The following is a 492,942-nucleotide window of genomic DNA, read 5'->3' as shown; positions in this document are numbered from 1 at the left end:
TGTGAGCCACTTGTTACTATATTTTGTCAGTCCTTGAATAGTGGACATGTACCAAAGGATTGGAAGTTAGTTAATGTAACTCCTCTTTTTAAGAGAGATGATAAAAAGTGTTCCAGTAATTATAAACCCATTAGTCTTACGGGAAACGTTTTGGAAGGTAATTTAGCAAAATTTAGAAATGTATTGGATAATTAACATGGTTTCAACAAGGAAAAATATTACCTTACAAATATTTTGACATTCTTTGAAAATGTTACTGGATTTTCAGAGAGCACTTGACGAGGTATCACGTAGAAGGCATGTGTGTAAAAGTATCTCCATAGATGTGGGGGATTAGCTGGCAAATTGGATACAAAAGTGGCTGAATGGAAGAAAGTAGAGATTTCGTATAAATTAGTTCAGTGAAACTGGATTAATGTTTGAAGTGAGGTACCTCAGAGCTCTGTCTTAGGACCTTTACTTTTTTATTTTCATCAGTGATATAGAGAAAGGAGTGGACAATAAATTACTTAATTATGCAGCTGATATTAAGGTCTTGGGTGTTGCTAACTGTGAAGAGGATACTGTTGATTTATAAAAAGGATTTATATCACATAATGAATTGAGAAAACTAGCAAATGGGATTTAAATAATAAATGCAAGAAAATGCGCGTGTTTCTCATAATTTGAATTATAAGTATCATTTGGATGGGAATAACTTTAACAGTGTCATGAAAGAAAGAGATCTTGATGTAACAGTTGATCAATTTATTAAGCCATCTACAGAAATGTTGAATACAAGTGTATAGAGGTTATGTGTATAGGTCACTGGTTAGGGTACATTTGAAATAATGTACTCAATCTTGGGCTTCTTACCTTAGGAAAAGCATTCAGAGAATGATTACTTCAGTGATGCCTAGGATAAGGGTTTGTCATGTAGAGAGAGATTCAGTCTTTGAAATTGATTTCTCTAGGATCTGGTTGAAGATGGTAATTGACAGTGTTCATACGTCATTTTTATTGTACCAAACAGTGAGAATAGTAGAACTGGTAAACGTAGATTTAAGCAAGGTGGAGTCGTCTTCAACTAAGACAGTTTTGTTTTTCTAACAAAATGATTGGCCTTTTTAATGGGTTACCTTTGGGTGTTGTGTGTGTGTAAGAGTTTAAGAGAAAGCTCGACAAGTATATGGGTAATAAGGGTTCATTTTAATATTTTTAAATTTATTTATTAATAATTTAGAGAATGGGACAGCCAAGATTAACTAATATATTCCATGTTGTTCTGAAACATTTATGTTAATTTATAGGACTATTTTGCACACGTCAATTATCGCTGAAGATGGTAGTAACACAGACAGGTATTAGCTACGTATATATTCGGTACAGGGCACATTCTCGACCATTTGATAGTGCAGTGTTTCTAATGTTAGACTCGTAACTGAAGAATCGTGCCAAAGCAGAAATACAGAGATGGGTAAAGTTTGGAACACATCAACTTCAAAGATAACCATAATATACTGGATAACCTCGATAAGAGAAGAGTAGCATGTTCATATCGTACCATCTCAAGAGAACGTTATCATAATGGAAAATTTTGTTACTCTTGCCAAATCGATCACATATGCAAAGTGATTGCTAGCAAGTTATACTTATTTCATATTAATTACGTGTAATATATAAACCCTTAATGAAAAAATAAAAAGTTAACGCATAATCTTTTCCAGAGACATTGGCAAGATAAACAAAAACATTAAATTTCGCAACAAATACCTGCAAATAAGAAATGCAAGTTTGTTACAACATAGGAAGAGGCCTAGATGTAATTGAATGGCTGCAACAAGAAAGGGGGCGATCTGTTCGTCCTGTGGTAAGCATTCTCCAATATGGCGCAGAAAGGTTTTTGGCAAGCTTTAAGACTGTCATGGCTTCACAAACTGCACAGTATAAACAAAGGAATACTCTAGTGACGACCAGGAGAATGTATTAACATGAAGTATGCAAAGTGAAGTTCTTGCACCGTAAGACAAAGAAGGTATGACTCCATAAGGATAAAGTGTCAAGTCATTTGTTTCACTTCACAGAAGAGTTCCTGCAAATCACAGAGAATGGCTTCAATGTCGCTCTTCCGGTCTGGCATGGCCGAGTGGTTAGATAGCTCGACTTGTATGAGTATTAACACTTTTACTGATAAGGAGAGAACAACATTTCGACCTTTTTAGGTCATCTTCAGGTTAACAAAGAGAGTTTGCAATCTTATATTGGTTTAAACACAACATAACATAAAAAACTCCCAGATTCTGAGTAGAGAAATAAATCTAAACAAACGCATGATCAAAGAAGCCCTATTTATACAGTAACTAAAACTAAAATTAAACCAATATAAAAGAACTCCTTTATAACTATACTAATTAATAACCTAACATTCAACTACAACGCTCCCTACAATCCCGTACTCGTTTGTACTCTGGTCTCTAAGGCGTGTGCCTGGCAACGGTGAGTTGCAAACTCTCTTTGTTAACCTGAAGATGAACTAGGAAGGTCGAAACGTTGTTCTCTCCTTATCAGTAAAAGTGTTAACACCCATACCAGCCGTTCTGTACTTTATTTTAAAGTATTAACAACCATACCAGCTGTTCTGAGATACATTTTTATTTCAAGTGGGTTTCTCGTCATCAAGAAGCTCGACTCGCAAATTGAGGATCGCAGATTCGGATCACCGTTCCTCCAAACATACCTGTCCTTTCTGCCGTGTGTGGGTGTGTGTTATATCGTGATGGTCAAACCTACTCTTTGTTGGTAGTGGGTAATGATGGTTAGCTGTCTTTTCTCTTGTCATTCACTGCTTAATGAGGAAAAGATAGTGCAGATCGCCCTTGTGTAACTATGTGCCAAATTCAAACCAAACTTTCTCTACCTTTTTCCGATATTCTCATAAATTCATCAGAATATCTATTTTGTGCATTCAATTTTCCGATGTTGAACAACAGAAAAAGATTTGTGGAAAGCAGCTAAGACTGGTTTCGCTATCTTTTGCTAAGGTTTGCGACAATAACTTATATTTGTATGAAGCAGTATCATGACTTTCAGACTGAACTCAATCAGTGACAACTAGAATTTGGTTTTGTTTCTTAGTGACAGCATTTGATGGTTTATTTCTCATCTTCACATATTCTGGTCTCCCTTTGTTGTTGTTGTTTTTTTTTTTTTTATTTTGCTTGTGTTAAACCCCCACCTTTTGCATTTCTTTCTCCAAACGATCCCAACGTGTCCGTTTCTGTCCTATCTTGCACTCCTGTTTTTCATAATTAGAATTATAATGCTTATAATTGTAGAGGGTTCCGTAAACAAGCGACTAAACAAGAAAGGCACTTGGCTCTTTCAGTAATTTTCTAAACATTTAGTGCTGTAATCCCGTAGTTCGTTTAGGACTCAGTATTCGCTGCCTGCTTTTTCATTTCTGTCAACACCAACCAATTCTTAAACTGAAATTCATAACACTGTAAATATTAAACTGTTTATAAATATATATCTTATTCAAAGTTACAGCTGAAAGAAGTAATACGCGAATCAAATTGTCATTAGTACCATCTGATACTTGTTGAATATTGAAATTTTAGAGTTAACGTTGTGACGGATTTACTGTTATGTATTTATATTAATGTTTGTTTCAGTTAAGTACATATTTAGAAATGCCTGTAATTTATATTGTTAAATATGTATTGTGCAAGCCTCTCCTGTTTTCCAAATTTGTAAAATATTTGCGAATGAAAGAATCAATAATATATGTTTTACGAAAGCACTAGCGTATCTTCGAATATTGTTGCCAACTAAACTTTTGAGAATTTCGCCTAAAGGTTATAAATCGACGCGCCAAGAGACAGTGTATTGCTGGTAATATTGTTAGTATTGTTGTAAGCTTCAGAATCTATAAGTGTGATTAACGTTTGCTAATAGCAAAACTAAACAATTTGACCAGGAATGTTTATAGATTTCGAATATTGTAAACAGTTAAACCTCAGAGAATTAATTTCGGATGTTAGTATCTCTTCGAGAACATTAGATATTTTCATAGGGAAATAACTCACGCGTGAAGAATAGAGCTAGCTTGTATTCTCATCAAGTGAAGTGTATCGGTGTATCAACATGAAATACCTGGACCGTCGGTAAAATATTCATTTCCAGACCAGATAGAAAACTGAATATTGTTTGTGAGCTTGTACATTTTTTGTATATAAATCATTATTTGTAATATCCGGTATATAAATTGTGTTATTGTTTATATATTAAATTATATTTGTATTAAGAAAGAAAATTGTGTGAATCAATCTTGTTGGCAAATATTATAAATTTGATACGTGTTAACATCGAATTAATTTCTGAGTTAAAATTAAAATTTCCGGCTATTTGAAATTGTAATACGTGACGCATGTAACATAATCAGAGACTCGTCCGAGATAAGTTACAACACGTAACAATGAAAAACTTTAGGCTGGGAAGTGCTGTTCTGGAGTTGAAGTTATAATCATCTTTATAATTACACACGTAACGTTTATTCTGTGTTGGATTGTAACATCTCATGTAGAAATATAACGGAAGTGTCATTTTCGAGTAGTCTGATATCCTGGTCAGTGAGTTAAACAGCACGTGACTCAAAGGCGAAACCGTGCATTGTTGTATTGAAACAAACCACCATATTAACGAAACAAAAGACATCGGAATAAATCGTTAACATTGAGAAAGTTAATAAACTTACATTTTATTTGTATGTGTAATGGGAGAGCTATAAACGTATGGTGTATTACAGAAACATGAATTACAAAGTTATGTGATGAATAACTGACTATTCACATGGCATGACATATTTCTTGGAAAAGTTTCAATCCCGTTCTGTGAGTAATGTAGTTTCAGTTGGTCAAACTATGTACATATAAAGTCGTTGTTGCTACAGCTTTTCCTTAAGAGTAGGGCTGAAAGTTGTACTTTTCTCGTCGGTTATCTCGTAGAATTTTCTGGTGTTTTGAAATACAAGTAACTGTTTATGCGTTACCAACTATGTCTGTTTAGGCTTAGAAGACGAAGTTAATGATACTTCTAGAACGGAAATACATCGGAGTTTGTAACAGCTTCTTTCTTTGAAACTGGTGTCACCAGCCAGATAATAATTTATTCGAAAAGTAAAAGGCTATCGCCGATTCTTAATAAAACAGTTTCTTCTATGGTGCTGTGTATTTATTTATCTGTTGGTTGATGAAAGAGAAATATTTACTTTCTCTGACTAAATATTTTCAAGTATTAGAATAACGTCTGTAGTTTCGACCTCTTACTTATGTGGATAGTTTTCCTGTTGAGAAGAATTGGAAGAAATAGTAAGTCAAGGATTGCATAAATAACGTTTGTATGTGGGCGTATTGATTAATATATATATATGTATACACACACGCTAGGTTTTAGAATTTTAAACTGTATGTCTAGAAAATACACCAACTATAACATTAATTTAATAGCTACTTCATCGTTTTTTTATTACCGTAGAAAATGTAAAAACAAGAGGTCGTTTATTCATTCTTACTCAAATATTAAAAAAATAATTTCGAGATTTTTTTGTGTAAACTCATCTAGATCAGTTGGCAAGTTAAGATTATACATTACACAATCAATTTCAATTTATTCATATGGTTATAGCTGTAAGTAGCATAATGAATAAGAGATAAGTACTGTGTATCTTGTGATTGGTATAATAGGACCAGCATGGCCAATGGCTAACGTGCCGGTCTGTGTATCCGTGGTTCGCGTCTCACCACCAGAAAAAAAATCACGCCACGTACTTTCAAGCTATGGGTGCGTTATTAGAGTGACGGTCAAATCCCAGCATTCGACTAGAGCAGCAGTTGGTGATAGGTGGTGTTCATTTGCTGTCTTCCTTCTTACCTAGCCTTTCAAAGTTAAAGACGTACAAAGAAATAATATCATTCAATATACACAACTTCTTGTTTAGCTCATTTTGCTGTATGTCGGGTTTTACTTAAATATTACTTGGAATATCTGTAATTAATGAAAAGATTGAAGTCATTAATTGTAAAGAAACTTAATCCATTCAAAACGAATCTTCATTAGATAGAAAGATTTTTAAAGTTTATTTACAACTGTCAGGCATATTTCAGAGAGTAGGTTTAAATATGAAGATTTTCGAGGTTTCAAGTTTAACTTGCAGGTTGTAAAATTAGTCTTATGACCAAAATTCCGAAAACGTTAAATAAAAATCCTTAAGAGTAATCCTGAATATGACAAAATAAGACGTTGAAATGTGTATGATATATGAAGCTGTTCGGTAGGTCTTAACCTCTTATATTCAAATAGTAAACGTTTTGGTGTATTCTGAGAATGTGGAAGATCTTATTTTACAATATTTTGTTTTATTAAACACTGGTCTCTTTTAAAAACTATGTGATTTGCAGGTTTTGGTTATAGTAAATGAGAAAGGGGAATGAGTCCAAAATAAAAGCATAATCGAACAATCCACACAACTAGGAATTAGAAATTGTTCTTTTAGTTAGAAAACGACGGCTAACATAATCAAATACACGTTACAAGTAACATCAAACATGATGACTCGTAATAATTTGTTTCTCAAAAAGGATTTTTCATGTGTGACTCCCCAGTGGCATAGCGGCATGTCTGCAGACTTAGAACCCTAGAATACGGGTTTTGATACCAGCGGTAGGAATAGCATAAATAGCTCATTGTGTTTCTTTGTGCTTAGCTTCAAACAAACAATTTTCATTAGTGCAATTTAGATACTGTTATATTTTATTTGTTAATGCAAATGGTGATTAACCCGAAGGTATAATTTTTGAGTCTATTTTTTTATTGTATCTTTGGAAACACTAATAGTGTTTGTAGTTTTAGTTTTTACTACCAATATGACAGTTTTCGAAATCATTAAAAACATTAAAACTGTTTTTTGTAAGTTCGTATGTCTGCGCAAAGTTACACAAAGGCTATCTGCACTTGCTGTTCTTAAGTTTGAACCAATAAATTAGAAGGATGATAGTAAATAATTAATAGCACCTACCCCAGTCCTTAGTATACTCTGATGGACTAGTGGGAACATGATTTTTGGCAAAGGGACGCAAACCACGAACTCTCAGATTGACATTTTAGCAAGCTATTAGGTCATGCATAAAAACTGTTAAATCACGTGACGTTCTTGGTCTAATTCATTATTTTCTCTATAGTGTTACATTATTGAGCTAACTATTATTTTTTTGCCCATCGCACCAAACATGCTCGCCCTTTCAGCCGTGGGGCGTTATAATTTGACGGTCAATCCCACTATTCGTTGGTAAAAGAGTAGCCCAAGAGTTGGCGGTGAGTGGTGATGATTAGCTGCCTTCCCTCTAGTCTTACACTGCTAAATTAGGAACGGTTAGCGCAGATAACCCTGGAGTAGCTTTGCGCGAAATTAAAAAAAAAATCCGTTTTTCCACGTGATATTATTATGCTGAGCCACTGAAACCATTATAAGTATTATGATTGTCCTCTACATGTTTAACCAAAGAACGTAAGAGCTATTAAAGTTATCATTCAATTGTGATTAGTAGAGGGATATTTCTGGGCGTGGTGTAACAATGTTAATACTAGAGAGGCACTCGGTAGAACGCGTAGCTCTGCCACGCAGCGTTTATCTTTTTCGGCCCTCAAAAATTACGAAACTGTGTCCGAATGTTCGTCGTTATCAGCAGTTTGGTTTGGATTGTTTTGTTTTGAATTTCGCGCAAAGCAACACTAGGACTATTTGCGCTAGCCGTCCCTAATTTAGCAGTGTAAGACTAGAGGGAAGATAGCTAGTCATCACCACCCACCGCCAACTCTTGGGCTACTCTTTTACCAACGAATAGTTGGGTTGACCGTCACATTATAACGCCCCCATGGCTGAAATGGCAAGCACCAAACTATAATTTGAACCCGCGACCATCAGATTACGAATGAAGTACCTTAACCACCTGGCCATGCTGGGCCCGTTATCAGAGGACATGAACAGTTTTTGGCAGGACAATAAGGGCTAGTAATCTACTGAAGTCCACCAAGTTTAATCAAAATCCAATCATTTGTGATTAAGTTATAGAGCAAACACTGTGAAAACTCTCCTCCGTGTTACAGGGTAGGGATTTTCTTTTAATTTTCGTGGCTTTGACAATTTAAACGCTAGCCATTTCTAAGTTGATCTATAGTCCAAATGTATAACTTTTATCGAAATCTATTGGGCCGTTTTCAAGAAATTTTGCTGAAAATTACGACGTTTATGGATTTCTTAAAAACAAAACGTTATGAAGGCAGAATATTTTTTTCTTATTGCTTTCTTTAGATACATTACAAAACATGGTTATATATTTATTTGGCAGTTTTGACCTGGACGGAACCTTGTTTAGAAAACACAGTCTAAATGAACAGGCAAGAGACGTCTCTAGGTGATTAAAAGATTCGGGGATTGAACCTATAGGCACGGAAATCCTCGGCGTTTTGGTACGATATTCATCATGATTTTTTATTCTGATTTTTTAAAACAGCAGCCAAGATTGCGGGACACTATCAAATAGAATTGGGACACGAGCCCCGTGTGCCAGCGCCTAGTTACACATTTACGACCTGGTAAGAGATCCTGAGGTTGAGGCATAGCTGTTTCTAATTTAGAGTAATTGACCAAAGAAGGCAATAAGCGAGGAAAGCCCGATGCTCATGTTGTTTCTCTTAATTGAACATTGCTATAACTTTTATAACGCGTATACTGTTAAAAGTGCGTGTTGAACTACAAATTGCATGCTTGAAACTTTGAATCTGGAAATCCGAAAGATTACTTGGTAACTAACAGGCTACACCCAATCTATGAAAAATAAAATATATAGATATTTTTAATGGCATTACCGATACTAGTAGCTTCAAACATGTGTACAAGTCAGTCAGTGTTATCTTTTAACCTTTTTTCTGGTAAAAATAAATGGATCAGAACAGCAACAATCTGAATTTGCACTGATATTCAGAACTGTGTTATAGATTTAATAATACTAACAAATATCTCACATATAGATACTGATATACAGTACTGTGCAAAAGTGTTAGGACAAGATAATATTTTGTATTCTCGTTTTATGAGGTTAATTCTTCCACGCCATCACAGAATGTCAATTTCAACACTATGGTAAAGCTTCACTGATCCTTGTTGACAACTGAATGAGCCAGGGTGGAAATACTTATCATTCTTTAGACTTCCCACACACTTGTACCAAGATTACGTCATAATGGTTCTACTTGAGTGAACATACTGATAAAATTTAGGGCCTGAAATAACTGTCATGGTACTCCATGCACTGTCTTAACACTATAGGAAGAGCTAGTACATGGCACCGTGTATGCTAGAATAAATAAATTTAATGGTACCCACAAATAAACCTTGATAAAAACAGTGTTTAACACTATATACTAAATTTTGTTGTCATGCCACAGCACAAAAGTGTATAGAATTGTCAGTAGAGCAGAGAGTTTACATAAAAGCTTTACGTGATGCTGGTTGGACTCTCCAATAAAATGACCACAAACACTGTAAAGTATACCATAAATTATGAGACTGAGACAGGTAAATTTGAAAATGTGAAAGGAAGAGATAAGAACACCTAAACTCAATAATACTGATGTCATATATGTTCGTTTATGCAGCCTTCAGGACAGAAGAAAGAATACAATTGATCTCAAACATGTGATAAACAACCATGCTCCAAATGTCCAGGTCTACAGTATCAGTTAACGAGAATGGAATATTTAGTCGTGTAACAGTTAAAAAACAACTTTACTTTGATATCCAAATATTGGCAAGATACTGAAATTTGTTAAAAAGCACAAAAATGGACTGTTGATGATTGGAAAATTGTGCTACGGACGTACAAGTCCAAGTTTGAAATATTTGGTTCAAAATGTAGGTTGTACGTGTGGCGGAAGAAAGTTGAAAGATTAACCGCAATGCATATAGTACCTACCATGGAACATTGTGATTGTTTTAGGGTGGTTTTCTGTTGAGGCAATTGTAGATCTTTGCAAAATAGATGGAATAATGAATCAGTGCAAGTACCATCAGTTACTGGTATACACATCTATTTGCACATTTTTAGTAAAGGATTCTACTACCAAAAATATACTGACTTAAACACTCATTCAACTTACGTAGAAATTACTTAGCTAAGAAAGAAGCTGCTGGAGTCATTCAAGTGATGCAATAGCCCCTACAGAGCCACTATTTCGACCCAACTGAGCAGATCTGGGATTTGATATATCAAAACTTGACAAATCAAAAGTTACTTTCAAAGAGAGCCCGGCATGGCCAAGCGTGTTAAGGCCTTCGACTCGTAATCCGAGGGTCGCGGGTTCGAATTCCGGTCGCACCAAACATGCTCGTCCTTTCAGCCGTGGGGGCGTTATAATGTTACGGTCAATCCAATCGTTGGTAAAAGAGTAGCTCAAGTGGTGGGTAATAATGAGTCGCTGCCTATTCTTTCACTGCTAAATTAGGGACGGCTGGTGCAGATAGCCCTCGAGTAGCTTTGCGCGAAATTCAAAACAAACAAACTTTCAAAGAAACTTTATGGGGGTGTATTAGAAATATTTAGTGTAAAATCTTCGATTAAATATATTGTAACAATGCCTGAAAGATTGTCTATAGTTATTAAAGCAAAAAACGGGACATGTGTGCTGAGCTTCCACTGACTTTCTGTTGTACTAGATATGAAGATTAATAACATTTTGATGTTTCACCTGTGATTTACCTTCCATTATTACTTTGAAAGTAACCAGAAATCTAATATTTGACTTTGTTCTAATACTTTTGCACAAGCACTGTATGAAGAAATTTGAAAATAAATTATATTTTCCTGCTGAAATGAAAAATATTGTTGCTGAAGTTGAAAAAATAAAATACAAAATTATTAAAAGGTGGCACATGAAATATGTAAAAATTTAAGTGATAACCGTTGGGTGGCAAAACATTCGTAACTAAATTTGTAATTACAGTAGAAATTTTTAAAATAATAATAATACTTTATTATCTTATTTAAAAGGTACTGTAGTTTTACACGTGTCTTGTGAAATGTATTTTATTTTAACTTGAATTACAGTTAAAATCACTATATGGTACATTTAACTTATCATATACCAGTCAAAAAGAAAAAATGTTTCGTAAATAATTTTTGTGGCTTCATGCTTCATGTACGATATTCAATAAAAAAAACTAACTTTATTGTGTGTTTTTTTTGTAACAGTTAGTCAGAAGATAATGTTTACTGCCTAATATTAGTAGTTTTATATCTGTTTATGTTTGGAAATGTAATAAGACGTTTACTACCACTATCGAAACCTAATTATCGCAAGGGCTTACAAAGAACAACTAAAAATATATTTTAATATTTGAAAATAAACAAAATTAGTGATTAATAATAATAAAAATCAATATAGATATATTTTGTTATTTACTTATAGCTTCACTCTGTAAGAATTTTATTTTAATTATGATAGGCCTTTTTTTTTTTTTTAGAAACGTAGACGAGAAGTGGCGCTTTACCGTTCTAAGGATAGGCTAATCATCTAATGTAACAGTAAAAAGTCCATGTAATTAAAAAAGGGAAAAGAAACTGTGTCAGTCAATACGTGTGTGTATGCGTGCTAGCTAATATGGAAACCCAATATTTTTATTAGCCAATTATACAGTGAAACTTTTAGGTTCATGCAAATACAAAAGTGAATGTCTTTAGCGTACACTGCTCTGGATGCGTGCAAAACTGTGACGTTTATAACATTAACTTTAAAGACAATTACTTCAGTAATATGAATAACAAACAATAAAACACATTGAATTAATTATTTTCATATCCGTAGCTTATAAACAACGCAGTTTCATTACATCTCATAAAAATCTACAGTTAGGCATAAACTTTAAATGCGCTGTGTTTACCTGCTGTGAGAATGAAAAGGTAAACTCTTTCCGTTATTGGTGGTAGTAGACCTGACGCTTTACTAATATTTGTTAATATTTAAAAAAAAAAAAGTGATACCATCATGGACAGAAAAGAAAAAAAAAAGTGAAATGGCACAAACAAAGACAGTTAATTTTTACACTTTTTGATAGCATAATTTTAAAAAATCACTATTTTATAATGTTGGACAAATATGACGATTATCTGCAGAGAAAACGTGTTTCTACAAAAAAATGTTGTGTACGGAAACATTTAGTTTGTAGCTATTCCGTATTTTACATTCCCTTGTTTTATGTAGAACTTCATAGTCTGTTTAGAAAGTTTGAGTTTCATTCATGTACAACCATGTAATACAACAACATTATTTAAAACACATATATTTAAAACGTATACCATTGTTGTAGATAAAGTATTTCACTTATAATAATGTATATGTAAAAAAATATATATATCTAGGCTTTGGTTCATATGGCATAGCATATGATTCGTATGCGAGAGATAGAAGATTCAATCTCATGTATATCTATTTTTTTATTTTATTTTTGTAAACAATGTTTCAGTAGTTAAAGTACATACATCGTACGCCAAGTAGGCCTAGAATGCCAGGTGGTTAAGGTTTGCGACTCTTAAAGTGAGGGTCGCGAGTTAAAATCCCCATCAAACCAAACATGCTTACCCTTTCAGCCGTGGGGGCGTTATATTGTGACGTCAATCCCACTATCCGTTGATAAAAGAGTAGCTTAAGAGTTGGCGGTGGGTTGTGACGACTAGCTGCCTTCCCTCAAGTCTTACATTGCAAAATTAGGGACAGATGTCGCTTGTGTACCTCTGTGCGAAATTCAAAACAAAATTCAAACTAACTTTAATACGAAACAGGCAGCGGCCTAGATGGCAAACACTGGCCACAGTGGATACGAGGAAAATATTTTCAGATATAACACGTGATGTGAATATCTTTGCAAGTAAATTTGTTTTTACTATTTTAACTTTAAGATATAGCTCGTGTGTATTTATTGCAATGAAAAATAAACTGTTTTATAGACTGAGAAAATCTATGGGTCCTCGACGTGATTTTCATTTGAATATAAATTGAATGCCACGCCAATGTTTGTCGAACGTAAATCAATATGGAGGCGTTTATTGTTGGAATCAAGGTTTTTGTTTTTAATTGGCTTGATATATAAGGAATAGAATTAATTAATCATATACTTGTTATCTATAGAGCTCATTTTATTTATCGTGATGATCTGTGTTCGTGATAAAAAATATTTTGTGTTGTTCTTGTCGTGTTTAATCTGAAATGGTGAGGTTGGAATACATAAATAACGTGCTGAATTTAGTATTTTCTGACTCAGACTGAGTCGTGTCCTAGTTAACGTATTGGACTGATCTCAGGTTCGAGAGATAATGTTACAAAATAGGTGTTACACCTTCAGTTATTGGTACGTTATGAAAATGATAGCTATTCTAAATATTCGGTTGAAAGTAGTGACTTCAGGCGGTGTGTGCCGCTGAGTGATTTTATTCTCTCTGGTTTACACTTCGTCAAAGTGATCGTACCTGAACCATATAAAAGTCGGGTTTCGATATCCGTGGTGGGTAAAGTATAAATGATTCATTTTGTAGCTTTGTGCTTAACAGTAAAAACAAACAAACAAACAATATAGTGACCACAATTAGCATGGAGAAAAGGCATATAGATAATATACATAAGTAGCTTACACGGAATGCGAGGTAGAAAGGGTGCAACAAAACGCATATTTAGAAAGGGAGGGCGTCAAATAAATGTTTGTGTACTACTGCTGTAATGGACAGACATCCTAATTAAATCACTTTTATATAAATACAGAAGATGGCTATCGCTTGATTGAGGGTATTTTGTTGGTTTTTTTGTTGTTGTTTGGTTTATAGTCTTCATTTCCAATTGGTGTTCAGATATGCATGGGTCAAATTAAAAGTGAAGGGCAAGATTTGTTTGACCGATAGTTTGTTTGTTTTTTTAATTTCGCGCAAAATACACGAGGGCTATCTGCGCTAGCCGTTCCTAATTTAGCAGTGTAAGACTAGAGGGAAGGCAACTAGTTATCACTATCCACCGCCAACTCTTCAGCTACTCTTTCACCAACGAATAGTGGGATTGACCGTCACATTATAAAGACTCCACGGCTGAAAGAGCGAGCATATTTGGTGTGATGAGGATTCGATTACGAGTCGAGCGCCTTAACCACCTGGCCATGCTGGGCCCCATTGACCAAGAGAAACGAGATAATTAGCGTCTCAGGCGCATCCATTACGACCTTGATCCAAGGCTTACCTTTAAGCTCTGAATTAAATGTTATGCATTCTCATTCTTTTCTTGAGAGTAAATTTCGTAATTTTGGTCCATTTTACTAAGATAGAATGAAAAATACCTTTCCCACTCGTTTCCTACGCTACTATTGTTTTAGCTATTGTTGTTCGGTTAGTAAATTAGGGCAGATTGCCTTGTGCATTTTTTTTCAAGCATAAAGCTAATCTGTGCCCTGTCCATCACGAATATTGAATTCCAATTGTTAACGTTATAAGCCTTCAGACCTTCTGTGAAAAAAAAAGGGGTACCATAAGAAAGTTTAAGTGTAATGGCTTCTTATAGTGAAGCCATACTGAGCTGTCTACTGTATTCACTGAGGGGAATCGAATCTGATATTAGCATTGTAACTTTGAAGACTTACTGCTGTCCTCCTGGGAGACGTCATATTCGGAAAAGTTTTTTAGACTTTTTAATGTAAAACAGTTAAGATTTCTCAATAAAAGTACAATAATAGTTTTGAAATTTTGAAAGAAAAACAAATAACATACTGATAAAAATGGTGGACAGTATTTATTTAGGGAACTAGATAATAACATAAAATAATAATAAACGAGAAATGAAAAATAAGATATATTTGAAAAAATTATTTAACTTCAAATAATAAAGAAAATACATTGTAATAAATTATTTAACCTAAAAGGTGCCAATATTGTGTATTTCGTATGTTGCTCTGATCTGGTTTTTTTATAATTTTTCCGACACACAGTTGAAGTTGTGTGGAGAAAGAAAAATAGAATAGTGTCTAGTGATTGGCATTTCATATTAACACTTAAGAACTTCGGGTATACAGATCATTTTGTAACTTCTGTAAAATCTCGTGCGTCAACTTTAAAACAGTTCATATTTGGCCGTAGTAAGAAAATGTGTGTGTGTTTTTTTTTCTTTAAACGAAGTCACATTGGGCTATCTGCTGTGTCCACCGAGAGGAGTCGAACCCCTGATTTTAGAATGAAACATGCAAAAGTATCACAATACAAATGATAGGAATAGCTTTAAACCATTTTCATAAACGTAATGAAAACGGAAAACCATTTAATGTAGGTCTATAAGAACTAGATGCACTTTAAATAGTTGAAACGGAATAGAGATATAATTATAACTATATATATATATATACACCAGGAAACGGAAATGGAATTATATTGCTGACTAAAACAGATTATATTAATAAAGTTAAGAGATATTTTGAAATATGAAATTAAGAAAGAAGGATCCAGGCCTGTATTGATGCCAACGGGGGTCACTTTCAACATTGTTTATAATTGTCATCCATATTTACCTCCTGTATTCTATATTGAAACATGTCTGTTAATAAATATATAAGTGCACAGTGACTTTCCGAACACCCTGTACTTCAAAGCAACCACTCTTTATGTTTAATCAAGAGATACATGAACAGATAAGATGGTTTTGGATTACTTCAACAGTAAACAAAAAAACGTTAGATGTACATTTGAACACGAGGAACAATAAAAAACTGCCAATTTAAAACGTCTAAAACAACAAGAGGATTTTAAAACGTGAAACATTTTACAAGAAACTTTCACAGATTTATAATTCAACTATGATGACTATACTCCAGACTTATATTTAATTTGTTAATCCTTAAATAGGGGTAGTTACTGTCTAATTTGTTTTTGTTTTGAATTTCACGCAAAGCTACTCGAGGACTATATGTGCTAGCTATGCCTAATTTAATATTGATAAGCCAGAACAAAAGCAGCTAGCGTTTGTTTGTTTGCAAAGCCACATCGGGCTGCCATCTGCTGTCTACCAAAGGGAATCGGACCACTGATTATAACATTATATAACTCGTAGACTTACCGCTGTCCCAGCGGGGGAAGGCAGCTAGTGAACACCTCCCATCACAAACTTTTGGGTTTCTCTTTTACAAACGAATAGTGAGACTACCATTCACATTATAACGCTCTACGGCTGAAAGGGCGAGCATGCTCAGTGATGAGGATTCGAGTACTCTAATCACCAGGCCATACCAATAATGTTTTTCACAGAATTTTCTAATACATTACGTAAAATCTATTAGAACTACAAGAGCTAGATAGATCTGTTGGTTAAGTGATGAAATAAACATACATAAAAATAATTCAGTTTCGTTAAGTCCGCCATCAAAGTTGTGTTTTCACCCGTTTAGTTCTTAAAATTGCTGAATAGATTTGGACTAATTTTAGTATACATTTGGACTGTGACCAAGCTTAGAAGTGGTTAGTTTTTATAGGGTCAAAATCACAACAAGGTCATGAAAAAATCCAAAAAAATCCCTGTCTGTTAACATGGGGAGCGATTTTTCGCACTACTTTTGCTCAATAATTCAGTAAAAAACGATCCTATTTTGATTAAACTTTATGGTCTTGTGTAGAATAATATTCCTCATTGTTCTGCCAAAAATGATCCGTGTTTCGTTGATAACAAAGGACGTATGGACACGTCTTCTTAATTTTTGAGAGCCGTATATGATCAATTAAGCAATGTGGCGGAGGTATGCCCTTTAGTGAGTGCTCCCTTCATTACTGCGATTGAGAGCCTGATTGGAGATTTGTTTACTTGTCTTAAAAACAAAGTAAGAACAGCAGTACAGCTTTGATCGGAATGATAATATAAAGTTTTAGACGGATACATATATCATTCTGATACTGTATGTAAAATTCCAGTTAGCCGACGTCAGTTATTGGGAACATTCCTTGTTACGTCAAGTTAAAACACTCTTATTAACACTAAAATTATTATTTCATACACAAAAAATCAGCAGCATTCCCCTACATTAAAACAAATCTTCTGTATATTTAATTACACTTATTTATACGTAAATTAGGGCAACTTTTCGCCACGTATTAAAGTAAGCTAAGATGATGTTTCGGCGACAAAAGCCGCCATTTTTCAGGTTATCTTATGTACAGAATAGAGTTCCACATTTTGCAGCTACGTCACTGAATGTTTGATATTATACCGAGCTCTAGATACTTTTTGTTTGAATTAAGATCTTGGAAAAAGTGGCGGACATCATCATATCATAAAGTTTGGTCAATGTAATAGATTTAGATTAGTCCTCAAACGTATTTGGAGATAACAATACAAAATATAATGTACATAAGTATAAACATAAATAATATATATATATATATAGGTATCAATAATATTCGAAATTACTTGAAAAAGGGCAAATAGTAATATTAATTAAACTAGCTTTAAAAAATTGGGTTTACATGACTGTGACATCCTTATATTTACGACGAATTATTTTCTTTAATGACTAATAATTTTTATTAGGCTACAATTTCGTTATGTACGCACGAAACACAACACTATGTACGCAATCTGAAGTAGAAGTTAAGACCCATTATTAAGGTTTGTTTATTTGTGTTGAATTCCGCGCTAAACTACACAAGGGCTATCTGCGCTAGCCATCCAGTATTTAGCAGTGTAAGACTAGAATGAATGCAGCTAATCATCACCACCCACCACCAATTCTTAGACTTCTCTTTTACTAACGAATGGTTAGTAACATCCCCGCCTGAAAGGGCGAGTATGTTTGGTGTGATGAGGATTCGTGGCCGCGACCGTTAGATTAGGAGTCGAGCACCCTAACAAGCTGGCCATGCCGGGCCCCCTCATTATTAAGGAAAAACAAGTTTATGTGAAAATAAAGTTTGACACGTGTCCTCCTTCAGACCAAGAGTTGGCGGTGGGTGGTGATGACTAGCTGCCTTCCCTCTAGTCTTACACTGCTAAATTAGGGACGGCTAGCACAGATAGCCCTCGAGTAGCTTTGTGCGAAATTCTAAAACAAACACACAAAACAAATAAGACCAACAGACAACTTCTTATTTCCAGACAAGTTGGTTTACTTCTTTTTCATTTTTGGAATAAGCAATGAGTGGTTAGGGATTGTTGCCGTATAAAAACTAAACAAATATTTCAAAGCAGTTAGTTTCTGAATATGTTTTACAGGTTTATTCTTTAATGATTAAATTATTTCTCGTGGACGAATTCACTGCTCGCTATTTAAAACTGATACAAAATACTAAATTAGGGACGGCTAGCACAGATATCCCTCGAATAGCTTTGTGCGAAATTCCGAAAGAAACAAACCTCCTTCAGTCCACCTCTTGAAGAGGACACGTGGAATTGTCAATACTTGTTATTCCGTAATAGTTTTATAATTTCGTTATTTGCATAGGAGATTAACAATAAACAAAGGAAAATACATTAAATTCTATTTCAGAACGATCTTTGCTATTGGTCTACTAAAACTTAGGTTCTGAAAATACAAACAAAATTATTTTTAGGAAATCGATGTATGTGCAGTCAACATTCTGCGTTTGAATACATCCATTATATTGGTCTGTTAACTATTCGTAAATCCATTCACCATCATTAGTTCATGTTGGTAAGTGTTGTTGTTGTTGTTTTAGCGCAAAGTTACATAATGAACTATCTGTATTATGCCCACCACGAAAAATCGAACCCCAAATCTTAGCACTGTGAGTTCATAAATTTACCGTTTACTTACCAGTTATGTAAGAATACATACTCAAAAAGGGTGATTATATGTACTCGATTTTCGGATATGGTATCCCGAAAAGGAATGCCGTCCTTCCCAAAATATATCTGAAAATGTCTCAGGTTTGAAAAAAACACCCGAAATACTTTTACATTTAATTTATTATATCGCTTACGAAGTCTACAGCAGATAGACATATAAAACATTCAGTCAGATGTTATCATTATTAACTTATCGTATAACGTCGTTATGTGGCGGTACTGGAGCTGTCGTGCTATCTGCAACCTTGAGTATGTCATTGAACATCTTCCTGTTGTTTTTTTAGAATAAAATCTTAAAAGATACGCTCATTAGGGAAATACAACTAGCATTAATACAACAACTTCAGTAAGATTCTTCATTGTTGCATGCAACTGGAATTATGGAGAGTACATGTGTAAGTTTTTATGCAAGTGCTCCAATTTGAGGTTACAAAATATGGTAATTTTAATTCGAATAAAATAAATTAAATCAAACCTACTTATTACATTAATCACACTTTTCAGTGTTTAAAAGGTACTGCTGATGTCCCGGTATTTAAAGTTAATTGGCAATAACATATAAATAGATCCACAGTAAACTTTATGAACATCATAAGTTTAGAAGGAAAACGACAATCATTATGTCTCGCATTTAAGTAACATTCGACTGCTATATAATGTGCCACTAGATGTCAGCCGCCTGCTGCCGCTACTGATGTGTTGAATTGTAATAGGCCTACGTTCGCTTTGGGATGGTGTTGGTAAAATTTTAAACCACTCCTTAGGCTATGTTTAAATAGTGCCATTGAAATGGTAACTAAATGCTTTTGAATATTTTAGTTCGTTTTTAAAGGAAAGAATGAAAACCGAACACCGACAATGTGTTTAACTTACCCTTGTTTCCGCTGCCTCAATGTACGAGTAGTTGGAGACTTACGCTCGTTTTAATGATTTTTTTACGTGTGTTGTTCAAAAGCATGATACTTCTTTTCTATTGTACCTGTAGCTTTTATCGTGCACGAAAAATGTCTCTTAAATGTGTGCACATCATTGTTTAATCAGGTAAATTCTGATATATTATTCTGAATGAAACAGACTTTTATATATTAGCAATGAAACATATTTTGAGATATTATGAGTGAAACAAAATTATAACTGATTAAACATACATTTCGACAGTACTGCGAGTACAATGAAATGTTCAGTTCACTAACATTAATAAAACTACATTTTCATACTGAAATGGATACTAAAACAATAGAAACATAGTTTATCTATAAAATATTTCCTTTCAAGGACACACACACAAACAGTACCACGAAAAAATATTTTCAAGTCTTATGTTTCTTACATTGGGTAGGTTACTTTACGCGGGGTACATACAATTCATGTTAGTGATGTTACTTCTACTGGCCATGGCTATTATACTTGTTGCGCTGCCTATACTTTCCACGGTACCTTGATTTTTATAATTGTTGGCTTTCTTGTATTATCTGTGATTTCTTACGCAATAAACTTCAGACCTTGAAGTTTATATTTCTTTTGTTTCCTCTAACACTCATTTTTCGAATTCTAGTTTTTACGTTTCTCTTACATTATCGACTTGCGTAGAATCAATTTTACGTTTTTCTAGCTATGGAAGAGCAATATTATATTAAAAAGTTAAATGGTTTATTCGTATTAGTTCAGTAAAGATAACATGCCTATACAGCTAAAAACCAGGTTTCGATGCTCGTGGTGGGCAAAGTACAGACAGCCCACTGTGCAACTTTGTGTTTAATTGTAAATAAATAAGCAAACAAATTATACAGCCTTTTCAAATATATAATTTTATTTGACAGCCATAAATTTTAAAGGATTTACAACGCTAAAATCAGGGGTTCGATTCCTCTCGGTAGACTCAGCAGATAGACTGATGTCGCTTTGCCATAAGAAAACACAAACATACAAATTTTAAAATGGTTTGGTTTGAACTTCGCGCAAAGCTCCACAAGGGCTATCTGCGCTAGTCGTCCCTAATTTAGCAGTGTAAGACTAGAGGGAAGGCAGCTAGTCATCACCACCCACCGCCAGCTCTTGGGCTACTCTTTTACCAACGAATAGTGAGATTGACCGTAACATTATAAGGCCCCCACGGCTGAAAGGGTGAGCATGTTTGTTGCGACGGGGATTCGAATCCGCGACCCTCGGTTTACGAATCGAGTGCCTTAATCATCTGGCCATGCCGGGCCTATTTTAAAATGATAGCTAAGTAGGTGAAACAGATTATTACGAATTACTGCTTCAGTTATTTTTCTCTAGTTTAAAATTATTATTTAATTATTAGCAGTATATGTATCATAAATTACTTCCATTAAAGAGATGTTTTAAAACGAGTCGTGATTTGTATTGGAATGAATGAACTAAACTTTTTATGCTAGTATTTTATATCTATTTAATCACTGAAGTAAAATAAAATGTTTTGTTAAAAGAACAATGATATAATATAACTTTACAAAACTTTGACTTAAAAATAAGTGCAACTATATACAGTATGATAACATTTGAAGACACAAGAGCCAAGTGTAAGTCCGGGAACGTACATATAATCAACAATTATAATATGACCTGAACTTTTGTACTTGGCAGTATCATTATTATTGTACTGTAAACGTGTTATTTTTTCTTAAATAAAATTGGTTTTATTTTACTAATTCATAGTTTTCATTTTAAAAAATGAATACACGAAACATTCATAGTTGAAGGTAACTCATTTACATTCTGTTTGTCAGCAACAACATAATGGGAACAATAAACAAAATTTATATGATACATTGGTTACATTCTCTATGAGTTTGTTTTTCATAATATCGAACTTCACCTTTGTACTCTATTATAGGTCTTAAAGCTATGTTCAGTGATTATCTCCTTATGAAAAATAATTCTTTCGAATATTCGACTAAAGGACTACCCGCATTAGTCATTCTTAATTATCTACTGGTAAAATAAAAAGAAACCAATTATTTTACAGTATCCATTACCAAATGTTGGGTCATTCTAATTGAACAGTGTGATTTTACTGTCACCCTTATAACACACCAGAGCTCCCAAGTGTGGAGAGCGACTTTGCCACAAAGTAACGCGAGCCATAGACCCTTGGATTCGAAGTCTGGCACGCTAAATTGTTCAGTGACTCCCAACCGTTATAACAGATTTAAATTTTAAAAAAAATTAAAGAAACAAATCCATCTATTTTACTTATAATAACAATACTTTAAATGGTTTTCAGTAACATAGCATATAGAACTATATAGCTAACTGAATGCTTTATTTTGTAACGAATTTGGCTATGTAAATCAGCAGGTCACGTAACAGTTATAACCAATATAACAGAAAGTATCAGAGCTAGATTTAGATATTGGGGTTCGTAGATAGCATGTTGCCACAAAAACTGATCGCCGTTTGGAAGCATATTTAACATACATTTTCTAAGCAAAATATTAATACATCCAGATATAACGGATTTACTTATTATATATTTATTTTAATATCTATGTTTGTTTCAGTTTAATGTATATTTAGAAATGCATGACGGGTTCGTATCCCCGTCGCGCCAAACATGCTCGCCCTTTAAGCCGTGGGGACGTTATAATGTGACAGTCAATCCCACTATTCGTTGGTAAAAGAGTAGCCCAAGAGTTGGCGGTGGGTGGTGATGACTAGCTGCCTTCCCTCTAGTCTTACACTGTTAAATTAGGGACGTCTAGCACAGATAGCCCTCGAGTAGCTTTGTGCGAAATTCAAAAACAAACAAACAAGAAATGCATGAAAGTCCAGTCTGTACTCTGAATTTGTAGAAGATTCTCAAGTGTAATAATTAACAAAATATGTTTTACGAAAGCACTAGCGTATCTTCAATATTGTTGTCAAATGAACTTTCGAGAACGTTATCCCAAATGTTTATAAATCTACACACCAAGACAGTGTATACTATTGTTCGTTTGCTGCAGTTAACATGTTATAAATTTCGGAAGTTGCAGCTGTGAAAAATGCTTATTAATCTGGAAAATGTAGATATATGACTAGATTTCTAACATTACAAATTGTTTAACTTCAGTGAATTAACTTCGGACATAAATATTTCTACGAGGACGTTAGATATCTTCGTTAGATAAGACTTCCAGTTATACATATCATTCAACCATCGTATATCTCAACAGCTGGAGAAGGAAATGGGTTTTAATATTATTCCATATAAAGTCATTACCAGTCAAGTCTATGGATTTCTGCGCGATCGTGCTTTTGAAAATGGCACCGGAAAACTGTCTTCTTCGTACACTAAATATGCTATAGATAGTATACAGGAATGAGTGGTGTGTTTGGATGGCAACTTTTCACGGAATCCCTTTACAATGGAAACTGCACTGAAAGGCTATATTCACGTTGCAAGGATGTTGTGATACAGACTGTTAGAGCGTGATAAGCCTCCCAAATCGTTTGAGTGCAACATACACAACGCTACGTATTATAATCTTTATATTAAATTTAGAAGCACATTTTTCTTAAATACATTTGTTTTTGGATATATGCGTCTTATCAGAAAGTTTGTTATTTTTCATTTTAGCTTTTCAACGTATTCAGATTCCCGCTATAGGAGGTTTTGTATATGTGTGTGCATGTGCAAAGAACAAATAATACTGATGACTTTGTATGAGTGAACAATTCCCATATTTTGTTTTTAATTGTCATTAATGGCGTGGTGGTTCTCTTGCTCTATTTTTCCATCTCTCTGAAATACGTAAACGGATCACAGTGTTGCTTAGGCCTAAAAACACCTGCTATTAACTGTGTTGGTATACTTTCAACGTTGAAACTCTTTAAGTAGATCGTGAACAGTTTTTATTTTTTGTGAACTATCAAAAGAAAGTGGTTTAGATGAGAATCAAAATCCAGTTCATATTAGTAATACAGAACAGTGTATTGTGTTTTATACGTAAGAAATAACTAAGCAAAAGGCATTAGCAAATAATTGGACTATATTAGCTTCTTGACCAGGTCATGTTTTCCTCTGCAAACGCATATTCTTCATTCCCCTTTGCTGGTTCTCAATGAATAATCGTAAGTATGTCGTAGTATATTTAAAGGTTTATATGTTTATCACTTATTTCAAAGACCATTTTTAAAGGATATTTGAGCTTTCTGAGTACTTTGAACTTGGAAAGTGATGAGCCTAAATGTCATCTCAGACTCATTACGTGAGTAGAATTAACATCGTATATAAATATACAGGAGACATTCTCCATGTAAATATTAATTTGCTTATTATTTACAAATTTTCAAACAATTCTGCTACTGGAAACTTTGTAATATAAGAGGAGTTTGTTGCAATTCAGCAGAAGAAAACGACAAAAATGAAAACCCAAAACTTTAAATCAGTAAAGCAAGATCGTTTAAAATTAAATAAAAATATAAAAAAATGTTGTAAATTACTGACGAGTGGAGACATGAATTAAAAACGTTCACGAAAACGTCACAATAATTCAACTTAAAATTTATTATGAAATATTTATTAAATAGCCATTAATCGGAATTGTTACTTCTCTGTAACATTATTAATTATAATTTTAAAAGTTGTTTATTTTAGTGTAAAGCTATCTTTCTTTGATTGGCCCGGCATGGCCAGGTGGTGAATCTGAGAGTTTTGGGTTTGGATTCCCGTCACACCAAACGTGTTTGCCCTTTCAGCCGTGGGGGCGTTATAATGTTACAGTCAGCTCTACTATTCGTTGGTAAGAGAGTAACCCAAGAGTTGGCGGTGGGTGGTGATGACTATTTGCCTTCCCTTTAGTCATACACTGCTAAATTTGGGATGGCTAGCGCAGATAGCCCTCCTGTAGATTTGCGCGAAATTCAAAAACAGACAAAACAAACTGTCTATAATTCTAGCGTTGTTAGTTTTGATGCTTATCGCTCAGCCCCTTATACTCTATTTGATTACAAGAAACGTTTCGATAACACTAATGGGTCTTTAGCCAGTTGAAAAGCAACCTGTGGCTTTAAAGATATATGTTTTTAAAAAGGAAGATTCTAAGTGAATTTAGTCACAACAATGGAATGATAAATCATCCTTGCGTTTGTGTAAAAGATATTTAAATAGAAAAATCATTGGTTTGGAGAAAACAGGAAAAAGTATTACTAAACATTTCGTGAAATTGATCTGATAATTCATTTCTCATAAAACAGAACCGTAACTTTAAAATTATGTATAGTCATAAACAAATAAGTACATACTTCTTATGTGAAATTTGTCTGAGGTGAGATGGTTAATGTGAAAATGCGTGCACATTGATATAATGGAAGGAATACTTACATAATGTGCTTGGAGTTTGTTTGAGATAATGCGAGAAATGCTTGCAAACTCTTATGGACTTTATATAAGATAATGAAAACAATTTGTACATCATGAAAAAGATATAACAACAAAATGTTGAACAACGTACGTGGAAAAAATGAAAAAAAAATACTTGAAAACTTCTGAGAATTATATAAGGTAATGGAAGAAATATTTATATCATTTATATTAAGTCAGTTGAGATAATACGAAACACTTTGTTAATCTGAAGATGATCTAAGAAGGTCGAAACATTGTTCTGCACTTTATTTTAATTAAAGTGCTAATTAATACCCATAACAGCCGTCTTGAGAAAGCAATACGTATGAAAGACTTGTATAAACAATGCAGAGATAATGTAAAAAATACAATTGAATTATGTTGGCTTTATATGTGTTAACAGAATAAACATTTGTACAACTTACGTACTTTTTATCTAAAATAAAGTAAACATGACTGAACAAATTACGTAGACTTTATTAGATATAATGTTGAAAGATTATGTAAGTTTATATAAAACTTACAAAATACGAAAAGAGAAAACTGAGCTTAAAAATATATCAACATTATTTAAATCAGATGTTGGTGATATAGGAACTGCGTTTGTAAATTAATACAACTTTCTTTTGCATAGGTATTATGACAACAATATATGCAATAGATAACATACTAGAACGAATTAGTTTTTGCGTCGTTACTTGAACTTCTAATTTTAATGTATAAACTTTATTGACGTGTACAACATAATATACCCATTTGTTGCCTCGCTCCTTGAATTAGTTTATAATTGCAGTGACACAACTTCCACAGCAATGCAACAGACAATTAAATGTTTGTTCTGTGTTGAGACCAAACAAAGGTTTTGTTTTAATAGTGTGTGGTTGTCTCGCATGATTAACTGAATTGGTAAACCATATATATTTATGTTTTATTTATGTAATACCTTTTACGCAATATTCGTTACATTTTACTTCTTTCTCAGCTCTTTCCCAGTCAAAGTAAAACCTACTACTGAACGTGCATCAGTCATTACACTAGTTTCAGTTATTGATTATGTATTAACAGCAGAGAGACTTCCAAGGAAAGATATATTATGAATACATGCTTATACCACGTGGTCCAAGAAGTAGAAACAGATTACACAGAACAAAGAAGAGGTTGGTTAAAGAGCTATAAGAATAGCAGTATTCATTACACGTATCTAAAACAAGAAGGCGCTGATGTCACGATTATCTAATATTATGAAACTATCACACACGTACTGTAAATAGGAAAGGCTCAAAAGCTCATATAAATGGATTAGTGTTTCACTGTTTATTACTTATCAGTAACCGCAGCTTGTTATAGAAGAACTGTCAAATAATACAAAGAAATCTCCACTGTTCTCGTCTGTAAAATCGGAGAGGGAATATGCATATCCATTACACGTATCCATCGATTTTTTGTAAACTATTCAACATGTTGGTTTTTATCATTATCGCAGGACATGCAGTAAAGTAAACTAAATCTATTGTAAAGTTGTTGGTAAGTGCACCTTTTGTAACTTGTCAGTAAAGGTAACTTATTTTTCAAATTTGTAATAAATGCAGCATTTGTACAATGTGCTAGAAACTGAAACCTCTTTTGCAACTTGCTATTAAGCGCAACATTGTTTGAACCATTCTGATAACAAATGCAAAGGTTTTAAAATTAGCTGGTAAATGTAGCATCTTTAGTAACTGGTTATAGTGTAGCAACTTTAATAACTAGCTATAGTGTAGGATCTTTAGAACTGACTACAGTGTGACATCTTACAAATAAGTGCTATATTTACTACTACGTTTATAAGTAAGTGTAATATTTACTACTACGCTTACAAGTAAGTGTAATATATTTTGAAAAGTGGTTAGGCCAAGAAGAATCATTTGGGCATCAATAATGTTTTTTATCACTTAGGTCAGTTTAAAGTGTTATAGCTATGATCTCAGGTTTAAAGTGTTCTAGATATGATCTCAGGTTTAAAGTGTTCTAGATATGATCTCAGGTACTGATGGATATCAACTTATCTTATTATATTTTAAACTGAGTTGAAGGAAAAAAAAAATAGTTTTTCGGCCTAAAGATATTTAACTTGAACGTTACTAACTACACATTTACGGATTATTACAAACAGTAACTAACTTTTATTTCTAAAACCATTCCTTGGATTATTCTTAAATCTCTTCATTCGATAACTAAAATATTAAACAAAACATTTCCAAGGATGAGTCCCTTTCAAGCTAATTAATCGTATTTTTATTCATTCTCATTTGTAGTTGGACTTGTGCTAATTAATCGTAGTTTTATTCAATCAGATTTGTAACTGAATTTGTATCGCGTATACTTGAATATCTAGAAGATTAACAGGTTTAAAATTCAACATTTTTCTGTCGAAGCGAACGCAAGAGACGAAATGGATCATTAAGTAATTGTGTTTCTCTACAATCCGTACCCCGCTGGAACAGTGGAATGTGTACGGATTTACAATTTAAAATCAGGGGTTCCATTCCCCTCGGTGGACACAGCAGATAGATAAATGTGGCTTTGCTCTAAGACAAAAAACACATACACACTCTATAACCGGTCCGCCAAACGGTCTCAGTCCGTCACAACCTGGCCCGGCATGGCCAGGTGGTAGAGGCACTCGACTTATAACATGAGGATCGCGGGTTCGAATCCCCGTCGCAACAAACATGCTTGCCCTTTCAGCCGTAGAGGCGTTATAATGTGATGGTGAATCCCACTATTCGTTGATAAAAGAGTAGCCCAAGAGTTGGAGGTGGTTGTAATGACTAGCTGCTTTCCCTCTACTCTTACACTGCTAAATTAAGGACAACTAGCGCAGGTAGCCTTCGTGTAGTTGTGCGCGAAGTTAAAAACAAACCATCACGACTACCTTACCGTTCATGGAATTCCACATATACGAACAAACAAACTAAGAAAGAGTAACAGAATATTCATAGGTAAATCATAATAGTTTTTCTTATATTTAGATTTAAGTGGTTCGGGACAGTTAAGTGAGGTAGCAAGTTGGTCCATGGTATTCAAAGGGCTTAGAAACGTTGTTTTAATTTAACACATTTTTACGTAACTATAATAAATTCAAAAGCTAATCAAATCTCGAAAATTTGCAACACAAACGAGCCTAAACTTTTCAATCATACTTACATGAAATCAATGTATATATATATATACATATTTGTTCTCGAACGGGACATTTACACGATATAGGCTAATAAGTTTTGTCAATAGATTTATTGTGACTATATTTCTTCTCACCACAAATTTATAGTTATATAGTGATGATTTAATTGTTTTGATAAATTTAATAAAGTGTTTTTATTAATAAAGTTATTCTTAGCAATTTCAAAACCTCTTAATATAACTTTCTCCGGATAGTGACACTGTACTAAGAGTTATATTAGTTCTAATAATCTCACACCTCACGTTTTTTCATTGGAAACCGAACAATGTAATGAACTTACGTCTACAAGATTTACAGGAAAATTTTAATTTTATTTGTTTGTATGGAATGAGTAAGTAAAAGAATCTACATATTAATGTGAGTTAGTGGATTTATAAAAATGTCAGGTACAATCTCCTTTTCTGGTGAAACACCAACACATTTAAAGAGGACGAGGCTTTACAAGTACAAGAAGAAAAAATATTGCTAAATAAAAATCTATGTGAGGCTGTCTACTAAATCTGATAAAATGAACCAAACAAGAGAGAGATGGAAGTAAATGTATCACTTGATCGGTTAATTATCTCATAGCAGACTAAGCTGTCTCGACTGTACTGGAAAATAAAATCTCTACATTACTGTTATCTCCAATTTATCTATCGAAATTTTTGTGTTGGAATAGAACTTCAGCTTACGTCATTACACCTTTACTTAACTTTAGAAAATGACTTTTATGACTGTTGTTTTCAATAGAGTAATATTTTACAATTAGAATACTGGTTCTATTTGTTTTGTTAGTGAAGAAGCCAGTACTGGAGGGATTTTATTTCTCATGTGAAGTCTAAATTTAGTCTGCTGTATGATCTTTACCGAATTAAAGGAAATCTCCACTTAGATCCCTCTCTTGTTTGGTTCTTTTTTTTCAAGTTCGGTAGCCCAACCCTAGATAAATTTTTTTCATTTAGCAATGTTTTTTTTCCAAACACTTGTTTGTTTATTTTTTATAAGATGGTGTACATGAGTTACTGGGTTATAGAGTGTGTTTTATACATTTTGTATAATGATAAAATATGTAATAAAAATTGTGAATACTTTTTTTCCTCTATCAAAGGATGATAAAATTATAGTTACAGCTTGAAATAGAAAGGTGTTAGGCCTGAAAAAAGTGACGATGAACGAAAATAAGGAATCTCGGTTTTGGCTATTCGCCGGTTTTCAACTTGTGACGCTCCAGATAGCTGAAGAGTGGCATAACCATTGTAGATAGAGTGACTATACGAGGTTGTTCCTTATATTTAGCTTCTGATGACCTGTAAAGAATAAAAAACCCAGATGGCTTTTATATTGGTTTAATACGGGTTTTAGGCACTCTCATAGAGAGTACTAGCGGTTATTTCTTTGAAAGGTAAACTTAATTCCTTGTTTATTGGATTTAAAATCACAAAGAAACTTATTAAATTTTCGGTATCTTTCCGTATTACGAGACAATCACCTAAAAATCTCTTCTAAAAATGTTTACGTGAACTTAGCGTAATCTTCGAAACAATTATATTATATTATTATATTATATTATATTATATTATATTATATTATATTATATTATATTATATTATATTATATTATATTATATTATATTATATTATATTATATTATATTATATTATATTATATTATATTATAGTATAGTATAGTATAGTAGAGTATATTAAACAATACTACTTTGAACATTCCATAGTGGTGTCAGCACAAGTTGAATCAATGTTTATGCTTATTGCTGTATCAGAAAATTGTGAAAGGTTTATTCCTAATAAGTAAAAAACATATTCTAAGACTAGCTATGAACCTTTATATATATATATATTATTAACTATTTTATCATTCAGCTAGCTTATGTAAAATAAAAATTATTACTAAATAAATCAAATAACTCTGCTAAGAAGCCAAACCTCCAATGTGTTCAACGAACAGAAAAGTAACCAATTCTGACTATAAATAAGATCATTTAGTGAAGTATATTATATGGCATCAAACATATATGATATATGCATTTGGACTTAATGTTGTAGCGTTTACAAATGGTTTAAATTTTTCTTAACCTCCGATTATGAAATTTTTGGCATATGGACATTTATAGGGTTCTTAAGTCTTCGGTCGAGGTCCGGCATAGCCAGGTGGTTAAGGCACTTGACTCGTAATCCGAGGGTCGCGGGTTCGAATCCCTGCCACACCAAACATGTTCGTCCTTTAAGCCGTGGTAGCGTTATAATGTGACGGTCATGGGTAAAAGAGTAGCCCAAGAGTTGGCGGTGGGTGGTGATGACTATAGTCTTACACTACCAAATTAGGGACGGCTAGAGCAGATAGCCCTCGTGTAGCGTTGCTTTGTGCGAAATTAAAAAAAAAAAAAGATATTCCGTCTTTAAATTTCAACACAGAAATGTTGTCTTTTTGACTTTCCATATTAAATGCATGACCTATATTTTCGTAAACTATTAAGTTTTACATTCGCATTCCTAACGTTTATATTACTAGTTTTATTATGCTTGGCTCATGTTTTATAAAATCAGAACATAATACGAGGATTAAAAAACTCAGGTTGTAATTATAGAAGTTTTTGTGAGGGAGATTTTACTGAAAGTAATGTAACTAATCAGGAAGTTTAATAAATACTGGCGAATTGTGGCATAAAAGTTCCTTAAGGGTGTTGGGTTATAAAACTTATTGTTTCAATAACGGCGACAAACTGTCTTCACATAAGGAAAACGAATCAAGTGGAAATTGTTCTATAAAGAAATAAAAGGCAATTATTGGATCAATGTGACACATTAAATAGGAGTGGTGACTCGCAATAATACACAGAAATGAATAAAAACTGGATTGCATGCTTAGAAGTGATTTCGCCCTTAACATGGGCTAAAATTTTTGAAGTATTGGTTTAAATTGCTCACAAAGTTATAGACTAGAGGAAAGGCACCGCCATCTCTTGGATTGCTTTTTTGAGTTAAAAACAACATGAGCTCAAAATATAACACAGACATATTGGTTCCTACGTAGTGTTTGTGTTGAATGTCATAGAGCCTACATATAGAAATATAACTCAACAACATAATAATTTATTGATTGAATCAAAAGTTGAATTAAAAATGGTTCGTCACTTGTTAGAAAACACACAAATTCTTATGTATTTATACTGCTACAACAACCATATAATACTTAACCCAATTCTGTTTGGACAACACAAAGTTTGTGGCAATTTGCACAACTTACTTTTACAGTATATGTTATCAGCTTTATAGGCAATTGGGCAGCAGCTTCTATTTTTTGCATTCGAATAATTGGAAAGTAATATATCGTGTTACCTTCCCAACCCTCAATGGCTCAGTTGTAAGTCTGAAGGCTTATAACGCTAAAACCGGGTTTTGGTACCAATAGTGGACACAGTAAACACAAAGCTCCTTTTGTAGCTTTGTGCTTAACAATAAACAAACAAACAATACTATAGTGTAGCTTTCCACGAAAATGATAATGCTTGGTATAACTGTAATTCACTTCATAAAACTTATTAAAATACCAACGACTTTATGGAAGAAAAAACAACAACATTGAAATGGTAAGGCAGTAAATACGTTGCTTAACTTTCTGTGTGGTTTTATTTCGGATCTCTTTGTTTATTTGTTTATTGATAAGCACAAAACAACACAATATATTATATGTGTTCTGCCCACTGCGAGCACTGAAACCCAAATTTAATGTTACAAGGTTTACCGCTGAGACATGGAGATTTTATTTTTAATAAATGTTCATTTGTCAGTGCTAATAACAACTCTGAATTGTCTCAGAATTTCGCAAAGAGCACTTTGTGAAATGAATGACGCATGTACTTACAGTTTCGATCTATGTTAGCATTAATCCAAGGTTGTAAAATTATTCAAGTTTAATAATGTAATAAAACAGAACCGTAATAACATACGTACAAGATGCGAACAAAAAAGCAGTTTTGTTGGAATAGGCAAGTTTTCAAAGAGTGAATAGATATAAATAGTGTCGACACTGGAAACATTCCAAATAAACAAAGACTAGAGTAAGGACTGCTGAAACCAGATCAAGACAAGCTACTTTTGTTTATTTGCCCTACTTTTAATTTTATTTAGATTTATGATACATTTCAAAAGTCACGAATCACTGTTATTGTTAAGCTACCTAGTGCTCATGTATAACTGAACGTCTTACACCGACAATGTTAAAAGTTCGACCCAATTTATGATATGTTCTTAAAAACGATACCAATTAGTCTACGCGTTTCGAAATCTGGGGAACTTCATGTCATTTTCGATGTCTTCAGATACACTAAATCTACAGCAAAAATATCGAAATTCTTTGGTATTTCTCTAACTATCTCTCTTAGTTTTTAATAATTCAGTAATATTACCTGCAAAATATTCTACTGCGTCTACTCACTGTTTCACAGAAACATTTAAACAGTTCATTTTTCCCGACAGGAAACTATATAGGAATCTTGTTATTATGTTACAAGTGAAACTGATTCAAGTGAATAAGACGGGAAAATTCATCAGAGCTTCTACCACTCAACTTGTCTTATGGTCTCTTATTTGTAAACCAATTTTACTTACCAGTTGACAGTCATTAATAATTAAATATATAATTATCGAAGTTAAATATCAGTTGTATTTGTGTGTTTTCTTTTAGCAAAGCCACATCGGGCTGTCTGCTGAGTCCATCGCGGGAAATTGAACGCCTGATTTTAGACTTGTAAATCCATAGACTTACCGCTGAAACAGCGGTGGACCAGTTGTGTTTCGTAGAGTAACTGTTTATAATTACCCAGAGATCTGTATATTTCACGCATAACTTACACATATGTGTGTGAAACATTCACGTATATTATTTTCAAGTGATATTTGTTTGTTTGTTTTTGAATTTCGCTCAAAGCTACTCGAGCGCTATCTGCGCTAACCGCCAACTATTGGGCTACTCTTTTACAAACGAATAGTGAGATTGACCGTAACATTATAACTTCCCCACGGCTGAAAGGGCGAGCATGTTTAGTGTGTTGAGGATCCGATTACGAGTCGAGCGCCTTAACCATCTGGCCATGCTGGGCCCCATTGACCGGGATTCGAACCCGCGACCTTCGGATTACGAGTCGAACGCCTTAACCACCTGGCCATACAGGGCCTCAAGTCATATTCATACCTTCTTTTAAAAATAATGTTACCGAAAGAGAAAAAGAATGCCCATAAAAGGAAGCAAGTAAGAAAATGTGTTCGACAATTACACAAGGGCTTTTTTCTGCGCTAGCTGTCCCTAATGTAGCAGTAAGACTAGAGGGAAGGCAGCTGGTCATCATCGCCCATCGCCAACTCTTGGACTACTTTTTTAACAATGAATAGTGGGAGTGACCGTCATATTATAGCGCCTCCACAGCTGGAAGAGAGAGCATGCTTGGTATGAAGGAGATTTTGTCCGGCAACTGTCGGATTACGAGTCGAGTGCCTTAACCACCTGGCCATGCCAGGGCCTATGTTCGCTAGACAACAGACCATACCTTTTGTAATATAGTTAATAACAATGGTTCCCAAACTTGGGGTCGCGTGAATCAAACAAAATCGAATGTGTTCGTTAAAATACATTTTTGAACAAATGGGGTCATGCAGATCTGAAATGTCAGAAATGAGGAAGACGTTGAAAGAGTTTGAGAATCTCTGGCCTTTAAGAAAACAAATAACAATTATGACCTATATAAATATAGTACCACAGTTAGCAGAAGCACAACAGTAAATATAAATAACTTCGTGACGACGGAGTCCTAGGACGTAAACAATGGTTGGTATCCACATGACAACAGTTGATATTTACATAACAATGACTGAAAGGTACACCACATGACAACGGTTGGTATTTGCACAATAATGATTTATAGGTACACCACATGACAACGGTTGGTTCTTAAGAGAAACAGCAGGGAATATGTGTAAAGAAATATAAATATCTGGATGTGGTGTGTTTGTGTTTTCTTATAGCAAAGCCACATCGGGCTATCTGCTGAGCCCACCCAGGTAAATCGAAACCCTTATTTTAGCGTTGTAAATCCGGAGATTTACCGCTGTACTAGCAGGGGGCATCTGGATGTGATAAAGTTTGATAATTCTAAAACATTTACATAACAACAATCGGTACTGAGGAGAAACGACATAAAATAACTGCAAAGAAACGTAAATATCTGAATTTGATAATTCTGAAACAAAAGTGTTAAGTTGAGGTTTTATATCAAAAACAGATAAACTTTAAAAAATCAAAATCTTTCTGTCATATTCAAATGCAAATTTTGGTTGTTAGGATTACAACAATCTAAGAGTTAGAATATGTGCGAAGAGAAAGAATGTAACTGCAGACGAAATGTTCAGTTTTGTGTATTAAACTCATTGAAAGTCTGGGGTTTCCAAACTGGGAACCACAGACCCATGAGGGGTGCAAGAAAATGTTAGATGCGTAATGTTCTGGGGGCGGATTTGTTTTGAAAATGTCTGGCATCATGTGATTTGTTTTGTACGTTTTGGAATATCGCGCAAAGCTACACGAGGGCTATCTGCGCTATTCGTCCCTAATTTAGCTGTGTAAGACTAGAGGGAAGGCAGTTAATCATCACCACCCACCGCTAACTCTTGGGCTACTCTTTTACCAACGAATAGTGGGATTGACCGTCACATTATAACGCCCCCACAGCTGAAAGGGCGAAAATGTTTGATGCGACGGAAAGTCGAACCGCGACCCTCAGATTAAGAGTCGAGCACATTAACCACAGTTGAAAGTTTGAAAAGTTGAGAATGCTGTGGGTTTTCATGAATTATAAATTAAGTTGTTTTATATTTGTAATGATATTCACACTAATGGAAATCAGAATTAATCTTTCTGCGAAACAATGTTTGTAGTAGAATTATAAATTTTGTAAAACGTAATAAATATAAGGCTTTGTCACAATTATATGTATTTGTCACCCTAGACATTCAATTACCAAAACAAGTATCAATTCATTTTCCTTTTTATCGAAGTATTATTTTATTACGCTGTGTATGTGTGCATGTATTAATTAATAGTTGTGAACTGCTTTGTATTTAAGAAGGATACTGCTTTTTATTGCTTTTGATAGTTTATTTGTTTGAAGTTAAGTACAAAGCTACACAATTGGCTATATGTGCTCTGCTTAACACGAGTATCGAAACCCTATTTATAGTTTTGTAAGTTTACAGACATACCACTGCGCTACTGGGGGGGAGCGCTTTTACACTAAACTGTACAAAATTAATTGTGTGGTGTATATTATTACGTAATCATATTTGAATAAATATACCTTCTACGATGGTAAACTGGGAATAAAAAAAACTGTCCTGTTTAATTTCATAGCATTATAAAATCACATGATAGATATCTGAGCCAGGATTGTTCTAAATCGTAGAATTGAAGCCTTACTCTGGTTAAACTATAGTATCAAATGTTTATATGACAAGTTAAGACACAACTTTACCGTTTTGCACTGAAAACAGGCAAGCAAAACTATCATGACTAAAATTTAAAACACGTAGAACGAAGTTTAAATTTATCTGTCATAGGCTAATGTCGTAAATTACAAGTAAATTACGTAAGTATGTTCAGAAGTAACCATAAAAGGAGAGTTAACATTTGTGAAAATAGCAACTATTGTTCTAAAAGTAATTAATACCCAATATTAACTTTCCAAAGAAACAAAATGTAAGAGTGACATCTATTTCTTGTTGTTAATTTGTTGTTTTTTTAATTTTCATGTAAAGCTATATGAGGACTATCTAAGCCTAGTTGTCTTTAATGCTGACCTGAAAGAAGCCCGCCATGGACAGGTGGTTAGTGCGCTCGACCCCTAATCTGAGAGTCGCGTATTCGAATCCCCACCACACCAAATATACTCGCCCTTTCAGCTGTGGGGGCGTTAAAATGTTATGGTCAATCCTACTATTCGTTGATAAAGGAGTAGCCCAAGATTTGGCGGTGGGTGGCTATGAATAGTTGCCTTCCATCTAGTATTACAGTGCTAAATTAGGGACGGCAACGATCGCAGATAGCCCTTGTGTCGGGTTACACGAAATTCAAAAAGTGACAAACAAACAAATTGACCTCATTGAATGAAGGTAATTGGATAGCAGCACCCATCGTTAATTCTTAGGCTACTGTTGACTAACTGAATACTGTAATTTGCCCATCACTCTTATGGTATATCTGTGACCTCAAAGGGACAAGAACCGTGAACTTTTAGATGCGCGGTCTACATGCTGTCTGTTACTCCACCTACTCCAATATTGGTGATAATAGGGATCGTTATAATAATCTATAAGTTTAGAAAGATAAATACTTAAGTATGTATTTAGAAATGTTTAAAAATGTTGTTATCACGTGATGTGTTCTTTCATCACGAGTTTTTTAATTAATTTATGGTATTCTGAGGTAGAATTTGGAACAACCTCAATAAAAGGATGTTCGACGAGATTTATAATGCAGACTGCGTAAACATCCCACTCGATCCAGAAACACATTGAACGAAAAGTTAGCAGTGAAGAAAACACTAGCGTAGCACACGATATTTAATTCTGTACAAGATTTTTCAATTATGACAAGTTCTATACTTTCATTGTCGGCTATTTTTGTGCTACTAGAGTTAGGAACTAGTCAACTGTATTGCACAACTCAAAGGCGAATTCTTAGATTTCTAACTTTTAGTGGAGTTACATTACAAATTAAACTCTGTTTTGACTCCCACAATATCAGGTCTTTTACATCACTAGACATATTTTATTAGTTAAAAACAAAGTGGTGGGGGAACCAGAGTTTTCGACATCTCTACCTCTATAAGTAACTATCATGTTAGCAATCCAGTAGTATATCAGTTAGATGTGAAAATAGATATGCTTTTGACTCTTTGTGGGCTGTTTCCAACTGCAAGACTAGAACTGTTTAATGTTGAATGAGTTTATTAAACAATAATTTGCTTCTATTTCTCAACACGTTTACCTGTGCAAAAGTTGTTAAAAATATCAGTAAGAATATATTTTATTTAATGTATTATAAAAAGCCTTAGTTTATTATTTCTGCTCATTACAGTGTAACTTATACACTAGCGGTTAGGGCTCTCGACTCACAATCTGACGGTACCGAGTTCGAATCCCCGTCTCCGAACATTCTTGTTCCGTATGGTTGCCTTGTGGGACGAGCCACCCTCCTAAAAAAAAATAATGGGTTTACTAAATTACTGTCCATATCTAAATCAGTTGAAATTAAGGTCATTACGAAGATGACAATCTAATGTATATGAACTTATAGTGAATTAAATTGTGGAAGCTTCTAGCTTGAAGACTTATTTCTAAAGAAATCTATAAATGATTCATTTTTATAATATTTTTACAACTAATTCACCAGTACAAAGTAGGTAGTTATCGGTGAGTAATGTATTTCGCCTTGTAAAAGTACGTTTTAGATTGTAGCTGACAATTTAGCATGTTTTTCGTTTGAAGGGCTTGACTGAGTTCAACCCTATAACTTATCAACGTAACAAAAAAGTCAGTAATATACTGTGTCATTTCCTTGGGTTTAAATGTAATTAATTTTTAGGACCAGAGTACAAAAGTGAAAAATTTAATCCGCTAGAATATTCCAATTATATTATCAATAGACGTATATAATTTCAATATAATCTTTCACCAGATCATATAAAGCTATTGTCTTAGAAGACGTTCCATAAATTACCCGAGAGAGATACTAAAACAGTTCCCGCTTTATCTCCGAGTAATAGATTTGTAGAAATGCTCAGTTTGATATATAAACAATTATTTATCTGTAAAAAGAGTACCAATTCCCCGCTTTGTAATTTTTTCATAACCTTTTAAATTAATGGAACAAAGTGAAATAAGAAGAAGCGTGCAGACTCCAGATTTGAAATGGAATTTCCGGTGAAAAAGCTATATTACACGAAGAGCTACATGACAAAGCATAATTCCTAGATAAAGTGATAACTTAAGTTAGGTGGTGATAAAATCCTGGTTGACGTTTACACAGTGCACATAATTCATCCAAGGAATGAAGCCATGGCAACCTCTGTGACAAAACGAGTTTTCGTTCAGGAAATAGGCTTAACTCAAACCAGAAAAGAACAAAAAAATAATAGGTGTGGAATGCAGTGGTCAACTTGGGTGTTCGTGATCTCTGGGTCTTTTTTTATTTTCTCGAGATTCCTTCAAGGTCTTGTGTGGTATTTCCGAATTCTTAACATTTGTTTTTTTTTTATTATTATTACATTCTTTTGTGTTAAGTCAAAACTGAAACATTGTTGTTAATACAAGTGTTGTTAAAGGTTTCAGAGAAACTTAATGGGAAACTTAGTATTTTCAAAGTCGTTTAAATACGAGCGTTTCATGTTAATTATGTTTTAGATTAAAACGAGCCAAAGCTCAGCTGCTGCTAATGGCATGCAGTTTTTTTTCTGCCACTGTTTATCAAACTTGTTTGAAGATTTTTCGATTTAAGAAATATGTATGGCGACTGATACTATTAAATAAATGCAAATGAGAGATGGATGCTGAACTTGATCGAAATATTCAGCTATTCAAATGAAATTAATATATATATAACAATAAATGTTATTCTCACGATTTCATTTCAAACCTACATGAAACAATACTACTTGAAACAAAACTAAGATAGTTACAATAGCAAACATTACTAAGACAGTTATCAAGCCATACAATACTATTGTAGGGTAGAATACAAAGAAATTATGAGGTGATTAGAATATTGAAAAGCTGAAATTAATATAATACCAAGTTATATCAAACTGGTTAGAATACCAATTTATACTAAGGTATATGGTATACTAAGGTATTTATAATACCAAATAATTCTGAGATGATTAAGATACCAAAAGGAAAAAAAATACTGTGTCAGTTTTAGTACCAAACAATATGATGATTGTTACAGTATATATATAATTCTACAATGGTCAGAATAGCAAAACATTTTAAGATGGATGTAATATAACAATTAATATTAAACTGGTTACAATATTATAATTACTCTGGTGATTATATCGGTAAACAATGTAACGTAATTATTGTTTCAAATAATATTAAGATGATTATAATACCAAACAATGTGAAGGTGGTTACAGTTCAACAACGCTAACGTAATTATTGTTTCAAACAGTACTAAGATGATTATAATACCAAACAATGTGAAGATGGTCACACTACAGACAACAATAGTTATCATTCCAAAAAGATTCTAAGATTGTTAAAATATCAATGAAAGCTTCTGTTACTTGAAAAGTTTCGTTTGTTTGTTGTTAATCACAAAGCTGTAGAATAATATATCTGTGCTCTGCCCACGTTGAGTACCGAAACAGTTTTTTACGTTATAAATCTTTAGACTTGATACTGAGTCGCTAGGGGACGAACTTGAAGGTGTAGTTTAGTTTTATTAAAACATATTTTTATAAATTTATTTGGATTTTACAACTATTAAATATAAAGTTACAATTTGGTTGGTAACCCAAGTAAAGACGCATGCAGAACTGTAAAATGGGGATTTCAAAAGCAGGGCACATCCAAACGGGGTCCAAGGGGTCATTTTCTAAGTAATTTACACAAGACAGATATTTTACATAAATAAGATATAAACTATCTTACTAAATAATGCCGATATATATTTTGTTTGCAGTGATTCCATATTTTAATTTTGTTAAAAAGATGGGTTTTCCTAGCATCCCAGAGTCTAAATGTACCGTTGTTAAAATTAAAAATTAAAGTTTACAAGATTGCTTTTCTATATGCTTGGATTAACTAAAACATAGCCATCCAAATTACAATTCATTAGAATATAAATAGCGTCTCTATTAGAATAGTAGGTTTAATGACTTACACTTTCAACATTCCCGTGCTGACATATATTATCACAGAGAAACCAAACACACATTACTTCTACGACGGCCCCGGTATGACCAGGTGGTTAAGGCACTCCACTCGTAATCCGAGGGTTGCGAGTTCGAATCCCGGTCGCACCAAACATGCTCGCCCTTTCATCCGTGAGGGCGTTATAATGTGCGGTCAATCCCCACTATTCATTGGTAAAAGAGTAGCCCAAGAGTTGGCGGTGGGTGGTGATGACTAGCTGCCTTCCCTCTAGTCTTGCACTGCTAAATTATGGACGGCTAGCGCAGATAGCCCTCGTGTAGCTTTGCGCGAAATTCAAAACAAATAAACAAACCATATCTTCTACGGCGTGTTCATAGAATAATTGCACTATGAACTTCTATTAACTGAGACAGTCCGCAAATATATTATATATACGACCGATGTTAGCAAATATTATCATATATTTAGTACGAAATTTCTCACAAAAGGAAATTCCTCTGGTTAAACATGGTTTAAGAGAGTGTTGTTTTTGAAACATGATCTGTTTTTATTTTAGCTAATTCTAAGCTCTGTAAGCACTTTAGTAGCAGACGTTAAAAACCGTAAAAGGAGGCACGGGTGTAAGCTAAGGTTGAGATTTTATATATATGTGCATGTGTTGAAAAATAAAGATTTTCTTTTGAAAATTAGTTTAGTTATTTACATGAATTAGAACAATGATTCCTTCATGAATTTGCCTTAATAGTTAATGCTGTTTTTGTGTTTTATCACGGTGATTGATTGTTTTTAAGCAAGTGGAGGCGATGTTTCATATTCTAAATGAACTATTGAAGTTTAAGTGTTACGGATCAGTCGTGGCCTAGTGATTAGCAATTCGGGTTGCGAATCAAAGGTGAACAGTTCAAACCTTAATGCCACTAAACATACTACGCACTTGCAGCTGTGGGCGCGTTATAAAAGTAACAGATAGACGAATTTCGTATCTTCTTTCTAATTAGTAGTTCAAAATTAGGAAAGTTATGCCTGTAACTTAGGCTTCCATTTGGTCGTTGAGTCAATGTGCACAAGAAACTACTAGCTATGACGCTCTAATCGTTTCTCAGTATTCCAATTGAGACTAAAGAAACTCAGATACTATCTATAGTTCCAGAGAGCAGGGTATGACTTCCAGGAATAACTATCAGCAACGCAATACCACTTACATCCGGCAATTTCATCAAAGTAAATGCTTGAAGAACATGGAACTGGTGTTATTGGTTGTTGTTGTTGTTGTTTTTTTCAATAACCTGAAGTTGAAGTTGTTGGCTCTAAACAAGTGTTTATTATATAGTAAAAGGTTCTTACGAGAAATCAAATAATGTGGTGTTACTAGAAGTTAGAGTGTAATTAACCACGTATACGAGTTGGAAGTTAATAAATGATTACACTATTATATTAATATAACAGTAAGTGCACACGCTACTAATTTGTTTGTCATTATACGGTAACTGTAGGATAAACACTACTAAGAACTAGTGGCATGAAGTAAGTGATATAATTTACTTTTTATAACTTTTGTTGCAGGGACTAACGCTATTGAATTACGAGTTTTAGAATAGGTTTAAATTAGCCATTTATTGACCCAGTTAAAAATGAACGATTCCTCTTCTGAATAAAATCTTATCAGTTGCAGCTTTATGAAAAATATTTTATACTGCAATATACAACACAGTGAAGAGCGAAAATAAGGATGTTGTTTAGCATTTTAAATTCTGAAGAATGATTTACGTAATAATGATCAACTAACATGCTGACCCCCAGTAGCACGGCGGACTTACCAACGCTAGAATCCGGGTTTCGATACTCGTAGTGAGCATTAGCCCATTGTGTAGGTTTGTGTTTAATTACAAACTAGCTAGCATGCTTTCAGTATCTCGTAAATGACCACAAAATCATGTAGTATGAATACTAATATAATGAAGCTTGTAATGTATACGTCCTAAACTCTAATCTCGAAAATTACTGTACTGATCTTTACCAATCATATCTGGGTAATATTTTGATAGATAAACAATAAATAAAACAATTGAAATTTCTACAAAAATGACATGTTTCAATAAATACTACAAGCAAATAGGCGTAAGTTTCAAATTTAACCAATAAAAATTACAAAACGAAGTTTAAAATATGAAATAATAAAAACCACTTTAAAAATTATTTATTTTTCTGTGGTAAAAATCTTATGAGTGTTACAAAAGAAAAGCAAGACATTTTCATTGATAATTGCATCTACAAAGAAATACTTCAATAAAATTTAATTAAAGCAAAGTTTCGTTAAAATCCTTTTTTCTCAAGGATTGTGAACATTACTGAATGTCAAGTGTTTCTCATGGATTGTGAACATTACTGAATGTCAAGTGTTTCTCATGGATTGTGAACATTACTGAATGTCAAGTGTGAGTTCATTGTTGTAGAATTGTCAGACAATTTCAGAAAAGTTCACAGGCCCAATAGCAGGAACTAGCTGTTATGCCTGCCCAGAGGACGTGTACTTCTGCCACTGTTAATAGTGGCTACTCGGACCGTGACAATAATAATTTTTATTTCTTTCAAAATAAATCTATATGAGAAGACGACCGGTCCGATGGTGTGTTAGAAAAAAAAGTGTTTTATTAAACGCAAACCTTTACAAGGGTTCTCAGCGTTGTTCTCAATGTAAGAGTCAAACCTCGTATGAAAGCGTTACAATCCTTAAAGCTTACTGTTGAAACTTGTGACAGAAACAGAGAAGTATCGTTCTCGTATGAAAGCGTCTTTTTGAAAAGAAAATCGTAATTTTATCATTATACATAATATCTATCTCATTTGATCATGTAATGTATCAAGAGAACTTTATAATTTTATCCTTTCTTGGTAGTTCTACGGGGTAGATATTTTAAACTGTGTTTGATTATTGTTTTAAAAGTCGTTGTTTTTAGTTCGTAAGTTTTAAAATAAGCCTCATAAAGAGAGTTCTAAAATTTTCAAACATGTGTGACAAAAAACACTTAGTGTCTATGAAATCCATTATTTGTGGAATTAATCAGGATTTCGATACAACATTTATCGCCTGATTGCTTCTTTAGAAATATAGTTTGATATTTCCAGGTCGTCTTTGGGAAGTTACTTCACACTTTATAAAATGTTCACAACTGTATGACTAAGAAATTAGTTTTATCTTACAAATGTTTCTTATCTGAGACGTACATCTCTAAGTACGAAGTAGTTTTATCTTACAAATGTTTCTTATCTGAGACGTACATCTCTAAGTACGAAGTAGTTTTATCTTACAAGTGTTTCATATCCCAGGTGTATATCTCTAATTACGAGGTAGTTTTCGTGTATCTCTAAAAGTGATGTAGTGCGAAGTAGAACCTTCTTATGAACGTTTCGGATCCCAGGCAAGTAGCTCTAAGCGTAAAAATGTTTCAAGTATTACTACCTCATGAACATTTTGGATCCCCGGTATACAGCTTTAAGAGTGAGGAGGTCAGATGTACACTTACAAGAATTATGAACCTTTCGAACTTCAGGTACAGAGATTTCGATGCTAAAAAGCCCGTTATTTACAAACTCACTATTTTCTGTTAAGTCAGTTAAGACGCGAAGATAAATGTAACACTGGCATTATGCTTCACGCAAAACTACAATAACGAAACTGATTCTATGAAAACCAAACTAAGTAGGGTTTCCAACCACCACGGCTAAAGCGATGTAACAGCAAAGGTACACTGCCGAATTGTGTGTGAGCTTTGAAACAGTTTAACTTAAGTGAACCTAAATCTTAATTGTCAGTTTAGGAAGACTTTAACTAACATTGGCTTGAATCCTAATTTTTGTCTGTGTATGAAAAGACTTAACTAACGTTGACGTGAATCCTAATTTTTTGTGTATTTATAAAAACGACTTGACTAACGTTGACTTGAATCCTAATTTTTGTCTGTTTATATAAAAACTTAGCTAACGTTGACTTGAATCCCAATTTTTGTGTGTTTATAAAAACGACTTGACTAACGTTGACTTGAATCCTAATTTTTGTCTGTTTATAAAAAAACTTAACTAATGTTGACTTGAATCCCAACTTTTGTCTGTTTATAAAATGATTTAACTAACGCTGACTTGAATCCTAGTTTTTTTGGTCTGTTTATAAAAAGACTTATATAACGTTCACTTGAATCCTAATTTTTTTCTGTTTATAAAAATACTTAACTAACGTTGACTTGAATCCTAATTTTTTGTCTGTTTATAAAAAGATTTATTAACGTTGATTGAATCCTAAATTTTGTCTGTTTATAAAAAAGACATGACTAACGTTGACTTGAATCCTGAACGCCAGTTTAGAACGATTTTAACTAATGTTGGCCTAAATCCTAATTGCTGTTTATAAATAAATGGTACAGCGGTATGTCTGAGGACTCACACTGCTTGGAATCTGATTTCGATAACCGCGGTGGGCAGAGCACAGATAGCCCATTGTGTAGCTCTGTGTTTAATTCCAAACAAACTAATAAAAACTTAACTAATGTTAACCTGAATCATAATTGCCAATTTGTAAAAATAAAAAAAACTAACAAACGTCGAACTGAATTCTTATTGTCAACTTAGAAGGATTTTAACCAATGTTGATTTGAGTCATAATTGAAAGATACTTAACTAACGTTGACCATCCTTATCCTAATTGAAAAATATTTAACTAACGTTGACCACTCGAATGCTAATTTCGAATTGAGAACGATTTTAACAAACGAGCACCTTGAATCTCCGCAATAATTTATGGCTATTAGAATTCCAAATAGATCATTTGCAGCATGTACAGAAATATTATAGCAGCATGAGACAGGCCAGATAGAAGCAGCTTCAACATGTTGAGAAATAAAGTTTTGATAACACAGTTTTCTGACAGTCTGTATATATTTACACATACACTGACCACACGAAACAAGAAAACAATAACAATGATTTTAACTCCGCAACGGAAGTTGTTTTAATTCAGAACCATAACTTTCCTGAGTAGTGATGAAAGAAAACGTACTCTTACGACGAATCTTAACTATATTAGATCGTGTTATTTCGTTTAGAAAATAGATAGATGACTTATTAATCCGTGGTTAATTGGTTTATAAATAGCGTAACTCCTAAACTCGTCGGTGTGTGTTGTAGTGCTGAGAATTTTGTTTGATTATTAGAGCTATAGGAATTCTCGTGTATCACCTAAAACCCCATCTTTCGCAAAATATTTCTATGATAATAAGCGCAATAATAAAAATATATTCAGTTTAGATAAGAACTTGGTCTATATATATATATATATATATTTACGTAACACTTAAGTGATACTTTAAAGGTAATAATGTTACATTAATATATATATATATATGTGTGTGTGTGTATGTAAGGTAAACAAACACTCAAAGGATTTCAATAATAATGCTTAATTTAATTGAGTTAATACATAAAATATTGATTTCTATAAAATATAGGTGAAAGAAATATCAAACTCTTAATAGCTTTTAGCAGCGATGTGGCTGAAATACATGAAATACAAGTGTATTTTAAATACCAACTTAAATATAAAAGTTTATTGGTATCTGAGTTATCATTGACAGTTGATCTTGTAGCTGTTGTCAGTTATGTTCACAAAACCAACAGGTTCTTACAAATAGGGCTCTCAGTAAGTAATAACCGTCTAAAAATCACAGGTTCGATTCCCCTTGGTAGACTCAGCAGATAATCCGACGTGGGTTTGCTATAAGAACACACACATACCTCTTAGAAAACAAAACCAAAAGTTTTTAATCTCTCCGGTAAAGCACATTTGACGCGTTAGAAGGGTCCAGGGTAAATTTGATAATAACATTGTGGATTGGAGCAGGTTCAGGGTGAGTTAATTAATAATAATGTTGAGTGGTACAGGTCGAGGGCGAGTTTAATAATAATAATGTATTACCTATAAAATACTTTCAAAAACACTTGCTGATATCACCACTGTTAAAGTGTCCATTACAGATAGTCCTCGAGTAGCTTTGCGTGAAATTCCAAACAAACCAAAGCAATCGTCGTAACATTGGAAGGTGTTAGTTTTGTACAAACTGTTTTAGTGTAAACATTGCTATGGACGGTTAGACTTTTTAGTGAGTGTATCACTTTTAATGTTTTGATAATTATTTAATTTAGGGACCTATTGTCGATAGTAAGCGTCAGATTGCACTATGGCTGTAAACGTTGGATTGTGAGGTTACGGTTTTCAAGCACAATGGATCTAAACGTTTGTTTGCTAGGCAGCTGTGAGTTTTTGTAAACTCTTTGATAAGGACTTGTTCTGTACGATTTTTAATTAGGCGTTTACTAGAAAGAAGTGATAACAATGACAAAAACCAGTGAATGTAATATTCAGTATAAGACAAATGACGTACCAATTCGTGACGACGAGAAACCCATCTTTATAACCTGAAGATAACCGAAGAAGGTCGAAACGTTATTCTGTACTTTGTTTTAATTAAAGTTTTAATACCCATACCAGCCGTCTTGTGAATATAAATGACGCATCAGACGCTGCAAAATTACATGACCGAACAAACTTAAGACACACATTAAAGTTGAAACGAAAAGATAGAAAAACTGTTGTTTTACGATGTGAAAAGTTTTAAGGTTAGATCGAAGTTTATCTCTCCTTTTGGAATATTTAAATAATTTTAAACTTACAAAGCGGATTGTAATGATGAAAATATCCACTTTCTGGTTTTTTTACTAGAAGTGGAATGATATTATATTAATTGGTCACAATTGTTCCTAAGAATGATGACAGCTCACTAGACGAAGATTTTTTTCTACATAATTTGAATGTCATCTTGATGTTTAATAGTTTATTACACATGTACATATAAAATGTATTCATGCATTAGTAATTTAGCAAGTGTAGCAATTTATGTAACACAGATGCAACCATGAAAGGAAAAAAATTGACATTCTTTCATGGTAAACAGGAAGTTGATTTTGACACCCTGGAAAAAGGTACAGTTTGAAAGTTTTTTCAGCGCAACGATATGCTGCCACAAATATGTGAATACAAACCCAGATTACTAATAAGACATGACAAAGTACATGCGGTAACACGCTGAAGAATGTTTAAGCAAATTCTTACTTAATTATATTTGCAAGAAAAGTATTTTTTTTTTTGGATCTCTGGTGTCATTACAGTTAAGAACTTGACTTATATTAAAGTTGCTGCATGATGTTTGTCCACAATAATTAAGTGTAAGTGTGTTTTACAAAAGTTTTACTTACTTATTATTTCCAAACTTTACCCAACAAGAATATAAAGTTAGGTGTCAATTCTGATATTCGGTTTACCTCTCATGTACTCACGCGGAAGACGAGGTAAGACGTTAATACGCGACATTCGTCACAGTTTGTTTTAGTGCAAAGTTACACTCTGGGCCACCTGATCTTTTACCACCGCAGGGAGTGATGCTCCTGATTTTAGTTCCTGAACTTCCCACTAGCCCACCGAGTGACATTTATAGCAACTGTAAAGTAGTTTAATTTACAGAGGGAAGTATTCATTTGTTCAGTCATGTTGCCGCGCAGATATTTTTTGTTATTGCTCATACTTATATATAATATGTAACTAGATGCACTTTCGCAGAATCCCCGAAAATGTTCTGTTTCAAAAGTAAATACAACCAAAAGAGTAACAATTTTTTATTGCTTTTGAAGTCCGTATATCATGTTGTGTTGTAGCGTACAAAGTGCATAATTTTGTTTGTTATTCATTAATGCCAACATTACAGACTGCAATATTAAGCGTCCTGTACGTGACATCATTTTAGTCTTTACTGAATGACTGACACATAATACACTAATTTATAGTGGTGCGAATGGTTAAAACAGTGACTCCTCCAGGCGGCCTTTGGCCTCTTTTCAGCTGAAGGAATAAATCTATCATGAATTTTCACATGGCTATCTATGATTCACTTTTTAAAACAACCCACTATATTTTAGGTATTTTAAATACACATTTTTATCTTTGGCTGTTGAGCCTGGAATAGACAAAACTGCAGACAAAGCAGAGGGTAAGGCCAATCAAATAATGCATTAGCCTGTACGTCACAGGTCCTCTTTTCAGCTTCACCTCTGGTGGAAAAGAAAAGAAGTCTTTAACGTACGTATACAAACATCAAACAATTGGTTCGCTGCATAACATCGAATAATGAATTTGGTGAAAGGTCATAATACTATTCACATACCTAAAATAAGTTAGGTTACCATATGGTGAAGTAAAACAGACTCAAAACTCCATTAACAAGACACTGAGTACTTCATAAGAGAAAGGTATTTAGGGTTATTTACTTAGCGGCATCTATCAAGACGCCAAGTTATTCGTCATTCTAAAACGTACTACGTACGTGTTTCCGAGATTAAATTATTTTGTACTGTCTAGGCGTCACTTATATTTAGTTTCGCTTTCCGGTAAAAGGATACGTGGAGTAACGAAATCAATTATTTTGTCATTTTCAATCTGGATAACAGCCAAAACCTAATTCTCTAGGTTTTACCCCCAGCTTCTCCATATCAGTAAGGTCTATCTTAACTTTCTTAAGAGCAAACAGTTAATGTTGTAACCAGTATGTGTGTATGCGTGCGTATGTTCGTCTCTTACCTTATTCACGTGGAAACTAATGCACTTATTTTTGACAAGCTTGGTATTTGAGCACAGACATGTTGTGGACCTCATGAGTTTGAGATTATAACATAAAGCCAATTTCTCGATTATTTTGTTTATTATTACTTCCGCTATCGAAGACGAACGGTGGGTGTGTTTCCTTATAGCAAAGCCACATCGGGCTATCTGTTGAGCCCATCGAGGGGAATCGAACTCCTGAATGATTCCATTCGTGGATATACCGCTGTACTAGCGGGGAGGGAGCAAGACGGACGGAACTTATGTTTTTACCTATGTGTGTGTTTGTTGCCAAAATGTTCTGAAAAACAGCTGAATGGATTTGGACGAAAGTTGGTAAACATTTGAACTATGACCCCAGTTAGAATTGGTTAGTTTTTGGAGGGTCAAGGACACAGTAAAATCATGAAAATCAAACGAATTCCTACTTTCTTAACATGGGGGCCAATTATTCACAAGCCCTCCTCTAGTACAGCGGTAAGTTTAGGGATTTACAACGCTAAAATCAATGGTTCGATTCCCCTTGGTGGGCTCAGCAGATAGCCCGATGTGGCTTTGCTATAAGAAAACACACACAAAATTTTCACAACATTTTTTGCTCCATAAGTCACTCAAAAATGACGGGATTTTGATGAAATTTGTTGGGTATATGTGGAATATTTGTCCTCATTATCCTCCGTAAAAGGTTCACATCTGTTAATAATGACGTACACACGAATACATTTTGGTATTGTTTGAAAGCCGAGTGTAATGAACGCTGCGTAGCGGAGGTATATGTGCTCTACTGAGTGTCCCTCAAGTTTCTTTTTGTACTTTAAGTGTACTTTCCCTATGGAATAAATCTTGTATCAAAACATTCACATTGAAAGCAAAATCTACAAAGTGTCTTTGGTCTAACTTAAAGTTTAATGTAAATGTGTGTATATGATATATGGACACAGACATACACTTTCACTTTACGAGTTTGTTTACATTTATAATTATGACAATGGATCTTACAAAATGCCTTTGTCTTTATTTTAATTTTTAATGTGATTTTTCAAAAATGTTCAAATATTTTTCCTATGAAAATATGATTAGCATAGAATATTTAATCTCTGAAGGAATAGTTCCGATCAGGGTACGCCCATTATTGATCTGGAGCACTTTAAATTATTGTCGGTCGTAAAACTCTATCCAGATTACATAGAGCCCATTGTTATATGATTTTTATATTACTCATGGTTCCTTTTCGTTATTAAAATGCATCAGACATTATCAGAATAGATAAAAGAAATTGGAAACGAAAATGTTTAATACACGTATAACCACATCTGTCAAGAATTTGGAAACAGCACTCTCTTGTTGACACTTACCTGCTTAACGGCCAATGACCTCATAAAACATTGTCTAATCTGAAAAAGAATATGATAATATACGTGCAAGATTGTAGCTTATAAACAGTTCCCTTATTAAACAATTTGACGGGCTGAAAAAAATAGCAGTAAAATAGAGTTTGAAATCAACTTTGACACTCGAATACATAATAAATTCTGTTCACATCATATCAGTTGGCGTTAATATTTAATTGCATTTTTTTTAATTCTAAGAACAATTTTATGTTTTGCATCCAATAAAACGTTATATATCATTCTGCCATTGGTATCGTAATACAGTCAGTAAAATTTCACAGATCGTAGAAGAGTTCATACAAACAGTAACCTTGAAACACGGAGGAAATAATAAAAAAAGGAAAAAAGCTAAAGAACTGCCATCCGCCAACTTTGATGCTTCAAGTCCAGGAGTTACAATGTTGTTTTGGTAACTGCCGTGGTTTGTTTTGTTTGTTTATTGTTTGTTTGTTTTTGAATTTCGAACAAAGCTACTCGAGGGCTATCTATGTCAGCAGTCCCTAAAATACCAGTGTAAGACTAGAGGGAAGGCAGCTAGTCATCACCACCCACCGCCAACTCTTGAGCTACTTTTTTACCAACGAATAGAGGGATTGACGCCCCCACGGCTGAAGCATGTTTGGCCCGACGGGGATTCGAACCCGCGATCCTCATATTACGAGTCGAGTGTCTCTACCACCTGTCCATGCCGGGCAAACTACCGTGGTTAATCTGTTGGTTTAATTAGCTCAATTTAAGTTTTTTCACAAGATGATTTTTTAATGTAGTCATCATATATTGGAATAATAATGTCTAAATTATGTTAAAAGTTTTATAATTAGTTGCTGTTTTATTAATTATATATTGTGTTAAAGTGTTTTAGAATCTTTTGATTAAATATTGGAGGTTACATAACCTATTTTAAGTTACACCATCTTTTCAAATACCTCATCTTAATTTTTGTTCACATGCAGGAAGTTACATCGCTTATTTTAAGATACATTCTCTTCTCAGATACTTCATCTTTATGAAGAAGGAGAGAAAATCGTCCATTTTTTTATTAAAAATGTGAGTGAAGTTTAAATGGAGTGAAAATGACTTTTTGACAAAAACAACAGTTTCTGAAATGTAGGACAACAAGAAATCCCACATTAAAGTCCTTAGGTGGGCGCTTTTCAACGTTTTCAAACGTTTAGAAATAAATTAGTTAGTTAGTTAGTTATCACCATTAGATTCCATCTAGGAACATAGGGCCGCAATCGCTTGCGGATTCTTCTACAAGTATTTAAGTGAGTAGGTTGTTAGCCCACTGCACCGAGCCGTCCCTAATTTAGCAGTGTAAGACTAGAGGGAAGGCAGCTAGTCATCACCACCCACCGCCAACTCTTGGGCTACTCTTGTACCAACGAATAGTGGGATTGACCGTCACATTATAATGCCCCCACGGCTGGGAGGGCGAGCATGTTTGGCGCGACGCGGGCGCGAACTCGCGACCCTCGGATTACGAGTCGCACGCCTTACGCGCTTGGCCATCCCAGGCCAGAAATAAATTATAAGGTGAAAAATAGTCTTCCTTTTAAAAAAAATAATAAAATGACTGTTATATAAGAAGCATGAGAACAGATCCATATTTAAATATTTAATTCGTAGTTTCAGTCTGTAACTGTCACAATTAATAATTGCAAGCCCGAACCTCCAAATGCAGCATTTAAAGTTGTGATACATTAAGTCAAATAACATACTTAAAACTGTAATGTATAATGTTTAGTTCTGCAGTTGAACACCTGGAATTCACAGTTTGTCACAAATATCAGATTTAAAGTTTCAAATGTAGGATCAGTAAATTAAACATTTACAAAACGTAAAGTTTGGTAAACAAATGCCACAATTAAAACTCGAACATTTCTAGAGTTAACAATGCAATTCAGTCTTTTAATCTACTATTTAAATTTTTAGTAATACAGTAATTCATAATTTTTGTAATTAACTCTTTATGGCGGTCTCCAAATGCCGCATTTAAAAATGTACCAATGGAATTCCTCCACATATTACATCTGAAACTGCATCATTAGATCAACGATATTCACTTATATATAGAAAGAGATCATTGATTATTACCCAAATGTCGAATTTAAAACTAATTTAGTTTCTAAAGGCTACGTTTTTAAATGTATTGCTGAATCTCCAAAATCGCATTTCAAAATGTAATTCTGTCTTCATTATATATTTATAAATAAAATTACTACATGAGAAAAACCCTCTTGTAATGTTTAACATCAAAGTATAACAGTAATAAACCACAAATTATAAAGGCATTGACGGTTGTGAGGCCAAGCTGAGACACATAGCAATGCTTGACCATTTGCTGCAATGAAGAAAGAATAAATTACGGATTCTGCATAAAAGTAATTATTACTAAATGTTATTCATACATTCTGGATCGGTGTTCAGTTGCCGGACAACTTCGGAGGATCAGGTTCTCAGCGGACCTTTTCTTCAATCCTCGACTGTTGTTAATAGTCTGACAAGTGCTACCAATATTATTCTTGCTGAGAAAGATAGGTTTGTTTGGTTTGTTTTTAATTTCGCGAAAAGCTACACGAAGGCTATCTGCACTAGCCGCACCTAATTTAGCAATGTAAGACTAGAAGGAAGGAGGCTAGTCATCACCACCCACCGCCAACTCTTGAGTTACTCTTTTATCAACAAATAGTGGGATTGACCGTCACATTATAACGTCCCCAGGTTTCTGCTATGTATTGCATTTTCCAAACACTGATTTATTTTCAACTTCACAGGGCCATTTTTGGAAATAGTATTTTAGTATCATTTAGTGCTATTTTACTCTTGTCTTTATTCAGTCACATTCACTCAAAAACAGTTCATACAGAAGTATTTCGCTTCATTTGGTCGTTAACAAACAATTCATAAGTTTGTTTGATTTTTTTAATTTCGCGCAAAGTTATATGAAGGTTATCCGGGCTAGCCTTCCCTAATTTAGCAGTATAAAACTAGAGGGAAGGCAGCTAGTCATAACCACTAACACTTAACCCTTGGACTACTCTTTTAACAACGAATAGTGGGATTTAAAATAACATTATAATACCCCAACGGTTAAAAAAGCGAGCAGCGAGCATGTTTGGTGTGACGGGAATTCGAACAGTTTAGAAATAAAATGTCATTTGTTTCCCAAGATATATAAACTAACGTATATTCGACATAAATACACAAATAGTGTCTAAATCCAAGTGATTATTTTAGAGTCTAATGTTGGTGGCCTTGTTCTTATAACAGAAATTTAGTGGGTAGAGTTTGTAGTTAATCACAAAGCTACGCAATGGGCTATCTGTGCTCTGTCCACCACGAGTATCAAAACCAGGTTTCTAGCAACATAAGTCCGCAAACTTACCGCTGTGTCACTGAGGGGGCTAGGGGGGGACAGATTACTATTTCAATTAGTAAATCACTTTTACAAGGATTTTTATCAAAGTAGCGAAACGAGCAATCTTTGATTAAACATTACTAAAATGTTCGCACTTTACATTTGGATTTGCCTCAATAAACGTCAGTATTATACATTTAAGTACTATGTGCTAGTTACAAGTTATTATGTGGCTATATGAATGACACAAAAAATAAACTAATGAAATGGATGCAATCTAATATGATCTTAGAAATCATGTCGTATGAGTTAAAAGTCATGATAAAGAATGATTATTATTTTCTATAAATGCCTAAAATTAATTGCGCAACAGAAAATAATTCCTTATTTAAATATTAAGAGATGATTTAAACGTTCCACATACTGCCTAGCTACATTTTGCGCAATTATTACGCTTTTAGTTAACTTACTACACGAAATAAAATTCAAAAACGAAATAATAATATTTTAATCATATTTGTCTGTCTGTGTATGTGTGTTAATTTTGTACAAGGGTTCTCCCACCGGCATAGCGGTAAATCTACGGATTGACAACGCTAAAATCAGAGGTTGATTCCCTTCGGTGGACTCAGCAGATAGACTGTTATAGTCTTGCTATAATAAAACACACACACACCACTCAAAAGAGATGAATGGGAAAACTTAACAATAATGTTTTGTGGGTTTACTGGGGGTGCCTTTCGTTCACCACTTCCAGGTGAACTTGTACTATGTAAAGACTCAAGAGCTTCGGACATCCCCTGGACTTCCCAAAAACTAGTTCCCCCCATTCCCCTTGAAATTAAATATCAAATGTTGATATAGAATTTGTCTCGAAACTTTCATATCAGATACCAGTTTCGTTGGGTTCTGTATAAATAAAATTGCGTTTCTTGGTTCGTATATATATGTATATGCACTGTATTTGAAAGCTTTGAACGTTTTAGAGTCGTTAGAAAGGACCTAGTGGGAAAAAAATCTAAATGTTCTAATGTTAAAGGTACAATATTTGACTTAACACTGTGTGTTTGTGGGGGGAAGGGGATAATTTAGAATTCAACACGAAATTAAGATTCGAACTGAATGACTTGAATATACTGACAGTAAGAAGTTTCACAAAGAACGTTTGTCCAACATGACCTTCACAACTGAAGTTGCCGTCATTTATAGGCTTATTATAAAAACATAATTAGGAAAGAAGAAAAAAAAGCTAAATAATATTTCGATCTATGGATGACCTTGGGTATCGTCCTTTGAGGTAGTTTTAACCATTTTTGTAATATCGTGACAAACACGGAAAAATTTATTTTTGCTTCCAAACAACTTTTACCACTGTTGAAAATTTGAAGTATTTTCTGTATGTTATTCGAAAAGGCTTATTTAAAGGGCATGAAAGCATGTTTTAAAATTTAAAAACGGGTGAAAACTTAAGAAATTTGAGCTACAGGGCAAAATTTAAACCATATAGAGAATCTTGAAACAAAATTACTTTTCTCACTTACAAAGTATCAAAATACTATTAGAAATGACCTGAATTCAAATAAAATTACACATGAGGAACAAATGCAGGACATCTATACTGGTTCCTGCCAAACGGGTTTTAAAAAGTTTATGTTGGGGAAACGGGAATAATTTTAAACACAAATAGGACATTAACAACGGAAATACAAAAAATACAGTGCTTCTCCTTGCAAGATGCTTTGACCACTCTTTGAACTGGAAATCAGTCAAAATTATATATAAGGTCGAAAATTACGTAATACGAAGATTTGTTGAAAGCTAAAGGAATGAAAGTGTACCGACTTTCAAGGTCGTTTCAAGGTTAACTGTTTCCTCAGCCATTCCTTAAATCCCATGGTGGGAGGAAACGTTGCTAATAATTTCGGTTTCGTTTGAGAGGTGATGTCACTTAACGTGTGGCTGAATTCGAATTTTATTTAAACGTGTCTATAAAATGACATCACGAAAACAAAAAGAAGAAAATACCATTGTTTGGTTTATTTAAAATGTTACAGACCAACAAAATTAGTGTCGGCTTCACATAGTAAAAACTGAAATTGAGACCAAATTTTAAACGATCGTCCGATTGCTTATCCATTGAAACTCTATCTTTTGGGTTCTGCACGAGTTACTTTAGTAAATTCCATAGCAGTTGATCCAAACACCTACTGGCAACGGCTTGTAACGTCTAGACACCAGGCAAATGGATAAACTTTGGTTTTATATATAAACTATTTTTGAAAGTCTTGTTAACTATATAAATCAAACAAACAAAGTCACAGTATGAGAAAGCCCGGCATGGCCAAGCGTGTTAAGGCGTGCGACTCGTAATCTGAGGGTCGCGGGTTCGCATCCCGGTCGCGCCAAACATGCTCGCCCTCCCAGCCGTGGGGGCGTTATAATGTGACGGCCAATCCCACTATTCATTGGTAAAAGAGTAGCCCAAGAGTTGGCGGTGGATGGTGATGACTAGCTGCCTTCCCTCTAGTCTTACACTACTAAATTAGGGACTGCTAGCACGGATAGCCCTCGAGTAGCTTTGTGCGAAATTCCAAAAAACAAACAAACAAACCCAGTATGAGTTAGGTTTGGTTTGTTTTGAATTAAAATTAAAATTAGAGTGTACTGAAACATCAGTTGTGTATCCTCAATGTTCATGTATTGTCAGCCGTAAACTCAGTAACGTCTAATTAGGTTCGACGACTCTATATGAAATTCAAGTTGGCTCTAATTCCAAGTATTAAGGTAACAACGTAAAATAATCGTCATAAGAGCACAAATTAAGAAAAATGGAGCTCAAATTAATTGTACACATAAGTAATTAAAATAAGTATAAAGAAATATGCATATTTAACGTATAGACATATATATATATACACACATATATTTCTCGTTATAATTATTTATTTAATGACACTACATTCGTTTTGTATAAGTAAGTATAATTCTCATAAACTTTTTTTGAATATCTCTTACACATTATTGCAAGCACGTGCTACCATCATTACACAGTCGTTTGTCCTGAAAGTTCACGTTACTTAGCACTAATAAATTTAAAAACAAACATTTTATTCTTTCTCACTTTTTATTTTAAGTTTAAATTAAACGAAGCTTAACAGTAATATGCGAATACCTCGTGTTTCTCTTGTTACCAGCCATAACATTAGCTTTATAAAATGTAAACATATAAGGTACACTGTTAATTCTGTAAATTTTAAGCACACGAGCTGAAACATTAACACTGTAGAACATAAACGTGTAAGATAGATTACTAACTCTGTGAAATACAAACATACAACATAGCATGTTAACTCTCTAAAACCTTAGCATATAAGATAGCATGTTAACTCTGTAAAACGTAAAGATACAGGCTAGAATGTTGACCCCGTAAAACATAAAAGCTGGAGTGGTAACTTAGTAAAATTTAAAATACAAGCTAAATAGTTAACTATATAAGATGTGAGCATACAGGCTAAATGTTAACTTTGTAAAAATGAAAATATGCTACTCTCAAAATATCCAAAACATCCCATGACCAGTAGAAAGCTGTAATTTTGAAATTAGACCAATAATAGATATTGTTACCCAGTGATTGACTGATCGATCTTGTATGAGTACAATGAGCTGATTGAATCTTATATTTTAGCGTTATAAGTCGTAATGTTACCCCTGGACTGTCAAGGGCCGTTATCCAATTGTAGATTTAGTTGTAGAAAATACTTTAGTGTACGTTATGATACATACAAAAGTTTTATACTTTTCAGCTTCCAGATTAAATACTCTTCATGTTTCGGTGTTGTCAGTTCTCAGGTTGCACGCTTTCCTTTCACAACCCACAAAACAAAGAGTCGAAAGAAACCAAAAGACTTAATTAAATTAGGAAGCTAAAAGATTTCAATGATTTTATAAGTCATTGTTTTCAAGTCCAGAAACTATGTCCAGTACGTTTTCTTTTGCCCTTACGAATTTTAATTTGTTAGGCGATAATTCATTACATGTACATGGCTAAATAAAAGTAAGGAAGAACACAACCACCCTGAAACTTTACAAATATCGGCATCGACCAAAACCTTTACGTCAAACAACAGTTCACTTGCATTAACAGGTCAATCATTTGTGACACCAAGTACTGTTATTGGATCAGTTATAAGTGGTTTAAAAAAATTAGTATAAATAAACTTTCATTACACTAACATGGTTCATATTCACATAGGAAACAGACCAATCTCGATAAATTCTGAGCCCTCTGCAATACATTTCATTGTAGTCCCCTTTCAATACCTACATTTGCAAAAAGTGTCTTACCTATTTAAAAATATGAATTTACCTTGTTACATATTCTAGACAATTATTAAAAAGTAACAATTTTTTTTAATTATTCTTGTTACACATTTTTCGTCAACTTTCTGGAACTTCAACCTTTTTGCAACATTCACGTGAAAATCAGGACCAATTCTGTTAGACGCTCTTGAGACATGGATGACCTAAGATAGTTTGTAATTAACTTCAACTCTGAAAATTTAGCATAGATCATAATAACTGGAGCAATAAATAGCACCATGAGAAAAAAGCATACACTAGGATATACTACTGCCAGATGTAAATATCGCGAAATGTTTCTAAATCGTAGCTATACTTTAAAGTTGAATTGTTAAATCAATTTCGTCAAGATCCGAGTTAGCTTCATCGGCACTATTTCACTAGTTTATTGTGTTCTATATTTTAAGTTACTTTAATATCACACAGGAATCCAAATGACTTCATGTAATCATAGAACAATTCAAACCTACCTTACAATAAAAAAATACAGTACACTAAAACGTAAAAAAATAATAATTCAGTTTGAGATCTTTGTTTCACTGCAACGTTTGGCTTAACTTCAGATTCATAATTAGCATGGAATCTCTTTTGTCTGACACGAGTCTCCGGAAAGTCTGTAACAACTGATTATTATTCTGTCTTTAGTACTTATCACAGCACATTCGAAATAATTTATGTATATTAAAAGAGGATAAGCCGTACGCAATTGGCTGAATTACTGTCCAAATCAATTCTCATAGTTGAGGTCTTCCTTTTCCTTGTATTTATTTTCGCATCATAAAAACAATCAAAGATATCAGAAACTTAGATGATAGCTCATCTACCAATAATTCAGCTTCCAAATTGGCTGCACTCTCTGTTGCAATTTCATCGAATTTCATTAATGTTGCAAGTACATTTTTTTTTATTGGATGTTACTGCTTTTACATTTCAGTTTTATCCCCTCATCAAAGTTGAGAGGGACATTGACAAGGGGCTTCCATAAAAGCCCATCTTCTCTTGATGCGACAGAAATAGTAAACATCATTTGAATAAAACACTTTTGATCAAGTGCAAGAGCCTACAGCATTACACAATACAAGATTCACCTAAGGAAAGCTATAATGAACGAAAATTTTCATTTTTTTATGAACTGCATCAACGTGTGTTTGGCTCTGATATACGAGTTTTTCATATCTCTGACCTCAGCAACATTATAAAATTATTTCCTGTTTCTTAAGGCCTTCAGCAATGATTTCCAATAGGAAAGAGCCACTGGTCTCTTTAACATTTACTTCTGTATCTTGGGTATATTATATATACCAATAGCAGCTCTTTATCACTTATGTTAGGGGTACAGTCAATTATAATATAATATATATTTCACGGGCTTAAATTTTAGAGCAGCTGGATTCAAATAATAACTTTTTTCTTTGAACGTATCAACTTGTTCATTCATTATGGGATCAAACTTTGTCATCAGTTCCACTTAATCTAAAACTTTTCATTTCCTGGGGTGAGTTAACTTATCAGCAGTTCCGTGAAAAGCTTACTTCTTTTTGCCAAATGCTTAATTATTACAGTTATCATATTAATTACGCTTATTACATGCTGTCGTTCAATTTTGATTAAAGTCCCACATGCACTTTCTATTGCTTCATTTTTCAACTATAGTTCCAATTCGTTCCGCTTCATAAGGGACATAAAATATCGAAACCGCTTTTCTCTTGAGTTTTAGTGTGTTTCTTTCTTGTGTGTGTTTTTCAATATATTTTCAAGACCAAAATCCTTCACAAGCGAGCTGTACTTTGTTCCCGCCAGACAGTTAATAGGAAGAGCAGGACACTTCGTTTAGTTTCAAAAAATAAATCAATGCTTGGAAATTTTTCCACGCAGATCTTCACTAAAAGGAAAAAATAACGCTTTTATAAGTACGTATTTTTTCGCATTAAACAATTTGCACTCGTCAATATTTTGCAGCCACGAACTAATATTCGAAAGTTCTATTTTCGTTACTGTATCATCATATTTGCTAATTATGTTTTCTTGTTGTTGTTTTTCAAAATGTAGAAAAAATATTTTTATGTATTCTTTTTCTGTATTAGTCGTCACTTTATTTCACAATCTTTGAAAATTTACTCTTTGGACTTGTTTCTGTCTCACGTACAATTCATTTTTTCTATTAATTATTCTGCCAAATTTCTCTTTTTCTTCCGTAGATCAGAGGCGCTGGTACAAGTTTCACTACATTTTGCACGGATAAACTTTACGATGTACTAACGGATTTTGCAAATAATACTCTGAAAATTAAAGATGGAGCGGCAAATTGCATACTCACTCTGCCCCCTGGTGAAAGCTCGACATATCCGATGAAAGTTGCAAGTAAAAGTCAACTACCATTCCGTAATGGACTTTTTTCAGTAGCTCTTGTAACGCACTTTAAATGTTTTTATCTCAAAAGTTTTTCATGTTATTTCAAAGAGACTGCACTCCTCCATCTTTTCTTTCTTGAAAACATTCACAAGTTCGTTAAAAAGGATCAAAATCCATGCTAGAATTTGCAGTAACGCTCATTCTCCAAGAAAACTGTTTCAAGACAAGAAAAATGAACCGCAAGTGAGGAGGTGTAGAAGTGAAGTCATGAAACTTAGCAGAAATAAGAAAGTAGTTGCGTCACTTCTCATTCAAAGTAGCCAATTTCACAGTAGAGATGTGGTTAAGACTTCTACTATCTGTACATCTAATGCATTAAATTGAATAATAATCTTGAATTTTGCTTCTACAGAAAAGTGTATTTTACACCATAAAAAGAAAGAAATATCCCTAAAATAATTTCAGTCATGAAGTATTTCTCTAATTTAGGCCTAAGCGCTCATCCTAACTTTAGTATAGACTAGAAGCTAACTTATGTGAATCTTGAAATAGCGGGAAACTTAAACAGTAACAATATCTTTATTCTCCGCATTGTGGCTGGATATCTTATTACCGTATTTTGACTCAAGGATCTGTCAACTCATTTAAAAGATGCGTCTGCAGACAGACAGAAACTTTTCCTTGATATTAAGTAGTTACCACACTGGCATAACTTCATATGTATATTGTATATGTGAATAAGGCCTGTACCCAGACTTTTATACTTAGCTCTGTCTTCTTTCGCTCGGCAAAGCTGAATGAAGCTTAATACATGAAAAAATATTGCCAATTTATGGCCAAAAAAAACTTTAGAAAAAAACAACAAATCATTTCCAAGTTCAAGACTTTCCACAATAAAATACAACAAAACAAATTGGGAACACGGATTCTTTGTTTGATTTAGAAGACCACACAGTGATTTTAAAATGACGCTGCTAAATTTTACTATGTGTTATATTATTATGTAGTGCACATGGAATGTAATTTCTTTACCTAGGCTTGTATAGATTACTTGTTACTTATTTCTGCTGATGCAATAGAAAAACAATATATAAAAAATGTTCCTTTTTGCTCTTTTTAAGGTTTCATTAAACTTGTATTTTCTTATAGCTTCATTAATTTTATAAAAAAAATATTAATTTACGTGATTAATATTTTTTAATTATCACTTTGTTATGAATTTATTTTGTTCGTTTAGTTAATTCTGGTTTTGCATTATTTCTTTATTCCAAATTACTTTTCAGCATTCTCGCGTGCTTTACTTAGAATAATGCCATCACCAGGGAACGCTTGTACATGTTCTTTCCAGATAGTTTTCTATAGCGTGTGCGGCAAGTTCTTCGAAATAATAATTCTTTGAAATCGTATATGGTAAACGTTTTCCAAAAACAACTCTTGGAAAGCTATGCGGTAAATTATTCGAAACGCACATTCGCAACCATTACATAATTAGCACTAAATATTTTCATAAACCACAACAGCTGTGTAATGTCTGTTTCATTTTAATTCCCATAAAAGCAATAACATGGAACTAAGGCCACAATAAGGTAAAACGATAACGCCCCGTAATGTTAATGACCGCGACCTCACATAACAGCTGAAAAAATGAAGTGATCCGTTGGAGGTGTTCTTTGATATACCTCATATGGGACGACACTTGTGACACTTTGATGCACTTTTGAAATGTAAAAAAAATATATACAACAAATAGAGTCCTTGATCAAGCACAGTTTTTGTATAAGTAGAAATGAAAATTGTTCTGATGTGTCCGCCAATCCCCCCCGAGCTTTATCGCCTTTCCCCTCAGACTAATTTCAACCACTTGCCAAAGACGAATCCAGCAGCATTCATTTCTTTTCCTCCTTCGCCCCTTGACCAGTGACAAAGACGATTCACCTCAAAATAAATCTCCTCCACAATAACCAGTTGCTTTCAAAGTTTCTCTTACGATAGTTTTACATTATCCAGTCTCCTTCCTTCTCTACCACTAGCTAACCAATCGTTAATTACGCCTAAAAGTGTGTTTTCTTCCAAATCTAACTCTGAACATCGGATATATAGATCTCTGCTACTCTAAAGGACCATATGTCCTACATCGGACACTGGGTTTCTGCTGACCGTCAATAAATTCCCTTCTAATTGCCACCGATCCATCAGCCATCACGTGCTCCTAAAAATTATTAGGTCGTTGTTTTTTTGTTTTTTTTTACATATTCATTTTAATAATCTATATCACGAGTGAGGACGAAAAGAAAAAGGTTTTCTCAATACCCCTGGCGGGCAGATAAACGTTTTGAACCAAATTTATTATAAATGTTTTTAAGATTTACGGTTTTGATGTGTAAGTCTCTGTCATCACTGCTGAGGAATGTTGGATAGGCTGAGACGTCCAGCAATATGTGTTTGAAAGTGAGTGCTATTAGTTACTATATACGAATAATCCTGTGATGTGGTTTTGTGTTACATTTGCTGAGAATGAGAAAGGCAAACCTAAGTTAGAGCGAACGGATATTTATTTATTATAGGGTAACAAGTGATTTGTTTGTTTGTTTCTGAATTTCGCACAAAGCTACTGGAGGGCTATCTGTGCTAGCCGTCCCTAATTTTGCAGCGTAAGGCAGCTAGTCATCACCACCCACCGCCAACTCTTGGGCTACTCTTTTACCAACGAATAGTGGGATTGACCGTAACTTTATAACGCCCCCACGGCTGAAAGGGCGAGCATGTTTGGCGCGACGGGGATGCGAACCCGCGACCCTCGGATTACGAGTCGCACGCCTTAACGCGCTTGGCCATGCCGGGCCTTGGTAACAAGTGAGGAAAAAGTTTATTGGAAATGTGAACAGTTTGAAAAAAATAAAACAAAACAAATGCAAATGTCGTGTGGTACCGACAGTTGAGTGTCGTGAGCACAACCTTTCTGGAAAGTCGTTGTTATTTAAATTAAGAATGTGACGCACTACATTCTACCATTGGACTCAAGCAAGTCTCCCAGTGGCACAGCGGTATGTCTTCTAACTTACAACGCTAGAAACCGGTTTTTAATACCCGTTGTGGCCAGAACTTAGATAACACTAACTCAGCCGAGCTGCGGTAACTATGTTGTCATCCGTAGAAAGCAAAAAGATTTATATGGAATTTACGTGGAAAACAAAGTCTAGGGTTAATTACTCCAACTTATTGAAGGAATATTGTTTTTCCAGAGAGTACACTGAAAGTGGAAACGGAGAACAGTTCTAAATGTTTGACTCTGGTGCGAAATAAGAAGTTACTGGCAAGTTATGATCATTTTTGAAACAATTATATATGATTCAAGGGGCTGTAACGAACCATTGCCATCATCTTAGTTTATACATTGTTGAGGAATAAAATTCAACATTTCTTAGAGATGTAAAAGAGTTACTACCTGTCTTAGATACCGTGTCTATACTAACAGGTTTTGAACTTGAAATGATAAAAGCCATTAACACTGAATTTCTACAAGCAGTTAATCGTGTGTTGTTTCTATTTTTGATAGCGTATTTATCGTAAAATTAGTGAAAATGTCCTCAAGCAAAGATTGTTTGTTTTTGTTTGTTTTTGAATTTCGCAAAAAGCTACACGAGGGCTATCTGCGCTTGCCGTCCCTAATTTAGCAGTGTAAGGCTAGATGGAAGGCAGATAGTCATCACCACCCATCGCCTACTCTTTTACCAACGAATAGTGGGATTGACTGTAACATTATAACGATTCCACGGCTGAAGGAGCGAGCGTGTTTGATGCGACAGAGATTCGAACTCGCGACCATCAGATTACGAGTCGAACGCCTTAACCCACCTGGCCATGCCGGGCCTTCCAGCAAAGATACGACAGAAATGTAAACTTCGCTTTAAAGATCCACGTGTTCTATACATTAACATTTCTTCCTACGCTTCAAATTTGTTCAACCTTTTTAATCGTTTGTTTGAAATTAAGCACAAAGCTACACAGTTGGCTAGCTGTGCTGTGCCCACCATGGGTATCGAAACCCGGTTTCTAGCGGTGTGAGTCTGCAGGCATATAACTGTTCCATTGGAGGGGGGGGGGATTACCCGAAACTCAACTTGTGGTTGACAATTTTGACGATACTCGAAGTGAACGCCGACGCTGACTACTTGAGATATGGAAGTGTTACCAAGGTAGACAGGACTTGCCAAGATGACGTAGTGGTTTTTTGCGACAAGTTTCTGCAGATCATCCAAATGTATGGAAATTAAGATAAAGAGGGAACAAAGTCTACGTATTGAGTAACTTTTGAGGATCAGGAATATTCTACTGGTCGGGAAAAATATTGTGACTCTGCAGGGATGAAAGAAAGAAAAAAATACATTAACGTGTTTAAACTAACGAATAACATGAATGATTAGTTGTGTGGTATTGTACATAATATAAGTTATTAATCACTATATGGTTAAAATAAATAAATACTATTGGTGTTTTGTGAATATTTTAATGGTTTGATAAAACGACCTATGTGTTGTACAAATGCATGTCTTTTCTTGTGTATTAAATAATATCTATTCATTTCACTTCGGAAGTTTATCTAAAGGTAACTTATATGCCTTATTGTAAGATGTTTTCCTAATTTTCTTATAATCCAGTAATTTAAAGTTTGCCCCCCCAGAGGTACAGCTGAATTTATGTGGAATTACAACGTTGATGTGGGCAGAGCACAGATAATATTTTCTATTCTGATTAAATATATATATATATATATATATTACAAATGCATGTCTTTTCTTGTGTATTAAATAATATCTATTCATTTCACTTCGGAAGTTTATCTAAAGGTAAATTATATGCCTTATTGTAAGATGTTTTCCTAATTTTCTTATAATCCAGTAATTTAAAGTTTGCCCCCCCAGAGGTACAGCTGTGTTCAGTTTTCGGAGAATGCTAGCAGTTTCACATAATTCTTTGTACAGTACAAATCGCCTTGTGCGTTGGTATATATAAAAAACAAACAAACCTGTTTGATTACACACCAAAACAGTGAAGCCGTAAACAGTAACATTGGACGTTACGGTGCCACTTATCAGTTGCACTCCATAAGATGCCTGGAACAACTTCACCAGAGCACCTGATGAAGTACAATCAACTGGTGGCGACTTTGAAAACCCAACTAGGTATGTTGATCACTCTCACAATAGCCAGGATCACAGAGCCTATCACGAAGTGAAATTCAGGGTAGAATTGATTCTCTCCAGTCTTCACTTCTAATTTTAATTCAAACTAAACAGAAAAAGGAATAAACAAAAGAAGGATTACCACCTGTTTATGATTATTAGATCCGTACCATTTTGTAATGTTCAGTAAAAATAACAGAAGCCGATTTGGAATATAATATCAAGAGTATACGTCTTGTTAAAGATCGTCTCGTTCTTTTTCTGTTAATTTTTTATAAAAAAGTTTAAATTTCCTTTACCACAAGCTTTAATGATCAAATATATTAACAAAGCTTAAAAACAATATTTTAGCATGTTCTTAAAATTTAGTGTTCCTCCCCAGCAAAGGAAATGATTAATTGTGATTTTATTATATCAGTGTACGATGTAAATTAAAATGTAGTTGCGTTAGGATTAAATATCATATACCAATAAAAATATGTATGTTGAAATACGTCTATTCCTGTTCGTCTAGATTGATTTTATTGTCACATATGTTGAAAGGGAGAACACGTTTTGCGTGACGCGGATTCGAATCCACGACCCTCAGACTGGGCGTCGAGCATTCTAACCACGTGGCCGATGTCAGTGAGCAAGAATAAGGGTTAAGAAACATGTAACATAGAGAGTTAGTTGTATGTTGATGGACAGTAATAGTTTAAGAAATACGTGCACAATTATTAAAACGTAACAGGAAGAATGGAGAAGAGCAAATGGAGGTTCGGATGGTACAACAAAAAGAAAGAAAATAACAATAAAGTAAGCAGGCTAGTGAAAAAAACAGGAATATACGTACAAAGCAACGAAAATAACAGAAGAGTTGATATTATTACACAGAAAAGTTATGAAAGTAACAATATTTCTCGTTTGGAGAACCGTTGCTTAAATATAGAAACAAGCCTGGTGGGTTTTAGTGTCATAACCATTTTCTAAACGCCTTTATACATATAGAACGTCGAAAAAATGCAGGATAATAATTCTTTAATAGGACAAAGAGTTTATACAACAACCCAAGTTTTAGGATCGTTTTATACGTATAATTCGGTATTTGTTTCTGGTAACGCAAACGAAATTGTAAATGAAAACAGTTTTTACGATTTTTTTGTCTGTTATTACATATAAAGCTACACAATGGGCTATCGAAACACGATTTTTTGCATTATAAGCCCTCAGACTTGCCTCTGAGCCACAAGGTAATAAATAAGTGATATTCTTTGTTCACCTTTTGTGTACAGATCTCCCACTTCAATAAGTCCCTATAAATGCAGTCATGGAATTTAGCATTTCCAAAGTCTAAGTAATTACAGCAAATCATTTGTAAAGAAAACTCCATTGTAAGAAATAATTGTTTAATTAATTGGGAATGTTAAGCAGATAACGGAGAGCCCAAATTTTCCACTGTCAAAAATAGAAGCCTTTTGTTCACTGAGAGATCATATATCCAGATGAACAAAAAATGTTTACATGGAGAACAATGTTGAAGGAAATTTTTTAAGACTGCACGCTGTGAATCAGAAGATTTTGTTAAAACTGAATAAGCACACCGGAAAAGCAATAAATATCTCTTACACTAATCTACACAACATTTTCAAAAGATTAGCCATCTTTGCTTTTTGTTATAATATTTAAATTTACAAAGAGAATCAATAAGACTAAACACCGTCACGTGTCGGTTTTTATTCAGTGAAAATATTTTATCACCGCGGAAACGGAGCTTAATTGTAGAACACAAACATGATCAATATTTTAAATAACTTATGTTTGAGGCCCGGCATGGTCAGGTAGTTAAGGCACTCGACTCATAATTCGAGGGTCGCGGGTTCGAATCCCCATCACACCAAACATGCTCACCCTCCCAGCGATGGGGTGTTATTATGTGCAGTCAATCCCCCTGTTCGTTGGTAAAAGAGTAGCCCAAGAGTTGGCGGTGAGTAGTGATGACTAATCGTACACTGCTAAATTAGGGACGGCTAGCACAGATATTCAAAAACAAAACAAACTATTATGTTTATCTTTGAATTCCCCGTAAAGCTACGCAAGGGCTATCTGCGCTAATAAATTATCAGAAAAAAAATGTTGTAAAATGGTTCTTATCTTCACATCTACAATACTGTTTTTTTATTTACGTTATTCTATACAAACATATTACAACTAACAATGTATACAAATATGCCTCCCACAGCAGTTTATCTTGTAAAAATAAAACCTGACATTGTTAACCCTTTCAACTTAAAGGCCCTCCACATGAAAGAAATTTTATTGTACCATTAACGAAGGCATAACAAAACTCCAGATCTATTCAGTGATGTGCTAGTTAAAATGTTTTTAAGTACGATAATAAGAAACATTCAGATCTCATGCAGAAACCACACTACAACTGAATATTAGAATAACAGCCAAAATCCTGTTAACAACGAGAGCACCTAAATGTTCATTCACAATCTAATCACCATAACATTTGATATTATAGTCATTTTACACGCTGTAAATATTATTCTCATTGTTTATCCTTTGCACTATACTACAATAACTGAATGGAAATTTCGTTTAAAATAAACCGTTATATGCAAAACTAAATGTGGGCCTGCCGAAACGTATGAAGGTTCTTTGATCCGCAACTTTGGTCAAAATTTTGTTCGGCCTTTCGACTAAAGCACCACTGTCGTTTTTATTGTTATTATTCAAAAGTCAGCACAGAATACTAGATATTGTGATAGCTTGGAGACACCTATAAAATGTAGCTAAAAAGCAGCTTACGAATGCGATGGTGTTCAAGAAAATTATAAATCAAACGATCCAAGTTATGTGATAGTAATTTACAGTACGGAAAACCTGTTGCATGAAACCTACACACACTTTATTAGTTTTGTCCGTCTAACAGGTTTTGCAAGATAGTAATAATATTTTCTGTATTTGTTTTCGATAAAAATCGGTTCCGATAAAATTATAATTTTTCCCATCCTTGTAAAGAAAACAACAACAAAAACACAACACATTTATCTCCTAGTTCTGTATCTTGCATATGTGAAGTCTGGATGTCAAGTTGTAAATTACACTATTAGTAATTCAGACAGAAAGGGGAGGGATGCCTACGCAGAAGTCATAAACAAGCAATTTTATCTTTTTTATGGGGTCACCATCTATTCCTTTCCCCTGTACACTTTATTTTTATTACTGGCACCAATTTTTTTCCGAGATCTGATAAACCTCCACTTTGGCATTTTAAAAAGCTGTGATTATAATTGCTTTTCTAAACTCAAGGCAAAAGGTCGAATTAAAAGTGAAATAAAATACATTTTAGCGAGGACAGATGGGTGGGGTTAACAGTTTAATAGTCTCAAAGGCTGATGGTATGTATGATAGTAAGAAAAACAGCAATCTGAAGTGTACCAAATAAAACCATTTGGATCAAAGGTTTGGACCAATGCACCATAGGGTCGCGGATTTGAATCCCCGTTTCAAATATGCTCGCCCTTTCAGTCGTGGGGACGTTATATAATGTGAATGTAAATCCCATTATTCCTTGTTAAAAGAGTAGCCTAAGAGTTGGCGGTGGGTAGTGACAACTAGCAGCCTTTCTTCTAGTCTTTCACTTTTATAGTAGGGACGACTAATGCAGATAGTTCTTGTGTAGCTTTGCACGAAATTTAAAGTAAGACAAACTAATGCACCTTTGAACTTAACTTAGTACTACAACTAAGATTCTAGTCTAGTAAGCCTCATAGTGATGACTAATCGCAGTAAGAGAATACTAGTTCGTTGAAGAAAACTATAAACGACATGTCCGTGCTGGCTTGGTTTGAGTTTCGCGCAAAGCTACACGGGGACTATCTGCACTAGCTGCCCCTAGTTTTGCAGTATAAGACTAGAGGCAAGGCAGCTAGTCATCACCATCCACCGCCAACTCTTGGGCTACTCTTTTATCAACAAATAGTGGGACTGACTTAACATTATAACGCCCCCAAGGCTGAAAGGACGAGCATTTTGATGTGACGGGATTCGAACCCTGTCTTTGCTGGACGTAAAACATTTGTAAATTTCAAATACATCTTGGAAAGCTCTTAAATCTACTATTATGAATGTTTGGTCCAATGCCACCTAAGTTGTTGCAAAAGGAATGTTTTAGACCAAATAGAAAACATTCGTTCAATAATAATAATAATACCAAAGACGACAGAATATAAATATGCTGAACGTTTTCATAATGAGATAATTTTCCCACACACTTCTCGACTTCACCGCATGGCTCCGATTTCGGCGTGTCAAGACAAGTATGTTGCATTTCCTGTCGCTTGCCCTTATCCGAGCCACTCAAAGCGCGTGTTGACAGTTGAACTTAAAGGAGACGGTGAAAAAGAAACAAACAATATTACGTCAGTAATTTAGCTTCCGTCTGCTTAAACGTCATAGTCCTGTTTTCGCATCTTTTAGGTAGTAATCATCAGGCCTCATTGGTGGAATCTATAAATTGGTTTGAAAAAAAGAACAACAACAACAAAAAAATGGTTAATACAGTGTTTTTACGGTTGGGTCCTACATTTGGGATAACTACATACAAACAAAAAAGAAAAAAACCCGTAAATAATAGAGTAATACCATACACTAAAACTAAACATTAAATATCTATGAATTTTCCTTCATTCCAATATTATGATTAAAGTAAAACTCATATGGAACAATTTAGTTGTTCCATATAATTACTACTAATGAACTTCTTTTATTTGTCTGCGCTGAAATTATTTATGACGTGATTGGTCTGGGAGAAAATTTAAACCCTTTCGTATTCCCCAGTCATTCACGAACATTTTCCTAAGAAGCACTTAAAAGTATCCCCTCCCCAGTGGCACAGAGGAATGTCTGAGGACTCACATCGCTAGAAACTGGGTTTCGATACCCTTGGTGGGGTGTGTGTATGTTTTATTACAGCAAAACCACATGAGGTTATCTGCCGTGTCCATCGAGGGGAAACCCGTGGTGGGTAGAGCACAAATAGCTCATTGTGTTGTAGCTTTGTGCTTAATTCAAAATAAACAAATACTTAAAAGTAATAACCGCTCGCTAGCTTCTTCATAAGCTATTAAACTTGGCATATCTATGAGAGAATTTTCGGGAAAAGCATAGCCGTGCCTAATTTACCCTGAAACGTTTGTCTTACCAACTAGTGGGATTTTGATCTCAGTTTTATAAAGTTTGCATAGTGTCTATATGCAGAGCGTGTTTTTTGTATCATCAATGTGTCGTGAATCATGAATGCTAAATAAATATCGAGTCACGCCCGACCACTGTGACTTTCCAAAACGTCACAGAGAGCAATTGAAACCACGCCATCTTTTTCAAGAAATGTTTCGCTTATCAAAAAATATTGTGTGGTTGAATCAGGTTTCCTGAAGTCATGGCTCAGTCATGAAGTCATGAATACCACAGGAAAATAGCTGAATCATTCTAGAGAAACAAACTAGTGGGTGTATGTGTAGGAGTCTGAAACGACATGTTTGATCATGATACATGCAACATGCTTGATTCACTCAACCATCCCTTTGTGGCATCTGAACTGCATTTATCTTCTTATTCTCATATTTTCAATAACCCTTAAAAATTAATTTACAAATGGACCAACTTAGTAAAAATATTTTTCTCACACAAGACAAAATTAAAAGGCTCAATGTTATACTGGATTAATTTCAAGCAAAAACAATTAGACTTTTAGACAATTAAACAATTAGTTTAATATTTTTAATTCGTGCAGTATAACGTTTCTTCCCTTTTTTGTTCTTTCATATTGGTCTTAGTAATAATTAGCCTAACTTTTTTAAACTACTTATTTACCAACTTGCTTGTGCATCCATGTATGTTTTTGTTTCAGGTTCCCTAATGACAATACCATCATACTGCAACTTATCCTACAATTTACTGCTTGAATTTCTTTAATGTTGTAAACAGAATACTGAGCAACTTTGCCTTTTTTCTTTCAGTTCTTTACACTCGAGGTTTGTGCAAGACAAAACATATTCAATGTGGCAAACAATATGGATCATACCAATAGTGAGCGATTATATGGATAATACGATGGCTAACCTCTGGTAGTGATACTATAGTGTTCACTTGTCCAACATGAAGAAAATATCCAAATACGGGAAACAACAGAAAGTAATCCTGTTTCGGGCTGAATACAACAACTCCCTCTCTATACATGCCTGCCTAGTAAGTTGAGTTTATTTGTTTTTTTAATTTCGCGCTAAGCCACACCAGGACTATTTACGCTATCGGTTCCTAATTCAGTAGTGTAAAACCAGAGGAAAAGTACCTAGTCATCACCACCCACCGCCAACTGTTGGACATCTCTTATACCAATGAATAGTGGGATTGACCGTAACATTATAACGCCCATTATAACACCTGCGACCCTCGGATTGCGAGTCGATCACCCTAACCACCTTACCATGTCGGGCGATAAATTACGAATTGAGTTTCTAATTTACCTTGAGTTGGCTCATATACCGTAAATTTCTTTTCTTTTGGTAATACACTAAAAATATTCAATTTATTTTAAAGAAATATCATTAACTGAAAAACGTGTAACTGGAAATGCTGTAAGTAATTAAAACACAGAAGCTTTAAAAACTGTAAGACATAAATATATCTCACCTTTCTCACTCACTGAATAAAAAGCATGAAAAATCAATATTACCACGAATTGAATGTTCCAGATGCAGGTGATATATTTCTTCTTTACTTTCACTCACAAGTCATAACAATTAACTTAGTTCAACTCATTTTAATATAAGCTGTGGATTTTTGCGGTTTAGTGTTCGAACTAATCAATAAACTTCAGTAAAAGAAACAGATAAAAGACATCATATATAGGTAATGGTTTAAATGATAATACGTATGATATAAGCTGTTTTAGTCAAACTTCTGCGCCCAACCTTTCTTAAAAAAGTGAAACAAAAACTTCTACGCATTCAAATGAACCGCACTTGTTAAAGTTTCAAGGGTGAAGACTAAAATACTTAAACAGGATCTGTTAACTGATGCTTTCGAGATGATATCGGAGTGACATGTTACATCTATTCTTTATCTTGAGTTATAGGGTAATGAAACTCACTAATTCTAGGAAAGACGCACTCACTTGAGCGCCGTATAATCACCCACACGTCCGCCAGTGACTTTTGACGTAGGTTAGTCGTCGATTTTCACCAAGAAAGCAAAAGTGTAGTGGCACCACAGTCGTGAGTACGGGCATTTGTCAGCTCGGAGCAGCTGGTTAGGGTGCATGTTAGTTTGGCAACAACGCCACACGACCTTGTACGGAATTCGCAGGAATGATTCCTAGCAAACACGCGCTCTGTGCAATTCACTGACCTCGCAGCAAAGCTGCGCGTGAAACAACAAACAAACACACATAACAAACAAATTTTTGGCCAAATTCGCAGCTGTCTCGAGAAAATTGGCAACTGGCCAAGATAACGTACAGCACACGATTAAATTATCATTATAAATAATCAAAATTTAAAATAACTTAGCATAAGTACACGTGGAATGTAACGTATATTAAAGCTATCATGGACCCGCCATATCGACAAAGACACAATGATACGCAACGCTGAGCCATGGTGACGCTAAGGAATGCAACAAACAGTAACTTTCTGAGAATGAATTATATTTCGCAGATATTCGACTGAAACCAACATAACCATTTCGCAGTAAAATTCGTAATTTTGACCAGCCTCGTAGCTATATTAAAAGTGAAAGACATCTGAATGAAATGGAACGGTTTGATTTGTAGTTTCAGGCATCGTGGAAACTAAACCCACAATCTGACCTACTCAAAATGCCCTTTATAAGGCTTTAAGGTCGAAAAATAAACTTATGAACTGGTCACAGCAAAGACGTGTTTATTCAACATGAAACTAACATTGTTAAACAAACAAAAGATTTAATATTTTTTTATGTTTGAAAATGCTTAAGGCAAAGATGCATTTCAAATTATAATAGATTCAAGGGAATATAACCGATTACAGCCATCTAATCGTATTTGCAATGCAGTATATTTGAGAATTTTATTATTACGAATTACGAATTATTACGAAGTTCGCGGGTTCAAATCCCCGACCAACCAAGCGTGTTTGTTCTTTCAGCTGCGGGAGCGTTATAATGTTACTGTTAATCCCAATATTCGTTGGTAAAAGAGTAGCCCAAGAGTTGGCGGTGGATAGTGATGACTAGCTGCCTTCCCTCTAGTCTTTAACATTTAATGTATGAACGGCTAGCGCAGATAGCCCTTGTGTAGGTAGCTTTATGCGAAACTCAAACCAATTATTATGGAAGACGCAGACACAGTTAGAGATTCCCCTACATTACTACTGAATTGATAAAAATGTAAATATATTGAGCAGCACTTGGACTTATGTATAATATTTAAAATGTCAGATTATACAACAAATAACAGCTATTAAAAACAGTCCCCCCCCAGTGGCATAGCAGCATGTCTTTGGACTTAAAACGTTAGAAGCCAGATTTTGAAGCCCGTAGCAGGCAGAACACAGATAACACATTGTTTAGCTTTGTGCTTAACTTCAAACAAACAAACAAAGCACAACCCTTAAAAGACAGACTGTACGTGTTTCAGTGGCATTCTTCTAAAACATGTAGTCTCTGTGTTCTGTTTTTATTAAATCTCGTGTATTATGTAACTATTTAACATTGTATAATTTCTAATAAAAACGTAGGTCCATTAAGAATGAATCCGGTTCATAGAAAAGGTTTATGTTTGAAGAATAAAATTAGTATTTGCTATCTCATATGTAGCATTAAAAAACAACAACAACTACAAAGTACTCTTAACATTATTTTGTTGTTGAGTTGCTAGATTGTACGTAAAGCGTAGTTTGTCGGGCAGGAGTGAGCAATGCGAGGTTCCCCAAAAGAAATCTGTGTTGTGTTAAATAAAGCCAATAAATAACAACTTACGGAGTGTAACGATTCGGGTGAGGGGCCATAAACTAGTTTCAATAGTTTAAAGAACTACAACCGAAGAATGGTTACTGATTGGTTTTACGACTTTCATTCTCAAGACGACCCCTCATTCAAGCGAACCCTATTTATCCTCTTCTCGAACTGCAAGTACGTTCTGGTGAATTATACAAAACGGGTTTGAAATACATTGAAATGAAGTGTATCTTACTATGAAAATACTGATTACCAGAAGAAACTTACGTAGAAAACAATAACAATGAAACTAAGTCCACATTATATGTATATATATATGAATGTATATTATATATCGTCATAGAACTCCAGCTTCACCCGGTTTAGTTCCATTTAGCTACAAAGCATTTCAACATCTTAACCCTGTATTTTACACACTAACAGAGCTTTGTTTGAAATCTGCTATATCACTTCTGAAAATTGTCTTACTAATAGAGTCAGACTTTGTTTCCTAGGTCAGTCATGCGTATGAACCAAGCCTGAAAAATTTGGGTTTTCCTCAGGACAAACAAAGATAAAACAATAAATGCTACGGATACAGCTTGACTACCTCCATAAATAATAACTACGAAGAATATGCGCGTGTGTGTGTGGGATAAAACTAAAGGCTAGTCCCCCCCTTTTTTTTTTGCGACTTCCTGACCTTATTATCCGAAACACTGAAGTTTCCTTGGTGAGCAGCTGTTTTCTTGTCGCAAGTGAAACAAGTAACGGTGTTTATATAAAACGACCGCTGATCGTCAAAATCCATTGGTCTTAACCCCTCCGCCCCATGACACAGTTCGTGCGAGTGGTGTTTTTTCCCCCGCCTGTCCTACTTCTTCCCGACTATTGTCTAGCTTACATCAACGAGGTAAAAGAACCCCGTCGCCGAGGGCAGGGTAACCCAGAAAAGCAACGTCTGGTCTCTGACTCTCACGAGTGAAGACAGATGTGCGTCTCGTTTTTTTTTTTAAGTACTTGGCTGCAACTACGGGGACCACCAGGAATTTTAAAAAGTGGTTCTACATTAGAGTAATTCCACTTACCTATGCTTTAATAGGTTGAATGGAAAACACTTCCGCAACCGGCTCTTACTTAGTTTTTAAAACGCACACAATGAAAAATTCGATAAATAAAAACACCCACATTCAGTTATATTGAAAAATAAATTTCGAGGACGCCTTAAAACACAAGTGATTTTCAACGGTGATATAGTTATCTTACATTTATTAAGTTCTTCTGAATATTTTTGTAACGGATTTCTTTGAAAAGTGCGATGAATATAATTACAACAAAAATATAAGTTACAATATAAAGATTTCTATATGATATAATGAAAGAATTTGTAATTATTTTACTATCTGTATGCTATTATTATTATATACTTTCTCATCCTCTTTTGTATGTTATTTGCATAGGCTGAAAATTGTTTTGAGGTATACTCTCACTATTATATGGTTATTTCTGCATTCCCTTATAACTGGATGTGTTACGTATTATAATTCATCCTGAACGAATCTCCAATTTATGTTACGTATTACTATTTCAAAGAGCCTGAACTCAATTAAACTGTAACAAAAATTTAGAAAAAGCTCGATTTGTTTAAGTTTTAACTGGATTTCTAACTTATCTTTATCACTTAACTCTCATTGGCTAGTGGAAACAATAGAGTATTCCCCTAATGTTTCCTCAGACAAACAACAAATAATCATAGACTAGTATTTCAGTAATGCGCATTTTTAGTTCATTTTTTTCTTATTGATTTATTAACTTCTAAAATTTTGGCAATTTCAAGCAAGTCATTTTTGTTATATCTCTCTGGTTGTTCGAGCGAGTGTGGTTAAAAAAAAAAACCTTGAGAACCAAACATAATAAAATCTTGTTCGCACTGATAAATATAAATTGAATTTGAATTAAGGTCGAATTTGTCTCCGATTCAGATATCGGACACGAGTCCCCAATTTATTATTGTTACGTACAGTAACTTATCTCGGACAAGTATCCGATTTATTGTGTTACCTACGTTACGTATTACGATTTCAAATAGCCGAAATTTTTAATTTAAATTTAGAAATTAATTGAATGTTAATATGTATCAAATTTATGATATTTGCCAACAAGATTCATACACACAATTTTCTTTCTTAACATAAACATATTTAAATATACAAACAATAATACAGTTTATAATAATGATTATTATAAACAGTTATTAAAACAAAGATTTGTATACAAAGGTTTTACAAAGTTAAAACAATATTGAGTCTTCTACCTGGTCTAGAACTGAATACTTTATCGACGGTTCACGATGAGCGAATTAATTTCGAGTTGACATCGATACGGTAAGCTAAAAATCCCTTTAGATGTGATTTTTTCCCCCGATGTTATGCAGTCTTCATAGAAATACTAACGTCCGAAGTTAGTTAATCCGCTGAAGTTAAACAGTTTGTGATGTTCGAAATATAAAAACGTTATTGGTCATATACTTGTAGTTTTAATAAGCGTTTATCACAGTTATAGCTTCCGAGGATGATAGTATACTAACTGTAGCAAACCAGCAATATAAATTACATACATACATACATAGTCCATTGTTGATTCTTACTTTCGAAAATATTTCACAAATGTAGTGAGTAGACGAGAATTTCGCAATACACATTTAACATGTATTTCTAAAAATATATATTAAAATAAATATATAATAATAAATCCGGTACAGATGCTACAACACTACAAGTTAATAGCTCGCAGTTCTTACATTGGAAAATATAGATTGTTTTTTGCGTTTTTTCGGAAGTATTACTTGGAATATGGTACACCTATTTCACTAGCATGCTCTCTAACAAAGATTATATAAACCAGATGTAGATTCTTCAGAAGCACTTTTACTGGGCTCGACGAATTATATACGTTTGTTTTTCCTGACTGTAATAGATATTTTTAACAACAGCTGTTGTGTTGTTCTGGTGTTTCTTGTCAAGCCTGGAGCTTAAAAAGGAGGGGTGGATGGATCAATAACTAATTAGCACTTGCGACTCCCAAGTGATTATTTGTGCTCTTCTGGGGGACACTCCTAACACTTTGGGAATCGGTACTGTAAATAATAGAACATTTCAATAGAGAACCAAGCGGAACCAACCAAACTACTCAAAAACAAAAGAATTCTCAGTTATCATTTATATATATATATTAATATTCGCCGGTAGATCAGAGGTAAATCTGAAGTTTCAGAACACTACACTCTGGGGTTTGATCTACCGTGGTGAATAATGCACATATAGCTAGCTCATTGTATGGCTTTTCGTTACAACAACAAAAAATACTCAAACCTAAACCTGTTACATACATTATTCTCCCTTTGGCTTTATGGTAACTCTGAGGGTTTGTAACGCTAAAATTTAGGTTTCAGTACTTGTGCGAGGGATAGGGATGACACAGCAAAGATATGTCATTGTGCAACTTTGTGTTGTATAATAACGAATAAACAAAGTTAGTGGATATGAAGACTATTTGCTATTTCCATGACGTCAGCACATTTATAAATCGATGCTGTATGTAAATTAATACTTTCATTCACTCTTATGTAAACACAAAATTGATTGATCGTGCTATGAACGTTATTCCGCTAAAATACGTTTCGTTTGTTTGTTGTTAAAACACAAACCTTTACAATGTGTTATTTGTGTCGTGCCTACTGTGGGTATTGATACCCGAATTTTAGCGTTATTAACACTCAGACTTGCCGCTTAGCCAAAAAGGAATTCTTAAAATCACAAGAACGTTGTTTCTTACTACGTGAGACCTGAAGAACTCTGGAGATATACATGAAACAATTTCACCAATGAAGGATATTAACTGACATTATTATATATCTTAAAGGGGTTCGCGCCCTATTATAAAATATCGCGCTCCGCACTTTGGGGCTGTGTGTACGTTATTAGAGAAACTATCAAATCACGCTATTCGGACTAACAAGAGTAGCTAAAGTGCTAACGATAGCTGGTGTTAACTACCTTCCTTCCCTCTGATACATCACTTCAAAATTAGAGACAGTTAGCACCTACAATCCTCGTGCAGCTTTGCACGAACTTCAACAAAAACTAACAAACAATGTATTGTTGTGCTTTAACATTATAATTCAGGAAGTTAAAAGCTGTTACAATACACACTGGTACGATTGTAGCTAGCAGTGATGACGTCTACAAAGTTTACAAAGAACAGTTCGTCATAAAGGTGTAGATTAACGGTTATTTTACATTAATTTCTTTGACTGTAATTCAGTGACGAATCAAAAACAATATTGTGGTCCTACACTTGTTACATACATTATTCTTCCTATGCCTTTATGGTAACTCTGAGGGCCTATAACGCCACAAATCAGTTTTCAATATTCGCTGGAGTTCTGACCATCTTCAAGCCAGAGCATGTCACACACAGTTTAAAAATATCAAAATATCTCCCTATACAATAAAATAATACTTAAACCGATGTCAGCAGAAAAGAAAAATACCACTGACAGCGCAAACTTTGTTCTTCCTCTTATAAAAAACATAACTAATATAAAATATCGTTATATCTGACACCTTGAAGTAATAACACATAGGCTAAGAAAGTGTAACAGTTAGTGTAAAGCATAAATGAGTGGATGATGTTTTCGTACAGTGTTAATCTCGGTCGGTTCTTAATAGGTGTCATATACACCTACTTCTTGAATCACTTTGAGACATTTTATTTTATTTATTTTTCATTAGGAATGTTCTAGGGCCCTTTACAAGTGCACCTAGTGCATATTGGACAACTAAGACTGAAGAAAAACCTAATAAAGTTGTTACACATAGTCCTACAGATATTGTTGGGGGGTGAACTCCTTGTAATGTCTAGAAGAAGGATGCGAGCCCTTGCCTCCAGTACAAAGTATATTCCTTGAAGCAATTTCACTAGTTAAAATATTAGCAGATTAAAAAAAAATATCATTTTTCATAACATATATATATATACATTATTTCAAGTTCTATGTATTCGTTTCTTAAAATTAAGCCTAACGTTACTGAAATATTAAATTGGCTTCTTAGGTACACCTAAAAAAGAAGTGAAAACGATGTGGTGATAAATCATTGTTTCTATAAATTGGTTCTTTTAAAAAAAGCAAATTTATCAGAAAATAAACATGCGTGTATCTTAAAATTATACCTTTAAAAACTAAGTAACAATACACATCGAGAAAGTTTCCAATAAATAATTAAATCAAAAGGCAAGGCACAATGAACGACGAGCAGGTAAACAATAGAGTGTTAAATCACAAACTAAGGGGCCCGGCATGGCCAGTTGGTTAGAGCGATCGACTCGTAATCTGAGGGTCACACCAAACATGCTCGCCCTTTCAGCCATGGGGATATTTATAAAGTGACGGTCAATCCCACTGTTCGTTGGTAAAAGATTAACCCAAGAGCTTCTGTGGGTGATGATGACTAGATACCTTCCCTCTAGTCTTACATTGCTAAATTAGAGACGGCTAACGTGTAGTTTTGATCGAAATTGAAAAAAACAAACAAACAAACTTAGGTACGATAGATGCCGAGCAGGTACACAGTAAAGAGTTAAATAAAAACAAGGAACAATGTATGTCGAGCAGATGCACAAAATCACGTTAAAACAAAAAAGGAACAATACATAGCCAGCAGGAACACAATAGTGTGAAATCAAATAGAATATACTTAATATCAATTTCTGGTCGAAGCAAGCTACCTTCATAGATCAAATTGCACATCTATCAAGTAACGAGCACAAATAACAAACATTACTTATATCACTGTCTCATCAGTTAGGTACAATTTCGGCCGTAATCCCAAAATGCTACACAATCTTACATTAAAAAAATTACGAATCATATATTTTAGTTATATTTTGAATAAAACTAAAAAGTTTAACGAAATTCATTTCAGTTTTCGATATTGGTTTCATACACAATTAGTGTTACTTCACTTTATCCAAATATATTTAGTTATTTTTTCAATCTTATTGTACCTAGCATCATTGTTCTTACCTTGTTTTTCAGGAAGTAACTTGTCTTGAACGCAACTTGTCTTCGCATTACAAATGGTTATTCTTTTACATAATATAGAATTCAGGAAGAGATGTACCTACCCTTATCCCAGATTATGCACCACTCTTCTCGGACGTAGGTAGTCGTAACTCGTAAACTGCCACAGCAGTGTACATGATTTAAGTTTATGTACTTCCTGAAGAAAACTGAAAATTACTATTTCATTGTATTAAACTGCCTTAAGTAAATAACTAAAAAAAAAGCAGCTTTAAAGATTATTAACATAATATATTAAAGTAAACAAATACGTTTAAAAAGTCTTAATAACGTAAAAAGCAAAAACTTATAGAATATTTATTTACTTGTTTCTTTATCCATTTCATCAAAGGTAGTCGTATTGCTCATATACAAAACGGTGTTTATTTCACCTGTAATAATATAATAAAACTGTCCATACCACTCATAGCAAAATTCAGAAATTTCTAATGGAAACTGATCAAACTTGGCTTATCCTTGCAATTACACCCTCAGCATACAATTTCAAGCTCGTGGAATCGAAACCCGCCACCGAACATGATCACCCTTTCAAACGTGTGGATGTTATAAGTGACAGTCAATCCAAGTATTTATTGGTAAAGAGTAGCCCAAGAATTGGCGTTAGATGGTGTTGAGCAGTTGTTTTCCATCTCATCTACAGAACTTAGGACAAATAGCGCGAAAGGACCTTTGCGTGAAATTCAGCAAACAAGAAATAACATTATTAATAAGACTTAAAACTAGACATATTAAATATTCCTACCGATACTGTTAATAATAGTTACTAAAGTATATTTTACATCTGGAACATAAAAACATTACCATTCTTTCCTTCACAATGTGAAATATCTAGCTCAGTAGAATGTTAATATAATCTGTCACCTTTTGTTTTCTATTTCTTATTCGACAAAAATAAAAACAGTTCCGTAACTATAGCCCAAAGTGGTTTTACATTTGGGATACCATAGAACATTCTCTTTGAAAATGGGGCATTTTTACATCAAATTTTGTTTGGGTTTTAATAACGAATTTTCCATAATTCAGCTACGCAGATTTCGAAAATAATATTCATTTTTTTCTATCACTTATGTAAAAGTACATATAACGTTTGTGAAAGTTTGTACGTGATGAAGGATAATGGATATCCCTTTAGAATTCAGCGTACAGAAATTACTTTTGAATATGTAAAAAATTCAAGGCAAGAAAACCATCACAGGCCTGTGTTATTTGTGTTGGCATCAAATATACGCAGCGGAGCACTTTGGTATTCTAAGAAGAGAATAAACAACGGAATGTAATAAACTAACATGACAAGAAAGACAGATTCAATTGAAAAAATGTATTATATATATAAACTTATTTTGATACAAGCTAGAAAGAAACAAAGGTTTACAGAATATATTAAAGGCTTAAGTTAAAAGCCCACCACCATTAATTTTCATCTGATCAACATTTCAAATGTACAAAAACAATGAAGTCAGATAAGAATATACTATGTAGAATAACTAATGCCATTATTTTATAGTTTGATGTTTTTATCATGATCACCTATTTATCAAATATGCACTTAGGACTAACCTAAATCTCCTCAGATGGCCGAATCTCATGAGGTGTTCTTTGGATTACGGCCGACAATATCGTTAACAACGAAGTACCCAATCGATGCAATAATGCATTCCAGGCTTCACAAAGAAAGAAACGTAAGAAAAGTATATTTAATTAGCTTCGCTGACTACCAAATTGACCTTAAGTTTCGTTTTAAGTACATAACTTGCTTTTATCGGGTGGGTGGTTGGTTGGGTGGGTTTGGCGTTTTATGGCGCAAAGGAACTAGGCTATCTGCGCCGATCGGAATTTAACGTTAGATTAAAAGAATCAGTCATATAACGATATGAGATGTAATAAAAAGAGATAAGCTATACAAAAACGGTGAAAATGAGTACATCAACCAACAAACCTTTGGTCCATTTAAAGTTCATTGCAACAATAACAAGCAGCAACATGAATACAGAAAGTGTCCAAGTTTTCCTGGACTAATTTTGTTTAACGTATATACATATACACATACAAACACATACAAACTCCACGCCTCCTTCGTAAGGTATAAAAATTTTTTTCTTACTCAAGATACACTTGGAAATAATTCACATCTAGTCCTACTGTGTATATTGTTAAATGTCTTCGGCAAAATGAGAGATGATAATACTGGTGTGAAAGATACACAATAATATCAAGAAATTCTCTCAAAATTAGTAATAAATGATCCAAAACTGGGTTCTGGTAAATTCGACAGCAATTCAGGCATGTTAATAATGTCAACTATTTATAATCATGTAAGAAAATGTACGTTTCCTTCTCGAATATTAATATATATAAAATATATAGGGTTTCAGGCACTAGGAAACAAAACTCACACACGGCTCTAGTCTAATTTTTCAGGGCCGTATTAGAAACGGAAATGGAATTTTATTTCATTTTGCCGAATTTTTTAAGGACTTGCATCTGAAGCAAATCCATGCTACTTGTTTAGTAACTGCATTTTATATACTTGAATATGTACAAAATAATCATTTGTTTACATCAAATACAATAGTCAATCTATAATCAGTCTTCAAGATGAGTTGAAACTCTTACGTAACTTCTTTTTTGGTCAACCGAATGATCTTCGATGTGTGGCTCTTTGTCTCGTCGCTAAATCCCAGAGTTCTCCGCGCGCTACTTCAGGTACCTGACTTTCTTCAACACAGTCACAAGCACCTGATGCAGCACGTGGGAACCACATCGGATGATAGTAGCTTCTTGGCGTTAGATGGCGCCAGTGCTTTCGACAAAGCCAAGTTACTCAGAGACTGATTGGCAGAATAATGTAGACACATACATTATTAGTGTTCACCACCACCTAGTGTTCTGCATAGAGCTGGTGAGCCGTCTGAGTACACAGATGGTCTAGTCTACAGTCTGTATACAATCTGTTTTGTTTTTTTTCCTTTCATATAGCTTTTCATTCAGTTAACCCCCCATCCCACCATTCCCTTCTGGAACCAGGTCGATAAAGGGATCCATACTTACACGTAACGGTTACAACAATGGTTACACAAGGCCTAACTGTCTAGGTATCACGCTGATCCATATGAGCTTCGCAGTTGTTTCTATCCCCTGCTGCATGACTCAGAGATTCATATATATTACTCATTCGCAAATTACGAAACTCCACCTACGCATATGCGCTCGAAGCTGATAACCTTAATACGCTTTGTGCCCGTTCAAACCCAACATCCTGTTGACGGTAGATTAAAAACAAATCTTTTATTTATCTATTTATTTTTACTCTTACGAAATCTACGTAAGTCGTGAAATGCTGTGAATTCTTAAAAATACATTTAATTCTACGTGTAACGGTTTATATTTTGCAGTCTTTTTCCTAGGTTTTAAGCTCAAGATTTAGAACAACTATCATAATGGAGATAAGATACCTTATTCTAATTTATTAGAAGTTGCGCTCACTGGCGAGTCTAGACGATAGCAGTAACTGAAAATTGCTATTATTGATACACATCTTATGAAAATATTTTTATTGGTACAGAGGTACAGCCAAGAAGGTAACTTACAGCCAAACATTTCATTTAAAAAACAAAAACGCATTTTCGTCTAAAAAAAGTGAACTAATTACTTAAAAGACATTAGAAACGTCGGGAACTTACCCGTTATAGGCCTAAACAATCAACTTAAACATCAATATCGTATAATTACAGTATTTACCGCTAACACAAGAACCTTCGAATGTACGTCTAACTTACTCCAACTCTCTGCCGGAATGGCCACGTCTGAGACAACAGCTTAGTTAGTCAATGTCGTCATTCGTACCTTCTTTATGATATCGGGCGACACGCTTCTTGGAAAACGCACTGGTAGTAGATGATTCTCAAATCTGATTGGCTTTTCTGTCTTCAGTCTTAGCCAACGACGAACCAGTCCTCACAGACATTTGTAATTCCAGCCGTTCTGTACCAATAAACAACTAGATACCAGGCGATTCTGTAGCACTTCCGCAATACGCTATAGAGACGGATATTGTGTTTTTTTAAAAAAATCACATTGCCTCTCCCCGTCTTGTAACAAAAGACGGGCATTCTTGAGGTTAAAGACGAGAAGCATGATTATTGATGATTCAGATTCTATTTAATGTAATGTGTTGGAGTAAACACGTTGTTCCGTCTAACATAACTCTAACACAACTTTAACATAGATAAACGCTTGTCGGGAAAGGATAACAGAAACCAAAATATACCTTAACGTTCTAATTATTGGATATTCACAGTATATGCCTATTGGAGATCGCAAAAAAACAATTTTCCGAAACACGCGTGAAATAAATTTATAATTCTCTGTTTCAGTGGATTATTTTGATCACCAAATACGCGTTTAAAGCGAGTTAAAAGAAATATTTCTTGTATGGGGGCAGGCTGATATTTTCGGAGAATAAGGACAGAAACTGAGGTAAAACATGCTCGTTCTATAATTTCACATGCTCAACCCAAACTATTTTTATGCGAAACCAAAGAATTACAGGCATAATGTTTTGTAGCAGAACACACGCACTTATTGCCGGTATATCATATGGCCGTTTTTTTAGTTTTAGTGGTGTGAAATGTGGCGGTGTGAAATTGGCACTTCACTTTAAACTACTGCTATCTTCGCTTCATTTTCCATCATTATAGTAAACACAATAACTTCTAGATAAAAATTATCTATCCGCATGAATGAGAGCGTTAAATGTATCAAACTGATTTAATGATACGATAACTATTAATTTTAACCATGTTTTCTGAGCACATTACGACTTTACTTTAGTAACTGTGGAAGATGAGTGAATATTCCAAAGGAATCCTTGTTTATCATCATCATCATAACTGGCTATACCACTTAGCGGATTTAACTGGAAATTAACAATTAAAATCATGTGACACAAATGATGCAGGGAAGAAAAGTAATTGAAATACGTCATAAACAAAAGAAGGATCATTGTAACAGCGAGAGGGTACCATAAGGGCTCGTGTTACAGGAAATGGAGCTGAGCTGTTTATATTAACTAAAGTCTGTCATACAGCACATTCTGAGAAGGAAAATATTTGTAAAGCTATAAAGAAAATATTTGTAAAGATTCTTTAAATCCAGGGATCGTCTGTGCGCCTGCACAATTAATACATTTACGCAATGTGGTGACCGCACGAGTGTGCTGATGTTTACAAAATTCGTCGAACAATAACATCAACAACAAATATCTGAAGACGTAGAAATTCATTTGGAAGTAGCAGAAAGTTAACCATTTGTGTATGTTACTTGTAACACATTAATTTACCATCCGCAGTATTCTGAGCAGTGATAGGCTGGGATGAGGGATCAGAAGGTTCAAGGTTCGCTCCACAATGCTGCTTAACACACTTCATGATTTCAGCCAACTACGCATTATAAGAGTGGCATGTAAACTGTTATTTGCGTCAACTTCAGGCAAAGCCCTTATGATGGTGCTAACTTCCTTACCTCCTGCTAGTATTTCGATATTGCGAACGGATATACCTGGACCTTGTAGGGGCCTTGACCTAGCCAATTAGTTCATGTACGAACAAGATGATGTTCAGGTTGAACAATGTAAAATTACGATCTGAATAATACCAAACATGGAAATTTATAAAAATAAAAAAGTAATTTATCCTCATGTACATTTTGCTACAATATTAAGAGCAAAAAAAATACCCAAAACCTAAAGTTTTATGACTGACACAAGAAAAGATATAATATTTATTAATAATATTTTTCCTTCATTGTGCTATAAAACGCCAATTTTGTTTTCTTAATCTTAATTTAAACAAGTAAAATATTACATTATTGTTTGTATGTTTGTTTATTGGATTTCGCTCAAAGTTACTCGAGGGCTATCTGCGCTAATCGTCTCTGATTTTAAAGAGAGAGATACAGGGAAGGCAACTAAACAACAAGACCTTCCGTCTGCTCTTGGGCTACCCCTTTACCAACAATCGTGGATTGGCCGTCGCATCATAACGTTCCCACAGCTGAAAGGGCGCGAATGTTTAGTGACCTGTGTTTATCCCTTGACCCGTACATTACGAGTCAAGTGCTCTAGCCATCTGAAGTATGCGTAACAGAAGAGATTTTCCTACCAAAACAGATACACAAGATCTGTTGAGGAAGTCGAAATCACCATGAAAAATTCAAGTCCACAAGAAAAAAACTAATCACAAGAAAGTTGACGTAAAATAATTAATGCTGAATTTAGGCTAGAGATCCAAGAATTAAATTTACCCCAAATAAAGTACAAAATACTACAAATAACAATTTAAAATGAAAATGAAATTCACCTAAAGTCACCTGTTGAATTTCACGATTTTTAAAAGCTTTCCAGAATAAGCTACCAAATTCGCTGAAAAGAACAGAAACTCGCGATCAGCGCTGTTGGAACGTGTAGTTCACAAGTATTACAGGGCAAGCCCTCAGGTGAGTGTAGTAACGTGGTCGGTATTTATAAGGTAACTGAACGAATTCTCCTTGCATGGTTTCGTACGTTTTCTCGGTACTTCATGGCATTCAATAAATAACTGTAGGACACAGGGAACCATACTCTATACAGTGTCCATATCCAGGTTCAAGGACACTCGTTTCCGTAAAATAAGTTGTTGTTTTGTATCGAAAAAATATATATAATTTTGACTTACTGTTTAGTTCACGTTCGCATGTAGCACTTTAGCTGCTGGTTTAGGTGGGCGATTTGACAAGAATAAAATAAAAGTGTTGAAGAACCAAGTGATCTCTTTTCAGTATAACCTGCAACGAAAAGAAGACAAAACAAAGAAGAATGATCAGTAAAAACACTTTATATCTTCACAGAAAATATTCAAGTTACTGATTCGTTAGTACAATATCTTGTGTAGTATTTGCCTCGGCGTTTTTCTTTTCAGTTTTTAGAACTTAGTAGTTGTGTTGATCTATTCAAAGTCAAACTGAGTATATATGAAGTAGCGAGCCCGTGGGTCTAAGGCGCATATTTACTGGGTCGCTATAATGCAAATTTAATTGCTTGTGTTACTATTTTGCACATTTTCAGTTGAATGATAATACAAATGAAATTTCTTTAATCAAGCTACTTTCGGTAGTTAGTGGCTCGACTTATTTACGTGCGCTAATGTAAATGATAGATTTGGGGTCCATTTTTGGGGAATCCCTTTAAAAATGTTTTTGTGAAATATCTTGGTTCCCTAAAGGATTGGATGAAAAGTTTTACCTTTTTAGAAAATCTCGGGGTCGAGACAATTCATTTAGTACCATTTATAAGTCAGTGCGACCAGCTGTTTAGGAAGAGTTACGTGACACACAGACACTAAATTTTTTTATATATATGAAATACACTCATTACAGACAACAAACATATGGATATAACTAAATCTGTATCGCTTGGACACATGAAATATAATCCACTAAAATGTTCAAATGGAGCACGCAGGATTTAAACGAATATAGGTAGTTAAAACTAGTATATTACAGGACATTTAAACATTTATAAAATAAATACTAATGACCTCTATAAATTATAACACAAACTAAGAATAGGAAAATGAGATATTTTAAGCCGTGCAAATAATGATTTCGTCTACTAAATTCTTAACTGAATCAACTCCAGACTTGAATAATTCAGGACTAAGTGACAAAAACTCTATAGGGCGATGCAATAAAAACAACAATAGGGTACGTTTAGACCAGCAAACAAAGGGAAGTAGCTTCAACAGAAGAGTCCTGTAGAATTACATAATTAACTACAACAATGGCTACACTTACACTAGACAACACCAGCATAAGGAACGGGGAACAAGTTTAAAGGAACTTTAAAAGAAACATAAAAGTTGATTACAAAGACTAAACTTATTCCGTTATCAAAATATTTACGTGATATGAAAATTTATCTGACCGTATACTGAATTGTCTGTCTACCTATGCAATAATACATATATGATCTCATGCACGCTGCGTTTAAAAATCAAGCGGTTTTACAGTTGCTAAACTTTGCAAACTGGGTCTGAAAGAAATCGCTTTTATATTTATCACTTGTGCTTTAGAATCGCGAGTATAAATTTATCATTTTTGGACTTTAACAAAATGATTACCAAATGCAAAGTAAATAGAAACTTAAAATGGAAAGGTGACCCATGAAGATATAATGTACATACTTATGATGGGACAATATATGCAATAAGAACACTTATAATAATGAAAATGTATTCTACTTGGAAAGACTCGTTAGTCACGTTAGAAAACAGAACTATTTTTGGTTGATCCTGCGTAAAATAAGAGCTTCAACATCATAGAACGCAAGCGATATTACAACTGAGAACGCGTGTTTCTACTAATACACGATTTAGTTAATAAAACTTCCTAATCCGCCGCGTGTAGTTGCAGTAGTGTAACAGAGCGGCTCACGTGCTACTAAGATTGTGGTTGCACGGTGCCCGCCAGGCGGCTTAGTCACGCAGAAGTTTTTGTTACTTTGTTCCTTTATTTTAAGGTACAGTAGTGTTGTTTTACAGTATCGAAGCAGCTTCTGTTACAACCAACGCCCTTACCACAGAGCAAATTTACATTATTCCGTTGTGACTAGTGCCACTAAGTATGCTGAAATGTATGTATATATATATTTACAGAACGCAGAGGGATAAGATATCACGCCGGAAGTGCTAGTACTCAAAATGAACAGTTTTTGTGAGTCATTTATAAACAGCCAACAGAAAAATAAACCACAAGGAAGATTTGCGACGTCGTATTGCGCAGATGTTATGCGCACCTAAAGTATACGTTACGTGACAAACAATCATAACATTAACCAAAATCTGATCCTCTTGAGCTGTGAGATGGCTTCAATGTTATTATAGAAAGTGAATTATAGTAGGAACTACCAGCACAACCTGTTTTTAGCAGAGCACAGAGTGCAGTGAGTTGGTCGTATATCGAGAAATAAAAGAATAGCTGTGTATGTAATGTATATTAAACAAACTACCTTACACTTAAAAGCAACTGCGGTATTCATTCTATTATATATGGTTGATCGTACATCGAGAAATAAGATACTAGCTATGTATGTATTAGACAAATTAACTTACAGCTGTGGCTCTTTTCTATTATTTGTGGGCAAAGTTTCATTTTATTTTAAATCTTCGGTCGATGATTATGCTATAACGTTTTTTACATATGTTTTGTTTAAATTGACAAATATTTCGCTGCAGATATCAATTTAAAATCCTATAAAAATTCTGATGAAAGAGTTCATACATTTCTCAGATAACAATCTAACTGAGATTACGTCTTCCCAACAACACAAGCAGGACATTGATTGTTAATATGTGGTATAAATTATTTAACACTGAAATTACCAACCTATTTTCGTACTTTTCAGTACTGTGGGATCTAACGATTCATTATATTGAACAATTTCATATTTTTGTCTGTTAACGGAACTTGTAGTAGTATGAGTTGTTAAAAAGTGTCTTAAAGCAAGTTCCAGTGTGCGTGGGGTATCTTTAGCACAGCGGTAAAGCGCTTGATGTTGAAATGAGACGAGGAAATATGTAGAAAAAAATAATCTAAGTATAAGAAGAGAGTGTGTGTTTTCTTATAGCAAAGTCACATCGGGCTATCTGCTGAGTCCACCGATGGGATTCGAACCCCTGATTTTAGCGTTGTACAGTTTAAGGAAGGCACCAAACAAAATCATTATTTTTCTAAGTAAAATGTGCAGGAGATTTCGTCAATATTTTATGAAATTAAGAGTATTAGTGACAGTAATCTTTGTTTAGAATCCTTGTTTGTTATTAGGGACCTTGTAATACTCTAAATCTCATTGGACTACAAGAGATTTGACGATAAATAGTTGAAAATAATGTTTATAAAAAGCATTATAACAATAAGTGTCAAAACACTTCGGTTAAGTATCGAAAGTTTAAAACGATTGGCGTGATTAACATACTCAGAGAATATATTTTCTTATTTTTTTTCTTTAATTAAAAGTTTTCAACTGTATGCGACTACATTTATTGTTCATTAACCCTCACTCGTACTTCAGTAAATATTTCTCAGTATTTATTTCTATTGCAATGCAATTCTGTAGAAAAACATGATACTCTTAAAAACAAACACAATAGTTAGATTTTGAACGTAAATGATTTTGAAATGAGAACAAAGCAAACATGTTTGGAGCAGTGAAAAAAGATACATCTCACAGTCTCAGCAACCTTTCATCTTTACTTCTACACACTCAAAAACCGTTCTAAACTATGCTTGTGTTATGCAATCAGTGTCTTCCACCTACATACACATCTCACGATATTTTACTCATCAAAGTCGTGACGTTCAGTACTTTCGTTACCAAGTTAATTTTTGTTTGATATAAGTTATCGATGTTACTTTTATAAAGGTGTAATCCATTTAAACGAATGAGATATTTGATTACAGCGGAGCTTTAAGATTATTATCTGTAAATGGAAAGCTATGACAAGGTGCTATTAGATAATTGAATATAACAATTGGTGATAACATACTATCAAATGACAGCATGCGATAAGTGAAGACAAGGTGCAACTCGAGCTCTGTTTCCATATAACGAGTGATGACACTATGCTATTAGACTACTGTCTATATACAATAACTGATGACAAGGTGATATTAGATTATTGTCTTTATACAATAACTGATGAGAAAGTGATATCAGACTGCTGTCTGTATACAATAACTAACGAGAAGGTGATATTAGACTGCTGTCTGTATACAATAACTAACGAGAAGGTGATATTAGACTGCTGTCTGCGTACAACAACTGATTATAACGTGATATTATATTACTCTGTATATAACAAGTGATGATAATGCACATGGCTGTCTACTTATGAGTGATTACGATAGCATATGGATCTAGTTTTTGTTTCCAGAGATTTGGCGGAATTGGGTTATTTCTTTTATTATTTATTTGTAAAATAAGTGTTAAATAAGTAACTGTATTTGAACGGTACCATTATATATATATAGGGTGGAACAGCTGAAAGAGATGTACCGGTCTGTAGCTGACGCCGTACGTGTGCAAACAGTAGAAACCATGATCGTCCCTACGATGGCTTTGTATGTGTTCGATCGACAATATACATTTTTGTATAATTCATACGAGAAGTAATCAGCTGAGTTTGCAGCTCATGCCGTACGAATGTTAACAGTAAACAGCATGCTTGAAACGCTAATTGTGAAAAATAAAACAAAATATTTAAATCACATTTTAGGTCATTTTCGTGCAAATTTGATGTAAAAGATCCATATATTTGAATAATTAGTTATTTGGTATGTTAAAAGAATCATTTGAAGCATACTGTAAGATAAGTGTTTTGTTGTGAGCTGACATAGCATATTATCTAATATAACTCATTCTAACCAAGTCTGTTGATAGGTGAAAGAATACCAACACTTATCGCAATTCAAATAGATAATTAACCATAAAAGGAGGACAAAACCATACCCTCATTTCATCAAGAAACTACAGTTTGAGGTCAAAGAAAACCCTCATATACAATTATTATATTTTAAACACTATTTCTTCTAGGAAACCAAAATTTAGCCAGAAGCACTTTGATAATGAAAATTTTATTCAACAAAGTTAAAACATGGTATGGGGCATGTCAAGGTTTTTAACACGCTTTCGATAATGCAAGCATTATTGTACCATCCCCTCCCCAAGTGGCATAGCGGTATGTCTGCGGATTTACAACATTAGAATCTGATTTCGATACCCGCGGTTGGCAGAGCACAGATAGTCCCTCGTGTAGCTTAGTGATTGATAACAAGCAAACAAACAAAAGAATGAAAAAGTGACATTTTGATTTCCTTTAATAGAGATGGATATGATAACTTTAACAACTTTTGTTAAAGTATTAGCATCAAATCTGTATTAGTGAAAGACATTGGTTACATTCAAAATTAAAATGTTAGACTTCACATCCTCGTCACATTTCTGGTACATGCACCGCCTAAAAGTTTAATTTTCTTCGATTTTATATACCACCTACATATCTTACATATGTATCAGGGACGTCACTTTTATTTGTTCTACATTTATCTATTCGGTTAGCGTAATACCATTTTATTTTGAAATCTAGGTTTAATTTAAAATGGAGGACTATAAGATTGACTCTATTCTTAAGATTCTCTCGGATGAGCTGATCATAGATAGTCCACTGTGCAGCTTTAAGCTGGAACACACAAATAGTTATTTTAGTTACTTTCCGCTGGTTTTGAAATGTGATTATTTAAGCTTAAAGATATAACCTTCCACAACTAGATTTTATTTAGAATTTTGCACAAAACCTCGGAGAAACTTTGAAAATAGAGAAATTATCTCATTTTTCCCCCTTTTTCTCGGAAATAATTTATGAAGATATAATATGTGAATCTGAATGAATACACTTATTTCTGTCAAATACGAAAACTGGATTAGCACAATCATTACACATGATTAGTAAAAGGGCAACAGATGTAATAAACACTATGATGAGTTCCTGTATCGTAAGATTTAAAATTAGCTTCCACTGGTGCTTAACCTTGAGGTTAGAATAACATATGCATGCTCAACACAGACACAACATCACATTTAGTAAAACCAGTTTGTTAGATGTCTTAAGTTATATGTATACACGTGAGAGTGTCATGCTGTATTTTGGGATATTCTGAACCGGAAGTAAAGGGCACTTTGACCGGAAGAAAAACGAATATATGCACCTGAAACAATAAGACATAATTGCCAATAAAAGCGATTTTGATATTTAACTCGTGGCTTTGTGCAGTTTTTGCTTTCGTTTGAAGATGTATAATAATGATTTCAAGTAGAAATGGTATTACCATAACTTACTGTTAGAAGAATGCTGAACGAATCTTTAAAAGAGCAATGCTGTCGAATAGCAGGGTTCCGTAAACAGCAACACCATTTGGGATTTAATTCGGTAAGAGCGAAATTTTACGAAGGTTTCAAAAGGTGTGTTTTTTTAATGAAGGGAAAATGCAATAATATGTGGGTTGGCATTGGACTGTATGTAGCTTCACAACCCACACAGTAAAAGTGGAAAATTTATACTTTATTTTAAGGTGTTTTTTTACTCATCTTGGAAAAGACTACTCATCCTGTATTCCTGAGATCTAGCTATCTGTTAATGGAGTACAACTTTCACAACTTGTTTTAAATCTTACAGAAATGGTCTTTGGGTTATTTAGTGTCTTCTCTCAAATAGCTTTTTTTAAACTGATAAAATGTATGGACATTTATTCTTGATATTTTGAAAATAAATGAAGATTACTGTCAAGGTTTTAAGTGTATAAGTGCTAAGAATCCTTTACGTATATGACTTGTTGGCGATAAATTCGAATAAACCAGAGAGCATTCCACTTGTTTTAAAACAATACACATTCTAAACAATTCAACGCCTGGCATGGCCAAGTGTGTTAAGGCGTTCGACTCGTAATCTGAGGGTCGCGGTTTCAAATACCGGTCGCACCAAACATGCTTGCTCTTTCATCCGTGAGGACGTTATAATGTTACGGTCAATCCCACTATTCGTTGGTAAAAGAGTAACTCAAGAGTTAGCGGTGGGTGGTGATGACTAGCGGCCTTCCCTCTAGTCTTACACTACTAAATTAGGGACGGCTAGCGCAGATAGGCCTCGAGTAGCTTTGCGCGAAATTCAAAAAACAAACAATCAATTCAAACTATAGAAAATCACAGTTTTATCTAAATTTCTAAATAATTCTTTTTTTGTTGTTAAACGTCTACACAGACTTATTCAATTATTTTAGGATCTAAAGGAAAAAAAACGAATCATTTTCTGTTTTTTACTCTACAAAGTGTGATAAATTCACTAACGTTATCTCGAGGGTTACCACAGTTGTATTTCGAACTTTAAATAATCGTCTTCTTTCGTCAAAGTCCACACAGACGGGTTCAATTATTTTATAACTCCCTTTAACTAGATAAATCATTCTCCTTATCTCAACTAAACTGTGAAACTCACTTTAAAATATCGCTCATTACGGAATATCACTAACAAGTCAGCTAACTTCACGTTTGCTTTCGCTAAGTTTCTGAATGAACTGCATTTTTGGAATTTTATTTCTCTTTCCCTATTAGAACTTTACATGTGCTTACTCGGTTACCTTTATATATATAACCTCCCAACTGAGGACTGGAATCTCTCATAAACTGTGCAAGTGGCTCGATAATGTAACGATACTCAGTTGAGATGTCGAGAAAAATACCGAAGGCTCGAGTAACGTGATGTCAAGCCTAGATTACAGCGTAATTGCAAACATAATGTACGACTTGTAAAGAGTTACGTAACAAAATATATCACATGTAACACTTTTAAACCAATCGATCTTTAACAATTTTATCATGAAAAATAAACGAATACTTACACCAAAAAGTCTTGTATATCCAACAATTACTTTATGGAATTATGTACAAATGCCTATGCACGAACAGTATTCAAATCCAGAGCTTTTAACAAAGAGAAAAGACCTTTCTAATACAAACTGTGGAGTTTTTCATTATTAGGACTATGTAATACAACCATAATGGAACAACCGTACTACAGTCATTTTAAAAATAAAATAAAACTTTCTAAAGTAACAAATTCTGAACTGAAAAAGAACAAAAAACTGGTAAAGCTGTATCTCTACAGAACACAAACTGCAAAATAAAAAGGACATTCGGCTGAACGCAGATTTACTAAAAGCATTAGATTCGCGTTGACTCATACGGCTCTTCCCTCGAATGTGCTTTCTCGCCAAATGATAAAACGACAGTGAAATAAGGTTCACTTATATATATATATATATATTTGCCAACGGGGGTGAGTTAAGAACAGCTTCCTGTAATATTTTAGATTTGAATCATGTTTGTTTTTCTCATATATCTGTAACCATACTCTTACGTTTATTGTAGACACAACTTTAAATTTAGAAACATTTGGTTTTATACTGAATACACTATAGTTCGTGTTTGTCTCAGCTACTGAATAATCAACAGATAAAGAATTTTAGGAATGATGACTTTTATTGGTTACATGTTATTAAGATGATCTTATTTTTAATTCAGATGTTACAGGTAGTCATTAAAGTATAATATTAGGACTGTTATTAATTAAGGACCCTGGTGGTTCTAGAGCTCAACTCACAGTTTATGGGTTCGTTACTGAATATATTTGTTCATAAGAGCGTTATAATGTGATAGTTGATCTCCTTGTTCGTTGGTTAAGATTAGCTAAAGAGTTGGCAGAGGGTGGTGATGACTGGTTAGTTTCCTTTCCTTTAATCTATCGAATCAAAATTAGGGACGGCTAGGGAAGCTAGATCCCGAGTAGTTTTTCGCGAAATTCAACATAAAGGCAATTAGTTATTAAATACTATATATAAGAAAGTGTGGGGTATATCGGTTACAACTGGCTGCCTATCATTTAATAACAACAACAAACTCTTAGTTTAATATTTCTTTAGTTGACAGGTAATATTCAAAGCTCAAAATCCTAATTGCGCATGGCCTTCCAAGACAGCAAGTTTGCAAAGAAATGTACAAATATATTTCAAACTATAAAAAAAAAGGTCTATGCATAATATTACATCTGTTTTCGTACAGATATTTCCTCCAGTGACACAGCAGTATGTCTGTGGGCTTACAACTCTAGAAACCATGTTTAGATACCCGTGATTGGTAGAGCACGGATAACACATTAGGTAGCTAGTGCTTAACTACGAACTAATTATAATTTAAATGAGAAATCGACAAAAGTCTTGCTATGTTTACGTAAGCACAATTAATCTGAGTAATGTTCCTTTACGTAAGCACAATTAATCTGAGTAATGTCTGATAGAAAACAATTTTTTATTCCGATTTAATCTGCTTTATTTTGTTTTACTGCATTGAATGAATAATAACACATCGCACTATATGCACGTGGCCGTGTCAAGAGCAACTTTAAGAATAGTTCCATTATACCAGTCGAACTTCTGTAGAGCTCTCCCTGATTAAGTTTCAGAGTAAAATACAGAACTATATGTTCATATATATAACGAGACAATGGAGCATCAGACCATGCTATTTTTCATCTCTTTTATTAAATTCTCTCTAAAAGTTTAAAAACTCTCTCATATTATTTCGTATAATTTCTTTTATATCTTATATTTTATTAAAGTTTCTTTGACTAAATCTTTTTCTTTTTTATTGGCTTCGAACATAATTATCTTCTATAGCAGTGCTTTTAGGATTGTATCTGGTTTTATTACTCTATATGCCATTCATTTTATTGTATTATTGTATGTAATATTTATGACAGGATGAAAGGTATTTTTGCAATCACAGTCAGAGCAACCATTAAAGTTTAGTGTTTTATCACTCGCATCCACAGGTGAATCTCGTTGATGTACTGGTTACGTTCTCAATTGAAAAGCTGTGGAATTGAAGAAATGAATACCAAAATAGCAATCACTTTGGTAAAGAAATTGAAAATGCTATTTAATGGAAAGATACCTACATGCCGAACGAACATACGTGTTTCTAAATACCCTAGGCAAATTGTATATTATGTCCAGGACCACGCCATTTACATCACAATAGACCATAGGAATACAAATGTCATCGTCCACCCCACACATTCCATTGTCTCAGAATATTGTTTATTACACAAAGGCTATTAACACGTGTACCCGAAGAAAAACTTGCTTTGCCAGCTCTTACAAAAGCAAGAAGCAAAGTAAGTCCTTCACCCGTGTAAAATTACAGTGCAACTTACCAAGAGAAGTAAGAGACGCTTCTGCGTCACAATAATGTAATACTAATAATGCTCGTCTTAGCCTCTGTATCCATCTTACTGATATTAACCATTTCCTGGTCTCACAGTAATACGATAAAGTAAAAAACGACCAGAATAATAATGTCACTTTATTACTGTATTTTATCAAGATATAAATATATCCTTTAATTAGTTTCTTCGTTAAATTCTAATATTTTAACGCTCCACCCTATAATCATAATACATTGAAATGTATTTTAATTCTCTCGCCAGAGGTCTCGTTTAAACAAGTAGAAGAGTCTGGGAAATAAAGAAATATTTCTACGTTGATTGTAGTGTTAAAAAATTAAGAATAGCATAAAAATTGGTAGGTTATTTTTTTCGAATAACAATAATAAACTACTTAATATTTCCTAGGGATCTCTGTTTCTAAATGCTAACATATTCGACAGCTTTGTTTTAAAATGTGACGCATAAGAAGTTACATATTTTAGGTTTAAATGAAGAATGAATAATTTCCACCGTTTATCATGATCAGTAGCATCATATGCTAAAAATGTTCCATTTTCAGGGATTATGCAATTTTATGTTGAATCGTGTAAAGGCACTTAAAAAACAAAAAACTTAGTGCAGTTTCTGTTTGTCAACAAGTAGAAAAATAAATGTATGCAGTAATTAACTGATGACGAATTATCCAGTGCTTGCCTTGTTAATTGTGGAAGCCGAACTCCAGAAAATAAAGTTCGGAGATGGTTTGAATGGATAGTGAAATAAACTGTATTATATGTGTTACTTTCAACCCTTCTCCGAACTTTATTTTCTAAACAGTGGCTTTCTTGACATCAAATCTCAAACCCAAGAATTGGTTTGTTTTGAATTTCGCGCAAAGCTACACGTGGGTTATCTGTGCTACCCGTCCCTTGTTTAGCAGTACAAGGCTAGAGGGAACGCAGCTAGTCATCACTACCCACCGCCAAATCTTGGGCTGCTCTTTTACCAACGAATAGTGGTATTGTTCGTCACATTATAACGCCCCCAAGGCTGAAAGGGCGAGCATCTTTGGTGCGACGGGGATTCGAACCAGTAACCCTCATGACGGACCGAAAACCTTAGGAAAGTCCAAGTAGAATGTAATAGGAATTAAATAATTTATTCACAATTCGCAATCACTCACAGTAGATAATTTGTATCAAACGTTATTTACGGGAACGTTAACTATTATTCACAAGAAAACACTTCCAACTTTTCTCATGTGGGTTTTCTCAGGTGAACTGCAAATTGGTTTGGCTCGACTTTATGCAGAATAAATTGCAAATGAAATGTTGGCTGAAAAAAAAAAAAAAGATTGTGAACATAATAATTCTTCTTTCGTCGGTCACGTGATATGATATGTATGCGAATACTGTACAAGAATCAAAATATTTTATACAGAACGAAGACAAGACAAATTCTACTCTGTAACTTACTTTACAGAATGTTAGGTCACTCACGTCATCAGGCATGACCTAAAACCAACATGCCAAAAAACTTAGTAAGACCAGCTTAATGAATCAGCCAGAAAGGAGATCTGGTCTGAGAACTGACAAGTCTTGGACCAAGTCTACGAACGCGTATAACCGTTTTAAGGGCAGACTTTGCGAAATTCAAGGTTGAGAACATCCTGTTCGTCTAGAAGTTCTGAAAAATGTTCAAGAACTCGTATATTAACATTTTAAATAATCTGATAAATGAATATGCGTCCATGTACTATGTTGTAAAATAATGAAGTTTACGATACTTGTACATTACATTGAGACACTTTATATTGTAGATAGTGCTTTTGTTCTATGTATTATAAACTTCTCATTTTTATCTTGGTGGTCGTTGTTCACAAACACAAAGCTTTCTCTGCCATAAATGTTTCTTATCATTTGACAATATGCCAAGACGTGAGCCTTGCATTTTGAAAAGACGCCGTTGGAATTTGTAACTGCATGGTGTACATGACATTTTCTTTCGTTAACGAGCTTTCTGGTTGTATATATAAGAGACTTAACCTAAAATGCATTTAGGAAATAAGAAAAAAGCAAAAACGTATGTAAAATGTTAGTCTAATCTGCTTACAATAAGGTTGCCGTTCTGTTTTGTAGTTTAGGACTCCCGAATGTCAAACGAAAATTGCATAATTCATAATATATTATACATGTGTGCGTATGTATGTATATATATATAATATATCAGTAATAGTTAATGAGGTTCACCGCTAGAGCGAAAATTCAGTGAATGTAGACGTTGTTTCTCATATCCTTCTCTGGGTTTTAGGTTGGCTGTTTGTTATCAGAGACTTCGGTGTTATAAATTATATTACATTCTCTGGCATTATTCTGTTGACAATGAACAACGAATATGATGAGACATAAAACACCTCGAGAATTATTTTATTTTGTCTTTAAAAGATAGGCTGCATGGTTTTGTAAGGCATAATAACAGTAATAAAATGAAATTTTATTCTTGTAGTAATGGATCAATGTACTCTCATGCAACATAAGAAATTCAAACTTTGATGGCAAGGGCGCGCTGTGGTTTGTTGGAGCATTACATAAAGTATTTTGGACGTCAGCTTTGGAATCAGAACACCTCTTGAGTGAGAAATTCAAAACTAGTCATTTGGTGTTGCTGTTTTAAGGATACCAAAATTGAACAAGGTGGCGCCAACTGGTAGTAAGACTAAAGGCGAGTAGAAGCAGAGAGAAAAAAGGTAAGATCAAAATAGAACTGTTCATTACACGCGCCTTGACTGTCAGTAATAATTATGCATCAGGATTATTTTAAAAGGATACAGTAGTTCTCAACTACCAACTTTTAGGAAGATTGAAAAAAATGTTTTAAAATATAACAACTGACGTATTTGTTGTGCATTATACATTTAAAAGATCGTACAAAGCAGTTCATTAAACATTGGGGTCGGTACCAACTGGTTTTCAGTTGAGAAGATGTCGGGAGCCAATGTTATAAAAGATCTCTCCAAAGATAAGGAAGGGTTGGTGTGTTTCTATCTGAAGAAGTTACTATTTTCTAAACAAACTGATAGACTAGGAAAGCATGTTTATATGACAACTTTATTTTATTATCGGACAAAATTTGCCAACTACCGAAAAAAAGACAAAATTCATGGAACGGAGCAACACGACAATGAATGATGACCGCTTGAAGAATATTTTAAAGAAATACTTAATATAGTGGATATGGAGTCAGATCAAAAGTCATGTGTATTTTTAATTCTTTTGCCCACTAACTTTAATGTAACAGAGCCACTGGAACTTCAATTAAATTTCAATAACCATCTTTTTCTGAAAATGGTAGAGAAGAATCCTGGATATGGCCCTGACATGGCCAGGTGGGTTAAGGCGTTCGATTTGTAATCCGAAGGTCGCGGGTTCGAATCCCGATCGCACCAAACATGCTCGCCCTTTCAGCAGTGGGGGCATTATAATGTTACGGTCAATCCCACTATTCGTTAGTAAAAGTGTAACCCAAAAGTTGGCGGTAGGTGGTGATTACTAGCTGCCTTTCCTCTAGTCTTACACTGCAATTTATAAATTAGGGACGGCTAGCGCAGATAGCTCTTGAGTAGCTTTGCGCGAAATTAAAAAACAAACAAACCTGGATAATCAAGAATATTTAGACAATCTTCTTCCATTAAGCAGGAGAAACAAAATTCAGTGGAAGATAAAAATATAGACAGTGAGTAAATAATCTCTCAACATACAGTTACAAATTACACAATCTCTCAATATGCAGCTGCAAACGACACAATCTCTTAATATGCAGCTGTAAACTACACAATCTCTCAACATACAGTTACAAATTACACAATCTCTCAATACGCAGCTGCAAACTACACAATCTCTCAATATGCAGTTGTAAACTACACAATCTCTCAACATATAGTTGCAAAGTACATAATACCTCAACATTTAGTTGCAAACAGCGAAAATCCAACTTTCTCCAAGTGCAGGGTATGTAGACTGGATGTCCAAAGTTGTTGCTAGTGTCTGAATGACATAAAATAGACAAGTATAATTGTTTAAAATGTTTTACTTATAAGAAAAAGGACAGAGATATTGTTAAAAAATGAGCAAAAAATTAAAAAATCAGAATTTTGATCAAGTACTATAACTAACAAGTCCGAGCTATAAAGATGCAGAAATGTTCTCTGGTGTTAGGTAAAGACACGTAGATCAATTTACATAAAAGAAACATGACTACAGATGACCATGGGTTGAAAACAAAAGTCCGGTATTCAATCGCTTAGACCTGATAATTTTTAAGAGAAAATCACAATTTTAAGACTAGTCTGTCAACATAAATTTTATACTGTCTTATGACAAAAGTATCTGTATTTATCCTCTAACACTACGATGAAAATAAATATATTAAATTACATTGACTTTTCAACCCCGAAAAATAATTCACCAAAATGTAAGCTTACATGACTACCAATTAAGCTCAGATTTTACCGTACAAAAAACAAGTACTACACAAATATTACACGACTTAACTTTTTGGGATTTGAAAGTTTTTTTTAATCAAATTGGACGGCCTTTCTAATAGCTCAGCGGCAGGTCTTAGGGGTTATAAAGCTAAAACTAAAACCAAGTTTCGATGCCTGCGTTGAGCAGAGCACAGATAGCCCATTGTGTGGTTTTGCGCTTAACAACAATCAAACAAAAATCATGGCTAGTGTATAAACGACCCAGTCAGACACACGCAGGGTTTGGGCATAGTCATTTCTAATTTACAACTGTTGAAGAGAGGTAGGGCAACCAGTCAGATACACACTCCGCCGATGGGCTATGTTTAACCAACTAGCGGGACAGACTGTTATTACATCATCACAGCTGGAAGTGAGGAACGTATTCAGGAGCGTATTACGTTTCGAACCTTGGACTATTCGATCTGGACTAAGTACTAGACCTCGTTAGGCCAGAAAATTGGGAATTTTTTAAAATAGAATTTAAAAGATGAAATAAAACAGCAACATAATTATTCTTTATCGCCTATACAAGAAAAGGACATGACTAAAACGTAAATAATGTTTTAAAAACGGTTATTTTTGACAAAGTTCTCGTTTTTCAAATGATCTGCATTTGTTTTTAAAAACTCTGGAAATAAAGCAAAGAAATAAAAATACCTGTTTACGATAGATAGGCTTGTTTTATCTTACTGCCATTCTGTAAACCAGCCAGACAAACACTGACATAGCATTAAAAAAAAGATAGTATTGTTTTATGGAAATGTAGACCATACAAACAATATGATTACTTTTAAAATATAAAGCCTTTTTATATGTTTCAGCCAGTTTGTAGGGTAGCCAGATAAACAGAATATTTCATTATGAATATGTAGATCTGTTGTATGTTACTAACAGCCTTCAAAACAGCCAGACAAACACTAAAATAGCATTTAAAATAAAGTCTTATTTGATGTTACTACTATTCTGTAAACCAACGAGACAAGCACTGAAATAACATTAAAAAATAGAGTCTTGATTTGTATTACTACAAGCTTGCAGACCAGCTAGATAAACACTAAGATAAGAGTTATGTCATTCCAGACATGGGCCACGTGATTTTGAGATTTCGACAATCTGTCTTCGGAGAATGTGACTGAATTGTACAGTTACTACCCTTTTAAAGAGACAGATTGGGAGAGAAAGCTTCTGTCGTGCGAGACAGAACATTACAGTCACAGTAAGAGTGACGGTTGTACGCTTCATTGTTTATTTCTCTTCATGAGATAAATAAACCGCCTTAGATGATTTATGTTAAAATTGACCCCACAAAGACTTATCACATCAGCCTCATATAAGTTTCAAAGTTTATGCAAAACTTTCATAACATCGTACACCCGTATTTTATACTTAATCTAATATTGCCACGCTAAAATCAGGGGTTCGGTTCCCCTCTGTGGGCTTAGCAGATAACCCGATGTGGCTTTGCTATAAAACACACACACACACTTAATCTAATCACAAACACCTTAGGTGTACAAAAAAGTGAGGAAAAGGACTGAGCGTGCGACTTATAAAGGATTTAAATCAGAATTAGAGGCTAAACTGGTAACTACACTTATAGCATTGTTTGTTGTTCTTTTTTAATTTCGCTCAAAGCTACACTAAGGCTATCTGCGGAAGCCGTCCCTAATTTTGCAGTGTAAGACCAGAGGGAAGGCAGCTAGTTATCACCACCCACTGCTAACTCTTGGGCTACTCTTTCACTAACGAATAGTGGGGCCCGGCATGGTCAGGTGGTTAAGGCACTCAAACTGTAACCTGAGGATCGCAGGTTCGAATCACCGTCGCACCAAATATGATCTCCCATTTAGCCTTGGGGGTGTACTAATGTAACGATGGGTGATGATGACTAGCTGCCTTCCCTCTAGTCTTATAATGCTAAATTAGGGACGGCTAGCGCAGTTAGCCCTCGTGTAGCCTTGGGCAAAATTAAAAGAAACAAAGACACCAAACGAATGGTGTGATTGACTGTTCATTATAAAGCACCTTCGGCTGAAGGGGCGAGTGTATTTGGTGTGACGTGGAATCAAACCTGCGACCCTCAGATTATGAGTTAAGTGCCTTAACCACCTGGCTATGCCGGGCCGTTTCGTCCCACATAAATTATAAAACATAACAATCATCACCCTGTTATAACACACAATGTGTCCTACGGGTTGTTTTGTCCAAAGACACACTACATGTGTCTTGATTATTACTGGAGCTAACATTTCAAGGTGTATTGAAAACTAAGCATCATTGCAACTTAAAATAATATTAGTACAAAGTTGCGTATGTCTGTACATCTGTTCTTGTAGGAACCTTTCTATAATTTCTCTACTTTTGATTCCCATAGAAATTTATGAATTAAATTATTTCTTGAAAGTAGTTTCCCTAGTAAAATCTTTTATAATACTATCGAGTAGATTAATACACAAAATACACACTTTCTCGCCGTCTCCGCGAAGTCACGAGACCTTAGCTAGTACTTTATTAGAATGAAATTTTGCATCTTAGAATTATTATTAGTCACGTATTTCAGCACACTTACTTCATGGTGTAATTGTGCGCTAGTTTCGTTACTAATGTACTTTAATTAAATGCAGCAAGTACTTTCTCACTTGTCTTTCCAGCAATACTAGGTCCGTGGATGCGTTATAAGTAAGAGCAATCATCAAATTCCACTACTGAATTAAAGATTAGTGCAAGAGTTGATGGTGAGTACTGTTAATAATTATATTCTTTCCTTCTAGTCCATCATCACTTCCAAATTAGGGACCCCAAACGCAGGCTTTGCTCGAAATTCAACAAGCAAATAAACCAGCAACATGACATGACAATAGCGTTTCAGTGCTCCTGAGACACTCTCATTGCTGTATTACGATGTAGTAGAAATGGCATGTTCACACTTATCTAGTACTTCATGTAACAACACTTGTTGTTTACATTAATCTACTAGTTCACATCACAATACTTTATGTTTACACTCATCTAGTACTTCATATAATAGCACTTTATGTTTACACTCATCTAGTAGAGTATATAATAACACTTGTTTACATTCATCTACTGCTTCATATAACAACATTTTATGTTTACACTTATCTAGTAGTTTATATAACAACACTTGATGTTTACACTTATCTAGTAGTTTATATAACAACACTTGATGTTTACACTTATCTAGTAATTTATATAACAATACTTTACGTTTGCATTTGCCTAATAGTTTATATAACAATACTTTATGCTTGCACTTATCTAGTAGTGTATATAACAATAATTTATGTTTACACTCATCTAGTAGTTTGTATAACAACACTTGATGTTTACACTTATCTAGTAATTTATATAACAATACTTTACGTTTGTATTTGCCTAATAGTTTATATAACAATACTTTATGCTTGCACTTATTTAGTAGTTTATATAACAACACTTGATGTTTACACTTATCTAGTAGTTTATATAACAACACTTGATGTTTACACTCATCTAGTAGTTTGTATCTTTTTCATGATCATGTTTTTAGGAAATAAGAATGATGACTGAGTCACTTACTAGATATATTTCGAAGTGTTTTTAATTCGAGAAAAGTCTAAAAAAAATCTTTATGTGGAACTTTAAATTTGTTGAACTTTATAGGCAAAACAATAGAAAATTATTAATCTTCATGTATTTCGTTTCAAATTTCCTTATTTGTTAACTTTTACGCAAGCGTTTTAGGTTACGCTGTTATACAGGCATTATGTGTTAAATCAATTAATACTGTCTCCCGCTGACACAGCGGTAAATCTACGGATTTACAACGCTTACATCATGGGTTTGATTCCCCTTGGTGGACTCAGCAGATAGCCCGATGTGGCTTTGCTATAAAAAACACACACACACACAATTAATCCTGTACTATCTGAAAAAAAGTAATTTCCGTGGTTAAATATATTTAACAGAACTATACGTAAAGTTAAAAATAATGTTATAATAGCGTACAGAGTGTGAAACAGTTATGAACGTTCAGTATATGTAAAGGTTTTACGAGTTGGAACAAAGAAATTCACAAAAACAAAGAGTGAAACTCGCAGTGAAGAGAAAAGTATTTAAAAGGTGTTTCTAACAACCTTTTAAACAAACCAAAGTTAAATTATTGCAAAGAAGAAATTTAAATTTTAATGAAGTCAAACTTAGCCGATTATGCAGAAACGCCTGAATGCGTGTTAATAAAGTGATAAGCATTTTGATTTCGAAAGAACTGTGCATATGTATTTAACACCTAAATAAGTCGAGAAAATCACGGAAATTGAAATCGAAGCTACTTGTAACATACATTAAATACCTGGACTAAGCAAAAAACAGGTAAGGTGATTTTTAATTGAAAAGGCAATATGCAATCCGAACTCCTTGGACAAAGGCCTTTCTAATGATATTAGTTTTGTGGCGATTGATCGAGATATTTGAGAGAAAAGATTTGGACAGGCAAATATATTCAAGCGAATTATGTAAAAAGATTCAAACCAACCCTCTTTCTAGCATCACCTAATACCATGCAATGCTGTACTCGATATAATATTATTCGTATTAAAATTGGACTGCTTTTCATTCTATGCGAATGTTTTGTATGAACTTAGGCTTCATTATGGCATGTGTTCATGAACAAGGGCTGAGTGAATCAAATTATCTTCAGTTGTAGTGGCTTATTTAATCAAATCTACGATCAAACCTACGTGAAACCTGAACAAGCATTTCATGCTATAGAGAGAAGAAAAAAGTCTCTGCACTTGGGGACTGGACTCAGTCTTGTAGATGTCTATTTACAACAGATGTTTGTTGCTATGAGCGACTATCACCGATTTTGTTTCGAAACTATATACGTTTGTTCTGCAGTATGTTTTAAAAATTAAAAGAGAAATAAAATTTTCAATTATATTTAACGCTACCAAACATAAAACATACGATAACGTAAAACGTAATAATTTTATTATTTTAGCTGAAAGACGGTAGGGGTTGCTAATTGTATTATGATGTAATGGACGCCAACCTGAGGACTTCGGCCTGGCTTTGAAAGACGGCGCTTTCAAAATGTTTATCATGATTTTGACTTGGCTCATGTATATCTTGCTCGGGAGCTTACTATGAATGCATATTCTGATACATGACATTCAGACATATATTAAATTACATATACCTCCAGCATCACAGCGGTATGTTTACGGACTCACCTTGCTAGAAATCGGGTTTTGATACCCGTGGTGGGCAAAGCACAGATAACCCTTTGTGTAGCTTTGTGCTTAATTACAAACAATGAATCAATAAACTACAGAAGGACCGGCCTTACTATCGAGCTTTTCATAAGTTTGTATCTCAGAACGACTGGTATGAGTATTAACACTGAGATACATTTTTATTTCCAGAATTATCATAAGTTTGTAAAGTTTTCTGTTAGAGTTAACTGTGGCAAACTTTAAAAAACAATAGGCTAGTAGTTAAAATATTATCAGGCATTGAATGGCTTTAAAGTATTAAATCTAACAATCAATATATATATATATACTACTCAAAAACAAAACAAATCACTCAGATAAACAGACCGCTATTTTCTCCACGTGTTGCAAAGTTTCGCAAATAACACGCCCTATTCTGCTTTCAAATCTACGTAGCCGATAGTTAGGTTTGGCCATGAAAGTGTTTTTTTTCTTGTAAAGTTGATTGCAGCTGAATGATAGCGCATTCAGACAGACTCGCGTAATCTTTATATAACCACTGAATTTAGCGCAAAACGTGCTTTTAACGTCTTATTAATAGTAAGTTCAGCTGAAGCATTTCTGTATTTTTCTATTTTATATACGTGATAGCAAGTTTAGCCAAAAAGACGCATACTTTTTAGACCATACGACACCGAAATAAAGAACAGAGTTCATTCAATCTTTCTTAATTCATTTGAGTAATCAGATGATAGATAATATGTCTTGATTAGACAGTATATATTATAAACAACTAATCGTTTACAAGGTCAGAGCTGTTTTTGTTGTTGTTGTCTTCAGTTGGGATGTCCAGTTATTTCAGAGTTCATTTTCCTTACGATAGAGAACTGAAGTAGTATCTACATTCAATAAACAGTACGTTTATGGTCCTACATCATTAACATTCAGGGTTAAATTTCTTGCGATGGATAAAGCATAAATAGCCCATTGCCTGACCTTGTGTTAAAACAAACAAAGAAACTAAACTACAACAATTATTTTATCTATGAAACTTTACGATGATATTTAATTGGATATCTCAGGTGTTCACTTTCATTTTTGTTACCACATCTTAGATATTTTTTCATTGTAAGCATATTGTATTCGTTATAATTAAAGCCAAATCCCTTCGGGTGTCGAAGGTGTGTTCATCTTTCAGGTGGCTGAACTGTGCAAACTATTTTCAATGTATTCAATAGTTATGAACAGTCCTAGCAAGTTGCTGTAATAACCACTGAAAGACGATTATTTTGGTTTGTTGTATATGAAGATTGACTTGTTGTGTATATAATTAGTTGGTTATTTTATTTGAGCCAGTTAATTTTTAAATATATAATATATCTTATATCGTGATCCCTTGCTGCTTCAGTAAACATCAACTTAAGTAATTTTTCTTTAACTCAATTATCGGGATTATTTTGTTGTAAGTTTGTGAGCTTGGTTTCAAAAGTAAAAGAAGGTACTTGGTAGGAACACACCTTATGACTCATCATCGTTGCTATTAAAATATAAGGGAACCATATTGTGTTAACGCTAAATATGGGGGACATGTCTCCAGACTCCCTCGTAGATTTACATGTATAACATATCTTATGACTCAACATTACATGTATAACATAAAATAACATTGAATACTTTCTTTACTAAAAAATGCTATTTATCTTATTACTTTTAACAGGTAATTGCGTTAAGTTTCGTTATAAAGTTTGCACGGTGTTTTTTCTTTGCCACAAAACAGATCTCTAGTAAATTTATATCGTACGAATTTACTGATACACCTTTTCCACTTTATACAAAGAGGGTGATTTACTCATTTTGTGAGCTAAAATGCTGCAACTATGAGCACAACCCTTAAAAGCTAGAGCAGAAACTTCCTAGACTTTATATCACTACATCAAACATATTGGGTCCGGCATGGCCAAGCATGTTAAGGCGTGCAACTCGTAATCTGAGGGTCGCGGGATCGCATCCCCGTCGCGCCAAACATGCTCGCTCTTTCAGCCGTGGGAGCGTTATAATGTGACGGTCAATCCCACTATTCGTTGGTAAACGAGTAGCCCAAGAGTTGTCGGTGGGTGGTATTGACTAGCTGCCTTCCCTCTAGTCTAACACTTTTAAATTAGGGATGGCTAGCACAGATAGCCCTCGAGTAGCTTTGTGCGAAATTCGAAAACAAACAAACAATCAATCAAACATATTGTTATTGGCATTCCTTATTATACGTTTTTTAATAAAAGATGTAGGTAGAATACGTTTCTCATATGGCGAGGAATCCGTTTTATATGTATGAATAACAACGTTTTACGAGCGAAACGTCATTTACGTTCAAACAGTAGATCAGATCGGATAGAATAGCAATTCACCTTGAAAGAAATATGTTATTGTTAATGAGCTTTTGAAAATCAATGTCACGTGTCCCCTTCTTGTACAACAATATTGGCATCTAGAAAGAACACAAGCCTTGAGAGCAGAAATACGTCAATTGTTGTCTCTAATTTTTCTTCAAGACACGCTTCGTAATATTATAGATAAACCTTACGCAAAGCAGGTGTATCATAGTAGATGGAAGCTAGTAGAATAATGCTCAAACAATAAGAGAGCTAAAAGTGAGTTAAGAAAATAAATAGATCTTTGAACAAACGCGCGAGTTAAGGGGAAAAATTAGCTGAATGTTGATAGTTCAGGGTTGGCTACGAACTGAGTCTTTATTAGAAGACTCTGGATATTTTAACTGCATTTTATCAAACGTTTAAATAATAAAAGTACAAAAAAAACGACTTACGAAAATAAATAAAAGTTTGAAGAAACAAACTGAGGAAAAGGAGTCAACTAAATTTGATAGTTGTGGACTGGATTCAGACGAGTTACTTTACATTTCACTTTTACCTCTGCTGACACTCATAACGTTATGAGTTTCAGCTGCAATAATACATTTATTTAATACACAGCGTGTTATACATGTTGTTTTCCCTGTAGCCATGTTAGCATGTATGTACTCTGCTAGTTTGTTGGATATCTATATCATAGTGATTGTAAAGCTGGATAGTTCAAAAGTTTATTTTGTACAGAAAACAGAAACGAATGCATACCACAACAAGAGCTAAACATTTTTGTTTGTAAATTTATGTTAAAACACAGTCACAACTCAATATACATTTTCCTTTCCTTTTAGGGAAGAACGTAGAAAGTGAGACATAATGAAGAAATTAACCCGATGTATTATATATCTATCTACATGTATTTTTTTGCTTTTCGTCAAATTTTCTTCTAACATAGATAAATCTCAACTAAACGCTTTATATTGATCGTTTTATCAGTTAAAACAATCAAGTGAATCACACGTGAACCACATTGGTCCATTTGATAGGAGGACTCAAATAATGATGACAAAAATTGTCATCTTATAGACCCTCGACGTGAAGATGTAAACAAATTGAACACAGTGTCCAGTTGGATGTAATTCAAAGATACAGAGATTATCATTTGATTAGAATGGACATTGTCGTTACTCAAGCAATTTGTTAATCAGCTATATTTGAAAATTTGCAGTTTGTGAAGGGGAGAAACTCTCGTAATTCTCTAATTATTTACGAAATTGTGGACAATTTTTTTTATTATTTATATATGTAGGACTGATATCTATAATATATAGATAATGTGTGTGTTTCCTGATAACAAAGCCACATCAGCTATCTGCTGTGTCCGCCAAGGAAATTCCAACTCCTGATTTTAGTGTTGTAACTCCGTAGACTTACTGCTGTCTGTTGGAGACGGATAAATACGGACTTTAGGGTTATGATTGCTTTATAAGAGTGGCTCAAGAGTTGACGATGAGTGTTGTTGGATCGTTGTCTTCCCTCTAGTGTATTAGTTCACAGTTATCAAATAGCTTTGCGCGAATACCCGAAAGAGCCTCTCATGTTTTATCTTTTTACACGAACTTTAATGATAAACGTAAGCTTAAAGCAACAATCAAAATCAGTTACAGTAATCATATAGGGTACGCAAGACATAATCTAAATAGTAGATTGACATTATTTGCCGTAGTTGTATATATTTATTTATTTATCTTTTCTTAATTAGCAGTTAGTGAAAATACAAAGTCCGTCATGATAATACAAGTCTTTCTAAAGACATATGCTTGTAAAAGCATTCTATACTTCTTTAGCCTTTCATATCACTGCCTTTGAAGAAAAGTGTCTTAACCAGAGAAGGCTGCTGATAAAACGATTATTGTCACATTACTCTTGGCTGATATTACTTGGTTTGTATAGAACAGCATTTTTATGTATGATAATGATACGAACATATCTTGGCAGTGAGCAGACGCTAGGGTGTATCTAACAAAGCTGCACGAAGGTTAGATTTTTTTTGTCATGTGAAAGTGTTTATATTATGTCAATAACTTTCAATATTATAGACATAAGGACAAGAACATATAGGAGGAGAAATAGCTACATTCAGATATGAATACGTCTATATGGTTATAATGAGAATGCGACAGTACGTACAAAAAAATTAAAAGCACGAATGGATATGAGAAACGATAGCTTCAAACATGCAGTAAGTAAGAATATATGCAAATCTACGTTTATAAATGATGTTCAACATAGACTACATCGTGTAACACCCTGTAATTAGCACGTGATAAATGTTATCACTTGTTTTCGTTTATCCATATTTCATCTTATCAAATACAATATCCAAGACACGAATCACAACAAATCTGTCAACATATTACAAGCATTTTCCACTCGACTTACTGCTCATGATACATTTACAAGTTATAGAAGTACACATAGCTAACACACATATACACATTGAAACACGTGTATAGAAACGTGTCTGTTACAGAGTGGTGTTGTGACTTATCAAAGTATGTTTTAACCTAGTACAAATTTGTTATTACAGTCCTGCAAGTATAAATAATTGTTTTTGTTTAGCATGCTATTTATTCTACAACAGCTATTTATGAAACAGTAAACTAGCATCTAATAAAACAATTAAGGAACATACAGCAAGTGTTTACATAGTTTAATGTGCAGACTCTTGCAAAAATAAACTGCCTCGTGCTTGGACTCCAACATTGTAAACTTGGTTTTAACACTAGGAGAGGGCAGACGTGGGAGAGGGTACTTGGTGTATTCTTTATCAGAACACATCTTATGATTCAATATTATTGCTATTGAAATGTAAGGGAACAATACTCAGTTAACGAAAAATTTGGGGAACATGTTGCTAGGCTGCATCGCAAATTATATGTATAATCCAATGGAAGGCAAAAAATAACATCGAATGTTTTCTATATTAGAAAATGCTATTTATTTTATTAGCATTAAACGAACTCAGAGCTTGGAATCTTTTTCTTGTAAATATCCTTCAATCTGGTTTTATAAATTCCAAACTGATTATACCCACTGGCAGACATTTACATAAATTTTACCCTTGTTATGACCAGAACGACAAAATGCACATTTTCATATTAATTATGTGAAAATTCCTGAATTTCGAAATCATACACATTCTGTATTGGATAATAGTTTATTATCGCTACCGATTCAAGAAGAATTTATTGTTTTCGCCTAAATGATACAGTGGTAATTTATGACGCTAAAAGTCAGGTTTCGATACTCGTGGTGTGCACAGCACAGGTAGCCCAATCTGCAGTTTTGTGCTTAACAAAACCAAACAAATTTACTTTCTTCATGACTATTCTGAAAACGTTTGGAAGAAAAGCTATTGATACTTTTGATTTGAAAATATCTGAATTCTCTGTTAATGGTTGATCGATATGAAATAGATGAGCATTCATAACTCGCGGTTGAGTCTCTTTCAATGACACGTTTAACCATAACCTCCTGTAAAAAGATTTAGAAACATATTTACATTAAAAACTTGTGGAAAACGTAAACAAAAGTTTAACTTACTTAGTGATTTGATATCATTAGAGCGGCTCACGAGTAGAAGACAGAATGTTCGTAGATCCAATGTTTTTTGAAAATAGCATTCATTTTCATGGTTATTTGCCTGAGCTCAAGATATAAAAATAATTTTGACTTATCTATAGAATTTAGCGACAAGTTCATTCATTTTAGAACAGAATAGAATTATATATAATTCATTATTATTATTTCTCATCCAGACAGAATGGGGATTTATGTATTGAATACTTTATAAAAAGCACACGCAAAAAATACGATCAATCCCGAAACAGCTGACAAAAAATCGATGGTTTATTAACCCTTTGTCCGTATGGGAACTTAAACGTCACACATACATACAGAAAAATATCCATCAGTTACACATGAAATTAGATCAATGAAAAAATACATCTTAACCATGTACAACAAAATCGAAACACTACAAAAAAAGGCTAATTTATCGTTTTCTTGGGAAATTACCCTTGGCAAACCTCGTGAAGAAAGCAAACTCACTAGGGGGAAGATAAATACTGGTCTTAGTAACTACGATTCCAATATTAACGCCTTACTGTAGTACATTACCTTATGTGGACATGTATTCAGCAACTTCCAAGAAAAACTTAAAGAACGTATCACGATTTGATAAAGACAAATCTCACCGAGTACATGAAAGACATTAGACAAAGAACATGACCACCATAAAGAAAATGCAGGCAGCTGAAGTTTTTTTAGTGGCCTAGTTCCGGAAATGCCATCCTAACCGCAAGAATTTCGAAGGAAGGACCAAATGATTCAACGCACTGTGTAATATTATGAATATTATTATTTCTCAAAAGAGTCCACCAATAATCGTTGTATAGTAATTTTATAGGCGGAGCTTGGAGTATGCTTCCCAGAAACTAACGGGTTAGTTTAGAGCTACACATATGAAGTGAACAAAATAAGACTATTAATTTGTGCACATTGTGTCACATGTGACATTCTAATTAATTAAGTTCGTTAATTGAGTATGCAAATGTGTAAAGGAAACACCTACCATGTACATTGAAATCTGCTCTATACCTCCTATCATTTAACTGGTTTGTTGATCGCAAAATGGCCGATTCAAACTCATCCATTTTTCCTCACTCTCATAATTACAGTTAATTCAGCTTAAATCCTTTCCGTATAAAACATATATATTTATATATCCGTTGTTTAGCAGGATAATGAATCGATACTCTGCGAAGATTAGTTTCCAATATCTTTAAAACACCTTATTGACCATTTTCCTACTCTTCTGTCAAGTCATATCTTGTTCATGCGATACATGTCTACGTTGTTTGTAACAGATGCTCGCTCGCAGTTGGCACCATTGATGTATTTGACTTGAATTACACGTTTTTAACAACCTATGCAAAGTTTCCATTTATCATTTTTATACTTATTTACATGTACGTTGATTATGCTGTATTTACACGTATCTATTATCCTGGTAACCAACGTTAATGAATTCAAACGTTTTTACCATATTAAGAAACTCATATGTATATTTGTTAGTCTATATATTAAATATCGGCCTTAAGTGTATATTTTCAAATATGTCTTGACTTTTTAGATATTACTTTTCTGTTTCTTTAGATGCTAGTTATTGTTTTAGACATTCGAACTCTATATCCATGGGCGTCGCCACCATTTTCTTATGTGGGGAGTTGAACGCTCAATTTTTGTTCAAATTACATTTAACTTAGATATGTGTGTGTATTATACACACACGCATGTAAAGATCTACACGTTTGCACGAGAACTTTACAATGGACAAGTTATTTTGAAATAAATATTCACGCAAGTTTTAAAAATAACGTGATTTTGTTTTTTGTATAACCAGTTGAATCCTCCATTGTAACACCATATCGAACGTAGTGTGAACTTTTCTTAATTAAAAGCCGCACCAAATTAAAATATGAAGAAGTTATTGTGGTCAGAATCAAGAATATAGGTTACGCTCGGTCATCACGATGTGGGACGGTGTGATGCTTGTCTAGTTACATTACAGTGAGAAACTAGGACCACTGGTCATTCACTCACTACAATCGAATATTTCGCATTTATGCGAAGGATATTGGTCTCGCTGTTAACCTGTAAGCCAATATAGTGGCCCTGTGGAATTAATGTCTTTTTGTGGGGGATGTTCTTCTTCAGTTGAAACCTCCCTTCCTAAGATAGATTGTACCACTGCCACACTGTATATTTCACAATATTTGTTATATAAATATATGCTGTTATTTGTACTTAAGTCTAGATTATTGAAATTAAAATAACAATAACCATTTACGCTCTCTTTGACTTTTTAATTTTAACCTGCAATTATGCGATACTGAAATCCTCTCTATACAAACACACATATACAATCCGTTACTATTTACTAGAAAAATCACAATTAAATTTCCTTTTTTTAATAATTGAATTATTTTCTTAATAATTTAATAATTAAATTTCCATTTATTTGTAAACATCACTACATATGCATATTTTTTGGATACAATTGAAAATTTCAGAAATGTTCCTTATATTGTTATGAAATATATATTTATTATTTGTAAAACAAAACCTGAATGGTATAATTTCTGTTGTTATTTAGCGAAACTGTAAGGAGATGATATAGGATATTTTTATTTGGGCAAAGAAATGTAATTATAAAGTTTTTCATAACCACTTATAAAATACTATAACGTGATTTTCCAGCTACTAATATTGGGGTTACGTAAGTGTATAATTAATTACCTTGAGAGGACGTTTCAAGTCACACTGTACAGTTACGCTGCATTCGTTTTACATAACACAATCTTGAAGGAACGCAGATAGGAAAGTAATGAATTAATAAGCCATACAAGTGTTGTTTTTAACTTTAGTTTTGTAGCAGAACCAGAGGCAAAAACACAGTAAATAACACTATAATGGTATATTATTTACTTTCTCAAATTATTTAAAATGCTACTTGTGTGGATTTTTAAAGCATGTTTTTCTTTACGCATATGTGTTTATTATCGCTCAGAAAATTTTCGATAGTGAATGAATTAGTGTTGATCATTTTACGTTACTTTTCAAGGGAGTGTATAACTATCAAGGCTTCTCCAGTGAAAGCCACGAGCGAAGAATTGATGTAGCGTTTCAATCGCTTCTGTCACTGTAAGCAGTTCTTCAGGTTTTTGTCGATTTAGTTTCGTTTACTATGTAAACGTATTGTAAGTTGTCTTTGTGTAGATACGAATATTTTGATGACGTTGTATTTCATTGGATTTGTCCTTAGCATATTCTCATATAAACAGAAAAAGGAATAAAAATACAGAGGGTTGACTACATCATGTTAAAACGATTTTGGAGCTTCACCACGTCGTGAAAGTCCAAGTCACTACGCTTGATAATATTCTTTATAAATACAGTGTATTTTAACAATAGCACTGCATTGTAGTACCCATTAAAAAACAGTTTTGTCATGTTCAAGGCCTATCACTCCTCCGTATATGCTTTCAATAATCTACCTAGTTTATAAGGATGACGGTTTCTCAAAGCCCGTTTTAAACAGTTCAATCGCGCAGAGAGCCATACATACTGCGTCAGGCCACTTGACCGATATATCTTCGTATGAATAACACGAGTATCCGTTTTATTCTTTAACTGCTTGAGGTATTCAAACTGTTGAACGGAAAGTATGACTGGAAGCCTTATAGCACATACCCTATTGCCCTAGTTTTCCTATAAATTTTCGATGGTATCACATTAATTGTGCATCGGGCAATGCCAAAATATGGTTCAGATATATGTTGCTCTCTTACGATTTTATATTGACAAAAATTGTCATGTAACATGTTGATTTCTATGTTCAAAACATAGCGTTCTAAACCCTATATATGTATGTATATGCTAGATACCTTGTATAGCATTCCTGTAAGGTTCGTGATCTGGCATGGCCTGGTGGTTTGGGGCGCTCAACTCGCAATTTTAGGGTAGCGAGTTCGAATCCTATTCCTATACATGCTCACCCTTTCAGTCCTGGGAGCGTTATTATATGACAGTCCCATCTTTCGTTGGTAATGGGTAGCCAAAAAGATGTAGATTGGTTGTGTTAACTAACTGATTTTCCTTTAATCTATCTCTTACAAACAAACAGTAAGATAGTAAGATTCGTATTTGCCGTTTAATATTTTTGACTGAAATTGCATTGTTCACCAAGTAAATATTAAAGTGTTTCTGAACGAAACTAAATTGTACATGCTAGGCAATGGTTAATTTCTATCAATGTAGAATAATATAAGTGTAATCAGTATTTAGCTCGTGATGGTTAACATACTTTGCAGTATTTTTTGTTGAGCGGACAAAGCCACAAAATGGACTATCTATGCGTTGCCCTCTGTGAGTATCGAAACCCAATTTTAAGGGACAAGCACTAATACTCACAAATGAGCCACATATTATACGTTTCATACATTTCAAAAGCGCTGTCTAATCATGAGCCATTAAGAATTAATGAAGTTCTCCAAGTGTAAAGAGCGAATTTTGAGGCACAAAATATTCGGTCCTAATGTATTTAATATCTATGGAATGTTTATACACAACAAGAAACTCAGCAGAAAAATAAAAATAACTTAATCAATTAAACAATATAAATATATATATATATATAAACACACACACTAGCCACTGGCTCGTATACCATATGATTGTTCTTAAATTTTGTGGCCATTACATTTCATGATAACTTGGATGGAAGTAATTTTGTAAGAAAATACTAGAGGGCTGTCTGTAGTAACCGTCCATATTACTAATTCAACCTTTAGGCTTCTATTATTGAATAGTAAGATTGACCTTCGCATTGTATATAACGCACTCATGGATGAAAGGTCGACCATATGCGGTGATGGTATTCAAACTCGCGACCCTCAAGATGTGAGTCAAACGTCCTAACCACTAGGCCATGTTAGGCCTTCTTTCAGATAATTCGTTACTTGTTTAACAACGCGATTACAATTAATAAAAGGTATATGTATCTGTGTATGTACATATCACAATACACTTTATAAATATTATAGCTCAGTTTCTGAATTCAAGGACTGTTTTGATACATCAGTTAAAGGTCAGGGCTCACTACATCATATGCCATTTAACATACTCCGCGCTGTAAGCTGTAGGATAGTTATAGTTGTGACAGTCAACCCTCCTGTTCGATTAGGAGAGGGGTCGGCAACCTACAGCCCGCGGACTGGATCCGGCCTTCAGTTCCAAAAAGAAATATCACATCCGTGGTGGACCTAAAAAAGAATTCAAGTTTGTAACTTAATGTTGCCCTCCATCCGCTCACAGAAATGGCCTCTGGCCCCTGTACGGAAAGAGGTTGTCAACTCCTGGATTAGGAGTAGATGCAGAGGCAGTAGGAGCTGCTAACTAGTTATTATTCCTCTGGTCAAGGTTTCTAAATTCAGGATTATTATGTCTGGATCTTAAGGGTCTATGTGAGGTACCTTTCAGGCTGAAGACACCGCAACATATCGAATATTTCTTTTGGTATATAAAGTAATGTTTTGATTTACTTTATCGGAGCTCTGAATCTCAGAACTGGCATTCTAGGTTAAAATCCGTGTAATTTCACAAAATATTTTACACACTTTAAGCTGTGGATGCGTTGTTATAACAACGAATCACTTAGCATGGATGGTGTTGGTAGAGTGCTACTGAATGGCTCTCTATACTTTGGTAAGTAGTTAGAAATTAGGGATGGCGGCAGACAACCTAAGTCGTTTTGTCATAAATATAAAATACACAAAGCTACGTATCATTTATGTCATTTTCTCAAAAAGGGGTCAAAGACCACCTGGAGGGGTAACGCGTTTTAACCACTAGCACCATTAACTATATAATAGTGTGCTGTCTGCCAGTCAGTCAGTGGACACTAGGTCACATAAAGGATGCTTAAATTTACAGTTTGTACTGTCGTGACGTCGGTAAAACGTGAGCATGCCATGAATCACGAGAACAATTATGCAGTTTGTAGACTACGACACAGAATGACATATGAACTTCAAAAGCAATAAAAATATTTGTTACTCTTAATTGTGGTTTTAATTACCCTTGAAACAAAATACTGCGGAAGTTAATATAAATATTATGGGAAACACTACTAAATAAGCGTTACAGGAAATATGGAAACTTTGTTTTAATTTTATTTTTATTATTAATGTACGAATTTCTAAAAGGTGATGTTTTAGGATGTACGTTGATAAAGTGCTAATGACATAATGAACATGTACACAATAGTTGCATTAGGCAGATTACTGAATGCTATATCATTGTTACGGAGTGAATAACCTTTACAAATGTATATAAGAATAAAACCACACTCATGGTCGGTCATTCCATAGAAACAAGATATAACCGAATGTGTGTGTATGCATATATATACATGAACTGTAATACTCAAAAGTTTCGTCAATACTCTGAGATTTTCAAAATACACATTTCAGAAAATAATATGATAATTTTCCTCTTGGAAAGAAACATTTAGATACAGAAACATATGTGTAAAGTACACGCAGGAGAAAGGGTTTTATTGATAAAAACACGACCTAAAAACCCATGTTTATAACTGTTGAAAAAAGGGCAAGTTTTATATGTAAATAAACTAGCATGTTTTTGGTGAATGTTCTGTGATTTTATCACAGAGGAGAAAGTTTTGATTTACTTTAAATTTTTAAAAGTTTTAAAATATTTATGTTTAGTAACAGTTTGGTAAAAGGAGAAGACAATAGTCATGCGGTATTCACAGCTACAAACTCTTGAAACAACATTACTATATATGTTGATTCTATATATATGTTCATACTATATATATATGTTGATTCAAGTCTAAGTTTGCAATTTATATACATGTATCTACATGTAATAATATATATATAACTATAATTTATCATTTCAACAAAGAAAAAACACGAAAATGACCTTCCATGACTAGAATTTTAAAGCTTGAATTATACACTTTGATAATTAATAAACAAATATGTGGTATCTTTAGTTATACTTTGAAATTCAACAACTAGAGACCTAAGAAAACAACATACTCGTCTATAAATTTGCCTTTAAAAACTTCATACTGCATGTTATTCTAAATAAAAGATAATAACACTATATACAAGTGTATATACATACAGAGAGAGAGACAGATTAATGCAAGTTACAGAACAGCATATTTAAACAAAACATACAGATCTCATAGCTCAGACAAATAGATTAAAAATAAAACATACAGGCCTCATAGGTCAAACAAATAGATTAAAAATAAAACATACAGGCTCATAGCTCAGACAAATAAATTAAAAACAAAATATACGAAGCCCATAGCTCAGAAAAGTGGACTCAAAACAAACCAAACAGGGCTCATATCTCAGACAGTTAGATTAAAAACAAAACATACAGGTCTCATATCTCAGACAGTTAGATCAAGGACAAAACAAACAGGGCTCATATTTCAGACAGTTAGATTAAAAACAAAACAAACAAGGCTCATATCTCAGATATCCAGAATCGGGCTGTTTGGTTTGATCTGAATTTGAATGAATTACATTCATGTTCACATCTCCCCAACTTTTTCATTTCAGGACAGGTCCCGGCCTTTCTTTCCACTGCTGCCTTTGCCTCCACCCAAAAGAACATTTAGTGAGACATTCTCCACCCAAAAAGTCAAGAATAATAACGATAATTAATTTATTAAAATAATAATAAAAAAAAAAACACCACTTAATCTTAATAACAATCCACGAAAGGGGACGAAGAGGAACTACAAAGTTCCTGAACACCCCAGTTGGAGAGAGAACTCTTCTGATTTCTCTCTCTCTAAACTGAACCCCTGCCACGTTAGTTTAGTTTAGTCTCATATCTCAGACAGTTAGATTATAAACAAAATAATTAGGGCTCATACCTCAGACAGTTAGATGAAAAAAAACAAAACAAACAGGGTTCATATCTCAGACAGTTAGATTAAGAACTAACAAAAACATGCAGGTCTCATATCTCAGACAGTTAGATTAAAAACAAAACATGCAGGTCTCATATCTCAGACAGTTAGATTAAAAACAAAACAAACAGGGTTCATATCTCAGACAGTTAGATTAAGAACAAAACATGCAGGTCTCATATCTCAGACAGTTAGATTAAAAACAAAACATGCAGGTCTCATATCTCAGACAGTTAGATTAAAAACAAAACAAACAGGGTTCATATCTCAGACAGTTAGATTAAGAACAAAACAAACAGGGCTCGTATCTCAAACAGTTAGATTAAGAACAAAACAAACAGGGCTCGTATCTCAGACAGTTAGATTAAAAAACAAACAAACAGGGCTCATACCTGAGACATTTAGATTAAGAACAAAACAAGCAGGGCTCATATCTCAGACAGATTAAGAACAAAATAAACAGGGCTCGTATCTCAAACATTTAGATTAAAAACAAAACAAACAAGGTTCATATCTCAGACAGATTAAGAACAAAACAAACAGGGCTCGTATCTCAGACAGTTAGATTAAAAAACAAACAAACAGGGCTCATACCTGAGACATTTAGATTAAGAACAAAACAAAGAACAAAACAAGCAGGGCTCATATCTCAGACAGTTAGATTAAGAACAAAACATGCAGGTCTCATATCTCAGACAGTTAGATTAAAAACAAAACATGCAGGTCTCATATCTCAGACAGTTAGATTAAAAACAAAACATGCAGGTCTTATATCTCAGACAGTTAGATTAAAAACAAAACAAACAGGGTTCATATCTCAGACAGTTAGATTAAGAACAAAACATGCAGGTCTCATATCTCAGACAGTTAGATTAAAAACAAAACATGCAGGTCTCATATCTCAGACAGTTAGATTAAAAACAAAACAAACAGGGTTCATATCTCAGACAGTTAGATTAAGAACAAAACAAACAGGGCTCGTATCTCAAACAGTTAGATTAAGAACAAAACAAACAGGGCTCGTATCTCAGACAGTTAGATTAAAAAACAAACAAACAGGGCTCATACCTGAGACATTTAGATTAAGAACAAAACAAGCAGGGCTCATATCTCAGACAGATTAAGAACAAAATAAACAGGGCTCATATCTCAGACAGTTAGATTAAAAACAAAACAAACAAGGTTCATATCTCAGACAGATTAAGAACAAAACAAACAGGGCTCGTATCTCAGACAGTTAGATTAAAAAACAAACAAACAGGGCTCATACCTGAGACATTTAGATTAAGAACAAAACAAGCAGGGCTCATATCTCAGACAGTTAGATTAAGAACAAAACATGCAGGTCTCATATCTCAGACAGTTAGATTAAAAACAAAACATGCAGGTCTCATATCTCAGACAGTTAGATTAAAAACAAAACATGCAGGTCTTATATCTCAGACAGTTAGATTAAAAACAAAACAAACAGGGTTCATATCTCAGACAGTTAGATTAAGAACAAAACAAACAGGGCTCGTATCTCAGACAGTTAGATTAAAAAACAAACAAACAGGGCTCATACCTGAGACATTTAGATTAAGAACAAAACAAGCAGGGCTCATATCTCAGACAGATTAAGAACAAAATAAACAGGGCTCGTATCTCAAACAGTTAGATTAAAAACAAAACAAACAGGGCTCATACCTCAAACAGGTAGAATAAAAATAAAACAAACAGGGTGCATATCTCAGACAGTTAGATTAAAAACAAAACAAACAAGGTTCATATCTCAGACAGATTAAGAACAAAACAAACAGGGCTCGTATCTCAGACAGTTAGATCAAGGACAAGAACAAACGGGGCTCATATCTCAGACATTTAGATTAAGAACAAAACAAGCAGGGCTCTTATCTCAGACAGTTAGATTAAGAACAAAACAAGCAGGGCTCATATCTCAGACAGTTAGATTAAAAACTAAACAAACAGAGTTCATACCTCAGACAGTTAGATTAAAAAGAACAGTGCTCGTATCTCAGACAGTTAAATTATTTTAACTTTTATAACTTTTAGATTATTATTATTTTGAGTTTTGTAACTTTGAGATTATTAACTTGAGACTAAAGTTCCCCATTATTGGAAGATGTTATTTTTTCATGGTAAATTATAATGTGACTAATGATAGGTTGGTCTGATATAATTTTTACCATTCTTTACTGCCTGAAATTTGTCCTTTTTTTTTTGGAATATCAATGTAGTCATCACACAAAACCTACCTGTAAGGTTTAAGAGCGAACGAGTCTTTTGGGTATTCTCAGCCAGTCGAAGAGACTACTAACATTTAGCACTTCAACATATTGCGATATTAAAAAGAATTTAATTTAAGTACTTGACGTTAAGCTTTACTTGACGAAACTCAGTATAATTCTTATAATCAAATTACAGATTTTCTCGAACATCGTTCACGGTCACTGGTGTCAACATATCGCATCAAATTGAGTAATTTTATATTTGTATGTCTTTCAATAGAGTGTATTAAACTGATCGAAAACATTGGATAAAATCACTCATTTTATAATGTAAAATATGTAGAATCTCCGACAGTAATTATTATAATTAATTATAATACTAATAGTATTTTTTATTTAAGTTTTCGTGTGACTCACTGGACTAGGATGAACCACTGTAACTTAGAAGTTATGAAATTTGGTGAATAGATAGCTTATAGAGAGATGTTTGAAAAGCTGGTGGAGAAATTCTTCAGACGTTATAAAGGTTAAAGATAAAAGAAAATATAAAAAAGAACGTAATTTTGAAATCGTGGATAATAATTATATTTAACAATGATTCTGACAGTCTGCTATTGTATTATCTATTGTTATGGTAAATTTTGTCATTTCCGGTTTAAAATACTAATAGGACTAGAAATGAGTAAGTAACTTAAGCGTATGACAATGGAAGCAAGTCTTAAACTTTTTTTTTTATCCTTATGTGTTTTTCATTCTAATTCTAGGAATTTTGATATATTTATTATAGAAATAATTACGTACGTACATGTCCAAAACAGGTACATAATGTACAACGAAATATATTGTTTTCCGTTCAATGTATGGTAAATACAATTAACAATTTTCTTTTCAGTATTGTAATTTATATATAGTTAAAGCTATGTGGATTACAAGATATAACCAAAGTAACATCCAATGTGTTAAAACATGAAACTGTTTCGTCCAACTCATACTCACAAATGTTTAAAGTATTTTCCGAGGCTATCAGAAGTATATACAGCACGACTTGTGCAACGTTTGAAGGTGTAATGTTCAATGTTCGTCTAGTCTTTATATATCACAAATCACATGTGGATCCCAATTTTGTTGTACCCTGTAGTGTTTTCTTACGGTAGTCCACGTTACTTTTATAATGAGCAGTGATTTACAAGTAGCAGTTGTTTCATCTATTCAAAAAACACGGAACGGCAAACATGCCTTTGTAAGGACTTTTCAAATAATAATCATAGATTTACAACTTCCTAAAGTGAATGTTGCAACGTAAACGTATGCAGGTCAGACGAAAAGGTCGTTTAGACAACCTTTATTTTACTGTGAGTGATCACATATTGTAATTAAACTTTAAAGGCTTACCTTAATAACACGCTTTCTTGAATACGTAATGAAACAGTAAAAGGCACTTAACAGTTAATTCATGTTTATAGTCCATAGCTTTTTCTTCGTGTGTCGTGCACACCAATAATAATACATCGGCTCTTTATTATCCGACCAACTAACAAGATATCGAGAAGTTACGTGTTTGTTGTGGGATTTAGAAACTAACCAAGTTGTTTCTTGCTGAGTGTGCATTTCCTTTGGTGTATATGTCGCTCTGGCGTTCACAGACATCATTAGAGACGTAACTCAGATACAGCATGAATATTACTGAGGTCATTATTACAAAATGATGAATGATAGCTAAACCAAAGCAAGAAATACTTAAAGATCGATTCACACACTTTGTTGTTTTGTGAAAGGTTTTTACAAACATAAGAAGTATTGTAAAGCAGACAAATATGACTTAACTAGTAATATATCATCATAAAAAGTCCTCCTTTGTTCCAAATCCTAAGACCGAGAGTGAAAATAAAGAAAAATATTTTATACTATGTTAACCACACATATGTCATATTCAGTGCCAGTACCAGAGTTCATTAATTTGTCTGTGATGCGTCAGACATGGAAGTAGTATAGAACAGTCAGTGGTTCTCATATGATTTTTAAACACTGAACCAATGGCGACTCAGTAAATAGCTATTACAAAAACAAAATCCGATTTACTAAACTAAACGTTTACTAAATGAACAAAATAAACTATTATAAGCCCTCAAACACTGTTCGCAACACTTTCATGTATCATGACGTCCTGAGGGTTGAGGAACGCTAGTATAGAGTCTATTTGCATTATTAACCTTTTTTAAAGAACTACTGTTACAGTGTGAACTGGATTAATAAGTGAATTTTAATCATCAAGTGTCTTATTCACGTCATTTATAAATCATATTTTCAGATTGAACATAGTATAACACAATATTATTTATTAATTTTATTATTATTTTATTTGAATGAACTTTCATTGTTATTCAGAAGAACTGACGAACCAGCAAGCTATAGTGATTGGCTTAGTTACCGGTAAAAAATAGTTTATTGAAAGAATGGTTAGTAAGCAGAGAAACGTTGGAAGCTGCTAAGATGGATAACCTATTGTTTAGATTTTAGACGACGTTGCTATCCATTTCCATGTATTGTAATCTGATAGAGACGCACAGAATGAGATTGAAACCGTTTATTTTTATATTAGTCACATTAATACCATTTCTACACAAGTTAAAATGCATATCTCTAGTCGCGTATACTTGTATGTTTTCCAATTTATCTACAATGACAACTACAGAACAAGAAGCCTGTTATTCAACAGCTTCACACAACAGTTGGGACAGGAACAACAACAATGAACAATATCTGTCATCTTATTGGCTAGCAAGCCAATTACGTAATAATAAGTACTTTTATTATTATTTTTTAGCTGTCGCTCCACGAGTGATACAGGACTGTCAATGTACATGATATCGTTAAATGTAATTGACTACTATTTTTCGTTTCGCCACAGCTTCAGTGTTGAAATGAATAGTGTCACTCATATAGAGATGGATGTAACAGCAGAGGTAAAATCTCGGATGTGATGTAGTTTTTCTTTTACCCGTGAAACGTTCTTAGTTAGTTAGTGAAAGTTCTTGCACTTCACCATCCATCAGTTATATTTCAATATTGTATCTTCATTACGTTCATCTTCAACTGTACTTCAGCACCATTTCTCTATGTAAATAATAATAAAAAGATTTTTTCCTTGTGAAATCTACAGAGAGCATTCTCATCACTTTACAGATGTAACTGAGAAATATAATTTCTCCAAGTTCCCTGATCATTTGATTAGTGGGTGGCTAATTATCCAATAATTAAATAGTCAGAATGCTACATAGTGACCAATTCACCATCCAAGTTACATATTTTAATACCAACTCTAAATTATAAACGTATTGTTAAACTGCATCGTGTCATAATCATTGCAATCCATTAAAATCACACATAGGTCCATTTATACACTACAGTTTTTCTATAATATTATTCGTATCCTTCTATATCTTTGTTCTTATGATGTTAAGTATCTTAGCAATACACCACCATTTTGATTAATATTTATTTTAGGGGTATGTAGGTAACTCTACTTTCTTATTGGTTTGTTGTATCTTAGTAACGTAAAGGTCGGTCTTTTCAGGTTGATATCCCGCTATTTATATGGGAATATAGATAAATCATTTTTAACTATTTGTTTTTTAAAGGGTGGGAAGAATCACAGCAACTTTTTGTTCCTTAATGTAGTTACGTTTTTGTGATTGTTGCCCTAGTTCACTTTAACCTTGTTCCAATTAGAGTCTACAAGTAGTGTAAATCCATTTCTGGTAAAGAGAGAGTATTCATACTATAAATAAAAATAGCAAAATCTCGCAATTACATTTTATATTGTGATTTGAACTAAACGAATTATAAGTTATACTACAGATCATCATTTTTCTTCTAATTTGTGAAGTGTCTGCTTTTGAACAAGACTGTGGCAGTGAGCTTAGTTCGTTACGAATTTTAGTATTTATTATATTATATTTTGGTGAGAACAAACCCTTTAGTTATTGGAATATTACCTTTCACTATAACACAGATTTGAGTATTTAAACCTCATAAATTTGAAGAATAATTTTCTTTTTTTTATCTGTCACATAAGGACATTTTATAAATCTGGACGAAAAATTCTTACTTAGATTTTACCACATCAACAAAAATACAAACAAACTGAAGAAGAGGGAAGAAAACTGATGTCAAACGAATATGCATCCTCATTCATCTTAATGTTTATTAATGGAATCTACGTCTTTTAATTTCAAAACTACCTGTTGTGGTTTCCCTTTTATGTATTGCGTTATGACGTTTTGTGAAAAATGAACATTTTTTATTAATGTGTTTGGGTTATAGAATAAATTATAAGATTGTAGAACTTGTGGCTGGTTTGTTTGTTTGTAAGTTCAAAGTAACAAAACAGTCTATCTGTGTTTCGAAACCCAGTTTTTATTGGTGTGACTCCCTCAGACCTAGTCAGAAAATTAAACGTTTTCTTTTTCAATAAATGGACTGAATTTTGCATTTTGTTTACCGAATACTACAGAAATAACCCAAACAACAAGAGAAACTGTTACAATATTATAAGGATCAAAATATAATAATTTCTTTAAGATAGAAACATTGTATACATAAGCCTTTTTTCTAACCTCGTAATATCTCTTATTATTCAGTTGGACAAGAACTACTATCTCTAAATATAAAGGAACATTAATGAGACGTTATTTAAATCAGTTTTTCATTTATTCAGAGATATCCCAATTTTAAACACAGAACTCAGACAACTGAATGAGGAACACACAGTGAATCCAACTCTAAATGAGACATATTCCACTTATTTTTAGAGCGGTAGCACTTAGACTAATATAATGTTAGATAAGTGTAATTGTTGGAGTGTGCTAACAATATCATTTAAATAACTTTTCAGTATAAAAAATTTTAATATCACTAACAAAGAGTGCAATGGTTGTAAAATATTTACAATTATTTTAAACTGTACTGTTTTTATGTTTGTATATTAAAATATATTTGTGTTAAAAAGTAATTGTATGTATCAATCTTGTTAGCAAATGACACCAATTTAATACATATTAACATTTAATTAACTACTAATCTCAGTTTAAAATTTCGGTTATTTGAAATAGTACTACATTAATAAACATGATACAAAAAATCGGAGACTCGTCCGAAAAAAAAACAAAACGTAACACGCTGTAAACAGTCTTGTAGTTCCTAGTAAGAACACAACAAGGCATCAAAGTGAGAAGAAAAATCTTACAATTTTAACGTTTATTTCATCAACATAAAAAACAAAACAAAAACAATACATAGTTGATAGTCTTCTGATGATATAAAATTAAAAACAAAACAACTAAGTGTTAAGTATAACTGAAATCGCCTTAGCTAAGGGTTTGAGTAAAGTAATAATAATTAATCTATATGAAATAGACATGGCAAATAATATTCTGTACTGGTATGAAATAGACATGGCAAATAATATTCTGTACTGGTATGAAATAGACATGGCAAATAATATTCTGTACTGGTATGAAATAGACATGGCAAATAATATTCTGTACTGGTATGAAATAGACATGGCAAATAATATTCTGTACTGGTATGAAATAGACATGGCAAATAATATTCTGTACTGGTATGAAATAGACATGGCAAATAATATTCTGTACTGGTATCAAATAGACATGGCAAATGATATTCTGTACTGGTATGAAATAGACATGGCAAATAATATTCTGTACTGGTATGAAATAGACATGGCAAATAATATTCTGTACTGGTATGAAATAGACATGGCAAATAATATTCTGTACTGGTATGAAATAGACATGGCAAATAATATTCTGTACTGGTATGAAATAGACATGGCAAATAATATTCTGTACTGGTATGAAATAGACATGGCAAATAATATTCTGTACTGGTATGAAATAGACATGGCAAATAATATTCTGTACTGGTATGAAATAGACATGGCAAATGATATTCTGTACTGGTATGAAATAAACATGGCAAATAATATTCTGTACTGGTATGAAATAAACATGGCAAGTAATATTCTGTACTGGTATCAAATAGACATGGCAAATGATATTCTGTACTGGTATAAAATAGACATGGCAAATAATATTCTGTACTGGTATGAAATAGACATGGCAAATGATATTCTGTACTGGTATCAAATAGACATGACAAATGATATTCTGTACTGGTATGAAATAGACATGGCAAATAATATTCCGTACTGGTATGAAATAGACATGGCAAATAATATTCTGTACTGGTATGAAATAGACATGGCAAATAATATTCTGTACTGGTATGAAATAGACATGGCAAATAATATTCTGTACTGGTATCAAATAGACATGGCAAATAATATTCTGTACTGGTATGAAATAGACATGGCAAATAATATTCTGTACTGGTATGAAATAGACATGGCAAATAATATTCTGTACTGGTATAAAATAGACATGGCAAATAATATTCTGTACTGGTATGAAATAGACATGGCAAATAATATTCTGTACTGGTATGAAATAGACATGGCAAGTAATATTCTGTACTGGTATCAAATAGACATGGCAAATGATATTCTGTACTGGTATCAAATAGACATGGCAAATAATATTCCGTACTGGTATGAAATAGACATGGCAAATAATATTCTGTACTGGTATGAAATAGACATGGCAAATAATATTCTGTACTGGTATCAAATAGACATGGCAAATAATATTCTGTACTGGTATGAAATAGACATGGCAAATAATATTCTGTACTGGTATGAAATAGACATGGCAAATAATATTCTGTACTGGTATCAAATAGACATGGCAAATAATATTCTGTACTGGTATGAAATAGACATGGCAAATAATATTCTGTACTGGTATGAAATAGACATGGCAAATAATATTCTGTACTGGTATCAAATAGACATGGCAAATAATATTCTGTACTGGTATGAAATAGACATGGCAAATAATATTCTGTACTGGTATGAAATAGACATGGCAAATAATATTCTGTACTGGTATGAAATAGACATGGCAAATAATATTCTGTACTGGTATGAAATAGACATGGCAAATAATATTCTGTACTGGTATGAAATAGACATGGCAAGTAATATTCTGTACTGGTATGAAATGGACATAGCAAATAATATTCTGTACTGGTATGAAATAGACATGGCAAATAATATTCTGTACTGGTATGAAATAGACATGGCAAATGATATTCTGTACTGGTATGAAATAAACATGGCAAATAATATTCTGTACTGGTATGAAATAAACATGGCAAGTAATATTCTGTACTGGTATCAAATAGACATGGCAAATGATATTCTGTACTGGTATAAAATAGACATGGCAAATAATATTCTGTACTGGTATGAAATAGACATGGCAAATGATATTCTGTACTGGTATCAAATAGACATGACAAATGATATTCTGTACTGGTATGAAATAGACATGGCAAATAATATTCTGTACTGGTATGAAATAGACATGGCAAATAATATTCTGTACTGGTATGAAATAGACATGGCAAATAATATTCTGTACTGGTATGAAATAGACATGGCAAATAATATTCCGTACTGGTATCAAATAGACATGGCAAATAATATTCTGTACTGGTATGAAATAGACATGGCAAATAATATTCTGTACTGGTATGAAATAGACATGGCAAATAATATTCTGTACTGGTATAAAATAGACATGGCAAATAATATTCTGTACTGGTATGAAATAGACATGGCAAATAATATTCTGTACTGGTATGAAATAGACATGGCAAGTAATATTCTGTACTGGTATCAAATAGACATGGCAAATGATATTCTGTACTGGTATCAAATAGACATGGCAAATAATATTCTGTACTGGTATGAAATAGACATGGCAAATAATATTCTGTACTGGTATGAAATAGACATAGCAAATAATATTCTGTACTGGTATCAAATAGACATGGCAAATAATATTCTGTACTGGTATGAAATAGACATGGCAAATAATATTCTGTACTGGTATGAAATAGACATGGCAAATAATATTCTGTACTGGTATCAAATAGACATGGCAAATAATATTCTGTACTGGTATGAAATAGACATGGCAAATAATATTCTGTACTGGTATGAAATAGACATGGCAAATAATATTCTGTACTGGTATCAAATAGACATGGCAAATAATATTCTGTACTGGTATGAAATAGACATGGCAAATAATATTCTGTACTGGTATGAAATAGACATGGCAAATAATATTCTGTACTGGTATGAAATAGACATGGCAAATAATATTCTGTACTGGTATGAAATAGACATGGCAAATAATATTCTGTACTGGTATGAAATAGACATGGCAAGTAATATTCTGTACTGGTATGAAATGGACATAGCAAGCGGTATTCTGCAATGGTGCCACTAAAATTCGGTTGAAAAAAAGAAAAGAAAGAAACTTTGTCTTAAAATAAAGTAACTAAAGTGACACAAACATGAAGTGTAAATATAATGTATGTTTAGTTCTTACAACAGCTCTAATTATCCAAACGTTAGAAGCTTTTATTAGAAGTTTTTGTTGCTACTCAGGGTTTGAATTTCCCAAACTCGCAGTTTAGTGTGAGTATGCGCTTTGAACTGTAACTTACCTCTTTTCCTGTGTTTGATTGCGTGAAAGTATTAATTATTCAGAGTATACCTGAAAATTAATGAGATATCCAAGGTCCGTACTATCGTCCGGTAAACTTAAGATAACTGCGATCGTCCGCTCTTTCTTAACAGAATTGTAGTCACGTACTTGATATGTTTTCTGGAAATATTCCCCGGCCCTACATCAAACAACTACACACCATTAAGTCTTCTCATTTGGTGGGATTGTAATTACATGGTTGCACTTTTAGCCATCACTCTCCTCAATCAGCTGTAATGCACGTGGAAACAAGTCGTCATAGTTGTACAAGATACATTTTGTGAGAACACTCGCTCATCACGTAGTCGTTGCCGCACGTAGATAGTAGGCCCAATGTATTCTCTACCTCATCGATCGTGTCACGCGCCTAGCCATGACAAAAGTTATACTCGAATTCCTTTAGAATCGACACGATAGAACCTTGCCAACGTATTGATATCGTGTAGGGGTTCGAGTGCAACGTCTAGACAACGTCTAGACTTTTTACATCGGTGGGCCAGTCATATCCTCTATTTCGGAACAACTGGCATTAACATCTGCGTTCCCGTTTTGCTAAAACTCATTCCAGTTCTCACATACATTTCCCGAGGTCACTTAAGCAACCAAAAGAGGCTTTCAGTTAAACTAACAACATTAGCGTGTCAACTTTAATTAAGCTTAATTTGTGCAACGTTTGTGTTTAATGTATGTTTGTGGTTCTTGATTCTACGCCAGGTGGCTCGGTGGTAAGTGTGAAAGCTCATAACGCTAAAAATCGGGATTCGATAACCGTTTTAGATACACCACAGATGACCCGTTGTGTATCTAAGTTACGCCACATTAACTAAATCTATAGAAAAACAGTGCTTATTCTCTTTACTTTCCACTTCAGGTAGAACAAGGGTGGGTCTGAAGACACACTAATATAAAACACACGCTATTATTTAGTTCATGTTAAAAACAGAACAAAACAATGATCAAATGGGTAATCTTTAAAGTTGCGGCAACTTGTGATAGTTTTATTCAAAAGAAATTTCAAAATTCTTGGTTTATGCTACGAAACCATAATGTTGTTTATCGCGAGGAAGCCATTTTGTTACTAGTTCGAAAACGTGATTAATAAAGGGATAATCCTGAACAAGACCTCCAAAGCTACATTATATTAAAATTCCTAAACATATTTTTTAAAATAAAATATTTGACATTTTATCAACTGTTACTATAGTGGCTGAAGCTATAGTAACTTTATTAAAAGAGAATGGTGTAAAATAATTAATAAATCACTAGGCCCGGCATGGACAGGTGTTTAAGGCACTCGACTCGTAATCTGAGGGTCGCGGGTTCGAATCTCTGTCACACCAAATATGCTCGCCGTTTCAGCCATTGGGGCGTTATAATGTTACGATCAATCCCACTATTCGTTAGTAAAAGTGTAGCCCAAGAGTTGGCGGTGGGTGGTGATGACTAGCTACCCTCCCCCAGTCTTAAAGTACTAAATTAGGTACAGATAGCTCTCGTGTAGCTTTGCGCGAAATTCAAAAAAAGAACAAACAAAATAAACATCACAAGCTCTAATCATTCCTCATGTCATAAATAGAAAGTAGTCACTCTTCAGTGTCATAAACAACAGTAACTAATTATTCTTTATTTTTATAGTTAGGAGTAATTATTACTTTATAGTGTTATCTCTATGGTGAAGACAAATGGTAGATTGTGACAATAGCAGTGAATGTCCGTACAAGAAAGAACACTTAGAAATCGAAATACATGAGGACACAAACAATGGCCAGTTACATTGAAAATTAGATAATCGAGCTTAAAAGTAATAAAAACAAAACAACAATATTCTTTATTTGCTGGAAAAACGTAACTCAAAACAAATTACACCATTAAATTTAGTAGCTCACAGCTTGGCCAGTCTGTGTGAACAGTTTCACACACAGAAAACCCGAAGGATATCAGTGAAGTGTTTGACTGGTATGTGCTATAAACCGGAGTACTCACATTACCGCTCTTTCTTGTGTGAATAGTTGCACACATATAACACGTGGTGGATATAAGTGACGTCATTGACTCGTGTCTGCCATAAACCCGAGTAATCAAATTACATCTTCGCCTCCCTGGGTAAACAGTTTCACACACAGAACACTTGGAAGATACTAGTGAAGTATTTGACTGACGTATTCCACAAACGAATTAATCACATTTCCTCTTCGCCTGCCATGGATAAACAGTTTCATACAGAGAACATTTGGAGGATATTCGTGAATTGTTTGACTGGTGTCTGCCATAAAATGTATAATCCTGGAAAAAACCTTTTTAAGTGTATATAACAAATGTCCATGTTCTTCCGTTTATGCATGTTTATGTATATTAATTATGAAAATGTGAAGTTTTGGGGGAACATATCAGAGCTTTCCACGTATTTCCTCTCAGGATATTCCTGTCTGACCTTAGCTTAAAACTGAAATCTCTATCAAAATAATAAAATATGCATTTGCTATTTCCATCGAAACCTCAGCACACGACATCCAAACTCTCACAATTATTAAAAGCATAAAAAGAACAACATTTAAAAATTGATTTAATTAGTCAGAAATCACTTAATAACAACAAAAACTTTATTTTACTTTATTACATCTAAACTGTGTGATGACAAAAACAAATTCACTGCAAAACCAAATCACAAGTAAAAATGTAATAATTAACGTGAAACTGAAAATTACAACATAGAATAGGATATAATACAATAATAGATCACAAAGTTTCCAACAAACAGTAAGGTACATCACAATATAACTCGAAGCAGTTTAACACAAGCAGTTAAATTAAACCATAAAACATCACCACTCAAAACTATTTAAACTTTATATTACACAGAAATAAAAAACACAATAAGTAAAGCTTCCAGTTTCAGAAACACTTGTCTAAAACATACAGCTATCCTAATTTAATCTAACATATGCCAATCTCTCCTTACACGAAAACTTATACTACATAATTCAAATAAAGAAACTAATAATAAATTCAGTGTGCGTTTCATATAGACAAGCCATATCGGGCTATCTGCTGAGTTCACCGAGGGGAATAGTACCCCTGATATTAGCATTGTAAATACGTAGATTTAGCGCTGTACTAGCGGGAGATAATAAAGTAAAATAAAACCTAAAGAACTGAGTTTGATAGAAACCCAAGATAATCTTTCTCTTATAAATGATATAACTAAATTTTGTAAATTAATCTTGTTACAATTCCTATAATACAATACGACTTAAAAGCTTTACATCAATCACTATTGAATCAGTAAAACCGTAGAACATAAAATTCACACGTGGAAACTAAAATAAATTATGGACAAGTATAAATATACATGTGCACCTGACACATGCTGACATAATTTGAATGATTTTCTGAGTGTTTCAAATTACAGGTGACATAATAGAAATGAACTTTAAAGTGGTGACATCTTTAAGTTAAATAAATTCAATCCAATGGATTCTGACCGTTTCTCTTCATTAAACTTTGTTTTTCACTATGCTACATGAAAAATCAAATGAAGTGGTGGAAAGCAAGATACAAATTTAGGATGCAAAACAACCTCTTGAACTTCATGGTACTGATACACATTCAGCCACAATAGTGTTTAATGTGGTTCAGTGTGTATCAGTACCACATTTCACGCGTTAAACCCAAAATTCAAGTTTTTGATTTAGCTGCTCCGCTGAAGCCTTTACGTTTTGATATCAAAACGTTGGTATATCATAAACATTTAGCACAGATAATATCTATCAGTATGGTTTCATAGGTTGAGTGATAACGTTTTAGGTGGCAACTGCTATTTCTCAAAAACTGTTAATAACTGGCAAAGGGATTTGTTTAGGTCCTTCCTACGCGATAACAAAACCTGTTTGAAATGCGATATCAAGTGGTGTATGTTTAATTGGCTTTTAGGTCGCTCGTATCGAATGGTTAACTTCCTTTTCTCTGCCATCTTAATGTTTAGTTATCACTTTGATGCAATTCTGTAGTTTATCTGTTAAAAAAAAAATTATTATTTCCCTGTACAATAAATCTTGTGTATAACAATTAAATTTTGTTTTGAATTGTCTAATTATTATCATTCCAGCGTTTAATGGTAGAATACCGATAAATAAAGTACTTTCCTCATCAGCAGAATGATGTATCGAACTTTGTCAAAGGTCGCATTACAGAACTGAATCATGAACTTGTACTAAACATTTATACATGTATACATGACATATCTATAAAGCATGCTATGAACGCTATGACGAAATAACGAATGTATATGAATATATATGAAAAAAAGAAAAATGACCAATCGTATAAAGAACCTGAGAATCAAAGGGCTTTTGTTTAATTGCCCTAAAGCACTGCATGAATTCGTGAAATTTCATTAGTCGTTTTGGAACTAATTAGTGGATTAAGAGTCGATTTTGATATTATTATTATTATTTGTTGTTGTTGTGTAAACTTTCTTCTGTAATGCTTTAGAAAAGTGTAACTTCGATGACTTATTATTTATCTCATGTCCACCGCTGGAACAGCGGTAAGTTTTCGGATTTACAAAGAGTAAAATAAAATTGTGGGTTCGATTTTCCCTCTGTGGTTACAACAGATAGCTCGATGTGCCTTTGCTATAAGAAACACACACACATTTATCTCAAATAATTTCTTAACCTTAAAGTTTCCGATGGGACCTCGATAGTATTTTTTCTCAAATGTTTATGCACTAAATTGCTTGTGAGTCCATGACTTCTCTGGTTACAGGGTTTCTAATAACACACAAGTTATAGAAATGAAATTTAAAAAGTAATATTTAAATAAAGTCCACTGATTATTGATGTGGTTTTCTTTGAACTTTACAAAGGAAAATAAATGACATCGCATAAACAAACAAACAAGAATAAACGTAATCAACACGATAAAAACATACGGACTCCATCAGTAGTAGTCGGCCCGGCATGGCCAAGCGTGTTAAGGTGTGCGACTTGTAACCTGAGGGTCGCGGGTTCGCATCCTCGTCGCGCCAAACATGCTCGCCCTTTCAGCCGTGGGGGCGTTATAATGTGACAGTCAATCTCACTATTCGTTGGTAAAAGAGTAGCCCAAGAGTTGGCGGTGGGTGGTGATGACTAGCTGCCTTTCTTCTAGTCTTACACTGTTAAATTAGGGACGGCTAGCACAGATAGCCCTCGAGTAGCTTTGTGCGAAATTCAAAAACAAACAAACTATCAGTAGTAAACTGTATATAAACAAATCTGTAACTTGTGTACGTAAAAATCTTTGATAGGTTCTAATGAATTATTCAAGTGATTCATTAGACCTTTAATGTTTTAACTTATTCATATCTTTAGAGAGTCGTTTCTTTGAGTGAAAAAGAAAACATACAGATTTTTATTGAATCTACGATAACGGTAATATTTCAGGTGTAACATTTTTAAGAATCTTATACAATTAGAGTCCCTAGGGAGTAACTTCAATAACATGGCTTTGTAGTTTGCAAGTAGTCAAACAAACATTATTGTTTATTTAGAACTGGCGTGCAGAAATTAATGTATTATGAATTTTATGTTATTAGCTCCTCCTGGTGAAATAATCAGAATTACTACCTAACTTGTGTATCATAGATTTCGATAAAGGTTCCATTAATCAACCATATAAAAGCGGATCTTGTTTTGTTGTACTGGTGGAATCTTTGCCAAGTTTTCATTTTCTTTTTATATTTTACGATCGCTAAGAAACGTTACAGGGCAAGCGCGGAAACATGGGGATTCAATTTACTTTTGGATAGCATGCTGCTAGTGTCCCTTGTGGTACTTAATTGTGAAACACATATAAACGATAAAACAAAAACGCTTTAAGAATTTATTCGTTCGATAAGCACTAAGAAAGATTTACAGTTTGGCAGCAGTTTTATATACATTTATGTTTATGAAAGGGTTAACTTATTAATAAAGGTTCTCTTATAGATAAAGCGCGTGTTTCTATATCACATAGTGGTTGAAGTATTAATTATATCGTTATTACGTTGTGTTTAGCCGTGTACTACCTTCTAAAAATAAAAGTAAATATGAGTTCGCTAATAAATTTATTTATACAGTTTATTTGCTGGTGTTCTACAAATATGCACTCTTAAGGCATACTGGTACAGTAGAAATCTAATATCAATTAAAAGTTTTGTCTGTCTGTCTGTCTGTGGACGCATCTTCTCCTAAACTTGACCGATCCAGACCAAATATAGCATGTTAAGGTAGTAGTCCAAAAGGAAATCAAATTCGTATACAACTTTCTCATAAATTGAAAAAGATAGTATTTTGTAAAATAACCTCTATGTCGTTACTGCAACAGTTATTATAAATAGTTTAATTTGAATAAAACTCGTAGCATAACAAAATTCTACAAGTCAAACATTGTAAATAAAATCTTCAGTACTTTGGCTTGTTCCCTATGATAACCAAAGTATACAGTAGTAAAATATTCAGATACAATATTAATAACGGCTGTTTAAGTTTCCCGCTCCTTTCTGATTCATATTATCTAACTTCCAGTTTGTTCTTGAGTTAGAATAAGCGCTTAAGCCTAAGATGATAATTTCACACTAAAAACTTTTGGAATATTTTTTACATCTTGAGGTAGAAAATAACTTTCTGTAGAAACAGAATTCAATATTTTTATTCAATTTAATGCGTTAAATGTATAGACAGTAGAAATTTTGATCACATCCTTACTGTGAAAGGGGCTACTTTGAACAAGAAGTGACGCACTGCTTTGCCATTTCTGCCAAGTTTCCCGACTCGACTTCTACACCTTCTCACATCCGGTTCATTTTCTCTGCCTTGAAAAAATTTTCTTGGAGAATGAGCACTACTGAAAATTCTCGCACAGATTTTAATCTTTATAACGAACTTTTGAATGAATTCAAGAAAGAAAAGATGGATGAGTGCAGTCTCTTTAAAATAACATGAAAAACTTTTAAAGTAAAACATTTATTAAAGTGCGTTACAAGAGCTTTAAAAAGAAAGTCCATTATGTTTGTTTTGGAATTTCGCGCAAAGCTACACGAAGGCTATCTGCTCTAGCCGTCCCTAATTTAGCAGTGTAAGACTAGAGGGAAGGCAGCTAGTCATCACCACCCACTGCCAACTCTTAAGCAAAGCTTTTACTAACAAATAGTGGGATTGATCGTAACATTATAACGCACCAACGGCTGAAAGGACGAGTATGTTTAGTGCAATGGGGATTCAAACCTGCGACCCTCAGATTACAAGTAAAACGCCTTAACCCACCTGGCCATGCCAGGCTTAATCCATTACGAACTGAGAGTTTACTTTTACTTGTAAACATTTACCGGATCTGTCAGACTATCACCAAGAGCAGAGTTGAGTATGCAATTTGCCACTCAAAAAAAAAAAAAAAAAGTTAAGTTGCACATCTACTTAACTTAGTTTAATTTAATTAGGCTATCTGTACACAACCGTCCCTAATTTTGAACTGATAAACAACAAGGAAAAACGTTTATTTATTAGCACCTGATGACAACTTGGGCTACTCTAGTCTGGCTGAATAGTTGGATGTGAGTGCCACTCTTATAATGAAGCAATAGTCCAAATTGATGTAGTGAGCTTTTGCAGCAATGACACGAAAACCATGAATCCTTGGATTCACAGTCTGGAAATTTCAACCACTAAGCTACACCCTGTCTCCTGTTTTTGGAGGCCGCGGGAGTACCTTAAAATCTTTATCTATGATAAAGCATCCATAAATCATCTTTGAATGTATAACATCAAAAACATAGATGAGTCATAAAATATGCTAGTTTGTGTATTTTATTCATGTTGGGGTTTACTATACCAATTCAAAACATATTTTTATCTGATTATAGTAGAAATGCATGATATATGGTAAAGAGATAGATAAAATTTCAAATTATAGCACAAATATATTAGAAACACTTTGGAGATATACAGCTAAGAAACAATGTATCTTGATTAAATCACAGCTAATGATTGCAATTTAAATTCTTGACATTTGCAGAAACGTATGCGATGAAGATCATGTTTGAAACGATATCATTGCGTTCTGCAAAATACCTAGTTTAAGCATCATCGTATCCCACTAGGAGTCGCTGTTAAATAACCGTTGGTTATTTTTCTATCTTCTAGACATTCAAGAAGGTTCTAGTCATTTAGCCACGCCCATCACGCAAATGAAAACTTCCTCTGGCTAAACAACAGTTGTAAACGTCTGAGTAAAAATTAACAGTTAGTTTACAGCGTGATGATAAATATCACAAAGTAACATAGTTAAAAGTCGGCGGTTTTATTCGCAACGAGTTCTTGAAATGATTTTGTGGCATGGTAGAAATAATAATAATAGGTATACAAAAAAAAGTAAAAATATGTTCAAGATATAGATTTAATCACATTAAACTAATAGGAAATTTTGAGTTTCATCAGAGAAAACAAGCCTACCATATTAATTTTCGGTGGGGTAAAATAAATTTTTAGGCTTAGTTAAGCCTTAATTTTTCCTACAATATATCTTCGTCTTTATTCTTTACTGTGGCATCTTATACCAAAACCTCGAAATCTGTTATTATTTGGAGTCTGTCATATTCTCATTTTACTAACTGGTTTCCTTGCTTTTATAGTTGTTTGAACTCATGTGTTTTCTTTCTTTAAATACTTCTTTGTCACACACAGCGTAGCAAAATATATTTCAGTTAATATCTAAATTTTTATTTACATGATGTCATAAAATATATATTTGTGTTTAACAAAACACCTAAATATTTTTATTTCTGTCCAATAGTCCAACTTCGTTTAAGTTTAAATTCAATTCTTGTGACTGGACTTAGCATCCTTTCCTAACATTTTTTTTACAAATATTTTTCTTGTTAATAACTGGTATTCTAACGTATTGATAAAGTATTCCGCGAAGACAGTACCCAATTAGTTATGTGTCGTCAATAGTTCTCTTCCAGTAGGTGGCCTTAGGTAACGGTGTCTCGGTAACTGCTTGACAGCATTCGTTCAACCATAACATCATGTGGACGTACGTGTGTTTAAAGTAATTGTAAATGCAAAATTCAGTTGTTGTTGTTTTTTTTATCTTTCACCAAGTGCCACCATGGGTGCACGATGCTGTTGCTAGGGCTAAACCCTCGCGACTGCTTCTGTGATCTTCAATTGTCACTTGAGGGCACGAATAAACTAGAAATAACGTAATAGTGCATGAATGGTTTCTATGGGGTACCTAATGAGACACAAGGTCACCTTTGTGTCACAGTATCTACGATCGAGAGCACAATTAAAAAAAAAGATCAGAATGAATTAAACAAATAAATTCTTCCCTAGGTGACCTTTCAGATGTTTTTGTTGATGGATCTTTAAATCAAATCTGACAAGAATCCTTAACGTTTAATCAACCGCGTCAAAAAAATTGTTCGTTGTTATTGAATCTGAAAAACTGTTTTATGTAACCTTTGAATATTTTTTTATTCCATCAACTGAACAGTTTAGAAATAAATGAAATATTTTTAAGCACTGATTGATATTGTTAGGATGTCTGACCACTCAAGTACATATAAAGGATGTAGATGTTACGTATATTTTTGAGCATATCTCCCCCAAAAAAAAAAAAAGTAGCACAACGGTACGCCTGCGGACTTACAATGGTAGAAACCGTGTTTCTATACTCTTGGTAAGCAGAGCACAGAGAACACGTCGTGTAGCTTTGTACTTAACTTACAAACAAGCGAGAAATGTTTGCTTGTAGTTAAGCACAAAGCTACACAATGAGCTATGTGTGCTCTGCCCACCAATGGTATCGAAACTCGGTTTATAGAGTTGTAAATTGATGGGTATGCCGCTGTGCCACCGACGGGGGTGAATTTTGGCAATTACATAATTTTATGTCTAGGATAAACATATTGAAAAGCAAAGCAATAGGTAGAATAAAGTACTAGTTTTATTTTAATACCATGAACAATTTGAAAGATCTATAGTAGGAATTACATTACTTTTCCTTTTCTTCTAATTGCGGGTTTTTCTTTTTGTTTGTTTTAGAGCAAAGCTATGTTTTTGATAAGTAAAAAGTACAGCTTGCCTTGAAGTAAATATGAAAATTCTTCCGGGAGATTTTAGTGAATATAATAATTACTATTACTTTGGAATATCACAAGCATGGAGTAACAAACAAGTTAAAAAAGATCCATCATAAATAATTAGCACAATTCTGTAAAAATATAAACAGTTCTGACAAATAACGAATTACATGCTGGATGCTGTCCTTATTTACGTGACGATAAAGCCACACCAATAATGTATATGTACGAATAACGTTAGTTTATCACGACTTCTGGCTGTTTAATAATGGCTAAACTTCGTAATAAATATAAATTTAATTTGATTCTAGTGTCAATTTAGTTACGAGATAGTTAAAGTTTAAATTTTGATTTTAGGAAAACGTGATTCAGCGTGGGATGTTAATGATTTATTTAAAGATATGTATATATATCAACGGAGAAGATTCGTGCGCCGTCTGAATTTTTTCCTCCTGCTGAGCTCGAAGGTTTCAGTTTTTATATTTCCTGTAGTAAAGATAAACGTATCACGTCAGGGCCGGATTAAGGATTGTTAAAGCCCTGGGCACGAAGGGTTTTTCAGCCTACACTATCATTATATATACACATATTTACAACGGTTACATTAAATATTAAGTATTCATCCTGTGTAGCGCCACCTCCTGTCTGCAAGGTGTATTAATAGCTTATAAAAATGAATTGTTTATCATTAAACCATTTTCTAAAGAGGAAGAAGAGATATCATGACTATGATAAAATTCCTACAGTCAGAAAAACTAAATAGTTAACAACCTATACAGTTTTATTTTTATGTATACCATTATCAATATTTTTATAACAGAGTTTGTATTGACTCCTATGTATTTGAAACTTCCGAGTCCTGGCCCTTTAAGCCTGCACATTAACCAGGCCATGCATAGTGTAGTTGCATTTGTTCTTGGAATACAATAAATAATAGATTTTAACTCGAGTCAGTGAATTAGGAAATATGATTTTCTTACAAATACCGCGTTACCTTAGTGTACAGTTTAACTTTCAAGAGAGAATATCTTTTTCAAGAAGGTGTGTGTTTGTGTTTCTCTTATAGCAAAGCCACATCGGGCTATCTGTTGAGCCCACCGAGGGAAATCGAACCCCTGATTTTAGCTTTGTAAATCCATGGACATACCGCTGTACTAGCGGGGGGCAAGAAGAAGGACATACAATCTTTCACCATACATTAATCAATGCTCCCGTGCTCGACTCGTCTCGTGCTCCCAGGCACGTGCTCTAGACTGTTTGTTTCAGCAGCTGCAGGGCAGTCTAGTGCTGAATGAAGATGAAAAGCGACATCAAGAATATATGAAACATCTTGTTTGGCTGACACAGAAGTTGAGCAATTACTCAGATATATTTACTACACTCGCTCCTACAGAGCTACATGAAATCCAATGAACTGAAGGATAAATTTGCATTAAAAAAAGGTTTCCAATAAAACAGTTTCGCAACTTTGTGGATTAAAGTTTACATAAAACACAAAGTTGTGAAAAAGGTTTTACTGTTCATTCACAAACCTAATTAAAAGTTTAAGAGAGTTAGTTTTGCAAATGATTAAAGTGTGTAATATCTACAGAAGATTGAAGCTTTAATGTTGTCTCTGTTCGAATCTACATCAAGTTATCCTAAATGTATAAGTTGATGAAACGGCTTTGGCAAACCTCGGAGAGTTAGAATGCAGAGGGAAAACGTAATCACTTCTCTGATTCTAACAAGTTAGTACACATGTGGAAAACGTAACCACTTCTCTTATTCTAACAGGTTAGTACGCATGTGAAAAACGTAACCACTTCTCTGATTCTAACAAGTCAGTACACATGTGGAAAACGTAACCACTTTTCTGATTCTGACAAGTTAGTACGCATGTGGAAAACATAACCACTTCTCTGATTCTAACAAGTCAGTATGCATTTGGAAAACGTAATTACTTCTCTTATTCTAACAGGTTAGTACGCATGTGGAAAACGTAACCACTTCTCTGATTCTAACAAGTCAGTACACATGTGGAAAACGTAACCACTTTTCTGATTCTGACAAGTTAGTACGCATGTGGAAAACATAACCACTTCTCTGATTCTAACAAGTCAGTATGCATTTGGAAAACGTAATCACTTCTCTGATTCTAACAAGTTAGTACGCATGTGGAAAACGTAACCACTTCTCTGATTCTGACCAGCTAGTACGCATGTGGTTTACGTAACCACTTCATCTATTCTATACTGTATCTTCCATCCCACCTGAATTTTTAATTTTTTGAAGTACATAATATACTTGTATTATACTTGTAATATACTTGTATTATACTTGTAATATACTTGTATTATACTTGTATTATACTTGTAATATACTTGTAATATACTTGTATTATACTTGTAATATACTTGTATTATACTTGTAATATACTTATAAGACTGTAAAAGGTGCTTAAAGTACGTGTTTTTTAGCCTGTTTACTTTCGTTTGAGAGAGTACAATGTTTTCGTTGAATGATTGTATTTACTTACCTCGTTGTGGTGACTTGCTGTTCAAGTTTCAACCGGTTTGTGGCAACCTCTCGGCAAACATTAAAGTGTTTTATTTTGGCAATGCTGAAATATGATTCTGTTTTTGCAATACTTATACATTCGTAAAACAAGAATAACGTGATGGAATCTAAATTAAGAAATGGCGTCGTCATTACTGTTTTATACAGCTTCCAGGTGACCTACTTTTATATCAAATGTACTATTATACATGTGAATAGATAAATATAACTCCGAATAACTTAGTTGAACTATAGATGTAGCTTCTGATAACGACAGAGATGTAGTTGAACTATAGATGTAGCTTCTGCTAACGACAGAAATGTAGTTGAACTATAGATGTAGCTTCTGATAATGACAGAGATGTAGTTGAACTCTAGATGTAGCTTCTGCTAACGACAGAAATGTAGTTGAACTATAGATGTAGCTTCTGATAATGACAGAGATGTAGTTGAACTCTAGATGTAGCTTCTGATAACGACAGAGATGTAGTTGAACTATAGATGTAGCTTCTGATAACGACAGAGAGGTAGTTGAACTATAGATGTAGCTTCTGATAACGACAGAAATGTAGTTGAACTATAGATGTAGCTTCTGATAATGACAGAGATGTAGTTGAACTCTAGATGTAGCTTCTGATAACGACAGAGATGTAGTTGAACTATAAATGTAGCTTCTGATAACGACAGGGATGTAGTTGAACTATAGATGTAGCTTCTGATAACGACAGAAATGTAGTTGAACTCTAGATGTAGCTTCTGATAACGACAGAGATGTAGTTGAACTATAGATGTAGCTTCTGATAACGACAGAGATGTAGTTGAACTCTAGATGTAGCTTCTGATAACGACAGAAATGTAGTTGAACTCTAGACGTAGCTTCTGATAACGACAGAAATGTAGTTGAACTATAGATGTAGCTTCTGATAATGACAGAGATGTAGTTGAACTCTAGACGTAGCTTCTGATAACGACAGAAATGTAGTTGAACTATAGATGTAGCTTCTGATAATGACAGAGATGTAGTTGAACTCTAGATGTAGCTTCTGATAACGACAGAGATGTAGTTGAACTATAGATGTAGCTTCTGATAATGACAGAGATGTAGTTGAACTATAGATGTAGCTTTGATAACGACAGAAATGTAGTTGAACTATAGATGTAGCTTCTGATAATGACAGAGATGTAGTTGAACTATAGATGTAGCTTCTGATAATGACAGAGATGTAGTTGAACTATAGATGTAGCTTCTGATAATGACAGAGATGTAGTTGAACTATAGATGTAGCTTCTGATAATGACAGAGATGTAGTTGAACTATAGATGTAGCTTCTGATAATGACAGAGATGTAGTTGAACTATAGATGTAGCTTCTGCTAACGACAGAAATGTAGTTGAACTCTAGATGTAGCTTCTGATAATGACAGATATGTGGCTTAATTATAGATATCATTCATGTTGATAGCTAATGTTTAAAACAACCTAATATAATGGCATAAAACAGAAAAGATATGAGTGTTTGGCAACCGTTTAAGTTATAGCTAAACAATCGTTATCATTGTAGTATCTTATATTATTACTTTAGTCTAATTAGTAAGTGATTATATATATATCTATATATACGCATATTTAAACAGATAATAACTACGAACTTTTTTTTCCTACCTATCGACTGCTAATATTGCTCACTTTCCAGGGATATCCGAATAAAAACAACTTCTGTGTTGGAAGTGACAGGTTTTCGATCCTGGGTATTGTTGACAGAAATCTAGTGTGTTTTTAAGTCCTCTTGAGTCTCTCTTTCTCGTTTAAAAATTGAATCAACTAAGTTTCGAGAAAGGACACTAGCAAACAAACGTTTGTGTGTTTTTCTTACAGCAGAGCCACATCGGGCTATCTGCTGTTTCCGCAGAGGGGAATTGAATCCATGATTTTAGTATTCCAGTGAGGGACGACAAGTATTTCATCTCAGGACTGTCCTGAAGACAGCATCAGGTTAACAGCCGAAATGTAAAGATAAAACTGTAGTTAGCTATTAATGTTTAGTTACATATATATGAAATATATCACTAATTTAAAATTGGACACATGTGATTCTATCCTAACCACGACGGCGACCAATTGCTACAACGTTATCGCGTATGGTTAAAGCTAAACAACTAATAACTTTAACACGTTTTCCGTTCACATTATTGATTCATTTCCAGTTTTGGTTTGGTTTGTTTTGAATTTCGCGCAAAGCTACACGAGGGTTATCTGCACTAGCCGTCCCTGATTTAGCAGTGTAAGACAAGAGAGAAGGCAGCTAGTCATCACCACCCATCTTCAACTCTTGGGCTACTATTTTACCAACAATAGTGGGATTGACTGTCACATCATAACGTCCCCACGTCTTAAAGGGCGAATATATTTGGTGTGAAGGGGGTTCGAACCCGTAACCCACGGATTACGAGTCGAGTGCCTTAACCAACTGGCCATGCCGAGCCTTCCAGTTTTGGTATTTACATAGTCATAGTTGGTTGACTAAATTCTACTATTATTTGAAAAATATTACAAAAATAATTGGTATTCCAGAACGAAATTAAAAGCCCAAATATGGCTACATCCTAAACAAATACTATTGTATTTGTATTGTATACTCTCAAGGTGTATTGTTGTATTGTTTATATCAAAGTTACTCAATGGATTATATGTGCTCTGCCCATCACGGGTATCAAAACCTGGTTTCTCCCGGTATAAGTTTACAGAAATGATGTTGTACCACTGGAGGGTGTCGCAAAGTAAGAAAATATCTTATCATTTTATTATTTTTCCTTTAGGAAAAAAAAATGATATCATTTTAGTGTTCAGTTTTTCTCGCTTTGTGTTATTATTATTGACACAATTAGCACGAGAGTCATTGATATCAGGGTATTTTTACTCATGTCACTTTTACCTGTATTTGTTAACGTTCTTTGAAAGTTTAATGCACACATTTATTTACCAAAATAAAGATAAATCACACTGCTAAGAATAAAACACATACCAGTACACGAGCACACACATGTATGTGTAAAAAGTAACCAACTTGTGTCAACGATACTTCGGGTAAAATAGTTACATTTTAAGGTATGAATATAATCAAGCAAGGATTACTAGTGTGGAATATACAAGCTAGAAAAGTCTAATTCTGATGTGATGCAAATGACTTTTTGACCCTCAAAATTACTTATTTCACGAGAAGTAAATTAGCCAGGTCCGTCGTGTGATTGTTTAACTGTTCATTGGACATTACCTTGCTCCAAACCTGTTGAAATGTATGGGTTAGCGTATTTTCAAATCACAAAAGCAATTATAATCAGTAAACAGAAAAGAAAAAGTTATTCCGTTCCATGTTTAGCTCCAATTCTAGTGGTAAAAAACGAATAAGAAATGAGGAAAGAATGGGAACACATACCCTCGAACGGAATGTCAATCCAACGCAGGTTAACCTCTACACGTTAGCTAGTACGTGTATCCACCTGATTTAGAGTTGGGTATGCTGAAGAAAATACGTGGTAAAATGTCTAGTTGAAGAACAACAACTAGCTATCAGTGAATAAATTGCATTGTTTGTTTGTTTGTTTATTGAATTTCGCACAAAGCTACACGAGGGTTATCTGCGCTAATTGTCCCTAATTTAGCAGTGTAAGACTAGGGAATGCAGTTAGTCATCACCACCCACCGCCAATTCTTGAGCAATTTTTTACCAACGAATAATGGGATTGATGGTAACGTTATAACGCCCTCACGGCTGAAATAGCAAGCGCGTTTGGTGTACTGAAATTCGAACCCGTGACCATCAGATTACGAGTCGAGCGCCCTAACCACCTGGCCACGCCGGGCCACACTGTGGAATATTGTTCTAATTGACATGTATTATTCCCATGACTAAACGAAGTTGTTTAGTTGTAGTTTGCTCTTCTCAGTCATAGTGGCTTTTAAGCAGGACAAGCCATTGCTATAAATATTCTACTGTATCCTTTAATACCGGGATACTGTATTATCACTTTTTTTTCATATGTTTGGAATCATTATCGTGCCGGAAGATAAATCCATGATCGTCGTGTTCTTAAAGAAATGTCCTGATGGACTGGAATAAGCGTGTACTTTCCAGTTTTTTGTGCGAATTTTTAGCTTAAACTGCATTGAAAAACGTGAAACATAACGTTCCTGAAAACATTATTTAAAAGTTCATCTGCACATTAGAAATGTCATGCCTATCTACATGTTTATTTTTAGAAACCAAATACAGGATGTTGCATATTAATGAGTTCATTACGGTAAAAGCATCAATAATAAGCGTAGATATTGCGTCAAGATCGAATCTTCAATGTATTTCCATAGAGTAAACATGAAATTAATTGTTTACTTTCCAAACTGTCACCAACTCTTCTGAATTGTAGATATCAAGGTGTGTGTTTAGCAACTTTGTTAATAGTTGGGCAGATGCATCAGGCAACTAAAAGCCATTATGTTTTCTCCAACACCATCTCTCTCAGTTTTCTTTTTTTTAGATATTAGAGACAGAATTTGCCAGGATTTTTTTAACTATACCAGACTAGGAATTTGTTTACACCCATTTTTTTGTGTATCAAAATATCCTGCTTTTCGTACTTTGCACAAGAGCTCAAAATTAATTATAAAGTAATTTCGAATAAAAAGTGTTTAAAAAACACCCATTATCTGACATCAGATAAATAACGTGATATTCTTACTATCATATTTACTATTTTTATAATTTTCTTTCTACCTATAATACCAAAATTCAGACGTATTTCTAGCCTTGACATATCTTCTGAAAGTACACCAACTTTAACCCGATGCATTAGGAATATAACGCTTTGCTGGATACTGCCAACAATTTTAAAGAGTCTATTTTCTCATGGTCTGTTAAACAATGGTAATCTCAAAGTTGACCTTCTTCAACTGCTGCTTTGATTTGCTTTATTTTCTTTAGCGCAAAGCTGCACAATAAGTTATCTGCGCTCTGTCCATCCGATTTAACGTTGTAGATCTGTAAACTTACAGCTAACTACCGAAGGACTCGTAAACTGCCAGCCCAACTTTAGTGAAGCTAGGAAGAGCGTTGTTCTCCTTGTATAATTTGTATATGAAGTTTGGTTTATATATTTAACCTTAGTCTGGGTAGAGTCCATTCAAGATAAAGCACCGTGTCAATGTGTCTGCCCACCTTTTAGTAATGTGAGTTGTATAATGACGTGTACATCTGTTTATCATGCATTGTTTTCCAAACCGTATAGCATTTGTTTCCTTTACTTGGGAAGTTCAGCGTCTCTCGTGCTTCTTACACAGATCTTTAATTTTAACATTGTCCGTCCAAACAAAGGACAATTCACTTTTTAAAAATGAATACATCTGTCAACTAAATTTTCAAATCCACTGTTACATACGAGACTTCTCCAAACAATAATTCCAAAATATAATTCTGAAATTCTCAGTCCAAGGACAAAATGAGATCTTGAAGTAAAAAAACAACAACAAAAAACTAGAATAACAATATTAGTAACAAAGAGTGTAAGATATCTGTTACCCAGCTCTGGGTGGCTCATCTATATTAATCAGAAGTATGTTGGAAAGTAATTGTCGTTGCGGTAACAGTATCAGTAACTTTACAAATCAGTGACCTTCCTTATAAATCATTTTATTTTATAGATAAACTTTTTATAAAAGGCCCGGCATGGCCTGGTGGGTTAAGGTGTTCGACTCGTAATCTGAGGGTCACAGGTTCGATTCCCCGTCGCATCAAACATGCTTGCCCTTTCAGCCGTGGTGGCGTTATAATGTGACGATCAATCCCACTATTCGTTGGTAAAAGAGTAGCCCAAGAGTTGAAGATGGGTGGTGATGACTAGCTGCCTTCCCTCTAGTCTTGCACTGCTAAATTAGAAACGGCTAGCGCAGATAGCTCTCGAGTAGCTTTGCGCGAAATTTAAAAACAAACAAACTTCATGAAAATATAAAAAAATAACAATATTCCAAACCCATCTTATTGATAATATTATTTAATCGTCGTCCTTGAAAATATCTAGTGATATATGTGAAGAAAAAATTGCAAAATTACAGGTACAACATTTTGACGTTTGATTTCAAACTATGATAATAACATTTGGTAGACAAACACTGAAAAGCTGAGTAAACAAGCTGTTTAACCATAGCCACTCCTTTATCAGGTACTGAAGCCTCACACCTGATTCATTATTCACCGATTGAAACACGAAAGATTTTAACATTCACACAGAATTATACGACCTCGTGTTTGAAACACAAATGTAAGTTAAACTCAAGGGCCACCGTTGGTTTTGTAGACCTATTTAATTAGGAAACACACTGTTAAGGCGAGCAACATTTTATTTATTTATTTACAGATAAACATTTTACAGAATGAAAACTGATGTCCTAACGCTAGCATTTTGTTTCAGAATAAATATATTTTTAAACAATCGTCAGGCCTGGCATGGCCAAGCGTGTTAAGGCGTGCGACTCGTAATCTGAGGGTCGCGGGTTCGCATCCCCATCGCGCCAAACATGCTCGCCCTTTCAGCCGTGGGGGCGTTATAATGTGACGGTCAATCCCACTATTCGTTGGTAAAAGAGTAGCCCAAGAGTTGGCGGTGGGTGGTGATAACTAATGGCCTTCCCTCTAGTCTTACACTGCTAAATTAGGGACGGCTGGCACAGATAGCCCTCGAGTAGCTTTATGCGAAATTAAAAAAACAAAAACAAACACATTATATTCGTCATAGTCATTCCCTACAGCGCATTTTGCTCAATGCAGAGCTCTTTAGGCCAAACGGAATACAACGAGCAGAGTAGAGGTCAGAATACTGTCTAAATATGCAACTTGTTACAACAACAACAACTATAACGGTGTGAATGCCTTTTACAAGCTAGTGAGACAGATTATAAATATACTTGTTATGGGACATTTTGTTAAGCTTATTATAAAAACAAATTAGCTTGCTTCTGGAACTTTTTGGTTTGTTTGTTTGTTTTTGAATTTCGCACAAAGCTACTCGAGGGCTATCTGTGCTAGCCGTCCCTAATTTAGCAGTGTAAGACTAGAGGGAAGGCAGCTAGTCATCACCACCCACCGCCAACTCTTGGGCTACTCTTTTACCAACGAATAGTGGGATTGACCGTCACATTATAACGCCCCCACGGCTGAAAGGGCGAGCATGTTTGGCGCGATGGGGATGCGAACCCGCGACCCTCAACTTTTTGGTGGACCAGCGTAAAGTTTGAGGGCTCGTAGTACTAAACAAGTAAATGAAGTACGACTGTGGCCCGGCATGGCCAAGCGCGTTAAGGCGTGCGACTCGTAATCCGAGGGTCGCGGGTTCGCATCCCCGTCGCGCCAAACATGCTCGCCTTTTCAGCCGTGGGGACGTTATAATGTGACGGTCAATCCCACTATTCGTTGGTAAAAGAGTAGCCCAAGAGTTGGCGGTGGGTGGTGATGACGATCTGCCTTCCCTCTAGTCTTACACTGCTAAATTAGGGACGGCTAGCACAGATAGCCCTCGAGCGCTTTGTGCGAAATTCAATAAAAAACAAACAAACTACGACTGGAATAAAAAAAAAAAGAGTATAATTTTGTTCTAATAAACCTGCTAATTATCAAATCATAACACAATCGATTGAACGCTAGACTACCCCAGAACACTTTATAAATGCGATACTAACAAATGGAAATATACCAGTTGAGTTACGTAACAAAAACAAAACCTAAACTGAAGCACTAAATAGGGCAAATCGAATTATTCGTCATTGTACAGAATTATGTTTCATTAAATAACTTGTAATTAAGCACAAAGTTGCAAAGTGAGCTATCTATGTTTTACATATCACAGGTATCGAAACCCGGTTTTTAGCATTGTAAGTCCGCAGACATTCCGCTGTGTCACTGAGGGCTTTAACTAGTTAAAAACAGGCCACGAACAGCAACCTATACTCTCTACCTCATTAAACAGAGCTGAAGTAACACTCATTCCTATCGGGAAGATGTTCTTTTTTCAAAATAAAAATAAATTTGAATTAATAATACATGAAAAAATATCTGTGAATATGTAATTTCATTACTGTGTATGATATTACATATAAAACAAGATATCTATTTGTTTGCTGAAACTGCACGAGTTTTGCATAAAGTCTAGTTCAAGTCACGTGGCTGTAGTTGTTTTTTGTAGCAAATGTGAACGAAATACTGAAATCTAAGTTGCAAATTGAACAAAACTTTTCATAAATAGAAAATTGTTCTATAAATCATCAATAAACTTTAAACAAAATATAGTTTAGAGTGCAAGCAACAATAACATAAGGGACCACGTTATGAGGCCTTGCTGTAAAACCAAGACCAAAAACCTTTACTGTTCATCTCGCATATATAGAGATTCAGCCTTAAGATTGCAAGATTTCTGAAAAAGGAAAGTTAATCAAAATATTTTGTTTTTGCTTACTGACAGTGTATTACAACAATGAAACAAAATGACTGGGAAAGCACAAAATAGTTCTGATAATGTATTTTGAAATTAATCAAATATTATATGGATCGAACGCCGCCTAGTGGTTACAGTGCCGAATTGTAGATTTGAGGTTCTGTAAATCGTATTATGTTATCGCTTCTTCACCCCTCAAAAAAAGTCGCACCCTACTTTGTGGAGTGTGTTTTCTTATAGCAAAACCACAGTGGATTATCTGCTGTGTCCACCGAGAGAAATCGAACCTTTGATTTTAGGATTGTAAATCCGTAGACTTACCGCTGTCCCAGCGAGGGACCCACTTTGTGGAATTTAGTGCGTTATAAAGAGTTCATCTGTGTTTTTGTAGCCGTTGACAACTTATATCTTCACTGTCTATGACATTTTACGTAAGTGCGTTTTAAAAATGGCGTTCTTCAATACGTTTGCGTGACACAAATGACACGATGTTTAATGAAACATAGGGTTGTACATAGGGTTGTACATAGGGTTGTATCCTTAAAATCTGCCAAAGCTCATTTTCCATAAATAATTTTCAAATAGTGGACATGGATGTGTTTCAGTTGTTAAAAATGGTTCACTTATAAACAGAGGTTAGTTAACAATTACTGTTGTAGTTTAACAAAAAAATGACGTGAATATCAAAGTGCTGCAAAAGATTTTCAAAGTAAAACAAACAAAAACGATTGTCACCCTTGTTTAAATTAAACATACTTCATTTTTTTGTTTTTCACCAATTTATATTTTCATTGTTTTATAATATATATATATATATATTACGTGACTTCGCAAAGCATTAGCACGTGGAGCACGAGCTTAATAAGTTTAGGGAGCAGTGCAGGCAGAGCTCCAGACATACAGACACAGTCTTCAGGGCTGTAAAACTGACGTCTGTCTGCACATTAAGGCCCAGACGTCGCCCATCGATCCGGTCTGTTCCAATTCACTCTACCAGGGAAGTCGTCTCACTTTCACCTGCTAGGGCCCCTATATGTTTGTGTGTGTGTGTGTTTTTTTGTTGTTTTTTTTTTGGGGGGTCACAGTGCGTTGCATTATACATCATTTTCTTTCACTGGTCGTAAATTTTGTTTTTAATCTTTGAATAAATCAAAAGTAGCCAATCATTTTCCTTTTCAGGACGAACATTGTACATAATTGTTATCTTATATATTATCTACAGGCCGAAAGGTCTAGTGACGGAATCATGACGGCTCTAGATATCTTGCGCAGGCTTATACACAGCCCTTTTAGTTTGTATATCAGCATCACTGACAAACGGCGACTAGCGTACGAGTTAAAAACTGTAAGACAACATATATATATATATATCCCGGGAATCCCAAACTGACATAAGCTTCTTCCGGGAAAGACTTGTCAGCGACAGATGAGGCGTATCACGTAGAAATTAATTATTTAAGACCGACGCCATTTGGTTATGTGGCTCTACCTGTCGACAAAGAACATAGTTAAATCTTTATAATTCGAAAACACTACCGTCCATGATTTCATATTTAAAACAACAACAACAGTTAATCAGTTTAAACAGTTTTAGAAAGGAGAAAATTTAAATTTTTCAAAACGTGAAACATGTTTAATTTTAGAAATAAACCAGAAAATATTTCAACAACAAAAGCTGTTGCCCAAGACTCGTTGTTGGGTGCTATTGACTATCTGTTTCCACTATATAGATTATCAGTACAAAATTACGTACATTTATGCACAGATAAACCTCATGAAGCTTTGCGCGAAATTTTAAACAATAAAATTTTTAACAAATTTTACTTAGGTTACTACACTTTGTCTTATATTTAAAAATTTCATATCGAAAACATTAGAACCTTCTAATAGTGTAATATTATCTAATTAAAGATTATAAAATATAATAATAACCACGCTATCAATCCTATGTTTAAAGTTCCAATCAATAATTAAAAACAGAGTATAAATTTCATGAAATGTAATGTATGATCTAACCGTTTTCAGGCACTGCATGGTCAGGTGGTTAAGGCATTTGCCTTTTAATTTAAGCTATGAATCTTTATATATGTATACTATTAATTATTTTATCATTCAGCTAGCTCATGTAAAATAAAAATTATTACTAAATAAATCAAATAACTCTGCTAAGAAGCCAAACCTCCAATGTGTTCAACGAACAGAAAAGTAACCAATTCTGACTATAAATAAGATCATTTAGTGAAGTATATTATATGGCATCAAACATATATGATATATGCATTTGGACTTAATGTTGTAGCGTTCGCAAGTGGTTTATATTTTTCTTAACCTCCGATTATAAAATTTTTGACGTATGGACATTTACAGAGTTCTTATTTCTTCATTATGTCTTGGTAAGTCTTCCGTCGAGGCCCGGCATAGCCAGGTGGTTAAGGCACTCGATTCGTAATCCGAGGGTTGCGGGTTCGAATCCCCGTCACATCAAACATACTCGCCCTTTCAGCCGTGGGGGCGTTATAAGTGACGGTCAATCCCATTATTCGTTGGTAAAAGAGTAGCCCAATAGTTGGCAGAAGTTGGTGATGACTAGCTGCTTTCCCTCTGATGTTACACTGTTAAATTAGGGACGGCTAGCGCAGACAACCCTTGTGTAGCTTTGCGCGAAATTCAAATCAAACTAACCGTTCTTTCTGTTGATAACAGAACATAGAACCCCTTTGGAAGTATATAACAGATTAGCTAATTATTAAAAGCATTAGTATAAATAATATTTCATTAGATATTCAAAACATAAAACGTTTTAGTTATAGATAATAAGATCCGAGCGTGAGATAGATATCATTTAGCTATTTAGCTAGTTTGTTTGTAATTAAGCAGAAAGCTACACAATGAGCTATCTATACTCTGCACTCCACGTGTATCGAAACCCAGTTTATAGCGTTGTAACTCCGAAGATATGCCATTGTGCCGATGGGTATTTAGTTAGGACTAGCCACTTAAGGCGGCAAATACTGAAGACTGACTGATTGTACTCCCTCTACTCTGTAGTTGAAAATTAAAGAACTTAATGTGTGTATAAAGTGTCATACAGGTGAACAAATATGTAATTGATGATGATAAAGTCACTGCAGAAATTATATATGTTCAAAATTAAAATGACAACAAAATTATTTTTTTTATTAATGGCTGTTTTATTTTATACAAAACTGCATAGTCTGTATTTTTCACATACTTATCACTTCAGAAGATCAAATGTTCTCAGATTTTTTCATCGTACTCATGGGTAGAATAGATTTTTTTTTTCGAGCGCAGATAGCCCTCGAGTAGTTCTGCGCGAAATTTAAAACAACTTCAAATTTACCAGAACAACAATAAATATCGACCTGATAATGATTATAGCGAGGTGAATGTCCTTTTCTCACGTTTAAACTTACTTATAAACAGTCGTTTCATTATTTGGATATTTTTTATGATATTTCCGGCTATAGTCCCAGTAACATTGCATGAGGTTCAATCAGTTTAGAAGAATTAGGTTAGTTCTGAATAAATGCAATAAGTTAACAATATAAAATAATCTTTGTGATAAAATTATAGTAATAAACAAGAAATCGATATAAAAAAGAACACATTCGCGATACTAAGCAATGTAACCAATACTGTAAACAAACGTGTATTTAGTGTAACATATTCTTTTTTTATCTCTCTACAAGTCTTCATGTCTTTTAACCAATAAACCTCATCAAACCACCCATGATGCCTAGCGTCAGATGCGAGTGGCATCTGTTTTCAACACGTGTTACTGTTTAAAACGTGTCGAATTCCGTCAGTAATTTTCCCATATAATAATCAAAAATTAATGTTTGTGAAGATAAAAATAATAAATAAAAATTAAAATAATGCTTGAAATTTTCATGAAATTTTAGCACAAAGAAAGCAACATACTGAACATAGTATGCGGTAAATCTAAAAACTTTATCACTTTTACCTTAGCAATCCCCTATAAGGCAGGTTAAACGAAGTAACAAATAATATTAAATACTCTGTAAGAGACAAAAAGAAATATGATAAGTTTCTAAAAAGCAACAAGTTTAAAAAAAGGTTAAAGAAGCCAATGTTCATGAACAAATAAAATATATCTCCACCACACAATCCAAACATGGCTAATTTTAACATTAGAAAAATTAAAAAAAATGTTTATATCACTTAATAGGACCTACAAGTAGGTATCTTTGTACAAACTCTCATGTAATTTGGTTCAAATCCACATAAATAATTCACGAAAACCCTAAATTGTACTTTTTTCACTGGAAAATTGAGCAAAAAACAAACATTTCCAACTTGTTTATTTATCTGTTTGGGACCTGTAAAAAGTATATTTGTACTAAATTCCACGTAAATTGGACGAAATATGGCCAAGAAGTGGACCAAAACCCCTAAAATAATTTTTCTGTTTTCTAAAATGATTATAAATGTGTATATCCCACATTATTGTGCGTCTGTGTATGAGACATAAAAAGTATCTTTGTACCAAACCTCATGTAAATGGGTCAAATTATGGCCGACTAATACTTTAAAATTTCTCAAATTATGTTTTTTTGTGAGTTCAGACCTATTTAAAAAGGCTTAAGTTGGACAAATCCAAGTATTTTACATGTCAGTGTGTTGGGCGCATGAAAATTTATACTTGTGCTAACTTTCACATTGATTACTGAAAATATAATCTCACAGAAGCCTAAAATATACGTTTCTTACACTTGTTTGACCCCATAAAATCCTTAAAAAGATTTAAATAAAAAGTGAAGAGACTGTCTAGGAGTATTGGACAAATGTACACTCTTCCTATTTTGCGAGTCAATCCACTGAGAAATGAAGGAATAGTCGTCGGTTTAAAAGTGTTTCTAAAAGTATAAGAGACAATAGAAATAAAACGTATGTCTCTCTGAGAAGAAGAAAACAATACCTAAAAAGTAAAACTACAACGGTCGTTAATATGACAAAGAAAACAATCTTTTAAAAACTAATGTAGCTAAATTGATGAGGTAATGCTATAATATACACAGCTAACATTGACTGTATGTAATAATAGCTTAAAACTAATGAGATGTAAAATAAATGGTGGCTAATATACTGGTATCTCAGAGTATGCTTTTTTGCGAGATAGACTAGTTTGTATCTTGCCAATAACCTTACTGCGAATACATATGTGGAAGCTATATGAAAATAAGTAAGATACACATTAACAGGGGCAGCCTCTTTCCGGTGAGAGAGTTAACATTGGTTAGACAAAAACTGAAGGAGATACAATATATACATCTTATGGACACACCTATTGTAACATCTAGAAAGTAAACTAACTTTCACATTAAGCATCTCTTGTTGGTTGTAGGAGCTACAGAGGAGCCTAAGGTACATTTTGGATTAGTTTCAGCAGCAGCAAGTCAACCCTCCTTACCACTGCCCTTGCACACTAACATGAAGTAGTCTCAGTAGATGTGTAGCTGCTCAAAAACTTCTACTGTGAAAAGGTAACCAAACCGGACAACAAACAGTGAAATGAGCTCAGATGAAGACGTGTGCAATCTAAAGATGAATCTAAGTTCGAACTGTTTCGCAAAAATTAATAATAGGTTGTTTAATGCTGGAAAGGAAAACATTATCATAATTAATGTACAATATCTATAGTGAAGTATGGCGGTGTGTCAGTACGAATCCGATGCTACATCCCAGAAAGCAGGCTGAAAATACATACAAAAAATCTGGAAAGTACACGCATATTCTAATCCATTTCTTTTAGAACACGATGAACATTGATTCGTCTTCCGTGTATGGGAATGATTCCAAACATATAAAAAAGTGATGATACGGTGTCCCGGTATTAAAGGAGACAGTAGAATATTTACAACAATGGCTTGGCCTGCGCAAAAGTCATTATGCCTAAGAAGGGCAAAATACAACTAAACAACTTAGCTTATTTATGGGAATAATACATGACATTTAGAGCAATATTTCATAGTGTGGTCCGACATGGCCAGATGGTTAGGGCGCTCGACTCGTAATCTGGTGGTCGCGCGTTCGAATTACAGTCACACCAAACATGCTTTCCTTTCACCCATGGGGCATCATAATGTGATAGTCAATCCTATTTTTCGTTGGTAAAATAATAGTTCAAGAATTGGCTGTGGGTAGTGATGATTAACTGCTTTTCCTCTAGTCTTATACTGCAAAATTAGGGACTGCTAGCGCTGATAGCAGTCCCTAAGCTTTACACGAAATTAAAAAATAAACAAACTCACAGTGTAATATCGATGTGTGGAAGCATAAAAACAAGATATAATGTTGTGTGTGAGCATCAAAGGACTTACATATACATACTAAATATTATCCGCATTTCTTTTCTATTTTCTGTTTTATACCGTTAACTAATTCGTCATTTGGTTGCATTGCTCGTTATTTGTCACTTTTGTATATGCCTTGCTTGTATATTTCATAATTATTTCCATTATTGCATATATATATATATATTTAAAATTTTGGTAAACGGCGGGTGTGTTTTATTTCAGCAAAGCTCTATCGGGGGTATCTACTGTGTCCACCGAGAAGAATCGAACCTCTGATTTTAGTATAATAAATCCAAAGACTTACCACTGTTCTACCGGACCATTGAAAAACAGAAGCGAACATTCAGGTCGTACCTTTTCATAACAAACTTGAATTTTCTTTATGAGCGCATAGCACACATTCTACATGATTAATTAAAGGTGTGATGAATAGGTGGCATTACTAACAAGAACAAATATCTGACACAGCGAATAATACATTAAAGTATCATAAATAAAATTATCCTTTAATAGAGTGCATTTAAGGAAAATCAATGTAACAAAAATTAAGTAAGTCACTTCAGTTTTATTTCATTTCTACTTTAGTACTTACTCTATTTTTCTTTTTTCTATAAATTCTTTTTAGCGGTAGAGAATATATTTTTCTACCTGATTTTAGCGACGTCTATTATTTACTAATGTTGGTCGTCGCTAGAAATAAGAAATAGAGCTTCGTGTTAGTGTTATGGGTGTGAGAAATATTACTACCACTAGAAATTCAGTGTGATCGTGATTTTTGATGTTTTAACCAAAATGTTAGCTTCATTTGGTTAAAACAAGAAAATGTCACCTTTCTCTTTGGTTTTTGTAAGTTCTCTAGAAGTAGTTTTAGTACTTATAAAATGACTGAAGGGTTCTGCCAAAGATTGTTACGTTTTTTTTGGGTCATAACGTTAGTTCTTGGTGGCATTTTTTATGGAGGATGGTGTCAGCTGATAATCAACGTTAAAAACGAAGGTGGGGATGTTTTACAAGAGTCTGTTATTGCAAATACCAGTGATGATATTATAATCCTCGAATTTCAACGTCCAGAAGGCACTCTGGTCACACAGTTAATTGATTTTAAAGCGGTAAGTCCACTGTAACATTTTACATCAGTTTAGGATTGAATACAACAGACAGATATTTTCAAATATTTCTATACACTGAGTGAAACTAAAATTGTCTTTTATTACTTTTAGTTTTATAGTTATTTTATAATTTTCTTTCATTATGCATTGATGTGGGAAATTATTTTGAACCATCACATTTTAGTTTGTTCAAATGTATATTGAATTTTCTGCAGTAGAAGTGTTTTGCATGTCACATGTGTTTTAATGATTTGATAAACACAAGAAATGTTGATGAAGTTAACTGTCTAATTACACAAAATGCTTGACATTTATTGTTTAACACTTTCTTAACTCTTAAAATGTATGTTGTATTCTCAAATTATATGTATGTAATAATGAAGTATTTTCATATGGGGATTTTGAATGAAGTGTGTGTGAAACTTGTAATACTAATAATTTTTTGAGCAAGTAACATCTGACCTGGAAGCTTTTAATAATTCTATTGAAAAATGAACATATATTTTCTCTTAATATTAAGTGTTTTGGATTAATTTCCATTTCATGATACTGATTAGATTACAATATCAAATTTATACATAATTCTTTAATGTGTATTTTGTACATAAGACTCTAAATTTACTGCAGTTCATAATAATTGTACTTCAGAGAAAATAGATTATCTTTAAAGACTAAGAGTTTTTAAAAAGGTGGTCACTAAGTTATTATAAATTATGCAATGCATAAATGTCTCAGTTTCAAAGCTAGTTCTTGTTTAGCATTATAATTAATATTTGCCAAGAAAAGGCTCATTACTTAAAAGTAAAATTGCTTGTTAAAGTTTAGTTCAATAAAATGGATGTGGTACAGTTCTTGTTTTAATTACTACATCAATTAAGTGATTTCAATATTTATGCAACACATAATATGTGCATCTTAGAGACTATTTGAAAAATATACCTCAGTTTATAACAAAGAACAGTTTATGATGATGTTATTCATATATTGGAAACATTTGATAATGAGGAACACACTTCTTTAAAATAAAGGTTTTCAGCTGGCTTGACCAGGTAATGGAAAACATTATTATAAATGTACAATGTTTTGTTAAGCTCTTCTAAACATATTTATTATACTTGCTGAAAATTACATGTTGTTTTCCCCAAATATGTTAAGACTTGGAGAACATATGTTTTGTGTGTTTAAAATTGTATATTTATTACTATTATATATTTCTTATTTTCTATTATTTGCTGCATTTTAAATTTTTATTCACATTCCATAGGCCAACTACCCTGTTAGAATAGTAAAATGGTGTTATCTGAAGATGGTTTTTACTGTGCCAAAACTTGTATTTGTATCCCTTTGTCCTGTTCTGCTTGCCATTAAGTATGAAAAAAGATGATGGATCAACACTCTCCTTTCTTTAACAATCTTAGACATTTCATTCAGGTTCCTTATATTATTTCTTTTTTCTAAGGAAATTTTCTGAGATCTTAACTTGTTCTCATATGATAACTTTTTGTCCCAATTTTCATCTTAATACTTCTAATTTTATTAAGATATAAAATATTAGCTAAGATCACACTTGTAGTGTAAGGAGAAAGATGAGTTAATTGGATATATAGGTGTTTTAGATGGGAGAAAGCAGAAGGTTGTTATTAATACAGTCCAGCCAGACTGGACTGTATCACTGGTGGAGTACCTCAAGGATCAGTGTTTAGGCTCTTACTCTTTCATATTTACTTCAATGATATCGATATCACGTAATTAGTAATTGAATAAAAGTTACTGATGGCATGAAACTCTGGGTATTTTTAGCCACACTAAGTATTTTGAGGTATTATAGAATCACTTCATTATTTTATAAGATGGATAAATTTTTGGAATGTATTTGGATTGTCATAACTTGAAACTAACTCAGTAGCATGACAAAAGGATTGAAATAATATCATTTGTATAACCAGTAGAAGTTTAGGATGTTTCCAAATTACTAGCTAGACCTCATTTGGAATACTGTGTACATTTTTGGACTCCTTGTCTAAGAACGGATATTAAATTACTAGAAAAAATTGAAAGGAAAGCTAACAGAATGATTACATACATAAAAGAATTGTGCTGTAGGTTAATATCTTTCATTTTATTTTTCTTGAGAAAATAAGGGTAAGAGCTGATCTTATTGAAGCTTACAAGATTATATGGGGATTGGAAGGATAAAGGCTTCTGATTTATCTGTGCTATATTCTGAAGATAACAGGATGAGAGAACACAAATTGGGCTAAGTGCTAGTTATGACAGTTTTATTTTTTTTTTACATAGTGATTGATCCATGAAAGAAGCTTTCATTGACAGTATTAGAAGTCAGTTCTTTACAAAACTGTAAGAGAGAAATTAATGATATCTCAAAGTAAAGGTTGATTGAAATTTTTAGTTTTTTTAGGAACAGACTTGAAGTATTAAATGGTTTTGTTGTCCACAGGTTATATATTAAGAAAAAAAGTTTTAGAATAGCCTGAAAGTTGTAAGAGGAAGACTTCTGTCTGATATGATTTAGCTTAAAAGTGGAATGTAAGCTTGGAATTATAAAGTTATAGATGTATATTATTAATAAAATATAAGGGTTAATACATTTAACCCTTTTGCTACATTAAAGTTGTCTGTATTTTCTGTATTTCTGTATTGTCCTGTAAAATGTATGCCATATACTAATGTTCTTTTCCTGTGTTTGTACAGATGTTTGTTTTTTATTGTGCATATAATCCATATCAGCATGAATATCTTGTGTAGATCATGTAACAAAGTATTGTGACCACTGCACATCTTCAAGATAACAGGTATTACAAGTAGTTTAGAGAAATTCTGGAGCTTCTTCAATATTCACCACATCTGTAATTATATATTGTTCTTTAGCCATGATAAACTTGAACAAAACAAAATGGGATTATGTTTTCACTTTTACAAAAGGTTTCTCTCTCCATATCATCCTAGAAGTGCTACAGCAAGGTGAATCTAAGAGAAGTACTAAGATTTATATCAAACAATTTTTGAATACTAGTTGGCTGTAAGGTGTGTGCTACATGTACATATGTGAATATGATTAAAGTAAGTGATAGCAGTTGGCTTACAAATGTTATGCAAGTGATTTTTGAATGTTTCTAAATAGTACATAAATATGAATTACAAAACAAAGGATTTCACTGTGAAACTTTAATTGATCTGACTTTGTCCTTTTGAAACTATGTAACAAAACTACAACATTTTAACACTTAAGGTCAAAATGTTCTCGACTTTATTCTATTAAGTTTTAATACCCATACCAGCTTTCTTGGGATAATTTTTTTTTTTACTTGGATAGATAAATACATCTTGGTGCTGGCTTTGTTTTATAACATTTTTTAACCTAATAGCAACCAGAAGTTTGGTTTCTATCATATGCAGGGGTTACAAATTATCATAATTTTTTTTTACCTCCACTGTGTAATTTTGTGGTAATATGCGATACCTTTATATATGTGTAGGTGAGGAGTTGCATTTTGTTTGATTTTGGCACTGCTCAGTTGTTTTAGTGAGCTAAGGAAACCTTTTATGTACTAATTTCTAAATGGCTTACTCTAAAAACAGTAAAAAAAGTTATATAAGCAATGGTATCTTAATTAAAAGAGGCTTAAAATTTTTTAGTTGAAATATCATTTAAAAGTTTTGGATTTTATTATTGATTAATAATAAATTTCTGTTTTATATTGCATTTAACTTGTGTATTTTACACAAAAGTTGTTAGCATTTGGACTTTTGTAACCATTCTATATAATTATAAATAATTTCTTTTTGTATTGCATTTAACTTGTGTATTTCCACAAAAATTAGTATAGTTTTGACTTTGTGTAAAATAATTAGGAATTATATTTGTAATATGTTCAGTAGGAATAGATCTAAAATTGTGTGGTGTGGTCTAAAAGGTTATTTTATAAGTAGATTGTAATGCATAATGAAAATAGTGTATTTTTATTTGCAGATAAAATTAAACCTACTTTCTATTACATCGTAATGAATAAATTAGTAACTGTAATATTAATTCTTGAAAAATATATTCATCTGTAAATGTGTTTTTTAACATTCTTTTTAAGCCATTACAGGTTGTAAGCCAATGTTTAATATATAACTGAAGCTTTGAATGTTCATTTCCATTTAGCTTACCAGTAGTTTGCTGTTGTTGATAGTAAATATTATACTAAATGTACCAAGTGTACTTATTTGTGTCTACCATAGTCCGTGCTATTAGAAACAGTGTTTATCGTAGTGTGCCACTGTGCTCTGAAGCTTTAGACAGATACAACACAGTGTTACTTGCAATATTCAGATATCTTATACTAATCCTGTTAGTTGAGGATCATACTGGATTAACTTTGCAGCTTATAAAGTAAAATTTACATCTACTTTTATTAGATTTGTTAGTATTAGTGCTTAAATTATTTTTTTAGGAAATTACAGTGTAAGAGTGTAATTGGTGAGAGTTATAACAAATTGATTACATCATCATTTTTTGGCATTCATTATATGAATAAGTATTTCAAGTTGTGAATTATCTCATTTTCAATTTATTAACCTATTTTTCCAAAATTTAGCCACCTTTTTTATATAAGCATTCTTTTTGTGGTAAATTATAAATTATTATGTGTATTCTATAGTTGTAAGATAAAATTTCACAAAGCCTTGATGAATAATGAAATTATGCACTTGCAAAAATGAATTACCAAACACCAAATTTACTATGTGTAACTACAGTTTTTGTGTAGTTTATGCTGTTTAAACAGTATGTATTCTTGTGCCATGTGATTGCATCTCTTATTTTCTGTTGAACTTTTTTTAGATATGATGTCATATTGTACTGTATATTACAAGTAGTTCTTTTATCTTCAAGTTTAAAAATTCATAACATCTGTGTAATCTTTTTTTTCTCTTTTGAATAAGGATATTTTGAAAAGGACTTGTCATTTGGAATGAAATATTTGAAGTCAAATTTTTATCAACACAGTTCCTAAATGCAAACATTTATTTAAAAAAACTGGATACTTTCTATCATATCATATGTAGGAATGTTGTACTTTATTTTTATTTTTGTGCTTTTATACTGTCAAGTATGCCTTCTTGGTTTTATGTGTTACAGGAAACACTCAGCAAAGCATACAACATCTTGTTAAAGTAGTTAAAGCTCATATAATATAGACCACTATATGACATCTACAGTTTTCAAAGTATGCATAACTCTGAAGATGCCTTAGAGCAAAGAATGTGTACATCTCTCGTGGAGTACTATAGATAATTTCATTCAACCTTGTTTAGGCTTGGGTTAGGCAAGATATTTCCAGATTTTTGTGAGTTATTACCTGTAATACTGAAAATGAATTAATACATTTTACAGAAACAGTTTAGAGATATTGTCTGTGTGAGTGGTAATTTAATTTTTGTTTAAAAAATCTTACTTATTTATATTAATATTTAATTTTTAAAACCTATCTAAAACTATTTGAAAGGTTAGAGAAAGCATAAACTCTACTTTGATTCTGCTAATTTCTCTAAATAAGATACTACACATACATTTGAAGAAAGTGTGTTTGAATATTTTATGCTGTGTAAACAAATTATATCTAGTTTTCCTGTAAAATATGAAACTAATAACATTAAGAAAATTGAAAGAAATTGTCTGTTTTTCTCATTTTACATGTGCATGTTTGATCAATTCTCTTTAGAATGTTTATGTAAATTAACATTTTAAGGAAATGTATCACTGTGGTATTATGTTTTTTTTGTACACAATCTAATTATCAACCCTTTCTCAAGTATCAGTGGAATATTGGTAGACGTAGTCACATTATCAGTGTGTTGCATACTTATGCTATCTTAAAAGTTACATGTTTCATTTATAAGCACTAAATCTAAAAACAGAGTAAAAAAACTTCATCTTAAAACAGTCCATTAAAAACGTTAACATTGTGATTTAGCAGAGTAAAGATTCAAGACAGGACTTAGATTTGTAAAAGTATTCTGTTGTAATACTTGAAGCTTATAAATTGAAGATTTATTTCTCTGTTTTTTCTTGCTAGGAAGCTCAAATCTTTCGAGTATTGATATTAGGGGAAGAAGAGCGAGGAGAAACACAATACCAAGTCGTTTGTTTTGTCATTAAGTCAAATAAGATAGATTTTATATCAGCTGATGCAGTATCAAAGCTGAGACAGGTAAATTATAGTAATGGTGAAAATAATCTTCTGTTGCTGAAGTTTTCAAAATATGATATGGGTTGTCATAAAGCTCATTTGTTTATATGATATCACTTGAAGTTGAGGGGAGGATAAGCAGATTAGTTCAGTTAATAATTTGTAGTTATATTTAATTAAGAATTCATGTGTCTTTTCAACCTTCAATTTTGTACACGGATGTAAGATAACAAATATCGATTAACATGGATACAGATAAAGAAATGTAATTGTTTTATCTCTAACAAGAGTGCTTATCAGGAAGTGAAAGGTAGTGATAGAACTCTAACACTATAACTCATAAAAGTCTTAAACCTCCCAACACTACCTTACAAAGATGTTGATAATATTGTAACAGATTTTCCCTAACATTTAACATTCCTTAACAGATACACTTAACATTTTACACATGTATGTAATATGTGTTTTCTGTATTTGGTCTCTAATTATTAAAGACAATCAATAATTGAAGTTCAAAATGGGCAAATTATGATTTTGCCTGAAGATAAATGTTTTCCATGTAGACTAAATCATTCTCATAATACCTACATATATATTTGAGATATCTAAGTCATTTCTGGAAGTCAACATTGATATCTTTTAATCCAAACATTTTTTAGGCCTTAATTGTGTATATGCTTAGATACTTGTATGTTTGTTTTTCAATAGTTATTGAATTTTTTCTTTATTATGATTAGGTGAGTATAGGATTTATATCTAGCAATTTGTTATCATATTTAGAGCAGTAGTAAAACATAATTACAAACCTTATTCAGAGAAATCCTAGTGCCATTCGTCAGCCAGAAGAGGATCGGGGAAAAGAGTTATTTGAAATGGACCTCAGTGTCGAGCTCAACAAGTCTTCCATTATTTCCTCACACTTGCCCGAGTTGTGTGAGGAAGCAACTACCACTACTTTTGCTAGAGAAGTAGACCTTCGTGCCTGGACTGATTCAAAAAGTAAACTTTATATTTTCATTTCTGGAATAAATTCTATAAGTGTTTTGCTCAATAACGAGTGTTTTTGTTTGAAACATTTTGATTCAATAATGATGTACTTACTGATGGAATGGCTGAAACATTTTGATTCAATAATGATGTACTTACTGATGGAATGGCTGAAACATTTTGATTCAATAATGATGTACTTACTGATGGAATGGCTGAAACATTTTGATTCAATAATGATGTACTTACTGATGGAATGGCCTGAGTTCTATATGACTTAGTATGTGGATTCAGATTGTTGATTTTTTACATTTTTTAATGATGGATTTGTAAAAGAAAAATCATTATCGTAGAAACTTAAAAAAATTGCATTGTTTCCTATATTTTAAGGATTTCTGGTTAACCTTAATAAATATGTGTTTGCAATGTTTTTGGTATAAATAAAGTGAACATTTTACACAGCAATAACCACAAGATTATAATACTGTTGAGATGAATTTGATTTCTGGTATTTTAGTGCTTGTAACCTTTTAAGTGTTTTTTAGTTAGTTATAGGAAAGAAATAAAAGTGTTAAGTGTGAAAAAGGTGAATAAATGCTCAGTTATAAGAATGTGAAAATAACAACTAGTGGTAAAAATAGTAATATAAATATCCAGTATTTAAGGATCATAATGATAAGGTTGATAAGAATTATTTTTAACTGATTAATTTTTTTGTTGGTGTATAATTTATGCTGAAATATTATTAATTAGTTAAGGCAAGTCATAAATCTTACTAGTTTTGCTGCATTACATGTTTGTTTGGGTATGGAGCTTTATAAAGGGCTAACTGCAGTCTTTTCAATATTACAGTGTAATGATTTCCTAATGCTCATAACATGACAAGACATTTTTCCCTATGATATGTGCATTGTATGATAACTACTGTACCATAGATCCCATGATTTTTGGGCCCATCAGTACCAGCTACCTCTGGAGGATGTGTATATGTCTACCAACATGATATGCTCAATTCCTGGCCACAATTGCTTGCTGCATATATCCTGATAAACTTGACCATTTCAAAGCACTAATCATTGAAGCGTGGCCCCAGTTGGCATTTGTGTTCTGCATTAAAATGCTATTCTGTGATGTTATTTTGTTAGAAACTAATGCATTTGGTATATTACTAAATGTTCATACAATTTTAGTATAAATGTAATAAATTAACTGCTCAGCAGGTTGTTACCATGTTTAGATCAACTGATTGTGCATCATGTAGTAATGTATTGTTACATTTCTAGTGTCCACTCCAAGAATTATGTCCTGAATTCTAGTATTATAAGCCCTGAAGGTTATTATTAAACTACTGGGAATATAATACAAATTAAAATTAGTGGATATTATTATTTATTTGTTAAAAAGCACTTTCTTCCTGACAGTTAAAAACATTTAGTAAAAAAAAATTTTCTATTGTAATTCAAAATATTCATATATTACAGAGTTATTAATTTAACCTTTGAAATCAACATTATTATTCTTAAAGTTATTGATTTCATGGAATTATGAAACTAATAAATTTAATGCAGAGCCCAAATGCTGAAATGGGACCGATCAATGATCAGTATTTTAATGAGATCAAATTTATGTGGACACATGCAGCTAGTGCTTGTGGCCAGAGAGTGAGCATACCAGTCATGTTAGTAGAAACATGCATATCATCCACAGGTAGCTAGTACTGATGGGTCCAAGTATTGTGGGATCTATGATACAATGCATATATCATTGGGCAAGATATACATGTGATTTTTTTTTTATGAGTCCATAGAAATATTTTAAGAAATAGTACTTTTTTTCATGTAATTATACTGTTAGGTAAACTAATATTTTATTCAAGATATCCTACATTTTAGGAAATTATTTTCAGTTTCACATAATCAAGCATATATGGAATGGAAATGTATAATAACTTTAAGAAATATGTACTTACTATTGTGAGCTTTTGTTCAGTATCATTTATTTTAATGAAACCATATTTTCTGCAACCAGAAAATTCTTTCTGAAAAAATGAGATTGTGTAATATTACAACTTAAAAATGAGTATCACATTTTGCTACTGAGACTCCTGTTTTAAATAGAGAGAGAATGCACTTTTGGTCTGAACTGTTACTAAAAGTTACTGCTGTCTGTTTGGTACACATCTGATGGAAGAGGCTACCACTCCTTGTACAGAGCAGTTCCAAGTACATTGAGATTTGAAAGTTTCAGACATTTTAAAACAGGCCAGACTGGTTTCTTTGTAGTTGTTTTAGATGCGTAGCATGCAGTGTTGCATGATACATTATCATGCTGAAAGTAGCATGTACCTTCCATGTAGAATTCCATCAGTGCAGACATACACCATTGTCCAAAACATTTGTTATGAGACAAAAGTTACAGTATGATGTTCAAACATGCATTAGCTGTACTCTGTGCTATTCTTTACAAGCCAGCTTTGGCCTTAAGGAGTATCTCTAAATCTTTATGGTACATAAAAACTTAAGGATTGTTTGCAAATTTATATAGTTCATAAAGTTTAATGAGTGTTTATACATCCGTATATTACATTGAAATATATAGATTGTCTGCACAGTTGTATAGTTCATCAAAGTTAAGGAGTGCCTGTAAGTCTGTATAATACATCAAAACTTGTGAGCTGTCTATACTATCACTTCTAATTTAGCTCAGAAAAATACTTCAATAATTTGTACAAGTTTACCACTTACCAAACATGGTTAACTCTATGTGTATGTGAAAATAAGAAAACAATATAATCAGAATTACAAAGTGAATCTAAATGATTAGATAATTGTGTTGAAATGCTTGGGTAGTGGAACTTAAAAATTGTAAAGTACTTATGTAGATTGCAAAAGATAGCTCATTGCTTTTATGCTGATTTTAGCATTGTTACAACTTAGTGTTAATTTAAAAATACATTTTATAAACTCACTCTTTTGGAACTGTATATTTGCTTTCCAGATTATGCTAGAGATATTGTTTCTTTAACTGCTGCAGTAAAAAGGTTTCCACCCCCTCAACTCAGTCGTTGTCGTTCTACTAGCAGTTGGTCACAGCCATGCCAGTGTCAGCTGGAAGTCTGTGTGGGTTGGTATCCCTGCAGCCTCAAGTACTGCCGTGGTAAAGATTCGAGTGGGAGAATGGTCAACTACCGCTGTGGTATCAAGACTTGCCGCAAATCCCGAGTTTTCTACTACTATGTTCAGCACAAGCATTTGTGTTTGTGGGATGAGTGATGAGTGCAATGATGAAAATGCTTCCTATTGTCAAATTCACCTTTTGCAAGTGACATAGATTAAGATATTCTTGTATAATGTAACTAGTGTAACTCCTTGGTCATCTGTATAATCTGTATACATATATAAATATACAATGATTCTTATGTACAGAAATGTAATGCAATGTTTTTATAATTACTGTTATTTCTTATCCTAAAACCTGAGTTTTATACCAAGGTATTGGTTTTTAATCTTATTCCAAGCATTCGAACTCTTGAATTTCTAATTGTTGACATTTGGACAGCTATCCAAAAGCTTAATGCATAACTAAAAGAAACTGGAAAGATGGATATGATTTTTAGTGAAACTGGAAAGTATTTCCAAGTTTTAAAATTTACCAGTGTACAGTCTGCTACAAAAAGAAATTTATAAATGGTGGTAATCAAAATTGCTTATTTGGTACAAAAGTAAAGAGTAAAGAAGTAAAAAGTAAATATTATAGACAGTAATCACAAACATTTCTGTTTGTGAAATAAGTAAAGACACGTACCAGTCACAAATTATTTCTTTTTAAATAACATTTTGTTTCACAATACAACTTGTAAATGTTAAGCAGCTCAGTTATTGCATTGTTTTTATTAAGTTAAATCAAGCTTCAAAGATGAATATTAAATTTTGGGATACTTATAAGTTGCTTTTGTAGATTCATAGAAGCCTACTGTTGAAATGTAAGTGCATTACATTGGTAATTATAAAAATGGCTTTATGAAATAAATTGAATTAAGGTTCAAAGTTTTTTAGTAAAGAGGATATATTTTGTTTCTGTGTATGAGTGAACCTACCTCCTGTGTTAGTGCATCAGTGGAATGACAACCTTTCATGAAAATAACTATAGTTTGGCATTTCTCAGTGTTTTGTTATTCTATAGGAAGAAGTAATAGATTTATTAAAATTATACCATCAGTGAATAGTATTGATGTTTCATAGCTCTGTTAAATTATTGGCAAAATTTAAAAATGTGATTTCCTAGCACTTGCTTATGTAATGCTGCATATTTTATGGCAGTTTGATTTAACCTTTGATATTAAGACACTTTGTTTTTGGTGGAGTAAGTTGCCAGTACATCATATGTTTTGTAAATGATAATTAGGCTTAATACATTAATAAAGTTGAGTAGTTATGGATTTTCTCTCAAAAGAGACATTGATATTTTGCTTAATTTTTTATCTGATTTTTACTTGTTAAAAATTTTCTGCAATGTACAGACATAAAAATTTGTGTACCACAGCATATGTGTAATCCTTATGTTAGCAGTTACTCTCTTGCTGATTTATAACACTTGTGCTTTTGTATGAGTGTTGATTGAGTAAACATTTCTTATATCAGTTGTATGTTATTCAAAGAAACACCTTTTTTTTTTCACCAGACTGTACATATTTTGTAAAGGGCAGTTGTCAGAGCAATTTGATTTGAAAAGCATTTTATAGTAACTTTTATTACTGTAGATGGACACAAGTGGACAGTTTAGAAGGAGGTATTATGTAACACAAGTATGCTTCCTTTTGAATAGGGGATTCTGTCCAAATGAAGACAATTGGTGTTCGTGTCAACATAAATATTTGTAAATAATTAATAGTTCAACAAATTTCAATGAATGAGTGGTTGAAACTCAATGAATGTATAAACTCTTTCATTTTTACACAAAAACCAGAAGAGTCAGTTTGACTCGTACAGATACGTATTGTTTTAAAAAAAAGATACTATGTAAATTGTATGAGCTATACTTATCATGGACATTAGAACTTGAAATACACCAGTTTACAAGATATAAGTCAACACAACTTGTATTGATGAGAGAACTTTTTTTTTTATTAATCTAAAAAACATGGTATATGGGTAATGAAATATTTGGATACATAGCTTTAATTAAGGCAAAGCAATTAGAAAAGCGTAACATAAGATTTTTATGTTCACACTTGGATATACTGAGCTGTTTTTCTACTTGGTTGTTTAATCCTTTTATCATTTTAAAAAATTCATATAAAACCAGTACTAAGGCTTTGTTTACTTGACTTAGAGTTGATCATTTATAATCAATAAATTAATTGATTTGAATTAATATAAGGGTTTGACAAATGTTGGGTACAGGAGCTATTGTCATAGCTTTTTTGCACTAACTGGAGCTTTCTTTAACCTCATGTTAGAGGTACTTATTAGTATTATTTATGTTAAGTTTTATTTCTGGCAGTCATAAGTTTCTGTTTCAAAATTATCTTACTCCTGTTACTTATAGAACACAGGTTTTGTAATCACCTGTGATTATGTTTATGTACCGTTTTTCTTTAATGGTTCATTGTATTAGATTTTATTTCTGAAAGAGGATTTGTAATGTATGATTCATTTTCTTATTTTAATTACACATTTTTTTTTTTTATAAAGCTTGTATGTTTGTGTCCATTGAGGGAAATGTGCATAATTACTACTATTGTGTAGGCAATGTAGATATTTAATGAAAGCTTTAATGGCCAATTACCACTGAGAATGAGTTTGAGAGAGAAGCTTAGATATAACTTGTTTCCAGTTATTAAGTGTAATTCTAGAAACTGTTGTAAAAATCATGCTATCCTGCTTCAGAGGATAGCTGAACTGTAAAACTAATTGTTAAATAACTTGAGTGATATTTTTTTTTAATCTCAACTATTTCTAGTATTTTCTAATACTTGAAAAGCAGTTGATTAAAAAATTGTAGTTATTCAAAGGACCAAAAATATGTTTAGAAATTCACAAATGCTATTAAAACAGTTGTGATAAAAAAGATATTTAATTACTTGTTTGCCTTAGAGCCACATATTTAATTTCAGTTAGTCAGCTGGTATCTTAAGGTTATGAAATCACTTTATCTCTTGGTGCAGTATTTTCTATTTGCTTTTTAATATGTAAGTTGCTTTATTTGTTTGTATAATAGTTTTCATTTTTCCCAAGTTAATTCTTTTGTAAAAGTAGTATTTAAAAGCATTTTTTTGGTTTAAATATGTTGGCATAGGGTAATAAATTAATAAGATGTACAAATGGTAATTACTAATTTCATAAACTAAGCTACAATCAGAGGTACTGGAACTTATTTGTTAAGGCAGTGCTAGTGGTGGGTCTTATTTGAACTGCTTTGTTTTCTATGTTCACATTTAAGTTTTATTTTTCAAAAAAGAGGTCCACTTCACCAAGCTTGAGTACCTTCAATTTTTTTTGAGAATTTCACCCCTTACTGGAATGTGTTGGGAATTGTGTTAATTGAATATCTGTAATTTTTAATGCAATCCTGACTCTGGTTTGTAGTTTACATAAGATATGTTGTACTGATTAAACAAAGTACTGGTTGAATAGTAAAAACATGAATAAGAAAAAAAGGGTGTTTGGTAATTTTTGTTGTTTTCTACTTGATTCTGGTGGATTTTGTAGTATGAAGAAAAAAACATTTTAAAACATCTGTCTGCCCTAAATGTATAGTCAATGCAGGACAATATTTTGATTTACTTAATGGAAGCAGACTTGAAAAGTAAACCTCTTGACTTCACTTTGCTGCCCATCTTTGTGTTGGTTTTTCACAACAATTGTAGATGATCTCTTAAGGACTTTTAAGCTGAAATATGCACACTAGCTACATATCAGATCTCTCTTTTGTCTATTACAGGGTACTTGCTGCCCATTCGGTACAATAATTCATCTAAACTGAAACTACAACCATACATTTTTTATATGAAGTACTATTTGTATACATTAAGTGTCATTACATCACAACCAATTGCGTAGTTTCTCTTTCTCACTAGATTAAGTATTTTCCACCTAAATATTTTGTGGAAGGTTATTTGTTTTATTCTTTTTTTTTTAACTCAAATCATGTTTTGAACTCTGAGTAGACATGACAGTCTACTGATCAGTTGTAGTGTATGTCATCAACTCTTAGCACTTTAAGGATGTAATTTAATTTTATGGATGTGTCATGGATGAAAATGGAAACCTACCAGATTATGCAAATAATTCTGGTGAAGGACTGAAAAGACAAAATAAAGGAACAGTAGACATTACAGTTGATTAACTAGCTGTAATATATGTTATAAACTCTTAGCATTTGAAATGGTTTAGCTTAATTTTACAGATGCATTTTGTAAAAATGTAAACTCAGATTTAATTAGTTCTTATTTGGACTACGGAATACCACCACTCAATGTGCATTCACCAAATGATGTAAATATGTCTGGTAAAAGACTGAGAAGAGAAAGTAAAAGAAGGATATAACTGTTTTATTTCTGGAGGTAAGACAAACAAATACCAGTTTTACTTTTCAGTATGAGAAAGTTTGTAAAATGTTGTAATGTGTATGACCTAACATTTCATCTCATCATTAATGATAAGTTTTCTCTAATTTTATGTAGAAGAACAAAAACATTATGTAGTCCAGTCAGATCTTTAGTCCAAAAGGAATTCTTAAGTTCAAATGTAACGTATCTGAAAAAAAAAGTTCAAAATGCTTATTTGGATTTATAAATGGTTGTATTGAATGCTCCATGAATTTAAACATAAGGTTTTCTAGAATTTTACAAATTTATAAATTTTAGTAGGTCAAAACAGTATGATGTGGGGCTCTTTGTAAATCTTACTGCAGTATATTATGTTACTGTTTATTTTTTGTTTATTGTGTAAGTATACTGTTTCTAATCATTTGAATGTGTTTGAATATTTTTATAAGCATTATTTTTGGTATAAATGCTTTATGAAGCATTAATCATTTGCACAAGATCAGAATGTCATTAGTGGTTATTTGTGTGTCCAACAGCTCTGATGCTTTGATTAAATAATTTTGTAGTACAACACAAAATGAAGTTATATAGGATTTTGAAATTTCTATAATGTGCTAAAATATTCTCAGATTTTTATATTGTACAAAATTTTTGCTTCTTTCATTTAGGGTCCATTTTGTAAAAAGAGCTGAAAAAAGCTGCTTATCATGAACTGTTTGCTCTATTCCTTTATAAACAAATATTATGTTTATTATTGACTGCAACATGCACTGAAAACTTCATTACAGTCTAACTATTAGAATTTAACACCATTTCAAATTCAAATAGGGAAGAGAGAAGGTTTGTTGTTTCATGGACAGGCTGGATGCTCATGGGGATTTTAAGTTAAAATGAGAATATTAGTCTATTATTGGGAAAATGTGTTTACTTGTATTATATTATTTGCTAACCATTCAAATAGTGCAAGTTACAGATTATATATATTTTCCCGAAAATAAATTATGCTGAATAATGCTCTTCTTGATTAGCACTCTTGTAATAAATTTTTAATTTGGAGCTAAAGAATTAAAACGAAGTATAATAAGTTACGTGGTGACTAAAATCTCAACAGCCTGATTAGATGGTGGGACTGATGACTAAGGTTGAGTATCAAGGTAACCGTAAGTATACTTTTTGTATGCTTAATGTGTATCATCAGTAACTAATCCTACTGCAAACAGTAAGTGTGTAAATAGTGCTAATGAAAGTTTTCAAAGGAAAAGAAAAAAATAGATAAACAATTTCAGCGCCAAATTAACTAGTTAGGTAAGTTGAACGTACCATATTACTTGTTTCTAACGTAGAGGTTTATATTAAGTAAGAGATCTTACAAATAAAATAAATCGTTGTTTTATTGGGACGCTCCTGTATTTCTTAAATTTATTTAAAGATCGCATTGCATTTTTTTACGGGATGAAATGATTTGTAGAGATATCGATTAGTGAATACACTTCCTTTGAAACGAAGTATCCATGTTTAATTTAATTAAACAGGCAATACTATTGTAAGAAATCAGGTTTCTCTACCTGGGATGGGCATCGGTAGTCTATCCTGTAGTTGTTCGCTCAACAACAAACATATTCTTATTATATACTCATTTGTACCGAGACTTAAATAAATGTTTTATTAAGGTTTTTTTTTTTTGCATGCCTGTAATTGTTGAAAGATATTGCAAAGATCTTGATTAAATTGGTAGAAAGTCGACGTGCTGAATTGCATAGTTTTAGAAGAATAGCAAAAGTATTTGTTTTTGTTTCAAAAGTCTCCATTTTTCAAAGTAAAAGTAAGAAAGCATTAGACAGTAATAAGAGAAACTATTGAACAAGATTTGGTTTGTTTGTCGGTTTCGTCAGCTTACGACCAGTTTGTTCATTATATACATTTCACATAACCAAAGTTTGAGTAAGACTTAACCGTAGTAACAAAGTATTACACAACAGTGTGGATGTTGACTTTAGAAGTTATCGATTAGGGGTTGTACTCACTTGTGAGATCGATGATCTGCACAGACATGCAGCCTGCACGTGATGTGAATTGGTTTCTAGTGGTTCTTGAAATAAATCACGTCAATGTTTAAAGCACATTGCTCGTTACCTGGTCTTCGGTAAAATCGTTCGTGTGCAAAGAAGTCAGCCAACACGTCTCTCTGTTTTACTGTTCTTTTACGTCTTGACAATAAAATTCACACCTAATACACATGACGTTTCAAGAGAACCATGGTACTACCAAAAGATTGAAGGGAAAAAAGTTGCTGTGTTTAATAACAAAATTGATGCTGCATATTGGAGTGTCATCCTATTTGTTTTGTTGTAGACAACATTAAAGTATGGGCTTTATTTTATAATAATTGCAGTTCTTTATGCAAAGTGGTTTGTATATCTAAGAGTAATAATATTATTTTTATTGCTAGTGTCGTACAGTAAGTTTAAATAACGATAAAAATATTTATTTAGTTAGTTCCTTTGACCGTTGTCCACAAATACCTTTATAATCTTTTAGTGGTAATGATAATTTCTTGTGCATCACTCGTGCATTTTATCTGGGACTGAACAACTCGAATTGTTAGGTTGTAACAATTCTTCGACACAACTTGTCACCTGTTATGTTTTTGTATAAACACTCAAAACCTTTAGTCTCGCCACATTGTTTCATTTACGTCACAACAATTTATTCTAGTTCTGAACTGGTAAAAACAAAATATAAATGTTGAATATCATTGTAGAATAAACAGTATTGGAAGTGATTGGTTAAAATATCTTTTAAAATGTTTTCCAATCAGTCTACTTTCATCTTTTAATGTATAGCCTAAATATAGCTCGAAAACACCGTGTACATGATATATATTACTCGTTTGGCCTACGGCCAGTTTTTTTATAATAATGTAAAATTTAATTTTTCGTATTCGTTCTGCATTTTTTATAAGAAGAATCTGCACTCTAGTCTTTTTAACTAGTGGTGTTTCACCATGAAGGCCAATAAAACCTTTTCGTTACACTATTATTATACTGGGCGAGAGGTACTGTTATGTGTAATGTTTGGTCAATATTTTGTTTCAGTTTTATCTGTGAATCTTAGCACTACTTTCAGAATCGGAAGGTCTTAACTGAGTTAGCTTGTTAGGCTAAAGTATCATGTACTTTGTATTTCTTGTTTTGTACCGAGTGACATTTTGCAATAAAATGTAGTATTTTTTCAGAGCGATGTGAAGTTACTTCCTTATGTTTTGACACACTAACATTAAAACACTATCATTACTTACTATGCTATTTTTACGTAGATATACTGTCGACACTTAAGAGTTTTTACCTGAAAGCCATTATAAATTGTGAGGAGACAATGTATTTATGACAATATCTGGCTAAAAGATGAAATATCATAATGGAAGTTACTCGAAACGTTGTCTCCCACTATTTTTTCAACACTATGAGATCTATTCAATAGTTCTTCAAGTAGTACAAACTATTAATGAGAAAAATACAGCTTATATCCGATATTAAGTACGGTGCTAAAAATGTCAGGAAACAGACATAGAGAAGAAGGACTCCGTGCCTACATTTTAGCACTTTTAGTTTTATCGATCGTGACTTTTCACGATTTCTTCAATGGTTAAAAAAAAATATAGGACACATAAGTAAGATGCATTGTTATCCGCGGAGAGATAAGTGCCGTGATATTACAATATACTTGAAAGTGTAAAGGGCATTACAAACATTCACAAACATATGTTTGTTTTTGAAATTTGCGGAAAGCTACACGAGGGCTGTCTGTGCTAGCCATCCCTAATTTAGCAGTGTAAGACTAGAAGAAAGACAACTAGTTATCACCGCCAATCCTTGGGCTACTCTTTTACCAACAAATAATGGGATTGGTCGTAACATAACGTCCCCACAACCGAAAGGACGAGCATGTTTGTTATAACGGGAATTCGAACCCGCGACCCTCGGATAACGAGTCGAGCTCCTTAATCACCGGGTCATTCTTTACAAACGAGTCCATAGGTATATTATCTGTAAGAATGCTCTGTTTACTAGTTTCGTCTGATTTTGTTTTTAATATTTTAACGAAGAGAATTATGGAGAATAATAAACTCTACACGTTGGCTTTGGAAGCAAACCTGCTGCATCAGCCATTATGTTTTAACGAAAGGAATTATAATTTGTAAAATTATCATCCTTTAAAAGTTCGTCTATTAATTTTAGAATTATATTTTGAAGCGACAAATAAAATAATTTCATCCTAAGTTTTGTATTGTATTGCTTTTATTTTTATTGCAATTATGAAACTCCATTTACTTTAATAAACATTCCCGAAAATGGGAGAGCAGTTAAGTATGTTCAAAAGAAAATTCTAATGGGTTATAAAAAGCTGACATTATTTTTTGTATGGTATGCATATTATTATTTTTCATGAATCTGTTCTAAAACTCGTGGAACATCAGTAAGATACATCATATAATACTTCCCTTTTAATAAATATTTTACGGTCACCTCCTGCCCTCCGTGGATCAACGTTAGGCTTGATAGCATATAATGTTGAAATTCTAGGTTTGATTCTACATCTTTGAATTTTAATCTTACTAATTAATGATTTACTGTAAGACATTTATTACTTCTTTATGTGTGTAAAATGAAGAAAATATTATTAATTCAGTGATTTACTGTAGAACGTTTATTACTTCTTTATGCACTGTAATATGACGAAGAAAATGTTACTGATTTAGTTTAAAACACTTATCACTTCTTTATATACTGTAAAATGACGAATAAAATGTCACCAATTCAGTAATTTACTGTAAAACATTTGTTACTTTTTATGCACTGTAAAATGACGAAAATGTTGCTAATATTTCAGAAAACAGAGATGTCATTACGCTGTTGTTTTAAGATATTTTAAGGTTACTACACGTATGGTAAAACTGATATTTAGAGCTGGAATCCGTGATACTCCTCATAACATTCCCAGTATTTTAAGTTCTGTTGACATTATAATAGTAACAGTTGGTTCCTTAGTGTGGGTGAGAGGGTGTTGCTGACTGGCTGTTTTCCCTGAGTTAAGTGTTCCAAAGTTAGGGACAGCACCAGATAACCCTAATAGTTTTACCAGAAAAGACAGTATAGAACTGCTACGTATCGTTGATATTATTTAAACCGAAAACAACAACAAAAAGGTGAAAAAAACAACCAACAACTTAGCAATGAAAATCCAAATGGAGTAATAATTCTGAAATAATTGAAATGGTTGAATAAACCAACGTAAGATAAGATATGCTGTATAACAGTACCTCTAAATCGATACCGTAAGAAATTACAATGGTTATGGTTTAACTTTAATTGTTTACTGATTTTTTCAATGTTCGTTTTATGTATGTTCAACATTATTGTGCAGTCACACCAACAGGGAGTCTGATAACATATTGAAAAGGAGACTGGAAAAAAGCACGTGCTTTAAAATAGTATAACAATTATTTGCTGGTTCTAGGCATTGGCCCCAGTGGCACAGTTATATCTTACAACGTTGGTATACGAGTCTTGGTAGTCGTGGTGGGAAGAGCACAAATAGCCCATTGTGTATCTTTGTGCTAAATTATAAACAAATGAACTTGCTGTGTGTAATATAACAAAGCTAGAAACAACTGAACATAGTCAGACACACGAGTAATATATGATAAAAACAGAGTTAGGCTTCTGTTTAGAACAGAGATCATTTATATATTTATCGTCATCACGAGAGATCACACGACGAAAAGGTGTGAACATAAGTATACTTTTTTTTTGAGCAATGAAAAATAAAATAAAACTGTGTCTGTTTCCAAAAGATGTTGATTATTCGTGTATTTCTTAGAAATTGCCAGGGGAACCATTTCTTTTTCACTCTGGGGTCTATATTTAAAGTGAAGGTTTAAAAATATGTAAATATATATATTCATAAACAACAATCCTAAGGTATTTTTTTATTCTGAGGCTTGTTTTTTGTCTTTTAGATCTGCAAATGTCTTAAACCAATCAGAAACTGTTTAAAGCACTTAGATTATTTGCATTGTCTTTAATAGCTATGTAATATAAAATAATTTATTATAATGGAGACTATTTTTATCATTTTGATGGGTATTATGTGAATTATCATAGACTAAAGTTTAGAATCCATGTTAAAAGCAAAATTATTTCCGTCAATAATTTATTTGTAAATAAAATATACACTTCAGAAGTTGTACAGACGCTATAAAAAGTAAGTAAGAATTTTTGTCTTAGTTGAACACCTCTTTCTACTTTCTGAGTTGAACTCTCAGCTTTCTGTGAAGTTTCTTTGTGTGAGATTGTTCATGCTCTATTAATCGCTCAAATTCTTTCACTGTCTGTTTCCTTTTATATAAGTTTAGCGCGTGAATTAAGTAAATAACGTGAAGGCAATAAATTATCACTTTCTTCCGATACCAAGTAGCAAAGCTAGTTCTGGCCAGTAGCTATTTTCTATAGAATTATCAGAGTTAGTTCAATTTATCGATAAGAAACGAGAGAGAATTCGGATAAAACTGTTAAGGGACACGAAAAAGGGGTCACCGGGTATATATGTTAAGGAATTTTTTATTATATATAATTATTTCCGAAATGTAATAAATATTTCGGTTTTGTGTATTTATTTGCTTAATGAAGAATAGAAACGTCATAAAATGTGATAAAGAGCAAATTTTCTAAAATAAAAAACAATAACATTTAAGTAACACCTAGTAACTTAAAAGTTAACTTTTTCAAAATGTTCACAAATTAACATAAACGTGTTCGTGTGATATGCACTAAGATGATATTTTTTGTTAGATTTAGAATAAGTTGTTTAAAAAGACGAACATACTTATAAATTTTTGCAAGCATTTTCGCAGGTTCGAATCCCCGTCGCACCAAACATGCTCTTCCTTTCAGCCGTGGGGACGTAATAACGTGACGCTAAATCCAAACATTCATTGGTAAAAGAGTAGCCCAAGAGTAGGCCGTGGGTGGTGATGACTAGCTGCCTTCCCTCTAGTCTTACACTGCTTAATTAGGGATGGCTAGCGCAGATAGCCCTTGTGTAGCTTTGCGTGAAATTCAAAACAAAAACTGAAATAAGCAACTTCTTATGATGACATTAGAGATTCAAACTTATTTAGTTTGAACACCTTTGGGTTGAAAACGTTGTCATATTTATAAATAATATAATTTTACAGTCAGCGTAGCTTAGTGTTATTCTAAATTCATTATTCAGCAAAATGGCCATGTTAATTCAATGCACATATTTCGAACGTTCGCCATGAATGTTGCTGTGTATTTGTTTAGCAGTCTTTGTTAATACGTTTTTTACGATAAATAAGAGAAAATAATTTATTAAAAAAAACAAAAGTTAAAATTTGTTCTAAGTCTTGTTGTTTCTTTGCTGTTAGATATGTTTATTTTGGTTAGTAAAGGTTTGGTAACTTAAACAATTAAACATGTAAGCCGGATGTAGCCTATTGGTCTCTAATGGAGCATTCATGGTTGAAATGCAGAGTTTTTACAACAATAAGACACGACCCATCAACTCTCACATTCACAGTCAGGTTACGTTATCCAATAGTGACAGTTAAACCTCTCTTTTCGGTTTGGGTGGCCCGGCATGGCCAAGCGCGTTAAGGCGTGCGACTCGTAATCCGAGGGTCGCGGGTTCGCATCCCCGTGGCGCCAAACATGCTCGCCCCTTCAGCCATGGGGGCGTTATAGTGTGACGGTCAATCCCACTATTCGTTGGTAAAAGAGTAGCCCAAGAGTTGGCGGTGGGTGGTGATGACTAGCTGCCTTCCCTCTAGTCTTACACTGCTAAATTAGGGATGGCTAGCACAGATAGCCCTCGAGTAGCTTTGTGCGAAATTCAAAAACAAATAAACAAACTTTTCGGTTTGGGAGTGGAGAAAAGTAACCCAAAGTGTTGGTGGTGGGTACTGTTGACTGGCTGCACTTCTTATAATCTACTAGTTTGAAATTAGAGATGGCTATACGCAGAGAGTTCTTATTTATCGATGCCCAAAAGTTCTAAAATAAATAATAAAACATAATATTCCAGAACCAATACTTAATTCGAAGTAAGAAAATTTATTATTCGGGTCTTGATCAAAACTGTTTTTGTTTGTTTTTGGAATTTCGCACAAAGCTACACGAGGGCTATATGTGCTAGCCGTCCCTAATTTAGCAGTGTAAGACTAGAGGGAAGGCAGCTAGTCATCACCACCCACCGCCAACTCTTGGGCTACTCTTTTACCAACGAATAGTGGGATTGACCGTCACATTATACACCCCCACTAAATTAGGGACGGTTAGCACGCATAACCCTCGAGTAGTTTTGTGCGAAATTCAAAAAACAAACAAACAAGCTTCTAGTAACGCACTTTTTAAAACTGAAACTACAACATAAGAAACGTGACAACAGGAGCGTTTTCAGAAAATTGATTTTCCCTCTCAATCTATCCGTGACGTAGTAAACTTAAACTTTCGAACATGATCGGATTATTGGAACTTGATATTTTTGCTTTACGTATATTTCGGATTACAGCAAGGTATTGTGTGTGTTCAAGCACTTAATATTTTTTTACGCAATTCTTACAGAAGTTGCTTCAATTACAAAATTAATTATTCCCCGACCTAAAGCAAACAAATTTATTTTAAAATACCTTATTTTATTGACACATTTTTAATGTATCTCCGAAGAAACCATTTGTGTGTGTACGTGTTGAAAGTCTTTCGTAAAGAGGAGTCTGTCTTTTACACATAATCCCTCTCTTTGTATGAGCTGCAAACGCTACAAGTCGCCCTCTCTTCTATTATGTGAAACTGAATTACCTCAGTGTACAGTGAAGCGTGATGAGGGACACATAGAAGAATGGAGGGTGTCTCATAATGTTGGCAATTTTCTCGAAAATGATGGCGCACTAACTGCAGATAGGTGAAATCAGTTTCTTTATCCATTTGACAACTCACAAATTAACTGTAGGCTTTAGCCCGATGGCAAGAAGGGGTTCTGAAACTTCAGGTTTTCGAATATAATTCCTTTCATCTTGCAACTGGGAGAAGGAAAAGTGTGTGTGTTTTCTTATATCGAAGCCACATTGGGTTATATGCTGAGTCCACCAAAAGGAAGAGACAAGACATAAAAATTTAGAACTCACACTTTATTAACAGCACAAAGAACACACGACAATACAATACACTATAAACAAGCAAACAAAGTAAATATGTAAGAGTAGCAAGAGGAACAATGAATAAAAGAAATTATACTGTTCTTCCCCCTTTCAATTAAACCAGAACACACGTAAAACAACACTAAATGGAAAACAACACCAAGTTATGTTACAGATAGTTGCATCATAGCAAAATGTAAATGAAATCCAAGTCCTAACATGGACTTCACTACAACAGATAACGCTTTAAAATTTGATACGATACTGGAGCAATAATACGTGATACACTGCTTAGTGTGAGCTCTAGCTTACCTTTGTTGGTTTAAGTCTCACTTGTGCTGTCTCAAAATGAGAGTAATAATAAAGTGAGAAACAATAACTACGCGGTGTAAAACATTTATGAACTTTCATAACAATAAAACAATAAACAAAAATATATGAACCTATACTGCTTACTGAAATCGGGTATATGAACGAGCTTTAAGAGTTCTCACTTAACTTTAAGTGAAATTAAAAAAAACACCCACAGAAAATGTATATAAATCTAACTTATGAAACTCCACACCAATCTGTACTCCTGAGCTCAAAAATGTCCTTAAAATGACAAATACCTCAATTTCTTAGCACACAAAAAGACAATGTTTAGGAGTCGTTATCCCACATAATTAGTGGGAGGGTTGTATATTAAGGGCGTGGCTGCACACAGTTGCTACTTGATTCGAAGTCAAGAATAACCCAGCTAGTTAACTGAATCATTCGTTTTCCTGTAAGATAACCAGATAATTCGCTAATTACAAGTTAACTGCACTTACTCCTAGAGTTAAAAAAAATTACAAATTTGGTAAAGCGACTATCTGAGTACAAAAATAGAACTACAAGAATAATATGATTTTCAAAAATTTTACTTTGTAGTTAAAGGAGTGGGAAAATATATAGTATGCTCTTGTACTACATCTATCATGGAATTCTCTCAAGAAAAATAACCACTGTGTTTCTGACAAACATCCAGAAAATATCGTAAAATAATACCTGGTAGAAGGAAAAAAAAGGCCATCCATCGCTTGTCCATTATTGAAAATGTATGGGCTTATATAGAAATTGTTTGTTTGTAGTTAAGCGCAAAGCTGTAGAATGGGTTACTGTGCTCTTTCCACGATGGGTATCGAAACCCAGACGAACTTTTGAAAAGCGCTTTCTAGGAAAGTTATGTTTCACTTTTTTCAATGCAGTTTAAGCCCGGCATGTGCAGGTGGCTAGGACACTCAACTCGTAAGCTGAGAGCCGCGAGTTCGAATCCCTGTCACACCAAACATGCTCGCCTTTTAGCTGTGAAGACGTTATAATGTTACGGTTAATCCCAGTATTCGTTGTTAAAAGAGTAGCCCAAGAGGTGGCGGTGGGTGGTGATGATTAACTGCCTTTCCTTTAGTCTTAGACTGCTAAATTAGGAACGGCTAGCGCAGGTAGCCCTCGTGTAGCTCTTTGCGAAATTTACAACAACAAAAAACAAACAAATCGAAACCGTGTATTAGCTATATTTCCTTATTCCTTTATCCAGTTTATCGTACACGCTATTTAGTTGTTGACGCTTATCTCTATTCCATTTTTAGCTCACAATACTGATTTTTTTATTTGTTGATATATAATATTAAAATTTGAACTATGAACTGGTAAAAACAGTAGAGCAAGGGCAGACATCATAAAAATATATAAAACATACATTAGACTCCTAATTGACTATGCAGCCCCTGCATGGATAAGTGTAAGTAAAAAACGACTACAAGCAAAACTACAAACAATATAGAATACCCTACTTACAACAGCTTATAAAGTACCCATAACTACATCATCAGAATTCAGGCATAAATACACACACATAGAAACAATAACAGATAGACTCCTACATAGTACAATAAATTATCTTGACAAAAATTGGAGAAAAAATCAACTAGTAAGCGAACTAGACAGGTACTGTATACATGATGAGGATAGACCTAAACACCTTTTCCCAGTAAAGATATATTTTGAAAATAAAAGAAAAAGGCCACCTATGAACTAGACTCCACATTAGTTTAGGGGTTAACTGATAAACATTGAAAGGGATTTATGTGAACGTTTTATAGTTGAAACCTATCTAATGAAAGTGCAAAGAACTATGGAACTATAAAGAGAAATTATTTATTTGCACCAAGTGTATGTGTAGATAGTACATGGACATTGCCCTGATAGGGGCCTGAGTAAGTGCGGGTTACCCTGGCCCTCGTGTACAATGTATAAATACACTTGACAGATGCTGAAACAAATATAAAGGAAGGAGGAAGAGATCGACGAAACCTGACCCTCCTGGGTATATAAACACTAATACCCAAATAACTATAAGAGAGAGAGAACAGGAAGAAGAGAAAGCAAAAATATATTGCGACACCTAGTGGCCACCGACTGTGAATGACGTGTGATAAAGACACAGTAACGTTTTCTTGTACTTCTTCCTGTGTTGCTGTGACGTTCTAGTATACAAAAGTTTCTACTCAAAATTTAGATCAAATTTATCAGCGACACACGCATAAAAGGCTTAGAAAAAAGAAGAACCATTCCGTTTTTTTTTAAATAAATACAAAGTTATTTTATATTTCTGTTCTTAGCATTAGCTGTTATTTTTTATTTCATTATTAATTATTAATCATTTTTATTTTTCCTGTCAATAGAAAAGAGGGCTAGTATATTATCTCTTGCTTCCTTTCTGGCTTGTGAACTGTGTGTTATCGCGCACATTAATCGATACGTTCGTTTTCTATTGGGCCCTGATGATCATGTTAGATCAACTGTTTACTTTAGGAAAAATCAATTTTTATGATGATTGTGTTTTTATGTCAATTCTCTTTGCCCATCATCCGATAACAACGATGTAGGAGTTAATATTAGTATACAGGTTTACTTTTTACAAAATAAATTATGAAATTATAATGGGTTACGTAACTTTTGAATTACAGACTATTAGTAACTATGGTAAAGAAAGTTTATTAGCAACGACCAGATCAAAATGTTTGAAACTATTGTCCCTTTATTGTACGTTTCCATTATGAAAAAAACAGAATTAAAATATACTCATAAAATATATCTTAATAGTAATAAGTATTTTCAATCCGAACGACTGACCTTATGTATACATTGATAAAACAGTCAGGTCACATATATCCTAAGCTCAAATATTGCCGTTCCTCATATTTTAAGATTGGCTCGAGAAGAAGAAGCCAGTCAGCAATATTTACTGTCACAAAGACTGTAGCCGATGTTGAACTGAAAAACGGGACAATTGTTACTCCTACAAGGTAATCAAAAGCTATTGCCTTAATAAGGGGAATAGGGTTCATAAAAAAAATGGAAAGAAGTTGAATCAAAATGAAAAGATTGTACATCAAGCCTATAACTAAGGACAAACAAACTAGGCTATGCACAAGCTACAAACTCCTATTTTGACTCTATGCTTACAGTACTTATCAGTTTTAGTTGAGTCAGTATAGGGATTTGTAGCTTGAGAAAATAATGAAAACTTTATTTCTAACCTAGTTTGTTTGCCCCTAGTTGTAGGCTTGAAAATACAGTTCTTGTATTTTGGGCCTGGTATGGCCAGGTGGGTTAAGTCGTTCGACTCGTAATCCGAGGGTCGCGGGTTTGAATCCCCATCACACCAAATATGCTCGCCTCTTTAGCCGTGGGGGCGTTAGAATGTGACGGTCAATCCAGCTATTCATTGGTAAAAGAGTGTCCCAAGAGTTGGCGGTGGGTGGTGATGACTAGCTGCCTTCCCTCTAGTCTTACAGTACTAAATTAGGGACGGCTAGCACAGACTGTTTTCGTATAGCTTTGCGCGAAAGTCAAAAAACAAACCTTCTACTTTGATTCAAGTTGATTCAGAAAATAGTTTTTTGACCTGCACATGAGATTTTTTCAGTAGATTTGCCCAAGTTTAAATAAAATATTCATAATCGTTTTTTCTATAGGCTTGCCAAACAAGGAATAATAAAATAAAGAACAAATGAGTGAATTTTTAATTTTGTGTAACAATCAGCTGTTATCAATATCAAAGTTTAATTGCTAGTTCATAAATGATACGACCCGTTTTGATGAAATAAAAACTTTGAATATAAGTATGTAATGCAGGTGTATTTCAAATAGAGTCAGAATTGAAAACTTGCATTTAAATTGAAATTAAATCATTGGTTGTGTTAGGATTTTATTTTATGAAATTTTTGATAAAAAATGTAGAAAATACAATTAAAAAATAGGAATGCATACAAGTTAAAAGTAATGACAAATGTTTTTGTTTGAATTTCGCGCAAAGTTACACAAGGTCTGTCTGTGCTAGCCGTCCCTAATTTAGCACTGTAAGACTAGAGAGAAGGCAGCTAGTCATCACCACCCACCGCCAGCCCTTGGGCTACTCTTTTACTAACGAATAGTGGAATGCATCATCCTCACTGCTGAAAGAGCGAGCAGTTAGGTGTAACGGGGATTTGATCCTGTGACCCTCAGATTACAAGGGGAGCACCCTAACCATCTGGCCATGCCGGACAACAAATGTAAAAGAAATGATTAAATTGGTTGAATAAGAATTTGAAAAACAAAACAAACAGAAAAGTTAGATATGTGTCTACATTGACATTAAAAGTGAAATAGCTAAGTGATATAGATCGAACATTGTTCAGATATTAACATGCCCCACCTGTAAACCCTATGATTTATGTTTAACGGAACACAAATACAAAACGCGCTTTGCATTTGGAGACATGCCTACTTTATAAGATTTGAAATCAAATCATAGTATTTCGTCAGATAAGAATAACCCAACAGTTGTGGATGAGTGTTATTTAGTAGTTACATTTGCTATGTTCTATCAGTTCATAAACTGGCAAATAACCAATTTGTTTATCTTTGCGCTAAAATTTTAAAAAGAACAAGCTCTGTGATAAAGTAATTTCTAACTGCATAAATATTTTGCCTAGAAAAGGGATGTGATATTAAAGAAAACAAAAGAGTTTGTGTGTTTGTTTTATAAAAAAGAAAATGTCATTCTCACACAGACTTACCACACATTATTGTATGTTGACTAAAATATTGAAAACAATGTTAAGTTAATAATCAGTAACTAAAACATGCGAAAAGATTATTTGTAATGAAACTGACTTTTGATTTGACCAAATTTAGTTAAAAGAATTCTAAAAAGCTCATATTTTCTATTAGACTAACCTATGAAGACGTAAGGACTTGATACACACGTATCAAAATCTAAGGACTTTAAACGGTTCTACCAATATCGTTGGAAATCTGCTAGAAAACGGGTTTAATTTGGTATCAACTCGTTTTTTGTAATTGCACTAATATATTTTGTCAAGTTTTAGTACTATTTTATCAGAGGTGTGAGGTCTTGATCCTAATGTGTTTGTTTCTCATGGACTATGGATATAATCATAAAAAAGATAGATATTGTTACTACAAAGATTCCATTATTCTTTCATTGGAATCTGCAAATATTGGTATAAGAAGAATTATGTATTTCATTGTTTGATTTTTTATTATTCCAAAAAGTAACTCCATAATTAAAAATTAAAACAATTACTCTCCCCGTTTTGAAGCCTTGGTTGAGTTATAAGGGTGACTGTTAAATCCCGCTATTCGGTCGGACATAACTGGCTCTAGAGTAGGCGATGGGTGGCGTTAACTAGGTGTTTTATCTTTAATTTGTCACTTCCAAATTACAAGCGGCTAATAGAAGTAACTTTGCGCGTTTATTCGAGAACTAAAAAAAACCAAAACAACAACAGCTTTGAGTTAGAAATATTCTTAGTACATTGCACGATATAAAGTTAATTATTTATGAGTTTATTAGGTTATAGAATTATTTATTTTATGAGCTTGTTGTATTATAAAGCTTTTTGTTTATTTTCTGAGATTAGTATTTTTTAGAAATATTTACTTTTTTGCGCTTAACTCAATTTATTACCAGAAGAACTGCAACCAATCAGTGAGTGGTATTTACCTCTTACGCACTTATTTCTAACTGAAAAGAAGGATTGAGTGTCCTAATTTTTAAGGTACGGATCGTGTTCAGCCATAGGGAGCGGTTAGAACCTTGGACTTTATAATTCACAACTTTGTGCTCTAACTGCAGTCATGGTCAAAATGTCTGCATATTTTATAGAAATAATAATAATAATATTACGATGGAATATAAATGTACTTCGATTTGTCAAACTAATAAATGCATATTGTGTTAAACATCTATATGTGTGTTATTTTTTATAATGATTTGCTAGAAAATATAACAATTTTATCATAAACCCGTAGAAAGATGTGAAATTCATCATTTTACCTATCACGATAAAACATATAAACATATTTAATGAGAAAATATAAAATATACTCAATATAAATAGCGTCTGTAACCTTATATAAGTTCATATTAAACATTCAATACTTCTAATAATTTCCGCAAGGCGATGTGGAATGTTGTCAATGAGATTATTGATTTAATTCCAACTTGACACGAGAAGGCGCTATAACTTAACTATGACAGCTGGATTAGGGGCATGGTTAGCAATTTTCCGACTCAATTCTTCTTGAACAGTTCTCAATGGGCTTACAGTCTGGAGACTTTATTTACCATGGCAATATAGTAATGTCTTCCTGGTCGAGGTAAACCTATACACTGTGAGCAGTGGCAATGCAATTCTGAAACACAAAGTTATTGCCAAACCTTCTCGTAGAATGCAGCAGAAATATCGTCTTCATCTGATGCTTGTAGGAGGCGCCATTGACTCTTCTCTGGAGGATATGAAATGCAGTTTTTCCCCTACAATCAGTAGTTGTCCAAGCATGTACTCCACCACCTTCTATGTGTTCTCTGTGGGAAATACAGTTTTTCCTCATCTGTTCTCAAGGCAAACGACGAAGACATATCTTTCCGTCAACTTTAAGAAACCAGAAACATAATTAATATGGAAAGATGTTGTTAGAACACCTATGTGCTTATATTTAAAACACCCGCCAGTGTTCTAACTATAAGGTGGCATATTGTCTTGCCCAAGTAACTCAGTGACGGCTGTGATTTATGGTTAATATCGATTTGCAGATTACCGTTCCTTCAAAATAACGTTGTTTGGTCAGTCTCCTATTCACTGCTTTTTTGGAAGTGTTACAAGACTTCTTTCGACTTTGACGTGTTAACCTGATCAAAGCACGGTCATCTTGGGCAGTAGTTTTTTTTTTTTTTCGTCTACCATTAGCCTTTCTTATAACAATGCTTCCTGTAGTCCGATGACGTTTCAGGATTCTAGACCCTGTACTCTTGGAGTACCCTACTATTCTGGCAGTGTCTGTTTGCTTCATGCTGTTTAGACCATCGAACAAGTTGTCGCGCTATAACTTCTAGTACGTGACGAAACATGACTCAATACCAAATATAGAGATGGTTGAATAAAGCGTTGATCTGTTTCGAAAACGATTATACTAAAATCACACGTTTTTATACAAAATAGGTGTGTATGTGTGTTTGACGAACAAATGTCCAAAACAAGTTATACAAGCCAGAATGAGAACATGCACATGTTTGTCCGATCATAGGTCACCTTCACTGTTAGTAGTACTCGAGCATTTAGCCAATAACTACTCTACGCATGTACGCAATAACATCAATATGGAAGTGTACAAACACATTTTGGTCAAGAGTGGACAATGCTAAACTCGACCTATTATATAAGAAAAGAGTTTTTCGATTCCTTAAAGCAACTTAATACGCGTTAGATATTTTTACATACATAGTAATTACTCATTTATTATTGACAAACTTTTATATGTATAAATTTAAGCTCTGGATCTGAAGATATACGTAAAAATAATTACAAATTTGACAGACTCAGTTTTAGCAAAGTTTCAGAACTATTTACTTTTCAAAAGCATTAATGATTTTTCTGTTTCTGTTATGTATGCACATGCTTAAACTACAGTTTTTTATTTATGTTACGGAAGTCAGCTTACGATTGTCGCAATCCAGTTGAAATTACCAAACTAAGGTATAGAGTTCAGTATCAATCAGAAAATGAGTCCTCATTGGAAGGCGGTAGTGCATAGACTATAACAACAACAATAATAATGAAGTTAGCAGAAAATGTCCATGGTATTTGCTTAAATATTATTCAGACACTGGTCAGATATTGAACGATTTGCTCCTCATTACGAATAGATTGTTTTAATATTTTTTAAACCTCAACAAGATACATAACATTTCCATTGTCATCGTGGATTTCTAACAAATATCCATAACATAAATAAACGGAAAAGTTTTACGAAAATGCAACGAGAAAAGGATTTTACAGCTCTATGCTCTAAACCATATATTAATAATCCAAATGGACACCTTTTGCAGACTTTCATTGGACAGAAAATCTTTCTTTGCATTTTCTTTAATTGTTAATAAGCACCCCTAAAACATTTTAACTCAAAGACCGAGATAAAACGTAGATAAATAAGTAAAAAGAATAGTATTTCATATTGTATTATTTATGGTAAAGTAAAAGCAGTAAAATTACAGAAGCGATTAGATGAAGAAACGATGGTCGCACTATTACATGTCTTTAATACGTGAATCTAGAAAGAATCTTTCTCATTTTAACAGCCTAAAAATTACCAGTAAAAATATAAGAGGAACTCACCGTGTGAGCGAATAGTTTTTATCCCGGATCGAGTTCAGGTAAAAGATGAAAACAATGTACAAATAGAATATTCACTGGTGCTTTTCAGTTTGTTACTCTCCATAACTTGCCAAAAGTTCCTCTCAAGCCTGGTAAAATTCACAAATGGAAGACTTACCGGTACTGTGTAACTTATGTTTATCCATAACCTGCCAAAAGTTCCTCCCAAGCCTGGTAAAATTTAGAAATGGAAGACTTACTGATAGTGTGTAATTTATGTTTATCCATAGCCTACTAAAAGTTCCTCCCAAGCCTGATAAAATTCAGAAACGGAAGGCTTACCGGTACTGTGTAATTTATGTTTATCCATAGCCTGCTAAACGTTCCTCCTCAGTCAGTTAAAATTCAGAAATTGATGACTCACTCACTGATATTGTCTTACCTATGTTTATACATAACCTGTTAAAATTTCTTCCTAAATCTAGCAAAATTGTAATTAACAATATTAGAATATATTTCTTCAGTCGATAAAGTTTTCTTAATATATTGGAGCACGTGCATTATAAGGGAGAACATCGTCAAAATGAGAAGGAGGAAGGGTAAGTGATTACCCGTGATTATAGACAAATGTCAAGAAATAATAAAAAATAAATTACAGATTCTCTAAACGAATATTTCAGCTTCACATAAGCTATCAATTTAGTATTTTTATTTTATACACTGAGTAATTCAGTCTCCTGAATCCCATCTATTTCTGAGTGACAACATTTCATAAGAAATGTTCATCTCCTGAATGCCACCATCTTTAGAAAAAATGTCATATCCCACATTATGTTATCTCCTGAGTATCATTTTCTTTTTAAAAAATGTCAACTTCTGTTTTCTACCTTTTCGTGAGTACCGTGTTCTTTTGTGAAACATCAATTTTTTCCCACCATTTTTAGTGCCGTCTGGAATATACTAACTCCTGCTTGCAACTGTTTTTTTATTATCACGATTTCTAAGCAACACAATTATTTCAGAACTACGGTCTCATGAGTGCCACTTTATCTTGAGAATATCATATCCTAAGTACTATCATCTCCTGAAAATATCATATCCTAAGCACTATCATCTCCTAAAAATATCATATCCTAAGCACTATCATCTCCTGAAAATATCATATCCTAAGCACTATCATCTCCTGAAAATATCATATCCTAAGCACTATAATCTCCTGAAAATATCATATCCTAAGTACTATCTTCTCCTGAAAATATCATATCCTAAGCACTATCATCTCCTGAAAATATCATATCCTAAGTACTATCATCTTCTGAAAATATCATATCCTAAGCACTATCATCTCCTGAAAATATCATATCCTAAGCACTATCATCTCCTGAAAATATCATATCCTAAGTACTATCATCTCCTGAAAATATCATATCCTAAGCACTATCATCTCCTGAAAATATCATATCCTAAGTACTATCATCTCCTGAAAATATCATATCCTAAGCACTATCATCTCCTGAAAATATCATATCCTAAGCACTATCATCTCCTGAAAATATCATATCCTAAGTACTATCATCTCCTGAAAATATCATATCCTAAGTACTATCATCTCCTGAAAATATCATATCCTAAGCACTATCATCTCCTGAAAATATCATATCCTAAGTACTATCATCTCCTGAAAATATCATATCCTAAGCACTATCATCTCCTGAAAATATCATATCCTAAGTACTATCATCTCCTGAAAATATCATATCCTAAGCACTATCATCTCCTGAAAATATCATATCCTAAGCACTATCATCTCCTGAAAATATCATATCCTAAGCACTATCATCTCCTGAAAATATCATATCCTAAGTACTATCATCTCCTGAAAATATCATATCCTAAGTACTATCATCTCCTGAAAATATCATATCCTAAGCACTATCATCTCCTGAAAATATCATATCCTAAGCACTATCATCTTCTGAAAATATCATATCCTAAGTACTATCATCTCCTGAAAATATCATATCCTAAGTACTATCATCTCCTGAAAATATCATATCCTAAGTACTATCATCTCCTGAAAATATCATATCCTAAGCACTATCATCTCCTGAAAATATCATATCCTAAGTACTATCATCTCCTGAAAATATCATATCCTAAGCACTATCATCTCCTGAAAATATCATATCCTAAGCACTATCATCTCCTGAAAATATCATATCCTAAGCACTATCATCTCCTGAAAATATCATATCCTAAGTACTATCATCTCCTGAAAATATCATATCCTAAGTACTATTAACTGTGTGCTTCTCTTTAAAAACTTTACATGAACTTAGGCTTTCTTTTCATCTTGGCAACTTGTATGCGTTAGTAAAGAAAATTCGATGCTTGAGAGATTTTCTCTAACTACAAAAGAACCAAAACTTTATGTTGTGAACAAGAACACAACGGTCAATCCCGTTATTCGTTTGTAAAATAGTAGCCCAAAATTTGGAGGTGGATGGTGATGACAAGCTGTCTTCCCTCTAGTTTTACATTTCTAAATTAGGAACAACTAGCCCTCGTGTAGCTTTACGCAAAACTTAAACAAACCAAAGATATTTTATTGGTGCTACTTCTTCATTGAATTATATCCAATTATTTATTGGTAAGATATATATATGTTTTTACAATTGTTCCATAGCAAAAAAAAACCAATTTTATTACTTTAAGTATATATTACATTGTTCTGTAAAGCTTGAAGACCTTGGAAATAATCCAATCTGAAAGCTCTTGGTGGCGCGTGAAAAAAAAGTACTTCACCAATCGCTTCTTCATGAGTGATGACGTTAAATTTTGTTAGTTGTCGAAGTTAGCTATCAGAGCTGAAGTAAAAAGTGAGACGTCAACGCGTCTACGGCCCTGCTTCATTGAACAAAGAAACTGCTACAATCACGAACTTTATTAGAAAAATGGGGCAAAAGTTCGGGTGGTGTGAAATTGTGCGAATCTGTTTGAAGTTGTTGATTTCTTGATCTAATACAAAATAAGGTTAACCTTTTTTATGTCACAAACACGCAATGATAAATGTGCAACATTTAAGTTTTTGTTTAGTTTTTACTTAGTCCTTAAAACTACTTGAGAGACTTACTAATTTTGGCCAGAATGAAAGTGAAATTTACATGCAGTAACCTACTCTACAGCTGGTTGGTCCTCGAGGTGACGTCATGCTGCTATGACCTGATGTCTGAAGAAACACGCGCCAAAAGGACAAAAGCTCAACCCTGCTCTGCGCGAGGTATGGTTCAAGAGTCAATACACTGAACTACCTCTCTTCTACGTGTCGTGTTGTAATGAGAACCGAAGTCTTGCGTGCGCTGTATGACAAGTAAAGACAGGGTGACCTGCGATGTGATTTCGCCTCCGATGCTAAGGATGCGGAAGAGAATTTGGATTGTTGTTGTCACCGTTGCTATAGGGATTTCAACAGATGTTAGTAAGTAACAGACGTTAATTCTGCGTGTTTTAACATTTAATTATAGTGTTATGTAGGTTAGATGTTTATGATATCGATGTTTATAGTTTAATCAGGTTGGAAAGGATTTGATGGATTCTTTTCGTGATCTATTTGCTGAGTCATAACCTTTCGTGACTTCTCAAAATGTACTCATATTACCTTCTACTTTTCATTGAATGTTTTAAAAAATTAGAAGGAAAATATTCAAATATGTACATAGGATTTTCTCGCTTACGTTTCTGTTTATGAAAACCCACTCCAGTTTACATAGCAGGGATAAGTTAAACAGTTTGTTAAATGCACATCTATATGACATTATCTCTTTCTCGAGTTACTGTTCTCGGTATTTTAACATATCAATAGAAACTCATAGTCTTCGAGCTCGTTAAAACCTCAGGGGAATGTAGATAAATTCTTATACATTAGTATATTATCCGTTAGAATAATAAATATAGATAAATTACAAGATAAGAAGTCCAGTAACCCATGCGTTTTCTGGAGAGTGACCTTTCCTTCTTCAGTGGGGAGAGCGAAAAATATAACTATGTATGCTTGTGAATTATTATGATTTGGAAATAAACTATAAAACGTTTAACACCGTACGTGTTATGTGTATGATGCTGTGCCTGAAAACACGTGGGTTTAGACTATGTATGGATACATGATATCTGAGATTTTTTAGACTAAACTGAAAACGTCTGAAAACAATTCAAATCATGTATAAATTAGAAATTGTTTTACATACCGTTTTTAAAGACACTGTAAGTTAATTAAATTAATGACCAAGTGTAAGGTAGAGTTTAATTTATTATAGAAAACTATTAAGTTGAAACTTAGTAATGCCAAAATCGTTATGTTTCACTTTGAATGTATGTGATTTGAAACATCAGTGTAAACTGTGGGTTATGCAAGTATTGTTAGAACCATGTTAAAATATGGGATCATTAAAAGTTCTTTAGCCCCGTGTTGAAATGTCTATTAGGTAAAAGTGTTGTTTAGCATTGTGTTAAACTAATAGTATGTAATTAATATTCAACACCATGTTAATCTGTGGTTTATGTAAATATAATTCAACACGAAGTTAATCTATGGTTTATGTAAATATAACCCAACACCATGTTAATCTGTGGGTTATGTAAATATAGCTCAACACCATGTTAATCTGTCGTTTATGTGAATATAATTCAACACTATGTTAAACTGTGGGTTATGTTAAAGTGTTGTTTAGCATTATGTTAAAATATGGATTGTCTGAATGTTAAGCATCGCCTAAAACTGGAGGTATTGCAAAAGTTTGATGGACAACATGTTAAATAAACCATGGGTTACCTAAAAGTATTATTCGGCACCACGCTAAACAATGGGTTATGTAAGTGGTACTAAATACTATATTCAACTTACAATTGTATTCATCTTACGTCACTAGTCTCCAATACAATATATGGTGATGAATCAGACGTTATTTCACTTTAGACATGCTGTGATACTCTGATCGGATGAAATCAGTCTACAAAAATCCAACTATGTCTTCAGTTTCTTTAAAGTTAAGCACGTAGCTCCACAGTAGGCTATCTGTGCTCTGCCTACCATGGGCATCAAAAGCTGGTTTTTATCGTTGTAAGTCTGTAGACATACCGCTGTGCTACTGGGGGCTATGTCTTCAGGAATGGTGGATATCTATAAGTAGGTATTTATTATATGTAAAGCATGTTTTTGGAACTATTTACAAGTTATCAGCGGTTGAACAAAATCTAATTCTTTCCATGTTTTATGTGTTTTTCGTTTTGTTTTTCCGTCACAAAAACTTCAACAACACTGAAATAATTTCGTATTGCATCGATTCCTTTTTAGAAAAACTGTTATATGTTTTTTAAGACTGATGGCAAGAACTTCAACCTATCAGTAGAGCTAACAGCAATATTAACTTATTTGCCAGAGTATATGTTGTTTTTGTATGCTAACTTAATGTGTTAGGTTTAAATAAGTTCGCGCCTTTCTTATAACAATGTACAATAAAGTAAAATAGATAAAAAATTGTACTTGTATACTCCTTTTATATTTTATATAACCTTAGATAGGAACGCTTGCTGTACTGAGATTTTTCAACTTGACAGGAACTTTTTTATCCAGCTTATAAATAAAACGATTACCTGTCTCGTGGGAGACGGCCGCAGCCAATCATTCTTAAATCTTCCATTTATCAGGAGGAGACAGAAGTATAGGAATCAAAAACATCGTTTTTTATGATACGAACGTAATTGTGCCCTTTAGCTTTATCGTGTTCAGCACAAGTATACATTTATATTTATGTGTATTTCTTTAGTTCGAGCATACGAATTCGTGGTGAATAAAATAATTGAAGAGTGCAACGTATTTACTCTTCGATAGAATAATTACAAGTCATGAACTGAATGTAGAATTAACCTCTTGTATTATCTTTAAATCACTGTTACCACGACGTCGCAATGGAAGTATTACCATATTGCCAAAAATATGAACCATTATTCATATTATATGTAAATGGTAAACTGGAAATAGGAATATTCAGCAACAAATTAATATACAGGGGCAAGAATTCTAGATATTTACCTGCACTGTAATGACTCAGTTTCTGTACAGAGCTGAGTAAACTGATCTATGTACATGTTTTTCAAATTATGTAAAGTCCTGCCACTGAGAAACGAAAATCTTTATAGACTATCTAATGTCAACGTCTTTGAAGATTTTTCTGTAATCAGAAGCTACATTCTTCACAACTAAAGAGTGACTGAGTGAAAAGAATAACGAAAAAAGTTTCTTCAAACCCATTGTTTACAAATAAGGTTAAAATTAACTTGTAAAAAAATACACCCTAAATACCGATTGATTTATTCAAATTGTATACATTTTTGTTTTTTAAATTAAATTTTTGTTTGTTTATTTTGTTTCTTGAATTTTGCGAAAAGCTACACGAAGGTTATTTGCGCTAGTTGTTCTTAATTTAGCAGTGTAAGATTAAAGGGAAAGGCAGCTAGTCATCACCACCCACCGCCAACTCTTGGACCACTCTTTTACCAACGAATAGTAGGATTGACGGTTACATTATAATGTCCTCAACGCTGAAAGGGCGAGCATATTTGATTTGGTGAGACTGGGATTTAAACCTGCGACCATTAGATTACGAGTTAAGATCCCTAACCACCTGGCCATGCCGAATGTGACTTTTTCTAGGTAAAATAAGCTAAGATATGGCCGTGAGATCTCTTAGTCAATTTTGTAACCTATATTCTAAGAAAGCTAAGATTAGTAATAATAAGATTTTCGTACCTGTTATGAATATTGCAAATTGCTTTACTGGAACTATTTTTAAAACTCTTCAATTATCACAGGACAGAGTAGCTTCAGCCTCATAAAACGTAGAGATTGTTTATGTAACTGACTGCCTAATTAAGAAACATATTATATTATATATTTTTAATGACACAAATATGTTTATCTATGTATCTTTTTGTATGCACACGAAACTGAAGTCATGGAATTACGATACACTACTTATTGTAATAAATTTTTACTTCCAAAACTCACGTCACGCTCATTTTTCTACACGCCCTTCTTTCCCAAGGATCCGGAGTTTTTTCGAATTTAATCATATGCACTTAAGTCCTTATGTAATTTTCGGGTTGTGTATCCTTTAGCTACTGTTAAAATTCTAGGCCCGGTATGCCGGGTGGTTAAGGCACTCGACTCGTAATCTGAGGGTCGCGGTTTTGAATCCCCGTTACACCAAATATGCTCGCCCTTTCAGCAGTGGTGGTGTTATAAGTGATGGTCAATCCCACTATTCTTGGTAAAAGAGTAGCCCAAGAGTTGGAGGTGGGTGATGATGACTAGCAGCCTTCTCTCTAGTCTTACATCGTTAAATTAGAAACGACTAGCGGAGAAAACCCTCGTGTAGCTTGGCGCGAAATTCTAAACAAACCAAATTAATTAAAATTATAAAAATCACAAGCAATAAAGATACAAAAGCCTGTATCTATTCGTTTGTACTGTCTCACCTGCTACTAACTGGATATACTTGTATATAAAACATGTGTTACTCTTCATTGCTCAACAGATTAAATGAGCTGAGAAAACAACATAGCTAGTCTGTATTATCTTCAGTCAAAGTAAGTGGATATTTGAAAAGGAATTCGGTAGAACAAAGCGGTACTAATATTTTTGTATTTAGGACTGTCAGACCGGATTCCACCAAATTTCATTGCATAATAAAAGAAAGTTCTTGTAATATACGAAACTACATAATATTGTTTTGAAGGACGATTTCTTGGAGGACAGAAAATTCATCTACTTTATTTTATTGAGAACAAACATGAGAAAAAACATAAACGAAGATAACTTGATATTTTACGAACAACAAATATTTAGGTGAAACTTGTCTGGGCTTGATAAATTACACATTTGTTTTAATAAGCCAGGTGATTAACGTGATTTCAAAGATATATTTTGTGCCTTTTTTCCCTTTTATATCTTTTCCAAAACAAATATATATTATTATATTTCTTGTTTGTTTGTTTTGAATTTCACGCAAAGCTACACGAGGCCTATCTGCGCTAGTCGTCCCTAATTTAGCAGTGTAAGACTAGAGGAAAGGCAGCTAGGCATTACCACCAACCGTCAACGGTTGGGCTACTCTTTCACCAACGAACAATGGGATTGAACGTAACATTATGACGCCCCCACAACTGAAAGGGTGAGCATGTTTGGTGTGACGGGGATTCGAACCCGCGATATTTGAATTACGAGTCGAGTGCTTTAACCACCTGGCCATGCCGGGCCTTTACATTTCTTTTCTAACAGCTTGAAAGTTCGGTGAATTTTTATTACTACTAATCAATAAAAGAATTCTAATCGCCAAAGAGGTTAACCTTCTAAAGGAAGAGAATTACAAGAGAATTCAAAGTAGCTCAAAACCATATCATAATAACATAAGAAAGAGAGATTAAAATAGATCAATTTTCGATTTATTTCGAAAATGAGCAAAAAGATTTTTCTGAATATTTTATGACTTTTTCATCATTACAAAAATGAGTAATTCTGAGCAATGCTTACCCAAAGCCAAGATTTTCTTTAAAACAGTTGGCGTTTCCGTTTTCAATAGAGTGTAAACGTTTTTAATTAATTACCACGTATTTATTTTCTTGAAACATTAGTAACTCAATAAAACATTACACAGCACCTTTGGATTACCAGAGTCTCATTGTCACATTTTTACCTTATTCACCCCTCACAATCCTGTGTACTCCTTGAATATTTGAAGGTGCTCTGGATTATTTGTTGATGATTTGTATTATATTTTAGTGTGTTTAAAACTCTTTAGTTGTCAAGTGATTTCCAATCCGAAATAGTTATTATTAACTGCAGAAAAGTGACTAAAGTTGTATATGAATAGTTATTATTGGTTACAGAAAAAAAACAAACTAAATTTTTATATGAATAGTTATATTAGTCGCAGAAAAAAATTATTTATGAATCAAGTTCATTATTTACTTTATGTTATTTCAAATTGCAGTTCAGTTTCATTAAGACATCCCTATTTTTATGTACTCCGCTAGTACAACGGTAAGTCTTCGGATCTACAATGCTGAAATCAGAGGTTAGATTCGATTCGGTGGACGCAGCAGATAGCCAGATGTGACATTGCTTTAAGAAAACACACAAACCCTGTTTTTAAAATGTAATTGTCTTGATGAACGCCTGTACAATTTTTGGAAGTAACGTTATTAAATTAAATAACATACTTTCGTACTTATAAGTCTATACTTTGGGGGGCGTAAATTGGTTTAGTGGTGGAGCTATGGATTTCGGAGTTAGGGGAAGGTGAATTCGAATCCATACGATCCTATAAAACACTTTTCGCATTTTAACCTTTAAGTGTGTTATTAGAGTGAAAATCAGTTGCTTAGTGTGCTTGGTAAAGTGCAGCTGACTGGCTTGTTTTCAAAATCAGAGACGGTAGTAAATAACTTTGTCAGCGTTACCGTAAATAGAAATGCTGTAACAATTATTGTCGGTCTTACACATTTTGGTTTTCGATATACAGTTCAGGTATTATGTACTTAAAGTGTCGTGGTTTTAATCTTTTTATATTTTTTGTTTTGGGCATAGTCTTATCTGAGATGCCCTTTTAAAATTTTTTGTTTTATAATGGACATTCCTAGCAATTCATGCTGCGAATAGAAAAGAATTTCTGAAAAAAAAAACAGTATTATAACAAACCATCTCTAAATCCTGAAGACTTTTAGAAATAACGTAAAACTAAAATGGTTAAAAGTAAGATAATAATATATTCTTGAAGTTAGTAAGATATTATTACTTCTCAAGTTTGTATAAAATGATTGTCTTAAGGAAAAAAACAAAACATCCTGAACTTGCTTCTATGTTTAGTTTACATTAAATGTTGTCGGTTTCGATATATGTTTTATTTCTATTGTCTGGTTCCAAAAATATTGTTTTACAATTTCCTGATAGCAATTTTATCCAGAGTCTATATACATTCAACTTTTTCTTTTAACCCAAGGGCCCAATACTATTCTCTCGAATAATGGTAAGAATTGTTTCTTTTAGAAAAATTGATGGCCCACCATGATCATTGTTTCGTGCTAAAAGACACTTGTACCTAGAAGCAAAATACTATTTGAATATGAATTACGAAATGTAAAGAAATAAAGGTGTTATATTCTTTATTCTTCCACCCAAAGAAAAAGATAAAAATAAAACTAGGTGTTCTAGTTAGTAAACTAAGTGTTTGTTGTTTTATAGGCTAGAATCACCAAGTTGCTGCATTATGAATCTATTTTCTAACGGATTTAAGGAAACCAAATAATAAAATAATTTATACTTGAAGTAACTTGTAGCTTTCGAACGTTGTACAGTAAGAAGAAAAAACAGAAATACATTTACCTAAAAATTATCTGCACTACATTAGTAAGAAAAGTAATACAATATCGTGTTTTACATTAGTTATAAGAGAAAAATAATACTTTACACTTTTGGAACAAAATGTATTATCTTCGGAACACTTCTAAAGGAAAACTAATTTCAACACATTCACACGTTCTTCTTTGAATCGAACCTTAAAACACATCTTATCTTTCTACGTAACTTAAGTTTCGTTTTCTACAAAGAATAGAAGATTATTTTACTGATGCGTATTTTTCTATTTCTTTTCGCTCTCTTATTTTACGTTTTAATGGTTTACTGATCAACTGAAAATTTCCATTATCTGGAACATCTAGATTAATTTCCTGAGGCTCTCTTATCGACTTTTCTAAGTTAATGAGCATAGGACTGATTAACACTAAGACAGAATTATTTCTTTCATTTTTTGTTTGTCCAACCTTTAATTTGTTCTTAATTAACAGGTAATAATACCAGATAATTAAATACATCAGGCAAGATTGTTAATTAAACCTTTTAAAACTTAAATTAGAATTTAATACAAGAAGAAAAGCTGTCCACTTGACTTAATTTATAAAGTAATATCTACTAAAACACTACAACCGGTTAGATAGTGTGAGAAGTGTTAAGACTAATGATAGCTAATGAAGTATGTGCACGCTCTTTACAATTCAGAGCTCTTCAGGGACACAACAAATACAGTCTTAATCTTATAACAAATATAATTGTAATCATTCTTGATTGGCTGGTATGAAAGCGAACAAGTCGTGATAACTTTTCTTGTATCAATTGGTTTATATAAATACTTTTCAAGCAATGGCTATGTTTTATGTATCTCACACTAACTAATGAGCTCTGGATTGAGTAAAACGCATCGTCTGCAATGGAGATAAATATCGTGTGATTTGAATACTGTTATTACGCACTATTTTAATTATTGGAAGTCCATGAGTGACTGGCTAAAACAAGTAGTGTTTATATATATGTTTTTAGGTATAATACTAATTTTTTATGTATGTAACAATAAAATACTAGTTTTAATCATATAAGAAAATCCATTGAAATATTGATCAGGAATCCTCGACATTTCAGTTCAATTCCGTGTAAGCTTATGTCACAAAGAATGCTTTACAGAGGTTTCACAGTATCAACAACAAATACTGTTTTAATGGACATTAACATTACGTTTAACATTAATATAACAAGTATTGTTTACTAGTCGCATTATCATTATGTTTTTCATGAATGTAATAAGTATTATTTACTAGTAAGCTATTGTTACATTTGCATAACATTTATTGCTTATTGGTAGTTTGTCATTACGTTTTACGTTAACATAATTGTTTGTTAGTACAATCCCGTTACGTGTTCAAGAAGTAAAACAAAAATTATTCCATCTTCGAAAAAAGTAATTTATAGATCACTGTTTTACAAAGAACTATATCTGTGTTTCCACCTATAACTTGTGAATCACTGAAATGTATCCTTAAGATATATCTGGGAGTGATATTGGGGAGTCTTTGTTCGGATTCGATAACCTCTATGTCTTCCTAGTGCATTGAACAGATACTTTAAACAACAAGTTACTTTGTAATCAGTGTGTAATAATAAGTGCTTTTATCCGATGCTTAAAACATAAACTCAGCATTGTATCAGTGGAAGTTCTATAGAAATGGTTTTCAGTTATAAAGATAAAAGGCAGTGCCTCATTCTGACTTATACAATATTGATTCTCGTTGACTGTCTCAATAGGTTCTTTGGCTTAGTTTTTTAATATCTATAGCTGCAGCACTTACAGATCATGCCTTTTCAAATGTCTCCTATCAAAATACATTCACTCAACGTACCATGGTTTAGTTAAAGCTTCAAATGCATGCCTTTAGTGTTTCTATTGACTAAGAGAGATTGACAATACGTCTGTCTTTTTTTTCAAGCAGTCCTTCATCGGACTGTAATTAGAGCCAAGCAGGTAGGGATTATCACAATTGACTACCTGTTCAAACATTTATAATATAATTCTTATGCATGAAATTAACTTATTTCGAAAAGCATTGTTATTCAACCTCGTCGCTCTGATTGGCTCTATATTAATTCGTTTAGGCTTCATTATTTTCAAAATACTCTTTGTTTGGTTGCAAATCCTCAATTTCAATTCAAAACGATCAATATTGTTTGCAAGCCGCTTCATTGCATCACAGTCGAATTTTCTAACCGGTAAAAAGGAACAATAATAAAATAAGTATAGATAATATTTGTTACTCAAATTCTAGGAGAGGTAGAACTCTACAGCAAAGAAATACAAATTATGAGGCTCGGACGTAGCCTAATCGTTAGCATGAAGGGCTATTTATCGTTAGGCCTAAGATTCGTAAAATGAAACGTTAAAGAAACTTCGTATTTTATTTTCCACTGCTGGATGCATAGTAAGGTTGACAGCAAATTCGGTTATTCATTTAAAAGTTGGACAAAACCCTTGGGGCAATGGGTGTCGTCAGCTGACAGCTCTCTTTGCAATCAGTAATTGAAAATTAGGGACTGTTTTAATTTGAACTTGATCTGGGTGTTTGACTCGTGTGCACATAAGATGCCGTCTAGTCTGAGAATTTCAATTCCAATAAGCCTCGGGAATTAGTTTTATTTTTTTCAGGAATTCGAAAGCGGGCCAGTAAAAAACATTCCTGAGTTATAGATGCACCAGAAACAATATCATCCATTTTATGTATTACTGCCTCTAGGATAACCCTGGTTAATGGTGTACATGAGCCTTTAACGTTTCTCGGGCACCACCAGAGCCTATTCACACTATAGACAGCATCTTGGTCTTGGCCCCTTTCTATGTAATTATACATTCAGAATTTCCTGAGTCGGTAGCCATAGAAATGTTTAATCTTCTTACATTGTATTGTGTTTTATAAACATCTAGTCAGGTTACACTTTTGGCGCACATGGAGCATTGAGTCATACAAACTAAACGATTTATTTGATTATATGCATGGTTGATTACATTATGATAAGCAAATCTCAATATTTGTAGTAAGCATTTGATGTATCCTATAATATAAACATATGAGAGTTTTGTATATATATTCTAAAAGCACTTTTTCTTAACCTATTTATATAAAGTAATGTCTGATTCCTTTGGTGTGTGTTTATGAAATCACACCTTATATATGAGAAGTGGTCAATAAAATGACAAAGTGTAATCACCCGTCTACTACAAAAAAGTATTTTCATTTCGAAGGAACAAATTTCGTTAGAAGGATCTCATATAACAGACTGTGTGGTGCCACTAACTGGATGTAATTAGATGACGGATGTATGATTTAAATACAGTCTAGCTAAACGATACCCATGTTTAAAGATCAGTATAATCGTCGTTCACCTTCCCCCGGGGAACAACAAAAAACATAACCAAGAAGGATATGTATCAGAAAACGAGTGCATGGACTCATCAAGTAAATGTTTTCAATCATACCTTTCATGCAACAGTCACATACCTCAAGTAGCCGACGAAAGGAACAAGTATTCATGCAATTCCGTATGAATACATATTAGTTACGTCATCTGATACGGATCCTGTGTATCTATGTAATCGGACTAGTGAAACAAACTCCAGATGCATTGTGGAAGGCATAAAGTTAGTGGCGGTGTGCTTTGAACATAGCACACGATTAGTCTTACGATATAACTTTTTTTTTGCACTGAAAACTACACTGCAGGACTATTGTGTCGTCAGATAGAGCATGACCAGAATTAGCAACCAGATTCTAAAAACGTGAGAAGGTCCCAAGATCATTCTAATATAAGGTACTCAACTCTTGTATTGTATTGTATTGTTTTGAATTTCGCACAAAGCTACTCGAGAGCTATCTGCGCTAACCGTCCCTAATTTAGGAGTGTAAGACTAGAGGGAAGGCAGCTAGTCATCACCAACCACCACCAACTCTTTGGCTACTCTTTTACCAACGAATAGTGGGATTGACTGTCACATTATAACGCCCCCACGGCTGAAAGGGCGAGCATGTTTGGCGCGATGGGGATGCGAACCGACGACCCTCAGATTACGAGTCGCACGCCTTAACATGCTTGGCCATGCCGGGCCATACACAACTCTCTGTAATAAAGCGTGATTGCGTCAGCTCTAGGTTATTTCTTTCCTCTTTTCACGCTTCATACCATAGTTACTGCAATAAATTATTATGTGTTTGGTTTGTTTGGAATTTCGCGCAAAGCTACACGAGGACTCTCTGCGCTAACCGTCCCTAATTTAGCAGTGTAAGACTAAAGAGAAGGTAGCTAGTCATCACCACCCACCGCCATCTCTTGGGCTACTCTTTTACCAACGAATAGTGGGGTTGAATGCAACACTATAATTTCATCACAGCTGAATGTTTGGTATGACAGACCGATCCAGACGACTATCCTGAGACTATTGAAGTACTATCATCACAGTTGTAGTTACGAAACTCTACCCTTTGTAGTGTTTTTCAGTAGTTTTCTCTGACATGCTTAAGTTTTGCTGTGTAGACTTAGTTTAAGCGTCACCTTTGGTTTATTACGCTGAAAATTGTTCATACATTTGCAGTTGATGAAGAGTAATCTATAATATAAATTTATTATATTAACTACAGATGCAAATCGTAGGCCTTAAGCATTTCATAAATTACAAATTTTTTATTTGCGACAATTTATTTTAAAGGAAGGGAAACAACTCATTTAACAAAAGTTTTGTAGAAGATCAAAATCTAATTTAAGTTCATCTCCTCAAAACTACTGAAGTTAATGAAAAACAATTCTTATGAGAGCTCTCTTAATCAACATTCTTTAACGCTTTATATTCATGTATTAGTTAAAGCCTAGTAGAATTAGCATAATATTGTAATTGATGCTTCCTTAACTCATTAAGAAATTAGCTCAATAAAAAAAGAAGTAATTCGAACAGTCTCAGAAAAATACTGTCAATGATGACCATATCTTATATCAAAAGAATAATATATATTGTCACTTGGTATGCTGATATAGTCGGTGACGTTGGTTTTATATACATGAAGACTGAAAATTTGTATTACATTTTTCGTTAATATCAAAATGACACCCCTTTGCTTGTAAAGCATTGGAAAATGCATTGCAACTGAAATTTTTTATACTTTGATGAAAATAATATACGAAGTTTTCAGTATAGATACAAATAGTTTAAATTTCTTTTTTAAATGTAATTATCGAATGACAGATAACAGTGTTTTATTGAAAATAACAACAGCTACGAATCACGTCATAAGAAAGAAGATGCAAAAAAATATAATCAAATATTAAGTACGATGTGTGAGAGTCAACTTATAAGCATTTTCAAATCAGTGTGAACTTTCGCCCTTTGGAGAAAATCCATCACAGACAGGATATACCCATAAACTCCATCACTACTCAACTAGCAAAACTAGCTGAAATCCGCCCTCTCTTGGGGAAACTAACACACGCCTTTCGGATGGTGATTACCTTAATGCCTGTGTGACCGGCTATCCTCGATCTGACAGCTTGAACAAACTTGGTTGCCTGTTAATCAATGTTATTCTACAGACTAAAGTTGGTGATGACGTCACTCTAACTGTCCAACGTCTAGTAACAGCTTTTGTTCTCGCGAGGAGAGTTTGTTCCACTTGGAACACACGGGGCGAGAGAGAAAATGATTTGACACGTGGGGAGAAATATGACAAATTGATGAACAGAGTGTGAAGGTGTGTGTGCGTTCATTTGTTACAGTCAAAGGGCAAGATTTAGTGGTTAAGTCTGTGATTGTTCTTCTTATACACAGAGATTGAACGAGTTATCACTTTTCATATACTCTTACATTTCAAAATGATAGTGACATTAACGATAACGTTGCAAAACAAAGATAAAAACTGTTCTAAGATAACGAAGCTTCTTGTATTGAGTGAGAAAGTCATTAAATTATTTGACTTACTGATGTAATTGTTTCCGAGATCTATCAGCCTCAGTCAACACTCCTGAGGCAAACAAATACGATACGTTGTTTTCTATGACAATAATGCTAGTACTAACATCTGAACATTTACTAACGGTAGCTCAGCGATAAGACTGAGGGGCTTATAACTCTAAATATCAGGATTCTTTACCTGCGGCAAGGACAACGAAAATATCCTGTTGTATAGCTTTGCGCGTTGAAAAAACAACAACAACTAATAATTCGAGAAAAAATCATTTTACTGTAATTATTAAAACGTTTTGATATGAAAACTTTAAAATTTGCTGAACCCAACTAAACTGTGTGCATGCTTTTTAACATATGGTGAATCTACATTCTCTTCCATGGCTCCCAAATAAAAAAATCGATAATAACACGTGTCATTAGACCTAATCCAAGAGAAAATCTACTATCTGTTCCATTGAGTTTGTTAACATTCCTATAATATGAAAATTGCGATTTAGTTTTTTTATGCCATGTTTGTTTCATAGCAAAACCACAATGGCCTATCTACTGTGTCCAGCGCGAGGATTCCGAAAAGTCACTGTTGTCCCATCAAGGGATTGTATGTCAGGTTTTTTAAAATAAAAACTAAATGTTAAAATTAAATTTTTTAAAGGAGTATTTAGTGATCAGAAAATGTTAATGATAAAAGTAAACATCACTGATCATAAAACATGTGACATAATACGTCTTTGTTCAATTTTTCTACCTCAAAGAGAAACCTTCAATATATATATACATATATATACATATATATTGATTTACATTATTCGGTTACAGTTGGATCTTCAAGTATATGTCGATAATATACTGGTTCCAATCTGGTCCCACACATCACGTGAACATGGCCAGTAAAGTTGCTTCCATTATTATTACTTAACTGTTAGCCACTAAATGTGATTGCTGTAGTAAATTATGCAAGTTATGTTTTTACGTTCCCGCGGGAATAATTACCTTCCATGTGAGTGTAATATAAAATGTTACATTAGCTCACTGATTTATTGTTGTACGATCGTTTACAAATACTTAAGGTAATTGTAATGTTTTATCTTTGGTATTGGGCAATATGCAGGATAGGCTACAGCGGTTTCACCCCTAAATATTTAGCAAAAATATTAATTATTTTGCTATATTTCATGTGACTTTTTATACATAGTTAATTACGTAATCAGATTAATAAACCAAACTCTGACTATCCTTTGGATACCAACTCAGTATTTCAAGCACTAAACTCTCCAGAAGTGCCCGGAAAAGTGTGCATGTCATTCCATACTCACGATTCATACATGAATGGAGGGTGACGCATGTTGTAATTTAATTTTTTCCTCCAGTTGTCCTTCGTAGGATGTTATGGTAGGTAGTTTTACCACGAAAGGCAATAAATATATATCTTATTATTTACAGGGCAATATCGCTATCTCCTGGTGGAGCACATTGAATAAGAGATAGACGGAAACCTGTATAAGGATCATTTTCACTTCTCTAAACTTATTGCAGAACAACAAATTTTGATTACTTGTAAACTGAAGGTGCTTGTAACTTCATTTTTGAAACCAGTGTACGAATATATCAAATATTATAATATAGAACCCAGCGAAAAGTTAAGTATCAATGGTCATTAGTTGTGGAGTTGTTATAGAATATGTTAGGCAGTCAATCATGTCGAGTGATTCGAAGAAGCCCATCCAACACAAACAGAGAAAAAGAAATCAAGATTTTGGTTTCTTATTTTTACGATAGTTTTAAAAACTAAGGTAATTGTTGTTTAAATGTTAAATCGTGTTCATATCTTCAAAAAATACGCCAGCTTTTTGTTAAAGGGTGTAGATTAAATAAGTACATGTTTGTACAAAAATGGTTGGAGGGAAAAAAGAAATTCTGGGATAAAAATGGTTGGAATAAGAAATTACATGTTCGCTAGAGAAAGTTAGAAATGGTTTAGATAGATAATGGATGAGATCTCTTTCTCTATATTAATTTCCTAATATACGTATACCATTTATATAGTTTACTGATAAAATTTGAGGATTTCAAGCTGTGGTACATTCTGTTAGTCCAAAATCTTTAAAAGCATCTTTTTACGCCTGTAGTATTAATTATATATCATACTGGTCATAACAACTGTCCTCTAGATTAGGAAAATCTGGTTTCAAACTAATGAAGAAGTTTCTAACATTAATTATAGACTGCTGTACACAACCTTGTTCAATCAATGTTTATAGTTCACACAAAAAATATAGGCGGATGAGTTAAAGTCGTTGCAATAGTAGCGTGTTTTAATTACACTTATTTTGAAGTATATAATTATTGCAAAGGCCTTTTTGAAAGCTTTGCCAAAATACCTGAGAGGTAAATTACTCGAGTGACGTTAAGTAAAATTTTTGTTTTCTAATGAGGAAGGGCAATTATTTTCGGGTTTTATTTTTTATACTAAATCTCGTGCATTTTAGTAGCATTATTCAACTTATGTATCACAGTAGAAACAGAGCAAGATTAAAATTCATAATTTAAATATTTCTTAGTTTAAACTACGCAAGATATATTATTAATTTAATCTTTATAACAAAAAGATACATTAATGATTAATTAGGGTTTAAACATTTTCAGTTTCATCAGCAGTTATTAAAATGTTCACTTTCAAAAGAAAATTTGAATGTTTTGTTTCTTTCTCTAATTAACAATCTACGGATGGATGACAAATAATTTATTGAAACATCTAAACATTTAGTTTTATTTGAAAAAAATTAAAAGCTTTATTAGGAATAACAAGAATTAGATATAGCGAATGCGTTTTAAAATTTTAGTTAGTACATTATATTAATATAGTCCGCATACTTTCTGCTGTTACGTATTATGATTTATCTCTGATGGGTCTACCATTTATTATATTACGTACAGTAGGTATTAAGAGCTCAAATAGTTGGAAATTTTAATTTAGAAGTTAAATGAATTTTGATATGTATAATATTTATGATATTTGCTAACAAGATTGATATACACAATTTTGTTTCTTAATATAAATAGATATTTTAATATAGAAAGAACAATACAGTTTATAATAACGGTTATACAAACAGTTAACACAAGTAATTATTTATATACAAAAAATCACAAATTCATAAACAAATTCAGTCTTCTATCGGATCTGGAACTAAATATTTTATCAAAGGTCCAGGTCCGCAAGGCGCAAATTACCTTTATATTGAGGGCCTGGCATGGCCTAGCGCGTTAAGGCGTGCGCTTCGTAATCTGAGGGTCGCGGGTTCGCGCCAAACATGCTCGCCCTCCCAGCCGTGGGGGCGTTATAATGTGACGGTCAATCCCACTTTTCGTTGGTAAAAGAGTAGCCCAAGAGTTGGCGGTGGGTGGTGATGACTAACTGCCTTCCCTCTAGTCTTACACTGCTAAATTAGGGACGGTTAGCACAGATAGCCCTCGAGTAGCTTTGTGCAAAATTCCAAAACCAACCTTTATATTGATCCACTAAACGGGAATGCCAGTTAGCTCTATTCACACATGGATTTTTCTGCTGAAGTTATGCTATGGTTTGTAGAAATACTAACACCCGAGTTAATTCTCTGAAGTTGAACGGTTCGTAATGTTCGAAATCTATAAATGTTTTTGGACAAATATCTGTAGTTTTCCGATTAATACGAGTTAACCACAATTATATCTTTCGAGGCTTAGAGTTTAGTGAGTGTAGTGACCAAACACTATTCTATTACTGTCTCTAGGGGTGCCGGTTTCAATACTTTAAGGAGACATTTTCAAAAGTTCAACAATATCGAAGGTACGATAGTGTTTAGTTAGACATATCTTGTTGATTTTTACACTCGAAAAATCTACACATCTGAGAATGGGCGGGATTTGCGCAATACACATTTAACAATATACGTTATATATATTAATGGGAAACAAACGTAGCTATTAAAATAAATGCATAACAGTAAATATGTTATGCTGCTAAGAATGTTTAGTTAAAATCATCAGATACAGGTATAATTTAAAAGATTATTAAAAATTGTTAATTTATAAAAGGGGGAATAGGGATTTTTAACAAATTACAAAACCAAGACAGACAGCTTAGTGTGGCTGTCATAAATATTAACACTTTTTGGCATGAAGCCAAAATAAGGAATACAGTTTGAGGAAATAATGTCAGTATTATTCTTCAAACCTTATATTTCTCTGGTTATTTTTCTGTCCATTACATTTTCACTTTAATCTACCTACCTTGTTTCTGTAACTTGTTGAAGATCCATATTCCCACTTTTTAAATTAACTGTTTTTAATAAACTTGTTCCTTTAGTTTTTTATGCCCATCATGGACATAAATCTGTATAATAGCAGTACTGTCGTATTTGAAACAGTTTAGTTTAATGAAATACGTAGTTTGTGTACGATTCTGGAGACAATTACTTTGTTTGTTTGTTTGAAGTTTAAAACAAAACTATACAGTGGGCTATTTGTGTTCTGTTACCACAAATATCGAAAAGCAGTTGTTAACGTTGAGACAGCAGACATACTCTTGTGACACTAGGGGGCAGAAACAACAACAGCCTTTGGATTGGCTTCAAGCAGACCTGATGACTGTTGCTCCTAACATCAATACCAAAATATTATAATTGATAGTAGTATTGCATATATGATCACTATGATGCATGATGATGAACGTACTAAGTGTTAAGTATATGGTTGTAAAACATATATAGTTACTATATTTATACCCTGTAACTAAATGGAAAGTCTGTGAATTCTGGGTTGGAGGGAGTCCATGGGCGTGGACTGTATTTTGTAACTATACGAGTTTTGTAAATACAAATAAATGCAATCTAAAAATGTTATATACACGTGCAGGATTTTAATCTTTTTAAATTGTAGAGCTGTATATATAGATAGCCATACTAATTTTTCAAGTTGTATAGATTCATGCATATATATTCAATACAAATATAAGACAACTTATCATAATAAAATAGGATGTGAATACAAATAAACATTTGCAATATTTCTTATAATTGTTATATTCTCCCCTTACTCTAGCTCCCCCTCTTCCATTTATTACAGTAAGGCCGGTTATGGTTTTATAGCAGCCATATTTCCTCTTACAACGACATTCCACGCAGTCTACCATATCAATGATAATTAACTGTTATGAACTGATTATATTAATATACCTTTCTTCCATTCATTTCTAATGAACTCTGGGTCGTGACACTTCTACGGCCCTCTTCCACTGTGACCACGCTAAATTCTGTTGGGCCATTGGTGCTGCATATTTTGTCTCAAACTAAACATTTTCTAAATAAAATACATGTATATAGCTACAAAAATTTTGCCTCGCTTTCGTCCAGAATCGTCAATTCCTGCTTGCACTTGTCACTCCTCATAGTCAACTTCAAATTGGCTATCTGCACTATGAATAAAATTCACCAATAACGCAATGTTGGTCATAAATTAACACTTACCATTAGAAGTCAACGTGATTGTTATTCCGATGCTCGAAACTGAACTTGGTGTTATGTTTTAAACTACGGCTTAAAGATTTCTGTTGGAAGAGACAGCCTAAATGTTTGCCTAACGTTTCAGAGGTTTGTGTAACATGATCGAAATCGATCATACAGCGGTAAAAAGAAATGTTGATTCTGTCAGCAACGAACGAGAACGAACCTTGTACATAAACAGATGGTAAGCGGCATCAATACAGTTGCAATAATACATTAAGAATCGCTATGCTAGATGTATTATGCCTGTCATAGAAATCTTAAATTACATCCACGGCCAACACGCAGATACATATATATGCATGTAGTAGATTATGAGGTTGCATGTAAATAACTGACCACATTAAAACGATTAGGTGTCTATAGTTATATGTCTATTGATATATGCTAGATTGTCAAATAAACTTAAAAACTATATATACACAATGCACAATGACGCATTTAGTAATATTTTATAGATTTTATTACAATACTCACAGCCATTTTTGCTACAGTCTGATGGGACAATGTTAAACAAGAACAAATAAACAATGGTCTTTATGAACCACCATGTGATTCATGATACTTCACTCAAGTACACTTGAATTACAATACAGGTATCAAAAGTATTTGTTTTAGGCCTCGTTTTCAATTACAGTATGTCTTCAAAAGCTCGGTCGCTCTTTCACTTGTCAGTTATGATCCAGATCAGAAAGGTTGCTATTGTCTTCGAGTCAGTAATCTATATCTTTAACGAAAAAAGGTTTAAAGGTGACTAAGGCTAGCTCAAATTAATTTCATCATCATGTCAGATGGTACAAAATCAACAAAAGCGGCCTTACACATCTTGTCATTCCTCTTGGTCTTAGCCTCCTTCATTATTAGTCCAGCCGGATGTAGCCAAAGGGTTAGGGCACTCGACACGTAATCTGAGGATCGTGAGTTCGAATCCTTTTCAACCGTAAGGGCATTATAAATGACGGTTAATCCCACTACTTTTTCAGTGAAAGAGTAGATCAAGAATTGACGGTGGCTGGAAACGACTACCTGGCTTCGTGTTTTTATAATGCATAAGAGTTGTGTGTTACTTTTTGTACCTTTTTTTGAAACTTAACTACAAAATTGAAAGTAATATAATAGTAAAGAAAGATGAATTATCTCTACCATCTTTTGTTCCCTGCGGAATCAAGATCTTTTCCAGAAACCAAATGATGTGAAAAATACATCATGGTACACATAACTACATAGTAAAACATTTTGAGAATCAGCAATCTACAAATAGCGAAGCTTTCATTGCCATTTAGATAATTTATCGTGCATATACATTCGATAAATCGATAACCTTAATTATGCTTTATTGCATCTTCTTACCTTACCCTAGGACAAAGTGAAATTAGAACCGAATAACCTTAAGACGCGATAGATAGCTCGAAAAATAAACTAACCTTTCGCAAAGTGCACATACAAACTTAGTTGAGTTAGTTCCAATTTGTTTTGCCTCACAACAAATTTCGTTGTATCTAAACCTATCCAAGTCCTCTTTTATTCATAATTTAAATCAGGAAAAGTGTATTTATTGTTTTACAAATATTTTTAAAACAATTCTTATGATTCAGTGTCATAAATATTTTTCCAAATTCAAGACAGTCTAAGATACCTATAGAATATTTTGTTTATTGTTTGTTTGTTTGTTTCTTGCTCAAAACTATACGAGGATTATCTGCGCTAGCCGTTCCTAATTTAGCAGTATAAGACTAGAGGGAAAGCAACTAGTAATCACCACCTACCACCAACTCTTGAGCTACTCTTTTACCAACGAATAGTGAAACTCACCGTTATATTATAATGCTTTAACGGATGAAAGGGTGCTTATGTTTGGTGTGACGAGGATTGGAACCCACGACCCTCAGATTATGAGTGGCGCGTCTTAACCACATGGCCATGCCAGTCCTCAATTATGATTATAACTTTATATCCCCTCTTATTTTTGGTATTATACTACATCTGAGCTCTAACTTCAAGATTATTATTTGTTTCATAGTGCGAAGCTGCACACTAGGCTAGTTACACTGTGCCGAAAGTGAGGATAGAATTCTAATTTCCATCGTTATAAGTCTTCAAACTTATCGCTGAAACACTGGAAAGCAAATCCTTGGTATTTCACTACTCTAGAAGTAAAAATGTTGATAAAATTCCTAAAAAATGCTGAGTTAATCGACCATTTTTGTTAATAATAGTGTAAGTATACTAAATGTAAAAAGTGGGATAGGCACGGGTCCCTTCTGTACTAGACGCCTATACAACAGATAAGATATATATAATAAACAAAACTAATCTGGATGGGCACGGGTCCCTTCTGTACTAGACGCCTATACAACAGATAAGATATATATAATAAACAAAACTAATCTGCTTTATATGTTGCGCAAAATTATTTTCTATGTAAGAGGAACTGATATATATATATATATTCATTTCATTAAATGTAGCTATTTAATTACCCATCAGGCAGTAGTTCAGCTCTTTCTCTGTCTGTTGGTTTGTTTATTACTCCAGTTGCCTAGTAATTTGAGAAAGAAGACAGTTAAGAACATCAAATATATAGAAAACTGGACAGTAAAGTAATAAAATATAAGATATTTATATCTCTTGTGGAATTGGGCATTAAAGTTTAATCATCAAAGTTTGCAGCATATAAGATACATAATTTTAATTGTGTGCCATCAAAGAGTTTAATTTGTCTCTTATAAAACCACAAAATAAAACGTGTATAATATTTCATTGCCATTTTATAGTTTCCTTAACTAATGCCAAATATCAAAACTAAGATTTCGGTGATTTTGAAGTAGTGCTACACTAGAGTGCGAATAATGTTAATGAAGATTCGTTAGAGGAAATTTAGAGAGAGGACACCGGAATGCAAAACTGCTTTGTTTGTATTCCACTGTAGCCGTTGCTATCATGCCAGAAACCTGTTTAGACCGCACTTAAAGGGATGAATGCCTTATTAGTTAGTTGCTTGTCCACCACGTGGCTGGATCATTGAGGTCTTCCTGCTAGTAGGATCTAACTTATAATTATGGCTGCTATTCAGAAGAACAGTCATTCCCGACATTTCGCTTCCCACCTTCTTCCTATCCTCACTTCCTTTCGTTCAATTTGCCAGTTTCTGTTGGTGTTGGGTGTAACACGTGGGGTGTATTTCTTGCACACGCTTAAGCACACGCAGCTTTGATGTACGTTATCCTTCGCGCTAATAACGTCTCGTCCAATTGTAGCTATATTTCTTAACCCTGTTACGGTTTCGGGAAATGGAAACAATTACATGTACAGTGCATTCTAGTCTTCATTTAGTTTAGGTACTGAACGTTAACCTACGAATTACACAGGGGGGTTCTTGTTGGTCAAATAATATCATTAATATTACGAAAGTGCTCTTATTAAAATAAAAATTCCCACTGAGTAAGCAGCAATGTACCAACTTTTACCCTAAAATTTGGAGTTTAATTCCCCATGATCAACAGAAATAATAATCTTGAATTTGTGCCTATTTAGTTTGTTATATGTATACTTATTTTGGTGTATTGTTCAAATATTAATTTTATATACATTTTAAATTTGCTCCAAATTAACATGATAGTTTTATTAAATCATCTTCTAGTTACTAAAAATAAATAAATAAAAATAAATATGAAGTACAATCTATCGTTCGATTCGTCAATAACAACTAGTTATGCCAGTTTAGATGCGGACTCAGCAGATAGCTCAATGTGGCTTTGTTATAAGAAAACACACACACAGTGAATTTCATATTTTCTGTAACCCTGAAAAAGAGTAAATCCAAACCGGTATAACTCAGTGAAAAGTGCTTAATCGTATAATGGATAAGCTTTATATTGTGTGGAAGTATTTCAAACAGTTTGTCGGCTGAATAATTTTCAAGAATAAATTAGTAGAATCAGTTCTGCATATTCTTGAAATATTCTTATACAAATGTATAATTACTTGGTATTAGTTTGCTATCACTCACAAAGCTACATAATGGGCGATTTGTGCTTCGCTCATCTGGGGTATCAAAGCTCAAGTTTTAGAGTTATTATTTTTCGGATTTTCTCTGAACCATCGATGGCCTTTTCTGTACGAGTAAAAACCATCTTTAAATACAGTACAAATTCCAGATAGCTTAATCTGTTTGTATAACTGGACTATAGAGGGAACTGTTTTCAGATTCTGTAAAGTATTTCTGGTAGCTTTCTGCGTTACATATTGTTGACTGATGAATGAATTTCATGTTGAGAAAACACTTCTTTTAAAATACAAAATTTAATGATGAACTCGTGTTTCTTTATTATTACATGTTATTTACATGCGTAAGTGGAATTTAAAAACAATTCTCAGACATACATTCTCTTTATATATATATGTATGTATTATGTGTATATATATTATATTTATAACAATGTCGCAGTTTTAACAATAAGGTTAAAAAAATGAACCTTCAAAAACATGTACATCTTTCTTTATTCAAAATCGTCTTTCAACCTTTATATTTCCAGAGATTTAAATGTTTAAATGAAAAAGAAAAGAAACTATTTTGTTATGAAGTTTTCGCTGTTTGAAACAAAAATAAAAGTATTATCTTATACTGAATGTATTCGTAAAAATAAATTCTTCTACGTACCGATGTGTCCGTTATTTGGGTTTTGAGTTTAACAGCAGTAGATTGCTTTTTTTTTGTACATATAGGTACAGATGTGGCAAATTTGTAATTTTTTCTTACTATTTAAAAAAGTGAACACAAAATTGAAATGTTTTTAGTCATGTGATTCAACACGTAATTTTCAACGCATTTTATCGATAACTAATATCAAATTGGGCATTATTTCAGTTGATTGATTCGAAGTCTCGACATAAATATCCTTTATGTCTATCAAGACGTTTTAAAGATCTATCAAAATGTGGATTTAAGATCTAGATAAAATAATATATTTCTTTTGTATTTATATCAAGCGATTCATAAGCAGTTCCTTTACTTATATTTATCTTACTTAATCTAAGCCTTGAATACATGATCTTAAGCGAATATTTTTAAGGAAAGTATCTAGACCTTCTAAGAAACAAACACAAATTGTTAGCATTCGTGGTTATATATATATATATGTATGAAATCATAAGTCTGAAAAGTTTTTTTATTAATTCTACTTTTGCTTACAAAATTGACTACACTTAACTTTCTATGAAACTGAAAACTTATCCGACATTGTACAATCAAGTCAGAAGTCGTTTTATTCAAATTATTACAGAGAAACATATATGTTTGCAATGTTTCTTATATGTTTTAGGATTTTGATCTCGCTCAGTTTAGTTCAAACGGAGTACAGACGTCAAAAAACCAAGTGTTCCTATCATTCTTCAGGAATATAACGTTCCCCTGGCATTTGTTCATACTAAAATGATAACTTGGTTGATAAGAAAGACGTGCCAATTTCTAATACGTATGACGCGCAGATAGGAAAGGTGTCTTGACAAGAAAGAATATTGGATTCTTTGTCTGAATAGTGAATTGTAATAAGACAATTTATTGATTCTGGCAACAGCATTAGTTAGGATCAAAACTCTGGTCGGTTACAATTTTTTTTCTGATGTATCTGAAAAGAGGACACCATGATAGTAAGCTGCAGAACACTACAACTGATTCCTTAACTAGATTGTTTCTTGTGCAATGTGTAACCCAATAGGCTTGTTCCACCAGATGATAGTCCACTCAACTTAAACTAGCCTTTCCACTAAAATACCCAAATTAGCTACATATTAGTTTTTACTAACTTCGTATATTTTTACATGACAAAACTTGTTCTTTTCCGGAAAAGTCTTTCCAGTGTTTATTTTTCTTGAAAGATTCTTTATATCAGATATTGACTGACTGGCTATAGATATTTAACCTAGCAGTTGGTTAATTATTTGAATTTTTTTTCAGAAATTTTGAGTTAAGCTACAAAATGTCTACACGCACATGTTAGTCATAAGTCCTAACGGGTAATCTGGAGGGAAGGCAGTTAATCAACAGCATTCATCGCCAGCTCTTGGGTTACTTTTATAGCATTTTTGCAGCCCCAAAATGCAGAGCGCGTTTTTGTAGCAAAGAGACGCGAACCACAAACCCTCATATTCATATAAATAAATAATTCACCATTATTTAAATCAACTATTTAGACCATAATTTATCAAGATAAGTCGACTCCTAAAAACATACAAGCTACGTGAAAAGCGAGTTAAAATAATAACCAAAGAAAAAAAAAGCAGTTCAGGGGAATTATTTCAAACTAACTTGGAAAACGAAAATAAGGTTTCTAAATTACATCGTATCTAATGGGGTCACCTGAATGTTTTAGCATTGCTTGTTTCAAATATTGTGTAAAAGTCCATTTTTAAACAACGCAATTTCATTATTTCGTCCTCTGAACAAAGACATCCTGAAAGCTTGTACTTCTATGAACAGTACATTGTTCTGTTGTAAATTGTATGCCATTAAACGTACAGTGTAGTTTAGGCAAGGACACAGTGGCATTTTCATGTTAAAGTTTAAAGAAAATATTATTTAGTATAGTCAAATTGTCCGTTCCTTTTGGCCCATAAAATATTACCGTGTAATATCATAGAGGAAAGAAGCTGTTAAAAGCATAATGTTAAAATTAAGGTCAGTTTTTTTGTGTGTTTTTAGAGCCAAGTCATATTGAGCTATCTGCTTTGTCCACCGCGAAGAATCGAACCCTGGATTTTAACATATGCTTACCGCTATCCTATCGGGACATATATTATCTGCTTTGGAGATTTGACAGATACGCAATCGAATGAGATTGCTGTGATTTTCTCGTTTTTTTCTGGGAGGTGGGTGAGGCATCCTTCGGACGAAATCAGCTGTCTAATTTGAGATGTGAGTGGAAAGCTTGTGAGCCTTTAGATACGAGACTTCGTCAGATTCTTATTATTGTGCATTTCCTTGTTAACAGTAACAGAAGATGTTCTTAGCTTCTTTGCAACGGATTTTTGGGTCAGAGAGTTCTTTGTCGTAACCATATTTTTTTACATTGCTAATGAGGACGTTGCTCGGAATTGACTTCGAGTGTAGTTTTGAAGATCATTGCTGTTCTCAACGCTCAGCTGTGCGAGTTTTTTTGCTTCCATAACAAATAGTGTTTTTTGCTGGCTTTAAGTCGTTGGACAATTTCTTTATATAGAACATTCTCCCTTAGAATAATTGTGACTTATCCTCCAATGGCAAGTTAACTGTGGCAGTATTGCAATGTCGAATAATCGGAAATTTTCTTCGTACCGTGTGTAAAGGTATTAAACATGTCGCATCTGATACCAAGGCGATACATTTTAGCATTAGCATAGACAGATCATCCTTATAAAATGTAACTAACCGTTTTAAGTGAGTTTTTATCAATCTTCGTGATTTACCTGAAGTAAACATTTCTTTTTATGATAATAATTGAAAGTCTGTTCTTCTAAACATGTGTTCTGTACTTATGTTTGAGGACGTTATCTGGCTTTTATTATAAAATACAAAGTTAAAATTAATAGTATTTGATTACAATTTATCTGATGTGTGAATCTTTAATAATAGCTTGAAACAATACTGGTATCATAATTAACACTACTGAGTGATACGTGTAATGGGCAATAGATATGACAGACATAATGTAACTTAAATACTATTATTTTATATATATTATTATTCTTTTTGAAAATTTAAAAGAGACTGTATAAGAAATTGTAGAGTTAAAAATATATCAGACCTAATACTAATGTCTTATGAGGAGTATATTTAATTATAATCGTGCTTCGTTAGTGTAGGAAAGGCCTCCATACCATAATAGTTAAACCTAACAAATTATTAGGTTGAGGAATAATTCGTGAGCGTTTTTAAATAATTTCATTCAAGCATTACATGCAAGACTATACAATACTTCAATGCATGAACACATTACACCCAAAACATTTATTATGATACTTTATTTCATGTAATACCTAGGTATATAGTATGCATTGTTTTAAACGAAATTGAAAGAAATTAAATGCGAAAAGCAGATGGTGTCGAAAATGCTCGATTTTGTCCACTTGACAGTCCATTTAATGAGCTGAAAAAGCAAAAATTAAAGACATATAAAAATCAAACACACCATCTATTAGAGCAAAAAATTATCTACCAAATGACATGAAATATTTTGCGAAAGCGTTTCATTTATGAATATATTTGTTTAACTTGAAAAAACGCTCACGAATTATTCCTCAACCCAATATTAAATTGTATCATTGTTGAAACGCCCCAATAAGCTGAGCTTTATCTGTAACTATAGTTGTAACTATGTAATACACTAATTAAATAATCTTAAATGTTCATCAGAATGTTGTTTTTTTAAAGTTGAAACACGCTTACTTCCATCTGTATATAAGAAGAGATAAATTTTTACTGAAGTCTAAACTAAACTGGTATATATCAGTAGAAAGTTAAGTTAAGCTATACACTAACGTCTTGCTTTTAGATTTTATTATGGAAACTAATTTGCGTTTTCTCTTTATCGCGACATTTTGACGTTGTAATATAAAAATATGTTCATTTAAGTGGTTACAACCAGAATTATTTTTAATGAAGTCCAATTTCTGTTTCTGTAGCTTCAAAACACATAGAAAGAAACATGAAAAAAACAGTACCAACGGGAGCCACGGTTAGCCTACCTTGTTCACTAAATACTCCCGGCGGTTCAATTCAATGGTTACAAAACGGCCAGCCTGTAGTTTTAGAACCCTTCAGTGGTAAGTTCTGGAACATATCACGTGACGGGATCGCAGCTCTGACTATCCAAAGGGTATCAAGTTCGGATGAGGGAGTGTGGGAGTGTAATACACTAGCAGAAGATGGTTCAGTTGCCAATAGGGTGGAAATATTGGAACTTGCTGTAATACGTATGCTACATATATATATATATATATATATATTTAAATCTAGTTAGTTTTGAAGATAAGAAATCCAATTTATTCAAAACATATGTAAAAGCAAGCTTAAGTACATGTATTAGATAAAACACGTGAGTTTAGGTACAGTTATTTGATAAGGGACTGTGATAACATGTGAGTTGGAGTAAATTTACTAGATATAAACTGTGATAACATGTGAGTTGGAGTGAATTTACTAGATATAAACTGTGATAACATGTGAGTTGGAGTAAATTTACTAGATATAAACTGTGATAACATGTGAGTTGGAGTAAAATTTCTAGATATAAACTGTGATAACATGTGAGTTGGAGTAAATTTATTAGATATAAACTGTGATAACATGTGAGTTGGAGTGAATTTACTAAATATAAACTGTGATAACATGTGAGTTGGAGTAAATTTACTAGATATAAACTGTGATAACATGTGAGTTGGAGTAAAATTTCTAGATATAAACTGTGATAACATGTGAGTTGGAGTAAATTTATTAGATAGAAACTGCGATAACAGTTTTGAAACCTAAGGGCTACATTTTATCGTAGAATATGTATTAAAGAGAAAATACACATCAGTGTTTTATTTTACAATATCTGTGTGCTTTTTACAACATTGTATTTTGTTGTACAATATGTACTAAAGGTAATGTGCATAGATATGTTTTATAATAAAAAATATATTTGTGCTTTGTATAGTGTTATATTTTATATTATAATATACATATGCATTTTGCACACGGTTATATTTGATCTTACTATATACACTGAAGATGTTTTATTTAACGGTGTCTGTGTGTGTTATTAAGACTATATTTTATCTCAAAATATTTTCTGAATAAACAATACAAAGCTACGTAGTGTCTTACAACATCTGTCTTGCGTATTTTAGATCCGCCAGAAGAGCCTTATTTAGATTATGACAACAAAAGACTTCCCCAAGGTGCAATAATTACATTAAAGGAGTGGCAAGTGCTGACACTAAAGTGCGTGACTCGAAACTCGTCTCCTGCACAGCGAATACAGTGGTTCTTGGAAACGTCGAATGTCTCGTCGCATGGAAAGCTTTTCACAGAATTTCTACCAGGAAACGAGACATATCTAAGTTGGAGTTTGCTGTCTCTTAACATTACAAGAACATTTAATAGGAGAGAATTGGTCTGTTTTGTCTTCCACGAATCGTGGCCTCAACCTTCTACAGCTGGTGTTTCACTCAACGTACTGTGTAAGAACATTTTGAATAAAAACTTCGTGTAAACATCACCTACGCCAATTTCATTTCCAACCTGAGCTCACCCTGAAAAATAAAATAAACCTATGATTAACACATATAGTGTAATATGATAACAATAAACAATAACAAAATGTTATTGTTTTCAACGAATGATGCTTTGGAAATATTGCGAACAGATATTTTTGTTGGCAAATAAAAATATTAAAATAAACATCTTGTTTATTGTTTAAATTTTGCGTGCATAATTAGGCATCAAAATATTGTGTATGATCACAATTTTCGTGTCTTACATTAAGTTAAAGTAAAATAATAAAATTATATTTACGGAAGAATGAAATTATATTTAAATTATATGATGTTTTTATTTACGTTTTTGTCTAAAATCTGCGACAAGACACATAGTTAATTCAAAGCTAAAGTCGTCGCAGGAAACACTGCTAGTTAGTAATAAATTAAAAAGGAACGACTCTATTGAGTGAGAATACACTTGTATAGATCCATCGTCAACACGTAATTTGTTGGGCTCATAGCAGTTGTGTTTCTAAGATCCATTTGATTTTGGAGTTAAATTTCTGTTTCTCAAGATTTTATGGGAAATGTGTCGATCTATTAATTATTTATATTTTCAGATGACCCAACCTTTTCAATAAGCAGAATACCAGACTTTGGGACTCCTGTAATTGAGGGCATGTTTGTGTCTCTAAGGTGTGACATCGACTCAAATCCACCAAGCGACCCCTTGTGGTTGAAAGAGGAACGTCCGCAGGTGTCACCGGAAGGATATCTTAATTTTACTTTCATTACAAGAGAGCATGCTGGTTGGTACAAATGTATCACAGAACATCTATTTGGTTACTTCGGTTCATTCGGCTACTTTCTCAACGTGCGATGTGAGTCAAACTTTTATATTTGTCTGGTTTGGGGTAGTAGGTCTATTGACTCAACACAAGTCGTGTAACTGAATAACAACATTTATCGACTCCTCGAAATTGTACTAAACATCGTAAAACATTATCTTTATATGTATAAATTTATGTATACAGACATACATTTTTACAGTGCTGTATCAAAACATTTAAATTAGTACATGTTTATGATTCAATAAACTTTTTCTCCAAATGCAGATAAACTGATCCTATGAATCAGATTGTTTTTGCTTGTTTTATCATTATCAGCTGTGGTATAATAAGGTATTAACTTATTGTTGATATTTAACTCACATCTTTATTCTCAGATAGTACATAACCAAGGTGAGTAGTTTGATTTGTTTTGCATTTCGCGCGAAACTACTTGAGGGCTATCTGCGCTACCTGTCCCTAATTTAGCAGTGTGAGACTAGAGGAAAGTCAGCTAGTCATCACCATCCACCGCCAACTCTTTGGCTACTCTTTTACCAACGAAAAGTGGGATTGACCGTCACATTGTAATGCTCCTACGGCTGAAAAAGCGAGCATGTTTGGTGCGATGGGGATGCGAACTCGCGACCCTCAGATAACGAGTCGAGTGCCTTAACCACCTGGCCATGCTGGGCTGGGAAGCAAGGGAATTTATATGAAGTATACTGTTATACAGTGGCAAAAGACTGGATTTTTTTTGATGGACAAAACCTTTCAACACTTAATTTTTTGCTAGGCTCAAGCCGGTAAGATGTGATTAAATCTTTGTTAGGTCCATACTCATATAATCCAAGCTTTATTAGCTCACGATTTAATTTAGACTTTAATACCATCATACGCATAAGATATAATCTCAACTTCAAGGAACTTATTCAAAATGTGACAGAATTTAAACTTACCTACAGATTAATAGTGATACGATGTAGTTTCATGCTGATGTAATATTATTTAGGTTTCACAATAGTCTTATGCTGATACAATACAGTCCAAGCTTTTCAGGGTTTAAAACATGCAATCATTTAAGGTTTGTGTTTTTCGCATACCTTGCAATACTATATTTCATCAAATCAGCTATGAATTTTCAAGAATTTAAGAGTGAAAATAAAGGAGAATGTAAGACAGTCTATGGACTACACCACAGTTTCTGTATCCTACGCCGACTAGACCTTTAGTTTAGTTCTTTCATGGAGAAGTTTCATTGAATCTTAAATTTAAAAACTGATATCTTTATATTTATAGTCACACTTTGAAACAAATGTAAATTTTGATTTTATAAAGAATGGATTTTTATTGCATCAAATGATAAGAAAAGCAAGGTCAAATCATTATTACAATAACATGTTCGAACGTTAACTTGATCATGTTATTAACGTGATCTATTATAAACGTGTCTCTTCGTTTGTTATTAGGCAAAGGCTATACAATCGGCCAGTTGTGCTGTGCTCATCACAAGTATCAAAACCAGGATTTTAGTGTTGTAGGTGTGAAGATTTACTGCTGAACCACTGGCAGGAATTATATCTTACAGATATGTAGTTTAGCTACCAGGATTAAAAGATCAAATGTTTGTACATTTTGTGTCTTACAGATATGTAGTGTAGTTGCCAAAAATAAAAGATCAAACGTTTGTATATTTTATGTCTTATAGATATGTAATTTAGCTAGCAAGATTAAAACGTTAATCATTTGTAGAATTTGCTTCTTAGTTACAAAGATTTAAAAATTAAGAGTTTGTATATTTTATTTCACAGCTTCCAAGATAAAATAACAAGCGTTTGTATATTTTATGTCTTACAGATACGTAGTATAGTTAACAAGAACAAAAGATCAAACGTTTGTACAGTTTTATGTCTTATTATTACACCTTAAGTGTTGCTTGTTTGTAATAAGTAGAAATTTCCACAATGAGTTTTCTGCTCTGCGCATGCTGCGGGAGTTGGACTCCAATTTTCCTTATTATAAGCTCTCAAGCTTCACGCTGAGCCTTCAGAAGGGGAGGCAGAATACACTTTAACAATCACAACTATCTTATATGATACTTTCCTCTATTACAACTGTGCTAGACTTTGATGTTCTATAAAATTTTGGTACGCCTACTTGTGACATTAAAGGATAGGAAAAAATCAAAAGTTAATGGCCTATATGTATTTGTGTAAAGCTTCTGTCTTATATTTACCTCCCATGACAAAAACGAGTTTATAATTACAATAAAGTAAAACTAATAAAAAAAATTATCCAAACGTTTAAAGTTGCATTTACTCTCTAGAACTAGACAAAGAAGGATAGATTTTAGTTTAATCAGAGCTTAAATTTGTAAAACTTGACCAGTCTTCTAAGCATCCTTAAAATATATCTAAAAGCAGAACATACGATTTATAATCCACAAAAAAACACAAAATCACATATATATATATATATATGTGGTAAAAAGAAACGTTTATAAAAATTAAGTTAACTCTGATAGATATAGCTTTTTATTAAAAGGAAAAAATTGATAAATGATCAAGTTAAAACTGTTAGATAGAACTTTTTATTATATCTGTGATTGCACAAGCACATTTATAATATTTGTTTTTGGTGAAAATAAAACTCTTTGAAGTTTGAAATACATTTCTCCTCGGTTTACATTATTTACTGATTAGTAAAAATGTTGCTTATTTCAATAATATTATGATTATTAGGTGTTTGTAAAAAAAAAAGAGATTATCAAGTATAAAATATGCAATGTTCAGAAGCTAACATTTCACAATTATATTATAATTAATTAATAATCAATTATTATAGTCTGTTCTTGAATGCGGTCTTTGGGACAAACTGAAAAATTGTGGAAATAAGTGGAAAAAATAAAAAAATAATTTTCATTTCAAGTTAATGAAATATTAAAACGTCTATATTAATTAGCGAATTAATTTTCATGTTTGACCTGTATCATTAGTTTGCTGTGATCAGAAGTTAAGAGTAATAATATAAATAAATGACAATTTGTGTGACCAAATGAAATATTATTTTCACTATAATAATTCATATCATAACCATTTTTAAATACATTTACCATGTTAGTTATATATAAAAAAGACCTGCAGTCAGATATAAGAGTAACTAACTACAAATTATGCCCCGTAGTTTCATAATATTTCAGGCAATTAAAGAGTATTGCTAAATTTATATAAATATTCCGCAAATGATATATAATTTTATAGATGGTGCTGAAATTGTAGAAGAACCACCGAAGGAAGTGGAAGCAGAAACCGGAAGTTCTATAGACTTGGAGTGTCAAGCTGATGGAAGACCTAGTCCTTCTTATTGCTGGGCAAGGGTTCGTGACGCTGACCGAATCGAGGGTATTGGTATCGGAAAAGACCTTCACTTGGATCGCATCCATTATGAAGACGCAGGAGTGTACAAGTGCATCGCATCCAATAACATAGGATACAGATATGTATCAGCGCAGACAAAAGACGTCATAATTGATGTTAAGGGTTAGCAGTATCGATTCTTTATTACATTAACGTTGACGATTGAACTAAAAACGCATAATGCATGTTAACTGAGCTTGGAAATATAAATTGCAAAATTGTTTTTATTTGTTACGTCAAGTGATCTTCACAATGATAAATATAATATCAATTCAAAATAACGAAAACAAAAGGCCTGAAATAACGTTTTAAAAGTGTATACTTTTTTCTATAATTATCCAGATACTTATTTTTGTCCACAAACTTGAACAAACTAGTTGTATTGATTTGATTTTTTCAAGGAGAGCCATTGAATATTTGTAATTTCAATTTTCACACACACACATTTCATTTCAACAAAAACGGTCCTTTGTCTTATGCAGTTCAGTGCTGCCTAGTTGTTAGAATTCCTATTCATTGGTTCTTAATATACGTGGCTAGTGACTTGTTGAAGCTTGCTTCGCAATTCGAGGCCTTGGAGGCTTTATGAGAATGACGGCGAAATCCTCCTATTCGATTTGATAGCAGTAGCATAACTGTTTGGGGTGGTTGATTTTGGCTTACTGCCTTGTCTTTAGTCTGTCAGTTCCAAATAAGGGAAGGTTATAAACAGATAATCCTCGAAGTTTTACTCGAAATTCTGAAACATGTTTTACAGGCACACTATAGTTACATTAAAAATTAATCTTAATATCACAAACTTTTACTTATATACTATAAGAATAAAGAAGGTTTCATATATTTAAATAATAATATCACAAGATTTACTACGTACACAGATATGAAAGTAAATATTTTCAAATGTTATTCTTGAACATAAACAATGAAATACATTAACTCACACTCGTGTAAGTAGAAATAAAAAGGTCAGCCATCTAAGTGATTTACATGTCTCACGTCTGTCATATAATGTGCACGCACATATTTACATACCTCTTTTGTGTATTCATTACCTATGTATGTATACTGTATCGCTAAAAGTACTTGGATAGCACAAGAAGTGTTATTATTCCCATTTTAACTGAGAATGGGCACAACTTTGATGCAAATAACAGCCTTGACTCTTACTGATACTGTCACCAACAGCTGCTACACATCTGGTGGAAGAGATCGAACGCCACTCCTCTTGCAAAGCATCTCGTAGTTTAGTGAGGTTTTAGTATTTTTTGTTCCCTCACATGACTTTCTACACTATCTTAAATTATTCATTTGGATCCATATAGAGAATCTGGGCTGATTGTGAAGATTTTGGAGGTTATAAGTCTTAATTAAGCTACTATTGGGCATAATATGTAATATGAGTGGAATGTTACGATACTGAAAAAAGGTATAGTGATTCTAATGCAACGCTAACTAGCATGTCACAAAGTATTCGTGATTGTTTTAAATAATAGTAAAGAATCAAGTCCAAACCCACTGAAACAGGCCCATTCTATGGCCCTACCACAATACTCTTCCTTGTTGGGGTAACATAATGGTATAAAAAAATAAAGCTAGGTTACACAGAAATTTACGCATTGTCATCAGAAGCAAATGAAACGACTTGAAGCTCTTTGTCTACAGTTGATGTAGTATATCATTAAAGTCTTGAGTCGTGGATTTTGTGGTATTTTCAAGGCAAACTGATCTCTGTAAAGACTGTTAGGTTCAAAATCCTTATAAAATAAATTACAAAGTAAATCTGAGTCTTCCTACTAAATGTGTTGAAGTTAATTAAATAATAAACAGAGTCAACATGACGTGTGATCCAAAAACAAAAACAAAAAACTTTAATTTATTTAATAGAAAAAACACAGTGTGTGTACTTTTGTTAAGACATTGGACGGTTGCTGTACATAGATTCATAAATTGTTTAACCACCTTTCTCTCGAAATGTTTTATTAATAATCTACTTATTTGGTTTGGTTTGAATTTCGCGCAAAGTTGCTCGAGAGCTATCTGCGCTAGCCGTACCTAATTTAACAGTGTATAACTAGAGGGAGAGCAGCTAGTCATCACCACTCACCACCAACTCTTGGGCTACTCTTTTACCAACGAATGGTGGGATTGATCGTAACATTATAATGCCCCCACAGCTGAAAGGACAATCATGTTTGATGTGACGGGGATTTGAACCCGCGATCCTCAGATTACAAGTCGAGTGCCTTAACCACCTGGCCATGCCGGGTCCTGCTTGAGATTATGCGAAGACTGTTTAAATCTAACATTACAGGAGGTAAATATGAACGACAATTATAAACAATGTTGAAAGTGATCCCCGTTGGCATCAATACAGGCCTGGATCCTTCTGATTTTGTTTCTAAACACCGCTATCAGTTGCTGGCTTGAAATAGATTGAATAAAATATAATTACAAAACTGCACAGTGACTTTCCGAACACCCTGTAGAATGTCGTTAACATATGCACAAAAATAATGTCCCCCAGTGGCAAAACGGTATATCTGCGGATTTACAGTACTGGAACACCCGTGACGATTTGTTTGTTTGTTTGGAATTCCGCACAAAGCTACTCGAGGGCTATCTGTGCTAACCGTCCCTAATTTAGCAGTGTAAGACTAGAGAGAAGGCAGCTAGTCAACACCACCCACCGCCAACTCTTGGGCTACTCTTTCACCAACGAATAGTGGGATTGACCGTCACATTATAACGCCCCCACGGCTGGGAGGGCGAGCATGTTTAGCGCGACGCGGGCACGATCCCGCGACCTTCACATTACGAGTCGCGCGCCTTACGCGCTTGGCCATGCCGGGCCCACCCGTGGCGAGCAGAGCACAAATAACCCATTGTGTAGCTTTGTGCTTAATTCCAAACACACAAAAAAGTAAAAATAAATCAAAATGAAAAATTGTTAATAAAGATCATACAAACATATTAGACTATTTGATAACAGCACACAATTTAACTTAATATAATAAACAACTCTCTAGAGTACCCGTACCCTCCTGGATGGAAGTTATATAAATTCATGATAACGAAAGGCTATCTTAGGATGTGAAAAGTTGTTTCCTTTATATGTACTTTAAGAAGCACAAAAATGTGTATATAAACTACAAAACATAACAGAGGGCGAAGTAGTATTAACAAACGCAAAAAAAATTCCATAAAAACTGCAAAATACAAAACTGAAAATTTGTATGTATCCTCGTATAGACCAACCTATTGAACCTCCATAACAATTTTGGTGAATATATTTTTTTTTACATTCTAATCAGTGATGTCGAGAAAAAAATTTGTAAAAAATTTTCTCAACCCAAACGAGCCGTTTTTACATATATATTTACATTCTGCAAAACAGTTATATGGACATTCAACAGCCACTACTATTATACCAATATAAACACGTAATTATAACATATGTGTGGAATATAAGTCCTTTACAGAAAAATATAGTAAAACATTACAATATAAACATTTGAGTGATAATATAATTGACAAGTTACAGAGACTTATTGATACTGATACATAAGGTCACAGCATAAAATTAAATCCTTTAACGTTAATATCAACCGTGACGAAAGAATGCTTTACATAAATATGATAAAAACAATTCCATGTATATACAACAAAATGTGCCATTAAAACATAATTAGCTCGACATGGCCAGACGATTAAGGCACTCAACTCGTAATTTGAGGTTCGCGGGTTTCAATCCCTGTCACACCAAACATGCTCACCCTTTCAACCATGGGGGCATTATAAGTGATGGTCATTCCCATTATTCATTGATAAAAGAGTAGCTAAAGAGTTGGTGGAGGGTGGTGATGACTAGCTTTCTTCCCTCTACTGCCAAATTAGGGTCAGCTAGCGCAGATAGCCCTCGTGTAGCTTTGCGCGAAATTAAAGAAATAACAAACAAAACATAATTATGTAAAACCTGACGGAAAAGTAAAATACAAATAAATTACAAAGTGTATTAATACAAGTTATATCAAGAAGTGGTACCACAACGTTTTGATGAAAGCACTCCTCAGTAGACACTTGTAGTAACCTTTCTAACTGCAATGGACCTGAGACTTAATATCTAGCATGTGCTTCGCTTGATTTTTGAGGATGCTGACCATTAGCTGGCTTGCTATGGCTGATTTCTTCAGCTAATTTCGTATCTCCTCATAATTGCCTTCTATTATGCTGTTGGTTTACTACTTAGCAAAATATGGAGAGTTCACTTTCAAGTGCATTAATAAATTACAAGCAAAACAGATGCTTCATTTCTCCCATGCCCAGGTGGAGACATTATTGGCACAGACCATAAGTGTATTGGGATAACCCTGTCCATTCATTGGGTATCAGTGCAACTACATCACAGTATTTGGAGTTTTGAATGACTGAACTGCATGTTTTACTGTATAAACTCTGAATAAATGAAAAATTCCACAATAAAAATAAGATGGTAGAAAATGTATAGTAATCCTGCATACCACACTTTAATGCGAGATGTGTGGCTTTGCTTCAGAGTTTGCGCAGATAGAGAATTGAGTAACTTTAGGCTGCCGGTTTGATATTCTATTTTAGTGCGATCAATGTCATTTTTCACTGCTTCAGCATCTTACTCACAGTGAATATGGGTAAAGGTACATAGGCTCAAATATCTTGGACGTTGATACCACGAATGCTGCATCCAGTTATCATGTAGTCTGATATTATTCTCCCCTGGACTGCAACTTGTTTTAAGCTGGTATTACTGATTCCTTTTATAATTGTTTACACAGCAGTGCACCACAGAATCTATGTTACAATTTATGGGATGACATAACTGGCTAAGGATATGCTGTTCCAGTACATCTGATGTGGTGTATGTATATGAATGTACATCAAAATATGGCAACACAGTTATGTTTGTTTTAGTGTCTAAAAAGTGAAAAGTAATAAACTACTACACGAGAATCTTTGAAGAAATATTCATTTAAATTGAAGTTACAGTTCCTTTGATAAAGTAGGTTTTGAGGTTTAGAATACAGTGAAGTAAGACAAAAGTTTGAAAAACACACACAACAAAATGAAATGTAATTAAGTTTAGGATTGTATTTATTGTGCATAAGCCATATGAAAAATCATTCCGTCTTGGTCCACTAAGAACATGACAGTAACGAAACAATTATTTCGCTAAAAACAGGTTCTGTTTTGGTGTCAGTTGTTGGGTGACTTGAGAGGGTCAGGTTCTCAGGGAACCTCTTCCTCCGTTCGCTGTTAAGCATATGAACATCTGCTTGTATTTAATCGGGCCTCAACAAATAATTTAATGTGCTGATTTGTCCGAGACATCTACATTGTTCTTATATCTTTTACTTAAGGTTTTTTTTTATATATTAAACCAAAAATGTAAGCACGTCCATTTGTGTTTGTGTAATCTGTAACGTAACTTTCTAACTCGTATAATAATCACATATCTCTCTTTATCTTTTTGTTGTTGTTTGGTATTAAGCACAAAGTAACACAAATGCTATCTGTACTTTGCCCACCACGAGTATCGAAACCAGGTTTCTAGCGATTTCTACTGTGCCAGTAGAAGGGGCGTATTTCTCATATGATCAACTAAGAAACTTATAACTTGTGCCGCTCGGTAGTTGCGCACACAAGTAGATACAGTTAGATGTGTCATATACAGATCAGGAACGTGTATAACATACGCAACAGGCCACTTTTTAATCTGATAGACCATGTGCATATAATTATCTAATTAGTTTTGTCTGTTTTGCTCAGATAAAATCGTACATGACGATTGAGCCAGTTAAGCCTCTAATCCTGAACAATTATATTTAATAAATCAATTATTTTAATGCATTTTATAATATCGCACAGACTTTTTAACACTCACACACTTGTGAGCGCAGATAGCCTATTTGTTTTGCACCATAAAACACCAAACTAACCAAGCACACGCTTGTGAAAGATTTTCAAAAACAACATCGTTATAATTTAAAGGTAGTTTTTATAAACTAACTAGTTTTCTCACCCAAGAGGGGATGCTACACTATTTCAACGTTTACATTATCCACTTTACAATAATAATTACAGTGCATGTTAATATATTTTTCATTCATTAACTAATTAAGCTAATATAATCTAATTTGTTCCAGTGCGTCTCTTAATCATAATTTTATTGTTTAAATTATGCCTTCCACAGTCTTGGCTTTAAAGAGTGTACTTGAGTGTTTCTATTGAGACAGTTGAAAATTATATTTTATTCGCCACATAAGCAGTAACACGCGTCTTCCTTGCTGTGACAGTTAGCAGTGAATGAAGTTTATATTATATGCTTTTAATGACTTCAGCCAAGTACTTATGTGTTTTAGTATACAGATGATTGCTAATTACATTTCAATCACAGGACTATAATGACTTTCCATGTACTGCAACTGCAATAGAAAACGTTAGAACGCTGTTCTGATGGATCGTAAACCTTACGCCCATTAATGGATATTATGTTGTATACAGCTGATATATGTATAACAGTTTAATGAGAAATTACCTTTAAATGTCGAGACAATTTACCCACTCCCATCTGGGAGATTTTTATGGAAACAATATATGGTTTATGTTATAGTATCAAAAAACATCGGAGTTCTTTTTCTATAGTTAAAAGGTAATCCTTTCTTTGCTATAGGACTCCCTTGAGTGTTTATACAATTAGTGCTTAACAATTAGCAGGCTGTCTTGTGTAAACCTAACGGCTGACTAGAAGGTCGAGGCGATTTTTTATAATTTCTTTTAAATATTTGGCAATGTTTTACTAAAAACACGCACCTTTATTTCATAGGTAGTAATGTAGCCTATAATGACAGAGTTTAGAAGTTCATGAGCAAGGAACAACGGACAATTTACTGTTCAATGTAGATATAAATAAATTTATTAAATAATATTTTATTTAAATTAAATTTTATCTATAGCAAATACTAACATACAAGATATAATAGCGATTTTTAGCTGTGTATCGATGGCGGAAACATGCTTTTTTCTAGTTTTTTTATTAATTGTAAACAACTATCTTGATAAATCTTGAATTTTGAAAGCTGCGCTTTGCTGGGGTTTGTTCTATCCATTTTCTAAACGAGTTGAATTTCCATGTTTTAGACTTACCTTCTTTGATATATTATTACGAATATTATTAAATAGGAAGGCATTTCATTACATACTATAGTTTATTCTGCCAATTAAGTAGCAGTGTGCTATTTAAAAGCTTGCAGAACGACGTACTCTTAGATAGCTCAATGATGCACCCGAAATGTTTTTATTATTATTATTACCAGAGCTTGTTAAACGATCACATCACAAACGAGAGTCAACATTAGTGATTATTAGTATATTAACTACACTATATATGTTATATTTAGTGTCGAAGAAATCTTTCGCGCAGTAACAGGACTTTTCAGGCCTGCAGGGATACAACAGACACAATAGTGATCGAAACTCCATTCACTGTACGCAATTCTTTGAAAAACTCCCCTGGCGGTGTGAATCGGAGTAATAAGAGGGAGTATAAATTTTATTAATTTCTATTCAAGGCATCACAACCCAGAATTAGGGGAAGGATTTTAACACTATGTGTTATTATTAAACCAGATATAATTAATTAGTATTTTCCATAATTAACTCGCTTATTCTTAGAAGAACTTGTGAACCGTCAAGCTAGTTTTCTTGACCTTGAAACGGGTCAGCTAAGGCATTTTTAACTTTTTACTTTCGTTCAGAAATTTTTAGTAATAATAACATTAAGTTTGCTTGATACGTTTGATGAATTAAGTTACCACTACAGTTTACAGCTTTGAACATAACCACCCAAGTCCATCACAGAAGACGTATGTATTTTTCTTACAGGAAAGCCAGAAGTGACGCCTCTAAATAGGACTTTACTAGCCATTGCTGGAAGGTCTGCTCTCATTTTCGTACGTTACTGTAGTAACCCTCGTCCTTACCGTTCTCACTGGATAGTGCGTCATCTAGCGATTAGTCCAGGAGAAATACGCTATCGTTACACTGCTTACAATGCAACGGTAAGTGTCAACCTATGAACTAAGAAATCACTACCACTTTTCAATTTTATGAAAGACGTTTAGATACACTGCTGGCCAAAATCTTAAGGCCAATGAACATAAAGAAAAAATATGCATTTTGCGTTGTTAGATTCAACGACGTATTTTAGTAGAGCTTCGAAAAATTAAAATAAGAAAAGGGAAAATAAAAATAAAATTTTTTTTTAGCATTTAATAGGGAAAATGTGAACATTATGAAATTAGCCAAAATACTTGTTGGTCAAAAGTTTAAGACCATACTGAAACGAAGCGTTAATCGGTAAACACGTAACGAAATTTAGTCATTTGTGTTCAAACATTAGCGTTGTCAACATCTCCCACTGACATCTCCTGTGTTACATTGGGTAAAAACATGGGAAAGGCTAAAAAGTTGACAGAGTTTGAATGTGGCAGAATTGTCGAGCTGCAAAAGTAAGGTCTCTCTCAACGTGCCATCGCTGATGAGATTGGGCGTAGTAAAACTGCTGTTGCAAATTTCTTAAAAGAGCCTGAGGGATACGGAACGAGAATTTCAAGTGGTCGGCCCAAGAAAATTTCGCCGCCGTTGAGCAGGAGGATTTGACGGGTTATCCGGCAAGACACCAGGCAATCGTCGAACCAGATTAAGACCCTTACGGACGCAGAATGCAATTCAAGAACAATAAGACGGAATCTACGAGAGAAAGGCTTTAAAAACCGTAAACATCATCAAAGGCCATGCCTCCTTCCACACTACGAAACAGCTCCGTTAAAGTTTGCTGAGAAGCACCAAACATGGGACGTAGAAAAGTGGAAGAAGATTTTGTTCTCTGATAAGAAAAAAATTAACCTGGATGGTCAAGATGGCTTCCAACGTTACTGGCACGATAAGGATATCCCACCGGAGACATTTTCTACACGACACAGTGGAGGAGGTTCCATCATGATCTGGGGTGCTTTCTCCTTCCATGGAACAATAGAGCTTCAGCTTATACAGGGTCGTCAAACAGCAACTGGCTATATTGGCATGTTGGAGAGAGTATCATTATTGACTGAAGGCCCTCGCTTGTGTGGAAATGACTGGATCTTTCAGCAGGACAACGGTGCAATCCACAATGCCCGCAGGACAAGGGACTTTTTCATGGTGAATAACGTGATTCTTTTGGACCATCCAGCGTGTTCGCCCGAACTGAACCCCATTGAAAATGTTTAGGGGTGGATGGCAAGAGAAGTCTATAGAAATGGACGTCAATTCCAAACAGTGCATGATCTTCGTGAAGCCATCTTCACCACTTGGAATAACATTCCAGACAGCCTTATGCAAATGCTTATATCGACCATGCCAAAGCGAATGTTTGTAATTATTCGCAATGACGGCCGTGCAACTCATTACTGAGACCTCTTGTTGGGCATTTCCTACCTTGTTTAGGACTTCTGTTTGGTATGGTCTTAAACTTTTGACCAGCTGGTATTTAGGCTAATTTCATAGTGTTCACATTTTCCCTATTAAATGCTAAAAAAGGTTTTTATTTTTACTTTCCCTTTTCTTATTTTAATCTTTCGAAGCTCTACTTAAATACGTGGTTGAGTCTAACAACGCAAAATGCATATTTTTCTTAATACTCATTGGCCTGAAGATTTTGGCCAGCAGTGTATTTACATTGTTTATTAATGAAATAGCGTAAAGTGTTTGCTATGAATAAATATTATTCAAAATGTTTTTAATTAGCGTTTGGTATTTATTTTAATTAATAAACAACAAAAAATTTAATATTTCTTTAATAGTACATATTACAAGTGTAAAACCTTTTAAGTTGAATAATAAATTAGATTTCGGCATAACTTTATGACTTCAGATGTGAAAAGCACGTATTATTAATATGATACACATAGAACTGATTTACTTGAGAGCATTGTTACGCTTGCTTTGGTGTAACGAACCATTTAAAAGGCAAGGCGTTTACATCCACCTACTTCACTTCCACACACCCACATTCGTGAAGAATAACAGATTAAGTCAGTGTTATTTCTGATTTTTTTATTACAGCTATAAAATACATTTTCATGTTTATTTATTGCAAGCTGATTATTTTACATCTTTCTTTAGCCTTTAGCAACACCAAACTGTTTTCGAGTTGCATTAATGATTTCAAGAGCATCTCCTGAAGATGGAGGAGAAATTTTGTTCTTCGTAAAAAACAGAAAAGGCATTGACGATGCAGTAATCTTGTTAAACATCACCCAGGCTAGCTACTCTATATCAGAATGTGAGTTACACATATTAGACATCATTCAACTAAGCCAGTTGTTCTGTATCATACTGTGACTGTGCGACATAAGTTTGTTAAACATCACCCAGGCTAGCTACTCTATATCAGAATGTAAGTTAAACATATTGGACATCATTCAACTAAGCCAGTTGTTCTGTATCGTACTGTGACTGTGCGACATAAGTTTGTTAAACATCACCCAGGCTAGCTACTTTATATCAGAATGTAAGTTAAACATATTGGACATCATTCAACTAAGCCAGTTGTTCTGTATCGTACTGTGACTGTGCAATATAAGTTTGTTAAACATCACCCAGGCTAGCTACTCTATATCAGAATGTGAGTTAAACATATTGGACACCATTCAACTAAGCCAGTTGTTCTGTGTCGTACTGTGACTGTGTTACATAAGTTTATTAAACATCACTTATGTTAGCTACTCTGTATCAGAATGCTAGCTAAGCTTGTTGAACATTGCTAAGACTAGTTATCCTGTTTAAAAGAGTAATTGAAGCTTAGTGGAGAAGCTTTTATTTTAAGTGTTACAATATAACCTTGTAAAAAAATGCACTTGTAATATATCAGGGCTGTTTATTAAGTATTTTTTGTAAAACTCTACAATTCTGCATAGCTTATGTTATACAGTATTATAAGCAACTAGTTTGTTTTTGAATTTCGTACAAAGCTACTCGAGGGCTATCTGTGCTAGCCGTCCCTAATTTAGCAGTGTAAGACTAGAGGGAAGGCAGCTAGTCATCACCACCCACCGCCAACTCTTTTACCAACGAATAGTGGGATTGATCGTAACATTATAACGTCCCCACGGCTGAAAGGGCGAGCATGTTTGGCGCGACGGGGATGTGAATCCGCTACCCTCAGATTATGAGTCGCACGCCTTAACACGCTTGGCTATGCCGGGCCCAAAGCAAGTATGTTGAAGCTAGTTGTATGAATATGAACTGTTTTTTAATGAAATAAAAATAACCAATTTTCTGTTGAAACTTGTACAATGGTATTTGGTTTAGAAATGAGTTGCTTTATTCTATGCGTATAAGCAGATATAAATGCACATTTACAAAATCACTATGAATCTTTTCAACATTTAAACACTATAGAACAAAATAATTTTTAACTCACTTAATTTCCCCCTAGTTCCACAGCAGCAAGTCTGCAGACTTAACAATACTAAAAGTTGGGTTTTGATACCCATGGTGGACAGAGCACAGATATCCCTTTGTGTTTAATTCAAAAACAACAACTCACTTAATTATGCATGTTGTTTAGTGTGATTAAAAATAAACTAGATTTGAAATTTTGCTGAAGAAAATTATGTTTTTGAATATATTAATTACAGAATTTACAATAGGCCTCGAAAAAGTATTTTGTACTTAAAACGTTAAACATGCTATGTTATTTTTAATGATTTTGATTTATTGTGTCTATTAGTGAACTTACTGTTAATTATAATGTGCTTAATCAGACATAATATTGGATTATCAGGTTCCACTAATAACTGGGGAACTCAGGATGCCATCCTCCTATTCATTACTTTTGCAATACTTGGAAAGAATCAAAGAGTTACTGTTTGAGGAGTTCATAAAAAGAAATTGTCTTGAAAAAATCAATGAGGATGTCACGTCCATTTGAGGTAGTATACATTTTATGTAAAATTTCAAAATGGTGTTTTACTGGCATATTTTGTTTTCCTTCTGGGAAATATGTATATCATACTATAATGGAACTCTTGCTTATATGATACTAGAAAAAAATTTTATTACACGATGTGCAACCCTTTACTTTGCAAAATGTTTATCCTATGTGCATGGAGATTTGCAATAGGGATTATGATTATTTTCCTGTTTTGCTTTTCTTTCCCGTCATGGAAAACTTTATTTTTCTCCTTTCTCAGGGTGCAGATATAATGTTATGAATATGTCGCACGTAAATCTAGTACACTGGAGCCATTTATATAAATACAATAGTACTGTCTGTTGTCCTTTGCGGGGTGTGGATGGATCTTCACCATAACCGATACGGAGGCTTATTACATTTATAAGGAAATGCACACACAAATTTTCAATTTTGCAGTTTTTATGAGTTTTTTTTTAACCACTACTTCATTCCTGTTGATGGATCTTCACCAAATTTGAGAAGAAGGTTTATTGGGTCCATGAGGAGATACATGCAATTTAATAGTTTAATATTTTGTGTTTTGCTGTTTTTATGGGTGTTTTGGTTTTTAAGAAAATGATATATAAAGGAAACAACTTTTCATGTTCTAAGATCCCATTCATCAAATATGGATGTATGGTAACATGTAACATAATATCATGAATAAATTAGAATCCATACAATACGTTGTGATTAGAACAGCACATCACCTACCTATATATAGCCCCTTAACCTATTTGGACTCTCTGCAAGCATTACCCAAAATAAACACTAGGACCTACAAACTAGTGGTTAAATACTACAAATTTGCAAAAGAAAGAAACTCTCTGGTGAAACAGTTTATTACTTTAGCTGATACACCTAGCACATGGTGCACCCACCAATCTCCGTATGCACTAACTTTATTTCAGGTTTCATCTCCAGTTTCTTGATTCAGCTGTCAGATCAGGCACTCCCCAAGTGAATTTGTCTGGGAAGTGAAAGTGGGTTTTCTCAGGCATCTCCCGTTTTCCCCACACCCAAAATTTGGCATTGGACTTATAGATCCATGATGACCTGATTGATCCTAAGTCATACATCGGCTGTTGATTTTGTATACTCGCACACATCACTTGGTGCACACTGTTGGCTTTTTGCTCATAGTTGCTTGCTTGCTATCACAATTTTCATTATATATATATACACACACACACATACATACACATTTTTTTTCTGGATCGCTTGATCAAATTCAGGAGTGGGGTGAAGAGAAAGTACTTTTCTGAGCACCATCAGTTATCTCTTTTTCCAAGCAATGAAGACAGAGGGATTCACACTGAAACACCAGCCAATATTTTGTTTTTTTTGTTTTGTTGTGTCCTAAGATAACCTTTCATTAATTATGAGTTTACATAACTTCCATCCAGGGTAGGATACCTCAACTAGTATATGTGAATATATGAAATAACATTGTATAGTTTAAGTGATGTTTTGTTTTTAATTCTTGTTTTCTTAGTTTTTTTATAACAAATTTGCTTATTTGAAAAATACCTGTTTTGTGATTTACCCTCTTAGTTATATACATAAAGTAGTATTATGTACGTTCTATGGCAATTTTTTAAAACCTATCTCATAACTAGTGTTCACTAAATTTAATTATATTATAATATGTTTTACATGTTTGTTTCAAAATGATAAAAAACTGGTTTGCATATGTATACTTCTGAATTATAGCGGGTCTAAATTTTTTACCTTTTGGGAAATGCACTGCTATGACTGCTTATGTTTGCCAATTCCAGGTGATAAAAATAAAACTTGTGTTGTTTGTTTGTTTTTTGAATTTTGCGCAAAGCTACTCGAAGACTAACTGTGCTAGCCATCCTTAATTTAGCAGTGCAAGACTAGAGGGAAGGCAGCTAGTCATCACCACCCACTGCCAACTCTTGGACCATTCTTTTACTAACGAATAGTGGGATTGACGGTTACATTATAATGTCCCCATGGCTGAAAAAGTGAGCATGTTTGCTGCGACAGGGATGTGAACCCGCGACCCTCAGATTACAAGTCGCATGCCTTAACCCATCTGGGCATGCTGGGCCTAAAACTTGTGATTTGGTCTAGTGTGTACTTGATTTTGAAATATGGAATTAAATTTCTTATACCATAAAACTCCTTTGTTCAGTATTTATATGTTCGGATTGCAACCTCATTGAACTTAACAGTGTTTGATTTAGTTTTGTTACTTTAATAAAAACTAATACCAAATAAATAATATATATTATTAGTTATTCTGCAGATTATATCAAGATACAAAACTTCTTTTTCTTCTACAGGTCGGGAATTATTGAAAACCCTTCAGAGAAAAATGAAGAAACTAAATTAATAAGGGGTAATAAGTCTTTTTTGCTGAAATGAAACACAAACAGTTTATCAATGTGGATTTTTAGAATAGTGAAGAGTTGTCATTGACAAATTCCCTGAAGTCACTTTGTAATGAGAATGTTCTTAATCTGAAAATAATCAGTCCTTACTAATTTATAATATGAAATGCTTGTCACCAAGTAAACAAAAAGTGAATTAAAAATAATAATAATTTATTTACCAATGTTGTGATGTTCAGTGTTAAACCTGTTTTATAAATAGAGGGTGTTCTGTCATTATATATATAAAGAAAGGAGAAGGAGGCATCCTAGGAAGAATATGAGCCACAAGTTTTTAAAATTGAGAATGCCACAATCTAAGACTTCAAATTTCTTGATAAAAACAATAGTTTTATTTTTTGTAGCAACATGTTCTGACTTATGAGTATTTTTGTAGAAAACACAAGAATATTTCACACATTTACTCATCGAATGTCCTTTCATTAAAATGTCAGGTTGATAACTTAAGTGTTTAAAAAGAGTTAGATAAAAATTATTTGTTTCTATATAAGTTATTTTTCAATATTTCGCAATGAATGTGGTATTAGACATTAATTGATCTATCTCAGTTTAATTTATATTGAAAGTTTAGTCATATCTGCTCTACCATGATTTAAGTATGAGAGATCTGTACCATTATAGTCTGTATATTCATGAGACATGTAAACAGACAAAGTTCATAGCAATGATAAAATGTGATAATTATTGGTATCTTATCCTTCCAACATACTATATGTTAAAAGTATTTAGCTCAGAATTGCTAACTTACAAGTTCCTCAGATTATTTCCAAGATTGATTTCTTAGTAGAAACACACCAAGAAACAGATGTTGTTGGCACTTCAATTAGACTTACAATTAATTAAATACTAAAGTCCACATGGATATTACAAAATAGCAAAATTAACCCATTAATTAGGTTGTGTATATATAAAATTTGTCCAGAATCCTCTTTTTGCATAGCTAAAGAAAGAATTAGGGCAAGCATAAATATTTTTTGTTCAGTTTTGAAGCTTTTAAATAGGAATTGCTCTTCTCTGTTAGTGGAAGTTGAAACGTTACTCCCTTATTATTATATTTTTAAACCAATAATGATAAATATTATTTTAGTATCATTACAAGTTAGCCTGTATGTTGATATTCTAATCAAAACTAAGTATCTACTTAGAGTGAAACTAAAAATTCAACTGGTATGGAGTTAAGCTAATTAAGTATACTTTTTTATGCTCTTATAAATATTAATTGGTATTATTTCATCAACTAGGTATCCTCACTATTAGTAATATTTTCAGCCATAATCCCACAAATATCTCATGAGGTTTGGCATCTTAGGAGACTTAAGTACTCCTAAATACCATATATTAAGCTCACAGTGTAAACCAATTACTGTATTAAAAGTATAGTAACAAAAAATGAAATTAGATATATTAAACATTCTAACCAATAGTGTCAATGAAAACAGGAATAAAGAAGTAATAGAGTATACCTTACTTGTAGAACACACACACTGATGCACACTAACACGCACATACATACACTAGCTGTTGACTTTGAGTACTGTGGTAGATTTAATGTTCGTTGAAAAATCGAATATCTGTATAACTGTATAAAAGCAAATTACATTACTGACCTTAAAAAGATATGGTGGCTACTGAAAGCCAGTTGATTAGCTTCAACAGTGAAAGTTCAGTAAGACACATGCTACTGGTTAGGTGACAAATCAGGTGGTAGAAGGACATTATAAACAGTACAGTTTGAGTCTAATGCTTATGGACCCTGTCACCCTTTTAGAAATCCTATACTAACTCCTGCATAGAAAGAGAATCAGCACATCACATAAATGTGTAAGAATCATTAATACGTCTAGACTACACCAACATCATGCAATAAACTGAATCACTTCATCACATAGATGACATTTTACAGCATTATATAAATAATTCAGCATATTAATAAAGTATAGCAGTTATGTGTGATTTACTATTCGTCAAAATTAACTTAGTAAATAAATACACAGCAAAGCATGGTACCCATAATTTATCCTGCATTTGACTATCTTAACACTGCGTGCAGACTGTTTTAATAATTTGTGCATTAAGGAAAAACTACTAGTTCAATAAACAGAGTTCACATATTATAACAAACAAAATCATCTCAAACACTGTAGCATTATTTACATTTATTCAGTTGTGAAGTGTAATTGTTATAGTATTCCATCTAGTCTTTGAAGATTTGTTAATACAGTATTCTAGCCAAAGCTAATTTGACATACAGTGGGTGGTTTTATGTAGTTAGCTAGTTAGCAAGTCATGTGTCAATGGACCTCTAAAACAAATTTTCATAACTCTTATTAGGCATAATCCCCTGTAAACACTATGTGTGTGATACCACATGAAGCAATGAATCCTAAAGAATATTTGAAGATCTAGAGCATTTTTAGTGTGCACACTTTAAGGCAAGTTGTACAACATTTCATTAACTAATCCTACTTGCAAAAAAGAAATACGAGTCTTTTTCATATTTTATATATATCATCACAGCATACAGTAAGATAGACTTATAAACTGGTGCTATATAAAATTAAATAATGTTAATTCAACTCTAATATTTTCTATTTACTATCAGTGGACATTTCTTGTTGCATTGACACAATAAATCCAGTTTGTGGATTATCTTTCTTCATGTAAGACAGCTACCTAAGATTCCTTGCTTGGGTTTTAACAATATTTTTCATTTTCACAGCAAATGTTATAGTGCAACGAATTGTTTCTGAGAAACAGCTGCATGTTGGTCAACATTTGATCCTGCATTGTCACACCCACTCCTTCTACTGGATTCTCTCACATTCTTAGTGTAATAAAGTACCTTTCAGAGGCACATGCTACAGGAAAAAGGATTCCTTGTGAGGAACAGCTGCAGTGTACTTGACATTGGGGTAATTTGTAGACAGACAAATGTGTAGGCTATGTTGTGTCTCCTACCATTTCCAATGTGTGGCACCTGGCACAGCCAGGTGGTTAAGGGACTTGACTCACAATCTGAGAGTCATGGGTTAAAATCCCCATCACACCTAACATGCTCGCCCTTTCAACCATGAGGGCATTATAATGTGATGTCAATTTCACTATTTGTTTGTAAAAGAGTAGCCCAAGAGTTAGCAGTATGTGGTGATATCTAGCTGCCTTCTCTCTAGTCTTACACTGTTAAATTAGGGACGGCTAGTGCAGATAGCCTTTGTGTAGCTTTGCGCAAAATCCAAAAACAAACTAAACAAACCAGATAGTAGCTTCCAGGATAATACATTGAATTTATAAAATTCACACTTTTTCCTCTATTTCTTTTTTAACTTTTATTTGTCAACAATAAACAGTAAATGTTATGCATAAGAGTGATTTTTTACGAGATTAACTGTAAACATGATTTTCTTTTTTATAACAAGAGTTAAGATACATGAAAGTAAAGATGAAATATTTCACTGGCTTATCTCAATAAAAGTGACCTCTTTTTCGAATCAACTAATCTTACTCAAAAATACTGTTTTGCAAAATATTCTTCATAACTTAAGAAATATTTAATTTTAAAACTGCTGCTGCAAAAGAAACACTTTCAATATCTTACACATACACACACACAAGTCCATTACAACGTACAAAATACACAATTTATTAATATTCTCACTGTAAATTGTAAATAAAAACAACTTTTAATTAATAGTGGGAAAGTATGCATTTGTTTCGGTTTAAAAAGGCTCATGCACTTCACTTGCTAATTACAGATCATATTGAAAATCATTTACAGGTAATAAAAACGTAAATCGCAAATATGAGTGCATTTATTTATTTTTCAACATTTTCTTTGGATGAATGAGAAACATTTATTAATAAATTGTTTATTTGTCATAAGCATGATTTTGTCAACGATTTCAGCATTATCTATTTTCCATCTTGAGAAGTGACTAACTGTATTATTGAAAGTTAGTGAACTGAAGAGAGATTTTTTGTTGTAGAAATAAATACAATCTGCTTTAAATTTAATTTATGTGTTTGTATTTTAATATTTTTGGTAAGTTTCCAATTAAAGGCAAATTTAAAGAAAAATGTGTGTCAAGTGTTATTTAATTAAGAGCATACTTCCTGGGCACTGTTATTATTTTATTTAAATCAAGTCGTTATTCAACTGAAGCTATAATTAATCTTTGTTTTGGTATGAAAATGACAATTATAACATTTTGAAAATTGCTAATTTGTGCCTTTTGAATGCATTGGAACCCATTACTTTATTTTATTAAAGAAGGAATAAACATAAAATAGAGCATGAATGTTTGTGATTAACTAAAAGATTACAGTAGGTTATAGAATTAATTCAGTGCTTGAAATTCTGTGAAATAAGTGGCATGCAGGTTCTATCCACTATTTTTTTAATACTTTGAAATAAATTTATTATACAGAAAATGGAATTTTTTAAATATATAGGGATGATGAAAACGTTTTGTGCCATAAACTTTAATGTAAGTAAATGTAATGTTATCTTCTTACACAGTTATTATTTCAATATTATGCATGACTAAGTCTACATTATTAGCTAGTGTTCAGCATGGGTCTTGTGCCATTTTCACAATAAAATTAACATAAACATGAATTGTTTCAAATAAATTTATTAACAAATTATAAATTGCTAGTCTCAGATTAATCATAGTTTGTGTTGTATAGATATTAAACTAATTTAAGGATATCTGAAGCAAACCAAGTTGAATTTCTGAAAAAAATTATATATTTATTTATTATAAAAAGGTATTTATGTTCTCTTAAAACAAATCAATACATTTGTTTTTAAATATCATTAGCTTTTAAGTGTTTTTAAAGGTTACATTTTCAAATTTCTTTTTTATAATAAGTATAATAATTGATAAAGCTTTCATCATTTTGTCATAATGGCATTTTAAAGGATTATTTTTGAATTTTCAATATATTTGAATGATGAAGAGGTTTATCATTTGTTGTTTAAATGTGTACTGAGACAGCAAGCAATAAAAATGCAATGGTGCCATTCTGTTGTTCTTTGTTTTATATTAATTCATCAAAGAAAGCAAAATAACATTGATAGTCAGTCCAGGGAGAAGAAAAACAAAGAATAAAATTCAAAATGGTAATTTTTTTAAAAATCAAACTTTTTTTTATCAACTGAAAAAGAGTTTGTGAAATATAAAAACTAAGCTATATCTACAGGGAATCGAATTAATTGAATTTGTTTGTTTAATGCAACTTGATATATCTGAAAATAAAATTATCAGTCGTTTCAATTTAACTTGTTGAAGTTGAAAGTATTTATATGATCTCGCTAATGGGCCTTTCAAAGGTTGCGGTTCTGAATTTCCATCTCATTAAACATGCTTGCTCCTTTCAGATGTGGGAGAATTATAATGTGTGGTCAATCCATTACTCCTTGGAGTAACCCATGAGTTGGCAGTGGGTGGTGATGACTAGCTGCCTTCCCTCTAGTCATTCACTGTTAAATTAGAGATGGGTAGCTTTGTGTGAAATTTAAAAAAACAAAACTCACTAATGTGGTTGTAACAAAGTGCTAGTGAAACAGTTTTATGGCATTTAAATCATACAATAATTACTGTGTCATGTATGAAGGTATATGGATTTGTTACACATGCAAATCACATTTATGGTTCTGAAATTACTTCGAGAACTTCTTCGTGTTAACATTTATGAAATTTAAAGTTATTGAATGGAAGTATTTGGCAATATCAGTCAACGGCAGAAATAGAGAAAAAGAAAATTCCAGCTGAGTTATATGGAAGTGATTGAGTGTTCCAGGTAACTTTTTTTTTTTTTTTTTTTTTTAAAGTATTTAATAATATATTATAAAGTATCAAATCATTCAGTTGTTATTCATTATTAATACAACATGAAATGTTAAAACATTTAGTCGTTTTTGTTTAATAATATAATATGAAATGTAAAACATTCTGTTGGTTTTGTTTGTTTTCTTCAAATATGGTACATTTTATCAGTTTTGATAAGCATAAAGCACAGCACGTGTTGAGAATCCCATTGAATGGTGAGAGAAATCAAACCTCTGCAAGACTACAATGATATCAAATTTTGGGTCACAGACTGTTTATACCTAAAATTTATTACTTGAGAATGTTTAAAACTACCTTTATGATAATCAATATTTAAAATCAACAGAGGGTGTCAAAGCAATTTGTAGACTAGAAAATCATAATGGTATAAATTGAAACATTTAGGACCCTATGAGTAACTTACAACCACATAGAACTGATAAATCTAACACTAAGGAAAATATTAGAGTATATTACATTTCACAAAATAACCAAGCTAGTTTGTATTTGGTAGGTTATTGTTTTCTCATTTTTATATATTTACCAAAGCTAGATTAAAGGAAATCAAGAGATAGGTACTCTCATGTCAGTAATGAATAGTTTTTTAAATAAGGTGACCACTTCCTTATGTCATTATGCAGTCCACTTAAAACTTTTGTATAAAAAGACAACTGGTAACAAATCTAATAACTTAAACACAAGTCTGTTTTAAAATTCCATAATAAAATGTACAATCATCTTACTTTGAATGATCTGATTAATTAAAATAACTTTTGTACATATAATTTTTTGAGTTGTAGAAAGCAATGCAGTTACTGCATAGATAAATGTTATCAACTTTCTAATATAACCGGCTTTAAATTTCACTGTGAAAAAGGTTTAAACTTTATAAATACTTTACTTATCTTTCCTAATTTCACACACACACACACACACATTTAATCTAAATATTCATAAATTAAGCATTCAAAATTATTGGTAATGTCAGCAGAAAACTGAATAATTTCAAAATTTCCTGCATAACCAACTAAAGTTAAATAGCCTATCTAATCCAACACCTTTTGATAGCTTAAGTTTGGCAAATTGAAATGTGTGGCTTTACTATACTGTTTATATTCCTCTACTGTTTCTGGGTAGAAGAGAACATTTTATCTAATCCAAGCTACTACACCAAAACAATCTAATTAAAATTAAAAAAATATTTCTTTGAGGAAGATGGAATTGCCATTCAAAACCAACAATGCAATTCACTTATTAAAAAACAAAACAACAAACAAACAAAAAACACCAAAGGTGTAAAGTAATTAACTTTTTTTTCAATACTGCTTGAAACATTAATTATAATTATTCATTGTATATTGTTAGGATTGTGAGAGTTGACAACTTTGAGACAATTATTAGTGTTGGAATTCACAAAACATAAGAACTGAACTTTTTTATGGTAGTGTTTTAAACCAAATTAACAATCTAATGGCCATATATTTATTTTTCAAAATGCTGTACATCCCAGTGCAATCAATTTTACAAAGTAATTACCAATTAAATATCTCTACACTCCTAAACAAACATTTATAAAAATGTAAAAATTGTCAGCTATTTTAACTTTAAATCATTTCATTAAAATTGGGATAGGTTTACTTTATATTTACATAAAAAAGGTAATTTTTTTCTACATGAAATAAAGTACAATGCAGTGTAAACACCCTTTACGTAAATTTTGAAATTTGGGCTTAAACATTATATATAAGGGATTATAAATGCTTAAGTGCAAGAATATCTAATTTCTTGTTTTGACTTGTTAACCATGTTTTATAAATCTTCTGTTTTTCCAGTAAGAAGTTCAATACTCAACAGTATTCTTTTTGTGAATACTGTATAAACAAGTCCAGCTAAAATGGTGATATGGCTCACATACATAAAGACCTAAATGAAGGCCATTTACAGTGCATGTACCTGTAATACACAAGCACACATGGAAACACACATTCATAATACATAATATATATATATGCAGATTATAAACACTTTAAGAAAAGCACAAATATTAAATTGATTGGAGATTATTGTATTGCTGACAGTTTTCTTTGAAATCATATTTGACACAGTAAATAAATCACAGAATCTTTGTTTTATCCTATTGTTTTTCAGCTGATAATGAGTGGTGCCTTAACATTCAGTACATATAAGATTTATTCATAGAACACAATTATTTACAGGTACTGTTGATATCTGGCATTTATACTTCTTACAATGAGAAACAACATCAATAGAATATTTATACACTTTTGCTCCAATCAACAGCTGTTGTACACACTGTTCTTTGTAATCTAAAATTACAGTTAAACTAATCCCAGAACTTTGAGCACAATTCACTGGCCCTTCTTGGCTGCAAGTCTCTTATATGCTAATGGCTTGTCTTTAGATTAACTTGATAAAACTTATCAAGCATCAACACTTAACATAAATTTATGGAACAATGACATATGAGAGACAAAGTTTGCTTTTCCGTTCTCTATGAAATCTAACAAGTTTCTTTAAAATCTTTACATGTTGTGCCAAAGGTCAAAATTTATACTTTATTCAGTTACTAAATCTTCACTAAGGAAAAAGTTCGTGTTGGGTAACTCCCAAAATATTTGTTAAGTTACAGTAATATCTAAGTAAAACAGTATTCTCCTAAACACAAACTGTACACTCTGTTGTATCTGTATGGCACAACCGAAAAAATGATCACGGTAACTTGGATATCTGCAGACCATTGATTAGTTAACTTTACATCTGCATTTTTCTAATTTGTAAACATTTCAGTATATTTCACCAATCCATCAGAGTAGTATACACAGCTTTCTGAGATGTCTCTAAGCTTTATTTCAGTATTACGCACAACCTTGTTATAAATCCTGGTCTTTATGTTATCACTCAATCAGTTTCTGCAAAATGAGCAAATATATGTATTAATAACCAAACATTATATGCACAGGTAAAGCACTGAACTACAAAACATTTGTGTACTTTTGAGAAAATAAATTAACACTTTCATGCCACTCAAAAGAATCAAAGGGTATAAATATAATTGAATAAGGACATCACTTGCAGTTATTCAAAACTTACCTACCACTACTGATGACTCTCATGATAAATGATATTAAGCTTTACTCTATATGAAATGTTCAAGGTAATATGCTAGCATGGTAACTGAAAGTTATGGAGGCTTGTCTTGGCCTCATGGTTAGAGTGTTTGACTTGCAATCTGTGCATCACAGGTTCATATCCAGTCATCAAACATGTTCACACTTTCAGTAATGTAGACATTATAATGTGATAGCCAATTCTATTATTTATTGTAAAGAGCAGCCAAAGAGGTGGTAGTGGGTGATGCTGACTGGTTGCATTTCCTTTAGTTTATCACCTTTAAATTGGGGAAGGCTATTGCAGGTAGCCTTCAAGTAGATTTGTGTGGAATTCAACAAACAAAAAAGATGAAAATAGAACATATATCTTGTAGGACCATGTTGGTGCAATATCAGATCCCATTAGAAATGAAACCATAACACATTAGGGTTATTAACAAAAATGAAAGTTATAATTAAAAATGTGTTTGTTTTAGGTATTTGAACAAAACTATAACATTATCTACCACCAGTTCATGAGTTACTCTAATCTGTTCTTATAATACATTTATGACCTTAAGGTACGAAGCTTTGGGATATGAACCTAATCAGTATGCTAACCACTAGGGAAAATCCACCTCTATAATAAAAAGAAACAATCCATCATATTATAAAAGTTCATACGTTAAGGCATAGAGGAAAACGTTTGTTTTTGTATTTGATTTTCAAATAATTTCCATTACACTATGATAGAATTTTTAGGTTCACATTGCTCTGTTTTTTTTTCTCTTGGTGGAAATTTAATAAATAATCATTGGGTGCATTAATTAATCACATTCAACTAAATAAGTATTTTTAAATTAGACTCAGATAGTTGGAATAATTAAAATTTCTAATCATTGGAAACATTAATTTAGATTAGTTGAATATTTTCGTGAGTCATGACACTAATTGCTTAAAGTGAACAAAAATTAATTGAAAATAACAACTGATAATTAAAATGGCAATATTTCAGTTACCTGAACAGTTGGGATAATCAAAAGCAGTAATTATGGGAACACAAATTCTATTATTTAACTATTTTTGCAGTATTTTAATCATAATTTGGATTAAAAATCAATTATTTGAAGTGATACTAGGTGATGTAATCAGTGCTTATAGATAATTAATTATATTGATTAACTGAGTTAATCATGTAGCTCTACCAGCTATGATTAGTAAAATAGATGACCAGTAAAATAATTAGTGTGATTGTCTCAGTCTTATTTCTCTACTATGATAAATAGATGTAAACATAAATATTACTTACATCCTGATGTATTGAATCTTGAGATTTGCTATCTGTTGATTTGTTTTCAAGTCTCTCTTTTATAGTATTTGCAAATGGTACATTGTTAATGATTTCTGATTTTTGAGTTTCTTGAGGGACATTACAACTTATAACATCTCTTCTATTCTCATTCGACGTATCTGTAATGCAAAATAATTTTATTGAAATCCTAAGAAAAAAACAATTTTGTACAATAACAATATACTATTGTATACATAAATCTTTACTTCAGTTTATGAAAAATTAAAATTCCAGGTAGATTACTAATTCCTTATTAAAAACCCATATGACCACAAATTAAATAATTACCTAAACATTATACTAGCTATACGTGCTCAAATATCTTGGTGTTTATATTACTTTAAATTTTCAGTTTTGCCCTTCTGTATTTTTACTACTATATCAACAATGAAACAAAATTGTTTTCACTGCTCACTTAAATGTTTAAAAGTTAAAAAAATATGAAAAAATGTTCATTAATTGTAAATTAAACATTACCTAGAGTGATATCATATGAATTTAGAAGGGTATAAATAAATACTCATTGATGTTACTACTTATAGCTTATTGCAGAATATTATGTTTGTTTGTAATATGTAACAGATTCAAATTATATAGACAATGATTTGCACTTTTAGAGATGGATGAATAGTATTTGTTAATCAAATTAATAATTGGGCTCATTAACTAATTATATTCAACAACTTTATTATTCTCTTAAGGTGTCTAATAAAACAACTTCTGTTCTTACAAATAAAGTATCAATACCCATGGCAGGCAGAGCACAGATAGCCCATGTATAGCTTTGTGCTTAACAGCAAATAAACGTAATGACACTATTTCAATTACTTGGATATCTGAAATCTAGACAACAGTAATAACTGCTGAAAATACTAATTTTCATTAGCTGATCATTTTCTTGATATCAATTGATTTAATCGTAATTCTGATTACTGAACAGTTTGAATAATCAAAAACAGTAATAATTTGATACACAAGTTGATTAGGTTATTAACAATTAATCATACTAATTGATTACACTGAATTATTTCCCAGCTCTACATACACTTAATTAGAAAGTTAAATGTTGAAAACAAATATACAAATCAGAAAACAATCCATGCAATAACTGAAAATCAGTGTAATAATTATTACACATACCAACTCCATTATGAATAGATGTTGAATCATTTCTTGTGGCAGGAACACCAGCTGGTAGGTCATATAATCTGCTAGGCCCTGAATTTTGTGTTGAAGTGGTTTGTTGAAAATTTGGTTGTGGTCCTGAAGTTACAAAAGAAATATTGTTGTATTGTAAGCACTACTGAATATTATTTGTTACTTAACTAATGTGCTTGTAAGAAATCTTAATGGCAAGTTGAATTTTAACAGGTGTAGTTTCCTCACATAAATATAATTTCATAAATGAGCTGCTGTGTCAATACAAAATATACTATATCTCCATGCGCTAATATCTAGCTATAAGGTACATCAAAATGTTTTACCATATTTTTGTGTAAGTAAATATGAATGTATATTAAGATGTAAGATAAAAGTTTGGGATCTGGAACAAGTAACTGAAATACATTTTTATAATTAATTTTTATTAAAGACTGGTAAACAATTTTATAAAAGATTAGCAAGTGAGTTGCACACACACACATGTCAGTTTCTCCTACAGATTAAATGTTAAACATTACATATAGTTGGTCCAACAAATATACAAGTTCCTAGATAGTTCAATGTATAAGTACACAAACCAAACAGCCATACTTACTCATAGGTTGATATAAATAGAAATCAAAAGTATGCTAATTCAACAAAGGTTGAGTCACATGATTCTGTGGAGTCAGTTTAATTTTCTACTTATTACAAAATGTTCTGTTTAGATAAAGCACACACTTCGTAGAATGAATGGCAACTACATGTTGAGAAGACATAAGTGTAGAGGACGGCATTTCGAAAGAGGCAGTTGCCATCCATTCTACGAACTTTCATCATGAATACTCTGCCTAAACAATCTATCAAAGAACACACTTCCTTATTTTTTGTATTTATGTTAATTAAACATTAAAATTAAAAAAAGGCTTGTTTGAAACATTGGCTTTTCTGTTAAGTGTAAAATATACAAATTGTCAAGGTGTATTTAATGCTGATAGAATCTGTTTTCATACTTGGAACTTTCAGTTATTTATCTAGAATGAAATGAAATTGTCATTAAAATAATATTAGTAAAGAAATTAGTTTATGATTTATTACAGAGATTTTTCAAAGAGCTGTAAGTTCAATACTAGTAACAACCACACTACTGCATAGCTGGTAGATGATGAATTATATTATATCAAAGAAATATCTTTACTAATTAATGTCACCCTGTTTTCTTCATGTCAATCAATAACAAGATAAAGCATCAAACCCCCTCAAATTAATGATTTGATTTTATGCCCTTTGTTACCAGTTAGGTTCACAAATTGTATTGTATTGAGTACTTTAATGTTTAATTTATATACAACACTAAGTATAAAAAACTGACAAAAAACATTACTTGATGTAAGACATATAGGAGATCCTAGCATGCTAATTTGGGAGATTAACTAGAATACTGATGGTATTTGTTTAAAACTTGTGTGTGTATGATTCACATGTTTTTATTGACCAACAAGCAAATGGTTTGTTTGAAGCTAAGCATAAAACTAGAAAAAGGGTTTTCTGTGCTCTGCCCACCACATGCAACTAAACCAGGTTTCTAGTGTTGTAAGTTTGTAAACATACCACTGTGCCACCAGGGGGCTTTTGTATCCACTGAGGGTAACTGAAACCCTAAGTGTAGCATTGCAAATCCAAAGACTTACCATTGTTTCACTGAGGTACAAAAAAAGTGAGCAGGTTTGGTGGGATTGAAATTCAAACCTGTCACCTTCAGATTGTTAGTCAAGCATCCTAAATACATGGCCTTGGCAGACCCAAGAAACTGGGAACATAAACAGTTTATGAGAATAGTTAAAAGATGATCAACTAGGACTACGTTAGTAATTCTAGGGTTAATCATGGTTTGTGAAACATAAAAAGATGTATTACTTAAGCTGAATATTTATTACGATAGATGTTGTTAGTGTCTAATGTTCATTTAATTTAAATAAATATTCTGGTAACAGCAGACTTCAATATTATGTAGTACAAAACTAGTCCACAGGTATAATTCTATGATAATTTATTTTTATCTTACATGAAAGTTATAAAATTTAACTTATCCATTTATTTCTGATAATTGCTGCTTCCTAAACAGATCAGATTTATAACATAGATTACCTGTGTGAACAAAATTGTCAACTGTAACCCCAGAATAAACTTTTATTTACTTATGCTTCTAAAGTCATAAATTCTTTTCTTAGTAAAATGCACTTACGTGTTCCTGTCTTGTCGCTGTGTAGCTGTTTTTTTCTATGGTTTGGGTATTCAGACTGAGGTGATATTGTAGCATTAACACTGCTGTCGGTACTGTAGGGGCTTGTTGGTCGAGGGGCTCGTTGTCGAGAGATTTGTTTCTTGCCTGAACCAGAAAGAAGAAAAACTAAGTGCAGATATTTTCTGCAATATATATGATCTTATGTATAGATAGGTATATAAGAAACTAAGCTAGCATTACTTCTTCCTTCATATGCAGGTGTCTTTTGGCACATATCATAAGTATTACATTACATACACACACTTACCTTCTATTATTAATAAGTTTAAAAAATTCCTACTTAGGTTTTATGCCATCCTTTTCTTTATGTTTACACTACAGCTGTATGTTGTGACAAGTTGTTAGGGGGCATCATAGGAGTTTTATTAAATGAAGAATAATTAAGAATGCAAAAAATAAAAAAAAATCAATGAAAAATATTGCATTTGGCAGCAGGGGTGCCAGTAAATCAAGGTAAGTGGGTTAGGGTGTTTTACAAGGGATTGTTGTTAATTCACTTTAGGTATAGTGTTATGTAACAACTGTAACTTTGTAACACCAGTGTATATTCAGAACTGTGGTATATACATGCTTTGTTGTCAAGTTAGGAAAGAGAGAGAAGTATTAATCTTGTAGTATTTTACTATTGCTTCTTGTACATTTTAATTTACTGGTGCCTGATTGGATTTGCTTCTTAGTATGTGAATGTTGCTAGTCCAGTTTTTATGCATTTACCTCATTTTTTGTGTATTAGTAAGAAGTTCCTGGGGTTATTTTATGTTAAACTAGTTGAGGCTATTGTTAACAACTTTAGGAGCACATATTACAGAATATGATCATCACAGATTCTTATTATCTCATCAGTAAAACTTTAATCTTGTAATATTTAGGAAAGGAACTTTTCTGAAGTGGTACTACCTCCTCACCCCTATTAGCTATCCCAACCTTCTTTTGCCCTCTAGGCATTGGTACACCTTATGAATAGTGCACCAGTCTTTTTCCCCTATAATTTTTGGGTCATTGTAGCAACATGTGCTGATCATGTGACCACTCTCTACAAATCTCATAATGCCCTCTATACTAACACAAAACCCCTCAAATTACTGATTTAATTTTATGCTTTTCTGTACTACTTAGGCTTACAAATTGCATTATACTGAGTACATTGATGTTTTAACTTATTGCAACACTTAGTATAAAGAACTAACAAAAAACATATTTTATGTAAGATATATAGGATATTCTGGCATGCTAATTTGTAAGATTAACTGGAATACTGATGGTGTTTGCTTAAAACTTGAGTGTCTATGATTCATATGTTTTTATGGATGCTGTAATCAACACAAACATGGATCCACAAGCAATGTGTTCAGTGTGTTTTTAGTTGTTTTTCGAGCAAATTTTGCTATGTTGTTGCATGTTTTCTTGATAGTTTTCACTTTTAGTTGGAATTACTTGTTCATTTAGTAGTTTCTTTACTATTAATTTTTTTTAAAAAGTCCAGGTGGACTTCTGAATTCATATTTTAATGTGATGGATGAAGAACTTCCCACCAATATGGACAAAACTCATGTGACTAGTTCTCAGCATGGGGAGTTGTTGGCCAAGGAGATTCAGTTATTAATTCAACGGGAGTTGGATGCTTTCCCTGCTGCTTCTGCCAGCCCCCCATTGCATATTCCCTCCCTTTTTCTTCTAGTGGAGCACAGGGGTCTTTCCACTTCTGGTTTCCAGTTACTGGAACAGTAAACTGTAAAGCTTTCCTCACGAGGAGGTTCTTTACAATAACAAAATCTAATAGCCATATGTAGTATCTGATGAGAAGAGAACTTGTCATTATGCTTTCTATTATACATACAATATGGTACAAAATCTCTTATGCAAGGCACTTCCTCTGGATGTTACTTGTCAAGATGAATCACACTTGATATAATCCAATGTATACAAAGGGATTTCTCCTGGGTGTTTTTGCCTGAATGGATTGCTTACCTTGTTCTAAATACAAGGTGTTTCCCCTGGATATTTTAGTCCAGGTGAACCTTACTTGTTGATATTACAAACATATGCAAGATGCTTCCATGCTGTTTTTGTTCTTGGACCATTCTTGGAATAATACATTGTATCCCAATATGCATCCCCTGGATATATTCTGCCTAAACATACCACACTTAGCCTATTCTTCTAGGATCCTGTAGCTCCAGCAATGTATGCTGTTCATTTCTGCCCTACATGTCTTATCTTCTTTACTGGGTGAAAAGCATACCTGTTCCAGAAGCAATGCTATACCTAATAGGTGTGACTCATATTTTAATTTTGCCATACCTACTTTGTTTCATAGTTGTCACTCACCCTTTAATTATTTATCTTTATGCCTTCACCAGTCCCTCCACTTTTCCAACATGGATTCTGACAATGGAAGTTAACATTTTTTAACACTGAAAATGTATTTCTAATAGGTACTTACCTCATCTCACCTTTTCTTCCTACTGATTTATCAGTGATTTTGGGTTTGTATATGCCAATTCTTGAAAGCACACTGGTGCACTGTTCATAAGATTTACCAATGTTGAGATAGTGAATGAAGGTTGAGGTAACTATCAGAAATACATTTTCTGGGTTAGAAAATGTTAGCTTTCAGTAATTTTTATCATTTATCTGGAGGCAAATTAGAGCTTGGGTATTTTAATGTTTTTTTTATACATGAATCACTCTAAGCATCTTACCTGTTGTGGGATTGGTCACTGTTGTTCCATCTACCATGTAACCAGCATTCTGAGCAGCTCTGGCCACAGCACTAGCAAAATCAGCTTCAGCATAAAAGTATCCATCTGAGGAGCTCACACTGCTTGATCTTGCACTAGTACAGGAACTGTTGCTCTGATCAGTTGTGCTTGCCCATGGAGGTAATGCTGCTTATGAAGTTAGAAAGCTATTTTATGTTGTCAGAAGATTGGCTTTGTCCAAAATCAAAGCTACATCTCTAATAATATTATTTGATTTAGATACTTATCACCTTTATCAGCTATAATCTGGTATAATTTTCTACAACTAATGAATGACTTCACATGTAATTCTAACTTGGAATACAATCATTTAAACATAATGTATATTTCCAAGACATTTTATTCCTCTAATTAAATAAAACTTAATATTTAAATGGAAAAAGCCAAAATTTCCTAATGGATAAAGTTTGCAGAGACAAAATATTCATTTGGATTAACACTTCATATACAGATACACTGACATCAGATAGTAAGCCATTAGTGACCACAATATTGCAGTTTCAAGCAATGTTCTGCAAGGAAAAAGTGAATAGAAGCAGTAAAAACAAGTAAACAGAACCTTTGTTTTAGAGCAAGTAACTGTTGGTTTGTGCAAGTACTGCTTAGCTTTAGCATTCGTTACACAGACTTTTTTGATTACTGGGGCAAATGAATAAACTGTTTGCACAATATGAGGACAGGAATATTGATCATGGTATACTATACTTTTAAGTCATATAAAAGTCTTAGTTTGTTATTCTACAATTTTAGATTAGATATCTCAACATTCATTCCTGTTATACATTTCCAAGAGAGGCAGAAACTCAGATCATGTTAACATGTATAAGTTTACATACCACATCTTGAAAGTGGAATGACCTTACTCCAAGGAGGTTATGATAGAGAAATAGGTTCAAGCCAGTATAAGTATTACTGCACTTATTGTGATGTAACTTTTATCTAAACTATAGGATTAGTATAAATGTATAACTGGTTCACATCCCATTTGCAAAGATGTTAACTATATGGAGATCACCTTTATGAAAATTTAGGAAACTTTACCTGAACATGCACAGACATTCTTTCTAGTTATGGAAGAGTAAAATTAGCATTTCTAAGAAATGTGACCCATACACACACACACACACACACATATATATATATATATGTCACTGAACAGTTTAAGATATGACATTCACTCTATTCAGTTCAGGAATAAAACTGCTAACTAACCTGAAATCATACTGTTTAACCAAGAATACAAAACATTTTTATTAGTACATATCTTGTACTAATGATTAATAATCAATCATTTTAAAACATAAAAAGTTAAAAACTGAAATAATATGAAACTTCTGACTAAAATGATTTAAAACAAAAGTACAATAAAACATTTGATTGTTAGATAACTTATAAAATTCTAAAATTAATAAAAATTAATAACCAAAATTTGGAGCATAATCTGTTTCTTCTGCTACACTTGATTCTGGTGTGTGTTGTCCATTTGGCAACTCATAGTCACCTGTGTCTTCTACAGTGTACCTGTCACTGGGACCAAGTTCATAATCTCCAGCTAAGACATAATGAAGTGATGCGAAATTAATTCTTTGTTTTTTACACTAAACATTTATTAATTACCTTTATCTTTCTTTAATTACAGAAGTTTATGGATATGAGACAAAAAGAAACAGCTTATTAATTTATTAACTAAAATACTTATTTAATATAATTTATTTTCAAGCAAAAGTAATTTCTAAAGGCTAGTTAAAAATACAGTGTTAGTTGCTAGTCATGCTCTAACATAAAGAGACTAATCACATTTTACAAGATATATAAGAGTATATGCTAAATTTAGTAATGTCACCACAGGAGTGAGCCATGAATGACACATTTAACATCTATATACTTGATTCATGATGAATTCCAGACAATTTTCTAGTGCAATGCTAGCACAGGAGGAATTATGGTTGTAGAATGTATCACAGCCCTTTTATAAGCAGATATTTGTATAGAGAAATTATTAAATAATGTAGAGGCAGTAGACTCAAGGCTTCATAGAAAGAAAAACTTCAATATTCTCCATGGAAGCAGAAATTTTGTATGATAGCAATAACCTTTGGCATTACATCCAAGGTCTGCATGAGTACTGGAACAACAAACTTATGCTACATGTGATTAGTTCTTGTCATTAGTGTAAAATATTTTAAATCTAATTATTCATTTTTTCTAAATAAACTAGTAGGAACCTAAATTGGTGAATCTAACTCAGATTATTAAGGAAAATAAACGTATAGCATCAAAAAGCTGAGAAATGTTTCATCATCTCGGTTCTCCCAGTTTTTATTCTGGGATGATCATTCAAAGTAACATGACAAATAATGTTTTTGTTTTTCCATGTAAATAATACTGACTACCATTTTGTGGCAGGTAAGGTTGTGGTCTGTTCTGATTGGTTATCATCCTTCCAGCCATAGAGGACACACTGTGAGGTTCACTGATCAAAGATGGAAGTGATGACTGAATAGCTCTATCTGTTAGGTGATACTGAGAATGTGGAGAACAAGCTGGAGCAGGACTTGTCCTTTCATGTGGAAAAGGAAAACCAGGAATACAAGTACCCATTTTAATTGTGGGTGTCATTGTACGATCCATGGAATTAGAACCCATTTGAGGGGGGGTTCCCCTTATAGAAGGAACACTTTGATAACTGCCAGTTGGAGACTGGAAAATTCTGGGGTTGTAGAAAGGCCAGCCAGGTATTTGGGAATATCCTGAAACCTGAGAAGAAAGAAAAAGTTACATACCAGTTTCTAATGTAATAACAAGCAACTTACCAACTCAAGATATTTTCCTCAAAAATACAAAATCTAACAGTCATTTTTTTAGGATATGAAATCTAGGCATAATATAAATATTTAAATATTTCTTCACAAGAATATTTTTACATAACCAAATTTCACTTGGTGAAAGGAGACCTTTACCTTATGAGTAAACAGACAACCATTGTAATCTGAAATAGTTGTATTTATGTTACTCAAGAAATAAGGTAAATTAAAATCTGAAGTCAGACTTATAGTTACACTCAATACAGTAATGTAACATAATTTGTTTTATTGACATGAAATAAAACTATATCTTATTTCTTTAAGTTTCATTTTCAGATATGAACTGATTCACACCTAAAGATAAGATATTAATATGAAATTTTACTGACAAGTTTCTGAGGTGAATATATCTTGTAGATATATTGTGTATAACTGTATTTTGAGCTTCAATCAAAATCAAGTATAAGCTACTTCTCAACACTCAAAATCACCCCCAACCCCAAACTGCCATATACTTGTATACGTTATTTAAAATTTGAAGATAAATTAATTACTATGGTTTTAAGTTTGCAGACATGAACTTATTTTTAAAGCAATACAACAAAGAGCATATGGCAAAAAAAAAAGAAACATTTTAAGAAATTGTTAACATATATATGTCATCCATGTTTTAAATAAGAAACTTTTGTGACAGAAAAATAAAAAAGTGTGGACCCATTTTGTGAAAATGGTATAAATTCTGTGAAAAAGTGAACAATTAATAACGTTTACATCATTTGAGGGGTCTCATTTTAGATTAGATGTTAATTAATTCAACTTAGCAGCAAGTTTACTTATACATAAAATCAAACCTGACCTGAGACTTAAGCACTCTGTTATCAGCAGAAAATGGTCCCCTGTGCACAGCAGGGATTCCAACAGTTGATCCTGCTTCACTTGGGGGACGATCTGGGGGTGGTGGGATGAGATCTGCCCAATTTACAACAGGAACATTAGGGTTTGCTCTTATGTTTTTGAGCCTCTTTCTTTTCACTGGAACTCCATGCTCATCTTCATGAAAATAGTTTAAAATGGAGAACCCAATAATTATCATTACGAAAATCATACAACAGGTAATATTTAAAATAAGTTATGTCTTATAAAGCTTCAAAGGTTGGAAGATTCTTTCAGTGATGATTTAGACAATTTTTAACTACTTTTATCAACTCAAAAGTCTGAAAATATTTTGTCTTTGATGCATCTCCACATAAGATGATAAATCAAGAGATTTCATTATTAAATATCAATACATAAGTCATAATTATAATGGTAACCACATATCATATCATCTATCCAAAATAATATCATCTTATTTTTTAATTTAGCTCAATATTAATCAAGTTGGCAAAGATGTGTAATAAATTTGAAATATTATGGTAGTTATAAAACATTTGAGATAATTGACACATTTTGTCACATGAACATGCAACTTAACATGAATTCACTAACAAAAATAACTTGGAATCTTATTGTTAAAACACAATGCTGAACCACAGCATTAATTGTTAAAAAATCAAAATAAACCATCAAAGTGCTTTTGCTATGGTTACAATATAAGGATGAGTGTCTAGTCCTTGCAGTCCCATCTTTTATTACATCCCTGCTCATGGACTATTGTTTTGCAGTTTAAATTTCACTTTAGAAAGTTTCTTTGCACTACACTAAAGCCATAGTTATCATCTTCTATAAATACTTTATCAAAGTCCATGAATAGTACATGAAGAATTATATTTGTTACAATAAAATAATATTAGGCTTACTGCATTTTTAAACCTTACAGCCTTTGTTTCATATTGTAGGCAGCAGACTGCCCAAAATAATCCAGGCACATACAACAAATCTTCAGGAAATTTGGAAAATTTTTAACAGAAGAGTAACTTAAACAAAGCTCATTTTAATTGAGTCCTTGGTGGATGTACAGTCTTTACTTATTGGTTTCTCTATAATGTTGAATAAAAATGACATACCTACATTAATGAATGAGGCATTGGCATCAGTGATGGCACACATAAGATATAGACTTTTTAATGTATATTGATATGGAGATAAAATAGAACTGGCTTTATTAACTTGAATAAGGTATTGTGTTGATAATACTTAGTGACTGAAAATTAACTTTACATATTTCACAATTACCACAGGTGTTGTCTGTTTAACAGCAAAGCCATATTTAGCTCTCTGTTGTACCCACCTCAAGGAATTGAACCCAAGGTCTTAGCTTTGTCAGTCAGTAAAGATACTGCTGTTCCCCTGGAGGTCATTACACTAATTATTTACTGAAATATAAAGTGATGGGAAAAGGATAGTTAACATAAGAATATTCCTGTTGGTTCTACCATAAAATCTTTGGGTTTTGACCACATTCCTTTACAAGTATTCCACTTATGTACAAACATGTCTTGTGGTTCTTCTCATGTGATGTTAAGGTATTATTCGAGAGAGAGGGTAAAGAGGCATAGTTTTGACTCAGATGTAAAGTACAACACATTTTGTATATTACTCAGAATAACTCAGTTATACTCTTAAGAAATTAGATATTTACCTGTTGTGTAACTTCCTGATTCACTTGCAGGACTTGCTTGTTTTGTAGGATCTAAAAGTTGTTCCATCAGGTGATCTAATACAGCAAAGAATTGCTAAGTTATTTTCTTGTGGAAATATTTATGAAATTTTATGTCATTTATATCAAAATCACATTGTATAACTTAAATACATTTAATCTGTAAAGCTACTTTTAATACGAAAATTTTACTATTGTAGATTTAGAGTTATGCATCAAAGTTACATTATTTTGAAAATTAATTTATATATATATATAATTCACAACAGTAATAACAGAAAACAAAATTTAGTAATTTACTGGATAACAACAATCAGGTTTATATAAATTATAAGAATGTGACTTCAAATGAAACAAACAATAAGAAGTTCAAAGAAACCTTCTTGTGTGTACACTAATTTATATTGTACAAAACATTTACTCACACTTAATAACAAAAGTATTAAGCTGGTTAGTGTGAAGAAGAATATTAAAACTTGATACTGCATTACTCAGTTAGTCATACACTGACAATGCTACCTTATGTGATGTGTAAGGCCAAGAAAATTGTTGTTCATTTGATGCATTAGGGATATAATTTGAAAGGATCCCTTGCAATTTACAACGTTTTGTAGGACTGCTGTCTGTTACATATGTAAACATCATGCATTAGTGAAAAAGGTTTAGGAAATAAGTTCTTGACTGTTTAATCACTTCAGTATGCTTTAACATGTTCCATATTACTACTTAAAAATATAAGATTAGCACAGTGTGAGATTTGAAATTAGTTGAAAGCTTAAACACTCCTTTACAGAGACAGGATAAAAAAATGGTTATATAATTATAAAACATGCCAATGGTGTATGAAATTTATGTTCTTAAATGATAGTTTGCATATTTTCAAATACATCATTATAAACTTCTATATGGAAACTTTATCACTTTAGTATCACTACCTTCTCCCATTCTGTAAGGTTCAATATCAACCATTCTTTCAGATTTTCTGCTGGCATCATCAGATGCTCCACTGGTTCGTTGGTCTTTAAACTACAAACCAAAAGAAACATTTATCAGAAAATTCTGTTAGATTCAAAAACTCAAAATAAGTTTCCATGCCCAAACATTCTGAGAAGTAAAAACTTGTTTGGCACCAAATTCTAATGACCAATTATGGAAAACTGAATACATCTAATGTAATTCAAAACTATAAATTATGAGAACACTTACTCAGAGTTATAAGTATTGACATCTTCCAATATCTGTGAGAATTGCAACAGAAATTGTAAACCACAAGTATATGTAATAAATTATTAACATACTGATTGGATTATAATTTTATAGAAACCTCACCTTTACTGAATTGGTCTATTTTTATTTTATTTCTATAATAATATTAGCCACTGTGTCAATAAAAATGATTATAATATTATCCTTAGTTCCATAAGATACAAAAAGGTTTTTTGTTTGATTTTATATATATATATATAATCAACATGTTGAGCAGTATGTTTGTAAATTGGTTCATGGATTATTGTGGAAAATGCAATATTCAAGTTCATTCCAAAGATGCTACATTAGTTTAAGGTTTGGTGATTGCCTTGGTCACAGTACATGACTGAAGTCACTGTTATGTTCTTCAAACCAATTCTCCAGAATATGAACATGACAAATTGTTACATTGTTGTCTTGGAATATCCAGTGTCCATCAGAGCAGAAACGAATCACTATGAAGTGAATGTGATTGCTAGTAGGAACTAGATATGCTCTGGGTATTATCTGCAACTCTTCTACAGAAAACAAGAGACCCAACTCTTGCCAGAAGAACACTCCTTAGACTAGCATTTCCTAAACAAAAGGTCCAGTAATAAGAACATCTTTATACCAGAAGTTCCCAAACAAGAGACTCAACCCTTGCCATAAGAACACTCCTTAGACTAGCATTTCCTAAACAAAAGGTCCAGTAATAAGAACATCTTTATACCAGAAGTTCCCAAACAAGAGACCCAACCCTTGCCATAAGAACACTCCTTAGACTAGCATTTCCTAAACAAAAGGTCCAGTAATAAGAACATCTTTATACCAGAAGTTCCCAAACAAGAGACCCAACCCTTGCCATAAGAACACTCCTTAGACTAGCATTTCCTAAACAAAAGGTCCAGTAATAAGAACATCTTTATACCAGAAGTTCCCAAACAAGAGACCCAACCCTTGCCATTCCTTAGACTAGCATTTCCTAAACAAAAGGTCCAGTAATAAGAACATCTTTATACCAGAAGTTCCCAAACAAGAGACTCAACCCTTGCCATAAGAGCATTCCTCACACTAGACTAAACTTTTGCTAAAATAACATCCTTTACAGTTGGAGATCTGCATCACTACACTGCCTTCAGGAGCTTGTACCATTAGAACAATGCATGCAAGGTTAAGCAAAAAGATGAAAAGTTTCTTACTTTTACTCTACTAACAAAGGCAAAATAATGACTGATAATAATACATCTTATGTTTCCAGTCATCCATTTTTCACAGTTTATGTTTCAAGCATGCCTCAAGTCATTCACACCTTCCTGTTTATATCTCAGAAAAGAAGCTTTTGGACTGTTTTTTAGCTGCCATACTACTGCTGAAGACTTGGTTAATTGGAATACAGTTTGATACCTATTTCACATTAGCCCAATACACTTCCTTTAGTCAGTCACCAGCAACTGATGATAAATGTTTCAAAATAGTCAACATATTTCCTAATGACAGAATGATATTTGATAATAAAACTTCAGCTAGAATGGCTTTCACTATAATGATCTTGTAGATTAGCTACAATATGGTGACATCTCTGCATGTACAAGCTTAAGTATCCTGCCACCAGGCAATGGTGATAAATGTTTCCAAATAGCCAAAATACTTCCTTATGAATGATGTTTTTAAATGACCAGTTGAAGAAGTGGTCTTTGATAACAATATTTCTGCTAGAATGGATTTTGTTATCATGTCTTACATCATAATCTTGTAGATTAACTACAATACAATTGCATCTCTGCATCTATAAGCTCATGCAATCACTAAGATCAATCTACTAGTCAAATAAATAATATTATAAAAACATGGTCCTAATAAAATAGCCAGTCAGTCTATATGTATAGTAATAAATAATGTATATTTTGCATCTGGCCAGCAGCAGTCTTTCCAAATCTAAGTAACAAAGAAAAACTTAAACTTACAGATATGGGAAATCAAGTATTTTTAGTATATCAGTAGCTAGTATGAAATATCAGTTTTGTAAATATACGATAAATCCTGTTTGGTAAGGTTGTGGTAACTGGCTATCAATCACTGCCACTTATAAACAATTATGTCTAAGTATTAATTAATCACTTTTTCTTTATTTTTAGATAGAAATTACAAATTATTTTAGAGAGATTTTACATATAAAGTATATAGAAGTAGCCAACTTAAGGCTTCACACATTAATTCCAAATTTAGAAACTGATTCCCTGCTTCAAAAATTAACAGAAAAAAAGGCAAGATGAGAACTTGTACTGTGGTTGGTTATGTTAAATGCAAAATTACCACTGCAGGTCCATATACACACTACATCTGGTTTATAGAAACATTTCTATAAATACTTATGCTCTGAATTGCTTGTTGGATTCATCAGTATTGCAATTAAGAGAGGAACCAATTATTGATGGAGCTGTCTCTATAAGTTACATAAAAAAGTTAAGATAATTTTACATGTATGTAGTTTACTTTGATAAGTATTTTCTAATGAGTTTAGTAACAAGCAAAAATGAAACTTTCTCAGTGTGTGAAGTCTATTGGTAATGAACAATATATAAACCAGTTGGTAATTTCAGGGTTAGGATCCTTATTTGTAATTCTTTTTTTTTACAACAATTACCAATCTCACAAACAAGACAGGAGATGTCCATTAATTTGATTTTTTTAGAGCTAGGTTGCATATTAAGACAATACAATTCTATTCAGTTTCACAACAGATGGGCCCAGCATGGCCAGGTGGTTAAGGTACTTGACTCGAAATCTGAGGGTTGCAGGTTTGAATCCCTTCCACATCAAACATGCTCACCATTTCAGTTGTGGGGGCATTATAATGTAAAAGTCAAACCTACTATTCATTGGTAAAAGAGTAGCCCAAGAGTTGGTGGTGGGCAGTGATGATTAGTTGCCTTCCCTCTAGTTTTACACTGCAAAATTAGGGATGGCTAGTACAGATAGACCTCGTGTAGCTTTGCACGAAATTAAAAACAACAACAAAAAAACCCACAAAAGATGTGATATGCTATTTAGGCTTAATTATAACCACTGACTTCATTCTGCATTCCATTTCTATTTGATTACAAATATGGCATTCTTCATGGATTAAAAAAAAGAATTGTGGTATTTGATAAAAGATTTTATGTTATTTTGTATACAAACAGATCAAAAGAAGTCACTCACTGATCCAGTACAGGTCTTGTAAGCCGAAGGGGTAATTAATGTTGTTGTTGCATAAGGTGCGGGAACAGAAGAGTTTCCTTTCTTGTAGAATGTTGTCATACTGTGTGAATCTACTTCAGCATAATCAGAACCATTGACTTCGTACTGAAGTGATGAATAGACACTGCAGCAAAAATACATAAAACATTACAGAATTAGTCAATTACATATTCACATCTACAATGTAACTATGTGTAAAGAATCAAATATCTCAAAAATTTATACTAGAAAATATCAGAAACTTCAAGAACTTCAAGTTGCAGATATAATCATAAACTGGCAATAAATTTTCAAAGTCTGTGTTTATGCTTTAGAGATTAGCATGATGTGAAACAAAAAGTAATTAAAAGTTAAGCATTTACGACATTTTTAAATAGGGTGTGTTAAATTTAATATATAAATACAGAACAGCATGCAACTTTAGACAGTGTTGACATGTCACAACACTTTTTAATTAAATAAACCAAACATTTATTACAAACTATTGTGATGATACAATAAGAGGTCTTCTGTAGGTATGATTAAATATGATAACATTAAGGCGAGGAAACAGTTTAGTTAAGTTGTTATATTGGTATCACGTTTTGTTTTGTTTACTTAATGCCATGTTACATCGATACTGAAGATATGCTTACAATTCATTTACTAACAACAAAAATTTTTTCTTACTATTATACTATACAAATTTTGTCATGTTTATATGTTCTCTATGGAAATTACAAAAGGAAAATATATTATATAGTATCTTTAATGCATGTATTAAAAATAAGTTAAAACTTGCAATTGTAGTCAAAGAGCTAAATGTTTTTATTCCTTCAGATATAAAAGAAAACAAAGAACATACATTGATTATTTGTGATTATAATCACAATCCTAAAATATGCTTTACAAACCAAGTTTAATAAAATAAATTCATAAACTTTATTTCCAAAAGCATAAATATGAAGTAAGAGAAAGAAATAAAAGCCCAAATTACTATCCAGTGACTTTCTTTTTACCTGGCATAGTTGAGGTCATTTGCTGAAGTTTCTTTGTTTACAAGTTTGGATTCACTAATATTCTGTCCAATTTTGCCATCAGTAGGATGCCAAGTATGGTTAATCCACAAAGCCTCATGGTTACTGACCCCAGCCCTACATCAAGTGTTAGCACCAGAAAGTAAACAGATTCAGAAAAAGAAACCAAGAAGTTCTGAGAGGCATAAGAACAGCATTAGTAGAGAAACCCCAATACCAGAAAATAGAGATATACTTGTGTTAGCAGAAAAACTTTGCTGATGCCTGATCAATTTCAAACATTTGATTCAGAAGAAACTATAGTTATGTAATAAAACTTCACAGGATGTGTTTTTTATAGCAGTGTCATGTTGTTAATTAAGTTAAAATTCATTATCAGATTTTATTAACTAAAAATATACATAAAAAAACCAAAAACATTTTTTCTCTTAATGATTTTAATACAAAATTTCCAATAATTTTGAAATTAAAAATTACAAAAAATGTTTCTCTTTACACTCATATACCAGTTTGATTTTTTTGTTGTAACATATCATGATGATGATATTTTGGGTATGAAAACAATATGTATACCCTATTCATTACCAAAGTGCAAATTAAAGACAACTGGATTATTTGCAAAAAGTTTTATATTCCAAATATTTATATCACTTTATACTGGAACCTTTGTATAGCAGAAATATATGTGTGTGAAATAGATATCCTATTTGTAAGTAATGGTTGTTTCTTTATTAATTCTATAATGAATCTAAAATTTATACAAGGATTGTAAAATATGAAGATATCCATTCAGTTTTGAATATAGGATTATTGTGTCACAACTAATATCTAAGATAACCAAGAAGTCTGACATTCAAGCTGAGAACATTTGCATCCTAACACAAATATTCTTCATTCCATCTGTTGATAGAGTCCTGAATTGAAGATTGACATCATGCACAAATATACATTTCAAGAAATAATTTTAAAACAAACTGAATAACTATTAACTCTGCTAAGACTGAAACAGGCTACATCTGAGTTACTACAAAGTGAAGATCATTACAATTATGTCACCACTTGAACTTACAATGTCACCTATGATACTTGATGTGTTACATTAAATTTAATGAAGGTATTAATAAAAGCTTAGACATTAAAATTAATTGTACATCATTTTCTTAAAACTGCCATCATTTTTAAACCTACCAAACTGAATGGTCATTCAGATAATAAAGGTGAATCAGAAGTACTGATTTTGGAAGTGGGAAATGTTGAATTAATTCTAATACTGAAGTGATTAATTCCTTCATAAAGAATATGAAGTATAATAGCTTCATTCATTCACTCAACAGATTGTATAGAAGTGGTTTAATCAGAAGTTATTTCAGTCAGTGGATAAACTCAGTGACAATCAGATTAATATTTAATATTCTGGATTAAAAAAGTGCTTCTTTAGGTGAAAAATGATTTTATGAAGTACACACATGGTGTGCTTTTTACTACACCTAGAATTACTTATTTTCCATGTTTATAAAATTTTAAGAAAGCACAGTCCATTAGTTCTTACCTCACATCTTCATTTTTGTGAGCTGCAACTGGAAAAAAAACAAGCAGTATTTTCACTTTATTAGCACTTCAACAAACAGATATATTATAACTTTAAAATTATGGTTGATAAGAAAAAGTGCATCTAAAGATAATAATTCATGATGGATACAGGATTTATCTGGAGTTGGATCAAAAAGCTTCATTTTCACACATTTGGAGAATGTGAGTAACATAAATGAAGAGAGGGTCAGTATTGGATGTAGTGTTCCTCTTCTGTTCCAGTTAAGGGGACTGGGGCTGAGCATCATTTTCTAATAAATTTTACACTTTTAGGATTCTTTCTACTCAGTTTAGGTTCCAAAGATGTTTACCATTTATGAGTAACATCTACATATGTTTTCCTCTACCAGTACCACAACATCATGTCCAGAAAATCAATTAAATTATTTGTAGAATGATCTGTTTTGTTTTGTTTTTCTTTTGGTATGATGCATTTTATAATACTGGAAATATAATGACTGACCCAAAACTTAGAAATGCATATTTAGAGTGCATAATGCTTTTTAATTCTACATAATAAAAAATATTATAAATGGTCTAATTTATCATTTTTACTGATTTCATCCCTACCTAAATAAAATAATATGGTGCACTGGATTCTCCAGGGAGTTTAAGAAACCTTTGAAACTCTTTTACCTCTGCAAGTGATAACAATGCTACAAGAATCTTAATTCTTCGAGCATAATTCAATATATTTGATACTATAAATCATGTTCTTAAATTACATAATACATAACAGTACAAAATAAACTACATTAAGCATATAAAGGAAACATTTCTTCATCATAAAATATCACTGCTGAAAGTTCCTCATGTTGAAATCCCAACACCAACAGTAACACACAGACATTGAAGCAGACAGTAAAAAATTCACTCTTTAAAGACAAAAATTAAATGTTATGAAGCAGTAAATGTTGTTTTTGTTGTCGTTAGAACATTTTCCTATACCTTTCAAGGCTTATAATTCTATGTTGATGTTGTTTCACTGTTTATTTTACCTTTGTGAACTGGTTGTGATTAATGTCTGTGTTTATGTTGCAACTTATTGTGATCAGTACCTGTTGTTACATAGTGATAGAGTGATATTTACCACAGCTGATATAAAGTAATATATCACAAGTATATTTTGACACTGTTTGGTGTTATATAGGTAATGTGATACCATCAAGAACTGATTGTTTTTCTAAAGGGTTTGTAATGGCTCTTTACAATGCAAAATGTTCATACATTCAGATCAAAAAGATATTTTCAGATAGCGACTTTAGAGCCTTCAGGATAGGGATATATCTTGCATTTAAAGATATTGTAAAACCTCTGGGTCAAATTGGGGTACTAGTAACATATAGAAAGAAACCATAAGTTTGTTAGTATGTAGCATGATCATAGTTGGGTGCTTGGCCATATTTTCTTGACTACAGAATTACAGAAGTATATAACTCTCTCTGAGGATTGTACACTATAATCAATAATAACAAGTTAACCAAATACAGCTTTCTATCAAGACCATGCAATAACAACATATTTACCAAAATCACATGAACCAAGACACTTTGACCTGAAGAAGGCCTATTAAAATGTTGAAAAAACTCTAATTAAACCAACTCCGAAATAAAATATCACTTTAGTACATTTGCATTACTTACTACACATTAACAAATTAAAATAGGTTAAAAAAGAATTTTATCTTAAATTTTCAGCTATAGGTCCTTATGTTTTTACAGTGATATTTTAAACATTATGAACATTAAAGTTAGGAATGATACATGTAAAACTGATTTTGTCTAGTGTGAGTTTCTAGATGGAAAAATTTAAACAATGGAAACCAATTATACATGTTTTAATTTTATTACATGTTATTATATTAAGGTATGACCACATAGTTAATGTATTAATTAATGCTTTTTTTACCAAGTGGAAATGAAAATAGATGTTCTGACTTACCAGGGAGGTGGGCTTCTAAAGCTTTCTTCCAAGCCATGCGACGACATAAAAAGAGAACAATAAAGAAGATAGATAAAAGTAGACACAAAATACCACCAATAAGAGCTATAAACCAGGGCTGCTGCAGTGTATCATGGATAGAGCTGGTAAGAGATGTAGATGCTGGGCCACTGTCATGTTGATCATTCAAATAGCTAGAGTCTGAAATGTGGACAAGGTTAATGAATATTATGATTTATTTAATGTAGTTACACATCCTACAAAGATGATGATTTGTTTTTCATGTTTTAAATATAATCTTGCAAAAGCTGAATAAGAACTAACCAATTAGCAAAAATATATTAAAACAAATGTTAATAAAAACATAAAAATATTTTTACACATTTTTTTTGCTTAGAATAAGATTGTTTAATTACTTGCTCTTCCAAGAATAAGTACTCAAAATAAAAGAACATTAATGTTCAAAATAATATTCAAGAGTAAAATTAGAGTTTTGAAATTCATTTTATCTTGTGATTTTTGACAGCTTACCCATAACTAATGCTACAGGGGCACTGAAAGGTCCATTGCCAACAGACGTAAAGGCCACTGCTTTAACACTATACTTATGGCCAGCTGTGAGATTATAAACAGTAATTAAAGTTGTGTTGCCATTGGTGGTAATATTTGAATGCAGTTGAGAAGTGTTCTTCAGAATGTGAATCTGCAAAGAAATTCAATAAATGTGTCTTTTTACAATATTGAGATAGCAGTTAAGTAAATACAAGAAATAAGTTATCCATGCTCTGACTGTAAATTGACATGCAACTTATTATCCATTCAAAATTTCCTTGAATAAGCATTACCAATGTCCACATCAGCTGTAATCATAAGAAAGTAGTAATTTAATCTTTACCATTTTGATATTTCACATGTAATATCTATATTAGCTTTCTCTGATGAAGCTGTATTATTTAGTTTCCTGTGTATGTTTTGAAGAAACTTTTCTAGATTGTGCTTTGACGTTTTAAAATTAATTTATACTTTGTGAAAAACCAAGCTACCAGTATTTGTCAAGCAAGCATCTGTTGGCTAATAATCATCCATAACTATCATACATTATCCCTATCAAACATAAATCAAATAACCACTTATTCTTACCATATGAACACTCTTCTCTTTAAAAGTCTACATCAGTAGTATGAAATAGCAAATTCTACTTTTATTTTGTTATGGTTTTATGTATTATTCACCAATTATTCCTTCTATCATTTAGTTAAACTAAGAATGTTTTATCAAAATGCTAACTCATCTTCTAGCTAGACAATGTTGAATTTCAATATGTATGTATTATGAAACTGACAAAAGTCTCCCCTAGCACTGGCATACAGATATTAATATTGTTGTGAAACATTATGTCAATTAGTTAGTCACATGAGATGTAAGTTCATGATCTAACCACCAAACAAAAACCTTGCCTTATGCTTAAATAAGTTAGTTCACAAGATATAATTAAAATGTTCTATTGCTGAGTGCTTGATATTGCTATTAATCTTGGACTTATTTAAATTTAAAATGAAAAGAAAAACTTAATTCAAAAAAATTTCTTTTTCTTTTGGTTTTACTTCCTGATTCTTTTATTTAATAAAATAATAATTAACTTTGATATGTATGTATATATTGTATTTTTTTTTTTTATTAACACTAGTATCAAATCCTGGCTAGGCACTGATTTATTAACTGTGTTTTTGATAAGTGATAAACTTTACATTCCAACTGTTTTGGATTTCTGTGGTTGTCAATGTTTAATAAGTTTGTTTTTTGTTTGCCCTGATTGCAGCAATGTTTATTTTGTCTGTTACAGTATTGCAAGATAACATATGATTTTGTAACTCAACAGTCAGTCATACAACAATGACTGATGTTAAGCTTAATCCTGCACAATATGTTTAATGCAAACTTGTTCTTTAGCAAGAAATATTTATAGTATTGTAAATAACTGACATTAGTATACTGAAATGAAATGTATAAATATTTAATTAGAGATATCAGAAGGAATAAGAGTTGGACAGCTGTGTGTCTGTTAGTGTTATTAAGAGAATTAAGTTATCTGTATTTATTTGAAATGTGGAATGATAGATCAGTATTCCTACCACTCAATACATATGTTATTTGTTTAGTTTACATGACATAAACAGTTTCAGGGAACAAGCAAGCTAATTAAGCAAGTTGTGCCATCCTAGTACAGGGTGTTCCGAAAGTCACTGTGCACTTATATATTTATTAACAGACATGTTTCAGTATAGAATACAGGAGGTAAATATGAACGACAATTATAAACAATGTTGAAAGTGACCCCCATTGGCATCAATACAAGCCTGGATCCTTCTTATTTTGTTTCTAAACACCGCTATCAGTTGCTGGCTTGAAATAGACTGAATAAAATATAATTACAAAACTGCACAGTGACTTTCCAAACACCCTGTATAATGTGAATATGGGAATTGTCACAGTTTTTAAAGAATAAAACTGTAAGTATGTTCAAAAAGTATATATTCTAGTGAACATTTAAAAAACATGGATACTTTTGTTTTCATTTTTAATTGGAGATATAATAATTAATTAATTAATGAAAACATTGCAACTGGTTACAAATTATAAGAATTATAGTAAAAAGACCTTTCAAAGCTCATTATTGGTGTATAGCTCATGAGATGGGGAGTGCTCAGTAATTAAATAAAAATACTAGGCCTTCTTATCTGATTAAATTCACATACAGGAGTGGTTTTATTTTTTTGTATATAAACCACAATAGTTACAAGTAACAAACATACACCAATGGTGTTAAGGTTTTAGACAACTAGGAATCTCTTAGCATAGTTTACATTTAATATCATGATGTTTTCTACCATTCCTTGAGTTTCAGCAAAAAATTAAGTAGCATGCAGGTGTTGTGTTATCAATTCAATTGTAAGCAATCACTCTACATTCATTAGCAGTCACACTTATTTTTCTTGAAGACCAAGAAAGATTAAAATTATTGGTAACAGTTTAGAACTATATATGCATATCAAATGTGGTTGGATCTGTGCATCTGAGCTTTCCAATTGCAGTCAATAAGTGACCAAGACCTGGAAGTATTGTAATGCACTAAATATTTTATGGTAGTATATACAAATGTTGACCTATTACAGTATCAGTTATAATCTATATTTAAGTTACATGAAGAAAAAAATCTAGTTTCCCCTGAATTTCTCTCATACTTTAATTTCCTTATCTCTATATGTATATTATATGCTCTCCAAAGTATGAAAAACATTTAACATAGTTGAGAAAACAGATCATTTTGTGAGCTTAATAAAGGTTCACCAATATTTACATTAGTTAACTCAGACCTAACTTTCAAGTAAACATTTCTTTCAAAGTTATAGTTCTGTCATCTATGATTGTTCTTATAATTTTAACTGCTTTGCCTCAATGTGTAATGTTTGTATCATGAAAGCACACCAAAGTTTGGAAGATTTAATTTCTCATAAATACAGTTTTTGTTAAATTTACTATGAGTTTGAACATGGTCAGGATTCATGTTGAATAACATTAAGCATGTTCCCATAACAATAAGACAAGTATAATATTGAAAATATCAAATTATACATTCTGTTTTAACTGTTTTGTTAAGCTGTTTGAATATATCCGAACAAACATTTATATCCACTGACAGCAAAATTCAAATGTACCCCATGGTTACCAAAAAACATTTCCCTCTTCTCCAACATCCAGGAATATCCACTTTACTTGAAACGATCACCAAACCTGTGTGCACAGTGCCATCTGTGTTTTACAATTGTTTCTATACCTCAGCAGATTGACCATGTGGTAGTGTGTACTTAAATTTTAATTCTGTGTTTTGGAGCTGATTTTATTGATTTATAAGTGACTTACTAACGTGTTACATTTGTTATACTTATCAGTAACATGCAGGATTTATAGCATATATCCTCTTGCATGCTGATATGTCATAGTCTTTCAAATTTGCTGAAATAAGGCACTTTACGTGGATAATTGACAATTTTTGGGAACCATCCTCAAAGTTAATTATACAGTGAAAGGGTTTATGTGCTGTATTACAAAAGTCATTTTGAAATCCTAAGCTCATACAAATATTGATTAGAAAGCTTTCTATTTGCTTTCTAAACATGATATTTGTCTTCCATTACATAAATGCCTTCAGTCAAACTTAACAATAGTCAGGCTTGCTCTGTTATTAATCAATACATATAAAACTGAAGAATAAGGATATATTTTTATGCTTTCAAAACTAGGAATTTGCCATTCTACAGTACACTGCCAACGCCATAATACTGAACAAAAAATAGTTTTTTAATATCTTGTTGCATAAATAGTGTAAATGACCAGTACATTGCAAACACATATTCAAACTGTTATTTTTTCAACTGTAGGAGACACTTTGTACACGACTGTGTATCACAGGACTATATCTAAGATAACAAACATTTTAACACAGCTTTATAATGATCTTATTATGTATAAGCTGTATCTATATAAATATGATAGTACTGTCTATTGTCTGTCTAGGTATAAATACTGTGTAGGGTGTGAATGGAGCTTCATCAAAACTGGTATGAATGCTCCTTAGATTCATGCAAGAGTACATACAAATTTTAAGTTTTGCATTTTGTGATATTTATGGGCATTTTATACAACCACTAATTTGCTTCCTGTAGAGAGATCTTCACCAAATTTGGCATGAAGGTTTGTTCGGTACACACTGAGAAAACATATAACTTTGCAGTTTAACATTTTGTGTTTTGCAGTTTTTATGAGCATATTTTACAGTTTCATACAAGGAATCAACTTTTCATGTACTTTTATTAATAATGAATGTATACAACTTTTGTCCATGGGACAAGCATTCCAGCTCGTATCCCAATAAATTTCTACTTACATTGTAGCCTTGTAAAACTCCATTTCTATGTTGAGGTGGAGGAGATGACCAGGATATTACAGCCACTGTCAAATTTTTTAATTTTACATTAAGATTGTCTGGTGGTGCAGATGGCACTATAAATGTGACAAAAATACAGAAATTTAGGGTTAAAGGTGATCATAAAGGAATCAATAATTTTGTTACAACTGTTATACAATAATGAAGACATAAGTTCAATAACATTCAATATCTTGTGACTGTCAAATGCATCTCAATACACAACTAAATTAAAAACAAATATTCTTGTAAATTGAAAAACGCCATATAATGTTGAAAATATATATAGTTTACTATAACTCATATTAAAGACATTAAGATGAACTACAGCAAAATAAAGTTAGATAATTTAATTGCTCAATGACAAAAAACTGTAAGGGTAAAAAACTATATAGGGTAATGCAAAAGTTACCAACAACCATGATTTTCTAGTTTTTGCCCTTATAGATGTTGAAAATGGGCATAATTGATATCACAACATGTTCTTACAAGGTTATTAATGTCCTAACCAATTACTGCAACAAGAAAAACTGAATTCAGTCAGTAAAATATAAACATGATTTAAAAAAAGCATGATAAAATAAGCCTTGGAAATATCATGGTAGTGCATGATTTTGTTTACTTATGCAAGTGAAGGAAGAAAAACTTACACGATATACTAAAAACATGTGACTGAAACATAGTAATTCTAGGAGGATTGGGGTGTCACCCAGAAAATGAGACTTTTGTAGACTTTAAACAGAGCAATTCCAAAAATATACATGGTACATTTATATATGGTTCTTTTTAAATTATCAAAACAATGATGTAGAAAATGGGAAACCTGCCACCTTTTAACCTACACTTGTACAAGTGCATCAAAATGAGTAACGTTATTCTAAGAAAAAGCAGGAGAATGCATAAAATTTAATCCAGAATCTAAGAGTTTCCAGGGCCCTAAAGCAAATACTGGACTCTTGCCACAATGGCTGCATCTGTGGTACACATTCTCTTGCTTTCTCTTGCTTTGCCCTCCAATTTTAATTTGTCTTCTACATCTCTGCAACAGGTATTATTAACCTGCCTCCACCAGTCTTAGAACTGTGTGTTATCCTGAATGTATATTTTAATATTTAGTCAAAACATTAAAAGTATGAAAACCATTTTGTGAAATTTAATTTGATATTTCTAATGAAGATGAAGTAAACATGTGCAACATTAAATATGTATTATTTTCTGAAAATTCCAAAACAACCATAAAAAATTACTTAGTTTTAAGTATTACTGTGCTACTATTTTTAAACTTTTTAATTTATAAAAGAAATCAGTAGAAGAAATCGGAAAATATTTTATCTTAATTTCAAATTCTGGCAGTCACAGCAATAAAGATATGGGATATGATGCATTCATATGGTTGGGAATTTTATTATGTTTTAACACAGTTACATATTATTACTGTAGATTAACTTAATGCTTACCATCTTCTAGAGTTTGGGCGTTACGTGAGTTGCTTGGTGGACCTTCTACACTTTTATAGAACGGAACAAGAAAGAATTCATATTTGGTGAACTTTCTGAGGCCAGTCAGTACATATGAGGTTGCAGCACCATTCAAAACTGTGACCATGTTGTATTTTTGTGATCTACCGCTAGAGTCACGAAACCGTATGTAGAATCCTTCAATGTAACCCAGGTTACCTTGAATCTGTGGAAAATGCTGACAAGTTACATTTTAATTTGTGAGGTATTTTATGATGCTTATCTTTTTTATTTCTGTCATTAAGTTTTTCAAATAAAATTTCTGTTAAGTCTCTGTTTACTGAATATGTAACTTTGTGCCTTTATAATATAAAATGAATGATAAAAAAAAAAGTTAAACCTTTAGTTTCCTACATATTTCCTCTTATCTTCAGATTGAAAACAAATTCTCAGTAATGTTAAAGTTGATACTATATGAGAGATACTAAGATACAATGTTTTTCACCAAGTTAAACACATTTTTAAATAAGTAAGGTATTGTAATTTAAGGTTTCAGTTGAAGAAACTTCTGACTCTTCACTAACCTCCCACACAAGCTTCACAGCTGTTGAGCTTATGGCTCGAGCATCTTTCAACTTGACTATGCTGGTACTGAGGTAATAACGGGCTTCTTCAAGATCATATTCAGGTAAAATATGTGATGGTAAGCCTGACAGGAAATCAACCAGAGCATAATACATATATTAACAACAAGATTAATAGTTCTTCATGTGGAAGAAGATATGGATCACCATTTACAATAAAAGTACTACAGTAATGTATTTTAGCTTAAATCTAAAAGGTACAAAAACACCAGCAAAACATGCATCAAACCATAAACATAGATATGACACTTCATCTTCAGTCCACAAATGGATAAGAAAAGACAGAATAAAAACTAAAGTGAGTTGAAATCACAAGAAATGATGATGATAAACTAATCACTCAAACACAGTACAGAGTTTAAAACAGCAACAACCAGGAAAGTTTACTTTCAGAGTAGTTTGTTAGAAATTCTTGCATGCCAGTTCAAAAATTACTGTTACATCATTAACCAAGGTCAAAGTCATAATTCAATTTGATATTTCAATTCATATAGCAACAACTTAAGCTAAAAATAGGTAAAATCCTGCTCATTATAAGTATTTATTTACTAACATTTTATTTCAAAACTGGTAATACCTTAACATGTAAAAATGGTCTATGTTCAGTATCAAACTTACCAAGAGTACAAATAACGTCAGAAATCTCACTTGGCACACTCAGTCCATGAGAATTCTCTGCACGAACTAAGAAAACGTAGCGAGAATCTGGTCGTAAGTTGTGAACAACAAAACTTTCTCTCTTCACACGATGTGCTGCTACCATCCAGCCTCTTTTCAAATCACTACTGTAGTATTCAACTAGGACAGATTGAAGCATATTAAGTGGCATGAAAAGTTAAATACACAATTTAGGCACAAGTTAGTAATGCACATACTGGAACAAAGAAATTTTATTCTTAAATAAGATGTAATCAAATAAATGATTCTTGATAGTATATTTAAAGTAATCAAAACTATCTTAACATCATTTGAAATATTGAAGTTTTTTTTTATGAATTATATATAATTTACCATTATGGTTTAATAAGAGAACATTAGTTATTAAAAGGTCAAGTAAAGGGGTATAGAGACAAAAATAATAAGTTGAAATGTAACTTCTATAAAATGTTTTTCTGTATAAAAGTTTTAGAAATAACTACTTTTAAGGAGAGTATCACTGAACTGCCGTAAGTAAAATCTATTATTTTACAAATGTGTATTAACCTGCTTGAATATTTCAGAAAAAAACATCATATATAGCACAAATTCAACAGACTGTGTGTTATCGGTAAATCTAGGTTAATAAAAACAGCTTATCAGTTACAACCTAATGACAACACTAGTTGTGAAAGATGATATACATGAATTTTTAATGTTTGCTCCTATACTGCCACTGGTACAATAACTGTGTACATGAATTGATGATTTTTTTCTTCTTTTACTGTTTAATGATGCCTAAACTAGAAACAAATTGTGGAGTGAAAATGCGAAAACTTCTACAAGTACCAACCAGTATATCCAATAAGTGGTGATTCACCAAGTTTTGAACTCCTTAGCCATCTCAGTGTGATAGATGTTTCTGTGACATTGATTGCTGTTGGTTTACCAGGAGGACCAGGAAAAGTAGATGGGTCAAACATTCGATGAAAAATAGCATTAGGATTCCGAGGAGCTAAAATGTAATATACAAATGGATATTTTATTCTAGTATGTGAATTAGAGATTTAAAACTTGACAGCTGAATTAAAATTTGAGAATGCAACAAAAAGAAGTTTTGATTGGTTATTAAGATTTATATATTAGAAATATTTTTTTATGTATAAACATTTATAAACTAATTTAAACAGATAATTTCAAATTAATGGGAAAAATATTAATTTTCTGAGTCATAAAATATTTATGATGTTTTTATATTTAAACTTATTTAAGCTTTCATATGCATAAAAATATTAAACCAAACTGGTGTTAATTATAAGTCATTATATATTTTAAAACTAATATAATATATTCTCTAAAATGTCAGTGTCACAAGATGTTATTTGTTTGGCACAAAATATAATAAAATACAACTTCTAAGTCCACAAAGGTAAATTTTTTTATAATTATATTAAAGTAGATAAATATAACTAATGTTAATTAAGTAATTTAGAATATAACTTTTACTATTATCCCTTTTCACAAGTATATCTGTAGAAGATAGAAGAGTAAGAGAAAAAATGTTTTATTCACATTCAACGGACAAGGTAGCACTCCATGAAGTCTCTCCACTTTCACTGGAAGCAGTACAAGTGTACAACCCAGAATCTAGTGGTTGTAAATCTAAAGGAAATTTTATTATTTGTTAAACAATTTTATCATTTAGAAAATTTCAATGTAATATTTGTCTCAGTCAAACACGATTTTTTTTGTATTTATAAATACTTTGATTTAATATAAAGGAAACAATTGCACAGGGAAATAATTTCTTAGTATAATCTGGGTTAAATGTTTAACAACATAAAGTTGAAATTAACTTCTTTTGTTTCAAATTGAAGTTTATAGAAATTTTATATAAAGCCTTGTTTTATTATTTTGATTTGCCCCTGTCTAGGGTTGCCAATAAGGGTCGAATTTCCTGAAACTGAAATAACTCAATGACAAGTGGTGATTGAATGATAAATTGAGTTTCACATTTATTTTCAGTGTTTTTTTTTATCTTATTCATCACAAGGAAATATCAGTTAAGAAAATATGAATAAGATATTTATGTAACACTAACCATCAATTTGTAGGGTTCCACTGTCTAGAATAGAAAATCTTGGATTGTTAACATCCACAGAAGCTGAGTTAAAAAACCACTGGATGTTTGGACCTGGAATTCCTTCAGCTTCACATGGCAACATAGCCATGGTATTCTGGGGCAGGGTTTGATTGGCAGGCCCTAACCGAATGATTGGAGGAGGTAGATCTGCTATAGCTGTAATTATCACAATATTCAAATTAAAAGTAAGTTCAAAATGAATCTATTAAAATAATGCTTGAATAAGTACACTGAATTTTATAGCAAAAACGCCTTACTGATACTTGATTTTCAAAATGTGATTTTACATTTAGTATTGTAATAAAATATTAACATAAGAATTCAGTACTTTTTGTGTTATTGAATATTACTTCTTGCTTGTTAAGAGGTCTTTTCTCAAAAGAGAAAGTAGTACCTTTCCTTCATGTTTGTGAAACATCAGTTGTGTATTTATTTATTATAATATGTAGATTATCTGCAGATTAAGATTATAATACACTATGAAATTTTACAGGAAGAGACTTCATGATTCTGTATCAAAAGATGGAAAACTATTGACTGGACCTGATATTCTTCAGTAAGATATTTGTTGTGTTCTTACCTATTGTTCTTATATATAAGGGGATTAAACTTCTAGAACAGAAAATGTTTTGATATATCTTGTATTTGATTTTGAGGTAATTCATACAATGTTTAATACTACTAAATTACCAGTGACATCCAGATGAGCTTTTGTCATTGTTGATGCCACAACAGATAAAGCTGAGCATACATAATAGCCCTTATCTTCTTTGATGACACCAGAAATAATAAGAGTTCCAAGTGAGGTGACAGAAAATCTGCCATAAGAGTTACCAGGAAACATCAGTGCCTAAAGTCCAAAAAAAGAGGGTTTCAAAGTCAAAATCATATTTGCAATCACTCATAGTGGTACTTGAACTCTTATAAGTCCATCTAAGAGCTTATAAATGAACACATTTCAAATGCTGTGCTATTATTTAATATAAGCTTTAACAGTAGTAAATAAAGTTAATATCTTATACTTTTTAACCTGTGGCTAATATGTTTTTTTGCATGAGCCAAATAAATAATCAATAACTGCCTGTTACCTGGTTGCCTTCTTTTGTCCAAAATACAGAAGGAGGTGGGTTTCCAGAGGCCACACATTCATATTTTGCTATCCCATTTAGACCAACCCGTTGATTTTTAGGCTTCACAACAAAAGATGGTCGAGCTAGATCATTAAAAATTTTAAAGCTCCTTATTGTTGAACAAGTCTTCAAGTGAAAAAAGAAGACAATGAAGATTTTAAAATAAAAAAATTACTTCTTTAAGAAAAAATGTTTATTGTTATAAAATTTATTCAACAAGTTTTCTAAAAAGATAATGACAGTACAGATTTAATATTTTACAAGATTAAGCAACAACTGAAAGCATACTTGATTCCTACTGCAAAATTATTTGTGGAATGAGCTATAGTTTGTACTGCTAGGAGAGATGCAAAATATTATTCTAGCTAAAGATAAAACATATTTGGTTAAGCTGTACATCAAAGTGTGAAAAAATTATTATCTTGATATCACAACATTTCAACATGATACAGATACGTCATGAAAATATTTCATGGTGTTTCCTGATTATAACTATAATGATAAACCAACCATCCAGAGAGTTGAGAAAAATGTCAAGATGAATTTTGCTTACTAGGCTATAGTTTCAACTTTATAACTTAGTTGTTTGCTAGAGGAAGTTGGAAGTCATGATGATGACTATATGTAGGAAGTTCATAAAAGTAGTCTTAAAAGTGCCTATAAAGTTCATGATTATGTAATAATCTAGAATTTTTTGTGGAATATGAAAAAGTATGAATATATTTTAAATACAGTTAATTAGTGTTTGATGATTCATTGAGAATTTAATGACTCTAAAAGTTCATTGTCAGAAAAGTGGTTCATTGACATTTATTGTATCTATTCAGTTACTCGAACAATTAGATAAAAAATTAGGTCAGTTTAATTGTGACTTAGGCATTTTTACCATTTATCAATGAAATTTCTGTTAAATGTTATTAATATTATTTACAGAGGTATATGTTGAAAAGTTTTATATTTGATAGTTACTGCAGCAAATGTTAAAGAACAATTGAGTTAGTTTGCTATCGGTATGTGGACTGTATCTGACATTATTTTTGCCAAATAATCCAAATAGAACCCATTAAACGATAGAATATTTTACACCAATTCTACTATTTTAGCATGCTGATATCACTAAACCAAAAGAAATAGCTATCTTATTTTATGACTGAGTGCCAGTAAGATATGAAAACTAAACAATTAGCTACATATCCAAGTCAACATGTCAGTTACGTTAAGAGATGCAAGTATAAACGTAAATGCATGCCATATCACTCAGACATCTCAAAATGGTACTCAAAAGTGGATGAATTCTAGAAAGCAAGAAATATCAGACTTTTTTGTATTGTACAAAAGCCTCCTACAATGAAAACTGTGCTGCATAACGATAATTTAAAACAACATAATCTATGTAGGACTAACCTTTCACAATTGCATTATTACCATATATTTGGAGCACCACTTTCCATAGGTTGTTTCTAAAGTATAGTATTTTATTTACCTACTATTTAAATACACCCCACTTACAATGAACTGTGAGAGTTGCTGATCCTGATGCCGTGCCAACGGCATTCTCAGCTTCACAAATGTAAAGCCCTTCATCTTCTGTTCTAACCTGTGTGATTCTTAGACTTTTGTTTTCTTGAATCTGAGCTCTAGAAATATAACCAAGAGAAAACATTACGCTTTTAAAACATTGAGTCTAGTCAACTGTTTAAATGCTAACAAAAAATAGCAATCTACATCAAATAGATTTCATATTTCAACGAACAGCTTTCTATATGAACACCACTGTAAAATTTTCAATATGATTAGCATAATCTATCAACTATTCATTTTAGTTTATCAGGTGTGTAACAAATTTACGTTCAATATAGATCTTAAAGAACAAGAGGATATTCTGGGTAGAATCAAACAGACTAATATTTTATGAATAAAATAAATACCTCAAGTTGTTGAAATTAACTCATTCTTATATTTGAATCCCGAATAATATTCTACTTATGAATGGAAAATTTTAGTCTAACTTGAAGTTTCCTCCAATTTTAAAACATTACCCCGTAATTACTGGTATATAGTAAATTATATTCCAAACAAATATTCCAGTTCGTATATAACATATATTACTAAAAGTGCCAGTGTAGAAATCAAATAATAGTTGGAAGATTTTATTAAAATAATTAAGAGTAACGACAGACTTGTAAAATTATTTTATAACATTTGTTTCCGTAATATAGTTCTCTACAGAATTATAAATATAAGTTCAAAACATAGATGTTTTCTTCTAACAAAAATTTAAAGTCTTCGCTGACTATGATAAAATAAAGCAAGAGATGGCGCTAAAGGCATGCTTAGTCATATCGTGTGATGACATTTTATATTTTATATGATAATATACAAATATTATAGTTCCTTTGATTGAAGCCGATTCACTACTTCAAAATGGCATAGTTAGGTACATTAACTATTGTATTAAAATTCTAAATACTGCATCAACTTAATATAATGAAATCTACAAGAGTAGATTTGTCGAACGCTAAATAAATGTAAGACTCCGTATCTTAGAACGGCTGGTATGGGTATCAAATCAATGCCCGACATGGCCAGGTGGGTTAAGGCGTTTGACTCGTGATCTGAGAGTCGCGGGTTCGAATCCTCGTCACGCCAAACATGGTCGCCCTTTCAGCCGTGGGGGCGTTATAAGGTGACGGTCAATCTTACTACTCATTGGTAAAACAGTAGCCCAAGAGTTGGCGGTGGGTAGTGATGACTAGCTGCCTTCCCTCTAGTCTTTCACTGCTAAATTAGGGACGACTAGCCCTCGAGTAGTTTTGCACGAAATTCAAAAATTAGCTTTTAGTTTACGAATTACGTGTCGAACGCCTTAACCCAACTAGCCATGCCGGGCCTAGCTTTTAGTATCTAAACCAAATATTGAAGAGATATAGCTTTGTCTTCGTACAATGTTATGCAAACTATAATCAATGACATGCCCTCGAAAATTAATCCTGTATAGTTGCCTAATTAAGGTGCAATTTCAAAAGAACAATATTTAAATAATAATCGTCCCCCCCGTCACATAACTGTATGCCTGCGGACTTATAACGCTTAAAACCGGTTTCGATACCTGTGGTTGGTGGAGCACAGATATCCTTTTGTATAGTTTTGAGCTTAATAACAAATAACAATAACTATTACATAATATTTTAAACTGCCAAACAAAAATATGTGAGCCGAATGAGTGACATTAAACTAACGAATGTTAATCGGAACCCATCTTCTTCTGGTACAGGTCAACCACTTAATGTCAACTGAAATTTCTACGATGAAATACAAAAATAAGTACTCAGAATATTTTAGAAACCAAAATTAAATAAAATCAGAAGTACAGGAGAAGAGGCCTCTTTTTGCAATGTTAACTAAGGTATCCCATAAGTAAGAACCAAGGAGGGACAAAAAACAAATAAAAGCAAGTAATTTCAATAGAAATTAAGATATGAATAAGCACTGATATATACCAGATACATGCATATACAGATTACCAAACTTCAAAATGTAAATTTGCTGTTTGACAATAAACATATTCATTCACAGCACTCCATTAGCAAATTATTGAGTATTTATTGTCATTTTTATAAGTGCAAAGCCAGACAATTGATCATCAGCACTGTGCTCATCGCAAGTATTAAATCCTGGATTTTAACATTATTAGTCCTCAAGCTTTTAATAAAACAGTCGAAAACCCATACCAACCTTCCTATAGGCATTTTCCCATCTCTTCTGCGCCAGGTAACTGAGGGTGTAGGATCACCGTCCACAAGACAGGCAAAGTCTACATTTTGACCAGACAGTGCCAAAATATCTTCTGGTTCCTTGATAAAATACGGCTTTACTAAAACAGAAATAGAAAATGTTGGTAAACACAGCTCTAAATATTATTTCACTAAACATACCTTGATATAATACGTAGCTTATAACCAAGGATTAATTGGTTATTACCTGCAAGGAAAGTGAGACTATTGTACGGTTGTTTCATTAGAATTTCTGTGCAATGTTAGTTAATGATAAGATTATACCACAAAGATAAATTCGAGGGAACGAATTATCGTATCAGATGTTACTATATCACAGATAGTCCTGTTTATTGAGAAAAGAAAGACTAAAAACATATATTTCTATATTATATTCATGTATGTATGAAACCACAACTCAAACGTAACTCCAAATATATTTATGTTTTGTAATAATAATACCAAAAGCAATAAGTTTGGAAGATAAATATTTTTTGTAGTTATAAATTTCTTTCAAGCTACTAATCCGAGAAAGAGATCCAACGTCGATCGTCAACATGTACGTAAATGATATTCAGTAAGACTAAAATAACTTCCTTCAAACCTGCTCAAATTAAGTTAAGTTAAACAAACGATATATACTTTCCCAGATGTTTCAGCGATGCAATGAACAGAATTCAAAACGCAAGAGGTGAGGAACAAGAAGATAAAATACAGAAGGAAATTTATGATAGTACAGAATCTAGAAGAGCATATGAAAGAGGCGATAATAACATGGAGACGAACATGTGGATGTAACAGGTAGCTAGAAAGATCAATAGAAAGAGAGAATAATAAATGGATAGACGAACAAACAGATGAAATACACCATTAAGTTATTCATACGAATAGGAATAAGCATGACAAGATAGAGAGCCAGATTTCTCATTTGAATTGCACAAACAGGTTTGTTTACTTTGAACATGCACCAGCTCAGCATGTTTGTGCAAATATTAGTGAGAATGTTTCAGACAGTATACCACATGTGGCATAGCTTATACAAGTAATGCAGTGCATTAAGTTCACTACGATTCATCCTCTTATGTTACAGCTCTATAAGAATAGATTTCAACACGTTTACGATGAACATTTGTGTACCAACACGAGTCTATAAATTGTTGCCTTTCAGCATGAAGCCGATACTTTAAATAACTGGGGACTAAGCAAGTATTAATAAATCGTATTAACCTCCCTACCAACTTTATGTATCAAAGCATGACTGTTTAAAGCCACATTTACAAGGAGGAGAAGGGTATTACCTATTTGAAGCATTATGGTACATGTTTTAAACTGCCATCTATGGTTTTAAAAGTGTATTGAAAATTCAGTATTTCATATTCACGACAATGATGCTATGATTATCTGTAATCGTTCCATATTTTGATCTGCTGACCAGAGGAAATACAATCAATGAGCAGCTCCTTACTATCCATTCTAAAGGATTGATTGTTACTCTCATTACACAACCATAGCTTAGAGTGTGGGAAATATTTGAAGAGATCACATAGCTCAAGCATAGGGCCACTCGTATTTTATATAGGTAGGAGTCAGTACTGAATCATGAATGTTCAATAAAGGTTTAATTCTTTACTTACTGCATTAGGTTTGGAGCTGTAGCTTTAAAATATGGGTGACAAATCGCAACGCACACATGAAACTCAAAGAAACGAGATCTGGAGTAAAAGATTTTGTTGATGATTTCATTTGTTTGTTGTAAATAGAAATAGTATGTGTGGATGACAACCAAACGAAATTTAGATATATATAACAATAAAATATAAATAAAACAACGTTTATCATAGTCCTAGCAATGTGATGCCATCTGTTGTTTGTTTCACTCTCCGAAAGACAATGTAAAAACGGTTATGAGCAGTGTCATCAAAATTGCAACGTGAATTGATATTAACGTTTTATTTAAATATTTTTCTTGTCATAAATAAAGATCAAAGTAAAAGGTTTTAGATATTACAGCGATTATTTGTAATTCATTTTGAAAATACGACGATATCGTGATTACGCCTTAAATATCATAACTATCGACGTTGTTTGAGGGATATCTGCGCTGGCTGTCCCTAATTTTGAAGTGAAAGACTGACTAGAGGGAAGATGCCACTTATCGCCAGCTCTTAATCTAGTATTTTACCCACGATTAATGGGATTGGTCATTACGTTAGTGCCTCCTCACGGCTGAAAGAGCAAGCGTTTTCGGTGAAGAGATTTGAATCCGCGACCCATAAATTGCGAGTCGAGTGTTCTAACCATTAGGCCAAACCTAGCTCTTCTTACTGCTGAGAAGTTAAATTTCCAACAACATAAAAAAGATGTGCTTATTATGTTTAAAAAAAATCCGTGTTGTAACTATGCGCTGCACATTAATAATTGGTTTGGTTTGAATTTCGCGCAAAACTGCACAAGGGCTATCTGCGCTAGCTGTCCCTAATTTTGCAGTGTAAGACTACAGGGAAGACAGCTAGTCATCACCACCTACCGCAAGCTCTTGAGATACTCTTTTACTAACGAATAGAGGGAGTAACCATATAATTATAACACCTACACGGCTAAAAGGAAAACATGTTTGGTGTGACGGAGATTCGAACCCTCAACCCTCAGAATATCTATAAAACATTTTAAAAAGAAAACAAATAAAGGTTCGGAGTACATAAAGCTTTGAATTAATACCCACATAAGAAGGTTTTAATGTATTACGGTGCCTAATTTTTTACCAATAAAATTAATCGAATAAAAATATATAATCATTATTTTATTATATAGCATGCAATGTAGAAAAAAACGAAACAGAATATAATCAGGCATCCATGTAACTTCTGGTACAAATCTTAACCAGAATTATGTTTCCTGAAATAAATTTTGGGAAAGTTCTAAGAGCAGTACCTAAGAAATGATAAAAACACACTTCCACTAAACTGCAAATACGTGAAAACTGTAATTCTGAAAGAAGCTTCTACAAAAGAAAAAATCGTGATAAACCATGTTCTCTTATATCCCCAGAAAATAACCCGCTTCTGTAACGTTAAGGCAGCATCACTGAATATCGCGTAGCAGTGCGACATTTCTGTTCAGTTCGTGCCTAATGAAGCGTCACATATCCACTTTCATCGATTGGTGACTACCGATTTCAAAAAGATAAGGCCTGAAACCACCGAAATAGAAGATAATATATCAACTCTTGTGTTGCTAAGTTCCACGTGTAAAAGTTCTGTATTAAAATCTTCACGGTGAATTAAAAAAAAAGTTTATTTTTGACCAATCAGTTTTCATCGTTCAGTAAAGAAATTTCATCGAGCCAAAAGGATTCATGATAATTTTCTAATTATGTGATTTGCAAGACACTCCAATCGTCGTACGAAATGGAAAACAGAAAAAAACAACAAAAACCCATTAGCGACTACTATTCAATGCTTAACTATAGGGTTCATTATTATTTTCGACATCTTAAAGAGAAAGTCTTTTACTTATGCTCAACACAACTTTTTAAGTCCTGATAGAGTTACAAACAAATCGTGATATTTTTATGACATTTTTGTTATTGTTTTCAACATTCACATTTTCTGCACATGACAGTTCTTGTAACATAGCTACTTTATGTTTGTAAAAACGTTTTTGGATTCCGAGCTTGTTTTTTCTTTCCCCCAGCCTAACTTATGGATGCTACAGTTCATTGAAGTTGTAAGCACTGACCATATTTCTCCTTACATAAGATTACAGTGTCTTACCACGAACAGACAAGAAAGCCGGGGACGAGTTTCGAACGCCCGCCATATTCTCTGCTATACAAACGTATTTCCCTTCATCAGACTGTCGAACGTCCTCAATCACTAGATTTCCAGATCCTGTTATACGAATACGACCGCTTTCACTGTCGACTGGAAGGCCATCTTTTTCCCAGGACACCTTGGGATCAGGATGACCTCTAGGTGGCGCACAATCCAATGTTGCAGAATATTCTCTGGCCACCTGAATATCTCTTGGATTAGTTCGAAAATCGTCACGAAGAACTTGAAATAAAGAAAATAGTTGTTGAAAAAAAACCCAAAAACATATGGATAGTGAAGAAGATAAAATACATTTTATATCCCAAAATTATTCTGTGGAAGAAAATATCCTGAAATATATTTATATTAAAAAAAAACACATACAGAGATATATAAATATACATAATGATAAAAATTTAAATCATTATTTAACAAAGTATGTGAATGTGTGCTCGCTTATAATTGGAGAACCACTGAACCAACTGTCTCCAAACTTATCAGTTACCTTTAAGATTTTCAGGGAGTTACAGGGAGAGTGTTTATTCGTATCTAAGATCCATATTTCATTACTCAGTAATATTTCCCTGCCACGCTCTAATATACAATACTTTTTCTGCTGCATGCAGGAAAAGTACGAGGTAAGAACATCGAAGTTTATTGTATTAAACCATTTATAATAGGCTGAAAAAATTAATAAAAGTTTTTCTTTAGCGCAAAGCCACGTTAGGCTATCTGCTGCGTTCACCGTTGAGAATCGAACCGTAGATACTAGCGTTGTAAGTCCGTTGAGTTATAACGCAATGTTTAAATGTAACCATTACCATGGATTATAAAAAATACTATGACAGTAAGAATGATTTAACGTGTTTATTTCTTGGTATTTGGGTCGATTTATCGCGAAATACCATTATCAGTATGAACATCAATACATATATATTTAAATATAGGTTCTTTCATGAACTTCGAAATCTGTGATTGTTGTAGTTCCAACAGAACATACGACATTGTCACTTTTAAACGTAAATAATTTGTATGAATTTTGGTATATCGCAACTCTGAGCTGTGTGTTGAAAATATATTACATTTGAATCAAATGAATAACCCACAATTAATACAGCATTAAGATTAGAACAATAATCAGTAACGTTTAATTAAGGTTAAGTTAATACTGAGTGCCATGCAATTAACCAAGTGTTGAGTCAATAAAAATACTACAACACATACAATTAACATGGTGTTGAGATTATAATAATAATCAGTAACGTAACGTGTGTGTTTAAATCAACAATGAGTAAAGTGGAATTAACAAAGCGCTGTAGTAATAAAGATAATCAACTAAGTGCAGTTAACACAGAGTTGAGTTTAGGTTAACATTAAATAGCGGAAAATTAATATATTTATTAAGGTAATACATAATAACGAACCATCTATAATTAACTCATCGTCGAGGTTAAGTTGATAATTAGTGTTGTACAATTAAAAGTGTTATTTTATGGTGGTTTGGTTTGTCTACTGTGTAGATCATGAAACGTTTTAGGTACGCTCTTTCTTATACCATAAACTAACAAAATAAGACTTTTGTTTTTGTTTTTAATCTCAGAATTCTCGCTTGAAAGAGACAAGAGAAAGTGCGCAGGTATAATACTTCAGTTAAAGTAACAAAATACCACCATACAAAAACTCACAACTTCCGCACTGTTACAATGTCGCTTGTTTTCCTTACCCGTGTATGTTATCTCTTTGTAGATATGTGCTTTCTGAAATTCAACTCGTATAATAAAACAACTGTCGCAGAGCTCAGATTATAAAGTGACAGACTTCAGTTCTTTTCTTCTTTTATTTTTCACTTGTACTCGGTTCGCTGTGATACAGATATACGTAATAAATAAAACAGTTGCTTTTGTAAGCTGTTGATATAATATGGCAATAGCTGTTATCCATGCGTGAATACACGTTCATTTCCGTAACTTCCATACATTGCCGACTACCTACATACACTAACGTCACATGAGTAATTTTTTCTTTAAATAATACAACGAAAAGTGTTAAAAATGTTTAATTCAACTTGGCTGACGGTTCTCGCCTCGGAAATCAGCCCACAACTACAGTAGTCCAAGTAACATAAAACGTGGTCGAATGAGAGGAGTAAAAATATTTTATCATTTTCAGAGCTGTTCTCCTCACTTACACGTTGAATTTACAGTCACCAATACAGCGAGAAGAAAGTTGTAATATCGCAGTGAGAGATTGATGTATAGTCCAAGTATAGAATGACACAACTCACCCACATGATACATACAACACAGTTGTGATGTACAATAACTTCACCTTCACAAATTCAAGTGTTCATTTCAAACTTTTTTCTCTAAAAATCATTTAAATCCCAAGCCAATTTTTTTATAACTTCAAGAAGGGAGAAGTTTACGTGTTCATCTGTAATGCGCTTCTAAGCAAATAATTTATAAATTATTAATGGAATGTCTTAAAGGAACATCCTTAATTAGATTTAGAATTGTATAATTTTGGTCCACTGAAGAAGGTTCGAGGCATGGCAGTGATATAATGTTTCAGCATCGTCGTGTACCACTTCTAATCTGCGTAAAATTAATTATAGAGAGAAGAAAATCGTGATTAGTGTAAGAACTTACTATATGAATTGGCATTAGAAGTTGTTCCCCAATTAGTACGTGTCCTACGTTGTCAAATATTATATTTAATATATATTCTAATTTTAATCAAAAAGGCACCTGAGGCTGTTGCAATTAATCACGTGATCTTTTTATTCTTTTCTTTAAAAACCGAGACCAAGAATTTAATATTTGTTTTTTTCATCATTCAGGACACTTTTTCGAAGTATATTAGCGTCCAGTTTTGAAGAATGTAAGGTTTAATTAATAACAATTTAAAAATTAATTTTTTATTTAACTTTAAGCTATACGAGAAAAAATAAAGGTTGTAGGAAGTCTTCCGTGTTTTTATAAAGAACTCTGATTTTTCAAACATTTTGAGATTACTTCAGTTATTCCAATTACTGGAACGTCATTATTCCAAGACTACGAATAAACCTAAGATCACCTTATCAAAAAACAGAACGATATGACATCTCTAATACGAAAACAGACTATTAAAACAATTAAATCAAAGTTCAAAGCTTTCGTTGTTCTGTTAAAAAATTCTACAACACATATCATAAGTAATTGTTTTTTGATCAACCACTTTAGAAACACAATTTTTTCAGCGATTTCAAAAACTTCTATGAATTAAAATTAAAAAATGAAAAACCTACTCGAAATTTTTACATACACGATTGTACATAGCAAGACTGTTTAACGGCACATTTGCAATGTCATTTGTTTAACTGCACTGAAACAAGTAAAAAAAAACAGAAATAAATTGTTTAAAACATTTGATGAACCTTACAAACTACGTAGCTTCTGTGAAATAAAATATCACATTTTTATATGTGGTTTGTATGTTTTTTTTTTTTTTGTTGTATTGGGTTGAGGAATAATTCGTGAGCATTTTTTCAAGTTAAAAAAAAATATTCATAAATGAAACGCTTTCGCAAAATATTTCATGTCATTTGGTAGATAATTTTTTGCTCTAATAGATGGTGTGTTTGATTTTCATATGTCTTTAATTTTTGCTTTCATTTTCAGCTCATTAAATGGAATGTCAAGTGGACAAAATCGAGCATTTTCGACACCATCTGCTTTTCGCATTTAATTTCTGGCAATTTCGTTTAAAACAATGCATACTATATACCTATGAAATAACGTATCATAATAAATGTTTTGGGTGTAATGTGTTCATGCATTGAAGTATTGTATAGTCTTGCATGTAATACTTGAATGAAATTATTTAAAAACGCTCACGAATTATTCCTCAACCTAATAGTTTGTAATTAAACACAGAGCTACACAATGAACTATCTGCGCGGTGAGCCCTCGAACAGTATTTGTATGATTTCTCTGTTTTGTCAATTCAAAACGATTTAATTTTTAAAGTGTACTTTCCAAGAAACTATCATAAAAAGTTTAATTACCGATTTTTGCCTTTTTATGTTATTGTCAAGCTTTCCAATAAAGATTTTCATTTCATAAAACTCTACCTTTTTTGTCTTTATTTTTATTAGAAAAACACTACGCGCAGTTTTACTGTATTTAATCACCGATGTATAAAAAATAACTTTTACCATATCAAACGTACGAGCAAACCAATCCTTTTTCACTCTTAATCAAAACGTTTCATTTAATCTATTATAAGTTTAAACCTGATTTAAAACGAATTATATATATAGTCTTTTCAGTGTTTTTCTTTACCCATTGAAATAGTTACAGTCGAGTGCAAAGTGATCTAAGCCTAACAATTCTTAGGCAGATATTTCACAAAAGAAAAAAACAGCAACAAACATTTATTTTCCTTTCGCACTCCAATTTCATAGATCAAGCCCAATGACTTGTATTATTGTAATAATTGATCGGGTTTGGTAATTTGAAGATTAGGAGCTATTGAATTGAAGGTGAAATGATGTATTTTTTTGGAAGAATATGATTTTTACCTTGGTTCTCTTCAAGTCTTATTTTATACAGATTAAAAGTATTTGGAAAGTGATTTAAAGTGAGGAAAGTGAATAGGGCTCCAAGGGGTATTTAATAGAATGAAAAAGGGGACAAAGATACTTCAATGACTTCAGGATAATGATTTGAAAATGTATTTACTGTCGTTGGCTATTTGAGCGATTATTTTTCTTTACTGGTTTTAATTTATTATTCTTATAGATTATAAAGATTATAGCATTGAAGATGCTGTGGAGATTAAACAAAATTATGCGGATGTTGTTTGCAGGCATTTTCTTTTAGCAACATATCACCAAAGTATGCTTTTATTTATTAATTCTGATCGCTACACCCGGCATGGCCAGGTCGGTTAAGGAGTTCGATTCGTAATCTGAGGGTCGCGGGTTCGAATCCCCGTCGCACCAAACATGTTCACCCTTTCAGCCGTGGGGAAACGTTATAACGTTTCTGTCAATCCCAGTATTCGTTAGAAAAAGAGTAGCCTAAACGTTGGCGGGTGGTAATGATGACTAGCTGCCTTCTTTCTAGTTTTACACTGCTAAATTAGGGACGGCTAGCGCAGAAAACCCTCGTGCAGCTTAAAAAAACCAGAAACAAAATGAAAATAGTAATAAACGAGCTTTTATTGCATGTTTAGATAACTAGGTTCTTCCAAAACTTAAAAATGGGCGATTTACACAGCATCAAGACAACCAAGTATGCGAAACAGTGGTTAACTAAAATCCATAAAATAAAACTTGTATTATCGAAGATTAAAGGTTGAAATTTGCTATAAGTGTCAGGAAATTCACAAACACCATTTTTTTTTTCGTTCGGAGAATGCTGAAATCAACCAAAATTAAATTTCGCGATTTTAAATTTTTTTTATGTTGAAAATTAAATAAATAAAAAATTATTATTATTTACATGCTAGAAGAGTTTAGCAGCTGTCAAAGTACATGCTTTTCTCCCTTCGATAATGGAATTCTGTTGCAGCACTGTTGTCTGTTACTAATCCAAGGGACCCCAGTGGCACAGCGGCATGTCTGCGGACTTAACGAGCTAGAAACCGTGCTTCGATACTCATGGCGGGCAGAGCACAGATAGCCCATTGTGTGGCTTTGCGCTTAACTACAAACAAACAAACAGACTGCGACTAATCTGAGTAGCGTGGCGCCATCTCTCGTTCCGAGCCACTGACCATAGAATGAAAACCAGCCAATGGGAACCACTTTTACTTTCTACCTCATTATCATTGATTACTATATATCATTCTAAATGTATAAATATACACTAGATACTCAATGTAAGTAAGATTAATTTAACCCTGTTGTTTCTGCCACTATTATACGCTTGAAGATTGTGACAACGGCATTGACACAGGTTTTCCTTCTTCAAGTAATCTTCAAGGATTTGCTGGTAACTATGCTCAATTCGATTTGACTTTAATAGCGCTCGTCCTTTCCATATAGTTTCACACTAACGTCACTTTCCTTTCTACCTAGTTTCACTTCCATACTTCCACCCTTTTTCTTCAGTCTTTTGGTTGACAAGTGTGACCTCTGCTCAATAATGTCCCGTTTCCTTAATCTAGATGTTATTTCACTGATGCCATCATTCCGAGATTTCATCAGGTTGCCAGTAGGGTGCGCCTTATCAGTTACCCACTATCCTGCTGTGACTTGGAATATAGGCAGACGTAAAAGGAGCCTTCAAGTTTCTTCTGAGTTTTATCCATGTTCGTTGGACAAAACCTGTTTTTAATCTAGTAATAATGTTAGGGGATCTGTCAGAAATACGATCCTGACATGATCTTTAATGTTACTGGCCAACCAGTCAAGTGTGCCGTCGTGTGTCTCACTTCTCTTTGAATGAACTGGATTTATCGAGTTTTGGCATATGATCAATCAAACACTAGATGCACACCTTTCTGCATGACTCCTGCACATGCAGTCACATTTTTCTGAACGAGCTATCCGTTGCTATGATAAGTGTCAGTCTCTGCCCATACATTTATTCCATAACTTAAGGTGTGTTGATTAATCTTGACATTTTCATCCTGTTTCCAGTTTTTATTGTGTTTAATTTTACATCAGTTGTCCGGACTCGCACTGCTCATTACTTTGATGTTTCCAGTTTTCATTGTGTTTAATTTTACTTCAGTTGTCCGGACTCGCACCTGCTCATTACTTTGATGTTTCCAGTTTTCATTGTGTTTAATTTTACTTCAGTTGTCCGGACTCGCACCTGCTCATTACTTTGATGTTTCCAGTTTTCATTGTGTTTAATTTTACTTCAGTTGTCCGGACTCGCACCTGCTCATTACTTTGATGTTTCCAGTGAACATTCTCATCCACATCTTTTCTCAACTTACTGGTATATGGGATTACTAATTCACTATTTCTCTGTCATGTCTCTCAAGTACTAATATAATGGGTGTAATATGGTAGTAGTTGCTCTGTGTAACACTAGGATCGCTGGAGTACTCTGTTTTGTAGTAATGCTGATCCAACCAAGTCAAACGTGCGGGGTTTGACTACTCTTGTTACTGTTCTCTTTGCCAACACTTTATAGCCTTTGTAACGACAGTCGATCTCATCAGATTGATGAGATTCTTTTCTAAGTTTTCAGAACAGCAGCATATTTGTAAATGGTAAAACTCTTACATGGTTTATTTCTCAGATGATGAATATTTGCATGCAATGTCATTTTTGTAGTCCATCACAGTACACAGAAAAGCGTTTAGAGTTCTTGTGTGAAACTCTTCTGCCTTTATATGTCAGCGTAAATAGAGAGGTGTCTGCGTGATATTTTGTAGCTAAAATCCTGTATACTTTAATTGGTTGGATAGAAATTTTGTCAACTGGAAGAAGGCTTTGCTGGTTTCTTGGATAACTTCCAAGCAATAAATTTCATTTCTGAAGTATGTAAATAAACAAATTCATGGAAGAACGACTACAAGTTTAACTTATACATATCTTTTTTATTCAGTAGCACAATTTGCCCTCAGGCAGCAAGTGCGCTCTGTCGAATGGCAAAGGGTTTAGGTTGTCTAGTTTTTAACTCGATCTATCGGCTTCTGTGGTGTCAACTATGACATGAAACAAGATTTATATATCAAGTTGTTTTCTATAACTAAAGACGTAAATGGCTCCGTTAGCTACAATTCATAGGACGTATTGCAAAGAAGAAGAAACCTCAAGCTCTATAAATCTAGATGGGTAAGTAATAACAGAAATATGTTTTTATAAGCAAACTCTGAAACAAATATATTACTAACTATTATCCGTGTCAGCAAGAGGAAAACGTTTTAACTCAAGGGTATTTTAATTGTCAAAGAATTAGCCAAGATATTCATGGACCACTTGTTAATGTCGCTATCGCTCTTTTCAGATGATAAATTTGAATTTTAAGTAGAATACCAATACACTATGTTGTTTCCAAATAAATATAAAACCCTATTTTAAGATATCAAACATTTGTTTGTTTTAAGGTCCAAAGCTATATAATAGGTTAATCTTGGTTGTGTCCAAATAATGGGATCAGTTCCCATAATTTAATGTTATATCATTCAAGCCGACCTATAAGCCAGCGTAAGAAATCGTGATTTATTCTTAGCAAAATGTTTATTAGGATAAAAGGCACGAATGAGCTCTCAGTTTACGTCACACTCCAAAGAGTGAACGAAGTAATGGAAGCAGACCTTAATACATGTGGACCGAAAGAAAATTTCGTTAACGAAATCTCTAAAGCAATGAGATTTTAAAGTAAATCCATAAAGTACTTCACTAGAGCTCACATACATGATTTTCTTCGAATACATGTATACAAAATATAGAATAAGGTCTGATAAAATTATTTGGAAACTTTAGAAAGAGAAAAGTCAAAAATGCTTTAACCAGAACTGTTTTCTTCTGCCCGCTCATGGCACCACTTGTTTGTTTGTTTTTGAAGTACGAAGCCACATAATGGGCCATCTGTGCTCTGCCCACCATGAGTATCGAAACCAGGTTTCTATCTGTGCTACTGGGGGGCAGGCGCCACTTGACAAAATATATAATACTTTTTTTTTTTTTTTTTTTTTTACAAAAGCTCTTAATTTCTCCTATTATAAACTAATGTTACCTTTCGTACTAAAATCACGGTACGTTACGTATAAATTCTGATTTTTTGAGAGTCCAAGATTCACAAGTTTATACTTAGGTAGCATTTCCGTTATGTGCTGAAACTGTAGTGGACATGTTTCATAACAAAAACTCAGTTTGGTGTGTTATGAACTTCGCGCAAAACTACATGAGGGCTATCTGCGCTAACCGTCCCTAATTTAGCAATGTAAGACTAGACGGAAAACAGCTTGTCATCACCACCAACCGCCAATTCTTGGGCTACTCTTTTAATAACGAATAATTGGATTAATCGTCAGATTATGATGCCCTCACGGCTGAAAGGGCGAACATGTTTGGGGCGACGTGGATTCGAAACCACGACCCTCGGATTACGAGTCGTGTGCTTTAACCATTTGGGTATGCCGGCCCCGCAAATTCTCCCCCTAGCATAGTTATATTATTTAAAAGCTAAAAACAGTACTATGTAATGCCATTTAGTATTTTAATTACGTTTATATTTATACTTTATCTCGGACGAATTTATTATATTACGTACGTTACGTATTATTATTTCAAATAACCGGAAATTTGAAATTAGAAGTTAATTAAATGTTAACATATATTAAATTTATGATATTTGCCAACAAGACTGATATACATAATTTTCTTTGTTAACACAAATATATTTTAATATGCACAAAAAATGATATATTTTATAATAACGGTTATCACAAATACATATCACATATGATGGTTTACAGACGAGAGTTTTACAAACTTACAAACAGTATTGAGTCTTATATTTGATCTAGAACTGAGTATTTTATCGACGATCCAAGCCCACAACGAGCAAATTAATTCTGAGTTGACACTGTCACACATCGTTTAAACTAGCAAGCTAGACTGGCATCACATTACAAGATGATTTTTTTTCCGGCGTATATATTCAATATCCTCGTAGAAATAATAACGCCTGAAGTTAATTCACTGAAGTTGAACAGATTGTAAAGTTCTAAACCTATAAACGTTCCTTGTCCAATTTTCTAGTTTTCAGATTAATAACGTTTATAACAATTACAGCTTCCGAGGCCTATAGCAACCTAACTGTAGCTATCCAATGATAAATATTATTTTCTCTTGGTGTATTGCTTTTTATACGAATCTCGCGAGACTCTAGAAAGTTCACCAAAGTTCACTTGGCAACAATACTGTCAATCACTAGTATTACATACACACCTAGTACATTGTCGATTCTTACGCTCAAGAATCTTTTACAAATTTCGAAAACAGGCGGAACCAATACACAGTTAAGAATATACGTCACAGACAATAAAGAAAACTATACAGAAACAAGCGAAGGTATAAAATAAATGTATAACAGTGAATCTGCTACACGTTTTACATAGCAACCTGCTATCACCGAATAATGGAGTAAAGTCTACTGCGTATATCTTTAACGTCTTTAAGCAAATGGAAAGAAAAACTACTGTAGAAGAACAACTGATTATTAAATGTTACATATTTTGACTAAAACAAAATTATAGGCATGTTGTTACTAAATATTTTGAATGGAATTTGTTTAAGTGTTAGCATAGCATCAGTAAAGTTAATTGTAATGTAAGTTGTTCACCTCCATCGTTTCATTCGTTCTGGGTAACGTTAATCTTCTAATGCTTTTATTTTAAAAAGACAGCGAATGTACCTAAAAATAATAACTTCTCTTCCCTTATTCAAGTATATGATTTACTTCGACATTAACCTCACACTTTTTCTTTCATTTCCATTTCCCCACTTACTGTCTTACCAACATACTTTTTAAATACCAGGATACACGTCTTTTACTCTTTTATTTGACGTGAACAAAAAACCTTCATCATTTTAATTATTTAAAAGTTACGAGTAATACGAGGAACGAGGGTATATCTTAGATTACTAGGTCGATCGGTGTAATTTGTCACAGTTAAAACAAATAGCGACCGACGTCCACGCAGAAGTTTCACCCATATGTAGTTTCTTTCATCGCAAATTAAAAACCACTGTGATCTCAAAATTTGATGCACGACGCCTGATTGATGTAGGGAGCGTTTCAAGTCGCCTTGACATTAACGATAACATCCTAATGGCACCGAACTGGTGTCTGGGTCAATGTAAACATGGCGTCTGAGAGAGAAGATCAACACTGCTGTTCAGGATTGAAAAAAAAAAGTTGTTTCTTTCTTCTATTTTTTTAATTAGATATACACATGCTTCATGAGATCTGTTGAACCTCGCTGTCATTTTCAACTTGTATTTAGTACCCTTTCCTCTTTTGTGGGTAAGATACTAATTTATACAAATATTACTATTAGTCAAATAGAATAAACATAGGTATTATTTTATAGATATTTGCCCGAAAACTTACTAATTTGTCTAGATTTAGAAATTTTATTTAATTTCAAGATATTTATTGCGTTAGACAAGCCAAGCAGCATTAGAATTTTGACTCCAGCAAGTTCGTAGCACGAACATCATATTCTTAACTCTACCAATTTCAAGTTCTTAAATCTAAACTCACATTGTTGCGGTAAGTTACATTTTCCACTGGCAAGGAGGCCTGGCATGGCCAGGTGGTTAAGGTACTCGACTCGTAATCGGAGAGTCGCTGGCTCGAATCCCTGTCACACCAAACATGCTCGTCCTTTCCGCCGTGGGGGCGTTACGGTCAATCCCACTTTACGTTGGTAAAATAGTAGTCTGAGAGTTGGCGGTTGGTGGTGATGACTAGCTGCTTTATTTCTAGTTTTACACTGCTAAATTAGGGGCGGCTAGCGCAGAAATCCCTCGTCTAGCTTTGCGCGAAATTCAAAAACAAACACTGGCATGGTTGCATTTTAATCCAGCGTCTTGTCATAATTAATGGAAAATTAATATATTCTTTTTTTTATGTTTACACATCACAGATATATTACTCAATACAATCAAGACAGTCATACAGAAATAACTTGGTCACATGATTCTGATATTATGATAAAAGGATGGTTAAGAACTACGTTTTAGTTATTTTCCGATTTAAAAATAAACATGATTTTAATTAAGGAAATGAAAAATAGCTACTGGCATAATCACTAACTTTGTACATTCCTCCATGGTTTATTGCTGTATCATTGTGTCCATTTTAACTTAACTAGTTTTCATCTGTTATAAATTAATTGGTTTCCCTCTATAATAAACTTATTAGTGCTTAATCTCGTATTAGTTCAAATGTTTAAGAAGTTTGAGCTGATTGAAGGTAATATTAGTTGCTGCTTTTTCTGGGTGTTTCATGCTAACAATGTTGTATCATTAAGATACAAAATAAACATTTCTATGCATACTGTACTTAAGCTTTAGTGAACAGTTAATCCGCCCGCAAGCTACCATCCAATATCTTTTTTTTTAATTTGTTGAAATATTTTTTTTTATTTTTTGCACACGACTCTCATTGTAACAACTATTATAATAAGACTTTTAAATTTTGATTCAAAATATTGAAATGGAAATTTGTTTTTTCGTATGTTAGTGCATTTGAAAAGGCAACAAGCCGCATAACTCTTCAGTTACACAATTTATACTTTAAGAAATGTCGTAAAGCAATAAAATCATGCGTAAATTGTGTGAACTGAAACGTTTCACTTATCCGTTACAGGTCCAAACTTGCATTTTAATCAACGTTCATTTCACAGGAACTGTTCGAAAGAAACGTAACCCTGGAGCCTATGATTTACTCTGAATCTTGTTATGTTTCGTCTCAAGGAAGACTGAGAGCTTCCTTTAGATTAATTCTCGTCTCCTGAAACCGTAACGCCCTCTGAAGTTTATAAGGTGTTCTGCGAAATACTGTTTCGGTGGGTGACATTAGAATATCTACGTGTGTGCACGTGAAGGGCAAGTTGGGTGAAGAAGTGCACAACTGGAACCTTGAGAGTAGCGAGTGAGAATGATGGATGGAAAGGTGCAGTATTTTATGGGCTGCCAACACCAGGCTTAAACTCAAGAGAATAAACTCTCTAGGAGGGAGTCTGTTTCCCATGCAGCCTGTGTCTGAGACAAAAAGCCATCAATGCACTAAACACCATAACAACCTTCTGCTGCGAGTTTGCCTCCCTGCTGAGATCAGCCTGTAAAGGCTTTTCTTCACATGCTGCATTCATGCTCTTATTATGTACAACTCAAACTGCTAATCAACGCTAGTTAAATTCTTTTCGATGTAACTTGTTAAACGAAGTTCTATCCTTCAGAGTGGGAGAAGTGTGATGTAATCAGAAACACCCAGTTACCAAGTGAACCATACCCGTCTGTGCTTGTTCAGGCGTGTTAACGTCATTAGGACTACGCAAGCATGGTCTTTTTAATAAGAACGCATGGCCACAGCTTAAAGCCAGTAATCTGACAGATTGCTTCTAAAATTTCAGGCTGGCATATTTTGATTTTCAATTCAAAAGACACCAAAAATAAGTATTTTAATAAGAAGTCTGTTTTTCTTGTTTGTTTTTTTACTGGTGTAAAACCAAATCCTTCCTAAGACCAGCAAAAAACTTTATCCAATCAAATTATCAAAGACGTCAATCAAAATCGTAAACTGTACACGACGTGAAAGTTACATTAAGCTGCGTTACGAACTAAAGTATATGATTCAGATAGTAAGAAAGCCTACTTAACACTTCATCTCTTTCGATATAAGGAAGATTTCAACCAGTGTTTAATTCCAAATAAACACACGAACAGTTTTGAAATATCCACAATATACCTGAAGTGTAAAAAAAGCATTATTTTGCACGTTTTAAACTCCTGTTTCATAAAAATGGATGGAATGAAATGTGAAGATCACAAGTATATGAAATGGTATAATCAATGTGTCAAATTAAGTCTCTAACCCTTTTTTGTCACGGTATATCTAATCACGCGAGAAACCCTCAATGTAATACATTACAACGTAATACATTTGTTAAACAATATTTCAGTAAATAGGAAAGATCACGCCTTATGTTTTGAAAACAAAGAAAGAACTAGAAGTACATTTACAGTTATTAACTATTACTCACAGGTTTCTATACTATAGAGATCTGATACTTGTAAGTTTTGATCCACTAGACAATGTAAAAACAAACCAAAAAACTATAGGTGATAAAAGCGCCCAGTTTAATAAACTACTATAAAAACAACAAAAAATACCCCATATAAGCTTTGAATTAAAGTGTAATACTATTTTTGGAAACCATATTATCTCCAAAAGTGACATATATATTCCAGTATCAGGAGAATTAGGTCTTTGCGCTAATATTGTAAAACAAAGCTTCACCAGCATTTCCAGTTAAATATTCCAATATCATAGCAGCTAGGTACCAGAACAGGATAGGAAATGCTATTACACAAAGTTCTTCCAGTGAAATATTCCAATATCAGAGCAGCTATATGTCAGAGAAGGATAGGAAATCCTTCTAAAGGACGTTTAATCAGTGGCATATTCCAGTAGAACAACAACACCTCTGTAAGTTCAACAACAGGATAGAACATACGTTTAAACAAAACCAGTAGATTGTCGTATTATATCGGAACAGTATCTGGTTTTCTTAAAGATAGGGAATGAAGTCTTCACGCCTTTTTCTGACAAATCAGGGAAGTGAATCTTCACAGCTCATTTAGTTTCTAGAAAAAAACAGTGTCTAACGAAACTATAAAATTAACTCAAAGGTTTAGCAAATTAAAAGGTATCAGTTAATAAATACCTGTGTTGATAGTTATGTAGAACCTAGAAGTAGAGTCCGGCATGGCCAAGTGGTTAAGGCACTCGACTTGCAATCTGAGGGTCACGGGTTCGAATCCCCGTCACACCAAACATGCTCGCCCTTTCAGCCGTGGGGGCGTTATAATGTTACGGTCAATCACACTGATGACTAGCTGCCTTCCCTCTAGTCTTACACTGCAAAATTATGAACGGCTAGCGCAGATAGCCCTCGTATAATTCTGCGCGAAATTCAAAATAAACAAACAAACATGACGTTAACTACTGAACTATTTATTTTGTGCTAGTTTTGACAACAAACGCATGTGGATCTAAATCAAATCTGTTGTAGTTCTGAATGATAGAACAAACGTTTATACATTTTACTGCCCAGCACGTCTGTCAGACAATGCAACACCTACAGTTTTAATAAACTGGTCTGATTGTTAGTATACAACTATACTGGTCTCACAATTAGAGGATAGCTATAGTGGTCTGACTGTTAGGAAACAGAAGTTAAATAAAACATACAAGAGCCTTGAAGCTGATTTAAAACTAAAAGAAATATATTGTCACTTGAGTAAACCTGACTTGATTTCGGAATCCTCGCAAGAAAAAAAACTGTTTTACACAAGAAAACAAAACGGAAACCAACTCAAGAAAGCCAACACTTAAGAATATGTGAACAAAAATTAAGCGCGTATTAATTTGAATAGAAGTATAAGGAAATATTTTGAAGTGAAAGAACAACTAAAAAGTTCTGAGGAAAATTTCTGTGAGTTATCTGTCGTTATTAATTAAAATGAATGAAAATTGCTAAAATTTGCTGTTATAAGGACCTTAAAAGAGTTCCTCAATACAAAATTTGCGGTTTTTTTATACCTCTTAATCCTTATTAATTGAAAAATATAATCAACACAACGCATTCCAACAACCACAAGTTACACAGCACTTACATTACAGCTTCAAACACTTCTTGATGTTATCTTGAGAAACTGTGAAGTGGCTGTCGGCATTACACTAAGATTATGCAACGAAACGTGGGAAAGGAAAATGCAGGCGTGGAAGCATAATGTCTTATACATTGCAACAGTTTCCAGTTCTAAAAATTGACAAGTCAAGTGGCTAACTCACTCTTGCACTTTGTGCTTGGCTATTATCACACACTTACTGATAAGCCTAAAAATGAATGAAACTTTGTAAGAGGTTCATCAAGGTTCATGTTCACCATCACTTACTCCACATAATTTGTTATAACAAAAATAATCTAAGTGATACTGACTGGCTGGACATGGATTAAAACCTCTGCATAAACGTCGTGTAGAAATTGTTTAAATGATATGAATTTACAGCTATATTAAATAAAACTACACGAAAGTAGGTTTGTTCAGGAATAAAGTGGTTAAAGGATATATTATATATTGCATAGAAAACGTATAAAAATAATTATTCCTATAAGTACCTTTACAAAAAAATTCTGCATTTCAGAAAAGCTGTTACGAAATACATTCAAGTTACAATAACATTACAGGCAGAAATCAAAACCAATTATTCAGTACACAGACGACCTGATGAGCCATAGTATTGTTGAATAGACCTTGTTGGCATTGTATACGACAGATTTAGTGTGGCTGACATATGATAAAATATTATTTGCTTTCACTCATAAGTTCTCAGAATTAACGAACAAGAAATTTCAGCGAAATAACACAAGTTATGCTATTATACCATTGGGCATAACAAGTGGAGATGAAATTTTGATAAACGAAGAGTAATTGAAAACTGAAAGCACGTATTCGAAACTGATTTTTTTTTGTTGGATTTCGCGTAAGACTACAGGAGGGTTAACTGTGCTCGTCATTCCTAATTTTGAAATGATAGACTAGAAGTAAGGCAGCTAGTTGATAACATCCACCGCTAACTCTTTGGCTACTGTTATCAAGCCAAACAGTTGATTTTAACCGTCACCTTTACAGCGCATCAACGTTTCAAAAGATCGGAACGCGATTTTCTTTTGCATTAACGGGACATGAACCACGGAACCTCAAAATTACAGCCTGGCATGCTTACCACTGGGTCGCGTTCAGCCAATTCGAAACCGATGTCTGCCTTTTTCTAGTTATAAAATGAATACCGATTCCTTAACAAATTTCAGTAAAGAAGGTTGACAGTGTATATGAAAGATTATGAGATTAGTGGCTCAAGCGAACTCAAGGGGGTTGGCGAGTATTTCGATAAACTAAAGTTTAACAGGAGCACCATAAAGTGGGGCTTCTTAATAAAGCGTAGTTTATTTCGCGAGGGAAACACACTTTTATACGTTGTAAGCTACAACCTTGCAAAGAAAGACGAAGTTGAGTTTCGGTTCGACAAAAGGTTCCTTGTGCAGAAGCCGGTGTTGTTGTATTCTCAGCTGGATGAAGGAACGGATCTCACAGTTGTCCCATCCATCATCGTGTGACAGAGAGCACTAACAACACGACGCCGAAATTTTCCTCTTTCCACCCCTGCATCTTTTAGCCTCTATTAGTGGCATCGTTATGAATTCTAGGTCTGTGGTTTTTCTTACGAAAGCAGATGACAGCTTCAAATCAATATTTTATCACCGTACACTAACTTTTCATTTGTGTTGCATTTTCCACCACTTTTAGCGAAATAGATGAGTAGAGGATGAAATAATTACTTCAAGCAGGATCAGGAAGAAAATATTATCGACATAATCAGTTTGGTTACATTTCCTCTCGGAGAAAGTTCTAAGAACAAAACCAAGAACTAAATAAGCGACATTTTAGTTCATCTTTTTAGAGGAAAGTCTTAAAAATCAATCTAATCTAATTTTCAATATATTTAAAATATATTCCAAAAGTGTGTTCATATCAGCAAAAAGGTAAAAGAGTGACTTTTATAACAGGCTATATTTTAGTTTCGTAACTCAAACACAGATATTCCAATTCGTGGTAAGTTTGTTTTGTCTTCTTAAAAAAACAAAACATATCTAATCACCAAGACCTTTATATTATTCTTGTTGAGTTAATTGTTTTTGAATTTCGCGCAAAGCTACTCAAGGGGCATCTGCGCTAGCCGTCCCTAATTTAACAGTGTAAGACACCTAGTCATCACCACCCACCGCCAACTCTTGGGATACTCTTTTACCAACGAATAGTGGTATTGACCGTTACATTATAGCGCCCCCACGACTGAAAGGGCGAGCATGTTTGGTGCGGCGGGATTCGAACCCGCGACCCTCGAATTACGAGTCGAACGCCTTAACCCACCTGGTTATACCAGGCCTCTTGTTGAGTTAACGAAATATTTAAAAATAAAGACGTATGATTACTATAGTTCTCTAGCGCCTAACTGGTTCTTTTAGCTCTAAGAAATATTTTACCATTGTACTGGACACAAAGAAGTTTTTGAAGTTGTCCATGTCAATGTCTAAGTTAAGTGGAGACAAGGCAGTAAAAAGACTTAATCACATACACATGTAAGCATAGGAGAAATATTGCCCCCAGTGGCTTAAAACGTTAAAACCAGGTTTTGATACCCGTGGTGGATACTGCACATAGCTAAATGTGGCTTTGTTGTAAAGCGAACAAACGAAAAAGAAAACAAAACAGGATAAACTTGTTTAGCAAACGTGCGTCATTCTATGTCGCTCGCTTTCACACGCTTATATTCAGAAGCGTCATGTTGTGGAACAAAGGTGAAAGTTATCCCCTCTTTAAAGGCTGTGCTGGATATAATATAATCACATAAAAGTCATCGAAGTTTATTTTTACCAACGAATAAAAGAAGTGGAGTATACATTTATAAGTAAAAAGACAGTAATATGCAACCACATTGTATCTACTATATCAAGTGGTTTATATGCTAAAATAACTTTGTTATCTCCCAGAGGATGAATTTTTGCATATCTTGATTAAAAATGTACATTTTCACGTTCAAAACAAAAATGAAAAAAAAGAAGCCAATAAGGAGTTTGAACAGCTTTTATACTTAACGAATTTTTACGAAGGTTTACATTTATAGGTATAGATACTGAACACAAACTGGAAAGATAATAAAGTCTCCCAAATCTAAATTTGAATTATCGCAGGAGTTTTGTTTGTTTGTTTTGGAATTTCGCACAAAGCTACTCGAGGGCTATCTGTGCTAGCCGTCCCTAATTTAGCAGCGTAAGACTAGAGGGAAGGCAGTTAGTCATCACCACCCACCGCCAACTCTTGGGCTACTCTTTTACCAACGAATAGTGTGATTGACGGTCACATTGTAACGCCCCCACGGCTGAGAGGGCGAGCATGTTTAGCGCGACGCGGGCGCGAACCCGCGACCCTCGGATTACGAGTCGCACGCCTCACGCGCTTGGCCATGCCAGGCCTATCGCAGGAGAAAAATTGAAATACCACCTACTTTTGCGTAGTTCACTCGGTAATTTTTATTCACCATTTTTTTAAAAAAAACGTCATGAACGAAAAGACGTAGCACAATCATTACAAAGTTTTATCTTGAAGTTACATCAAATTGACGTTTTTAAGGTCAAATTTTAACCCAATTTTGAACAATGCAGTTATGACTTGTAAGGCTGACCAAACAAATTTAAAGAGTCTAACCAATAATACAGAGACAGTAATGTTATAGGTGGTTTCATGCCAATACACTTGGGTGTCAGTACAACAATGCATGCTTCTGCAATCACGGTCAAAAATTGCCAAATGTTTAATGGAAAAATAAATAAATAGAATTTCATTGCCACAAATCAGGTTACCAAACACAGACACTCGTAGTTAATATTTCGATTTGAAATTAGTCAAAACGTTATAATAATTTTATTTCACAATATAGGGTGAAAAATAAGGCCAGTATTAAATTCACTAGAATAACGGTTAAAAGTAATTTTGGACTTACGTAGAATTATACAGTTGAACGAAGTTTTGTAGCTCACTACACTGTTACCCGATAAAGGTTCCGCTTAGTGTTTGTTTTTGGAATTTCGCGCGGAAAGCTACACGAGGGCTATCAATGCTAGATGCCCCTAATTTAGTAATGTAAGGCTAGAATTAAGGCAGCTAGTCATCACCACCCACCGCCAACTCTTGAACTACGCTTTTACCATAGAACAGTGGAATTGATCGTCACATAACGACCCCACAGTTGAAAGGGGAAGCATGTTTAGTTTGAAGTGGATTCGAACTCGCGACTTTCAGATTACGAATCGAGCATCCTGACCACCTGGCCATGTTGGGCCGTAGGTCAATTGATAAAGGATTATTTTTGATAAAAATCTGCAATATCTGGACAAAAGCAGTGACTTCTGTGCGACGAACGGGCTGATGATTAACACATTTCCTCGAATAACAAACCATATCAAATTTATCGTTTGAGCTCATTTGATATTTTTGTATAACAAAATTTTAAATATTACCCAGTGAACTAGTGAAGACGCATATAAAAGTGTGCAAAGTTTTTCGCCCTAGTATGTATTTGTACGTTATAATAATATTTTATTCAGAGTTTACATGCGTTTTAAATAGCTCTAGAAGCTATGACTATACAAAGTATATACAAGTGTAGAAAGTTAACAATCCCACTTTAAAATACTCACAGAATATTTTTTTAAATAAACTAGAATGACTTTTTTTTATGTAGAATGCAGTTTTTGCCATTAAGAACGCAAAAAAAAGAAAAACGGGCACAAGCCCTTTGAAGGTCCATGCCAAATGCTTTATGTAGGCCTAAAAAGAACAAAGTCGCTTAGTCGATCAATAGGCGCCGAATGTAAATTCGAACTTATCGCGAAAAACAAAGAAACCAGACAATAAAAGGACTTGTGAGTCTTACCGGTAGTCTTGCTTGTCTTTTTATCACACATATCTAGCTAAGATATTTAAACAACAAAAAAGTATCCTGCTTAATAAATAATTCTCTCCAATAACTCTTCTGTTATTCTTCAAACTCCTGTTTACTTAACTGGTTTTTGGAAGCAAAAAAATGTGTGTTGAAAGCAGGTAACAGAAAGCACCCTTAAAGCTACTACTCTGGCCACCATGTAACAGAAAGCACCCTTACTGCTACTACTCTGACCACCATGCCTTCCTACAAAGTCACCCTGACCATCGCACAGTGTCTACCACGTTTTAAGTATTCACATATTGAGTTGTTAATATACAAAACTTTTTGCAAGTTATAACGAATACTGTAATAATATATCATAATATAAACTGTGTGAAAGTTAATATATTTTTTTGTTATTTATCATAGCATCCATTCACACATTTGTTTAAATTCATAACACAGACAAAGGACGTGGGTGGGTACCTCAGTTTGTCTGTTATAGAGCAGAATGTTGTTTAATACAAGTGCTAGAAAAACCGCCTAGTGTAAAAGGTATCAAGTTTGTCAATCAATAATGTAAGCATTGCGCAACAAACCTCAAACATGAAATCAACAAAGATAAATCGATACTGAAATGCTCACTTTCTTCAGAAATGATTTTCAATAACTTGGAGGCCCGAATTGTGATCGAATGTAGAGGCCAAAATTTCAAAATTTAAAAACACATTAAAAGCATCATGAAGAGCATCTGTATATTTAAGTATTACAGGAAGCGCGGAGCTGTGTGTTCTTTTTGTCGTCTTCCGCGTGCCTCCAGCTTTTGATGGGCTTGTCGTTTATTTTTTTTATACATCTTAGTATATTATTTGAAAAAAAAACCCAACAAAAAACCGCAGGAGATGCGACAGGTCACTCTTGGTTCTATTTATACTAAACTGGATGCATGTTACTTAAAGACACGTGGATCTAAATCTTGTAAGTTTTTTTAGAGTAAAGACTTGAACCATGTCAGCGGACCGGAAGCATCCGCAGAGGTGGTATCACTGATGGAGTGACGTTCGTCAGACTTGGGTTGTTAATGGGCTCACTCAATCTCTGTTGTCGTCGTTGTCGACACGCCCGATATGCGAGTCGCACTACACTATTCGGGTTGATTTGGAAAGTGCGATCGAAAGACGAACTGACAAAAGAAGGATTCTGAAGGAACTGTCCCACTCGAGTAATATGATCAGCTCCACTTGGGTCTTGCCCGCCAACATCTCGGCCTTCTCCATCATCACAAGCGATAAGATATGCAAAAGACCTTGTAGTCTGTTTAGTATCATTGTCATAAGATAAAGTTTCATAAGTTGCCGCCCAAACATGCTTCTACAAACCTGGTTCATTGGTTTAGTTACCATTAAAGCGGATTTAGAGCTTTTACAATGTTGTAATTTTCGTAAAAATATAGTTTCCGCGAAAATTCTTTAATGTTATATTTTCATTTTTTATGGTAAATTTTAGTAATTTATTATTTAAGAGAATTTAAATTTGTAAAGAAACTTAAAGGTGGATCACCTGCGCGTGACAAGAAATCATTGGTAGAACAATTTGAATGGATGCATTAATGATCAATAAACAAATTTTTAGCTTTACGTTGTACGACTTTCAAATGACAACTGCTACAAATTTACTGTCGAAATATCTTTGAAACTTTATTTTACTGACTCTGAATGAGGTTCTCTATGGGAATGATAACAAATTAAAGTTTTTTTTATTGAATAGTGTTATTCATTCTACGTGTATTATTGAACAGAATGTAAAAATACCACCAATAGAAATATGAGTACAGATATATTTTTCTCCATAACAAGTACGTACTAAAATACACTTTAAACACTCGCTTATCTTTTCAAACAATTTTAAGACAAGGTCTGGGCTAGTGATTAGTGTTCCGAACTGTAAATCCGAGGGTCCATTTTATTGCTGCAAAACCACTTCTACTCATTTCAGGCCATTGGGTGTATTATAAGAGTACGTGAGAAATCCCACTATCTGATTAGAGTATTGTTTTTGTTTGTTTTTGAATTTCGCGCAAAGCTACACGAGAGCTATCTGCACTAGCCGTCCCTAATTTAGTAGTGTAAGACTAGAGGGAAGGCAGCTAGTCATCACCACCCACCACTAACTCTTGAAATTCTCTTTTACCAGCAAATAGTGAGATTGACCATCACATTATAATGCTCCAAAGGCTGGAATGGCAAGCATGTTTGGTGTAACGGGGCTTAAAACCCGCGACCCTCAGATTATGAGTCGAGTGCCTTAACCACCAGGTCATGATGGGTCCGGATTAAAGTAACTAAAAGCTGTTGACGAGTGTTGTATGTAGTTGCTTTCCTTTTCGTCTATTAGTTAAAAGTTACAGACTGCTAGCGCAGATAACCCTTGCATATCTTTGCGCGAGTATATGAAAGAAGAAAATAAAGAGAGAAAGATGAAACCTAAATAAACATTAAGGTTTTCTTCGACACTTATTTTTTCAATGATGGTATTAAACATCAAATCACCAACTCCTTGATACATCAAACTATCAACAGCTGTTTTCAGTAATCTATAATCCGCCCCGCAGTGGCAGATCTGCGAACTTTCAACTCTAGAATCCGGGTTTTGATACCCGTGGTGGGCAGAGAACGGATAGTCCATTGTGCAGCTTTATGCTTAACTTCAAACAAACACATAATACGACAAAAAAAAACTAAACTTCTTTTCTGTGATGTCGAATGTGTTCCTCGGTCGATATATTGAAGTGTCAGTAGGTATATATGGCGAAACCCATTTAAACACAGTATGCACATAGGCTTCCTCAATCAGATATCCTTTTTTTTTCAAGTGATATACCAAAATGCACTACTTTCATCCAATGATACAATAAATATCATAATAGTAACAAATGTTAAGTGAATGATTAATTAGACTACAGGTTAAATGTCTCGCCTTAAAAATACCACGCAATGATTGATCATGAGAAACGCAACATTGGCCTGGTACGTGAACAACCATGTACAAGTTTTGAAATCCAGATGTTATGCCTGTCATAACCCAGCTCAATGTGAAAAATGTCTTCTTTGAGTTATTATAAACAAGAAATTGAAAAAAAAAAAGAATACTTGCTCTATAACAAGACATAATCTGCAAAGATTTAACAGTAGTTTTCGGTTTTTACTTTCAACTATCCCGACCGCCTTTCTTTCCCATTGTTTTAGAAAATATAGTTATATAGGAAATGGATTTGCATCGAGAGAATGCGACTAGCTAATTCATAGAAATATTGCATCATGACTGTGTAGTTTGTCGAAATAGTGCATCACAAGTGGTTAGTTTATTGAAATACTGGGTCTCAATATTGTGAACGCATCAAATTTATTTGCTTGTTATTTTATATTAGTGCAAAGTTACACAACGTGTTGTATACGTCTGGGCAATGTGGAGAATAGAACACCGGATTTTAGCGTTGCAAGTTCGTAAACTTACTGCTGGTCCATTGTGGGAAAAATGAATCGAGATAATGTTTGAATATCTGTTTATCAATTATATGCATTATTATAATATTAACTGAATGCAATGGTTTCGATATCAACTTCTGTATATCATAAATCTCCATTCACGGCTGGAAAGGCGAGCATGTTTGGTGTGACGGGGATTCAAACCAGAAACCCTCAGATTACGAGTCCAACTCTTTGACAACCTGGCCATGCCGGGCCTGATATCTGTAACAAGTATAACGACATGTTACATAAAGACCCAAGAATTAAATATACTAATACTTATAATTTTTTGAAAAAGTTTAGTTAATATTTTTCAACAAGAAATATTGAACTGTTTTATACGTGTATTAACACGTATAAATACAAAGAATAGCCTCATAGAAAAGGCAGAAAAAATATTAAAAATTAATAAGGTAGAATTTAGAGTTTGACGATTGTTATCAAACAATTTAAACAATTCAGTAGGGGTTTTATCGTGGTATATATTTTTTTTCTGCTGCGCTACTACTATTTTATTAACCTGAATTTTTACTAGTATAATGTTGGTTCCCCGCTGTTACAGCGGTAGTTCTACGGATTTACAATACTAAAATCGGGAGTTCGATTTTCTCGGTAGACTCAGCAAATAGACCGATGTTTCTTTGCTATAAGAAAAATACACACACACACACACACACACACTATAATGTGGGATGGAATGCCATTTCTAGAAGGTAAGATTTTATTACCTCCGCACCCAATGGTAGGACTTTTTACTTCTCTCTTTCTTGTTTATTTTTCACTTCTTTTGTTTTGAGAGCAGTGAAGGGTGATATAAATGTGGGACGTGGTGGGCTTGAGGACCCACATCTTTCTCATTTATCTTTTTGTTAATTTATTCTCTTGTTATTATCTTATTTACATGTGACGCTTTGCGAAAGGAGGTTAAGAACTGATAGATGGTGTATCTCCACCGCTGCGCGAGTCCTACTTCTGTAGTCACCTCCAAAATCAGGACACATTGTATATCCCCCTTATAGTCTGTGTCCTGGTAACTTTGTTTTGCAGTGCAGCGTTGTTGTTTAAGGCAGTCCTTATAACGCAATCATTCTTTTATAAGGTCCAGCATGGTCGTGCGGTTAGGGTGCTTGACTCGCAATCTGAGGGTTGCGGGATCGAATCCCCATCACGCCAAACATACTCATCCTTTCAGCCGTAGAGCGTTATAATGTGACAATAAATCCTGCTAATCATTAGTAAAAGAGTGGCCCGAGAGTTGACGGTGGTGGTGATGACTAGCTGCCCTTTCTCTTGTTTTACTCTACTAAATTATGGATGGCTAGTGCAGGGAGCCATCGTGTAGCCTGACGCGGAATTCAAAACATTTTTTTTTCTTTTTGATGTAAATATTAACTGCTTAGATAATATTATCCTTACATTATATACATCTGTGTGTGTGTGTGTGTGTGTGTGTGTGTGCATTGGTTCAACCCTCATCGCTATATCAGATCTTAACACGTCTATCCGTATTTATTGTAAAACAACCAAGGCTATCTATCCATTGTCGTCTCTGATTTTAACTACTAAACTACTACCTCATATCCACGTTGGGATCGTTTATTACTCTTATAATGCGCACACAATTTAAATGTGTGGAATATTTTGTTACATGGATTCGAATCTTGCTTACCAGCTTCGAAATCAAGAACTATATAACAGGGTTAAGCGTCTATTTTCCTGTGCTTATCTTGGCTACTTAAGCAGTTAAACAAAGGGTAGGTTTCTATATATATCTCGCAACTATTTTAATAATATTTCCTTGAAATAAAAGCATGCGTTTCTAACTTTATCTAACGAAAAAAGCAATAATACACAAGATGTAATCTCAAGTGTAAAAAGGGATGCTGCATAAGAACTGATAATTAAATTTGAAAAACGTGTAAGTTCTTTACGTAAGGAAAGATGGGGTTGATTTAATTAAAGCGTTAAAGCAGAATACTTGACTTATATGGCTCAATATAATTCCAAAATATTCCTGAGATAATGTTAAATAAAGAAATATCGGAGTATTATGAATCCAAGTTCAAAACATTTTAAAGCATACAAAACAACGAAAAAGTCGTAGGGCCTCTCGCTTTACAGATATATGAAAAATATTTCTTATTTTGCTATCAAGTTGATTAATCCATTATACACTAAATTGAACTTTGATTTCAAAGGATTTCCTTGGGGGATACGTTCCTTTAAATCTCTTATTAGTGGACATGTAATACGATCATCTTCTTCTTGGGGCCTCACGTTTACTGCGTGAAATAGACAGAGGGAATTTAAAAATAAAAGTTTCAATAACTTTGAGATCACTACCGTCTATGTTACAAAATAATATGGTAACTTTTATTTATGTTACATAAGAAAATTTAATAACAATATTATTGACAAAAAAAATCAACCTTATGTGATTTGAAATTAGGTATTTAGAAAATACAAAGTTAGAGGTTAACCGTCCCATGGATGAGAATATTAACCACGTTTCTCTCTAAATATAAGTGCAGTATTGTTCTTTGTAAAGTGTATGAATGAACCGTTTGGCGTTTCACCTGGTCGATGTATCTTTGTTGGCTGTATTTTAAACAACAGGTAGAATTCCATATACTCTCACACATATATCAGAAAAACTCAGCATATAGCCCTATGTGGCTTTGCTATAACAAAACACACACACACAACACAAACACTAAATACCAGAATAAAAGATGAAGCCGTTCGATAAAAAAGTTTATCAAATTTATACTACAAAAACTTATATATGTACAACCAAATATACTCATCTAGGATTGTTTAAAACAAATGTGCGAAAAACTGAGAAATACTGTTGATTTGATACATTTTAAGAAAATGGTTGAAATGCTTCCTCAAAATTTCATGTTTTTTTTTTTTTTTGGTTTACTGACCTTTATGGTTGAAAATGGTGGTCATTGGGAAAGTTATTCATTGTTCAATAACTTTAATGAGCCTCTCCACGTGGTATTATACAGCTTCATGATAGCACTGACCTTATTAATTTAGACAGTTAACCTCAAACTCATTAGAAAAGGGCATATATTGCTTGGTCTTTTTAAATGAACGATAATTACACTTATTCTCGTATCAGAAAGATAAATATCAAAGCATCACTCATTATCTATATCTATAAGGTTTATAAGACGTTAATATTTTATTAACAGTTTTCTTTTTTTTTCTAATTTATGCCATAAAAGTTTGGACAACAACATGATCGAGACACAACAAATACATATCAAATATAAGTAGATTACTTTATTAGCTCTTATGATTGACAGAACTGGTTTTCGAGATAGAATAATCTGTGGAAAACCAGTTGTTTATTTATAACGTAATGGTTTCCACAGTTAACCCTCACAAAACCAAGTTAATTAAAATGCCGTTTACAGCTGGTGGGGTCCACATATTATATTATATTGAGTAATTTTATGCTTGTCCGTTACAACACTCACTCTAAGGAACCGATCAAAATATTGAATGAAATCACTAACTGTTTGTGTAAACTTTATAAGGGACCCAGTAATTAGTGCAATTAATTCCAATATTGGTGGTATACTCGTTTAATTTTTCTACTGATGCGTTATTAATTAAAGACCCTATAATTCAAAAAGTCATTGACTGACTAACAGATTGGTACATAAATAGTTTAGAAAATGTGTTTAAAAAGTAGATGGAACCTGTCGGTAAATATAGGATCTTTATAATTACCTGTTACTATACCAATCCCCAACCGATTCTTTGTTTTCTTTTTATCGAGCTTTATGACTTTCCCGGGATTTACTTAATAGAGACATATCATCAATGACCATTGTTTCCACAATATCTCACCTTCATCGATTTGACTTGTGAAAGGAAATAGTCTTGTCTTACCTTGAGATGAGTATCACACCTTTCTGGCTTTAACTTGTGGAAGGAGACTGTTTTGTCTTATCTTCAGATAAGTCCAAAGTGTTCCACTTTACTTAAATAGTCTTGTCTTACCTTGAGATAAACCCAAAGTATTCCACTTTACTGGGTTTTACTTCTGCAATAAGACATTTTTCCTGCCTTGAATAAGTCCAAAGTATCTCCCTCTTCCCGAGTTTGACTTGTGGAAAGGGACTGTTTTGTCTTACCTTGTGATAAGTCCGAGATATGTCATCTTCCTAAATTTTATTTGTGTAAGAAGGTTATTTTTTTTTTGTCTTGAGACAAGTTAAATATACCTTTTGTACCTAATTTTGACATTTCCAAGAAAGTGACACTGCATTTCCAGGTGTTTAGGAACAGATTCAATAAGCCATCCGTACCCAATACATACAAACCGTTTAACTTCATCTAACGTTATATAACGCAACCGTTAGAATCACGGCTCTCTTTGTCAAACATTGGCTTAAAGCAAAATGTATAGTTAATATAAAAAATGAATAAATCTGTTACGTTGTTATAATCAAAGTCTCTGCGTCTTCGGAAGGTTGTTACTTTGACCGCGTTACTTTCAGTATAACTTGACACCTTACTTTCAAAAAGATTGTAGTATTTGAACAATAGATGGGCATACGACATGCAAGAAATATTTGATGAAGTAAATTATCGTGTTGTATGTGACACGTGCGTATATGTGAACACGCGCAAGGTCACAGATAATTATTATGAAAATGTTCTTAAGTAGAAGAAAGAGAACTGACGTCACGAATATCAATTCATGAACTCGACGAGCTGTTATTTCAAGTTGTTTTAAATGTTACTTATATTCTAGTACTATGCCGCAGTCATGGAATAAAAACACCTTATTAAATTAATCATTATAATACTGACAAAAATTCGGGCTTGGCTACTAAACAGTGTTTAATTATTTTACATTTTTTCGAGTCTACAGCAGGACTCCTAAGTGTGAATATTTTTATCTATATCTATTATCTCGCTCTGTCTATATATATATATATTTACGATCCACAAAGTGATTTTGATCCCAAACTCTACTCTTAAAGAATAATCTTTCGTTTTATTTATTTATTTATATAGTTATCAAGGTATTTTATGAAATCGTGAAATAAACTCTAAAGAATGAGATATTAAAACAATAAATAATATCAGTGGCGCTTTCCACTGAACAAAATTTAGTTAACCAAATATTTATCAAATAAAATATATTTTATTCTTTGTTTGTTTTGTAATGGCTGCCCCCAAGTGGCACAGCGACATGTAATATTAGAAACCGGGTTTGGATACCCGTGGTGAGCAGAGCACAGATAGTCCATTGTGTAGCTTTGTGCTTAACTTCAAACAACTAAACAGGTCTTAATGGCAAAGATACTAAGCCTATCTACTGCCGTAACTAATTATCAACTCCTGGTCACAGGGAAGGCAATTAGTTGGCAACATCCAATGCGAACTCTTGGGCTACTCTTTACAAATGAACATTTTGATTGGCTGTAACATTATAACGCCACTATGGATGGAAAAATGAACATGTTTGACAATAGGTTTCGATAACACGACCCGTAGGTTGCGAGTCAAACACTCTAATCACTGTTTAACTTAAAATTACTCTATCTTGAACTGTTTACAATCTCGATAAACTCTGACATACAGATTGCTTGAGATTTAAAACCAGTGATATTTGTATACACTTTGCACTTGTAGTACAAACTGGGCGTGGCCTAGTATGCGCATGTCCAGACACTGCATCCGATGAATCGTAGTTCGTGACTCGTTATACCTCAAAAAGTCGCTTCCCATTTTAGGAACGTGGATAAACTATAAGATAGACAGTAAAATCTCACTATTTGGTCAGAGAAAGAACAGCCTAAACGTTGGTGGTGGGTGCTATTGATTAGCTGCCCTCCTTTTAGTTTTTATTTCAAAATTATGTACGGCTATGCCCAGATAGCGCTTGTGTAGCTTTACTCAAAATTATGAAACAAAATTTTAATACTTGTAAGGTTTGAGTCTTTTGCAGAATTAAATATCGTTCTATTTTATATTCGTATATTTTATCGTAAAAAAGCCATATATATGCATAATAATATTTTTGTTAGAGTCTGTTAGAACTTGCACATTTAAACGACGTAGTACAACTTTTTCAAGAAGGTAACAATTACAAAATAACTTTAAATGTTTGCAGCTAGGTAGTGCTCTTACGTTAGAGCAAAGACTCTCCAGAGAACAAAATACACCAGGACAAACAAGATGTAGTTGCTGGTTTGAGGACCCCCCCCACATATTTTAATCTATATCTTAGCCCCTTAACATCGTTCTTCTAGCAAAATGTGTTTTCTCTGTCGCTTGTACAAGTGAAAACCAAGTAGTTTACACACTAACCATGATAAAAAAAAGTCCTTAAACTATTCCTATCTATTTTTATCTAACTGGTGGAGTGATTTATGAGAAGTCATAGACCAAGGTTTAGTAATTTCGTGGAGTTATCAATCTCTAACCCACCAACCATCATTACCTTATCAGTAGAATGACCCGTAACATAGGAACCCCTGGGTTTTGTCGAAGGTATTTCTTGTTCAGGAAGTGGCGAAGCTGACAAGAAAATGGGAGGATCCATAACTTAAGTTTTCGGATTTCTTGTAAGGATAAATATAAACAGGAATTTAGCTGAAAGAAATCAGTCGAAAATCCAATCATTTAAGATATACATTTCGAAGAGAATTTTACAAATCTTAATATTTCTTTCAACTTTGGTTTCATGATATATATAAATGTTTTTTCTCTGGTTTACTGAACACTTAGAAATATGTACATCACAGTAATGCCACTATACGTTGATTACACGTTGTTACATATACGTCGTAAGTCCTAACAAGATTAGAAAATCATACTTGACACACGCGTAACACTTTTTGAATGTTGTAGTAAAAAACAAAAGATGAATAAATTTAAAAATCTAAAGTTAAACATTGCATCCGTTATCTACCGGAGTGAGGCGAAAGCATAGAGACATCTTAAGAACGCTGTATTTCTCCTGAATACTTAAACAAAGGCACGCGTTTGGGAAATTGGCCAAATGGATCGAAACTTGTTATTAGTTCCAAGTTCCTTTTCTGTTTCCTTACATCACATGTAATTGCTGAAAGTCATACCGAAGTCTGTGGCCCGAAACTGCATTTTCTGGAACAATACTTAACTTGATAAATTCAGAAGAAAAACTTATAAATTGAAACTTTGTAGAATGGACGGCAACTGCCTATTGTGGAGACACAAGTGTAGAGGAAGACGTTTCGAAAGTCACAAAAGGTTTAATATACGCATATATTGTGTGAAGACAAAGTTTGTAGGTAACTAATTCTTCAAGAACATACATAAAACTTCTTAAACAGTCCAGAAATACCAGTGAAGTCAGCGACCAACTAAAAATTATTTTTTCTATATATTTATTCTCCGAATTTTTATACACCCACTACTTTATTATTTAACGGGCTCCTAGTAACAAATAAGTCGCATAAAAAAATTCATATCCATAATTTCACTAATTACTGCTCAAGCTCATTATATATGTTCCATACAAAATGAATGATTTCACCAAATTGTTTTGATTAATTCCTTACTCTAAGAGTTTTGTAAAGCAACATCGTAACACAATATGACGTAATATGTAAGTTTGCAAAGGTTTTGGTAATATGTTCGTTTATCTGTATTTCTAAAATTAATCAAACTGATATATTTTCGAAACCTTCTGCTATTTGTTCTAAGACTAAGTATATTACTGGAAAAAACTCGCATTTTAAAATAACTTTTTAGCTAGAAATTTATAAATGTGGTTTACAAGGCATATTATATACATGATGGACGAACTTCCTATAGAAATTATATTATTAATCTTCCGTTAAATCACGCTGCGCACTTTGGGTCTATGGGGTAGCTATAAGACTGACTGTTAAATCCTACTATTCGGTCAGAGAAATAGTAGCTAAAGACAGTAATAGATAACGTTGTTCAATTACTTGCCTTCCCTTTAACCTTGACCTGGCATGGCTAAGTGGTTAAGGCATTCGACTCGTAATTCCAGGGTTGCTGGTTCGAATCCCCGTCTCACCAAACATGCTCATCCTTTCAGCCTGGGGGCGTTGTAAGTTACGGTCAATCCAACTATTCGTTGGTAAAAAAGTAGCCCAAAAGTTGGCGGTGAAACAAATAAACAAAGCCCTTTAACCTATCAGTTGAAATTAGTGACAGCTACACAAACTTCGTAGATTTGTCAAAAATTCTAAAATACAACCCATATGTACTGTTATTCATACGGTTGTAAATGAAAGCATTTCGTTTTTTATTTATAGTAACTTGCCTTTCTTTGTCTCTGACGTAGCTACAGTGCAGCCATAGTTACTGCTTGGCTACCCTGAAACCTGCAGGAGGAAATGCTCTGTCGGAGGGAGGTTCTTTACTGGGACAGATTTATCTGGTTTGAAGGGTGGAGAACTTAGTCTGTCTTGACGTCGAACATGAAATTCACGCGAGCCATAAACACCTTTGCCAGGTTGTGTTCGCACAGGAAACATGAGACAAGTACGACCCCTAGGCGATGAGCAAATAATATATTCTCCTACCTCCTGGCATAGACCTTTCCCCTTCACGAGTGAGGAGAATTTGCTTCTGTTTAACACACGTGAAGCCGGTGGTAGACAATTTGTTTTTGTTTGTTTTTTTTGCTTAGTTATTTCTTTTCTTTTGTGGCGTCAACTCGTTTTTCAGAATAGAGGCATGTGATAAAAATAAATGCTCATTTTAAGATAGAGTGAAATCAAACAAAAACCTTTCAAAATACACTAATTAAAACCTAAGATTAACTTCAACCGTGTTTCAAACGAGGCATTTCTTTGTAACATAAGATAACTAATCACTTGAGCACTGTGAAAACACATTATTTTACCTGATTCACAACACAAAACGAGTAATTACTGTGACACTTTTAACGGACAATTTATTTTAGAATATCGATATATTTCTGATGCACAGTAATGACTTTAAAAAAAGTTATTCATTACAGTTATTACTTCAAATAGTTTTTCTCTATCGAATGAAAATAATAATATAAGATAAGGTAAACATTATAAATTACAGCCTGGAACTAATATTATTTATTATTATTTACAGAGAAAAACAGCAATTGTTTCATTTCATGATTTCCTCGAGGAGTGTGACCTGGTTGACTAAAGCCATTGCAACCATTTACCCTTAAGTTTGCTCTTGCTAGGCGTGCAACTTGTAATAAACTTTACTAACCACTAACTCAGTGAAGCATATGTCTGTGATTGTAATTACTTTTCTATGAAAACAATCTAAACTTGAAAAATGATGTCAGCTTTCAAACCTTATGAAGTGGATTTTAAATTTCCAAATAGAGTAATATACATATATACATTATTTAAAATTATACAGATAATACCAAATTTTTATGTAACATCGTTTTGGGGTAATATTTTATTTTAACGTTTCCTGTGTATAATCGTGCCTTTCTAGGAAACCATGTGACTTCCTTAAAATCATACAATATAATAAATATTAATGATGTTAATTTTGCTCGCCTTTTTAAACAGGAAAGGAACTAGGCATAAGCGTGTATAAATTCAAACTACATCGAGCCAACTTCCACATCACAATAATTTGACGTTTTGTGTCTTAACCCACAGTATATCAAACCAACTTTCATAGCGAAATAATTTAAAGCTGTGTGTGTGTGTAAACCCACATTACATCTAGCCAACGTCTAAACAAAAGAACATCAAAACGTTTAGGCGAAGTTTTTGTCACAAAACTTAGATGAACTAACTGGCTGATATTGACAGAAACTACAGTTATTATAAATTTTCAAATTAGGCCAGGCTCGTTTCTTATTTATTTTTATTTAAAACAGTTTATATTGCTATAATTCTTTAAATATTATTTGTAATGAACTGTAAAACAATTTATTTATCTGTTTCATTTTTTTCATGCGGTTCTCATGGTTGATAATATGCGACTGGAAACTGAGGTTATCTATTCAGTCTCTAAAGTTATAACTGTGGTCACAACATCTTATGTGAATAAGCCGTTATGACTTTTATCCACAAAAATCGGATTAACTTATATACTATCTCACTGTTTATGAATGGTCTGAGATCACATTTGAGATACATTTAAATATTCCAATAAAACCAAAAGTAAAGGTTAGTTAAAAAGGTTAAAAGTAGTTAAAAGTTTAACTACATATTTATGACAAGAATTCTACCCACGATTAAATAAATAAATCGTGTAGTAACAAGTTATTTTACACGTATCGTGACACTGTAATGAATAGATATCTTACTTAAACTATTATACACAGAGACTGATGGAGTATCTTACACAGTTACTGATTCGATATCTTAAACATAGTTATTGATAAAGTGTCTTAAATACACAGTTATTGATAAAGTATCTTACATACGCAGTTAACAAAAAAGTATCTTACACACACGATTAATGACAAAGTATTTTACGCAGTTACTGATAAAGTATCTCTCTCACACACACACATATATATATATATATATATATATATCACTATACGTCAATACTGATTCAAGTATGTTACGTGTATTTCTACACGCAAATACAGATTTAAACATCTTGCATATATTTTGTATATGTGGATACTTCTTTGAAGGCAGGTTCAGTTAATGTGCAGTTGCAGTAGAAAAGAACCAAAACATTTAGTATCATTATATTCAAAGGTATAGATGTTATACTTACTGGAATGTATACGGTGAAAAATGTATTTTAATTTTATATGGACTTGAAGTGGTTGCCAGATATGATGTTTCTTGTAACACCTGTCAATAAATTTTTATAATTTTTTTGTTGTTAGAAATATTTCAACCAAAATACATTAGGAGTGGTAGATCCAGGCTTTCAGGGCATAGTTGATAAGAAACTTGTATATTTATTGTCAGAGGACTTCACCCCATAAGTGAAATCGCGACGTGCACTCACAGTTAAGTTGAGGGGCGGTATTCAAATCATACAAACTATGAGTACTTACTACAATCTATGATAATACACTAAGCTATATGTGATGTGTTATTCTATTGCACATGTGAAAAGCCATTAAGACATTGGCTATTAAGTTTAGTTGTACTTTGGTTACGCAGATATTTTGGTCACATACATAGATAATTTGGTTGCACACACATACTTTTGTCAACACAGTGAATAGATTAAGAGAATTTTGTACGATATAATAAAATCGTTTTAAATAGACAGATCAAGAAATCACGTGACCATCACAGTCGATGTAAAGTTGCGAGGGAACGTCGTGTATTAGTAGTAAATTATGACAGAGTGTGGCGTATCACAGGCAGTGTAATACCACCGAAAACCTATTGCTTCTGATAAGGGTATCTAACAGCTCCTTCCGACGCGAAATATTCGTAGATTCGGATCAAAAGAATCTGTTCAGATCTGGAATTGATAATTAGAAAACAAATCTATATTAATCCAATTCGAAGCAACAACTATGCCCCCCCCACACACACCCCAAAACAACTACAACAAATTATAGCAGACAATAGTAAGCCGGTCATACATCCCGTTAAGCTGTTGTATACCACAAGTAGTCGGAGAGTGGAACAGGTATTCATGCTAATTTGTATATACTGATCATGTCACCTATCAATCTGTCTGTGATTAGACTATTGAAATGGGTTCTTAGGGAACCGTCATCCTCATATACTAAATATATTATGGAAAGCCTACTTTGGACACAATTCTTTACTACGGAGCCTTTTGTAATAAAAACTACTTTCAGGATGCACAGTCGTCAGATAGAACATGACTGGACGTTACGACATGAGCTGTAACAATACGGTGAGGATCCAAAATCGTTTTAGAATAACGCATTTAACTTCTTTAGTTACATTACACTTTTGTCATTATTTTAATGACTTGTACTGGAACGAATGGTAACGTATAACTTGTTTTTAATAAACTAACGATTTGATGTGACTTACCAATAGTCTTTATTATTAAAACTGGCGAAACATTTGACCGATGACAAACGAATACACAAACATTCTTGTCCTGTATATACATTAAGCACTGAATTTATTACACATCAAAAATAAGATGTCGACTAAGAGAAAAAAGTAAATAGAGTTTTAAAACAGACAACAGTCCAGTCTAGTCCTGGCAACATTTCTCATCTTGACCACAAAAATCTAGCCATAACGGTCAACTATAACCTCCTGATCGCTCTCCCGACAGTGTACAGTTTCGCTCTGCTTTATAGTTGTTGCTAAGTAATAAAGAACAAAAACGGCACTGCGAAATACATTACGTAGACCGTAGCAGGTCCTGAGTAGCTAGAGACACACGTCTTTTCCAAACGGTTATTGCTTCACCGTCCTTTCCTCATTGTTGAAGCCGCAAGATCAGCGGAACTTGTGTAGTTTTAAAGCAGTCGATCTGCTTTAAGTAAAAAAAATCTGGACTTTTTGTTCAGTGCAGAAACTAAACTGTACATGATCCATATGCTCAGGGTTATAACCTCATGTGACAACATCACAAAGATACTTCAACGTGATGAAATAAAACTAAATTAATTAATTATGTTAACTGAAAACATACTTGGAGTGGTATTTACGGATTTTCAACCTTGCACGCTTCTGTAAAACCAACAGTTATAAATTTCTCCTCATTTTATCAAAATACGATCCTAATATAGTCCTGAATTGAGTCCTGGACTTCAGTTTGCAAGTCCATAAACCTAAATTTGTCTAACCGAGAAGCAATGTGTTTTATGAAATATTTAATGTAGTAACACACACATTATTAGGTTAATAGTTGGTTTCCTAAACTTTTATATTTGCACTTACAAGACTTAGCTAATAGTTTTCATATCACCTTCAGAATATAAAACAGTTAAATGTTCAAAGCTTAAAAGCTTTCTTTGAATAAAATTAAAAACTGTCAATACTATAAAAACTTAACCTTTAGTTCAATGAACTTCAAACTTGCAAGAAGATTAACAACACTATTCACACTATTTTAATTTTCTCGTGTTTATTTGTAGTGTATTTTACAAGTGCATCATTGTGTTTAGATAAAATATGTATTCAAAACACAGTAAACATATACGAACCTCATTTAATAGTTAAATTAATATTCAAACCTTACGACTACCTCACTCAATTTTATTTGATTTCTATGTCCAATTCGTTATAAACCAGACATTACACACCATCTGAAACACACTGGTAAATATAATTGTAATTTCAACCTGAACAAAACAGGTACTCACAGAAGCTGAGCGGTCACATCAGATGCTCTAGGATTCACTCAGTTACAGTCGTTGTTCATTTTCAAATATTAAATAGAAGAAAGGCAGCCAACTAGCATCACTCGCCGCCACTAGGGCTCAATGAAGTTTTTAAAAACCGAATAATCAGATTGACTTTAACTTTTTATATATTGACTTTTTATAACGCACTGACAGTTGCAAGTGCGGGATGTATTCAGCTCCTTCGCCTCTCGAACGGTTAAGCAGTGGGCCACGCCCAGCCCAATACAACACTCTTTACTGTGTACAATATAAATCTAAGACACAGTAGAACAGATAAAACAAAATGAGGTGGGCTGATCCAAACCCTTTATTACATCACGAACACCACCTGACTTACTTGAGTGTGTAAAATATAAAAAAAACAAACTATCGTTCTATGTAATTTAAAACTTTGTTCATAGTTAACCAACGTCATAAAATCGTTCAATTAATTAAATTGTTAATGTTTTGAGAGTTAAGAAAAAACAAATTTTCTAGTTTTAATTAAGCATATATACAATCAGTAAATTTGGGACGACTTAACTTTTTCTTTTTTTTAAATAAATAGTTATTAATGAAACAATGAGCACAACTTACCATTTGAGTTGGTTATATCAGTCTCTAGCTGGAATATTATGCAGTATCTGATGTTTACTGTAGAATTTTGCATAAAATTTTCTACGTCCACGAATATGCAAAATTCCATTGTACTTGATAATATCGTGAACATACACCTGCTGGTGCACTGTCACTGCATTCATTTTACACTGCTCTGTGTAGTACAAATAATCGAAAGGGAGGGAATACCGCAGGAACAGAAAAATAAAATCTTCGTCTTAAATAAACCCTCCGACGAGACATGCGAGGACGTAATTAGGTTTCGCTGAATTCGAACATGTTTGAATCCGAATATTTATGAGAAGAACATGTTACGGCTTCAGATCGACAGATGCTTGTGACATTTGGTACTTCTAGTATTCCATTACAACTACCAAGTAATTCGATTACTACAAAGTTTCATTGTTAGAACAGTGTGCTTCCAAACCCATCTCATTACCCAAACGATCTAACTTACAAAAGTGTAATTTAGGTGAACGGTTACACGCTAGGAACACTAATGGCGGTTTGTAAAGCAGGGGAGTTTTTCTATCCACTAAAGGAAAAATCAATAGAATTTCCAACTATTCGTGCAGTTATCAGAACTGTACTTTGGATAACGTTCGTATTTAAAGTTTTCGAATGTATCTTTAGTTGTTTTTTGTTTTCAGCTAGAAAACTAAATTTCTGAAATTAAAAAAAAACAAAACAGAGGGAGTTGTTGTACGTTCTGCACACACGATGACAAAAAAGAAAAGTGAGAAAACAATTGAAAGTGCTAGTTCAGCAGTAAGCTTAGGGCTAAGAAATTCAGAGTTCGATCCTCCCGGTGGACATAGTACTGATAACCCGTTTCTTAGTATTGCGCTAAAATAAGAACGAAAGTACTGCAAGTTAAGAAACAAAGAAATTCAATACAGAACAGTGAATGTCCTTTTTGATTTGTTCGACATAATTAAGATATGATTAAATATAAAACCTGAAAGTTAAGAGCTTAATATAACGTTCATCGGTTCTGATAACCTAAAATAACATTATTAAACTCGAGACGAAATGTATTTGCAAAACATAACTGAGTATTAGCTAAAGTATGCCGAGAATGAATTTACTTTAAATAAGTCAAAACGGTAATAGCAACACAAACAAGTTTTAAAGTGATATTAGTTGCGTCAATACAAAAAAATCGAATTAATTTGTTCTTGAGTAAGGGGTAATAATAGCAACAAAAGAAATAGTAAAAAAACTTTTGCTAGTTATGTTTGTATGTGTTTTTATGTGATATATATGCACACGTATAAAAAAATCAATGCTTGTACGCCTTTCAACAGACAAACTGAAATTTCACATAGATATGGAAATCACGTTCGATGAAACAGATTTCTTTCTAACTGCGTTATTTAAATACACCCTTTAACGTCATGTCAAGCCTCAAAACGACCACTGGGTAGGGCCCACAAAAACCGATGTCGCCCAACTGGCTCTCATTTGTCAAGCTGACTTGACAAGAACAGGAGCTATCACTGAAGATCGTGCCGCTAGCGAGGTTTTACAGCTTTCTGGGCTCCACGCTTTAAAAAGACGTCACGATAGTGTCTGAAGGTGATTAGGATATATTACCAGATATTAAATCTTTTCAAGTGTAGTATTGTGAAGTGGCAGTACTATTATAATTTGGTATCGGTGAGGAAGTCGTCAATATCAGACGTATCTTAAAGGTTAACTAACTATTTTATGTGATATAAGAATTATGGTGTATAAAACGGACAAATAAAAGGCAGCTGATTTATCATGCGTATTATTTAAAAATCAATGTGGTCCTCTTAAGTTATATACAAAATGTAAACAACTAAAAGTAACAAATTTTCAGTCCATTTTAATGAACACCTGGTTGCTACCAGATATGATAGCAGTGGGGTATTCTGTATTTATATTTATTGGTATTAGTGTTTGTTTATTTGTTTTTTGAATTTCCCGCAAAGTGTCATGAGAGCTATCTGCGCTAGCCGTCCTTAATTTTCCAATGTAAGACTAGATGGAAGGCAGCTGGTCATCACCGCTAACTCTTGTGCTACTCTTTTACTAACGAATAGCGGGATTTACAGTCATAACGCCCTCACTGCTGAAAGGACGAGCATGCGACGGGGATTCGAACCCGCGATTCTCAGATTACGAGTCGAGCGCCCTAACCACCTGGCCATGCCAGGCCCGGTTGTATTAGTGAAAAACTTACAAAGGTTATCTGTCGTCGTCATTAATCTTGATCTACTGATCACAGGGAAAGTCACAAGCAGCCTGCCGCCCACCATCCCACACGCTCAGGGTTCGACCGTCACTCTCATATGCATCATAGGATAAAGTGCGGGGAATATTTTGTTCTTTCCACAAACAAGGCTAATTCCCATCTCCAGCGGAACAACATTTTTACAGAACATTATTATACAGTAGAGAAACGTTTGAACTTATTATAAATACATATGAGAAAACACAAAGAATATTATACTGGTAAATAATCAAAATACTACGTTTATCCAAATGTTTAATCTGAAAATATTAGAGATGACGTAAGACCCCACCTATACAGACTAACACGTGTAAGTTACTATTTCGGTTTGACTTCCATTTATGTGTATTAACTTTTCATGACTACATTAAAAAAAACATCTTCAAACCTTCTTTTATTGTTATTCTTACATGCAGTAATTTCTCTAAGGAATATTTACCGATTCATGAACCATTTGGTAGTCGTTGACTGTAAATTTTAAAACAAATCCTCATTTACGTTGTGGAAAGTAACTAATACTGAGAGATGAAAGACGGGGTACTTCCCCTAAGGGATGAAAAATGCTCGTTTACTTTTGATAAAATAGAAAATAAATGTGCATTTATTTATATAAAACCGAAGGAAGAAAAATAACTCGACAGACCAGTTGTAGTAGTGAGACTTACGTTTAATAGCTTAGATATTCGAATCCCCATCGCATCAAACATGCTCGCCCTTTCAGCCGTGGGTACGTTATAATGTGACGGTCAATCCCACTATTCCTTAGTAAAAGAATAGTGTACGACAGAGAGAGAGAGAGAGAGAGAGAGTACAAGAGTTGGCGGTGAGTGGTGATGACTAGCTGCCTTCCCTCTTGTCTTACACTGCTAACTTTGGGACAGCAAGCGTAGATAGCCCTCGTGTAGCTTTGCGCGAAATTCCAAAAACTAGCTAACTAACTAGCTTAGATAATATAATAGTTTTATTGTTCTTTAACATTCACGGAAGTAGAAGTGGAGTGAGATGCGCAATCAGATGTGAAGTGAACTGTACACATGATACACAACCAAGAGTTCCACACACGAACACACGACACAAAACCAAAAGTGACTTAAAATGAAAATGCACGATATGCACAACTAAAAATGTAGTAAATGTTACTACGTACATCAGAACTAGAGTGGAAACCACAGGATACATAACCATAAAAGTGGCTTGAAATGCACAATATACAATATTCGAAATGGATTGCACGACACAAAACCAGAAGTATAATGCACTGTACAACACACACATTCAAAGTATAGTAGAGTAATGACACACTGGAGAGAGAGAGAGACACGACACACACACACACCTGGGGTCGATGCCACACCACACCTGGGTGCAGACCACACACCACCACCACACCTGAGTGCAGACACACACACACACTGGGGTGCAGACACACCACCTGGAGGTCTGAGGCCACCACCTGGAGGAGACCACACACCTGGAGGTCTGACCACACACCTGGAGGTGCAGACCACACACACCTGGAGGTGCAGACACACACACACACCTGGAGGTGCAGACCACACACACCTGGAGAGGTCTGACACACACACACCACCTGGAGGTACGACACACCTGCACACACCTGGAGGTGACCAGACCACCACCTGGAGGAGGTTGACCACCTGGACCTGGAGGAGGACCACCACACACACCTGGAGGGACGACCACACCACCAGGAGGTGGACCAGGAGGTCTGACCACCACCTGGAGGAGGAGGTCTGACCACCTGGAGAGGAGTCTGACCACCTGGAGGAGGAGAGGTCTGACCACCTGGAGAGAGGAGGTCTGACCACCACCTGGAGGAGAGAGGTCTCACCACCTGGAGGAGGGGTCTGACCACCTGGAGGTCTGACCACCTGGAGGAGGTGCTGACCCACCTGGAGGAGGTCTGACACACCTGGGAGGAGAGAGAGGGACCTGGAGGTGCTGACACCTGGAGGAGCAGACACACACCTGGAGGTCTGACCACACCACCTGGAGGTGCACCACCTGCACCTGGAGGTCTGACCACACACCTGGACCTGGAGCCACCACCACCTGGAGGAGGTCTGACCACCACACACCTGGAGGTCTGACCACCACACACACCTGGAGGAGGTCGACCACCACCTGGGGAAGGTCTGACCACACCACCTGGAGGTGCAGACCACACACACCTGGGGTGCAGACACACACACACCTGGGTGAGACCACCACCACCACCTGGGTCTGACCCACCACCACCTGGTCCTGACCACCACCACCTGGGTACTGACCACACTGGGAGGTGGTGCACCACCTGCCTGGAGGTCTGACCACCACCTGGAGGTCTGACCACCTGGAGGAGGTCTGTCTGACCACCTGGAGGGAGACCACTGGAGGAGGAGGACCTGACCACCAGGAGGAGGTCTGACCTGGAGGAGAGAGGAGAGAGAGAGAGTCTGACCTGACCTGAGAGAGGAGGTCTGACCACCTGGGAGGAGGAGAGTGACCTGACCACCTGGAGTCTGACCCTGGAGACCTGGAGAGAGAGAGGAGACCTGGAGAGAGGAGTCTGAGAGAGAGAGAGTCTGACCTGGAGGAGAGAGAGAGTCTGACCCTGAGAGAGAGAGGTCTGACCTGAGAGAGAGAGAGAGTCTGACCCTGAGAGAGAGAGTCCCTGACCTGGAGAGAGGAGAGGAGAGTCTGACCTGGAGAGAGAGAGAGAGTCTGACCCTGGACCTGAGACCACCTGACCACCACCACTGGGTCCTGACCACCAGAGTCTGACCACCACCAGAGAGAGAGTCCTGAGACCACCTGAGAGGAGAGAGGAGTCTGACCACCTGAGAGAGAGAGAGAGAGACACCTGGAGGAGGAGAGAGTCTGACCACTAGAGAGAGAGGTCTGACCTAGAGAGGTCTGACCTGGGACCTGAGAGAGAGAGGAGACAGAGAGAGAGAGAGTGACACCTGAGGAGAGAGAGAGTCTGACCACAGAGAGAGAGAGTACGACACAGAGAGAGAGAGAGAGACCGACACCAGAGAGAGAGTACGACACAGAGAGAGAGAGAGAGAGACACACGAGAGAGAGAGAGAGAGACGACACAGAGAGAGAGAGAGAGAGAGAGAGAGTACGACACAGAGAGAGAGAGAGAGAGAGTACGACACAGAGAGAGAGAGAGAGAGAGAGAAATGGAGTGAACTGTAGAAGACAGTCAATGAAAGCAGTAAACGATCTTTTCCACGCACTTTCAAATAATACGTTTCTTTCGAAATCTTTTTACGAATCTTCATCACGGAGTTACTATCCAAGCTTATATGATCATTTGGCTTATCCACTTTATCTGAGTTCAGTGAACTTTATCACCCTCGAAAAAAGAAATGCCCTCCGTTGTCTTTAAAAAGGAGCTCTAATGACTATCCTTATGCAACCTTATGAGAATAGAAAGAAAGAAACAAATAAGTGGCATAAGGAAAGGGTTGTAATAAAATTGAAATATAAAACCGTTATAAGGAAAAGGTTGGGAGAAAATAAAAAACGTAGGATCAACAGAAGGAAAAGGTTGCAATAACATTTTTTGCCTTTTGCTCGTTTAATGCAGAACTAAAACTATAAGCCATCTGCGTTCTGTCCCACACAGGAAATCGAACCCCGATTTTTTGCGTTGTAAGTCCGTAAACTTATCGCTGTCTCACTGAGAGACGGTAATAAATGGAAACACGCAAATGATATAAGGGAAAGATTGCAATAAAACAAAGTTACAACAGACATACAGGAAAAGCTGTGATAAAATACAAACATATTTGTGATATAAATAAAAACATGTAACGAAATTAAAAAAAATAATCGACATATGAGAAACGTTATAAAAATATTGCGTGTATTATAATATTCTACATGGCACACGTTGATAGAAACAATTTGGTACTTTAACAAGAATGATTCAGCCAAAATGGATTTTGATATACTAATAATTTCACCGGTTTCTAACAACAAAATCTAAAGTCCAGTGTAGAAGTACATTTGGTCATGATATATATGGAATAATTTATTGAAAACATTCATTGAATTTTGAGAGTTTTATTCATTATTACAATGAAAAATGAAACTAAATACTTTGAAGTTTGTTTGTTTGTTTGTTTCTGAATTTCGCGCAAAGCTACACGAGGGCTATCTGCGCTAGCCGTCCCTAATTTAGCAGTGTAAGACTAAAAGGAAGGCGGCTAGTCATCACCGCCCACCGCCAACTCTTGGGCTATTATTTACCAACAAATAGTGGGATTGACCGTCACATTATAACTCCCTCACATCTGAAAGAGCGAGCATGTTTTGTGCGACCGGGATTAGAATCCGCAACCCTCGGATTACATAATATATTACAAATATATACATAAAGACAAAATTCATCACAATTAATCGTACATAATAGTGCACAACTATCCTACCATTACTACGAAGTATGGACCTAAGCCTCAAAGAATATACAATAATTCTATACGCCACTGAGTAAACAACGTGGGCTTCGTTTGGTTCTGCAGTTTGCTAAGCCTGCATTTTCTACTTTAAATCTTTGTGAATGATAGGCTACTCCAGTAAAAAAAACAAACACCAGTTCTTTGTTCTGATGTCTCGAACAACATATGGCAAACTATATGAAATCCCAATAGTCTACAAATTTCAGGGCTTTTTTGTCCAAATCTTTGGGGAGCCATTAAAAATGTCTAACTCGAAGGACTCCTACCAGATACACACGTAAGACTATTTCTTAAATGGCAACCTAGCTTACATAAAGATAGGATTGTCTAAGTAATAAGAGCAACAATAGATAGTCAACAATAAACAGTCTTTAAACCCAATTAAATTTTTCTGGTAATAAAACCGAAAAACGAATAGCCTAATCCCTACAATGTTGTACTAATCCGTGTATGTTCACAGAATTTTGTTATTTATTACTTGTACAGCTAGTTTCGTTTGTGTAGAATATGATATGACATTACAAAAGAAAAAAAAAAAAACATTATAGGAAACTTCAAGAAGTTTAAACAGTCAAGAATTCTACACATGACATCCGGTTGCTCTTGGGATTGGCCTGGTGCCAATCACGTGCGGCGAGAACTTGTAGGTGACAGCGATATTGTTCATTTATTTATCTTTAGAATTAAGTCAACAGATTCCCTCTGGAGGACACTCGTTGAATTCGGATTTAACACGTTCATTATTTTTCTGTTTTATTTGTCTGTACATTACCTAATTTTTTAGTGTATTTTCAAACGGCAACGACGTAAATTTTGTTAATTCCTTGAGAAACAAAAAGGAAAAAAACTTAAATAAACGAAAAAAATATATAATAAATGATATTACATTGCCAAAAGTAATAGCCGATACTTGTCGTTTAAGTCTCTCAAATGTGAAGAAATAAAAGAAAAGAGATAAATTATCTATAGTGGCAAAGCAGTTAACAAAAGTGTCACCAGGGGCATTTCTGTATCGGCAATATTTATCGGCGAACACCGGAATGCTTTTAACAGAAGTAAAGCTGAGAATGTTGAGGATATTTCTCAACTCTTCGAAAATAGTCAATATTTGTAAACTAAAAAATAAAACTAGTAGTTACTGTATTTTTAACTACTGGCAGTTTGAACTCAGGGTGATGAATGATATCAAGTATACCGATGAACAACATTTTTGCTACAATAAAATAATATTTCAAGGCTATTTTTAATTTTCTGAGAAGGTTATTGGTACTAAAGTGAAAAGTACAAAGAGAATGAACTCCTCGATGTCACACAAAATACAAGTCAACAATGCTCAGTTTAAGAGTCTATAAAATATGATAAAATGTGTGTGATTCATAGCTTAACAAGAAAGAAACATTCGAGTTACGGTAAAACTGTAAAAAATGTTATTGTTCAAACTAGAAGTGATGCAATGAAGTAAAGCATAGATTGAACGACCTTAGTAAACGTAACAGTCATGCTTATAGCATTTTTTTAAATATTTCATCTTAGTGCAAGACTAACTGCTTGTTTAAACTCCGAGTGACATGGTTAACATTTTTATAGTGAGGGCGCTCGATTCGCAAGCTTAAGGCTGTGGGTTCGAATCCCTGCCACATGAAACATGCTACTTTTCAGTCTTGAAAGCGTTATAGTATCACGGCCAATTCTATTATTTGTTGGTAAAAGAGTAGCCCAAAAGTTGACGGCGAGTGGTGATAACTAGTTACCTTCCCTCTAGTCTTACACTACTAACTTGAGACTGCTAGCACAGATAGTTCTCGTGTAGTCTTGAGTAAAATTCAAAACAAAACTAGTAGTAAAGAAACAAAAGTTTATTTTATCACTTAATTGTTTAGAAGAATTACGAAAAAATAAACAACTTTTATTTTTGATTCTGGTCATAAGACTTGCATATTTAAACAGTTAAAATGTACAGAAAGTTTAGTAGAGATAAAAGCTTTCAATTCGAGATTTGAATATCGAGATTAAGAAATGAACAGTTCTCCAAATTTAAAGGCGGGGTCTTATCTAAAAGAATGCGAGACATTATGGACTGACACAAACGTTTTTATTCAATGAGCGATTCATGTGAAAATACAATACCTCATATAGTTAAACAAACTTTACTGTTCAATGAAAGTTTCATGTGAAGTTATCAGATCGTAGTGAATTAGTGAGTTATGTGAAATAACAGGGTCAGCCTAAAAAGATATGCAATGTTATATACAGCTGAACAAAGTTTATTGTTTTATGCTTAACGATGAGTAACTAATGAAACGTAAAGTTTGTTTTTCTAACAGTAACTATTACGCTGAGAACAAACAAGTATTCATATACGTATGGGTAAATAGTCTTATTCTGCTAATTATTAGAAATAATTTAAAAAGTATTAACTTTTGTCTGGGATTGGCTTTTTTCTTTTACCTCTGTAAACCAAGGTGACGCCCTCTTTCTATGTTGTAAAACAGTTACCAACACATTTCCTAAACAAAAAGAAAGGAAAATAAAGATTTAAGAAAATGTTGCGCGAATGGGAATGGTCTGGTTACGGTTAGTGTCAGACCTGATCTCAACTGACAAGCCGTACAAATCTCTACCACTAAATGAATTTTTCTAAAACGGGAAGGGAAAGCAATGTGTTGTTTTTTTTATATTTTGTGTGCGTGCGTCCCGGATACTGACTTCATGAATACGCAGTCGAACACCCAATTCTGCTCTAACGTATGAAATAATTTTCAGTGTTTCTTGTTTCAGCAGTACAAGTAATTCTTACTGTAAATAAAATATACAACCAATTGTTTATATATATATATATATAAAAAACAACACGTTGATGAAAAATAAGGTCATACAAAATGTGAAAGAAGTAAATTACAAAACATCGACTAGTGTACGGTGTGAAAGATGCTTATAGACAAAATTTGTTATGGCTGTATTGATAGTTCTGTATAGTAATATATGTATAGTTACTTGTACATAGTATATGACAGGGTATAAACATTTTGTTATATGTGAAACCTCGAATAAAAACATAAAACCGACAAAAAGTTTCAAAGCCAAGAACATATTATCTCTCATTTTTCATGTAGCTGAATGTAGTTGGATGGTATGTCCTGTACAGTTTTTATAGAAATAAAATCAATGACATTCAAACATTAGAAGTAATATGATAGAACCTCAGATAGTTACGTTACTTTTTTACATCACTTATTTTTGTCAGATTTATTTTTTCTTATTTAATTTAAAGAGAAAATACTATGTTATTGGAAAACGTTTTCCTTCGTACGTTAATACAGAACATAAGTTAGTGAAAACAAAGAAAACACTACATTCTTCCATACTTTTTAATTTGATGGAAATAAAATAAACGTTATTAGTCTAATAAAACATCGTTTTTTTAAATATACAAAATTCTCTCCTCAGTGTTTCGTTGGTAAATCTTTCGGATTTTAGCGTTATCGAGTAGCGATGTCTGTGGTGAGAACAGCACAAATAACTTACGTTGTTAAAAAATAAACAAATAAAATTAATATGTAATTCATATACAGAACAATCGTGTCTGTGCCCTCTAGTGACAGTATCTGGATATTTCAAACAATCTTTTATTTCCTGGGCAGTGAGTGGCAGCGTATCGGATCAGGGATTTGAGAGTCTCAGTTTCAAGACGTAGTGCTACGAAGGACGTTTCGCACTTTTAGGTGTAGGTACATTAATAACAGTGACGGTGAGTCCCGCAATTTGTTAAGAATATTAATTTCAAACGGCGGGTGCTGTCGACTTGTTTTCCTTCTGATTCGCAGTTCAAAAGTTGTGGTTGAGAATGACCGAATAAACAGTCCATTGTGAACAGAAGATAAATTAAAGAAATAATCAAATCGACCATTGTCATTTACTTGTATAAAAACAAGCGAACTTTTGTAACATTAATATCACATTCGTGTAGCAATTTTTTCTTGTATGCGGCTGATTTCAATTTGCAAAACACAAAGTGGCCACGTAGTTCAACAAACATTTCCTAACTTGTTGAGTCACTTAGTTATTTTTAACTCTTTTCTCCCAGTTCTACATCGCAAACAAACATGGAAACATTCTGTAAAATATTACATTCACGATACACATGTTTCGGAACATCGCCATTGTAAGTTGGATATACGTAGGAAGGTATTACCTTGAAGAACTATGTGGTCCTTTGTATTTTAGACGTTCTTTTAAAAGTCTTGTTACTGGAGTTTACACTGATATTCAAATTAAGTATGAAGGGTGCATATGAATCGTCCAGTCTTTCAAAAACAAGAATCATATATTAAAGCATACACAACCATAAGTTTTTAATACTTTACGTTCTTTTGTAGAAATTTCTATTCATTTTTAAGTGTTTACAAAAAGTTTTACTTTATATTTTTACGTTTTTTCAAGTACAAACTGATTGATCGTGGCGTACAGCTGCGCATACTCACTGAAACTTCTATTAAGTACGTTTTACCTTACCAGAAAGAATACTTAAGTTGTGTGTCCCTCAGCCTCTGGACTTATGACACTAAAAATTTAGTTTCTATACTCGAGGTGGGCACAGCGGAAATAGACCATTGTGTACCTTTGCGCTTAACAAATACAAAACTACTTAAGCTGTGCAAAATAGGCTAACAGAGAATACTTAGGTGTGTTTTTCATACAAAACGGTCTGTAGTTTTTGTTATTTCTCTTTCATAACTTTTATTATGACTTAATTTTAGCAACAACTGTTGTGTTGTTATAATATATACGTAATACAACGACAATTTTATTTGCTGCACATTGTTTCATATGTTAAAAACTTTCATTTTATTCGTGTGGTTAACAGTTTAACTATGAAAGTAAACTGTGATACTCGTAGTTAAAGAAAATTTATATCTAAGATACGAGCAAAATTCATTGGTAGCCATAAAAGCATAACTATTTCATCAATTAAAAGAACAGCCAGTTTACCATCCACTTGAGATATCGAATATATATTAATGATTTCACGGTTAATAAATTTCAACAGCCAACTCTTGTAGAAAGATGAAAAATGACGCACTGCATTAATTCATATTGTTCTAGAAAATTCGTGTGTTTGTTTTTGAATTTCGCGCAAAGCTACACGAGGGCTATCTGCGCTAACCGTCCCTAATATAGCAGTGCAAGACTAAAGGGAAGGCAGGTAGTCATCACCACCCACCGCCAACTCTTGGGCTATTATTTACCAACAAATTAATACTTAGTCGATTCAGCTCATTTGATACTACAGAATTTATTGTACCATGTACAACAATAAACAAGAGTGATTTCAAAATAAAACAAAAGAAATGAAAAACTATTCTGTAAACACTGCTGAATAGGTAGTCTCGTATTATTTTGCAGAAGTTTGTTTTTCACGACACTGCAGATTAAACTAGCATGATATTTTTTTCTTGCATGAGATAGAACTTGCCAATTTCATTATTGTTTACAATAACTTTATAATTTTGTCACGTTGAGGTTTCCGAAAAGAAAAGAAAAATCAGTTAGTACTGCTTACATAGCCCCGTACATACTATAAGGAATTAGGTTTATTCAGCTTACATTTTCCTTTAAACAACGTTCGTATCTAAAACTAGAAAAAACAGAGTATTCATTGAAGCAATGATGTTAATAAATTGAAATTGTTGAATATAACACAATATTTCCTCTTTAAGCAAGGTAAAGAAAGAATTTACAAGATTAGTTGTTGGTAAAGAAAAACAACTTTGTTAGAATTACATTGCATATTAATTATAAGAGTTATTCTTTGAAAAATATTCAACTTTTTAATGCACAAGTCTTAAAATGGTGTAACAAACTCGTCACAGATTCTATATAAAGACACGATGAGCGATTGATGCTAAGATATCATTGTCGCTTTGTTAAACTTCTCGTTCTTTAGCGAAGTATTTATTTTCCTTTGTTTCATAGCATCTATACAAAGATATTTTCATGATCATTATTACTGTATTTCTTGTTTCTGAACAGCATCTGATCATTGTGCCAAGTGTATGTTTAATTACCACATGTTAAATGTCGAGTTGCAGTGTGTTTTGAGTGTAATTTTCCTCATAATTAATTTGCGTGCAAATTTTTTTAACTTATAGGTCAGTAATTGAACCCATGATTTTAATATGATGCATGTAAGAAAACTATCTTCCTAGTGCCAAAATGTTGACTAAACTAACAACATGACTACCTGAAATACACAAGTTAAATAATTATCGTAATTAGACTTAAATATCTATAAGAAAGTAAGGTCCAACACGAAATATGCAAATAACTCACACCATATTGTCTTTTATTTTTCATTTTTATCTTACTAAAAATTGTTTAGTCAGACTTCATAATTATTTAGTCATCACCTCCTCCGCCAACTCTTGGTCTACTCTTTCATCAACGAATAGCGGGATTGACCGTATCATTATAGCACCCCATTAACACATTAAATGATCACGTAAGTGTCATTCTTTTACGTTTCAGTTTTGTAAAAGATTATAAATTCTGTTACACTGTTGAGCGTTTTTTTTGTCTCAAGCTGTATGTAATGTCAAATGATTTAGCACATGCAATTACACTTCTAAGTAGATATTATAAAATTAGCGTGAAAAAATACTTAAGTTGAGAAGCTATCAAATCTTAACGGACGATCGACTATATAAATATTTTTTATTGACATGTAAAAATAAATTAAACCATTGAATTTATCGTATAGGTATTTCCAAATCTAGGCCCAACATGGCCAAGCGTGTTTAGGCGTGCGACTCGTAATCTGAGGGTCGCGGGTTCGCATCCCCGACGCGCCAAACATGCTCGCCCTCTCAGCCGTGGGGGCGTTACATTGTTACCGTCAATCACACTATTCGTTGGTAAAAGAGTAGCCCAAGAGTTGGCGGTGGGTGGTGATAACTAGCTGCCTTCCCTCTAGTCTTATACTGCTAAATTAGGGACGGCTAGCACAGATAGCCCTCGAGTAGCTTTGTGCGAAATTCAAAAACAAACAATTTCCAAATCTACCGAGCTGTACTGTAAAGCTATGTATCCCATAAATGGTGAATTCACACGAGTCATAGTAACCTGTTAAATGATGTTCCGAATATTACATTGCTGAATCACTTAAGCTTTGCTTCTTCTTTATGGGTATTAGGGTATGTTGATAATTATATACCCAGGAGGGTCAAGTGCAAAAAGACCTCTTCCTCCAATCACTGAAGCATAAATTTCTGAACGTTAGTTTTGAATTTCGCGCAAAGCTACACGCGGACTACCCACGCTAATCGTCCCTAATTTAGCTGTGTAAGGCTAGAAGGAAGGCAGCTAGTTATCTTCCACTCCCCCAACGCTTAGGCTACTCTTTTATCAACGAATAGTGGGAATGACTGTCACATATAAGGTCTGTATGGCTAAAAACATGAGCAAGTTTGGTTGGGCGGGGATTCAATCTTGCGATCCTCAGATTACGAGCTGAGAGTCCTAACTACCTGGCCATGCCAAGCCATTCCAGAAGGTTACTTTTTACAATGATGCTATGACGAGGTATAGCGTTAATAAGATGGAATGTGACTACGAGATCTGTTTTCACGACGAATCAAACTTTAGTTTACTGCCTGTAGTCATGGGCTGAGACAGGACATAAATACTGAAATGTCTTTCTTCACCGATGTTTGAAAGATTTAATTGAGAAAAACCGATTCATTATTTGCTATGTTGGAAGCAATAAAATCCATGTCTGGGGATGAAGGTAAATCCTCTTAAAATTAATAGTTGTGGAATAGTCTATGTAATGAAACATATTCTAATCCATTTCCTTGTGTGTCTTAGTAAGACACGTTGCAGAAAGGAGAAAGATTGTTTTAACTTAAGATTATCTAACTGGACTTTAGAATGAGCTATGCTATGGCGTTCTTTGTTATTATTTGGTTTGGAAGTAAAATTCAGCGTCGCCGGGTGTGTTGTTCTATATCACATATGTTGTTATTTACAGGGATCTCAAAACTACGTATATAAAATTAGAATTACGGTTGTGTACAACAAAAATATACGTTAGAAATCCTGGAAATTACCTAAGATTTTAATTTAATGTTTTCGATATACCTTACAACAAATGTGGTTTAATAAATTTCATAATAATTTATTAACATTTGTAAAACAGCTAATAATAATTCCAGGCCTTCAATTAAACCAACCTATGTTTTTTCATAGAAAAAAACACCCATAAAATACGTCTTTTAATGAGATTCCAAGCACGTTTCATGATCTAAGGGTGGAATTCTAATAAGCAGTAGTGGTTATCTGTGAGGGCAGCCTTGCCAGGTAGGGCGAGAAATCCCGCTGTTTATCAGGCAGGTCCTAACGGGCAATTCTCACAGCTGACAGGTCGGTCTTATCAAATCTGTCGTCTTTGCTAGCTTGTCAAGCGCTATCTGTGATATCGAAGACGACAACGATCCTAACATCGTAATCGGCACACAGAAAGAGAAATAATGGGATAAAATCCTTACCAGGACTTACGTGTTGAGCCACTAATTGCTAATAGTGTGTCATGTACAATGTGGTGCTACTTGTTCTTCTCTATTCAAATCAACTCTTCTAGACTTTAAAAATTAGAGTCTGTGTTCTGCAAGTTAAATCATTCACACTTATCTCTTGTTAATTATAAATATTTAACGTTTACTCTATATCAACATACTTGTATAATAGTAATGAATAAAGTTGGCTTAGACTAAATCGTAGAGTGCCAATAAAAACTGATTTGTAAGTTGCTTAATTCTGCAAAACAGTGAAGATATAAGTTTACATTTCCATAATGTTATCCAAGCGAGAAGGTAAACCATAAGATGCTATTTGTTTGCATTTCAATAATGTTATCCAAGGGAGAAGGTAAACCATAAGATGTTATTTGTTTACATTTCAATAATGTTATCCAAGGGAGAAGATAAACCATAAGATGCTATTTGTTTACATTTCAATAATGTTATCCAAGGGAGAAGGTAAACCATAAGATGCTATTTGTTTGCATTTCAATAATGTTATCCAAGGGATAAGGTAAACCATAAGATGCTATTTGTTTTTATTTAAACATTACTCTTATCCTAGGAGAAAGTGAGGCAAATATGTAATTTGTTTACATATGAAAAATACTTTTTATCTAAGGAGAAAGTGACGAACAAGATGTAACTTGTTTACAATTCAACAGTGTTGTTATAGCGTAGGAATTGAAAAAAGATACATTGATATATATATAACAAAATTTGTTCTCGTTGAAACCAACAGTAGTTTATTTCAATAACTGAAAATTATCTACACAGAAGATAATCTCTACAGGAGATGTTTTTTCTTGTACCACAGAATCATAAATTGTTTTGTAGCTTACCAATACGTAAACAAAAATGATATTTCTCCAGCCACAACTGCCAGTGTAATGTTGGATGTACAATACTTATTGTGCTCATAATTTACTGAATATGACAACGTATAAGACACTTAGTGCTAATTTTGCTTCGCCTACATATTTTTAATATCCATCCATAAACTTACTTGCAACTTCCAGCGTTGCATTACGACTTCTTGCTTCCCCTAAATGATTTCGTGCAACACACCAGTAGGTCCCAGTGTCCTGGTCCCTCTTGCCGTGGAGGACGTGAAGAAAAAAGAGTGCCACGCCATTAGCGAGCACAATCCGATTTGAAGTCCCTTCTACCAGTTTTCCATTGTGATACCATTCAATTACCGGAGTCGGTACACCGTCTGCCTTACAGTTGAGTTTTGCAGGCTGTTGTTTTTTAACCAGCAAGTCTCTGGGATGTTCGGTGATTCTTGGAGCTCTTGACTGAGCTGTATAACAAAGAAATCCAATAGTCAAACATTTATGTCTCGAAAAAAGTAAAACCTCTAATGCGTTGAGTTATGAATAACCTCATTTTTTTAAGTTAATTGTTTTATGGTCGTCAAATAAAACTGTTTCTGTTAAACTGAATCAAACTCCTGAAATGTAAGAAAGGAACGAGATTTTATAATTTATACCATAATGATATAGAACCTGTGGGGACTACAGTTAATTTATTACTTTGTAGGGAGGTGAAAGCTACACAAAATATCATTGTCTTCGTTTATGAACAATCATTAACTATTATGCACAGTATAAACAGCAATTTCGTAGAACAATTTTCAGAAACATACGAGTTAGCAATGTGTAGGGTGGTGATACACGACACTGTGGATACAAATATTGCTTAACCACGATTAGTGGTAACAAAGGACTTAGCAATAGGGTAGCGACATGAGACCCTGGAAATACTAACTCTGTGAGTACACACACACACACACACACACACACACACACACATATATATATATATCGCTCAGTAACATCTGAAGGCGCATGCAACCGTGAGCATATATTTGATTAGCAACATCTGGTGGTGAAACATAATTCTGTGGGTGTGTATATACATATATTGTTTATTAACATCTGGTAGTGGCACACAACTCTGATAATATACATTTGCTTAGCAACATTTTGTTGTGTTACGTAATTTTTGCTTAGCAACATCTGGGGATGACACATAACTCTGCGAATATAGGCACTTAGCAAAGTGTTTTGCTACCACACAGTTTCAATGATGTGGACTTTTACGTTGACAAAATTTTACGAAACACATTATTGAAATTAAAATCGTTCATTAAAAAGAAAAAGAAACACATTTGCTGTCGCAGTTCCTAACTTACTGCATCAGAAAACAAGGTCAGTGATTTGAAGTTTTTAATAATGGTAACGTTTAAATATATTTTGTATTCAGACACATTTAAAACAGTTGTAACATACTTAAATTATAAGTAAAAAAACGGTTTCAATGTCTGTTGTGGACATAGAAGACATAGCCCATTGTTTAGTTTTGTGTTTAACAATAAACAAGCAAACGAAACCCAAAACTAGGTACAAATATCCGGATGCTTAAGGTCTCTAGACAATGCATGTGTCGCCTAATATTCTTTAATAACCATATTTCCAACAGCCTGGTATGACCAGCTGGTTAAAGCACTCGACTCGTAATCTGAGGGTCGTGGGTTCGAATCCTCGACAAACCAAACATGCTCGCTCTTTCAGCCTTGGGGGCGTTATGGTGTGACTGTTAATCCCAATATTCGTTGATAAAAGAGTAGCCCAAGAGTTGGCGGTGGGTGGTGATGACTAGCTGCCTTCCCTCTAGTCTTACACTGCTAAATTTGGAACGGCTAGTGCAGTTAGCCCTCATGTAGCTTTGCGCGAAATTCCAAAAACAAAACAAATATATTTCCACATGGCTATCACCTTGAGGACACTATTAGCACTCAGCGTCGCCACCCGGTTAGTCTAGAAAGAATGGTTTCCTATACTCAATCATAATATGAAATAAGGCAGATGCACGATATGGACAAATTTTTAAATAGCATTATTTTTATGCCCCTTTTTACAATATAAGTAAGGAGCAAACACGTCATTGGATTAATAAATATGCCATAAACTACAAAATACGTTTTTTTATTTGCATAATTATATTAAAGGCGTAAATAGATTGCTTTAATAATGTACATTTTTCTGGAAAAAACAAGAGTCTTTGAGATTTGGCGTGTTTGAAATGAAATGAATGAAACTGTATTCGGTTGGAAATCCCTAATGGATACTTTATCTAAGAACCACGTTTTCAAAACGCAACGGCTTCATATAATCAGAACACAGATAAGCCAGGTGAACGAAACACCCGCAATCCTCTCTCCCTCTCTCCTGAATTGTTCAACCCTCCCAAGATAGGAAAAAGTGGGTAGGGAGTGAATATAATAGAATATATTATGCAAATATAAAGGGTAATAAAACATGTATGGACGTATTTCCAACAATGCATGGGGCATTTGGTGATGGAAAACGATGCTGTAGGAGAAGGGGACTATATAATACCCCTTGAAACTCTGAAAAGGTTCACATTCCTATTAAGACGAGTTTGCACACGTGCAAGAAAAGCGGGAATTTAAGGTTTAACATGTGAAAAGCAGCAAAGCAAGTTCAAGGTTCACGACCTTTACTGCCAGTCTGGTATTTTCACATTAAATAATATGGAAATTCAAGTCCTGCACACATATTAAGCTAACAAAAAAAAGTATCATACTATTTTGAAAATAAAGCAAAATTCACAAAAATTACTTGCGTCAAAATAACATGAAAAGCCTCGAAGTTCTACACCTAGAGAACAGCAACCTTTAAATAGGATATTAACAACGCCCACCGCCCTTTCGTGAAGACCTCTGGCTTTCCATACCATGTCGAATGGAGCGTTAGCATCATGCATTTTTCGACTAGAAAAGCCTAGAACTCCCTTTTGTTTTCTGTCTATTTAGTATGCAGGAGGATAAGCTTAAAACTGGCTAAACAGAGAATGACTTAACTGGTGAAGTCACCGGTTACGTTGCGCACACACCAAAAGCTAGGTCTACTTTATCATTGAATTGACTGTAATTCAATATCGCATTATGAAACATGTTATACACTATAGCTGCAGCGAATAATTAGTTTTGGATTTGACTACATTCATAAAACGTTATGATAATCTGACAAGAATTTTTTAAATGCGACTGCATAAAATCAATTTTTTTTCACCATGATGTATCTAAAGTACCACGATTTCAAATTATAATACGGGTATTCGAAAAGTTTGGAACCATATATGCTTTGTAGCTTTTCTTACTTTTGGATACGTCACTGATTTTGGTGATGTCAAAGTATGAGAAGGTCGGGTTAATCCAAAGTTGTTTAGAATTACAAGGTTTTTGTTTGTTTGTTTTGAATTTCACGGAGACGAATTACAAGAATAGCATGTGGAACATATTCTATAAAATTCATTGAAGCACCTATTATTCCAGACTTTTGGACACCACGTAGAATTGTTACTTTTTCAAAAAGTTACTTGGAGTTGCATAGAAAGCCATGTCAAACACTCCATCAAGCTTGTATATAAAGATCTATATATATATATATATGCTGTATGTACTTTCGCAGGATCTCTAAAATTGTTCTGTTTTAAGAGTAAATTAAACCAAAATTACGAGTAACAAATATTTTTATTTATTGCTTTTGAAGTTCATATGTCATTATGTTTAGTAGCCTACAGAGTGTATAATTCTTCTCGTGATTCATGTCATCCGCATGTTTTACTTACGTCACGGAATTACAAATTGCAATGGTCCTCTTGCTGGGAGATAAACCCTACAAATTGATTAGTACAGATTGTATAAAACAACAACAAAAATCTGACGAAAGTTAAAAAACAAATAAAATACTGAGGTAAACTTTGAGGTAAAGAGGAATTTCAAGACCTTGTAATCTACAGAAATATCACAAAGGTTATTATATTAAAGCTGAAACGTTGCTGGGTTGTCTGTTTGTTTCAAAATTTACCACAAAGCTACAAAAGTACAAAAAGGCTATCTGAGCGTAGCCCTTCTTAATTTTGAAATTATACATTACTGAAAAGACATAGCTAACAGCACCTACCATCAATTACTTGGCAACTCTTTCTTGATTGAAAAGTAGGACATGACCTTCAATTTTATAATGCACTCACGGCCCCAGAGTATGAAGCGCACTTTTGTGTTACCGAGTCAAGAGCCATAAATCTTAGGATTCGTAATCTAGGCACGCTAAATCTAGGGTCATGTCCGACCCCTGTATAAATGAAACAATGAACAAGTGTTGACTAGTTAAGTTGGTACCAAATTATATATTCCCCGAAATCATCAGTCAGTAATTGTTTCATTCTATTTCTCCTTCTGTATTAATTTTTACTACAATTAGATTAATTATCACTGTCACGTAGGATATTTAGCCTACATCTCAGTGCCTACATATAAATCCTAAAGTTTTAACATTGAAGATTTTGATCTAATTTTAAACGTTAATAATATATCAATAAGGCTTAGAAATTCTTAAATTGTTTATTTTTCAAAATAAAACATATCATCATACGATCATACCAACAAACTTATAAAGTATGCACTTGCCTAACTGCAGCATAATCTTTGCCTTGAATTCTGGCAGCTCTTTTGTAAATTAGGACTAAATGAATTAGTGAATTTTTATTCTACTACAAAAAATTTTCTTCTTCAAGATTCTGCTGCCTCAACGACACTGAAGCTCTCTTCATCTGTGTTTGAATGAAATCTTACGCCATGTGTTCATCGCAGCAAAGTTCTGCTGCGATGTATACACGAATGGTAACGGTCTCCACAACTGGAGAACATTAATAAGATTTTTGACTGGCTTTCAAGGCAGCATTGAAGTTGTTTCATAATATGCGATGCACTTTCAGCTAATTATAGCAAAGAAATCATGCTAGGGGTAGAATAAATATTTTTCCCCCATACAGTAGGTTACTTTTGATGAAAGTCGAATATTCCATTTTCAATTATACAAATCGTATCAAACATTTGGAATTGCTTAAGTTTAGCATATAATGATCCATTAGTTGATCCCGCGTTTTACACGTTAAAAAATTCGCAGTAGTTTGGTTGTAGTTAAGCATAAAGCTACGCAGCCTGCTATCTTTGCTCTGTCCGCCACGAGTATCGAAACCCAGTTTCTACGGTTGTAAGTCTGCAGACATACCGATATGCCACTGGGAGACTTGCAATAATTAAATGGTTAAGAACACTAACCACTATATTTAGCATAAATATTTTAAATACAGTAGGTCTAAATGGTAAGGTTAAGTCAAATATTGTTTTTTGTTTGTTTGTTTGTTTAGGTTTAACTTTTAATGAAACAAATTCAGTAATCTTTATTTCGATCAGAAAAAACGTTCCTGCCAGAGCCTGGGTAATACCTACTGTAAGTAAAAACACTTATTTATTTTCAGAATTTCTTATTATGTCTAGCCAGCTTGCATTATATACTTCTCTATAATTCTATGTATATATTCCGCTAATATCTTTTGCATGAAGACTTGGAGCAACTAAACAAAAAATACTTTAAGCTGTCCAAACTAAGACAATACTCGCAAACATTATGGGAGCAGAGTTAAAACACATTCTTTTGAGATATTAGAAATAAAACTATGTTTTAAAAAGCAACTCACATTACTTTGTGTCCTGAAGTTACACCTTGCTTGCTTTCCTCAGTCTGATTATTTATCTCTTTAGCTATGGTTCTACAAATCTAAATGATACGACACTGTGATTTACGAAAAAGTATTCTTAACATGATAAGTATAAATTGTTATTATTATTTATGTTTTAAAGGACTGGTTCTCCATTTTATGAATATCAATCAATTGTTTCAATGATAAAGTGTTGCCTCGAAGGATCGTGTACAGCCCTAATGTGGGTGTGTTTATATAATATATATAGAAATTTATATTTTAGTACTGAGTAACAATGTCCTTATAACAACAAAATTTCGCAACTGAACAGAATCTACTTTAGACTATATTTAACTATGGTATAGCAACTAAACAGTCACAGAATTTGTGAAAAACATAATACAATCAAGCAGAAAATGAATCACAACAGCTAGAGTGCTCTGTATCAATCGCATAAGATTACAAAGGTTCTTTATGTATCAGGCTACAATATTCTTACACAAGAAAGTTTTGTCTTGTCAGATAAGCTTGTCTGTTTAGCCGTTTGAGGCCTCAACTCAGTCTTGTTAACCATACTTACCACCTACTGTAGGTGGTCTCTTGACAGTCATGTCTAAAGGGACCGCGGAAATTTGATTGAAACCCACAAATATAGCGTGAAATAATCTTATGTGTACAGCTGTTCTCCTAACATGTATGACTGAACATGTTGAGCTTTAATACTTATTAGTGTAATAATCCTATCTAAAACTTAACACTATCTCTTTGATAAACTTGACATAAACAATACTGGATAACCTAGTAACGTGGAGAAACGCAAAGGTCATAACTTAAGTACTTATAAACTGGACAAAGGTTGTGCCGATGCGAAACAGAGGTGATGAGATCTCTAACATGTTCCTTCCTAAAATACCGGGCATTTTGCAAAGATCCTACTGCAAAATTATAATATGTGTACTCCAATTTCTTAATGTTTATATCTAGAACTATGTAATAAAAAATTAGAAATATTTACTGAGCTAAGACAAGTAAACACGTGAAAACAAGATCAGCAACTTTGGCTTTGTTTAATTGATTTCAAGGGTGGTTGAAGGCGTCATCTTCAGGAAATCACATTCAAACGGTAGGTACGTTACATCCGCAGCACAGCATGTTTTCAGTCTTGGTCAAAGGTCATTTTTTTTTAAAAAAACTTCTTCCTTGAAAACCTTTTGGGTTAGGTTTATTCTCCTACCTAATATTAAACCAGCGGAGTATACACGTCAGCTTAATTTGTTCTGTTTATCTAGGTTACATGAGACTGAATTCGATTCCTCCTTTGTTGATAGTAAGACATTTCTAATAGGCCCTTCCAAATCCTGCCCGCTGTCAAGACAGACATTTATAATTCAGTTTTTTTTTTATTATACTGTATATGTAGTCCTCTTACACTAATGTTTTTTTCCCTTCAAATTTAACATCTAATTTTTATAATTATATTAGGTCGTCCAGGAATAAATGTCGAATTTCTCACGATGATATTTAGAAGCTGAATATCGAGTTGGTTTAATCTAACGTTTATCGCTTACAAGGTGTCTTAATTATCTACGGTTTCAACTATACTCAGGGTAAATTTTGCAACCCCTAAGGCAGCAGAGACAAAAAGAACTTTCGTCTGATTTTCCTCTACGATTTCAAACTTGGACGAAAAGCGACCGAAATTACACGGAACATCAACCAGACATTCGGCCATGTATCTGTTACTGAATTTACAAGTTTCAACATAGATATGAAAGTCTTGAAGACCAAGTGGAAGGAATCCATCTTTAGATGAAAACGCATTAAAAGAAGCAATTGAAACAGACCCTCACACAACAGTACATGAACTTGCAGAAAAGCTGAGCACGAGCAAATCAAGCATTGCCAACCACCTGAGTGCGATTAGAAAGACGAAAAAAAGTTTGATAAATGGGTTCTGCATGAGCTGACTGAAGATCAACAAAATCGGCGTTATGTGACCTGTCAAGGATGACGCTCCAAAAATTGAACAAATTGGGAATTGAGGTTCTACCTCATCTATCTTATTCCCCAGACCTTTCCCCTGGAGATTTTAATTTTTTTGAAGCACTTTGGCAACTATTTGAATACTAAACGCTGTCAAAACCAGATAGCTGCAGAAGAAGCTTTTTTTAATTTACCATACAAACTCTTATTTCTAAAGCAGTGGCATAAACATCATTGTCACACTTTCGCAAAAGTGTGTTGAAGCAAATAATGCTTATTTTGATTAAAGCATGTTTTACAACACTGGTTTATACTTTTCCAAGCTTCACAGTTCGGAAACGACGTTTATTTCTGGACAACCTAATAACTTCTGTTGTCTTCGAAATAACGCTGAAGAAACATAGCGATTTATAAAGTTCCAGTGAAATTCTTACGTTAAAAAACGGGCACATTTGTTATCATCCAATAACGTGATAAATATTTCCATACAACCTTGTAAGTAGATAAACTTCAAGAATAATCTCGTGAGTAATTAGGATGATAGATGCTTTCTAATGTTACTTGATGATTTCAGGTTTGTAATCTGCATTATTATTATATACTCTGAAACATTTATAGTATCTACGATTATGATAGAATCGTTCATCTAGTTTTCAGTTAATTTTCTATAATAAGCGAGATCCAGTTATGCATCTTACAACTTGTAACAGTTCTAATTAAATAGAAATAATAATTTTTATGTATGTAGCTGCTTGCATCTGCAACATGAAACTAAATTCACTTACATATTCATTTTCGTGCACTAGATGGCAGCAAAGGATGACTATACGTGGCTGACGTAAATATTTTGGTAGAATAGTTGGCAGCACAGAAAAACAAATAGTTAAGGTTGTCATAAAATGAAAAATATGTTTAGCGCTTTGAGATTGCAGAAGCTTTCCTATTTTTATTTATTACACTGTTGAATGATAGCCAGGTGGCGTCATGTTAACGTAACTGTTCAAAGAAGAAGCTATCCTAACATTAAAAAGGTTACAGGTTCCTGGCATTAAATGAAATTATATTCTAGAAAGATAAATCATGACATTTGCCTTTTCACAAGTGATGGAATAAATTTCCGGACGAAACTTTACCACACATGTGAGTGTGTAGCAACAGGTGTTTGTAAAGAGTTAATCAATGAGATAAAATATATGTTATATAAGTACTATATTATTAATCCTCAAATTATTGACTTGTTTATCCACCCATTACTACTGGTGCAGGCCTGTTCGTATATGAAAACGTATTGATTAATTTGTTTGTTACAACTCTCACTGTAAAGAACTGACAGAAAAGTTGTGTTAAGCCACTTATATAAACTATCCAGAGGACACCAGCAATAATTAGAGGAGTTAATATAGGCTAGATAGCATGTTCGTTTTTATTATTGTGGATGATTCGTAAGTTATTATGCACCCTCTAACCGACAAAATCATGGACCCACAAGGAATTTGTGATTAAATAGTTTGAAAAGATATTTTTAACCTGGTGTTTGTTTTATGACTGTATTCTGATACAGTATAGAATAACTTATTTCAAATATTTTCTTTTAGCTGTACTTATAGTCTAATAATTCAATATCGTATTACCTGTTTACCATTATTCAAGAAGCACACATTATTTGAGCAAGACAAGAACCTCTATTAAATTTTCGACAGCATTCATCGTCAATTCTTGGGCTAACCTAACTATGTCTAATAAAGTGAAACTTCACCGACGCTTTTATAATGCATTTATAGCACACTTACGGTGTCAAAGTATGGAGCAAAGTTTTTCGGAATCGGTTAAGAGTTATGTAAAGGATCTACCGCTATACGTTTATTTTGGTACCTAAGCTTATTTCACTATAGTTTTCTTTTTTGCACGTAACGTATATTATTGACTATGTATTGAGCAAGTCCTGTCTCTTCTCAAAATTTGTAAAATATTCTTGAGTGAGAATCAACAACGTACTTGGTGTGTACCTAACACTATTGATTGTTATATATTGTCGTAAACTTTGGTGGATGTTCTAGAGTCTCACGTGATTGGTATTTAAAACTGACGTACCGGTTGACAAATAAGAACATTATTGGACAGCTACAGTCAGTGTGCTATACGCCTAGGAAGCTATCCATACCTGTGATTAACGTCAATTAATCAGAAAAACTACAAAACTGGACCGGGAGTTTTGTAATTTCGAATATTACAAACCGTTCAACTTCAGTGAATTAACTTCTACGAGAACATTTCTCGTAGTATTTCTAAGAGGGCATTAGATGTCGTCGGCGAAAACTAACGCTCGTAATCGATGGAAGGCCAATCAAGCTCGTTAGCTTAAGCGAGGTGTAAAAACATCAACTCAGAATTAATTTGCACGTCGTGGACCTCGATCATCGATAAAATATTCAGTTTCAGATCGGATATAAGACTCAGTATTGTTTGTAAGTTTGTAAAAATCATGTATATAAACCAACATTTATAACAACTATTAGTATTAAATCGTACTGTGTGTGTGTTTGTATATTAAAATATATTTGTGCTAAAAAGAAAATTGTGTGTATCAATCTTGTTGACAAATAACATAAATTTGATACATATTAAGAATGTATAAACTACTAGATATAAATTAAAATGTCCGATTATTTCAAGTAGTAATACGTAACATTCGTAGTATAATAAATCGGAGAATCGTCAGAAATAAATTATGTAAGAGTTATAAATTCTCGGATTCACAGGCAGTGTATGCTAATGTTTAGAACATAGCCGGTTCTTATATAAATGTAAGAACTCTATAATTAATACGTAATAAAATAGCACTAAACATGCAAAATTTGAGTGTTGTTTGCCGGTAAGAAACAGAAAAAACAAGAAAATCCGAGAGTTCAACATTTTGACACCAATCAACTCAAGACCAGCCGAGGCTAATATAATTAATTAATCACCTGACATAAACCAAGTTTACAATAGAAATGTGTTTCATTTCCAAGAAGCTTAACATTTGTGATGAAAAGCACGTACACTGAAAATTTTTCTTCACACCCAAGTCATTTCATATCTATCTTTTGTTTCACACCATTAAAGCTTCTTTGATCTTACAAGAGTTATTTTTCCCGTATAAAAACAAACAGACAATTCTAAGTAACTCTCAACAATCGAAAGATCACAATAACATTTTATAGATTTACATAAAAATTCAAAGATAAGAATAATACGTCATCAAAACTACTATTTCCATGGAAACGTACACATTGTTTCTTGCGCGAGCCTGTGATGAGAACAGCAACAACTACTTGTCCAATTTTGAGACATGGCCATGTGGTTAGGGCGATCGATTTGTAATTTGAGGGTCGCGGATTCGAATTCCCGTCACACAAAACATGGTCGCCCTTTCAGCAATGGGAATGTTATAAAGTGACGTTCAATCTCACTATTCGTTTGTAAAGGAGTAACCCAAGAGTTGGCTGGGTAATGATGACTAGTTGTTGCCTTTATTTTAGTCTTACAATGCTAAATTAGGTACAGCCCGCGATGACAGTCCTCGTGTAGCCTTACGCGAAATTCAGAACAAAAATTTTGATGCGACATAGCTAGAGGAAAGAAATATACAATAGTAGTTAGGCAGCCAGATAACTAGAGGGAAGATAAAACAGTAGAAAGACAGCCAGATAGTTAGAGGGAAGATAAAACAGTAGAAAGACAGCCAGATAGCTAGAGGGAAGATAAAACAGTAGAAAGACACGCAGACAGAAAAAGAAAAGAAAAACAGCATATTGTACTTCCAAAGCTGATATAATTGACAAAACAGAGTTATTAATCTTTAACTAAGAACGAAAAATATATAGTTCACAAGTACTTGTACACTTTAATGATGATTTGCTACGAAACCAGTTATTACACTGTTCTCGTACTATGGGGATATATAAAAAAAGTAATTATTTTTAATCTCAAGTGGAGAAAGAACTGGACTATTTATATCACTAGTCTTTTCTCAAACTTGTCACTAAACCTTTGCTTGTAGTTATTCTATAGCTACATCGGTTACTTTTCCACATAAGACAACCCTGACATAACATCCACGTGACGAAGGTTATTTTGCCAATTTCCTGCGGCGCTTTGCCAAAGTTTGTAAAGCAGCTGTCCTGTCTGCTACCGTTTCCTGTGTTGGCCACACTATGGCCAACGCTCGCGATGCTGAAGGTGAAAAAATATTCACAGGAAACGCAGTGTAAACAGAGGCTAGACGTTTAATTAAAAGCAAAACCGCGTCTCTCGACTATCTCTTTGAATTATCATAACAAAACTGTTAATTAGAGTGGTAATTAAAAATAAGTGCACTTCTTCAACTCTATTCGGAATTAAGATGAGGTTACCAATAAGGCAACAAGTACAAACTGTACCAGTAATAGAATTAACAATATTAATGTTCGTACAAGCAGAAACGTCAGAGCTTTAGTCCGTAATTTACTGTAGTGAGTAATATCATATAATTCTGACACCACCCAACGAATCTAGGGAGGTTTTGTTTTCCTTGATAGGTTCCAGACTTCATTCGATCAAAAACTAAGGGAAAGATTAAATTTGCAAAGAAATGTCTAATAAACATAGTTATCAGGTAAAAATAAACCAACAAAAAATTAGCTAGCTAATGGTTGGACTGATATGTTAATTTAAGTAACTTTGGCCTGCTAGCCGCCGGATTACTATATTATGGTCCAAAAAAATTTTACTATTAATAATAAATTGAACAATCGAATCCTCGATGACGAGAAACTCACTGAAGTAAAAATATATCTCAGAACGGCTTGTATGGGTATTAACACTTTTACTAATAAAGCAGAGAACAACGTCTCGAACTTCCTAGGTCATCTTCAGTTAACCTGAACAATCAAATCACTTATTGTTGGTTAAATTGGTGTGATTAATTAAGTAACCTAACTTGTAATAGTCTTCATCTTACCAATACGATGCAATATGCATTCTAAGAATCCTGAGCATTTATCTGCACGTGCATATGTAAAAGAAATATTGCGAGTTACTTAAGTATGAAATGTGTGCAAGTGATCCATGAAAGGTCGAAGTGTCGGTCGTAAAACATCCACAGGCTGTTTGAAACAAACGCTGTATCTTCAGGACATATCAGTCATCAGATAGCTTAACGATCATTCGTTCTTTCTGGCTTCTATAATGACGCACGTGTAGAAAGCGTGGCGTGAATTCACATTGGGTGATTTGAATGTTGTCGCAGAACGAATAACAGAGGATATTGCACAAGAGTCAACATAAATGGTAGCAGTTAAGCCTTGTGTTTGAACACGGCTTACGTGAACGAGTAGACTCGAGCCAGAGGGAGGAAGAAGTCTTTCTAAATCTTCATTTATATTGAAAAGTCAGTCGAACGTTCGAGTAAGCACGTGGTAACGTTGAATACATTTACAAATGGTAGTCATGATAATCGGTATTTAATCAATAGCTGCCCAGAGTTTCGTCATCTGTCTGCCTTAAGTCACCCTAACAACTTCCCTGGACAAAGGGGAGACCAGCTGAGCCGACCCACACTCGCAGGGAGGTAAACACGAGTGAACGAGGACTTCAGACATAAAAGGAACGTCACATGAAAACTTTGCTTCGTAGCGGAGGGACAAATATTCGTATGGTCATCATAAAGTATTTCTCGTGGATTGAATGAGGAAACATATCTTTAACCGTAAAGTGACCTGAACAAACGATGCAAACACCTCTCATGTACATAGACAAAAAAAAAAAAAAGACTAAATCAATATTTGCAACACTACATAAACTCCAGAATAACAAATAACAATTTTTAAGTAATTGCAAACTAAGTTATACTGGGTAGTTGTAAACAAACTTCGAACTTGTTAATATAATTTCTACAACAGATGGTGACAACGGAGTCTTTTTTTCCATCGAGTTCTCCTAATTTCTATATTTTTGAGTTCCAGAAAGAAGTATAAAAATCGCTTAATAATTTTGAGAGTTAAGTCAAGGACAGTTCAACGAGGGATGGCATCTGCCATTAGATTAGTCCTCGCTTTTACCCTGTTCTTTCACATTTGAAAAAAAAATGCATTTATGTTAAATTATGATGGAGAATCGTCGACCTTGGAATATCGATCTTGTTTGCACATTTTATAAGAGTGTACGTGCAAGATACTGTAGTCTAAACTAGATATGACACATATATGGTAAAAAAAAACAAAGAATAAACCAGAATTTAAAGCCTATATGTAAATTAAACTCTATATCATTATAAAAAAAAACAACTGTTTTTTGTCTTATCCTCTCCCCAAGAAAAACATTTTGGTGGAGTGTAGAGTGTAGGTGGCGCTTCCAGAATACAAAATCTGTTCACTGTATTCTGATTTTAAGGTGTCCAGATAAGGAGGGAGTCTACACTACATTGAGTGTTATATTTAACGACTGACACTTCATTGCTATTTCAAGTGTTAATGCAATAGTTCGTAGCTAGTCCTACTCTAACCAATTTACAAGCGAGCTTACAAAGCACTTATTTCAGCACAACTCTGGTCTCTAACAGATTTTTCTCTCATTATCTTACGAATTTATTTCTCCAAAAATAATGTGTAAGAGAAAACAAAATACCAGAGTAATAAAAGCATTTCATGCAAAGTAAGTGTAATTATTGTTCTCACATGTTATCAAGTAACTCGAGGAATACATGATAAACATACTTACTTTACTTTTGCAATTGTAAGAGGAATAGATTAAATGGCTACTCAAAATGCAAAACAACACATTTTAAATATGTAGAATAGCAAAAATTTTATATCAAAAACTTTGGAATTTCATAAAAATGCTCTTTCTAAAAGCTTTACACTTCACACTGATGATTATGGTTGATTTGCATCTTCAAAATCACGCCCAGGAACACGTGGTGCCTAGTGACCTTGTATATTTCGAACATTCTTCGTTCTGTTTTACACAAGCATATTATTATAAACAAATTCAAATCAATCATATAGAAATAGATTCAATATGACAGCATTTTTTGCCGTTTCTTTTTTTTTTTTAGAATATTCTTCAAGTAGATGTGTGAATATAACTATTATGTTGAAATAAAACGCGTGTATTTTTCATTTCTTCCACCAATACATTAACTATTACAAGTACATTGTAGGATATTTAAATTACACCTTTCAATTTAACACCAATTATTTTCAGAATTTATTTCAAACTATTCCAAATTCGCTGGTTTCGAGATTTTGTAATCTATCATTTACATCTCTTTTTTTCCAAACACTTTTTACGTAGTCTTATCACTTCATTTCATAACGAATATTCTGGTTGTTCAAGCTAGGGGTAAAAAATGCTAAAGGTATTCGCATGGTTTTGTAGCAATTGGCTGGAATTTTGATTTTTAAAACACTCATAAAGGTCCAAAGTGATAATTTTTAAACATACGAGGGTGATCGTGGATATAACATTAATATTGTAGTTAATCGTAACAAATTATATTATCAAGGTTATTATAATCCAGGTACTGTTATCCATATATTATCAAGAACTAAACAGAACGACATCATTTTAAGATCACTAACACAACCGAGTGTGGAATTCTAGATAAAATGCCAGTTTAACCCAATGAAACATCACGTGCACGCTTTCAAAATTTTAAAAGTTCCATCTGACAAAGTGCTCTCCGAAATTGATTTTTAAATTTGTTACAGATTTTGCAAAGGAAATACGAGAATCTGGATTTCTTATACGCTAAGAAGTATTCGCATTTCTACTAAATTAGAGTTACGAACGATAATTATATGTAAACGATATTTGGCAATCAGAAGGTAACCCGTCCTTCATTTCACTTATACAACGACAGCATATACTCACGGAGTGAAGATTATTTAATACTCTGTTCTAAATCAAGAGAGTTACAAACATCAACCGACACCGGAAATGAGCACAACCATGTGACTTGTTGAAGATTTGTTAATCATTGGTGCCTTCATATCTGATTGGCTGAGTTCCGATAGTGCAGCTTTCCATCTGCACGTCGCACTAACGAACCTAAAGGCTGTAAACGGGGAGGATACCTTTCTTATCTTGAAATGCAAGACAAGAGATGTGTAAGAAGATGGCGTGCCTATCTCTCTTACAGATTGTTTGGTTTGGGTAAGTAACTAGGGTTAATGAGAGATAAAGGTTGTTTGCTATTTTCCGGCTAATCTTTCTTCTTTCATGACTAATTTTCCTTTTACAGAGTCCGTTTGATCACGGATAACCAACAGAATACCTGATGCCGAAAAACGATTATTTTAGCTGCTGTTTGAATTTCGCGCAAAGCTACACGAGGGCTATCTTCGCTAGCCGTCCCTAATGTAACAGTGTAAGACTAGAGGGAAGGCAGTTAGTCATCACCACCCACCACCAACTCTTGGGCTACTCTTTTACCAACGAATAGTGGCATTGACCGTCACATTATAATGCCCTTACAGCCGAAAGGGCAAGCATGTTTGGTGTGACGGGGATTCGAACCCGCGACCCTCAAATTCCGAGTCGAGTGCCTTAACCACCTAGTCATGCCCCCTAGCATCAATAAAATGAAGTATTTTTGCTATTTTCTTTATAAGTTGTTTGTTTCAGAATTTCGCGCAAAGCTACACAAGTGATGTCTGTGCATGACATCCTTACTTTTGAAGAGATAAACTAGTTATCACAAAAAGTAAATGAAGTTAACCGCATAAGTGACAAAGGGTACAGACATTAAGAATAGGTTACAAAATCAAAAAGTTGATTACCATAAACAACAATATATTATTCAGCTATTCTTGCCTAACCGTCACATTTATAATGCGAAGCGTCTTTTTGTTTGTTTGTTGAATTTCGCGCAAATGTATTTGACAGCTATCTGTGTCAGCTATCCCTTATTTTGAAATGATAGACCAGGGGGAGGCAGCTCGACAACACAACCTGCTACCAACATTTGGGCTATTCTTTACCAACGACTATTGGGATTAACTGTATCATTACATCTCCACTACAGCTGAAAGAGTGAGCATATACGGTGATGGGTTTCGATCCCGTGACTCACAGATTGATAGTCGAGTGTTTTAATCACAAGACTATACTAGGCCTTATGCGTGATTTTGTGACAACGAGGGGAAAACAGTATTTGGTCTTTTTGTTATCAAATATGAAGTGTAAGAGGGAAGGATTTTTATTCAAATATTTTAAAATATTGATAGTTAGGTAGTTATCACCATTAGATTCCATCTAGGAACATAAGGCCGCAATCGCTTGCGGATTCTTCAACAAGTATTTAAGTGAGTAGGTTGTTAGCCCACTGCACCGAGCCGTCCCTAATTTAGCAGTGTAAGACTAGAGGGAAGGCAGCTAGTCATCACCACCCACCGCCAGCTCTTGGGATACTCTTCTACCAACAAATAGTGGGATTGACCGTCACACTATAACGCTTTCACGGCTGGGAGGGCGAGCATGTTTGGCGCGACGCGGGCGCGAACCCGCGACCCTAGGATTACGAGTTGCACGCCTTACGCGCTTGGCCATGCCAGGCCAAATATTGATAACTTCATCAATATTAAAAATAGCTTCCTTCTAGTACTCGTCAACAAAAGTAATTTTGAATATATCAAAAAAGCATTCAACCCCAACTTTTAAGTGGACAAAAAATTGAACAAGTTCCACAACAATCTCAACAAAAAGTGAAATACAATAATGAGAGATAAAACAAAACATTTTTTTTTCTATTTGTCTTAACACTAACACAAGGCAAAATAAAAATGTTGAATACAATAGGAAATTCCAAAAGTGCATTTGAAATAAAAGCTATCGCAAAACATTTCTCTCTTCAAAAGACAGAGTATGTATTACGTGATTATACATGACAAAATATTAAACTATGTATAGAAGTCTTGTGATATGCGCCTGGAAGATGTAAGTTAAAATAAGTTAAGATATGTGGTAAAAATGTATTTTTAAGAGCTGAAAAAATTAATGAACAAACTCAGGACAATACTAACAAGAATAACTAATACTTATGACATGAAGGTTCATTTAATTATGCATTTATCTGCTTTCTATCTGTTTTCCCTCTAATTTTACACTTCTAAATTAGGGAGAGCTAACGCAGATAGTCCTTGTGTAGCTTTGCGTGAAATTCAAAACAAACGAACAAATAAACATAACCATTACAAGTTTCCTTAATCTTAGCATGTGTTTGGTATCTCCAGATCACCATAAGTTCAAGTAACCAATATTTAAAGCTTAGTAACTCCAGATCATGACGAGTTCAGTTAATATTAGCATGATTCTTCACCAGATCACCACATGTTGACTTAAACAAAAGCATAAGTTTGGTAACTTTAGATCATCGTACGTTCACATAATATTAGCATGATTCTTCAGCAGACCACATGTTTATTCAAACAAAAGCGCAAGTTTGGTAGCTCCAGATCACCCTAAGCTCAGTTAATATTATTATAACTCTTTCAGCCGTGTGTCCGTTATAATGTAACGATCAATCCCATTATTTCTTGGTAAAAGAGTAGCCCAAGAGATGGCGGTGAGTGGTGATGACCAACTGCCTTCCCTTTAGTCTTACACTGTTAAATTAGAGGGGGGGACTAGCACAGATAGCCCTCGTGTAGCTTTGTGCGAAATTAACGATCAATCCCATTATTTCTTGGTAAAAGAGTAGCCCAAGAGATGGCGGTGAGTGGTGATGACCAACTGCCTTCCCTTTAGTCTTACACTGTTAAATTAGAGGGGGGGACTAGCACAGATAGCCCTCGTGTAGCTTTGTGCGAAATTAGAAAAACAAAAATAATTATACCACTAAGTAGTTACTTAATATTTGATTGTGTATGGTGTCTCCAGAACAACGCTAATTCACTCAATATAAGAATGATTCTTCTCCAGAACACCACATGTTCACTTAATATTATATAAAGCTTAGTATTTATGAACCTTCACATATTCACTTAATGTAAGCGTAGGCTTAGTGTTTTTTCATAATCTACTGTACGAAAAGGACTTTGTCATCTAACCTAAATAAAAAATGAAGGCAATTAGTCAGTGAATATCGAATTAAACTAAAACATTACAACTTCACTGCTACTTCACAACCAAACTCAATATCACTTAGTTATTGAACTGCAACCCACATATATAATCTTGTTAAACTACTATCTCACAACAGTCATTTAATTATTATATTACAACTCATATTTAGCTCAAGTAAACTCCTACATTACAACTTACACTTATTTAACCTAAGCAACCTACCATACTAAAACCCCATCTTACCTGACTAAACTGATAAATTACAACCCACACCTAAACTAACGAAACTACTACATCAAACCAATACTTAGCCGAAATAAACTGTTATGTTACAACCATTACATAATCTAATTAAGCTGCTACATTACAACCCACAACTAAACTGCTACATAACAACCTGCACATTACCTTTTTAGACTACATTACCACTCAAGACTAACCTGACTACTATATATCAACCGAAACCTAGCAAAACTACATTATAATCCTCACCTAACTTCACCAAATGAAACTGCTACTGACAATCTAAACTTAACTTTGCTAAACTACAGCATCCCCAAACTCACAGTTCTAAGGTTCAAACAATATTTAGTTTGATGTCTTGTACCTTTTTATGAGATTAGGATTTAACTATTCGAAATTTGTGACAAACACACACACACACACACATATATATATGTATATTTGACGGCTAAACTGTAACTAATACGATCAGTCACAGATATTTAATGATAACAGTAATACAACACGCTGAACAAACTGAAAAATCATCCATACAAACACCGGGAGGAATTGTTATAAGGCTGGTAAAATATTGTTTTATTAAGAAATTGTTATAAGGCTGGTAAAATATTGTTTTATTAAGACAATTTATCACAGTATCCATTAATTTCCTTAAGAGCAACATTAATCTTGAGTAGAATGTACTCAAACATTGTAGTATATCTGAAAATAAGAAATGTATATCATCTAAATTAATCCATTAAAGTCTGGATCTTTTTGTCTTCCTTGTTTTTGTTCTTCGTTACTTTGTCACACGATACCCGTGAAAGGTTTTTGATGGATTTATTCCATGGATTCCGTAAATACTTTGATTTTATCTGTATGTAGTATCTCATTCCATTTCCATTCTAAGTAAACCTGACCAAGAATTTGTTCTTAACCATCACTCCGAACGTGTTAGCGAACACGACTCTGTTGGTAAACTCTACATTAGGAATGAATTTTATTGAAACTTTCGTAACATGGTATCAAGTTACGAAAGAAATTATCGATTTTGATAATTGATGATGATGCGTCAAGACGCTCTCTAAATTCACAAATATGTTCCAAGCACTTTGCTTCATGCGTGTCCATGTCAACACGATATGAACATCTTTGCCGATGCACAATCTCCTGGCTATTCCAGTGTTGTAAAATGGAAAGAGTACTATATTTGGTTCAGCAATATAAGTTTCTGGTCAATCCTCATAAAGTTCTTTTGCTAAATTAAAGTGTTTGTATCATAATTCCACAACTGCACAGTAACATCTCATACATTTGGTTTGTTTTGAATTTCACGCAAAGCTACTCGAGAGCTATCTGCGCTAGCTGTCCTTAATTCTACAGTGTAAGACTAGAGGGAAGGCAGCTAATCATTACCATCCACCGCCAAATCTTAGACTACTATTTTACCAACGAATAGTGGAATTGACCGTCATATTATAACGCCCCCACGGCTGAAAGGGCGAGCATGTTTGGTGTGACGGGGATACGAACCCGAGACCTTCAGATTACGAGTGCCTTAACCACCTGGCCAATCGAAAATGCAGCTGTATTAAGTAAATCAGTGTTTATTCTAATTTTTGTAAACATACAGATCACGCTGAAATCTGCATTAAGATAGTTTTTGTTATTTTTATTTGTTTTTCTCTGTTACTGGTGTTCCAGTAAACCCTTGTGAATCAAGCACTAAAAAACTAAAGTTGTAAAATTAAAATTCATCGTCTTCAACTCGTTTACAAAAGATTTAATGATTTCTTAAGCTTGTTAACTTTAAAATTCCTCAATAAAATCCTAAAGACATTCGTCCAGATATCTGTAATTAATATCACCCATTTGTGCTAACAGCGATTACTGAAACCGGTTGACTCGTTTGTTCGTTATTTGTTGAAGATTCTTCTTAGTACGTAATTCAAACATTTCCTTTCACGCATTGAATTTCTTTTCCTCATTTCATGGTAAACTTGGTGCAACATGTGGTAACATTTTCACGACAACACGTCTTTGATAATTTGATTTTCGATTAGAGAAGCTAGACAGTTACAGAAGAAACAAGGCAATACAGCTTACTCGTACAACGAAGGAAATACACGGACAATTGTATCCAAAATTCTATACAGTTTGAGCATCTCATCTGTGGTGTGACATGAAAAACACTAACTTATAAACAAAATGTTCAATTTTGTTGTATCTTGACAATGTTGCTATCTTTGCTAGTCGATGTTATAGCGAATATTATCTAAGACTATCATATATCAGTGATTTTCTTGAAGAGACATCAAGGAAATTTTCTCCAAGAGGAAGTAAATTAGGCCATTTTGGAGGCTGGAAATAATTCCTGTGTGTCTACATATGAGTCATTAAATTTCCTATTTAGGAAGGCAGGAAACAGAGAACTTCAAGAACCTAGTGAGTGTGGGTATGTTAGATGGGGATAGAGGAGAGAGGGGGCATTATTCTGCTAGAGGATTATGTGCATCGCTAGGGGACAGTTTTTAGAAAAGGATTAGATGCATGCGTTTTAAGCAAGACACACAAATCCATATGTAAGCGAAACGGTAGCCGCCTTGGTTAATTAACACAACCCAGTGTTGTCTCCTATGATGATGTAACACATAAATACCATACGTAAGCGAAATGATAGTCATCTTGGTTAACACACATTGGTGTCGTCCCCTATGATAATGAAACCTTCAGTATGCATCGAGAAACCATGCGACACTAATGTATAAAAAGTTCTTCGTTACTACACTAACTTACCGGTTAAAACCAGTACTGTTTGAAGAAAAGCTCTTGAAGGAGCTGGAAAGTAAGAGTGTTAATAAAAATTTATATTTTAACCCCATACTTCAACCTCCAAGATTCTTTTTTTTTACGTTAACATATCAACATTTAAATGACAAGCAAATAATATTCATTAATTTTTTACAGGTAAAGAAACTACACAATTGAAAGGTCGTGGTTTCCGAAATACAGAGAACCCATACAAATTAGCAGTGACCCGCAAAATATTTGCGGTCAAATTAATATTAATTAAGCCTTTATTAAGTATGGGTTCTATTCGATAAAGAGATCCGAGATCCTCTACATGGCCAAAAGTATGTGGACACCCCTTTTAATTAGTGGGCTCAATTATTTCATCCACACCCATTACTCACAGGTTCATAAAATCAAGCATACACCTTTCCAACAAGTCAGTTTGTCAAGTTTCTGCCCTGGTAGAGCTGTCCCGGTCGACTGAAAGTACTGTTATTGTGAAGTGAAAACATCTAGGAGCAACAACTCAGCCACGAAGCGGTAAGTTACACAAGCTTACAGAACGGAATCACCGAATGCTAAAGCGCTTAGCGCATAAAAAACGTCTGTCCACAGTTGTAACACTCACTAACGAGTTTCAAACTGTATCTGGAAGTAAGTCAGCACAAGATCTGTTCGTCGGGAGCTTCAGGAAATGGGTGTCCATAGCCGAACAGCCGCACACAAGCCTAAGATCACCATGCGCAATGCCAAGCGTCGGCTGGAGTGGTGTAAAACACACCGCCATTGGATTCTGGAGTAATGGAAACGCGTTCTCTGAAGTAATAACTTACGCTTCACTATCTGACAAATTGAGGTATGAATCTAATTTTGGGAGATGCCAGGAGTATGCTATCTGCCTGAATGCATAGTACCAACTGTAAAGTTTTATGGAGGAGGAATAATGATCTGAGGCTGTTTTTTTTTAAGATTTTGGCTAGGCTCTTTAGTTCCAATGAAGAGAAATCAATGCTACATTTTACAATGACATTCTAGAGAATTGTGTGCTTCGACTTTGTGGCAACAGTTTATGGAAGGCCCTTTTTTTATGTATGACAATGCCTCCGTGCACAAAGCGAGGTCCATAAAGACATAGTTTGCTGAGGTTGGTGTGGAAGAACTTTACTGGCCTACAAAGAGCCATGACCGCAACCCCATCGAACACCTTTCGGATGAATTGCAACGCCGATTGCGAGCCAGGTCTTCTCGCCCGATGTCAGTGCCCGATCTCACTAATGTTCTTGTGGCTGAATACGATCGAATCCCTGCAGCCATGTTCCAAAATCTAATGAAAAGCCTTCCCAGAAGAGTGAAATCTGTCATAGCAGCAAAGGGGGGACCAACTCCATATTAATGCTCATGATTTTGGTTTGTTTGCTTGTTTTTTGAATTTCGCGCAACGCAACTCGGGGGCTATCTGTGCTAGCCGTCCCTAATGTAGCAGTGTAATACTAGATGGAAGACAGCTAGTTATCACCATCCACCGCCAACTCTTGCGCTACTCTTTTACTAACGAATAGAGGAAGTGGCCGTCACTTTATAACGCACCCACGATTGAAAGTGCAAGCATGTTTGGTGCAACGGGGATTCGAACCCACGACCCTCAGATTACGAGGGCCCCATGGTTTTGGAATGAGATGTTCAACAAGCACGTATAGGTGTGATGGTCGGGTGTCCACATACATTTGGCCATGTAGTATACAATTAACACTAACTTGTGTACGTTTTTTTTTTACTTTAGTTAAGGTTAAACTTTACCATACTTAATACTTAATAAATAAATTTAATGCTATTTTATGACCTAACGTTAGATCATGTTAGAAACTTTAATAAGCATTCAGTACGTTGTTATACAAGATGTTTACTATTTAATAAAGTATATTTATATAAGTTGTTGTTTAATTAAGTGTGGTCGAATTGGTATGCATTTCAGGATAGACAAAAATGCATTTATAATACATAATCAACATACAAGAAACACCTCCTGAAGACATTCTATAATGATATCAAAATTTTAGTCATACATCATCATACTGAAAAAAAAAAAGTATTTACTTAGACTTTCTTTACTCTTAGACTTGAATTTTTAGAACAAATTCAATTAAATGTTGTTGTTTGAAGTTAAGCACAAACCTACACAATAGTCTGTATGTGCTCTGCTCACTACATGCATCAAAACTCGGCTTCCAGTGTTGTAAGTATGTAGATATATCGCTGTGTCACTGGAAATGATTCAATTAATAAGATAAATATTGCTCATACGTGGTTTAGCAGCCTAAATTGTTTTTAATAATAATATTATTGACCTATGTCCTTGGGTGTCACGGTCTTCGATGCTTAACATTACATATCTCCATTTTGGGGCGATACCATTGTTAACAATTAAATGTTCGGAATAAGCGACATCTCTTCGAAAAAAAACAACAAGAAAAAGTATAACAATCTTTTAAATGAAGTAGCGCACACGTGGTACATTCATTTTATCTCTGAAAGACTGAGACATCGACTCACACGGTCTCACGGTTATAGTTTTGCACACGCGCACACAAAAAAAAAAATGGTAAAAAAGTAGTAAATTTCATCACACTTGTAAAACTAACTGTTATATCTTATTTACTCCAACACATTACATTTCCAGCTGTTAAAGATTTCTTGTAAAGTTCTGACTCTGTGAAACGAACTTGACTTTTCCCTGTTAAGACCATCAAATTGCTCAACATGGCTGAACAACGTGACTGAGAATGGAGAAGATAACACATTAAGATTTTTTCTGTTTAACCAAGCATTTCTAATCTATTTAAAAGCATTAAAAACTGTCCTAATTACGAAGTTCTAACGTGTGGAACAGGATACATCTGAAGAAATGTCAGTAAAAAAAAAAAAGTCCAGTAAATGTCGGAAGCTGTCTCAGACATATTGTGTGCTTCCGTCGCCCATTACAAGATACATCATCAGGACGACATGTTTCTGTAAAGTTACTTCCAAATGTCTTTAAACGTTTTATTCACGTCATAAATGTTGTAAATGTTCGTCGTAAGTTTTAAAATTTGAATTCGTAATTAAGAAGGAAGCAAGGAAAAGATATTTTCATTAAGTAGGAAAGAAATAATCTGAAATATAATTAATAAATCAATTCTTTAAATGATAATCGCAAAGCGTCGGAAGTACCATTACAAATATACATAAACTGTAAGGGCCCGGCATGGCCAAGTGTGTTAATGCGTTCGACTCGTAATCCGAGGGTCGCGAGTTCGAATCCCGGTCGCACTAAACATGCTCGTCCTCCCAGCCGTGGGGGCGTTATAACGTGACGGTTAATCCCACTATTCGTTAGTAAAAGAGTAGCCCAAGAGTTGGCGGTTGGTGATGATGACTAGTTGCCTTCTCTCTAGTCTTACACTGATAAATTAGGGACGGCTAGCGCAGATAGCCCTCGAGCAGCTTTACGCGAAATTCAAAACCAAAACCAAAACATAAACTGTAAAAACAACACAAATTTAAATAGGAAGGATCGTTAATCTTAACTAAACACCTAACAGATTCATCTAATAAACTGTTTGGTTTTCTTTCAGCTAAACAAATACACGACAACTATAATTAACACTTTTTATTTACATAATGGACGTATTTGTATTTGTCATAAAAGGTTTGTTTAATTTGAAATTATGTCACTTGTATAATTGAAGCTATTCTTTCACGTTATAATTTTCATTTTATTAGAGTATTTTCTTATATCAAAGCCACATCGGGCTATCTCCTGAGCCCACCGAGGGGAATCGAACCCCACATTTTAGCGTTGTAAATCCGTAGACTTACCGCTGTACTAGTGGGGTCTCATTTTAATAGAACGTGATTAGTTTTAGTGACAAAAATGCATGACAAGAAGTCACAACGAACAAAATAAAATCAGTTTTGAAACAAATCCAGTTTTTTTGAAAATTCATCCTCTAAGCGTTATGATTAACCGTGGGTGCAACAATAAACGTATTGCTTACCAGTTGTTGTTTGTAGACAAACAAATCTAGTTATATTACTCAACAAAGCTGAAACAAAGTTCATGCGGAATTATCACTATAAGGTTTAAAAAACGCAAGTCAACGTGATAGTTTGAAACTTGAAAATATCACTAACTGATGTTCCCGGAACCGGTGCAATTGTCTGGTCACTAGAACAACCTTAAAATTATTTAAACAGGTGTGTTTTGTGAAATGACGAACACCCACCCACAAATATATATATAAAACGTTCATGTTATAGTCATACATCCCAGTTATACACAGTCTCTTGTTCGCTTATAATTATTTTAACACTAGAAATAAATCACGAGAATTAATACCCAGTTGGTTAGACTCGAACCTACTGTTGTGATTAAAAAAGAAAGTCTGAAATTAACAATTTTAATACAGGCAGTAATGTCACGAGAGATTTCCAAACAACTATGTCTGTTTCTGTTAGACTGTCTGACGTGAAAATAATTAACAAATCAAACAAAAAGATACTTTAGAATTTAGTTTGAACTATCTTGACAGATTATTTACAACTTTACGATGAGGTATGGGTTCCTTTCCTTGTTGGTTTAAATTTATATCTGGCGTGGGTCTTAAATTGATTTTACCTTCGTTTGATTTATATTGTGGGCAGATCATATAATAGATCCATGTAGTTTCTGTACTTTACAACGACGTCTAATAGCGCCCTATCCGAAGCTGAATGCATAATATTTAATCAGGGCATTATACGGTCGGGTCAACCAAAGTGTACCTAGACCACGAAGCGAATACCAGTTCTTAATGTTTGTAGTTTATTCATGTCATGTCTGGGTTGTGTAGTACATGCATTTCTTAAGCCACTGAAGCAGGTAATGAAATTGAAGAAGGGTTCCACGAGAAAACAAGTTCGAAAATATAACTTCGTATAGTTAATTTTGAACGATTTTTTGCAGAATTAACCCATTCGTTTTTAAAGATACAAGACAGAATAACATCCTTAGAGTATACAATGTGGGTTTCGAAATAACAATTAGTGCATTTAAATATAATGAGACAATATTGCTTTTGAGTACTTGAAAATTGTTTAGCGTGATCGATGAAACAACGTTGGTTACTATACACTCATATAACATAGTAAGGGTTCCTATGTGTGTATACATAAGGCGTTTCCTGCCAAGGGACTTTAATGATATATTGATGTACGTCACGTCATTCCGTATACAACTGAATTGACCATGGAGAGCAACTGTTGTTCTAGGTAATTAACAGACGAAAATATTTTTGTGTGGACAAACCGCTGAGAGACCTTGCCAATATGCCTACGTAGTGTGACATGCTATGGTGGACGACCCTAATTTACGGTAGCAGATGTTATTAGGAGTATCCTTCATAACGTATCTCTTATGACACTGATACTTTTAATAAATGTCACGATTTCCACTGAAGTTTTGCTTCAAAGACTGATATCTTCTGTGGCTTAGAAAAACGAAACAAATTACCGCATTTAAAGTTATTAAGGACTGAAAGCACCAGAGTGCAGTCAACTGACTACTGTTGTACAATGAGGAATAGTTAGCTTGGAAAAATAAAAATTTATCACACAAAGTTATTAAGGATAAAAAACAGAGGATAGAAAACCGAATGCTTTTATGCAATGAAGAACTCTCTGTCTTAGAAAACAAAATAAATAGCACAAAATTACTGAGGACACAAAAAATAACAGGAGTACAGAAGAGTAAGTCATGTTTCTATGAATCTTCTAGCTTAAAAAACGGAACAAATGATCAAATATACAGTTATTAAGTATTGTAACGGATTAACTATTATATATGTTTATTTCAGTTTAATATATATTTAGAAACATGTGTATTGCAAAAGTCTCGACTGTTTTATTAATTTATAGAAGATTCTTGAGCGTAAGAATCAACAATGTACTAGGTGTGAATGCAATACTATGATTGATAGTATTATTGCCAAATGAACTTTTGATAACGTCGCCTTAAATCTTATAAATTAACACGCGGAAAGAGAGTTTTAATATTTTTTGGCGGTTACAGTTAGTCTACTACCACCTCGGAAGATATAATTGTGATAAAAGCTTATTAATCGGAAAACCACAGATATTTGATCTGGAACATTTATAGGTTTCGAACATTACGAACTGTTAAATTTCAGAGAATTATCTTCGGACGTTGGTATTTCTACGAGGACATTAGATATTGTCCTCGGTGAGTAACTTACGTGAGACCAGACAAGAACATTTAGCTAGCATTCCCGTCAAATGAAGTGTACCTGTGTATGTATGTGTGTTTTTCTTATACAAAGTCACATCGGGCTATCTGTTGAGCCCACCGAGGCGAATCGAACCCCTGCTTTTAGCGTCGTAAATCTGTAGACTTACCGCTGTACTAGTGGGGGACTATACCTGTGTATCAACATGGAATTAATTCGATCTCTGTGAATCGTCGATAAAATATTCAGTTCCAAACTAGATATAAGACTTAGCATTGTTTGTAAGTTTATAAAAAATGTTGTATACAAGTCACAATTTGTAATAACTGTTATTATAAATTGTATTGTTGTTTGTATATTAAAATATATTTACATTAAGAAGGAAAATTGTGTTTCAATTTTGTTGGCAAATATCATAAATTTGACACATGTTGACAAAGAATTAACTTCTAAATTAAAAGTTACGGCCATTTGAAATCGTAATACGTTAACATGCATAACATAATATTTCAGAGACTCGCTCAAAATTAATTATAGCACGTAACAGGATAAAAACACCACAGATCAGTAAGAGAGTAATTCCATTCAATAATCAATTTTTTTGGCTTATAAAAGCAAAATTACTACGTAAACAGTTATTAAGGGGAAAAAAAACAGGTATCCGTCAACTGAACCGAAAAGAATCAGAAACGAGAATGAAATCATTTTACGATATAAACCCTATAAACAGGCTTATCGTGAACTAAATATTCTTTTCTCAAACTAGTTTAGTGCTAAAAGATTTTAAATTTATTTTTTTCCTACTACTAATAACCCCTCTGTTGAGAATGTTATTAAATATAATATACCAACTTAGTATTTTCATTGTGGCCTAATCTCTGGAAAAAGTAATAGCTTTTCGTTGAACGAATCATAAGTAATTTGATGTAGTCATTTATTGATTTAACATTGCTAAGCCCACTTTCTGGAGAGTTACTTGAATATGAAGTACACTTTATTGAGATATTGCACACACACTATGTGCGTAGGAAGTTTATGTACAAGTTGAGTGGGTTAGGTAAGTTATACGTTAAAACAAAACTACAAAGAAATTTTCCCCCCATCCAAGGTTTTTCACTGACGTATCTTTCAAGTAATCTCTTAGCGCAAAACACTAAAAAAAACACAAAAGAAAGGGTCTTAACGTATATTAGCTTTATAGAATAAGGAAACATTAAAATCAACAACGTTGTAAACAATAAAATTCGATATACATATATATTTAGCTTCAAAATGTGTTCCATTGGAATAAATAAATAGTTAAAAACTTAAATAGTTGATGTATTTTAGTGAATTTTTGTACGGTTTCCAACATTTATGAATTACTTTACTCTAGATGTGGAAATAATTAAAATAACAATTTACTGGTGTTTAATATTTTACACGTACGAATTGTTTCATCATACGAGATAAATTTAACAGCAAATCTTTATTTATTACTTGTACCACTAACGACCCGTTAAAAGAATTTTCAACAAAAACAGGAATACTAGTTTTGATGAATAGCTGTATACAACATTATTAGGAACTTCAATAACTTATTCAATAATATTTTTTTCATCGCGATCCTAGCATTATCTGTGTTCTATGGGTCCATAGGTCTATTAGTTTTACAAAGTAAACATTTAAAGAAATCTTTATGACCACTTGCTTCACTATTTCAACTTTCACCCAAGTTGAAAACGGTATATTAACGAGTTAGTTTTTATATATCACCATTTAGACACTCTGGTGTCAATTAATAACTCTTTTATAGTTGTAAACTGACTGAACGTTTCGCAGCAATGCTGTTTTAGTGGTAATTTTGCTCAAAAGAGAGTGTAGCTTTTATCACGCACCCTTTACTAAAAGTGCGGAGTTTTACGTCATCACATCTCAAACCCTGGACTCTTCGCTCCATATCTTGAAACGCTAACCACTAGACCAAGCGCATCAATTTTAAGGGAAATAAAGCAAGCCAAGTATTATAATGTAAAATTAAACTGTAGTTTTGTATCAGTTCTTAACTTGCACTGAAGGTGTAGAGATGTATCTGATGAAAAGTTGAAATAAGTATGTATTATAGTTGACTACATGTGTTTATAAGAGTGGCTTACAATTATATCTGTTCATATAAATACATGCAACTGTTAAAATATATCTGTTCATATATCTGTGAGGTAAAATTAAGTTAAGGTTGTTCGTGTCAGTTATGAGTTAAAGGTGAGTTAACGTTTTATCTGTTTATAATATGAGGTTATGCTAAGCTGAAGTTGACGTGATTAAAATGCTTCTGTTAATCAGTGTGCAATGCGCAGCAAAAGAGTTATGTGTCATCTATTTACAACGTGAAATAAGTAGTAATGATTGTTCTCTTTACAACATTAGACTACTGTGATATAGTTGACCTGTGTGTAAAGTGTAGTTAAATAGTGTTGTAGTTGACCTATATACAATATATAATATTACTGTGACATATAATTGAACTGTGTGTAAAGTCAGTAATACAGTGATGTTTGGTCTGTTTACAACATTATATATTATTATGATACAGTTTGGCCAAGCGTGTTAAGGCGTGCGACTCGTAATCTGAGGGTCGCGGGTTCGCATACCCTTCGCGCTAAACATGCTCGCCCTTTCAGCCGTGGGGGCATTATAATGTGACGGTCAATCCGACTATTCGTTGGTAAAAGAGTAGCCCAAGAGTAGGCGGTGGGTGGTGATGACTAGCTGCCTACCCTCTAGTCTTACACTGCTAAATTAGGGACGGCTAGCACAGATAGCCCTCGAGTAGCTTTGTGCGAAATTCAAAAAACAAACAAACAAACAAAATGATATAGTTTATCCACATACAATGCTAGGTGATACTATGATGGCCGATATTTGCAAAGTAAGGTAAAACGAAGTTAAGGCTGTTTTTAGATATAAGACGAAAATTGTAGCAAAACTAATTCAAGGCTGAGTTAGTGCTCTACTAATAAATTTGTGTTTATCTGCAAGACTACATAAGGACCATCTGCGCATAACCGCTCCTAATATTTTTGAATTATAACTATACAGTGATGAATACTTTTGTGTAAAGTAGGTAATATCGTAGCTTCTGTTCCAACAAAATCATTTTAAGCTAATAATTAGCTCTCTTACTTATTTATATTAGTAGTACCATGTTTGGAATTGATGTTTAGTTCCAGATTGTTTAAGAGAATGCGGGTGTTAGAATAACACGGAACGAAATATTGCTTCTTAAACATGTGATAAACAGTAAAATCACAGAACTCGTCAGTTCTGAAACACAGAGCAAAATAATGCTTCTTAAACATGTGATAACAAATAGATAAACACCAAAATCACAAATATTTCTTCCTCTTTGTTTGACTCATGGTGGAAACCAGCAGTGGACTGATAACGCGATTTTCTGTTAGATCTGAAACTGCAGAGATTCGTCTCCACGTGAACTTCAGCTGAGACGTAAACAAAAATGTTTTAGTTAAAGAGCAGAAAGCTGCCCATGGCTCTTATTTGCTTTTATTAAATAAAAAAATATATATATCTCAATATAAAACGGAAGACCCAGCTTTATTAACTGATATTTTAAAGATCAAACCTTAAAAGAAATCCATGATTAGGGGCAGCAGATGTGCTTGATACGGGAGGCCCTGTTGAATTCGCCGGCATGAGCTTGCTGATATTGAAATCTCAAAAGGTATTCATTCAGTCTTTTGTTGATTCTAGGCTTAAAGGAACAATAGTGGAACAAATCATGGGCTGACATGACTAAAGTTTCGGGGAAAAGTGACTTTATACGTTTCGACATATAGAGTATACAAAGTTCTTTATCCAGCATGTTATTCACTACCACGCTTCAGTAGGGTATAACCAATCAGGATAAAACGAAGTAAAAAAAAACAAAAACAAAAAACCAACAAACCAGAAAACAGCAAAATACTTCAAAACATGACACAAACAAAAAAGGTTCAATGTCTAAGACCAGTCTTTTCTAACGTATTAGTTTCAATATGTTGTGTAACATGCCATAACACAGACTGCTTTAGGGCTTGCTTAAAAATTTATCGTTTGATAAAAATATTTCAAATGAGATATTCCGTAACGATGTCTTAGAGACTCATATTTCACAGAATGAAAAAACGAAATGGAGAAGATTGTGTTTTCTAAAAGCCTGAGATCACTAATGAAAAACAACGCACCACATAAACATACATAACAGGTAAAGATTTAGTAAATGAATCGCCATGATTGGAAACTTGTCTACATTATACATGATGTAACAGAAGCTTTCGATCCTTGGACAGTAAAAACAGACTATTAATGTACCCCTCAGCTAACTTCTAAGAGTTTGAGCTGTAAATCAATGTCCCCCTCAGTTAATCTCTAAGAGTTTGAGCTGTAAATCAATGTCCCCCCTTCAGCTAATCTCTAAGAGATTGAGCTGTAAATCTTCGATGACATTTAAAATCATATTTTACATATAAGAAAAGGTTCTCGCGAAACTCAAAAAGAGATGCTAGTTAGCGTTATGAAATATCCATGATTACATTGCATATAATAAACATCAACAAAATAAGAATTGATTCACACGATATCAATAATTTTGATGAATAATTTTGATTTACTTTGTAGTAAATAGCGAGATTAGACTGAAGTCATAAAGGTGACGGAAAAAATAATTACGGAACATGCACACCACATCCTATATTTTGAATATGTTAATAACTGTCAAAAACAAAACCTGGAACACGAGTCATACCGAATCAAAAGTACGTTGTAAGTTATATACCGATCGTCTCTGAGACGTCTTTCTACAGTAACAATTTACAATTATCTAACTACAAAGAAAGTAAAATCAGAAATTCTACAAAAAATATTTTTAGTTAAAAATAAGGTAATCTACGAACGTGGCACTACTTTATGCGGATGTACACGTTAAGACACATATAAAAGCACGACAGTCACAGTAAACTATCACTTTACTAATATCGTGTTAATTAGTTCCTCCACCACACTGGTGGCAGGAATGCTAACTTCAAGAGGTAAGTTTTATCTTACTTAACCCCAAGTGGTAGCACCTTATTTTCATTTTTATTTTTATTTATTTTTTCATCTTTTTATGCTTATCTTTTCTTTTTTTTATTCTAATTCTAACTTGGGAGAGAAGTCATCTTCCCACAACTGTCTGCAGGCAGTGAAGGGTGATATAGATGTGGGACATTGTGGGCTTGAAGCACCCACATCTCGCTCTCTTAATTTCTACTTTTCTTATGTCAGACTAGCGAATGGAAGGTTAAGACTGATAGAAGGTGTATCCCCACCGCAATGTTGATCCTACTTCTTCAGTCACCTCCAAAACCTAGCATATATTTTACAATCCCACGTTGTAGCTTGTATCCTAGAATCCTTTTCTTTAAAAACAAAATGCAGCGTATTTTGTTTTATGTTGATGTGTTTTGTTTATGCTATAAAATTTATGGTTGTAATATAATTAATCAGAGGTTGGGATTTGCTGTTTTGAACGCTGTCCCTCCTCACGATTTTGTTTATTCATTTAACTTAATTTGGATGTAATTAAGTAATTCCACTAAAATGCATACATATGTGTATATATACACATACATACACCGTTTGCTCCAGAATGTGTGCTCAAAGATAAACTAGTCAACAAAACCCATCATCAGCCCATGGACTACACTTGTATGAAGAGTGGGATTTGATCGTTACTGTTATAACACACCTAGGTCCTCAAAGTCCGGAAAATATGCAGCAAGACTTAAATCCTCAAATTCACAGTCTAAAGACGCTAAACTCTATCCACGACTGACACACATAAAAACAAGCGAACTTATGGATCTATGGCCCCAATTTACACACCCGCTATAATGCAGATACAATTTTTTAGTTGTTATATTACACTTTTTCAGTCTAATTATCATTGCCACTATTACGTAAATTTAATTTCTTTAAAAATTACGAAAGGTAATTAGTAGGCCTATGTATTTACGTTCCCTAATGTAAATAAATGCCAAATTTGGAGTCCTTTTCGAGAAATCCTCATGCGTTTTCGCGAAATATCTGGGTTCCTTAAAAATTGTGGGACAAGTTTTACTTTTGTACAAAACTGTGGGTAAAAACTATTCGTTTGGTACGATTTAGCAGTTGGTGCAATCAACAGTTTTGGAAAAGTTATGTGACACACTGATAAATAAAATACACAGACACTGAATCATATTATATAAATGTACATTTATACGAACAAAAACATGTTAATGATTACAATAGCTTGTAATCAATATACAATTTTTAGTAAAAATTACATTCATGCACAGATATAAGTGATAGATTTTACTTCTTAATAACATTAACATTTAATGTTCGATTCCTACGATAGACAGAGCGCAAATAATTATGTTGTTTTGAGCTCACACAAACAACATAAGAATTTGCCTTTCAAAATGATTCATTAAAATTAAGCAAGAAAATAAGTGAAACAACGATAGACGTATATATCTGTATCGTTATACAATTTAACCAAAAGCTGTTACGTAAACTATAGACAACTAAACCTGTATTCATTTCATATACAAGCATTCCAATTATATATTAAAAATGTTTTAAAAATATTGAAATGGTTTAGAAAAAAGTGCTTTTTTCTTTTTTCTTTATGCGTCATTTATGATTTATTTAATGTTATACTGCTTTGGAAAGTGCCATATGGTATCGTTGGAACGCTTGCGGGTAATTCCGTGTTATAAAGCAAAGCTTTATGAACACTTTATAGAGGCCTTAAATATTTCCATATAAAAGCAAGAATGAACTTACATCTATTGATACTATAAATATCCCACATTAGCTACTTAAATGCTAAACGTGAGAAAATACGAACACAGACATTTAAACAAATCAGATACGTATAGCTAAATGTTTTGAAACTGTGATTAAAATTACGCTATAATTAACATACTTTATCTTACGAACTAAAATAAAACAGTTTTTAGGTTTTGTACTTTTACCGAGAAAATGTTAAATACTAGTATAACTGCAATAGCCAAAAAATAACAAGCACAACCAAAGAATCACTTCCGTCGACTTTATGAAGACGGTGTCTAATAAATTCCATTTATATATAATACCTATATAAAACCATGTAGAGGATTAGCATCTTAGTAGGCCAATGTAAAGTTATTAACAATTATAGCAGTTTATCATGTGCACACCCATTTGTAAAGTTCCTTTTCAGTTCTTGAGAAACTGTTTCTACAAACTATAAATTATAATCAAATCTTGAGGAAGGATATTTTGAAGTTACGTTCTAATCGCCTCAAGCTTGCAACTCGCTGTTTTCCAATAGGCCTAATATTTCGGATAAAAAATAACTTGACGCGTTTTGTTTTTACATTCCTCTTAATTTAACCATCATGATTTCAAACCAGATATAAAATAAAATTTCAAATATATTCTTTATCTTCCATAAGACACTGCCAAGGATTCTTTATATTCAGTATCAGAACTTGTCATTGCAAGTGATTCGCATCTTAAATATTAGGCTTAGGGAATATTTTTATTCCACTTTTAGGTTCGCCTCTTCGGCCTGGCATGGCCAAGCGCGTAAGGCGTGCGACTCGTAATCCGAGGGGCGCGGGTTCGCGCCCGCGTCGCGCTAAACATGCTCGCCCTCCCAGCCGTGGGGGTGTATAATGTGACAGTTAATCCCACTATTCGTTGGTAAAAGAGTAGCCCAAGAGTTGGCGGTGGGTGGTGATGACTAGCTGCCTTCCCTCTAGTCTTACACTACTAAATTAGGGACGGCTAGCACAGATAGCCCTCGAGTAGCTTTGTGCAAACAAACAAACAAACAGGTTCGCCTGAGATTACCAACACAGATAATGAAAAGATAAACTTATATAATGTGTTTAGTTTCCATTATAGATTTTTTTTTAATATAAATTTTGGAACAATAGTAAAGCAAGTATTTAAGCAACGTATTTGATCAAAAGTACAAATCTGTGATATTTTCAATCATTAAAAGTAATGGTTGGAGGTTTAAATCCGCCCAACATGAAGGTCACAGAAATATGAATAACAAGTTGATATTTCGTGATTTTAAAGAGCTTATTCAATTGTTAAAGCATGGTTAATATATATCGTAGTTATATTAGGTTAAACGAGAGTTCAGTTAATGTATCTGACACAAACTGTGTAGAATATTATCACATCTTAACATACAACAGTATTAAAATTCACACTTTCAATAGACCTGACAGTATACTGATGTTGTCTCACGGCTAACTATTGTATAAGCGGGTAACAGCGGACATAAAATCTTATTCAATGTTTCTGTGGCTAAGCGATATATTTCAAATCCTTTAAACATGAGAAAATTATTTTTTACTTGTTACATATATTATAAATAGTAAAGAGGTACAACAGTGATTGTTGCCTGCCATTGTACTAAAGGGCACGTGATCGGTCTTATTAGTGTTATTGGTGTGTAGCTGCGCAGCTTTCGCCAGCTGGTCGAGAGAAAATGCTACTCTTACCATAAATTACTCACTGTCTGAGTCACACTGACTTCCATAACCAATGTCGTGAATGTGTTTGTTTCCGTATCAACTGGGAAATCTATGTATACCTCGAATATAAGGGTATATAAACAGGCAGATGTATCACGAAGTTCTACTGTTACTATCTCCTACAAGAATCAAAGGGTATTTAAAAATGTATGAATATATATATAAACGCAAATCTATTCTCCATTTCGATAACGTTATACTGTTGTGGTAAACATGGAACAAGCGAAACCTTTATTATGCGGTTAGTAATACGTGCAATAACCTTTGCTAACTATCTATCTTTGGGTAGCAAACTCCTGATGTTCTTTGATAGATTGTTTAGGCAGAGTATTCATGATAAAACTTTGTAGAATGGACGGCAACTGCCTGTTGTGGAGACACAAGTGTCGAGGACGACGTTTCGAAAGTCTTCCGCCTTTCGTCTTCAAGTCCGTGTGTGTGTGTGTGTGTGTGTGTGTGTGTGTGTAGGTATTGTCGGTCTTTCATAGTGTCCTGGTGAATTGTGGAGAGCGTGTTATGATTGGTTGGATTAACACTGTTTCTCATTGGAGGAGAGATTTCCTGTGGATTCAACCAATGGCAGCCACAGGTTACTCACCTCTAATCCGAAATCTCTGTTTAGTGAAGGTTTAATAGTTTTAATATATATTATTCTTTGATTTTTCTTGTCTTCCAGAATTTGTCTGTGTCGATGATTCTAGTTTTCTTCCAGTTTATTCTGTGTCCAGTTGACGTGGCGTACTCTGCAATTGCTGAATTTTGTGTTTTCACGAGTCTTATATTATCTTTATGTTCTTTTATTCTTGTCACGAGTTGTCTTCCCATTTCTCCAATGTATGTATCGTTGCAGGAACACGGATTTTCATAAATGATGTCTTAGACTTAGAGATTCTTTTAGAGATGTAAGATTTCCATCGGACTTCTAATATTGAATTTTTGGCTATGCGTTTGAATTTTCACTGAAATGTTGTAGGTATGGTAGGTAAATGGTGGTAGTGGTGGTGACTTTCTGATCTTTTCTTTCTGTCGTGGTCTTCTAGGAATTTTGATGAAGCAGGAGGTGTAACAATAAAACTCTACGATCTTTTGGCGTTCTCCTTCGATGACTGTCTTATCGCAAATGTTTCCTGCTCTCTTGTTTAAGCATTGGATTACACCACGTTTTATCGAGGTTGGATAATAGAACTGGAAGTGTCCATTCTGGTAAAAAACAAACAGCGACTTACCAAAGAGAATCTCATAAACGTCATCTATAAAATTCCATGTTCCTGTAACGATACATATATTGGAGAAACGGGAAGAAAACTCGTGACAAGAATAAAGAACATAAAGACTAATGAAAACACAAAATTCAGCCACTGCAGAGCACGCCACGTCAACTGGACACAGAATAAACTGGGAAACCAACCTCAAATTAAGCACCAAACTAACTTCAGCCGCGTGTGGGGTGAAGAGAAACAAAAGTTTCTGACCGCCCCGGGTTATTTATCGTCTCCCTTCAGGGGAACGAAATAATAATTTAACCCAAATACCTAAAAAGAATTGACGGACACACACTGACCTGAAGACGAAAGGCGGAAGACTTTCGAAACGTCGTCCTCTACACTTTTGTCTCCACAACAAGCAGTTGCCGTCCATTGTACAAAGTTTCAATACTCCTAAGGCCTTGTATTTAATACCATACCGATAAAACTTACTGCTTTTAAATAACCGGATTCACTCCGTATATGTGGTAGTTATAATACTGCTTCTTAAATACATCTTGGTTGCGGATTGCCCCTGTGTAAGAGCTATGGATTTGGGAGCTAGACGCCCGGATTCTTAACCATGCAATACCACAAAATATTCCCGCGCTTGAAGCTGTGAATACATTATAATAATTAGTCAATCCTTTAGCATAGATAGATGGTTGATTGTATGGTGCTGCTAGCCGTCTGCCTTCCCTCTTGTTAGTAGTAGCTTTGCCATAAATATAAGTTCAACTTACCTGATTATGTTGCATGAATATTAGACAACAGTTAAACGTTTTACCAGAAACAAACTAAAATCGAACTGCAGATAAATACAGTTATCGACTAGGCTTACTTTAATGTAATACAAAAGCTAAGATTTTACTCAAATATTTTATTTTGCTTTTTAAACTCCAGGGCTTTTCCTGGAGATTTTTGAACCGCACAATTATAATTTAAATTTATTATTTTTGAATACATGACGCCTTATTGCACCTCATATACAGACCGAGTAATAAATGATTAAAAAAATACATTTATTTATCAACACTTGAATGAAATTTCACAATTTCAAATGCGTTTTTTTCTATACATTTATCCACTTGAACTTACTTACATAGGTAAATGTTAATTGTACAAATATTTTTACAGGTGTACAATTTGTGATCAACTGAACACTAGGAAAACCACTGTTAAACTCCGGTGTATATACATACAACCATAGAGAGAGAAAGAGAAAGGGTTAAAAATGGTTGATTTTTTTAAAAATCCGATTAATAAAAGTTGAAATAAATGCTAATAATAAAAACACTTAAGAGACAGTAAATTTGGGACTTGCATACACATACCAGTTTATATGTAATAAGGGGCCTTAAGTTTTCACAAAAAACTTCATCAAAAGAAAAAATCTATAATGTTGTTACACTTGTAAATATCCGTGAGATTTTATATCTATGGATGAACTACTATATCACCCTTTATACGCTGAAAGCATACAATTAATTTTTTAGTTTGGCATTTTTATTTATTAAAAAGATTTAGTTGTATTGAGTAGGAAGATTGTTTTTCACCTCGTTAATACTCATCATATGGTAATATATATATATATATATAAAGGTTGGCTCTATTCGAGATCTTAATGCAAATCAAGTCTCTAAAAGTTTCCGAAACCCACATTAAAAGGGTGCAAATGTTTCGAAAATCTCAACTTTACAAATGTGCCGAAAGTTGACACTAATATACTATAAATGTTCCAAAAACTACAATTAAAGTCTGGAAATGTTTCAAAAACCAACGATAAAACTTTACAAATTGTCCAAAAACCCAAACTGAACGTGAAAAAATTTTAAAATGAAAGCTTCTAACATATACTGATGTTTAGACTATATCGGAACAGTTAAAAACCGTTTTAAAAATATGTTTTATCGTTTCGTACTCGTCAGGTGTATAAAAGCTATATTACTCTTCTGATTGTGATTGATATGTAGGTAAATGAACGATGTTTCAGTTAAAAATAGAGAACCTTGACGATGATCATGAGGCTGGCACACTGATGCAGTTTGGCCGATATTCATGCACACGATTAGTTTTACCAAATAGAACAAAAACAACGATGAGACGATAAGCCCAATTTATTGGTTTGCTCAAGTAAGGAAATTTACATGATTTGGATTCGCGTTCAAGTCTGCAGTCCATCTCCATTTAGAGTACTTCACTCAGAAGATGGCGACTCCAGACGGTTCAAATTGCGAAATGAACAGATTGCATAGAACTGCATTCAACATATGTGAGTCATACGGAAAAAAATGGTGGTGATAGCTGACTTAACAGTCATCTGACAACTCTTATCACGTTGGCCGATACTGAAATCATATCTACAAGCAACAAGAAAGACAGTTTTTGTTAAATTCATCAGCATCTGACAGTGTTTATAGAACACGATGACATTTAATATCTACGATTTCAACCATTTGGTGCTGGGAAATTTTGTGTGTTGTCCAGCGCCTTGTTCTTGCTAAAGGTCAAGCAAGTACCGTTTTACATGGAAACTTGTCAAAAATGTATATTTTGCATTGATTTGAAGTCTCTTCCTGTTCGACTAATCTTCTGCAGGAGAAAAAAAAAGAAGGAAAGCAACAAGTCACTATTGCATTATCAGTTTCATCTACACTTTCAGAGGTTTAATAAATTCGACCTTTCTGCTAAGCTATCGCTGATGACAGGATTGGAACGCGTTGGTAACAACAAAAGTCCAGTAAAGACGTCGTTATCAGGTATGCAAGGCGACTCCTCAAATTAAGAGTTATGGCGGGTAAACTAAAAATGTAAACACTTACATTTACACACATTCAAACTAGATAATTCTAGTAATCCTAATTCTACTTGTAATAAAAATCAACTTCTGAGTGGTGTTGTAGAATATTCTTTATATTCTCCACGTGACTCTAGTTGCACAGCACCCTACAGTGTTCTTTGTATTCTCCACGTGACTGTTGTTGCACAACATCTCACAGTATTCTTTGTATTCTCCACGTGACTGTTGTTGCACAACACCTCACAGTATTCTTTGTATTCTCCACGTGACTGTTGTTGCACAACACCTCACAGTATTCTTTGTATTCTCCACGTGACTGTTGTTGCACAACACCCCACAGTGTTCTTTGTATTCTCCACGTGACTGTTGTTACAGAACATTCCATAGTATTATTCATATTCTACTTGGAACGTTATTGTTTAAGAATATTAGCCATTCTTAAAAACAACAAAAAATATATCATATCTAAAGTGAAAGCATGCGTATGTTGTTCTCATGAAATTTGTGGGCAAACTCACAGTCAACTATGATTTACAAACAGATTTGTCACGTGATATGCACCTAGGAGTACAACAACCTCAGTGTCGTACTTGTATTGGATTTATTGTATCCGTACACAGTCTTTAGCAAGGCAGTTTCACACTTGCACTAAAACTATAGAAACGATTAACATTACAAAATGAGCAACTAAAATCCTGAAAAAAGAAAGTGATTTGAACGTTAGAGAATAAAGTGTTTTTGTCGTTTCTCAATTGGTCAATACTTAATCCTGTCGTTAAATTAAGATTACGTGGCATCTCAGTAGTTTACAGAGAATACGGAAAACCATTACAAAGAAGAAGACGTGTTATTATTTGAAGTTTCTGGTTTACTCTAAGTTATGTGTTTACCCTAAAACAAGTTGCTCAGCTAGTAGTGTTGTAAGACGACCGGGGTAAACAAAGAAAAGCGGTATTTCATTTCGACACCGACAGGACTGATTGTTTTCTTTGCACTTACACGTTTAGACGTTTTTACGATACCGCCCTATCCGCCTGGAGTGCATGCGTGGTGCTTCATGGTGAAATGCTGACCTCAAGGTTTGTATTGGGCATCTAAATGTTTATTTTAAGAACAGATGACAGAACTAAGTGTTCACAAAACGACGCACACGTGTCTTATCTGACCAAAAAATGTATATATATAAAAATCGTCAAGAAAATTCCCTTCTTACTTTTGTCGTTGCTACTGTGCATTACAGTTACGATATGTTTTACTACAAGAACAAATATTGGAATTCATCCCTTAGGACCACACTAAAGAGGATAGACAGCTAAAGAAAATACACGGAACAATGGGCCACACACGGGTCAAGTCAAGTGGATATGGGCGGTTGTTTACATAGTATTTACTTCTATTGCTAGAGAGCTGCCAGAAATCCCTGTGGGCCTATAATTGTGCTATTTGTTTTCATCAACAAATAAATCCCGCTGTCAACGGATACCCTTAGCGACACAGTATATTCAACTTCAACACAAACTTGTACATTCGAAATCATTATAATACATATAAAAATATTCCTTGAATATTGTTGTTGTAACACAATCTTATAATTTACATATATTGCATCAGATACAATCTTTGCATCTACCTATTATACTACTACACTATTTAAATTCCCTATTTATCTAGTCAACCTACTATTTATCGTATTGTCATTTGCCCAGAAAACAATGTCTCTTCAGAGTTGCTTTGCCCCCCCCCCCAGTGGCACAGCAGTATGTCTGCGGACTTATAACGCTGAAATCTGAGTTTAAATACCCATGACGGGCAGAGCACAGATAACCCATAAAGTAGCTTTGTGCTTAATTATAAACACCGTAGTTGCTTTCAGTACATCTTTTTCTGAAATTAAGTTCCTGAGTGCAAAAAGGTTTATTCAACTCTTCAGGTGTTTCTAATATACCAGTATTTCATTTTAGCAAAAGAAAAAAAATCTCATTTACAATATGACAAGCAGTCACAAAATGTGTGGAACGCACGTGTTGTCCTCACCCTGTATATACTTAGCTGACATCTTTAACTGAAAATGATAAAATGTTCAATGTTCACTCAGTTGAAACCTACAACGATGTAAACTTCTACCTTATTGGTCATTCATAATTTGGTAAGGATCTATATACTGCGTTTTACTCATTAAAATAATCCATTTAATGTTACCCTGTTTTACATATAAATGACATTTTTGTGGACCTAATCACAGTTAATGAAATATTTCTGTTACAATGTTCTCTGTACACGATTAAAAAAACAGAGCACGTTCAAGGCAGTAAAATATCATTTTTATGTGAAGCTTAAAGTACTGCTGAGAGGGTAGCGAAACAAACGTTAAAATGTGATTTTTTTTACGATTAGCTGTTACTGTGATATTATGTACTCGTTTATTTCAAATCAAGAGTGTAAAACTACTTCTCACGATCTTAACTTGAATAAACGTTATCAAGATACAAACAAAATTAGTGCAATTTATAATGAATAAGAAATAAACAGAATCAAACGAGGTGTTGAATTTAAGCAAGAATTTATTTCGGATATTTCGTTTTTAAAAACCTCAAGTTTTCAACATGTAATAACGAAGGCTGATTATCTTTACTGGCTATAAAGTTCGTGTAAGAAAGATCAGAAATAAAAACGGTAGCGTTGCAGAACTGTGTCTGACTCTGTTGCGTAGCCCTGATATTTATTATTAACACATCCACGCTATATCTATCATTAAAGCAACACCTTGAGAAATAGCAGAAGTATTTCGAAATAAGTTCAGAATAATTGTTACCTGCAACACGAACACCTGTTCAGAATAATTGTTACCTGCAACACGAACACCTGTTGTTCAAAGACTACTTCCCACTAATAAAAAAAAATGTGAAATAAAATTTTCGAGGGGATTTCAACCTTGAATTCGACCTTCTTTACAAAGTTCTGTTGCTTTTCGTTTTGCATGTGAACAATCACTACAGGATCTAGCGCGTTCTTGTTTGAGCAAGTGCAAATGCAGTGTTACAAATAAAATAACCACAGCGCGAAAACAATGTTGCACGTTAGCGCCTAAGTCGTGTAAGAATGTTCTGTCTGTTTTTATATCAGGACAAGTCCAGTACGTTATCTGACTCAAAAATCATTGTCGTGTTTCTTATAACCTACATTAAGTAAAATGTTATTTTATAAAATAAAGCCTTTTAAATGTTCCATGTAGTTTCGTATAAACCAGGTTTTATAATATACTGTACAAATACATCACTAATATTTTATTACTACTCGAACACTTCAGGTTGTTTTTCAGAATTTAAAGAATTCGGACCAAATTATTAGAGAATTAGGATTGGCCCGACATGGCCAGGTGGTTAAGGTGCTCGACTCGTAATCTAAGGGTCAGCCGTCATAATGTTACGACTAATCGTCCTGTTTGTTTGTAAAAGAGTAACCCAAGAGTTGGTTTGTGGTAGTGACTAGCTGCCTTCCCTCTAGTCTGTAAAATTAGGGACGGCCAGCGCAGATAGCTCTCGTGTAGCTTTGCGCGAAATTCAAAGCAAACAAACAAAGAATTAGGATTAACATATATATATATATATATATATATATATATATAATAATAATGAAGCAAATACTTAGGATTAACGTACCTAATTGGTTAAGATTGTATTTATGTAAGTTCTCTTTTTAAACTAAAAGGCAGACCATATTTCGAGACACAAATAATATTAAAACAGCACTATATCGAACTGTATGCTCTTTAATGATTTTTCAGTTTGTTAGGTTTCTATCTTCTTGTTGCAGGTACAGAACCGGTATCACATATGCATTGAAATATTTCGATTCACACAATCGTTAAAAGTGGAAGTTTCCTTTCCGTTATCGATATTTCATTTTCCGAAGCAAATGTACAGTAAATTACAAATAATTTATGCAAGTACCTTTTCTTAGACTGTTTCTGTTAAGTAAATGTGGATAATTTTTAAACAGAATATTTATTTTAAAAAAAATAAAACAATTTTCTGGTAAGTGAAGAAAATCTATTAACACAGCTTTGTGTATTCTACAGAGGTCTAAAATACATCCTGTACAAAATTCCATCATAGATGGCGCCAGGACAGATACAATATGCAACTTTTGGTTTGGTTTATTTTTAATTTCGAGCAAAGCTACACGATGGCTATCTGCGCTCGCCGTTCCTCAGTGTAAGACTAGAGGGAAGGCAGCTAGTCATCACCACCCACCGCCAAGTCTTGGGCTACACTTTTACCAACAGATAGTGGGGTTGATCTCAAATTATAAAGCCCGCACGGCTGAAAGGGCGAGCATGTTTGGTGTGACGAAGCTTCGAACCCGCGACCCTCGGATTACGAGTCGAGTGTCTTAACCACCTGCTCATGCCGGGCCAGTATGCAACTTGTAGATTAACTTATATTTATTCTCTTCTTCGCTGTTCGGCCAGGCATGGCTCGGTGATTAAGGCACTCGACTTAATCTGAGAGTCACGGGTTCGAATCCCCGTCATACCAAACATGCTCGTTCTTTCAGCCGTGGGGGCGTTATTATGTTACGATCAATCCCACTATTCCTTGGCAAAAGAGTAGCCCGAGAGTTGGCGGTGAGTGGTAATCACTAGCTGCCTTCCCTTTAGCTTTACGCTGTTAAATTAGGAATGACTAGGGCAGATTGTCCTGGTATAGCTTTGCACGAAATGCAAAACACAAACACACCACGAATTCCAACAACAAGAAATAACAAAAGTTCCTACTAACAGTTCTAAATATAAAAGTTCAACGCCATAAACAAAAACTAATATTTACAAAGAGAGTTCAACTTGGGTTGTAATGATATAACTGATACACGAGTTGCCGGAGAAACAAATCATTGTTTTCTTGGCTGGTTTGATATATTAAATCATTTATGTTTAACAGAAATAATGTAGCAGTTTTAAAATTTCAAAGAGCACACGCAAAGAAGCATTTCTGTACTTCTTTTCATGAAGTGGCAGATGTTTAGACGGATGCTTTAGGAAAAGCTACGGAGAACCACGGTAGAGCTGAACCTAAATCATCGTTAGAAGTCGCGATTGTTGTGCCTTAACTGTAGATGTGCGTCGTTGTTGTTGATAGAAATTGCGATTGTTGTACCCAGATAAATTAATGTCCATTGCCGCCGTCACTGACAAAGTCTTATCTAAACTTAAGATATTGTTCATCGTCGTTGTTTATATAAATTATGATTGTTGTGCCAAGCTAAAGAAATTGTCTAACACTGTTGTTGCTAAAAGCTGTTAATACTATGCCTAGTTAAACAAATTGTTTATCGCCAGTCATTGATAGAAACTGTAAATGTAAGAGATATACATCTTCATAAAATGTTTATCGCTATCATTGATATAAACTGAAATATCGTGGCTATCTTGTGAAATTGATTCTCGCTGTCCCCGAAGAAACTGTAATGTTGAGCTTTTGAAAATATTTTTATACATTTTTCAAAGGCACAATGAAACAGTCTTAAAATATTTTGTTAATAAGCAAATTGTTTTATTTATTCACGGATTTTTGCTTTCATTATTGCTGATTAACTTATGTAAACAAAAAAGATTTTCTAAGTGACTAAATAACACTGAAATTCCAAATAATATGGTAATAAGGGTGGGTCTTATCCAACGGAAGAACTACAGTATTTATTAAACTAAGCTAGTTACGAAGTGCTATAATATTAAATCTCTCGTGTTAAGGTTGAGAAAATTTTCATCGTGAATCACACTAAAACGTCTCTTTGATTGCTTACGCTACGGAAGTCTGAATCTAACACGAGATCGAAAACAAGATAGTTATTTTCAAAAACAAAACATTAAACCAGTAAAGAAAGATTAGCAGTAGCATAACGCACACCATTGGATAAGGGACTAGTTATAAAACTGTAATCCTTATAGATATAAGCGGATTAAATAAGCAAGGGCTATAGGGCCTATCGACCCGTAACTTACATGCTGAAGCTAAGGTAATCCTTGGAAGTAAGAGCAGACCCCACAGCGCGGATATCACCATAAACAGAGTCGAACACATGGCCGACGCATGACGATCACACAGAACGAACACCACCAGTAGAACTTCTATAACTAAAGCTCGTGGCGCTAGGCGCTCCTTTGGTGTACCAGCATAGTCCATTTTATGCATGGGTAGAAACAGTAAAATATATTTGGGATCAATAAAAATATAAATGCCAATCACTCTTTCGAATACGAAAGGCAGTTTAAAAAAATGTAATTACCCTTTATTCATACATTTGTTTGTATAGTAATATTATATCAGAAACTATTACATGGATTTTTATTATAACTGATCTTGATACATGCATATTAACACATGAATCTAGTATTATAGATAATTTAAGACACTTTTATTATATTATAATATTTAGAATAAATTGATCCGTGAGTAGGGGAATCGTGCAAGACTGTTAACGCGGTTTTGGGCTGTAATCCCAGTAACGTTTCACAAGGTGATTTAAACTTATGAAATTTAGTTTGGCTGAAAATCCATAGATTAAACTAACAGTAGAAAATAATCCTCTTGGTATATATATATATACATAATTAAAACAAAAAATAATACAAAAATTAGTACATATATAACATGTTAATGTTGTTAATGGAACTAACGTTATTTAAGGAAATGATAAAATATAAGTTAGTTATGTGTTTTATCAAGTAATTATATACAACTTTACTTTTGTTATCACTAGTAAAAGGTTCTAATTTACTTCAGTATTGTAGTTTACCTGTTAGCAATTACAGGACCTGGAAATAGTAAAATGTTTTCCAATTTGTTTTATCTTTTCTTTCTGTTGCTATACAAGTATCATTATTTTCGTTGATAGTAAATTATGTATCAGGTATTGTAAGGACTATGATGGAAGATATTTGTGCTTCTCTGGAGTTTATTTTGATTTACCTATTTTACTATTTATGTAACGACTGGTGATCAAAATGTTTCAAATTTTATATTAAAAATATTCTGTTATATTTGCAAAAATAACCATTTTCATTTACACTCAAACTCCCAATCTACAAAATAAAAAAATAAATTAAATTAGTAAAATAATTCATAGTTAATTTCACATAATGTGATCTCAGCAACATTCTGATAAAGCATGTATTAATAATTTTCTTTGAAACTGCACAAATAACAATTTGGTGTTTGTGGAACTGTAAATTCTGTATTCGAAGAAAGTAGGTATATGTTTTGGTGATCGTTTAAAGTACTAATAAACGGATAGAAAAATTATATCATATGTTGTAATATTAGGAAATTACTAAAAACTCTTTTTAACTAAAAAACTGAAAACGATTTTCCACTCGTATGAAGTTGTTTTACAATAATATCAAATATTTCACAAAAGATACAGCGAAAATGATTAATAACCTTAAGTTTAGATGAAGTGAACTGTGATGATCGTCCATTTAAAGCTTATAGACGCGAATTTCTTTAACGCATCACTTAGGTGTCTTATTTAGGTGTATGAATGATTCGACACTGTAGCTTAATAACGGTTTAAAATGAAGAATAACTAAGCTTGATGTTCTCTTGCATTAAACAGGAAATTAAAGAAAAGTTTACATATCTTCTTATTTTATTTAATTTTTCTTATACATCATAATACGTTTGATGGTGCATGTGACTATAAGCAATCACGTAATGGACAAACATAATTTTGTCGTGGGAATTTATACTGTGGATTTTCAATTTATCAAGCCAATTACCACGAGTGAGGCGAATAAGAGGTAGCTGGTGTAAAGACATAATGTGCTAACCCCTCTGGAATAAAGCAGCCGTTCTCTAGGAACCTTAACAATGACAATAATTCTTCAGCTCTAGAAACCATGGTTTTGTCTGTTTCGATCGAAAATATAAAGCATGCTCGACTTCATGTTAGCAGTTTACCTGCGTGAGGAAATAACTGCACGCGGAGATTCGCGAAGGAAACTGTTGGTAATTTCATTGTCCTTATTTTCATGTGTCTGTCTGTGAAGGAGAGGATTTATCGATACGTTTCAATTGAACATTTTTTGGAGCTTTTGTTTTTTCTCACTCATAATTTGATTTAAATATTATATGTGAAAGTCATATGGTGAGATATAACTGAATAAATATGAACATTTGCAATAAGTCTTAATGAATAAATGAAACTGTCTATTAATCTGTATATTTATTTATATAGTCAAAATTGAACTTAACACTTTCTATTTTGTAAAACTTGCTGGTTAGTTATTCCCAGCCTATTCAGTCAATTTCAAACAACCTTGTTAGGCTGATGCGTTAGGCAATGTTGGATATTTTAAAGGGAGTGAAGAACAAAGTATGAAAGTTGCTGGATTGTTTCTCAAACAACCATGTTTTTTTGCATCGTCAATAAGATATAGTGTGTTCAAGGGTAGGATCACCTCTAAATCTTTGTTTTTTCGCAGATGTAAAGTAGACTGCAAATGTTGGTTATGAAGAAGCTTTCTTATAATTTTACAATTTCGAGATAAAGTTTATGTTCAACTTGTTATTTTGAAATTACATGATTTTTGTTCAACTTGCATTGTTTTAATAAAGTTTAAACATTCCCCATGAGTATTTTAGGTTGTACATAATACTTAAAAAGAGTTGGAGATTGGCTCTTTTTATTAAAAATTAAATTTTATGCAAGGTATTATAGATTAAAATTTCAGTTTTGATAATTTTCCACAGATATTTTGAATTAACTGAAATATAGTACTTGTAATTTCCTGAATTAGGATAAAACATAACAAGTAATTACATGCAAATCAAGAAGTTTTGGACTATAGGCCAGGTAACTAAGTTTATCTTTTTATTTTATTGGTGGATAATGTGAACAATTTGCTTTTTTCTCCCCTAATTTGCTTAGTGATTTGGATCGAAACCACAGTAACGACGAGATATTATTCTCAATGTTGTGGTAATACTTTTCCCTGAAAGACACAGTTGTTGCGAGTAAATCAGGGAAGTAAGCAAGCTTTGGTGACATAATCACGATGAGAACCGATATTTCGACCCAAGGGATCCCCAAACGGATGGCGATTTTCCTCCACAAGAATACGATAATTCATCACTAGAAAGTCCCTTTAGTCTTAGGTGTCAGCATAGAACACGGCAGGGGACGTTTATTGAGAGCAAAGGTGGGGTTTCTGCAGGCTGTCTTGAATTAGTTGTATTTACTACGATATTGTAGTTCAGGAAACGTGACAAGAAGAACGTGTGGTTTTACTCTTTTCATAATTTTATGCAGTGGGGGCCACATTATGAAAAATAAAGAAAAAACAACTAAATATATAATATAATTGATGACAAATATGTGAAACACGTTCAATGTAAAACAGATCATAAGAGCAGTTTCCAAGTAAAAGTAGCTCAAATATGATTTTAAAAATATTTAACGAAGATAGAGAATTGGAAATGATTAAAATACGGTCACAGTAAAACCAAAATACAAGTTCAAATGCTGAAGAATCAAAGAAAAGAGAAACTACTATTGAAAGGAAACTTAAAAATATCTAACTGTTGTGTTTCATTTCATAAGAGCTCCTAAACATCAGTAGGTGTTGAATTTATTATCAATACAGCAAATAAAACATTTACTCAAAACGCTTAAATTCCACAAAAAGATTATCTGTCACGCAGCGAACAGCAGAACCACACGTCCCATACCTAAAAGCCCGGCATGATTAGGTGGTTAAGGCATTCGACTTGTAATCTGAGGGCCACGGGTTCGAATTCTCGTCACGCCAAACATGCTCGCCCTTTCAGCGGTGGGAGCGTTATAATGTGACTCAAATCCCACTGTTCATTGATAAAAGGGTAGCCCAAGAGTTGGCGGTGGGTGATGATGACTAGCTGCCTTCCCTGTAGACCTACACTGCAAAGTCAGGGATGATCATTGCAGATAGTTCTCGCGTAGCTTTGCGCGAAATTCAAACCAAATAATACTTGAATTCCTTCCTCTTTCTCACAGGAACGATTTAAATCGCGTCTGTGAAACACACGATAAGCAGTCATTATTTATCGCATTTTCGAAGAATTAACCTGTAAATACAAAACATTAGCGGTGGTTTTTAAAAATGATAAAAGAAACTCAAACATTTTGCGTATGAAGAACGTTTTATTTTTTTAATACTGATTAGTTCTCAGGCATTAGTTAGCCTCAAAGTGTTATATTCTTTACACGTATTTTTCAATAATGAGTTTAAGTTTTTGATTTTTACTTCAAATTGTCGTGCTACGATACATAAGGACTGTTAGCGCTTACCACCCCTTTCTTATATTTGAAGTGACAGGCTAGTGAAAAAGCAGTTTGTCAGAGTCACTCTTCGCCATCTCTCAGGTTACTCTTATTTTACCAAATAGCGAAATGCGAAAGTCAGTATTGTAGCACATCCAAGACTCCATAGTATGGAAAACGAGTATTTTTTTTGGCAACGGGACTCGAATCATGTGTCCTTGAATTCACAAATATGAAGACGCAAACAACGAAAATGTCACACTCAACCCAAGATAAATGGAGTAGTAATTCTATAACGTAGTCGAAAAATTTGTTTTCAAAAAACAACACGTAAATATTGTCTCATAACTGAAAAGTTCATATCTTACGGCACTTTTATATCTGTATTTTGGATAAAGTTATATGTACATGCAAAATGAGTTCGAACAAAGTTCTTGAGATCGTGCTCGAAGCGATCTAATGAAAGCTTTAATAAGCAATTGGAGCTTTGAAGAACATTGTGGCTACAGTTCTTATGAAATAGGCTAAGTTATAATGTGATTATTGTAATGAGCATTGTAAATAAATGCACGTTTCTTTATTTTAGTCGGAACGTCGATTAATCTCTACATCTCTATGTTTCTCAAGCGAGTATGAAACTATCACTGGGACCGAGATTACTACTTTCTGGAGATACAGTTTACCTACCAATCTCAGTAGCTTGATATTAGCAATCTGTGTTATTCTTTTAATATCTTTCCCCACTTCCACCTCACCCCACTAATTTTCTCTTTTATCAGAAATTATTACTTCTCAATCAAGGGATACAGACGAGAAATGGCAGCTTTAAGATGTGTGACTATAAAGATCGGAGCATCTATATTGGTTCTCAAATGTGAATTTTACATGTAAGGTTTTTTGAATGAGATAAGTAATGCATTTTCACAGTAACGTGTATCTCACTTTGTCAGACACCTATATTTATCAGGATACATTTTATCCTTCCCTCAGTGTAGTTTGTACTCTGTAATTTCATTTATTTGTTATCAATGGTGTTATGATTATGTTCGTAGGTATATTAAATCCCCCCCAGAAAAAGGTATCTTCAAACTAAGAATTTACAAAGAAACTTTGGTAGATGGTATTTAGAAATTGCATGGTATTTTATTGGACACAACGGCTAAAACCAGTTCAGAAGTTCCTAAGTTATAGACTCAGATACCTTTGGTTTACAGCAGGGGTGGGCAACTCCATGACTACTGACTACATGTGGACAGTGGCCAGCTCGAGTTTAGGAATCAACTTTTTCTATCATTTATTTTTTATCCCAAGTTTGGTAATCAGCAACTACACTGCCTCACGTCGCGCGCTTCATCTCTGCCACAAACTCCGCCCATTTTGTAGCGTCAGTCTAGTTTAGATGTTTGTTATTGAGTGTGCGTTGTTTTGCATGCGCTTGCAAACATATTTTTATTGTGCAACTTTCAAGTGTTTAAATATATTTTGTTTTTAATCACATAATATGGATAAGTGGATAATTCGTAAACGAAAGGATCCAAATGATAGTAAACACTCAGAAAATAAAGATAATTTAATTGATTCTGGCATTACTGCCTAAAAGAGAATGGCGCGTGACGCAAGACTGGAAAAACGTGAAACGAGAATTTAATGAAAGTTTAGAGTTGAAATTTACAGTGATTGAAGCAAATAATAAGCCAGTGTGTCTTTTATGTAAAAAAGTTTTAGAAATAATAAAGTATACAACCTTAAGCAACACTTTAACAATTTTCACAACGAATTTGATGTAAAAATCGTATGAGTGAAATTAGCCGTCTGAAAACACAACTTCATGAACAAAAGGGAGGCCTAAAATATTTTATCATCGATAGAACTAGTTACATTAGCTAGCGATAAGGTAGCTTGGATTCTAGTTTAGAAAAAAAAATCATTTTCTGATGTTGAACTAGCAAAAGAAATATTGATTGTGGTCATTGAAACACTGTTGGGGAATTATGATTCAAAAATAAAAGGTGATATTCTTCAAAAGGTGAATAATTTGCAACTAAGTCGAAAAACTATTGTCCGCTGGATGCTACAGTTAGCAAAAGACATAGAAAGTCAGTTGCTTCAACAACTAAAAGAGTGTTTGTATTTTTTTTTAGCACTCGATGAGTCAACAGATGTTAGTGACACTGCACAGTTGATATTTTGGGTTCGATATGTAACTTCAGATCTTCAAGTGAGGGAAGAAATTTTTGGCCTTTGTGGATTATGAGATCGAAAATGTGGAGAAAACATCTTTGAAAAATTTCTTGAAATAATAAAAAAATTCAATTTGGATTAAAAAATGATTTCTGTCTCAACAGACGGTGCTCCCACCATGACTTGGACAAAATTAGGATTTGTTTCTCTTTTAAAGCAGTATTTAATTGAAAATAATGTGAAGTCAACGCTGCCATCTTTCCATTGCATTTTGCATCAGGAAAATTTATGTGGTCTGATGTTTAAAAGTGAATTGAAAAATTTGATGAATATTGTTGCAAAATTGTGAATTATATTAGAAGTGGAAGCTCTCTCATCCATCGACAGTTTGTTGAGTCTTTGAAGAAAAGCAGTGACTGTACTTTTGATGATCTTACTGATTTTGCAAATGTAAGATGGTTAAGTAGAGGAAAAGTCTTGGAATGATTTACTTCCTTATTTTCTCAAATAAAAAAGTATCTTGTTCAAAAAGGTAAGATTGAAAATTTCCTTGAAATTGAAACTTTTTCATTGTAGTGTGATTTGCACTTTCTGGAAAACATGACAGCTACTTGAATAATTTGAATACGAAGCTTCAGGAAAGAGGTAAAATAATAAGAGAGCAATCACAGTCTATTCATGAATTTCAATTTAAGCTAAACCTCCTTCCGGAACAATTACAAAAGAATGATTTGACACATTTTGCAAAGTTGAATAGTTTTCTAGAAAATAATAAAGACTATGATTTCTCTGATGCTAAAGATGATCTCTATGTAAACTAGATCAAAAATTTATCTCAAAAATTTGAATCACGTTTCTCTGAATTTAAAAAATTGAAATTGATATTTTAATTTTTGCATGATCCATTTCAATTTCAGTAAAGAAATTACATATTTCTTTGGATAAGTGTAGGTTTGAAGACGAGATGCTTACCCTGCAAAGTGTAGAAAATGTTCTGTCAGAGAGATGTGACTCACTATTCTGATAAATGAGAGTTTTCCAAATGTAAAGATGGCAATTTCAAAATTATTTTCCATGTTTGGATCGACATGGGTGTGTGAGTCAACATTTTCTACGCTAGATTTTTTCAAATCTAGATACAGACCTCGGTTTATTGACATAAATTTAGAGGCAGAGCTAATATGCTCATTGAGCATAGATATTTAGCTAAATTTCACGAAACTTGTTGAAAACCCCCATCAATTTTCACATTGAAGGTTAGTTGAAATGCAAATATTTTGGTTAAACTAACATTTTTTCATTTTTTTAAACTTTCATTTTTTTAACAATGTGGACAACGTTGTTTTCATTAGCCACAGTTGTAGCCACTATGAAAAATAAGTTGCCTACCCTTGGTTTAGAGGGAGAACAACCATTTAACAGCACCCCCTTGTTCATTCGGCTATTTCGAATCAAAATAAAAAGCACAATACACTGTTACAGTAATAACATGAGCACCACTGTGGACAATTAAAACTGCTGAGTGTGATTATGGCATATCGCGGCTTTAACCTTGGAACTTGTAATCGATATATTGGTACAGCTACAAAATAACCAAAACGAATCTTATCATTTTAAGGTTAATTTCTTTCTGTAGGAGTTTTCAAAATGTTTTGGTAATACTATTTTTGTGTGTTTGTACTCCTCAATCTGATAAACGTTAAAGCAAAATAACACCAGCATTTAAGTGGTTAATTGTTTGAATACTTACAAACAGAATAATATAAACAATCATACACATTGAAGGCATGATCTTATAGCACATATTGTTTAGATAATTTCGGAAATGAGGATTAATTTGTGTTTAAACAAGAGAGAATCTTCAATAGCTGCGCACCTAAAATTCTTTTAGGCAGAATAAAAGTAAATTAATGTATGAGTTGATGGGCGTGATCAAATACATCAGTTGGAAGGGTTTGACCTTCTGAGTCCAAAACTTTAATTAGATCTCAAATCGATCAAAAGCTGACGGAGCTATGAGCTAAATATTTGTACTTGAAAACAACAGCAACTCAGAGCTGTCCTATGAGGCGCTATTTTGCGGCTAAAAACGTACAGATTGGCACTCCAATTAAATATTATTGTGCTTTTCTGTTGCCAAGGGGAGAATGAGTGACCCTGGCTTATATAATAACTCATTTATTCACTCTGAATGGATTAAGAGATAAACTAAAATTATTTATGGGTTTTTAGTTTGTTGTCCCTTTTATCGAAATAATTGGGTTTTTATGATTTATGTACATGTTTTTTTGTTTGATAAACGTCTTATCATTTTGAATAATTTTTAAGATGTTCATACTATCTTTAATTACTGACTTCAGCCATGAAAAAACTATAATGATAACCACAGAAACGAGGTACTGGATTCCAAAGAAACAAATGACGTAATTATAACAAAAAAGTTTGTACAAATATAAAACCATATATAAAAGATTCATTCATTCATACTTTTAACCTCCCTTTGTTTATTTGGTTACTACAGCATGTAACGAGTGAATTGTCTGCTTGTGTTGTGCCAAATACTTTCCCATCTTGGTAAATACAGAAGAAAAAAAGAACTGATTTGTCTTCCTTTGTTATGTGAAATACTTACCCATGTTAGTTACTACACCAAATAACGGAATGAATTAACCGCTTGTTTTATGTCAAGTACTTAACCACCTTAGTTACTACACCAAGTAACGGAATGAATTATCCGCTTGTTTTATGTCAAGTACTTAACCACCTTAGTTACTACACCAAATAACGGAATGAATTAACCGTTTGTGTTATGTCAAGTACTTAACCACCTAACTTACGACACCAAGTAACGAAATGATCTTTCATTTGTGTTGTGCCAAATACTTACCCACCTTAATTAATCCACCAAGTAATGGAATGAATTATCCGCTTGTGTTGTGCCAAATACTTACCAATCTTAATTACTACACCAAGTAACGGAAAGATTTGTGCCATGATTTACCAGCTCATGCCATACAACTAATTACTTATCTTCTTTATTATATATAGTATAACAAACTAAACCTAATTAATTATAACTGATATAACGTAATTTATCAAATTATTCTGTTATGTCGGTTGTAATTAATTAGGTTTGGTTTGTTTTGAATTTCGCGCAAAGCTATGCGAAGGCTATCTGCGCTAGTCGTCCCTAATTTAGCATTGTAAGACTAGAGGGAAGACAGCTAGTCATCACTACCCACCGCCAACTCTTGGGCTACTCTTTTACCAATGAACTGTGGGATTGACCGTCACTTACAACGCTCCAACGTCTGAAAGGCGAGCATGTTTGGTGCGACGTAGATTCAGACCCGCGACCCTCGGATTACAAGTCGAGTGCCTTAAACATCTGGCTATGCCAGGCCAATTAATTAAAATAGTGTTCTTTAAAACTTATGCAAATTATGTTTTTGAAGAAGTATTTCAGTTGTTCACAACTTCAGTCAGCTTTGGGTACATGAGGTTTTATAACAATATTAAATAAGACATAGATGTAATTGAATTTATTTCTAATTTCTGCCTACTTACTGTTATGATTGCAGTTTTAAATTGACATCTCATTCTCCCAATATAAAAGGCATTAATGTTTTTTTTCTGACACGCACGTAGTTGTTGTTGTTTGTTGAATTTCGTGCAAAGATGCTCGAGGGATATATGCGCTAGAAGTCCCTAATTCTGAAGGCATCTAGTCAACTCTACCCAAACCGAAGTGTGATTACTCTAATCAAATAGTTGGATTTGACCGTCACTCTTATAACCTACCAATAGCTCCATATTACGGATCATGATGTTTAATGTTTTTGATGGTAAAGATGCGTGAACAATAAAACCTCGGACTTACAGTTCGACACGCAAACCACTAAGATTTCTATATATTTTTGAGGTTCGTAAACCACTGCGAGCAACTATAAGTGTCAACTTGTTGGTGCTCAGTTTGGAAATTTTGATCTCGTTCTTGCACTAATGAACATCGATCGATAGATAAACTTGACTGTGGATCCTAAGGTTCACGGTTTGCGTCTCACTACGCGAAGAAATCGTATCATGTATTTTGGGGCCGATTAAGTATCCTAAGAGTTAGCTTAGCGGTAGGTGCTGTTGAATAGCACCGTTCCTTTTGCCTATTAGCTCAAATTTAAGGATGGCAAGCATAGATAACTCGTCTAGCTTTGTGCTAATATTCAGAACAAGCAAGTAATAAAAATTCTTGAATTTAGGGTTAAAATGAAACAGATGGCTGCATGCCTATACAGCTATTGAACTTTAATTTCTTTTTTACTTATTTTTTAGTTACCAAACAAGAATGACGTATGAACGCGGGCATACCTTACCCTCAACATTAAAAACTGTTTTTAGGAGCTGCCCCTAGGGTGTCGGCTAGGGACACGAACTTGTAAAATACAATCTATCTTGTTCATCGCCAGCAGCTCACCTTGAAGTCTCGTCTCTCGTTCCTCTATTACTAGACTCCTCCCCTGATAGTTTATTATCCTGTCTCCCGAAGGGACCGTCCACAATATAGGAACATAATACGAAACAAGCTAGAATAAGGGATGGTGGTATTTTGTTCGCATCACTAACTGACGAAGTATAAGAAGCGAAGAAAAGTTCACACTTAAGGCGCTACTGATGGTGATGGTTAATCAAAGAAAGAAAACTAAAATAAATTCATCATTCCAATGGCATGGGTCGACAAATAGCAGTCGGCTAGCTTCTGTTTCCGTCAGGTTCATCAAGAAAAGGGGCAGAACGCGGTCTCATTAAGAAGCTCGCACAAAGATCATGTCTATGGCGGTTATCCCCTTTTCTACCCCAGGTCTCATACAACAAGCTAATCTAGAGAACTTGATAAGTATAAAGAATGTTCTCCATTACCAAGAAAAGCCAGTATCCACCCTCCTGTGAGATCCTCACGTAATTAGTCTTATCTGAAGAATATATCTGCCACTAAGAGCAACTTAAAGATAAAAAAACTCAGGGATCACAGCACGCCTCAATAAAAAAAGCACAAAGTCAAATATTTGTCTTAATGTAAATTGTGTGAGAGTTTTATTTACTTTATTTCACTTGTTTGTCATTAGTTGCTTAACGGATTCAATAAAATAACGGTTTATATTATTTCATAACATTTAATTGAAGTGAATATCATACTGAACTTGGTGTCTTTATTTCAGTCGCTCAAATATATCTATATGTTTCGGTGGAACATGCTCCAGATAATAAACTATTGTTCACATTTGAAACGTTGGAGTCGTCAGCTTATTAATTCTGGTTTGTACTTTATAACGCAAAAGGTATGGTTATGTTTAGTATCGGCTCGCATGAGGCACTTGGCTCGTAATCCGAGAGTCGCGGGTTCGAATCCGCGTCGCAACAAACATGCTTGCCCTTTCAACCGTGAGGACGTTATAATGTGACGGTCAATCTCACTATTCGTTAGTAAAAGAGTAGCCCAAGAGTTGGCGATGGGTGGTGATGATTAAACTGCCTTCCCTCTAGTCTTACACTCCAAAATTAGGGACGGCTGGCACAGATAGCCCTCGAGTAGCTTTGCGCGAAATTCAAAAACAAAAAACATGTTTAAAACCAAAAGTTTAGGGCTAATCCAAAAGCTATATGATCTGTGTGTGTGTGTGTGTAAGTAAAACATGGAATTTTTTTGTGGACTTTCTTTGGTAAGTGTAATTATTATTATTTTTATAATGAGAAATTAAAACGTGTTGTGGATTTAAAACGTTAGAAATCGGAGTTTGTATATACGCAGCAGGCTTTGTGCTTAACTTCGAAAAAACAAACAGGGAAAGCAAAGCTGAAACAACTTTTACACCTCACAAGGGTTTTACTCTTCGTTGCTTCAAGAAAATATTGAGCAAAAATTCACATATCTAATAACAACATCTGGTATCTGTATGAGTTATGATCAAGATTCTGATTAGATATGATGTGCCATATTTTACAAATTAGCACTCATTATTGACCATAATGTTGAGTTGTTCTTGACATGGCTGCCTTCTGCTTTTTGTAATCATGAACCTTGTTAAATCTTTAGTGGAAAAAAAAGTCACAATTAATCCGTGACTAAGTTGGATGCAAACGAGGGCACTGCATCCTTTCCTTCGAACTATTAGATTATGCGTCGTTCTCTTTTTTATCTCTTATTGTTTCTCAAACTAAACATTTCAAGGCCATCCATTAAAAGGTGCGTGCATCAGTAGGAATCATATCAAGATAATCTTCTCTGTTTCCAAGCGATATTGACGTCACTCTAGTGTCGTAAATCAAGCTAGCGTTTCCAGTTCTTTTAAAGGATCGATCGATCTTCAAAATGAAACTTTAAAAAAGGATAGCAGGCGTTTGTTTTAGAAGCCAAATAAAAGACTGGAATTCATTTCAACGTACCATTTCATACAGTAGATTGATTTTATGTCCATCTAACTAATGTAATGTACTTAAAATAAAAGTTTTGTTTCTTTGAATTTTGCGCAAACCTGCTCGAGGGTTATCTGCGCTAGCCATTCCTAATTTAGCAGTGTAAGACCAGAGAGAAGGCAGCTTAATCATCACCACCCATCGCCAACTTTTGGGCTACTCTTCTACGAACGAATAGGGGGAATGACCGTCACATTATAACGCCCTTACGGCTGAAAGGACGAGCATGTTTGGTATGACCGGGATTCGAACCCGCGATCTCGGATTACGACTCAAACGCCTTAACCCACTTGACCATGCAGGGTTTGGAAAAATAAAAGTACATTAGAATATTATTTTACAGAATGAATTATTGCACAAGAACTGTTTCAATATCATATCTATAAATTATATTAAACAGAAAAAATACGAATATTTCATGTTCATTCAGTTTTGTATCACAGATGTGTAACAAATAATTAAATTTGAGATAAAACAAAACAAAAAACACATCCAACAGGTAGCTGACAGTTTCATGGTTATTATTTGTTTCAGGATTTTTGTGAAAAATTACTCAAATGGCTATTTGTCCACAACTGTCCCTAATTTTGAATTTGATAGATTAGAAGGAATGCAGGTAACCAACAGTACCCACAGCTGACTATTTACTTTTTTGATAGAATATTGAAATTTGACCATTAACCTTATAACACATACACGACTATTAAGTACGGAGCAATAGGACATCACATGTAGGAAAAGTATATTTTTGAAAATTTGGAAAAGGCAAAACTATGAATAAACATTTTAGAACGTATGTTACAAACACATGTTTTGCATTAAAAAGAAGGAAATTTAATTGGATGGTGTAATATTTCTGGTAAAAGATTCTTATTATCCAGAAATAAATACTCCTTTACTTTACGCAAATTATTTTAAAGCGTCAATTACCAATATGTTTCCACAACAACAATAAATTATATGGAATGTAGCAACTAACAGTCTGTGCCTTTATACAACTATGCCACCGTTAAAACAATGGTGCCTCTGGAAAAAAGCAGCTGATAAGCGTGTATATTTATGTACCAGTTTTGAAATTTAATACCATCATACAAAAGAATTGTCCCTGGAATGTTTCAGCTAGTATTCTGCTCCTCTCAATACTGATCATAAAGTTTGTGTTATCAAATATATTTGACCGATTTAAGTCATTACTAGATAGTAGGCCCAGCATGGCGAGGTGGTTAAGACACTCGATTTATAATTTGAGGGTCGCGAGTTCGAATCCCCAATACACCAAATATGCTCGACCTTTCAGCCGTCGTGGCGTTATTAGTTACGATCTATCCCACTATTTGGTAAGTAGCCCAAGGTTTGGCGGTGGGTGCTGATGACTTACACGGCTAAATTTTGGGACGGCTAGCGCAGATAGGCCTCGTCTAGCTTTATGCGAAATTCAAGAAAAGCAAACAGACAATACTTTATAGTATTATTAAGTGTTATGTGTAAGCCTATGTTTATGTACTATTAAATATAATTTATCATTTGGTGGCTAGCTATACACGTATATTGGATAGAATTACAAGAGTCAACACAGTCACGAGATATCCAAGTGATTATTAGATGTTTTTGTGTTTGTTCGCTTTAGAGTTTTCGTCCATAACTGCAGAAGAGCGATATGTACACAGAAGTTTCGAATTTGAAACTGATGACAAGAGGGTATTTCCACTCACTGTCACACTGGGACTACTACCTCTGATTAATCTAATAATGGAATTTGGGCTTTACTGGGAAAATGCATCGAGGGTCACAAAATGTGAAATTCTTTGCAGCATCGGATGGCAAACCATAAACGTTCTGATTCATAGTCTGAGTACGCTAACCACTGGGTCACGTCCTGCTCAGCAAATTCTTTCGATATTTGTCTTTGTTTACAAAGTTGCATGGAAAAAGACCGGATCATAGGAAGTGGAAAAAAAACAGTTTTGGATTTTGTTTAAAACTATTACACGTGTTTTAATTTTCTTTCAGTTATCATCAAATTATTAAAGGCGAAGAGGGAAAAAGATAGTCCTTACCGGCTCGGCGGTTATCTTGAGAACTTGCAATGTTAAAATTCAGAGCTCAATCCTGTGGTGGGCACAACACAAATAGCCCGTTGATTGTTTTGCGCTTAAACTCAAACGAGGGAAAAGAGCAAAACAATTTAAATGATAATGATTGCTGAGAATCTGTACATTAAGAATCGATAATAAAGTACTACGAGTGATGTAGACAGAGACACATGACACTAGGAGTACACGAATTAAGGCAGAGCCTTGTACAATCCGTATGTAAGAAATGTGAATAAAATCGGTATGTTAAGACATTAGAAACAAAGTACACTTCCAGACTCTATGTAATTATTTATTAATATAACTTAATTCAGAATAAAACTTAATTAATTATAAAAACGACCCCTTTTTTATGTATATAAATGCATTTGAAAAATCAATTTGGATAAAAACAAGTTACACATAGTTTCAGCTTAGATTACTAAAAATCTTTATAAACATTTTCAATTGAAAGTAGAATATTCTTGTTTCCTTTATAACACCTCGCTATGAATGAATCTGAAATAAAACATTATACATTTGGTTGATTTTGACCAAAAATTAATGAAATAATTGCACTCCTATCGCTAGGCTACACAGTGGACTATCGGCGCTCTATGTAACCCTAGAATTTGGCATCGTTAGTCTCCAGTTTTAATACTGAGATACTGGTGGTGACTAATGAAATCATTAAAAAGATTAGCACATCTATACTATACAGTGTTCGTAAGTTTGGCTTTTTGTAATTTAGAGTGCATCTATTCTGATGCTTTTAAAAATTGTTGTTCAATAAATTATCAATTTAAGTCCTCAAACGCTGGAGAAAAATAGATATTTTAATTTAAGTCCATATCATTTCTCAAACATGGCGATAAGTACATTTATTGGGAAAAGTTTCCATTACTGAAGTATTTCAGACAGTAACAGATAGAAGATGTATTTATTACTTATGGAAGACCCGGCATGCCAGGTGGTTAAACACTTGACTGAGGGTCGAGGGTTCGAATCCTCGTCACACCAAACATGCTTGTCTTTCAGTCGCGGGGGCGTTATAATGTGACGGTCAGTCCCACTATTCGTTAGTAAAAGAGTAGCCCAAGAGTTGGCGGTGGGTGGTGATGACTAGCTGCCTTCCCTCTAGTATTACACTGCTAAATTAGGAACGGCTAGCGCAGATAGCTCCCGTGCAGCTTTGCGCGAAATTCTAAACAAACCAATCAGTGTATAAACGAATGCTATGCTATGTTTACCTTCACCATTCTAGGGAAGAATTCTTTCTTAGAATAATAGAATATTTTGCCATTAAATTAAAATACAACAACAATAACAAATCTTTCCGAGAAAATGAGTGCATTACCATCAACTTCATATACGATTGAAAGAACAGAATATAAATTTTGATCGCTGAACAGACAATAGAATCGCAGGCATGCTTTGATTTTTTTTTACTATTTTTACAATGCGCAAAGACAGAGAAGTATTTGTATTTAAATATTGTTTCCGACGTTATTGAACTGTTAAACAAAATCCACTTTCGAGATATTCAGTAATCTCGTTCGTATTGTGTAATAATATGTCAACCTTATGAATTTTCTTATCGTTCAGATTGTAGTGGATATGAACAACAAGAAATGAAGGCGGCTAGGAAGAGATGCGTGGTTGTATCATAAAGAGAGAACTAAAGATTGAATCGATTAATCCGTTCATGCACAGTTTTTCTTTTTGTGTTCTTCAACAACCATGAGATACATTCGCGTGCAGAGACTCAATTACTTGTTACGCCGTCCCCTATTGCTGCGTAATGCCCGAATATACTAACTTTGAGATGCTATCGACTAGCTAGCTACTAGCTGTATTAATAGCGCAGTGAAAGAACCAAATGAATTGGACGGAAATCCTTTCCTCTTTATCTCAACACCGAACTTCCACTGACGACTCTTTCTAAGCGATTCGTCTTATTTTACTCTTTCCTGAAAGTAAAAGTGCAAAAAACACATAAACAAAATCATCATGAACGAAATATTTACTTTAATATGTACTCTCCTAAGGTAAGAGACCGAGTTGGAATTGTTGTATCGTAATTTATGACGAAGAAAGGAGCTTGTTACAAAATAAGATGTGGATACAAACCAATAAAAGTCTACGGATTTACAACACTAAAATCAGGGGTTCGATTCCCATTGGGGTTCAGAAGGTAGCTCGATGTGGCTTTGCTATAAGAAAACACAAACCAATAACTATGATTATTTTGGCACATCTGCTCATTCATATTCGTTATTTATTACGCAGAACCCACGCTATTACATGCACACAAAAATCCGTATATATATATATAAATATATATTCTGCTATATCTAATGAAGGTAATCAGCGATTTTAGAGAATACTTTGCTTAAACAAAACTTCCCGAAAAAAAATCCATTAAACACAACTTAAGTTGTTGCTATGTTACACAAGACGTTTTATTTTACTAGTGAAAAATAATCAGTTACAGATTTCAGAAAGGTAAATAAAGTACGTTTATTTGAATTTCGCACAAAGCTACGTGAGGGCTATCTTCACTAGCCGTCCCTAATTTAGCAGTGTAAGACAAGAGGGAAGGCAGCTAGTCATCACCACCCACCACCAACTTCCTGGCTACTTTTTTACCAACGAATAGAGAGATTAATCGTCATATTATAACGCTCCCACTGCTGAAAGGGATGAGTATGTTTGGCACAATGGGGATTCGAACCCGTGACCCTCTAATTCCGAGGCGAGTGCCTTAACTACCTGGCCCTGCTGAGCCAATTGAAAGGGAAGACTCATTTTAGTCTTGTTGAAATATTGCCTGTATATAGCATACTTCCTCGATCTATAATATATGTTGATGGTTTATGAAATAACTATTTACTTGTTGAAGCAAAGTAGAGTAGATTTTTCCAGTATGATTTTGTTCATGACCCTCAGATTACGATTTGAACGCTCTAACCACATGCCCGTACCGGGTCATAGATTTCAGAAAGGTGAATGAAGAACAGATGTAAAAATAAGAGAAATGGATATTAAGATATATGTACGTGAATATATGAAAGAGTTTTCACGTACAATAATATAAATATATATTTAAGCATTCTAATTATGATTAGGAAAACAACATCAGCAAAGAAGCATAACACTCAACAAAATTACTGCGTTCACTAATTTGTCTCAGAGGGATATATTTCTCCCCTTATATGTTTTGTCTTCTCACAGAAAAATACAATTGTTCTATCGATTGCTCAAACACGCAGTTTCGTTTACGTTATTTTGTGGTTTTTAATTTTTTCAGATTTTGAAGCAAAGCTTCACAATAATTATCTGTGTGTGACTAGCTGTAATTATTTTGAACCTAAAGACTAGTGTGATTGAAGGTAGCTAACAACACCCGCCGTCTTCTATGATTGAATAATACCTGGTATAGACTGGTGGTTAGGGCACTTAACTGCAATATATGGGTCGCGGATTCGAATTCCAGCCGTAACGTCATCAAACATGCTTACACTATCTGTGTGAAGGCGTTATAATATGACGGTAAATCCAACTATTCGTGGTGAAAGAGTAGCTAAAGAATTAGCGGTTGGTGGTGTTGACTAGCTGCCTTTCCTTTAGTGTATCACTGCAAAATAAGGGACGACTAGCAAATTTCAAGACAAATAAAACTGATCGAATAATGGGTCTGAACATTGCTCTTATAACGTATTCTTTGGAGAACGGGACGCGAACCCTAAATGTTTGTGCAGTAGGAAATAAAGAGGACTATCATAACCGAAACTTTCATAGTCTATGATCTCCAGGATTCACAGATATAATAATTATTATACAATTTAGCAATATGTAACAAATATTTCACCAGATTTTATGAAACGTCTATTCTTTGATATATGAACTATCTTATGGAATTTCAGATTTAAATAAACCTTTAATAACAACGTTTACAGCCAGCGAGAAGGATTTCGGATTTATCTTTCAAGAAAGAGTAATATGCATGTCCACATATATATCTACAGATATGTATATATAAATAGATTTAAAGTTTATGAATTTTATAGCTAATAATAATAAAGAGCGAAAGCATAGTACAAAAACCTATTGAGTCGTTGCTATGGTTTCAAAACAAGTGTTCGTGAATTAATGAAATATTATTTCAAGGAAATATTTAGACAAAGTTTTCCGACTAGTAGAAACTTAAGCTGGAAGAAATTACTTTCGTTTTTCTTGTTCAAGTTCGGATCAAGATGCGTTGAAAAAAGACGAGATACTTAAGATAACATCATCTATAATATCAATAAAGTTTGGGATTACTTTATGTCGGAAAAAAGCAAATACGTGAGGAGTAGTATCCATGAAAACGGAGGAACATTTTTTTTGTGTTTTCTGTATAAAACAGTATCTCTACACTCAACCGTTGTACGTTCTGCTTTCATGGAAATACAATATTTTTTTCTTCCTTGATAAATTAATGTCACTATATTCGACCGTTGTACGTTTTGCTTTCATGGAAATACAATATTTTTTTCTTCCTTGATAAATTAATGTCACTATATTCGACCGTTGTACGTTCTGCTTTCATGGAAATACAAGATTTTCTTCTTCTTTTATAAATTAATGTCACTATATTCGACCGTTGTACGTTTTACTTTCATGGAAATACAATATTTTTTTCTTCCTTGATAAATTAATGTCACTATATTCGACCGTTGTACGTTTTGCTTTCATGGAAATACAATATTTTTTTCTTCCTTGATAAATTAATGTCACTATATTCGACCGTTGTACGTTCTGCTTTCATGGAAATACAAGATTTTCTTCTTCTTTTATAAATTAATGTCACTATATTCGACCGTTGTACGTTTCACTTTCATGGAAATACAATATTTTTTTCTTCCTTGATAAATTAATGTCACTATATTCGACCGTTCTACGTTTTGCTTTCATGGAAATACAATATTTTTTTCTTCCTTGATAAATTAATGTCACTATATTCGACCGTTGTACGTTCTGCTTTCATGGAAATACAAGATTTTCTTCTTCTTTTATAAATTAATGTCACTATATTCGACCGTTGTACGTTTTGCTTTCATGGAAATACAATATTTTTTTCTTCCTTGATAAACTAATGTCACTATATTCGACCGTTGTACGTTCTGCTTTCATGGAAATACGAGATTTTCTTCTTCCTTTATAAATTAATGTCACTATACTCAACCGTTGTACGTTCTGCTTTGATATGAAAACATCATTTTCTTCTTCTTATATAAAGTACTGTCACTATACTCAATCACTGTGCGTTCTGCTTTCGTACGAAGACAATGATAACAATATTTCCTCCTTTTGTAACTTTGTAAGGTTTCAGCAACAATAATAATGGTAAACAGGACTATTTTTTTCTTACAGACTTGTTACAGTACGAAACTAAGATTTGGTCTACATACAGTCCACAAACTCAAAGGATTTCATCAAGGCAAGTGATGCACAGAGTTTATAATTATCTATAAGTTCTCTGATTGCTAAGAATGTAGGAAATAGCTGCATTTTTTCTTCATTTTTCAACTCATTATTTTAACTGAACTGCAAAGTGTTAAAATAAAATTCTATGGTTCAGGGTCTAAGTCCTCGATGATTTGAACTTTCTTTTTTTCCGTATTAGTAAAATTTATTAAATAATATCACTGTATCCAGCCGTTATTTATTACGCTTTTCATATGACAGCGAAGAATGCAAGGTTTTCTTTTTGTATATAAAGTGAATGGGATAGAGTTATTATTTATTTTACTAGCTATATATATATTTTACTATTTAACGTGTGCGGTAATTAACGGTAGCTAATTCATGACTGTACTACAGCCCCTTGTTCTTTCTTCTACGGTTCTCTTTTCTGGTATAAAATACTCAAAGTCAGTCGAATCATGAGTGTTCCAACACTAAAATGTGACACTTACGAGAAAGAGTTAACAACGTTCGAAGTAACTCCATTCACTTCACACGGTTTCAAGTTCTTCAAAACAATATTTCAAATCTTCGTAAGACAGCAATTAAGCACTCCGTGATAGGGCTCGGCATGGCCAGGTGCTTAGGACTTCCAACTCTCTATCTGACGGTCGCGGGTTCGAATCTTCCTCACACGAAACATGCTCGTATTTTCAGCCGTTTTGACGTCATTTTGTAACGGTCAATCCCACTATTCGTTGATAAAAGAGTTACCCAAGAGTTGGCGGTGAATGGTAATGACTGTCTTCTTTCCCTCTAATTTTACACTGCTAAATTAGGGACAGCTAGCGCAGATAGAACTCGTGTAGTTTTGCGAGAAATTTGATTAACAACAGGGGGTCAAATAAATGTATTTTGTAAGTTTTTAATAATAATGTAACCAGTGCTTTGTTTTACTTCAGAAGAAGTGAGAAAGAAAGTCCTACATTACGTCATATTGTGTAAATAACAGTTTTCTTATATATGAATGTGAATGATCGATTACAAAAAAATCAAAAATAGATTCTTTAATAAACAGTTTTCAGCACCCAAATGACAGCATTTAATGATATTCGAAACACAAACTGTATCAATCAACTACTAGTGCAATGAAAGCAAAGAATTAATCTGACCACAACTTACTACAATGAATATATAATATATATATATATATATATATATATACTTTCATTCCCTAGCAAGTCTTGGATTCGGGCGGAAAAACGAAGTGCAGAAATGCGATGCCTACACTTAGCACGGGTGTTGTTTTTTTTATTCTAAATAATGACTGGGGTGTAGAGCTAATTCTTAGCCCTTTAGAAGCATACTTTAAATAAGACCGTCTTTAGGAATTTATCATTAACAATCATAAATCAACATTTCCATATGTTTCAAATAAAATTACATTTTCAAGATCTGAGAAACACACGTTTTCGCTCTGAGCTGTAAAGACTCCAGACAGAATGCAGAGAATATATAACTGATGTCTAAAACGGTCGAATTAAATTAATATCATTCGCATTTCTGGTAAGATTACACCTAGAAATTTACTAATAGAATTATCAGTTAATGATCTGTGAAATTTAGGCTTTTGAAGTTTCCGGAAATATTTTAACTACATAATCAAAAGCTGTGGAATAAAGAAATTTACTTAACTACATATTTACAAAGCTTGTTGAAAAGGGTCAACAGAAAGATCAGACATTTCTATTCATATACAAAATTCTCTTGAATATTAGAATGTAAGAAAACTGTTATGTTAAAGTAACTTTGGAACGTTATATCTATGTTTGTCATTGTGATTAAACAAAATATCATGTGGTAGCATGTTGTTTATTTTAACATAGTTTGGGCTCATTTGTAATGTTTATTAATGTCATGTATTATTAAAAAAGCGATCGAATGATGAAACCTAAAAAATAATAATAAAGGACAAAAATGCGGTGTGTTTCAGCAATATTACAAAATCACCAATCGTTACGTCATCTATTAAAATTCATAATAGAAAACTCAATTCATGTAATTTGAGTTACTGACTCAATCATAAGAAGAAATAGAAATCTTTTAGATTAAGTTATCATATTCTCGAAGGTGTTCAGAAAAGCATTTTTACAGTAGTTCAAAAACAACAAATATTTCTTCATTTCACGCTTTGGGTCAGCCAAGTGTAAAAACCTATCCATCACTGTAAGAGGCTCAAGAGTCGTCTTGCCTTTTGGGTTTTCTTATTCCGCTAGAATTGAATACCTCATCATTTTGTTTAAAGTTGTATTTTTAAGGAACATATCCATTCCAACTATCGTGCAACCAATTTCGAAAACTTTTCCTCTTCACTAAGCAGGAAAGACTTCACATGTTAAATAAAATATTTAGGATAAAAAAACAGATATAGAGAACAGTTTGTTTATTTCTGCTCAATGTCATAATATTTGGGCGCCTTTTCTAGCTCAACGTTTATGGAATGGTTTGTGGAATTTTAGAAGAACAAGACGTGATTAAGTTACTCAAAATATGAGGTTTTTTTTGTCACGTGAGAAAACAACACAATCTAAACAGAGAACTATAATACACACACGTCAAAAAGTGAAATAAGGCTTAGCCTGCTAATAAAGTGTTTAAAATGTATAAAATTATAAATGGACTAAGCGTTGTTCCGAGGGCAAAACACAGTTAACGAAATAAGATTATTTTAGGTATAGGTTTTGATAATGAAATGAACAGAATGAAAAGACAAATCAGGCTTGCTGCTGTGTGCACTGCGGGGAATCGAACTCCGAATTTAGCATTGTAAGTCTATGGAACCACCAAGTAGGAGGAATAACCCAATTAAAATTGGAAGCAATTACTAAATATAGTTTCCAAGTTATAAAAATGATAAAGAATCTTTATATATTGTTTTGCATTGCTTTCTTCTAACGATGTTTTATAACTTTTATCTTAACGTCCACGATATCCAATTATATTTTGGGTTAAACGTTAAGAAAGAGGGAATTCTCAATAGTAGCGGCTGTAATTAGATTTCAAACTGATCAAGAGATGGAGTTATGAGCTAAAAATTAAGTTTGTAATTGAAAAAAAAATTAGAGCTATCCTATGAGTTACTACGCTGGAACTAAAAATAAGCGTTTTGGTTACCGTATTGAATAATATCCACTTATATTTGTGAAGTAAACTTTCATTATAAAAAAAAGAAACTTCACAGCTTTATGTAGAAATTGTATTCTTTAATATTTTAAGTGTGCAAGTTATGCTTGTTCATTGAATATATTACGTAGCTACTTGAGAACTACCTGTGCTAAATGTTCCTCATTTTAAACTAATATACTAGATGAAATAATCTAGTCAGCATCACCCACCGCCAGCTATTGGTCTATTTTAATCAAACAGTGAGATTAATTATAACAGTATTGGAACCAGCAAACTTCAGAGTGCGAGGCCAGATCATAATCACCAGGCCATGCCAGAAAAATTAATTAATTGTTTCTTTGTTTGTTTTGAATTTCGCGCAAAGCTACTCGAGGGCTATCTGCGCTAGCCGTCCCTAATTTAGTAGTGTAAGACTAGAGGGAAGGCAGCTAGTCATTACTACTCACTGCCAATCCTTGGGCTACTCGTTTACTGACCAATAGTGGGATTGACCGTCACATTATAACACCACCACCAGGGCGAGCTTTGTGATGCGACCGGGATTCGAACCCGTGACCTTCAGATTACAAGTCGAACGCCTTAAACCACCTGGCCATGCCGGGCTAATGTGATTAATAGTAGTGAATACAGTATTTTAAAATTTTGATTCATATGTATGCTATGAATGAAAAATATAGGAAAGACACAAGAAGGTATTTGAAACATTTTGATAATATGTTAAAAATCTTTAATGTAAAAATATCTTAAAGTTGTGGAAAACATATCAAAAATTCTCACGTGTTTGATGGGTTAATAACAAAAGCACCTAAGGTTTGAATATTTCCTATATATATATATATATATATACATATACAGTGCGTGGTTTTGTGATGTTCAATGGTTAATTCTTTATTTATTTTTAATATGATCTATAAGTTTGAAATTGTTTATTTATTTTGTATTTTCAGCTGATAGTTTTTAAGTGTAATTACTTTTTTAATTGTTTGCAAATCCTTCTGGTCCGAAATTTAGCCGAGTAATGAACAAGAACTGATTACATGGTATGAAAGCGATCTTGAAGACATCCGTAATTAATATAACGTCACGGTGGAACGCAACGTTTCAGAACAAAATTTCAACGCTGTTTGGCGTTTCATACAACCGGAGGTAGTGTGATATTACCAAAACGTTATCATCTTTGAGAAAGGTATATAACAGGACGAGGTTATCTTTTGTACTTAACAACATTCGAAAAAAAAAACAAAAAACTATTGAATGTGTGGACCAGGGTCACCTAGAAATATACCTACAACAATTCATCTACCAAACATTTATCTGAATAAAGCGAGGCTTTTTGTAATAGGTGAAAATCCGGGGTACATAAGCTAGTTACAAAAGCCTTCTAAGTGAATCAGAAACTAGATGCAACACAATCAATAAGGATATCCGTCTTGAAAACTGACAGAGGTTAGGTGTACACAAGATTCTTTTATAAAATATCCTTTAACTTTCGCTTACCTCAAGTAGCTGAAAAATGAAATAGGTATTGATACTATTCCACACGAAGACACACCGGTTACGTCAACAGCCTTTTGTGCAATTAGAATGTCCAAGCAGACGCTCAGAAACTGTGTCTGCGTATACTAACTGTAATGTGGAAAGTGCCAGAGAGGATGGGCGTACTTTGGACATACCGGTGTTTCCAATAAGAAACCAATTTGCAGACTTATTTTCAAAATGTACCGTAGGGTCGTCACTTGGAGCATGACTACAAACTTGAGAGCACGGACTGTAATGATCTTGGGGGACTCAAAAATTATTTTAATATAATATGCTCAAATCCTCTGTATGTTATGGTTTCTTGCCTAAATATGTGGGAAAAGTTTCAACTGAATTTGTATTGCTTAGTTTCTTTATCTCTACTATTTAAAATGAAGAATTTGTTTCAAGAACTTTAATAAGCCCAGCATGATCAGGTGGCTAAGACACTCGACTCGTAATCTGAGGGTCGGAGGTTCGAATATCTATCCCACCAAATATGATTGCCCTTTTAGCCTTGGGGGCGTTATAACGTTACAGTCAATCGTACTATTCGTTGGTAAAAGAGTAGCCCAAGAGTTGGCGTTGGGAAGTGATGACTAGCTGGCACCCTTCCAGTGTTACACAGCAAAATTAGGGACGGCTAGCGCAGATAGCCTGTCTTATAGCTTTACGCGAAATAAAAAAACAAAACAAAGAATTTTAGTTGTCATAAAACAACACAATTTCTTGTGTAGCAGTTAAAAAAATAATAACAACGAAACAAACTGTCGGAAGTCTTGAAACTTGAAAAATTGGTTTTGATACATTTGCGAGTCCTCTTCATTTTCGTGAACACTGAACAAGCCAAACGAGTTTCTTCTGTGAAAACTTCTGACAGTTTGTTCCATTTACTGTTTTCAATCTAACTTTAATTGGTTTACTTTAAGCAACATTTACAGCTATCTTCAGAGTAGAAGGATATAGATTTTGTTTTTATAGGAAAAGGGTCCGGCATGGCTGAGCGTGTTAAGGCGTGCGACCCGTAATCTGAGGATCACGGGCTCGCATCCCAATCGCGCCAAACATGGTCGTCCTTTGAGCCGTGGGGGCGTTATAATGCTACAGTCAATCCAACTATTCGTTGGTAAAAGAGTATCCCAAGAGTTGGCGGTGGGGGGTGATGACTAGCTGCCTTCCCTCTAGTCTGTACACTACTAAATTAGGGACGGCTAGCATAGATAGTCCTCGAGTAGCTTTGTGCGAAATTCAAAAAATAAACAATTATAGGAAAAGTGATCTGATTTTAATATTTGATCACTAGCACAACATAAATGACGAATTTGTAATATACGACAGAAGTTCAATTTGTTGAAAGAATTAACTTATGTCTTGTTTGTAATGGGGTATATGTTATTTATACTTTTTGGTAGTACTAGGTAGAATAACTGAATTTATTATTAGAGGAAACTGAGGATCAGAAAGCATTTACATGACAGTGTATTAGACTTTTCATCTTTGTAAATTGCATTTAAAAGTTGTATGTACTTCAAGTTGATTTTGATTTTAAGTGCAGTTGTCAAACACAGATAAATTACTGCGTTAACCTATGATCCCAGATCTGTTCAGACTGTAGTTTTAAGTTGACGTTTAAATGTATATATTTATACAATTCATTTAATGATTATATTAATTTTCATTTTGAGGATAACTAACTTTATGCACTTCTCTTTGATTAGTGAGTCTTACGTGAAAAGATGGCGCTAGCGAGAATATCTAAAGAAGACGATTTTCGCTTTTCTTAGCTTGTGTGTTAAGTTGAAATTAAAAATTAACCAAGTTTTTCTTAACCTTGCCTGAGTGTAAGTTTTACGCTGAGTTTCGAAAATTTCAAAGAATCAAAGTAATAAAGATGTTCCAGTAGGTCTTGTTAACAAAATAAATGTTTGCTCAGGGCCACAACCTATTGTTATCAGGATTGATTTCTGGGTCTTGTAAGCCTAATTTACATACAGCTGCAGACCCACTCTACCTAATGTGTATGTTTCGTGTATTTGCTGAGAAGACTTAATAATACATATATCGATCTTCTGTAGCACATTCTAAAATTATGTGTAAGGTGCGTTAAGGAATCAAGATAAAATAACTTTCTTTTGACCAGACTCTCCAGTCCTTATGATAGCTTTGTAGTTTTTATATATTTCTAATCTACTGAAATAAAATAAGACTTTTTTATTGGATGTTTTTACAACATGATAGATTAAAATTAATTTCTTTAGTCTTGAAGTTTGAGCAACTTGTCTTTGAGTTCTGTATTGAAAATAGGCCAATATGTTAGATATTCATGAGAAATAAGTCACCAGTTTCCAATATCTTCTTGAGTTAGCGTTCTCAAAAAGCTAAAAATCGATTGCACTTTGCGTTATTTCGATGCGCAAGACCTTCCATGGCTTATAACGCAATCTGGTAAATGACTATTGAATTACTTTCGATATACACGACAAAGAAGTTTAACATAAGTTGGAAAATTTATAGTTTAGCAATAGTTCCTACTAACGTTTTATGCAAAAGAGAAACACATTTTATGGCAAGAAAAGTCACGTAAACTGGCGTTCATCTTTTCCCACAAGCTTTCACTTTGACTTTTGGTCACATACAGCACAAGAGTAGGCCAGCAACATAAACTTAAAAAAAGTATCTTTTAAATGATTCGTCGAGATTCTCGAATATTCCATATACGTTATGTTAATACATAATCAATGAAACGTAGTTAAGTTACTAGAGATATATATATATCTCAGTGAATCAACAAATATTTATATTCATTCTTACATAAATAACGTTATTAAGACACCTACCTGTGTTAAAATTAATGGCTTACCCAGACCGCTTTAAGAATCTTTTGTGGTTTGTTTATCATAGCTTGCTGTGGTGTTATGTACTGGTGAAGATAGACAATAACCATAAAATATTACGTATAATCGTTCGGTAAAACTTTACCATAAGTCTAAATTTGATATCAAAGACCTAGTTCTCAGAGTCCGTTATTAAACCGTAACAATGTTCTATGGTCTCATAAAACGCAATACAGAGATGCCATTAGGGTTCTAATAAAGGTGTTACAGCTAGTTAGTGAGCAAATGTAGGTGAGTTATTGTATCTGTTTGTTGGTTTTTGGAATCTTACACGAATATATATCTTGAAAGTAGAGAACCATAACTAAAAACTTTAAAATGCTTTCAGTTCACAGAACCAGTTTAACCTTCAAAAAGGGAGAAAAATTGAAACCTTTTTATTTCATAGAATCGCACCAACCTTCATGTAAAACATCCCTAAAACGCACATTATGTCACAGAAACATACTAACCTTCAAGTAAACATTCTAAAACACCCTTTCAGGTCAAGAAACCACTTTAGTTTTTAAGTAAAAATAAGCAACAACTACAAACGCTTTTAGTTCACAGAGCAAGAAATAAATTGAAGCTTAGTGACTTTAGACTGTCACAAAAGACAAATCGATTTTAACAAATATCTTTGGAGGTCTTTGTCCTTATTTAGTTCTGTTTCATTAAACATTCACTATATACGTAGTTCAAGGCAATGTGTAACTTTGTTTGGTGTTGTCATCAATCAGCTTGTCACTAGTACCCACCAACACCTCTTACGGTACTTTTTTTCTGGCAGAATGATAGGATTTGACTGTTGCTCTTATAGCTCATCTTCTCAAAGTTTTAATCACGGTTATGTGGAAAGGGATCGTGAATCACGAACTCTGGAATTCACAGCCAAAGCATGTTAACTACTAGGCTACATCCGACCCTAGAATAAAACATATTAGTAACGTGGATTATTGTGGATAATCATATGTGTTATTATATATATTAAACAATTAGATAACTAAGTTAAACGCAAAAACAGTCACGTAAAGGGGGCAGACAAATAAAACTAGATAACAAACTACATATGGAGAAAGGAAAACATATCCTAGTAAGAAACGTGTCTTTGAAAGAAGTCATAACAATTGGGATACGTCGTATATCAGATTAAACCTCTATTACTAAGCCTAAAATGTATTTTTAAAGCTATAACTCAAAAATTAATAACATTCCGTAGATAAAACTAAACAACTGTGGGAAGTTAGTTGATCTTAACGAAACAAAAAAAGAAAAAAAAAAAAGAAAGTTGAAATGAACGAAGAACAATAATACGATATTGTGCTAGGTATGATATACAATATGATACTGCACTAAGTATGATATAAAACCATATTTTGTTGTACTGGGTACGATATACAATATGATATTTTGCTGGTTATGACATACAAACCCTATCGTATTATGCTGGGTATGAAATACAATATGATATTGTGCTGGGTATGATATAAAATATGATATCGTGCTGGGTATAATATACAAACCCTATTTCATCAAACTGACATTCAAACTCTGATATTCATAACATACTTCTATGTACAGTATAACGAAACCTAAGATGTATGGTTTAAACATTACTTCTGTCAGACGATTCCAAACGGAGTTTTTCTCTTCAAGTTACTTTTAAATAGTTTCGCTAAGATTCACTCAAACTGTTCACTTTGAACATTATTCTATTAAACAGGATTTATAGAAAGCTGAAATGTCAAATCTCAGGAGATAAAAGTCGATTGGAATTATTGGTTTTAATCTTATTTCTGTAATTTTTGTCATTAGAAGCAACCTCCTACGCCTATTTCTGCTGAATCTCTTATAAAGAATAATTCTGCACTTTGTACGTTGTTGTTTATAGCCTAATTTTCGTTTTTGAGGGTCTCGTTTGAAAAACTGTTTTAAAATATCTTCAAAACTAAAAAAATTCTGCGTTTTTTGTCCGTTGCATGTTTAACTTAAGAATTGTGTTACATATTGATTATGAGTATATTTATGTCAGATACACTGTGTCACTCGTAGAGACATCAAACATGTAGTTATGAAATACATAAGTCCATTACTACAGACTTAACGTGAAAACAGAAATGCACAGAAACAAAAGCTAAGGATGGTCAATACTCCATAATTTAAATTACAAAGACATTCATATTTTACCATAAGGTTAAACAACTTTAACCGTTAGTTTTATCATAATACAAACAGGTAGAGAGGTGTTTTTAACCTTTACGATAGAAAAATTTTAATTTTCCTAAGCCTTGAAGTACTATAAATGCAGTTCATGAAGAATCAGCTGTGGACTAAATCGTATAGATCTCATCTATAGAGCTTCATTCAGTTTTATCGAAAATAAAGTAACTTTTTAAGCGATAATCTAGCTAAGAAGTTTCTAATTAGGAGTGATGGAAGATAATCTTTTTTCCCGTTTGCGAAGTATGTAAAATCCTGAAACCCCATAGTTTTGCTTATAATAAGGAGATTTTCATTCAACGTTATTTAGTTGTTGTTGTTTTTAGATAAACGTGAGAAATTAGAACGTGTTTTTCGTTCGACCCCTTTCCAAAGTAATTAATTATACTTTTTGACAGTTAATTTGAACAAACTGTATTTAAAAAGAGGAATGAACACTCCTTTTCTGTACTGAGATTGAATTCACTGTAGACAAATTAGAAATGTGCTTTGAGAACTGCCGGAAATTACTCATGATAATTAATGGGTGATCTATTATGTTAAAATATATGTAATTATAAACGCTGGTTCTTTTAAACATAGGTAATTATACTTATGTTTATCTATCAACTATCATCCAACGTTTATTTTGACATTCTATGTTCATTAAAGCCCAAAGCAAGAGTTAACATACAGCACGTAATTTCGTGTATTAATGCACAGGTCTCCGTATAACCTCTTTCATCACAGAAATGTGGCAGTAATTTTATTACCAGAATTCCTAACTTCAATTTACAGACTTGGGATATTACTTTCTGCTAGCTAAGAAAAGGGCGGTTTTCATCAGCGATAGCGAAGAAAGTTACGAAGTTCTACTGTCCACGCGCTAATAGATAATTTCCTACAGATAGCCGTAAGAGGCGTAGTACTTAGAACATACTTTGCTTTATTACTTGGGACATGCATACATATATATGTATACACACACAGACGTCGCCGGCACACCTATCTCTTGAATTCAATAGTAATGTTACCCGAAGAATTCAATCAGTGTGATGAAATCATTTCCACACATTTGTTTGAAATTTCCCACCTTGGCATTTGTTCCTAACAAACGGAAATAGTGGATTGGATAAAGGAAATTACTATAAAATGTAAGTGTGAAACCGTAAACAGGAATTTCAGTCACTACTTTTTTTCTATTTAGTTTCAGATCTTAGAACGTTTTTGTTAATTTAAACGATAAAAACAAATATACATTCTGAAAACATAAGCCTAACTGAGTATAGATAATCAACTGGAAAACAACGATTTATAAGCATAGTGGAGTGGTTTACTTTTGCGAGAACATAATACATGTTTCGATAGGACATTCGTCTGTTTCTTCAAAAATAAAATGCTTAGTTATGGTTATAAATCATTATTTCGTATTTATTATTATATTAGCATAATATGCTTCCATACTCGACGTGATGTGATGGAATATTTCAAATATATTTCTATTCATAACACGCAAATAACATAAACTACAGAATTGTGAGTCTTGAAAATGGAATAAACAACTGAAATAAACGCATATAAAACTAATCAGAGCATAAACAAAGACCATTAAAGTATTATATAATGATCTTTTATTATTTTAGGAAGTTATCAGTAGTAGTTAGGTTACAATACAATTTGGGCCTGGCATGGCCTAGCGCGTTAAGGCGTGCGCTTCGTAATCTGAGGGTCGCGGGTTCGCGCCCGAGTCGCGCCAAACATGCTCGCCCTCCCAGCCGTGGGGACGTTATAATGTGACGTTCAATCTCACTTTTCGTTGGTAAAAGAGTAGCCCAAGAGTTGGCGGTGGGTGGTGATGACTAGCTGCCTTCCCTCTAGTCTTACACTGCTAAATTAGGGATGGCTAGCACAGATAGCCCTCGAGTAGCTTTGTGCGAAATTCCAAAGCAAAGCAAATACAATACAATTTAGGATCACAACGAATTTTCCCAACGAAGGTTGAACTTAGATTTATCAGAAGAATTTGTGAAGGAATTCTGCATACTTAATTATGTGAAGTCCTAACACTTTGTTAATGAGAAGGATAAAGGTGTTAGAAGGCTTTTATTAAAATTGGTTTTTGGTATACAGATTAGGGTTATGATAGCCTTCTTTTGTGTGTGATCCAGGGTGGTTCATTTCTGTGGCTCCATAAAGTAATTCTCTAAATTTGAAATACGCGAGTGAGTCATAGCCAAACCTCACACGTGTTCTCTAAAACATTTGTGAGGGGGAAAAGGCTGAAAATTAAATTTGTTTATCTATTTGAGACGTAAGATAACCTGTAGTTATAAATGGAACACATTAACTAATTAAGTGCCCCCTATTGTGAAGTTTAATACGAATTTCGTAGCACAGAACTGTAGTGCTGTTAAAAAAGAACCTAAATAAGTTTCCAGTAGATTTATTGTTTCAGTTATCATAAGAAGAAGATAACATGCATTATACTTTCCTGCAACAAATTACCGCGATAAAACACCACTAGGCTTACTATGTTCATATTGTCTACTTATCATTAAGCTGTAGGTAATAATAGGAAAGCTGTACCATACAGAAACTAATTATGTTAAATGATACAAAAACTGTGAATATAAAAAACAACACAAAAAACAAACAAGAGAAATTAAACTTATGTAATTATTTTACTTAATATTAGATACCTTCTATTTGAATACGTAAGTTTTGCAGTAACTTACTCTTGCTATATTAAAATAAACAAATAAAAGAGAACCAATAAAAGTAAAATGTGTGTCTTTCTTAAAATACTATGCAAATTAGAGTTAGAATTAATATTTACTTCTATTTAGTGTTCACATAAATCAATCTTTATAGAAAGGTGCGTCAGAAACAGTTTCAAGGTCCTAGTTGTACGTAGGAAACAAACTCCAGGTTACTAACTGTATCTAAGAAACAAACTTCAAGTTGCTAAGTGTACCTAAGAAACAAACTCCAGGTTACTAACTGTATCTAAGAAACAAACTCCAGGTTACTAACTGTATCTAAGAAACAAACTCCAGGTTACTAACTGTATCTAAGAAACAAACTTCAAGTTGCTAAGTGTACCTAAGAAACATTTGTTATTTGGTAGCCGGTGGTGTACAGGCAAAGATGTTTGTCACGTAGAGGAAATTTTTTTTTTTTATATTACATATTTTCTCTGTTAATTTAATGTTTCGCGTAAAATACTAAAACTAATTATTTTTTAACAGTCTAATACTGCAAACGCTTGGTGTTAGGACACTCGACTCTCAACACGCAGGTCGTTAGTTCGAATTTCTTTACCAACCATGCTCGCCCTTTCAGCCGTGGGAACATTATAAAGTGCTGACCAGCCCAATTTTCTTTGATAAAATGTAGTGCAAGAGTTAGCGGCAGATGGTGTTGATTAAGTACCTTCTCTCTAGCCATCACTTCAAAATTAAGGATGGCTAGCTCAAGTAGTCCTTTAGTAACTTTTCGCAAAAGTAAAAAACAACAAAGAATCAAACATTTGTAGCAGTATAACACTTGTCTTGTGCTTACCAATGATAAATTTCTACGTCATCACTGATAAGAAAGCATTAAATTACGATTAAAAATGTGGGCTTCATTTCACTTGTTAATTTTGAAATTCTAGACTAGGTAATCATTATTTTCTTAGCCTGATATGCCACACCACTTCAGACCTGATACGTCACACCCTGAAGTGATTCTGATAAGTTCGTGATCGATGTAGTGGACGGGATCTTATTCCAGGAAACAAAACTTCGTTTGAAATAAGATGAACACCTGAAAGTTCGTGATTTCTTTGTTCTGTTGCGAGATAACAACATGAACAATTCTTGTGTATTCACATTATATACCAACTAAGCACGGAGAGTAAACTGTTCAAGCATTTCGAACTTCTAATATCTGGTGCTGGTCATCGGTGCTTAAAAGGAACTGATAAACAACAAGTATACACCTTTGTGAACAATTCATCAGTATAGGAGGAAGCCAGACCCTTATCGTCTTTTCGCGAGTCCTGCCATCTGGCTTTCGTAATTCATTTAAAGAAAATCAATAGAGGAATGCCTCTTCTCATGGACATTTGATATCAGGAGGGTTGCAGCAACGATAGCCATAACTTTGTACTGTAGTGGATGAATCGTTAAAAGCATTTCAGGTAAGAGTATCCGAATATCTTTCTCGTTCTATCATAAGAGCCAGTTTTCCATAATTCATCGACTCTCATTTCTTTTGAAGACACGTATTTATCCAATACGGCATTGTCTTTCTAGCAGAAAGTTGACACCTAATATCGGCTCTGTCAACAAGCTTGGTCTCTGCGTATGGTACTGATAAAACTATCTACACTTCTAGCTTTGACCAAAATTTTTAGTTTTGCCAGTTTAAAGATTCTTATATAGTGTTTGTATGGTACACGTACAAAAAACTGTGTTTAGAGTTGAGTTAAAGAAAGCCATGAGGAACACGACTGAAGATTTCTTTTAGGTTAAATTACAATAACAATGTTTATCTTAAACCATTCTTAAACGTGAAAGTAATTTTCAACAAGCCATTACAATACTAATACTGTTATTTCAATAACACAAAAATTGTGAGTTACGAAAAGCAAATATCAATCACAAGTACTGTTAACACATTGCAACTTCAAATAAACAGATGTAACGTTCGTTTAGTAATGGCATCAAGTTAAGGAAACAATAAAAATAATTTTTAGTTGTTAAAGTGGCCTTTATGATTTTTTATTCTCGTGACATCTCTTGAACAATAAACATACCTAATTGTTAGCAGTTCATGTATACCATGTGCGTTTCGTCAATGTTCAGTTACTACAAACGTAATTAAGTACTTCTGTTTTATCTCGTGTCATGCCGAAATGCAACAATAAATTTGAAGCCTCTCGAAACCTAATGCGCTGCAGAAAGTCATTGTAAAAGAACGAATCCAATTTATTAATAATTTATTTCTGCGCTTAAGGAGCGCAATAAAAGCGATGACATGTAGATTAGCCGGGCGTAGCTTAGTGATTATCGTCCATTAATTATGAATCTGAGTGTTCTTGGTTCGCACCCCTTTGATGCAAAAATGAACTCGAAGTCATGGGTGCAGTAAAGAGTAATGACCAACTCTCGCTATTCTATTAGAGTAGTGTGAGAATTAGAGGTGGTAGATGTTGACTAGCTGCCTTTTAGTGTATGCCATTCTGAAATTTAGGGATGGCTATACGCAGTTAATACCAACAGACGGTTTTTCAAACAGTCGATAGGGAACTGTTGTGCAGCCTCGAGGAGAAAATTAGTCAAGTTTTTGTTTTCAGCTATATGTTTCAATACGCATGTGGTCCCCACCACTATATCACTTTCAAGCACAAGTGTGCGTCTTTTGTATAATAATATACAAATATTGCAAAACGAAAATTATTGGTTTCCTTAAAACATATTGTCAGAGTTAGAATGTTTTAAGTAAAATAAAAGGTATAGATTCTTTAAAACGAATGTGTATATATTTATTTACTACTATGTCGCTCTCCAATACGCAAGACAGCCTTAAATCTATTGGCGTTTGACACGCTTCTTGATGGAATGAACGAGTTATTCAGGCGTGAGACAGGTATTTCATGCGTGTTTGCCTATTTATTTCTATTTATTGTAACGGAAATAGGTTTATCAGAAAAAAAAATGTCAATATGTCTTTCAAATGCTCATATATCTGTTGGCCTGTAAATCTGATGGTTTGAGGTTCGCGTTCTGTTATTGTAACGTTACGCTCCTCACTTTTGAGACAGTGAGTACGTTTTAATAAAGACTGTCAAATGTACCATTCGGTTTGATAAGAGCAGTCTAAGAGTTTGCGATGGGTGTTTTGACAAGTTGTCTTTCTTGAAGTTTATCTGTTCAAATATTAAGAACGGCTGTGCACAGATAACCCTACTGTACCTTGATTAAGGACGGCTGTGCACAGATAACCCAACTGAAGCTTGATTAAGGACGGCTGTGCACAGATAACCCTACTGTAGCTTACTGCGAAAATCTTAAATCAAGCAAACAGTCTTGCCTCCTGGAGCTGTTAACTTTTCAATAAAATATCTCCGTTGGTTTCTTTAATTTAAATTTACATTTTCTTGTACTTTATGCCCTTTAAGATATACACGTACCTACGTTAGTAGCTGTTCAGATTCGCGATACATAAATATTAACTATTAATTTTTTTTTGAAAAAGAATATATTGTTCCTTATAAGTATTTGAATTACTTTCTTAAATACTTAGTCTAAGAAGAGAAGCTCATAGCAAAAAACAGTCTATTCTCGCCCAGTTGTGAAATCTTGTCTCAACACGTTTGTCAGTACGTGGTTCACTAATTGTAATGTATACATATATCCGTGTCAGTTTGTTCTCCTTAAATCTTCCCATGAAATGTACAATAATTCACGGCTAAATTAAAATAGTATGTAAGTAAGTTCATTAATTTGCATTGAGAAACAGAAATCAAGATTGTTTTTTTTTTTTAACGGCCGTTGCGTTTCAGCGAGTGAAGTAATTGGTTGTAAATGAAATAGAAATTACAAATTTTTACAGGGACTGCGTTGATTCCTTGCTATGAGTAAAACACAAAGTATTATGAAATATACTCGTGAGTTTGAATATCGGGATTAGGAAGGTTTTTTCCATATGGAATATCTATTTTATAAAACTGATAGTTTGTTATAATAACGTCTGTAGACTACAATATTAATAGATAAATCACACACGGAGTTTTTGTAGCGATGTTCTGGGCGCTCTTCAAGTTCTTTTTGAAACAGTTTAGACGAAAGTTCAATCTTCTTTACAATTATTGCAGGCATAAGTGTTAAATAACAGCAAGTTATTCTCATGGCACGAATCTTTAAACAATCATTCATAGCGAGTCAATATAGAAATTTTAATGCGTATTTCTGAAATTAACTTCATTTTGGAAGCAGAAAAATGAAAGTAAAATAAACTTAATGCTGTATTAGGAAAACTAATTTCTCAAAGGGAAGGGTGGAAGTGAAAAGCTCGTGCAAAGACTTACTCTTCATTATCGCGTGTAATTTAACCCACACATGTATTTGTTAGGAAGATTTTTAGCATGCAATTCATGCTTTTAGTGTGAAGCAACACACATAGGAGTAATACCTCTGGTGATAGTACAGGTATGTGTAGCTGCTGTGTTACATTCAGTCCTATCAATAATTTACATTTTCGCGTATCTCACACGTGTTGTCTTCCCACGTTTTCACTGTTTACTTCGTCTCATGATAAAATCTCTTGACTTTATATTCCAAATATGACTAGAGATTAGTTTATAAGGCATTACTCAAGCATGATAAATGCATTTCGATGGAAAAATGTTTTACAAAAGTCATCGATTTTAAGTGTTTCTAACTTGCAATTAAGAAAAAAGAAAGTTTGTAATGTGAAAACAAAATGTACAAGATAAAAAATAATTAGCCGGTTCTTTTCTACTTCAAATATAAACAAGTTGCTAATTCGAGGTTTCAAAATTAAACATTTGTTTTTCAAGATACGAATCATAAGTTTATCAGTTATACATAAGTAAAAGTTCATTATCTAGTAGAGATTTTTTTAAAGTTTAAGAAGTCTGAAAGATTTTCTGAATAGAGCCAAATCACTGCTCTGATATCAACAAGACTTATTTGAGTGATATTAAAAGTTTAAACGTACTGATAGAGTAATGTATTGTATCTTCTTGTACATGAGGTGTAAGAGTTTTTAAATTATTGAAAATCTATGGCTTTTAGTAACAGAACGCCAGTGCCTATTTTACGGAAGAAATACACATTGTCTAAATACGATCATTTACAACTCTCGTAAGGTAACTTCTATTTTAGTAAAAGTAAGTATAAAAGACATATAATTACGTTTTGCTATATAATTTATTTCACAATAGACAGTAATTTCAAGAAAAAAGTCATAAACGGTGGTTTGAATAGTTAAAGTAACAAGTGCCTAAATCCTTCTCAGGAAAAATAGCTCGAGGATTATTAACTTGTTATAACTCAGGCGGAAAATCGTTCAAAAGTACTCGTTTCGCTCGACGTGTGATAATTGGTTCATCTGAAGGATGATCTAAGAAATTATAAGTCGAACGTATTAAAGAAAAATATTGGAAGTGAATAATATTTCACCTGTTTATTGTTTTCCGTGTTAATGAAAAGTTAGTATTCTAAAAGTGTACTATTCTAAGTGTATTATACCTGTTACAATAATTTTGAAAAAAAGCGTAGGTTGTGTTTAAATCATTAAACTGTTTGTAAAAGTAAAAATATGCTGGTAAAATAAGAAAATATACAATGTTGTCTACTCCATAAAAGACAGTAGGATAAAGGCTTAAGTTATTGGCACTAATTATCTGAAGTTGTATATTCCATAGTACTTATATTAATTGTTCTTTATACGTTTGTTTGTTTGTTTCTGAATTTCGCACAAAGCTACTCGAGGGCTATCTATGCTAACCGTCCCTAATTTAGCAGTGTAAGACTAGAGGGAAGGCAGCTAGTCATCACCACCCACCGTCAACTCTTGGGCTACTCTTTTACCAACGAATAATGGGATTGACCGTCACATTATAACGCCCCCACGGCTTAAAGGGCGAGCATGTTTGGCGCAATGGGGATGCGAACCCGCGGCCCTCAGATTACGAGTCGCACGCTCGGCCATGCCGGGCCTACTTTATACGAACGTGATGTTTCACGTTCGTGTTTCCCATATGACTACTTCCTTAATTATCGATCGTGTTGGTCTGAAGGCTATGATTACGCACTATTTCTGTATGACACAGCTTCTACTGCAAGATGTCTCTTCATAAGACGGTGAGGTCAGTTGTATCTTGATAGACTTTTCACAGACATTCTACTGTACATATATACCAATTTTTAATTTGCCCAAAGGCAAAAAACAGAAAGAAAAACATTGAAGCTGTTCGGGAGACTTTAAAACTATGTACTTGAATGGGAATGCTGCGATACTAGTTTCTTTGGCAATCTTTCTTCTGAAACCAGTAATTATTTTGAAGTCATGCCTGAAAATTTGTGAACTTTGTGCTTCTGAGCCCTTGTCAGTCATAAGTTCTTCTTTATTATCTTGCATGTAACATGTAGATCTTCACTGTCATAGTGACAATAGACATGTCTAGTTTCACCATAATATCCATTCCTTTCGCGTAGTGAAGGGAAGTAAGGGATATTTTTTTATCATAAATTTTAGTTTACAAATAAGGATGTTGCTCCGGTTTTCTTTGAAATATGCACGGTTTTAGATCCTACAAAAGCGTTTCAGCATCCACAGAGAACATTGAAGGTCCCTTTTTTGAAATGTTATTTCTTTTCGGTCTACGTCGTTTAAAAATTTTACTGTGCATGAATGATCGGAAATTCCTCATGAATCACATGCATACGTACCAAACATGTCCAAGTGGCCATGTTACTCAGAGAAATCTCGTTCATATTTCCTGATGTAACTCCAACGAACATTTGTGACTGCGGTTGGCTTAAATACGTTCTTGGAAGCTAATGTCTGTAGAAAGTTTGTCAAGATATGTGGTCTGAGATTTACTTCACCATCTTTCACGGAAAGTTGTTACAACGAGACGAACGGTGGTTGGCAATAGAGTGTGCAATCATGGTCACCAGTTTATGTATAGCCGATGATGGAGGTTGTAGCTCCAAAGTAAGTGTAGTACCTGGAAGATCGTTCTTATAGAATGTAAACAACTTCGTGCCATAAGTGTTAACTTGTACTACTGTGGTACTTTTCTTTAATCTAAAACATTATATTTGTATCAAAATACATTCATTCATTATTTTTGATAAAATATTGTTCGTTTGTTGTTGATGTTTTTTCTTGACACTTTAAAGAAAGCACCATAAACATTTCTCTTTATATCTTGTTGAAACGTATCTTGTGTAACAGTAAAACGAATGAACTTTCGTAAATTAAATCTTATTGTTATGTTTTATTTGAAAGTTTCAAACAAAACTGATAAAAGCGAAATAGCCATTGATCATGTAAACCAAACTCCTGTTTTCAAACTATTGCTTAACAATCCAGGGTCTTATTGTGAAAAGAGTAATAACAAAGCTATTTCTATACAGAACAAAAGCTATCCTTGGTATTTTAGATATATATGTACGATAAAAGGACGAAATGTAATCATCTGAAAAGGCAAAGGTAGTTTTACCACTGTTAATCATAGTCAAACAGAAGTAAACGTGAAACGTATACTCGTATTATCGACTGCTAAGATATATGGCTTGTAATAGCCTGGTGTTATTAGTTTTGACGTGAATAACAATCAATACTTTCTGCTCCTCTGCTACAAGCGGCCGAGCTTGCTTAAAGACAGAAGCACAACAAACACGTGACGACTATTGGCGAGATATCGATACGTAATAGTTGTGACAGAGAGTAATAGGTAGAATTAGGGCGGAAAAATACAGAGAGGAGTTTAGAAGCCATGGCAACGGTATTCATCTTCATGATACAAGAAGCATTGACCCAATCTAGAATATCCGAGAGTAGCTGTTTGGCTCGTGTTTAGTTATATTTCTATTAACATCATAATTGCATAGAAAAATTGTTTGTTTGGTTGGTTTAGATTTAAGCACAAAACTACACAATGGGCAATTTATGCTAAATATGAAAGAAGGTCAGTTGCTAATAAGTGAATACATGATCAGGAAAATTATTTATTAAAAAAATTATTAGATATTTTTGTAGCATTAAAATAAACTAATAAACAATGAAAGTATATAAAGGTGCATAATTAGATACGTTGTTTTAAAGTTACTTCAGTTAAATATTGAGTCGATTAGCAAAACTATTTCAACTTAAAAGTATTTTGAATTACGTAATTTTATTGATTAAAGAACTTTTTTATTTATTTTAAGAGACATAAAAAGATAATTATGGTTCATGATTTTAATATTATACTGACAATACCTTGTGTAAGTTTGTTTTGAATTTCGCGCAAAGAATTTCTGCGCTAGCCGTCTTTAATTTAGCAGTGTAAGACTAGAGGGAAGGCAGTTAATCATCACCACCCACCGCCAACTCTTGGGCTACTCTTTTATCAATGAATAGTAAGTTTGACATGGCTGAAAGGACGAGAATGTTTGGTGTGACGAGGATTCGAACCTGTGACCCTCGGATTATGAGTCGAGTGTCTTAACCACCTGGCCATGCCGGTCCATTGAGTAGGAGATATTTCTCTTTGTTCCTTCTGGTAAACAGAACCTATCTTTATGTTACATTGTTTATAAATAAATATTAAATCAAAATATATTTGATAAATAAGCTTCTACGACTGAATATTAAAATTATTAATTTTTGTTGTAAATTGTACTTTCTTCTCAATAACGCGATAGTAGTAACACGTAGTTTAAGCTCCAAATAATAAAATTTATCTGAGGGTTTTTCTTACATTTCTGTCAATATTATTTCTGTAATTCTAGCACGGAGTATCACATACAATTTGAGATAATGAGAAAATATTACAAGAGAAAGTTTTCTGTATGCACTATATTTAATAAGTTTTTAAAACTTGTTTGTAGTGTACACAATAAGTTTCAGGAATTCTGGAATGTAACATATATTTTGAATTTCAGAAATACTCTTATGAATTATATTAATGAAGCTTCGGAAACACTCGTAGGAAACATATTTAGAAGTTCTGAAAATACTCATATGCATTATATATTTGTGAGATACGGAAAATATCGTATATAGTGCATTTAGTATTTTTCGAATCTTACCAAATATGTTTTATACGTGGACTTCCGAGAAATACTAAATATACTGCATACGATATTTTCCGTATGTTACAAATATTATGCATGTATATATGTATGTAGTGTATTTAGCAATTTAGGAAATAGTCGTAAACGAAATAATCGTATGCAGAATATTCAGTAAGTTTCTGAAATATATATACAGAGGTTTGACATTATTGATTTTTTATATGAAGGCTTCAAAGCTGACTCTTTTTATATATCAGTTATTGTTTAGTCAATTGCAGGTTTAGTTTTATTTAAACATTTGGTTTAAATGTCTATAGATAACAAATTACTAAACTACCTTTGAATCATAACTCTTTGTATGAAAAAGTTTAATAACTTGTGCGTATTTAAATAAAAAAACATGTTGACAGTTAGGCTTGTTACAAAAAACTAAAACCTTTGGGTATTTTTCTGGCCTGTTAAAAGACATGTTCACACAATATGGGAAAGGATCGAATGAACCTGTCTTCTTTGTCAACAAACTGTATTTTTACCAGCTGTTAAATCATGCATGTTTAGGTACAGCTATACGCAATATTATCCCAAGGCAATGAATGACAAGGTAATGCTACGTTATACCCAATTTCATTTGGATAAAGACTGACATAAAAATAAACCCCAGTGAGTGCTTCTAGACATTATTGCATTGATTTGTAAACACATAATACACTGTTTAAAAGTACAACAATGTACAGGCGAATAGATTGACGATGATATAAACAAATATACGCGTACATACCTTTAATATGTCGTCAGAATGGGTGATTCAGACTTATTTCAAATTCAACATATTGCACTAATGGCTGATTTAATGTAAGCAGGTGAGAATGAAAATTATGGGCAAGTTCTTTGTATACGTAAAACTGTTTAAAGTAATGAGGTATAGTTATTAAGAGCGAAATATAAAGTCTTCATATATATGTCAGATAGCTCCCAGTAGCTCAGTGGTGACTCTGTAGGTTTCTGACGTTAAAAATTGGGTTTGAACAAAGCACAAATGGCCCATTGCGCAGCTTTGTGCTTAACAAAGAACAACCAAATATACTGAATAATCCAAAACCAATAATATTTCCTGCGTTAATATACTATGGCCTATTGAGAGATGTATTTTTCAAACATGTAACTTAACCAATTAACGGAACAAAATAGCTGTGAGGTACAATATTATAGGCAATTATAAGGGTCTCACTTGGATCCCCGTTTTATAAGAAAAATTTCTATAGAATTTCACTTGTGTAGTGAAATATGCTTAACGAAACCACGAAAGTAGTCTCGTTACAATGCCAAATTAGTTTGTTTAATGTAGTTGTTCGTGCATTTTTAACACTAACGTTCACTGACCGTTCTCCTCATGCACTGGTAGTACTCGCTACTAACGTAGAGAAATAAGATTAACCTGGTAATTATTTAACACTAGAATGATCTGGTTATTAATGAGCATTGTCAAATGTGGTGCCTTGCGTCTGTTATGCACGCGAATATACTGACTGTACTCAGTAGTTTATGTTTGTTTATTATTAAACTTGTAATTTTGATTCGAACAAATACAAAAAACATCGTAATTTATTTGATAGGTTAAAATACTCACGTTCGCAGTCAGTTAAAATTCACAATGAATAAAATATTGAAATTCTTCCCATACGTTTCCTGTACGAGTTATTAATGTTGCCGAACTTCATAAGTTTTGCGTTTAATCTTACAAAGAACATACGCAAAGGCAAATAGTTTGAAATTATCATGTTGGAATGGAGAAAGATTTTCTATTATTTCCGCTGAGTGGGAGTTTGACCTTGGTTCCTTCCTCAAATTACTTATGGTTTGTATTTTAAGAGTAGAATTAACCAAACTTATTTATATTAAAATACACATAAATACTTGATATCGTCAAACTTGGTTATCCTATTCAATAAAAACTGCGAGTGAAATAATGTGTAAATAGACATAAAAATGCAATACCTTATTCTACCTGATATAATGGTACAGTACATAGTCTGTATATGTCTCGAAAATTTAACCTCTAAAGGTTATTTTAAAGATAAACAAAGGTAAGATCTAAACAATAGTGGAAGATAGAAATTTTTTATAAGCTTGTCATTAAAATGAAAAAGAAATGTATATCTTAGGTGCATCTGCAAAGGAAAAAAAGAACAACACTGTAATCGAAATAAAAATTCGTAAAATATGACAAAAATAAAGAGTTAAAGCTGCATGTAAATATGATTAGAATAGACTTATGATGGAGGAATTAGTTGTGTCTTTTACAAAACGTGATAAGTAATTTTCACTATTGTTGTGTAACGCTAGTGAAACGCAACTCAGGTTTGTATTTAAATGAGTAAAATGATATTACAATGCAGAAACTTCTGTATGAAATCCTAAATATCGGGGGTTGTCGGGAGCTTTCTAAGCTTTAGCTTTTCTTCGCACCTCTTGTAGTGGTGTGGGCTGTACTTGAAGTTACGTGGTTTAGGCTTACATATAGAAAATTGTGTTGACATAGCAGATTTAAAGATGACTTTAAGTGGTCAGGTGGAGTAAGAGAGCCTGGAATAAGGAAGATCTTCACTTCACAAACCAAACGGTCCCTGGTGAATAATGGGTCCTTCAAAGCGGCGGGGATCTATAAATCCAAAGCCGGAGTATTTTGCTGCAGGCTGAAACGGAAGTGCCCCAAGAAAACCTACTTTTACGACCCAGGTGCCGGAAAAGTATTCTTGGGCTGTGCCTCATAAGCCCCACTCTCTAACGTCCTGAACAGAAAAGAAGGTTAATAATTGGGAAGAGAGGGTTAGTTTCTTACAAAATATTTGAGTTTGGGACCTTGTAAGCTTGGAAAGGCACGATCATCATCTTTGCTACAATCATGGCAGGTTGAGTCAAGGTGATAGAAGTCTTCGGATAGTGTTGGATCGATCGGTATCAGCATATGGGACTGAAATCGTTAAAGAAGGTTATAAGAAGGTTCCTCGCTGAAGGTGGGCAGTGGATATGGTCGAGTTTGCATGGGGCTTGATCTTCGTAGACTGGATGGTAAAAATTACAATATTCGTTGATGTGCTTGGATCTTTGGTTTCCGAAAAGTCAGTCTGGGTGGCTCGGTCAATTGTGGAAGTTTCTCGGTTTGTTTTGTTAAATTGGTCCGGCAGTGGCAGAAGTAGTGAGTGATGGCACTTGTGCTGAAGGGTTAAGGAATTGTCGATTATTTGATGGGGGGATGTAAATGGTGAGGCTTGTCGACGATTGTCCCTGTAAAGCTTTTTGGCTTTGAAGTGAAAGTAATGAAAATAGCTTCTGTGACTAAGGGTATGATCTGCTGTCGGTTTGGATAGTGTAAAGAGCTTTATAAATTGAGTTCTGGATCCGGTGAACTGAAGTAACTTTGTGTTGATCGACTGCTCGAGGTAATGCTGACTTTCTTCAGGTGTAATGGTAACGTCGACGCCTGTGAGCAAAACTGTGAAAAGATGAGTTTTGCTTTTCGGAATTGAGCCACATGTGGGAAGGATTTCCAGGGACTACAAGGATATGGTTAAGTCAGCATAGCTTGAGAGCTAGAGAACGTTCCTTCCTTTCATAGAATTCTCGTTTTCGTGGGATCAATGGATATCCCCTAGGTTTATAATGGTCGAGAAAGACGCTAATATGGCGCGTGGAGAACTCGCAGAGTATTCCTTCGAGGATGACCGAAGATAACAGTAAAGCCGCAGGGGGAGATTCAGAAGGCTTTGAAAAGGACATACCAGAAAGCGCGTCTTACTATTTTGGCTGCAGATCTGGGATCGTGTGAGTTTTTGAAATGATATCTTTGTATGTATTGCTTTATTAGTAAGGAAAAAAATAATGTATTTAGATAGTAACCGAAGAGTTAATTTTATGTATCTGACAAGACATAAAATGTAATTTTCATACCAAATTAAACATGTGAAGAACTATAGGTGTCTTTATACAACAAAATAAAGTAGAGATTGCATTTGACAAATGTTAATGTTCTATATATCTTCAAAATTTTGTGTAATTAATTTATTTCATAAATAGGTATTTTTAACAAACTCTAGGTATCTTTAAACAGTAAAATAGAACCCAACATTTGATTCGACGAACTTAATGCTATAATTTTACACTTGAAATTTCTTGCGTGGATTTACGTTTTGTAAATTCGTAGATGAAGAATTTTAGGTTACATTAATTTATTAGTTTCTTTCATTATTTCTAAGACAAGTGAGCGAACATGGGAAAGTCGATTACTGACATCTTCAAAAAAAACCTCAGAGGGTCTCAAGAACGATTAATCCTTCGTTTGAGTCTTTTGAGTCGGAAAGCATGAGATCAGCTAACAATGGCTCTTTAAACTGTCATGATCAGTACTCGAATACTATCACAACTCTGTATTCTAGATTCGATTAACTATAAATTATCATGCCAACTGGCTGTTTGTAGTAAGTAACCTCAGTGATAAAGTAAATTAACGTAGGTTAGTTGAAGGATTTGGTTTGACTTGTTTTGAATTTCGCGTAAGGCTACACGAGGGCTATCTGCGCTAGCCATCCCTCATTTTACACTGTAAGACTAGAGTGAAGGCAGCTAGTCATCACCATTCACAGCCAACTCTTAAACTACTTTTCTAGCAGCGAAGAGTGGGATTGACCGAACATTATAACGCTCCCACGACTGAAAGGGCGAGCATGTTTGGAGTTATGGGAATTCGAACCCACGACCCTCGGATTACAAGTCAAGTGCCTTAACCACCAGACCATGCCGGGCCTTGTTGAAGGAGAACATCCATTTATACAGCAAGTATCAGTTACAAGGAAGAAAGATGGATTATATTTAAACTGACGACATCATTTGGATACACTTTCAACCACATCAATAACGAAATGAATTTTCGGTAATTTTAACTGTTACAGCACTTTTCACCACGGTATCTTTGAATGTCACTTGAATAATAAACACTATGTTAAGCTTGGCTCATAAACTCAGTAAATGCTGGGCGTGGTCAAATAAATCACGACTTTCATAGATTTCCCAGGATTACTTTAAAAAATATTAAGGCAATTTTTGGGCTTTAATTAATTCCAGTCTACTAGAAAATATAATCTTCCTATGCAATGTAGAAAGGAGATCAGAATGTTTATTTGTTTTAGATTTTAGAACAAAGCCATATTGTGCTACGTGCGGTATCGAATCCAGAATTTAAGCGTTATATGTCCTTAAACCTACTATTGTTCCGTCGGAAGGCTTCCCAATGGCACAACGGTATGTCTGCGGACTCATACCATTAGAAACCGGGTTTCGATACCCGAACAAATAAGGCCCAGCATGGCCAGGTGGTGAAGTCAATCGACTAGTAATTCGAAGGTCGCGGGTTCGAATCTCCGTCGAATAAAACATGCTCGCCCTTTCAGCCGTGGGGGCGTTATAAGTGACAGTTAATTCCACTATTCGTTGGTAAAAGAGTTGCCCAAGAGTTGGCGGTGGGTGATGATGACTAGCCGCCTTCTCTCCAGTCTTACATTGCTACGTTAGGGATGGATAACGCAGATAGCCAGCTCTCTTGTAGCTTTGCGGGAAATTCAGACCAATCTTAAAAAAAACAAAATTTATAACAAATCTCTAAGTTTTCACATCTTGCCAGTCATTTCAGTTTTAAACAGCCTGAAATAGTTATTTCGAAACAACAATGAAAAGTTAGTTTTTGTTAACTACAGATCTCTTTTATCTGCAGATTGTGACATCATCTTTATATAATGTTATTATTTATTACTCAGCCTAAAGAAAGGACAGTTCGATTTTACGCCAATATCAGATAATTCAGAAAAACATTAGTTGGATGTATAAGTTACGTTTCTAACAAAGAGTGTGATTTCTGAATAGCAACAGTATTTGTTTATGGAGTAATTCGATAATTCAAATAAACATAAGTGAGTCCAGATACTGAAATCCTTTCCTAGTTCTTATGTTTAAATTAAGTATCAATGCTGAGATACTTATATACTGGATATTTAGTTTCTGGAAAAAAATGTCCTGATTAAAAAGAAGATTAAGAGATTAAGCAGGATAGTAAAAATCACACGTAAATACGTTAAGTAAAAGCAAATGATTCTTTTTGATCAAAATTTAATCAATGCATTTCCTAATATTTACAAGTATATTTTCTCAGACAATGCATTCAAGGTTTAGTGGACATGACCTTTATTCTATAATTTTAAACACATAGGGTTAAAAAGAGGTTCAAAAAACACTGTCTAATCACCAAGCATACCCAACTAACTAATACTGAACGTTCAGCCACTTGGACCTTAACTATTAACAAAATTTACCCTTTCCTAACCCTTTTAATCCATTTTGACATACCATAATGGGCCGGTATGGAAGGTGGTAAGAGCGCTCGACTCATAATCTGAGGGTTGCGAGTTCGAATCCCCTCATACTAAACAATTGCTCTTTCAGCCGTGAGAGCGTTATAATATGCGGTTAATCCCACTATTCGTTGGTAAAAGAGTAGTACAAGAGTTGGCGGTGGGTGGTGATGACTAGCTGCCTTCCCTCTAGTCTTACACTGCTAAATTAGGGACTGCTAGCACAGATAGTCTCCATGTAGCTTTGTGCGAAATTCAAAGAAAATGGAAAGAAAAATGATATTTTAGTTCTGAAAAATATATGACCCATAATTCATAAGAACAGTACCTATGTTATTTTTATTTAATATTTAGGTTTGTGCTACAGTTTTTTTTTTCCATCCACGCTAGGTAATTCCGGTATAACAACCCTACCATTCTTGCACTAGTCAATGTTGTTTACAAGTAATTTTATACACCGTGAACACTGATACGAAATATGTATACTTTGTAACGATATTTGAGCGTACGACAACTTGGAAAGTAGTATAACATGTTAATCAATTCTGTATTTAAAATTCTGTTCATTACATAAAGAGATAACCAAGAGGAAAGATATCACGTTTTATATCTATGTTGAAATTCATCTTTATTTTCTCTGTTAGAAAGACTGGAATTATAGTTCAATCCTTTGCCAGTATTTGAGTAATCTAGTCGCAGTTACTCTTAAGACAACTTAAGCCTTTAAAGATTAAAACATAGAAGGACAGGCAAAATGTGAATATATTTATATACCAGTCAGTGTTATCATAATCATGACATTTCGATTGTTCTTTGCTCTCCAGTCTCCTTCCCGCAATGTCTTCCTAGACCTGAAGCAAAGTATTTACATTCAAGTTATCTATTCAAATTATATCGTGTCACCTCAAGCAGTAGAATATTTATGTCATGTTATTCCCTATTGTACAAGAATTAGAGATTTATTTAATGTTTGTAACACAACATGAAAATGTAGTGGATGTTGAAACTTCTGTAGAGACAGAAAAAGGCACGTAGTTAGTAGTGACGACCGATTATCAGCAACATATAGGTTTACAGAATAGCGACGTTGGTTTCAGTGTATATATATATACACATATATATCTATATGTAGAACAATGCCTAGCACATTGCTCCTAGGATTTATTTAACGGAAATAATCCCTCATTATCTAAGTAGTTCTTAAACAGCTTAAGAGTGAGCAGTCAATGCTTTAGTTCAGAGCACACAGAATATTATCTTATAAAAATTAATACATTTTTGATGGAATTATATTTTCAGTTAGTTGATAACTGGCAAAAGCCTGTTTCAAGTCAGTATATATAACCAACAAGACTAACATATAAATGTTAGTACATTTCAGCTGAAACAATAACGAAACTAAATAAAAACAAATGCATTAAGCCTATTCGTCATATAGCTTTTAAAACTTTGTAAGCGTTTACTGAAGAGAACCTTAGACCATATCTAAGTGTCACGAACACAGTGTTACAGAAAATATTGTTCACGATAAAAACAATAGAGGTCAAATAAAAGTTTGCTGCAATAAGTAAACATATTGCCGTAAAAATGTGCATTAGTGCCATTAAAGGAATTCAGCACAGAAAATAACTAAGTGGAAAAAGCGTTGTTTGACAACTTTAGATGGCTACTACTGTAAGATCCATCTAATAACTAATTACGGCAAACGGTATAGTTGGAGAAAGAAGAACTATAAGGACAGTTAAAATGACATCATAGACAGGATGTAGTATTCTCACATTCAGCTATTTTGAGTGATGTCAAATTTTGTACATGGTTTAGAATATAACAAAAAGCTGGTTTAACTTTGATAGAACAGATGTAGACATAACCAAAACGACAACTGTTATACTCCACCCACATTCCGTTTTATTGTTCCTAATGTTAAGGATTGCAGATGTTTTGAATCGAAAGTAAGACTGGTAACCGATGTATGGTAATCGTTCGCAAAACTTTGGCCGTCTCTGTAATGCTCTTTGGACTTAAGTATTTACATTGTAGGTGTGGCGAAGAAAACAGTATCTGCTGTATTTCAGTGTTTAACACTACGAAAGCCTGGCAAAAAAAAAAAAAAGATTATTTTTTGCCTACCATAAGTTAGTGTTAAGAAAAGTTGTAGTTTCATTTCTTTCACAAAGAAGGGAGGTTCCCCAGTATAGTTCAGTAATAAACAGCGAATCGTGAAATAACGTGGTTGTAACCTGAAGGTGAAGCTCTTTACGTCAGGACTAAAATTATTATAAACTTCGTATCAAAGCCAGCGATGTATTTAAGACGAGAAATATAAAAATCAACACAGTCACCAGTAATGTCAACTAAATACACTTTTCGTATGTTATTAGGTAATTATAAAGATAAGAATATACTATTTCGTCAGTTGGGTACCCTAAGTGTCAACTACATTTTCGGTTAAGTAATACCTTACGAGGTTCTGTCAAATATATATAATTAACAATTCCAAACAATCTCTTTAATAAAATAATAATAATAATCAAAAGTAGAAAAATAAAGCATATATAGTAATGTTACAAAAATAATGAAATATTCCTTACTTAAAGAACACATTTTGGTATCACATTTCCTTGTTTTTCCAAAGTGGCTAATACCATATATTATCAAAGTAGAACATTGGATTAATGTTTAGCGAAATGAGATCGAGATGCTAATGAACCGATATGTTCTGAAAACACGTTTTCGTGGGTGACCAGGGATAAATCATTTCTCAAAACAATTTTGGGATATTTATTCTACCATTTTTTACCAATACTGTTTTTCAAATAAATAAATTTCCATATTTATAAACACACGTACAGAATGAGTAATAGCGAACCCTCTCCCCAGCAATGATAGTAAAAATATTAATTCTGCCGTAGTTCATGCGAATTTTTACAAGCACTTTATACCTATGAACCAATAATAATCTTTAAGCAGTATTACTTGTCTAATCTATAATTATACACATATATGTATGGATATATGTGCCCAGAGCTTGTTTGTTTCTTTCTTTCTGAATTTCGCACAAAGCTACACGAAGACTATCTGCGCTACCCGTCCCTAATTTAGCAGTGTAAGACTAGAGGGAAGGCAGCTAATCATCATCACCCACCACCAATTTTTGGGCTACTCTTTTACCAACGAATAGTGGGATTAATCGTAACATTATAATACCCGCACGGCTAAAAGGACGAGCGTATTTTGTATGACGGGGATTCGAGCCCGGGACCCTTAGTTTACGAGTCGAGTGCCTTAACCACTTGGCCATGCAGGGCAGTACCCAGAACTACAGTTGAATAATGGAATTATCCAAACCACTAACTCAGCAGCAAGTGGTATATCGAGTGATAAATTGCTATTCATATTTATTTCTAATATATATACAATTAAACTGAAATAAGTTATGTGACATTGGTGGTAAGGTGAAGACCTTCTTTTTACCTATACAATTTATTTGTTTTAGATAAACGATTTAAACTAAGCATACTGTATAAATTACAATAATTTCATTGTTTGCTTTGCAACAAATTTGACTGTGCATTGGTCGGGTGCTTAAATTTCGAGTTTCATGAAGAAATCAGTTTCCCCTATTTTATAACATATTGGATCCATGTTCCACAAACATACTTAAATATGGAAAGCATGTTTCGTATTCAAAATTTAGAAAACTGTATCCGACTGTACTAAATTGTTTATGTGTGTAAAATAAGTTTAAACCAAGCGGTCCATTTTTTACTGAAAAGTTGCTTAACCTGTTGTGTTAGAAATTCTACTCCTTTACGTCTTGTGTGTACAAGTCATTAAATTCCAAATAGATAATTTAACAAAGTTTAGATTCCTATAAAACGTTGAGTAAGATAACTGTCAAGCAACACCATTCTGTTGAAACAAGTTTTGATTTAAGAACAGGCTCTTTTTTAACGTATATACACTGCGATAGTATATTTTGTCATTAAAAAATATCTGCACGTGTTATTAAGGTGCATAGTATTTATTATTATCAAACCTTATGGCATCTCTTTTATTAATATGGTTGGAACGTATTGTTATTAAACTGATTAGAATTTTCTGTTACCGAAATGATTGGCATTTTTTTTTAATTAATTGGTTGTTGATAATATTAAATTGTTTGGCATTTCTTTTCTGTTAATATGGTTTGAGCGTATTTTTATTAAACTGGTTAGAATTTCCCGTTTCCAAAATGATTGGTATTTTTTGTTAATAAACTGGTTATTATTTGTTATTACCAAACTGTTTGACATTTCTTTCGACTAGTGTACTAAATTATCTTCTTGTACATGGAAAATTCTTGCTGTTATAAAAACATTACTGTTAAAAATATTTAACTGCAAAAAGAGTTCAACATTTTTTTATTCTGTATTTCGTTGGCTTAACTTGTGTCCTGGGTGTTTTAAAGTAAATAATTCGAGAACCACTTTGTTATTGAAGAGGACGCGACCTGTGAAAGAAGGACTATTGTTTCTATACCTCATCCACAGGGTGCTATTTTATTATTTCGAAAAAGCCATACACAGGGTATTCTTGTCTTCTTTTTTATTTTATTTTGGAAGCATAAAGCCTCATAATAGGCTACCTGCATTGTGTCACCCGCTTATATCGAACCCCGATGTTTAGCTTTTCGCGCACTTAAGTTTACAGCTTAGTCACAAGTGCTGGGCTATTTGATTCAACGATTACTAATAATTAGAATTCTAAGCATCTTAAAATTACAAAATTTAATAGGTTTAATTTTTTAAGTTTATTTTAGTTAAGTGTACTCTATTTTGTTGCCATAAGCTTATACACTGGCTGGCCACTCTATTAGGAACTATGTATCCTTTCAAAATTTAGCCTGATCTGAGCTGCAGATTAGGTTGATCACATGGTGTGTTATGTGATTCCTGCAACATTATAAGGGGCCGGTACAAACAACCGCATATTCACTCAATCTAACAGATGTGGTAAAAGGCAAAGATGTATAATAGTGGGTGCATAACCATCAGGAGCCACAATCAACAAGAAAGTTCATTGGTAAGTTGCTTTAAGACAGTGGGCATTCGGGCATTCGTGTTTACCAGAAATGGGGAAATAAAATAAAATGCTTGCTGCGAGAGGAAACTGTAATGATAGAAAGAGGACAAAGGTTGTTAGGCAGGACGGTAAAGTCCATCCGTCATCAAACAAAACATCAAATTTATTGTGGAAAAACCCACATCCATATATAACCGTACCTTGCAAAAAAAAACAAACGTTGCAATGAATAGACAATAATAGTAGGAGACCATTGTATAAACCACTGTACTCCATTATCAAAAGAGAGAAAACGAAACACATTAATTGTTGTAAAAAGCTTGACATTGAACTAATATGGATCGTTGAAAAAGATTGTGCGTTCTTTTGTTTTTTTTCTCAGGTGGAATAAAACAGATTAGGAAAAAGCCACAATAATAACTCCTCTCTTGTGTGATTCAAAATGTCGAGACTGTTGTTGGTGGTGTTATGGATTGGGACACGTTTTATTAATATACATTAAGTTCCTTCGTCACTTTAGAAGGCAGAACGAATGCCACGGCTTATCTCAGAATCATAGCTGATCACTTCATTAAACACGAGTTATTGAACAATGCCAAAAAAAGCACATCTTATGTTGGTTGAAAACATAACAAAGATAAAACATTTGACTCTGCTATTGCGTTCACAACTAGAATGTTGATTTGTATGTTCGCCATCTTTAACTTCTTTCACAACCGAATTGTTCTGACTTCTAGTGAGTGGGCACGTTTTTGACTGCAACAAAAATACAGATTTGTATTTGGTCATTAATACACAGAAAGGTGTTAATATATATTTTAAAATAGTTTCAAAAGCAATTTAATAATTTCTTATTTATTTCATATAGTTGTTACATACAGTCTCTCTTTAATTTAATATACAGTAACACTTTAGTTAAACTTATAAGTGTTACTACTAATTTATTAGCCTTCAACAGCTTCTAGAGATACATTATTTGTTCGATATATTTTATAACATTTTTACTAACGTAACTTATTCACGAACATGAGTAGCTCACTGTCTGCGAAACAAGCATTACACTTCTCTTCCAATTCAATCAATACATTATATATTCTATAAAGACGGTTTTATTAAAAGCAGTTGCCCTAGACACTGTTTTAAGGCCTTTTTATAGTGTTAACATATGAACATTCAGAGTGTTATGAATTAATAGTTTTTCATCAGTGTACTAAACATAACGTCCATGACAATCATGTTCTCTCAACTAAAACCACAAATGTCAGAGATGAGCTAAACGGAAATAATCTCTTAAAGTAAACGTACTGGAAGGAAACTTTTCATAGCCTATCAGTCTTTTCTAATGTATTATATATTTAATTACCTATCATATGATTGTCATAAAATGTGATGATATTATTAAATATTATATCATCAGATAAAATATAATCAGGTTTAATTTACAACTAGGAAACATAAATTAAAATACTTTATGCAAAAATTTACATGAGTATTATGGTGTAACAAAAGGTAATATTAGGGTAATTAGTCAATCAAACGTCTTTAGTATGATCATTAATCCGTCTTACACTGTCTATGTAATTAATTTGATGTCACATGATTTGGCCATCTTGTAGCAGCATATAAATATAAAAAAAGAGATTTAAAATCGCTGTATTGAAAATATAATGATGTGGTCAACATTTCAGCCACATGATAACTATGTAAATGTTTCGTCACAGTGATTTTAAGAATTTGTTTCTATTTTCAGATTTTATCATGTTTTTGACCACGTGTTTATTACTGGAAGTAATTTGCACAGTTAACCTGGAACTTCATGATGATGCCCTCTTGTGTTGATATAGAGAACTAACTAATATCACGATATTTCCTTACGTCTAACATAACGTCACTTATAAACAACTAATTACCCAGCAAAACAGAACAGGTTTTAATTCTGTGTAAAATATTAATTTTATTTCCCTTCAATTCAAAGGAAAAGTTGCTGCTGTCTTTTACGTATAATGATTACTATTACATGACACGTATATGTAAAATTAGTTAATTTGCATATAAAAGATAAGTTATTTCATTGGAGATTTTTTTGATAGAAGTTTTGATCAAACCCAGATTTTATATACAAACACGTTATAAATCGTCGTAATTAACGTAAATAAAAACATGCAACAAAATCTCTTAACACTTGCCTTTTTCATCAAGCATTCAAAGACTAAAAAACCAAAAAACACTCATGTGCCGCCTAATGTCTTTTGTTTTTGTCTAGAAAAATGTTTAGCAACAAAAAACAAAAATATCAATCACATTATCATACTTTTTTCCCCAGTATTTAGTCCTAAACTGCGTAGATATTAGTCAAAAACTGATTTCAGTTACGAAAATTATATAAACACTTAAGCTGTCAAGCTACTTTTATTCGAGTTAAGAGTTAGTTACTACATTTAGTTTCACAGTGTTGGTGGTTTCACCATGGATCAACGATAAGTTTACAGACTTACAACGCTACAACCGGCTGGAGAGAGCAATGTACCTCATGCAATTTTACTCTATAGCAAATTGACTAACAAATAACGCACATTTTATGGAAAAATATGTTGTAACTTATCCGGATGTTAACGTCTGTCATTTTAGAAAATTAAAAAACAAACAAAAAACGTTTCATTTTGAAAGAAGACATAACTCTTTCAAATGTTTATTACGCAATGTCAGAAGAACAAAAATGAGTTTATGAAACAGCAGATTCTGCATCTTATGACAAGACTTGTTTAACTTTTCATGGTCAAAACACAATGGGTTCTGTGTTCGTTTTCTTTAGAAGATTATCTTCGTTGTTAGTGTTTGTCAAACGACGACATAATTGTGAAGTCAAATTACAATACAAGATAATTTTTATATTTGAGGTTAAATATATTTTTGTCAGAGAAGGTATGATAAATTACGGTGAATACTTTTACTAGCGCAACATGTCCTATGACATTTCACTATTTGAACTTGAGTTTTGTGATGCAAGTCGACTTGCTGGTCTGTGTTATTGTGGCATGGATCATTTCAGCAAATATATAGTATTGTATGTAGAAAAACAAGTGTACGAATAATTTATTTGCAACGAACGAGCACATGTGTACCAATGATCTTTTTTCTCCACTTAAGATCTTTGAAGATGTTGGATAAAACAGAATAAATTGTGATAAAATTTACACCAAGAATCTTAAAATTTAGGATATAAAATAAGTTATTCGAACCTGTCAGATACATGTGTGAGTGTTGTTCTTGGAAGATTTTGAGAACAATGTATATATTTTCGTAAATACATATAAATATATTAAGTGATGGGATTTGTTTTTGGGTATCAAACCCTTTATATATATGGGAATTCCTAAATGTTGCGAAGACCTTACAGTATTTTTAAGAGTTAGCCTGTGAGGCTTTGGATTGCTTATTTGTTTTTGAATTTCGTGCAAAGCTACACGAGGATTATCTGCGCTAGTCTTCCCTAATTTAGCATTGTAAGACTAAAAGAAAGGCAGCTAGTCATCACCGCTCACCCCCAACTTTCGGGCTACTCTTTCATCAACGAAATGTGAGATTGACCGTCACATTATAATGCCCCCACCGAGGGCAAGCATGTTTGGTGTGACGAGGATTCGAACTCGCGACCTTCAGATTACTAGTCGAATGCCTTAACCACCTGGCCATGTCGGGCCTGAGGCTTTGAAAACAATCAGTCAAAATTATCTTAATTAATCTATATAAACATATATACTTACACATATAACTATACTATTCAAAACAAGAAACGCAAAATGGATATTTTTGTTATTTTAAAGAGAAATATATGTAATAACGTTACAAGCTCAGAGTATGTGATGTTACACGTGTTAAGTCACTGATTGTTAGACCAAAATGACAATAAAAGTTGTGCACTTTGAAAACGGAGGAAAACATCGGATTTTTCGCCAAAACGCATGCGTGTCCAATAAATTTGTTTCAGAGATCTGCACGTTCTGCAAGTGCAACATGTGCAAAATCCCGATAAAAGTGACGGGTTCTCGGTTTCCATAGCTCAGTGTTAAGCCACCGACACTCAATACAGTTACACCAAGACTGACTGAAGCACAACGCAACAACGCCATTGGTCGCTTGGGAGCAGGCAAATCTCGATCAGATGTTGCCAGAGCTGTGAATGTCCACCCAAGCACCATCACAAGGCTATGGAATCGTCACCAACAACATGGATCAACTCGTGACCGTCCACGATCTGGCAGACCTCGTGTGACCACTCCCGCACAAGATCGCAACATCCGGTTACGTCACCTTCGGGATAGGACCACCACTGCGACGTCTACTGCATCAACCATACCAGGGCTGCGTAGGATTTCCGATCAGACCGTACGCAACCGTCGACGAGATTTAGGCCCCATGTGCAACCCATCATAGTGAACGCTAACGACGTTTTTCAACGTGACAACGCCCGTTCTCACACAGCCCGACTCACTACTGTCTTCTTGAAACACCACAACATCAACGTTTTTTCCTGGTCCTCCAGATCACCAGATTTAAACCCCATCGAACATTTTTGGGACGAGTTGGACCGACGTCTGCGACGGCGAAAACCTCAACCGCAGACTCTACCTCAGCTTGCAGCAGCTTTGCAGGCTGAGTGGACAGCCATTCCACAGGATGTGATTCGTCATCTAATCGCTTCCATGGGCAGGAGATGCCAAGCAGTTATTGATGCTCACGGGGACATACTAGTTATTGACGTTGAGTGACGTTAAACTTCACCTAGTGAGCGTGGACTTCGCCTTTGCAGACTTTGGATGTTCAGCAGTGAATGTGCAAAGTTTCACACGTCATACAGAACTACCCGGAATAAACTTGTTAACAATTTGTCTCATATTTTGCCTTTTGCGTTTCTTTTTTTGAAGAGTATATTTTATGCTTAAATTAAGATCAAACATTAAAAAAAAGAAAAAGAAATGCAATGTTAAAAAGCAGGAATTAAAATTATTTAGTAGCTTTCAAAGCTTTAACATGTTTCAGTAATTTTGTTCTAATTTTAGCAATTTCGAATTTTACTTAAAAGTACAACGTAGTAAGATTAACTGATATCTTCTGTTGCTGCGGTTTTGTTCTGATGTTTTCTAGTCCAATGTTGACGCGTATTATCATCTCTTGCACAACCTGAGGGCATTCATGAAGTGCGTTTGGCATTAACATCTTTCGAAAATGTTTAAGATTGTTAACACTCACACAAAAACTGCCTTGAGGTCCTCAAGGCATTCCTGGAAAACACATACTCCAACGTGATGGTTAATTAAACATTCTCGATCTATTTCTTTAACTACAGTGTTTGTTGTTGTTAGACGAATAGCTGCACAAACGTAGTCTTTTATACCCATTGTATAATATGTATTGGAATCTTTCCTTATCTCTTAGGCAGTCAGAGATGTCGAGTATCGAATAGTCGAGTTATTCGTTACTAGAAATCCCATATCACATAGCATAAAACTGTGGTACTGTCATCTTACAGGTTATTAAAAATAATCACAATAACTTTTTTTAATGGTACTACAAAGAATGCTTTCAAACACGGAAAACACCTTTTTTCACGCACGTGACAAGGAAAGAAAGAATTATATCGCACTTTAAAATTAAACAAGAGGTCCAGCGCGGTATCATATTATCCAAAGATTAGTACGTTGTAGCATACAGTGAGGAGAAAACTACTAGCCTATAAGAATTTGTATAATGATCTATGTCATTCATTAAAATGGGTTAGCTCCTGCTCTAGGGAGTAGTAATAGACACAAAACCAAAGTGATGGAAGCTTTTAGTTGTTGCCATAGGTAACCTCTACTTATGTAAAAGAATTATCATATTTTACGAAATTTTACATGCGGTTAACGAAAGTACTACAACTCTATTTAGAGAACATATACAAAAAATGTGGAAAAATATTTTAATATATATATTATTCGTATCGTTTTACTACGGTGAGTATGAAACAGCTGAAATACCACTACTATAAGAAATCTAGTCTTGTTTTGTTTTTTTTTGTTCTCAATTTACCCTTGTCAGAGGTTACTGATGAGACGTGGAAATCCTGGTAACTGGTACATTTCCATGACAAATAATGAACACAATGATAAATTAGGCTTAGAAGAATAAATGAATAACATACCTGGTTATATATATTATATATATATATATATATATAGATTGACCGTGCTGAGAGACAACTAAAACACTTTACATATAATGCCTAAATATAGATATATTCTATATTACTCATCGATGGATGAAGTTGGTAGGTGTTTAGCTACGGTATACCTTATTATATTAGCGGCTTTGATGAAGTTGCAATGTGAAACATTGTTTGAAATAAAAGTGTTTATTATTATTATCTAGAGAGTAATGATTATTTTTTTCTTATCACCAAAATGTTTAAATCCCTCCAGTACGTACCGTAAATGCCGAGAAACAACAAAAGATTTCCATATTTCTTTTATAGAATTAAGAATACGAAAATTAAGTCTTATTATATGTAACGACAATAAGCTGATGGTATATAACCCTGTTAACCTACTGTGCATCGAAACGGTTGTTCATAGTTGTGGTATCTTAACCCTGAAGAATCTATGCTCTTGTTTACTTATTTCGTTGAATTTCGTACAATGGGTTATCTGAACTATTCGCAGGTTGCGAACCACTCTAGGCTCCAGAGCATGCTAAACTTGAAGGATTTGACTGGTCCTACTCACGTCAGTTCTTTCAGAGAAAAGATTCAATATTTCAGATTTTTTTTATGTATGTTTTTGGAAGGTAAACCTTATATATTAAAAATTAACAGTGCGCGAATATTTTTGCAAAATCTTAGATATTTCGACAATAAAAATTATATTGAGCTTTTCCTTAAGTTTCCCAAGGAATTTGATCAAATATGATTTTGTTTAACAACTGATAACACACACACACAAACATAAATATAAATATTGTATGGTTCGTAATGAGCGAATAAAGCAATTGAAGATGTGTGCTTAATACATAGGACACTAGAATACCAAAACACCAGATTTTACGAGCTTTCGTTACGTGATCTGTAAACGTGACTTATGTATTATCATATTTGGAAACTATGGGACTGAGTTTTATTCTCGGTATCGAGTAGTCAATTTAACATATAATGGCCTATGTTTGCAAACATTATTTATGAATGTATATACATACTATTCGAAATGCAAAAAATTTAAATTAAGTAAATATATACATTTATAGAGAACTTACCATCTGAATGCAGTAGGTATAAAGACAAAGATGTTAACATGAAAACGTTTCGATGCATTGTGGAATTCTACGAAGAGAGATATCTTCTGAAACTAGTTGTAAGTCTCAAATTAACCATCACGAAGCTAGAACGGATTAACACCATTTATCTGTTCTTTAACGTTATCTATATCACGCTACAAAAATATTCTTAATTGTTTAGATAGTCATTCTATGTTGTGACTCGTTAAGTGTAGAAGTTATTACTTTAAACAAAAGTTTTTGTTTTTTCTACTCATTTCCAGCTAGAATGGCACTTGGAGAGAGAGAGAGCAACAACTTTCTTTCAGCCATCGTCCGATTTCTGAGTTTCACTTCGATCTGTAACGACTCCGTTTTCACTAACGATAGTTTGCGTTCATGTGCAGCTTAGGCCTGACGATCAGTGCGTTAACAGTGACTCTCAGGCCACTTCGCTAACCTCGTGGGGAGGGGTTGCTATAGCAACACGGTGTGTTCTTGCTTTAAAAGAGGAGCGTCAAGAGATTTCGTGCGGGTGGACGTAACAGAAAAAGGTTGGTGGGTGGGGAAGCGGGTGGGATAAAATAACTTACGGTAGAGTCAGTGTGTAAGGTGGGGACATGTGTCTCTACCATCAGATATAGAGTAATTTATGTGGCTATATAGACAATTTGCCTTAAGAGTGAGTCATGTTGCTATGGTTCTTTGTTCAGCGTACCAAAAAAAAAATCACCGTTTTCCAAGTGTGTTAAAGCTAACTTAATTCAATCTACAGTAAGTTAGCTTTTTTTTTTTCCACAGTAACAGAACAGGTGCTTACAATCTGTGGTATACTATTAGAGTATTTGTTAATTAAGATTGAAAAACAATAAATGCGAAAAATTGAAAAATAGCATAAACGTTTTTATGCTTCAGATGCTAAAATCTTAATTACAGCTGTAGTAACAATTAAAAACGCTAATTCCTGTAATTAATTAATACTGACGCTTAACTATACAAGTTACTTTAAGCAAGTTATATCTTATTTGTGTTAAGTGTTTTCAAGCAACATTTAAAAATTCAAATAAATACCAATTTAATGGCTATAGAAAAAGAAGTTTTTCATACGAAGTAATAAATCATTTTATATTAAAAACTACTTATTTAAAATTGAATAGTCTCAATGCTTTACAGACAAGTGCTTGTGTGAGTGTATGTATTTCTTTCAACAAAGCCACACTGGGCGATCTGCTGTATCTACCGAGGGAAATCGAATCGCTGATTTTTTTTTTTTAGCGTTGTAAATCCATAGACTTACCGCTGTAACAGCGGGGTACTACAGACAAAGAAGTAATATTTGTTATGTAACAGCCACAGTAAAATTTGCAGAATATGTGATTTTACATCAAATATATGGATTTTTGGAATTTAGAAATGTGATCACAAAAGCACTAGTTCTACTCAATGTTACGGAGATCCACGATAGACAAACCAATGAAGTTTCTGTGAATCTGATTTTTATTACTATATTTTAAAATGCAAAAAATGAATATAACTCTTGTCTTGGTATTTTACTGAAAAATTTTAAATGAATTAAGCTGGCTAACCAGCAACGCATTTATTCAACTACTTCAATTTGCTCAGGATCTAAATAATGAGTCCTCCGCTGGCACAGCGGTGTGTGTGTGAGTTTTCATATAACAAAGCCACATCGGGCTATCTGCTGAGTCCAACGAGGGAAATCGAACCCCTGACCAGCAGGTAGTCCAATGTGGCTTGGACCGCGCGCGCCGACCCGTCATGGCCAAGCGTGTTAAGGCGTGCGACTCATAATCTGAGGGTCGCTGGTTCGCCGTCGCGCCAAACATGCTCGCCCTTTCAGCCCTGGGGGCGTTATAATGTGACGGGCAATCCCATTATCTGTTGGTAAAAGAGTAACCCAAGAGTTGGCGGTGGGTGGTGATGACTAGCTGCCTTCCCTCTAGTATTACACTGCTAAATTAGAGACGGCTGGCACAGATAGCCCTCAAGTAGCTTTGTGCGAAACTTAGAAAACAAACCTTTTTCTTCTTTTATTCGTCATCCCAAACTGATGATTATATTTCTTGACTTGCTTTCATTTATGAAAATTTAAAATATTAAATAAAGTACTGGGTCAATTAAGTGTTTTGAAGCCGAACAAGCGATGTTAGAACAATCCTGCATTTTGTACCACGATTTCTTTCTTCTGTTTGTTACTGATCAATGTTTTATGTGTTCAGTTAGTTGATTCTGATCAGTATTTGAGCTGTTGAGGGATTATGATGTAATTTCTTTTAAAACACGTTTGTGAAACGTATTTTAATTTACAAATATTAATCATAGCAGCTACAACACATATATACATACAGCTTAATAAGATGCTGCCATAAGAATCCCTTATTTTGTAACTTTTTTTTATAGATCAGACAAATATTTGACCTTAACTGACCTTAGCACAGCTGATGACAGACACAAAAAATCAAATATCAGCAGCATTCCATTCGAAGGCCCAGAAGGATCCTTTAACTAAAGAATCTCCTTTTAACCAAGTATAAACATATATCATGGTAGTTGTTTTTGTGCTCATTTTCATCTTTCAACATTACTAATGACGGACATCATTAACTGAATTCTAGTTATTAGAGAGACTACGTTATCATAATGCTTTATTATTTTACTGGTTTCCAGATGTGTAATGTAAGACAGCCTAGTGAGTCACGATATATTAGCATCTCTGGTTTCTCTCTCATTTTTTATAATAACAAAGATTTTTATAGTCGTACCACCAGTTTATGAGGGGAAGAGAGGGCGCCAGCAGCAACATGCCATGCAAACTCCAGGTGGTTGTGAGCACGTGCCATTCCAACGTTTTTGTTGCCCTCTACAATCATTAGCAGTCTAGCTAAAGAGGCGTTTATTCTACTTATGACGCGTTACAACTGGCACGTGGTTGAGAGAAACCTTTCAAACCCTGTTATTACATAATGCTGTAAGGGCGTTTATTTTGATCTAAAAATCGTCACATAGACGCCAGGCTGTAGGACAAAAGGATGTGGGTGTTGGGGAGGACAACAACAACCGTTAGACCACCCACCTTTAGAGACAGATTGGGAAGATGACAAAATAGGGCAGATTGTTTGATACACATACCCTAATCTCAGAGTTATAGTTTTTTGTTATATATAACATATTAATTAATTACGATGTTCTTAAACTCTAGGAAGCAGTATAGATGAGAACTGAGCCATTAGTAAGTAACAATACTATAGAATATTTTAAAATATTACACTCAACCAGCAAAAAAAGTCAAAGCAAACGGGGTTCTTTTTGTTCATTTTTCAACGATACTGAGGAGAGCACTAGTTGTTGCATTCATTGCTCCTTTTTAAAATTTACAGCGATGACTCACAATGATTTCGCATATGGTTCTATTTAGATTTCTCTTCCAACAAGCAGCGACCGGCCTGAACAAAATTATATTTCGTGCAGTAGTAAATAAATACAACTCATAACGAATACAGAGTATTTGATGCTCTTTTGTATTTGCAGCCTCGGTGGGAAATTTGGAAAGAAGTGAACAGTAATGGAATGCTCCAATTAACAACGATGATTATATCCATAAAAAATATGACAAACAGTTTGTAGGCTGCAGATCAATTGTAAAAAAACAGTTCTTAAATTCGACAGTAAACAATGTCCAGAAATAGAAATGGTTGAAGAAATAATAAAATTAGAGCTTGTAGATCGTAAAAAACAATCATATAATTTTAGAAATAACTTATATTTTACTGTTTGAAAGATTTTATTTAAATTATGTATCTCAAGATAGCTGTATAGGTATTGAAACATTTATTAAAATAAAGTAGAGAATAACGTTCCGACCTTCTTAGGTCATTTTCGAGCTAATCTTCAAGTTATTTCAAGAGGGTTTCTCGTCATCACGAATTTATTTAAATAACTTTTATGTATCTGGCCGAGTAATACGTATATACAGTTATCAGAATGATCCTAGTAATATACCATTAACAGAATAATCTTAGTCATTATATACAGTTAGCAGAGTGATACTAGTCATTATATACAGTTAGCAGAGTGATACTAGTCATTATATACAGTTAGCAGAGTGATCCTAGTCATTATATACAGTTAGCAGAGTGATCCTAGTCATTATATACAGTTAGCAGAGTGATCCTAGTCATTATATACAGTTAGCAGAGTGATCCTAGTCATTATATACAGTTAGCAGAGTGATCCTAGTCATTATATACAGTTAGCAGAGTGATCCTAGTCATTATATACAGTTAGCAGAGTGATCCTAGTCAGTATATACAGTTAGCAGAGTGATCCTAGTCAGTATATACAGTTAGCAGAGTGATCCTAGTCAGTATATACAGTTAGCAGAGTGATCCTAGTCAGTATATACAGTTAGCAGAGTGATCCTAGTCAGTATATACAGTTAGCAGAGTGATCCTAGTCAGTATATACAGTTAGCAGAGTGATCCTAGTCAGTATATACAGTTAGCAGAGTGATCCTAGTCAGTATATACAGTTAGCAGAGTGATCCTAGTCAGTATATACAGTTAACAGAGTGATCCTAGTCAGTATATACAGTTAACAGAGTGATTCTAGTTATATACAGTTAACAGAATAATTCTAGTTATATACAGTTAACAGAATAATTCTAGTTATATACAGTTAACAGAATAATTCTAGTTATATACAGTTAACAGAATTCTAGTTATATACAGTTAACAGAATGATCTTAGTCAGTATACACAGTTAGCAGAATGATCCTAATCATACACAGTTAACAGAATGATCCTAATCATACACAGTTAACAGAATGATCCTAATCATACACAGTTAACAGAATGATCTTAGTTATACACACTTATCAAAATGATCCCAGTTATATACAATTAACAGAATGATTCTAGTCATATACAGTTAGAAGAATGGTTCCAGTTGAGTTCCCTCCCCAGGACACAGAGGTGGGTAGAGCACAGCTATCCATCCGTTTCTGTAGCTTTGTGTTTAACAAGAAAGCAAACAAATCCTAATTGATTTCACTACAAGAACCTGTTTATGCGTGTAACGTAACTTACTAAATCGATGTTCATACTGTTGCTGGACTTGTTTCAATATTTAATTGGCAGAACTCCGTAGGAGAAAGATTTTCATATTAAAACTCGAAATAAAAGTTCGCAGTATCAGGGAGGTTTCACAATTTAATGACAGTCATAATAAGCAAACAAACGTTCAAGGAACCTATTTTACGAAGAGACAGTTATATGTAAAAATAAATGTGTTGTAACGCTCTGCATTACACTAAAAACAAAACAACAGTAAACAGTTCGTTGAAGAAGCACTCTGAATTCAGCACGTGACATCCAATTAAAAGGAGCCCTCATTCTGAGAACATTAATTGTTATTTTAGAGGATTTCCACCGTGCCATTTTAAATAGTCGTAATTTCTTACGATCTTATAAAGATCACATTATATATTTATATTCTTAAAATGCGCCCAGAAAGTCTCAAATGGATTAGTTTAAAAATTAGCCCTTGTGTAATTACAAGCTTTCTACCTTTGTTACCTCGTAAAGGTTAAACTAAATTAACCATAAGTATTTATGTTTTATAAACAGTTTATCTTATTTCTTCATTTCTTTAAGGTTTCCACATAAATATAATAACTTTATCCATGTAAAATTCAGAATTACACTTACACCATTTTCTTGTCACTTAAAATCAAAAGTTTGACAAATACAGCTGGCGATAAAAGCGGTACGTTTGCGGATGCTAAAATCCAGAAATTGTTTTTCCATGGTCGATAGCTTGCAAATAACTTACCTATTAGCAAACAAAACGCTAAAATTACATCACACTGCTTATTGAGTGCGTATATGATTTTTCGTCATAGAAAACGAAAAATTTATATGAAATTTCTATTTCATTTCCTGGCAGGCAGAACGTGGTAGTTAGGACACTAAATTAGTCATTTGAGGGTCAAGGAATCGAAACCCAGTGTCGTTTGTGCTATGGAGAGGCATTATAATGTGATAGTCATTTACACTAATCTTTGGTAAAGAGTAGTCCAAGAGTTTGCGGTGAGTGCTGTTGACTAGCTGCTTTCCTTGTGGCCGGTAGTTCAAAATAGCTTTAATAACTTTGTCAAAAGCAAACAACAAACTATTTCACTTGTTATAGTCGTGCAATACTTGCGTTTTTTTTATTCTTGTGTCCATCAACGTTATTTAGGTTATAATAATTACTATCAGGAGTTGACTAAGCAGGCATAACCAGGTGGGTTAAGGCGTTCGACTCGTAATCTGAGGGTCGCAGGTTCGAATTCTCGTCGCAACAAACATGCTTGCCCTTTCAGTTGTAGGGACGTTATAGTGTGACAGTCAACCCACTTTTCTTTGGTAAAAGATTAACCCAAGAGTTGGCGGTGGGTGGTGATGACTAACTACCTTCCCTCTAGTCTTACATTGCAAAATTAGAAACGGCTAGCGCAGGTAGCCCTCGTGTAGCTTTGCGCGAAATTCAAACAGAATCAGACTAACGTAAACATAAAAAAAAATTACTGTAATTAATGTCATGTAGATTTTTAATTAGGCTTCGATTTTTACTTGCAGCAACGTATTATTCTTCATTCGCTTCTCTACATATTCGTTTCTTTCTCATATTTTCCGTTATTTCTTCCTTAGTTTTTTTTCATTGAACTTCTGTCCTTTGTATTCATTTCTAAAACCTGTATCAATCAGGTCTCTTTCTTTCTGACCTTTCACACCTGTTTGGATTATAATTTTAAATAATCGTAGATTGCCTTGTAATTTCCAATCCAGCTGAACAAGAAAAGCGGCTATTCATTCCAATAATTTTATAATGACTTATAGTGTAGTACTCACCAAATTCCTTGTGACTGATCAAAATCTGACCGCTTTCTCACCTTTTTCGACTCCAAGCGATGTTCCTTACCCCTAGCTTCATAATATAACTTTCTCGTAATTTTCGTTAATAACTTACGTTACTAGAATCTAAAAATTCAAAGTATTAATATGTGACATTGGATAATGAATTATTTCTATTTATAAGCATTGTGCGAATAGCTATATTAGTTTAGCTATATTAGTTTTGGTACAATTATCTGACAGCTTCGTATTACTAAACAAACTTGTTGATAGCAATCATAGCAAAGAAGATTAAGTTTCAAACATGAACACACAAATATATTCTTCACAATTATTACATGAAGGAAAATAAAGAAGCAATTGTTTGGGATTACTGTAACCTGAATAAAACTTGCGGATAAGATTAGCGGCTAAGCAAGTAAATAAAGGACGATAAAATATAACGTGGCTCAGTATCGTCATTTCAGTTAGTCAAAATTAGGTTATTTATTAGGATTGAAAGTTGGCATTTTTGTTGAATCAATGTTACTTTAAGTATTCTTTCTTAGTAAGTTACTCGTAAATAAACAAAAATTTATGTAAGATTTTTGACTTTTGCGAAACGTTTATTTTATAATGTGTGATGCTTATGCAAAAATAAACTCAGTAAGTAACTCAAAATCAAGTTAAAATTATCAAATACAAAACAAAAGTACAAGTTTGGCCGAATAAAAAATTATCCTCTGGTTGAAAATTAGGAATTATTATTCATAATTTGCACTAGGTTAAAAATACTAAGAACAACTTGAAAACTGTCGAAATTTTAATCGACAGGCATTGAAAATCATGCTGTTATTTGCTGAATAGCTTTACCATGACTAATAGTAAAGCTCAAAATAAGATGTATTTTGCGTTCTCTCTTTCTATAATTTTAAACTGCATTAGGAAGGGTTCTGAAACTTGAAACTTACCTGTTTATTTTATTTTTAAAAGTAACATTTCTAACTTTTTTATAATCTTGCATCTTTCAAAAGCTTTTAGAGTGACAACAATAAATGTCTAACGAATTTAATATTTTTTCTTCTTGATTTCAATATTTTCTGTCAGGTGGTTAAGGTACTCGACTCGTAATCCGAGGGTTGCTGGTTCGAATCCCCGTCGCACCAAACATGCTCGCCTTTTCAGCCGCAGCAGCGTTATAATATGCGGTCAATCCCAATATTCATCGGTAAAAGAGTAGCCCAACAGTTGGCGGTGGGTGGTGATGACTAGCTGCCTTCCTTCTAGTCTTACACAGCTAAATTAGGGACGGCTAGCACAGATAGCCCTCGTGTAGCTTTGGGCAAAATTGCAAACCAAACAAAGGTTTTCTAATGATTTAATTTATTTATTTGTTTAGGATTTTTTTTTTTATAATTTCTCTTTTGTTTCTTTTTCTTCATTTGGTATTTTTCTACCAATTTTTTATCTTATTTCGTATGTATTAAGTATTTTATTATTTACTGTGCCTAAGTGGCTCAGTGGTAAGTTCGAGAGCTTGAAACGATGTGATTCGAGTTCGAAGTCTACGATCATCACATTTTACAATCTTGGTACCTGTGACAGAACGGACAGGCCCCAATATCAATTAGTATTACTTGTGCATTATACGATATCTACTAGAAATAAACTTTAGCTTTATATGACCTGCTCAGTACTCTAATGACTCTATTGTCAGTAATTTATTCATCTGTATCGATACTGTTAGTAGAACTTCAGTCCTAGTCATCTGCATTAAGTAAACTTAAGCGTTTGAATGCCCCCCGCTAGTACAGCGGTATGTCTACGGACTTTCAACGCTAAAATCAGGGGTTCGATTCCCCTCGAGTGGGCTCAGCAGATAGCCCGAGGTGGCTTTGCTATAAGAAAACACACAAACACACACTAGCGTTTGAAGCAGTATGGATATGCCCTGGCGATAGTAAGATCGAGTTACCACAAGATATGTTTAATATCATGATAGCACTGAATGTCATTGTTTGTAGTGGCATTAACGAAACGAAATTCTAAATACCATAAAACAAACGTAACATCTTAAAGTACCCCATTGCCACTGCTTATGACCAATACTAGATATGTGAAAACTGGTAACATAAAATAGGTGCAATCATTAGAGTATCCTGCTCTCGTTTTCTCTGGTAGTGTGGAAACCTAGATACTATAAAACAGGTGTGATATTATCATATTTTCGTTATTTTTGAGTGAAACTGGTAACATAACTACGAACGTTTGGAAGATCAAGTCCTCTTAGGAGCACGGAGTTGAGTGTGTGTTTGACAAGTTATCGTTTCCATATATATCATAAGTCACAAAAGTGGTTCATAATAGGGATCACTCAGAAATGTTACAAGAATTCTAATAGAAAATAGGGCAAAATAGAAAAAAATATTAAAAGCAATCTTATTCTTGAAACAACACTCAAGATCTTCCATCTCAATGACTAAGGCTACTAAAATATTGATAATAGCAAAAATATTAATTTTATGATTGTTAGACAAAATTAAAAATTCGCCCGTTTGTTCTTCATATTATTGTTATTGTTTCATAAACCTACAGAAGAAAACAACAACAATGAATATTTTATTTAAATCTAATCAACCTTATTTATAAACTCCTGCATAGATCAGGATACTATTTTTATGTTGATTCTTGAAAGAGAGGGAGATATTTTATCAGTTTTCATCGATACTGGCTAAGAGTCTCTTCGAATCCATTCAAGACTCAAAGCTTACGTCAAAAAACAAATAGATATATTGCGTCAAAATCTATGCACAGGTACTAAAAAACTTCTGCTAAGAATGTAGGGCTATTTTTAAGTTAATTCTTAAAAGTTGACTTTTCCATCCTCTAAAATTTCCAATTCTTCGTTACCAACATAAACTCTTCCAAGCCATTCAATTTTCACAGAATCACAGAAGCCATTTAAACTAGTTAAACTAAGAGAAAACTTTGTTTTGTTGAAGTAAATTGTAAACATTTACTGTTATATATTTATTACAATATCGACGTTTGTGTGAGTTAAGTATTTATTTATATATTGTTAAATGTGTATTGCAAAATTCCCGCCTATTATTTAAATTTGTGGAAGATTTTCGAGTGTAAGAATCAACAATATATGTTTTACGAAAATTCTAGCGTATCGTTGAATATTTTTGCCAACTGAACTTTCGAGAATATCACCCTAAAGGTTTATCAATCGACGCGTCAAGGGACAGTTTTATGTTGTTGGTTTGCTACAGTTAGTATACTATAAACCTCGGAAGCTATAACTGTGATAAACACTTATTAATAGAAAAGTAAAGATACTTGACAAGGAACGTTTATAAATTTCGAACATCACAAACGATTTAACTGAAGCGAATTAACTTCGGACGTTAGTATTTCTTCGAGAACGTTAGATATTTTCGTCGAGAAAAATCTCATGTGTGAAGAAATGAACTAGCTTTCCTTTAAGTGAAGTGTACCTGTGCATCAACACAGAATTAAATCACTCATCGTGAACCATCGATAAAATATAAAATTTCATACCAGATAGAAGACTCAATATTGTTTGTAGGTTTGTAAAACTTTTGTATATAAACCATTATTTGTAATATCTGTTAATTTAAATATGTATATTGAAATATATTTGTGTTAAGAAAGAAAACTGTGTATTAATCTTGTATGAAAATACCATAAATTTGATACATCTCTCCACTTAACTAACTTCTAAGTTTACGTTTCAATTTAATCCAGTTTTAGATTATTTGAAATCGTAATACGTAACATAGTAAACCGAAGACTTGTCCGAGATAAATTATAATGCATAACAAAATAATGGGCCCAGCATGGTCAGGCGGTAAAGGCGGTCGACTCGTGATCCGAGGGTTGCAGGTTCGAATCACCGTCACAGCAAACCATCCACTCTTTCAGCCGTGGAGGAGTTATATGTGACGATCAATCCCACTATTTGTTGGTAAAGGAATTGTTCAAGACATGGTAATGATGACTAGCTAGCTGCCTTCCCTCTAGTCTTACACTGCTAAATTAGGGACGGCTAGAGCAGATAGCCCTTGTGTAGCTTTGCGCAAAATTTAAAAACAAACAAATAAAATAATGTGTATATTTATAACAGTGGCGCCAGCTTTATTATTACTTAGCATAGTCTTACAAGCCACTACAGCAAAAAGGGCCACGAATATTTTACTGAAATTTGAACAGTAGTAATGAATGCAAATCTGACAATGTAAAAGGGTAATTTTCAATAAGTTGAACACATTTTTTTCCAATTAATGTGCATTTTTCTTCGTTAACAGAAAGGTAAGAAGTTCTTGAATAATTGCAAAACTACTACGTTGAGGATTCATCATTACTCGAGTTCACTGTCTCCACGCGGTGTTCTGCGACTGTTTCAGGGAGTTTTGTAACAGTAGATGATCACCAAAGAAGATTTCTCTACTCTTGCAAATGGTGACTCATTCTACTGATTTTCGTACTTCACTACAAGTTTAATTTCGTACTTTAATATTATTTTATTATTATTATTCATTGTTTTGTTTCACAAGCCTACAGGTGAACCTGCTGAATATTTTACATCAAAACCTAGACAGATAAACTAGATGATTTACATGGCTATAAATACACGATATATGCGATGTTCTTGTCAGCAGCTTTCTGTAAACTCGACGCTCGTTAAATACGTGTTTACACGAAACTCAGGTGCAAAAACTCCTAACTCAAAGAATTGTTGGGTGAAAAACAGCCAGTACAGCAGTAAAATGATAAAAAATGTAACATTAAACTGAATGCATATGCGTGTATGTAGCTTAGAATTTATTCCCCATAAATGGACATAAAACTTAAGAAACAAGATAATTAAAATTGTTAACTTAAACAGAGGGAGAGGGATCGTCACAAAGTACAGAAATAAGTTGAATCAAAATGCAAATACAGTATTTTCAAGCCTACAACAAGGAGCAAACAAACTATGCTACACAAACAAACTACAAATTCCTATTTTGGTTCCATGCCTACTGTTTTAGTGGAAGCAAAATAAGCATTTATAGCTTGAGAAAATAACGAAAATATTCGTTCTAGCTTAGTTTGTTTGGCTCTAGCTGTAGGCTTAAAATTCATTCTTTTATTTTGATTAAACTTGTTTTGTACTTTTAGATGATCCCTATTCACCTGTGTAAATTTACAATTTTTAATTATACGAGGAAGACAATTCCGCTTCAAGTTTTTTTTTTGTTTCCCTCTGCACATGACCAATTAAACCAATGCATATACAATATTTGGTTATAAAATTATCAAGATTATCTACAAATGTTGAAATGACATTTCTACCTATTTTGTTTTGTTACGCGATGGAGGTCCTTAATAACAACATTTGTGTCCAGGGTGTGTGTGTTTTCTTACAGCAAAAGGGCCCGACATGGCCAAGTGGGTTAAGGCGTTCGACTCGTAATCTGAGGGTGGCGGGTTCGAATCCACGTCACACCAAACACGCTCGCTCTTTCAGCTGTGAGAGCGTTATAATGTTACAGTCAATCCCACTATTCGTTGGTAAAAGAGTAGCCCAAGAGTTGGCGGTGGGAGGTGATAACTAACTGTTTTCCCTCTAGTCTTACACTGGTAAATTAGGGACGGCTAGTGCAGATAGCCTTCGTGTAGCTTTGCGCGAAATTCAAAACAAGAAAAATAGTCAAGAATATGGAATGAGCATCAGCAAAATGTTTTACTTTATACCTATCTAAAAAATGAAATAATATATTTAACATTAAAATGTTTTTAATATTATGAGTCTGACAAATAACGATAATTTTATGAAATTACTTATCATCATATGAAAGTAGTAAATTTAAATTTAAAAGTAATATATAGATATTGATAAATAAACGTTAAGGTTTGTCTGTTTCCGAATTTTCGCTCAGATTTACACCAAGGACTATCTGCGCATAGCCGTTCATAATTTTGAATTGTTTGTTTGTTTTGGAATTTCGCACAAAGCTACTCGAGGGCTATCTGTGCTAGCCGTCCCTAATTTAGCAGTGTAAGACTAGAGGGAAGGCAGCTAGTCATCACCACCCACCGCCAACTCTTGGGCTACTCTTTTACCAACGAATAGTGGGATTGACCGTCACTTTATACACCCCCACGGCTGGGAGGGCGAGCATGTTTAGCGCGACGGGGGCGCGAACCCGCGACCCTCGGATTACGAGTCGCACGCCTTACGCGCTAGGCCATGCCGGGCCAATTTTGAATTAATAAACTAAAGGAAAACAATTTGTTAACAGCACCCACCGCCAACCCCTGACTACTCTTATTTTGTCTAATGAAGGTATTAGATCGCTGCTCTTCTCATGCACCCATAAACCCAAAGTAGGGAACGTGGTTTTGTGGCAACTGGACATGAATTTCAAACCTTGAAATTTGCAGTCCAAGCAAACACGTCCGGTCCTGTTACTTAGGCAAATATGAAATGATTCATCTTATATTTGTAAACTTTGACGAAACGTGCTTAAAAACAAAACGATTAGAAGAATTAAAGTACGCATGACATAGAAGCTATTCTATAGTAGCACTGTATTATTATCAGCATTTACGATGAAGTTGTAGGACTTGATATTTCTTTAATAGTAACTGGTCCTGTTTATAATTACCATAGTTAAAAAATACGCTGAGCCTTAGTGTGGATGCTTTTTCTGTGTTCAGAATATTTATTCCTTCCATTAATCTCTAAAGGGAATTTTGTCCATTGTTTCTTGTATTATTTATAAGGTGTGACGACATATTAAAAATGGAAGAAAGCAATCATATGTCAGGAGACAATTAATCATAATGTCGAAAAGGGGTAATGTCACGTACTACACAAATGAAGCACACTCCCATCTAATTAAGAGACTTGCATAGTCTTATTGTACATTCCAGCCAAAAGTAACGAAACTTACATTGACAAATAGTAACGTATAATTTAACATACTTTTGGAATGTTTAAGCCTAATAATTTCTGACTTTTCATGTCTATTAACATTTTCGTTACTGTGACAAAAGTGTTACTGTCGCTTTTGCTGATTAAGCGCACTAATGCAACAGATGAGTTTTGTAACAGTGAAAACAGCTGTATGTTAGGCCAAATTTGATGAACCAGCTTTGAGACCAATAAGGTATTTAGATGGCTTTAATGGATAACGAATACAATTTTATTACAAGTTTAAAAAATAAAAAATAAACAACTTTTGTCATCATCAAGCATAATTGTATACTTGTTACAAGTTAAAATTGTAATAAGATGGTCTTTATTGCTGATTCAAACTACTTTCAAACTTGTAATATCTCAACATGTTAGTTTTCTTAAACCTAAACTTAATATTGTTCTGCATGTTAGTTTATATTTAATTTTCTTTCATTCACCATTTAAAAATATAACAAGTTATCACACATTTCATGCAGATACAAATATTAAAATCACTTTCATGTCAGTTAAAATAACCCAAGTGTTTCCACAATAAAAAAATAACTAAAGTTTGAACACTGTGTGCATACCTATTTTTTCCCAGATTTTCCTGCAGGGTTGTAACCTCTAATAGTATATCCTTTGTAACTGATGCAACTTACCTTTTTTTTCTCTCTTCTCTCTACTGGATAAAATCCGCCAGCTTTCTTTTCATAATGTTTAATAATATATCCACATTTTATCCACCTGTAAAAAACCGTAGCAACACATAAATACACGGGTTCAACTCAATTTTTCCAGTACGTGAACACCAGCTGTAGCCATCGTAGAATTCCTAGAGATTTCGTGTAATCTTCTTATTGTATTATACGTGGCTCTGACCATAAGTAAATATCTGTACACTTACCTATAACACAGACTTAGATTAGTCTTAAGAATTCTATCAAATGGAAAAAGAAGGAAAACGTGCTATTTTAAGTTTTCTTTCTTAATGAGAGTTCTTAGGTGTTCTTTGTCTCATATTACGCGTGTTATATAAATGTATCGATATATGTTTTTGGAGTGGGGATTACTAAGACGTGACTTAGCTTCTGCCTTCTGCACGATACATTTATTTTCGTGTTACCTTTTAATAAGTAAGATTATAGAAGTGGATTAATAACTTTTTCACCATCAAGTGAGCAATTGAATTAGTTCATCACGACAGAAACAAGTCAAATGTAAAAGATTAAATTTAAATATATAGTATAGTTATTGCTACTTCACAACCCATTATGACGAATAATAAGAGAAATAGAAGTGTTATTTTTAAAATTTAGGTAATATATTTAGTATTAATCAAACCAACTAAAAAGAAAGGGTTTGGGGTATCTGCTGTGTCTACCGCGGGAATCGAATTCCAGCTTTTAGCATTATAAATCCGCAGGCTTACCGCTGTCCCAAGCGAAACGTAAGGAAGAAACATTATTGCTGTTCTAATGAAACCTTTAGGATTACTCATACTGACTAAAAGGTAATTGAAGGAGTCGTTACTAAAACTTAGATGATTTGGTTTGAATATCGCGCAAAGCTACTCGAAGGCCATCTGAAAGCCGTCTCCAATTTGGCAGTGTAAGACTAGAGGGAAGGTAGCTAGTCATCACTACCCATCGCCAACTCTTGGGCTACTTTTTTACCAATGAATAGTTGGACTTACCGTAACATTTTAACGTCCCCGCGGCTGAAAGGGCGAACATGTTTGGTGCGACGGGGATTGGAACTCGCGACTCTCAGATTACGAGTCGAACGCCTTAACCCACATGGCCATGCCGGTCCAACTTAGATGAAATCTTTAAGATTGCTAAGGCGAAATTAAAAAAAAGAATAGAAAGAGATATTAGTAAAATACTGATCGAATCTTTAACGTTACTGAAACTATTCACATTCAAATTAATTCTTTAAATTACAAATACGAAAAAGAAAAACGATATAAGAGTAAAGAGAAACAGAAAAACTATTATTACTAAAATTCAGATTACAGTTTTAAGGTTGCTGATAATACACAGAATCAAATTTTATCAATAAGTATTATATATATATATTCACAAAGGTAGATCTTTATAGGTAAAATCGAAATTAATAATACGCTGTGTACTTACTGAAAATGAAAAACTTCTTTATTTATGTGCATAATAATAGCTATGAATGTGGGACAAATGCTGCAAAGACTAGCTAATAAAGCATCTGAAAATGATGCTGAAAAATAGAGAAGTTCTGTAGAGTTGTGTGTGAAGCAAATAAATGATTAAAAAATCAAAGTAAAAGAAAAATTCCTTCGCTAGACTGGTGAAAGCAGATCTAGCTCTAAACTGCAGTTTTCAGCTGTACATAACATGATATTAGTCATCCAGCATTGACAGTTATATTTCATATTATATAAAATCCGTATCACACTGATTGAATATATTTCTTTTTCTTAACTTTTTTAATCAGTTATTTGTAATTTTAGGCTTTATTTCGCTAAAGTAACTTTTATCTGTCATATTGTTATATGTGAAGGTTTGTTGACTTCAATAAAAGTTAGATGACCGAAGAGAACCTACTCATCTATACTGTTTTAATGAACAAACACATTTTATCTCATTTTCACTGTGACAGCTACAGTAGATACAATATTGAATGACATTTTTAGAGAGACTACGTTTTCTGTATTTGTTATTAAAACGGAAAATAAAAACATTTTTTTTTTTAGGGTCAGAGTTTCCAAGTACCGTGTTAGAAATCTAGTATTTCCAATCGTATAGAAGGCGGAATAATCTAGTGATTTGGTTTGTTTTGATTTTTTTTTGTGAATTTCGCGCAAAGCTACAAGAGAGGTAGCCGTCCCAAATTTAGTAGTGTAAGACTAAAGGGAAAGCAGCTAGTCATCACTACCCACCGCCAACTCTTGGGCTACTCTTTTACCAACGAATAATGGGATTGACCATCATATTATAACGCCCCCACGACTAAAAGAACGAGCATGTTTGGTGTGACGAGGATTCGAATTCGCGACACTCATGTTACGAGTCGAGTGTTTTAACCACCTGACCATGTCGGGCCTTTAATCTAGTGTACATTAAAACACGTGCACTTTCATAAACATAATCTTAAGGGTTTCTAGAAGTTTCTGATTCGAATGTAACAATCACAATAAAAATCGAATACCAACTGTGCGCAATTGTCAATGAAAATAATCTTAAGTATTAGTATTTATATGACGTGACTACGTTTACATAACCGCTATAAACAAAACCAAGTAATTACTGTGATTTATGAGCCACCCTAAAGGTAAGTTAGATGTTTATAGTACTTTGCAGCATTTGGTAGGTAAATATTTAATTTGATGGTTTCGACTCACTTGCTCACTAAACCAATCAACCTGCTTAGCAAACGTTTCTTCTTTGCAGTTGTTCTGTTCTTTTGCAATTTCCAATGTTTATCAAGAAACAAAGTAATCTATTCTCTTGATTGATACATAGATAATTTCCTAAGAAAGTCATTTATAAACTCATCCATCAGTTGATTCACAAACCTGTTCTTCTGTTTGTTAAATATTAAATTTCTTCGTTTATATTTATTTTCTTCTGTTGCTCTATATTTCGATTTATTTACAGCAATTCTTTGATTCACCTGCGCACACATACCTTTTACCATGTGAACAGTAGATCCTCATTACCTAATCTAACAGGATAGGATAACAGACGTATAAGCGAGTAATTGAGAGGCATAAATTAGATGAGAAATCCAGCTACATTCTTGAGTTGTTGAGTAGGCAATTCCCCAATAGACATAAGAATCAAAGTGTAGTAATTAAAAAGTAACGTCTTCAAATCCTTCTCGAACTGAATAGTTACTTAAGTATGCGTGATACATTTAATATCATAGTACATAACGTTATTATAATACCGTTTTTAAGTAATAACAATAATATTCTCGTGATTGCATTGACTGCTCACACATCTTTATGACTTGGTATCAATGTTTAATATTCTCATGCCAAGATGGACTTGTCATTCGCCAATCTGTATGTAGGCTACATAAAGCACAGAAAACTCTCAATCTTATGATGACTTTTATGCAGACAACATATTGACGAATTTCAACTTTATACACGAACGAACTTCATAGATTGACTGAACAGTGTTTGTAATCACTCGGTAAGCTCTATCGCCATCACAGTAACTTTAATTATAGAAAATACCGTGTTAATATCCATCTATAATTAGCCCATCGCCCCCTTAATTCCTGGATAACAGCTCCAACCATTCAATGACATTCCAAATCACAGTTTCACCGCTTTCGTCGGTTATTCAATTCTGGATCTGATTTTACCCAGAAAGTGGATGATCTGCTAAGTTTTTTTTTTTTTTTTTTAGGGTTAATGGTTATTACCTAGACATAATCAATTCAGCTCGTACAGATACAAATAGATGAGTAGAACCAAAGATTTCTTGACTTTATTTTATCATCTGCAAAATATCTCAGCTTCTAATATAATGACAAAAAACGTACACCAAAAATAAATACACATTTAAAGATAAAACAGCCACTACACATAGATATGGAAGAAGCCTTAGATATATACGGGGTCGTTATGGTTGAAGACACTAGATGAAATTACTCACTTTCAATACGGTACATTTTTGCTGTGCTGTGCACGTTCACAGTGCGACACATATGGTTACATACTCACCAGTACTTCGGTAGTTGGACTCAATTCCACTTATGCAATTAAACAATTCTTCAACTGCGCATCGATATGGTTAACTTATAGCATCATTTCTTTATATGTGAAGAGACATATACAGGACAAACATATCGAATAATTTCCAGATAAAGCATTGAAACATAGATGTAACATCCACAACTGTGATCCAGACGAAACTATGGCAAAACTTGTTAATCGTCATAGCCACAACATCGACCATTTTAAAATACCGACCATCCATCATTTACTGACATTAAAAACGACAAAAATGAAGTCACGTACAGGCGTAGCACTATCCACCCGAAGGGAATGAATGAAAGGTTTCCTTTTGTACAACTGTGGAAGTGTGATCGTGTGTACGAATATGTAAATGCATATTTACATATGCACATGCCTGCCACCCAGTAGCTCAAGGCACGTTTTGCATTTATAATAATAATATAATAAAGCTGGTTTCGAGTGGAGGGCACACTACAGATAGCCCATTGTATAACTTTGTGCTAAACAACAAACAGAAACATGCACACATGTATTTTATGATGTGTATACGTATGTGTATTATACATTTTATCATTATTTAATTTAATTTTTTTTCATTACCAGTATTTATATATTTTTATTTACTACAATTAATTTTCGTATTTTATTCCATTTTTAGACACCAGGGTACTAATTATTTTTCGAACTTTAGGAACGTGACGTTGTGCCCTCACAATATATAACACCCTACTTACCTATAATTATTATTGTCATCAGTATTTCCTCTAACACTTTTTGAATTCATTTAAACCATCTGTTTATTTTATTTTTATTAATATTAATAGTATGATCTTTAATAAATAATAGTTATTTTTTAGTGATTCACTTGTATGCTTCTTGATGTTTTTGTTTACTTGCTTCGAATTTCGTGCAGAGCTACACGAAGGCTATTTGCGCTAGCCATCTCTGATTTAGTAGTGAAAGACTAAAGGGAAGGCAGCTAGTCATCACTACCCATCGCTAACTCTTGGGCTTTACTTTTGTTAAGGAATAGTGGAATTGACAGTCACAGTATAATGTCTCGACGGTTGAAAGAGCGAGCATGTTTGGTGTGATGGGGATTCGAACCCTCGACCCATTTCAACGTTTGACAACTGTAAGTAGTACCAACCCATATGTTTTTAAAACTTAGAACCATTAGAAGAAGAGAGTCACGGCTCCAAACGTTTTAAATATTGTTTGTTTGTTTTGAATTTCGCGCAAAGCTACTCGAGGGTTATCTGCGCTAGCCGTCCCTAATTTAGCAGTGTAAGGTTAGAGGGAAGGCAGCTAGTCATCACCACCCACCGCCAACTCTTGGGTTACTCTTTTGCCAACGAATAGTGGGATTGACCGTCACATTATAACGCCCTCACGGCTAAAAGGGGCGAGCATGTTTGGTGCGACCGGGATTCGAACCTTTGACCCTCAGACTATGAATCGAACACCTTAACACGCTTGGCCATGCCGGGCCGTTTTAAATATTAAAACATGTTTATCATTGTTTGTGATATATTTTTTTCCCTTTTGGTTCCGACTTACACAATGCTACATACATATTTCTCTGTAGATGTAGTATGATCTATTTTTATTTGTATCTCTGAGTTTCAGAGCATTTCATAGAACTCAAACAGGTAGTGGTAGAATTGCAGTAGAAAGGTATTATATATTACACACACATATATATGTTCATACCCAAATTAGTTTTTTCATGAGATAATTTGGGTGAGTCTCTAAGTTATATGTTATTTATTTTTCATAATGTTTCATTATGTATTTTAATGAAATTAATAATGTTTTGTGTGTTTAGAATTAAGCACAACGCTACACAATGGGCTATCTGTGCTTAGCCCACCACAGGTATCGATACCTGTTTTTAGCGGCATGAGTTTGCAAATATACCGCTTTGCCACTGGATGGCTGAAGTTAGTAAACCGTATTGTGGTTATTTATTTGAAAAACATACGTATTAGAATCTTTATAATTGAATCATGTGGTGTTTAAGAAAATATTTATACAGTTTTAATACACAAATCCAATAGTATAAACCTTTTTTTTTTAATTTTTTGTGCAAAGCTACACAACCGTTCCCCGCTGGTAAGTCTACGGAGTTACAACACTAAAATCAGGGGTTCGATTCTCCTCGGTTGACTTAGCAGATAGCTCGATGTGGTTTTGCTATAAGAACACACGCACACACGCTTATAACCCAACCCTAACGTTCTACTGATAGACTATATGAGAGACAGTTAGCCAACAGTACCTAGCTCCTACGTTTTGACTACTTGTCTGAGCAAATAATGGGATATGACTGTTATTCTTTATGTCCACCTTCGTCATAAAATGCGAAATGAGGATTTTGGTTACAACACAAGGGATCCATAAATTATTGTACAAACAGAACGGATATGTCATCCTCTAGTGCACGATAATTTTGCCAATTTTCATTGAAGCTGTTTAAAGTTGGTTTAGGGAATACGAATGTTAGATTCACGAGGAATATCAAAATATCACAAATCACTCAAACGATGAGAGGTTTTTCATAAGCCAGTCATACGATACAGTATTTCTTTTTCCAAGAACCAATTTTTAGCTTTTCAAAGTAAACAATAATAATAATTCACGGATCAGAGAGTCTTAATATGCGATTAAACAAAGAAGAGATACAATTGGTTCCTAATTATCAGCTATACTCTGACTTTAGTTGGTTGATAAGTCGAGAGCTTAGCAAACATCTAAAATGGTTGAGTCCAGTGTTAAGCAAATTGAAAATATTTTACGTTAATGGATGACATTTACCTTATTAATGCTCTTTATCATTTTCACTTTTCAACTTTAGTTTCACACTACCATCCATAAGCAAGAATTGAAGGATACAGAGTGAACCAGTATTCATTTTCATCCCGATCCATCCAGAAAGGTGAGAGAAAGTAACCAGAAGTAGACTGAAACTCTAAATTTATAAGTAATCTAATAAGCGTTTTTCACTTATGTTTCTTGTGGAAACAAGAAATTGTTGGTTCTCGCCGAGCTCGAAGATATCCATTAGAATTTACTCGATAAAAGTAAAATTATCTTCGAATTTGTCACGAGTGTAACGATTCCTAGCATTACTGATATGATGTTCCTGGTAGTAGCAAATTATTCACGGCGTTCTGCTCTTTTTACTAAAAAATATCAATTACTTATCGATTTCGTCTGTCTTCATCTCCAACAGGCAAGAAACTTTTTTTTATAGTGTAGGAAGCCACCTAATGTGCCTGGTTGTGCTCAGGAAGCCACCTAACTACCAGCATATCTGATGAGTGAAGCACATTCCAGCTGGGTTTAATCGCTCGTAAAAATTGGCAGTCGTCAAAATGGAGATTAAGCCTCAGCTCTGACCGTCCAAACCATCTGGTTATGAGATATGTGACAACCAAAATAGGGATAAAAAAGCCACTTATTTCTAAACAGTTTTCACGCTGGAGTTACTTTCCTATAGACAAGAACGTACATGAGAGAACAACAACCCTTGTATTTACTGCCAATGATAGAATATAGCTTAAGTCATCGTGAACAAAGAAATACGAGTTTATCTATACTTGAAATATTTTATGTACAATAGTACAATAATTAACATATTATTTTAACTGCATAGAAGCTTAAAAAGTGTTAATTAACAATTACCATGAGTATCAGAAACAATAGAGTACAATATAAAATCTTCAAAAAAATTGCAAATAACATGAAAGAAAAAATACAATATTGTTAACACGAAAAGAACTCAGTAGGTTGAAATACATTTGGTGCAATAGGAAAATAAAGACTTCATAATATAATTCATGGGAAATAATAAGACATATGTTGTATTGAAGAATTTTTATCTCTGGCAGTTCAAATGTTTTACTCTTTTTATTTCTTAGAACACAGTAGTCTGAAATTAATGCAATGAAGGAATTAATGTATTAAAATATTTCATGAAATATTAACACAGTATTTAGGCTACAATGTATTAAAATGCATTGTTGTTTTGTATAACAACTGGTTTATTACTCAATTATGCAGCATATGGGTTTTTCTTTCTGATTTTTCTTGCAAGGAAAAATGAGAGACAGCTTGGAAGAAATAATTAATTTTATTTTTCAGTTGGATAAGTAGTAAATTTGAAGTTGTTTAAAGGTCATTTCATTACTTTAACATTCATTCATTATATTCTTTACTCACATAACATTTGTATGTTTTAACATACACACAAAAAATAACTTATTGCGAATTTTTTAAATTTAATTTATAGAACATTAAATATGTTAAATAATATAGACAGAATGTTTTCTCTACCACAGTTAAGCAGTGTTGTTACCAAATCAACTAATTAACAATTATTTTTCTGTGCATTTTGAGTTGATTATACGAAAAAAATTATTAAATAATTCTATATGATATCATTAAATTATTTTATTTATAAAACATAATTTACTTAAATACGAACCGGAAATAAATATATGAAAGACAAAAGGATAAAAAGGCAATAAAATTGCGTATGCTTTGATCCCTTATAATGGATTGATGGCTTATAATGCTACAATGTGGGATTTTATTCTTGCTATTAGCACTGTGAATTTTTGTGCTTAATCAGCAACATTTTAATACATAGTTGTTTATTAATTTTCATTAACTACTCGGCCCGGCATGGCCAAGCGCGTAAGGCGTGCGACTCATAATCCAAGGGTCGTGGGTTCGCGCCCTCGTCGCGCTAAACATGCTCGCCCTCCCAGCCGTGGGGGCGTATAATGTGACGGTCAATCCCACTATTTGTTGGTAAAAAGAGTAGCCCAAGAGTTGGCGGTGGGTGGTGATGACTAGCTGCCTTCCCTCTAGTCTTACACTGCAAAATTAGGGACGGCTAGCACAGATAGCCCTCGAGTAGTTTTGTGCGAAATTCCAAAACAAACAAACAAACATTAACTACTCACTCGGATCTTCATTTATTGGCCCTCAGTGGCTCAGCAATACGTATGAAAGCTTATAGCGGGTTTTGATACCCATAGTGAGCACACTCCATTGAGTAGTTTAGTGCTTAATAAAAAAAGCAAACATCTCACTTTATTGTTATTCATATTTAGAGCAATTAATAAAGATTTTAACAAATCCATTCGTTTCGTTTCGCCGCTATCTACAGGAAAATACGGTAAATTAAGTCATTGTCTTCAATGTATAAGAATAGAAAGCGTTCTTAAATGAAATTAGCATTTCGACTCAAACATAGTGCGCTAGAAAAAATGAAAGAAAATTATACTTTAGTATCGTAATAATGCTAATTCCGACCTATGAACAATACATATAAATATATATTGTTTTTTTCCTATCAATGTTGATACTGACCTGTTAACAATATAATTATATTTTCTTTTGTTGGTGTTAACGTTTACACTAACCTACTAACACATACGTACATAAACATATATCTATATTCTTTATAACTCGCAGTTAAGAGAAACTAAAGGAAAAGGCATCTGTCATAGAAATTTAAGTGAAATGTATATATACTTTTTCAGGTTTAAATAATACCGAATTCAACATTTATTGAAGTTAAAAGAAAACACATTTGACAGTTATGAACATTCCAGAGAGCGTAAGTGTCCTCAGTGTTTCAAACGAACAACTACAATAAACAGTTGACACCAACAAGATACATTAAGTCAGTGCTACATAAGATACATCCGTTTCCAAATGATATTCACGATTACCGAGTATTGTGTCTTAAAGATACTATTAATGGTAGAAGTCTTTTAAAATAAATATCCACTGAAAAAACAACAACAAATTAATAATATCATATATATATATTGTTTATTTTTTGTTTCAGCGCAAAACTACACAATGGAGTAAATACACCTACCTCCAACACTCGCTGCTAATTAACACTTGTTTTTAAACTTTATATTCCACCAGGGAGGGGCTCATAATTTTACCTTTCCGTTCCTTCACCTTTGGTTTGAAGTCAGTCATAAACTCCACTGAAAATAAAACAAAAACACAAAGGCAGCTAAGTAAAACACTACTGAAGTCGTCAGGCGTGACCTCAAAGCGACAAGAAACGAGATTTCTTTTAGCACAATTACTGCTTCAACTACGTTGTTTCGAAGACGTTACTCCAATACAAAATCTTGCTGTGACGGACCTTTTGATCTTTACACCAGCAATATCCATTAAAAGTTTCAAACAAAACTAATTGAACACGCAGTTTGAACTTAAAAAATAAAGTAGCGACGCAATAGAATATCTCCAGTCCCTTGTGTTTCTGTTCGTCGAATTTCCGTTTCTTTCTCTAAGCTGTTTTGTTACAAACTATTTGAAGGCATTCCTTGAGAAGCAGTGATTTATAACTAAAAATACAACACACTATTGTGCTCACAAGGTCTTTATATCCTCTTTTGGAGAGATTACTTTAACACAATTCTGACGGTTCACTTATTACTGTTCATTAAGAAACAACGGATTTGTGTAAACTAAGATAGTTCATCATATGATTTTATTAAGCAGCCAATATACACTCCAAGTGGAGTTTAAAAATAAAATAATCCAGTTTATATATACACACGTACATAAGTATAAACTTCAAAATATAAGAGACAGTTTTAAAGAGATAAATAATTTTATCTTCCTACCCAGATAAGAAGTCAATTTGAAGTTATGTAAGATCTCTGGAGCAGAAATGCGTTTTATCCTAGATGGCAATCTTAAACTTATGGTGGAATATAATTTAAAAGTTCAAATGATGACATCTTATGCAGGTCTTTTTGTATTTACACGGCTTGAAATAGTTTTTATATTCAATTAAATAATAATAGTTATGATTCTTAGTTAAAGTAGGCTTGAGCAAGTCTGGTAAAAATTTGAAGATTAGAAGTCGTTATTAATATAACAGTTCGTAATCATAATTCAAATGTTCTACAGAGGTTAGGAAGATAGAACTAGAATTATTGTGATAATGTTCAGCTTGAACGTTAGATCGTTACGACTTAAAACACAGACGCATAAAAATTCATTTTGACAGTTAACTTTAGTGAGAAACTAAAGCGTCAAACCTGTGTTTCAAAATGTGTGACTCTAATCTCTAGGTAAAGTGAATGTTACATAAAATTACAATTTAGAGTAGCTGCACGTTCAAACCACGCTATCAACGTAGAACGACACATTTAAACTTTTCTCTGCTATTTACTAAAAACATAACAAAAAATAAATAAATTTTATACTTTATCTGAGCCTGACGTTGTACATCAGAGCAGCTATACCTGTCGTTTTAATTTTGAAAAATATCTTGTGGTGTTCACATTGTCTTATTTGTATATTGAAACACCCAAACCAAAGGTACATAAACAGCATTATTGTTGTATTTCATTCGAATTAAGAGCCAAACTCTACAAGATGCTTGTTTGTTTTTTAATTTCGCGCAAAGCTACAGGAGGGCTATATGCGCTAGCCGTCCCTAATTTAGCAGTGTAAGACCAGAGGGAAGGTAGCTAGTCATCACCACCCACCGCCAATTCTTGGGCTACTCTTTTATCAACGAATAGTGGGATTGACCGTCACATTATCACGCTACCACAGCTGAAAGGGCGAGCATGTTTGGTGCGATGAGGATTTGTACTCGCGACCCTCAAATTACGAGTCGAACGCCTTATCACATCTGGCCATGCCCGGCCCTGCAAGATGCTGTCTATACTGCGTCAGTGTGTGGTGAATTGAACTACGAATTTTAGCGTTATAGGCACTCAAGCCTACTAGTGAGGCACCAAGGAATTATTAGTAATAATTAATTTTGACTTTAACTTATTATTTAAATATTGATACTCCACTTATCTGTATAACTTTTAATACGATATTCACTATTCCAATTTAATTACCTTCCCTCTCCCATGGCATAGCGGTATGTCTGCGGACTTACAACGCTAGAAACCGGGTTTTTATATCCACGACAGGCAAAGCACAAATAGTCCATTGAATAGTTTTATGTTGAACTTAAAACGAAAACAAAAACAACTTAATCTATGTTCTATAATAGTTCAGATACAGTACTGTGCAGAAGTGTTAGGACAAGAGAATATTTTGTCATTATTTCTATTTTATGAGGTTAATTCTTCCATCCCATTACAGAATCTAAATTTATACACTATGGTAAAGCTTCACTGATCCCCGTTGAGAACTGAATGAGCCAGGGTGAGAATACTTATCATTCTTTAGAATTCCCATATGCTTGTAGCAAGGTAATATCATAAAGATTCTTCTTGAGTGAACATACTGATCAAATTTAGTGTCTGAAATAACTGTCATGGTACCCCACGCAATGTCTTAACTATATAGAAAGTAGCTAGCTTATTGTACAGATGTATACTAGAATAAATAAATCTAACAGAACTCCACAAATAAATCTTGATAAAAACAGTGTTTAACATTATATCTTATGTTTAGTTGTCATGCTACAGCACAATAAAAGTGTAGAAAATTGTCACTAGAGCAGAGAGTTTTCATAAAAACTTTACATGATGCTGGTTGGACTTTCAGACAAATTTCTGCAGACTTGAAATGCTTCCCAAACTCTGTCAAGTACATCTTAGATCGTGAGACTGAGACAGATAAATTTGAAAATAGGACAGAAAGAGAAAAAAACACCTAAACTTAATGATTACTGATTTTAAATATCTTCATTTATGCAGCCTTCGGGACAGAAGTATGACTGCTATGGATCTCAAGCATGAGATAAACAACCATGTACCAAATGAAACAAAAGTGTTTAGATCTACAGTATCAAGAAGACTCAATGAGAACAGAATATTTGGTTGTGTAGCAGTTACTTCGATCTATAAATATTGTCAAGAGACTGAAAATTTCTAAAACGCACCAAAACTGGACTGTTAATGATTGGAAAACTGTGTTACAAATGGATGAATATAAATTTGAAATATGTAGCTCAAAGCGTAAGTTGTACGTCAATCGGAAGAAAGGTGAAATATACTTACCTCAGTGTATATCACCTACTATGAAGAACTTAACATTATTGGTATTATGTGGTGCTATTGGTAAAGGAATCTATTACAAGAAGGTAATGATCTTAAACACTCATTCAACCTATGCAGAAATTACTTGGAGAAGATAGAAGCTGCTGGAGTCATTCAAATGATGCAATGTCATTCACAGAGCTCCGATCTCAATCCAGTTTAAAATATATGGGATTTTATAGATAAGTAAACTTGAAAAATCCAAAGTTACTTCCAAAGAAACTTTATGAGAATGCATTAGAGACATTTGGAGCAAACTTCCAAAGGGCACTTTGATTAAATACGTGGCAACAATGACTTAAACACTTTCTGCAGTTATTAAAGCAAAATGAGGACACACGAAACATTAACTGTTTGCTGAACTCAAGCAACTCCACTGATTTTCTGTTGTACTAAATATGAAGATTAATAATGTATTGATATTTCACTTGTGATTTACTTTCAGTTGTTCTTTGAAAGTGGACTGAAATCTAATTTTTCATTTTGTTATACTTTTGCACTATACTGTAGGAAGAAATACTTCTTCACTTTATGAAAACCAATAATTTAAAATACAATACAAGTACAATATAAAAAAGTAAAAATTCCATTTAATTTTTCGTTTCTCTCTAAAGACCGATTTATTACCCACTGTCGTTTCTTCAAGGAAACTGTCAATGTTTGCATCATAGAAACAGGATACAAATGAACACATGGTAGATGTCTAGCTTTAAGTCCAGTATGTCGCTTTCTGACAGGATCAAAGATAATGCCAGTTAACGTTTCTTATCTATCTATCTATCTATTGACCATTTCTTATCGAGCTATCTATTGTAATAACAGTATGAGTTTAGCTGAATGAAATTAGTCACTCAATCCATTTATGCGTCCCCAGGGTGTACTATATGAATAGTTAACTAGAAGTCAATATTACATACGTGTTCGATCGCTTTTTAATTAAGTCTTTAGTATTGCATTCCTGCAATAATGGCTCATAGAAACTTTCTGCAGATGTATATATATATATATGAGTGTGTGTGTGTATGTATGATATACACGCGAGCAGTGTTTCAGTTCAGAACAAACACCAGCAGTAGTATGTGTACAAAGAGGAGTCACAAAACGTTTTTACAATTAATAGATTAACAATATTCGCAATCATATTTTCCATAAACCCATGAATCACAGTAACAGGTTCCTTTTTTTACCTTTTAGTGTGCAAAATAAAGTTAGAAAAAGAACGATATTTACACACCCGGCCCGCATGGCCAAGCGTGTTGAGGCGTGCGACTCGTAATCTGAGGGTCGCGGGTTCGCATCCCCGTCGCGCCAAACATGCTCGCCCTTTCAGCGTGGGGGCGTTATAATGTTACAGTCAATCCCACTATTCGTTGGTAAAAGAGTAGCCCAAGAGTTGGCGGTGGGTGGTGATGACTAGCTGCCTTCCCTCTACTCTTACACTGCTAAATTAGGGACGGCTAGCACAGATAGCCCTCGAGTAGCTTTGTGCGAAATTCAAAAAAACAAACAAACAAATTAAACAATCTTCATGGTGTGAAAGTCTTTTAAAAGATAGCGGATAACGTTTATAATTAATTATGCTTATTATGAGACATTATGTTAGGCCTATTAAAATTTCCAACAATACATTCTTAATAACGCTTGTTAAGGATTTTCAAGAACCAGAAGAGAGCAAATTAATAGTATTTCAATCACATTATATTTGGCCCTGCATGGCCAAGCGTATTAAGGCGTGCGACTCATAATCTAAGGGTCGCGGGTTCGCATCCCCGTCGCGCCAAACATGCTCGCCCTTTCAGCGTGGGGGCGTTATAATGTTACAGTCAATCCCACTATTCGTTGGTAAAAGAGTAGCCCAAGAATTGGCGGTGGGTGGTGATGACTAGCTGCCTTCCCTCTAGTCTTACACTGCTAAATTAGGGACGGCTAGCGCAGATAGCTCTCGAGTAGCTTTGTGCGAAATTCAAATAAACAAACTTTACACTCCAGATAATTAAAAGAGAACTTTTATTTTGAGCAAAATTTCGCCTAAGTACTTCTTTAATTTTATGCAATAGTCCTGAAAAAGCCGCAACCGTGAACCGTTGGATAAAATAAAAGTTTTTTTTTTTAATTATCTGGAGCCTAAAGGTTGTTTTTTTTTTCTAATTTTAGTACAAAAATAGGTAAATTTATCCATTATGCTTTATAACTTTTAAAAGGCAATAAAAAAACCTCCAAAATAAGCTTTTTTTGTGCAGCGATGTAAAATAGTCACAGTTTATTTAATTGTAAATATATTTGCAACAACAATTTGTTTCTCGGTATGGGGTATGACAAAAAGGTATAAAAATATTAATAATATTTTTAGACAGTATAACCATTCAATTACACAGCACCACTGAATCGATTGCAAACTACCTGATTTATTGGACAGTAGATAAGTCCTAACTTTGTATTTAAGCATTTAATATTGCGCCGAGAAAATCTATAATTTTAAGTTTAATTACTTTCTCCATTTCATTGTTAACTGAGATAACTAAAAACTGGCTAAGGATAATTATGAACGTTACTGTAATCAACGTAATGATGTCATTTAACAAGCGAATAAGAAAATTACATATAAAAAAGTCACCCAATTATTTTACTATAGTCAACGAGGTTTAAGGAAAAGAGATTAAATAAACATACAGAAAATTATATAGAAAGCAAAAAATACTGTAGTAAAAATATAACCAAAATCATTTATAGAAAAGCTCTTTCGATATTTCATGGATGCTAAGGAATGAAGAACTATTGTACAATTAAAACTCAACTCTTTTTTCCAGTATAGGAACGAAATATTCTATTTTTAAACGCATTCTAAGTAGAACACGGTAAGGTTATGAGATGTTTTCTCTTATTAATTTTTAATAAGTGAAGTAAAAGAATATAATTTGAAAGCCACGTACAATACGATATCTATTTGATGATTACAGAATAACTGCTACTCCACAAAGGTGTTGCCACTCATCACTTGCTTAATATCCAGCTGATAACTACATTGCTAATGGGTAAGAGACAGACAAGTTAGTAGGTTAAATGTTCATTATACTTTCTTATGGCCAAGTGGTTAGGGTGCTTGTCTCGCGGGTTCAAATCTGTATTCCACCAAACGTGTTCGCTCTTTCAGTCATGGGGACATTTAATATGATTTGTAATCCCACTATTCATTGGTAAAAGAGTAGCTTAGTAGTTTGCGATGGGTGGTGAAGAGTAGCTAGCTGCTTTCCTCCTAGCATTTCATTGCTAAATTAAGGACGGCTAGCATGTAGCTCTGCACGAAATTTAAAACAAAGAGACAATATATTCTTACGTCAAATTCAGCTTCTGACTGACAAGATGGCTACAATCATTCTACTAAGTGCAGTTGTCCACTAATGGATTGTCGTCTGTATCGATCACACAAAATTTAGATGTCTGGTTTGTTGGCTATTTTCCCAAAATTAACTTTTATTGATAAATTAAAAAATAATGATATGACCAAATAGCTGTTTCAACAAAAACCGTTACATTGGTATTTACAAGTGCAATATTACCACGTATTTGATAACGTGTCTGACCACAATTGCTGATTTGTTAACGAGACCTTATGTTTGCTACCTTTATGTTTGTTGCTAATCTGGAGTGAATTTCTTTTTCACTCCATTGTTTTATTGCTTATTGTTTTTTGTTTTTGTATTAGCTACGCGAGGGCTACCTGCATTAGCCGTCAGTGATTGAGCAATGTATGACTAGAGGGAAGGCAGCTGGCCATCTCCACCCACCGCCAACTCTTGGGCTACTCTTTTACTAACGAATAGTGGGATTGACCACAACATTATAACGTCTCCACGGCTGAAAGGGTGGTCATGTTTGGTGTAACGAGGATTCAAATCAGCAACCTTCAAATTACAAGTTGAGCGCTCTAACCACTTGGCCATGTCGGGGCTTTATTGCCCATTGTTGACTACAACGTGAAGTTACGGACCAGAAATTTATATGGAAGGATAGAGCTATTGCTGCCACCCGTGATAGTCTGATTGTAAATGTAATTTGATGTAAGCGTGTTTGCAAATGTAAAGTTCGCGTTCGACTTTGTATGTTTTTGGTTGTAATTACTAAACAACGTGTCCGTCTTGGTTGTTTCTACATTCTAACAGATTTCGTTATTATGGATTTTATCTCTAATTTATTGATTTGCCACAAGCAGTGTTATAGGCAACGACACATCTATATAATATATTACTCCTTTCTTTGGTAAATAAGAATACTTCCATCTCTTGCTTAAAAAATTCTGATGCCTAATCTCCCTCATTGTGAACTAAAAATATATTAAATTATGTCTACATGTGTAGACATGCTTTTCAGAGTTAAGTAAATTACTTTAAAATTTGCAAAACAATTCCAAATTTGTAGCAAGCATTATAAAAACTAAAGTTGTATAGTATTGCATACAGGTTCTAAACATTAAAAAATATCCCTTTTGGATATCTAAAGCCCTTTTTTTAAATTAAGATTTGATGTAAGGATGCTTTACTAAAAACATAAGAATGCATTAGTTAAAACTAGTGCATTATTTATATAGTTCAAAAGAAGATAAACACGCCTGAGGTTAATACACCTTTGTTGTTTTTGTAGCTATCTATATACCAAGTTGTCTAAAATTCATCAATGTTTATTAATTTTTTTTTAGGAAATAGTTAGTCTTTTAAAAATCTTAAAACTGATGTGGTTATAAATTAGTGCAGTGTATTCGAGTAGCTGTTTACATTCGGTCATTTTGTATGATATATTTCTCCACAGTTCATGAAGATATATAATACTATAAAAAGTAAACTATCGACAGAACGTTCGGGAACTTCTCCCCATGTACTTATAAAACACTAAATGAAGAGATGAAAACCGAAGTCATTTACTTTACATTTTAAAAGCGATTCGCTTTAGGAGCTTCTGAATCATGCTGTCACGTAATTGCTTTTGGTAATGGATCAATAACTACGTAAGTTTCAGCTTCTAATCCTACTTTGAATTAAACTTTACCGACTTTAATAATATTTATTTTATCTTTAACATTCATACGTAGATTATCTTCGAATGATCACTTGCAGAAAAGTTTTTTTTTATAGATCGTCGTTTTAGAAAAATCTAAAAATAATGTACCTATTTTTGTGTTGTTATATACGTTTCTTGTGCCTAACAACTATTAATACAAGTAAGGAAATATTAATAATGTAAAGGACAAAACATTCTCAACAAATCTATACATTTAAAATACATATTTTAAATCTTTCAGATTCCTTTTTGTCGTGGGACGGATATTACCTAATAAATGCCACTAAAAACCAGGTTTTGATAACTGTGGTGGACAGAGCACAGATAGCCCACTGTATAGCTTTGTGCTCAAGCGAAACAACAATAACCTAATGATTAGCGTACCGGGCTGCTGATCGAAGGAGGATTCAGGACTAGAAATATCATTTGAGCATGTTCTATGACTATGGGCACGTTATAAAAACACAGCCCAGTTCATTATTCATTTCAAAAAGCAGAAAGTCTTCTCGGAGACAGATACTGCTGTGTGTTAGCCGTACCTCTATCTAGTAGTTTAAGATTAAGGATGATTGTACATGAATTCTAGAGCTCTTTTACCTGGATGTTAGGTTCACTGTTTATAAGGTGCTTTCAATTTAAACAGTTGACTGAAGAACGCTGATATTTTATTAAAATAAAATGTAAACCACCATTAGAGATACTTGATATAAAATTTTATTACGATTCACACTATTTTTAATGATTTTTACTAGATATGTTACCAATTTCTATTTTGAGTGGCTCTTATTGTCTCTTGTTTTTCCATTTGGTGTGTTTTTTGTTTTTAAATTTCGCACAAAGCTACTTGAGGGTTATCTGCCCTAGCCGTCCCGAATTTTGCAGTGTAAGACTAGAGGGAAGGCAGCAAGTCATCACCACTCACCGCCAACTCTTTCCAACGAATAGTGGGATTGACTGTCACGCCCCCACCGTTGGAAGGGCAAGCATGTTTGGTGTGACAAGGATTCGAACTCACGACCCTCAGATTACAAGTTGAATGCCTTAACCACCTGGCCATGTCGGGCATGAGACTGTGAAAACACTCAGTCAAAATTATCTTAATTAATCCATATAAACATATATATTTACAAATATAACTATTTTATGCTTAAATTAAAATCAAACATTAAGAAAAAGAAGTGCAGATTACGAGTCGAGTGTCTTAACCACCTGGCTATGCCGGGCTTTTTCTAATTGGAAAGCGATGATGGTCTACGCTATTGTTTTCTCACTTGATCAACATTTCATGCACTCAAAGGGCTGAACCTTAGGACAGAGACCTCTATAGTTTAGGCATAGCTGTTTCTAATGCTTCTAGTTTTGCAATGAAAACTTGAAGAAAGGCAGCCAATCAGCAGTGCCAACCATTTAAAAATATTATATTTAACCGGATCTGGGATTAATTCAAAACAGATACTATGAGACCACGGTGTGCTATAAAAACGACGTTTAAACTGATAGATTTATTCAGACTAGAGTAATTCTTCTTATGGCACATTATGCTGATAAATTAAGAGTAATAACCGCAAAAAAACCACGTTGTTTGCCACAGTAATAAGTATAATTAATTTATATAATTTACAACCCACTAATATTCGGCAAACGTGTAAACCTAATCATGATAAAATTCTACAGTGTTTTGTAAGTAGGTATTGATATCTAACCGTTAATAGGCAAGTTCATTTTTGAAAAACAAGATCAAGATACAGGGGGAAGGTAAGTCATACGCGCTAGAATATTTAGGATAAATAGGTCTTCCAAGAGGACATGTTGATTGACCCATCATCTCTGCTTATATGTGAGGACCTGTTTTTAATTATGTAAATACTATCTTTCAAGTTTTTTCTATGTTAATTTTCCTTTAAAGTTGTTACTCTTATTGGTAAGTGCTTTGGACTATTTGCCTTCATTATTGCACATCAGTTCGAGATTATAAAAAGACATGCATATACAGTCCTTAAGTAACCTTGCACAAAATGTGCAAAAAACAAAAATCAAAATATTTCAGCTGCCCACTTTTCCCGCCAGCTTCAGTAAACTGTAATGAAATACCAAACGAAACAAGTAAGAGACCTGAGTTATATCTTCTCACAATTATGTGTCATATAACTGATTGTGGAAAATTCATGCCTTCTTCAAACTAAGCATCAAGACTCTAGAGACATTTAGTTACTGTAAGGTTAATACCACAAACCCTACTAAGTGCTTATATACATGTTATTAAAACTAGAAATGTCCCTGTACTTGTAGTAAGACACAAGGAACGCGTTAACTGTCTTTGACAAACCTCCTCTCAGTATCGTCTCTTCTTTATTTGTTTTCACATTAAAATTCCATCCACCAAATCCTCAAGCTTCTTATTATGAGACAGTAATTTAGTTCTCTAGACATATGAGACACGTCAACACACTTGGATTATCGGTTTTTTTTTAGCTTCATTTGTGAATAGCAAGCTAATGGTTACTAAAAAAAGAAGGTCGCAACAAGATTCCCTCGCAAGATTTATGGCGGGAAATTCTGTGATTTCTGAAGCAAAAAAAAACAAACCCACAACAATGGGAACTTCTGTATTAACATTTTAGACAGAGATTAGGAGAGAGAGAAAGAAAAAATCATTTACAGTCCCTGGTGGTGAAGACGTTGTTTTCGAACATTTATATAATTAAATAAAGAGTTTCTCCTTCGTCTGTCGGAGTGCAACGCGTTAGCACAGTAACAAATAAATATTCAATATAGTAAAGTTTTATTTTGTCGTTAACACTATATCACGCATGGATAAACAATTTAAATACAAAATGCTGTCAGCCAAAAAAAAAAAGGCTAATATTTTTTTCCGTTTATGACAGAGGAAGATGGAATAGAAAGAAACTTTGAAAACTGATTCCACCTGTAGTGAACCGTTTAGGGCACTGCCTGGCGATTTAATGCTCACCTTTAAACTAGTTACACGGTACTCAAAACTCGTATATGTTACGATTTTTCTTTGTGATACAAGTTGTTATTCAATGTTTACTAAGTTTATTGCCAAAGGAGAGAGATCTAAGCGTTTCGAGCATGTTGCTTAGAGCGCTATAATTTTTTTTAATATGAGAACTAGTTGGTTATGTTTCGGGTGTGTCCTTTTAGAGTGTGAGTAGTGCTTTTACTGAGACTGTTTCGATGCTCCCTCTATGCAGGTGACTGAATAAAAATTAATAACATTAATGATGGAAGTGAAAATCATCTGACAAAAGGTTGAAAGTAAACAAAGAAAAAATGTTTGTAGTTAAACACAAAGCTACATAATGGTTTATCTGTGCTTTGTCCACCACGAGTATCGAAACCCAGTTTCTGGCGTTGTAAGTCGGAAGACATATAGTTGTTAGACTGGCAAGAAGAAATAAAAAGCTAACTAGAAATACCCGTTAATATATCAATTTTGTGAATGTTTGCGAATGTTATGTAAATAAGACAGATCGACAGTTTCTAACGATTAATCGCTAACGTTCCGCAGGACGCAGAATATTTTATTGCATATTAATTAGTGGTAACGCTGCAAAATGGCGGAAACTGGATGTTTTAAACAGTTCAATTACCACGTGATAGCTGACTCAATTTCTAATAAGTGAACTCAACTTATCTCAGGCAAGATATAAGAACTTAAAAGCATAAAGAACCTCAAGTGCAGCGTATGTTCCGCAGGGAATATAGAAACAAGATTCGTTGTAACATTCTTAGGTTAGTTTTGGGGTCTTTTCAGAGAGTTAGTCCAGAGACACAACGTGCTCTGTCGGTGTCTTTCAGTTGGAGAAGGCTCAGTAATCTGGCTTAACTGTGTTTTTCAAATCAGAATTCCATGCTTTCATTTAGCCAGTCAGTAACTAGTTCGAGCTTCACGATTCAATAGCCAGAATTCCTGACCAAGTTTTGACTTGAGAACATAAGTAAGTAATGTTTGTTTGCACGCTACAGACAGAAAACGTATATCAGAACTCTCAGGCAGAGTAGTGTATTTAAGTTATAAAAACGCGCGTTTGCTATTGGCATGCTATTCTTTGGAATGTAGAAACTTTCAGTTAACGGGATGCTATTAATTCGTTTAATCTTGAGATTTTTTAAACACTTATATTGATGAACAATTTGTATGAAAGAAGATGATTGTATGATAAATGTTACTTGTCTTTATCTAAATCATTGCAATGATGAGTCTCATTTAATGCTAATTGTAGTCGGGAGAAAACATTATTCAGTTTATCAGTGTAACAGGCACTGAGTGTCACCTAATTGTTATTGTGCTCTGACTGTGAATCAAATAATTTATGTTTCTGGTTTGCGCCTATTGGGACCGTGGGTAAGTTATAAGAATGATGGCCAAATCCCATTTCGATTAGAGTCCTTTAAGTGTTAGCAGTGAATGGTATTGACTAGCTGTTTTTCTTCTTGCATATCTAGGGACGGCTATGACGCTTAGCCCTTTGTGTGAAAATCCTGAAATAACAACCAAAAAACTATGGTGGATAAAGTGTTGACACCTAATTTTGGTTCGCAAGTTTAAATGATAATATACACAGATTAAATAATTACTTATCATTGATTTTTGATAAAGTGCAGACTGTTGCTGCATAAGTTATGCATAAGTGTAAAATGAACTGGCTGACTGAACACATGTGGGTGTTGAACACGACAGCAGCTTCAACTTTAAAAGGAGGGGTGATGTAAAAAGAGTATGTTTTGCATTGAAAAATTGGCGTTAGTTGTTTTTGTCGACACATTACCCTTACCCAACATATCAATTTCCTCTCTGAAGTGCCGTGACAAGAGCTTCTGTCACTGACAGAGGACACAGCCCTCAAACATGTTCTTCACAATGTTTGAAGCTAAGTATTTTTAGAATTGTTAAAGTAACAAGTACTGTGGAGGAAAAGTGCGAATTTCTTGGTTTAGTTAAAGAATGAATGGTGTAGAGGTAAACTTACAGTTTTTAAAGACGTTGTAATAAAGAAAAATGACAATTTTACGTTCTGTGGATGA

General features: G+C 33.6%; 3 protein-coding genes and 4 long non-coding RNA genes across 29 annotated transcripts; 4 read left to right on the top strand and 3 right to left on the bottom strand.

Annotated features, from left to right (window-relative positions):
• Nucleotides 1–4,840: 4,840 nt before the first annotated feature.
• On the top strand, nt 4,841–13,118 carry LOC143238667 (uncharacterized). The gene is made up of 3 exons (XR_013020710.1): nt 4,841–5,348; nt 8,385–8,505; nt 11,558–13,118. It is a non-coding gene; the product is annotated as an uncharacterized LOC143238667 (long non-coding RNA).
• A 52,598-nt stretch (nt 13,119–65,716) lies between these two features.
• On the bottom strand, nt 65,717–84,794 carry LOC143237917 (uncharacterized). 4 transcript variants are annotated; one of them, XR_013020331.1, is made up of 4 exons: nt 84,538–84,794; nt 80,902–81,524; nt 70,014–70,248; nt 65,717–65,854 (listed from the first exon to the last, which is right to left on the bottom strand). It is a non-coding gene; the product is annotated as an uncharacterized LOC143237917 (long non-coding RNA). The 4 variants fall into 4 exon arrangements; XR_013020330.1 differs by having other exon boundaries at nt 65,717–70,248; nt 80,902–81,006; nt 81,258–81,524; XR_013020329.1 differs by having other exon boundaries at nt 65,717–70,248.
• Nucleotides 84,795–126,186: 41,392 nt separating this feature from the next.
• LOC143237918 (uncharacterized) lies at nt 126,187–132,753 on the bottom strand. Its single transcript, XR_013020333.1, has 2 exons — nt 132,273–132,753; nt 126,187–126,728 (listed from the first exon to the last, which is right to left on the bottom strand). It is a non-coding gene; the product is annotated as an uncharacterized LOC143237918 (long non-coding RNA).
• A 27,691-nt stretch (nt 132,754–160,444) lies between these two features.
• oaf (BRICHOS-like domain-containing protein out at first) lies at nt 160,445–178,843 on the top strand. Its single transcript, XM_076483498.1, has 4 exons — nt 160,445–160,877; nt 166,958–167,092; nt 167,887–168,070; nt 171,056–178,843. Exons 1-4 carry the CDS (start codon nt 160,650–160,652, stop codon nt 171,328–171,330), a joined length of 822 nt encoding a protein of 273 aa, XP_076339613.1. The 5' UTR covers nt 160,445–160,649; the 3' UTR covers nt 171,331–178,843.
• Nucleotides 178,844–196,859: 18,016 nt separating this feature from the next.
• LOC143236127 (irregular chiasm C-roughest protein-like) lies at nt 196,860–230,355 on the top strand. Its single transcript, XM_076474416.1, has 5 exons — nt 196,860–196,989; nt 224,092–224,382; nt 225,301–225,633; nt 226,272–226,532; nt 229,739–230,355. The coding sequence occupies exons 1-5, from the start codon at nt 196,875–196,877 to the stop codon at nt 230,020–230,022; spliced, it is 1,284 nt and encodes a 427-aa protein (XP_076330531.1). The 5' UTR covers nt 196,860–196,874; the 3' UTR covers nt 230,023–230,355.
• On the bottom strand, nt 225,566–455,572 carry LOC143236124 (roundabout homolog 1-like). 20 transcript variants are annotated; one of them, XM_076474403.1, is made up of 29 exons: nt 455,188–455,572; nt 347,837–348,133; nt 293,802–294,083; nt 289,991–290,129; nt 287,765–287,892; nt 286,214–286,338; nt 285,816–285,975; nt 285,084–285,281; nt 284,555–284,644; nt 283,836–283,997; nt 282,965–283,144; nt 282,287–282,411; nt 281,703–281,940; nt 280,207–280,322; nt 275,793–275,964; nt 275,262–275,462; nt 273,280–273,307; nt 271,713–271,847; nt 270,676–270,838; nt 267,180–267,270; nt 266,227–266,301; nt 264,502–264,695; nt 263,232–263,598; nt 262,265–262,393; nt 260,782–260,970; nt 258,020–258,184; nt 255,775–255,897; nt 254,593–254,753; nt 225,566–225,705 (listed from the first exon to the last, which is right to left on the bottom strand). In XM_076474403.1, the coding sequence occupies exons 1-29, from the start codon at nt 455,243–455,245 to the stop codon at nt 225,673–225,675; spliced, it is 4,524 nt and encodes a 1,507-aa protein (XP_076330518.1). In that variant the 5' UTR covers nt 455,246–455,572; the 3' UTR covers nt 225,566–225,672. The 20 variants fall into 20 exon arrangements, with proteins under 20 accessions (XP_076330518.1, XP_076330511.1, XP_076330517.1 ...); XM_076474396.1 differs by lacking the exon at nt 455,188–455,572 and adding an exon at nt 394,398–394,525; XM_076474402.1 differs by lacking the exon at nt 455,188–455,572 and adding an exon at nt 394,398–394,525 and having other exon boundaries at nt 258,020–258,163.
• On the top strand, nt 237,455–248,768 carry LOC143236128 (uncharacterized). The gene is made up of 4 exons (XR_013019499.1): nt 237,455–237,984; nt 240,089–240,248; nt 241,752–241,899; nt 244,235–248,768. It is a non-coding gene; the product is annotated as an uncharacterized LOC143236128 (long non-coding RNA).
• Nucleotides 455,573–492,942: the final 37,370 nt, after the last annotated feature.

Source organism: Tachypleus tridentatus, chromosome 13, assembly GCF_004210375.1.
Source record: "Tachypleus tridentatus isolate NWPU-2018 chromosome 13, ASM421037v1, whole genome shotgun sequence".
NCBI lineage: Eukaryota > Metazoa > Arthropoda > Merostomata > Xiphosura > Limulidae > Tachypleus > Tachypleus tridentatus.
This window is presented reverse-complemented; position numbering and strand designations above follow the sequence as displayed.

What these genes read in the sequence shown, in the direction of transcription:
- oaf (XM_076483498.1), top strand. Translation starts at nt 160,650, where the DNA reads ATGACTGAAGGGTTCTGCCAAAGATTGTTACGTTTTTTTTGGGTCATA. An exon ending in AGTTAATTGATTTTAAAGCG is followed by an intron (nt 160,878 to 166,957) that starts GTAAGTCCACTG and finishes TTTTCTTGCTAG; the next exon opens with GAAGCTCAAATCTTTCGAGT. An exon ending in CAGTATCAAAGCTGAGACAG is followed by an intron (nt 167,093 to 167,886) that starts GTAAATTATAGT and finishes AACCTTATTCAG; the next exon opens with AGAAATCCTAGTGCCATTCG.
- LOC143236124 (XM_076474396.1), bottom strand. Translation starts at nt 394,476, where the DNA reads ATGTGTTCGACTCTGTTTATGGTGATATCCGCGCTGTGGGGTCTGCTC. An exon ending in TGGAACCCTACAAATTGATG is followed by an intron (nt 284,645 to 285,083) that starts GTTAGTGTTACA and finishes AATTTCCTTTAG; the next exon opens with ATTTACAACCACTAGATTCT. An exon ending in AGATTATGCTCCAAATTTTG is followed by an intron (nt 260,971 to 262,264) that starts GTTATTAATTTT and finishes TAACTTCATAAG; the next exon opens with CAGCATTACCTCCATGGGCA.
- LOC143236127 (XM_076474416.1), top strand. Translation starts at nt 196,875, where the DNA reads ATGACAAGTAAAGACAGGGTGACCTGCGATGTGATTTCGCCTCCGATG. An exon ending in AGGGATTTCAACAGATGTTA is followed by an intron (nt 196,990 to 224,091) that starts GTAAGTAACAGA and finishes CTGTTTCTGTAG; the next exon opens with CTTCAAAACACATAGAAAGA. An exon ending in ATTGGAACTTGCTGTAATAC is followed by an intron (nt 224,383 to 225,300) that starts GTATGCTACATA and finishes TGCGTATTTTAG; the next exon opens with ATCCGCCAGAAGAGCCTTAT.